The sequence below is a fragment of the Manis javanica genome, chromosome 6 (assembly GCF_040802235.1).
Source record: "Manis javanica isolate MJ-LG chromosome 6, MJ_LKY, whole genome shotgun sequence".
NCBI lineage: Eukaryota > Metazoa > Chordata > Mammalia > Pholidota > Manidae > Manis > Manis javanica.
The window spans coordinates 143,090,532-143,542,967 of record NC_133161.1 but is presented as its reverse complement, the minus strand read 5'-3'; the positions used below and the strand labels follow the sequence as shown (position 1 = coordinate 143,542,967).

The following is a 452,436-nucleotide window of genomic DNA, read 5'->3' as shown; positions in this document are numbered from 1 at the left end:
ATATTAGCTGGTTGTCTGAACAAGTCATTTACCTTCTCTGGGCCTCCGTTTTCTCACCTCACAGTGAGAAGTCAGATGATGATTATAAGGTCTCCCCAAGTCCAGCAGTCTGTGAAATTGATAACAGAGGCGCATAGAGACCCAGCTTACCTCTGGCCTGCTGGCTAGTCTCAGGTAAGCCCTATCCTGACCTCTTGAGTTTCTCCAAGTCAAAGTATGATTTTAGTTAGCACTCACTGAAGTCTGTCTCCCAGGGAGTTCCTTTTTCTCCTGTTCTTTTTCTGAATATCTGTCTTTCTTTTGACAGCTTCCTCTAGTTCAGTATTACCTACAGTCTGATGAAACATTATTTTCATTTTTTCTTTTATCCTGCTCTCCCTGCCAGTTTACAGGAATCTTGAGGGCTATTGTGAAAGGAGATCTGACATTCCTGGTTCAGAGGAGACTTTCTGAGCACAGAGTGAGGAGAGACTGGCAGGTCTTACCTCCATCCCAGCTCATGTCCTGAGTGATGGCCTGTTCTGAAAGATTTACGGAGGTTAGAGAAGTCACGAAAGCTGAGTGGCCAGGGCATGAGCTTCCTGGATCGGTGATTTAGCACGCAAATGCACCGTCAGAGAAACTGGTCCAGCCAGCAAGAATAAGTCCCAGAAAACTGGGAAGCTTTTATGCAATCAAATATTTTATAAACTAACAGCTCAAGTGAAGGATAAGATGTGGAACAAAACTGTCCCAATGCCTTGTCACCTATTGAAAGTAAAAGTCTCATACTCTCAACTGTCTTTTTTATTTTCTTTTTAGAAACTGACTTCTTTGAAATAGGTTCTGAACCTAATTGGGCAGACAGTGGCATTTGGCTGGGATACATACAGAGCCTAATATTTGCTTCCTGTGGGGGTATTTACACTCTAATAGGAGGGTGGGGGGAAGGTTCTGGATCTTTAAACATGAGTTATGACCGATTAAATTCTCAACTTTTTATCCTCAGAGAAGTTATAAGCCGAATTGTAATTAACACTCGGCATACCTCAGCAGATTAAAATAAGCAGGAATCTTACTGTCTTGGACCAGAATAGCTTGGCAGTCACGACTAAAGAATTGATTGATTAATTAGTTCGCTTATTCCCAGCTTTGTGCAGAAAACAGAATTGGAGAAACAGGGTGTTTGAGGATGGTTTGTGGAAAAAAAGTAAAACATAGAGGCCTGAGGAAAAAGAAGCTAGAGATTAGGACTATTCACAGCATTTATTATGAGGGCCTGTGTTTTGCTTCGTTTTTTTCTTTCAGAATATCTTTGCAGTTTACTCCGTACGCCGTTCCCTCAGTAGCCAGGTCATTTTGCACATGTGAATATCTACTGAAGCAACAAGCATTTGCTTCTTCCTGCTCCTCCACCTGTCGTGCATATGGCTTTCCATCCTGTTTTCCCAAAAGCGCTGCTTTCATCATGTCCTTTACCTGCCCCAAACGCTCTAATGGCTTCATGGTTACCGCTGTCTCGAGATGAACTCTGCTTCGTTTCTGAGATGGTCACAGTTTATCTGACTGCTTGGTTGCCCTCTGCTCCCATCATGAGCCCTCCCATCCAGTAAGGCTCAGCCTCCACCCCCTCTCCCTCCCCTGGCGCTCCGGGTCCTACCTCACACTTGCTTTGAGGTCAGTCTACAATGGACCTTCTCTTCTCTGTCCTTATCCTGCTCACCTTCTCAAGCCCACTCTTTTCCATTTCCTGCAACTGCTCATTACTGGCCTCTTTGCCTTATTCTTCCTGTAGCTGTGGTTTGTCCCTCTCACTCAACCTAACTCCCACGTTTCCACGTAGTGACACGCAGGTTTTGAGTGCCCACCATGCAGAGAAGTGTGCCCCGTCTTGTAGAGGGCTCAAAAGTGAGTGTGACAGAAGCGGCTCAGCGTGTTGAGTACGAGCTACCTGTCAGGTGCTATGGCCTTTACGTACATTGCCTCTAACCTGCACACGCCCTTGGAGAGGTGAGCCGTCTTTCTGCTAGTTTTTACAGATGAGATAACTGGAGCAAGTGGTGATTATGATGGGCCTAGTGGAGTAGCCAGGACTCCACCAAAGCCTTGTCTTCATTACTCCACTGTGGAAATAGTTTCTGCCCTTAAAGGTGTTTGCAATCAAATAGTGAAGCCAAGGACATGAATATCACTTTTCCGCCTTAATAAATTGCAGTTTACTCACCCCGGACTAAGGGGTAAAAGGTTGCATTTCATTTAAGTTGTTTGATCTTGGGAGTGGCTTGGACATAGCTGAACATAAAAAGAATTAATCCTGCAACTGATTTACACTGAGTAGAAAAGGAAGAGTTAGGAGGTAGGGAAACCAGGGGAAAGCTACTGTAATATCCCCAAAGTGGCTTAAAGTGGGGCAGTGACAGGATGGAGAAAGTGGTATAGTTGAGGTAGAATTTATAGATGTTGGCATTTAAGTTCATATGTAACATACAGAAGAGTAAGGAGTTAAAAATGTTGTGAACCGAGAGATTGGGACGCATGGAGGAGAGAGAGGCTGAGGGGAAATTAATTTAATTTGGCCTTGCTGAGTTTTAGGCAGCAATATATCACCTTTGAGGTGTCTACCAAGAAGTTGCAGAATAGGATCCTGGATCTGAATCGGATTGAGTCACAAACGTTAGGTGTCTCAGCTGGATTAAGGACAGGAATCTTGTGTTCGTAAAATCTCAGAGGTGAAAGCACTTAAAGTCCATGAACTGATAAATGGCTCAACAACATGGAGCACGTCCACACAATGGAATACTCTTTGCAGTACCGATACGTGCTGCAACATGATGGCCCTTCAAAATTTCATTCCAGGGGAAGAAGCCAGTTACAAAAGCCCACATATTGTATGATTCATTTCTATGAAATGTCTAGAGGGGAAATCCAGAGACACTGAAAGTAGATGCCTGATCTCCAGAGGCCTGGGGGGGAAGGGGGGGAGAGTGCCAATGGGTGTGGATTGATGAAAATATTCCAGAATTTTTTGGTTGTGAGGAAAATATTCTGCAATTAGTGGTGATAGTTGTATAACCTTGCAAATATATTGAAAGCCATTGAATTGTCCTGCAAGAGGGTGGATTTTATGGCACGTGAATTATATCTTAAAAAATAGAAGAATAAAAAAAATCTCAGAGATCACCTCTTCAGTCCGCGCACCACGTGATTCAGTGCCTCCATGTCTCCTCTACTTGCACTGGGGCTGCTCAAACATCCGTCATAGGGAACTTACACAAAAACAGTAACCCCCGTTTTTGTGCCTCTAATTGGTATGTGTGGCTGAGTGGATAAAGAGCATGGACTTCGGACATTAGACAGTTCTGGCTTTGCTACCTCCGAACAGGTATGACGTTGGGCAAGTTAGTTAACTTCACTCAGGCTCAATTCTGTCATCTGCAGAGAGGGGATGATAACAGTACCTACCTCATGGGGTTGTGCTGGTGAAAATTAATGCATGTAAAGTGTACAGCGCCAGCTTAGTAGACACTTGTCAAATGAGAATTGTTTTTATTTTTCTCGCCCGCCCTCTACACCACCGAATTCCCAGTAAGAGCTCAATTACTACACTTTGTGTTTTGACTGGAGGCCCAAAGACGTGTAGCACCAAGCTGAAGCAAAGACATTGTTGGAAAAATCTGTGAAGATGTAGGATTTGTGAGTAGTTTTCTTTCCTTTTTTATGCCTTTTGGTAGGGTCTCTGGATGCCCTACTGCCAGGGAGGTCAGTTGGCAGTGGTTTAGTTTTTCCCTTCATGAGGTATGTGCACAGTGTGGCTGCAGATCTGAGGTGCTTTTGGATCTCGACAGCTGCCTGATGACCCAGCACAAGGCCAGGGAGCTTCATGTTCGATTTCGGTGTTTCTCCCCCTTCCTCAAAGATGCAATGATACTTGAGAGCAGTCTTATTTAACATAAGCCAGCTGGGCCAAACCCTCCTAAGGTGCCTCTGCACTTTGGTAACTAAAAGACGTGAACAAGGATAGCTTGTAAAATCTGTGAAAGTAATCATAAGTTATTTCCTGGACTCTTGGGCTAACCTCAGACTTAGCCTTGTTTTAGCTAAGGCTGGACAAGTGCATTCTATGAAATGATGTGGCACCAAAACCCCGGACAGGAGATGATTTCTTTAGGTCCAATCATCTAGAAGATTTGGTAACCTTTTACAAGCCATTGTTACATTATGGGTCTAGTGCAGGCCTGGTGTTAGCTGAAGAAGTCTGGGTATTGCTTTATAAACACTGTAATAAACCCAGTAGCTGCAGCCGTCAATGGCTTTGCACCGAGGGAGCAGCTCTCCCCCCCGAGCCTCATTCCCCTCAACAGGCAGCAGGGGCTTCAAATCACCAGTGTTACTTTCAGAGGAATAAAACACTTACATGTCCCCACCTGCTTTGTCAACTGGTTTGTTTGTTTCCAGATGTCAGTAGTTTAAAGTATTCCCCTAATCAATTTTTTACCTTCTTGTTGATATTTATGCAGCTCTGTTGAATATACTCTATTAAACTGAACTCTGTAGATGGGAGAGTACATCTGACTTTCTCTCTCTTCTCTGAGGACATCATAATCTTCCCTATTATCTGAGGCTATTGTTTTGCTAGGATATTAATGAGCAGTTTCTCTGCTGGAGTTACCATTGCTTCTTTCTTCCTTCAGCCCCCAAACAGTTTTGAATTGACTTGGAAACCAAGCCCAATTTCTTGACTCATCTCCTCTGGGTTTGAATCTCATTCTCTGTTCTGTGCCATTGTAGTTAATTTGGCCCTCCCATCTGTCCATTTCCTCGGACCCTGCTACTGATAATACGATTAAACCTCCAATCTGTTGCTTTTCATTTCTTCTGAATTATTTCTGATCGTGTGTGCTGTATTTTCTTTATTTAGATCCAAGATATAATTAGGGAAGAGAGCTGAATACTGAATAAAAGACTGTTTTCTTTCCCTCGCCATGGTGTCGGGTGAAAAATGCTGCCCAGCATGTAGGGTGGGATGCCAACTGGTCCCTGTCTTTTGTAGTAGCCAGGGGGAAGGTGCCTATCTATGCAAATCCAGATGTGTGATGGTAGCTGTTTATCTTACTTTGTTCTTAATGAGATTCTTCAGATATTGTTACTTGCAAGTACTGCTTCTCTTTTTATTATCTAACATTTATTAAATGTCAACCATGTGCTCTGTTAAACACAAAGACTAGCATGGTTCTGTCTGGATTAAGAACTGAGACTGCATGTGAGTTTAGTTTCAACCCTAGTGACTAAAAGAAAAAAATGCTTTGTGGACAACATATGACATCCTAAGGGATGTTTTCCAAATTTCTTCTGTTAAGTTAATGAACATTAGACATGGCCTCTTTGGGAGACATGTAAAACAAGGCACAAAATAAGAGACAAATAAAATACACTGGAGCTTAGTTTAAAGATATGATTGATTTAAAAGGAAGATTTAATTTCAGCTCTTATTTCAAGTGATAGGTTGAATTTTCCAGCTTTTTTGGTGTCACCTATGTTTTCATTCTACACAGAACGTTTTTAGATCTTTTCATTTGGCCCAAAGCAAAATTGGTGGCTTGGCTTAGTCACAGGGAAAAAGCCTGGACTTTAAGGAACACGCAGCTTATTTAACCAAGAAGTGGCATAACTTCCATTAGACGCTTTGTACTTCAGGTTCTGTACGGATCGCATCAGGATGGCAGAGTGCTTATTAAGCTGTACCTATCGTGGAAAGGGAACTTTCTGGTTTAAAATGAGAAAACATGAATAATTTCCTATTAAATGAGTTACTTTCCTACTTTTGAGGTGAGCATAACACAACAGCTCACAGGGCTGTGATGAGGAAAGCACTTTGTAAACTGTGAAGTGCTGCACAAATTTGAGTCGTGATGAAGAGTGTTGGCCAGCTGGCCTCCATACCTACCTACTAACAGCATTGAAAAGTATCCTGAGACTTGCCTGCTCTCCATGCGCGTATGTAAGATATGTACCCGAATGTATTTACTCACCCATTCCGGTTTACTTGGCCTTACTGACACCCGCAGCATCTAGGACCTGGCTGGCACCTGGTAGCCACCGAGTAATTGTTCCGTAAACCCAGCTGAAGCCTGAAAACAGTCCCAGCCATCCTCTGTTGTTGAACAAACTTTCTCCCCACTGCCCTCGTCACTTCTCATCCAACTACACCGTAAAGCAGCTCCTTACATCACCACGGAAAATAAGAACCTTGTCTTTGGGGGCTGCTAGAGAGAGGACTGGCTTCCCATTTTTGATTATTAAATGTGTCTGTATCTGTATATGCACAGGCGTTTTGACTTGTGCTTCAGCTTTTCTTTTTTTCAATTCAGTATCTCTAGTCCTTCCCTCCCCCTACCCCCGCCAAATTTTTAAGTCTACCCTATGACCTCTACAGTGGGCCTAGTTAATTAGCATTTGAAAAGCAGGGCAGGCCTTCAGACTGCGGGGAGGATGACTTGGAGTCAATTTGTATCAGAAGAACAAGATATTATTGTGTGTGCTGAGCTTCACCCAAGTGCTTAATGCTTGAAAATGCATGAAGGGGAACCACCTTTCCTCTAGAAGGAGGTATAGTCTGTCTGCCTCCGAGGCATAAACAGTGGATATATTGAGATATTCTTTCATTTTTACTCCACTCTCTGTTATCATTCCTCAATGTGTGTGCATACATGTGTTATAGGAAGTCATTTAAAAAACAAGCACGATGTTCATCTGACTCAGATTGGTCTGATTTTGGAACTATGGAACTAGCGTCCTTATAAATAGACTCCCTTCTTCAACAGCCATTAATGCTGTTTACCTAGTAACACTTGAGTGTGTCAGTAATACCTCTTTTGTCAATAGGGCATTTTCGTGATCGCTGCATGTACTAGTCTTAACTATCTTTGCTGCATTTAAAGAAAAGTGCCCATTCATCTGAAGAGAAAGGTTCAAATACATAAGGCATATATTTGCTTTCAGCAATAAAAGTTACATTTCGCCCAAGATTGAAATTTCCTTCTAGCCTTGGGCCAGGCAGGCAGATGAGAATCCAAAAATTTAGAGATGGAAGGTACCTTGTTCAGCCTCCTCATCCAGGGCTGGAATACCCTCTCTGGCAATCCTGGCAGATGGCCATCCATCTGCTTGTATACTTCCAATGCTGGGGAGCTCATTGTCTCCAGAGGCAACTCATAAATTATTTCTTATTTGAGCTAAAATCGGCCTGTAATTTTGATCCATTGGTCCTGGTAGTGGAGCAAAACAGAGGAGAGATCTTAAGTATTTGAAGACAGCATCCACATCTTCCTTTAGTCTTTTCAAATCAAGAGAACTGGATTCTTTCAAATTAAGACTTTTGCCTGGAATCTGGAAGAAAGCGAATGGAAACCACTGAATGTTAAACCATTCAGTACCTAACACAAACTTTGGCCACCCCTGCAGTGAGCAATAATAAGCACTCCTAGTATTTCAAACCTGGGCACAGCCCACTATGTGGTAGGATTCTTGAATGTAATGCATCCCTCATTTAGCTAGCAGTAATAAGAAATCTGTCCTGGGTGAATAGAAATCCCACTGTCTTATTCTTTTTGTCATTCTGAATCCCTTCAGAGGAGACACACACTCTTAAAAATTGCTATGAGATAAAATGAGAAGGTTCTCCTGTAGAATGGAAAATTAAATGCACCAGAATATAAACTTTTTGAAAGTGGAAATCATGTGAGTTTTCTTCCTGTCCCCTCTAGTGCCTAATATCACACCTGACAGACAGAAGCTGCTTAATGATTTATTGTTTTACTGAGTTGAAATAGAGAACTGCCCAATATTAGGTCGAAATGTATATGTATTTGGGAATGTGCGCATGTGTGTGTGTGTGTGTGTGTAGAGGCAGTCACACATACATACACACGCAAATGCACAAACACATTTTTTTTTTATCCTTCAAATACCTTTATCATATCTGGGAGTCATTTCCTAATAATGCATAGGGAGACTTAAGGCCACTGTTCAGACAAAACTGTTTTCTGGATAAATTGCAAATCCCAAACACCTGGGGTAATACGAAAAGTGTCATCTGATGCTTATGACCTGAGGCTGCTGCAGTGAGGAGACCCTTTTCTAGGCACCTTCTATCGCCAAAACGATAACGCTCGCTCCCCGGGAGAACGTGCCTCCCTCTTTCTTACCTTCTCTTCCTCCTGTTCGCTGGTAGTGCTGGTTTAGATCCTCTTGTTATTGGACGTGGAGACGGAAAACAGGGGCAAACGGAATGCAACTTCCTTAGTCCTTGCCTAACTCTTCCTCCAATTTGACTAAAATGAGGGTAACCCCCGTCACAGTGATCTTTGACCAGCATCCTTCAGGCAGCGTGCTCCCCTCCTAGAGCCTGAGGCCGGGCGTTTTAAGTCAGCTCTGCCGCTTCCTTACTGAGTGGCTATTCTATGACCTGATGCCAACTAACTATGAGACCAGTAAAGGGAGGTGGGTGTGGAAGTATAAAACCCACCACAAGTGAAGTGCTGCTTTTCAAAGGGAGCATTGCACCCCTGCTATCTCAGAACAGGTTACAAGCCTTCTCTTGTGTGGGCAAATGCCAAGCCCCCTTTCCTACACAGGTGCAGCCAGAGAGGCAGGCCTCCAGCCCCAGGACAGTTCTAAGAGCCAAGCTGAGAATTCTGGGTGCTACCCAAGCCACTGAATGTTGAAAGGCCTCCATCCCAACTCGCATGGCCATAACCCCCATGCCCCTGCAGCCTGCCACCCACCCCACCCGCACCAGTCAGCCAGCCTAGATTCTGACCAGAGAACTGAGCTAAATGTATGTAAAATATCATCCAGAAAGGACCTGATGTCAGAATGGACTAAAACTGCTAGAAGGCGAACGTACTAGCTCTATGGTATCTTGTACTTGACTGTGAACTCCAAGAGGCCAAGCCCTAGATTTGTCTTGTTTTCTGTTTTGTCTCTGGTGCCTGGCATAGCCACCAAAGATTTCTTGAAGAAGAACCAATTGCCAAGGCAGCTTATCTCCTCTGCAGAGTAGTAAACGGAAACTGAGACACGTGGTGGGAATGAATTGGGTTCTCACAGGGATGAGAATGGGGCTGCAGACCAGGAGGCAGTTTGTACTCTGATCAAGGATGATCCAGGTTTTTGTTTTAATTCAGCGTGAGCAGTATTTTCTATACTGGGACTAATAAAATGGAGATAAGAGATGTGGAGTGAAGGGAGCCATGTGATAATATAGTTGTCAAGTGGAGGTGGGGCTTTTTCACATTAGGAACCGTCTTTGCAGCCGGCTGAGCAATACACTGTGATGAGGCTTGCGGGCTATGTACGTCTAAACCCAACTGCAAACATATTTGCTCTTTGCCAACACTTGGCCATAATATCATTAAGGCAAAACCATCGTTTATTGCATTCTTTAAGACGTGAGTAAGAATCAAAGTAAAATCAATGAACAGTCCTCTAATTTCAATTCTTCTAAATTGGTTCTGTGAGACATTATCCTACGAATGAACCATTTATTTCCTAAGCAGGTGTCCAGAAAAACACAGTCATTGTCACTTAATCTGGAGTGTGACTGCTCTGGGCTGGCTGCACTGTGATACTGCAGTGAGGACCTTCAAGCAGGCTCTTGCTCCCGTCAGCCTCCAGTGCCAGGATGTGAACATCAATTTCAGCTTTGGTTTGTAAACGCTTCCAGCTTAGTAGGGAGGAATGGCTTCATCTGGCCAGTGAGGTCATTTCATCCGACTGATCTGGACCAATGACAGAAGAAAATTTGATTTGCCGGAATTGTAGACCCCACTACACCGTACTCCATGTTCGTTCAACACATTTACTGAGCAGCTCCTGTAGCAGGCATTGTGCTGTGAATCAGATTTTTTTTTTAATCCATCTGTCATCATGAGCTTGTGATGAACCGTCAAAGGGAACTTTGGAAAAGACAAGATAGGTATATTTAAGAGAAGTATTCTGCTTTGTGGATTTAATTTACGCGAAGCAAATATAAAGGCAGTGACTCAAAATAAATCCAGGAGAAAAAGTTCATAGTCTCTTAGTAAAAGCAGACAGGAGACAAATAAGTAACTGTAAGCTCTAATAAGTGCAAGAGAACTCTAGTACAATCAAATCACTGTCACCTCCCTGGCCACTTGGGGTCATGAAAGGGTTTTAAGCTAGGGTGTCACATAGTAACGCTTGTTTTAGGGCCACCACTCTGGCAGCCGTTTGTGGATGTGCTGGAGGGAGCCAGTCTAAGGGCAGGGGGATCAGTTAGAAGACTGCTGCAGTAATTTCTCAGGGATGGTGACATGAGGACATGTGTCACCAGGCAGAGTGAAGACAAGTCACCTGGTCACCGCCTCGGTGGGCCCCATTTATGCATTGGGTTTGCTATGTACTTGCGGTGAGTCTGCAAGGAGACTTCAGAGAAAACATGGTAGGTAAATTAAAATCAACTATTCGTAGATACAACTGAAGGAAATGTAAAGAAGCAGCTAAAAACAAATCCAGGGCAACAAACTCCTTCCTTTGGGCTCCAGCCACTGAAGAACGCGTATCCACTAGACTCAACCGTGACGCCTGAACACGCTGAGCCCTGCCTGTGCAGCACAGCACAGTGGGTAGCATGACAGATGAGAGGCTCTAGGGGCAGCAGCTCCATTTCCCAAACCTGCTTTTTAATTCAAGGAAGCAGCCTTGGAGATGGTTCAGCCGGGCCAGCCTCTCTCCCTCTGACATCCCCTGATGCAGAACCCAAAGAATGACTGGACTGACCTCCCTACCCCATCCTCACCCCTGGTTGAGCTTGGGAAGTCAGCCGGCCTAGAATTAAATTTCGCTTGACAAGTGGCACTGATATTCAGGAGTCAAGGAAGTGGGCAGCGAGCAGGGAGTACTCAGGAGAACTCAGCAGCCAGTAGCAGAAGGAAGAGCAGGGGAGGTGGGTGGGTGACAACCAGGGTGGCTCCAAAGGCAGGCTTCCCTGGCGTTGTTACCCACCAGCTGACTTGTAGAGGGCTCCTTGCTTCCAGGGGCTGAGGCCTGAATTAAGGGAAATAATCATTCTTGCAGGAAGGGGAGACACAGGCCCTCCTTAGGCCACTGCAGACCCATCAGCAAGCTCCCTGACTCCACCAAAAGCGCCTTCCCACCTCCCTGGCTAATAGGATGAACTCACCAGGCAAAGAGTAAAATGAAGCATTTCACTTAGATAGTATTTTTCTTTCCAAACACGGTCTCAGTGATCTTGCATCCTTCCAGTAAAAAGGGGCCGGGGTACATGCTTGGCATTTCCAAGTTTGAAGGAACTTTCGAGATTATTTAGTCTGCCTCTGCCTGTGTTGCTGTTCTGCCCATTTTAAAGTGAGGCCCAGCACGTGGGAACAGAACTGCAATTAGAAGTTAGTTCTGTGCAGCCTACTTGCCCCAGGTGTGGTTGGCTGATGTGATGTTCTGTGGCTAACAGGTGATGCTACACTTTCGCAGGCTTCCCCTTCTGTGAAACAGGGTGTCCCTTACCACCTGCTTTGCAGAGTTGACATGAAGATTGCTGGAAACCGCACTTGTTTAAGTGCTGTCGTCTTGGCACACAGTAGGTGCTAATGTTTTCCCTAAGGAGCCCTCTTCAGGTCCAACGTGTGGAGGTGGGGGGTAGGTAGACAGGACCCTTGTGACCCACAGTCCTTGCTGCCTCCTGGGCGGCAGGGAAGTGGGAAGAGCAGGTGGCTTGCTGTCCCAGGGGAATGCAGTGCCAACGAATATTCTATAGTCCAGATCATCCTTTCCTCGCCAAGACCCAGTTGATTGTGCCCGGGAACAAACCCTTCACAGAGAACTTGCTGAGGTTGTGGGTGGGCTGACAGTTGGGTGGGAGCCCAGGTCGCTGGCTGCCCAAGACAGAGACCGTGGGGGTCGCACAACAGGACGTCACGCATCCTTGGGCCTCCCGCAGGACCCCCATTCCCTGCCTCCCTTCCCCTGTCCCAGCCTCAGCGTCCTCATCCGAAATAAAGAGACAGCCTCTAACAAAATGTCTGTATTCATAAAATAGCGCCCCGGACCTGCTAAGGCCAGCTGTTTGTCTTCAGCCTCCCAGAACGGTCTGGGCTTTTCTCTCCCCAGGAAACCTCCCGCTCTCCAGCTTCGCCACCACTGAGGCCTCAGTCTCCCTTAAAGCCACGCGCTCGGCCCCGCGCGTTCCCCGAAGCCCCGCCAGGGGGCGCCCTTAGCCGGCCGAAGCCGGCAGGCCACAACTCCTGGGGCGGGGTGGGGGTGCTGCCCCTCTGCGCAAGGCGGTGCAGGTTGCGGGCTGCGCCGGGTCCCCCCGGAGGTGGGCGCGCCGCAGCGCCTGCATCAACGCCCGCGGGCCCTCGGCCGCGGGCGCCCCTCGCACCCCTGCCCGGCGCCGCATCCCCCGCTCGGCGCCTTCCGCTCGGCCGCAGACCCCCGGGGCGGCGGCAAGTTTGCTCCAGGCCTCCGGGACCCGCCGCGACCCCGCTCCTCCTGCGCCTCCGCCCTGGGCGCGCACGGCGAGGCACCCAGAGGGCGCCGTGGGCGTGCGGGCCGCCCGGCCGTGCCGGCGCCCCAAAGGGGCGCCCCCCCGGCCGGCGTGCGCGGCCGCCGCAGTTCCCGCGCTGCCCGCCGGGCGGCGCCCCGCGCCTCAGCCGCGCTCCTCGCGCGCTGCCCGCTCCCCGCTCGCCCGCCGCCGGACACAGACCGCCCTCCGCTGCCGGCGGATCGCGCTGGAGCGGCCGCGGCTGCTGCGGAAGAAAGAAAAAGGCAAACAGCGGCCCGGCAGCCGGCGGAGCAGCGCCCGGCCCCGGCGGAGCGCCGGAGTGCGGAGCCGCCCAGGTAGGGCCCGCCGCGGCGTCCCCAGCCCGCACCCCGGCGCCCCCCGCGCCGAGCCCGCGCGCGCGCCCCCCGCGCCCGTGCCCCCGACTTCTGACGTCTGTGCCGCCCCTTCCCTCCGGGGCCGCTGCGCTGCACCCTCGCCGGCCCCCGCCCCCGCCCCAATCCCGCCTGCGGCCGGCCTGTCCCTTGCACCCCGATCCCCGCGCCCGCCTCCCGGCCGGTCCTGGACCCCATCGCCCCGCTCTCCAGTCCCTCCGGTCCCCGTGCCCGCCTCCCTCCCCCCGCACCCCTTCCCCGGGCCAGCACTCCTCCCGCCGTGGTCCCCCCCACCTTCCCTGTACAACTCCCAGCCCGGCCTCTGCCCCCGCAGGGATGACCGCCCCTTTCCCACACCTCGTCAGCCTCCGCTTCTCCGGGCGCCCGGACTGCAGCGCCCCAGCCCAGCCCGGCCCCGAGCCCGCGGAGTCCCCCGCCCCTCCCTCGCCGCCGGCCGGCCCCGCTGCCCCAGCCCCTGCGCCGGGCTCCCGCCACTCGCGCGCTGCCCGCCCTGCACGCCGGCTCGCGCTGGGGGAGCCAGCCTCCTATCCGAAGTGGCCCTCTTTCCCTGGACGCTGAGGCTCCCACCCACCCCACCCCCGTTCACCCGAGTGGGAAGTGAGGAACAAACTCCAGAGACCCGCATTTGGGCGTCGGAGGGGAGGGGGCTGGGCCGAGAGGGGGAGGGGAGCCGACTGCGATTCCCTCCGGTGAGGACTGGCAGGCGCCGAGCCGCTCAGACCGGGCCGGGGTGGAGGGCCCGCTGCCGACCGCCGGGACGGGGGCTTCCGGGCGCGGGGAGCACCTGTGCCTCTTTCCCTGGCTTCCTTGAGCTGAAGAAAGTGCGAGGCGAGGAATCGGAGCCCGGGGATTGCTGGCCCGGGCTTTGCGCCGAGGAGGCCGCGGTGGGGGGCTGGGCCCGGCCCTCTGGCCTGCCTGCCTTGCCTGGCAGGGCTGGCGCGGTGCGGCCGGGCTTCTCCCTGGACCTTTGGCTGCACACTTCCTGGCATCTCTACTTTATGCTGCCATCTTCCTCCTGGTGCTGTCGTCTGCTGAGGGCACGAGGTGCCACCTCCCTGCGTCCCTCCAGTGGCTCTCCTGGGCATGTCTCCCAAGGGCTCAGGTTGTGTGGAAAGAGGAGGGGAGCTCTGACTTGGCTGGGCCCCTTTGCCAGGCAGTGAGCATCTGTCAAGACTAGACTGAGAGGTCCCAGGACTGGCCAAGAGCCCTGAGCCCTGCCAGGAACAAAGAGAACTACCTACCTTCTCTTCAGCTCCCTGTGGGTCACCTGGGTGACGGTGACACTTCCAGGAGCACCTGCAAACAGCTGGCATGTATCCCCTGGGACGGAGGCTGTCCGGGTTGGTGGTGGGCAACCACGAGGGAAATCTGGGCCTGCTTTCTGCTGCTGTGATGGGGTCTAGCAGCCCGGAGAGGTTAGTTGATTGCAGTCCCCCCCACCCCCCACACCCAGGAAGCCCCGGGAACCCCATTGGGCGTCATCAGGCTGGTTGTATTTGCTGAAGCTGCAGCTCATGCCTCATCATTAATCAGGTTTATTATTTTCCTCACTGGCTGGATCTGTTCCTCAAGGTCGCGACCCTTTGGAGAGTTAATCTAATATGCACACATTACCGTGTCTAGGTTTGTTTAATTTTCCGTATTTTGTTCATTTCCTGTGGAGCGAGTCTTCCATGGGGATCTGGGGCGCGGCTTGCCCAGCAGCCGTGCCTCCTGCCTGCCTCCCAGCTCTGTCCGCAGCCCTCCTCTGGACCTGTCATCTAACACCAGGGACCAGGCTGGTTCCCAGAGCCCTTGGGAGGCCCGGTGGGGAAGAGGCAGGGGTTGGTGGAGGGGCATTGGGAGGAGATACGGGCTTTCTGTTTCCCCATCCTCCCTCTGTACCCCCAACTTGCTGGGCATTTTGATTTGTGGCTGACATTTTCCCCAGCATCGAAAGAAAGTTCTTCCTAGACACTGGGTCTGCTTTGTGGTCTGGCTTCCAGCGCGGTTTTCCCTACGGACAGGAGCTTTTGCCCGGGGGTGGGGGGGAGGGAGACAAGCGGAGCTCCAGGGAGAAGGTCCCAGCTGCTGGGCTCCGGGGCTCCCTGCGAGAGGGCCGCGGCGGCCCCTGGTGGGTCTCTGAGGTGTAAGGACCAGGAGCAGGAGGACCTGTCCTGGGCGAGGGAGGAACACTGCTCAGAAAACGAGAGGAGCAGCGGGTAGGAAGGAAGCCAGTGGGTGTGCGGCTGGGGCAGGTGGGCAGTGGCGGTGAATGTGCAGGAAGAAAGCAGCTCCTTACTTCTGTATCGTACTAATCTCTCTGTGGGCGCTGAGCTCTGAATTTCCAAATGCTTTTAGAAAAATCACTCCATTTGATCTCTGCTAGGGCCCTACAAGCATTTCATCCGTACTGCCGCCACATAAGGAGGTGTTACTGACCCCCAGAAACTGGGGCTCGGAGGAGTTAAATGATGCACCCAAGGCTCTGCAGCACAGTGAGGCCACGGAACTCCTGGCCCAGTGCTCTGGAGCCGGTGCTTGTTGCTCTGTTGCGCCTCAGCCGTGCAGCCTCCGCCTCTCCATCCCGTCCCCTGCCTCTGTGCATCTCCATGTCCTCCACAGCTCAGCTATCTCCCCCCTGTGGGGGCTGACCAACTGACTCCCCACCTGCCCCTGGACCTGGGGACTAGCTGATTCTCTCAGCCCTAGGACTGCTTGCCAGCACCCTGGGTGTTCTGCCACCCGCACCCCGACCAGCGCTTCCCGCCTCTCCTCCCTACGGAATTCCAGGTTCTTCCAGGCACCCGGTCTGGAGTTCCCGTGGGGCAGTTGGGTGCTTATGGCCCTCCAACTGCTGGCCCTGGCTTTATGGCTCCAATCTGACCCTGTGCCCACCCTTTGCCCACCCTTTGCCCACCCTCACACCAGGCCCTTTACGCCCTCACCCTTTCTCTTCCTCCTTTCTGCCCACCCACAGCCTTCAGGGTGCAGCCTGGGAAGCCCTCCCCCACCCAGCCCTTCTGTCCCAGCAGGGAGTGGTGGCAGTTTCAGCTGCTGAGTGTCATGCAGTCCTGGCGTCCTGTCCTGGTGGTATTTCCTGAATGACTTTGAGCAAATTGCTTAACCTCTCTGAGCCTCACTTGCCTCACCTGTAAAATGGGATGACCTTACCTGCCTAAAAGGGTTTTTTTATCAGCATGAATCTGAGCTGGACAGGAAGGTGGTGTGCCGGTGTGAAGGGCCGCCCAGGTGCCCCAGGAGCACCCAGGGGGCCCCTCGCATGCTGACTCTTTGTGGCGCTGGGTAGCACCCAGCTCCTGCCTGCGCTAATTATTGTCTCTGTCTCCCTTGAGGAGCAAGGCCTTTCTCTGGTGCCTTTCGCACCCCGGGCTCCTAACGCAGCAAGGAATGTGCTTCAACATTCTAGAAATTGGCCCCTGCTTGTGGTAGGAACATAGGAATAGTTGTTACTTGGTTATAACACTTGGTTCCATAAAAGAGGGTATGCCTTACATTTAGCAAACCCAATGTGAAAAACATCTGATGCCACAGTACCAGCCACGGCAGATTGTGGGAAGGAGGGAGGAGGGCCTTGCCTGGGCACTCTGCCTCGCCCATGCACTGACCCCAGCGACCGCGAGAGGTAGATGTGAGCATTTCCATTTGTACTGACAAGGATAGGGCATCTACGGGGGACCCTGCCGTGTATCCCACTCCAGGCTGCATCACAGACCAGAGAGCGAACCAGAGCCCCACTTCCTTCCCCCACACTTGGGCTTAAAAAAGGAGGGAGAGGCTGTTTATAAAGAGATCCGTGATGGGGTCTCCTCAGTCATTTACACGCAGCCAGCAGGGCCTGGGTAGTTTGGAGCCCCTCTGGGAGGCAGGGCTCCTTGCTGAGCAGGCTCGTGATTTGGGTGGACTGCACGGAGGCCACCCCGCCCCACTGGGAGGTGAGGCGTGTGCCGGGGTGCACAGGCCACCAGCGAGGCACTGCGGTCAGTGGGGGCTGGAGCTCAGGGACGAGGAGGAAGGGGGGCTGCACAGGCTGAGTGAGACAGGGGATCCTGGCAGCTTGGGTGATGGGCAGGATGCATGGGACGGTGAAGAAAGGGTCCTGTCTTCGGGGAGTAAGGGTGGACCGGGGCAGAGCAGAACCAGCTCTGTGCAAGAGGAAAGCCAAAGAGGAGGTTCGGGTTGATGCATCAGCTTGGGGAGGCCTCAGGGGTCCTTGGGCAGAGGAGAGTGGGCTGAAGAAGGGGTGACGGCAGAAGGGGGTTGCATTTGAGTGACATTTCCAAGGAATGGCAAGCCAGAGAGCAGACAGATGGGGAGTGGCAGAGGAGGGAGCGGGAAGTGCTGGAGGAACTGTGAGATTTCCAGCCCTGGTACCAGGGCGAGTGGTGACACCGCTCTCAGAAACCGGGAAGCCAGAAGGGGAGCGGCTCAGCTCTGATGGGTCTGTTGGCAGGCACGCTGTGAGGGAGGCGCCCGGAGCATTTGGGGACCAGGCCTGTGGCCCCTGCAGAGTTCCTGACAGCAACGGAGGGTCTTGGGCCCGGGGGCCTCAGACCCCCACGCCCAGCTTCAAAGTAGCTCATCTGTACCTGTCACCTCCAGGGACCCTGAGGGCAGCTTCCCTCTGAGCTTTGCTCACTGTTGCATCCCTAGAGCCTCACACAGAGCAGGTGCTAAATAAATATTTATCTTATTTACAGGGCCTCAACTCGTGTTGAAGACAGGTTTGTTACAGAGATAAATGCCCAGAGCGTTTTCGTGAGGAGGGGAGAGGGAGGCTGTGTGGGCCTGGACAGCAAGCCAGGCCTTGCCCCAGGGCTCCCCTTCAGCTTGCACTTTCCGATTCCGATTCCGGGGACTCCCTCTGTGCCCACCCTCTTGGAGCCAGACTGGTCCTCAGGCTGCTGTGCGGAAGGAGGGTGGGACTAGAGGCCCACAGGCCTCGCTTTCTTGCTGGGTCCTGAGTTTGAGACTGGCCTGCTGTCCACCTTGGAGAGGACCTGGGACACCGCTGATGGCTGTGAGCACCCCCCCTGCCCCCACAGCCACCCGCACGCTCCTGGTCCCTCCTTCCCCTGCTTGTCTCAGGGAGCAGTTTGCTCAGAGGAAGCAGAGAAATCCAGGCGGCTGCGGTTATCAGTCTTCTGAGTGCTGCCAGGAGTCTTGGCCGTGGGGAGGCTGGAATGGAAGCTGGGGTGCAGACCCTCAGGGTCGCGGGCCAGGGGAGGAGAGCCAGCTTAGAAACAGGAAATCCAGCCTCCTTAGTGCTGCCTCGGTTTCCTCTCTGTAACCTCGGTCACACAATAAACGACCTCCCGGACCTCCGGATTCACTGAGAGAATCATGTGAGGGCTCCCTGGAGAAAGGAGCAGGGAGGGGTGTGGCCCCCTAGGACAGGGCTTTGGCCTGGGAGAGCGGCTGTGGAGTAAACACATGTTTAGAGTTGGAGTTTAAGGGCCAGAATTAAAGAGGAGGATTTAATAGAATGAGAAATCAATAGCCCAGAGGAGGTTAAGATGTGCAAGTGAGAGATTGGCGACCAGGCACACTTAATTAAAAAGGGAAGTTTAAGAAGCCACGGAGGATGGAGGCACATCTCAGGGGGTCGGGTCCCTGGCAAGGCCCCCGGCCAGGGAGACTGGGTTCAGGGAGGGAAGAGCAGCTGTCAGCTTTTGGGGGCAGCTCTCTGCTTCTCCCTGCCTTTCCAGGGGGCCTGAGTGGGGCACCCGGTTCTCCCCCAGAGGCTGTGTGGTGTGGGGTTCGCGCTCCTGCAACAGATGGCTCAGCTGTGGGGTGCTGACCAAGGATCCTAGGGAGCCTGACAGCGACCCTTCCCCGACCCCGACCCCAACTCCTGTAAACTGCGGCAAGTGCACGGAGCATCTCCAAGTGGCTGCAGTTGTTACTGTTAGAAGGATGATTACGGTTTCATCTTCAGTCCCACCCAGCCCAGGTCAGTTCTTGGGACACTAAATAGCATCCCTAGTGAGGTTGGTAGGAGGATGGAATTGGGGCCTGGCCCTGGCCATACTGGGACACTGATTAACTGAGCGGTTGCAGGCCTCCCTGAATCCTGTGCCAGCCTGTCTCAACATGGAGGCCATTCAAATGAGGGGCCAGAAAGGGTAGCTGCACGAGGCATTGATGAGACTCCCATGAGCTGAAATGTGTGAGCACTGGTGGCGCTCAGGTGAGACGGGGCTCCCGGATCATAGCTTCCCCACCCTGCCCGACCAGCCAGGGCCACCTGCTGGCCGTGGTGGCCACCTGGGTTGACAGCTGGGGCACCTCACTGGGGTCTTGGACTCTCTGGGGCATGATAGGACACTGCTGTTGCAATCATGGTTACTGTTCTTCACAGCATCTCCCCTGGCCTCGGTCAGTTCATAAGATGGTGTGGATAAAATGAGAGTTCCTGTGGTCAGGATCCTCACCTGGTCCTGGTCGGCTAGCTCACTGCACACCTGTGGGCAATACGTTGCTATTGACTCTATATAAAGAGCTCTGCCCAGTGCTCTGGGCGACATGATGGAAGGGCTGCAAGGCTGCAGGAGAACAGAGCAGAGGCTGGAGTGGTGGCAGCGCTGAGGACAGAGGCCCAGAGGATGGCTCTGTGGGCAGAGGGGCCCAGAGGCAGAGACTGGCTTGTTGCATGCAGACTCGCTCTGAGTGGACAAGATTTTAGTGATTGACCTGCCACCGTGGAAATAAAGTTGGGTATAGCCCTTTCATCCCAAGAACATTTTACTGTCATTTCTTTGGTCACCCTGAATCCATAGTGAACTTGCCTGGGGCTGAAACCCACTGGCAGGACAGATGGGGACAGAAGAGCATTCCCAGGAGGCTGATGAGGATGGGGGCTTGAGCATCTCTCTGGGGGCAGCAGAGACTTTTTCAGAAGCAGAGAAAACTAGTGTGGGCTTCGGAAGGACCAGAAGACCCCAATGGAACCATTTTCTGGGGGGAGGTCGTGGAGCGTCTCACCAGGTCCCCCTGCCCTGGTCTCTGAGCTGCCAGTGGGTGTCACATAGTCACAGGCTTAGAATGTCCCTGGTGGTCCTCCCACTAACTCCCCACCGCCTGGATCTCACAGGGCCACACACCTGTGAGGCAGGTATGGCAGGTAGGAATTATTGCCAGAGACTCTCATAATTTTAGTAACTAGCCGAAAACCACAGTTATTTGATTGAGATGTTGCATCGGGATCCAGGACCCCTGTGCCTGCCCAGGGCTCGGTTCCGCACCCAGAGCCTTCTGAAGATCACCCGCGGCTGCACCAGGGGTAGAGGCAGTGGGCCTGGGGCTCACCTGCGCTTCCCAGGATCGAGCATGTTGCACAGAATTAAGCAGCGTTTGTCCAGGCAGGATAACGCCTATTGTATTGCTGGGAAAACTGAAAGCCAGGGAGGTTAGGTGAATCCTAGACTCTCATTCCTGGAACCCGGTCTCACTCACGCACCGTCCTAGCCTCTCATGCAGACCCTCCGCAGTGGCTTTTCCAGCCCCGGCTGTGGCCACCAGTTCCTCCTCCCCTGGGCTGTCCTCAGCGAGCCTGGGTTATCGGGCATTTACAATGTTCAAGATGCTTTATATGTATTGGCTTGATCTTCCAACCACCCTAGAAAGTGGGGACTGTTGTCTCATTTTGCAAACGAGTAAACCGAGGCCCAGAGGGGTCATGTAGGGCGGCCAAGACACACTAGCAGGTGGTAGAGGCAGGATAGAAACTGGGCGGACTGGCCCTTGCTCGTGCCCACACGTGAGGCCGGCTATCCCTCGCCAGGCCGCTGTGAACAAGGGAGCGGGTGAGAGTCCCTGCACACTGCATGGCTTATAGAAGGTGCTCAGTGATTTCTTCAAAAAAATACCCGGAGGTTTTACCTTATACTGAGCCAAATTGACTTCCGTGGCTCCTGGCTCTGCACCCCTCCTTGGGACCCCGCAACACTCCCTTTTTCCTGTTCCCGCCCACAGGCTCTGAGGGTATCTCGTGAGCCAGAAGCAAAGCCAGGATTTGTCTGCTCCTGCCTGGATTTCTGTCCATGACTCTTTTCTCCAAACAGAGCCCCTTGGCCAGGATGATGGCCTGGGGGGGCTCCCATAAATGTCCAAGGCTAGGATTGCCTCCTGGGCAGGTAGTTGCCTGATCCTTGGCCACAGGGGTCTGCTGAGGGTTGGCACACACCCCTTCATAGTACACAGTTCCCGAGTGCCTCTGGTGTGCCGGGCATGTGGGCTCACCCCAGCGCTGGGTCCTTACAGAATGTGCACACAGATACCTTTTGAGTCGGTCAGATGCTGGGTTGAGCCTTGGGGTCCCACGGGGAGAGGGCTGAGGACTGAGGTGACCGCCTGCTCCTTTGAGCTCCTTGGGGGCTAGGTGATGCTGAAGACACCCCACCACAGGGCCAGAAAGTTCAGATGACCCAAATCTGTGGGCACAGAGTGGGCCACTAGCTGGAGAATACTCACTGGTTTATTTGAGCTAAAATAGCACCATCCCATTCTCCTTTGAAAGTAAGAGCTTTCCCAAGTCCAAAGTAAATAGGCTGGAACATTAGGCTGGCCAGGTAGGGTGCAAATTGGAAGTAAACAAGGCAGGTGCACCCTGAGTAGTGGAGAGTCAGCTAAGAAAGTGCAATTTCTGTCAGCAGGAGGCCAGGCAGGTGGCTGGTAGGCTGTCTGTCTTCCCCTCAGCTCCTCTTTGGGGGGGTGGTTGGCAGCAGGGGTACTCAGAGCTTGACCCTGGGCCTCAGGAGCTGGGGTGTAGCTGACTTTTGTCCTACGTTCCTGGACTGGTGAGGTTCTGCTCTCGCTGTGTCTCAGGTGTCTGTCCTTCGGTGGCATTGCGGGTCCTCCAGGCAACCCTGCGCTGTAAAGTACTAGCTCTGTCTGCCCCTGGAGAGGGCAGCTACCCCAACAGCCTGGGTAGCATGCACAAGGCCCGGAAGCTGAGCCATCACATTGCCCCTCCCTCTGTGTGTATGGCTTCTCAGGGTGGCCTGCACCTTTCCTAGATGAGCAGGTGTCTCCACGAGCCTCCAGCCCCCAGTGGGGGAGGAACATAGGTGGCCCACCTGGGCAAGGGGCGGGTGGGTCGCGGTCAGGCAGGTCAGGCCACACTTGGACACCTCAGGGGGGCCAGCAGAGGTCATCATCTATGTCCCCCACAAGCCACCAGCTCCCCTGGCATGGGGCCATGTCTCTCAGCATTGCAGACCCAACAGCTAGGTCAGGAACAGTGGATGGTAAGTGCTGGTAAATACTTGTTGAATTAATGGCCACTTTTGTGAGCCCCTGGCCTGCAGAGGCCCTGGGTGGTGGTCCTGAAGCTGGGGATGAGCTCAGCTCTGGATAGCTGGCTGGGCTGCCTCAGCGCACGGCGTGTGGGATGGAAGAGTCAGTTGTGTGGATCCCTGCACATTTCCCCAGTGGGGTGTGGGATTAGCTTACCCCGTAGTGGAGCTGAACCTGTACAGAGAGCAACCCTGGATCTGCCTGCACCTTGGCCCTACACACTTCACCCCTTCCTTGAACCCAGCTGAGCCTGGCATTGGGCTGGAGACGGACAGGACAAGGGCACGTCTTGTGAGAACAGAGGAGGCACATGTGCATCAGGAGCTCAGACTTCTAGGTCAGAGTGGGGGCACTGCCCTGCGTCAGGGGGACACCCTGAGGGCAGACTCCCAGTGTGAGTGCGAACACCCACAACAATGAATTTACTCTGGGCAGAGCTAGTTCTATGGCAGGGCTGTGCACAGGGAGGGCGTGGAGAGCAGCGGGGCAGAGGGTCTAGGCAAAGGTTGCCTTTGTGTGGGGTTATGAAGAGAGACGCAGGGCGCAGGAGGTGAGCTGAGGCCGTTTGACCTCTCACCCCGGATCCTGGGGCATGATCGGGTGCTGCATGTGGGTGAAGGGTCCTGGTGACTCCGGCCACCGGGTGCTGGCTCAGTTTCCCCCTGTGCCTGTTTCTGCTGATTGGCAGGGTGCCTGCAGTGCTGGGTTGGGGGAGCCTGGGGCCAAGCGTGGGTTCCCTGGGGCAGATCTGGGTTAACTCAGGAGGTCTGCCTTGGGCACAGGGTACAATGAATTGAAGTCAGATTTAGTCCTGTCATCTTGTTTGACAAATGAGGAGACTGAGACTCAGGGCAAGTGACTTGCCAAAGCTCACATGACTTGCAGAGTCAGGATTTGAACCCAGGTCCTGGGCTTCTGGTTCATACTGTCCCATGCCTCTGATTACACTGACTCTCATGGAACCTGTTATCAAACCAGGAGAGCAAGTGGCCTGCTTCACTGAATCCCCACCCATTCAGGGGTGCCACCCCGTTCCCCAGCTTCTTGCCTGCCCACCCATCCTGAGGAGGGTGTGGAATGAGCCCCCAGAAGCAGGCCCTGTCCTCTGGGCGTTGTGACCCCAGGAGGAGAAGAGACGGGCAGAGAGCTCACACATACCCACAGAAGGCTTATGTTAAGACCTAGTGTCCAGACTGGAGTGGGTGGAGCAGGACAGGTTGATGGCTTTCCTCTGAGCAACCCAAGGAGGCTTCTTGGAGGGGGGGCTTCCTGGCAGTACGTGGGGAGGTGTGATGTGTGAGAAGTAGCCTGGTGTGGTGGAAAGGTGATAGGAGAGGGGCTTGGCCAGCCTGGACTTGTTACAGTTCCTGCCTCTATTTACGGAGTAGCCTTGGTTGGACAAGTCAGCTGCCATATCTGAAGCCCCTGTTTGCTCAGCATTCAATGGGGACGATAAAAAACCTAATCTCATAGGGCTGGGGGAAGAGCGAATCAGATAACCTCTGTGAAAGGGTTTCTTAGGTCTTACTGTGCTTTCAGCTCATACCGTATGGCTTTGTTTATATGATATTCGGGAACAGGCGAGTGATCCATGGTAATAAAAGCCAGTAGTTCGCCTCGAAAGGGGCCTGCGGGTCTCTGGAGTACTGAAAATGCTCTTTTTCTTGACCTGACAGCTGATTATCTGGGAAATTCATTGAGCTTTACACTTTCATGCAATTGTCTGTATGCAGATTATACTTCAATTGGAAAAGTTTTTTTTTTTTTTAAGTGCTTGTAATGCTTATAATGGTCAGATTATAATGGCAAGAGTCCTGTCATGTGACAGAACATCTAAGAGGCGACCTGGAATGACATTAATAGAAATCATAGCTGATATTTGTTGCACATTCTAGGCAGTGTGCTAATCACTTCACATGCACTTTCTCATTTAATCCTTACAATCACCCCCATTTTACAAGCGGGGAAACTGAAGCTCAGAGAGGTTACATAAGTTGCCCGAAGTCACACAGTCAGCCTGTGGCAGCGGTGGGCTCTGCCTCCAGAGCTGGCACTCCAAGGGGAGTATGAAAGCTGTGAGCATTGCCCTGGCCCCTTAGGTAACTGGGGGATGGCTCTGGGTGTGTGTTATCTCTGCAGCTCTGACTGTGCCAGGGTCCTGCTGGGTATGCAGCTTGTGCGGAATGTGCCAACAGCCGTGTTTTCCAGGCTGGTCCTGATCTGGAGATGCCTCCTGAATGGGAGTAAGCAGGAAGCAGGGGCCACGGGGAATGCATTTGTCTGGAGGGCAGCACAATGCCTTGTGCTTGGTGAGGTGGGGGTGGTCTCTGAGGCTGGGGTCTCCGAGGGAGGGTCGTGGTGGGGAGGAGACTGCGGAGGTTCCAGTGCAAATGACATTGTGCTCAATTAAAGCCCTCCAGGGCAGATCTCTGCCTGAACGAGGGGTAGAATGGCCCTGTTCCTCCAGCAGTCTAGGGAGGAGGGAGCCGCTCTGCATGATGCAAATTCCTCCCCCCCCCCCACCCCACCCCCCCCCGGCTCCCAGAGCCTGTGCTGGGGGAGTTGCATCTTCAGAGAGATCTTACTGCTATCTTCCAGGGCTGGGCTGGAGGCTGGGGGAAGATGGGAAGTCAGGGTTTTGTTGCCTTGATAATGTGGCCAAGTGAGTCAGCCTAACTCAGACCAACCCACCCTGACGTGTGGCCTTGTCTGATGGGGGAGAGGCGGCATTGTGCTCACGTTTATATTGCAGCTGGCAGAGCAGAGAAAGCCTTATTGTTGACCAAGGTTTCCAGTCAATGGGGAAGAAGAGAGCCTGGTGGCATCACTGAGGGTCCTGGAGAGCAGGGTGCTTTACCAGCAGAAGGTGGCTCACCTCCTCTGCGAGGCTTGCCCTGATTAACCCCTTCAGCTCTTGATGGTTACACCCGAGCTCTCAGCAAGATGTATACACTGAGTAGAGTAAGCACATTAGCAAGCGCTGGTCATTTATGATGGTTTCTGTCTTAAGTCTATCTCCATTACGTAGGTCCTGTCTCTGCTGTGTAATTGGAGGTCAGCTGAGGGCAGAGACTATGAAGACCCTTCCTCTGAATCTCCCATAGGGATTCCAATCCATTTAGTAGGTGCCCTTTTGCTGGCTGACTCTAGTTCCCATGTAGCTTTGGCTGTGTGCCTCAGGACCTTTGCACATGCTGCTTACCCTGCTCGGAACCCCTTCTTCCACTCCCCCTCCTCCTCTTGCTTCATTCCTGCTTCCCCATTCCTCTCCCAGGAATTCCTCTTTCCTGCTGCTTCTTCCAGCCTGAATGAGGATCCTCTTGTCCTAAGGCCTCTGGGCACTCGTTCCCTTCCAAGCACTCCCCAGCTGCACTCTTAACTGCCTGTTTGCTGCTCAGTTTTTCCTGCTGGGCACTGAGCTCTGGGAAGCTGGGATTGGATTGGGCTGTCATGTCCACTTCTGGCCCACAGACTCTAACACAGAGCCTGGCACATGGGAGGATCTTGCTGAATGTTTGTTAAAAGAAGCGAGGCCGCGGAACACCAGAGAGGAGCAAGGTTTTGGAGCCACTTCTTTGGGAGCCCATTTGACCTTGGACGAGACTCCCTCTAGCTGAGTTCAAACCTTAAAACAGCTGCTAGCGGGAGGAGTCTAGAGCCCAGCCTGGGCTGGCACCAGTGACTGCATATTTGGTGCATTAGTTCTGGACAGCTTCACACAGATGCAGCATAATACTGCCCCACAAATGTGCCTGGATATGTAAATGTGCAAGCATCCTGCAAGGAGTAGGCAACCAGGAAAGGTGCTGCCCACCGCTCATCCTGCCATGGAACCAGGTGGAGGTGATCTCAGGTATCCTAGGCCCTTGGTAGAGAGAAGCCTCCTTCCCTCACCCCCCTCCCACCACCCCCACTATGTGCAGATTTGCTTTAGGTGCTTTCACATCCCAGTTTCTTATTTAATCCTCCCAGCAACCTTGGGAAGTGGGTGTTATTGACCCATTTTATAGATGAGGAAACAGAGGTTCAGAGTGGTATTGTTGACATGCCTGCCCTGTGTCACATGGTTGGTAAGCGGTAGAGCTTACAGCCCCTCCGTAGCTGCCCTTCCTTCCAGGCAGCTCAATGCCCTGCTTGGGAATCAGGGAGCCCCAAGTATGAGTCCTCAGGGCACCGCCCTGTCCTTGCTTGGCTCCCAGGAGTCTGTGACCTTGGAAGGCCAACCACAAACTGCAGGTTTGGGGGATGTCTGGCTTTGACAAATGGCCCTGTGGTTCCAGGACATGCAGGGCTAATTCAAGTGCAAACAGTGTATTTGTATTTATTACTCATGCTCTGCTGCTAATAAAATGTGAGTTTTTAAAATAATGGTGAGCAAACGAATTGGTTGATGGTGCGTGGGGAGAGGGTTCAGGGAAGGGTGTTTCAGGAATAGAAGTGACAGGAGCTTTAAGCTATTGCAGATTCCTTACTGGGCTGGGGTATGGGAGGCCCAGTTACTGGGGGTAGCTCTGCACTCAGAAGTCATTCATTTGCATGTTAACATTTGTCAGAAAGCACATTTGCCAACGATGGGAGCATCTCCAGGCTGAGGAGGTGGCTGTTGGCTGGGTGAATACCTCCCAAAACTATCTCAGTCTCCTGCGCTTAAAATCTGTGACTTAGAAAGCCGCTGCTGCAAGCTGCATGGCCTGTGACCCAGCACTGTGACTCTGGCCCTGACGCCTGAGTCCTCAGGCTGCACTCTGCCTAGCAGGGCAGAGACCTAGGAAGGATCTAAGAAAAACCAAGGGACATACTATGGGCTCTGTGACCTCTGGGAATGTGGTAAGTGATACAGATGGCCCCGGGCTGTTGAGGGGACTCAGAGCTGAGTGGCACTGTGGGTTGAGAGCGCTCGCATTGCCAGACCTCTCTGTCCTGTAGGAGACACCACCCCACCCCTGTAGTTCAGTGGTCTTGCTCATGTCTCAGGTTGGAAAAAAATGTAATTTAAGGAAGATAAGACCTGCTACTCGTGACTTTGGGCAAGTCCCTTAACCTCTCTGAGACTTATTTTCCTCATCTATAAAATGGGAATGATGAGACCCACCCGGCTACTTCCCAGGATCAGAAGGGAGAACGGCTGCATAAGCAGCAGGGCTATGACAGCCCTTCAGACGCGTGGAGACGGGGCTCCTGCTTAAAGCTAGAGTTTTGGAGGGCTGAGAAAATGTGAAGGGATTTGGGGTTTGTGTGTAGGCAGTACGTGCAGCATGTTTCAGAATCCATCCATCAGAAATGATGGAGCGCTTCCCTCCCTGCTTCCATCCGTTCACCCTCCCTGCCACCCCCCCTCGGGCACCTGCTCTGTGGCACTGCCCACATTAGCGCTGAGACACCAGGAGTCACTAGTGATGTGGACCTGGTGCTCTGTATGCATGCTGTCCGGTCTCACCCAGCCTTGAGGTCAGGGGGCAGCAGGATGAGCCCATTTTAGTGGAGCAGGAGACCGAGGCCCGGAGGGCTAAGAGGCCTGCCCAAGGCCACAGGGAGAGCTGAGCTCTCCTGGGCTCCTTTGGCACCCCGCTGCCTCAGGCTCTGGCCCAAGGATGTCATGCCAAGGGGTAGCTCAGTGGCCCTGTGGAATAGGTGCCATCCCTTTCTCTCCTCTCTTCCCGCAAACGGAGCCCTTCCTCCTGCCCCATTTCTGGACATTCTGAGCACACAGAAGGACTTGAGCGTGCCTGGTAGGTATTTTACCTTCAGGACACCACAGACTCCAGGGAGCAGGGCGCCTCAGGCCTGAGCCAGGCTTGGTGGCCATGTGGACCCAGGGCTGCTGCTGAAGGGTGGGTGCCTGATGTTGGTTTTGGCTTCCTGGGTCCTCGCTGCCCTCCGCAGTTCAGCAGTGACCCGGCCAGGCCGCTCTGCCCACCCTCTTGCTAGCCCCAGACCAAGCTCTCTGCGCCCCTATAGGCCCACCCTGTACCCCAGCGTCTTGGACCTGGCTGACCCTGGGCACAGTGACCCTGCAGCCCTGCGGGTCAGCAGGGAAGGTCCGAACAGAGGGAGGTCTTCCCAGAGGGAGAAGGGGGCTTGTTTAGACATTTTGTATGAATTAATGATACTGCATCTGTTAATTGAATGTCCATTGATTGCCTGTCAGCGGTTTGAGTTAATCTGTCCTTCCTTCTGAGTCTCAGGTGACTGCTTAAATAGTTTGCTTGACCTGCTCTCGTTTTTCTTTCTCTGATGTGGATGCCCTCGCTGCACCCCCCCAACCTTGGTTTCATTTCTCTGGCTCATAATGAGCATCTCTTGTTTTCTGCACCAGCCTCGGCCTCCGGGTAGCCACCCTGCCCCACCCAAGTGGGTTCCTACGGCTCATCCTCCAACCGGGGTTCGCCGAAGTATCTGGAGACCCAGGACTAAGACAGAAGTCCGCTGCATTTCTTTTGGGGGTTTAAATGCATGTTCCTTGGAAAGGGGAGTGGCCTGGAGACTCAGTGGATGGGCCCTGGGTCTGCTGCTTCATCCTTCCCTCGATCCGGTGCATAGTTTGGGGGGCACCCGCTCCGTGCCAGGTCCTGAGTGCAGCACTCTGGGGACGAATTCCAGAGGTCGGCGTTTTGTAGTGAAGGCGGAGATGTGATCGGATGATGCAGCATAGCATGCTGTGCCACGGTGCAGGCCAAGGCGGAGGGCCATGGGGACGCAGGGAGGACATCGAAAGGCTTCCTGGAGGAGGAACAGTCCCTGCAGTACAGCTTGACCTTCATTTCAGAGGATGAGTAGGAGTCAGCCTGGCAAAGAAAAGCGCAGGGCAACTTAGGCTGAGGGAGCAGTTTGTGGTGGCAGGGCTAGAGGGGGACTTGGAGGTGGCTGAGAATACGGCTAAGGGCTTGTTCGTAGTTACATTATAACTGTAGTTGCATTATTGACTTGCATAATATATGGAGGACTCACTAAGCATCAGGCCGTGTCTCAGGGCTTTCCTTGCATCACATGGTTTCATCCTCATGACGACCTCAGTACAGTACAGGCACTCTCTGGGTCTCCTTAAACCCCTGAGGTGGCGGAACCCAGATCTCACATCCCTGATGGAGGGACACGGGCGTCTGGTTCACTCTGCTGACTTCTGAAGCACCTGGCTGCCTCATGGCTGCTGTCTGGACCAAAGATGTTACACCAGGACTGGGTCAGCGACCTCGGGGTGTCCCTGGAGAGCCAGATTATGGAGGGTCTTATGTGTGCACAACAAAAAGTTTTAACTTTATTGTGGAAGCGACGAAGAGCCACTGAGGAATTTTAAAAAGAGGAATAGCTCCATCAGATTTGTTTTTAGAAATAATGACTCTAGCTGCAGTATGCAGGGCGGATGGGACTTGATCCAGACCGGAGGCACAGCAAACAGTTACTGAGCCAGTAACTGGGTGGAGGGTGGTGGGTGAAAGGCAGGCGCTTAAATTACTCTTTTTTTTTTAACCAAAGGTTACAAAAATTTATTTTTGTAAAGTACATGTATAAAGTCTCATAAAATAAAGTCTCATCAGAAGCCAAATTATTACCTCTTAGAGTTCCCAAATCCATACAAAGATCTTTATTTATCATGTAAAGGTCTCATGCTCACATTCCCTAAAATGAGGAGGGGATCCCTTCTAGCTACAACATGCTGATCCTGCTAACGGCCAAGGAGCCTCGGACACAGCATGGGTCTTACACTGAAGACTATACATGAATAGACCATTGACCCCCTAGCTTTATTTAATAGTGTGTTTTCTAAAACACAGGAAAGATGCGCAAACTAAACATAATTTTTAAAAAAAAGTATTCCAGGACTTCATACCCTTTAAATGTAACTGCAAGGCTCATTGGCTACAGAATTCCTATCAGAGTCCCTCCATCTCGGACAGAGGTTGTGTTTTGCTTCCAGTTTTCTTGAGATATAGTTGACATACCTCACTGTATATATCTAAGGTGTACAGCATGATGGTCTGACTTACACAGATTGTGAAATGATTTCTGCAATTAGTTGGCATCCATCATATAATAAAAAGAAAACAAAAAACAAAAAACAGAAATTTTCTCCCTGTGATAAGAGCTCTTAGGATCTATGCTCTCTTAACAGCTCTCAGATATTCTGCACGGCAGTGTTAGGATAGTCGTCATGTTGTACATTTTGTGTCTGTTGCCATGTATATCCTAGTATTTATTTATCTTACAACTGTAAGTTTGTACCTTTTGACCACTTTCCCCTAATTCCCCCTTCCCCCACTCCTGGCCTCTGACAACCACAGATCTGGTATCTTTCCATGAGTTTGTGTTATTTTTGATTTGACATATAAGTGAGAGCGTACAGTATTAGTCTTTCTCCCCCTGGCATATTTCACTTAGTATAATGACCTCAGGGTCCATCCATGTTGCTGCAAATGGCAGAATTTCCTTGATTTTTATGGCTGAATAGTATCACTTTGTATATAATATACATATATATTTTTGTGTATAATGCACACACACACACACACACACACACACACACACACACACACCGACTTCTTTATCTGTTCATCTATTGATGGACACTTGTTTCCATGTCCCGGCTATTATGAATAATGCTACACTGAATATGGGGGTACAGATAATCTCTGCAATATAGTGACGTGGTTTTCTTCAAACATATTCACAGACGTGGAATCGCTGGATTGTATGTTAGTTCTGTCTTTCATTTCTTGAAGCTCTTTCCCGCTATTCTCCAGGCACTGTACCAGTTTGCTATCCCACCGACAGTGCGCACGCATAGGTCCCCCGTTCTCCGCAGCCTCGCCCGCTCTGGCAGCGCCTTCGTGTGCGCGTCACTCTGCAGGACAGCGCCCGCAGGGGAGGAGTAGATGGCAGTAGAAGGGGAAGGGTTCAGCTTCGCTTCAGACTGGCGGGTGCAATGTGAACATGGGGCATCTGTGTGGAGATGTCCAGGAAGCCGCTGGATGTGGGCGCCCGGAGCCCCAGAGGGAGGCAAGGGCTGGGGATGTAGATTTGGGAAGTGGGGTATATGGGAGTGGTCGGGTAAGTGACATCGGGATGTGTAAAGTCAAGAGAGGAGGCTGACGTCGGAGCTCCAGGGACTGCCCACTTTGGGGGCCTGGGCCACGAAGGGGGCCAGAAATGTGGGAGGACGGCCGGGTGGAAGTGGGGGTATCCCCAGTGGGGTGAGCAGAAAGGCACAGAGAGTGCGGTGAGGCAAACTGCTGGGGGTTTGGCAACTGGGTCCTTGGGGACCTTCCTGGGAGAAGACGGGGCGGGCACAGGAGGGAGGTGATGAGTGGAGGAGGGCCGGGAAGGACAGGAGGGGCCTGGTGACAGCTAGGAGCACTGCCTGTCTGGGCAGGGGAGTGGGCACCAGGAGCATCCTGGCTGGGGCGGAGGTTCCGGGGAGGGCTTCTACGTGAGGAGACCTGTGTGGAGGTGAAGAGGTGAAAGTGGCCATCTGTTCTGGTTGCCCAGGACTCAGGGACTAACCCTGGGTGGCCCTGAGCCACCTGGGGTGGCTGGTCACCGTGAGAGGCAAGCTGGTCCGTGCTGAGCGGCGGGCTCTCAAGGGGAGGCCCTGGTGCGCGGCATGTGCCAACTCCCACGGTGGGGATGCTCTCGCCACTGCCCACCTGCAGCTACCCAGAGCTGGGAAGAGGCGTCACAGCTTAGTCTGGGCCCAACCTGGGCCAGCCCCGCCGCAGCGGGGAGAGCAGAGGGCAGGGCCCCGGGGAAGGATGGGCTTCCCCTCAGCAGGGGGCAGACAGGCAGGGATGGAAGGCCCATGAGGAGACCCCCCTACGTGCAGGGAAGGCTGTGTGGTGCAGCGGCCGGCCGGTCTGGGGAGTGCAGGAGGTCCGTGGGGGACCCCAAGGAGAGGCGCCTGGTCAGCCCCGGCCGAGGGGCTTGGAGCCTGTTCCCTCAGCCCAGCCCCCCAATTCCGGCTGCAGAACTGGACACCTAGTGGAGGAGCCCGGCCCTTGCCCCACGGCTGTCCAGGCTTCCTCTTCGGAGCAGGGTTCAGCTGGGAGAGCCCCCCACCCCACCCCGCTGTTCCCTGTCTGCCTTCCCCTCCGCTCTTGGGCATGTTTGGGGTTGACCCAAAGCATAAGACTCTTGGCTGATGAAGCTCTAGACTAATGACTCCTGGGGCTTGGGGAGGAGGCACAATGGCCCCAGGGTCAGAAAGATCCAGGTTTGAGTCCCGCTGAGCTTAACCTCTCCAAGAGCCTCAGTCTTCTCATCTATGAAAGGGGAGTGATAACAGCACTCATGGTACAGAGCTGTGAGGATCAGGCACAGTGATCCCGGTACGGTGCTGGGACCACGCCTGTGTGCACGGCTCGGGTGTTGGCCTGGACTGTGCCAGCTCCAGCCTTGGCCCACCCCTCCTCTCTTGCTGGCCCTCCCTCTCTTCATTCCTCCCTGCGGCACTTACTGTCTTGTAATGAGCTATATGTTTTCCTCATTTGTTTTATTGTCTGTCTCCCCTCATTAGAATGCAAGGTCCGTGAGGGCAGGGATTTCTGTATTTTGTTCACAGCTCTGTCTCCAGTATCTAGAATAGTGCCTGGTATATAGTAAGCATTAAATAAATATTGAATGAATGATTGAATGATAAGCAAAAGCCCCAAATAACTGCAAACTTTAATTTTGTTATTTTTTTTTGTCAGCTGCCTGGCTCTCACATTCCTGTTCCAGAATCTTTTCACTATTTACAAAGCCTGACATAGCTGGTCATGGTATAGCAAAGAGCTTGCTGTAGCACCAGGAGGGAGGGAACAAACCATTCTTTCCACAGTGGGACTAGGACAGGATCCATAGAAAAAGCAATATTGAACTGGGCTTTGAAGGATGAATAGGAGTTTTCTGAATGGTCAAGAGGAGAAAGGATATTCTAGGCAGAGCCAAGGGTATGAGCAGAGGCACAGTGGTGTGAAAGTATGTGAAACATTCAAAGAATAGTGAGGGATATCCAGATGTAAAGAATGTGATATGTGCTGGCAGGTTGAAGGAAATTAAGTGGAAAGCTTGGGATGGGGTCTTGCTGCTATATGTAAACCTGCCTCTAGGCAGTAGTTGAGAGCCTAAACTTTGGGGCCAGGCTGCTTCGGTTCCAGTTCCCGCTCCACCACTTATAGCTGTGTGCTTCTGTTTGCTGTAAAATGGGGATAATGATCATGCTCACCTAAAGGACTATAGAGATTAAATGAGTAAAATATATGAAACAGTACTGAGCATAGAAAACACTATTATTATTATAGCAGGAACTCATTGAATGCTAAATTTTTTATGCACATATGCCCACATTTGCCTTGACACATATTCATACCTTGCTCACACATATTGAGTGGTCCTTAAGATGAAAGTGACACTATAACCCACCTTCAATCAGTGAGCATAATTTTTATTTTTCGGTAGTAGGCATGAATGCACACGAATATGGTATTAGCGAGCTTCACTGGCTCCTCCTGGCCAGGGCTGCACTTATCCCTCTGTGGGCCAGAGCTCAGGATAAATCCGAGACCAGGACAAACAAAGGTAACCATGAAGTCATTCTTATGGGAGCAGTAGAAGATTATAAATGTGATTCTAGAAGCATTGTGCTGAGAAATTGCAGAGAGGTTGAGAGGTGCCAGAAGTCTGAAGACAGGCAGATGTTTTCACAAGGAAGAAAAAGGTAGATTAAAAAGTATTATAAAGCAAAAGAAAGGGGGCATTACTATTAGCAGACATAATGTAGAGGGGACACCAGGAGGGCTGTACAACACAGAGAGGACAAGCAGTGATTCTATAGCATCTCACTACGCTGATGGCAATGACTGTAATGGGGTATGTGGGGGGGACTTGGTGATGGGGGGAGTCTATTAACCATAATGTTCTTCATGTAATTGTAGACTAATGATACCCCCCCAAAAAGTATTATAAAGCAATAAGTGTTATGCTATGTTCCTCCAACATTTTAAAGGAGCATATGAGGCAGATGGTTTTGGAGCTCAGCAGGGCCGGCAGCAGTACATGAAGAGCAGGCCAGGTCAAACTCCCCTCCTTTTCTTTTTTTCAAAAGCTGACTGTGTCTAAGTGTATTGGTCACAGGTGCCTTAATTTCAGGGAGCCTTAAGCCAAGTCTTGATGGTGTCTTTAGGGATAAGATGAAAAACTGTTTAAAAAAAAGAGAGAAAAAGGCTGCCCCGAGGTGCAGACAGGTGGATGCCTCCCTGGTTGAACAGTCAGACCCGAGCATTGATTAAAGATCATGGTGGACCTAGAGAGAACTCCCATTTGTCTGTTTATTCATTTAGTTACTTATTTGCATGACAAATACTGAGCCCTTCCGGTAGGTCTTCTGTGCCAAAGGTATCATTCTTGGGCCTGTCCTGGGTGACATACTTATTGATGTCTTGGATGAAGAGAGAAGAGGCAGATTATCAAATTCACATACAGCAGCCAGGCTGGGAAGGAAAGGAGCTGCTCCACTGGATGACATAACCAGTGTGTAGAATGATCGACAGGCAGAACAATGGGCCAAAACCAACAAGGTGGAATTAACCAGGAGCGAATGAAAAGCCTTGCATATAGATTTTTAAAAAATCAATTACATACACAGGATGAGGAGGCCTGACTTGGCTTCATTAAGGCAGAGGACTTGGAGGTGGGGCTGATCCCAAGCTCCCTGTGGCCCCGATGCAAGCTGAAAAAAGAACCCCGTATTCAGCCCAAGGGCATGTTCTCCACCCTGCACCAATGGAACGTTCTCAGCGGGGCACTAAGCCCCCTCCTGTGTGGCTCACTCTGAGAGGTGCTGATAGAAGCCACAGCGCATCCAGGAGCAGGCTGGCAGGTGGCACGCGTGCTGCAGGAAGGTGGGGAGACTCAGGGCAAGTGCCTCAAACATCCGAAGATGTGCAGCGTGGCTAAAGGAGAGAGAGCGGATGCTTCTGTTTCTCCCTCTTTGCCCCGTCAGTGGGCACGCAGGACCCCTCCTTTCTCTTCCACAGTCCCGTCATCCTCTCCTTACCTGGCTAACAGATTTTTTGGGAATGAGAGAATGGAAAGGAGGAGGCAGTGTAGGTTGTGCTCAGGGGCTGGGGTGCAGGGAAGCTCCTAGCTGGAGATGTCCAAAGGCTTCACGGGAACCCAGCCATATAGCAAGCTTCCCAATAAAGAGTCTCCATCTTCAGTAGGGATGTCGCATTGCATTGCTATTTATTGAGCCTGGAGAGAGGGCAGACTCCTGTGTGCAGATGAGATCTCTGGGATCTTGCCAGAGCCGCTTCTGTACTGCCTGGGGGAATCCTACCTGGAAACCCTCAGTGAAGGAAATGCAAATGCCTCCTAGAAGCTCTCCCCACACCCCAAGGCAGAATTAATCATTCCTCCTCCGGGTCCCCAGACACTTCTTACCTGCCCCCAGCAGCGCGCTTGCAGTGCATTCTGGGTGGGCATTTGCAGGCTGCTTCCCCGCCACCCCCTTGGCGGTGCCTTCTCCTGGTAATAGCTTCCGTCTTGGCCCCGCGCCTCGCACAAAGTAGATGCTCAATAATGAATGAGTGAATCTCTTGTAGAACAAATGTATGTTCTTCCGTGTACAGGTTGGAACACATACTCGCTTGTTCTTAAAGAAAAGAAAAAGCAAGTCTTTGAATGGGTTTTCCTGGCTATGGGGATGGACCCAGGGTGGAGGGCAGGGAGATGCCTCTGCAGATCACAGCACGGGAAACTGGAGCGAGTTTGTGGTTACTGCCAAAGCCAATGGTTAAATGAAAACCTTGTCTTAATTCTTCAGCTTTTAATGAGCAGAAGTGTGTTTTGATGTCCCAGCCACAGACTTTCCTGTATGCACAGCTTGAAGAGGGCAGAGGGCTTCTCTAGAGATGAAGAGGCCCGAGTGCCCAGCGCCGTTGCTGTCCCTGGGGCGCCACACGTCCCTCCACGCCTCGTCCAGGATGGGCTGGGTTTGCCAGACAGGTTTGGCACCAGGCCAGTGGGAAGGGGGCCTGTTTCTGGAGATGCTCTCTCCTCCTGGAAGGAAGAGGGAAACACAGTAGGTGGTCACAGGTGGGCACTTGTTCAGGAAGTAGAAAATGTCCCAGTGACACCCGCCTGTCCCCCCCACCCCCTCCTCATCCCTGCCCTGGTCCACCGGGCAAATGTCTGATTCCCTCCCCTGAGGTCTGCATTGTAAAAGGCTCCCTCTCCCAGGGCAAGCACATCCAGTCATTCAAAATCCTTGGGACTTACTATTCCAAGCATATTTCCCTTTTCTTTCTCCATGAGGTAGGATCAGTTTTCGCATTAGCGACGGAACGGTGTGTACTGCACTAGCCATTGCAACTGGTGTCCTTGCCGCCTGCGGCAGGCTGCACAGACTGACTCAGGGGCCTTCTCCTGAAGTGAACATTGCTGCTTGTCTGAGACCTTTAAACAGGCAGCCCTCCTGGCCAACCACCTAGCTTACCCTAGAGAAGTCAGGAGAAAAAAAAGCCCCGATTTTCTCCATTGTTGGCAAAGCAATGCGATCCACGGACAGGTAAGCCCGCAGGACTGCTCTGCCGATGCCGGGCCAAGGCTCAGGGCTCTTGCAGCATCCCTGGAAGGGCCGGGGGTCCTCCAGGGGGCGGTGTCGGAGAGAAGGCTCGTGCGCCCTCTGGACCAGGGGCCAGGTTGGCCGTTTCTCTTCTCCTTACTCTCTGGCCTGGGAAAGTCTGTGCAATGGAAGGAAAGTGGTGCTGACTACCTGCTCCCAAAGCTCCTTGGGGATCCCCAAGACCAAAGCCACTTCCAGAGAAGGTGGGAGGTGCTCAGCCAAGACTCTAGCCAGGGGAGGGCTTTCTAAGGTAGGAGGTAGCACATGGAACACCCTGCTGAGGGGAAGACGCCTTCAGAGGGACCATCTCCGTGTGGGAGGAGACTGTAGCCCCCTCGATAGTTCTGGGGTGGCTCCTGGATGCATGTAGGACAGTCCTGGACTTTGTGTCCCTGTTGAAGAGGTTCTGGGTAAGAGGTCTGGTAAATCATGGGGTAACCCCTGTGGGTGAGTTGGGAGCACACTAAACTGTGTTAATAATATCCTTACAGTGATAATAGATCCTTACCACTTAATGATAGATCACCAAAGGATGCAATTTTGCAAACAGGATGTAATTTGCTTTTTACAATAATACATTGGAGAAGAGTACTATTTGTCCCTCATTGCAGATGGACTCCCAGTCCAGTGCTCTGCCTAGGGTACAGAGCTGCCCCCTGCAGCCATCTGCTGTGAGGGAAGCAGGCCAGGGACTTAACTGGATGTATTTTAAGTTCAACAAATCTTATTTGATCTGGAGTTTAATTTGAGCCACCATCAGGAAAGTTATTATCATTAACAATGTATTTGAAGTGGTTAAATATTTAAAGCCATGTCAGCTTCTCCCAGCTGAACAGGGTCACCAAACACATAAGCCACATGCTTCCACTGGGAGCCAGACGGTGAATTTCAGCCAAGGGAGTGTGAGCTGGGATGGTTCCGTACGCCCCTCTCCGGGAGGGGTAAGGAGGCAGCCAGGCAAAGGGGAGCCAGCAGCTGCAACCTCCTTGACTTTTGAAGGCCTTCTCAAGGTTGCCTGCCAAAGGCTCTTTTAAAATACTTGAGTTCTTCTGGGGCTGGGTTTAGGACTTTGTCACAGGCCGAGAAACTTGTTTGGCAAAGGATGGGATGGCTGGGAATGAGAACGGAGCATTTCTGGACCAGCTGAGCCTGGGCTGATGTCACAGGTGCTCACCCGGTGCCCTGGGCTTGTCAGAGGCTGTTCCAGGCCCCTGAGGAGAGATCAACAAAGGACTCACAAGCCTGGGTGACCCGCCAAGAAAGAGCAGGGCAGCCTAAATGTGAGAGAGTGCGCCGTGATGTTTTTAGGGACGAATAATCCAAAACAGAGGGCAGGGGCTGAGCAAAGCCATGTGGTCATGTTCCCAGGTTTCTTAGGCAAAGTTGTGAATTTGTGTTTTGAAGTATGGCTATCACCCCAAATATACAAAGAACCACTCTTTTCTGCTCTAAAAGATGCTTCCCACCTGCCCAGACTGGTCACTAAGAATATTTTATCACCTCCCCTCCCAGCCTGGGATCCAGGCCTAGGGTTTAGGTGCAGTTTCCTGAATGCACTGTGTTCAAGTTTCAAAGCTTTTACCCATTCTCTCTGTCTTGGCACCCTTGCCCTGCCCAAGGCATTCTTCAGGACCAGCTTCAAGCCCTTGCTGTCTTATTTCCTCTCGGCAGAGCCAATTGCCCCTTCCTCTGAGCATGCGTCAAAGCTTGGACAGGTTTGCTGGAGCACCTAGCACTCAGAGGGTTGAAATTATTTATTCTTTCACTATGTGTCTAGTTCACCCAGAAGACAAGGTACTTCTTTTTTATTTTAATTGGAATGAAGTCGATTCACAATATTATATTGGTTTCAGATGCACAACATGGTGACTCAGTAATTATGTACACTGCTGGCTGCTCACCGAGTAAGTGTACTTCCCTGCTACCATGCCAGGATATTATGGTGTTATTGGTTATGTTCTGTGTGTGTACTTCCATCTCTATGACTCATTTATTTCACAATTTGCAGTTTGTACCTCTTTATCCCCCTCACCTATGTCACACGTTCCCCTCTCCCCTCCCCTATGTTAACCAACAGTCTTGTTTTCCATATTTACGGGTCTATTTTCTTTTTGTTTGTTTTGTTTTTTAGATTCAACAGATATGTGAAATCATACGGTATTTGTCCTTCTCCACCTGGCTTAATTCACTTAGCATGATACACCTAGGTCCATCCATGTTATTGCAAATGGCACGATTTCCTTCTTTTTTATGGCTAAGTAATATTCTGTTGTGTATATGTATCACATCTTCCTTCTCCATTCATCTATCGATGGGCATTTGGGTTGTTTCCATATCTTTGCTATTGTGAATAATGCTGCAGTGAACATACAGGTGCATCTGTCCCTTTGAATGAGTGATTTTGTTTTCTTCAGGTAAATTCCCAGAAGTGGAATTGCTGGATTGTATGGTACTTCTATTTTTAGCTTTTATAGGAACCTCAATATTGTTTTCCACAATGGCTGAACTAATTTACATTCCCACCAACTACGTAGGAGGGCCCCTTTTCTCCACATCCTCACCAATACTTGTTATTTCTTGTCTTTTGGATAATGGCCGTTCTGACTTGTGTGAGGTGATGCCTCATTGTGATTTTGATTTGCATTTTCCTGATAATTAGCTCTGTAGAGCATCTTTTCTTGTGTCTGTTTGGCCAGCTGTATATCTGAAAAAATTTCTGTTCAGGTCTTCTGCCCACTTTTTAATTGGATTATTTGTTTTTGGTGTTGAGTTGTATGAATTCTATACATATTTTGGATATTATCCCCTTATTACATATATCATTTGTGAATATATCCTCCCATACAGTAGGTTGCCTTTTTGTTTTGTTGAGGGTTTCCTTTGCTGTGTAGAAACCTTTTATTTTAATGTAGTCCCATTTGCTTATTTTTGCTTTTGTTTCCCTTGCCCATGGAGACATATCCATAAAGAAATTTCTTATATTGATTTTCATGAGATTCTTGCTTATGTTTTCTTCTAAGAGTTTTATAGTTATGTCTTACATTTAGGTTGTTAATCCATTTAGAGTTTACTTTTGTGTATAGTATAAGACTGATCTATTTTCATTCTCTTACATGTAGCTGTCCAGTTTTCCCAACACCATTTATTAAAGAGACTGTCTTTTCCCCATTGTATATTCATGGCTCCTTTGTCATATATTAATTGGCCATGTGTATGTGGGTTTATTTCTGGGCTCTGTGTTCTGTTCTCCTGATCTATGGGTCTGTTCTTGTGCCAGTACCACACTGTTTTAATCAGTGTAGCTTTGTAGTATAGCTTGAAATCAGGGAACATGATACACCCAGCTTTGTTGTTTTTTTTCTTGAGATTGCTGTGGCTATTTGGGGTCTTTTGTGGATCTATATAAATCTTAAGACTGTTCATTGAAAAATGCCATTGGTATTTTGATAGGGGTTTAACTGAATCTGTAAATTGCTTTGACAAGGATGGCCATATGGATAGTATTAATTCTTCCTATTCATAAGCTTGGGATAGATTTCCATTTATTTGTGTCTTTGGTTTCTTTCATCAGTGTCTTATAGTTTTCAGAGTACAGGTCTTCTACTTCCTTGGTTACGTTTAGTTCTAGGTATTTTATAATTTTTGATGCAACTGTAAGTTGAATTGTTTTCTTGATTTCTCTGCTTGTTCATTGTTAGTATATAGGAATGCAACAAATTTCTATATATTGATTTTGTGTCCTTCAACTTCGCTGAATCCATTTATTAGATCTAATGGCTTATTGATGGAGCCTTTAGGGTTTTCTATATATAGGATCATGTCCTCTGCAAATAGTGACAGTTTTACTACTTCCTTACCAATTTGGATGTCTTTTATTTCTTTTTCTTGTCTGATTACCATGGCTTGGACTTCTGCTACTATGTTGAATTAAAGTGGTGAGAGTGGTCATCCTTGTCTTGTTCCTGATCTTAGAGGAAAAGCTTTTGGCTTTTGCCATTGACTATGATGTTAGCTGTGGGTTTGTCATATATGGCCTTTATTATGTCAATGTATATTTCCTCTATACCCACTTTGTTGAGAGTTTTTCTCATGAATGGATATTGAATTTTGTCAAATGTTTTTCCAGCATCTATTGAGATGATCATATAGTTTTTATCCTTTTTGTTAATGTGGAGTATCACATTGATTTGCAGATACTGTGCCATCCTTGCATCCCTGTAATAATCCCACTTGGTCATTGAATGATCCTTTTGATGTGTTTTTGAATTTGGTTTGCTAATATTTTGTTGAGGGTTTTTGTATCTAGGTTCACCAAGGATATTGGTCTGTAGTGTTTTTTGTTTGTTTTTGTTTTGTGGTGTCTTTGTCTGGTTTTGGTATTAGACATAACACTGGCCTCATAGAATGAGTTTGGAAGTATTCTCTCCTCTTCTGTGTTTTGGAATACTTTAAGAAGGATGGGTATTGGCTCATCTTTGAATGTTTCGTAGAATTCACCTGGAAAGACATCTGATTCTGGACTTTTGTTTGTTGGGAGTTTTTTGGTTACCAGTTCTATTTTATACTAGTAATTGGTCTGTTCAGATTTTCTGTTTCTTCCTGGGTCAGTCTTGGAAGATTGTATGTTTCTAGAAATTTACCTATTTCTTCGAGGTTGTCTAATTTATTGGCATTTAATTTTTCATAGAATTCTCTTATAATTCTTTGAGGTTCTGTGGTGCTGGTTGTAACTTCTTCATTTCTAATTTTGTTTGTGTCCTCTTTTTTTCTTCATAAGTCTGGCTAAGGTTTTGTCTATTTTGTTTATCTTCTCACAGAACCAGTTCTTAGTTTCTTTGTTTTTTTTTCTGTTGTTTTCTTAGTCTCTTATTTATTTCCACTTTGATCTTTATTATATCCCTACTGGGTTTCATTGTTCTTCTTTTTCTAGTTCCTTTAGTTGTAGGGTTAGATCGTTTATTTGAGACTGTTCTTGTTTCTTGAGGTAGGACTGTATTGCTACAGACTTCCCTCTTAGAATCACTTTTGCTACATCCCACATATTTTAAACCATAGCATTCCTCTTTTCATTTGTCTACATGTATTGTTTGATTTCCCTTTTGATCTGTTCCTTGATCCATTGATTATTTAGAAGCATGTCATTTAACCTCCCTATGTTTGTATTTTTTCCATTTTTTTTTCTTCAAATTGATTTCTAGTTTCATATTACTGTGGCCTGAGAAGAATGCTTGATATAATTTCAGTCTTCTTAAACTTGTTGAGACTTGTTTTGGGTCCTAATATGTGATCTATTTTGGAGAATGTTCCATGTGCACTTGAGAAAAATGTGTTTCCTGCTGCTTTTGGGTAGAATGTTCTGTAGATATCTGTTAAGTCCATGTGATCTAATGTGTTGTTCAGTGCTTCTTCTCCGTTATTTATTTTCTGTCTGGATGGTGTGTTCATTGAAATAAGTGATGTGTTAAGGTCCCCTAATATGATTGAGCTGCGGTAATTTCTCCCTTTAGGTCTGTTAGTATTTGATTTTTATATTTATGTGCTCCTATGTTGGTTGCAAATAAATGTTTACAGTTATTTACAATCCTCTTGTTGGGCTGATCCCGTTGTCATTATGTAATGTCCTCCTTTGTCTCTTGTTACTTTCTTTGTTTTGAAGTCTATTTTGTCTGACATAATTGAAACTCCAGCTTTTTTTTGCCCCTATTTTCGTGATACATATTTTTCTATCCCTTCAGTTTCAGTCGGCATGTGTCTTTTGGTCTGAAGTGAGTGTCTTGTAGGGATCCAATAGATGTTTTCTTACCCATTCACTCACCCTATGTCTTTTAGTTGGAGCATTTAGGCCATTTACATTTAAAGAAATTGCTAATATATATGCAATTTATTGCCATTTTGTTAAATGTCTCTGGTTGTTTTGCTGTTCTTCTCTGATCCTTTCTTCCTTTCTTGCTCTCTTCTCTGTGTTTAATGACTTTCTTTAGTGTTTAACGACTTTATTTCTCTTTTTGTATATCTAAGTTTTTGGTTTGTGGTTACCATGGTTTCCTTAAATGACATGCTGTGAATAGAACAATCTGTTATAAATGATCAGTTAAGTTCATTCTAACAGCACTACATTTCTTACTCCCACTCCTGCATGTTTTATGTATGTACTACCTTCTTTTACACCTTTTTATTTAGTGATTCCCTTTACTAATTTTTGGATGTAATTGCTTTTGCTACTTTTGTCCTTTTGATCTTCATATTAGCTCTGATCTACTTCCTCTGCTGTATGTTTGCTTTACCAGTGGAAAATTTTCCCTTAAAAATCTTGTTTCTCTTTAGGGTCTTTCTTTTCCTTTTAAAGAATTTCCTTTAACATATCTGTAAGACTGGTTTAGTAGCAGTGAACTCTTTTAACTTGTATTTATCTGTGAAGCTCTTTATCTCTCCTTCAGTTCTGAGTGATAACCTTGCTGGGTAGAATATTTGGTTGGAAGTTTTTTTCATTCAGCATTTTGACTGTTTCATGCCATTCCTTTCTGGCCTGTAGAGTTTCTGCAGAAAAAATCAGCTAATAACCTTATTAATTTGTATGTATGTACAATGTAATTGCATGTAATTTGTTGCTTTTCTCTTGCTGTTTTCAAGATTCTCCCTTTGTCTTGGATCTTTTACATTTTAATTATCATGTATCTTGGTGTGGACTTCCTTGGGCTCATCTTATTTGCAGCTCTCTGTACTTTCCGGACCTGGTAGAGTGTTTCCTTCCCCAGGTTAGGGAAGTTTTCAGCTATTATCTCTTTCAATAAATGTTCCCTCCTCTCTTACTCTCTTCTCCTTCTTGGACTCCTGTAATGCTGATGTTTGGGCATTTGGTGTTGTCCCAGAGCTCTCGTACCATATTCTCATTTCTCTTAATTCTTTCTTCCATCTGCTGTTCAGCTTGAGTGCTTACCATTAATCTATCTTCCAAGTCACTGATCCATTCTTCTGTATCCTCTAGTCTATTGTTCATTCCCTCTAGTATATATATTTTTTCCTCTATTGAATTCTTCATTTCTGATTGGTTCTTTTCAAGAATTTCTTTCTCTTTGTTGAGGTATGCCTTGAGTTCTGCTCTTGTTTTCTCAAGCCCACGGAATATCTTTATAACCATTGTTTTAAACTCTTTATCAGTTAGATTGGTTAACTCTGTTTCATTTAGGTTTTTTTCTAGGTTGTTTCTTGTTCCATTGTTTGGAGTGTATTCCTCTGTCTCCTCATTGTGTATGGCTTTCTGTTCTTGGTTCTAGGAGTTAATTGAAAGAGGTGGCTCTCCCAGTCTTGGAGGATGGGCCTTGTGTGGGGGAGTCCCCTATGCAGACTACATATCCCTTGTGGTTTTGGCAAGTTGGAGGCTGAGTAGGTGTGAAATAGGCTTTTCCTGGTGCTGGGGTTCTGGGGATATGGCCTTGGGGACCCACTGGAGGAAATCCTGCATGGACACTTGGGGAAGTGTGGTGGGCTAGTGGCAGGTCAGGGGTACCTGCTTGACACCAGCTGAGTCCCCTATGTCTTCTTATCTGTATGCCTGTGAATGCTCTGGGCTGCTTGGGACTGCTCCAGGAATTGCTGTGTGGGGTGCCCACCAAGTCCCACTGACAGCATAGAGTCAGGCTCTCTGTATGTTGCCCCATGGCCCCTGTGTGCTCTGGGCTGCTGAGGGGAGATCCCACATTGGCACCGCCAATCCTGCTGGTGCTGGGATCAGACACCATACACACCTGTGTTCCTCTGTGGCCCCTGAGACTAGGTATTTCTTGAGGGTAGGAGTGGTCCTCTTCATTTGTGAGGAAGCCTTTTGAGTAAACCTTTACAAAAATTTGTTGAATTGATCTCAATTAAAGTGAAGCCAAGACTGGCTGAGCACAACCCAGGTTCCCAGTATGCTGCCAGGCATGGGCCTGAGATGTCTTTGTTTGACTGTCACAGCAACTCTCTGCTGGAGGGTCCCTGTTTTCTCTAATTTGCGAATGGGGAAACCAGAGGCAGAGAAGTTGCATAGTTGGCTCAAGACCACACAGCTTGTCAGTGGCAGGTCAGAACGTGGCTTTAATGGTCTAGTTGTGAGGCCATGGCTGTGTTGGCGGAAGTTGTCTCAGAGTCAGAAAGGCATGAGCAACCCAGAGACGGTCTGTGCCTGGCCTGGCCGGGTGGCTGGACCACTGCCTCAGGTTCACTGTGGCATTAAAAATCTTCCTCCACAGCTGTGAGGAAATGATGGGAGTCATTGCCTAAAAGGGGACCGTGAGCACTTTTGTGTGTCATGTAGTCACTTCAGAAATGAGCTCTGCTTACTCAGTACCACCTTACCTCTAGTCTTTAAAAATGTTCTTTTGGCTGAAACTATATTAACTTAACTGAAGTCTATTTACTAAGATAATTTTTTTCTTATTGTAAGATGAGATATGTGTGTTCAAAAGAGTTTGAAAATACAGTGGGGCAAATATAGGATGGTGGGAATTGTCCATCATAGCATGTATATTATATAACCATATGTCCATATGTATATGTCCGTAATATTAATAACCATAGTAATAACTGATATTGCTGTGTAGTGAGCACTGTTCTGAGGGCATTCAGACACTATTAATAGCCCTTCCTTACAGACTCAGAGAGGGTAAGTAACTTAGCAAAGGTCACACAGCCAGGAAACAATGAAATTTTAATATACACAGTTTGACTCCAGGGCCCGGCTCTTAAACTCTCTTTCTTGTGTGAAATAGCAACAGCAAAGGCTTTTGAAAGGGAGGAGCTGAAACTGTTTACTGGATTTTACCTACTTAAGACTCAAGAAATCTTGATTATAATTGTTACGTAGGGACCACCAGTTTCAGGAATCTTTAGATAACAACACTTAGAGGCTCTTTAACTCAGGTTTATGAAGACAGAGAAAGGTTTACAGAGAACCACTGAGTGACACTCCACCATGAGAGCTTCACTCAGCTGGCGCTGTGTGCCTCTAAGGTGGACGAAGGCTGACACAGTCTCCCTTCCTCCTCAGCAAGGGGCGTGGCCCTGGCCTGACTGCTTCTCACCTGTCCTGTGGGCTCCACTTTGTGGAATGGTGGCCCACGGTGTGGCGCGGGTGCCTCAAGTTCTCCCCTAGCTGCCCCCATGGTCCTTGGTCTTCATGGGCTGCTGCAGGCGTTGACCCTGAGGCAGTGGGTGTGTGATCCCAACGAGTCCCTTGGGGCTGCGTCCTGCTGGGGAAGCCGGTGTGGGTTTTTGCAGGCAGGAGCCCTCCCTGGAAGCAGCCTGACAGCATTAGCTCTGCCATTCCTGCTTCATGGCCCACCCCCAGCTGATGTGGCTTTCCCGGGGCAGTTCCAGGACTGCACCTCCAGGAAGGTGGGCTGGAACTGGATCTGGTCCAGAAGTGTGCTCAGGGGAATTTCCTAAGGAAGAAGACAGGGTGGGGACAGGGGGAGCCATGTGAGAACAGACCAAGGGCTTGGAATGACTCTCTCTGGAATGGCAAGGGCCCCCCAGAGGGACGTGGCCTGCCCATTTCCCACCAGGCTGGGGCTCGATGGCTTCTGCACCTGCCATTCCAATAGCCTGATTCCTTCCCCCGAGAGCTCCACTCAGAGGACAGCGATTGCAGTCTGGACAGGGGGCTGGCACAGCATGTGTCCTGGGGAGTCTGTCACATGGAGTGCATTGAAGGTGAAGGATGGTCCGCGGCATGTATGCATACAGTGCCCGGGAGGCACCGGGGCCTGTTCCTGCTGCAGCTCGGCTGCTGACCTTGTGTGCTGGGTTCTTCCCTTTTTGGGTCACAGATACCCTCCTTCCCACCTGCACCTTCCAAGCCCTTCCTGGCTACTAGAAGGGATAGAATTTGGGATGGGGGCTTTCAGACCTCCACGAACTGGGCATTAAGTGGAAACATAGGCAGATGATTCGGAATCTTGCCAGAGGAGCCAAACATGACTTTGATCTTTGTCTAATCCCTCCAGGCTGTGGGACGGGGCATAGTTCTAGAACTGTGTGGGTGTGGGTGGCCACTTTGGCCCTGAGTGTCCAGCCTGAACCTCTTGCTTGCAGAGCCTGGGGGGCCTCCGCTGGCACCCTGCCCCTGGGGCTCCAGCCACTTTCCTTCTTGGTACTCTGTCTGCAGTGCCCCAGCCCCTTTGTGTGGGGTCCTATCTATGAGAGGTGCCCTCTTTTCCCCTCTTTCCTCAGGGACCAGCTCCATGGCTATCCCCTCTGAAGTCTCACCGGGAACCCCTGGGACACACTAGGTATGCCTCTACCCTGGCCCTTAGCCTCTGGGCTGGTTTGTTTTGGCATCTGTCTTTGCTTCTGGACTGTGAGCCCCTGAAAGTCATTGACCTTGACTCAGGCACGTTTGCACGTCTAGCTCCTTAGCACCCAGTGACTCAACAGGTCTAGCTGGCAGAGGCTCCCCTGAGCCACGGCACAGGGCCGTGGAAGGAGGAGGGGTGGCCCGAGCGGGGTCAGGCTTGCAGGAGTAGGGACAGGAGAGGGGAGAGTGGATTGCCTTGCTGTGGCTACAGGGAGCAGGGTCTGAGGTGCCCACACGTCCCCCCGAGCATAAAGTCTCCCACATACTTTCAAGGCAGTTACGAAGTGGGAGGAGAAGGGGCCAGGGGAGTGGGCCGGGGCTGGTGACCGGGCAGGGAAGGCTTCTCTTGTTCCAGCCACTTGGAGGTGGTTTTGGTCCTAACACAAACACCTGGTTTTTCACTTGAATCATCTTACATGGGAAATCAGAAAATCTTTCTTAGGGAGAGACCAGAAATTATATAAGCCCCTCATTATTATTTTTTAATTAAAGGCAATGAGTGCCTGGTATTTGGTAAATTCAGGCCCCTCCCCGTGGGTCCACTAATGTGCTGAATTTATTTTTCATAAAAATCTGTTACAGAACCTGCTCAGAGGAGAGAGCCTTGTTAGAGCTGTAAGAACCTTCTCATTAATAGGATAAATGTGCTGGGTACGAGGGACTGCAACCTACTGTTGCTGGGCGCCTGCCAGGGTAAGTGGGGCTGCTTGGCCGCATGGCCGAGGGACTCCTGAGGCTTCCGGCTCTGGGGCTACCATCCGCAGGGGGGGACACTGGGGAGCCACATGCACCGGCATTAGCAGAAAGCCTCCCTGACCGTCATCACTGTTACCTGGTCGCCTGGGGCCAGGCGGCAACTACCCGGATGGTAGCAGTGGCCTGCCCGGCTCCCCCACCTCTCCTGCACTGGGAGCTCCCCAGTGCATGTTTTCAAACACGTGCTGGTTATGGTAAGAGAGTAGAAGAGGGCCTAGCACATGGATGTCCAGGGGAGGGGCCTTTAATTCTGAGTGGGCCTGGGGGTGGGCCTGGGGGTGGGCACGGATGCACGCGGACTCAGAGTAGAGCCTCGATGGCTTAGAACTGCACAGGTGGAGACATGGGCTCCCAGGCAAGGGCCTTGCTGGCAAAGGCGCACCCGAGCCAAGGCTTGGGGCCATGGAAGGAGAAGGGGTGGTCTGAGCAGGATTGGGCCCCTCACTAGGCTGGCAGGAGCAGGGAGGGCAGAGGAGAGAGCAGGCAAGGTGGGCCGAGGTGCCTTGCCAGGGATTCAGACTTTCCTACGCAGTGGACGCTGAGAGAGACAGTGGCATGAGGCTCCTTAGATTTGGGACGAGCCCTCTGACTTGTGTGAATGGCACTGGGGAGAGTGAGTCTTACTACCTGTGCAGACCTCCAGAGCAAATGCCCTGGGGCAGAGGCATACACCGGCCCCAAGACCCCTTTGTGTTGTATCAGCAAACCTTTTCTTTGGGGCCAGACGTTTTTTGTGGAAATTCAATTCCACGCTAACGAGGCTGGACAAGCTTTGCGTGTTAGCCAGACTAGGCCCTGCGGCCACTCTCCCATCCCCTCATTTCACAGTGAGGACTTGAAGCCCTAGGAGGTGAAGTGTTTTCATCAAAAGTCACCCAGCAGGGGTGGCAGAATTCACAGTGGAGTGTGGGCTGTCCTGCATGGAGACCCTGAGACCTCTGCTCAGGGGACCATGTTCCCCAGAACATATGACCAAACAGTGCCTGTGGGACACACGGGGCCGCGTCCATGGCCTTCCCTCTTTCCTGCTTCATCATCCCAGGCAGCCATGGGGCCAGAGGCTCCGGGAGCATGTCTGTTTCTTGGCTATTTCTTATGAGAAGAAACCTCCCACATGGGGTACTGTTAAACACCACTTTACTTTGAAAGGATGTGGAGATGCAGAGAGGATGGAGGCACGGTGAGTAGCCCCACCCCAAGCCTGGACAGGCCATGTGCACGAGAACGCAGCTCAGCTCACAGACGAAGCCAGGGATGAGAAGGAACAGAGGCTGAGGAGGGGGCCTTGGGGGCAGCTGGACGAGCCGGGGTGCGGTGCACTTGCTGGGGGAGGTGGGTCACGGTGAAATGAGGGGGGACACAGGAAACCTCTAAGTGGACAGAGCCCCTAGGGACTGAGGGCACCCAACTGCACCCCTGGGGCTGGGGTAGCCTACATGGCTCCTTGGGGCATTTAGAAATAGCTGCCCTGGATACTGAGGCATGAAGATACGAGGTCTGCAACAGCTTCAGCCATTTTGCTATCAATAAATTAGTTTTTATCATTTAAGCCAGTTTGAGTTGAGTTTTCTGTCACTTGCAATGGATTTGGTTCTAAGTGCAGTGAAAAGCCATTAAAGGATTTCGAGCTGAGGAGTGACATGATCTGATTTATATTTTAAAAATATCACTCAGGCTGCCGTGGGTACAATAGACTGTGGAAGGGCAAGCGTGCAAGTGGAGACATGCGGGAGGCTGGGAGAGGAAGGGGCTCAGCCTTGGGGGGCTGTAGTCAGTGGGCAGTGTGTTTGGCATAGAATCAACAAGACGTCTGTGGGGGACAGGAAGGATCTGGAGTGATTGGGAGGCGGAGGGGAGGTCCAGGAGGTGAACAGGACTGGGGTCAAGGGGTGTGTGGGTTGGGTGGGAGGGGCTGGGGGCTCGCTTTTGAGCAGGTTAAATGTGTTCAGACGAGTAGGTAGCGATATCAAGCTAGCAGCTGGGTATGTCGCTTGTGTGGGCAGGATTGGAGAGGTAATTTGGGAGTCACTGGTGCTTGAGAGGAAAGTGAAGGTAAAGGAGGGGGAAAGTGTAGGTATTAAGGAGAAAAGGCTGAGGACAGGGTCCTGGAATAGGCCACCCTTGGAGCCCGGGGGCCACAGCGAGGCCCCCAGTGCAGGTGGACACACACAGCAGTCAGAGAGCGCGAGGCCAGGGCAGTGAGGCGTCCGGCATCGCAGAGCGGAACATGCATCCAGATGGGAGAGAGGTGGGAGAGGTCAGTGTCCGGTGGTGCCCGGGGGCGGGGGTCACACAACAGAGGAATGCAGAAGCGTCCACAGGACTTGGCAGCACGGAGGACACTGGTGGCCTGGACAGGAAGCCCGACCACAGTGATGAGCAGGTATGGGAGGAGAGGGACAGGGGCCTGGGCGTGGAAGGTTCTCGGAGGCCTGCTGTGAACAGGAGCAGATGCGGGGGTGGGGGGGGGGCGTGGCTGGAGGGGAAGGTGGGTTCCAGTGAGGGCATTTTATTTTTAAGGTAGGAGATGGCCGTGAACCTGTGGATTGTAATGGGAATGGTCTAGGAGAGGGGGAATACATTGCTGGTATGGAAAGAGGGAGGGTGACTTCCAGAACGAAGACCCTGAGAAGTGAGGGGTGGGAAAATAAGTGGTTTGGTCTCTGACAGGAGCATCTGTGGAGGGGTGCAGAGATATGAGGGTGGACGGAAGCAGGTCTGTAGATCTGGGGTGGGACACTTAGGGGGCTTCTGCTGTTTTCTCAGTAGACTGTGGGGCAGGGCGATGAGCCAAGGGTGGTGGGCGGAGGGGAGGGGAGGGGGAAGGAAAGGCGTCACAGGGCCGTCTGCCCGAGCTGGGGCAGCTGCCAGTAATCTGGGGGAGGACCACGGGGTGACACCGAGGATCTGTTTAAAGCTGTGGTTACGCAGCTGAAGTGGCAAGTCGCCATCCTGGCTCTGGGGTTCTGTCCAGAGATGTTCGGTTGCCCAGGGGCAGCCATGGGGAAGACAGACGGACGGGGAGGTCGGGTGGATGTGGGGTTTAGCCAGGTGAGGAAAAGCAGGGAGGGAGGGGCAAAGGATTGGAAGTTATTTGCAAGGGAGAGGCTGCAAGGGGCTGTAGTCATGCATATCCAGGAACTTCCTAGATAGAGGAAACGCTGGAAATAAAGGCTAGGGATCATTTGCTCAGACACCGAGGTGAGGGCTTAGACGAGGTGGCCCAGGGTGAGAGTGGAGTGAGAAAGAAGAGAGCCCGCGAGCAGGCCTGAGAGTCGGTACCTAGGGGGCGGGCGCTGAGGGGGAGAGGCAGGGAGGTGCCGTGGCAGCCAGGGGGGAAGCGAGGAGTGGCCCTCCCACCATGTGCTCCCAAAGAGCCGGCAGGTGGCATGGCTCACCAGGCCACCGGGGCCCTAGGACAGATGTGTCCAGAACAGAGGTGGGGGGTGGGTGGGTGGAGCCAGGAAGGGAGGAAGTGGACGCAGAGGATGGGTCGGAGGGATGAGCAGCCCTGGGAACAGGGAACTTGACCCGGATCTGGAGAGACAAGAAATCAGGTAATTTTTCAAGAGACTTTAGGAAGAAGTTATGTCCTAACTCAGGGGGTTATATTTGGAACCAACAAATAGCACCTGGCTTCCTCGGGGCTGGGGGCTGTGAGGGAGAGGACCCTCTGGGCCTGGAGAGGGAGGCAGAAGCTAAAACAGGTGAGAGAAGAGGCTGGCAGTGAGGCTGTGACGCTGCTCGATCCAGACATGCTGAGTGACTGCAGATTGCCTGTCCGTATGTCACTTGTGCCTGGCGATTCCTCGCCCCGTAGTAAAGGAGATTGCGCCCTCCTGACACAGGCAGAGGAGAGGAGCAGCGGAGATGGGGGGCCGGACTGAGGAAGGTCCAGGCCACAGTGTGGAGGTCAGGCCTCAAAACTGAGAAACCGCTTTGGAGGGAGGTGCAGCGTGACTGGACGCATTCGGGGATGCTTTCTGAAGGAGAGTGTCTGCAGGTTTGCACCCTCCTTCCCCTGCCCCCCAGACCTCCTACAGCACCAAGAGTAGACCCATGCTGTAGGCACCCAGAAGGCTCCATGAATGAAAGGTGAATGGATATTTGACGTTAAAAAAAACAGGGTCAGGTCCAAATGGAACTAGCAAACATATCTGTAGATTGCATGAGTTTTTGAGCCCAGGATGCAGTTTTATGGCAGAGACAGTTAATGCCCTAAAAGAGGCCTGGCAAGTCATTGCTCTTGGCCACGAAAGCCTTTGCATGTCTCACGGCACATCCTGCCGTCTCTTGTGTGGTCGGGTGGTGGTTAGGCCTTGGTGGTGGGCAGCAGTATCTCTCAGACTCGCAGCCCCTGCCCAGGCTCCTGCGTCCACTAGGTTTCGTTTCCAGATTTCTCCCCCCATTCCCCAAACTGGTGTGTGGCATAAAGTCAAGGGGGACGACTGGCGTCCTCTTCCTTACCAGCCTCCTGTGAGTGGGCTTAGCTGGAGAGGCCTGTGCCCCTTTCCCCTCCTATGAGGAATGTCACCTCTTCTTGGGGACGTAGCAGGTGTGGTGAGGTGAGGAGGGCAGACTGCAGCCATTTTGCAATGCAGGCCTCCTGGCAGGGTGGACCCCAGAAACCTGCTGGACGCGGCCGTTGCTTCTGCTGCCTGGGAGACCGAGAAAGCTCTCTGTGGCCCCAGACCGTAAGCTGCCGCCCTGATGTGCTCCAGGCCAAGCACACCTGGTCAACACGAAGATGTCACCCTGCTGTCTGCCCACCTTTACCGTGGCTCATGCTTAACTCCTGCAAATGGGGACGTTAAGTCCCAGAAAGACCCGTGTTTCCCGTGTTTTTTGCTGACTGGGATTCCGAATGCTAAACCTAGCTAGTGGCTTCCTGTGTATTCATTAGGTCTGGGAGCTCTCGTTACTGGGTTGAACCAGAAACCACAGCGAGGCAGCGGGGGCTGGAAGAGGGGTGGAGTAGCCTCGCTGGGGCTGACACAGCGGTCCTGCATCTGGCTTGTGTTTCTCCAAGTCTGATTTGCATTGAGGTCCTTAGAAAGCTTTCTACCCGGGTCTGCTTACGCACTGGATTCACCGGCCAACATGCAGACTTAATCATCTTCCCTCCGTAGGATTCACGGTGGGGCTGAGCCTGCTGCCAGATGCACACAGCGGGTGTCTTTCTCTCTCATGGTCCACCTGCCTGTTCCGACCACCCGCTTCTGGGCAGTGTCTTATTTGGCACATAGAGTTGAGCTGCATCGAGCACCTCAGTGGCAAGATGGGAAGAGGGGCACAGAGAAGGTCTACTCATGGCCCTCGGCCTCTTGGGAAAGCTGTGAGTGGCATGAAGTGTGTACAGATTCCTTTTACCTCCGTTTCCAAACCACGACCCCCACCCCCACCCCGGGGCTTCTTCCCACCTCATTGTTATTGATGTCCCTGTCCACTGAGAATCATGGCCAGGCTGGGCCTGTTAGTCCCCAGGGGCAACAGAAATCGCTTTGCCTCGGATTTGATGATTTAGGCATGGCAGCATTTATACAGGTACTTCCCATGTACATACAGGTTATATTTCTCATGTTTATTTATAAATTGGCTATCGGCTCCTTTAAAAACAGTTATTCTCATAGAAATAACATGTTCGGTGGTTGTGAGGTTTCCATGCTAGGGCATAAAAGGCTGTTCAATTTGGATTAAAGTGAGTGATCAGACAGCTGTACGGTATATAGGTCAAGGTTTAAACTGAAGAGAGGGTAGGTGGGAACTGGGGGTAATCTTGGGGAAGGAAAGGTCATTGCCACTGGGTCCACATAATAATGCAGCCAGACTGGGGCATTCATTCATTCATCCATTCGTGACTCCTTTCTGTATCTCACACCCCATATTCAATTCCTCAACAATCCTGTTTGTTCTCTCCTCAAAACAGACCCAAATCTAACCACTTTGTACATTCTGGTAGCTACTACCACCCTAGTCCCAGCTGCCAGCCTCTCTTCAACTCCTGGCTTCCGCTCTCACCACTGCCTTTCTTCACATCGTAGCTGGATAAACCCGTTAAAATGCAAGTCAGCTCAGCTCAGCTCACAGGAATAAGGCGGAGGTACCTATCTAGCAGTGCCCGCCCACCCTCCACCGCCCACGCCATCAATTCCCCTCATTCCTGCCAATGCCACGAAGAGGGGGGCATCCAGGTGGCACCTGCTGTCTTTGGGACCTGCTTGGGTCCCCCACTCTGAGTCCCTAGGTTCCTCAACCCTCTGGTCGCATCAGCCTTTGGAATGGGGTTGCTCACGTTTGCCTTAGGACCCCAAAACATGCAGCCTGCTCTCACCCACTGCGTCTACACACAAGTGGACGCTTTTTTTCTCTGTGCTTCGTAGGTTCGTAATTACAGTAATTCGTCTCCTGTCTGCTCCTTCGTTAATTGGGAATGGCACTCACGTTCCTGCCCCCTGTGTCCGTTTAGCTCAGCTCTGTGCACCCGGCTTCTGATTCCTCCTCATTCGTTTCTCCCCCTTCCCTCCCCTCCTCTGTGTCTCTCTTCCTTCTCTTCCCCATCTCTGGTCTCCCAAGGCAGTGGGCCTCCCCTTCCTGGTGTGAGCTGACATCCCGCCTAGAGCTGACCCCATGCAGGCTGCCTCCTCCCCACAGAAGGCAGCTAGCTGCCTCTAACTCCCCCTGCAGAGTTGGCCTGACTGAGGCTCAGATCAGCCTGGCTGTCTGGGCAGGCAGCTTCTTGCAACTGCTAGATGACATTCATTCAGGCACTCGGGGCTGACTGTTTCTCTTGTGGTTCTATCAGTGTGTTTCTGGGCCACGTGTTATGACCACATAGAGCCCGGGGACTGGAAGGAGCCCCCAGGAGGTCATTTTGCCTTCCCTTGCCCCTGCTGTGGGTGTGCACCTTCCTACCATGGGAGGAAGAACCCACTTCCCTGCCTGGGGACTCTCATTCGGAGTGGCATCCCTTCCACCCACCCGTCTTGCTGCAGGCTCTTATGCTGCTAGTGCTGGGGAAGCAAACCATGTCTCCTGCTGTCGGAGTTGCCTGCCTCTGGCACTAAGGCCCTGCCATGACCAGCCTCTGCTCTTGACCACTTGTTTACAGTTTTGCAGCCTCTCTGCCGTCTGGGTGACAGGAGCACCCAGCCAAGACAATCTGAATTAATTTTGCAAGTAAAATTTCATCAGACGACCTATCAAGCACTTCACTAAATCAAGACATATTACATCTCAGGTGTGCCGTGAGCCCATTCATCATGGAAGTCAGCGCCTGTAATGCTGGCTAAGCTTAGGCCAAAAGGGAGGAATGTTCTTCCCTGATGTCAGCAGGGGTCTTCTTGTCCCCAGGTTTGCCACCTGAGAGGCTGCTCTTTTACTGAGAGGGCATCATTGGTTGTACTTGGGGTCATAATCAGATGGATCCGAAAGAGAATACCTGCTTTGACACTAGCTGCGCAACTCCGAGCAAGTTACTTAACGTCTCTGAGCCTCAGTTTTCTTTCATGTAAAATGGAAATATCTACCTCAGAGGGCTGTTAGGAGATTAAGTGAGAGAAGCCTACGTGAAGTGTCTGTATTATAGTAAGTGCTCTGTGAATCTTTGTTCCTTTTCCCCCCATGGGGAGTAAGTTAAAAGCACCCTGGCTGTTTTGGGTTCAGTCATGCTGATGAAGAGGCTTCTGCACACATCATACATGAGAGAAAATTAGCAAGTGAGGGGAATATACACAAGTAGCAGTTAAATGTATTTAGTTGCTAGAGGGGAGGGAGGTGGGTTCAGGGGCCGTTTTGGGTTCTTACAGAAATAGAGTGGGCAGAAGTTTCTACCTACCAGACATAGTATGGGCATCAGAGGTTGCTCTCTCTGTGTCTTACTTTTTTCTTCTTACTCTGACTCATATCTGTGAGTAGCTGGTGTTAACAACCACTGAGAGCCTTGGGAAGGCCTCACCATGGTGATGTTGAGGGGCCCTCATGGCTTTATTTAACCTTCCTGTCACCGTCCCAGGCAGCAGCTGACTAGAGCCTCTTAGGGCCAGGCACAGGGGGCTAGGGAAGCCTCTTATCTGCTGACAGCTTGGATTAGGACTCCTAGAGAGCTCTGGGGGTGGGGACCCCCTTGTGCTAGCTGGGGCAGTGAGGCCCTGGGCTCCCCAGGACTGGCTGTGGAGGGAGGCCCAGGCTCCCTTGCCCCCCCACCTCCTCAGCCTTGCCTGCATGGGCCACACGGGCACCAGCACCCTGGAATGGTCATCTTTCACTGGGTGTTTACCTGCGCTGGGCCCTGAGCAGAGAGGGCCCAACAGAACCTTCCTGTCCACGAGGAGCTCCCAGTCCTGACTGGCTGTGGCACTTAATCACAAAATAAGTTATAGACTAGAACTTAGTTCTTTAAGCACCAAAATTAAAAAAATATTTTGGCCACTTTAAATATTTCCATCCAAGATGGACATAAGTATCAGTAATATGCACACTTTCTTAAACAGTATCCACAGAACACAATTTGATTATTTTTTTTAAAGCTCAGGGTCATTATTAGAAACATTAGCTAACAACGCCCTGTGTGCCCGTGAACTCCAGCAGCTAGTAGGGCATGCTGTTTTCCCATACCACGTGGCCCACAGCTGCCAACCTGCTTGGGGTCTTTACCTAATTTTCTCTTCTCCTACTATATCAGGGGCTGTTTCTTTCTTTTGCTGGGCTGCTGTCTCCCTTCTCTTGTCTCTGTTTTCCATTTACTGTGAATAAACTGTATCAGCATTAGGTAGCATAGAGCCGAAGGGCGTCTGTCTGGTTTGCTCGAGGCCTTTCCTTCCCTTCCTGGTCACAGAGTTGAGTTCCCTAGGTGGGTCGGGGTAGCTTACAGCCCTGTGTTGGTGCTGCGCCATTTACATATATACCCAGCTCTTAATTTAATTTTTTTATTGAGATATAATTGACAGGAAACATTATATTGGTTTCAGGTGCACAACATAATGATTGATATGTGTACGTTTTTGCCAAGTGATCACCAGGCAGATATGCCCTGTTTTCCAAGTAGATTTTCTGATTGTGGTAGACAAGGGACCTCCCCCGCCACATTTGTCACGCTCTTCCCACAGCAGGGCTCCAGGTCTAGCAGGGACCCTACACATACGTTTACATCGAGTTTCTCAGTGAATTTGCTTCCTGGGATAGGGAATGAAACTGAACATAGCAGAGCTGTACCACTGGAGAGGAAGAGAGCGTTCCCGTCACTTATATAGAAGTCACAGTGTGATAGTGGCGAAGACTTGGCAAAATCGTTTTGTTTTTTAACGAGTTTTTTTTTACTGCTGGTAAATTTACTAGTTGATCTTATTCTGTTTCAGTTTCCTCATCTCAAAAATGGGATACTTAACAGTGGTTACCCGTAGGGCTGTGAGCGTTAAAGGAGAACATGGCTGTGAGAATGGCTTAGCGTGATACCTGCACATAATAAGCTCCCAGTAATGTTAAATAATGATAATAAAGCTTAAGTGTTCGGATTGCTGGGAGGGTGGTGGGATGGTATGGGATGCATGGGGTTTTTCTAGGGGCTCCTCCTCTTTGCCTGGGATTTCACCGCCTCCTCTCTCCTCTCCTCTCCATGCGTCTGGGAAGGCCTTTATTTGGCCTCAGCTTCAGATGGATATTAATACAGAGAACAGAGATGTTAGAGCTGGGGATTTCCACAGTCTTTGAATAATAGGCATTTGGAAAATTAAACATTTCTGTCAAGTATGCCATAAATCTTGGCTGTTTAGGAAGGTGAGAAATTAAAATTGCGGAACAGCCAGGAAGGGAGTGAGCTGTCCAGCCCCCTGGGGGTGTGGAGTCTCAGAGGGAGGATGGGGCAAAGGGGACTTAGCGGCAGCTTTAGAACAGAAATGGGAGGGGGCCCTGGGCTAAAGGCAGCTAGGACAGGGGGTGGTTTCTGCAGGTCATCAGCTGGGCAGACGTTGAACTTCAAAGTCTGAAGTTCAAAGGTTTGACAGAGGCCTCCCCCTTTGTGTCCCAGATCTGCATCAAGGCTGCCCTTGCTGGCTTCTAGCCTTCCTCTCTCTCCTTGCCCTCCTGCTTTGGCCTTCCTGCCCACCTGCCTACTGGCCCGCCAGCCCACTGGCTAAGCCCCTTCCCTCCTGCCTCAGAGGAAGCCTGTGGTGTGGCCGGAGAGCTGCAAGGGAGGTGGGGGGGGGGCCCTTCTGAGCAGGCCCTGCCCCAGCAAAGGCAAAGCTGTGCAGAAAGGGCCTCCCACACCACACAGCAGGGGCAGTGCATGTAGCCCCAGGGGGGTCAGGAAACAGCAAAGACAAGGAGATTTGGGTGAGACTCTTGACATAGAACATCGTTGTGTCTTCCAGAACTCGACCATCCCCACAGCTCCTTCTCCTCTCCCTTTGCCCCAAGTGACCCAGAGACTCTCAGCCCATTGACTTTCCCTCTTCAGCCTCCTTACCCATTCCGTTTCGGGACCTGACTTTAGTCTATGACACTATATACATCTGGTGATGGGCATGTGAATAGGTCATCAATTTTTGTGACCCGACAAATCAAAACCTCTCTGGGACAGAAGGGCCAGGGGTGGCCAAGAGGCTCACCGCCAGGTCCTGTTCTGCTCTTCACGCGTTCGTTTACTCAGCAATTATAAATAAGTGGTTGGAACGTCCAGACGTGCTAGAGACTGAGGAAATGCCAGTGATAAAGAGGAGAGTACATCTTACCTTCTGTTGGGAGTTGTGCTAAGTCCTTTAAAGACATGAATTCATTTAACCCTAAGAGCCTTAGGTAGGGTCTTGTGAGGCTGGGGGAAGGCCTTCAGTGAACACCCAGAAGTGAGTGAGGACTTGAGCCTGGGTAAGAGTAAGCAGGCTGGAGCCAAGGACGTGGGAAGAAAGAAGACGGAGAGATGACAGAGATCAGATCCTGAAGGGCCTTGTTTTATGTCAGGCTAAAGGCACCAGGAAGCCACTGCAGAGATTTATACCTAAGGGAACAGGTCGAGATCCTCTGGTGGTGGGTGAATAGATGGATGGATGACAGGAGGCAAAAAAATCCAGGAGCCTGCTGCAGACGTTAGTGAGAAATGTGTGTGGCTTAACCTGAGGTCTGTATGTGGACAAATTTGAGAGACTCCAGAAGGCAGAATCGACATGACTCATTGCTGATTGGACATGGGGGGTATCATGTGTGGAGAAGGGAGGGGTTGGGTTCTGGGGAACCAGAGTGGGCAACCAGTCCCCAAATATGCGTGGCCCACCTGCTTGGTGGCAGTGGGGACCCTCACCATGGATACAGGCCCCGCTCTGGCCCTTTGTGGATGATGTAGATGCATCAAGGCCACCAGGCTGTGGGATGTCTGGGACTATTGAGATGTCAGTCATGCAGGCAGGGACCCAGCTGGCCCAGCTCCCAGAAACTGGGCTTGGGAAGTGTGCCTTCCCACCTCATCCGTTCCCCAGGCAAAACCCCTTTTTTGTCTGTTATAAAGGAAGTAGACATTTCTGTATTGGACATATTGACAGTGTCTATTACTGGCCTCTTTCCCCCTGTGGCCTGGGGGTTGCTTGGCCCACAGAACTGCTTTTGGGCCCTGCTTCTCCTGGGATCCTAGCATATGGCCTTTTGGAAGGCAGCTGCCCGGAAGCCCTCAGCCTAGCTTTTCCAGGAGGAGCTGTGAGTTCCTGGGGGGGTGCTTTCAGTCCCTCCATATCCCAGCTTCTCTGGGCTCTAGAGCATAACTTCTGGGGCCTGGATCAACTGGCACCCAAGAAGATGCTTCTTAGAGGAGGTCGGACAATCCCTATATTCTGGGGTTCTTGGGAAGAAAGCACAGTGGGTGGCTACCTTAACCTTTTGGAGTAAAATGTAAACTTTTGAAAACTAAGGACCGAAACCTAAGTTCAGTCTCAGGCCAGGCCAGGCCAAGCTAAGGGCTGGTGGCGAGCTGGCCCTGCCTCATGGGCATGAGGGGGCCAGGTGGGCTTTGTTCACTGTCCAGCTGGCTTCCTCCCTCTGTCCTTTGGTCCGCCTCCAGCCCAGAAAAAGGAGAGGTGGCACTCCAGTTATTGGGCTCTGAATGCCTGTTGACCCTTCCTGGAGCTTTAGAAAGTCCCTCCTCTGGGTCAGACAGAGCTGTGAAGCCCCGTCGTCTTTCTCTCTGGCTGTTTTGCCTGTCAACCACTGCCCAGAGTGACTCCTGACTGATGCCCAGTGCCTGGAATGTCACCTGTTCATCACAGAGGGTATGACAGGGGGTGTCTCAGGCATGCAGTACTAGCTCCCAGAGTCTTTTTTTTTCTTTTTTTTGGGTATCGTTAATCTACAATTACATGAGGAACGTTATGTTTACTAGGCTCCCCCCATCACCAAGTCCCCCCCACATACCCCATTGCAGCCACTGTCCATCAGTGTAGTAAGATGCTGTGGAATCACTACTTGTCTTCTGTGTTGCACAGCCCTCCCTGTGCCCCCCACATTATGCATGCTAATTGTAATGCCCCCTTTCATTCTTTTTCCCCGCCCTTATCCCTCCCTTCCCACCCATTCTCCCCAGTCCCTTTCCCTTTGGTAACTGTTAGTCCATTCTTGGGTTCTGTGAGTCTGCTGCTGTTTTGCTCCTTCAGTTTTTTCTGTTCTTATACTCCACAGGTGAGTGAAATCATTTGATACTCATATTTCTCTGCCTGGCTTATTTCACTGAGCATAATACCCTCCAGCTCCATCCATGTTGTTGCAAATGGTAGGATTCGTTTTCTTCTTATGGCTGAATAGAATTCCATTGTGTATATGTACCACATCTTCTTTATCCATTCATCTACTGATGGGCACTTAGGTTGCTTCCATTTCTTAGCTATTGTACATAGTGCTGCGATAAACATAGGGGTGCATATGTCTTTTGCAAACTGGAGTGCTGCATTCTTAGGGTAAATTCCTAGGAGTGGAATTCCTGGGTCAAATGGTATTTCTATTTTGAGTTTTTTGAAGAACCTCCATACTGCTTTCCACAATGGTTGAACTAATGTAGGAGGGTTCCCCTTTCTCCACATCCTAGCCATCCCAGAATCTTTTAAAGGCTGGGAGTTGGGGGGTGGGATGGTGAAAAAGCCTGCGCAGTGGGAAAGCGGGGGTGCGGGAGGACAGGTCCAGGAGGTATGGGTCATTGGTCTGGGCGTGGATGGCGGCATTGGGCCTGGAGCCCCTGCTCGGCTCCCTGTCACCACCACTTGCCGCTAGGCCGTCGTTACTCTGGCAACTCGCCCTGCTCAGACTGCACCAGGCTGCTGAATCCAGCCCCTTGTTATGGGGGAAAATGCTCTCATTGAAGCGCCTGAGCGGAGCTTCTGCCTTTTATTGCAACCGGCGCCACCGGCTACCATTTGTAAACTTATTAGTGTGCGCGCGCGGGGAGAGGGATCGGGAATCCAGGCGGCCGCCGGGGACGCGAGGGGCGATGGCCGCTGCATGCTAATCAGGGGGCGGACAGTGCCAGCCCGGGCTCCCCAACCCAGCGCTCGCCCCGTGGTGCCCAGGGGGCCAGCCCGCTGCATTCCCAGGGTTGCAGCAAAAGTGAGGTCTGAGCGCACGGTTGGGGAGCGCTTCCCAGTCCTGCGCTGGAGGTGCCCTAGCTTCTGACCCCGGGCTCCCTGCGGCCCCGGGGGGCGCTCGCCCACCCGCGAGGAGAGGCGGCCCGCGCCTCGCGCCTTTAAAGGGCAGCGGCCGAGCTGCTGCGGCCGGGCAGCCGTGCAGGTGATCGGCCGGCCGGACAGGTGGGCCCGGCGCGGAGGCGGATGTTCGCAGCGAGCCCCGGCGCCCTTGCCGCTGCCCCGCTCCCTGGGGGCTCCCGGGTGGGAAGCCCAACAAAGCTGGGGCCTCCCGGAAGCGGGCTGCGTGGGACCCGCCTCCGGACTTCGCACAAGGGCAGGTCTTTGTTTACAGCTCTCCTATCTCGCCCCCCACTTCCCTCTCGCCCACCGCCTCCCCCTTTCCGGCTTTCCGCTCCGGCCCTGTCGCCGCCCACTGCTCGCTCCCCGCTTTGCGGTCGGGGACCCTCTGTTAGTGAGGCTGTCGCGCACGTCAGGGTCGAGGCAGCGACGCTGGGACGGGCGTGGGAGGCCGAGCCGCGGGGCGCGCGTCCTCCGGCCCGTGGGGGGTGCTTTGCGCTCTCCTGCCCGCGGGCGGAGGGGCCGCCGCCGCCCAGCGGGGCTTCGCCTGCCTCGTCGCCACCAGCCGCTGACCTCATTAGGGCTCCAATCCTGCAATAGCGGGAGGGTAAAGGAACCGAAGAACCACAGCTAAGTGGCTGCAAAGATACTGACAGCCTCGGTGGCAACTCGCTTTCCAATGAGCTTGCTGCCTCCCCTCCTCCTCTAATTAGCAGGAGGGAGCTGGACAAGTTGTTACAACTGCAGGGAAAACGATAAAAGATGGCTTTGTATTAGTGTGGCAAATTTTATTAAACGGAGAGAAAGGGTAACTGAAACATGACAGCCGTGTGTGTAGTGCCTCCTGAATTTGTAATAACCCAATCTTGTTCTGAATCATCCCTGCGTTGGCAAACGGAATATAAAGCACTTAACAAGATTCAGTGTTGTAAGAGGTACAGCAGGCAGTAGCCAGGTGGGGAGGGACAGGCGGGGAGAGAGGACTTCACCCCAGGGCCGATCTCACTGGTTAAAGAGATCCAGCAGCCACCCAGGGTCTGGCTTAAGGCTTTGTCTTGCTAATTCCTGGTGCCCCAGGCTCTTACACTGGGTCTTTACACTTAGCAATTCAGAGGTAGTATCTGGCCTCAAGAGAAAACTTAAGTAATAACACATTAGTTGCTGAGGAATGGTCAAAGCCATCTTTTAGTAAAGGAGTTAAGAAGTCAGACCAGACACCAGAAGGGGGTGATATTACGTCTATTAGGCATTAGCTGTCTGCCAGTAGCTGTCACTATTTTCCTGCTAGAGGTCTAGGGGAGGCCCAGAGAGGTTGCGTCAGATACTCAAGGTCTAGCAAACGACAGCCTCGGTTTCTACTTTGGTCCTCTAGACTCCAAAGCCCATGGATGCATTGCCTGATACACTAGACCTCAGATCTTAATTGACAAATGCAAACAATGGCTCATCTGTAGAGGCCTTTTAGTGAGGAATTGTGGCTTTTGAGCTCTAAGGGATTGCAGGAGATCTTCTGATCTAAGTGAAATATTATTTTCTCTGCTTTTTAGAGGAAGTGGTGGGGGCCCAGAGATGTTAAGACATCTGTCCAGGGTCATCCAGCCAGGAAGTGACTGAGAAAGGAGATCAGACCTCACTTTCCTTCCTCCTGAATTACAGGCCTCGGATGTCAGCTAAATCCACACTCTGTTAAAATAAGGTCTATTTAAGATGACAGCAAGCTAATCTGTGGATTAAGTTGGGCCAATGTATGTGTTTAGATTCTCCAGAGTTGGATAAGGAAGGGGCTTAACATTTACATCACAAACTATTCCTAACCGCGTACAAACCCTTTTTTAGCTTATGGTTTGGTTTTTAGTTTTTAAAGACTTGAGTTTTTAAGAGCAGTTTTAGGTTTACAGTAAAATTGAGGAGATTTTATCACACCCACATGTAGACAGTCTCCCCCATTATCAATATGACTAACTGGAATGTACACCTATTACCAGCGAGGAACCTACATAGACGCATCATAAGCACCCAGAGGTCTGTACTTTACCTAAGGGTTCATTTTGGGTGCTGTCCATTCAGTGGGTTTGGACAAATGTCTGATGACATATATCCATCATTATCATATCATGCAAAGCATTCTTACTGCCCTAACAGTCCTGTGCCCTGCCTATTCCCCTCTTAGCCCTCTCCATGCCGGGCAACCACTGGCCATTTTAATGTCTCTGTTGTCGGGCTGCTTCAGGTTCGGTCTTCTGAAGGGGAGATTGTGCAGTTGGCAGGTTCATAGCTGTTTGAGCAATTTCTGGGTCAGGGTCAATCGGGGAGGCAGTTTCTAGGACTATGTCCAAGGACATTGTCCTTGTTCTTGACCACCTCACTGTTTTTGATGTGTTGAAGGTTGAAATTAAGACTCAAAAAACTCTCACAGGCTGGGAGAGGGGCTGGAGCATGGGTTTCCATGTTGGAGTGAGCAGAGCTAAGGGTGTAGAAGGGACGTGACTGGCAGCTCCGAGTGCCGTGGCTGTGAGAGAGGCGGCAGGAGGCTGGCGCTGCCTGAGCAGGGCAAGAGGGTGATGACCTGATGGTCTCCATGACGGGGAGAGATACCGGTGGGTGCACTGGGAAGCCCACACTCCCTTTCAAGACACTTGTGCGTGGCCCTTGGTAGCAAGTGGATATTTGATGTCAGCAGGAATGTCTTGTTTCACTAGCACGTCACACTGTTGGACTATTCAAAATTCATGTCCTTTCACCTGCCCCAAGGCAGGTATGGACCAAAAACACCCCATAAAGACAGTTGTCTTGCCACATAAAATCTCCAACAAAGACTCTACAACCTCTTCAGGGGATGCAGTCAAATGCTGCTCCCCTCCTTACATTAAGACCGGTCAGTCCTCCTGAAGCAGCCGGACTTCTGACTGCTGCGTTTTCTTCTGTTCTGTCCTCAGTGGAGACGTGGACACCACCTTCTTCCAGTCACTCTTCCCAGGCTTGAAGGCTGGCCTGTAAGTTTTACCTCTCCTCTCGCTCCAGTTCTTCCTGCCAAAGACTGAGCAGGACTCCGTGAAAGGTTTCACTCCCCACTCAGGAGTGATTAACATGTCCCTTTGCCCAGCATGGAGAGGAAATGAGTAAAGCCCTTCTGTTAAAAAAAAAAGAAGACAAAAATATGTAATACAACCCCAGGCTCCAGTTTGGATTTGCAAAGTGGAAAACAAAACAGAGCCATTTTGCAGGTACTTCTATGTTATTGCCTCTATAATGTGCCCAAAAATATTTTCCAAGTGATTCATCCACAATCCAATAAGAACAACGGCTGTTGCTGTTTGTATGAAAGGAGCCGAGGAGCATTAGTGAGCGATTCTACTTTATGGAGGGGAAGTGGCACAGGTGTTTGGACCCATTTGCCTGAGGCGTCAAGGTCTGTGCCCGGGGCGTCAGCGGCGACAGGTGGGGCACTCGCAAGCCAGCTAATAAAGCGACCAGGCCCCCCCGCCGTGGTTAACACAGGCAAGGACTACCTGTGATGGCGGCTTCCCTGCTGGTCTCCTGCCACTCAAAGATCTCTCTGTAGTCTGCTGATCTTTAAAAAAAGGAATATGAACAATAATAATTCACATTTGTAAGGGACTTTCTAGTTTACAATGCTGCCTTCAATTCATTGTCAGACGTGATCTTAAGAACCACCTTGGGATTGGAACAAATCTATCACCTCCATTTTACAGGTGAGAAAGCCGAAGCTTTAGCATGTTTACTGCTTTGCCCAAGATTAAGAGGCTCCTCTCTCGTGTCCCCATTCCTGTGCTTGGATGTCCTCTTGTAATTGTCCAGGATTTTAGGTGAATTTCTGATTTGGAGGAGGAGGTGTGGGTAGTGCCGCATGGTGTCTGTCAGTCATATGGACAAGACGATGGTCATTGGCCAGCAAACACCAGTGGCCGGGAGGACCCCAGGGTGGCCGGGGAGAAACTCCGGGCTCCACTCCTGTGATACAGACTTGGAGGAGGCTGGACAGAGAGGACAGGGCTGTCTTCGTACAGGTGAGCAGGAGCTGGGAAGGGTGAGCTGGGAACCCCAGAGAGGGTCTAACCATTCCCAAAGGACCAGATTGGGTTCAGCGTGTCCGTCTTGTTCCTTACCCTTTGTAGTTCTAGGCCATTGGAAATCACTTTGCTCTCATTATTTGTGCTTCTTGGGGTGAAGGCAAAGGACCTATGTCCATAGCAAAGAAGTTTTCCTGGAACTTCCCTCCAGTCTGGTCCCAGGGATTTCTTTTGCCTTTCCATACTTTATGTATCTGACAGAGGTGGCAGCTGGTCCCAAGACCACTTTGTTGACATCAGCAGTGAGTGAGAGACACCCCCCACCCCCAGAACAAGATGAAGCTTCCAGGACAAGGGTCTGGGTAGAAAGGACTTGCTGCCTGGCCTCACCCGAAAGCCTCCCTCTGCTGCCAGCCACAGAGGGTCAGGGCTGAAGCATTTTTAAAGCTAATGGTACACAACAGTGTGAATGCACTTAACTGTACACTTAAAAATGATTAAGACGGTAAAGCTTATATTTTGTGTATTTTACCACAGTAAAAATATAGAAAATAACTAATTGTAATAATTGCTTATAGTTTGTAATTCCAATCGTATTAAAAGGCTCCTAGCAAAATACAGTATTTCTCTGCCCTCTTCCTCCCAGCTTCCCTTATTAAAAGCAACAGCTTTCAACTTGTAACTGTTTCTTCTGACACTGTCATATGTCCATAGTTGTAAATACTGTGTATCTATAGTTACAGTTTTGAATGCACTGGCTACATTATCTACTGACTTCCTGTTCTTGGTAATGAGGATTTAGTTTCCTTACACTGCCATACCCTCTGATTGTTACCCCCTGTATAGTATATTTAAATTTTAGTTAAATTAGTATTTAGAATTTATGTTGTTATGCTTACCTGAATGTTCTTCACAACTGACTATTATATTGTGCTTATGTTTCTTGGTGTGTTTTTCTGAAATTAATAACTACTTTGTTTTGCTTGAATTTCTTACATTTTCCTTTGGACTTATCAAGAGTCTCAAAATAATTTTCCTCAAGGTCAGCCTCCTCAGGTAATCAATCAGTTCTAGTACCTTCCATGGAGACTTCACTCCTGAGTACCTGTTCTGTCTGGAAGGCTTGCTCTTAGGTCTGCAGCTTAGCTGTTTTTCTGGAAGTTCCCTCTGCTCTGGTCCTGGGAATTTCTTTTGCATTTCCATACTTTCCATTCCCTTTTTCTAGGGTCTTGCATCTCCCTTCTTTTTATTTGGTTTGCTCCACTGTTTCAATGGAGCGCATTCTTCAGGAGATTTCTCAGGTTCGAAAGATGTGCAATGGCTGAGGGCAGGCGAGGTGACAGCAGTGCGCGGTATGGTCCCGCCCACTCTGGGCCGGGGCTGTCTGCCCCTGCTGTGCAGCAATCTCTACTCGCCTGGGTGGGAGCTCCTGTTTTTCTGTAGCCCACATGGGCCTTTTTCTTACTCTTTATACTTGTAGGAGGATTTTGACTTTTAGGAAGGCTGGTTGGTGGCAGGGCCGTCGCACATGTCATCCTAGTAAGTGGCAGCTCTGCTGGCTCATGTCCGGTACACTCTGCCCTCTAAGACGTGAGCCTTACCCCTCCTGCCGTGGCCAGGACCACAGCTCCCTGGCCCTTACTCCCTATCATCCGTCAGCTTGCATTCACACGCCTTGTCTCCTCTTCCTGCCTCGCCAGCCCCACTGGTGCTGTCTGACTCCCCGACACCCTGCACCTTTGCCTGGTGTCTGTGCAGGGCCTGGTCTTCCAGAAGGAAACCCCAGGGTCTGTGAGGTGACCTGGATGCTTTACACTTTTTTGAGTGGTGGGGGATGTGGTCTTTGAGGATCCAGGCTGTTACTGCCTCCTCCCTCTGCCTGGCACATAGCCCTGCTCACGCCCCTTTGAATTGGCACAAGTCAGTGATGGGAACCCTTCTATCACACATCTGAGAACTGAGGCCTGGAAAGTCAGGCCTGAGGCAGGCAGGTGAAGGAGCAGCCCGCTGGGGAGCAAGGCAGGCTCCTCTGAAGCCCCTGGTAACTGAGCAGGTGCGGACGTGTTGACTTGGAGGACGGGGCTGGGGAGCCTGTCCCCTTGCCTGCTGTCTCTGGAAGGACTTGCCTGACCTGCTTTAAGGAGGCTGTCTCCTCCTCACTAGGTTCATGCTCTCCCTCCGCTCTGTAATCCACCCCCTAAAGCATTACCTTTCTTGAGCAGTTTTCCAGGCAGTGTGGAAGCAAGATGGCAGTTCATGCCAGAAGTCATGCATAAATAAAATCCGCAGATAATTTCCAAGCTCTGCTCTGGCCATTAGTTTCCATTTTTCTTACTGCAAATCCTTCCCCCAAAACTGCTAAGGGGAACACCACAGATGGATTTGTGTCTTCCCTTTTCATTTCCTCTGCTCCCTCCCTCTGCTTCTGATGGAGGTACAAATTAGCAAAGAAATGACCCAAGTAAGGCTATTAAATGTTCTGCAAGGAGATGGAAAAGCAAGAAGCCTCAGTAATCTGTAAATTAGGAAATCACGCACACAACCATTGAAGGTGATAATATGCTGTTTGCTCATTCATTCAATCATTCATTCATTCACTCAGTGAGTGCTCTTTTATCAATCTAAAAAAGTTCTAGGCTCTGGTGTCGGGAAATCACAGCATCTTTCAGTTTGAGGCATTTAAAGTGTATTTAAAGCAAAGTGACCTCTTGTGGATTACAGTCACCCTAAGGCATGAACCGGGTTGGTTTTGCCCACTTGGTGTGGGGTCCTCGGTGTCTAGCTAGGGCTGAAGGACAGGCCGTATGTCAAGAGGGAGAGCCCATAAATTGTTTGTTGTTGAAGATGCTGAAGCTTGATCAATAAGCTAATCCTGCCATTGTCATCGGGATAAATCTGTACTCAAGTGTGTGAGATTTTTCCCCTTGAACATGCTTCTAAGGGTTCTCAGTCAGACTCTCTGTGGCTTCCAAGATCAGGGGTCGATTTGCTGTTGAAGAGAAGTCGAGCAGAACAGGGAGTCGCTGTGTCAGTCCAGGCCTTGCTGCCCAGCCAGCCCTGACCTATGTCACTCCACAGCGGCCGGGGGCCCTGGCCTCAGCTCAGCCGGCTTTCTTCAGCTCTAGCGGGTTCTTTGAGGCCTGCTCACACCTTGTCTCCCTGGGCCGGAGGCAGAGGTGTATGTGAGGATGGGAAGTCAGCTGGGGCACTTCGGACTCAGAACAGTCATGAGCAGGTACACAAGAGAGCAAGACAGAGGAGCAGGCGGGGCTGGCCTTGGAGTCAGGCCTTGGACCTGGCCGCCATGGGCAGGGTGTGGATGGGCCTGAGTCAGGAGCCAGGGAGCCACAGAGGTCCTGGGCTTAGCGCTCAGGACCCTCTCCCAGCCCCTTATATCTGGAGGGGGCTTGGACTGACAGCTAAGCCTGTGCTCTCGCCTCCTCACTCAGAAGGTGGCAGATGTGCGGCTGGCGGCAAGGCCTTGGGGCTCCTGCTGATGCATCAGCGCTGGCCTGTGGGCTGGGGGCTGCTGCCCTAGGAGGGCGTTGCAGCCCTGGCAAACCCTCTCACCTCCAGGACCCACACTGGAGTCTCCAGGGCAGGATGTGCGGTATGAGCTTTAGTGCTGTGTTATGCGTTACATCTCCAACCTTATGATAAGCCGATTAAGAGCAAATCGTGCACGTCTTCCCTACTGCAAACATTCCCCAGCATGTGCCAGGCTGTGGTAGGGGCTCCATGGATGGTGGTTGAACTGAGCAGGGGGCCGCACTACGAGTTTATGCTGGGATGGTCAGGGAATAATGCTGGAGCAGGCGTCCAGGACTAAGTAAGTGCTGGGCGGGATGAACCTCCATGGTCCTAGGTCTTCTCCCAGAGAGGGAATGATGGAGGGCTGATAATAACCAGAGTGATAACAAACAGTGCGTGCTACAAACCATGGCCTATTAGGACACCTTACATAGAGTATCTCATTTGATTCTCCCACCAGCCCTGTGGGGCAGGCATTTTTATTACCCCCATTTTACAGATAAGGAAATGGAGTCACCTGCTTACTCCGATGTATTTTCTGGTCTCTGTTTGAACATTGCTTCTTTGGGAAGGACTCAGCACCCCCTACCCAGCTATGCCTGCATTCCTGGCTCTTCCTGGCTATTCACTTGCCCCTCTCCTCTGGGGCCATAAGCTGTGACAGGGGCTATGCCTACCGTGCTTATGTTAAACCCCTAGTGCCTGGCAGGCAGATGGAGTAGATGGCCCAGTAGGTATTTTGGAATGAATAAATGAACAGATGCTGAGGGCAGCACTGGCCACCCACTGAAGGGCTCCACCTGTCAGTCTGATGAAGGGAACAGGGGGGCTTTCTTCTGCATCTCCCTGTGCTGCATCTCCCGCTGAGCAGAAGGGCGTCCCAGCACCAGGCATCTCTGTTTAGCTTACCTACTATGTGCCCAGGTTCTAAACTGAGTGGCAGGAAAGGGGTCTGTGACCTCAAAGAGTTTCCAACACCTTCTGAAAAGATGTCCCTACCCTTGAATTTCTCCTAAAGCTCCCCTGTGCTTTTGGTAAATAATTGCACTTTGCCCTCCATGAGCTCTGGGGAGGGGCTGTGGGCACTGTGCTCAGCAGCCTTTTCAGCTTCAGAGGACCCTGCCATGCCCACCATCCCTCTGTAGACTAGCTGAGATGGTTCAGCTATGCACCTGAGTGCTGGGATCCTGTGCTCACTTGGTTTGATGACATGAGTATTTCTGCAACTTCTGAAGAGTGCAAGTCTTCCGCTCAGCCTGTGGCAGGCTGAGGGCGCCTCAGTGCCCATCTTTCCTTCTCGTGCGTGCCTCTCCTCCCCTCCCTCCTTGCCCAGCCACTGCCTTTTACCTGGTTTAATTTCCACACCTTCCATGGCTCCTGAGGAGCCTCGTCTGCATCATTTTCCTCTGGCATGTGAGTCTTTCCACCATCTTCTAAGCCCTCCTTCCCTCCTGGAATATTTTTGTGGGAAATGTAGAGGGCTTCCTGAATGGGGTGTGCTCTTGAGAGTGTGAGCATGTGTGTGTTGGGGCGTATGTTCCACTGTTGTCCCTCCAGATGCCACTGCCACCCCCAGCTCTGGCTGGGCACCCCTGCAGATGTTGGCAGAACTAGCTGCCCTCGCCTGGTGTTTATAAACCGAGCAGCAGAAAGCTGTCATAGAGACTCGGGGGAACAACTCAGAGGCTGTCCAGAGGGCATCCTGCTGCAGCTGGAGGAGGCAGTCCCTTTTATTTTCTAGGAGGCGACCACAGGAAAACAGAGTATGAATGGCCATAATTTACTGGGCTCCTGGGTAAATTTGTATTTCATTCTGATTATTGAATGTGTCGCCTAATTGCAGCTATAAAAAGGAATAGTCCATCTTCGCCATGAAAGCCGGGTGCTGGCTGATTGTTGTTTAATTAGTTGATTCCAGTGGTTGAGGGGTGAGTTTGGAATTACAATTACAACTCCTATTATTTCAGGAAGACTGCTGAATTAATTAGTGGGACAATAGGATTCCTCATTGTTGACATCTTAAGAATCCACAATAATAACTTTGAACTGGATTGTAATAATGCAAGTGGGTAATAGCTTTGTCTGCTGGGCAGGCTGGACTGCAGGAGGCCTGGGACCTCCCTTTCTGCTCCCTCCCAGGGCAGGGTGGGGGTGCCGGGGGGCAGGTGCTGTCAGTGTGGGAAGAGTTTAGACTGGCAGCACCTGTGGAGGAAGCAGGGAGTGATCGCACACCTGTGCTTGGCTTTCTCTTGACCTGAGCAGGTGGATACCAAGGTCTTGTGAGGTGAGAGAGAGAAAGGAAAGGGCCTGAGGATCTGCAGGGTTCACTTCAAGGTCAACAAAGAGTAACCCTGCTTATACCTCTGAGGATCATGGACAGCCCTCCAACCAGGGGCAGTGCCTCCAGAGAGGCAGGCCCAGGTGGTAACATGAGTCCTTGTGAGCGGTGGTCCCAAAGCCCCTCTGTGACCACCAGCCTGTGCTGGGCCAGGGCCAGGGCTGGCTGTTCCGTTCTGGGTGACCTTCCACCTCCTGTTCAAGATCTCACTTTGGCTCCTGCTGGCATCCCGACTGCCCGTGTGGGGTGGGCAGTTGGCAGGATTCTGCTCCCTTGTCCCCTAAGCTTACCCTTTTCTTCCCTTGTCATTTTTCTCCTCTCCCTGGGAGTCACCAGAAACCTCTTCCTCTCTGGATATAAAAGAGAAATACTGCACTTTAGATTCAGCAAGAGAGGTGATAATGAGAATATAGGAGAGAGTGTTTACACAGGTAGTTAACATGTGAATACTCCTGAAGGTCAGGTGGCATCTTTCTTACAAAGAGAGATTCCGCCCCCAGCCCCCGCTGGGCACTGGGCGGAGCGGGGCAGGGTCCGGCTGTGCCCTGAGCTCTACAGCAGGGCATTGGGAGGAGCGGGGCAGGGTCCGGCTGTGCCCTGAACCCTACAGCGGGGGATTTAGAGCCAGGCGGTTTCTGTAGCCTGGAGACATAAGCGAATGCCTCAGTGGAGGGGGTGCCCGGTGGGTTTCAGAGTGGGCAGGTGGGCTGTGGCCTGAGAGGGGAGTGGGAAGGGGCCGGGCCTGTGGGGCTGCAGAATGGGATGAGGGAGATCTCTTGGTTTAGAAGAACCTTCTTTAGGCCAGCGGGGCGGAGCGCATTCTGGACCCCATCCCCTGGGCGTTCAACTTCCTTTCCCCCCACGACGTCCCACCCTCCTCTTCCAGGTTTGGGTGACCTCCAGGGGAAGGAGGGCCTGGGGAATTTCTTGGAAGGCAGATCATTAAGATTTAATGGGACATTTCCTGCTGGGCAGGGGGGCATGTACATGCAGCTAATTTAGAGAGCTGGGGGATCACAGTCATTTTGCCCGTCGGCCAGGAAAGGCTGGGCATGCTGGGCATGAAGTTCTGTCAGTCCCTGCCCTCCCCTGTCCAGCCTGCCCCACCACAGCGCTGGGCTGCCGCTGAGCGGGCCCGGAGCACCTGCTGGACAGCGCGCCCCCCGCTGGCGGCCACGTGCGCAGCCAGGCCGAGAGCTTAATGAGGAATGTGATGCCGGAATAGGGTCCGGGCTGCCACCGGCCTCGTCAGGACAGACTTCTCAGCTCAGGCCTTGGGGACCACAGCTGCAGCCCCGATGTCCTTTTGATCCCCTTGAGCCCTGCACTGGGTTCCAGAGCCTTGTTGTGTCAGGGTCCTGCCCTCTAGACAGAGTGAATGGCGCAGCTGAAGGAAGTGAGTTGGGTGATGGAAAAGGGTTGGTGGAAGTGTGTGTGAGTGTGAGTGTGTGTGTGTGTGTGTGTGTGTGTGTGTGTGTGTGTGCGCGCGCGCATGTGCACGCTTGAGACAAAGACAGACAAAGGGAGACTGGGCAGACCAGGAGAAGGAGAGAAATGTGAGGGAGGGAAATGGCAGCGTACCAGCTGCCTTCTCCAGGGCACGGGCATTTGGTCAAAGTTGATCTCAGCTGTGAGTCTGCACCCATGAGCTGGGAAATGGGAACACGGAAGGGCAGAGGCAGGCTCAGCCCAGGGGCAATAAAGGGGAGGCCTGGTGTGCACCGGCGGCAGGATCCTTGGGCTCTCTGGTCCCCTCCTCCACTCTCAGGCTGAGAACGTGCTGGAGTAACACTCCCCAAGAAGCCGCAGAGAGGACGGGGTTGAGGGCTGTCCGTCAGTATGTGATGGAACTAGTTCTAGGCATGGACTCCAAAGGACTCTGCCACTTAGAGCAGGCACGACTCTCTGAGGTCACATAAAAATGAGGATGCTACTGCAACCTCACAGGGTCGTTGTGGGAGTTAATGAGACAACACAGCTAGAGCTTCTAGGACATACCAGGCACCCTGTAGGCCCATGGTAGCCACCTTCCCTTCTTTCTGTAAAGAGATGCCTAGCACAGTGCCAGGCACATGCTTGGCTCCCGGGACAGCTGGGTATAATTAGATTCCGAATCCTGAGAACCACTGGGCAGCTGCCACCTTAGCCCTGGGAGCTGGGAGCCGGCAGGGCCTGGGGCTGGGCTGAGCCTGCCAGCGGGTCCGACCCTGTCCTGCTGTTCCCTAAGGACTAATGTGTGTTCCTGCGTCTCTCAGCTGGCCCTGGCTTGACCCATCCCTACTCAGAGTGGGAGGTAGACCACGTCATAATGCCACCAGGTCCAGGGGTGACTGGTTTGAGCCCTCATTCTGCCACTGACTGGCTGTTGGAAGGGCCCGGGGTGTGTACCGCACCCACAGCAGGGGTGAGACGGGGAGATCCCGTGGGTGGTGCTGCATTTTCCCCAGGTTTGAGGGACCCCACGCCCCTCGTGAGTGCCCAGAGATGCCCCCTCCCTGTGGTCTGCTTCCTGAAGATAACAGGCAGTCCAAGCAGCATGGACGGCACCCCCTTTGTGTACCTGGCGCTGCTCTGGCACTGAGGAGTCAGAAGCAGATAAGGCTGCATGCTAGCACTCCAGGGGTGCAGCCTGGCCAGTGGTAAGGTAAGGGTTACCAGCACACAGTAGGTGCCATGGCAAAATGAGAACCCTGGATGGATGAGGTGAGGGGTGTAGGATGAGGTGAGGGGCTCTGTAGGGTGAAGGCGGGGTGGAGTGCCTCTCCGAGGAACTGATATTTATGTTCAGAGCTGACAGGTAAGAAGGAGCCAGGCACGCAGAGATCAGACAGTGAGGGGAACCAGCTGGAAGCAGACCCCCCAGAGGGCACACGCTCGGCACTCTTGAGAGACGGAGGGATGGCCAGAGCGGCCGGCTCATGGCGGGCACAGGGGACGGGTGTGTGGCAGGGCCCAGCTGCCAGGCTTGGCCTTGGGGACCAGGAAGGAATTTGGATTTTATTCTAAAATAAGATGAGACGATGCTAGGGCATTTTAAGCAGGGAAGGGACATAATCTGATTTGTATTTGAGAAAAGTACTTCTGACTGCTGTTTAGGAATAAATTATAGGAGAAGAGAAAAGTGAAGAAGCGCCGAGTGGCGGGTAGGCTGGGCGAGGGCCGCTGGAGGCTTGCACAGAGCAGCCCCGGCGGCAGCAGAGGCCTGTGGAGCAGATTCCGGGTGCATCTGCTCTATTTTATTAAGGTGCACGTCACATACAGTAAATTCCACCCTGCTCAGTGGGAGGTTCTGTGAGTTTTGCATATAGTGTGTGACCACCACCACGGTCAATGCAGGGAGCATTTCTAGCACCCCGCAATTCCCCTGGGCCTGTTGCGTCAGCCCCTCTCCCACCACCCACCCTGGCCAGCCGCTGATCTGTATTTTGTCCCTATCAGTTTGTATTTTCTGAAAAGCCATGTAAATGGAATCAGACAGTATGCAGCCCTCGGAGCATTAGCACAATATATTCTTGCACTGACTGAGCACAACGCATCTGAGAGCCATCGGGCGGCTGCAGGTAGCACTAGTTCATGCCTTTTTACTAGTCCATTCTGTGCAACTACCAGTTTTTTTAATTCATTCACCACTTGAAGGACATTTACCTTGTTTCCAGCTTTTGGCAGTTTCAAATACAGTTTCTGTAAACATTTGAATTCATGTTTTTATGTAAACATAAGTTTCCATTTTACTTGGGTGAAGTGGGGTCGGTGGGTCATCTGGTAAATGTATGTCTACCTTTAAAAGAAACTGCCAACCTGGTTTCCAGGGTGGCTGTGCCATTTTGAATTCCCAGTATTAGGGTGTGAGAGAGTGTGCTCTGAATCTGCATTAACACTTGGTGGTGTCCTTTTTAAAAACTTTTTTTTTTGAAGTTTTTCTTCATTCTAATAGATATATAGTGGTGTTTCATTTTGGTTTTAATTTGCTATTCCCTAAGGACTGATGATGTGTCTTTTTTGATGTAAGTATCTTTTATGATGTAAGTGTCTTTTCATTTGCTTATTTGCAATCTTGACATCTTAGATGAAAAATCTGTTTAAGTCTTTAGTATATTTTTGTATTTCTTGTTTTCTGATTATTGACTTTTGAGAGTTCTTTATGTATTTTAAATACAAGTTCTTTATCAGATACATGATTTGCGAATGTTTTCTCCCAATCTATGGCTGATCTTTTCATTCTCTCCCTTTCTTTTTTAAATCATAAAACCAAGTATATTTATGAAGAAGAACAAAAATATACACAATTCTTTTATCATGGTTCCAAGACAGCCTCTTTGAGAATTTAATCTTTATGGCCCAGATTTTGTAGCTTCTTTCTTTTTTTAATTGAAGTGTAGTTGACATATAATATCATGTTGTAGTGATTCAAGGTTTATATACATCACAAAATGATCATCACCGTTAAATCTAGCTACCCTCTGTCACCATGCGAAATTGTTACAATATTACTAATTATATTCCCCATGCTGTACACTGCATCCCCATATCTTATTTAATAACTGGAAGTTTGTACCTTTTAATTCTCTTCCCTTTTTGCACTCATGCCCCTACCCTCTCTCCTCTGGCAACAACCAGATTGTTCTCTGTATCTGTGAACCTGTTTTGTTTTGCCTTGTTCATTTGTTTTGCTTTTTGGGTTCCACATATAAGTGAAATCCTATGGTATTTATCTTCCTTTGTCTGACTTATTTCACTTAGCATAATACCGTCTGGTTCCACTCATGTTGTTGCAGATGGCAAGATTTCACTCTTTTTTATGGCTGAGTAACATTCCATTATGTATAAATATTACATCTTCATCCACTCATCTATCAATGGACACTTAGATTGCTTCCATATCTTGGCTATTGTAAATAATGCTGCAAGGAACGTAGAGGTGCATGTATCTTCTCAGACTACTGTTTTTGTTTTCTTTGGATAAATACCCAGAAGTGGAATTGCTGAATTGTATGATAGTTCTATTTTGAATTTTTTGCAGAACCCCCATATTGTTTTCCATAATAGCTGCACTATTTTGCATTCCCACAAACAGTGCAAGAGGGCCTCCTGTCCTGTGCATCCTCGCTAAAGTGTTATTTCTTGTCTTTGATGATAGCCATTCTGAAAGGTATAAGGTGATACTTAATTGTAGTCCCCTGATGATTAGTGATATTGGTATCTTTGCATGTGTTTGTTGGCCATCTGTATGTCTTCTTGGAGAAATGTCTGTTCAGTTCCTCTGCCCATTTTTAAATTGGATTTTTAAAAAATATTGAATAGTGTGAGTTATGTATTTTGGATATTAGCCCCAAATTGGATAGATCATTTGCAAATACCTTCTCTCACTTAGTAGGTTGCCTTTTTTTTTGGTGGTGGTTTCCTTCACTGTGCAAAACATTTTTTGTTTGATATAGTCCCATTTTCTTAATTCTTGCTTTTGTTGCCCTTCCCTGAAGAGAAAGATAAAAAAAATATTGCTAAGATCAGTGTCCAAAAGCTTACTGCCTCTCTTTTCTTCATGGAGTTTTATGGTTTCCAGTCTTACATTGAAGTCTAATCCATTTTGAGTTTGTTTTGTGTCTGGTGCTAGAAAGTGGTCCAGTTTCATCCTTTTGCGTCTAGTTAGCTAGTTTTCCACCACACTGTTTATTGCAGACACTGTGTTTTCCCCATTGTATGTTCCTGCCTCCTTTGTTGAAGATTAACTGACTGTAAAAGTGTGGGTTTATTCTTGGACCCTCCATTCTGTTCCATTGATCTGTGTGTCTGTTTTTGTGCCAACACCGTATTGGTTTGATTACCATATCTTTGTAGTATAGTTTGAAACCAGAGAATATGGTATCACCAGCTTTGTTCTTTCTCAAGATTGCTTTGGCTATTCAGGGTGTTTTGTGGTTCCATGCAAACTTTAGGATGATTTGTTCTACTTCTGTGAGGAATGCCGTTGGTATTTTAATAGGGATTGCATTAAATCTGTAGATTGCTTTGGGCAGTAGGGACATTTGTACGATATTAATTCTTCCAATCCATGTGCATGACGTATCTTTCCACTTCTTTCTGTAATCTTAAAATTTCTTTCATCAGTACCTTAGAGTTTTCAGAGTATAGGTCTTTTACCTCCTTGTTCCAGTTTATTCCCAGGTATTTTATTCCTTTTGATGCCATTGTAAATGGTATCATTTTCTTAATTTATCTTTCTGGTAGTTCATTATTAGTGTATAGAAATGCAACAAATTTATGTATATTAATTTTGTATCCTGCAACTTTTATTGAACTCATTTATTGGGTTCGATATTTTTTTGGTGGAATGTTTAGAGTTTTCTATATATGGTATTGTGTCATTTGTAAATAATGACAGTTTTACTTCTTTCCCAATTTGAATGCCTTTTAATTCCTTTTCTTGTCTGATAGCCATGGCTAGGACTTCCCATACCATGCTGAATAAAAGTGGCAAGAATAGGCATTCTTGTCTTGTTCCTAATCTTAGAGGAGAAGCTTTCAGTTTTTCACTGTTGAGTATGATGTTAGTTGTGGGTTTGTCATATATGGCCTTTATTATGTTGAGGTATGTTCCCTCTATACAGGCATACCTTGGAGATATTGTGGGTCAATTTCAGACCACTACAATAAAGTGAATGTCACAATAAAGTAAGTTAAATGAAATTTTTGGTTTCCCAGTACATATAAAAATAATTGTGTTTATACTATAATATAGTCTATTAAGTGTGCAATAGCAATATGTCTACAAAGCCTACCTAACTTAAATTAAAAATGCTTTATTGCTAAAAATTCTAACCATCATCTGGGCTTTCAGCAAGTCATATCACTGTGACAAATAAAGTGGTGATGATGAAGTTTGAAATATTGAGAGAATTACCAGAATGTAACAGCAGAGACATGAAATGAGCAAATGGTGTTTGAAACTTAATAGATTCACTCTATGCGGGGTTGCTGCAAATCTTTGTAAAAAACACGTTACCTGCCAAGCACAATAAAGTGAAGTACAATAAAACAAGGTATGCCTGTACCCACTTTGTTGAAGAGTTTTTAATCATAAATGGATATTGAATTTTATCAAATGCTTTTTCTGTATCTATTGAGATGATGTATGGTTTATATCTTTCCTTTTTGTTAATGTGGTATATCACATTGATTGATTTGCAGATATTGAACCATGCTTGCATCCCTGGAATAAATCCCACTTGGACATGGTGTATGATTCTTTTAATATATTGTTGAATTTGATTTGCTAACATTTTTTTGTTGAGGATTTTTGCATCTATGTTCATTAGGGACATTGGCTTGTCACTTTCTTTTTTTGTGAAATTTTTGTCTGGTTTTGCCATCAGGGTAATGCTGACCTGTAGAATGAGTTCGGAAGTGTTCCTTCCTTTTCTATTTTTTTGAATAGTTTGAGAAGGGTAGGTATTCATTGTACTTTAAATGTTTGGTAGACTTCTTCTGTGAAGCTCTCTGGTACTAGACTTGTTTATCAAGAGTTTTTTTTTTTTTATTTTTTATTTTTTTGAGAGGGCATCTCTCATATTTATTGATCAAATGGTTGTTAACAACAATAAAATTCAGTATAGGGGGGTCAATGCTCAATGTACAATCATTAATCCATCTCAAGCCTAATTCTCGTCAGTCTCCAATCTTCTGAAGCATAACGAACAAGTTCTTACATGGTGAACGAATTCTTACAGAGTGAATAAATTCTTACATGGTGAACAGTACAAGGGCAGTCATCACAGAAACTTTCGGTTTTGATCATGCAATATGACCTATAAACCATCAGGTCAAATATGAATATTCATTTGATTTTTGTACTTGATTTATATGTTGATCCCACATTTCTCCTATTATTATTATTATTTTTATTTTTAATAAAATGCTGAAGTGGTAGGTAGATGCAAGATAAAGGTAGAAAACATAGTTTAGTGCTGTAAGAAGGCAAATGTAGATGATCAGATGATCAGGTGTGTGCCTATGGACTAAGTATTAATCCAGGCTAGACAAGGGCAGCAAAACATCCACGGATGCAGAAGATTTCTCTCAAAGCAGGGGGGGTGAGGTTCTGAGCCTCACCTCTGTTGATCCCCAAATTCTCACCTGATGGCCCCCCTGCGACTGTGCCTGTCTTAGGTTGTTCCTCCCTTGAGGAATCTTACCCGTCTCTGGCTAACCAGTCATCTTCCGGGGCCATACAGGGAAATGTAAAGTTGGTAAGTGAGAGAGAAGCCATATTGTTTGCAAAGGTTAGCTTTTTACTTCTTTGCAGATTTATGCCCTGTGGCTTCTATGCCCAGCACTTGTCTCGAGGTATCTTTACCACCTGGAGGAATTATGATACTCGGTAAATTCGATATGAGGCACGAATTCTATTTAAAGTTTGTAATTAGGAAGGAAGAAGAAAAGCTATAGATGTAGCATATGAAGGAAACTTGGGAGGATTGATTATTTCTTTGACATATCTTCTTGTATAGTACCTTAAGTATGTATAGGTTTTAAACTACTAACTAATTTGCACACACATATTGACATAATAGGAATACGGTGACATAAACAAAGCAAATCTATAATTACCAGCCATCTCCAGTGAAGCCAAGAAAACCATTTAGGCACCCTAGGCATTTGTGAAAATTTATCTATGATATGATGGATATTTTCCAACTGTACTTGAACCATCAGACAAATTAAAGCAGCCCATTTCTGGGATCTGTTCACATCCCATATGTTCTTTTAACCATAGATAGTCTATAGTCATGAGATTTTGGGGTGCTACAACTTGCACCCCTCCCAACTCCTGGTTGAGTTCCAACAGTACAGATCCAGTCAAATTCGTTGTCTCACTGTATGCACATGCCAGCCTAGACATCTCCCTCCTCCTTCTCATGGCAAGTCCAGGAGATGGTGGGCTGGATGCAGCCACAACCGCAGCATCGTCTGGATCCCTGTGGAGGCTTTTTGATGATCATCCCCCGGCACGAGTCCTCCAGAGAGTGCTGATGCCGGAAGCTCCTCCTCATATCGTATCTTAGTTCATTTTCTGGGTATCCAAGCTAGGCCTTGATCTTCTGCGTAGAAACAAACAGACCCTTTGCCCACACTTTGACATGCCCTCTATACCACTGTGCAGAACTCATTGGAGGTCAGCACACAGTAACTGCTTTTTTTTTTTTTTTTTTAATTAAGAGAAAGGAATATTATCAGAAAAGAGTACCTCCATAGCTGATCATCTGACACCCTTTAAGTGATCAACATTAAGGATATTTAAAGCATGCGTTGATCTTTGATTTACCAATAGTTTTATCCTGTTAAGGAGTAATCCCCCTTTTCTTTCTTTCTTTCTTTTTTTTTTTTTAAATTTTTAATCTACACTTACCTGAAGAATACTATGTTTACTATGCTCTCCCCTATATCAGGTCCCCCCTAAGAACCACATTACGGTTACTGTCCATCAGCTTAGCAAAATGTTGTAGAGTCACTACTTGTCCTCTCTGTGTTGTGCAGCCCACCCTCCCCTTTCTCCCTCCCCCCCATGCATGCTAATCTTAATACCCCCCTTCTTCTTCCCCCCCCTTATCCCTCCCTGCCCACCCATCCTCCCCAGTTCCTTTCCCTTTGGTACCTGTTAGTCCATTTTTGGGTTCTGTAATTCTGCTGCTGTTTTGTTCCTTCAGTTTTTCCTTTGTTCCTATACTCCTCAGATGAGTGAAATCATTTGGTATTTCTCTTTCTCCGCTTGGCTTATTTCACTGAGCATAATACTCTCCAGCTCCATCCATGTTGCTGCAAATGGTTGGATTTTTCCACTTCTTATGGCTGAGTAGTATTCCATTGTGTATATGTACCACATCTTCTTTATCCATTCATCTACAGATGGACATTTAGGTTGCTTCCAATTCTTGGCTATTGTAAATAGTGCTGCGATAAACATAGGAGTGCATCTGTCTTTCTCAAACTTGATTGCTGCGTTCTTAGGGTAAATTCCTAGGAGTGGAATTCCTGGGTCAAATGGTAGGTCTGTTTTGAGCATTTTGATGCACCTCCATACTGCTTTCCACAATGGTTGAACTAATTTACATTCCCACCAGCAGTGTAGGAGGGTTCCCCTTTCTCCACAGCCTCGCCAACATTTGTTGTTGTTTGTCTTTTGGATGGCAGCTATCCTTACTGGTGTGAGGTGATACCTCATTGTAGTTTTAATTTGCATTTCTCTGATAGTTAGCGATGTGGAGCATCTTTTCATGTGTCTCTTGGCCATCTGTATTTCTTTTTTGGAGAACTGTCTGTTCAGTTCCTCTGCCCATTTTTTAATTGGGTTATTTGTTTTTTGTTTGTTGAGGCGTGTGAGCTCTTTATATATTCTGGACGTCAAGCCTTTATCAGATCTGTCATTTTCAAATATATTCTCCCATACTGTAGGGTTCCTTTTTGTTCTATTGATGGTGTCTTTCGCTGTACAGAAGCTTTTCAGCTTAATGTAGTCCCACTTGCTCATTTTTGCTGTTGTTTTCCTTGCCCGGGGAGATATGTTCAAGAAGAGATCACTCATGTTTATGTCTAAGAGGTTTTTGCCTATGTTTTTTTCCAAGAGTTTAATGGTTTCGTGACTTACATTCAGGTCTTTGATCCATTTTGAGTTTACCTTTGTATATGGGGTTAGACAATGGTCCAGTTTCATTCTCCTACATGTAGCTGTCCAGTTTTGCCAGCACCATCTGTTGAAGAGACTGTCATTTTGCCATTGTATGTCCATGGCTCCTTTATCAAATATTAATTGACCATATATGTTTGGGTTAATTTCTGGGGTCTCTAATCTGTTCCACTGGTCTGTGGCCCTGTTCTTGTGCCAGTACCAAATTGTCTTGATTACTATGGCTTTGTAGTAGAGCTTGAAGTTGGGGAGTGAGATCCCCCCTACTTTATTCTTCTTTTTCAGGATTGCTTTGGCTATTCGGGGTCTTTGGTGTTTCCATATGAATTTTTGAATTATTTGTTCCAATTCATTGAAGAATGTTGCTGGTAATTTGAGAGGGATTGCATCAAATTTGTATATTGCTTTCGGCAGGATGGCCATTTTGACGATATTAATTCTTCCTAGCCATGAGCATGGGATGAGTTTCCATTTATTAGTGTCCCCTTTAATTTCTCTTAAGAGTGACTTGTAGTTTTCAGAGTATAAGTCTTTCACTTCCTTGGTTAGGTTTATTCCTAGGTATTTTATTCTTTTTGATGCAATGGTGAATGGAATTGTTTTCCTGATTTCTCTTTCTATTGATTCGTTGTTAGTGTATAGGAAAGCTACAGATTTCTGTGTGTTGATTTTGTATCCTGCAACTTTGCTGTATTCCGATATCAGTTCTAGTAGTTTTGGAGTGGAGTCTTTAGGGTTTTTTATGTACAGTATCATATCATCTGCAAATAGTGACAGTTTAACTTCTTCTTTACCAATCTGGATTCCTTGTATTTCTTTGTTTTGTCTGATTGCCGTAGCTAGGACCTCCAGTACTATGTTAAATAACAGTGGGGAGAGTGGGCATCCCTGTCTGGTTCCCGATCTCAGTGGAAATGCTTTCAGCTTCTCGCTGTTCAGTATAATGCTGGCTGTGGGTTTATCATATATGGCCTTTATTATGTTGAGGTACTTGCCCTCTATTCCCATTTTGCTGAGAGTTTTTATCATGAATGGATGTTGAATTTTGTCAAATGCTTTTTCAGCATCTATGGAGATGATCATGTGGTTTTTGTCTTTCTTTTTGTTGATGTGGTGGATGATGTTGATGGATTTTCGAATGTTGTACCATCCTTGCATCCCTGGGATGAACCCCACTTGGTCATGGTGTATGATCCTTTTGATATACTGTTGAATTCTGTTTGCTAATATTTTATTGAGTATTTTTGCATCTACGTTCATCAGGGATATTGGTCTGTAATTTTCTTTTTTGGTGGGGTCTTTGCCTGGTTTTGGTATTAGGGTGATGTTGGCTTCATAGAATGAGTTTGGGAGTATTCCCTCTTCTTCTATTTTGTGGAACACTTTAAGGAGAATGGGTATTATGTCTTCTCTGTGTGTCTGATAAAATTCCGAGGTAAATCCGTCCGGCCCCGGGGTTTTGTTCTTGGGTAGTTTTTTGATTACTGTTTCAATTTCTTTGCTTGTAATTGGTTTGTTTAACTTTTGTGTTTCTTCCTTGGTCAGTCTTGGGAGGTTGTATTTTTCTAGGAAGTTGTCCATTTCTTCTAGGTTTTCCAGCTTGTTGGCATATAGGTTTTCATAGTAGTCTTTAATAATTCTTTGTATTTCTGTGGAGTCTGTCGTGATTTTTCCATTCTCATTTCTGATTATGTTGATTTGTGTTGACTCTCTTTTTCTCTTAATAAGTTGGGCTAGAGGCTTATCTATTTTGTTTATTTTCTCAAAGAACCAGCTCTTGGTTTCGTTGATTTTTGCTATTGTTTTATTCTTCTCAATTTTGTTTATTTCTTCTCTGATCTTTATTATGTCCCTCCTTCTGCTGACTTTAGGCCTCATTTGTTCTTCTTTTTCCAGTTTTAATAATTGTGATGTTAGACTATTCATTTGGGATTGTTCTTCCTTCTTCAAGTGTGCCTGGATTGCTATATACTTTCCTCTTAAGACTGCTTTCGCTGCATCCCACAGAAGTTGGGGCTTAGTGTTGTTGTTGTCATTTGTTTCTATATATTCCTTGATCTCTATTTTGATTTGTTCATTGATCCATTGATTATTTAGTAGCATGTTGTTAAGCCTCCATGTGTTTGTGAGCCTTTTTGTTTTCTTTGTAGAATTTATTTCTACTTTCATACCTTTGTGGTCTGAAAAATTGGTTGGTAGAATTTCAATATTGTGGAATTTACTGAGGCTCTTTTTGTGAGCTAGTATGTGGTCTATTCTAGAGAATGTTCCATGTGCACTTGAGAAGAATGTATATCCTGTTGCTTTTGGATGTAAAGTTCTATAGATGTCTATTAGGTCCATCTGTTCTAGTGTGTTGTTCAGTGCCTGTGTGTCTTTACTTATTTTCTGCCCGGTGGATCTATCCTTTGGGGTGAGTGGTGTGTTGAAGTCTCCTACAATGAATGCATTGCAGTCTATTTCCCTCTTTAGTTCTGTTAGTATTTGCTTCACATATGCTGGTGCTCCTGTATTGGGTGCATATATATTTAGAATGGTTATATCCTCTTGTTGGACTAAGCCCTTTATCATTATGTAGTGGCCTTCTTTATCTCTTGTTACTTTCTTTGTTTTGAAGTCTATTTTGTCTGATATTAGTACTGCAACCCCTGCTTTCTTCTCACTGTTGTTTGCCTGAAATATGTTTTTCCATCCCTTGACTTTTAGTCTATGCTTATCTTTGGGTTTAAGGTGAGTTTCTTGTAAGCAGCATATAGATGGGTCTTGCTTTTTTATCCATTCTATTACTCTATGTCTTTTGATTGGTGCATTAAGTCCATTTACATTTAGGGTGACTATTGAAAGATATGTACTTATTGCCATTGCAGGCTTTAGATTCGTGGTTACCAAAGGTTCAAGGTTAGCTTCTTTAGTATCTTACTGCCTAACTTAGCTCGCTTATTGAGCTGTTATATACACTGTCTGGAGAGTCTTTTCTTCTCTCCCTTCTTATTCCTCCTCCTCCCTTCTTCATATGTTGTGTGTTTTGTTCTGTGCTCTTTTTAGGGGTGCTCCCATCTAGAGCAGTCCCTGTAGGATGCCCTGTAGAGGTGGTTTGTGGGAAGCAAATTCCCTCAGCTTTTGCTTGTCTGGGAATTGTTTGATCCCACCATCATATTTAAATGATAGTCGTGCTGGATACAGTATCCTTGGTTCAAGGCCCTTCTGTTTCATTGCATTAAGTATATCATGCCATTCTCTTCTGGCCTGTAGGGTTTCTGTTGAGAAGTCTGATGTTAGCCTGATTGGTTTTCCTTTATAGGTGACCTTTTTCTCTCTAGCTGCCTTTAAAACTCTTTCCTTGTCCTTGATCCTTGCCATTTTAATTATTATGTGTCTTGGTGTTGTCCTCCTTGGATCCTTTCTGTTGGGGGTTCTGTATAATTCCATGGTCTGTTCGATTATTTCCTCCCCCAGTTTGGGGAAGTTTTCAGCAATTATTTCTTCAAAGACCCTTTCTATCCCTTTTCCTCTTTCTTCCTCTTCTGGTATCCCTATAATACGAATGTTTTTCCTTTTGTATTGGTCACATATTTCTCTTAGTGTTGTTTCATTCCTGGAGATCCTTTTATCTCTCTCTATGTCAGCTTCTATACGTTCCTGTTCTCTGGCTTCTATTCCTTCAATGGCCTCTTGCATCTTATCCATTCTGCTTATAAATCCTTCCAGGGATTGTTTCACTTCTGTGATCTCTTTCCTGACATCTGTGATCTCCTTCCGGACTTCATCCCACTGCTCTTGCATTTTTCTCTGCATCTCATCCCACTGCTCTTGCATTTTTCTCTGCATCTCATCCCATTGCTCTTGCATTTTTTTCTGCATCTCTGTCAGCATGTTCATGATTTTTATTTTGAATTCTTTTTCAGGAGGACTAGTTAGGTCTGTCTCCTTCTCAGGTGTTGTCTCTGTGATCTTTGTCTGCCTGTAGTTTTGCCTTTTCATGGTGATAGAGATAGTCTGCAGAGCTGGTACAAGTGACCGCTGGAAGAGCTTCCCTTCTTGTTGGTTTGTAGCCTTTTCCTGGGAGAATAGCGACCTCTAGTGGCTTGTGCTGGGCAGCTGTGCGCAGACAGGGCTTCTGCTTCCTGCCCAGTTGCTTTGGGGTTTATCTCCACTGTTGCTGTGGGCTTGGCCTGGCTGGGGCTGTTCCTCCAAAATGGTGGAGCCCCGTTAGAGGGGGAGCAGCCAGGAGACTATTTATCTCCGTAAGGGGCCTCTGTGCTCCCTGCTGCCCAGGGGGTTAGAGTGCCCAGAGATCCCCAGATTCCCTGCTTCTGGTCTAAGTGACCTGTCCTGCCCCTTTAAGATTTCCAAAAAGCACTCTCCAAACCAAAACAACAACAGCAACAATGAGAGAGGGAACAGAAAGGAAAAAAAAAAGAAAAAACACGCGATTTTTTTTTTTTTTTCCTCAGGTGCCGGTCCCAGGCACCCGCGCACTGGTCCTGCTGCCCTGTCTCCCTAGCACCAGGGTCCCTGTCCTTTCAAGGCTTCCAAAAAGCACCCACCCACCGGTCCCGCAGGGAAGGAACGCTCAATATTCTTTGTCCTCAGGCACTGGTCCCACGCACCCGCTCACCAGTCCTGCCGCCCTGCCTCCCTAGCACCGGGGTCCCTGTCCCTTCAAGGCTTCCAAAAAGCACTTGGCAAAAAGAGAGAAAAAAAAGGGGAAAAACGCGCGATTTCTTCCGTCCTCAGGTGCTGGTCTCAGGCACCCACCCACCGGTCCCACAGGGAAAAATGCGGGATATTCTTTGTCCTCAGGTGCCGGTCCCAGGCACCCGCTCACCAGTCCCGCCGCCCTGCCTCCCTAGCACCGGGGTCCCTGTCCCTTTTAGGCTTCCAAAAAGCACTCGCAGAAAAGAGAAAAAAAAAAAGGGGAAAAACGCGTGATTTCCTCTGTCCTCAAGTGCCGGTCTCAGGCACCCGCCCACCGGTCCCGCAGGGAAAAACGGGGGATATTCTTTGTCCTCAGGCGCCGGTCCCAGCCACCCGCTCACCAGTCCTGCCACCGTGCCTCCCTAGCACTGGGGTCCCCGTCCCTTCAAGGCTTCCAAAAAGCGCTTGCCAAAAAGAGAAAAAAAAAAAGGGGAAAAACGCGCGACCTCCTCCGTCCTCAGGCACCAGTCTCAGGCACCCGCCCCCAGGTCTCGCAGGGAGAAACGCGGGATATTCTTTGTCCTCCGGCGCTGTTCCCAGGCACCTCCTCACCGGTCCCGCCACCCTGCCTCCCCAGCAACGGGGGCCCGTCCCTCTAAGGCTTCCAAAAAGCGCTCGCCAAAAAAAAACTGCTCCGGTTTCTCTCCACCCGCCGGGAGCCGGGGGGAGGGGCGCTCGGGTCCCGCCGGGCTGGGGCTTGTATCTTACCCCCTTCACAAGGCGCTGGGTTCTTGCAGGTGTGGATGTGGTCTGGATGTTGTCCTGTGTCCTGTGGTCTCTATTTTAGGAAGATTTTTCTTTGTTATATTTTCATAGCTCTATGTGTTTTTGGGAGGAGATTTCCACTGCTCTACTCACGCCGCCATCTTGGCTCCCGCCCCTCTATCAAGAGTTTTTTGATTACTGATTAAATTTCATTACTAGTAATTGGTCTGTTCAGATTTTGTCTTCTTGATTTAGTCTCAGAAGATTGTGTTTCTATGAATTTATCCATTTCCTCTAGGTTGTCCCATTTGTTAGCGTATATAATTATTCATCGTAGTCTATTAATGATCCATTGCATTTCTATGGTCTCAGTTGTAATTTCTCCTCTTTCATTTCTGATTTTACTTATCTGGACCCTCTTTTTTTTCTTGGTGATTCTGGCAAAAGGTATATCTATATTGTTCACCGTTTCAAAAAAACCGTTTGTTAGTTTCATTGATCTTTTCTTTTTTATCTTTTTTTTTTAGTCTATTTCATTTATTTTTCCTCTGGTCTTTGCTAATTCCTTTCTGCTACTAACTTTGGGCTTTGTTCTCCTTTTTCTGGTTCCTTTAGGTGTAAGTTTGGATTTTTTTATTTGAAATTTTTCTTGTTACCTGAGCTAGCCTCTATTAGCATAAGCTTCCCTCTTAGAAGGGCTTTTGCTGTGTCCCATAGATTTTAGACTGTTGTGACTGATGTGTCTCCATTTTTATTTGTCTCCATGTATTTTTTAATTTCTTCTTTGATTTTGTTGTTGTTATCCATTGGTTCTTTAGTAGCATGTTGTTTAGCCTCCAGGTATATTTTTCCAGTTTTTTTCTTGTAATTGATTTCTAGTTTTATACTGTAGTTGGAAAAGATGTTTGATATGATTTTAATCTTAAATATAGTGAGGCTTGATTTGTGGCTTAACATATAGAATGTACCATGAGCATTTGAAAAGAATGTGTATTCTGCTGTTTTTGAATGAAATGCTCTGTATATTTCTGTTAAGTCCGTCTGGTCTAATCTGTTGTTTAAGACCAATGTTTCCTTACTGATGTTCTGTGTAGATGATTTATCTGATGTAAGTGGGGTGTCAAAGTCCCCCTGCTTTTATTGTATTACTGTCAATTTCTCCCTTTATGTCTGTTAATATTTCCTTTATGTATTTAGGTATCCCTATGTTGGGTGCATAGATATTTACAAGTATTCTATCTTCTTGTTGGATTGATCCTTTTATCATTATATAATGTCCTTTGTCTCTTATTACAGTCTTCATTTTAAAGTCTATTTTGTCTAATTAAGTATCACTATTCCACCTTTCTTTTTGCTCCCATTTCATGGAAGAACCTTTTCCATCCTTTCAGTTTGAGTGTGTGTGTGTCTTTAGGTGTGAAGTGAGTCTCTTGCAGGCAGCATGTAGATAGCTTGTTTTGAATCCTTCAGCCACCTTATGTCTTTTGACCAGAGCGTTTAGTCCATTTAAAGTACTTATTTATAGATTTGTACTTATTGATGTTTTGTTCATTGTTTTGGGGTCTTTTTTTTTTTTGGTACTTCGTCCCTGTTCTTTTATTCTCTCATTCTCTTCCCTTATCGTTTGGGGACTTTCCTTTCCTTTTCTCTTTATTTTTTGTGTATGTGTTGTAGATTTTTGTTTGTATTTAGCATTAGGTTCATGTATAGCATGCTATGTTTATAGCAGTCTGTTTTAAGTTGTTGGTTACTTAAGTTCAAGCATAACTTTTTACTCCTTCCCATGTTTTATGTTTTTGATGTCACATTTTACATCTTATTATTTTGTGTATCCCTTGACTAGTTATTGTAGGTCTAGATGACTTTACTGCTTTTTAGTTTTAGCCTTCATACTAGCTATGTAAGTGGTTGGTCCACTACCTTTACTATAGTTTCCATTTACTAGTGAGAGTCTTTTCTTTATTATAATTTTTAAAATTTCTAATCATGGCCTTTTCTTCTTGCTGTAAAGAAGTCCTTTTAACATTTTTGTAAAACTCGTTTGCTTTTGACCAACTTCTTTAGCCTCTGTTTGTCTGGGAAGCTCCTTTATCTCTCCTTCAGTTCTGAGCCATAACCTTGCCATGTAGAATATTCTTGATTGTAAGTTTTTCCCATTCAGTACTTTGAACATATAGTGTCACTCCCTTTGGTGTGTTGTGGCTGGATAGCAGTTGGTTCAGATTTGCTGGTGTGTGGGCCTGTCTCCATGGCAGCTGTCTGTAATGCCCAGCTGTGACTGCCATCGTTGCATTGGGACATGGGGCTGGCTGAGGAGCTCAGCTGTGGGCACACTGGTAGGTGACGCAGGCATCCTGTGCAGCTGGCTATGAGATACAACTGCAACTTTTACAGGCACTCTTGTGTGTGGGGCCAGCCCCTCTGGGTCAGGGCATGCTTGGAGGGGACACCAGTGCTGGTTCAGGCTGCCTGCTGAGTGTGGCAGAACATGTGGCAGGGTGGGGGGCTGCTTGGAAGGTCTTCAGTGCTGGCCGAGTCCACACACAAGGTGTGGCACAGTGGGTGTCCCCTTGGGGGGCACTGGATTAGGCTGGTGGGCTGGGTGGGTTGGCTCAGTAGGGGAGTACAGGGGCAGGGTGAGTGGTACTAACACAATCAAGGCAGGGTGTCAAAAACAACACCTGCCAATGCTGGGCCAGCTTGGTAGAAAGGAAATGGGAAAAACAAATGGTGCCCGCCAGCGCTTCCATCTCCAGAGACCATTCCAACACATCCCTGCCCCTCCAGCACTCACCCTGAAATTAGTCAGTGGATCCCCTTCACGTGTATCCCAGGTGCCTGTCAAACTACTCTCGCTGTGCTGGCTCTTGGGGCGAGTGAGATTGCGCAGATGCCCTTCAAGAGCAGGGTCTCGGTTTCCTACTGCCCTCCAGCTCTCCCGGACATAAGCTCCACTGATTGTAAAGCCAGATGTTATGGCTGCCCATCTTCCCAGTGCAGGTCGCCCGGGCTGTGGAGCCAGATGTGGGGCTTAGACCCCTAGTTCCTATCTCCACCCCTCCTTCCAGTCTCAGTATGGTCTTTTCTTTGTATCCTTAGTTGTGTAAGATCTCTTCTGCTAGCTTTCGGTTCCTTCCCAGAGATTGTTGTTCTATGTGTGGTTGTCCGTTTTGGTTCGTCTGTGGGAGAAGGTGAATGCGAGATCTTCCTCTTTCACTATCTTGATTCCTCTCTCTCTCTTTTTAAAAATTGTAGTGAAGTATACATAACATGAATTTTACCATCTTAATCATTTTTAAGTGTATCGTACAGTATCATCAAAAACATTCACATCGTGTGAATTCACAATCTCTAGAACGCTCTTCATCTTTCAAAACTGACCCTCTGTACGCGTTCACTGACAAACTCCTCATTCCCTGCTCCCCCCGCCTCTGGCAACCGCCATTCTGCTTTCTGTCTCTATGAACTTGACTACTCAGCCAGTGAAATCACTATAGTATTTGTCCTTTTGTAACTGGCTGATTGCACTTAGCGTAATGTCCTCAAGGTTCATCCATGTTATAGCATATATCAGAATTTCCTAACTTTTTGAGGATGAATAATATTCCAGTATATGTTTATACCACATTTTGTTTATCCATTCATTCATTCATGTACACTTGGGTTGCTTCCACCTTTTGGCTATTGTGAATAATGCTGCTGTAAAATTGGGTGTAAAAATATCTCTTTGAGACTTTGTTTTCGATCCTTTTGGATTCTTTTCATTTTCTTGACAGTGTTTTTTGAAGAGCAGAAGTTCTTTTTTTTAAAAATTTTTTATTAAGGTATGATTGATACACACTCTTATGAAGATTTCACATGCAAAAACAATGTGGTTATTACATTCACCCACACCACCAAGTGCCCACCCACACCCCAATGCAGCCACTGTCCATCAGTGCAGCAGGATGCCCGAGATCCACTATGTCCCTTCTCGGTGATACACGAAGAGCAGAAGTTCTTAATTTGACAGAGTGTAACTTACCAATTTTTTCTTTTATAGATTGTGCTTTTGGTTTTGTACCTAAGTACTCGTCACCTAATCCAAGGTCACGAATATTTTCTCCTATGTGTTTTTCTAGAAATTAAATAATTTTAGATTTGATAGTTTGATCTGTGATCCATTTTGAATCATTTTTGTATATGGGAAGAGGTACTGGGCTAAGGTTCTTTATTTTTTTGCAAATGCATATCCAATTGTTTCAGAGCCATTTGTCTCAAAGCCTTTCTCCATTGAATTACTTTTGTACTAGATACAATTTTGCGGTAGGATCGACTGGACTTATGCTCGGAATGTGGCACAGGAGGAAAAAAGAGGAATTAAGGGTGATCGTGAGTTTGGGCTCAAGCAGGTGGTTGGATTTTGGCACCATTTTCTAAGATGGGACCCCTTGGGGAGAATAAGTTCGGAAGCTGGGAGTTCAGAGTCAAGTTCTGGAGATGCCCATGACGCGTAAGAGCATTTGGCAAGGAGACAGCTGGACGCATATGAGAGTCTGAAGTTGAGGGCGGAGGAAGGGCTGGAGATACACATTTTGCAAGGCATTGGTGCCGACCCTTTGAAGCCGTGTGCTGAACACAGCAGGAAGCTGTGTGCAAGGTGTGGCCGGGTGCAGGGGGAGCAGGGAGAGGCCTTAGAGGATTTCAAGGCAGTGGGTCTTAAAGGGCGAGGAGGGGTTTGCCAGGAGAGGATCTGGGGAATGGCGTTTCAGGAGAGGGGTCAGAATGTGCACAGGCTTAGGAGCATGAAGGTAGAGTGTTCGGGATCCTGCAAAGAGCTTGGAGCAGCCAAAGAAAGTGTGCGTAGGCTGGAGCAGGAGAGGTGAGTCTGGGGGAAGATAAGGCCAAATCAGGAAGGGCGTTTACTCAGAGCGGAGTGTGGACTTTCTCATGGAGATGTTGGGGGGAATCAATGACAAACCGTCTGTAAGGGAGTGACCATTCCTTCCTTCCTCTGATGTTTGTTTTAGGTAAATGACCAGGGCCGCCGTGAGGGCTCTGAGACAGGAAGCAAGAAGCTCAGTGCACGGGGGCTTGTTCACTGGGAGATGCTGTGTCTGAACTTGGCCGTGACTGGAGGGATGGAAAGTCAGAGGTGCTGAGACATTTAGGATGGGTGCCCTCCTCTGTTCGTCTCCCACTCCTCGGCCCCACCACAAGCCCACCCTTCCTCTGCCCTGTAGAGAATGCCCCTAAGGAGACCTTGATTAGATCAACCGCACAATTTAGATGGCTCTCTCTGTGCTTTGGCCCCACCCCCAGACCTGAGGTGCAGTTGAGAGCAAGACACCTGCTATTATCTCCTCTGCCCAGGCACAGCCGCGAGGGGCTCCAGACACAAGCCCTCGGTGATGGGCGTGGAGTCTGATCCGTCATCTGTCGGCCTAATCAGACTTGTCTGTCCTGACAGGAATATAGATGTGAGGCTTCTTTTTCACTCTGTCTGAAATTGCTTTGTAATAACAATAGGAGTTAGAGAGGCATTTTTATTGATTAAACAATCGCGGCTATTTGTCTTTACAAAACTGAAAATATAGAGGTGTCTCTTTCTCCCTCTATATACATTACACATGCTTATTTATTAGAGGCAGCAGTCTCTGCTTGTAATCAAGCTGATGTTTATGATGGGGCTGCTTTATAATGCCAGGTGGAGTTGATATAATAGGAACTGGAGTGAGAGGAAGCCTAATGTAACGGCACTGCCAGTCAGGGTGGGAGGCCCCCTGGGGAAGGCAGGGCGGGCTGGGCATGAGCAGCTGGAGCTGTTGTGATATGGAAAAAGGATTCTGATAATAGCACCTGGGGAGACTAGCACGGGCTTGGGATCAGATGGCTCAAGGTTGATTCCTAGCTCTGCCATTATGCCTATGTCACCTGGGAAAAGTTAAAGTCTCTGACACCCAAAATAGGGATAATGATAGCTAATGAGATGGCGTATGTGAATTCTCTAGCATGGTATCAGAAGTATGTAGTCATAATTATCTTGATCTTGCCGGAATGGAATTCTAGGTGGGAATGGGTGTACTAAGGTGCTCAGAGCAGTAACTTGTGTAGCGAGCAAGTCGGGAGGTCTTCCGGACTGATTTTCAGGCCCAGCCCATTCATCCTAGACGCTCTCTGCACAGCCAGCGTGGCTGTGGCTCTGACGGGTAGGTACACGTGGTATTGCAAGGACACGGCTGCAGGCGCAGCTAGCTGCATTATTAAGAGATCTTTCTAATTCCAAACTGATAACAGCATAATTGTTCCAGCCCTGCAGGGCTCAGTGTGAATACCACTGTCAGTCACTTGGCTGCTGGGATTTGCCGAACCGTATTCATGAATTCAATCTATCGCCCTGGACTGTGACCCGTGGCACATAGACTAAGAGCATGCAGATTCAGGAGCGCAGGTGGCTGGCGACGAGCAGGACATATGTCCAGGGCACCCATCTCTGCTGCTGTGCGGCTGCTCTTGGGGATACCTGGGATCCAGACGGCAGTGACATAGCCCAGGTGGGGCTCTCAGCACCCTCTGGTCCTCAGATTTCTCAGTGCCTGGATTTGCAGTTCATTGGGGCCAGAGCTTTTTGGGGTATGGTGTTCTGGATGTTGGGCTGTTAGGGGGAACGTCAGTTCCCTTTTTTGTTGTCTGGAAGCCCATCAAAGAGCAGAGATCTGGAATCTAACTGTGTGTGCAAGGAAGGGGGCAACAAGGTGTCCCTGGGACGGGGAGGCAGCAGGCATAACACCGGGTCTTTGCCGGCTCATCTTGGCAAGGTGTTCAGAGGGCAGGATGTTACTATGACCTGGACTGGTCAGGAAAGGCTTAGAGCAGGAGAGCTTTGCAGGAGCAGCCAGGCAGGCCTGGTACAGGAGGTCAAAGGTGTAGGTCAAGGGCAAAGTGTTGGAATAATGAATGGAAGAGTTTGGTATCAGGGAATAGCATAGGATAGGGTGCTCAGAACAGTGTAGGATTGGGCAGAATAGTCTTTGTGGGGGGCTCTCCCAGAACTGTAGGATATTAAGCAGCATCCCTGTGTCTACCCACTGGATGCCAGTAGCAGTCCTCACCAGCCCCCATGCCAGACCCCCAGACATGTCTCTAGACTTGCCACACATCTGGGTGCCAAGTCGCCCCCCACTGAGAATTGCTGGTGTAGGGGATAGGTGGAGATAGGAGTGAACACTGTGGCTGGGCCACGTCTGCAAGGGTTGCATGTTAAGTCGAGGCTACAATTCTACCAAAAAATCAACTAACTTGATTAAAAAATGGGCAGAAGACTTGAATAGACATTTCCCCAAAGATGTACAAAGGGCCAATAAGCACATGGAAAGATGGTTGATGTCACTCATCATCAGAGAATGCAAATCAAAAGGAGATATTGCCTCACACTCATTAGGATGGCTACTATGAAAAAATTAGAAATAACAAGAGTTGGCAGGGATGTGAAGTTGGAACCCTTGTGCACTGATGGAAACGTGAAATGGTACAGCCACTGTGGACAGCAATATGGTGGTTCCTCAAAAAATTAAAGCTAGAAGTACCATATGATGCAGAAAGCCTACTTCTGGGTATATACCCAAAAAAGAATCGAAAGCAGGGTCTGAAGAGGTTTTTGCACGCCCATGTTCACAGCGGCACGATTCACAATAGCCAAGAGGTGGAAGCAGCCCATATGTCTATTAATAGAAGAATGGATAAATAAAATGTGGTTTACACACACAGTGGAGTATTATGCAGCCTTAAAAAGGAAGGAACTTCTGACACAGGCTACAACATGGATGAAGCTTAAGGACCTTATGCTAAGTGAACTAAGCCAGTCACAAAAGGATACATATTGCACAACTCTACTTATCTGAGGTATATAGTCAGGTTCATAGATACATGCAGTAGAATGGTGGTTACCAGGAGCAGGGGAGAGAGGGCAAAACTGAGCTGTCGTTGAATGAGTACAGAGTTTTGGTTTTGCAAGATGAAAAGTCCTGGAGATCTGTTTCCCAACAATGCAAATATACTTAACAGTACTGAACTGTGCACTTAAAATGGTTAAGATGGTAAGTTTTATGATATGTGTTTTTTACTACAAAAAAAATAAAAGTTAGGACTTTATTTTGGAAATAATGGGGAGCCCCTTTACAACAGGTGATTCAGAGAGACTATGGTATCAGCAAACTCTCACAAGGAGCTTTCTTTTTTTTTTTAAATAGTAGTAAACCACACATAACATAAAAAGTATTTACCATTTACCGTTTCAACCATTTTTAAGTGTACTGTTTGGTGGCATTAAGTCTATTCACGTGGCCGTACGACCATCACCACCGTCCATCTCCAGGACTTTTTCAACTTCCCAAACTGAAATTCTGCCCCCGTTAACTGGTAACACCCCCACCCCAGCCCCTGGTTGCCCCCATTCTCCTTCTTGTCCCTGAGACTCTGACTATCCTTGGTACCTCGGATAAGTGGAGGCATAGAGTACTTGTTCTGTGTCTGGCGTATTTCACTGAGCGTAATGTCTCCATGCTCCTTCCTTCTGAAGGCCAAATTGCATCCCACTGTATATAGATATGCACGGTCCACATTTTGTCCATCCATTTCTTCTGTCTATGGACATTTGGTTCTCAGGAGCTTTTGCTCAGGAGGAACGACCTTCCCTGCCAAGGGTCACAAATGTCAGATGCGTCAGATGCGGTGTCGGGCCCTGTTGGCCAGCAACGTAAAGGCAACAAGCAGGCCAAGCTGAAGACACTAGTTGTTAAACAGCTTGTCTTGGACCCAAGAATGCCCCTTACTTTGTTACATTACCTCAGTGGTTCTCACCCTTAACAGGCATCCACATCACCTGGCAGGCTTGTGAAAACACAGATAGCTAGGTCCCACCCCCAGAGCTTCTGATTCAGCAGAGGCCCAAGAATTTGCATTTTCAACAGGTTCCCAGGTGATGCTGATGTGATGGCCTGGGGAAAGCCACTGCACTGTCTAATTGTAACTCACTGCCCATGCCAAACAAAACAATTGGCAAACTGTGGGCATGCAGTGCCTGGCTTCTTCCTCACAGAGGCCAAAAATCCTACTTTGACCACCATCTGAATGGTAAAGACTTTTCTCGGGAGGGCTTAACAGGGTGGAGACACCTGCTTTGGGCTCAGGATAAAGTCTCAGGAACGTGTATTGGCTCAGCCGCTGGCTGGAACTTCCTCAGTGCTGGGCTGTGCGTGTCTCAGTCTACCCACTGAGCCTCTTGAGTTAGGGGCAGCGACTGGAGAAGGACAGGGATCAATGCACAAAGGCATTGAGCCTTTGACGTTTGCTTCCGGAGCATTCCCTGTGTGCACTGCTTGCTGATGAGAACTCAGAAAACAAACGTCCCTCCCCACAGAGGGTCCCTCAGGCACTCACTGCCCCCCTGTCCACAGTAACACCCATCTTCAGCAGGGCAGACTGCATTTGTCTCTTCTAATACATATTTAAAAGGTATCGATAGCTGAAAGGCCAGGGGGATTCATGCACAGCCCTGTTTGGGCTGCTGGCATTTTCACATGTAAAGGCTTCTCTCCCCTGGACTTAAGAAGGTGCCTCAAAGGTCATTGTGCCTGAACACCTGAGGCCAGAGAGGGAGGTAAGGGTCACAGGGTCACATGGCTGAGGAGGGGCTGAGGGGCCTCTGGGACGCTGGTCTTTCTAACTGATGCATCCTGCTGATTCAAGGACATACCTGTGCTGAAGGTCAAGGTCTGCATGGGGGGGTGTTCAATACCCCTTTCATCAGGAAGGATTCATTCCCATCGGCTTGTTCTTCTCTTGTTTTAGGGGTTCATCCCCAGCCCCGCGCCTGCCCCTTACCCCACCTCTGCTTCCTCTCAGCCGCCCCAGGAGGCCCCTCCCCTCGGGCCTCAGCTACGTGGGTTCGAAGCTCATCCTGTCTAGACAGAGCAGTTCCTCATAGCCTCAGACTCTGTCTTTCTCAGGGAAATAGAATGAACTTGCCCTACAGGCTCTGCTGTCGTCTCTGGGCCGAGCACCCGCCCTGTGTGTCAGCCTGGTGTCCCGGGTCTGCAGTCCCAGATAGGTCCTCCGTGTGGCTCCCCGCACCCTGATGTCCAGGTGCCACCTGCTGCCTGCTGTCATCTCCCTCGTTGTCACACTTCTAGGCTGCACACTGCCTGCAACGTAATCACATGCAATCCATTCACTCAGTTGTAGAGTAAGTGGGCGCATAACTACGTTTTGCTCATTCCCTGGATTTGGATTCGGGCCTCCTCTTGGGAAACCCAGGGCTGGTCATACGGTGACTCATGCATGACTTGGGGGCCCTGTCAGTGGGATCCTGGGCCCCGGTGGCCCCTCCGAGGCAGCCTCTGCCACAGGATCCCTTCTTCCAGGCCCCGTCCAGCCTTCACTTGCAGAGGACTTAGGCCAGCACTTGTGCCAAGTGAGTCACACACACTGTTGATTTTTCAGCTGCTCCCGAGGTGAATGTTGCTATCTCTGTCTTACAGGTGGATTAGACGAAGATGTGGAGAGGTGAAGGGATTTGCCTTAATCCTCAGCTCCCTCCCCTCCCTGGGTTTCTGTTGGCTGACCCTGACCCAAGGCCTGAGACTCCCACAAATGGGACCGCTATTGGCAAGAGGCAGTAGTGCTATTCAGTGGCTAAATCCCAGGAGATCTGGCTTTTAAACCTGCTTCCTTCGTGACTGGAGAGGTAAACTGAGGCAGGTGCCCATGCTGGGGTACCTGGCCACATCTAGGAACTGTGCCCTCTCACTTCTCTTCCCAAGCCTGCAGCTAAGCTTTGACTGGCAGGTGGGCGTGGTCATGACTGGGGTACTGGTTGGCAGGGGGGAGCTCATGCAAATGAGGGCCACCCTATGACCACCTTCTCTATACAACTCGGTCTCATTTTCACACCCTTCCTCTTGATATCTGCTTATTGTAGCCATAGTTCTAGTCATGTCAGAAGTTTACCTTAAAAGTGTGTTGGGTTAACCCTAGTTACACCCCGTGTGCACCCCAGCTACCTCCTATCGCCTCCCAGCCCTTTGCCTCACCCCTCCTCGGAAGTCCCTCTGGTCAGGGCGTTCACACACAGCTTTCTTCTCCCCTGTCTTTGTCCCAGGCAGCTCTGGATTGATGCTCATAGACACCCAGTTTCGGTGTCAAGTGATGTAAGATAAGTTGCAGAATTCCTACCGCAGGCCTCCTTTCCCAGCATCCTGCTCCTGGTCTGTTTTGGCCCCGGCAGAGGAGCTCATGTTCCTATCAGAGGGGTCCGGGGAGTGGTCTTGGAATTGTAATTAATGTGAGCAGATGTGTGTCCCTGTCCCAGGAAATAAAAGATGTCACTACAAACCACCTGTATTTGCTCTGCCCGCGAATCTCCAGAATGCCCGCGGGCCTCTCTTTAGGAAAAACCATTTGCATTACAAAGAAAAAAGTCACTTTACAGAAGGATTTGCTGCTAGGTTCCTTAAAATTGGAGCTCTTATACTTTCTTTAAGTGGTTTACAGGTCATTAAGTGCTTGACAGAGAGGCTTTAGGGACGGGAAACTTTATGTTCAAGCTTAAGAACCAGTGCCAATTACAGATGCTGCAGAAATAAAGATGAAGCATCTCAGAAACTGCATATAAGCCCTTGGGGGAAATGCTGCCTGACTCGCCAAAACATGGCCACATTGCACCCTTTTAGAGGTGGCTGCCAAGGACCACGGCAGAAATATCTCTGTTTTTCTGTAATGATGAACCCTGAGAACAGGAAGGAAGCTTTCGGCACCGGTTTCCTGACAGGTCCCCTACTCAGGACTGCATTCCCCTAAGCGGGGTGGGACACTGCCTAACTGAAGCTCAGAGTTCAACTCAGTGGTCTTTTAAGGTTTTTTACATGTGATGTTTCTCTAATAGGCTCCTCTCCTTTTCCTTTCCCTGAGGCTCCTATTTCTCACCTCCTCCAACTTCACAGCTCCCCCCACCCACCCACCTCAGGCTTTGTGGAGGGATCGGAAGGTGTCCGACTGGAGCGCCCTCATCTTTCCGCCCCCAAGTCCACAAGGCCCCCTGCAGTGGCACCCAGATTCCCCACTCCTGAAGCTCCCAGGGCCAGTCTGTCTGGCCTTTTCAAGGGCCTGCCCCAGGGTCCTTCCCAGCAGTGCCCAGCGGGCTCTTTTATCTGGCATCTTTGAAGACGGCCACCTCCAACTGCACCTCCTCTTTCCACCCCTGCTCCGTCTCTGCCCCTTGTCCTGCTCAGACAACTGTGAGGAATCATGGGCACGTGCTGCTTCCACGCCTTCAGCTCCCTGCCACTCGCCTGTCCACCTAGTCTGGTGTCCATCCCATCTGCCACCCCACAGCTCGTGGAGGTCACTAGTAGCTTTCATGTGGTCCAGTCCTGTGATGCTGTGTCACCTCTCAACAGAATTCAGCCCCGTCTCCTCCTTGGAAACACTTTCTCTGGGCTCCGAGTACCGTGCTCCTCTGGCAGCCTCCGCCCCCCGCTCCCTATTCTGTTTATTCCTCCTTTTCTCTTGTCTAAATATTGGATGTCCTGCGTGTTGGCCCTCAGCCTTCTTCTCTATCATCATACTCTTCTTACGTGAGGTCACCAATGACCAAGCTTTGAATATCTAAATACCTAGTGATGACTTCCAAATTTCTCTCTTGAGCTCTGGTCTTGCATTTCTATCTGTGTACTTGAATTTTTCATTTGAATGTCCTACAGGTAACCCAGACATATGTCAAAACAAAACAAAACAAAACAAAAACACCCCAGACTCTTAATTTCTCTTCTCAAAGCTGTTTCTCTCCCAGTCTTCCCCCATCTCGGTAAACGGTACCCTTGTCCACTAATTTGTGAGACCGAAAATGTGGGAGGCATCCCCGATTCCTCCTTTCTGTCACCTTCCGTATCTCATATCCCACCGAGCCCTGCCAGTTTAACTCCAACATGCCTTGAATGTGTACCCTTCTCTCCACCCACCCTGCCACCCTCCCTTCCAGTCTGCCAGCATCTCTTTCTTGACCTGGAGCAGCAGCCTTCCGATTGGTGTCTCTCTTCCACCTCTTCTCTGGGTTCTTCACACAGCACAGCATTGAAAAACAAATGCTTTCACGTTACTTCTCTACTTAAAACCCTTCAGTGGTTATTCAGTTATCCTTGGAATGAAATCCTTACTCCTTGCCGTGCCCTACAATGGATGGGCTCTGTGCGATCTGCCCCATCCATCCAATTTTCCAACCTCAGCTTATACCTTCTCCTTGATTGGTTTCCTTGCCAAAAGCTATTCCCTGACATCCTCCATTGTAGCAGAACCCCAGTTGTGTTCAGAGCATCAGAGGGGATTTTTCATGAAAGGTGGTGACATTTTAAGGAAGGTGAGTCTTCTCCCCTCCACAGGAGGTGACCATTGATTATCTAAATTAATCATGGTGATGCCATGACTCTACTGCCAATGACTGGTTTGAAGGTGGGCATGGGATTGGGTCTGTGCCATGGGACTTAAGAGAATGTCTCCTGGTGATTTCTGGGGGGTGATGAACTGCCCTCAGGAGAGAGTTATGCCTGAGGGGGAGATCCCTGCCCATCCTTCCTGCTTTTCAGGTGTTGGTGGGTGGGGATGTGGTACCTGGACACCATGATGGGGGGCACTGTCCTACATGAGGATGGCAGATGGAAGGAGTGGGTCTGGTAGGATGTGATTGAGTGACATGTAATTGATAGCCTCCTTCTTAAGTGGGATAATAAATGTCTCCACAGTTCCAGTGAATTTTAGGGAAGATTTCTGTTGCTTGCAGCTGAACTCATCCGAACTGATGTCCTTCCTTCCACTGGCTGTGTTCCACCCTTGTGACCTTTCAGCCTTGGGCAAGCCAAGCTCTTTCCTGCCCCAGGAGGTTTGCACATCTGCCCCTTCGGTTTGGAACATCTCTGCCTGCATTCCACCCGGCCAATGCTTGTCCATCCTTAAGTCTCAGATTGCTCTCACATAAAATTTCCCTGCCCCTGTTACTTCTTTGCCTCTACTTCTTATTAGCCCCCAGCACATTTGAAATTGTTTCTTGTGTTTATTTTTTCTCCCCTTCTAGACTGTAAGCTCCACAAGGGCAGAGACTGTACTCTGTTCACCACTGTGGCCGAATCACCCTATCCAGTGCATCACAGAGAGAAGATGCTCACCTCCTGTTTGTTGACTGATGGTGTGAATGGAGAAGTAGTCTGATCCATGCTTATCTTCCCATCTTTATCCTTTGCTACTCAGAGACATCTCACACTTTGTATTCTGGCCATACTGACCTATGATAATATATTTTCTAGGACATTTCTTCATCTTCCTAACCTCTGGACCTTTGCACATGCCGCTCAATCTCCCTGGAACAGCCCCACCTCCTTCAGCCAGACACCTCCCACTCTTCCATAGCTTTTGGCTGAAATGCCACCTCTTCCTGGTGCCTCCCCCTTAGGCCATGTGCCTTCAGGACCCTGTTCTTACCCAACAGAGCACTCATCAGACTGTACTGTAGGTCCCCAGTTGTCTAATGCCCCTAGACTCTGAATTCTTTGAGGGGGTGCCTTCTTTATCACTGTACCCCTAACACCCAGCTCATAGTAGGTGCTCAAAAATTAGTTGTTGAATCAATTCCGTTGACTATTTTTGAGTGCCTACTATGTGTCACACATTGTGCTAAGTGTTCTGAATACAAAGATGGATAAGAGATTGTCTCGTTCTCGTGTTCTAGAAAGGAAGACAAGACTATTAGCCAGTAAATGCAGTACAGTGTGATGAGTGTGGGAAAAGTGGCTGCAGGACCACAGATGAGGTAGCAATGGATTCTGCTGGGAAATAGGATATGGGGTGCTGGGGAGCTTCAGAGAGGAGGTTGAAGAAAAGAGAGTGGGGTTCAAGCCAGCAAAGTTATTTACAAAGAGGACGGGCATCTGTATCTCTGTGTCTTAGTTGACGTTTATATTCATATCTCTGTATCTATAAAACATCTGGAGGAAAGGCCAGGGTGGAGAGGTAAGAGAGGGTGTGTAGGGTGGTGAAGAGTGGGTCTGAAAAGGGGCCTCAGCAGCTAGGCTTGTGTTCTCTCCTGTTCTCCCCTCATGGGAGCTTCTTTATGTGTGAGTCCCGGGGCCTCACAGAGCTGGGCACCCGCCACCCTCACGCAGGACCAACCTCAGGCAGCTTTGTTCCCTGGCTCCTGGTCACAGAAGTCCCCACTCCCCTTGGAGCATTGACCCCTTTCCTCCTGGGCTCCAGTCTGGTTCTGCTCCCCACCTGCTGGGAGATTGGGGGGCACATCCCTTCCCACTGTGATGAGGAGATGCTGCTTCCGCATCAGGGTCCTGGGCAGCCTCCGTGGGATAAGGAGTGTGTGCAAAGCATCTCTCCCAGCACCCTCCACACTGTGGGGGATTGGCGATTGCCAGGTCCCTCTGCTTCCTCATCCTCTTCTCGGCTGGCTCTGCCCAGCCGGTGGTGCCCTGCCCCTGCCCTGCCCTCTGCCCTGGCCCCTGGCTCCCTTAGCTGAGCCCTGGAGCGGGCAGCAGAGTCTCCAGGTAACAGAAAGGGAGTTTCTTCAGCTGCTTCCTTTTAAACAACACAAATAAAATTGCCTCTCTGTCTTCCTTGGCAGCCTCCGCTGAGGGCTGTGCCAGCATGTTTGCATTAAGGGATCTGCAGGGGTCCTGCAGGTTGTGGGGTGTGTGTGTTTTGCCTATTAAGTGTGGCTCCCGCTTTGTCTAATTTCCTAATACAGCACCGATTTCTAATTTTTCCTCTAAGGGTGTGAAAGGAAAAGGGAAATTGCGGCCCTGGTGGGTCCCTCCCAGCAGCCTCTGTGAGGTCCTCCCAGAGTTGTGCTCTAGCCCGATTAGAAACCCCCTTGGCTTTCGGAGCCAGAGTGCCTGTCACAGAAAGATTCCTACTCGGGGCCCTAATTGCCGCTTGGTGGAATGAATAAAGACATCGTGTTTCCTTCATCTTACTTACAGAGCTGCTGATGCAGTGAATGTGGGATGAAATGACTCTCTCCTCAGAGAGATTAAAAAGCAAGTGTCTCAGCGCCAGATCCAAGTGGCTGTTGGAGCGACAGACTTTCCCCCCTGCCCTCGCTTGGCCCTGCGTTTAAGTGGCCTGGGGTCAGGGAGAGTGCTTCCTCGTGGGACCCTTCCTGCATTTTCTATTCTTGGGCAAGCGAGGTGGAAGACACCTGGGCCACCGAGTCTGGCTGAATAGAAAGAGACATGGATTTATCAAGCACTTGCTAGGCATTAGGATTTTCCCCCTCCATTCTCTCATTTTCTTCCCATAACAACCTTATGCAATGGCTCGCTGTCCCCATTACGCAGATGAGTAAGCTGACGCCCGTAGTGTTATTCAGCATCTTGTCCAAGGTCACACTTAGCAGGTGGCAGAATGGTGGTCTGAAGTCAGCCTGCTGTTGCTGAGTCCATGGTCTGTCCCCTTAGGTCCCAGGACACATCCCCGGCCTGTTTGGCCCAGTCTGCCTAACCCCTGAGGAACCCACCAGTTCTTTTCCCTGAAAGGGGATGGCAAAGAGAGTGTACGGTTGACTAATGCTGGGTAACAAACCTCCCCCAAACTCAGCAGCTTCACACAACCAACTTCACTGCAGCTCTGTGGTAGCCAAATGGTTCTTTTGGTCTGGACTAGCCCGGCCAGGGCTGGAAGGCCTGGGGTGGCCTCACTCAGTGTCCGCCGGGCAAGGGCTAAAGGGCCTCTCATCCTCCAGGAGGCCACTCCAGGCTGGCCTCTTGTTCCACGTATCTCATGTGTGGGTGTAGACATTCACATAGACGCGGACAGCCCTGCTTCCTCTTTGCAAATAATTCTGCTGGTTTCAACTCTATCTTGTTTGCATAGTAATGGAAGGTCCCTAGGAGCGGGAGAGGAGGCCTAGATGCACAACACTTTCCTAGCCTCGTCAGTTCATGTTTGCTAATGTCCGAAGGGCCAAAGAAAGTCACCTGCAAACTCGGCCCAGGGATAGAGAATACGCTTGGCTTGACTGAAGGGGTGAGGGAGCCCCGTTCCCCAGGGCACGCTTCCAGACATGGGGAGACCTTGTGATCATTTTGCAATCTACCACAAAGGGCGATGTTCTTCAGGCCATTTCACGCTTCTTGGTCCTATAAACTCAGGGCTTATGGGAGGGTCTTATTGATCCTCTACATCTGGACAGGATGTCATCAAGGCTGTTCTAGACAGATGTTTCTTTTTCTTCTTTTTCACATGCAGCAAATGAGCAAACACAACCTCCCTTTGGTAATTATGCACGTTCTCATACCTGGCATTATCTTTCATTGCTTTTACTTCTCTGGGCCTTATGCTTCAGATGCCTGGGCGGGTGTATTTGGACTTGGTGGGAGGGTCTGTCCCTGCCCCGTGGCTTGTCGTTGCAGGGAAGAGGGGACAGCTCTGCCCCAGGCCTCACCCCTCTGGGGCACACGATGGGCTCTGGCTTCACCACCTGAACTTGGTATGTTTCCTCCATGATCTGGGAGATGCAGACCAGAGTTTTAGGCTCTTTGAAGGAGAGACAGGTTCAGGAGAATGTGTGCAGTGAGTGTGTCTGTATGTCTTGCCAGCTGCATCTCAGATTCCATATTCCTGGCCCCTGGATTCTCTCCTGTGCTTCCATGGTGACCGGTTTTCTGAGGAGAAACTGCTCTAATCAGAGATTTGTGAAAACCAGTTCCCAGGTAGCCTGTCTTGGGTACCTTTAGAGTATGGGCCTCAGTTCTAGGTTGCCCTGAAACTCTCCTACCAACAGACAGAACAGGGCAGCAGGAGTCATAGCACCTCAGGCCTTTTGTCTGTAAGGCCTTCGCGGGTGAATCACTCTGAGAGCAAGTCAGACACAGCAAGGCCCCGAGGCCTGTGACTCAAGGGCAAAAGGCTTTGTGGCTGCTTAAAATTACTGGATGGTTTCTGGCTTTATTCTTCCCTGCGTTAGCTTGCGCACCTGGCACAGGGCCTGGCCCAGGAGAGATGCTCCAGAAAGCAGCTGGCCCTTTGACCACTGTGGGTGGCCCAGGCCCTGTGCTGGAAGGTTCCTGGGAGGGTGATGCTGGCAGCTGTGGTTCAGGTGGAGGTGTAACTGGTTGCTCCAGTTGCCAAGGTGGGAGGGAGAGAAGGGGCAGGTGAGGCCCGCACACACGGGAGCCCCGAAGGCTGCATCCTTTACCCTCAGAGGAATTGAACCCCGGAAGCTGCGCCTGTCGCCAGTGGGAAGCACCCAGCGCCTCCCCTCCACAGCCTGCAGGCTTTTCAGCTCGGCTGACTTCTGGTGCGCTGTCAGCCTTTATGGGTCCCATTAGAGCAAGAGAGTAAAAGGTTTTATGAGGGTGGTTTTTTTTTTCCTCCTGTCTTAAAAAAAGGTAAAGAGTTTTCCTGCAAATTAAACAAATGTCAAATCAGCTTTGGTTGCCTGATTGGCAACCGTGCAGAAGCAGTGCCTCAGGCTAGCCCAGGGAGGCTGGGTTTCCAGGCTCAGGGTCTCCCCGGAAGGCCCGGCTGGTCTCGGCCGTTTCTGGAGCAGAGGCTGAGGAGTCCTTCACTTTGCATTTCCCTCCTCCAGTTGGGGCCGCAGAAGATCCGGGGCCCGGGTCCCAGGAGGGTTTGCCTAGGAGCCCCCTGACCTAACAGGCAACATTTTGTATCTGTGCAAAAGGGGAAGTCGGAGGGGGTAAGTCTGTAGCTTTCTTCATGTCCTCAGGAAGGTCAGTGACCCTGAGCAAGGACTCAGGAGAACTCGTTCAGCCTCCTCGCTTCTGACAAGAAGAACCTCGAGCCCAGACAGGGCAAGGGACTTGATTCGCATCACACAGACCGTCAGTGGATCTTTGTTTAAAGATCAGATCCCATGTTTAAGGGGAGGGGGCCGTGGTGAGGAGGAGAGGCTTTTTCTCATTTGCCGGCGATTTGCAAGCAGCTTGTCTGTTAATTGATTGTGTGTGTGGTGGGGGTTTTTGGGAGTTGCTGTGTTGGAATGGCTCCCAGAAGTAAAGGGGCTGAGATGAGCAAAATAAATGTGGAGTAAACAGGCCCAGCATGTGCGGGAACTGGAAAGTCAAGAGCGACTGTGAGTTTGGGGTAACACTCACTCGGAGTGCAGTGGGGGTCCCCAGAGCCGGGTCCTGCTCCTCATCCAGAGCTGGTGAAATGGACAAAGGGCAGCATGAGTGATAAAAAGCTGGGTGAGTCACCTTATACTGTTTTCTTCTACAGTGGAGCTAAGAGGCTGCTCTCTTTACATGAGGGGCCCCGGCCCGGGCTTGTCCCCTGACTTTTGCAGGCCTGGAGGACTGACAGAGCTCTCTGCTTCTAGGCCATCAATCCTTGCCCTCCATGTTTTTTGGGTCCCTCTATAACCAGCTCAGTCACCAGCCGGGTGCCCCGGGGCTGCCTTCCGTCTTGTCTGTTCTCATGCTTCTCTAGCATCCTGAGCTCCTTAAATATCCAGCTTGCTCCACTCACCGTATTGACTGGGGAGCCCCTGGGGGCCAGCTCCACAGTGACGGACCCCTCCTCTTCTTCCTTGGTTACCTCTGAAAAGCCGTGGACTTCTGGTTTCTCTGCAATGAGGAGGATATTGAAAACAACTCTTTGCTATTACCAGCTGATAAAGAGTTCTGGCTTCCTGGGGCCAGTCTCCGTTTAGTGGATAAACTAGAACTCAATAGGATTGATCACCGCCCCGCCGGCTCCTCGCAGGCCTGCAGCCCCATTCAGGGACTGCTAGGTTTTTTCTGGGAGTGGGTAGATGGCGATACTGGGCAGGAAGGCGCTGGCTCGGCATCTTACAGAAGTTCTCTCTGGTCCGGGTCCTCGCAGCCTTGGCTGGGTGGGTGGGAGTGGGGGGAGGGTGCATTGAGAACACATTTTGCAGATGAGAAAATAAAGGCCCAGAGAAGCAAAGGAGCATGTTTCAGTCTTGACAGAAGCATGCCTGAACACAGAACTGTCTGAACCCAAGGCCCATTGTCCAGCTGAAGGCCGGACTGGGTGCGAAGGTATCTGCCTCACCTTACTTTCCTGACTGAGTTGTCCTTAGCGTCTGGTCAGTACTGAAATGACTCTGGATGCTTTTGGGCAGGGCAGGCGTTTTCCAGTGAGACCACAGCACCTCCTTTCCCCGCTGCCGTATGCCTACCCAGGTCATACTTACTTTATCGGCTTGGCTGGCTTGAGGGAGTGATTCTGCGCATCCCTCCCCAGTTTTGCATTCGGTAACATCAGCTCGGTAGCTTGGAGTTGGCCATTTTGGACATAGTCACACCATTGAAATCAGCAAACACCGCAAATCAGAGCTTTTTACTTAGTTTCTTGTTTGAGAGCCAGCTTACCTGCACACCAGTGCCTACAGCCATTTGCTTTCACACTTGCTGTAAGTCTCACCAATTTGCTGGAGACATGCTCACCGAAGCTGGTTTACTTAATTCAACCTCATTTACTTCTCATTAGCAGCGCTGTGCAGGGGATGTCATTGACTCCATCTTGAAGATAAAGAAATGGGTGCAGGGAGCGGAGGGCCAGTGCTGGGATTCAAAGACAAGTTCTTTGCCTTCAAGTTCAAAGCTCCTTGATGGCTTAGCTCCTTTGTTCTCAGCTGGGGACACTCTAGCCCTCGGGGACATTGGCAGTGTCTGGAGACATTTTTGGATGTCACAGGTGGTGGTGGTGCTCCTGGCATCAGATGGGCAGAGCCCAGGGACCCTGCTACCTATCCTACGGTGCACAGGACAGCCCCCCAACAGGAATGACCCTGCTTCAAATGTCAGGAGGGCTGAGGGTGGGGCCCCCGGGCTCAGCTGGTGGTGCCCCCTTGAATATTTCCCTTCATTTCCTGTCTCAGGAGGAGAGGAACTAAATAAAGGTAACTTTCATTTTGGTCAGGAGTGGGGGGCATCCTTTGGGAAGAGTGATTGTCCTGTTGGGCTGGGCTTCAGAATAGGGCTGGGTTTGGCCGGACCTGGGGAGTTGGTATAAGGCAGGAGAGGCTTACGGTCATCACCAAGCAGAGGGAGCTGTGACCTGAACACAGATGAGAGCGTGGAAAGATTCCCAAGGAAAAGAAGTGTGTGTGTGCATGGGCGGGTGTCAGAAAAGCAGAAGGAGCGCCGGTCCCGGAAGGGGCCAGCTGGCCCTGCCGGCCCTCATGTCAGAGCTGGAGAAAGCACAGTTGGGGGGCCGAGGAGATGTTTAGAGGGCCACGTTGGTGGTCCCCAAATCTGCCTCATTGTTAGAATCAGCCAAAGAGCTTCAAGGAGGGAAAAAGTGGATGTAGCCAAGCCCCACCCCAGACTTAACTGGAACAGCCAGGGGTGGGGCCCAGACACCTGGACTTTTAAAAACTCCTCAAGTGGTCCTGATGACCGGCCAAGTTTGGGGACCCCTGGGGTCGGTGAGCCGCTGTTTGTCAGTGACACTGCCAAACAACCCAGGGAGTATTTGAAGGAAGCTGGGAGTCAGCCCCCATCCATCCAAGAACTGTGAAGATGTGCCACTGCAGGGACTGCTCCGAGCTCACCGCAGGAGGGTGGCGTCCTGGGCTTTGCCAGTGCACAGAAGAGTATTGGGCACAGGTGACAGAGTCTCTCGGAGCCTCATTCTCCTATCAGTTAAACCAGATGAATGCTCCTTAGAGCCTGGGGTCTGTGCGAAGTGTATGTACAGTAGCGATGTGAGAACCGCCAGCCAGTTCCTCGCTTCGCATCTGGGCCGTGCTGGGCTCTCCAGAGCTGTCTGTTGTCTGTGTTCTTAATGTAAGCGCTTCCTCTCTTTCAGTTCAGGGTTCCCTGGGAAGGTCGGCTCTGTGTCAGTGACGTTCCAGGCTCTGAAGTAAGGGAGATCTGGTTTTGATGCTCAGAGAGCTTAGAGTGGGTAGGGAGGGGGAGAGAAAGCCAGGTCACGCTGTGCACCGAGTCACATGCTTTCTGAGGTTCTGGGGCAAGAGGGGACAAGGGCCAGGGGAGGCTACATAGAGGAAATTCTAAAGGAAGCTGCTAGATTTGGCAATATTTAAGCAGGCAAGGTGCAGAAGGCATGTAGGCAGCAGGGACACAAAGTCTGAAGGTGGGGAGGGAGGCTCCAGAGGGGTATGTCGGGGGGTCCTCTTCTTCCCAGAGGCTGTAAGCCCTCTTTTTCTCTCTTCCCTTCTTAGCTCCTGGGGGATGGTATACATCAGGTGCAGACACTTGAAAAAGTTCATGTGCTTGGTGCTTGATTTATCATTCACACCTTCAGCAACTGATTTCCAGTCTCATAAAATATTAAATACATCCATTTATTGAATACCACATTTTGATATGTTTTCACGCCTCATTTGCCACTGAAGTGAAGGACAGACACACATTTTTCATGGCATAGGGCCCAGATTTGTCCTCGTTCAGTGTTTGATTACACCCCCTCACCCCGACCCCGCTGCAGACCCACATTCCCAGTGTCTCACTTGGGCAGCCACACGACAGCCCGCTTGGCATGACCATCGCAAGCCCAGGGCAGAGAGGCCACATGCATCATTCCTGGGAGAGCTATGTACATAGCACCGTAAACATTTGCGGAAGGGCATGGTCTCTGCCAAACATCTCCAGATCCATGTCCGATGGTGGCCCAGCCAGTGGCAGAGCCTGAGGGGAAGAGGCTGTGAGTATGTTCCGTCTTTCCTTCTGTTCCAGCTGTCCGGCTTTCAGCCGACATTTAATGAGCACCTACTAAGTGTTAGCAACTAAGTTAAGCTAGGCCCTGGTGCAGGTGTCCCAGAGAAGCTGCAGGTGTCCCAGAGAAGCACGTCAGTGCCCGTAAGCAGAGGGAGGTGTGTTGGGGTGACGGTGCCGCGGGAATGGCTTCATAGAAGGAGTGAGCCTTGAGCTCAGATTCTGAATAGGAGCAAGTGTGGAGAGGCCGAGGGAGGCCAAGGGCATTGGGAGCCTGCCACAGAGTGGGGGGCAGCTCTTCCGGAGCTGGGAGGACTCAGTGTGGCTCAACTCCTCCGGGGTGCAGGCTTTAGGGAGGAGCCCGATGGGACTTGAGGACAGGAGGTAAAGCTGATCGTGGAGGGTCTTGGCAGCTCTGAGGATAAAGGGATTGGGGCTGTGTCCTGCTCACAGTGGGTCCCCTGAAGGGTCTCAGGCAGGGAACGCCATGGTCAAATGTGAGACAGGATGGTTTGGAGCAGGACAAGGCCAGGGGTTGGGAATCCCAGCTGGGGGCTGGTTTGTTCCATGTCCATCTGAGGCATGATGAAGGCTGGAACCAGGTGAGGGAGGGGGACAGGGCTTCAGACACATTTAGGAGGTGGACTTGACAGTGATAACTGATACGGATGGGTGGGCACTTAGGTTCTCCTAAAAGTCGACCCTGAGAGCAGATGTAGGTTGTAAGGGGTTTATTTGTGGGGGTGATCACAGGAAACAGTGATGGCAAAGTGAGACGGGGGAGGGAAGGAGGCCAATGCATAGGGCGTCAAGAGCAGGTTACTGCTGTGGACACGTGGGGCTCAGCCCCACCAGGGTCTCCCAGAGATAGTGGGGAACGTGGCTCCCAGGTGTCCCTCCGGAGGGCCAGGAAGCTGGTACTCATCGTCCAGTTCCTGTGTGTCACTGGCCAGGGGCTGCATCTGCATTGAGCTCCCCAGTGCTGTGGTCTGCAGGTGGAAGCCCTCAGGCGGGAGACATGGGGGTCTGCAGGACCGGAATGGTGCTGGCCAGGGGGATGCGGGCAGGGCACTGTGGGCATCCACGTGGTGGGGAAGAGGGAGGCAGAAGTCAGGGATGATTTCCAGGACAACCTGGAATTGGTTGGGCCGTGAGCCTGTTCGTAAAGAGAGAATTTGGGAAGAGTAGTCACTTGGGGGCAGAAAGGAGGCTGCCTGGTCATGTTGACTTTGGGGTGCCATCTGGAAACATCCAGCAAGCAGCTGATTGTTGGGATCTGGAATTCAGGGGAAGGATGTGGGCTCGAGACACAGATTTGGGCTTCCTTGGGTAGAGATGTAGCCAAATCCACACCCTCAGATTAAGTCGCTTACAGTCTCGTAAGGGGTAAGGAGAGCAGACGAAGGAGGGAAGAGCTGGGGAACACAGAATCCGTGCGGCCAGCTGAGGAAGACATCTCGGAAGTCGGCCAGAGAGGAACCGGAAGGCAGGACAAACAAAATCAAGGGAGACCCGCAGAAACCGTGGGCGGCAGCTTCCAGGAAGGAGGTGGCTGGAGGTGACAGGTGCTGCTGAGGGAGGGTTTGGGCAGGTGAGGGCGCTGAGGTCACAGGGCCCTCCGGGGAGCACCTGCAGTTGAGTGGTGGGGGAGGAAGTAGAGAGCAGAGGCAGCTACGTGAGGTTTAGGGGCGAGGAAGTGTCACCGGCAATGTGGCATTTTCGAAGATTATTCTGGAAAAGAGAAGCAGCAAGGAGGCTGCCTGGGTTCTGGTCTGGAACGTAACCGTGGGCTTAGAAAAGGAGAGACGATGGGCAGCAGCTTGCCGGGAAGACTCGATAGGGCTCCACATCTCTAGGTTAAGCCGGGCACGTTTGCGGTGGCTCCAGGCCAGCCCCGCAGTCACACTCTGCTTGGAGCCTGGAGGCTCGGCTGAATTGTGTGTGTGTGTGTCTGCGTGTCGGGACTGAATGCTCATTAACACACCTGGTCTCTGTCCTCCCCCTGCTGGCAGGGCGACCTTGACCATGACCCTCACCCCTCTGAGGCCTCTTCCTCATTGTGGAATAAGCAGTGGTGCCCACCTGGCCCACTGAGCTGTTAGACTCATGCAGCTGATCACTTCAAAGCACTGCCTAGATTGTTACGAGGTGCGTGGGTTCTTACCTGCAGTCGGAACATAGTTTGGTCTTTGGAGGCTCTCTGGGGGTGCAGGACGGTGCTCTCTGGGGGTGCAGGACGGTGCTCCCTGAGGCTGAGCCTGCTGCCTCCCGCCCTGCTTCTCTGCTGTTGGGGCTCCGAGCCCCGCAGTCTCCCCCTGGCGGCAGCGCCAGCGTGTGCTGACCTTGGGTGCTTCCACGTCAAGGTGGTCAGGCCTGGCTGGAAGGAGGTCTGTGCACAAAAATGTGACCTACCAGCGGGAGCCTCCTTTCTCTTCCCTCTTCAGTTCAGAGCTGGTCTGCAACCCCACTGGCAGGGAGATGATTGAATCTGATTTGCCGAAGTACAATAGCAAATTGGTTTTGTAGCCACCAGCGCCTGTAACAAATTCCAAGTGTAGTTTGCACAGCACCATTGTCGGGTAATGACATTGTAATTAGGTGTCATATTTAGTTTTGGCTGAAATTTGGAGGCCTTGGGCAGAGACCCAGCCCGAGTGTTGCCAGTTCCTCCCTCCTGGAAAAGTGTCACAGCCCCTTGCGCAGCCCTCTCCTGCCTTGGGTTGGGGTGCCGAGCAGTTGGGGGGTAAAGCTGAAGACAGTGGGCTTGCATCCGTTCCAGATGTCCGCCCTTCCTAGCACATCCTTTGTCCCTCCCTCTCTGCTTCTCTCTCATCCTCTATGCCTCTTACTCACCTGCCTTCTGCCTCTTCTTCCTTACATCGCCTTTGCCTCTTCTGCAGTCAGTTTTCCCATGAGCTCCCTCTTCTCTCCTTTGGTCTCTCCACGAACCTGCTGTGTGATCTTGGGCCCATCAGTTACCCTCTCTGAGCCACATGGTCCTTAACATTTATAAAATGAGGCAGTTAGACTAATTGGTCTCTGTGATCCTTTGGTGCGAATCTGTGTTCCTCCTCCTTTCCCTCCCACCTGCCTCCTCCTCCCTCTTTTATTGTCTCCCTCTCACTTTTTGGGTTGAATGGCATTTTTATGACCAGCCTGCTCTGGGGCCAGGCTCAGCACTGAAGACTGAGAGCAGGACCGTCCCCTCGCCACAGTACAGACGGGTAGAGGCCCAGGCTGCCTTTAGGATCTTGGCCCTGTCACAGGAGATGGATTTACTGAGGTGCTGACTTGCTCCCCTCCCCCAGAACAGCCAAGTAATTGAAGAAAACATGAATGTTAATGATGCATTTAGCATTTGGAAGTTAGAGGGGTGATTAATATGTTGTAAGTTGTATATTAACACCTTCACGGTGGCATAATGAAGACAAAATATACACTTGGAGACGAGATTGTTTATTCTTATGTGCAGCACTCCTGGTCCCCAGCTCCTTAAAGCCTCAGAAAACACCGTGTTGCTGTGTATGTGGCAAGAGGGAGAGGGTGGCGGGGCAGCTTTCTGGTGTCAGGGTCCTGCTCTGGAGCCCTCTCACCTGCTTTGGGGCTGCCCGGGAGCTGGGCGTAGAGCGGGGAGCAGGGCAGCAGGGGACTTGAGGTCAGCGGGGCACTGGAGGTGAGCCATGACCTTCCGGAGCAGTGCGCCCAGTAGACAAGGCAGCAGGTTGTGTTCCTTGTGGCCCTGGGGCTGACTCTAGGCTTTTCAGAGGAGCAGCAGGGTAGGGCTGCTGTCTGCAGGTAACACCCACGTCAGGGAGGGTGATGGGAGGGAGGAACCCCGGGATTTGCCCCCTGCTCTGGGGCGATCTCTCCTGCACGGGATCCTTGCTAAGTCCCAGGCTGGGCCCAAGCAAAGCGTGCTGCTGGGGAGCTCTCTGATGGGGCTCTGATTCCATGCTGACGCTCACCCAGAACCAGAGCCAGAGATGCCCCAGCAGGAAGTCTGGAAAGAAGCACTAGTCCAGGTCTCACAATTTCCAACTGGAAGCAGGGCACAGCGGCGGGAGAGGGCTGGCCCTCCTCCTTGCTTCTCAGAGACTGATCGCCAAGACAGGGCATGGTGGGCCCTGGACTGGTAACTCCTGGGCTGTGTGTACCCACGGATGGCCCGCTGTCCAGGAGACTGAGGACGAATTCATGACCGATTCCACCCCGTAGTTCCACAGTGTGGAAGAGCAGGTTCAACCGGGACAGATTTGAATCCCAGCGCGGCCACTTATCAGCTGTATGGTCACGAGAAAGTCATTTCATCTCTCTAGGCTTCAGTATCCTCATTTATCAGTTAGGAATCCTAATATTTAATATGTAGTGTGGTTGTAAGGATCACTCCTAGACACACATACTGATTAGAACCGATGCGTGCTGTGTGTGTGTGCATGTGCGAAGACTGACTACAGTTTCTGGAACAATTAGGTGCTCAAAACCGATGGCAATGATGGTGCACTACAACGTCTCACTGTTACCATCATCATTTGCTGTCACGGCCACAGCCTGCACACCCACCTCCTACCAGCCCTGTAGGATCCGGCTTAGTCCCGTCTCCAGGCACACTGTCTTACCCAGCAACCCGGTCCGGATCCCGCAGCCCGCTGTGTGGTGTACAAGCACTTACCTGTCTGTACTGTCTCTGGAGTGTCTCTGTCCTGTCTCTGTCCCCCATCTGCCTGTGGGCCCAGTGAGGGCAGAGATTGTGCTTCGTTCTCTCTGGTACCCTCAGCATGAGCCTCTGGGGAATGTCCTTGAATGAGGAGGATCTAACTCTGCCCCTGGAAAGCACAGTGTGGAAGGAAATCAGTGGGTGTGAACACACCAACTTCACATTTTCCAAGATTAATCACCAACTATTCTGTGCTGTGTAGGGAGCACTGTGCTGTTGGGGTACAGCATCCCCTCCTAGTGATGAGGAGCCTATGGCCCCGCTTAATTCTTTACAGGGCCAATCGTAACTCTAGTCCTGCTGCTTCCACAAAGCTTTCCCTGCTAATTCCATCTTTTCTGTACTATTCCCAGAATTCTCCTGAGATACCTGTCATTTTATCTTGTCCTGCAGTCACTTGCTTACAAACCTGTTTCTTGTTAGTTCTTTGGGGACACATCCATATCTTTCCCTCCTGGTACCTCTCACCACTGTGAGTTATCAGGGTGTCCACCTCTAGTAGAGGCTCCTACTGGTATTGCCTAAATGGGATTTCATTGAATGTGAATAAATGCCTAAGTGAATGAATGATTTCTTACTGTATTTCTACTGCAGGAGCCTCTTCACCTGTGACCTCATTGCTTGGTATGCTAGCTTGTTTAGGGTTCTAAGCTCCCAGAAAGCAAGGATCTTGTGAAACACTTCTGTTACAGACCTACTGGACAAGTAATGTTTAATGGCTAACTAATTACTGATATCCTCGAATTCTCTATCCTATTAAGACTTGAAGCAAAGAAAGTCATATTAGCCTTGTAAAGGGGTGACAGCATTTGAAAGAATTGACTGAGCCGGAGTCCCAGTGATGAAACAGGCATGTGGGATTCAACGTGATGGTGGAAGTCTTAGGTTTTTCTGATCATTTCCTGACAGGTGCTGATTACATTAATGGAGGCAAAAAGAACTGTTATAGAGAATTCTGAGACTTGACAGTAGAAGTTGTAAGTTAGGCCCTTCATTAACGACTTGGTTAATTGAGCTGTCTTGTACCTGGCACTGGGGCTACCCTGTGACGTCTGTGACAGAGAGAGAGGGTATCTCTGCTCATTCTGGGCCAGGCTGAGGCCACACCACGCCTCTGAGCTCCCATGTGTGGGGCCCTGAGCTAGGGGCTCTTGTGGGCACGGGGAGCAGGGGAAAAGAGGAGTGACTGCTGACAACTTAGAGTCTGGGGTAGAGAGAGGATGAGAACCTGAGTGTGCCAGAAAAAACATTCCAGAACAATCAGCCACCTAGTAGGTAGAGCTGTGTGTGAGTGGTGGGGGGCCGGCACAAATAGTCATTCGAGGTCAGAAGAGTCTCTGCCACATTAGCTTGGAGTGTGAAAATGATGGGGATAATTAGGATAATAACTAATATCTTGTATATAGTTCATTGCTGTATATAGTTGCAATAAGAGAGCTTGTATTCTGGAGTTCAGACACCTAAGTGTACAGCTGAGCTCAGCCACTTGCTGACTGGCCCTGGGTAGGTTTCCTACAGCCTTCACTTCTTCATCTCTTGTGTGGGGTAACGTAATAATTATTTCTCTGCATTTTGTACAAGGAGACATGGCTTACCACCTAGGGTTTGAACTCTGGGCTTGTTAATTCATGCCCTACACTTCCTACACACTAGCTGAGGGAAAGGGGACTATGTCTGTTTAATTAGCTAGTGTTGGTAAGAGCTTTGGAGATCCAAGCTCTCAATAGGAGCTAATCCTCTTAATCTGTGTAGGGCTGATGTGTGAATGGAATACACAAGGCAAACAGCACAGGGGGAATTGACCAGGAGTGCAGGGCAGCACAGAGGGTGTGTGTGTGTGTGTGTGTGTGTGTGTGTGTGTGTGTGTGTGTGTGTGTGTGTGTGTGTGTGTGTGTGTGTGTGTGTGTGTGTGTGTGTGTGTGTGCGCGCGTGCATGTGCACACATTGTTTATGTCCCCTTCGGGGGAGGAGCTGCAGAAATGATGGGTAGGGGGTTAATGTATCAGATGCCACTCCGAGGAGATGGCCTCCGTGTCTTTATAGCCCAGAAATTCTGCGATTCTGTCCTTGGTTGGAAGGTGTGACCCCAGGTTCCGGGGCAGGGCTGCTCCCGAGTTCTGAGTGCATGCCTTTGTGGCCCGAGCCTGATGCAGGGCGATCTTTCTGCAGGCTGCCCTGTTCCTTGTCTGAGGATGCCTGTGGCATTTAAAAATGGGCCCAATGAATCCTTCTGGCAAAGTTGCCAGCCCTTCTGGAGCCTGGAATTGGAGAATCTGTGAACTCAGAGACACCCTGTTCTGCTTTGACTCAGCGTGGACAATCTGTGTTCTCCCAGGAGTCTGGTTTGACCTCACGTTCCTGGTTGAACACCCTCTTTTCTGTTCCCTCCTCTCCGTGGGACTCCTCTCCACCCACTGGCTTCCTTCTTCCCTCCTTTCCTCTTCGTGGTGACGAGCAGAGGCCCTCACTGTAGTGCCTGGCCTTAACCCAGTGCTGCTGCAGAAGCCAACCTGGGGGAAGGGAGGAAGAGGGGTGAGGACAAGTAATTACATGGAAGGGGCTCCCAGGAAGCAACCATTTGCCTGAGAAGTGAGACAGCAGAGAGAAAGAAGACAGTAACACAGGTTGCAGGTTATTGCTATTGGGCAACCAGTGCCCATTCTCACCGGAGACCGTGGGAGAGAGTGCAGAGCATCCTAGGGCATGGTAGCCTGTTGGCCACTGGCCGAGGATGGTTGACCTTTGGGCCTGCCTGTGGATGTGGGCTGCATGGGCTCCAGAGACCAGGAAGTTCTCAGGTGAGCCGCAGGTGCCTGCAGCTGGAAGCCATGGTTGGCGAGTGTGAGGGTTGCTGGGCAGGGTCCCGTGGCTTCTCCTGGCCACTCTGAACCGACCTGTAGACTAGATCGGTGCTTGGCCCATTGGGGTAGGGTAGCTCCTGCAGCCATAACCCACTCACATGTAGGTGCCAGCTACCCTCTAAGTTATGAGGAAATCTACAGTTTTTATTTCCTGAGGAGCCTGGCACTGATCTGATTTATTAGAACTACAAACAAATAATCATTCGCTGAGGGGTTCCTGTGTGCCAGGCACCTGCTAAGTGCTTCTGCGGCATATCGCATCTTAATTCTCTCAGCGTCCCATGGAAGGTGCTTAGGTGACTTGCCCCAGCTTGCACAGCTTGTAAGACACAGACTGGGGTCTCTAGCTGGCCCTTCCCCTGTGCTGTGCCAGCTCCTCTGCCTCGTCCCACCATCTGGGAGCTTGCTTTTGCCAGCTGGCATTTCACAAAGGGCTGAACAGGTTGGGTGTGCTACTTCTGTGGGCCTCTTGTGTGTAAGATACCCAAGTGAGACAGAATCCATCTAAAAGTCCATTAATTTCTCTCCTGGATGGTGGACTGATTGGTAACTGGGCCTCGATGGATAGGAGCTGCCTTTGAATCAGGCTCCGAGGAATGTCTCAGCCTGTGGCCCTTTGATGAATTTGTCTGCGTGGCAGGGCCTGGCAACTGCGTGGCCAGCTCTCTTCTTGATTCCAGGAAACCCAGCCATGTCAGCTCCTGTTTGTCACTGTTCCAGAGAGCCCCAGGAGACCTCTCAGTAGCACATTCTACTAGTTGGGTCTGGCTGACACTCTCCCTGTCCCCAGGGCCTGGTGCAGTGGCTCTGGGACTGTAGCTCATGCGCAGGGCCCTCCAGGGTCCTCATTAACTGGGTGCTCTGTTTTCATTTGAATGGTACAGCTGAAGTGCCTGGAGTAGATCTTGATTTAAGCCCCTCTAATAGCTTGTGTGTCCTTACACTTCTCTTTTCTGGGCCCTAGTTCCTCATGTGCTAATAGAGTCTCAGTATCCCGTCCAGTGCTGAAATCCCAAGAGCTGGGGGGATGCAGGAGGTAATTGGGTTACAAAAAGGGCAGAGGGTTGATGGCTGATTTCAGCTCCCTTGGGTGCCTGCTGTCTGCCGGCTGACAGTTCAAGTACGCAGGATCCTTAGACCAGTTCCGGAGAACTTGGGCCCTGTCTGTCCTAGGAGCTTGAAAAAAAATGCTGGCCTTTGATCTCCACGGGGATAAGGGGCAGAGGACAGAATGCAGACGTGTGGCCATGGTGGGGCGGGGAGGGGGCTGCGAACTCAGCCAGATCTGAGCCGCTGGAGTCTGGGCCAGCCCCAGGAGCAGAGGGCCCATTTCAAATCGAGACAGTTCTTTCAAACTGGCTGTGACGGACGTGTCCCTCAAGGCACCATCATTAGCTCTCTGTCCCATCTGACTGAAGCTGGTTACTTTGGCCTAAGGATTTGACCCCAAGCTACTAAGCCAGGGTACACAAAATAGGAGGCCCACGGGGGCTGGGCTTGGCTCCCGTGTCAGAGCCTCTTCCCCATTCTCCCTCCCGCCAGCCTTCTCTGCCACAGTCTGTTTTCCCAAAGGAGGAAGCAACATCGCCAAGCACCTACTATGTGCCAGGCACTGTGGTAGGCTCTAGGGGATTCAAAGGTGAATCACGGAGACACCTTCAAGGTGCTTAGATGCAATGGGCAGGGACAGGGTACATGCAGACGTTCCTGGCATCTGTGGGAAGATGAACACAGAAGAGGAGAGTGTACCGTGGACTGAAAATTCCCCACAGGAAAACTCCCAGGATGCCCAGGGGTGGGGGTGGGGAGTAGGGGGAGGGGAAAGGATGGGGTTTCTCTCTTTACACAAGTGAAGGCTTGCTCGCTGGATGGTGTCCCTGTCGGCAGGATGAGCTGGGGCAGTGAGGCTGTAACAAGCACCTGGGAAAACAGTGGGTAGCTCAGAGCCCATGCAGGCGGGAGGCAGAGCCTGGAGTGGGCAGTCCGGTGTTGGAGGTGGGTGTGTACAGGGCAGCAAGCCCTTTCCAAGGGTGGATGGAAAACTGAAGGCCAGCATGTGGGGCTGGTGGAGACCTTGAGGGAGCAGGCAGATTTCAGGCATGGGATGAGGCTGCTCGGATTTTACCAGATGCCCCTCTGCACCGGGCAGTGAGCCCAGGAGTTTTCCGTGCGCAGAACAAGCCTGTGATGCACTATGATTACCTGGGCCAGAGATCCCAGTACCCACTCTGCGTCAAGCGGTTTTTACTGGGCTCTGCTCTGGGGTTCCTTAAAGGCTTGTCGCAGCTTCTGCTAGACTGGCCAGAGAGGGTTCCAGGGTGGCTGGAGCAGAAAGTTCACCCAGGACAGAGATTCTCACCGAGAACCTTCTCTGAGCCCCCGGAATGTCAGCAAAATGTTATGCATATGAAGGAATGTATGTGTTTCTGGGGAAGATTCTGAAACTTTCGATCAGAGTCTCAGAATGGGCATGACCCCCAAACAGTTAAGGCTTGGGGCCACAGTAAGCTCTGAAAGCAGGGCTCCATCTGCATGCTCCCCATTTCTTCCCAGTGCCTAGCTCAGCACCTAGCATCCAGGTGCTTGTCTTCTCCCATTCGTGCTTCTAGACCAAAACAGCACAGATCAAGTGGTTTATAAACAACAGACATTTATTCCTCACAGTCTGGAGGCTGGAAGTCCCAGATCAGGATGCCAGCAGATTTGGTATGACCATCTTTTTGCTATAACCTCACATGGTAGAAGGGTAAAGGGAGCTCTCTGGGGCTGTTTATTAGGGCATAATCCCATCATGAGGCTCCACTCGCCTAATATTTCACATTAGGGGTTAAGATTTCAACCTGTGAATTCTGGGGCAACACAGCTATCCAGTTTATGGCAGTGTTTAATAAACAATTGTTGGATGACTAGATGATTGAAAGGATTAGTGGTTCATGGGTGGGGAAGGTTTTTGATGCAGATGTTCACAGCCCTGTAGAAATCTGTTGTACAGTTTATTTAATAAACTGCTTAGCTCTAGTATATCCGGGTATTACAGTACTATTACTGCCACTATTATTCCTACTATTTATTAGGTACTCATTATCTACTATGCCTGGATTTGTTGAGCGTATGTGATGTGCCAGGCATTGTGCTAAGCCCTTTACAAACATCATCTATGAAATCCTTACAATAATCTCATGAACTAGGTATCATTATCCCTCTACAGATGGGCTTAGAGAACAGTGAAGTTACTCTCCGAAGACCACACAGCCAGCAAGTAGCTCTAATTCCAGCCCAAGTCTACCTGACTCCAGAACCGTATCCTCAGCCATTCTTTCAGGGCTGGGCGGCTCACTGCTGAGAACCAGGAGTCACCTAACCCTTCCCCTGTTTCTGCAGACTGACTGAATTTTTTTTGGCTGAGAGATGCCATGCAGCAGTCTACACAGACTGCTCAGACCAAAGTCCCCCTCAACGAGGAGAGAGAGAGGATTGCTCTGAGTCCTGGGTGAGGTCAGAAAAGCTGCTGGGGCAGCAGCATGAGTCCAGAGGGCTGGCAGTGATCCTGAGACCCTCTCCCCAGTTAAGTCTGTCTCACCATCTATTTTCTTGCCTTTGATCGGCTGGCTGCTTGGAGGCCTGCAGGCCCTCCTGGGCCACGGGATCAGGTCAGGCCCTTGGAGCTGTCAGGGAGAAATACTGCAGTCATTTGAACCGCTAATCAGAGGATGTTGTAAGCTTGCTCAGTGCAAGGAAAGCGCCTTGGTGCACACACCTCCTGCCGGGTACTCAGTGGGCGTGGCATCTGAGAGATTCCTGTAGGGTGGACACAGAGGAGGCTCCCCTGGGGCCCTGGTAGTGGAACGAAGGCCTGGGCTGGAAGAAGGCCAGCAGGGGTGGTGCCATGGTGTCCTAGGGACAAATGAGAGGTTATGGGGAGCTGGAGTTAGTGCCCTTGCCTCCGACTGGGAGTTCAAAGAGTTCTAGGCCCATCTTGGTCATTTACTAGTTACATGAACTTGGCCAAGTCATTGCCCTCCTTGGGGCCTCCCTGTCATCCCCTCTGGAGTGAAGGGGCCTGACTGCATGATTTTCGTTAGTTCTGACACGCTACATCCTGCCGTCCCTAGAGGGCGCTCAGGTGGAACGGCAGGGCCAAGGGCTTTTGTAATAGTTCACATGGGCATGGGGGACACCTTGTGCTTCTCTTACGTATGTCTTTTATTATTTTATTATTATTGTTAATCATCAACATAGAAAGTAGACAACAATTAACATTCCTTGAGGATGCAGTGGGCTCTGTGGCAAGCGTGTTACCTCATTTAATCCTCACAACAGGCACATTTTACAGCCCACGACAGGAGGCTTAGAGGGCACTGACTTGCCCCAGGCCACATAGCCTGTAGGGGGCAGAAGTGAGGTGCTTGTCTGGGTTGCTTGAGTCTGAAATTGTTCTCAACCGATGAGCCAGAATTTTTCCATCTTCTCTGACCATGGTCCACAACGGGAAATACATTTCAGAGCCCACCATACAGGCTACCCACAAGTATATGTATATCAAACTAAAATACCATGCGCTGTGGGCTCTGACAGTTCCTGTTCACCCTGCTTTGACCTGCTGTTTTTTGGGTATCATTATTATATTAGTTTCTTATGGCTGCTGTAACAAATGGCCACAAACCGGGCAGCTTAAAACAGCGGAGGTTTATTCTGTTACAAGTTCTGGAGGCCAGAAGTCTAAAATCAAGGTGTTGAGAGAACCGTGTTTCCTGTCAGGGCTTTGGGGGGTGGAGGGAATGCGTTCCATGCCTCTTTCAGCTTTTGGTGGTCTCAGGCCATCGTTGGCTTCCGCCAGTCTCTCCAGTCTCTGCCTCAGCGTCACATCACTTCCCTGGGTGTCTTGTCCTCTGTGTCTCTTTTACTTACACAGACACATATTATTATATTCAGGGGCCATCTGATAAGCCAGGATTCACCCACCTCTCAAGATCTTTAACTTAATGACCCCATTTTCCAGACAAGGTAATATTCACAGGGTTTGGAGGACTAGGACATGGACCTACATTTTGGGGGACCACTTTCTAATCCACTGTAGTTGTGGGCTCCTGAAGCTTTACATTTCCAGTGTATTTCCACCTGTTATCTTCACTGTTTTTTACGGCCAGTCGGAGCCCCTCCACTCCAGTGCCTGCTCGTTAGACCTGATCTCATAGTCTCGGAGCAATTCCTTGCTCTGGCCCAAGATGTTGGAGTCATACCTTGTGGATTCTTTGCCCCTGACCTGAAATTTCTCCATGTTGCCCTGATTTCTTTCAGTAAGGAACAGTATTTCTCTCTCTGATATTGTCCTTTCTGTTCTATTTCATTAAAAAAATAACTGATTGCAATTTACTTCATTGATTTCAGGGACCTACTTATGGTGACCCACAGTTTGAAAACCAGTGTGCTGAGCTAGTCTATGGTTCCTTACACATGTGGGAACTTCCTTCCCAGTTGAATGCGAAGTACCCCAAAGGCCGGGCCGAATCTCCTTCCCCCGGCTCTCTCGTGGCCCTGGGAGCGGTCTCCACACAGAGGGCCACACTTCTGGCCCCCACCCCACCTTGGCGCCCCGCTTCCTCCCCCACTCCCCTCTCTGCCCCTCTAGATGACTGCTGGGCCTCTGCTTTGCCACTCCAAGAGGCTAATGTGAAAACTCCTCACAGATGGCACAAACAATATGGAAAAGAGCCTCTCTCTTCATTAGAACAACACAAGATAGTGTTTTGGAATGATTAAATTGTTATCGCAATGATTATGCTGAAATCCAAACATCTCCATGTGCCACTTCAGCTTCTCATCAAGGGCTCCCGAGGCCCCCTCCGGGGGCTCTCCGGGGGCAGCGCCAGTGGAGAGCCCTACAACTGGCTGCCCAGTCCTCTCCACGGCCTTCAGCATGGGGCTGTATGGCACAGAAATCGCTGGGCAGTGTGCTCGCCTCCAGCACAGCCCCTACCTGCACCCAGGTGTGAAGGCCAGGGCCCAGGCCAGGCTCTAGAAAACTGCCTTTGGTGGCCACCCGTCCCTGTCAGTCTCCTTCTTATCCCACACCTGGGCTCTGCGCCCTAAATAGCACCTGGAGGCCTTGCCCTGCCACCTCTCTGTGCTCACCGTCCCAGCGTCCCAGAATCCCTTGCTCGCTCAGCGCTGTCTCTGGAGCCAGTTCTGAAGGAGCGAAGGAAGGTGGACAAAGCGCTTCCCCGAACATTTGAGATGGACTTGATCTCTCCCCTCCCCTGCCCACCCTCCTCCAGGATTTGCATTTTTGGGGTGCCCTGGGAGCCGCTTCTGCCCAGGCCTTTTACCTTCTCCATTAGCGCAGACCCCCATTTTGTCCTACAGCTCCCGTTGCACCTCCTGCCCTGCAGCTCCCCTCCCCCCCTGCCACCCCAGAAAGCAAGCTCAGGAAAACACACCTAAATAGACAACTCCATGTGTCTGGCTGTCTGAGGGGGACAGCCTTGGGGGGTGAGGGTGGAAGAGAGGCCTGGAGAGCATGAAATGCACCCGGATTAAAACTGAAGACGACGATCATGAAACTGCATTGTAAACGAATGTTTAAAAATAGATTTCAATCTCACAATAGTCAGCCAGGGCCTTGGGGAAGAGGCAGCTGGGGAGGGAGGCCCGTAAAGAAGGGGCAGCTGGCCAGAGAAGGAGGCACGCAGAGGACAGGGAGGCTGAGAGCGAGCAAGCCTCCCGGGCGTGCAGGAGCAGCGGGTGGATCCTAACGGGCTCTGCTTCATTTTAGATCAGGAGGCTCCGGTCACTGTTACTGCGCCTTATCCGTAACGTGGGAAATACTGGTTAGTCGGCTCTTCCGCTGCTCTTTGGTTTTTGCTCTTTCTTGTCATAGGGTCTCCCCTTATCATAGGATCAGCTCCATCTGTCCAGTAGCAGAAACATTTTGGCCTGGGTTTCAGTGGACAGAAGTTTTACCCAGCTTGTATATTCTCATCCCCAGCCCAGAGTGCCAGGGATCTGGGAGAAACTGTGTGTATGGTAGGCAGGTGGGCGGATGGGTGGGTGAATCAGCGCTTCCAGGTGGAAGCCACATGTTGGAGGGCCGACTCGTCAGCTGGTGGAGACAGGCGCGAATGGAGGTGTGGGGAGCTGTTGGTGACAGCCACCCTCTACCCGCCCCGCCCCAGGCTCTGATATAGAGACATTGCCCAGTCCTGCTTCTGTTCAGGTTCTACCTCTAATTAAGAATCCTGATGCAATATTTGAAGAAATACAAAAAGCCAAGTTCATATGCCAGGATAGAATTACATTGAGGAGGATGAAATTAAAGGCTTTTCATGAAAAGAGATGTCCAGGATGACTTGATGGAAGTCTTTATTTCAAAATGCATCCCTCTCCAAAAAAAAGATGCTTTAAAAAATAATTCATTTGAGGAATCACATAAAAATATTATGTATGTGTATCTCTTTGAATTGTACAGCTGCTGTTGATCTAGAGGCTGCTGGCAGCCCAGGAGAGGGGGGCTTTGATTCCCGCCCCCTCCCATGTGCTGGTGAGAAGTGAGGGATTCTGCTGCCAGGGGAGCAGGGGCCAGAGAATGGAAAACGGCTTCAAGGGACTCTGATTAGACACCAGGGAGAACTTGAAGCCATTTTACCTGCTTTGATTGACTTGGCGCAGACACATTAGGAAGGAAGTTAATAGTTTCCCTGCCGTTAGAACAGAGAGAGAGTGGCATCTCTCCTGTGAGTGTGAAGCTGTTGAAGATGTTGAGCTGCCTGAGGCCACACAGGGTGGGGTCGTAGGGCTCATGTCCTGTGGCCTTACCATCTTTCCACTGCCAGAGCCATAATCACTTCTCAAGCTCACCCTGATCCAGGCCTTTCCCAGGGAACACGAGGCCCCTAGAGGCCCCCCGGAGCTCATTCAGGCCCTCCTTCTGTCTGGTCAAAGTTGGATCCCCTGTTTGGATCAAATCTCAAAGACTCCAAAGCCAGTGCATTTACTGCCCTGGACCCGTGTAGGCTGTTAACGCTCTTGCTGCGCTTTCAACCCATTCGTTCTTGCTCGGGGCTCATCAGGAGGGTGGGAGAGCCCCGTAGACAGAGCTCTGCAGGGAAAACAGGCCTGAGCACTTGCCTAGGGTCTGCTCTGAAGAAGCATCCAGAGAGGCAGCCCTAGCTGCCACCCCTGATGGGCAGCTCAGCGGCCCTGGGTGTGCCAGCCACCGCCAAGGCTCAGGGGTCTCTTCAGTGCCCACAGTCTGTGGCACCTGGGAGAAAGGCCCCAGGTGGAGGCCGAGCCTGGCCCTGTCCATACTGATCTTGTCTGGTGCTGGGGTGCATCTGGGGTTGGACATTCAGTGTCCATCCATGTCTGTGGTCCACTTTACTGACTGCTGAATCCCTGGGGTAGGACACAGTAGGCATTCACTAATATTCATAATATTGGTTGATGAATGAATTATGGAGCTTAAGTTAATGTGGTTCTTTATTCATAAGAAATAGCATTCGCCATTACCTCACAAAGCTGGCTTTGGGTGGGAGCCCTCACTCTCTTGGTCTCCCCCAGAAGGACGTGTGGTGCAGGAAGGGCACCAGACTCGAGCTATAAACTGGGGTCTAGTCCGCTGTGCCTGGCACCGGCTCCGTGGTCACGCACACCTCACCTGAACCCCCGTGTGCCTGTCCATGGGGCGGGCAGGGCTCTGCTAGTCCTTCCAGTCCTGGAGCTTCCTTCCCTCTCTCTTCCCCTTCCCCACTCCACCCTGCGCCTCCCAGAGCACAGCAGGCCCGGAGAGGGAATGAGGCCCGCGGGACCAGCGGCCCGAGCGCCCTCCCTCTGGTCCTCACTCCTTGCTCTGCATAGCTGAGGCCTGTGCGCGCCTCAGGGCCGCCTGGCAGCTCCTGAAGACCACGTCACCTCCTGGGGAGAAAGGGGTGGGCACTGCTGGAGCAAACCTGTAGGCATGGGTGCTGTCCCCTCGGCCACCGGGCCCCGGGCAGCGTGAGCCTGTGGCGTGGGGCACCTTCTGGAGCTGTGCAGCAGGGCCTGGCTCATGGCTGAGCAGCTGAGCCAGACAAGCAGAGAGGGGCCCTCCTGAGTTGCCCCCATTTGGCTGCACGCTCCCCAGTTCCAGCGTGAAATCGTTCTTCAGGTCCAAACGTATTCCCTGAAGAGTCAGTGTCCAGGCAAACACCAAAGAGAACTCCTGAGCTCATGCCAGCGTGCTGCCATCAGTTGGCTGTGCCCCTTACTGCCTCTGAGCCTCAGCCTCCTTATCTGTAAAATGAGCCTACAGATGCTCATGATGGAGATGATTTAAAAATGAGGCAAAGTTTGTAAAAGCCCTTTGGAAAGTGCAGAGGGCTGTCAGCCTGCGGCCTCAGGGGAGAGGAGGCAGCCTGGGACACAGTGAGGACAGGAGACTGGGGGTGTCACTGGGTCAGATGTGGGCATAAATTCAGAGGCAGGGCAAGCTGGTAGGTGGGGGCAGGTGAGCGGGCCCCGTCCTCATCACCTGGCACTTCTCTGACATCTCTGGTCCAGGCCACCGGCTTGCGTGCTGCTTTCTTCCCTGCTGGGAGTCCTTCGCTTTGCCCTGGAAATCCATCTTCAGTCCGTGGCACCAGGACAGCCCAGCCACCCCGACAGTGTGAGCTGCCTCTTAGCTGCCCTTCACCTTGGCAGGAAGGAGGGACTGACTCTTGAATATGGTTCTTTGCTGTTCACCGGGCCTCTCTGACTGCCATACACCCCTTTGGTGAGAGCACCCCTCAAGACTGCAGGTTCCCTGAAGCCAGGAACTGTGCTCCTGGGGGTCCTGATAGCATGTTGCCCATGCAGAGAGGGGCTTGTGAAGGTGGCAGCCCAGGATGACAGGTCGTTAGTGCATCCCTGGGGTTCTGGCCTGATGCCTGGGTGGATGCAGTTGGAGAGAAGAGAGCAGCAAGGGAGGCCGTTTCGTGGGCCCAGGGTGGCTCTCTGGGTAGAGACCTCCCGGGAGGGTGAGAGACTTCAGTTCTGGTTTCCTCTCTTTTTTTTTCTATACTATGAAAAATAAATGTGAAGTAAAGAGGGTTTCAAGGAAAGAGCCATTTTTTCCCCTCCCTCCCTCCCTTCTTTGCTGAAATATTTATCGAGCAAGCTGTGAATGCCTTATGCTGTGCAGGACACCGAGTGTGAAAAACATGCTCCTACCCTCTCAGGAACTCACAGCCTCATCAGGAAGATGAAAGAACCACTGAACGAGGCTGTGAGAACCAGCACGCAGGCAGTGCCCAGTGTGCAGAGCCATGCAGACTTGGGAGAGCCTGGTGGAATCAAGGAGGGCAACAGGGAGAAGGTGGCCCAGAGCCAGGCTTGGTAGGTGGGGAAGAGAAGCCCGTGGTGAGAATACGTCTGGCGCAGGCTGTGGCTGCTGATCTGAGTGTGTATCTGTGTTTATCCACCGATTATCCATGTGGTCTTGGGCAGGACACCTTCCTATCTGAGCTTCAGTTTCTTCATTTGAAAAATGGGGACAATAACAGTATCTACCTCATAGGATTGTTTGAGGATTAAATTAAATAAAAGAAAAACTCTGTAAGGTCGAGGTGCTTCAGGGTGTATACACTTTCAAAAAACGGTAGCCAAGGCTATGCCCCCTGCTGCCTGGGCCACTGTCCCTCCCCTGCCCTCCTCACGCCTTCCCAGCCTCTCGGAGTCCCCTCTGGGCCAGTGAGCTCCTGGTTATGTGCTCAGGCGTCTGGCCAGTCCTCCCTCTCCTAGCGGAAGTGACCAGAGCAGCTCAAGCCCAGTGTGAATTGACCCAGCATCCCTTCTGCTCTGCCCCCGCCTTCCCCCCAGGCAGAAGGTTTCCCTCCAGGGAATAGGCTGCTGTTTGTATTGACAGCTCCCGCCACCTTTTTGTCTTCCCCTGCTGGGTGGCCCAGGAGCTGGCCTTTGGCTAAGAGAAGGGGATGCCATGCCTTCAGAGACAGTGTCTGCCCACCCCCTAGGGAGCCTGACATTTTGTCTGCACCAGGCCGGAGGCCTCCCTGCTAATTGGGCCTTCCCTGCTGCCCTACTGTTAATCCAGTGTCATTGAGCTTGCGGTTTGGACTGGCAGAGCTCCTGGGCAGAGGGTCCAACCCTGAGATGTGTGTTCTGCCCCGCGGGCCCAGAGCAGGGAGCGCCCCTTCCCAGCCAGGGGCTAGGAGCCTACGCTCCCTCAGCAAGCGGGCCATCTGGGAGGGCTGCCTCGCTCCCCGCCCAGCTGTGGCTGCTGAGCCAGGCCTCCCCGTGCCCTCTCACCTGTCAGCCTGTGGGCTGAGCAGAGGGCCCTGGAGGCTGGGTGTGGGAGCTTAGCTCCCTGGGAGTGGACACGCCAGGCCTCAGGTGGCTTGCTCTCTGCTCAGACAGGAGCCTTCCTGACCACTTAGTGGTGTCATTCCCAGAGTGTTTTTGAAGCAAATGGCAACATGCTTGAAGAAGAACAGTGAGTCAGAAGGCCTTTGGGTGTGCGTGCTCCTGGCATTCCCCTGGGAAGAGGAGACTGTCCCAGCTTGGAAGCAAAGCTTCTGCTTATGGTGCTAAGCCAGCTGCCACCTCCATCCTTCCCTGTGCTGCCAGGGAAAAAGTGACATCTGAAGAGAAGCAAGGTCCCGGCCCCTCTTCCAGGGCATTGGGCTGGGCCCCGGGTGCCTGGAACCCTGTTTCAGGAGCTACAGGTAAGGGAGAAACTCTTGGGAGAGAGGTCCTGTTACTGCCCATGAGTCCGAGTCATTTTGAGCAAAATGAACTCATGGTTTAAACAGTTGTGCCTGCTCTGGAATTACTTCGCGTCCTTTGTGCAGCACCGTTGCGCGCTGAGGGAGGGCAGCATGTTCCCCGGAAGGGCCACTGACCTGGGTTCCGGAGTCCTGGCTTTGGGATCGGACGAGGTACCATGAGGTGTGTGCAGGCGACTCCCGGACTCTTGGAGGAGTGCTCTGGCCAAGTAGGTAAGAACATGCGGGGGCTGTAGCACTGGGTGGCCGTGGGTCAGGTCCTGGCTTTGTCGTTTACCAGCTGGCTCACTCCTGTGCCTCAGTTCCCCCGTGTGTAGGATGGGAATGGTTGCAGCAATGACCTCTCAGGGCTGCTGTTGGAATTAAGAGATGCACATGCAGCGCTTAGCGCTGCGGAGCCCAGCCCAGTGGCACCCAGAGCAGGCCAGCTGTCATGTTTGCCTTCACTGTTACTGTCGTCCTTCCTTCCGGCTCCTACTTTGTTGTCCATGCGGCTGGTTGGGGGTCCAAAGCACTTGAACCTGTTCGTGAATAACCTGGGGCCTTTGTTGAGAGGCAGATTCTGACTCAGTGGGAGTCTGAGGTGGGGCCTGAGGGTGCCGGGCTCCTGGCAATGCTGCAGCTGTGTCTGTGGCCACAAACTGAGCAGCCACTGCGCCGGGCACGCCGGCCCAGTGTGGGTGGAGGCTGTCATTCAGGTCGGGCCTCTGAGTCCAATGAGTGCCTCTGAGGGTCCCAAACCCAGTGGGCCTGGTAAGTCAGCTGCCCCATCCTCGGAGAAGAGAAGGACAGGGCAGAGGCTTCTGGGGGCGTGAGGTCGGGAGAGTTTGAAGGTGATTCTCTCCTTGAACTCCTAATTTCCTCGTAATTTAGGGCTGATTATTATGATTGCCTCATGAGTCTTGGGTTGTCTTTCAAAGTATGCCGGAGGCTCTCTGAGGACAAGGGTCTGGTCCCACTCCTCCTGGCCCCAGAGCTCTGAGGATCGAGCGGGGCTTGTAGGAGGCACATGGCTCTCATCTGCCCAGAGCCCTGGCCTTGGAGCTCGGGGGGCTGAGGCATGGGGATGAGGTCATGGGCACCGGCCCTGGGCGCCCCACTCAACCCCGCACCATCATGTATAGTACCAAATGAAGGGGGGAGCACCTGCCTTAGTCTCCCCAAGCTTCCTCATCTGGGGAAACAGCAGTGGCAGTAGCCACCTGGAGAATGATTAGGGTTCATTGAGATCAAGTGTGTAAAGGACCAGCTCACAGTGGGGCTTCAACGCCTGACTGTGCTCTCCTTCCCCTTCACCCGCTCTCTGCGCCTTCATCCATATTCTCAGGCACCAGCCAGCATGCCCTTGTGGAATCTGGAGCCACCCAGAACCGCATGCTTACTTACAAGGGTTTCACTGTGGGGACCAGTCTTCCTTCCAGGTTAATTCCAGGCTGTGAAAAAGAAAGATCTAGAACCTCCCCTCTTATCTCCGGCCCATACCCCCACCCTGCCTTCTGCCTGTCCCCATTTATCTGGCTGAAAGCTTTGCTCTTTCAGGAATAGCACCCAAGTCACACTGCCCGGCGGGTCCTGGGAGTGGGGTGAAGAAGCACGGAGGGAACTCAGTCTGTGGGTCCCCTGCAGACCCCTGCATCACCACCAGCAGCCCCCAGAGGCCTCTGTGCGTTCATATTGAACAAACGTTTCTCCAAGGAACCTGGGCATATTCACTCTAAGCGCTGAGAATGGGGACTGCAGAGCGCTCATCTGCTCGGGGTTGCTGCTAGGGACACCTGGGTCTGGAGAGTTGATGCTAATGCCTGAGTCATTGCTCGGGCCTGTAAGCCCCTTGGAAGTAACCACACGTGGTTCCCATCATCCGCACACATAACCTGTGAGGCAGCCCAACGCGACCAGCATCGTCAGGGAGACCTGAAGTTCACCCAAGGACACAATCAGATGGTGGCACCTCTATCATCTGGCTCCAAAATCGGTGCCATTTGCCTTGAGTGACAGCTGCCCACAGGGCCACCAGCAGCATGGTAAGGATTAGAGTCAACCAGGAGTATTGTCTGATTAGCAGCAATGATTTCAGAGCTTTCTTGGCCTGGAGCTTCATTTAAGATGAAACGGCATCAGGAGGGTAATTATCATTATCGGCATATTTAAAGTGCTTAAATATTTGAAGCCATGTCAAGCTTTTACAGCTCTGTGAATCAGAGAGGCAGTTACTCTGAAGCCAGGCCTCATTGGAATCCCAGCCCTTCTTGATAAGGGGCAGTGAGAACGGTTTCCAGGGATGAAGAGGGCTCCCTGCAGACCCCGAGCCCTGCCTGCCGCTGGCAGGGCCCCAGCTCCTTTCTGCACAGCGAGCATATGTGTGCTTGCATGTATCTATTTCCCAATCCTTTGGCTTAGAAGTTTCCAGCACATTACGCTGTGTCTGAAGTTCAGCTGCCGCATCTGCCATTGGTGGTGTTCAATTAGGGACCTGAGAAGCTTTTAACTTTTATTACGTATTAATAAGGATACATTCTAAGCATTAAAACTGAACTGATGTAGCTTTTTCAAGTAAAGAGGGAAATGGAAATGAGAGATTCCCTGGTGAAAGGGATTGGGCTGTGTTAGTGGGCCTGGGAGGGTGGCAGGTGGAGAGGATGCGTGATCCTCTCTGCTGGCATTGTGTTTGCTGCGGAGGCAGAGGCAGGAAAAGCATGCTGGGTTCGGAGATTATTTGAAAGAGCCCCACTTGCAGAACATCTACCTGGGGGATGTGCACAAGGACCATTGCAAACCTCTGTGCTTATGCAACTGTATCTCTGAGCCTGTGGTTGGGGCTGGGGTGGGATAGTGCGGCTGTTAGCCAAGCAGACTGTGGAGGGGGCCTAACGGGAGTTCAAATCCTGGTGCTTCCACTTGCAGGCTGCCTAACGTCAGAACAGCACTTGCACCTCTCTGAACCCTGTCTAAAATGGGGCTCTTTACACCTGCCTTTCAGTTTGTGTGAGGATTAAGGGTGATAATGTATGTGAAGTGCTGTGTGGTGCTTGACGTGTAGTAAATGGCAGGAGGTGGGCTCTGCTGCCCTGTGTCTGATGGCACTTCCTCTTTGCCACTCTAATGTGGCAGTTAAAGTATTAGTTGGACATGACAACTACCAGTTCCTGAGACCCTACTGCATGTTGGGCCATGTCTGAGGTCCCACAGTCACAGAACGTGGAGCTGGGATTCAAACCAAAGCTCCTTCTTTCCACCATTTGCTGCTGCTGCGGTCCTCATCTATGAGTGCCCTCCTGCCGAGGGGTCCTGCCCTGGTTAGCCCCCTGCAGAGCCCTGGCCTTTCTGGAAAGAGCCCTCCCAGGCACAAGACTCCCAGCCTGCCAGCTTGCCTTCCCCCAGAGGCACTTCAGAGAGAGGCTTTGTTCCCAGGGGACCCACTCAGGGTTGAGTCTGTCAGACAGGAACCTGTTGCTATGTCTGGAAAACCCGCTGATCTGGAGTCGGCGGGCTTGGGAACCGAAGCGGAGTGAGTAGAGTCCGGAGACAGTGCAGGCTCGTCTCTGGAGCTCTCAGGAGACCCTCACTGGTGAGAGAGGGGTTCCCCCCTGCCAGGGACATCTCCCTCCCACTTCCCTGCTGGTCTCTCTGCCCAGCTCAGAGCCGCCAAGCTCGTGAACTCCTGGTTACTGGAGCAGGTGGGGGACCGAGTGGCCTTTTTTCTTTGGCTGCTTGGGAAGCAAGATGCCAGTGTCCTTCTGTGCTCAGCGGAGCTCAGCCTTTACGGTTAGGGAGCAAAGCCCAAGAGAAAGTGGACCAATGAGAACAGGGTGCGTACAGCAGCCAAGGGGGTTGTTTCCTGCCCCCTTATCCCCTTTCAGGACTGAGAAAATGGGAGGGCAGCAAGGACGGCCAGGAATGCCTGTGGAAGCCTCATGTCACGGTCCCTACAATGTGTCCGGTTCCTGCTCTGCCTGCTGTGAATTTTTCTCAGAGATGGTGTGTCTGGCAGGTTACTAACCTGCTCAAAAGGGGAAAATATCTGGATAATTCTTGGTAACACAATAAAGCTGTCCAAAGTGCAGTAAGTCAGCCATGCAAATTAAGAGGCACAGGTCAGTCTTGTTTATTGTTTGATGGTATAAACTTGTGGTTCCCTGGCAAACCTTGCACGGGCGCGTCCGGGTCATTCTCAACTCCCTTCCGCCCAGGGCATTTTTACATTTCTGTTGCTCACTCTGTGCTTCCCTTGGGGCTGACCGTCAGGCCCACCACTCTGCTTTCAGAGAAGGACCTGCCCCCCGAGCTGTAGTTCACAGTTTAGGTGCCCAAGCAGTGCCTCCCCTTGCTGCAGCCCAGGAGCTCATTGTCCAGGAGGAGACAAGAAGTGTTGCCCAGCTCCGGGTTAAGCAGTGGCATATGCACTGGGGGTCTGGGGCAGTGCCTACCACCCTACTGCTTATCTCCTTGCTCCTACTGCCTGGTAGTAGTTACTGTTTTGAGTTAAAGCAATTCTACTTTATTAAAAAAAAAAGGAAATCCCCCAGGGAGGGGGTGATACTCTAGAACTGCTATCAGTCATGGACAGTTCAGTGTGAATTAATTAATCTGATGCTTTCCTGTGTGACTGCAGAGTGAGAGGGGTGTGTCCAGGGCTGGAAAGGGCACCGGGTCACTGGGTGATACTGGACAGGGAGCAAAGGAGGGCAGCCACGGGAACTGAAGACAGACAGGACCCCTGCTTTGCCAGGTTACCTCTTATTTATCTCAACATTTTTTTTTCATGTAAACTTTTTCATGGAAGTCTCTCAAATACCTCAAGACATGAATAAAGCATAATTGTACGGCTTTGAATTCTCACTGAGTGAACACACCCTTATATCCAGCACCTGGATTGAGAAACGATCCCCGGTTGTACCCCAGTGACCCCTGGTGTCCGTGCTGTCCTGGCTGCCGGTGCCGTAGATGAGTTCTGCCTGTTTGAACTGTGTGAATGTGGAATCATACGGTGTGACTGTTGTGTCTGGCTTTCTTCTGTTCAACGTTGTCTTTTTGGGACCATCCCTGCTGATACGGCTTGTTCGTTTTTGTGCTGTGTTCCGTTATATGATTGCACCACAGTGTATCGATTATGTAGTTGACAATCCTTTCTGTGGACATTTGGATGTCTAGTTTTTGACTCTCATGCATAGTAATGCCCTGAATATTGTTGGACCTGTCTGTCTTACTTCTCTTTTACGTCTCCAGTTATGTAGCCTTCTCCTAGGAACCCTCCTCTGACCTCCATCCCCAGGAAAGCTTAGCTGCCCCGATGGCCCCCTGGCACTCAGTGGTACTCCAGGAGGGCAGGGGTGTCGAATAGTGATGTTTTCAGCTCCTAAGACAGAGTCTGGCACTGAGTAGATGCTCAAAAGCATTGGTTGAACGAACAAATAAACAAATCTTACCTATATCACAGTTTTGCCCGGGGCTGGTCAGTACCTAAGAAAAGCTGTGTCACAAGGCCTTGGGGACCAGCTAGAATTCCTCCCTAGACAGAGTGTTGCTGGGATTCTGGGTTCCACCCTGGTCCTGGGGTGTCCCTGAGACAGGGACTGGAGTCCAGGACCAGGGTCAGAGGTGTCCGGCTGTGTAGGAGCAACCTTCTCTGGTGGTGTCATAGAGATCCAGAAACCAAGCTGACACAAAATGAGCTTCTGACCCTTTTGTGTCTTTAATGACCCTGATGCCATGGGCTTCCCTAGAGAGATGCATTTGGTAGCCAGCCAGGAGGGAGGATTCACGAAGACCAGAAGAGGAGAACATGCAGTAAGGAAGGGAGGAGAAAGAGGAGGCAAGAAGGAGAACAGACACATGAACAAATCCTTTTCCTTTCCTTTCCAGAAGCAAGGCACCAGGGAGAGCCACGCAGGCAGGAAGCCTGTGTTCTTGGGGGAAGCGAGTGACCTTGTGTTTGGGCTGTATTGTTTCACCAGCAAGTAACAAAGTGGAAGCAGGAACACAAGCCTGTCGAAATGCAGTGTCAGGGTGCCCTGGTGGGATGGGCTTCCTCCCCCAGCTCCCCGTGCCTGGCAAATCCCTTTCACAGGCAGAGTGGGTGGCTTCCCAGGCTCTCTGGCTGAGCAGCGTAGAGAGAGCAGGTTATTCTCCTTCGTGCACCTTTTGCTGAGCTACATAACAAATGTGCTGTAAAATTTCAGGGCTTTAGAGAAAGCGTGATACATAAAACAGGAGTACCTCCCCTCATATAAGGGAGGCTGATCAAATTCCACATATGTCAGAGCCATTTGGGGTGCGATTGCTGTGTTTCTGAAGTAAACATGACTTCTTGAATATCCACACCTAGAATAATTATTTCTTGGAGTGATCTGAGGCTAAAGCTGTTTTAATCTGTTCCTCTGGTTCAGCCCAGATTTTTTCCTAGTGAGGCGTGCCGGAGTGCTTAAAACTTCACACTGCTGAGTGATGGCTTTTTCTCCTGGGCCCCTTGCCCATAGAACCGCACCTTTCCTACCTCCACTTACCTTATTCCTTGCCATGACATCTAAATCCCCATCTTGTGCATGCATTTTTATTAATTTAACAATTGTGTAGCACTTACTATGTGCCTGGCACACTTCTAAAGGCTTTAACAAACATTAACTCATTCAACCTTTACGTCTCCATGAAGAGGCAGTGATGGCTAACCCCATTTTCCAAATGAGGGAGGTAAAGCACAGAGATGTTAAGTGACCTGCATGAGATCACACAGCTAGTTGGTGGTGGAGCTGGAATTTGTCCCCACAGTCCGTGTTCTTCATGACCATGCTCTGCTGCCTCTCAGTCACATCTAAAGTGGCCCTGATGAGCAGGAGCCCTCCTTTGTCAGGAGTTAGCCGTAACTTTCTGTGCCTTCCTTAATATCCTCCCTACCCGGGGTGGCCCCTGGATCTTAGAAGAGCAGAGGGTTAGCCCCTAGGAAAGGGGTCACCGTCTGTGAAGTACACCTGCCCAAAGGCTTGGCTGAATGGGAGCACTGTGGATGGAGGTGGAAAGGTGAACTTTTTGGAAAGGAAAACTCAGGCTCAGAACCATGTCAGCTCTGGATGAAAGAATAAGGGCCTGATCTTGCTAGAACACACACCACAGGTGTGCTGGCCTTCTGGACTTGCTGTGTGGTACCCCTGGTTGTTCCTTCCTCTGTTCTCCTCAGGGGGTCATTCTCACCTCCCCAAGGGGTGCACCTCACTCAGTCTCTCCTCTGGAGGCACCAGCTCCCCACAGCTGCCCAGTCTAGATCCTGGAACTCATCCTTCTGTCCCATTTCTTCATGATCCACATCTAATCACCAGGTCCTGTCAGCTCTGCCCCCAAAGGTCTTAGATGCAAACACACCTCTCCCTCCACTGTCTCCACCTGAGTTCACAGCAGCCTTATGTCTTGCCAGGATTTCTTTAGCACCCATCCAACTGATCTCCCAGACTCCAGGCTTAATGCTTCAGAAATTATTTTCGAATTGCAGCCAGTGTGATCTTTCTATAAGTAATTCTGATGATGTCACTTTTTACTCACACCGTTAGGTTGCCCTTAGGATAAAATTCAAGCTGCCGCAGCCTGGGGTGACCCCGTTCTGCCTCCTCCAGGCACCCCTCCTTGCAGCCGCCTAAAGATCCCTGTTTCCTCACCCCGTCCCCATCCCCCTGGCTGATTCCCACTCATTGTTCAGGTCTCAGTTCACATGTTCTTTCTTCTGAGGAGTCTTCTCTGACCCCATAAGCCTGGCTTGGGGACCCCTTCCAGTGTTCCCATGGCAACCAGGCAATAACACTGCCCCCATGATAACACTGTGTGCCCTTTGCATTTGAATTTGCCGTCTACCTGTGTATTCATCTGTTTGCCAGTGTCTTGAGTCCCTAGTACCTAGTACGAGCTGGTTTGTGGACAAAACAATGCATGTTAATGAGTGAGTCCTCTCAGGAAAAGGGTTTTGATCTGAAAGTCTAGAGACTTGGGTTTTAGAACCCGCTGTGGTACAAATTCTTGACCTCCACGGAGTCATTTTCCTCTCCAAGCCTCACTTTTGTGTCTATGAGGTGAGGGGATCTTGCTAGGCCATCTCCAAGGTCCCTGAAAGCCCTGAGATTCGGGAACCCTCTCTGCACCAAGGGTTTGCTTTGCTAGGGTCTGCTGGCTTTCGGTCCTCACCCTGCTCCTTCACTGTGCTCTTGTCCCCACAGGACGTGCTGTTGACCAGAGCTGGGCTTCCTGCCTGCCTCTGGGCTTAGCTGAGGCCCGTGGTGGCCGTGGGCTCTCCTTATGTCTGGTTCAAGAACACCTTGAAACTCTCATATGCCTCACCTCATCTTGCTTGCTGTCAGAATGTTGTAAATATGAGGCTTCTAACGCTGCCTGTCTCTGAATTGTCACAGCAATCAATAGGAAGGCGTCCCATCTCCACGCTCTTGAGGCCGCCCATCCCCAGCAGAAATGGGCAAGTCCTGGCGGCCACAGCCCCGCCCCAGTGGGCAGCTGGCGTCGGTCAGCACAGTGTTTCATCTGTAATACCCACTTTTCACTGTATCTCCTCCTTATTCAGCACTTCTACTGAGCATTTTCCTTATGGTGGCCATTGTGCTGGGTGCTTGGGGCACAGGGAGAACAAACTAGACAAAAATCCCTGTTCTTTTAGCAAGCATGTGTAGGGGCAACCCATACAAATAAAACCATAATAAAGAAGTAAATGATATAATAAGCTAGGGGGTGACAAGTGCGATGGGAAGAAAGGAAAAGGAGGGGAAAGGAGCAGGGCCTCCTGAGACTTCGAGATTCGAGGCAAGGCCTGGAACAAGGGGAGGGTGTATGCCAGATCTAATGAGAGGGAAGAATGTTCTAGGCAAGGCAGGACCACGCAGGGGTGCAGGAGGAACCATGAGGACCCTGTGGTACCTTCTCAGAGCACCTTGCCCCCTGCACAGCGGGCCTGCCACCAGAATTTGCTGGAGTTAGAATCCAGCTGCTGGGTCTGCAGCCAAATGGCCTGTGGTTTGTCGGAATGGTGCCACTTAAATCTGCCGTGGTCCTATGGGAGAAGCTGGAGGGTCTGAGTCAGACAAAACTCTTTATATCCTGGCTAATGCTTATTAGCTCTGTGATCCTTGGCAAATTACCCTTGCTGAGTTTCTGATTCTTCGTCTTTGCGGGAGGACTCCGACTGGCCTCACGGGGTTGCAGGGTCACATGATGAAGTGACCATGTGGGCGCGGTGAACTCACCTGCACGTGCATGGTGCGGAGCGGGCGCCTGTAATGTTGGTTCCGGTTCACCCTTCCCCTGGTCTTTGGGCAAAACATTTATTTTCTCTGAGCATTAGAGAATATAGAAAACAGAGTATAGTCAGTCATTCCTATGCTGCCTACTGCCCAGACTTTAATTATATTAAGTTAAACAGTGTAGATAATAGTACTTTAAACATAGATGATAAATTTCCAGGGGCAAAGGCCCTGTGTACATACGAGTGGGCACTTGCATGTGTGTGCAAATATGTATGTATGGTGTATGCTTGTATATGGTTCTGCAGGACACAGGGAAGCTTTTTATTTTTCATAAACGCTTCAAGGGCAAGGACACTGAATTTTTGTGTAAGACCTTATGCCTCCCACACATTAGGCGCTTAGTAAGTCCTCGTTGAATAAATGAAACAGTGCTGATGAAAATACTCATTGTTGATCAAATTAGGTGTGAATCAGAATCAGGAGAGCTGTTTGCTTCCAGGTAGCAGGAACGTAGTACCATTGTGAATTATATTCAGAATGTTCTTATTGAGGACTTAACTATATGCACGGCACTACACCGTATATGCATTTCTTTCTTAACACTGCCAACAGTCCTATGAGGTAGGTACTGTTACTATCACTATTTTGTCGATGAGGCGGCGGAGGCCCAGAGGTTGATGTCTTGGTCACTGCTAGTTAAAGAGGGAGCTGGGGTTAGAAGCCAGCCTTTTGGAGCTAGTGCCTGTGCCTGCCACTCTGATGACTTCCTGAAACGTCACTGCATCACTGCCCCTCTTCACAGTCAGGAGCAGACAGAGGAAGGCTGTTCTTGCAGGCAGGCCAGAAGGAACGTCCCTGCTATAAAGTCATTTCTCAGGGCACCAGCTAACCTTGCCAGTAGAAGGGGAGAAGGTGAAGGGGGTACCTTTTCTTGCTCGCAGTGGACAGTGAAGATGGTCAAAGACAAGGATTGCTTTCTGTTGTGTACCTGAGTTTGTCCTCTTCCTTTTGGTCTTGGAACGTGTTAAGAACTTGGTGCAGATACGAGAACCCTGCCTAAAACTGGAGGGTATATGAGTATGTAACCATTTATGGTACATAGGATACGTCTGTATGTGTGTATGTCTCCAACCCTCAAGACCGGCACACAGGGCTCTTTCCACAAAGTTGCCTTGAGTGCCTGGCAGCACTGAGGGCTCCCTGCTGAGTACCAGCATTGCCATGGGGCCTTGACTGGGTGATTGCACTTCCCAGCCTGTGCCTGGTGGCTGATATCTGTACTTGTCTCCTCTTGAAAGAGTGTCTTGTGTCTTATTAGCTTTTTTCCCATTTGCAACTGATGCCTAGTGAATGAATGCAATGAGTGTGTGGATGGACAAATGAATGAATGAATGGTCTTCATGTTACCAAGACCTGTTTCAACTTTGGTGAGCACATTATCTAACCTGATCACTCCTGTGTGGGGGGCTTAGCAAGGAGGCTGCCTTCCTATGGGGTGGAGCACCTGGCCAGGCCCACTGCGATGCCGGCCACCCTTGGTATCCAGGCTCACGTAGCAATGCCACGCTGCATGGAGCTGCCCCCGATGTTCTCCCCTCCCTCTCAGATCTGCAGGGTGCTGTGTGCAGGTGCTACACTGGGCCACCAGCTGGGGTCATCGGGAAGAGCCTTGCCTTTGCGTTTCTGGAGCCTTCCCCATCATGGTGCCTGCATTCCTGTCTCCTTTCCTGCTGGCTGCTCTGTGGGCTGGAGTGGAGGAGAAAAATGTTGGGGAAGTTGCTCCTTTCCATGTTTAATCTGCTCCCTGCCTGCTGGGTCCCCCTGTGCTCAAGTTCCAGGCAATTACCCTCCTGCCTGGGTTTGTTGCTGAGCACAGCAGGTGGGCCTTGTTTGTAATTCACTTGCACCATTAACGCTGGGTTTGCACCAAAGGCCCACTGATCCACTCAGTGCCCCCAGCCCTAGATGCCACTCCACCGCAGAATGTTAGGCTGGCTTTCCGGTCCCGGCATCTCAAAGCTCATCCTGATTTGTGTTCTCCAACTGAAAACAATGAGAAGCTTAATCTCTTGGTCACAGAGCCCTCAGAATCATGCATGCTGATAGGAAATCTGCACTCAAACACCAGTCCCCCCAGATCATGGCGATTTGGCTCTGGACAATAGTAGCAGTAATCACAACAGCTCTCAGTTATCTCGGTAACAGTGCAGGCATTACACACTGTCTATTTGCAGGCCACACACTGCTGAGAGCACAGCTTATTTTTTAAAGCAACCTTAGGAATACTAACATTTTCTCCATTTTGTGGATGAGGAAACTGAGGTTTGGGGAGGTTAATCATTTGCCCAGGGGCATTGCCAGTAAGAAGCAGAGCCCAGGTTCAGAGGGCTCTGTCTAAAGCAGATGCCAAGTGTGTGCCACCTCCCTCCAGAACCCGTTATGTGACTTGTGAATGGAGGTGGGGGAAGAGAGGGATCTCCAACGTACCATCCTAGTTATTTTTTTTGCCAGCATTGGTAGTAAGATGAGTCACCGAATGGGGGAGGGAAGCATGCCTAGCATTAAAACATCCTCTACAGGTTCACTTTTATTAATCAATCATATCTCTATTGAGCTCCAGCTAGGTAGAAACATTATCCCAGGTATTTTATAGAAAACTAAAGATAAATCATTCATCTGTTCAATAAATTTGAGAGATGGGGAGTCAGACATGTGTTCTAGAATAATAGGGAGTGAAACGTTGGGGGCGGAGGAAGTAAGAATGAACCACAGAGATTCAACTTAGGCAAAAACCTTCCTGGTTTTCTGACTTTGTGCTGTTAAAACCTTTTTGGCCATAGAACATCCCCTTGATCTTTGAACAATCCTATGAAGAAGACAGGGTATGTAGCTCTGGCACCCACTTTATGGGAAATTAGGGGGCAGGAGGATTTGGGGGCCTGACCTCACCACCGCCTCACAGGGAACAGTGGCCAAGCTCAGGCCTTGTGACTCCAAGTCCAGATTCTTCTGCAAGTCCTTCCCGTTAGAGCCCAGCGTACAGGCTGGGCCCGATCCGGGCCCGGCAGTGATTGGATACCCCATGTCCTGCTGCGCCTGGCCCTGGGGCTCTGCTTTCCTTGGAGGTCAGTGAGGCATATGCTCCTGCCCAGTGCTCGGCTGCTCAGCAACTTTCTTTTCCAGTTTGTGGGAAAATCCAGGACCCTACTGTCCAGGCAGCGCGGGGTCAGCTCCCTTCAGGGATGGCTTCCCGCCACGTTCACAGCCACTCACGCATGGCCGAGTGCCCACCGACTGGCCTCTCTGCTGTCCAGGCATCTGGTGCACCTTGGACTCCTCCATTTCCGTAAGTCGCAGCCCGGTCCTGGCCGTCCCTTGCCCAGAACTTCCAATGGCTCTGTACTGCCTGAAGGATAAAGTCCAAGCTCCTTAACCTTGGCACTTGAGGCCTTCTAGAATCTCGCCCCAACACTTAGACACCATATGCTCCTGCCGAGTTGGTTTAGTCCCTGTCCTTGGGCACCTCTAACTTTTCCCAGGGCCTGCCTGGGAGGTCCCCCTTCCTGTACAGTACACCCCTCAGGGCCCAGCAGGTGGCCACGGCATCCAAGAATCTTGCTCCGACAGCCCAGGCCCAGGGAGGCCTTCTGTCTCTGTCTTCCCAGCACTTCTTCCTCGTGTGGTGGTCAGGCTGCCCTGCCTTGTGAGAGCTGCCTTGTTGCCGTCCTGCACCATGAGTTCCCGAGTGGGTGGCTTGACTTTTGTTTTTCATACAAGGACATTGTACTTTTCCAGTAAGCTCTGTGAGGGCAGCCGGCACAGCTGAGTTCCGACAGCATGTCGTTGCCAAGCACATTGCTGGGGTGGCCCAGAGGGTGTGGGGGTACTGATGCAATGCTGCCTTGTTGCTGGGATCTGGGAGGTGTGCCCGGGCCCTGCCCACGTGGCCACCCTGTTGGCAGAGGCACAGCTCACAGCCTTTCTCTGCCCTTCTGTCAGCGGGAGCTGGGCTCTCACGGTTGGGTGTCCCCCTCACCACAGTCCCTGTGTCGGGGGGTATTAAACGCAGGGACAGCCCCCTTACTTAGTTAAGGAAGTCAGGGATTTCTTCAAGGTTGCCCTGAGACTGCAAGGGGAGGTGTAAGGCTTCAGCCCCTGGCCGTCCAATGCGCAGACTTGCCCGGCTGTGCCCGTGGTTTCTGTGGCATCTCCAGGCCACGGCAGAGGAAGGGGGATGGACTTTGGCAGGCTGGGCAAGGAAGAGCTGAGTATCGAGGCCCAGGGCAGCCCCGGGAGAGGGCGACCTCTGCATCCCTGACCCCCAAAGACTGGCTGACCATAGCAGTCCCCCCGTCACCTCCTCCCACACGGGGCGGGGCCTGGGATCCAGGTGAGCAGTGTGGCTGCAGGTGGACTTGGGGGTGCAGCTGTAGACTGGCTGGGAGCAGGTGTGCCCTCTCGGAGCACATCCCAGGGCCGGCTCCAGCGGCTCAGCTCATGGTCTCCTTCCTGGCAGCCAAGAGCACCTGGGCCAGTGACGAGTGGTCCAGAGAGGCTGCCAAGAACCCGGGCAGGCCCGGCATTCACTGAGCACTTGAACCTGAGGTGCTCTTAGTCTCGCTGTACAGAGGAGGGGGACCCAGGCTCAGGTAACATGCCTACTTCTTGGAGAAAGTTGGGATTTTTATTGTTTTTTAAATTATTAACTAGGTTTCTTTTTAATTGACAAAGCAATCCAACTTCTTAGTTTAAAATGCAGACCAAGAACACTTTAGAATGAAAAGCATTCTGCCCCCGGAGTGTGGTCCTAGAACGCCCTTTCCAGGGCATCTGGCCAGCAGCCAGCTACCAGTCGCTGCCTCTCGCAGAGCCTGGTGCCAGGCCCTCCCTAAGCGGGTGGTCATGAGTGCCTCTGGAGCTGGTGGCGGAGAAGGGGCGGAAGGCGCCCGCGTGTTCCCTTAGGCAGTTCTCAGACTGTGTGGGGCTTGGATGGTACCAGTAGAGTAAGCCCATTGCTTCGCATTTTGAAAGGGACACCACCGTTTTGTTAAGGACCTTTATTTTGCAGTATCTAGCTGTCCTATCCTTCCTACCCGCACCTCTCCCCCATACCTGGGGGAACCTGGTTCCAGGCATCTCCAGGGAATGCGTGTGCCCGGGGTGGCTGCTTCCTACCCTGCTCTGGCCAGGACTGAGGAAAAAGATAGGGCCTTACTTTCTGACAATGGTGCGTGAGACACGGTAAAGGCTGATGTGTACGTGACGTGGCCGTGGACACGACAGGTACAGCAGGGTCTCCGCCTCGGCGTGATGTTGCTGGGCCAAAGGATGGCTCCGTGTCTGTGACCCGACACTCTCAGGTTAGGACTTTCTCTTTATCGCTGATATCAGAGCTCTTTCCTCTGGCCTTGACCCCATTGGAGCCCGGGATCGTGTACCATCATCTGCATGCCTGTCGTAGCCCATCTCTGGCTCCCAAGGTTAAATACTGATGCATCCCCCCTCTCCCACCACCCAGTGCCCACCCAGCCCCACCCTTCCCGTGTCCAGCCTAGGCAGCCTGTCTCCTTCCACGTCTCTATGGAAGGTTGCAATGCAAACAACCTCTCTTCAAGGCACCGACAAGCTTTTGTCCCAAATACCTGGAAGATCCGAGCAGAAGAGGGAGGGCTGTGTTTATCTGGTGATAATTAAAATGCCGCCCTTAAAAGCAGTTTTTCTCTACGTTTGTCCTCCCCTGTTCACTCGCTATTCCTTGGTGGACACTCCTGCAAGGTCTCTCTGCTCCAAATGTTTTCCAAACTGCCGCATTTTATTTCAAAGCCTCAGCTCATGTGGTCTCTGCTAGGAGCTTGTCTCCCCCAGGAGACCCAGCCTGGTGGCTCAGATAAATGCCAGGGACGTTTTTCACCATCCAGAGCCAGTCTTGTCCCTCACATCTGCCTGTGGTCCTCTTACCACCTCCCCTGGCTCACTGAGACTAGAGATATACTCCATTTTCTCGCCTTTAAGCCCCCTTGGCAAGGAGAGGAGGGAGATTGCTGGAAAGGAGATTTGGAATCTGTGGTCTCCTCACCTTGTCTGTGAAGGGCGCTGGGTCCAGTGCCCCCACTGTCATGTAGGTAATGGTTTTAGATGCACAGCCTTATCACAGACCTGGATAAGGCAGGGACGGAGGGTGGACAACTAATGAAGGAGACAGCACATAAACACAGAAGAGAGATACAGAGAAGACACTTCGGCTATCCAGCCTCCTGGACTCCCTGCCATTTATGGAAATCTCTGTGCTTCATCCGACCAGAGGCCTGTGGGTCTCCTCGATGTCATCCCTTCTGTCTGGGATCTCTTTGTTCCTGCTCACCCTGCCTCCTTTTAAAGACCTGGATAATGCAAGTCACACATTTTGTCCTCAGGGAAGCCTTCCCTTCCTGCCACATGAGGTCCCCCTGCCACACACTCCCCAACAGCCTATACTTGCCCTTCACTGTCTGTAGTTACAGTTTTTTGCTACCTGGGTATGGAATTAGTATCATCCCCGTTGACTGCAGGTTCCACAAAGGCAGGGACTGTATCTCAGAGACTGGACACTGCCTGCCAGCAGACGCTCAAAAGAAATATTTGTTGAATGAATGAATATTAATCATATAGAGATAATACAGGCACATTTATATGCTTTGGTCAGTCTAAGGTAAGGGAACGACATAAACCATTTTGCTTAGAAAGCACCTCACTTATCTGCGCAGTAATGCTGCACCACGATCTCATCTGATCCTCCTAGCAACCCTGTAGGGTAGAAGGTGGGAGTGGAATTTCCCCATTTTACAGAAAAGGAAATGGAAGCCCTGAGAGGTTAAGAGATGGGGCTAAAGTCACACAGCTCTCCACCTCCAAGCCCTGACTTTTCTCCTAGGCCAGACTGAGTCTGAGTGAGGGAGGAAACTGACTTCTTCAGGAAAAGCCTCTGGAATGGGTTGATTTGGAGTAGCATTTTGGAGGTGAGAGGGCTATGGATTAATATTAGCAAGCAGCGTGGGAGAAGAAGATGTGGATGTGGTCCTGGGTGCATGTGCAAGAGCCAGTGGCAGCCTTGAATGGTGGTAGAAAGGAAGCTCCTAATTTACTAGAAAGTTTTCTACTTGCATTGCAGCTTAAACCTCTTGCAAACTTTCAAGGGCAGTATCATCGTCCATGGTCTGCTATCGTGAAAATGAAGCTCTCCAAGGACACACGGAAGCCAGGGATGTCTATCCGGTCCCCAGATGGGGTATTGTTTAGAGGTGGATTAAGGGTTTCAGAGTGAAGTCTACACGGAAAGTGGTTTGGAGAGGATTCCTCACGTCTTGCTCATTAGTGACTGAGAACTGGGAACAGCTGGGCTGGACCAGCCTCTGCTCTACGGTTCATCCTGCTGAGTCCCACCTCCCAGGCCAATGCCAAGCCCCCTTGGCAATCCCACCATAGTGCAGCTCATCACAGACTCCTGGGAGCATCTCCTGGTGGTGAATCCTGAGGTGGAGGGCCCTTTGCCAGAGGACACTTCCAGACTGATCCCTCTGTTGCTCACCTCCCTGACTTGGCAAATGTGCAGATGGGCCCCAGACCCCTTACATTTAACTTGTCTTCTTCAATGTTGTGATGGTCATTGTAATCACACGCCAGCATTTCCTCGAGTGCCAGCTATGTGCTGGGTTCTGGGGTAGATAAGGCATGTGTAGAGAGAAGCGGTAAGAACGGGGGCCGGGAGCTGATGGCCTGCTCCCCGTGTTGGCCCTGGAGCCAAGCTGAGTGACTGGGCAAGTCTCCCTTAACCTGTCTACCTTTGGGTTCTATCTGCAGGGGGTGGGGAGCAAAGGAGATTATCTGTCTCACGGGGCTCTTTTGGGGAGCAGTGAATCCGAAATAGCACTTTGTACAGAGTAAGTAAATACTCAGTGAATATGGTATCTCCTGGAATGGCAGAATTTCAGAGCGTCAGAGAACCTTAGGGATCATCTAGCTGTGATCCCTCATCGTATAGAAGGGGAACTGGGGCTCAGAGGGTTGATTCCCAGAACCAGTGAACACCCACGTCCCTGCCTGCCAGGACAGAACCTCATCCTGGCATCGCACTATTTGCTGCCAGGGAGATAGGATATTCACACATGTTGCCCAACTGTGCAGGTCATGAAGGCGGCTTCTCCCTCAGGGAGCTCACAGGGCTGGGATGGCCCTGCTCCCCTGCCCTGGCCCCCCCGCCCCCCTGCACACTCTCTAGGCTGCTGGCTGCCGTGGGAGTTCTTCCCAGCCAGGGGGGCGGAACAGCAGAGCAGCCCGCATCCATTTGTCTTGAGGAGTAATCAAGATCTTGTTGCCCACAGCCGAGAGAAAACCTATAATTAATCTGGCTGCCTCTCTGATTTCCTCTGTCTTCCCTGCCACCAAACACCGACTGGTGACTGTCAGCCTTCCCTCTGACTCACCCCAGAAAATCATGATTAATGGTGTAATAGCCCTTTGAGGATGAGAGAGGCCAGCAGAGGGGCTGCTGACAAATCAGGAGAGAAGAGGTCATTCAGCACCCTGGGCCAGGGCGTCCAGACAGTGTGTTTTCCGCCTGAACACCGAACTGTCTGCAGGCTCTTCCTGTCTGTGCGTATTAACTGGTGCTGGTAGGGAATCAACAAACGTTTATTGAGCTTTCACTTAGTACAGGCACCATAGCAAGTGTGTCAGGGAGATACATGCCTGAAAGGGATGTTCCCCTGCCCCCAGGGCTTACAGTCTGGTTATGGAGAGAGGGTGTGAATAAGCACAAAGGTAAATAACCATGTTCATTCCTTCATACGGTCGAACAGTGTTTCCTCGTAGATGCATCGCACCAGGTACTATCCCAGGAACTGGATGAGTGACAGTAAGAGGGAGATGGCCCTGCCCTCATGGACTTTGTGTTCAAAATACAGAAGAAGGGTTGGAGATGCCTAGAGACATTAGAAGATTAGACATCTGCTAGCTTAAGGAAGCTGGCCAGTCTTGAGATTCTGAAAAAATGGAAATTAGATTCCCCTTCTGGAAAAAGCAGGGACGTTTGATTTTTGCAATGTGGGGGAGGAAAAATCCCAGGCAGGTAAATGGTAAAACAGAGGGGAGACTGTGGAAGCCTCGACTTCCAGTCCTTTGTTCCACTGCGTGTCTCGCAAGCACTCATGGGGCAGCATGCCACCAGGTGCTGCCTACCCCTGTGGACAGGGAGGGCTGGGGGCTCAGGGGCATGGTTGTACAGGTGGAGAAATTAGGCCTGGATTGTAAATTCCTTGTGGACAAGGGCTATGAATATAAGTCATGGTAAATACTTCATGCTGATGGAGCCTATCCCACACACATTATCTGATTGGATTCTTTCATTATTTCAACAGATATTTTTTGAGTGCCTACTATGTGCCAGCCTGTGCTAGGCACTGGGGACACCAGTGGAAAATCCCGACGTGTTCCCTGCTCTCCTGGTGCTCATCACCCTGTGAGGTAGGCATTGACATTCCCTTAATTTTGAAATGGGCTTGGAGGGGAGTGGCTGCTCTAAGCTATTCCCTTAATAAGGTCCAGGGCCCATCCGGCCTGGCTTCAGTCCAGGTGGGACCCTAACTCTGCTCTGCTGACTACCTGACCATGTGTACAACAGTGTCCTCAACTGCATGGGAGGGTTCTGTTTTTAGACTATGTCTCTTCAGAGTACTTAAAGTGCAGGATTGAGGCCAGCTCTGTTTAGGCGGGGACTGCCAGCAACCCTCAGAAATCAGAAGCCATTCCTGGGTACCTGCTTTGGACTTAAATTCTACAAGTGCTTCCACATTGAACTCCAGGCAAAGAAGGGGCATGGGATTTGTGATTGCATATGAGGAGATGCTCTTGAATTTGAGCCCTAGCACTACTGGGGTTCCAAAGTGCATGATCATGCAGCTTGCAGCAGATTGGATAAATTGCTGAGCCTCTCTGAGCCTCAGCTTCAACGTCTGTGAAATGGGCATGTAATACCATCTAATAGGGCTGGTACAGTGGTAACGAGTGGTTAATATTTATCGAGGGCTTACTGTGAGTGGCACAGGGCAAGCATCTTATCATTTACTCCTCATAGCAATTTCAAGAGGGTACTTTCGTCATCCCCATGTTGCAAATAAGGAAATAAAGGTTTTGAGAAGCTAAACTAATTTGCTCAAGGTAGACAGCTAGTAAATGGCAGCACAGGACTCAAGCCCGTGTTCTTAACTGTGACTGGCAGCCCACGCCCCAAGCACAGAAGGAAAGAGCAGGAAATGTTTGCAATCCTCTCTTGTCAGCATATATTCCCTCTTCATGCTATGAGTACCTTTTGCCCAGATCTACACCATTAGGTCTGCTTAGGTTGGTTGTTTTAACCACAGCAAATATACACCATGTACAGGTCACACAGGGAATTTGATATTGGTATAAACTCAGGAAGTACCTTTTTGATATCACCTGTTCATTTATTTGTTCAGCCAGTGTTACTAGCATACCTACTGTGTGCCAGATAGTGCCTTGGAGCTTGCCACAGTCTCCGATGAGACAGATCCGTGGGGAAACAGACCACAGCGTTGTAAGCAGGATGCCCTAGTGAGGAATGTCCCAGGTGTGCTGGTAGCACGTGGGGAAGGGATCTCAGAGCCTCAGAGGGGAGGGATTGCAGCAAGCCTGGAAAGAGCTGTGTCCAGGCCATTGGGGATGAGACTGCACACCACGGGGACCCACATGCGGGTGGTGTGTCAGGGGAAGCCGGGCGTTTCGCTCTGCTGGAATGTCAGGTGCACTGGGGTGCGTGGTAGGGATGGGAAACAGGAGTCAGGTCCTGAATGGTTATGTGAGGATTGGCCCTCGGTCCCCCAATGTACTGGGGAGCTGGGAGACTGGGAGGCTGGCTGAGGTGTCATTATCACATTTGCATTTTGGTAAGAGCTCCTGGCGGCTGAGCAGAGACCCAGCTGGAGAGGGAAGGACCAGAGGGAGGGGAACCGAGAAGGCTGCTCTTGCAGAGGCTCCAGTGTTTTTGCTGACAAACACCCGGACCAGGGACGGTCTGTGGCAATGAGAGAAAGTCATGGTGTTTAGGGGGCACGGCTGCCAGGACTTGGTGACTGGTGAGATGTGGGGCTGTGAGGGAGGAGAATCTTGGGTGACTCAGCTTTTGGGCTTGGGTAACTAGTGGATTGTGGAAGGTGTAGAAGAAAAGATAGGAGGAGAAGCAGGCAGGGTGCAGGGGAGAGGCTCCCTTGTCTTCGTGACGAGGTGGGTCTAAAGTGCTGTGTGATGTCCGGGCGGAGATTTCAGGGGGCAGGGGGCAGTGCAGGTGTTGTGGGCTTGCAAAACCGATTGAAAACCATACCAAGCAGGTCCTAAGAAACCATGGTGGAGGTGAGTCTCCCCAGACAGGGGTAATGTCAGTGGGAAGAGGGTCTTGGTGTTATATCCCTAGGATAATTTTTTTTATCCTTAAATTATTAAAATATTTTTAATTAATAAAGGCTGCACAGTTAGGTCCAAAGACCAGATTCATCCAAACTTTAAAATGGAAATAAAACCTCATATTTCTTCTGCTCTTACAGGCAAACAGTTAAGCTATATAAGAAGAGCCAGGGGACCCAGGGACCTGCCAGCCCTGGCTTGGGCCCCTCACAGCCGTGTGACCCTGAGCCAGGCTTTCTTGGGCTCAGCTTCCTCATCTGTAATAGGGCTGCTTCTGTGTGTTAAGCAAGATAAAGACTGTGGAAAGAATTTTGCAAACCTGTGGGCCTTACAAACATGTAATGTGATGGTTCTTTTTGTTCCTGTAAGGTTTGGGAGGAGATTATTTCTCATCACTGTGCCCAGGGTCACAGAGCTGAGGTCTGAGACCTCACTCACTGTTGGCCTTAGATGTGATCTCCAGGACCAGCCAGGCCTCAGGGCCACGAACAGTGGAAGTCGGGCCTGCATGAACCGAATGCAGTTCTGTCATCAAATAAAATTTACAGAGGCTGATCTGACACCTACTTAGCGGTCTGCATGATAATTATTGTGCAGCATGCTGATCAGGCATAAATGGAAGGCCTTTGACATAAATGATTATATTTAGTATTACTTTTATGTAGCCTAAACAGATTTTTACCGTTCTTTCCTCTTTGACACTTCATTCTTTTATCCATTCAACAAATATTTATTGAGGCGATAATATATGCTGGGCACTGTTCTGGGTCCTGAGGAGACAAACAACGTTTCTGTCCACTGTCCCTCCTCCATCAAGTTTGCATTCTAGTGGGGAGACGGAGAGTCATTGAGTAGTTGGTTTTGTCCATACTGAGTAAGAATGTCCAGCTTCCCTTGAGGCTGCGTTTGCTCTCATCTGTCCCTGTACCAACACCCACAAAGTGAAGGACAGCACTTCTGGACCTGATGTGCCAAGCTTCCATGCACAACCCTTTGCCCTTTATTTTCTTCTGACTCCCTATAGCAGGTGACTGCTTTAGGCCTTCCATTCATTGAACAGATGAGTACTGTGCACTCGCTGTGTATATGTAGTCTCTGGGCACACAGCATAAACTGGAAACAGTCCTTGACCTTAGGAAATTCAGGGGATCCCAGGTGTGGACACATAAATGCAGCAGCAACAAAGGGAAAGATGCAGCTCTTAGAGCCCCCATAGGCCGCTGTGATGGCACACGAAGAGGCGCTTGACCTGGCCGTGGCAGGGTCTGGGGAGGGGTACCCACTTTGGGCACAGGGAAGAAGGTGTGGGCAGGAAACTGCAAAGTGCTGGATGTGGCTGGAACACCGAGGGTGTGTAGGGAGGTGGGGATGTCATTAAACAAAAATTTTACTGAAGTATAACACACATAAGGAGAAGTGAATATAATCATAAGTATACAGCTCAGTGAGTTTTCACAAACTGAACACACTAGTGTAACCAGCACTTAGAAATGGGACATCACCAGCACCCCAAAAAGACCCACCTGTCCCCTTCTAATTGTTATCCATCCATCCCCAAGGGTAACCACTAGCCGGACTTCTAACAGTGCCAAATAGTTTTGTCTGGGTTTGCACTTTTTATAGGTAGAATCAGACTGTATATACTCTTTGGTGCCTGGTTTCTTTGGCCCAAATGTATGTTGATCAAATTCATCTATATAGTTGCATGCAGTTGTTGATTATTCATTTTCATCTCCGTGTAACATTCCATTGTGTGAATATACCCTATATCTCTGCATTTTGCTGCTGACATCTGGATAGTCTCCAGTTTGGGGAAACCCAAAGAGCGCTGCTGGAACATTCTAATCCATCTTTGGTGAGCATACACATGCATTTCTATTGGATATATGCCTATTGTGGAGTTGCTGGGTCATCAGAATATGTGAAAACCAGTTTTCCAAAACAGTTATATCAATTTCCACTCCCACTGACATTGTATGAGAGTTCCAGTTGCTCCATATCCTTGCCAACATTTGATATGGTCTTTTTTTTTAAAGTCATGCTGGTGGGTGTATGGTGTTATCTTACTGTGGTTGAAAACTGCATTTTGCTGATGGCCAATGGAGCTGAGCACCTTTTCAGATGTTTATAGGCCTTTGGGTATAGTTGTTAGTGGACTGTCCGTTCTAGACTTTTGCTCATTTTTCTGTTGGTCTGTCTGCCTAGGGGGTGGGAGGTACTGTTCTCCCAATTAAGGGTGACCTGGGATTAGCATATTCAGGTGCTCACTAGCCCCACCTCACTCCAGTGATGGGGCAGAGCTGGCAATCTGCAGACTGTTCTGAGGGTATCGGAAAGGTCTCGAAGGGGACAATGCCTGAGCTGCCTGGAGGAGGCAGCCCCTCCAAGTTTCTGGCTTTGACATCAGAGGCCCACCGCCTTAGAGGGAGAAGGGCTGGCAGAAGAAGCCCGGGGAGGGGTTAGTTTTTACCAGGAGGCAGGAGCATATGTGGAAACCAGCTGATGATGTGGGGTGTGAGCTTCTGCCCTCAGTATTTGCTGAGAATATAGCTCTCCCATCTGGGTCAGGGGAGAACAGACGTTTGTGCAGCCCCTGCTTCAGCTGGCCCTGGGCATGGCAGCCTCCCCTGCATCATCTTCGTCTGCAGCTCGCCTCCACCAGGCAGGTGCTGTTTTGACAGTTTCCCTGTGAGGAAACTGCATTGACTGATGGAGAGAGGCCCTCACGGAGGCCATCCAGCTGGCAAGGGGAGGGGTGGACTCAAACCCAGCCCCTTCTGCACACGGCTCCCCAGCATGTAGCACTTGCCATGCCCTGGGGCAGTGACATGACCTTCCCACTCATTCTTCTGCTCGCCTGTGGCCCCTGTTCTGCAAGAGCAGATGAAGGTTTACTCCCCAGTTAGAGATTTTTAAAAAGTGGAGCCCTATGAACCCTTCAGCCACAGTTACACTTGCCTGCTCTGATTTGAGCAGGCAGATGGCATTAGAACTGGAGCCTTCTGTGAGCCCGGGCACAGGGAGGAAGGACAGAGGCCTACGGCTCTCCTGGGCCCTACCAGCAGCCCCATGGAGGTATGGGCGGCCTTCTGCACCAGGCCCCCTGGGTGGCAGTTGCGTCCCTGGGCTGGTGGGTGGCTACCCACAGGGGCACCAGACTCACGTGCTCCCCCGCTCTCCCACAGAGTTATGTCATGCTCAGAACAGCAGAGGGCTCCATGAGGATTCATAGAAGATGCCCCGCCTCTTGGCGCCTTTGGTGCTGCTTCCGGCGTGGCTCATGATGGTCGCCTGCAGCCCCCACTCCCTGAGGATCGGTAAGTGATGCTCGAATGGCACCTTGAGGGGAGCCCAGCTCTGGGCGATGCCCCTCCCACACCACAGGTGCGCACAGGGGATGCTGACTCTGCACTATGCCCTCCCACAGTGTGGCTGGGCTGGGGGTGGTGGTGGTTGGGGCACCTGGCAGGCTCCCGGCTCCGATCTGGTCAACCTGCCCAGCTCCCCGTGTGATGGAAATAAAGATGCTGATGAGGCCCTGTTGCGGTTTGTGGCTGACTCAGCCTTGCACAATACGGAGCAGATGTTAGATAAAGAAGGAGGGTGGGAATGGCCATGGGGATTCCAAATCCAGGACTAGAGATCAGAGAAGAGATCACCTCTCCTCTCCTCTGATCAGTCCAAGAAGGCTTCCTGGCTGAAGCCAGGGCCGTGCTCAGTGACCCTGGCCCGGCTGCCTGGGCCCTCACCCTGGTGTCTGCTTGCTCTGGCCTGGTTCTAGAGAGGGAGGGCAGGTCACTTCAGGGTCCTGTGTTCTCTCTGCCTTGCTGCTGGGGATGCCTGCTCTCAGTGTGGGCAGGCAGTGCTGCCCCCTCCCCAGCAGCACCCCGTGCCTGGAGGGAGGCTTGGCTCCATCCGGGGTCTAGGAGTGTGTGGGAAATGAAGTGCCTCTTTCTCCCTATGGCTGAGCAAGGCTTCCAACTGCAGGCTGAGGCACTGCTGATCTGGGTCCAGGGGTCCCAGCCCCAGCCACAGGGACACAGAAACAGTCCAGTCCAGCAGACACCATATGTTCATTTGATGGCCCAGGACTGACACAGAGTGTTGGGGATTGGAGCATCTGTGTGTGTGGTGGAAGTGGGTCAGAATGGACGGATGGATGGGGCCTAGCAGTGAGCGAGAAATCCAAGCAGGTGGGCTGTGTGTTTCAGGGAGGTGGTCCAACAGCTGGACCCCCAGGGTAAGGCCAGGTAATAGGCCTAGAGGGTCTCAGATCCCAGGCAGGTTATCCCGACAGGTCCCCACCTGTGGCCTCTCTTCCCAGACTGGGATGGGGAAGAGGGAGAGTGGATACTGTCAACAAGCAGGAGCCTAGATCCTAGGCCCACACCTGAAAGGGTTAGAGGCTGACTTAGAGCAAAGACGGCCTGATGCTGAGTCCCAGGGAATTGGCTTAAAGCTCCTGAATTCCTTCAGTTGTGATGAGGACTCATCCTTAGACCCAGACGCTGGCATGCTGCTCATGGTCAGGAGGCCTGGAAGGGGCAGAGACAACCCAGAAGCTAAGACCCTGGCTAGGCCGGACATCACTGGCCAGAGGCTGAGCGGCAGGCCTCCGAGCTGTTCTGTGGGCATGTTTCTCCAGGCATATGCAGCAGCAGCTGATTGGAAACAGAAGTGGGGACAGGCGACTCTGTTCTCCCCCTCCCCCTGCCCTCAGCTCACTATTCTGCATGCTTAAAAAAAAAAAAAGGAATTAAGGACAAAATTTTCCCTCCCTTTCCTCCATTCATTTCTACCAAAACTTCAAAACATAATTTAATTCTGCTTAACAGCAATACAAAACGGTTCATATTCTTAAGATGCTTAATTTATAAGGAGCCTACAGTTATTCTGCGCTTGCTGTGAGGTTTTCCCTCCCTCTAAATGAATGGATAAAGTGGTAACCCATCAATTCCCATTTGTTGCTAATGGGAAGCGGAAAGGGATTGAGTCAGAATCAGCAGCGCCTCACTGCCTCAGCTCAGCTCGCCTGACACTTAGGAAGCAGAAAGTGCAGCTGACAGATTCCCCTCTTGGCGGCTACGCTGACCACAGAGGGCTTCAAAGGGGCCCCTCACGCTCCCATAGCCGCGTGCTGAGCATTATTTGTCCAGTTCTGTCAGGGTTCTGCTCCCTTCAATTTCGGTTCATGCCAGGGGGCCCTGCTGGCTGGCAAGGTCAAATCGGGGCCTGATCTGCAGAGGCAGGAAACAGAGTTAAGCCCACAAAGAGGAAGAAAAGAAAAGGGAAATCAAACCCGGGACGCCAGGACCCATTTTCCTGTCTCCTTGTTTATCCTGGGAGCCAGGAGCTTTCAAAAAGTCTCCTGATCCTTATGGATAGAAAGGTACTAATCACATGGACTCCAGAGGGAATGTGGAGTAGGGCAGGCATGGGAAGAGAAGTAGGTCAAGAAAACCCAAGTAGCCGGGTTTAGCAGCAGGCAGCCTTGCACACAGATGGGCTGGGCCAGCGCTGATGGTGTTAGGGGCTCCCGGGGCCACCGGAGGCTCACGGGAAGGGGCAGGGTGCTGTTCCTCCCCACATTTGTTTTTTTTCTGGGGCTACTCCCAGCTCCCCAGCCTCAGAATAGATGGCTGTGGGAGCGAGGCTGCAGGAAGGGACCAGGAGTCTCAGAGATAAATTGCCCTGCCTGCTCCATCCTCAGCTCCTCCTGTCTGCTGGTGACAATATGGATGTTTGTAAAGAGGCGGCTGAGCCCATTACCTTACCTTGGGATTGCTGTTTTTCATTCAAGTGAGGCAGAGGGTAGGATATACAGCCAAATTGTCTATTACCGTGGCCAGTGTTTACCCCCTGAATGAGGTTTTGGGTAAGAGAAAGAGATTTTATTTATGACCGTGAGGCTGCCCACATAAATTCCCCAAACACGCACGCGTATGTCAGCCCCCTTCAGTCATCTATCTTCCGGAAATGTCTTTTGATTTTGTTTCTGTCCCTCCGGGTCCTCTGAGTGATGACTGTGGGAGCCACATGTTAATAAATGCTCTGGGAAGACCCCACCCCATCTCTACACCTTCTGTGACTTGAAGCCATGCAGAAGCCTAAGGAGCCCAATTTCCAGCCTGCTCATTTCACCAATGAGGAAGGAGACCCAAAGGCAGCAATGATTTGGCCAAGATCGCACAGCAGGCAGGGGCCAGACCCGTGGCAGTCAGCACGAGAGCCCCATCTCCTTGATGCCTCTGCCCGTGTTCTCTTGGCAGCGGGCTCCCTTAGCCACTGGGGAGACAGAATCACCTCTGACAGGGTGTGCAGGGCGTCTTCTCGGTTTTCTCCCTTACTGTTTCTGGACATTAGCAGAGGTTACCCTTGCCCCAAACACACGAGGTCCCCAGTAAGTATTTGTCAGTGAAATGAATGCTGGGCATTCCAGCCTACTGCTAGTTACTCCTTCCCTGGCCCCTTATTTCAGCCACACTGGATGACTTCCTGGTGCCTAAATATACCAGGAAGGCTTGCTCTAGGTTCTTGCACTTCCTCCCATTCCGTCTTCACTGCCTGGAAAACTACCACCACCAGACCCCATCCTCCTCCTCTGTCACCACCATCACTGGCTTTAGTAGCTCTTCCTCTGGAAAGTCCTTTCCCAGTATTATCCTGTCCCTCCCAGGGAGAAATCACCTTTTCCCCACCTTTCTGCCATTCCCCTTGTACTTGAGCCTATTTTAGTGCTTACTGGGTTGTGTTCCAATTATTATGGCATTTTCCCACTAGACTCTGAACTCCAGAGGAGATGACCACCTGCCAGCTTCGGGTAGAAAGTACCACTCATACTCAGTGAATGGTGGGTAGCTGCATCCATGGCCCTTACAAGAACATGTTGGGTATTATTGTTTTCTTCTGGTCTTACCTGTGCTTAAAAAGGTAGACTTTTTGGAGGAAGTAGAGGACAAAGGAGAAACAGGAGGAGAAAAGGTCCATCTGTCTGTCTTACTTAGAAGAGAGGATAGGAACAGGCTGCTGACTCTGACTAGATTCTAATGCGAGTTTTGATGTAGCAGAAATACAGTGATTCAATTCACAAATTCACTCCACAAGCATTTATTGAGTGCTGTGTGCCATGCACTGGATATGGTGCTGAACAATGACAATCTCCAAAATAACTCCCACTTGGAAAGGCCTTACTCTCTGCCAGGCACTGTGTTATATATTTCACATACTTCAGGTCATCTTCAGTCAGAATTAATGATCCGAAGTCATAAGTGAAGAGATGGAGACTCCACGAATTTAAATGCCTCATCTAAGGTCACACAGATACCGAAATTCGACCCTGTCTCCAAAGCTATCTTTTCCTGCTTTGCTCTAATCGCAGCTCATGCACCCCTGGAGATGTTTGGGATATCCCATTTTTACAGCAGTCACATTAAACAATGCTGTGTTCTGTCTGGTAGAGGAATTGAAAGATGGAAGCCTCATAGCTTATTCTCTTGCTGGTCTTTGGTTCTCTGACCTCCAAACAGTTTCCTAAGAGCACAGACAAGTCCATCCGATGGATGGGGGAACTGAGGCCTGGGGGTCTGAGAGGCTTACTCGTTGGTGGTACAGGAGTCCTGATCAGCCCTGGGTGGCACTAGACACACCAGCAGGTTATTGTAGCACAGCAATTCCTTTCTTGTTTAAGGTTTGCCCACGTGAAGCAGGATTTCCCTGGATTTATTTGGCACTCCACCTGACTAGGACACCCAGGCACTTTACGACTGCCATGTTTTACCTCATTGGTTTCTGACAATGAGTGCCAAGTCCTGTAGAGAGGATGTTAAACATAGAACATTCAGGTGTTATAAAGGTGAAGATAATAAGATAACTGGGCAGGTAAGAAGGAAGGAAGAATAAAAAACCACTAGCTTCTTCCCCTCTTCTGCTGTATATTAAGTATGTCTGACACACCCAGATGCGAGTATACCAAGTGGATTCTGTGTCTTGCTGCAGATTCACTGTGGGGTTTTTTGAGTATAGGCTCCCTCCCCTTAAAAAATGGGGTGGTGATCTGATTTATGAAATTCTGATTAGCATGTAACTTTTCATCTCTCTCCTAAATAGAGTCACCCATATAGGCAATCAACTGGTCTTTCACATTAGTGACAAATAGGAATTGATGACTTTCTCCTTCATCTGTCATCTAGAGAGGGAATATAGAAAGATCTCGGAGATGCAGATCTCTTGCCCTTGGTGAACACCTTAGGGAGTCTGTAACTTTCTTATTATATCTGTCTTCCAGGGCCTAGCACAGTGCCTGGCCCATAGCAGGTGCTAAGAAAATATTTGCTAGATGAGTTATTTAATGGCAAGTTGTCAGTCTTGAACTGACCAGTCAGTATTCAAATTTTTCTTCCTTCAGATATTGGTCAGTGATTAAAAATGCCAACCAATCGTACTTAACAATAAGCATACAAGATATGTAATTAGGAGATATGTAATTATGCAAAAAAAAAAAGTGTGTATGTGTCTGTCTGCATGTGTGCCTGCACAGGGCTCTCTCTCCTTTTCTTCCTGCCTCACCCCTGCTACCATACATTCAGCAGGGAGGAGGGAGGCTTGGCTGCAGTTAGGCATCCAGGCCAGTGCGCTGTCTGGGGTCACTCAGCCCACCATGCCATTATCCGTCTTCACCTGTGGCTAGTTCTTCTCCCAGGAGCACCACACAGGATGCTTTCAGGATGTTTATCTTCTCTTTGAACCTTTCCAGAAGGTTTTGGAACATCCAAATGTTATAAAGGTTTGTGAACTTCAGCCTCAGGCCATAGTCTTTTCTGCTGAGAATCGAGGGATGAATTAGGCCTAGATGCTCCATTTTACAGATAAGAAAAATGGAGGCAATAAGACATTAATAGGACAAAGTGAGTATGACAAAGTGAATTGGCAAAGGCCCCTTTTGGCAGTGCCAGGACTCCCGACTCCCGGTTGCCTGGTGACACGTGTGCTGTCGTTTACAGCATGGAACGTGTTCTCACACACATGTTAATTCAGTTTCTCCAACAAGCTGCACAGCAGGTAGAAGTAAGCATGTGTTGTGGAAGAGAAGCCTGAGGGTCACAGAGTTTGTGACTTACTCAGGCTCCTACGGACCAAGTAGTAGCCTCAAAGGGCAGAGAGAGGACTTTTGCAGTGGGGGCAAAGGAGGCCCATTAAGCAGAGCCAGAGGACGGCCGAGCTGGAGTCTTGAAAAGCCTGTTGGCAGGGTTGTTTTGCTGGGTGAGGACGGAAAGCCACCAGGGGCCCGTGTGCCGATGGCCAGGACCTTACGAAATCAGGCTGAGCCAAAGAGAACAGGCAAATAGCAGCAAACGCTATGTTTCTTAAATATATCATGACTGATCCCTGGGAGGGAACCGGGGAAGGTCCCACCGGCAGGGACAGTGGAATGAAGGAAAGGGGCTTTGTTCCCGAACCGAAAGTCCTAGGTAGCAGAGCTGAATTCCAAGTCAATTTGGTGTGTGGCTGCCTGTCGTTTGCGCTGGAATGGCCTGGTTTTGCTCCCCCACATGTAGGATGGCCAGGTGGGATCTGCTGCCCACTGAGTGAAGCCCTGCCTGGCAGGTACCCATGCCGTTTGAGAGAACAGCCATGGTGGTATTTTATCAGAGTGTCAAAAACATTTCTCCAGCTCTGAAACGGTTTACACAAGTCTTGGAATGGGGAGTGAGCCATTAACAAGCTCTACTTTGTTTTTTGGTGGTTTGGGGTGGGTGGGGGAAAGGCGGAAATTATGGAGAGAGATTTGGATTCAACGTAGAACAATGTTTATCAGGTGGAATGGGCTGTTTGGATAGTGAGGCCCCACAGCTGGAGGTGGCCCCACACAGGTTGGACAGGGGGTTCAGCAAATGAGGGGGTTGGCCCTTTTAGTTCGCAGACCCCTCTCAACTCAGGATTCTGAGGTAGAGCGCTGTAGCCTTTGCCGTGTTTTTGTCCTCTTGTGGGGAGACATTCCATTGTTACTGTGTCCTCATTAACAGCCATTAATAAGGACTAGAGTGGAGGCAACCGTCTGCCTAATTTAAGCCACGACGCCACTTGGCCCCAATAGCTTGGGTAGGTCAGGTAAGACACGAGGCCCTTCTGACCCTTTTTACTTTGGTGGCATAGACCTGTCTGGGTGTGTCCCATCTCCCTGTGGCTGCTGACGGAGGAGTCAGAGAAGTGGGCCGCGGTGGGAACTGCTGCCAGATCTCAGCCGCGTGCCTGAGTGGCTGTGAGCCCGAGTGGGTGGGATGCGCATGTGTGCATCCGTGGAGCCTGCACACCCCACTCAGCCTCGAGGCTTGGCTGCCGGCAAGACCGTGGTCACCCTGAGCTCTCGTGAATGTGGACGTGCACGCACATGTTCTGTATTAGCTTGACGGGGGCTGGGCCTTGGCTGCTGAGGAACACCGGCAGGCGGGGGCTGCCGACAGCTGTCGGGCCTCCCGGCAGCCCTCTGTGTCTTTTTGGGTTTCTCCCCATCAAGCTGAGTTATGGGGCCGGGTCAACTTGTGTGGACCCACACCAGTAAGGAGAGCCATGCAGAGCTGGATTCAGGAGGCGCCACGGCCCCCGTTGGGACTGTCTGGAGTCGAGAGTCTCTTATTGGCATGACCCCCTTCAGAGGAGAGGTTCACTGTTCTGAAACTCCACCCCAGGAGCAGACATTAGTTTCAGCCCCATTTGGCAATTCTCACACCCCATTCCTGCATCAGTGGGGGTGAGTGGCCATATGGGCAGCCCTCAAGCGGGTCCTTGTGTCTCCCTCTTAGTCTCCTCTGCCCTGACTCACCCAGAATCGTCTCACTTGGCGATTCCAAGCCGACTGGGGTCTGGAGAGCGAGGGAAGCACCGAGCCAGGTGTGTTAGAGGTAGACGTGGGGCAGCTCCGGAAGGCTCCAGCCTCCTGCAGAGGCTGACGCCAGGCTCATGGGCTCCAACCAGACTGTCTGAGCTTGAGTCTGAGCTCTGGCCTTTACTAGTTGTGTGACTTATGCAAGAACTTGGTTTCTTAGCGCTTCTGTTTTTTCATGGAATACACAGTAGTCCCTGTGTAGGTAAGTTGTCGCACAGAAAGCCCCAGAACAGGGTCAGGCGTGCAGGAGGCGCTGTGCATGCGGTATCTGTTATTATGAATAGCACTGGCCGGCGGCACCATCCGTCTCAGCCTTTCCCATCTCTTCTCTGCAGCATCCTCTCCTCTCCTCTCTACCAAATGCTGTCTCTTCCATTTTTCTAATCCTTTAAATTCATCTCTTTCTAGGAGCCGAGAGTCCCTCCTTGGTTTGGAAAGCTCTTACTTCCAGACTGCTCAGAGTGCAAGAGGGGTTCGTGTTCACAGTCGGGCGTCCATCCTACTGTCTTCATCGGTACTTACCTGGCCTGTTTTTGCAAACATTTAAAAACCTTCTTTGAATTCCATCTGTCCCATAGGCCTAAGAGCATCCTGAGAGGCTGAAGTGTGTCTGCTCCCCCCCCCACCCCATGGTGTTCTGGGCTTCTCATACCACTCTGGAGTGTGGGCCAGGTGCTTGTGAATGGATTTGCGTGATCTCCCATCGGGAATACCTCCCTTTGGCCCACGTCCTTCAGTGAGCCCCGTTTACTCCGTCCCTTTTCAGTGAAGGGGTAGTTGCCCATCCAAGCTGTCCAGCTCCTCTCCTCTCTTTTCCTGTCATTAGGACTTCCTCCCATCAGAATCTGCCCCCCCACCCCGGCAACCATGCCCACATGGCTCAATCCATCATCTGTCCCTGTGCCTCTTTCATTTCCTTTTCTTTGAAACACCTCCTTCTGGGCTTGTCATACTCCTTGGTTCTTGCCTTCCTCCCTGGCTGCTTCTCGGCCTCCCCTGCTGACTGCGCCTCAGCTCCCTGGCCTCTGAATGTGGCTGTGCCCAGGGTCCTCTCTCCACAGTACCCCCACCCCCACCCCCAATCTCATTCAGTCCCTTGGCTTTATATGCTTACGGCTCTCTAACCTCATCTCCAGCTCTGACCTCCCCCCATAACTCCCGACTCATATGCCTGCTGGTCACCCCCACTTGGAGGGCTAAGGGAATCTCAAACTTGACATGTCCGCAGACTTGCCGTTGATCTCCCCTCCACACCTCCTTCTGCTGCTCCCCCGGTTCATAAATGGTAACGCCACTCCATCTTTTGGGACTTAGGCCCCGTGGAGTCATACCTAAGCCCATCTTTCTCTGACACCCCATATATCCTCTCCATCAGCAAATTCTGTTTGCTCTGCCTTCCAGGGATATCCAGAGGCTAACCACTTCTTACCATCCCACTGTCCCTTTCATGTTCCAAGACAGTATTATCTGTCACCGGGATTACTGCATAGCTGGCCTTCTAGTTGCTCTGCTTCTCTCTGGTCCTGTCACTTTTGTTTCTCAAAAACGGCAGCAAAAATGGTTCTTTTAGAATGTAAGTTGGAGCGTGTCAGCCCCCTGCTCAACTCCATCAATGCTCTCATCTCATCTCTTGTCAGAGGAAAGAAAAAGTACCCCCAGTGTCCCTTAGGGCCCTCTGTGATCCGCCCCACTGTGCTGTCACCTTGTGTTGTCATCTTGTGCCACTCTGCCACTCGCTTCCCCCCGCAGGCCCCCAGCCCTGCCGGCTTCTTCACTTCTTTCTCAGCTACACCGAGCAGTGCACCTCGGGGCTTTGTACTCGCTGACCACTCAGCCTAGGGCACTCTTCTCCTTGATGCCTCCTGGCTCACTCTTCACTCTCTCACTTCCTGCAGGTCACCCTGTTCCCCTTCAGGTCACAACCCTCCCACCCTCACCCTTACCCCCCAAGTTACTCCTTCTCTGCTTTGTTTTTCTGTAACCCTCATCGCCACCTGTCAAACCTGTCCTGTCTGTTTATTGTCTGAGTTCTCCTATCTGGAAAAGCCCTTTGTTTTGTTCTCTGCTGTTTCCCCAGCACAGAAACAGTGCCTGGTACACAGAAAGGGCTCACTAAATACCTATGAATGAATCAGTGGTGCAGGCCCAAGAGAAGTCCCGAAGGAGCTTCAGATGTGAAAGCTGTTGGGAGGCAGAGACTATGATGGTCTCCCTTGACACAAAAGCATTCTTAGTGAGCGCTCCTCGTCAAGGACAGAGCCTGCTGGCTCCCCGTCCCCACGTTCTCATTCTTGGAGTCCTGAAGCAGGCCCCGTTCTGAGGACGCGCAAGCCAGCAGTTGAATGACTCAGGCTGCTCTTTGTCCCTCAGATCCAAACACCAGACTAGTGACTCGCAGCCACCCCACTTGGATTGCCACTGCAGCGCGCAAGTCTCTGTCTTGTCATTGAGCTTGAAACCGCACTTTGACTGTGCCCTGGCTCCCCTGGGACGGTGGTCAGCCCTTGTCTGTCTCTGTCTTCCGAGAGCCTGGGGACCCTGATCTGGACCCAGCCTCTCTGCTGGGACCTGCTTCCAGCTCTTTCCTGAAGCCACCAGCATTGGCCAGGGTATCTGCTGGCTTGGTCTCTGCCGTCAGACTTCTCTGGTGCTGTGCCCAACCTGTCTGCTTGTGCTTGGGTTCACAAGGACCCTAGTATAACCCATTCTACTTCTGAGTCCTCTGACCATTGAGTAGTTTTCCTTCGGTTGAGCCAAAATCTTGTGCCCTCCACCTACACTCCTAGCTCTTCCTGTCCCTGGGGGCATACGGAGTGGGTCCCGTGCACTTCCTGTGCTGGCACCCCCAGGGTCTGAAGGTAGCTCCCAGCGTCTGCTTCCTTCCAGAGCTCATTATCGGTGACTTGGACACTTGCTTCCTTCTCAGCGTTGGGATTCCCCTTGTCATCCTGGTCACCCTCCTCCTTCAGATGGGTTTTCTCTTTTCTCCTACCCTGTTAGGACATGGTTCCCAAATTAGGATGTGGTTCCAGGCACTCCCCTCAGCCAAGTCCAGTCCACCACGGACGCCTGCTCCAGCCGGCTGGGGTCTGGTCTCTAGGGCCAGAGGTGGTTCTTCAGACCCATTCCCACCAAGCCCCAGCTTGGGCTTACCGAGAGCCCAACTAGGTCTCTACCTGTCCCTGGAAAACGAGCACGTGAGTGTCCCTCTGTCCTTTGGGGCCTCTTACAGGCTGGGCTTTGCTCTCAACTCCCGGAGCAGTTGAAGACCTACAGCAGGTTGCCCCAGAGTCTAAAGACACCTGTGCTAGGGAGCCGGGTGCTAGGGGTTCCCTAAGTTGTACCACCTCTGTGGCTTCTTCCAAGATGTGCTTTTCTCACGCTTTACAGCCCATGGTCCTTCAAGCGGGGAGTGACATAGGCGAGGGAGAGAGTGCCACTTTGCTGGCAAAGCGCATGAATTTCCCCCAGTGGCAGGGATCTAACAGCGTGAGACTTTGAGCTTTCAGCTCACAGATGAAAGAAGAGGGATTTTCCCAGAGATGACAGAAAAGGAGCACACAGCCCCAGGGGCCTCGGCAAGACGCTCTGCTAGAGCTGCTCCAAAGAGGCCCTAGCCACCAGCCTGTGTGGACTAGAATCGCAGTGGGTGGCCCCAAACCTCTGGGCGGCCACCTGGAGGTCTCAGGCCAGCAGACTGGGGAAAGGAGAGCCTTCCTCAAGCCGTCAGGAAGGAATTCTCACACACCTTGGAGCTCTGCAGGTTTCTGAACCCAAAGGCACCTTTACCTGGAAATGGTGGTTGAGTACTAATTTTCCCCTTAGAGCCACCTTGGAAAACCTTGAATACTGAAGGAATTAGGGCGGTTAAATAAGTGGAGTTGGTGGAGATGGAATAGGGTATAAATGAGTGACCGTATCTGGATTGCCCCCATTGGAACTCTCCTTCAGTTTAATGAACTTCACCTTCTACCCCAGGAATTATCTCCGAGCGCAGGTGGGACAGGCAGGGCCGCCCTGTTTGGGGAGGCTGCTGTTAGCCTGTGGTTGCAGCCTGAGTCAGGGGACCTTCCCTATGGGTCTATAGTCAGTGTCTGTCTTACCATGAGACCACGAGGCTGTTCATCTGGGGCAGCTTGGAGCTCACATTCAAGTGTTCGTATCCTAGGCATCATGGAACAAGTTGGCCTTAGATTAAAAATTCATGGGTGTGGATCTTCCTCACTGGCTGTGAGCACTTTTTAGGCAAATTCCTCAGCCTTTCTCACACTCAATATCCCTTCTGGAAACTGGAGATAACAGTTTTCCACAGGAGGTCATTGTATTAATTGACAGGAGATATGTAAAATACCACATATGGTGTGTGACATCTCGTAATATTTAATAAAGTTAGTTCTCTTCCTTTTGTTTCTTTAAAAAATTAGTCACATTATACTATAAAAATAGTAACAATTTGCTCAACATTATGACAAACCTAATTCTGGAGAGCATCCTCGGGTGGTGGAAATGGGGAGGGACTTTATTGGCAAACTTGTTTGGAATTACAGTTTCAGCACGTGACCTTGGGGAAATTATTTGGCCTCTGTTTCCTAATATGAAATGGGGGTAATATTCACACTGTACGATTGTTGTTTATCATGCACATGCAAAAAGGCTAGCATGGTGCCTGATAATTAGTAGGAGATCAATAAATAATAGTTTTTAACAGTGGTTCTATTAATTATTACTACTATAATTAATAATCGTAATTATTATTACTATAGTTTTCTCTTGCTGTCATAACAGATTGCTACAGATGTAGCAGCTTAAACAAGATAAGTTTATTATCTTACAGTCTGTGAGTCTGAAGCCTAATGTGGGTGTCGCTGGCCTGTAACTAAGGTGTCAGCAGGGCTCTGAGCCTCTGGAAGCTGTAATGGGGAATCTGTTTCCTGCCCATTTGATTTGCTGGCAGGATTCAGTTCTTTGCAGTTACAAAATCAAGGCACCGGTTTTCCTGGCGGCTGGCAGCTGAGGCTGTTCCCAGCTCCTGGAATCCGCTGCATCCCTTGGCTCACGGCCCCTTCCTCCTTCCTCAGTGCTCGGGAGCAAGTCATCCTCACATGATGGCTTCCTGACCTCACGATTTTAAGAACTCCTGAGATTGTATTGAGTTTGCTCGGATAGTCCAGGAGAATCTCCCCATCTAAAGGTCTGTCACCCTAATCACATCTGCAAAGTCCCTTTTGCCATGCAAGGTAACACATCCGCAGGTTCCTGGGCTTAGGACGTGGATGTTTCTGGGGACCACTGTTCTGCTCCTCTGTTTGGGAGGCGAGGCCACTTAAGAGCCTTCTCATGAGCCGTGATTTAGGCAGAGGTCTGTGCCCAGTCCAGTCCATGGCCCGAGTTGCGTGACTCCTGCTATGGGCAACCATTTTGCATGAGAACCGGGCAGTCCAGAGCACCAAAGCCAAGGCAGTCCTTGGTGGGGAGAGGGAACCCAACGGGATGGCCTCATGGCTGTGTCTGAGCTTGTGCCACACGCAGGGAGAGCTGGTAAGGGCCCGCGTAGCAGGAAGCACTTCATCACATTGCTTTTACACATCATGCTCTAAAGGAGTAACCAACCTACAAGCTGAATGTTAGCTGAGGCCGTGTCACGTGGGCTTTGCTGGCTTGGCTTGGAATGATGTGTTTATTTCCTACCATGCAGCCTAGAGAGAATAATGTCCCCTTAGAGTCCCAGCCAACTGTCTCTTGCTCTGCCTGTCTACCTTCCAGAAAGGAACAGATCCTCATATGCTTTAAGAAACAACGGGATATAGAAAGGTACTGCTATGAGCAAGGAATTTAGAGACCTGGGCTCTAAAGCTGCTCCAACCTGTTGCCCGGCTCCCTGGCACTTACTGAATGCTGACAGTACCCTGCAGCAGACTAGGCTCTGTGGGAAATACAGCAAAATATAGGAGATTGTGCTGTTAATGTTCTCAATATGAAAAGGCAAGACTCTCAGACATGAGTCTTTTGTACTAGAGCAGCACAAAAACAGGGCAACAGTAAGCACTGAAGGTTCAGCTCCGTGGTTAGCAATGGGGACTTTGGTGCTCCAGGGACATGGGCACAGTGGCATTCTGAGCTGCTTTTTTCCCTTCTTGGTATATCTCTGGCTTCCATCTAGAGTGGGGCTATGAAAGGGTTGGTGGACCATCACAAAGGATGGAACGGCATTCATGTCTACTGTGCACCTCATATGTGCCCATCACTTCCTGTGGATTATATAACTTGTTGCAATAGTCTCCAGAAGTAGGTTCAATAGCCTGCGGTGTTTTAAGTGTGGAAACTGAGGCTTGGAGAGACTAAGGCCACCCAGGTGGAAGGTGGAAGACTCTGGATTGGAACTCAGATGTCTTTGGCTCCCACCCTGTGCTCTGTCCATCCACCGTCCTGGGCATCTCGCCCCTGGGAGAGGAGTGGGGAGAAGGGGGTATGAATGAGGTCTGCCCTAGAGCCCTGGGGCACCTGCATTTCTTTGGGGAAGCAGAGGTGGCCGCTGCACGGGAGCTGTCCTCACTGCCCCCGCTCTGACAGGTTTCCTTTTCAGACATTTGAGAGAGAGAAATTAACTTGAAATTGAACCACAGAAAGCACCTTTAGGCTAAAAATAAGAGGAGAGGCTGTACTGCTCAGAGGGGTCGAGTCTGCATGCTGCCTTTATTTATAGCCACTTATTTATTAGATTCCAAATGATGTTTAACCAGAAATCGTATGGCAGTGATCTTTGATTACTTATGTGGCTAATGGCTGAACATATATCATTATTGCTGTTTATTCAGCCCTATTAAATGCACCGGGTGCTTCTTTTCCAGGAGGGCACCAAGGCAGAGGGCCCCAAGCGTCCTTCTAAGATCAGCACAACACCCCAGGGCAAGGAGAATAGAGAAGGTGGCTTGGCAGGTGGCTCTACAGACCAGGTGAGGGAGCTGTTCCAGGAGTTTTCATAAAAAGGGGCAATCCTTCAAAATATAGAGTGTGGGTGGGAGTGGGAGAGAACACCCTAAAAGGGAATAGAGCATTTGAGTTAACAGTTGGGGTCTTTGGGATCCAGAAATATCTGGCTTTATAGTAATAACAACATTCATTATTTATTATGTCCCAGGGACTATGCTATTCAAAAATATTTACTCCTACCATCATGTCCATTTTACAGATGACAAAGCTGAGGCTTTGAGAAGTTAAATGACTTATCCAAGGTCACACAGCTGGTATGAGGCTGGAGTCAGCATTAAAATCCAGGGCCTTTCTGCCTCCTGAGGCCATATGCCCATCATACCACCCTGAGTTCTATCTCAAAACCTGTGCTTCTCTCTTCTTCCCGTTAAGCTTAACTTTTTGAGTCAACAGCCTAGGAAAAGAATAGAAACCTTGCCCTGGAGCCAGGGAAAGAGCATGGAGACTGGTTCTTGGCTTCACCTAGGGTACCTGCTCAGGATGCGCTGTCAGCAGGTCCCCCCAAAGAGAGGGCCGCTCAGGGTGGAGCCGGGCATGTGAGATTCAGGATGTTAAAGTTTCTCAGACAGCGGTACCTCCCGCAGCCTAAGGCCTGGAGGGTGACAGCGGGGCATCCGAAGGTGGGCTGCAGTCCTGGAGGCCTGGGCTCACTGGACTTCTGTGTCTTCCCGGTGTCCCTGGCCTCCCTGAGGTCACAGCGTGCGGCCTCAGACCTTTTCAGTTGAGCAGAATACACTGTGTGAAGCAGCCGACCTTCAGAAGGAGGGCTGTGTAGGCCCGGCCCAGCATCATGGAGGCCCTGCTCTGCTTGGCTCTGGTGCCCGACTCCCCCTGGGGAGGGTAGCCTCGGGCCTTCCCACCTTTACCTGACCCCTCGGCCCTTCCCTCGTCTCTGTAGACACCGCCCAGGCCTGGGGTTTGGCCAGATACCCGGCACTGAAGGGAGGATTCTGACATTGCAGGAAGGGATTGAGTCGGAGGCATGGGGAAAAGTCTAGCTGGAGCAGGAAGGGGGACTGGAGAAGCTCAGGGCCCAGGAGGGTGCCCGGGGGGAGGACGGGTCCCAGGCTGTGTGCACTGTGGGCTTCTCAGGGGCCTCCGTCTCTCCAGCCACGTCTCCTGCCCCGTCCAGCCTGGGGTTCTGTTTCCATGCCGTTCTCTCTGGGCTGCCACAGAGGCATTTTTAACCTCCCCGCCCCTCTCCTTCTCCTCCGCTGTTTTCTCTGCCCTCCCTCCCATCCCTCGGCCCCGCTAAGTATTTACTGTCCACCTGGGTCTAGATTATCCCCTGATTAAGTGCCATTTAGCTGTTGGCTGCCTGTACCCTCCGTTTTATAGACACATCCAGTGTGGCACAGAGGCCAAGGCCTGATTTTGGAGAGGGAGGGTAATGAGAACCGAGAGCAGCGTGGCCCCCTTAGATTGGATTTTAATAAAGTTTCCAGCTAACCTAAATCATTGCATCACGGGCAGTCTAGCCCAGCACCTGATGAGTGTCTCGTCAGCCCGGTGCTGCCTGCCCAGGCTCCGGCAGACAGGAGAGCGCGGAATTGGGGCTAGGGGCCTCGAGGGCACCCCTGTTGGATAGGAAGGGCCATCTCCCAGCAGAGGACCCTCCCTGGGCAAGGGTAGGGCTATTGTAAAGACCCTGGGAGGGGAAGCCCAATGCCTGCTCTTTTAGCAGCTGTTAATTAGTTGCAGATGATGAGATAATTCATAAAAATTAGCAGTGATTTCCTTCATTGTGTTAATATCACCGGGTAATAAAACTGCTGTTAAGGATGACTTTTCTCTGCATCAGGGAGCAGGATGTCAAGGAAAAAACAGCCCTCCTCAGGGGTGGAGGGGGAAGGAAAATAGAATGAGGGAGGGAATGACAGCAGGAGCCGTTTCTGAGCTTTGGCTGGAACCATCTGAAGGAAGCCAAATTGAAATGCAAATCCTGGTGTCTCTCAGCGCTCAGGCTGGGAAGGAGGGTGGCTGCTGGTGTCACCTTGGCGTCTCTGGGCAGCCCGATCAGGTGTGGGGAGGGCTTCCCCGGCGGTTCAGTGGAAGGAAAGATGGTAACAACCAGAGGCCATGGCTTTCGCGTCACCCCTGAGCAGAGAGTTGGCCTCGGCACACAGAATTCTCTGGAGAGGGGACACAGTGGCTTTGGAGGCCTATGAAACACGATGTAGCCTTGGCCCCTCCATCTCTGTATCTCTTAGTGCTTTTCCCCTCTCTCCCTGAGCTCTGCCCACCATGCCTGATGTCAGTTTCTTGAATGTGCCAAGAGCCTTCATGTCTTAGGTGCTTGTGGGTAAAATTGCAGCATTTCCAGAATCTCTCACCTGGCCTTAGTGCATCTCGGTATCAATAGGTGTTTCCAAGGGGTGGAGAGAAATAGTCCATCTCTGTATCAATAGGTAATTACAAGGGCCAGCAAGGGCATTTCTGGAACAGAGAGGTTAGGTGGGGCCTCTTCTGCAGCCAGGTCATGAGAGACCTAGGGGAGCAGAAGTGGACTGCTTGTAAGAAATAGATGGGTTTCTCCCACTTTATTTCTCCCTTTGACTGATTTTGGTGTCAAAGGTATTTTGCCCCAGGATTTCCCCCTGGAGTTACAGTGCTATCCATATACTTTGGGACATTATTGCCATGTTTTTCTATGTTTTGTTTTTTCCTTTGTTTTTTACAGTCTAGCCAACTCCCATTCATCCCTCAGGTAAAAGGTCATTTCTGCAGGAGGCCTCCTTGGAACTGCGCTCCTGGTCCCCGGTGCAGTTCCCACAGTGTATGTAGGAGTGAGGGATGGGTGAGTTAGGAAATCTATTTTCCTGCTTAAACCCTTCCCCAGCTGCCTGTTGCTTCCAGGATAGGGTCCAAGCTCAGCTGCATTCAGCACCAGGTGTTAATTTGCTGGGGCTGCTATGACAGTATGCCACAGACTGGATGGTTCAAAACACAGACATCTATTTTCTCGCAGATCGGGAGGCTGGAAGTCCAGGATCAAGGCACCGGCAGTCTGGTTTCCCCAGAGCCCTCTCTACCTCGGCTGGCAGGTGGTTGCCTTTTCACGGCTTCCTCACGTGGCTTCTCCTCTGTGTGTGTGTGTTCCTGGTGTCTGTGTGTGTCCAGATTTCCTCCTCTAATTGGATTGGATCAGGACATCATTTTAACTTCATTACTTCTTTAAAGGCCCTATCTCCAAATACAGTCCCCGTCTGAGTTAGGGTTTCAACACAGGCATTTGTGGGGACACAGTTCAGCGCATTACAGTACCCCCGTGTGATCTAGCCCCTGCCTGCCTGACCAGTCACATCTCCACCTTCCCTCCCAACTCCAAGCTCTGTTCAGTGTCCCTCGAACTGTACCCAGAAGGGTTTTGTCCAGCATGTCTGCCTGATGAAGCTCTACTAATCCTACTCAATCTCTATTAATTAAACCCCCATTTTCCCTTCCCTCTTATGGCTCACTCCCTCCTGTGTCATCGCGCCTTCTAAATACCTTTATAGTAGCAGGTGTATTATAGTAGCAGGTGTGTAAAGGTCTTGCCTGAACGTGCTAGATGCTGTGTAGACTAACACAGAGTGGGCACTTCATAAGTTGTGGAGTGGACAAATGAATGAGTGAGTTGAAATACCAAAAAATGGTTTTGAGTACCATTTAATCAGCCAGGCCAGAGATGACGTTGGCTTAGGTTAGGAGGGTGACATGGAGATGGTAAGAAGCAAACAGACCATTTTGAAATCAGTCTTGATAGTGGCTTGGTTATGGAGAATGAAGGAAAGTTCAAGAATGACCACGTTTCTGGATGGAGCAACTAGGTAGCCAGATGTATCATTTATTAAGAAGAGGAAGAAACGAAGCAGGGTAACGTTGGGGTTGGGGTGTGGGGGTGAGGGGAGAGCAAGAATTCCCTTTGGGAAATGTTAAGTTTGAGATGCTTGTAAGACATCCAAGTAGAGATGTCAGGGAGTCAAAAGGATTTAAGGTATTAGACCTCAGGAGAGAGGTCTTGGACAGAGATGTACATACGGGAGTAACTGACATGTAAATGTGTTCAGAGCCACGGGATCAGGCAGTCTCCTAGGAAGAGAATGGTATAGAGGTCATAGGACTGAGCAACCTGAAATGTTTGCTCAAAAAAGAAAGATGGTCACAGGTTCATGGGTTGTTTTGTGATTTAGACATAGTCTAGTGAATCCAAGACTAAGTTGCAAGACTAAAGTGTGTATGAGACTTAAACATTCAAAAACTTTTAACCAGCAAACAGGAGTGGAAAGCTGTGAATTGTGTGTCTTGAGAGCATATTGGCTATTGACGACGGGCTAGCCATAGAAAGGCAGGGAATGGTCTAAAAGACCAGCATGTCTTTTGGTAGACCAGCTGATACCATATTATGCCAGTGTGGCCTCACAGCCACCCAGATAAAGTAAACATCAGCTCTGGAGTGTCCATTTGCCAGGCTAGGAAAAATTTTCCCTACTGATGGCTGGAACATTCTCAAGGGGTAAAATCATAAACACAGACTTGGAGATAAGTACAGAAATTTCCAGACCATTAACACTTTCTGGTAAGCTGCATTTATTTCTGGGAAGAAAGCAAAGTAAAACAAATAGAGTATGTATTTGATTGACCCATTCATTCATTCTCAATATTATGAGCAAATCACTTTCAGTCAAGGTTAAGAAGAAAAAGTAGTATTTGATCCCTGACCTCCAGGGACCTGTGAAGACAATACTAATATATATGAAAAATTTAGTGGCAGTGAAAGATGATTTAATAACTATAGGAAGGCAAAGCCTATTTAAGCGCTCAGTGAACTGTGCAGGCAATGTATGGTATAAGAGCCCAGGAGAGCATAGAGGGAGAGCTCACCCTCTCTGTACCAAAGTAGTCAAAGCTTTTCTGTGCTCACCAGATCCCATTATTAAGCTTGGAGAAGTGAAGGGCGCTTTTTAAAGATTAGAAGGAGTCCAGATGGAATGAAGGGAATTTCTGAGCCTGTACTCTTGGGGAGATGATGTTTTGATCCGCTGCCATCTGTTGGGGAATGTGGAAAGGGTCCACGAACATGGTTCGCAGGTGTGGGCCCCTACCTTTTGGGACAAGTAAGCATTGGTTCTCACCATGCATGCACCTGTCTGTAGGTGTTCTGTCCATTGAAGCCATTTTTTTTGAAGATCTCCAGCCAAATGGCATTTTCTCAGCCTTCATCCTCTTATCCTCTTTGTGGCAGTTAACAGTTTTGCTTACCTCTGCTTTGTTGTCTTGATGTCCCTTAAGATCTCAATCATGGTTTCCATTAGATTAGGACCTGCTGTCCAAGTTCCTTTACTGTTAACTATTCCTCGACTCTTTCTGGTTATACTTCCCCCTCCACTGAGCCCATTGCTGTTCCCTCACCCTTTCTGGTCTGTCTTGTCCACTTTGTGGCTGTAGTGACCATCTATATGTAAACAAGTCCCAAGTCATTTGCAGCCCTACCTCTGTCCAGCTCCAGTTGTGTGCAGGAGGTCCCAGCGTGCGATCGCATCACTCGGGCTGTGGGTCAGTAATGCTACCGCCCTCAGACACAACACGTGTATGGGCTTCAGAGCCCAACCCACTTGGACCTAAATCTTGCTTTCCACTTGTCAGCTGAGACACCTTCAGCAAATTTATTTACTTTTGTCTCAGTTTACCTCTAAAATGAGATTAATAATGTCTGCTTTTGAGGATTATTTTTGAGACCAAATGGGATAATGTACATAAAAATGCATGACACGGGGAGAAAAAGAAAGGGGGCATTATGATTAGCATGTATAATGTGTGTGTGGGGCACGGGGAGGGCTGTACAACACAGATAGTGACTCTATAGCATCTTACTACGCTGATGGACAGTGACTGTAATGGGGTATGTGGGGGGGTCCTGGTGATGGGGGGAGCCTAGTAAACATAATGTTCCTCATGTAATTGTAGATTAATGATACCAAAAAGTAAAATAAAGTAAAAGTGCATGACACATCATAAGTACTTAAAACATGTTTCTTTTAAAAAAATTCTTCATGATAGATAATTCTGTCAAACTGAGCTCCTTGTTCCCATCCTACATTTTCTTGCCTCTGTGTCTCTGCTTATATTCTTCCCTCTGCTTAAATTATTTCCAATTTTGCTGTCTTTCAAGGCCAGACTCTTTTGCCACTTCAGCCATGAAGTCTATGATCAACTCAGTCCTAAATCAGCTTTTGCACAAATTCCTGTTCTTCTTTAACTGTCACTCTTATGGTACTTAAATAATTTTCTATCTTGTGCTATAATTATTTAGACACATGACATCTTCCCTCCAATACTAACATCTCCATTCAGGCTGGGCTTATGGACTTTTTATAGCTTTACTCCCTAAAAGGCCTAGCGCAGTGCCTGTCCTCCGGGTGCTTGGAGAGCTCAAAGGTCCTCCTGGTAGTGAATGGGCTGCATCACCTTTACATGTGAAAGCTAACACATTTTTCTCCATTACATATGCTAATAGGGAGATCAGTGATGTGGAGAATCAAAATAACAGACTGTCCCAACATTATTGCTGTTGGCTTTGGAAGGCGTTCTGGTATTTCTGCTTCAGATTTACTTACCTTGCTGATTATGTTTCGTCAGGCACACGTGAATATGCATTTGCATTCCAGGAGCATGCGCCGTCTGGAAAACTAAAGGGGGACGATCCAAAAGCCTACTGAGCAGTGGGAGGACCTAGTTTAGGATTTTGAGTGTCCAGGGATAATCCACAAAATGAATAATCAACCCCAACACACCTGAGAGTTGGCTGTTTTACTATTCCTTCTCTCATAGCTTACTTACTCTGGACAAAATCTTTTAAAGCAATATGGCCTTTAGTCAACGCCATGCTGATCACCTTGACATAAAATACTTCAGGCGATAGAACAGAAGCACCATGTTTTGAATTGATGCCAGACTATTATAATAATGATACCTTATGTTTGTATAATGATCGGTAATTTATAAAGGGCTTTCACATACGTTATTTAATTTTATCTTCTTGATGCCTTGAGGGAGACAGAGCAAACAAACCTCATGATCTTGTTTGCAGATGTGGAAACTGAGGCACAGAGAAGTTCAGTGACTTCCCCAGGCTCTCTTAGCTAGATAGAGGTAGAGCTGGGTACCACAGCCTTTGTATTTTTATTTTTGGGTCCCTGTGCTTTCCTGCTTTACCTTGATCCTTTAATGAACCTCCAGTTCTTGAAGATGGGAATTATTATGCCCTCGTAGAACTTGCACATTTCCAGTTTTTGATGGTTTCCAACTTCCTGGTGAAGGTTTAAATTTTCATCTATTTTCTTCCCATTTTATGAACAAATTCAGCACCTCACAGATATCTGGGATCACCTGAGGGTCTGTTTCTGTTGTCTGTTGTTTTTTTTTTCTCCTCTTGGATTTTGGTCATATGGTTCCAAATCTGGGCATGCCTAATAATTTTTTTATTGAATGCTTTTGGCTTTAGATGCCATGATCCTCAAGAGAGGGCTTACTCTTTGCTAGCCAGAGTGCAGCCAGTACTCATAATCCAGTTAAAGACCGAACTGAGTCTAAGCCAGATTGTGTTTTGACAAGGTTTAGTCTACTCCTGTTCATTCGTCTCCCGGAGAGTAGACAGCATTAGCTGAGAGCCTTGTGCATCCCTGGATCCCTTCCCTGCTAGGTTTTGGATTTATACCAATTTAATACCTTAAGACTGCAGAAAACTCTCTGCTTTATAGAGCCTTTCTGCTCCATTTTTGTTTTGTTTTGTTTTGTGACCTTCTGCTCCATTCAGCTTCCGAATTCTGTAAATGACTTCAGGGGAAACCTGACTGTGCCATTTGAGTCCCCTCACATCCCTGATTTTCTCTTCCTGGTTCTGAGCCTGCCAGAAGTTCTGCTGGCTTCCTTGTCCCCTAGCAACAGTCCTGTGGCTGGATTCCCAGCCTCTCATCCGGGGACCTGAAAAGGCAAATCCCTTCAGGTTTGAAGTAATGACCGGACATCAAGTCACCTTCCCTCACTGTCCTCTCTGTGACTGTATCCTTGCAGATCCTTGTCGCTCCAGCAGGCCTGTGATACCTGAAGACAGATAAATACTGTATTCCATCTGTTATTTCTAGTTGTTCTCAGTGGAGGTATTGATCTGTCAGAAACTACTCCATGCTACCCAGAAGCAGAAATAAGATGGTTTTTATTAATACATTAAAGTCACAGGATTACAAGGGCAATTCGTAGCTGGGGATCTTGGTAGGTGGCCCAGCCAACTGGAGCTCACCTTCTTCAGGGCATTTACTAGAGTCCCTGGGCTGCCTCCCCAGGAAGAAGGCAGGGAAATGGATGGGTTGTAACTGTGTGCCTGGGAGGAAGGCATTCATTAGGCTGAGAAATGAATGCTCAGCAAGCTCAGGAGGCCTTGACACTCCATCAGGTTTCTAATGATTTTGTCAGAGTGTTAATCCCCTGGGTGAGCAGCAGCATTTTGATATCAGCAAACAGATTGTGTTTCAGCCCAGATAACCCAATATGGAGTCCTCCATGAGAGCTGAAGATAATTCATCATATTTTAATGGGGTTGAGAATGGCGAGTCAGGATAATCTACACTGGAAATAGGGTGATGGGGCTTAGAGAGTGGGTTGGGGGAGAGCTGTTGGGCATGGGACTGGCCCCTACCTGTACCAAAATGGAGTGAGCTTATGTGTGTGGGTGTGAAAGAAAGAGAGAAATTGTAGGCACAGAGAGTGCTTCAGGGACATCTCTTTCCATCATGGAATCCCGTCTGCATACCCAGTCTGGACCAGGTCCTGGAAATAGAGAGATAAAGAAGACCAAAGTCCTACCCTTAGGGACCTCACAGTTTGATGGTGGAGGTTGCCAAGTAACCGGATGATTCATAACAGTAGCACTAGGAGCCAGATGGAAGCCTGCTGCCCTGGGATCCCAGAGCAGAGCCAGGGTTGGGTGGGCAAGACATAGTTGAACTGATATCTGGAGGGAGTTGGATGGGGTCGAAGATACTGCAGGTGGAACGGGCAGGTTGAGGAAATGTGCTGCTACAATACTGTGGTGACGTACGTGATTTCACGGAAGCAGGGCGATCACACTGCCTCTGTCATTGTCCCGGCAGGTATCCCTGACCTCTGGCCTGGCCAGAACCTTCTGCCTGCCTTCCATCTCTCCCATCTTGGATCGGTTCTACATGTTGAACCCATGTTTTTGTCTTAATATACAGATCTAGCCATTGTTGTTCACAATTCAAGAACTTCTTAGGGTTTCTTTTATTTCTAATATGAAGTTACAAAGTCCCTGGTGTGCATTGATCCCTCCATGACCTCACCGTCTTTCTCTACACTTTCCCCATCCCACCCGGGGCCCTGCTCTCTAGTGTCACTGGGCCACACTCCCTATTCCTGTAGACAACCAGAATTTTCTTGCCCCCATTACTTTGTTCCTGGCCTTCCTTATGCCTGAAAGTCCCTCCCTGCCATCTTTGCTCGATGAAACTCTACTCTTTACTCAAGACCCAGATCACACATCACTTTCTCTCAGAAAACTTCCCTGATCGTCCCCATCGCAGTGATTAACTTCTCCTCTGCCCTGCCTAGTAGTCTGTGCCTCTGTTAAAAAAACCACATTTTGCTTCTCTTGGAGCTTTCTGTGCCTGAGTAGCAGCCCTGACCCCCAGCAGGGCCATGTCCTTGAAGGCACAGAGAAGGCCTTATTCATCTCGTTGTCTCCAGCCCACCTCACGCTGCCATGTGCGTTCCTGGTGCTCGATAAATACTTATTATCAGTTGGATGAATGACTATCGAGTGGGCTTTTCATGTGCTTTGCTCTAGGTGTCCCTTATTGTAATTAAAGTGGTTTTTAAGTCAATTTCAGGTAAAGAGCAAGATAAATTTTATGTGAGGTTTGAGAAGAACTGTAGAAGTCATTTCTGGTTGGGTTGGAGGGTCTGTGCGAACCAGCAGTTTGGGGAGGTGCTCACAGCCCGCCTCTGCCGGCCCTGCCTTCACTCCAGGCCCCAAGGGCAGGAGCCTCGCTGCCCTCAAGGCAGAACACCTCCCCAGACCACCTGGTGTGTGAGCGGCTTTAGTGCCTGGTGTCTATAAAAGTACCCGGTGCGAATGCTCACTGCCGAGTGCATGTGAAGGTATCTGTAGGTGGCTCACATGTGACACTCTGCAGCCTCACCTCTGGGGAGGGTTTTCTGTGAGGGTCTTGTGCTCTCAGGCCCCCTGGGCACCACCCGAAATAGCTGTTTACTTACCCAGCTGCATTCGGTCACTACCAGCCTTGGCAAGGCCCATACGTGGCTCAAACTTGTGACCTTGGCCTCCTGGCCTCTTGCTCCAGCCAGCCGAGCCAACCACCACAGCAGGAGCAGGACACTCCTGTCTTTTTTTAATTTTAAGATTGAAGTTGAGATCGGCAGCCAGCCAGGGCCCCACCCATTGCGAGTTGGATGCCCAGAAACAGCGGTTCAGTGTGGAGTCAAAACACCTCCTGAGCGGCCAGGACGCGTCCCAAAGGGGCCATCCTCCCAAATGAGGACAACAGCCCTGGGACCTGTGGCTTTTCCTTTCTGATGACTTTGTGCCAATCACCGGGTGTCTTGTCCCATCCTCCCCACCAACCAGCGTTCCCAAGGCCCAGATTTCACTTTCTCTTATTTTAGTTTCAGGCCATTTCTTCTTTTAATGGTGTCCCAAGCTGCCTGAAATAATTCTTGCCCTTCTTTTATGTCGCTCTGTCGTGCATATTTATGGGAAGTTATCCTGTCCTCATAGGCCCTGCTTCTGTGGGTCCACATATTATGTTCTTTTCACCTCCCTTTATAGGTCAAGCTTTCTAATTCCTTTAATCATTTTTATTACCTTCTTCTGTATTCAGTTCTCCTCCTTGGTTTCTTTTAAGAGCGAGAAGGCCCAAACTTGAGAATGCGTTCCAAGAATGACCCTAAGGGGCGAGAGTTAGGGGCCCCTGTCTTTCTGCTTTTTGCTCCTTTACTCTGATGATGCCCCAGGCCCAGAGCCCCTCAGGCAGGAATGCCTGTGTACTTGTATCTACCCCAAACATTACTTTCCCATGGAATGGAATGGGCTTATTCTCCTCGTGGCCCAATTCCCGGGCTTGGGATGGGGCTTAGGAGCCCTTGAAAGTGCAGAAGCCAAGGCTGGGCAGATTTGGGGCAGAAGGAAGAGGGAACCAATAGGTACCAGGTGCCTGTGTTGCGACAGGCACCACGCAAGACACTTTACGTGTATTATCTACATGAATTTGCACATGTGCATGTGGGAGCTCTACTCGATTTTGCAGCTGAGGAAACTGAGGCTCAAAATTGTGAAATAACTTTCCCACAGCTAATAAACAACACATCTGGGATTTGAACACAGATTGAGATGACCCCAAAATGTCTTTCTTTCCACTCCATGCAGCCTCCTTGAAAGTAGGAGAGAGGGTTCTGCAGAGGGCGCAGTGTAACTCAGAGCAGCCTTAAGGTGAGGGCTGTTGTTTCCTGTGTCTTCACTGAACCCTGGTCCTGGGGATCCGTGAACGGCTTTCTTCCCATAAGGCCTGATAGAACAAAAAACAAACTCACTTGCTTTAGTCTCAATGCCTGTCGCTTTTTACTGGACTCAGATTATTTCCTGCCTGTTGCACGCTGAGACCCACGTGCCCCTCCACCCTCTGCCCCTGGCCTGAAGGGGCATGCTGGGGTTACTGTTGTGCAGAGCTAGCTAGCCTAGAGCTTGGGAATTTTCCCCACTGGCTGATGCTAGACACAGCTTTTCGTCCTCCCCTCTGGCTGCTGTGAGGACACCCTCCTGTGACATGTGTGCTTTGGGTTAGACTGAGCATGGCTCTTCTGTGGGTGGCCCCATTCCCATCCCTCTCTGAGCCCAGCCAGGCAGCAAAGGAGGACTTGGTGGCCCAACATGGTGAACTAGCCAAGTTTCAGTGGACCTGGCATGCCGACTACCTCTCCGGGGCCACGTGGCAGGGACAGGGAGGGGCCTGCCACTGGGCTGTTGGCACCTCTGCCCTACCCTGTCATAAGAACACCCACAAAGCAGCATCCCCACCAGAAAAATACCAGTGGAAAGGGTTTGCCCCTCCCGTGGTGGAGGTACCCAGTGCTGACAGTGACCTGGAGGGAGAGCAGAGGAAAGCTGGCTCAACCCCTCCCCCAGAGCACACTCAACTCTAGGGACGATTTCTGAGGAGGCCACACTTCTCAGAATGAACCCCACGTTTACTCATTTCAAAATCTAGCTGTGTTCATTGTGCTGGGCACTGGGGAGGCAGGGGTGTCAATCGCAGGACTTGTTTTCAAGGAATGAGCAGCCCAGGGGTGGGGGCGATTTCACATAAACAGACCGTGGCAACTGCAGGCTGGAGGTCTGCCCTGTGGAAGCAGAGGCTGAGCAGCCTGGGTCAGGGGCGGCAGAGGCCGGGATGGTTTTGAAGGGAGACTGTCCTCTGAGCTGGGTTGGAGAGTAAAAGTGGGCCAGATGAAGGAGAAGGCCATGCCAGTGGGGAATACAAAGCAGGACAGATGGGGAAGGAAGGCGGGGGAGCAATCCAGGGCCAGGTTCTGGAGACCCTGAGTGCCAGAGAGCTTTGGGAGCTGCAGGGAACTATTAAAGAGGGGTTTTAACATGTAAGAACTTGTTTGTTATGCTTCAGAAGATTGGAGACTGTTGAGATATAGGCTTGGGGTTGATTAATGACTGTGCATTGAGTCCCCTGTACAGAATTTTATTGTTGTTAACAACCATTTGATCAATAAATATGAGAGATGCCGTCTCAAAAAAAAAAAAAAAGAAGAGGGGTTTTAAGTAAGGAGAGTGCCTTGGCTGTTTACATTTTCAATGAGTCACCTCAGTAATAGGATGGAAGGCATCTTTAGGGGACAAAACTTTACAAGGAGAGACCAGTTAAGGGACTGTTGTGGTAGTCCTTCCGTCCATCCATCCATTCTTCCCTCAGCCTTTCACATTGACTGAATACCTAGTGTGTGCCTGGTACTTGGAAAGAGTTGGGTATGTGGAGGTAGCTGAGAAAGACACAGTCCTGCCCTCCAATGCTGACACAGGAGAGGTGAGGAAGCCTGGACCTCTCTTGCAGAGCAGGTGGAGAAGGGAAGGTGGAGCGACAAATCATTTCGGAGGTCAGTGTAGCAGGATCTGGTCATGGATTGGATGGGGTGGGCGGAGACCGTGAAGGAGGAGGTGAGGCTGCCCCTGATTCCCGCTCTGGATAACTGCGGTGACCCGGTCGGGGGGAGGGCCCCTAGCTCGCAACCCAGGGAAAGGCAGGGTGCCTCCCGTGCCGACTCAGATGTGAGACGAGCCTGCCAGCACCAGGCCCCCTTTCAGCCCAGCTGCCTTTTATTCCCTCTCGTACAAATCCTGGAGCTGCTGCCGGTGCCTGGGTGACTGGAGGGGCCATCCCCGGAGGTGGACGTGGCAGGGGCGGATGGTGAGTGGTTGGGGTGGTGGACAGCAGATGCCCTCGGATGTCTAAATGAGCCATCCAGGAAGCAGCTGGGTATACATACAGGTCTGAAGCAGGAAGGAGAGGTCTGGATTGGAAGTACGGCTCTGGCATTCTTGGCAGAGGAAACCACGAGAGCAGATAACGTGACTGGAAGGAGAGCGGTGTAGGGAAAAGAACACTGGACGAAATGCCAAGATCCCTTGGCTTGAGTCTCTGACTGCCATTCATTTGCAAGCTCCTCCCCTTTGGAGAGCCCTGCAGGCTCTCATCTGTAAAATGAGATATCAGACCAGATCAGCAGCCTCCAGCCTTATTTTCAGTGGTTAAATCTTTTGTTCAAATAAAATCACACACAAAATCCCAAAAGGTAAAAATTGAGCTGCTGTGGTTGAAGCTGAATGTCAGGCACTTGGGTGTGGGGGTCCCTTCTCCCCTGTGGCCCCTGAGGGGGTTCTGGGGAGCTCCGTTTGAGAACCAGAAGTCTGTGGGATTTCTGAGGTCACGTCCATGCAGTGCCTGATTCCTGGGGCCTGATTCAGGGCTTGCTCTGCAGGAGGTAGAGACGGCCCAGTAGGCCTCCTGGAGGTGGGAGCAGGGTGAGGGGGAGCCTGGGGAGAGAGGCAGCCTGGAGCCCACGCCCACCTGCACACCCTTGGGATAATTTTTATCTTTCTGTAGCCTAATTAAAATCTAAGCCCTTTAATTTGTTTCTCTTAAAAAAAACCCAGAGCAATAGCTGAAGCAAGGGAAGCGGCACTGGCCATAAACACTGCCCCCTCCTGGGCCGTTTCCCGTCTCTTCTCGCAGTTCCAGCTCCTGCTGGTTTACCATCCTCGGGCTTGATCCAGGGACTTGGTTATTTCCTCCCCCTGCCACCCCGCCAGAGCTTTTAGGAGGGTAAAAAGAAAAAAATCGCTGAACCTCAGCTGAAGCCACTTGTGCTTCTCACCCCTCTCAGAGGCCTGTGACCCACGGCCCTGCGGAGGAGCCCCGGGCAGCCCTGGCTAAGAGCTCCGGCCCTAGGCCCTCCTTGTGCCCAGGATCTGCGGAGGAGGGTGAGTGCTCCCTCAGGGAGGCTGGGCTGGGCCTGCTGGCCCCGTGTGCTGCCCCCAGGGGCCCTGAGGCCTTCAGCTCCGGTGGCACTGGGCTTGTGTGGGGAGCCATTCCGACGGCTTCCTTCCAGCCTGTCTGGGTGTCGGGCTGCTCTCCCGCTGAGGGCCTGGCCCTCCCTCCCGCCAGGGTGGCTGCTGTGTCAACCTTCTGTGGCTCATCAAGGGATTGTTTCCAAGACATATTTCATCCAGGCCCCTGTGAGAAAAAGTCTGTTCTCACTGTAAAGTGAGAGAGAGGTTTCTTTGGCCATATCAGGACATCAGCTCTTCAGCTCCAAGGGCGCTCGAGGCCGCACTTGTCAGAAATTTCATTTATGCAGAAGAGGAAGAGAGGTCAGCCTGCAGGGTCCGGCCTGCCCACCACCGCCTCCCAGGCCTGGAAGGCACCACGGGCAGGAGGTGGAGCTGGGCAGAGTTGTCCCTGCCTTGTTAGCACAGCCGTAGCTCTGTCTTGAGCTGAAGGGGCAGCACGCTGACACCCCTTGTGACCAGCGTGAGATGCAGTATAATTAGCAGGGCTAATGGCTGGGGGTCGGTGGGCCCTGCAGGGGCCCAGTGGGTTGGCACATGGAGCCAGCATGCACCTGTGTACAGCCCCCCAGAAAGAGCCTTTTTTTTTTTTTTGAGAGGGCATCTCTCATTTATTGATCAAATGGTTGTTAACAACAATAAAATTCTGTATAGGGGACTCAATGCTCAATGCACAATCATTAATCCACCCCAAGCCTAATTCTCGTCAGTCTCCAATCCCAGAAAGAGCCTTTTGAGGTGACAATGGGCTTGCAGGACTTAACACCGCTCACACAGCCCCACTCTGTGGACTGCCAGAAGCAAAGTACAAGGTGCTCACTGCCTCTTCCCAGGGGCCTGGAGGCTCTTTCTCTTGGGGGACCTCCCTTGGGCCTTTTCCCAGGGCCTTCCTATCTGGGCTGCATGCTCCTGCAAGATGGGAGCACGTCTGTGACATGTCCTATAAAGACAATAGAGCTAACAAGATATAATTGGCTATTAAAGGAGAAAGCGGGCCTGTGGATGTTCCAAGCTAATTAACCCTGGGAGTGCAGAGCAAGGGGATGAATCTCTGCAGGGGCTGCATGGGAGCACATCTGTGCTGAAGTGTGTGCCCCAGTGGCAATCAGGGACAGAGATGCACCCTGCGCAGCAGACCTCACACCATCTACATGGACTTCTGAGCATCAGAATGGAAAGGAGCCTCTGAGTCAGATCATAGGCACTCATTTTACAGATGGGGAAACTGAGGCCCAGGAAGGAGAGGAACTTCTCTCAGGCCACAGAGCTGGTTGGTGGTAGAGCCGAGATTGAGCCTGGAGTCTGGGAAGGCCAGTCTTTCCTGACTCAGGTCAGGTATAGTGTGTGAGTGTCCCCCTTGTGTCTGGAGGTATTCAGGGTCTAATACAGATAATTATAACTCAGTGTGCAGAGGACTAGAGGGACAGTGTGAACCAAGAAGTGACAGTGACTGCTCTGCTCTGCCTGGGGATGCAGGGAAGGCTTCCTAGGGGAGGTGAAGTCTGAGCTAAGTTTTAAGCAGGGTGGTTCTACATAGAAATGTTGAGAGAGGGCATGTGGCAGAGGAGCCCAGGACGTGAGGCCCAGGTGAGCCAGCTGAGGGCGGAGAAGGGGTTTGGGGCCCCGTGTCTGGCGTGGAGTCAAGGCCTTATCCCGGAGCAGTGGCGGGTCAGTGCACGTGGTGGCTTCCTCGTATTTCTCTTTCGGAAGGGAACTGGAGGCAGCCAGGTGGGCTTGGCGGGGGATGAAGCAAGGCCAGGGATTGCTGGGAGGAGGCCAGTGCTGCAGGTGGGGCGGGAGACAACAAGGGCTTGGCCGGAGCAGCCGCAGCAGGGACGGACAGGGGTGAGGGGAGGAGCCTGGCTCACCCCCAGACCATGCCAGCTTTAATGATGACAGAGAGCCCGTTGGAGACCCAGGGCTGTGCTCTTTGCACCCTCCTTGCCAACTGACCCTCAGCTCACAGGCTGTCAGAGCCGAGAGGAGTCCTTTAGAGATCTGGTCCAACTCCCTCGTGCTGCGGAAGGCAAACCGAGCCTGGGGAGGAGATAGGATGCAATGGGGCAGCCCCGCGTCTGGAGCCCTGGTGTCCAGCGCTCATCCAGTGTCCCCACTACTGCGCATCCCTGGTGCTTGAGGTGTCTCCTTAGGGACGGATCTGTCTCCTGCCCGCACCACCCATCCTCAACCCCTTCTCTCCCCAACTTTTTTCCTGTGTTTCCCCGACTGTATCCCATAGGGCCAGCCCTGCCCTGGGGTTCAACCTGGACTAAGCAGTCAGCTCGGCTCTTGAAGAAGGGACGCAAGTGCCCTTGGTGGGTTCTGTTGGTTGAGGGGAATGAGGAAGCTCAAAGCATCAAAGAGCTCCAAGCCCTAAATGCCCCACAGCACACCGTGCCCAGAGTGCTGTAGCTGTGTCTGATCTTTGAACCAGTGTCTGTGCCTTTAGCACCCGCCCACTGCTCCAGGGAAGGGCTGCGCCAGGGTTCCGAGTGAGCTGGGAATGTGCTGCCAAGCACACAAGGGCACATTTATTCCACCCAGAATTATTCTGGGGGGTGGGGGATGTGGGACTGTCGGCCAGGACCAGTTGCTCTGGGAAGGACTGGTGGCGGTGGTGAATGGGAGCCAGTGGTCTCGACAGAGGGTCTCAGCTCTGGCACCTGCCTGCCACCTTCCCGCATCAGTCTGCACCCTTCCAGGCTGCCTCCTGTGCTTTAGGGCCCCAGGGCTGGGGCATGGGTGCTTTGGGCAGAGCTAAAGGGCTGTCACTCCCTCTTTCTGGCCTTAGGTGGTGTGGTGCTTCTCAACTCATTCCAACCCTTTTTATAACAAGTATTTAGAAAAAGCCTACTCTACTCTTCTAAAATGGAATTCAGAGATACTATAACCTTTGAGCAGATGTGATTTAAAAACATATAATGTTCTAAATATAACATGAAGGATAAGTAAAAAGAAAAAATACAAGATATATTTCATTACTTAAATGCTTGAGGGTTACCACATGTAGAGGGCAAAAATGCGCCCTTCCCCGCCTCAATTTCCAGAAAGGCTGGTGCGGCTCCTGTTTTGTTTTAAGAACCACTGGCTTCGAAGTGAGAGAAACTTGGATTCAAATTCTGTCCCCAGCCACTGGTCCCTGCGTGACCTTGGTGAGTGAGTTAGCCTCTGAGCCCGGTTCCTCATCTGCAAATCCTGCCAACTGTGGCTGCCTCCTGGGCAGACGGAGAGCTGTTAATGAGATGCAGCACGTTAAAGCTCTTTGCACGGGGCTGACTTCTCCTCCCTCCCCCTTTTGCTACAAATACCGGTCTCCTGGTAATATGCATAATATCCTCAGCCTCACCTTTGTTCTGTACTTCACCTTTGAAAGCAATCTGGCTGCCGTCAGCCCCTGGCGGCCTGCTGCTTCCCTCCCCATCCCTGCGGCTCGCTGGGCTGCCAGCTCAGCAGCCCAGTCCCTGCTTCTTACGTGCCCTCCAGCCCCATCCTCTCAAACCACCCTGAGCCTCTGAAGGTCATTAGGCTTCTTTGACTCCACCCTCCTAAGTTGGTTGGGGGTGTGTGTGCTTGGATCTCAGGGGTCCATTTGCCCCCACCCCGAGCACATAGAGTTTTCTATATGTGCATTGTAGTAATCAAGAGAAGTGGGCTCCTGGCTTCTGTCTGTCCCCCGGGAGGCTTCGCCCCAGGTAGGAATCTTTAATAAATACTCCCATCACCCTCCCTACCATGCCCACCCACACCTGTCTGCCTCATTGGCAGCCCTGAGGACATACTGCATCTTGCTCTGTATCTCCAGTTGCCACTAGATGGTAAGAGAACCAGATGCTCTTATATGCACAGCTGCCTGTGGCCCTCCAGCCCCAGTGACGAGACACTGCCCCACTGCCCTCATTCTCTCTTCATGGCCCATGTGCTGCAGCTCTTCTAAAGCCAGGCTCAAACTTCTTACTCTAAGGAGAGATCAGAGCAGCACCTTGAGGGGTGCTGCCCTCGAGCGCCAGGAGGATGGCCAGTGGTCACTACTGCAGCCTTCATAGCCCCATGAAGAACAAGGTCTATCTCAGGGCCTCTAGTCCTTGGTTCATTCATTTGTTGAGCAAATATTTAGTCCGTACCTGCTATGGACCAGGCACTGGACATAAAGTAGTGAATTAAAACAGTCCCAGACTCGTAACAAACATATTACATAAGTCATGTGTGTATATATATGTCTATCTGTCTATACAGCCTGCTAGGGATAAGTATTGAGTAGAAAAATGACGCTGGGAGGGGCATAGGAAAGGTCCAAGGAAAGGTATTAAAATGTTCAACCAGGTGGCTGGGGAAAGCCTCACTGAGAAGGTGACGTTTGAGTAAAGCCTTAAAGCAAGTGAGAGAAGGATCCAGGCAGATGTTGGGAAGGACGTGTCACATAGGGCACAGAGACCAGAGGCAGGGGTCAGCTTGTCATGTTCAGGGCACAACCCAGGGACGGACGCAGCTGGCTCACTGTGAGCAAGCGCAGAGCAGCAGGAGGTAAGGTCAGAGATGCGGGCGTGAGGCTCCGGCCACGTGGGTTCTTCAGAGCAAAATGGGAACCAGCTAGAAGGTTTTGATCAAAGCAAGGTCATCATCTGACTTAGATTTTACAGGGTCACTCTGGCTGCTGTATTGAGAATAGATAGATGAAGGGGGCCAGGGAAGAAGCAGGAAGACCCCTTTGGGATGCTCACCAGTCCTCCAGGCAGGAGGTGACAGCTGCTTGCGCCCCGTGTAGCTAGCAGCACAGGAGGTAAGAGGTGCTGGCGTTCTGGAAGATTCTAAAGGGAAAGCCAACAGAGCTTCCTAATGGCTTAAATAGAAGTCAGGAGAGAAAGAGAAGATCCACAGGGGACTCCAAGGTTTTTGGCTTGGCATTAGAAGGGTGGAGTTGGCATTTGCTCTGCAGAGAAGGAGACTGGGCGAGTTTGGGGGTAGGTGCCCTCCAAGCTCAGTCTTGGGGTGTTAAGTCTGAGATACCAGTCAGAGGACTGTCCGGGGGCAGTCACTGGACTGCAAGTGACTGGATTCCACTGGAGATAGAAATATGAAATACAGGTAATACGGAAAGTCACAGAAACAGACTGGTTTGTGTCAAAAGAGAAGAGGATCACAGACAAAGTTCTGTGGATTTCAAAATTAAGAGAGGAAACAGATGAGGAGGTGCATGCAGGACACAGGAGGAAAACGAGGTGAGCGTGGCCTCTGGAGGCTGAGGGGACGGTGATCTGCTTTGACATACGCTCCCGAGAGGTCTGGTACCGCGAGGCCCGAGGAGCGGGCTCACTGCTCTGGGGCTTCTTGTCTCGCTTTGCTTTTTAATGCTCCACGTTTCTGTTCGTTTTGTTCTGTGGGTCCTGGTCTGGGGCAGAGTAGCTGAGCCAGTGAGGGAACATCTCTGAGCAGACCGGGAGGTCCCAGCCCTGCACAAGCAGGAGGGAAGATTTGTTGTATCGAAAGGGGCAGAGGAAGATACCCTCACATACTCCAGTTCATTATCTCCTTTTATTCCCACAACCAGTCCCGGTAGGGAAGTATTTGTAGTGTGATTCCCATTTTAAGGATGAAGAAGATGAGGTGCAAAGAGGAAACATACTAATGCTATGTCATGGCTTTCAAATCAGGTTTGGCCAAAAGAACTTTCTGGGATGATGGAAATGTTCTAATACCTGTTTTGCCCAATTTTGGATCAATGGACTACATGTATAGGCTGTTGAGCACTTTGAATGTGGCTAGTACAACTGGGTTGTCCTGGTAATTGTGTTTAAATATATTTACATTGAAATTTAAAGCGCACCCCCATGGCTAGTGGCCCCTTTAACTTCCAGAGCAATTCTAAGTGGTCAAACCTGGATTTGAATCCAGGTCTTCTGACTCAAGGCCTGAGGTCTGTCCTGTTGGTCCTCTGCTTCCCAAGAAGGCGGTAGAATGTCTCAAAGAGGATGGGACTGGCTTGAGATGGTACGTTGTGAGGATCGCTGAGTTGGGGAAAAAGATAATGGATATAATCTAGGGACTGCTCTAGAGTTCTCAGGTTTCTTGGTTAGTTTTTAGGCTCTCCAGGGTGGTCTGAAGCCTTTATTTCTCACTGCTCAGCCCAGCCCAGGCTCTGTGGACTAGATATGCTTGGGTGGGCGTGCTTAGTACTTGTGACCATTCATAAATCTTATCATCTGCCCATTTCCCCTCCTCCAGGAAGCTTTCCCTGCCCACTCTATCCCTAAGCAATTCATTTGGTATATTGCCATTTACACCTCTTTGGGGGCACTTTAGAGGTAGCTGGTGTTACTGTCACTATCTCACTTATGTCTGTGTCCTGCCTCCTGGGTCACAGTTATAAACTTCTGCAGGCAGGTGAATTGTGCCCGATTCTTTATCCTGTTCGTGGTGGGTGTAGGATGGTGTGGTGTAAAGAAAACTAATCTCAATCATCTTTGTGTCATTGGAGCCTCAAATGATGCTTACAAAATTGTGGGACCTCCATAAATGTCTGTCTAATAATTCAGTGGCTAAATGTAGATTCGTATCATCTTGGTTCAGATCTGGGTGTCCACCCACTAGCTTTGTGACTGAGGAAGATACGAAGCTCTTTGAAACTCATTTTCCTCATCCACCAAAAATGTTAGCAGACTTGTGTTCTCATGAAGATCAAATGGGATAATAACTATAGAGGGTTGTACACAGTGCCTGGCCCCTATCAGGTGTTCATTAAGTGACAGGGCTTCTTTATTTCTCTTTTGATGTTGTATATTTGGTTTATTTTGCTCTGGACTGTGATCTTCTGCAATGTAGGACTGTATTTTCCTCACTGTTTTCCTCTATAACAGTTAATAATGCTCTAAACATATTAGGTTTTCTGGAAAAGCTGTAGGATTTATTGCTTGCTGGATACCTCTGGCCCCAACTCAGGAGATGCAGCTGAATGAGACATGACCTGGGGCCTACAGGGAGCATTTAGGTGAGCCCAAGCTTAGAAGACTCATAACCTCTATGTCAGCTTTGAAGACTGCTTGTAATTTACACATAGTCTCACTGTTTCTCCCCAAGGGGCCATTGGGATAGTTCCTCTACTTGAATGTAAGCTCTGTGAAGACACATTTTTGTCTGTTTTGTTCAATGCCTGATACATGGTAGATGTTCAATAAATGTTAGTCGAATGAACAAATATCCACAGAGGGCATGAGAAGCAATATTTTATATGAGGGTCTTCAACCTTTTTTTGTAAAGAGCAAGATGATAGGTATTTTATTCTTGTGGGCTATACTGTCTTTGTTGTGATTACTCAATTCTGCCTGGTAACACAAAAACAGCCATAGACCAATGAACTGAGAGCTATATTCCAGTAAAACTTAGTTTACAAAAACAGTTGGCATGTTGCTTTCCAATTGTCCCATCACCGTTTGTTGAAAGACTGTTCTTTCCCCATTGAATAGTCTTGGCATCCTTGTTGAAAATCAATTGGTCAGAGCTGTTTTGGGTTTATTTTGGGCTTATTTGGTTTGCTTACTATCTTTATGCCAATGCCACACCATTTTGATTATTATAGCTTTGTAGTTAGTTTTGCAAATCAAGATGTGTAAGTCTTCCAAGCTTTTCTTTTTCAGTATTGTTTTGGCTATTCTGGGTCCCTTGTAATTCTATATGAATTTGAAGATCAGTTTTTCCATTCCTGTAAAAATGCCATTGAAATTTTGATAGGGATTGCTTTGAACCTGTAGGTCACTTTTAGGGAGTATTGCCGTCTTAACATTAAGTCTTTCAGTCTATGAACATTTGATGTTTTTCCATTTAATTACATCTTGTTTAATTTCTTTCAACAATGTTTTACGGTTCTCAGTGTAGAAGTTTTTCACCTCCTTAGTTGAATTTTGCTTAGGTATTTTATGCTTCTCAGTATTATAATAAATGGAAATATTTTCTTCCCTTTTGGATTATTCATTGTTGGTATCAAGAACACAACTGATTTTTGTGTGTTGATCTTGTACCCTGCAACTTTAGATTTGACACCAAAACTATAAACAAAGGTGAACAAATTGGATTTCATCAAAATCAAAAGCTTCTGTGAATCAAGAAGGTGAAAAGACTGCCTACAGAATGGGAGGAAATTTTTGGGAATCATATATTTGATAAGAATTTAGTATCCAGAATATATGAAGAATTCGTGTAACTCACCAACAAAGAGACAATCTAATTATAAAATGGATAGTGGATTTGAACAGTCATATCTCCAAAGAAGATACACAAATGTCCACCAAGGGCATGAAAAGATGTTAAACTTCATTGGTTATTAAGGAAATGCACATAAAAACCACAATAAAATACTATGTCACCTCCACTAGGATGGCTATTTATGAAAAAATTTAAAAAACAAAAAAAAAACCCACCCAGGAAATAACAAGTAGTTGCAGTGATGTAGAGAAATATGAACCTTTGTATATTGCTGGTGGGAATCTAAAATGATGCAGCCACTGTGGAAAACAGTTTGGCAGTTTCTCAAAAACTTAAACATAGAATTACCATATGGCCTACCAGTTCCACTCATAGGTATGTACCCGAGAGAAATAAAAACATATGTTCACACGAAAACTTGTATATGAATGTTTACAGTGTCATTAAAAGGTGGCAACAACCACAATGTCCATCAACAAATGACTGGATAAACAAATTGTGGTTTATCCATACAATAGACTGTCATTCATCCGTAAAAGGGAATGAAGTACCGATACAGGCCACAACGTAGATGAACCTTGCAAACATTATGCCAAGTTGAAAGAAGCCAGACACAAAGGGAAAAATATTTTATGATTCCTTTATATAAAATATCCCAAATAGGTGAATCCATAAAGACAGACGCAGATTAGTGGCTGCCAGGGGATGAGGGAGGAGCAGATGGGGGGTGTCTATTTAAGGGCTATGGGGTGTTCTTTGGGGGCAATGAAAAAGTTTTGAACCCAGGGGGAGGTGATGGTGGCACAACATTGCAAATCATGCGCTAAATGAATTGTATGCTGTAAAGCATACGTTTGAAATCCTATGAACTAAGTCAGTTTTGCCTTGGTTAAAAAACAAGCAGGTGGCAGGATTTGGCCTGTGGGCCATCGTGTTCTAGAGCGCTGTTTTTCCAACTGCAGGCTAGGACCTATTAGTAGGTTGAGAAATCAATTTAGTAGGTCCCAACCAGTAACATAAAAATAAAAAAGAATGGAATAGAACCCATCAGGGGCATCATAGACAGTAAAGAGTTATTGCTCATGAAATGTTTGTTTCAGTTTTAAATATACATAGAGGTGTGTGGGTGCTGGTTAATGATGTGATATATATTTCTTTCCATGGGTCATGGTTAATAAAACTCCAAAGCTACTTTTTGCATAATTCTGTGACCTTTCTTAGGTCAAGTCCAGTGCAAAGTCTAAAGCTAATCGGCATTTTCCACTCATTTTTCCTGGAGGTCCAGCGTCTCAGGCTGCTGTCTGATAGCCTCCTCGGGCCCCAGGAAGGCCCCAGGACGTTCTGCTTCCAGTATTGGATCCTAAACACCAGAGAACTGCCTCCCGGTGTTTTGGCCTGGTCTGAGCGCTCCAGAGTTGCTTGGTCGTTGGGCAGCCGCCATGACCAGGTCCATTTGGTATCTACTCGGGAGACACAGAAACCTCTCCTTGCCTGTGTAGGGGTTTGATAATCCACCCTGAAATCTATGCCTCTCCCAGTGTTGCTGGGCAGCTGCGTCTGGGGAGGTCTCTCCCTGCTCACTGGGTGAAGCACTAGGAGAAACCTCAGCCTGGACGGGGGAGGGTTCTTGACTCTGAGCGAGAAAGAGCTCTGGAATAGGTCAGACAAGTGTAGGTAGGGAAGGAATTCATTAAAGCAAGAGCAGCAGGGAATGGCAGCTGCCATGCAGGCAGCAGAGAACAGATAAGTGCAGAGGGAAAGAGGGAAAGTTCTCGGCCTAGGGCAGATTCCCTTGCCAACCCCTGAATCCAGGGTCACCTGGCTTCCTGTGTCCGCTTGGATCCGCACGGCATGGGGACTAGCCCCTACCACTCCAGGACCTGGGGGAGCCACGGAGCACAGGATGGAGTGATTATGTTCTGAGACCTTCCCAAAGAAAGGAGATGCTCAGGCGGGCTACTCAGAGCAGACTGCACAGCGGCAGTTCCGTCCAGGTCACCCAGGGGTCAGAAACAGGCAGGCCCAAATCTGAGCTCTTAGCAGCCCCTTCCTACTTATTAGGAGTAAAGCGGAGACACAGTGAAGACTTGGAAATAAAACGAAATGGTAAAGAGACAAACTGCAATAATTTATTGAGCAGTGAGAAAGCTTTATTTGAAATGCGTACTTAAAGGAAAGTGCTGGTGTCCTCAGAGAGGGGAGGCGTGCAGAGTTTGGGGATTCTCTTTTAAGGCTTTCAAGAATGGGGCACGGGCAGAGGGGGGTTGTTGGGCACAGGCTTCACTTGTGGTCTCACGGTGCTTGTCTCTTGTGAGAGACACCATGTTTCCTTTCCTTTATTATCAGTCCTCCACCTAATTTTGTTAAATAAACCTAACACAAGGAATTTATTTATCCTGTTCTCCAAGAGAGTGGCTACCCTCAAGCAGTGGGCGGGTATCAGTTAAGACCGCCTGCCCTGCCTGGAGATAGGCTGTTGGGCTATTGGCTGATTACCAGAGAATATGTTAGGAATCTTACTTGCCAACTCTCTGCTTTTTAAAATGGAATTTTAGCCTTAAGATGGAGTCCCTCCTGTTCTTACCATACTGTTTATATCTCAGCATTTTTCATCATAGGCAGGAGATGCTAATCATGGGGCTTGTCCCCTGTCTCTGCCCCACCTCACCAGGAAAGGGCTGAGGGGCTCTAAAGTTGACCCTATAACTCTTTTTTTCTTTTTATTAAGGTATTATTGATATACACTCTTAAGAAGGTTTCACAAGAAAAGCAATGTGGTTATTACATTCACCCTTATTATCGCGTGCTCCCGCCCACACCCCATTGCAGTCACTGTCCATAAGTGTAAGATGCCACAGAGTCCCTATTTGTCTTCTCTGAGCTACAGTCTCTTCCCGGTGACCCCACACAAACCATGTGCACCAATCATGATACCCCTCAACCCCCTTCTCCCTCCCTCCCCACCTGCCCTCCCCCACCCCTCCCCTTTGGTACCCGCTAATCCCTTCTTGGAGTCTGTGAGTCTGCTACTATTTTGTTCCTTCAGTTTTGCTTTGTTGTTTTACTCCACAAATGAGGAAAATCATCTGGCACTTGTCTTTCTCCGCCTGGCTTATTTCAATGAGCATAATACCCTCCAGCTCCATCCATGTTGTTGCAAATGGTAGGATCTGTTTTCTTCTTATGGCTGAATAATATTCCATTGTGTATATGTACCACATCTTCTTTATCCATTCATCTACTGATGGACACTTAGGTTGCTTCCATTTCTTGGCTATTGTAGATAGTGCAGTGATAAACATAGGGGTGCACATGTCTTTTTGAATCTGAGATCTTGCTTTCTTTGGATAAATTCCTAGGAGTGGAATTCCTAGGTCACATGGTATTTCTATTTTTAGTTTTTGAGGAACCTCCATATTGCTTTCCACAATCGTTAAACTAGTTTCCATTCCCACCAGCAGTGTAGGAGGGTTCTGCTTTCTCTGCATCCTTGCCAGCATTTGTTGTTCTTAGTCTTTTCTGTGTTGGCCATCCTAACTGGTGTGAGGTGATACCTCATTGTGAGTTTAATTTGCATTCCCTGATGATTAGTGATGTGGAGCATCTTGTCATGTGCCTGTTGGCCATCTGAATTTCTTCTTTGGAGAAGTGTCTGTTCATATCCTCCACCCATTTTTTAATAGGGTTATTTGTTTTTTGGGTGTGGAGGCATGTGAGTTCTTTATATACGACCCTATAACTCTCTTAACATGCTATTACCTCCACTTCCACCCCCATCCCTCTAGCTGCTCTGTGTAGATTTTTCTTGCCAATTTCTTCCAGTCTCCTGGCTAATTCAGCCCCAGTGTTTTGTGCTGAGCTCTCATTTCCCAGCTTCCCTGCCTCACTCGTCATGACTGTTGGTTTGCTGTAGCTCCCAGGCAATGGGTGTGGACATACACATGTGGGTGTGCTTATGGATCTGTTTGTGAAATTCTGCTCAGGTCTCCCTTGGTCCCTTCCCTTTTGCAGGACATGAGATAAGCCGCGCAGGGAGTGGGATGGAACCGAACTACAAGGCCAGTGGGCTGTGTGTGTGGTGTGCTGTGAAGTTTTAGGAGCACATGGGACACCTTAAAGGCCTGGGCTTGTTTTCCAGCTCAGGAAGTACTCAACCTGCTGGGCCTTTACCACACAAGACATATAGTCTGTGCCATGCAGTGTCAAAGCAATATGAGAGGTGAACAGAGGGGAGCTTATGACCAAGACCCTGGGAAGCTGTGACTTGATGGCAACCACCCTCTCTGTGGCTGGCTGCCTAGGGGGCCTCCTCATTTCAGGGCCCTGGTCTGCAGAGGCACACTGCATGGAAGCCTTGTCTCTCACAAGCACTGCTCTTGTTTGTTACGATCACCACCACATGCAGGCGCTGCCAGCTACACCACATTGCCACAGCCTGACACTGTGTGTGGCTCCATGAAAAGAATAATGGCCACAGATCTTCTCTAGCTCTGGCAGAGATCCTGGAGCATCTCTGAGTTCCTGTTACAACCACGCAGAGTTTATTTGTCTTCATCAACATTGAACCCCAGGCTGGGGAGAGCCTGCCAGCCTCGGGCGTCTCGGGAGGACACTGCAGTGTGACACCCATTTACAGGGACCTGGAGAAAAGGGGAGGGGAAAAAGTAAGGAGATAAGAACCCTAGGGGGCTATGGAGGAGGCTAAGTACATGTGTCAGAACCACATGTCCTGGGACCTGGAACCAGCAGCTCAGTGTGTCACTTCATTGGCTGAGACCCACTGCCTTGGCCCCCAGCCTGCCAGGCACAGAGCCACTCTGCTCAGGGCGAACCACAGAGGGGAAGCCCGAGGAGGGAGGGACTGTCCGTGTGCACTGAATCCACTCTGAACTCTGTCCCCCAGAGACCTCACGTGTTTGTCTCTGTCATGAATCCATATGGCTCTGTAACCTCACAGCCCCCTTTGGGGACAGACTGGCACAGATAAGAGACAGTGACTGAGAGGCTAGGGAACCATAATGACTTAACATAATAACTGTCATTTAGCTCACAGATCTTCAAATGGGGCAAGGCTCAATGAGGAAAGCTCAGGAGGCTCATCTGTGCACCATGTCGCATCGGCTGGGGTGGCTGGGAAGGGGAGGGGAAACTGGATGAACTGCTTAGATGGCTCGCTCACACGGCTGGCAAGTTGGTGCCGGCTGGAGGCTGAACCAGACCTGAGCGCCGGGGACCTCTCTTGCTCTCCGCGTGGACCTCTGCACGTGGGCTCCTCTGTAGGCTACTTGAGCTTCCTCATAGCATGGTGGTGGGCCTCAAAGACTGAGCAACCCCTGAGAGCTGTGCAGAAGCTGTATCCTCTTTGTGGTTGACCCAGTGGAAGGCACAGAGCATCCCCTCCACTGTAGTCACAGCCTCCTCGATTCCAGTGGAAGGGCCATAGACCCCACCTCTTGATGGGAAGTGTGCCAGAGTCATATCATAACAAGATCATGTGGGGTGGGAGACACTGTGACTATTTCTGCAAAATACAGTCTCCCTATGAGCCTTGGAAAAGGAATAGCCACATTTGGATACTTAGAATCCTAAGGGACTTGATGAAGTGATAATGGGTAAGAAGGCAAGGTGCTGGGGAAGCGAATCTTGCCTCGGCACCAGGAACTCTGCTTTTCCTCGGGGTGGGGGACACTAAGGTTTTGATCTGCTGCTTTGATGTAGGTGATAAAAACACTGATGGGATTTGTGTGTGTTGAGTCTCCCCATCTCCTCCCACCTGTCTCAGCTCAGCAGACACCTCTGATGAATAACCCTCATCAGGGAGAGACCAGAAACAGCTGCCCTCTTAGGCAGTGGGCAGAGCAGGGGATGAGCGCAGCGCTTGGAGGCGTAGTTGGCAGGTTGGCCGGTGCTGGGTGATTTCATTTTGAATCTCTGGGCCCTGGAACAGAGCCGCATCCAGGGAGATGCCCGAGCCTGGTGCTCCCTGTGGGAACGGGAACAGGCTCAAGAACACAGAGGCAGCTGCTTGTTCCAGAAACGAAGCTGCCCCTCTATAGGTTAATTGCCCTCAGCTGCACTGGGCCAAAAACCAGTGCTGAGCTCCACTGTCCTGACACTCCACCCTGACTGTGTGCAGAGGCTGGAGCCTCTCATCTGCGTCAGTCAGGCAGCGCTCCGCTGCCGTGGGACCCAGGACCGGGGTCCACAGAAGCTCCCCTTCTCCCTCCCACCTCCCACCCTCTCCCGCACTTTGGGAGGTTTTCCTGTGTGTTCCTAGGCCTCCAGCAAGCCAGCTGACTCCCTGCTAATGGCCCAGAGCCTGAGCAAAGTCAAGGCTTCGTCTGGTTGGCCTGGAAATATAAAGCCCGAGAGCTTGGCGGGCAGAGTGTGCGGACAAGAGACACAGAAATAGCCTGCGTGAGGACTTGCCCGCTCAGAAATTCAGAGTCCTTTTTGAGCCATATTTTTCAAAAGGAGGGCCAAGGATCACCTTTTAGAATCTTACCTGGAAAACTTAGTAACAAAAGGCAGATCTCAGACCTCCTTAATGTAGAATGTCTGTATCTAGTGTCTGCAATTTAGCAAACATCCCAGTGATTCATTGGAATTCTGGTTAAAGACCCAATTGTAATTCCCGCCCCTGTCTGGAATGCTAAATACGGAGTTCCGCTGAGCACCAGCTCTGAGCCATGGGCTGTGTTAGGTGTTGAGATAGGAGGATAAATAGGATGTGTACCTGTCAGGGAGGGGAGATTGTTTCCAGAAATGCCTGGCCTAAGTATTACCATCTGAAAAATGAAGATTCACCTCCTTGACCTCTCTCCTCATCTTCTACCAGGGTTTTGAAATTATTTCCTAAGGGAGTCTCTGCAAATGATGAGTCGCTTATAGAAAAGAAAAGGTCAGTTTGATAGGAGACCTGGGGAATTGATGCCATCTAGTTTTGCAGTGTGGGGTTTTAATAATAACTATACTTTTATATGGCACCTTTGTCTATCCCTGCAAATAGATAAATCTAGAACTGTGTGTACCATACATGGAAGGCTTTGGACAGCTGTTGACTCGTTTTCCCAAAGCTCCTTCCTTTCTGAGGCTCTTAGGTGTTCTGATTACACCAAAGAGCCTCAGTTTTCCGAAACAGAACAAGCAGTGTGGTGTAGAAGAGAGAGTCCTGGACAGAGGTTAAGACTCAGTCCCCTGTCAGCCATTTACAATCCATGAGACTTAGAGCGGGCCTTTCTGCCTGCATTTTCCAATCCACTGACACCTCCTGGCCTACCTCAGAGGGATCAGATAGATAAAGCAGGTGAGGGCACTTTGAAAACTAGCAGCAACCAAACACACACACACAAAGCATTATGGTTAGTAACAAGAACTCTGTGCCCGGATTTCAGAGCTGCCTGCAGGTCCCAGCTGAATAGCGGTCAGCAAGAGGCGAGACTGGAACAAAATGAAGTGATTGACCCCATGTCACACTTTAAATCCAGAATCTGCAGGTACAGAAGGTGTCCTGTATTCCCATTAATCCTTATAGCAACGTTGAGAAATAGGAAAGACAGATGCTATCTGTACAGTGAGGAGATTGGGCTCGATGTTTTCTGGGGCCTCTTCCAGCTGTAAAATGAAATAATTAGATTATTTGTCAGATGAGAAAACTGAGCGGGACTGAGCCGAGGTGCGGGGCGGTGTAGAGGTCTAGCTAAGACCACATGGCTCATTAATGAGGAGAAGTCAAGATGCAGCGGGGCTACCTAGCCCTCCACCCTCGCTCTGGATAGACTGCATCTTCTCTCTCTGGCCTCTCATTGATCAAGCGAATTGTGGTTCTGAGTCTGGCCCGCTGTATGGGTGGGCTGGCCCCCGATCCCAGCTGGGGGAGGCACCAGCTGTGTGGGCCCCTGTCTCCTGGGCACTGTGACTCACAACAGCCCTCTTTAGACATTGGACTGTGCAGGCGGTTTCTGTGCTCCGGGGCTCGAGGTGAGCCAGGAGCAACTGGCCTTCCTCCAGGAAAGGAATCACACCTCCAGATTCTGTCCCCAGAGGGTCTGATATGCAAAGAGGGAGTCCTGCGCCTCCCACTCCTGGCTCCTCTCTCTCAGCTGCTCTGCCACCTCTCTGAGAGCAGAATGAACTGCTGCCGCTTTGCTATTTTAAATGCTAATGATTTGTATTATTTAAAAATCTGTGTGTGTGTGCCCAGAGGCCTCTTTGCCAGAGGCCCGGTGAGTAAGGAGGCGGTAAATAAATAAGCGGGGAGCCTGCTGCCTACTGCAGGATTGTCCTTCCCTGGAAGGCTGTGCAGAACCTGAGCGCCGGGCCCCCCAGCCACACCGGATGCCCCCGAAGGTCGGGAGGACACAGGACCTCGGGGCTCCAGTTCTCCGCCTCCGGCCCAGAGTGGGCTCTGCTGGGCTGCAGGCGGCAGCGCGCTCCGTCAGTCTCTCTGATGAACACTGCACCAGAGCTTGTTATGTCAGGGAAGCGTGCCTTCCTCGAGAGACATTAAATATTAATAGCAGCAATACCAGCAGTAGAGGCAGAGGGTAAACAGAAGTGAGTTATAAAATGTTCATTTTAAGGGCAACCATGTTAACTCCTGAGAGTAGAATGAGCATTTCAAGAGCAGAGCAAAGGCATTTACCTCTTGAGGCCTTGACTTTCTCAATGAGCAAGTGGGGGCAGGCGTTCTGCGTTTTTATCCGTTGGGGCGCCTCACCTCTCTGCACCACAACCCAAGGAGTACAGGAAATAGGAACACACACGTCCTGTGTGACTCATACTTCTGGGTCTGGGGAGGCCGTGGAACCATCTCAGAGCACTGCTGAGTCACACCCTGGAATGGGGCATATATCCACTCAAGGGCATCTCTTAGGATAGCGCATGTTTGGGGTATATTGGCCCTTCCAGAATCCCAGAGCAGAGATTCACAGGGCAGAAAGAAGGCTGTCTTTTCTGACCTTTACCTGACAAAGTCATATCCCACACATTGATCCTTACTGTTTTCCAGGAAAGAACTTCCCCTGAAGTTTCATACAGGACGGTCCAGCGGGGGGTATAGCTGATACACCTAGAAGCTGCAGAAGGCCTCTTGGAGTTGAAGAGGAAGGTGGCTTCCTCCCCAGAGCTTGAGACCAGGGCAGAAAAGCTCAGAGCAGACTGTAGCCCAGGGAAGAGAGAGGTGGGATGGGGAGGGATTAGAAGCCTGGAAGTCTTTGCAACTGGATCTACCCATACTGTAGTCTGGTAGCTTCATTTAGAATCCAGTTCCTTCACATATTCATACGCTCAGAAATACTGATTTTGTGCCTGTTGTGTGCCAGGCACCGTGCAGGGTGCTCCAGATACAAGGTCTCTGCTTTCACCCAACCTGCATGCGGCAGGGGAATTAGGCAAGTAAATAGGCAATAACTGTAAAGGGGGGTAAGTACTCTGACACCAAAAGTACAAGGTGCTGAGGGAGCTGGGTGCAGGGGCGCCCATCCTGTCCTGCTCTTGGGGGGTGATGGGAGGCTTCTCAGAAGAGTTGTCGGAGAAGCTGAATCCTGATGTCCAGGCATGTGGTATGTTGGCTTGGGAGTGGGGCAGAGAGGGGGCAAAAGTGGCAGAATATGAGCCCAGAGAGGCAGGATTTAAGAGAGGAGAGGGAACCAGGCCTGCTGGCCTCCTGCAGCACCTCGGCCACAATATCTATAACCATTTCTGCTCAGTCAGGAAATTCTCCAGCTCAGTCGGTCCCGTGCTTCACAGAGGCAATATCCAGTGAGGCCACAGACTCTTCTGGTTTCGTTTTCTCCTGACTTCATCCTCTGCTTAAGTCCTGCCAGGGACAGGGTGCTCTCTGCCTCTTGGGGAAGCAGCCCCGGTTGTTGGTCAGTTTTTCCTGATGTTGAGTCCAGACCTGAGCCTCATCACTTGCTTCTGCCAGCTCTGGTTTGGCCCCTAGGAATGTGGACCTGGGTTGACTCCTAATGCTAAATAAATAAAAGACTATTGATGACTCTATACATTTGAAGCCAGCAACCATGTCCCTTCAAATCTTCTCTTCCCTGGGATGAATATTTACTGCCCCTGCAGCCGCTTGTCATACAATTAGATTTCCATTTGCATTACTAGCCTGGGCCGTCTCTTTTTCTAATTTGTCATCATCCTCCTGAAAGTGGTGGCCATACTGGTCACAGTGTTTGGCGTTAGTCTGGCCAGAGTGGGTATCAGAGAGGAAGTCCCCTCCTTTGTCCCAGGCACTCATATTAACACAGCCCACGGTTGCACTTCTTTTTTATATGCAGTAATTCCTTACAGTTAGTTTAGTGCAAGTTTGTGGCCTAATAACAAACGAACAAGCAAAGCCTGTGTCTCTATTAATAAACACACCCAAGCCAGGTGTCCTCTGGTTTATAGGCCTGCTATTGATTTCCTGAATCCAAATGTAAGACTTTACATTTTCCATCCGAGATTTTATTTTATTGCTTGCCCTTAGTATTCTATTTGGCTGGTCATTTTGAGTTTAGATCCTGTCACCTGGCAAGCTAAGTGCATGTCCTTCCAGTTTTGTGCCCTCTGCAGATTTGATTAGCATGCTCCGCGTGTCCTCAGCCCTGGCACTTACCTGCAAGCCCCCGGACCCCCGCTGGTGAAGTCCATATGGGAGCAGGTGGAAGGCTGAGTGGCCCCCCCCTGCATCACTGGCACTGGGCTGTTCAATCACTGTCATGTTGTAATTGGCAAACGCGAGAGCAGCAGCATGTTTTGTGCTTGGAGCCCTTACCCAGGCTGGGTTTAATTGCAATGGGATTTATGACCGTAGCCTGTAGGAGGTAATAGATGCGGCTGTGTCTCTTTCATCCTCTCTGGCTACAGAGCATTTCCAAGGGAGGAAGAAAGACAAGTGGGACTGGAACAGGGGACTCCACAAGGTGGAGAAGCGGCCACCAGTGACTTGTTGAGCTGCAGGTCTCAGGGCGCCCTCAGAGATGTACGACATGAATATTCATATTTCCGTTCACCTAGGCAGTGCTTTCCTAGCCTTATCTCTCTGCAGCAGCCTTGGAAGATAGGGAAAGGAGGGCTCAATTCTCCATTGTACAGAGGGGGAAAGTGAGTCGGGATTGCATTTGTTGCTGATTCAAAGACTCACTGAAAGTCGGGAATAGAATTGGGGCTGGAATGCAGGTGATGGGCCCTGATGTTTGCGCAGAGCACAGGGCTCCCCCAGCATCATTCACGGGATTCTATCTCTGCTCGTCACTCATCCCTCTTTGACCGGTATTTAAGGGATAACATGTATGTCCTGCTTTGTAAACTAAAGCCTAGTGGTGCTAGCCGTGCTGTGACCGAGGCCTTGCTGCATGCGAGACCCCGAGCTGGGCACCGTGCGGATGCAGGGTGTGATTCGCGCTCCTGGCTGTTCAGTAGGAGTGATGTTAAGTAATGTTAGGAATTTGCCCAGCTTGGAGGTTCATCTTGACTTAGGATGAACAATCAGGGCTTTTGGAGAAAGGAAAGGGCTAGTGCATGTATCTGTTGCAACTTGAAGACAACGGACTCTCAGAAGAAAGGACTAACCTTCTTTCCTCCTTTCCTCTCCCCTCCTTCATTCCTTCCTTCCCTCCTTCTTTCCCACCTCCTCCCTCCTTCTCTCCATTCATTCATCCTCCCATTTATTTTTCTGTTGGCTGGTGTTGTTTGAGCACCTACTGTGTGTCAGGCTAAGCCAGTTGCTGCCGATACAGTGGTGAATAAGCTGATGCAGTTTCTGGCCTCCTAAAATCTAGTGGAGGGTACAGAGAATTAAGCACTGAGAAGTGTGAAATGCATCCTATTAGGGGAAGAACGGGGTGCTATGGGGTCCCGTGCAAGGGCCTGTGACCTGATCAGGGTGTTAGAGGAAATCATGGCTTAAACTGAGAACTGAAATCTAAATAAAAGTAGGAGTTAACCCAGGTGAAGAGAATGTGGATGGTGGGTGTAGTTGAAGGAAAAAGTATGCTCAAAAGCTCGGGGCAAGAGAGAACGTGATGTTTTTATGAAATGTGGGAGGAGGGGGAAGTAGGAAGAGATGAGCCTGGAGAGGTAGGCAGGGGCCAGATCATAAAGGGCCTTAGGAGTTTTGTTGAGGAGGGTTGAACTTCAGCCTTGTACAGGGGAAAGCTACTGAAGAGTTCTAAGCAGGGAGGAACACGATCAGATTTCTATTTTCGCGAGATCCCTCCGACTGTAGGAATAAATTGGAGGTGCTCAGTTTGGGTCCTGCTGATTCTGAAGCGCCTCTGGGCTTCCCAGAGGAGCTCTCCATCCTGTAGGTGACTTGATGTATGGGTCTGGAACTCAGAAGAAAGGTACAGAAATAGGAAAGCACTTCGGCGTCTCTGCTAACCCTTGGGCGCTAATGCTGGCACTGGCCAGGTGTTAGGAGGTGGGTTAGGAGGATGGAATGGAAGCCGCGGATGTGGATGGTCCCAGCAGCGGGCAGAAAGAGGGCCTAAGACGGAATCCTGGGAGCATCAACCTCTGAGCCCGCAGGGAACCCTGGAAAAGAAGCCCTTTTTGGAGTCACAGTGGAATTCAAGAATAGCATGTGTCCTCTCTCTCAAAATAAACAAAGAGAAAAAAACAGAGAGAGAGATGGGAGCCCATGAGCCTCCCAGAGGCCCCCCGGTGAGGTCAGATGGAGGCCTCTGGTCCGGGCGCCTCCCCAGCGGGGCCCAGGGCTCCGCCTTCAGGGGCTGCCCCTCTCTCCTTCTTTCCCTTCATGTTTCCTTCCCTGGACGTCCGTTTTCCCCACCAGTGACTTCCCAGTCAGGTGTGGCCGATGATATTTGCAAAGGGCTCAGAGACGCCCAAATCCCAGCGGTCCCAAGCCACCGGGAACGAAGCATCACACATTCAGAGCATTACTAACACCACGCTCCGCGGGCGCCCCGCCAGCTCCCTCGCACGGGGCCAGTGGACTCGGAGCACATACTCCCACTTTTGAGCTAGAGCTGGGGAGACTGAAGCAAAAAACAGGACACAGCCTCCTCTGCGTTCCACCTCCGACTCAAATGAATGAAACATTTGCTTCCTGAAGCCCTTCTCTGTGCAGAGCACAGTGGATTCCAGGTGGGGCAGTAACCCAAGCAGAGCTGCAGAAGCAGAGCCATCCTGAGCAGAGAGCGGCCTCCAGATGCTCAAGAACTGGGTGTGCGGGAAGGCGCCGTGGGGGCACGAGGCTGGGCGGGAGTGGTGGCGGTGCTAAGTGCTAGGAGGGTGAGGGGTCCCACTGTCTGTGGGCAGCCGGGAGCCGGCAGCGGTTTCTACAGTGGGAGTGGCCGTATCACAGCCGAGGCGGAGGACCGGAGCTGGATGCGCAGAGGCCCAAACCGAATTTGTACGGTTATTGAACTCATTAATTTACCCAACGTGAATTGAGTGCCTGCTATTTGCAGGCTCAGACCTTGAACCAATAGATGCAAAGGTAAGATGCAGTCCCTGCTGCCAGGGGGTTGGCAGCCTGGCTGCGGAATCAGAGACAGTGTGGTCAGTAGATGGGGAGGAAGCTCAGGCCCTCAGCACCACCCTCCCCCAGCCATCACCCACCCACCCACCCGGCGGGGTGGCGTAGGAACCCTTCCAGTGGAGAGAGGAGGGAGAGGAATTCTTTCTCAGAGGCTTCTGGGCGAGAAAGCCTTCCAGAGCAGCTGCTCTAACCTTAGAGCTAATGATGGATTCATAAGGGGGTGGTGGTGGCAGCAGAGAATTCGTCATGATAGTCCCCTGAACTTCACTCAGCGGCTCAGAGCCCTGGTCCAAAGGCCTATTTGCACAGCACTGGGCTAAGATTTTAGCTTTGAGGGTTCAAGAGGGCGCGGGCCAGGAATGAGGATCCAAATCCTCCAGAAACTTGCCGCAGAGGCCTCTTCATACCCAGGAGGGAAGCGAATGCTGAGGAGGTGGCTCCCCAGAGCTCAGACCAGCAGCTTGGGGTCCAGCGAGGAGAGTTCCCCCTGTGACCCACATGCTCTGCACCTGTTGCAGACGTGGTTGCCAGTAAGGGGGGCCAGGGCTGGGGTCACCGGGCCGGGCTAATGCCAATGCAGCTGAGGGATGAGAGGTAGGAGATGACTGGGTGGGGGCAGCACTGCAGGAAGAGACACTCCCAGAAAGGTGACTGCTGTGGGGCCCCATTGGGAAGGTTTGCATTGTCGCCAGAGCTGTGGCCCTGCTGCCCATTGGGGTCTCTCCCCTCCTCCTGAAGAGAGCATGCCGAGGATCTGGCAACGCTATGGGTGGCAGAGAAGGACAAGGCCCTGTTCCCTCTTTTGTCCTTGTCCCCCTGCCCAACCTCCTGGCCGGTTTAGGACAGTGTAGGGCCAGGAGATCTGAACCCCAAAGCTGGAAAACAGGGTTCCAGGGTTTGATTTGTGACTGTGGATCTATCAGCTGACCTCTTTGGTCCCCATTTCCTTACTTAATAAAAGGGAAATAAGAATGCTCCTGCTTCCCCTGCTTCCTGTCTCACGAGATGCTCGGAGGAGGCCGAGTGCAGTGGTTAAAGAGAGGGTGCATCAGTGGGAAAATCCTCCATGTGTGTGTGGGGTGGGGTTCTACTCCAGGAAACCTAACCCGGGTGTGACCTTGTAGGCTGGGGTTTGTGGGTGGGAATGTGGTGTCTTGGAGCAGAGGGGTCTGCCCTCCTGGGAGGGCTGCCTCCACGCAGTGCCGGAGCAAGAAATCGCCAGGGCACGCCTGGGGGCCTCCTTGGCTCCGTCCTCTGAACTGAGGCGGTTGCCTGTTGCAAAAGGGCTTGATGAAATTCCAAATAGAATTAAGTCAGTGCAGCTTGTCTCCCTTGAGTGTCTGTCTAGACACATACCTGGTTCTAGGAAAGGAGGTTGTGTCCTGCCATCTCCCTCTGTTCTCATGGCTTCCTCCCTCCATCTCCTCGCCAAGAACCAAGACAGGGCTTAGCCCTGAGTCCCAAGACTGCAGCTCAGTGACTGTCGCTGGAGTTTCTAAGGAAGCTGGCTTACGCCAGAGGTGCCTATGTCTGCCCTACACTAAGGGCACCTGTAAGCGATTCAGGCACCCCACAGCTACCTTCTCTCCCCGTCTTTACTGACGCATACCAGAAACAGAAGAGAAACCTCCAACTCTCAGTAGACTGAGGAGTGATGTACCCAGTGCCTGCCACATTCAGGAGAGGCTGCTTGCCGGTTTCAGTTTTCCCTGAGGACAGAGAGAGAAGCAGTAGGTATAGGCAGCGGCAGCTGGATTTGGGCTGCGGTTATGAGGGAGCTTGGTGCTGGTGGGTAGAGGGATTTGCTCCTGTTCCTCTCCAGTGTTCTTAGCCAGGGAACCTCCAGCTCCCTAGCTGTGCCCCCAGGAAGGGATCAGTGCTGTCGCTGGGACGGGAGGAAGGAGGGGGAGAGTCTCACACTTACTGACCACCATCTGTATGCTGGGGGGGTAGGTGGGGTGCTTCTATCTGCACTCGCACCTCACCTGCAGCAAGCAGATGGTACCCAGGGCCGGGGTCTGCCTTGGGCGGGTCAGCCTGGCTACTGCTGTCCCTTTCCCAGTCCAGGATCCACCAGTGACCACCCTGCTCCTGCCTTGATTTCACATCTTTGCCTGGCCTCCCCTCAAGGCTGCTGCAGGACCCTCCTCCCCCTGTTTCCTGCCTGTGTCCCCAGCTGACTGCTTGGACCTTCACGCCTTCCCCATCATCCTTGTGGTCTCAGTCCCATGGTGACTCCAGTCTGAATGGTTTCATGATTGCTGGAGCCCTTGTTTTCACAAGAGTTAATCATGGGAATGATTTGCAAAGAAAGAAAGTGGCCCCCTCCAATCCTTTATAGGGTAAGGTGCTTGAAGAAATGAAACAATAGGTTTCTATAATATAGAAAGACTAAAGCACTTTTGTTAGTGCAGGTAAAGCAGCACTTCCTGTGATCTGTCTGGCTTAGGTAGAGGTGAGGGTGGGGGTTGACCAGATGGCCTCTTCCCAGAGATGCACAGTAGAAGATGATGGCCTGGAGTGAGATCTAGATTCAGATCCCAGCTCTGCCACTCACTGCCTGTGTGGCCTTGGGCCAACTCTGCCATGCCTTGGACCTTGAGTGCTGTCTTTTGGTAAAGGCAGACTGATTATAACACTTACCTCATAGTTGTGAAGACGAGCTGAGATGCAGTATCTGAAGTCAGACTCCTAGAGGCCTGGCAAGCTCCTGGTACATCTTATTATCCCCTTCTGCTTGTCCTTCTCTTTTTCCGTCAGGCCTGAGGAGTCCAGACACCCCTTCTCATACTAAAAAGGAGTTAGATAAGTTTCTCTCCCACCTCATACTCAAAATTAGAATTTATAACACAGAGCATTACGGGGCAATGGCTCGCCGTATTGCAGAAGGGGCGTCTTGCATGAAGGTGTTTGCTCGGGCACTACCACAGGGCATTTTTATCCATGTTAGATGCTCCTATCCATTTAACAGAGAAGCCAAGAGGAGAGGCTGAAAGCGAATGGCTTAAATATTAGGAAATATTTGGAACCTTTGTTTTCTAAAGATCAGTTAGAGAAAGGGCTAAGTGGATCAGCAAAGTAAGATTTGGGGAAACTGAGGTTTGATCTATAAATATTCAAGTTGGTACATGAAGCAACTTTCATATAAAGCAAAGTGACCTGAATTGAGGATCACTGCCCTTCGCTGTACGTAGAATGTGGAGTACATTGTGTGTGTATATGTGTGTGTTTGTGTGTGTGTGTTTGTATGTGTGTGGGTATGTGTGTGTGTGTGTGCGTGTGCATGTGTGTGTGTGTGTGTGTGTGTGTGTGTGTGTGTGTGTGTAGAGAAAGAGAGAAAGCAAGACACTGAGAAGCCTGGGCTCCTGTTGGCATGACCATTAAAATCGCTCCTGCCGGTCACAGTCACAGCACATTGAGGTCTGCGGAGGCAGGATTGGTCATGAAATCGATCAACAGTGCTTCTTTTGTTTGACTCTGGTTTACTGTTGACTGTTTTCTCAAGACATCCTCTGCTGTGTCTTTGGCCGTGCGCAAACTAATATAGATTTCCCCACCGCACTCAAGGCTGAGTCCCCTTGACTCGGGAAGAGCTATTGGGGTGGGTGCCGGGGCCCCCAGATCACAGACCTGGGCAGGGTGGGACGCAGTGTCGTGGAGTGTTTTTTATCAGCATCAGCTCAGGACTGGGGAGGAAGTGAGCTTTCAGATGGCGGGGACGGTGCACCGAGGTGGAGCGGGTTGCAGCGGGAGCAGGGGCTGGCACCAGCATAAGCAGTTGAGATCTTGTGTCCATTGGGTGAGGGTGGAGGTGGGGAGGGGCAGAGAGGGAGGTCCACCGAAGATTTTAGTTGTAGGAAGTTGAATGTGGTGGTGGGGGAGCAATGTGGGTCGGAGGGGAGATCCGGAGTGCAGGAAGGAAGAAGAGGTCATTGCCCTGTTTCAGAGTGGGACGGAAGGGACAGGAGTAGAGGGTGAGCATGGAAAAGGGATGCAAGAGGAAGAGGGGGGCAGAAGACAGAGGAGCGTAGTCAAGGACGGCTCTAAGTCATGAAATGGGGTGGGTTTATTCATGCAGGTAGTCAGTCACCCATTCTTCCGGAAATAGTTATTGAGAGGCGCTTAGCGCCGCGCTGCACACTGGAGGGGGGGACCTGACTCAGCGTTCGTGAGCTCACTTTCTACTAGATGGTTTATAGCCACAGAAATGGGTGACGGCAGCAGTCGTAAGAGCACATAGGCGGGGCACTGGTGGGGGTTTGGGAAAGTGGTTCAGGAAGACTTTTGGGAACAGGTGACCTTTAAGCTGCGAGCCTGTCAACAAAGACAAATACTATCCCGTAAGGCCAAGAGAAAAAACAGGCGCAGATGAAGCCATCTGGTTGGCAGTAAGACATCGCTGATGACCTTCGGGAGAGCGGTTCGGGGAGAATTAAAGCTCTGGCAAAGGCAGTGTTCTAAATTATATTCTGTTAGTGGGAAATTTGAGATCCAGTAAGATGACTGCCATCGAGCAGATAGTGTGTTATTCACAGTACCCAAGAGGAGGGAGTGTGCCAACTGTGGGGGGCAGGGGGCACGCTGGGAAGCCCCAGTGTTGGTCAGGAGGCAGAGGGAGAGGGGAGGAAATGTGGCTGTTTCTGTGAGAGGAAACAGGTGAGACAGGATGAACAGGCTTATGATTGGCTAGTTTGAATCATTTCCAGGGGTTCTGGAACAGAGGGACTGTCCAACCTTGTCTGGTACCCAGCCCTGGGGTGGTTAGGGCACATGGACAGTGGCCTGGAGTTTACCCCTGTGAGGTCCTGATAATGGCGGTAGTTGGGGCTATGGGCTCTAGATTGCTTGGTTTCTATTTGAAGAAGTGCCTTTGTTGGCAATTTATTATCTCTAGGAACTGGGTAACCCTGAGAGGGGCAGTCCCTTCAGGGCCCTGAGGCCCCAGATGTCAGAGCATCAGAATATAGGAAATCAAAGGCGTGGTTGAGGGAATAATCATGATATAGGCAGTTAAGGGAATAATCATGGATAGCATATAATGGACATTAACTGTCAGGTACTTTTAGTAATTTACGTGTTTTAGCTCAATTCTCACATCTTTGGGAGGTAAGTACTTGTCTACAGATGAAGAAACTGAAGTTCAGAGAGTTTAAGTAACTTGAGCTAGTAAGGGGCTGGGCCTGGAGTTCCACTCGCAGGCTGGCCCCCAGGCTAGCCGACTCAATCACTGTGCTGTGCTGTCTCTCTAGTGGGTGCCCATAAAGGCACAGAAAACAGCAAGTGACATTCATTCAACAGTGACCCTTGTAGTTCAAACTGGGAACTGCTTACATTTCTATGTGGCATTTTTCTTTTCAAAGCTCCGCATTGATCCTACAGCTTCCACCATGATGGAGGTAATGGCATTTTGCAGCAGGATTAACTGAGGATCAGAAAAATTTTGAGTATTTCCCAAAAAGACATCTCGTCTAGGTGGGGATCCAGCCTCCCCACCCTGCTCTTCTGAAAGTGACTCGCAGTTCCATCCCTGGGCTGCACCAGTGGCTTCCCCCAACCTTTGCTCTTCTTTCATTTGCATGCATTTAAAATGTCCCCAGGCTTCAAGCACTCTTTGTAAGCCCGTGTACTGTTCTTTCTATAAAGAAAGAGCAGAGACAGTCCGTACTAAAGCCTTTTGAGCACTGAGTGAACCCAAATGAGATTTACTCGGTAATTGTGTTTTCCTTAACAAAGTTTAAAGGAGGCAGTAACGAAAGCGTTTATTCAGAGACACCAGCCACTTCTCCTCCGTTAATGGTGCTTCAGTAGCAGAATCACAAACAAAGGATTTTGAAGGGTTCAAATTCCAAAGGCTGCAATGAGCTTGAGAGGGAGAAAGGAAATACCAAAGCCTGGGGTATAAATCTTGACTTCTGATAACTGGCCTGCCCTCCTCTGTTTGGGTGGCTAGGGGTCCAGGTTGTGGCGTAGGCCTCAGTATTAACTCTTCTTAAAGGAATTGTAGGAACTTCACGGGGAGGCTGGGACGACCCTCTGGAGGTCTGGGATGCCCAGTGTCTTCTGTTACACCTAAAGGTGATTAGACAGGCAGCCTTCCGGAAAGACTGACCCTTAGGTGTAGTGTAGATGGAGCAGCCAAAGAACGGAGCAGAAGGGAAAAAATGGCCCTTGGGAATCCCTGTGCTGCTGGTGTTTAGAAAGAGGACTGTGTCAAGCTCGGGGCAGTTCGTAGCAAAAATGGCCTTTCCTTCTGATTTGTCACAAACTGTTTTGCCCAGACTTGCCACCTTCTGAACTTCCTGACCTGCCTGCAGCAGGCTTGTCCCTCCAGTCATTCCCACCCACTGCCCTGTGGGCTGTGCCTCAACCCCCGTCTTTTGTGCTGACCCTTTGCAGAAGGGGACAGCTGATGGGCCTCCCTTGTACGTTGCCTGGGGTACGTGTGTCCATTATCAGCACAGCAAGGGTAAACAGTAATGGCCGGGCCCTAGAAGCCTGCCAAGAACCAGCCATTACCTCGCCTCGTGCCTCGTGCCTAGGGCAAATCGCTAAATACAGGAGGGTCAGGACCAGCAATTAGGAAGCTGAGGTTCCAAGGAGAAAAGTTACTTGTCCTGGGTCGCAGAAATGTACCCAAGCGGTAAACTTCAGGCTTTGGAACCAGACCTTCCACCAAAGTGTTGCTTTTCCCACACAAAGTCACACATAGCTTCCCACAAACCAAATTGCTCGTTTTCAGAACGGGGTCAGTCCTAGCCGTCCGCACAGTGGCCGGACATCTGAAAGTGCTTTTATATACTGTGAAGTGATGGTACTCAGTGGGGTGTTACCTTTTTTTTTTTTTTTTAATTTCTTCCAAAACCTGATGTGTAATTACATACAGTAAAATTCACTTTTTCAGTGTACAATTATATGAGTTTTGACAAACAGAAGCATGTAACCACCATGACAGTCAAAATATAGAACAGTTATGTCACCCCCTGGAAATTCCCTTGGGTCATTTTGCTGTCAGTCCCCCTCGCCCCTGACCCTAGCTCCTGGCAGCTACTGATGTGCTTTCTGGCCCTGTAGTTCTGCCTTTTCCAAAAGGTCATATGGGGGAATCATACTGCTAATAGACTAAATGTGTCTTCTCTAAAATTTTTTGTTGAAATCCAATCTCTGATGTAATAGTATTAGGAGACGGGGCCTTTGGGAGGTAATTACGTCATGAGGGTGGCACCCTCCTGAATGGGATTAGCACCCTTATAAAAGAGGGCCCAGAGAGCTCCTTCATCCCTTGCCCCATGTGAGGGCCCAGAGAGAAGGTGACCGTCTGTGAACCAGGAAGCGGCTCTCACCAGGCACCGAATCTGCTGGTGCCTCCATCTTGGATGTCCGGCTCCACTGTGAGAAATAAGGACACCTAGTCTGTGACACTCTGAGACATATAGTATCTAGCCTTTTCAAGTCTGGCTTTTTTTACTTAGCATAATGCATTTGAGAGTCGTCCGTGTTCTGCTTACATCAGGTGTTTATTCCTTTTATTATTCCGTAGCATTCCATGGTAAGATGGGCCACAGTGTGTCCATCCATTACACCTGAAGGACATTTGGCTATTTCCAGTTTTTGGCAACCACGAGCAAGGCTGCTGTTCTACGATAACATAAATGGAGGAGGCATTTTGTAAATTTGTTAGGTCAGCTTCGATTTCCACAATGCTTGAGGAGGGAACACTACTGGGATTTAATGGGCTGCTGCTCTTCAAGGGTCAGGAGAGTCCAGTGCAAAGAAGACATTTCCTGCTTCCTACAGGACTTTTTGGCATTCTGCTGGACATGATGTAAGCGATACATGTACCTATATATAAACAAGCTGAATCCAGAAACTGCGTTTTATGTGTAAGAGCAGAATATTTTTTGTAAAGATTTAGTATTCATTGAGTTTCCCATTGAGGTAACTTCTAAGTAAGTTGCGAAGACTACTTTGTTTTGTTTGGGATTTTACCAAAAGTTGTTCAACATGTTAGAAAATCATGTCACCCTTCATCATTTGCCAGCTCAGCTTATGGCATTGGTGCTGCCAACACAGCATTCCTGTACTAGTCTGAATCTGTAGTTGGCTGTGTTCATTGTGATTCTACAGAAACGTGCAAACATCTGGCTACTTCATTATGTCTTCGAGTTTAGTCACACAAAAGCATTTGCATAATGAAATCTTATTATTATAAATTATTTTCTTTTTATTACTCCTTTATATTATAATTAGGTAATTAGGTAGATTTCTAAACACACTTAGGTATATCGTTAAATATGAGTTTTATTTCAGAATAGAAAGGAACATTATAAAATATTGATTGTAGAAAGGGAGTGTTGATTGTAATGATTCTTTACAAGAGGTCAGGATGCTTTATCCATAAGCATAGACAGGACCGTGTCCTGAATAAAAGGTTTAGATTGGTAGCTAGGAATTTTAGGAAAATATTAATGTCCCAGAGTTGCTGTGGCAAAGGGCTCAGTCCATTGGTCATATCCAGAGGTGTTTGGAGAAAAACAATTAGCTAATAAGTACTTATTGAGCACCTATTATGGACCAGGTGGAATCACTATAAGGAGATGTCTAATGGTGGTGGGGGTAGTGGGAAGGTATACATACAAATACATGAAAAAGGTAATTGCAGACTCTAATATATGCTAAGAAGATAGAATAATTAACAGACTTACCTAGGGTATATAAAGTAAGGGCTTTCTGAGTTCAGAGCTAAATGATGAGAAAGAGGCAGTGTTGCAGAGATCTAGGGGAAAAGCATTCCAACCACTGGGAACAGCAGGGGTAGAGGCTCTGAGATGGAAGCATATGGGTATGTTTGGGGATAGAAAGACCAGGTGTCTGGAACATAAAGAATATAGGGGAGGTGGAAGGAGGTGGAGTCAAAGAAGACAATATGTTCCAAGTTATGCAGGGCCTTATAGGCCGTGGTTAGGTGTTGGAATTGTGTTGTTTGCAGTGGGAAGCCTTTGGGGTATCATTCCCTTAAACATGGGAATGATGTCATCTGAGTTACGCTTTACAGAGACCACTCTGGCTGCCCTGCAGGAGAGTAGAGGCAGAGAGACCAGGAAGCTAGTGCTGAAGATCAGAAGAGAGGTGGTGGAGGCCCAGACCTGAGTTAAAGCATGGAGGTGGTAACTAGTAGTTGAATTAGGGATGAGTTTTAGAGATAGAATGATCAGTGCCTATGATTATAATTAATTTTGGAGTGTGAGGAAAAGAGCTTCCTAGGTTTTGGCCTGAGCAGTTGGAGGGAAATAGTGCATGTATTAAGATGGGGAAGGGTAGATTTGAGGGGTAAAATGGGCTTGTTTTGGTCAAGTTAAATTTGAGGTGCCTATTAGGCATCCATATAGAGATATCAGTGAATAGCTGAGTGCATAAGGTCAGGTGAGAGATGCGGTCCGGAGATCAGATTTGAAAGCTGTCAGCAGGAGAGATTATGGCAAGACAGTGGTGACAACACAGTTTTTGGAGCTTTCCAAATCTCAGCATAAATTAGATCAATGAAATAGCAAAGCCAAAACCCCATAGGCAACATTTTCAATAAAACTAGGTGACACGGTATCCATACAAGTTCCAAATTACGGTAAGATGGGGAAAAATAATGAACAGATGCAAGATTTCTCTGTTACTGGCATCCACACATGAAAAGCAGAGAGCAACAGGGGAGATGGATCTGAGAACAGGGGGACCCCAAAGGAGCAACAGATATTCAGTGGGAAATGTGGTGGGATACTTTGAAAGCAGCAGTTGGAATTAGCGGGACGCAGTGGTTCTGCTCATTACAGTAGCAGGTGAGTGCCAGGTGCCCTCAAGCCCACCAGATGGACTGAAGGAGCTAGACCAGTGTAGTCCCCGTGTTTCCAGAAGCGTGACTTCCCAGGGCTTTCTTCTCAGGTCCCCACTGAAGGGAAACTGCTGGGAGTGGATTCAAAATCAAACAGGGTTGGGATAATTCAAAAGGAAAAGAAAGAAAAAGTCCAGATAAAGAGTTAGGGAAAGGAACAGAGTGAGGAATCTCAGAAAGCACACCCACTGTACTTTTCAACAATAAGACAATAGAAGAGGAAGCTCTGTGGAGTCAGAAAGGGCACCTGAATGAAACCTTTTCCTGAAAGGTCAGGAAAACTCATTTCATATAGAAATGAAATGATTGAACCCAAAACCCCAGAAAGTTACTGTAAGAGAGAAAGAATGGAGAGAGTTACATCCATGTAGACAAACAAGACCACCAGAAAGAACATGCTCAAGACAGCAAGAAAATATCCTGTCACCTGGTATTTCACAGTGACCTGAGAAGCATCTAAAAATGACAGAAGACATGATACAAGAACTGAGTCAGAATTAGAAAAACTTACAAATGCCGTGACAATTCAAGAAGGAATTAGAAATTAAAGATTTCTGCAATGAAGACTAAACAAAAGGAACACAAGAGCAATAAACATTGTAAATTATTCTTTATGAGAAATCAAAGGCATAAAGGAAGGAGAAAATTAAAATCAAAAAGACATTAAGAAAGAGATAAACATGGTTTGAGAAAAAGTGACAAACACTGAAGAAAGGCAAAGAAGATTCAACATATGGATAATTGGCATCCCTGAAGGAAAAAACAAAAACTAAAACTAAAGTTAGGTAACAAAACAAATCCTAAAAATCATAATTAAAAGCAAAACCTCCTGAAATTAAAAAAAAAATTTACAGTTGCATATTGAAAGAGCACACTTATGCCTGAGAATATTGACCCAGAAGGACCAAGACATGTTCTAGTGAGAATACTGGGCTTTAAAGAAAAAGAAAAAAATCCTTTGGGCATCTAAGCAACAAGAGTAAGGGACTTACATGAGAAATAAAATGATACTGTCATCAGACTTTTCTATAGCCATCTGTTCTAACATAAGATAATGGAGTAACACATTAAAGGTACTCAAAAAAAGAAAATGAATGTGAGTCAAGGACTTTACAGTCAGCAAAATTGACCTTCAAGTATAAAGAGCACAGTCGATCATTAAAATAGCACGCAAGAACGCAGAGAACATTGTTCCTATGAGTCCTTCCTCAGAAATCTACTAGAGAATGAATTCAGACAACCAAATGATCAGAGAGACATTGATGTAAGACCAGCAGTGAGCATTAAGCATACAGTTACTTACGGTACTAAAACTGAGAGGGTTGAAAGCACTGCATTATATTATGCAACGGCAATACGATCTGACAGTGCAGATGTAGGATTAAGAATGGGGGAAATGGAGATGGCACGTGCAAAGCCATTTTAAACCTCTTAAATCATAATTGCTGTTAGTGGCGTTGGCAGTGCTACTGTTATTCTGAGATTATTATGTGAATGATGGACAGTAAATTGAATAATTATGGGTAGTTCTAATTTTATTATTTCTGTATCCTTGAGAAACAGGATTCTCAGTACCAAAGAATGGAAATTGTACAGGGGTGATAGCAAAGAGGCAAAGGAAAAACCCTATAGACTTGAATGTGAATTTGATTCATTTTATAAATTATATATATATTTTATGTGCTCTATACTTTATTTTATATATAATATTTTTATTCTATATCTCTATCTGTATCTATCTATCTTTCTATATTTTTTTCCCCTTAGCTCTGTCTACTGAGAAAGGTCTAGAAACTATACTAAGAGATGTAACTGGACTATGGTTGTGCTATACCATTTCCTAAGGAAGGAAATCAGGTTTTCTTGGAAAAATGGAAAAATGGTCCAGCAGCAAACATACAAAACGAACCTGGATAGGTCATGTCAGAAGGGCTTAGCAGCCAAGTGAAAGAAATTCCCACTGGCCAGAGATGACCATTTGAGCTTTAATACAGATAATCGCAATGAATTTTATATCCGTGAGTTCCTAATGACATTTAAAAAATTAATTGGCCATCATCTGGGGATGACAGGGAGTCAATCTATTATCTTAAAAGCCAGGTAAATAATAGGAAATTGCTATTTTTCCTATGCTTCCTTTATGAACTATGCCTCAAGTTAACCACATAACAGATGAGTGGCAGCATCTCTATGTAAACTTACTCAGGTTGATATATAAAAACTAGAATGAATGGATCTTGGGTCTAGATTTTAGCCATGGAGTGCCAGTAGTTGCTAATACTAACAAAAGAGTAAAAGGCAGACATGAGCCTCCTGATGAGAGGGCACAGCCTCACTTGTAGTCTTGACTATTGAACAGAAGCCTGTTCAAACCTATGGATCCTGCTGCCAATTTCTAAGAATGCAGGGACAGAGGAACATGCTGAACTGCACCACGAGTGTGCCCACAACAGAATCCAGATCGTGGGAAACCCCACAGGGGTATATTTACATCACATTTATAAGCAACGGATATATTTTAAGGAAAAGAAATAAGAAGGAACAATGTGTACAAAAGATGGAGTTTTTAATAATGGGCCAAACTAGGTAAGCTACAGTGTCTAGGAATTCAGTTGGGTGATAAAACCATCAAAGAAAAAATAAACACCGGAAGTCATCGCTATGTAAGTCAGGAAAGCGGTTGCTTTTAGAAGGGATGATGGGGTTCTGGGTGTGTGTGGGGGCAGTGATGAGTGGTCCTTCTGTGTGGCTGACAAAGTTCTATATCTTCACCAGTGTGGGTATTTTGAGGGTGTTCACCTTATAACAATTCATTAAGCTATTTATTTGTTTTGTGTGGTTTACTGTATCTATGTTTTATTTTACAGTAAACAGGTAAAAAAAATTTTAAGTCATGAATATATAAATGACATGTAAAGCCATGGAAATGATAAAGTCACTTGAGAGAGAGTATAGATGGGGAAGACAGCCCAGGACAGAATCTTGGGGGCTCTCCAACATTTGAAATTCTGGCAAGAAGGAGAGTTTGAGAAGGAACAGCCATTGAGGCAGGAAAACAAAACAACAACTATGAAAAGACAGGTGAGCAAGAAATCAGGGAAGCTTAGAGAACGTATTTCAAGGCAGAATAAGCGATTTCATGGGTTGATAGAACATTAGGCACGGGCTTCAGGACGAGGCAGGTGGTGAGTGACTTGGGTCAGCGCTGGCCCTGAGTGGTGGAGATGAAAGCCCAGTGGGGTGGGTTGAGGTGGGAGTGGGAGGGGGATGGAGACTGAGTAAAGATGACAGTTCTAAGGGGACTTTGATATAAAAGAGAGGCTCAGGGATGGGTCAGGAAAGCCCTTGACCGACCTCAGTGCCAGGCAGGAAGGGACTCGTACCCAGGCCCCATGGCATGGGCCTTCTGCTCAGATGAGCTGCATGGTCTGTGCCACTCAAGTCCACCCCCCTGTACCCCACACCCTGCCCTGTTAGTGCCTCACATGTGGGACAAGCAGGGAGGAAGGGCAGGAGGCACCACGCCTTTGGAAAATGACACCCAAAAGTCCAGAGAGGATGCCAGTGAACCCATTATTCATCAGCCAGGATTTCTGATCTCCGTCACCACTTGCTTTGGCAAAGTGGAGAAAAACTTGTGTGTCTTTCTGGGCCTTCCCTCCAAAGCTCAGCCGCGGCCATCTCTCATCTCGGTGAGGCGGGAGGTCCAGCAGCTGATGGCGAGGCAGGCCGGGGCTGTTGCAGACACAGCCGGTGGGGAGCCCGCTCTGACTTGTCCAAAGAGAAGAAGAATAGCCCTTTGTTCACTGAGAGATCAGAGCCGAAAAGTTGGAGCAGAGAAACCGTAACAGCAGGCAGGGCAGGATGGTCTCTTCAGAGCAGCCTGGCAGTTTAAATGGAGCACTATAGCCCTTGACCCACACCTGCCTGGCTTCCCACCCACCACTGCCCCACTTACGGAGGCCGCAGACCCCTCGCCCTGAAGCCACCCACCTTGTGATGACCGGAGGTGTTCTAGCACATTGGCATAGTGACGGAGTCAGATGTGAGTTTCCTCATCTACACGGAGATCGTGATAGTGCGTACCTCATAGAATTAGTGTAGGAATGAAGTGGGTTCCTATTCTTAAAGTGCTTAGAACAGAGCTTGCCCGGCAGGTGGGGCTGTGGGTCGCTGATCTGGCCCCTTTGGCTTCCCACAGCTTCCGGCTGGACATTTTGGCGAGTCTGAGCCTGAGCCTCCTCCTGGCCTTGCTCCCTTTACCAGAGCTCCTGCGGAGCCACAAATCTGTGCACTAGGACTGCTCACTGCACAGGAGCCCAGAGAGGCCTTTGTAGGTGGGAACACTGAGGCCCACCAGTGAAAATCCTCCTCTCCTGCTTCTAGAGTTTTCTCTCCCATGCTTATTTTCCCTGAGATGAAATGTTTAGCTATCTCATATATATATATGTGTTGGAGCCAAAATTTGACAATGCTTTGTGGTGCATTTTGGAGAACCAAACAGATTCCCTCTCTCTCCCCTTTTCTAGCCTCAGGGAGCCATGCTCAGCATTAGTTACACCTGTACAGTTGTTTGTAGCATTCGTGGTGAATTTGCACTGAACTGGCCCAATCCATGCTTGTGTGATAGCTAGGGGACAAGGCTAAAATAAAGGTGACTTTTGTGGTTATAAACAGAATTGCACTAACAGGATCGTACACTGAACAAACCCATTCCCCACGTCAGAGGACCGCCCTCCATCTGGCTGACCGCCCATGTGCTCCGACTTTGTCCACCCGGACAGCCCATCTGGCGGCCAGAGCCTGTTTGGTAAATGCAGATGGATGGTTTGCATGACATTGAATAGCTTGGGAGCTGGACTACATGGACCATGGGCTGAACTTGTACAGATCCAAGCAGATGTCTGGCGCCATTTCAGTGTAGCTTGCCCTCGCCTCCCCTTTCTGAGCCCACTCCGCGCCTCCAGGAATTTTAATAAGATGCCTGAGCCTGGCTGGACTCTCGAGTCTGCACCTGTTTCGCCTGAGTATAGTAAGGGGCTGTAGTTAGGCCACTGGGAGAGTCATATGCTGTCCACGCAGCTGTTTTTCATCTGAGGACCCAGGGCACCAGGGACAGTCCCAGCTAGTGTCTCACAGTGGCAGCAGTTCTCAGTCCCTGCCGCCCCCCCTCCATATGAGGGGCAGAGCCACCAGCTAGAGTAAGGGTGGGGGCTGGAGCAGCCACACGGGAGCCTGCTGACCCCACATTACCCACAGCCAGTCCACGGCCATCTCAGCTGGGACTCTGGGCATTGTGGCTCACCATGCGCTCCACCACACGAGCCCCAGCAGGGAGGGTGAACAGCCACAGCAGCCATCCAGCACTGCCTGCTGACCTGGGTAGCTGCCTCTGGGATCTGCCTGGGATCCTGGCCTCTCTGGGTTGGTCCAGAGAAGACGGTCCCAGCCACTGTGTTCCCACAGGGCTGAGTGACTAATGAGGCATGGGGCACTGCACATTCTCCCCTCCTGTCCATCTGCCGGTCCCCTTCCTTGTGAGAGCCTCCATAAGTGCATCTGTAAAGTGCAGCAGCTCCCCTACCCCTCTCCTGGCCTTGTGCTTGCAAAATGCTCTGATTGTGGGTCATCTGGGTCGCCGTCCCCTTGCCATGGAGTCCACGTCTTCCTTTAGTACATGAACCCAAGGGCTGAGGCTGCACTGAGGTGCCCACCTCTCCCCCACCCCATGTTTCTGGGTCTTCCATCTACGCCAGGCACCCAGCCATTGGAGGGAAGCGGGGCCTCAGAGAGCCATGGATGATGTGTGAGCTATGTGCCGAAGCGCAGTGCCCCAGGCGGATCTCTGGTAAATGTGCCAGCCCCACTGCCATGTGGTCCTTCTCCAATAGCTAGCCTTCAGCATTTACCAGATGCCAGAGGTCATTCTGAGAGTCCACCTGCATTAACTCATTTGCTGTTCACTGCATCCACCGTTTTACAATTGAGGAATCAAGAGACAGAAGTGAAGAAATGGGCCTTGGGCCTCACAGCTTGCCTGTCCTCAAAGAACCAACATGTAGATTCCCTCCCTGTTGGCCTTCTGTTCCTGTGAATGAATGCTGTGGAGGGGGCCTTAACCCTTCAGGTCAGATACAAAATGCACTCTGATTTAATGGTTACCAGTATACAGGCATGTGTATACACACACACACACACACACACACACACACACACACACGTCAGCAGATAGTCATTGCATCACTCGTCATTCATTCATTCATTCATTCAAATGACCAGTACCCTCTGAGCCCCACTGAGCATTGTGGCAGATGCTGGGGCTGGACAGAGAGTAAGATGCTGTCCCTTCCCTGGAAGGGTTCTCAGGCGAAGAAACCAGACCTATGAAAATACAGTGGCCCTAGAGCAGGTGCAGCAGTAGAGGTGTGTGTGTGCTACTGTGGGCACATAAGGGAATGGGTGATCTGGGAATCTGGAGACGGGGATCTCATCTCAGGAACTCAGCAGGGTTGGGTAGAATGGAATTTTGGACTTGGCCTCAGACAGGCCTGGGCCCTAACCCCAGCTCTGCCGATTACTGGCTGGGGAGTCGTTGCAGAGGTGGTACGTCAAAGGACCCATCACATGGCTCAGCACAGGAGAGGTCTTAAGAACTTTTTTGATTTTTGGGGGGGAACTGACTGGCTCTGTAACCTTGAACAGATCTGCCAATCTCCTTGAGCCTCATCTGTCCCATGTATTAAATGGGAGCCACTTTTTCTGCCTTGACTACCTTTAGAGATTGTGGTGAGGACCAAATTATTTACTGCAGGTGAAAGCGCTAGAGGGTGTGAACGTGGCTCTTCACCACAGTGACTGGCCCAGTGCTGTGCACAGGGGAGCTAGGATCTCGGGTTTCAGCAGGGAACGACAGAATTGGCCCTTTTGGGGGGTCGGCAGGAAGACTCCAGTGACAGCAACAGTGTTAAAGTCTGATTCCCCAGCACCTTGGTCTTGCCTGTGAAATGACTGAAAAGCACTTTGCAGTGACAGAGCCTTTTATAAATATGTCCTAATAATAATCTATATGATTTCTAGGGGGCGCAGGGCTGGCAGGAGCCCTGATGAAGCTGTGGGATGTCTGGTAAAGCCAGGCTCCATCAGACCCCTTGGAGACTGCTGTGTGGGGCTCAGGCCTCCTCCTTTCCTCTGGGCTGAGACACGGGGTGCCGCGGGACGCAGTACACCACTATCCCCAACTCATGTCAATCAGTTCAGCTTTTTGTTGTTGATGCATTTTACTTTAGGGTCGTAGTTACTACTAAATTGGCAAGGGAAAAAGTGCTAAAAGGCTTGTTTTCTGGCTGGTGGAAGGAGAGCGGGGTTGCAAACAATGACAAGAATAATGGCAGCTGCTGTTTAGCCTGTGCCAGGCCCTAGGCAAAGCAGGTGGACCCAGGTCCTGACTGACTAACCAGGAGATGCAGTGCTCTTTTCCTGGAGAAGAGGAGATGGGCAGGAAGAAGGAGGAGAGACCGGGGGGTGCAGGGTAGCAGAGATGGTGTTTGTGTAAAAGACTTGAGAGGAGATTTATGTTGAAGTTAGTGCTGGAAAAAGCAACAGTTCTAAATGGAATATTAATGGAATCCATTTTCTTGCCAGCTCCTGCAGGAACACTTTGGAAATGCAGGGGAAAAAAATCACTTTGCAATAATAACTGTTATTTATACAAGGGAACAGCATCGGCTAGATCAAAATGTGAGGTTTCAGCGTAATAACTGGACCCTCAGAATCATCATTATCCATTTAAAAGGCAATTTCTGGGCTAGGAAATTGATAGAAAAAAATGGCCCAATCCTTCCATGGTGGTAAATAAATTTGCTTTTCAGTTTTATTATTTGATTTCATTCTGAATCTGATGGGACTTGGTAACCGAAAAGAATTGAGTACTGATGTAAATAGAAATGACCTTTCCCAGAGCATCTTTATCGATGTCCAAATAGGACTTTTTGAGGAAAAGCCTCAAGTGTCCATCCTCATCACAGCTGGAAGGACAATTGTGGAGACAAGAGGAGCAATTCCTGCCGGAGTCCCTGGGCATCTTCTGGGAAGTTTGCTGCCAGCTCTTGTAATTCCCCCCTCTCCCACCTGCCAGCATAACCACTATGGGGGAACATTCCTCTGGACTTCATTCCATTCATACCAAACCTATTTATATACATATTTTTCCAAAACAAATGGGAGATCACTCTATACAAACTGTATTACAATTGACCTTGTTCACTTTCCATGTCAGTTTATATAAATCTACCTACAACTTTTTAAAAGCTACATGCTCTTCTTTTATGTGAATCTTTTGTCATTTACGTTAACTATTATACCCTTTTGATGGACGTGTGAGTTGTGTCTATCCTTGTACCCGAGTCTTTGTACATTTACAGGAATATTTCTGGAGAGTAATTCCCTGAAGTAAAGGATTTGGGTCAGAGGATATGAACATATTAAATTAGAACCAACGGAACATTATTGTTACTGGGTTTTTTTTTTTTTGCTAAAATGAAACTCTTGTTTTATATATATATGTATATAGCTTAATAATCTTTGTTGCCCAGAAGGAGCCAAATCAATTATAATTAGTTAAAACATAGAAAAATACAATTTAACAATAGAGCTAAAGAATGGCCAGTGTATAGCTTGTAAGCCACATATCATATGTATATTGTGGAATATGATCAACTAAGAAACAAGAAATTACATTTCCAGTACTTTGTAAAAGATGAGTACAGAATTGGAAATATTCCTCCATTTCCTCCCCTTATATGAATGATATTTTGTAGTGGGGAAAAATAAAAAATGGAAGCATAGTTACTTATTTTCCTAGGTGATTTTGAGATTATTAGGTGTAGGAGACTTTACTCTAAGAACAGGAGCTATTTAACTCCAAAATGTAGTTTTTTCCCTATATGGTTTTGATGAAATAACTCCTCTAAGAATAGTTCTTTTAACTCCAGAATGCAGTTTTTCCCTCTGTGTTTTTGATGAAATGCATATACTGTTAACCCATTTTGTGGTGTGTGTATGTGTAAATAAAGGCAATTTAAGATTCAGGGTGCTGCATTTCTCAGTCAATTCTAACCCAGCCATGTTGGCCCGGTGGCTGGCTGTTGGTTTCCCCCCCATGCCCTTGATCCCTGCTGGAGTGGGAAGCCCTGCTACTCTGTTGTAAAAGGACAGGTCCCTCAGTCTTTGAGACAGGAACTCTGAAGTCCATTTTGACGTGAGGAAATCAAGGAGTGTCATTTTAGAGGTCAACTTTGATTAATTCTATAGTAAAAGCTTTTTTTAATGTAGGCCTGGATTATAAAAAAAAATCATATTAACGTGCATTTAAGTACCAACTGAGCATTGTTAAACTGGATTCTCATGGCGTCAGATAGATGGGCAAATTGTTAAAGAGCTTTCTGGAAACTAGCAGTTCTGTTTATTTAAGGGCCAGGATAATGGTTGTGAAGGAGATGGAGCTGGTTTTAGAATGAATACAGGATGTTGATGATGTCAGTGGTGCGACCTGGGAGGGGTTCGAGGGTAATGACAACACCCTTTGCTATTGTAGATGGTGACACACAGCTACCAAGGAAGGAGGCATTCAGGACCTGCTGTTCTCAGCCGGCACTGGGGTTCCAGCTATGCCCTTAATGAGCTCAGGACTTAGGGGCACTCTTTACCTACTTCCTGGGGTTCAATAGGGACCATTGTACACACCTTGCAGATTTATGGTAAGGGTTAAATATTATGATTCTTGTAATACTGCTTTGGAAAGTAGAAAGCGCCACTTAGCTGTGTCTTCATTAATAATGTATCTGAAGTTCATTTAAAGCTGACCAAATTATCAGCCTCCACAAGCCTCCACCACAGGGCTCGGAGTCCTTGGACCTAAAGCACAGATGTGTTTTTTCCTCTTTGCTCTTTGACCTTGGGAAAGTTACTAAACCTCTCTAAGCCTGAATTTCCCCTTCTGAAATTGTGAAGGGCACACAATTGTATAAGAGGGTCAAACTTGTGATGGGTAACATCTTCTGCCAGGAAACATCCATGCAGCCTGGTACACCTCAGCAGAGGTTCTCTGCTGCTTTTTCAATAGAGTTTGGGACAGAGAGGTAAGTAGATAGGACAGAGAGGTAGGTGGACAGGTAGATGTGGGTAGATACATAGGTCATGGCACCAAGCTGAGAATCGTACACTGCTCCTTCCTCCAGACCCTTCTTCTGTCCTGGTCAGGAGGGGAGCGCTCTGTGCTCTCAGAGAGCAAGAACACAGAACATGGGGTGCTGGCATGGAAAATACCTCAGGAGCCAAGGAACCACCCTGGATAGAGGACGGTGAGGAGTTTGCACTTCCCCAAAAAGTGGAAGAAAGTTTCTGTTTTCATCAGCCACACTCTGGAGAAGTCAAGAAATATTCAGGAGTTGCAGGCATCAAACGGAAGGTCTCTCTGTCGTCAGGAATCCCGGATCCCTCAGGTGAGAGGTGGCCGAGGGCAGGCTTTCTCACCTCTCTCGGCATGTCTCTCAGTGAATTTCAAACACAGGCAACTTGGAATTAATGAAGTCAGTGTGTATGAGGGCCGGCATGGAGGAGGGGGCAGTTCCAACAGAGTGGTTAAGATTGTGGAGTTGGAGGCCCTGCTCTGCCATGGGTAAGCTGTGTGACCTTATGTAAATCACTGAACTTCTCTGAGCTAGCGTTCCCTCATTTCTAAAACAGGGATAATTATACTGTCCTGGCAGGTGTGCTGGGAGAGCTAAGTGAGGGTATCAGCCTGGAACATGGGAAGCTCTTGCTACGTGGTAGCTCTGTGAGGTCTGGTACCCCTTAAGTAACAGCCGGGCATGCTCTGGCCCTGTTCTAAGCAATTAGGGCCCACCCTCTCAGGCCTTCCCCAGTATCAGCAGACACTGCCTTGATGTGCCAACAACCCCTAATGAGTGCTATAGTCTTTGGTAACATAAGGAAGCAGTTAGGGGGCAAGCAAAAGGCTCTTCCTCAGCACATCCTGTTAATCTGCTGGATGGTTGTCAGTTCACGTTGGCGGGAGGCTGATTAACGTGAGTCCTAACAGGCACTGGGAAACCTCGGACCTGAGCCGTAGCATCCCCGGCCTGCCTTGACTTGGCTTAGCCCCTCCCCGTTGAGGGTTTGTGACAAACCGAGTCAGTGTTAGGGGTGGTGACAATGTCTGGAAGAGGGCCAGGAAGTGGTGGAAAAGCCCCCAACCCCATAAGCGGATCACCCCAGATGTGAAGTCAGGAGTGTTCAGGTGGTTTGAGGCTCATGAGAAATCTAGACAAATAGATAAGGTTTTGGAAATTGCTTTAGAAGTATTCAGAACAATGTGGGGAGCGGGGAGGGGACGAGAAGAGGTGTACAGGCTGCCAGGATCCCTGGATCTGTGCACTACTAAAGATACTTTTGCCTCGTGATTTATTTTGAGCACAGCCCAGTATTACTATTAATATTTTCAACATTATGGTTAATATCGCACACATTATTGTGAGATAATTTAATCAGAATTTTACCACAGTTTCTAGAAGCAGGCACAGGGCCTGGTATCAAACATGCACACACACACACACACACACCCCAGTTCTCAAGTCTCACCCTTTTCAAATAAGACCTGGGGTGAGAGTTGTGTGGGTTTGAATCCTTAACATGTTGCATGAACTTGACTGTGTGAACCCAAGCCCATATCCAGGAACTAAATGGCTTAATTGAGCTTATCACTGCTGCCCCGAGCCTGGCATCTCTGTGGATTACTGTAGCTAATTCAGTATCCTCCCGGAAGCACCCTTGGGGAGGGAGTATGATTCTGCTCTGCGGCCCAGCCTCAGCGTCTCCTGTCACCACCAAGCCGTGGTTGGGATGTCTGCGTTTGTCTCCCCAGGTGGCCTCTGGGAAGCCTGCAGACACTCAGCTCAGGTGCTGGGCTGCCAAGTCCACCTAGAACCTTCTCCAGCCTCCCCCTTCCTCCTCCCAGCTCCCTCCACCCCCTGCTGAGCACTTTTAATTTGCTTGGAATAATTGATTCGGTCTTCTTCTTGCACCTCATTTTCCGCTCGCTTTTATTTATCACCTTTAAACCTCTCCTAGATAAAAGCAGGCCCCAGTGTCTGCAGGGAGAAGAGGCAGTTGGGGGTCATTGTCAGCTGCTGTGGGCAGACAGACAGGTGGTTCTCTTGTGGCACTGGGACCCACTGTTTCCGCCTCCCCATTCTCCCCACACACTGGTGACCTCCTGGCTCTGACCCCGGTGTTTAGAAAGCACCTGAAACATAAGAGATTAATGAATAGTTGGCGATGAGAATGACCAGTGAATGAATGAAACGTGCCTTGTCTTTTCCTGGCACTAGCCTCTGCACCTGGCCCTCACCTGTCAGGGAGCACCCTCCCCGCAGCACACTCCCAGCCATCATTTGCAGGAGGGTGTCAGCCCATTTCCCCTGTAAAGCCGTCCTTGGTTACTAGTAGAAATCATCTCCCAAACTCTGATTTCACCAAATAGGAAATTGACCCCCCTGATAGTCACCTGCAAGTCCTCAGCAGCAGACCGAGGGTAAGAACTCAGGTCCTGGGATTCCCCTGGAACTCCCTGCTTCTCTCTCCCGGACATTTTGTCACCTGTGTTCTGTTTTGTATTGACTGTTATTCCCCCCACCGTTTGAGGAGCTGCTGGAGCATTGGCATCACGGGTTACTGTTCTTTGAGACCCCCACAGTGGATGGCACGGGGCCCACTACCCAGGACTGACCCCTTGTTTATGTTTGCCAGTGCTTCTGCTGATAGTACCGGCTTGTGTCTGGGACCTCCAGGCGCCCATAGATGTCCTCTAGCTCTTTGCAGGTACAAGATAAGGTTCCTGCTGAATCCACTGGATCCTTTGGGGACAGGAGAGCCTGGGCGAGCTCCAGCCCTCCAGCCACCTAGAATTGTTATAGAAATCTGTTTTTCCCCAGTACCCCCTAGAAAGCAGCCTGATCTTTCTTAGGAAAATGTTAATGCCCTTTAACCAAATGCTGAGCAGTCCATGTCGTTGGTGTGTATATGGGGAGTGGGGTGGGGAACTGAGACCAAAAGATCTTGGGAACCTCTTAATCAAACCAACCCCATGTACGGTGTTGGCCATAGTCTCCTGAATTGGAACCTTAGTGGGTTCTTATTTCTGTTTCACTTGCCTTGGCTGTCTGGCTGTTTCCAAGCTTTTTTTAGGCACCATTTCCTTTGTCTACTAAGGCCTGAGGACTAGAAATTGGCCTTAGGCTGAGGTGGACCTATTTACGCAGGAAGGAGAGAGCTCCCTGGGTTTGGGATTTTGTAGGCAGTCAGACCTGTGCTTGACCCTAGTGCTTTCTTTGCCCCAGGGGAGTTCTGCCAGCTCTGCCCTCTGCCCCCACCGTCACCACATCCGTCTGATGATCGGATATAGCTGGGGAAGGCACAGATGACCCCAGAGCTCCCAAGTGGCTGACCTCTGGGCCCTGGTGGCTGTGTGCCAGGCTAGAACGAAGCCCTTTCCTCTCTCCAGTGCTCTGGGCACTGAGGGCATGACTTGGGGCAGGGGGTGGGCAACCCCGGTGCCACCCATATGGAAACCATACTGCTGCTTGGGTAAGAGCCATCCACAGAACTTTCCAGGCAGTCTGGGCAGGTACGAAACAGCAGAGGAACTGCCCAGAAGGGGTGGACCCAGAAGGCCGGGGGATGCCCAACAGAGAGCTGAGGGCTTAGCCAAGGACGGTTAGCTCATCCCCAGACAGGAGGGGCAGCAGGGAGATGGGAGATGCCCCTCGGCTGCTCTGAGGAAGGGTGTTCTCACTAAGGCAGCCTTGGCACAATTCCACAGAAGGATTGATGGGCTCTGGTGGGGTGGTGAAATGTTTCAGAATCATTTTAAAATTTACTTTTATTAATGGTTGGATGACAGATGAGGAAGAGGCGTCAACCTGGCAGTGGGTCCCAAGTTTGTTCATGCGCTTTCTTGGCGGTGCTGGGGGAGGGCAGGGAGACCCGAATCTCCCGTAGTGCATCCTATGCTGTTAGCGATGCTGGGGCCCCCTCCTCATCTTACAGGTGGGGAAACTGAGGCAGAGGGGGGCAGTGACTTGCTGAAGTCGGCACAGCTGTTTCATGGCAGAGTTGAGACCAAGCCCAAAGGCTCTCACCCCCAGGCTGATACACTCTAAAAAGAGGGGGAAAACTACTGAACACAAAGACGGAGTCCCTCGGTTTCTCCCATGATGGTGTCCAATAAACCAAAACAGGTTTACTGAATTGAAAAAAGCATTGTTGAGACATGTGGTCTTGTACATACTGACCTTCTGTAGTTATAAAAAGGGATCTTCAGATTGGAAACCTCTCTTTCTATCACATTCTTACAGCCCCTCGTCTAAAACACAAGCTGCTCCAGATGAGGTGCTCCACATGCCATTTTATAAAGATAATGTAATAATAATGTATTGAGCTGCTAATGTGAACTGACCCCTTTAGATAAATTATTCCACGTAGTCTTCACCAAGTCAGGAGGTAGGCTTATTATCCTCATCACAGATGAGGAATGGGGATTCAGAGACATTAAGCAATTTGTTCAGAGTCACACAGCTGGTTAGCGGTTATGTGAGGACTTGAACCTGGATCTGTGGGACTCAAGAAATACAAGGGCAGTCAGGCCTTTTGCAGTGTGAAAGTTAATCAGGGAGGTGTCCTTGCAACATATCTCCATGGAACTTGACCATGTGCACAGGGGGCAGGGTGGGAAGGCTCTAGCGTGAGAATCTCAGCAGAAAGGGTAGCAGTTCATTTCCACCTTGGCACGGCCCCCTAGGCTTGCTCCCGCTAGAGTGCAATTAACCAGCTCTCTGTGGCAAGCTCAGAACTCACGCCTGGCAGGAGGCAGCCGAGCCCAGCCCATGGCAAGGAGGCCCCTGAGTGGAGGGCAGAGGACCAGGCAGGAGGTGCTGCAGTGCTATTACAATTAAAAAAGGAAAAAAAAAAAAAAGCCATGGTAGTTCTTGGCTCTGAATCCCAATTTGCATCTCATCTGGGAGTCATTTGCATAGGAAGTCCTCTTGGTAGCTTTATGAAATAAATAAAATGAATGGGCTGGTGAAGCTGCCAAGCGGACTTGCACAGCCTGTGCTCTGATGGGGGGAAGCTAATGCTTTGTTGGCCCTCCTTAGAGTGTCTGGGAGCCCTCAGTGTAAGGCTCTTTGTGGGATGTGGTGGCTGGGGGACAGGCAGGTGTCAGTGCAGCTCTGGAGGAAGCTGGGGTCAGAGACACAGTGGGCCAGTGGCCTGGACTGACTAACAGCAGCCACCAGAACACAGTACTGTGGGTTTCTCCTGTCTCTGCTGGGAGGGCCTCCCTGTCCCTCCGTGTCCCTACTCTTCCTCCCCTGTCCCTCCCCAGCTCTGCTGGACTTAGAGGCTGGGTCCCATGCTTTCTGAATAGCAGTTCTCCATGGTGGGTGAGCACGATGATCCTTGGGAAGCTGGTCAAAATGAAGGACCCTAGCGCCATCTCAGACTGACATGGTATGTCGGGAGGGGGGCCCAGGAACCTGTACTCCCAGCATGCAGCAGTGGCTGGGAAGTCGCCCTTGGAGAACCCCAGCTCTGAGGTGTTGCGATGGGAGCCGATAAGATGCCAAGTGTTCCCTGCAAGTGATAACATTCTCTCCAGGGCTGCTGCGTGCCCCCCCAAGCCCTGGCACTCACACTGAGGGTGCCCCGCAACCTGTAAAGGAGAAGTGACCGGCTTCCTGTGATGAATGAGGAAAAGATCCTCAGGTCAGCCAAGGTCTGCCCAAGGTCACTCAGCTTGAGAAACAGGAGTTTGATTTAAAATTTTGTTCCACAGACTCAAAATCACACTGCATTTTTGTAGGAGGTCCTTGGAAATGAAGCAACAATTCTCCTGGTGGAGGTTTGTGGTGATCAGTGGGGATCAGGGATTAGTGGCCTTGCCAAGGGGTGGGGGTCACCCTCAGTGTGGCCCCGCCCACATGATCTGATAGTCTCTAGCAGGAGGGCCACATAGCCCATCATGGGGCTAGTCCTTGTCTAAGGTTGTTGCAAAGGCCAGAGTGATCCCAGCAGGCCCTCTCATACTCCAGGATAGTTTAACAAAGTTGGCCTTTGAATGACCCTTAAAGGTAATCAGCTTAAATCTATTTTTTCCTTTTAAAGTTCTTCCCCTGCATGGATTGAGCTACCTTCTAACACTCTCTGTGGCAGCGGGTGGGGGGCGGCAGCACACAGCCTTGCTGAGGGGCCAGAACTGGGCCGTCCCCTGACGCAGAGTCCAGAGTTATGTTTACTGGCCCCTCTTCTCCTTTGCAAAACACTCTGGCCCCAAAAGGGGGAGAAAGGGTCACCTATTGCCACTGTTTGCACAGCCAGGGCAGAAAGCGTTCAGTGCACAGTGACACCCAGCAGGTTTCCAAGCCAGTCACCCTCCTCTCCACAGTGGGTCACAGGAAGTCCTGCCCTATGCCAGCCAGGAAACAGGAGAGCTTCAGGCTTTGGCACCCCTGAGGTGCCACCTCCCAGGCTCTGCCTGCCCTCCTCACTGTTTCCATCTTGCGGCCACAAGGGAAGTCATCCTGAGAGTATGAGGTGCTTGGCTGGGATGGGGTGTATTGTGCACCAGATGGATGATTCAGGGAAGACGAGAAAGCTCTGGACTTTGTCCAGCTTTCTCCAGAGCAGAACAGAAGTGCTTCACCCGAGCCCTGTTCCTTATTCAGCTGTTTAGGGGAGTCTGAGGACCCCAACGGGCCTGAGGAGCTTCTGACCTGAGGCTGGGAGCAGAAGCAGATGCCAAGTCCTAGGCCAGCCACTGGGCAATCAGGCAATAACAGTGGGGCTTGTGTGTGCATCTGTGGGAGAGACACAGGGAGTTCAGGTGGCTGTGTTTAGGGAGGGAATAGCAGGCAGGGCCTGGGCATTGGAGTATAACCATCTGCACCGTTATCATGCTCTAACTGTAATCTCAGGCAAGCCCCTGAATTTCATTGGCCCTCAATTTCCTCTTCTGTAAAGTGGTTGGGGTCGGGGGGGTCATACCCGTCCTAACCAGTTGTGGTTAGACAAAAATAAAAGAGGTAAGCAAGTCCCATCCCAATGTCAGAAGATCATTACCTTGATGATACCGAATTTGAATGAGAGACTATGTTTCCTATTTTCATTTTTGGCTAAATAGCCATAAATTCAATCCAACAAAACTTATTGGGTAGTATTCAACATCCACCCTGGGTTTAGTGGTTACAGGGGCTTTAATTGGTAAAACACAACTCAGACCCTTGTTTCCCGAAGTTATAGGCTTGAGAGTTGGATGTCTGAAAAATGAAATCTGAATCTGGTTTTTTGTTTTAATCTTAGGCAGCTTGTTGAGATATAATTCACATGCCATATAATTCACCTTTTTAAAGTGTACAATTCAATCAGCGGTTTTCAGTATTCAGAATCATGCAACTACCACCAACCATCACTTTTAGAACATTTTTATCACCTCAAAAAAGAAACCCACTACCTTTTAGCTAATGTTCCTCAATCCCCTCATCCCTCCCAGTCCTGGGCAACCACCCATCTACTTTCTGTCTCTGGATTTACACATGCCGGATGTTTGATCTCAATGCTGTCACAGAATATGTGGTTTTTCTGTGTCTGCCTGCTGTCACTTAGCATTATGTTTTCCAGGTTCATCCATGTTGTAGCATGTGTCAGAACCCCATTCCTTTTTAGGGCTGAATAATATTCCATTGTTTGGATATACCACATGTCATCCATTCATCAGTTGATGGGCATTTGAGTTTTTTCCACCTTTTGGCTATTAAGAGAAGTGTGCTGCTCTGAACATTAGGGTCTAAGTTTTTATGTGGACATACAAGTTTTCATTTCTCTTGAGTATATTCCTAGGGGTGGAATTTCTGGGTTACATGGTAATTTTATGTTTAACTTTCTGAGGAACTGCCAAACTGTTTTTCAAAGGGACTACACCATTTTTTTTTTTTACATTTGCACCAAGTGTGCATTTCTCCATATCCTATCTCATGTGGTTTTGATTTGCATTTTGCTAGTGGCTCATGATGTTGAGCATCTTTCCATATGCTGATTGGCCATTTGTACCTCTTTGGAGAAATACCTGTTCAGATTTTTTGGCCATTTTTAATGGGATTAATTGTCTTTTTGTTAAGGTGTGAGAGTTCTTTATATATTCCAGATACAAGTCCTATATATATATTTCTCCTGTTGTGTGGATTGTCTTTTTACTTTCTTGGTGGTGCCCTTTAATGCAAGATATCAGAATCTGAATTGCAAAAAAATGTCAGTGTTAATTACACTGAAACTTCATTAATTTGAACTCTAGTGATTTAGAATTGGTCAGGGCAGAGGTTCAAAGTCCATTCTTCAACAGTTATTGAGACTGCATACGGTCAGGGACTGTGCCAGGCCTCGGAGATAGAGGGGTGGATAGGGTACAAGTCTGCCTTTGAGGCCCACGGTCTGCAGTGGGAGACACCAGACGTCACCCATCCAGTGGGCTGAGCTCTGATGGCAGAGCCCTGGGAAAAGGAGGGGCTAACTCTGTTATTAAAAAGGGTGGACTAAGCAAATGAGCAGTGAAAACTATTTAGGAAAATAAAGTGCTTTTGAAGGGCCCTCAAGGCTGGTGGTGACTTTCATTACTATGCTCACAGCAGATGTGGTTGGCCTTGTCCCCCAAATGGGAGGACACTTGGCTTGGCTGCTTCTGCCGCACCTGTGGGGCCCAGGACATTATACCATCTTTAATCCTCATGATGAGCCAGTGGGTAACTGCTTACAGATGAGGAAACTGTTACCTGGGGAGGTTAAGTGACTTGCCCGAGCTGGTGGCCAAGGGCATGCCTCCCATGGCCCAAGGGCACATTGTTGGGACCAGAGTTGGGACAGAGGTGTTTTTCCTTCAGTATGATGGAGCCCTGCGCTATGTATTAGATTCTAGACCCCACCCAACCTCACACTGTAAACCTGGCGTCTCCCTGAAGACGGGAACAATACTTCCTGTGCAGGAACGTAAAGCCTGTGTTGTCTACACCACCTGAAACCAACGAATGGCATCACTCTTGCAACATCCGATTTTCCAGGTCACACCAGCCTGAAGGGATAATAGCTTGAAAGTATTTTCATGCATCAAACATTTGTTGTAGGCCCACTCTATTTATTATGCCCCCGCCCTCCAGCAAAATGGCTGGGACCACCTGCTCGTGCCTGTCCTCAGACCCTGTGTGGGTCCCAGTGACACCTGGTGCATGTCTAACTCCTGACTGTAAGTCCTCTGTGGAGTCCTGATGTGGGTAAAATGTCCCCCATCCCTCCCTGTGCCACCCGCAGCTGCGCAGGGAAGGAAATGGGGCTGCCTTATGTGGTCAGTATCATGAAGAAAGCCTACCTCTTGTTTTTTTCTTGTTCTTTCTTGCATGCGATCTAGGATTTGGCTGAAAGGGCAGTGTGAGGTCTGTGAGCCACATTGGACTCAAAATCATTTCTCTTCCTGCCAGTTCTTCTTAAACTCTTAAACCAAGTTTATCTTCACCCCTTTTTCTCTTGGGGAAAATTTCCTCTCATTTGCTTCCTCAGTGCCTTATGCAGATGGGCCCCAATAATCCCACCCCTGGACCTTCTGGACTTTTCCATGTTCTGCAGTGGGCCCAGGGCTCTGATTTGGACCCTGAGAATCCTGGATGTTTTTATTATTTAGGAGGCAGGAAGCGAAGCTGGTGGAGCACCCAGGCCAAGCACACCCTGAGGCTGGGACCTGGGCAGGGCAGCCCCTGGCAGTTCCCTGGCAGCTCCATGCAGCCAGGATAGTCAGCTCCCGGTCCACCTGCCCTCTGCTGCACCAGACGCCTCCAGCCAGACATCCCAGGCTGTGCTCAGCTCATTTCCTGCCTGAAAAGCACGGATCAGTGGAGCTGACTTCCCTCCTCTTGGAGGTGGTGCAGGATTCCACCGCGGAGTGACTCCAGTGTACTCATCCATCAGCTCGATGGCCCTGAGTGTCTTGTCTCATTGGTGGCACGCGGCAGCTTCAGGCAGGGCTGCCTCCTCTCTCAGCAGGAGTGAGGCCCCTAGAGTGGCCCCAAGAGGCCATGGGAGGCACGCCCTTGGCCATCAGGAGCCACCAGCCCTGCGGAGATACCAACAAATTCCCTGAAGGCAGCCTCTGAGGAAATAGAATGGAGAGGCCACCAGACAGGGCAGGTTTTGTCTGCTGGACCATGATATCTGCCTTGGGGCTTTCTGGAAGGAGGATGGGCTTGCCAAATCCCAGTTTACTTCTTTCTGGCTGTGCCTTTGGGCAAATCTTCAAACCTCTCTGAGCCTTAGGTACCTTATCTGTGAAAGGTGGGAAAACCTGTCTGACAGGGGCTCTGGGGGATCAAACTACTTAATGCGTGGAAAATGCCAAGTGTGAGGCATGGCATAGGGAAGCCTCAGTAACCATTATTCTCTCTTTCTCCAGAATCTGTCCACCACGACAGCTATAAAAGGGAGAAGAGCTCACGGGGAAGCAGCAACACCTCAATGTCCCAGCCCTGTTTTATTTTTGGGGTTCCAAAACCAGACTTGGTCCCCAGAAAGGAGAGCTACATTTAAACACTGGTTTTCCGTTTCGGGCATGGAGCCACCAGGTCCCTCCTCCCTCTGCAATGACCAGAGCCTCTTCCCAAGTGACGTTTACCTGTGGAAGAGAGTTTGGGTGGGGGAGAATGCGGATTCCACAGGAGTCCTTCCCTCTTGACCTCTAGGGGCATGTTTCCCCGACTCCCACCTGTACTCGATGCTTCAGAAAACATGAAAGGCACCTGAAGCCTCGGGCTTCCCTGCTGGAGCTGTGCCAGGCGGTACCTGAATGAAAGAGTGCAAATTCCTTACCGTTTGTGAAACTGGCAGACATATCAGGAGGCCAACACAGTAGCCAGCAGAGGGGAATCACACAGCATTCCCAGTGGCCCCTCCTCACCGGAGGAATTATCTCCAGTGCCAACCATCCAAGCTTCAGGGATGGTTTTAGCTACCAGCCCAGTAACAGATGTTGGCCTAGATGCCAACCTGGGACTGCCCTTCGCCTCCAGGTGACCCTTCGGCATCCATTTGCCTGGACGTCCCTTAATAATGCAATACAGTCCGTGGCCCTCACACCACGCTGGGAGCAGGTTCAGAGCAGTACAGCAGACGGTGGGTGCAAGACCTCCCCTGCACCCCATCCCCATCTTTGGCTATCAGCCTTGCCTCCCCCCATCCTGAGGACCTGGGGGACCCTGTGCTTAACGTCTGTGTTTCTGGAGCACTTCAGCCAACTAGCTGCTTGCTTCTGGAGACTTCTAAGGAGCCCTTAATGCTCTGCCTCTGCATTTGGGTTTTCCCAAAGGCAGTAAGCCGGCATTCACAAACTTAAAAAAACAAAACAAAACACAAAATCTGAAGAGTCTAGTACGGTACTACTTGGTTTATAGAAAAAGAGTACATTGTCAAATGAGTTTGGGAACTGTCGCATTTTACACTCCCCTCTTTGCAACACTGAATCAGGGCCTCTGCGTGTAAGAAGGTCTCTGAAAAATCCTATAGTCACGACAACTGCTTAGCTTTGTTTCTCAGAATTATTTATACATGAGACCTAGAATACTTAATAACTATTGAGTTTCCTACAGAGTCCTTTCCTATAGAGTCCATACAGGAAGTTGGAGGGAAACATTGTAGGAGAAAATGGGGACAGCTAAGAACAATCATCCGATGCTAATTGGTCTACAATAGGCACAATTGAGAAGGTCTTGGATGTCTTACCTAATCGCCTCCCACAGGACATTGGTATTCCACAAAACAGGCCAGAAACGCTGCTTTGAAGTAATTTTGTTAGCACCTAGCTGCCAGGTATGTTGGGCACTTGGCATAGAGTGCAGAACAAGACAAATGTGGTCCTGGCTGTGATGGAGAAGGAAGAGTAGGTGGGCAGACACTCACCAGTAGAGATGCGATGTGTGTGACTAGGGACGGCGGACAGCACAGGAGCTTCCCCTCATCCGGGAAGTCACAGATGATTCCTCCTAGGACATTGCTACCTACTGTAAAACTTGAAAGATGAGTAACTGGGAAAGGATGGGGAGAAGAGAGCTTTCTGGGCCAATGGAAGAGGATTTGTAAATGGCTGGAGTTGAGAGATGCTTTTGGTGTCAAGGCACAGAAAACCAGCCCCACAGCAGCTTGATTGGTAAGAACTTAATTAGCCTCCGTGATAGGAGGCCTCCAGGTGGGCGGGTGTCACTGTCGGCCGTTTCTGGTGTCTCTGTGATGGCAGTTGGGGTTCAGGTCCTTCCCATCTCTTCTCTCCGCTGCCCATGGCGTCCACTCTGTGCTCGGATTGGCGCCCCCTCCTGTCGTGGGCTGTCAGTAGCGATTTTTTTTTCAAGTCTAGCAAGAGAGTGAGAACCAGACAGAGTCCCCTTCCCACAGTCTTACCGGGCTAATTTGGGGCATCTAGCCCCCCTGAATCAAGTATTGTCACAGGGGAATGCCTGTGACATTAGCTCAGTCTGGGGTCTTACAAGAAAAACCCTGGTAAGGGAAATGGAATACTATGATGGATTTAGACCGGGAGTTGCCAGATTTTCCCCTTAAAGGGCCAGATAGTAACTATTTTAGGCTTTGTGGACCACATGATCTTTGTTGCCCCAGAGAAGACAGAAATGAGCGAGCATGGCTGTGCTCCAAAAAAAAAACTTTATTGGTACGTATTAATATTTTAATCTTGCATAGTTTTTATGCGTCGCAAAATTTTCTTCTTTTGATTTTTTCCCAGCCATTTAAAAATGCCAAAAACTATCCTTAGCTTGCAGACAATACCAGAAATATAATTCATGCAAACCAAAAAAGTTCATAAAATCTCGTAGGCTAGATTTGGCACCGTGGGCCGTGGGATATCAGCCTCTGACTTAGACTAATCAGAGCTCATTTCTGGAGCAGGGTTCAGTCCCTAAACCAGGCTGCTGTCCCCTAGTGAGGGAGGGTGGAGTGGATGGGGAGTCGAGCTCAGTGGCCTCCGCTGGGAGCCTGGTACTTCTCAGGGCCTGCAGGAAGTCCAGGGCTGGACTGGACAGTGAGCGTTACAACGCTTTCATGATACTCTTAAGGTACACAAAGCCTCCAGCACCAGCTCATGGGCATCTCTTGCCTTCTCCCTGCTTGCGTACCGCCACGATGCCCCCCCAGCTTAACTAATGTACCATCTAAAGAATTAATACTGGACAATTGTGGCTGGGGAATCTTCCTCTTAACCTTAAATCCCGCGCCTGTTAGCAGGGTTTTCCTGAACAATGGGCATCTTCTTTTGTTGCTAGACTCAAAGAAGTGCCTGCAATTAGTCAATAGGCAGACATTGAAACACGCACCAGGCTTACAGCCCCCTTGGGAGCAATAGGGGAAGCAGGAGAGGCTGAATGATCCTCCTTTATAGTGAAGGCATGGCACTCAAAACAAACACACAAATCTTTCCAAATTCTGTGGTGCAGAGGCTGCCCAGGTGACAGCAGCGTGATGAAATGACCTCAGTTCTCAGCATCTGTTTATGCCACGCAGTGAAAGTTAATGAGGGCTGACCCTCAGCAAAACTGGGAAGTCAACCAAAGTTCAGCTCCTGGCTCCAGCAGCCCTTTCCCTCTGTGAGTGGCATCCATCCATTTCCTCTTTTAGTGGTAAACTCTTTCCTAGACCCACCACCATATCAGGCTCTGTCTCCACCCTGACCTTGCTCTGGCCTTCATCAACAACAAGGATCTGCCCTTGGCCAGTCCCACTAGAGACTGGCTGGCAGAGCATACTTTATTTTGAATGATTTTCAGTTGTTTTTTTTTTCTCACACTGAATATGCAGTTTGGTATTTTATGCTTAATTTTATATTTTGTGGAATGAGACTGTCTCTGGAGTGCATAATTTCAGTCCAAAACAAGCATGTGGTGGGATGGATTTAGAGCTGGGAAAGAGGGCAGAAATCACAGCAATATTACCAATGTTTGGGTTTCACTTTACTGTTCATAGAGCACTTACACACACACACACACACACACACACACACACACACACGCACGCACGCTCATAAAACCTGTGTGATAGTAAGGCTATGATAATGCTGTCACTGTTATACCCATTTATAGGTGAAGAAACAGGCTCAGGGAGACTAGCTGGCCCAGAGCTGCTCCACAGCTAGAATTGGTGGGACAGAAGGTTGAACCTAGAAGTTTAGACTGTGTCAAAATGTTTGTTCTTTTCACTGAGCCATGTCGCCCTTTCCCCAGCCCCTAAGCATCCTCATTTTCTCTAGGCCTACTCATTAGGGCAGCCATAAAATAAATCTAATTAGAAATTTTGACAACTAACTGATTCACCTAGATGATCCCCAGGCTGCTTGGGCTGTAACTAATTAAGGTTCCTCCTTCCTTTGTCCCTTCCTCCCTCCCTCCCTTCCTTCCTTCCATTCTTTTAGCTTTTGAGGGTAGAGATATTGTGAACATTGTATCATCACTGGCTTTTATCCATTCATTTATTCCACTGGCATTTTTCTACCATGTGCTAGACTCTGTGCTATGTACTAGGGATGCCGAAAGGAAAGCTGTATTTCCTATCCTGTAACAAACGGGCAATTACCATGCAAAGCTTAAGAGTCAGGATGGAAATTAGGGCAGGAAACAGTGGCTCATGGGAAATGGCATCCAACCCAGGCTTGGGAGGTCAAGAAAGGAGATGGTCCAAAAGTTGAATTTGGTTGATAAGCCAGGATATGCAATTAAGGGAGATACTGTCAAAGAAGAAGTGTGTGTGTGTGTGTGTCTGTGTCTGTGTATTTTACATAGGAGAAATGAGAATGTGTTATATTCTGGGGGTAAGGAAGGAGTGAAAGTGGCATTATAGGAAAGAAGGCATGGGAAGAGCCGGCAAAGGTGGGATCTAGAATATTGCTAGAAGGATTAGCCTTACACAGGTGAGGGGTATCTCTTCCCCTCAGGAGGGAAAATGGGTATAAATATTGATGAATTCATTCACCCATCTAGTCATCTAGTTATATTAAGTCATTGACTATGTATTGAATATTGTGAGCACAAGCATTAATATGCTAGGAAATGAGGATATAAAGTCGAAAGTAATGAATTCAGTATATATTTGTTGAGCATTCATCTGCTGTGTATTGTCCTAATAATAATAGCAATATGTATTAAGTGTTTATCACGTGCTTATTTTTATTTGAAGATTTTTGCATGTATTATTTCATTTTATCATCATAAAAGACGCTAATATAATCAGCATTTTTAGATGGATAAACTGAATCATAGAGATTAGGTAATCTGCCCACTGTTACATAGCTAGTAAGCAGCAGAGACAAGCTTTGAACCCAGTCAGCCTGTGTTCTGAAGGCCAGATCTGTAACCACTGAGCATGCTGTCTCAAGAAGCTTGTAGGCCTGGGGTGGGTAGACAGATGTGCAGATAAATAATTAAAAGACCGCTGATTTCTGTTTCTGACAGTATGGTTGGCTAGTTCAAGATGAAATCTTCTCTTCTAGAAAATAGAATGCTGGCTAAACTATAATAACAAACTTCTTGAATGCTAACTGAGCAAGAAAGAAAGTAAGGAAAACCACCAGAGACCAAAAATGAAGAGAAAGTTGAAAACTGAAGTGGTAGGCAGGTAAATGATGCTGTAGGTTCCTGCAGTGGGAAAGTGGGGCTATTGCTAGTCTTGGTACTCAAGGAGTTTGTACTAGATTGACCATGAAGAGCTAGGAGGCAAGACCCGGAACTGTAAAATGGAGAGTTGGAATCAAGAACCCCACATGAAGACAATACCCCCAGGGAAATGGAGACCTATAAAAGAGCCCACTCATAGGCACAGGGTGATGATTTGGGTTCTGAGTAAGAAAAAATAGTCCGCCTGAGACTTTATAGCCATGGTGTACCTTTAACAGGTTCGAGGTTTTAATTTATACTCCCTGCTGGTCTAAGAATTACCAAGTTAAAACATCTGTATCAAAAGTAGTAACAGGCTGATATTGTACCTGGAGTTACTGACAGAAGCAAAACAAAACACTTCAAATGGACAAAGTCCTCAACCCTGGCTGAAAAGGATTCCCATGGATCAAGCCCCATGAATGATACTTAGTGGGTGCAACAGACATCAGGATTAGACCCTTAAAAAGTGCAGCTTAGAAACATTGGACTTAATACATTAGATCAGGGCTTGTACAGAACCACCTATCCAACAACAGATGGTGTATTCTTCTCACGTGCACATGGAACTTTCTCCAGGATAGATTGTATGTTAGGCCACAAAGCACATCTTAATAACCTCAAGAAGTTTAAAGTTGTATCAAGCATCTTTCTTTGACCACAATGGTATGAAACAGAAATCAATTACAAGAACAAAACTGAAAAATTTACAAATATATGGTGATTAAAAAATGTATCACTGAACAACCAGTGGGTCAAAGAAGAAATCAAAAGAGAAATATAAAAATATCTTGAGATAAATGAAAATGAAACACCACATACCGAAGTCTATGGCATGCCGCAACAGCAGTTCTACAGGGAACATCTATAGCAGTAAATACCTACATTGATAATGAAAGAAAGATCTTAAACAACCTAACTTTATATCTCAAGGAAGTGGAAAAAGTAGAACAAACTAAGCCCAAAGTAAGTACAAGGAAGGAAATAACAAAGCTCAGAGCAGAAATAAATGAAGTAGAAACTTAAAAAAAATGGAAAAGCTCAGTGAAACTAAGAGCTGGTTCTTTGAAATAAAATATACAAAGCTTTAGCTACTCTTACCAAGAAAAAATAATGGACTCAAATAAAATTAGAAATGAAATTGGAGATATTACAAATGATACCACAGAAATACAAAGTGTCATAAGAGACTACTATCAACAATTATATTTCTAGAAATACATCATTCACCAAAACTGAATCCTGAAGAAATAGAAAATCTGAACAGACCAGTTTCTAAGAAAAACAGACCAGTTTTGATCAGTAATCAAAAACCTCCTAACAAAGATCCAGGACCAGATAGTTTCACTGGTGAATTCTCTCAGAATTTAAAGAATTAACAACAGTCCTTCACAAACTTCCCAAAAAATAGAAGCAGAGAAAACACTTCCAAAGTAATTTTGCAAGGCCAGTGTTACCCTGAAACTAAAACCAGACAAGGACGCTACAAGAAAAGAAAATTCTAAGCTAATATCCACAATGAACACAGATATGAAGATCCTCAATGTATATTAGCAAACTGAATTCAACATTACTTTAGGATTAATACACCATGATCGATATGTGGCTGCTTATTTAAACCCTTTGACAATCCTGAGTCAAACACTTTTACTTGAGTCAGATAAACAAGTATATTGCCCGAGGGAAAAACTAAATGTTAGAACTGAATTTGGAGTTCAGGAGTGCCTGCCTCCCAGGTTCATGGTCTCCACAACACACGATCTACCTCTTGAGGTATATATAAGGTATTTTTATTATTGTCACTGAGTCCTGGAGCTCTCATGCACAGCGTAGTGATTATAGTCAATAATATTGTAGTATAAACTTCCAAGTTGCTAAGAGACTAAATCTTATTTGTCCTCACCGCAGAAAGAAATGATAATTATGTGACCTGGTAGAGGTGCTAGGTAACGCTACAGTGATAATCATATTGCAGTGTAGGACTGTATGGAACCAACATGTTGTGTACTTTAAACCTGTACAATATTACTTGTCAATTCTATCTCAATAACAAATAAGTTAAAAAATAAAAACTGAAATGTTGAGGTCAACTTGAGCTCCCTTTGCCACCCATTTGTCACTAGGGCCCCCGGCAGGCTGCATGGTGCACTGGCAGGCTGGGAAGGCTTCCCTGAAAAGGCATCCTCATTTGACTGAGAACCTGGGCACTGAGGCCTCCTTAAGAATGTCAATAACGTGTAATAAACATGACAGAGAAAGGCCAGCCTCCACGCATTGTTCCAACGGGAGCTAAGTGTCCTGAATCACCTGTTCTCTGTTACCGCCACACATCTGCTGCCGCATGCCTCTGAGGAGTTCGTGAGTTAAGTGGGGGAAGCAGGCCCTGTTCTCGCATCTCAGCCACGCCTCCAGGACCCCTGTGCTCAGAGTGCCAGGTCCTGGGAGCTGGAGAGAGGGTTCTGTCCTTCATCTCTGTGCTGCTCAGCAGGAGGCTGAGTTTCAGGCATTCTTCCCACCTGCTGGGCTTTGCAGAGGACTCCCCCTCCTTTTTGCCTGACTTCATTAGGGGTCACTGAGTAGTGGCCTTTTGAGAAGGGACAACCTTCATTCCTGTTCTGTACCTGTCCCTAATGTGGAAGGATGCTGGATGCTCTAGAATGGGAATCGGGCTGTGTTAGTGTTCTGTCACTGTAGAACAAATTATCCCCAACTCAGTGACTTAAAACAATGTTTATTATCTCACCTGGTTTCCAGGAACTGCTTAGCTGGGTGGACCTGGCTCAGGGTGTCTCACAAGGCTACAGTCCAGGTGCGGACCACTGCCGCAGTCAACTGCACGCTCACTCGCATGGCTGTTGGCAGACTTCAGTCCTTGCTGGCTGTTGGTTGGAGGCTTTAGCCCCTGGCATATGGGTCCCCACAGGTTGCTCACAATACATCAGCTTACTTTCTACAAAGCAGGAGGGGTGTGTGTGTGTGTGTGTGTGTGTGTGTGTGTGTGTGTGTGTGTGTGTGTGAGAGAGAGAGAGACCCAGCCTAAGTCAGAATGTAGCCTCAAAAGTGACATCCTGTCACTTCTGCTGTATGTGATTAGTCAGATCAACCCCAGTGCAGTGTGGGAAGAAACTATGGAGGGATGTGACCACCAGGCGGCAGAGATTATTGGGACCATCCTGGGGGCTGCTATTTGGGTTGACGAGAAACCCATACCAGTACAGCCTCTAGGGCACTAGAACTTCACCTGGAGGTCTAGTCTCCAGTTCTAAAGATACTGGTGCAGGTTTCTCAACCAGTACTTTTGAGATAAAGCCCAAATCCCTTTAAATGGCTTAAAAGGCCCTTCAGGGTCCACAGCCCCCACCAGTGCCTCAGCCTCGTTTTCTGCCATTCTCTTGGTCACCCCAAAGCCCAGTTATGTGAACAACTTGGTTTCGTTTCTGGGCATTTCCCTTCTCCAACCAGTAAATTTATCTCTCACCACCCAGCTTAGCTCTGTCCTCCTTTGTGCAACCTTCCTAGGTGACTCCCCAGAAAGAGGAGGTCTCTCCCCGTCCCCAGAATCACTCTGCATATCCCTCACCACAGCCTCATCCCGCATTTGGCAAGGATTGCTCGAGTGCCTACTCTGTGCCAGGCACTAGGCTGGGGCTGAGGGCATAGCAGTAAACAAAACAGACACTATCCGCTCCCACCCCTACCCCATAGATTTACCCTGTAGTGCAAGGGAATGTGGAGTGCGCTGGATGGTGGTAAGTGCTATAGACAAAAAGAAAGTTCAGCAGGCTGTGTGAGTGGCAGTAGGGGCGGGGGGCTGTGCCCCACACCGCGCTCAGGGAAGGCCTTGCTGCGGTGGTGACGTGGAGCCGAGAGCAGAACCCGAGGGACTGAATCAGGAGGCCATCAGGGGACAGCGTTCTGGGCCTCTCATGTTGGAAGGATTTGTTTTCATTTCCACACCGGTCTGTAAGCACCTTGAGGGCAGGACCACGACGAGGTCAGTTTGGCTGCCCCCTGCCCAGCACAGTGTCAGTGTGTGGTAGAGGCTTGAAGAAGGATCCATTTCCTTTGATTGGTGGGAGCTGACAGATCTGAGAGAGACAGGATCGGACAGGCAGCGAACTTCCACGGACACCAGGAGGACCGACTGAGGGAGAAAAACAAGAGAGAGAGAAATTTGTTTTGAGGATTAAGGACTTGCTCTTGATACATCCCCGTGTATTATAGACGGGCATGAGATGAATGTGAATCTCAGTGAAGACTTCGGTCTGTATTTAATGATGAGGTCATTAAGCTGCATTTGGCAGTTCGTCTGTGACATTAAGTTTTAAAATCGGCCTTTTCAAATAGTAAATTACCCTCTGGGTCTGCAGGCTCTAAGGATAAATAAAGGGGAAGTCAGCCTCGTTACCGTGAGATTCATGGAGTGGGTTACCATTTGGTGGATTGACCAGTTCTGGATGCTGAGGAATGAAGGTTAATAAATGACAGATTGTGATGGAGAATCAGGGGCTGGAGCCACATTTGCTGCCAAGTTCATTACACAGGGGCCGATGAGCCCCTGCTTAAATCGGCAGAACTAAGATGCTTCCTCGTTTTTAGAACAGGGCAGCCCGTGGATGCGGTTGTTTGGCACAGGCTGTTCCGCGGTGCCGGACTGCTGGGAGGCAGGGATGGCAGAAAGAGCTGACTCGAGAGGCGATATGGGTCGTTGTTCTGAGTTGGCGGGGGTTCCCTCAGAACCCTGGCCAGCAATGATTTTGGAGGGGCCTGTCCAGCCCCTGCATTGGACGTACCTCTGCTGCCGTCTGTCTGGCCAGGGAGGAGTGTGGGGTCGGTGGAAGAGGCGCACCAAGCCTCTGTTGGGTGCACCGTCATGAGTGAGGGGAAGGGCTCCCAGAAAGGGGGAGTTGCCTGGATATGCCTCTTCCTGCCCCCTGAGAAGCCCCAGGGGGGCTGTGAGTCCTGTGACAGCATGGGGGCCGCCCACTCTTGGAGGAGATGGTATGTAGGCCTGTGTGAGGAAGGGAGAGTGCAGGAAACATTCCCACCGGCCTCGTCTCTTCTCACCCTGGAAGCCCGAGCAGAGTGGGCCGGTCAGGACAGGGTAAGGGACACTGGGGTGGGCAGGTCTGCCGAGAGGGGACCACATGCTAGAAAGCACGCCCTTCCAATTACAGATCCCCTGTTGGGGTGGTGTGCGGGAAGAAGGGGAGTTGTGTAAGTAAGCCGTTGACTGTAGCCAAGGAAAAGAAGGCATGTTGTGTTGGCAGCCAGACCTTCCTGGAATATGGAGGTCGCTGTGTTTCCCCGTAGTGGGCAGCTGGGCCAGAGTCACACCGATCTAGATTCAAAGTCACAGTGAACATGATCTGGTGGCTTAAGGACTCTAGTTTCTTAATCATCATCTGTAAGATATAACAGTAATAATAACAGCCCACCCTATAGGGTTATGGCATGTAAAAGTAAAGAGAAAAAGAAAACAAACACAGACAATGCACATAGAAACATCCAGAAAATAGTGGTTTTTTTCCCCTAAGTCATGAGAGAAGAATCTTCCTCAAATCATATAATTCCTTCTTTCCTTTCCTCCCAACTAGCTGGCTAGTATTTATATCTCACTTAGCACCTGAAAGGTGATTTACTACACAGAATGTTTGAGGAGAAGCATTGTGATATATCAGACAGAGTATTGGTAGTGCAGCAAAGGATCTGATTTTATTTTCAATCCCTCAACACTGAGCTGTGTGCTAGGGATGACTGAATCTTTCTGGGCTTCTGAGTACTCACCTACAAAATCGGAGTGCTACTATTTTATTGTCATCTTCTAGACTACTCTAGGATACCAATGAGATAGATGTGTAAAGTGCTTTGCCAGCTAGAAAAGAAGACATGTTTTTGTATTTTTTAAAATTATTTTTCACTGTGGTAAAATACATGTAACATAAAATTTACCATCTTCGTCATTTTTAAGTGTGCGGTTCAGTTGGTATTGACTTCTGTTCACATTCTTTGGCAACCATCATCACCAGCCATCTCCAAGATTCTTTTCATCTTGCAAAGCTGAAACTCTGTCCCCATTCAACCACACCTCCCCATCTCCCCATCCTCCAGCCCCTGGCAACCACCTTTTCTATTTTCTGTCCTCATGAAGGTGAATACTGTAGGTATCCGTCTAAGTGGAATCCCAGCCTTTTTGTTGTTGTTGTCTGGCTTCTTTCACTTAGCATAATGTCCTCTAGGTTCATCCACTTGGTGGCATGTGTCAGAATTTCACTCCTTTTTAAGACTGAATTTTCCATCTTGTTTATCCATTCATCAGTCAATGGAAACTTGGATTGCGTCCATGTTTCAGCTATTGTGAATAATGCTGCTGTGAATGTGGGTGTACAAGTATCTCTTTGAGACCCTGCTTTCAGCTTTTGGGGACATATACCCAGAAGTAGAATTGCTGGATTATATGGCAATTCCATTTTTAATTTTTTGAGGAGCTGCCATACTGTTTTCCAGAGCAGCTGCTCCATTTTACGTTCCCACCAATAGGGCACAAGGGTCCCAATTTCTCCACATTCTTGCCAATGCTTGTTATTTTCTGGGTGTTTTGGGTTGTTTTTTGTTTATGTTTTTCTTTTTTTGTAAGAGCCTTCCTAATGGGTGTGAGGTGAAACGAAGACACAATATTAGTCATTTATACAAGCAGTTGATTTAATTATAGCTTACCTCATTCAAAACAAAAATAGATGGAGTCCTTCCCTAGAGGAGATGATGGTACAGAAGGGAACTGAGGCCCTCACACAAGTCTGTACCCTACAGGTCACTTGCTGGTGTAAGAGTGTGGCCCATTTTCCCGGAGTGATCACTGAAGGGAAGTGTGACGGTTAGCTTCTGAGCCAGACCTTGAAGAATGCCTGCGATTTCAATCCACAGAGATTGTGGAGGAGGGACAGAGCAAGGGTAGTCTCACAGAAATGGTGTGATTAAAGACACATCTCAGAAGCAGGCACGTTTGTTTGGAGAGTGCCATGCAAGGCGTGGCCCTTGCATTAACAGTGTCAGCAGCTCCTAGAAATGTGTTAGATATGAAAATTCTTGGGTGCATCCCCAGACATATACTGAATCAGAAACTCTGGCGATGGGACCCAGCAGCCTTTATTTTAACACGCCTCCAGGAGATTCTGCGGCAAGCTCAAGTTTGAACAGAGGAGGAGAAGCAAATTAAGCTGGGGTGTGTTAGGGGTTAGATTATGAAGCCTTGAGTTAGGTTGGGGAGTTTGCGCCCTGTTTAGAACCCTCCTGTGACTGCCCATTGCAAGTGGAATGAAGTGAAACTGCTCATGGTGGCCCAGGAGGCAGTGTGATTGCCTCTGTCCCCCTCTTCACCGCACCTCCTTCCATCTCCCCTCAGTCACCATCCCAAAGCCTCGGAACTCCGGCTCCTGCCAAGTTCTTGTCTTATTCCTATGGTTCAGGAGGTTCCTTTCCTCTCCCGGACAGCTTCTTCCTCATTTAGGTCTCAGCTCCAATGACACCTCTTTAGAGATATGCCTCCCCCGATCACACTCCATCATTCTTCCCTAGTACCCTCCTTTTTTTTTGTTTTTACAGCAATCTTTGCTCTCTGAAACTATCCCATATTTCTTTCTTTACGTGTTCATTGTGTGCCTTCCTGCACTAGAGCATAATCCTTGAGGCTGGGGCTCAGTCCTGTTCACCACTCTATTTCTGGTGCTTAGGACAAAACCTGGTACATACCAGGTAACCAATATCATATTTTTTATTCAGTAGACACCGGGATGCTTTTTGGTGGTTCTGAATAGTGAAGTGACAGCCTCCACACGGGAGGGGGTATTCTTCCTCTAGTGGTTGTGCGTAGAGGGCGGTGTTCCAGGAAAGGAGGAGAGCCACTGGGGGCTGGCGTTGATGTGAAATGATATTACACCAGTGGTTCTCATCGGGGGGCAGTCTGCCTTCCCGCTACCCCAGGGACGTTGGGCCGTACCTGCAGGCGTGTTGGGTTGTCACAACTGGGGAAGGTGCTACCGGCAGGTAATGGACAGAGGCCAGGGATGCTGCTTAACCTGCTACAACATACGGAATAACCCCCACAGTAACGAATGACCCGGCTCCAGTGATCAATAGCACCGAAGTTGAGAAACCCTGCTCTGAATGAGGGTGGTAGTTGCAGGAATAGAAAAAAACATGAGTGAATATTTTCTATTCAGCAGGGGGAGATTTTTGTCCCCATCTGTGCCTCCAGGTGTGACTTTAAATCTTTCTGGCAGCAGAATGAGAAGACCCCAAGAACGGGAAATCCCCCTGGGAACGTGCTGTTTCTCTTTCTCCCCATCTTCCTCTTGGCGCCCGTCTCACGCTCCGTCTCACTCATTCTGGTTCCCGTTTCCTCTCCCCTTCGTCTCTCCTTCTCTTGATTCTCTCCCTTCCTCTTTCCTCCTGCCGTGTTCTTCCCTTGCCCCTCTCTCTCTGCTCTCTCATTTAACTGCTCACGATGAGGATTTGGAGTTAGGTGGGTTTATGGGCTCAGCCCTTCATTTTTAGAGTGGGTAATTGCATCTTCTATACTAAATTAAATTTAGTAGCTTTTTACTTCTGCGGCATATGGCAGCTGAATGGGACTGCGTTTTATGTTCTGCAGGTTGGTGCCGTTTCTTTGCGTTTGTCCCTCTACGCGTTTTGAATATTCTGACAAACAACCACCGAGCATCTCTTGGCAGCCAACAACATCTCTTTAGGAAACTCAGCCAGCCACTGTAAGGTCACCTGGAAAAGCAAGATAAGACTCGGCCTGCTGTGTTCCGGGGCAGAAACTGGGCAGATGCCCCCGGTGCCCCCTGCCCTGTGCCCCCCAGCAGGGAGCTCCCCTCTCCATCTTGAGCTGCTCTCCTGGACCATTGCTCTGCCTGAAAGGGGCCATCCCTGCTCCTCCTCACTATCTCTCTGCAAAGCATTGCAAATGGGGTTCCCCAGGGATACCCTCAGCTACCCGTGGACACCTGCTAAAAAGCCAGCTAGTCTCAAGGAGAAACCTGGTACATAGTATGGGTTTTGAGGGCAGAGAGACCTCACAGGCGTTGGTTCCGGTGAAGTGCCACAGAGACTTCTGCAGACTGTGCGGGAGGCAGCACGGCGGGCAGGTGCCGGCCTCAGGGAGGCTGAGGGGGACAGAGGGCAAGTTACTACCTACGTTCTAGATGTAGGCTCCTTGAGAAGTTTGCCCTCCGACCCCAGCACAGGACACTGACTGTCCTCCCCAATCAGAAACAGTAATTACCATGTGGGCCAGAAGTTTGACACATTTTATTGATAGGAATCGCTTTCCTTCCACCTCAGGTCAAGGGCAATAGAGAGAGGATGATATTATCTGAATGTTTTTCAAATGCATACATAAATGAATATTCTCCGATTCTCCCATTGTAGGGCCCTTGCTTCTCCAAAGCCCATGTCCTCCTGCATAAATGTTCCCTGTCCTATTCTGATTCCTTCACAGGGGGCTGATGACAATAAGATCTATTACTTGTGCTTTAATCTCCTGGGAAAAGAGACAGATAACTCCAAGGTGAAAACAGTCAAAGTAATGGCCCTTCGGATTTTTCTAGTCATATTCTTGCAAAGAACTCAAAGCTGTTCTAATGAGTCATTATCTCTTGCTCACCCTTGTCCTTGATTGGAGGGAGATTAGCATCAACCAAACGTGTCAAACTTCTAGCTACCTTTGTAATTGCCATTTCTGATCGGAGGTAACATGGTCCTGCATTGTAAACTCCAGCAGGCATGACCCTCATTTATTCGCAGTTTTGGGTAAAATGTAGAGATAAGAACCCTTCAGTGTTGTTAGGCCTCGGGGTCTCCCTCCCTAGAACCAGGGAGGGGACATGAAATGTTGGTGACATAACTTGGTGGAGAGTGATGGGTGGGTCAGCAGACACCTCGGAGCTGTGAGGACTCGGAGAGGAGAGGATTCTGGGCCTGCGGCTTGCCAGCCTACGGGTGGAGCTCGTGTTTCAGTGTCTGCTTGGCACACTGTGGGGCACTGTGCCTCACTCGCCACTCTCATTGCCGTCTCCCTTACTGGTCCACGAGTCTTGGAGAGCAGAAGCTGAAGCTGCTTCATGTCCCTGTGTCCTGTGCTCTCAGCTGGGTCTGCCCGACCAGTGCCTGGCACCCTGTAGATGTGCAGCAAGAGCTCATCAAACTGAACCCCCAGACAGTACAGCTGCCCTGGGGTCAGTCTCCTCAGGAGTTAAGGCAGGACTTGCCTGGCATCTTTGTACATGCTAGACCCAGCAGGGCTCCCAGCAGCACCCATCGCTCTGACCCTCTGCCTCCATCCCAGTCTGTCGCATCACTTGGCCAGAAGGCTGTCACCAGCAGCCATCAGAAGACTCAGACCTCTCCAGCCCACTGTTCGTCCCCTGCCTAAATGTTGGAGCAGTGAGCCTTGAGTGTGGGTATGCAGGGCGCTGTCCGGCCACGGTCGTGCATCTGGTCCAGCCAGAGCTGGCCAGGGGACCTGCCACGGGAGCAGCTGAGGGCTCCCTCTGTGAATGTGAGAGGACATGGGGACTGTCCTTCCCCAGAGGAAACCTAAAGGGAGGTGACCTGGTCTAGAGAGAGAAGAACAGCTTCAGGGTAACTGGGAATATCAATCGGGGCTGTGAAGCCCTGACGGAGCAGCTGTATCACAAGGCGCTAAATGCACATCTAGCTGCTGCTTATGTTAGGGATTTTGTTCATACATTTTCTTCTAGGGGTCACGTCCTTTTGTGAACCGTGGGGGTATGAAGGGTTAGGGGCTGAACCGAAGACGACCATGTTGTGGAAGTCCAGCAGTTAGCACACGTCAGAATCAAGCCTTTTTAACAAGTTTGGGAGGCACACGTGCTTACTATTTGCCCGGCTCTGTGCTGAGTCACGCGGAAGGTGTTCGCAGTTCAGAGAGCTGTGCCATGGCGCCGGGAAATGGCGCTCTGCAGCTCTGGGGTGTGGGTCCCGTTAGCCGTCCTCCCTTGGACCCATTTCCCTGGCTGCTGTCATTCCTCCCCAGCTCATACTCCCTGGCCTGACCTCCCTCCAGGCCTTTTTCGGCTTGACAGGGAAGGAGCCCCCCTCTGCTGAGACGTGAAGCTCGTCCTACAGCACCCTCTGCTCCCCAGAACCCAGACCTGCTGAGCAGAGTGCCTCCCTTCCCGCCATCTTCAGGGGCAGCTGTTCCCTCACGAGGGGGGCAGCTGGATTCCCTGCTTCCCAGTGCAGCCAACATGCCCCCGCTCCTGGGTTGCTCCCCAGGACCAGTCTTGCCCGCCCTGCGCCTGCCGGGTCGCATGGGGCTTTGACTCCTGCCTCTCACCCCTGCCCTCTCCTTGATCATCCCCAGTGCCCACTAAGCCAGCCCTCCTGCGCCACTGCCTCGGGGGCACCTTATCTCCGCCTCCAGTGGCCTTCTCCCTCCCCATGGCACTGTCAACCATACTCCTGATTGTGGCAGCCTTCCATCAATTTTTTGCTTCTAAAACCGTAAAATTCAAAATCCCAGTTGAAACAGCATCCTGTGCTCCTAGCTTATGCCTTCTTGCTCCCACCGTGAATGCCCTTCCACGAATCCTCAGACTCCCAGACTTCCGCCTCTTGTTCCTCTGGGACCTACCATCCAACAGCTTTTTCTGGGTTTCACTTCCTTTCCTGTTAGTACCCACAGATTCCTTGCCCCCTTCTCCTGCCCACCTATCCCATAACTCCTACTCTTGACCTGACGTCACCCCGTCTTGCTTTTGCGTGTGCCCGGAGGCTGTCCGCAGAAACACACGGGCATTGTCTTCATTTCACTGGGCCCAAAAACAGCACAGAGTGCCTATTGTAAACTTTCACCTAAACGACCCACGCCATCTTCCTCACTCTTACTCAAAAGGTGATGATCTTTTCAGAGAACATAGAAACGATCAAGTTCAGTCTTTTTCAACCCCCCCCCCACAACCAGGTATTTATTCTCAGCTGTATCTATCCGTATTGGTCAGATGTGCACTGCTGAAAATGGTAGCCACTAGCTATCGAGCATTTGAAGTGCGGCTAGTCTGAATTCAGATGTGCCAGGAGCGTACAATGCACACTGGCTTTTGAAGTTGTATGAAAACAAGCATACAAAATATCTCAATGATTGCTATATTGATTAGATGTTGAAATAGTAATATTTGGAAACTTTGGTTACGTAAAATAGATGATTAAAATGAATTCCATAATTTCACCTATTTCTTTTTACTGTTTGAATATGACTTGCACTGTATTTCTATTGGACACCTCAGAGTTGGAACATAGGCTGAGCTACAATAGCAAGGAGACCTACACACACAGTAGCTCAAAGATAGAAGTGTGTTTCTCTCCCACCTTAGACTGGAGGCAGGCGGTGGTCTGAGGTCAGAGGGGTGGGGGGACACAAAGCAGGATTTGCCATTATCCACATGTAGTTTCCACGTATTCCTGCGTTACCACTTCCAGCCAGCAAGAAAGAGGACAGTCCATGCATGGCAAGGAGGTGGCCCTGATGTCCCAGTCACTTCCACTCAAACTCACTGGCCCAAAGTCAGCTCGCAGCCTCCCCTAGCTTCAGAGGAGGCTGGGAGGGGGAGTCTGTTGTTGGCCAGTTGTTCCCAGGTCACACTTGGGGTGTTCCATTAAGGGAGAAAAGGGGAACACACCCAGGGGACAGAGCCGTCTTTGCCGTGCCCCCTTCCCTCTCCCCTGCCATCCCGTCTCACAGCCCAGGTGAACCTGTAACCTGTACTCCGGGCTCTCTCTCTACCTGCCTTTTAGCAGGAGTTGCATCAGACAGTGCCCCCTTTCTTCTGACATTCCCGCCTCTCCCTGCTCTCTGGCTCCTTCTGAGCCCTCTCACGTGAATTTAAAATCTCTCTCTGGGGCGGTTTGATTCACGCCACCTACCGCCCCTCCATGACAAGCTACTTGACTCTTTCGCTTCTCAGGCCCTTCTCGACCTGCTGCATTAAATGCTGCCCCCCTGCACTGGAATGGCTCTTCCTAGTGTCCCAGTGACCTCCTAATTGCCAAATCTCATGGAAAAGTCTCAGACCTTATTTTATGTGACTCCCAGCCTCCTACCACCCTCTGGCCTGTTGCACCAGGTTCTCTTCCTCCACGCTCCCCTCGATGTTGAGTCTCCAGGGTCTTAGCCTTGTCCTGACTTTCCACCCTACTCTAGACCAAGGTGTCATTGCCACCCTAACCCTGACATCTCCCAGGTCTGTGCCGCCAGCTCGGATGGTTCTCTGGAGGGCCAGGCCAGTAACGTTGCTGCTAAACAGTGTGACCCAAACTTAACAAATGCTATCCCAAACTCACAGCTCTGCCCTTCTCCAGAAACAGAAAGAACATCCTTCATCTCTACACCCCTGTCTCCTGTGTTCTAGTCAGTGATGTCAGCATTAGAGAGTGATGCCAGGAGCCTTTTACATCCTTCCCCCATCCTCCACCCTTATTTGGTGCCCTGTTGATTCTACCTCATGAATCTTGCTCAAGTCGGCCCCATTTCTTTGATGTTCAATGCCCTGCCCCTCAGTACCCTCCCCATCTCTATCCTGAGCTATTAAAATCACCCTCAAATGGATCTTCCCAGATCCTATTTCAGTTGCTCTCCAGTGTACCTACAATGCTGTGAGAGTGAGCCTTAAAATGCAAATTGTATGACATCACTGTCTGTTCAAAGTCCTAAGGTGACATCCCGATTCCTGGCGTGGTACTGGGTCCTTCACGCTAAGGCTCCTGTCCTCCCATCCAGCCTCCCATGCCAGGCGGTTGGGCCCTTCCACGCCAGGGGAACCACTCCCTGCAGGCGTCCTCATGCTTTTGGGGGTTCTGCACAGTGGAGCACACCCCATTCTCCGCCTCCTCAGACTCACAAGCCCAGGTCAAGGTTGCCTTCCCTGTGAAGACTTGTACTGTACCTAGTGCGTAGCAGGCACTCAGCACAGGTGTGTTACGTAAATGCATGAGACCTTCCCTAAAACTTCCCTCCGTTGCCTGGGAGAGTCTGATTTTCCTGTATCTGGGCTCCTTGGAACTCTGTGATTCTATTAAACCACTTACTTCATTGAATAGTAACAGTCTGTCTCTACCCCTCCCAGCCAGATGTCTTTGAGAGCCAAGGACGCTGTCTTAGTTTTCTGCAGTTTCCCAGCACAGTGAATACCTGGGTGGCTTACGTCTGGAACATAATAAGATTTTATCATTTCAGTTACCATATCGGGTTGTGGCTATTTGATTTTATGGCCATATCCTCCTCTGGACACTTTGAAAGCAAACATACAACTTATCCTTCTTTGTGTATATAGTGCCTTGCTTAAGATAGATGTTTAATAGATATTTCATGAACTTATAAATAAAGGAATGATTGAATGAACAAGTGCATTACCTCCGTCAATTATAAAGCACAGGAGTAAGTGCTCAATGAATGGCACAGACCATAAGCACTTCGGGGGATTAGAAGAGGGAAAAATGAGCATGTGCCAGAGCAGTCCAATGCTCGCCTGGGGCATGAGAGCAGAGCATGGTTTAGGTAGGATTTGGGTATGTGTAAAGAAAGGCTGAGAGATTTCCAGGAAGAAGAGATGACCAGGGAAAAAGAGGGCAAAGTGCCATTCTCTATTAGCATATAAGAACCACCTAGATGTGGCTGAGTGGTCAAAGAATTTAGTAGAACATGAGCCTGGAAAGGCATGTGAGGCCCAGATTGCGGAGGGTGTGTGTTGCGAGGAGGGCAGGTGAATCTGCAGAGGAGTAGCTGGGTAGCTGCAGGAGAGACTGGAGGCAGGAAGCAGGTCAGGGGCATTGCAAGAAGGAGGCAGGGGTGGTGTCAATGGGAACAGAAGGAGAGCAGTGGATGGGAGGCGGATCTCTTAGAGGTCCTCAGTGACCGAGCAGAGAGGCTGGCTGAAGCGAGGGGAGAGTTCAGGACCGTTTGGACATGGATTGCACGGGGGAAGCTGGTGCTACTAATTGAAACTGGGAAGGCAGAAAGGGCCCCCTGTCCTATGAAACAATAAAGGGTTACATTTGGGACATGGAGTTTGGAAGGACTACAAGGGCACCCTCCCCTTTAGCAGCCAGAAAGGGAAGTCTGATGTATGGATGAGGAAGTGGGGCTGGAGATAGAGATTTTGGAGTTATTTGTGTAGAGCTGATAGCTGAGATAAGTCTTCAATGGAGAAAGTATACAATAAAGAGATAGTGGACTGAAGACTAAATCACTGGGGCAAAGGTGATCAGAATGAAACCAGACTGCTTTGTATCATGGATGTCAAAACATGATGCCAAGAAAAAGCCTCTGGTCACAAGCACCTTAGAGATTTTCAGAACCCTGAAAATCAAGACAAGACCTTTGGATTTGTATGAAGGAGAACCTTGGGGATTTCTGGGAGTGAATTCAGAGATGATGAGGCTCAGGATGGAGAAGATGCAGAGGATTTGGAGGCAGTAGGTGCAACCTACAGAGTTCAAAATGTTTCATTTGCTCAGGATGAGAGAGGGTAGGGACAGATAGGAAGGAGTCAGAGGAATAGTAATTTTTTTCTCATAAAAGCATTTTAAAAATATGAGGTATAACATACATACAATTTTTACATATTTTGAAGTATACAATGTGATAAGTTTTGCCATGTATCCACATGTAACCATTAGCCCAATCAAGATAATGAATTGTTTCATCACGCAAAAGCATTGCTGGTGGCACATTGTAATTCCTCACTCTTGCTTCTTTCTATCCAACCCAGTCCCAGCAACCACTAATCTGCTTTCTGTCACCATAAAGTAATTTGTATTTTCTAGAAAATGCATCTAAATGGAATAAAAAAGGATATACCCTTTTTTTCTGGCTTCTTTTATTCCATTTTATCACCGAGTAGTATTTCACCGTATGGATATACCACAGTTTCTTTATTCATTCACCTTCTAATGGTTGTTTCCACTCTTTGACTATTACAACCAAGTTTTTATGAACATTTGTGTAAAGTTTTTATGTAGACATGTGCTTTCTTTTCTTTTGGATAAATATCTAGGAGTGGAATGGCCAGGTCTTATGATAGGGGTATGTTTAGCCTCTGAAGAAACTACCAAACTGTTTTTCAAATGGTTATACCTTTTTCGGTTCCTACCAATTAGCATATGATAATTCCAGTTCCTCTGCATCCTCGCCAACTCGGTTTGGTCAAGCTTTTTAGTTGTAGCCATTCCAACAGGTTTATGGTGATATCTCATTATGGTTTTGATTTGTGTTTCCCCAGTAACTAGTGATGTTGAGCATATTTTCACATGTTTATTTACCACCCATGTCACTTCACTGGTGAAGTGTCCATTCTAATCTTCTGCCCATTTTTAAAACTTGGGTTGTTTGATTTCTTACCAAGTTTTGAGTTTTGTATATTCTGGATATAAGTCCTTTGCATATACTATTTGCATATAATACAAGCTTTGCATGTGATATTTTCTCTCAGCCTGTGGCATGTCTTTTCATTCTATTAACTGTCTTTTGAAGAGCAGACATTTTTAATTTTCATGAAGTCCAGTTTTTCAATTTTTTATTTTATGAGTTTTGCTTTTGATGTTATTTCTAAAAAAGCTTTTGCTAACTGATACAACAAATGTTTTCTTCTAGAAGTTGAATAGTTTTAAGTTCTACATTTAGGTCTATAATCCATTTTGTACTATCTTTTGTTTATGGTATAAAACAGGGTGAAGTTCTTTCCTTTTTTTCTTGTAACATATGGACATCCAGTTGTTCCAGGACAATTTGTTGAAAAGACTGTTTTTTTCACTACACCTTTGTCAAAATCAGTTGCCCATTTATGTATGGGTCAGAGTAGTAATTTTGAAGGAAGGAATAGAAGTTGGCATGTCATTTCTCAAAAGCCAAATGAATTTGCCTCAAACATTTACAGAGAGCCTCCTGTTGGCAGACAGGGTGCTAGGCACTGGGGACAGAAAAAAATTAAAGAGTGAGAATTAAAGACTAAACTGACTGCTGAAGTAGAGTATAAGATGTGTGGGATTCTATAATACACATATTCATAGAATACACCTTTTTGGAGCACTTAATCAGCCTGTTTGTTCAGGGAAAGCTTCGGGAAGTGGGGGATGTCTGAGCTCAGGACTCACTCTGAATAAGAGTGGTCAGTGCGCAAAAGTGAGAAGGCAGAAGGAGAAACATGAGTACAAGTATCTAGGCATGCCACAGCCCTGTGTGTGAGTGTGTGTGTGTGTGCATGTGTGCACGTGCATGTGTGTGTGTTTAGGTGGTGCTATAGGAAATTCAAATTAATCAAAGGTAAGAGATGAGCAGAAAAGCAGAACAGAGGATTTGAGAGATGGAGCCAGATCCTGTCTGCATGCCAAGAAATTCCATTTATTTTGAGACTGAAAGCTCAAAGCAGGGATCTTCCCCTTAAGTGTTTAGCCTGGCATCTGTGAGGGCATGTGTGAAGGGTGCCAGGTGATGGCTAAAACTCTGGTGGGAAAAGTCAAGTGAAAGTGAAGAGGTTGCGGTGGAGTAGTTGAGATGGAAGGACCGGATGAGGACAGTGGTGTTGAGACCAGAGAGAAGGGACTGAGTTGAGTAAACTTGGAAGCAATTGGGAGGTGAAGAGTTGGTGGGGGTGAGGTGGGGCGCATGGTGGCTGGGGAGCTGGCACTGCCATGAACTAAACTTAGGAATGTAACAGGAGGAATACAGGACTGAGGAGGGTGAGTTTACTTTGGGTCTTAATAAGTTTGAGATGCTCATCTGACTTGGAGACGGTACCAGGCAGGTGACCGTCAGTAGAGAATCCCCACAAAGGGGACATAACAGAGGTCAGTGAGGAGGCCCCTGGGAGTGAGGCAGGAAGACGGCTCTGCACAGACCCTGGGGCTCGCCAGTATCTAAAGGGAGGCAGGAGAAGAGCAGAGTTTGGGAGAATGGTCAGAGAAGTGGGAGGAAAACCCTGGGGCATTCGTGTCATGAAGCCAAGGAAGTTGAGGATCCAAAGCACAAAGGAGCGCTCAGGACTCTCTGATGCCGAGGGCGCCCAGGAGGCAGCCCGATGAAGCGGCCCAAGCTTGCAGGCTCCGGCCCAGGCTGCCACTGCGAGCTGTGCCATCTTGGGCAAGTTGATCAATACCCCTGTCCCGTACCTTTATAGTTTTCTCACCTATAAAATGTGACAAGTTGTGGGGTCATGTGAGGTTTCAATGAGATAATACACACAGTGTTCTTGGAGCAGCACACGGCAGAGAGTAAACAATAATGCCAGCCAGTGATACAATTAGACAAGGAATCAACGGGGCCCCCAATTTGCCAAGCATGGTTATTGCTGGTGACTTTGTGGGTGCAGTTTGAGGGGAGTGGTGGGCACAGAAGGTAGGCTGCAGTGGGTTGAGGCAAACGTAGCCTGAAGTTACACCAATAGACGCTGAGTTAACTCTCGAAAAGCCTGGCTTGAACTGCAAGTGAGACGGAGGGGAGTGAGAGTGCGGGGGCGCACCTGGCCGGTGTGGGGGGCAGAGGGTCCCTGTGCAGGGCAGGGCTCTCCCCGCGTTTTAGCAAAGGAGAACGAGCTGGTCTGGGAAAGAGACTGAAGAGAAAGGAGAGAAGGCACGCCTGGTAAGGCAGAGGGGAGAGGAGAGGCAGGCAGGGGGCCTCCTAGATCAGGAACCCTACATCTGAGTCCGTTGGAAAGAGCTGGGGGCACACAGTGGAGGCAGCTCACTGAAGGTGGCCTTGTTCAATCTGTGGGCCGAGAGTGAGGGGATGGGAGCTGGGCAGTGGCTGGGGTGAAGGTCCGTGTTAGGGGCTGAATGGTGACCCCTATTCATGTGAAAATCCTACCCCCAGGACCCCAGAATGTGATTGTGTTTGGAGACAGGCCTGTTAAAGAGGCATTAAGTTAAGTGAAGTCATTAGGGCAGGCCCTAGTCCAGTATGACTGAAGTCCTTATAAGAAGAGAAGACTAGGACACAGACACGCACAGAAGGACACCACGCAAGGTCACAGGGTCATCTGTACACCGAGGAGAGAGGCCTCAGAATGCAACCAGGCCTGCTGACACCTTGACCTGATTCCTAGCCTCCGGAGGAGTAGGAAGGGGAATGTCTCTTGGGTAAGCCACTCAGCCTGCAGTTCTGTTCTGGCAGCCCATGAACGGATGCAGTCTGTAAGTGAAGGAGCTGGCCAAGGCCCTTGGCAGCCTACGTTGTGCCCCAGGCGAGGAGGAAGGGTGTGAGTCTGTGACAGGGGCAGCCTGCACAGCAGTGTGGTTCCAGCTCCGCGACCAGGGTGAACAGACGGGCACTGGGAGGGCAGAGGGGAGGGGAGGAAGCTGGGGCCAGATGAGCGCTGGTGATGGGGCTGTGGCCAGAGCCCCGGGGAGCAAGCAGCCCACCCCCCTGGAGGCCCGCACTGTCCCTTCTTGTTAGCACAGGGCTCCACGGGCTGAGCCGAACACGCCACAGGCAGTGTCACAGGTACTGCCTTGTAGAGGCTCCCCAGGAAAACCTCCGTCCCCCTTAAAGAGGTGAGGGTCATCCGACTGCTTGAAAATCTTCAGCAGCGCAACTCTGGAAGAATCAAGGTATTAAGGAGGCTGATTTTCCAAATGAGGGGTCACTTCTAGGCCGTTGAGAATTTGCAGGGAGGGCAAACCCTGGTCCACTTTACACAGGTGAGCAGAGAGCAGAACTGGCAGCCTCTGCGTGCCCTGCAGGTCTCCGTACAGGCCCTCTGCCTGCAGGCCCTGGTCCCCAGGGATTGCCCTCAGTCGTCCACACAACATAAAAAGCCTATGTGCCACCACGCCATCCAGTGCCTCTGGGCCATCCCAGAGGCTCAACTGGGACAGCCCTTCAGATGACAGGGAGGCCGGGGACTGAGCAGACCAGTGACCATATGCCCTCCCCTGGGTCCTCAGGGCCACCCTGTAGGGGTGAGCCAGAAAGCACTGGGCAGAGCCAGCCTGCCAGCCCTAGGGGAAGCGTCCTCCCCGGGGCAGACACAGGCATGAGCTGAGAACATGGAGAGGGGCACAAAGTCAAGAAGCTACCCTTTCCTGGCATGAGTCTCAGAGCTCAGAGCACTGGCAGAGGGCAAAGCTCTTGGCTTATGGGAAGAAAGGCCTGATGTAAGTGTGAGGGACCCCCAGGTACGCTGAGTGCGTGTGCTTGGAACAGTCACTGTGCACGGAGTCGCCTGCTGGGAAGGGGAAAGCGCCGGCCCTGATTGCATGTCCCCATCTCGGCCCCGTCCTTGTTGCAGCCCTAGACCTCCCCTCCTCCCTGTGGCTGCTGGTCACCTTCTCTGCAGAGCAGCCCCCCAGGAGTGGAGGGTGTGCCAGATGCTCTTGTTCCTCATTACGCAGCAGCTGGGAACTCTGAGCGTCTTGGCCCAGCCGGGCAGCCGGGTCTGGGGGACAAAGCGTGGCCCGGAGCATCAGCTGCACATTCAGTCCTGAGCACACGGCTCCCCTTCACCCACGGGGCCCTCGCTGGGGGCTGTTGAACAGCAAGCATGCCGCTTGCTAACTGCCTGTTGGGGGCGTGTTCCTCTGGTGCCTAAGCCTGCACTTTGACCTTGGCGATCACTCCCAGAATCCAAGTTCCTTGTTGTCATCCTGATTATTCTGGTCCCAGTATGTTTGACGCCAGCCAACCATCCAGTGGAGGCTGTTCCCAGCCAGAAACTGATCACTGTCTAAAACCTGAAACCTAATGACAAGTGGTGCCCAGATGGCATCAGGGGGTGGGGGGTTTGGTCTTAGTGACTTGGGGAACACCTGCCAGATACCTCGTGCAGAGTCCTTTGTTGGGCCCTGTGGGAGGCAGAGGAGAGGGGTGCTAAGGGGGCTCACACACCCCTTCGTATGAAAGCCCCACACTCCCTGTTCCCCACCTGCTGTCACCCCCCATCTCGAAGTGCACCCAGTGATGATCTGTGAGTGGAGTGTGCGGGTTCCCCTGCTGGCTGGGTTTGTAATATCCCACTGTCCTCGTCTGCTTGGGCGGCCCTAACAAAATACCACAGACCGGCTGGCGTCAGCAGCAGACGTTTGTTTCCCACAGTTCTGGAGCCTGGAAGTCCATAGTCAGGGCGCCAGCAGGGTCGGTTGCTGGTGAGAGCCTGCTTCCTGGCTTGCAGACGGCTGCCTTCATGCTCTGTCCTCCCACAGTGGAAAGAAAGAGAGAGCTCTCTGGTGTCTCTTGTTTTGAGGACACTAATCCTATCAGATCAGGGCCTCCCCCATAGGACCTCATTGCATCTTAATTACCTCTTAAGGGTCCCATCTCTAAATGTAGTCACATTGGGCGTTAGGGCTTGAACACGTGAGTTAGGGTGGGGGGCATAGTTCAGTGCACAGCATGCATCTCAAATGTATACTGTACGAGAAGAAGAGGGCACACAGAACTAATGGGCTCTGGGGTGGACCACCGTGTGTGTGCTGCCTCCTGGGCCCAGGTGTGGCTGTGCCCTTTGTGTGCTGATGGGCAGAGGTAAGTCTGGGGTGACTGTAGCCCAAACTACTTGATCAAAACACAGCTGCAGTAACACCTCTCCTGCCCCAGAGGCCTGACTTCCTGGAGTCACAGGGCACCTGGGCCGTTTTTGAGAGATCACTGTATTAATTAATTTTATTGCAAGTGATTTATTCAGTGTTTAATAGGTTGTAGATGGAAAAGTTGGGAATAGTGAGGTCATTCGGCCCCAAGAGAAAATGCCCCCAGTCTAACACTCTCATGGGGGTTGGGAGCATTGCCTGGGGGAACTTGCAGAGGTCCAGGGCCCAGCCTCTTAATGTCTCAGAGTTGATTTGCCTTTTGAAACTTAATGGTGATTAGAAGGCTCACGTGCTCTGCTGCTGTGCACAGAATGTGTCCTCCCAAACTCTGGTGTTTGAGGCCCTAACCCCCAGTGCGAGGGTATTAGGAGGTGGGACCTCTGGGAGCTGATCCAATTTAGGTGAGGCCATGAGGGTGGGGCCTTCGCGATAGGATTAGTGCCTTTTTAGGAAGAGGTCTGAAACTGCTTTCCCTGTCTCTCCACCCTGTGAGGACCCAGTGAGAGGGCAGCATCTGCAAATCAGGAAGCAGCTCCTCACTGGAACCCAATCGTGCCGGCCCCCTGAGCTGGATGCCCGCCTCCACAGCTGTGAGAAAGGAACGCTGTTGAAGCCACCCAGTGCATGGTGTCTTATCATAGCAGCCTGAGCTGACAAGATGCCTACCTAGAATACTGCCTTCTCAGCAGCAAATCCCTAGGAAGACAAGTTTCATTAGCAGGAGAATGAGCCATGGTTAAGGGTGCAGGCCCCACACAGGGCTGTCCTGGGGCCCCTGCGTCCTTTACCATTCACCAGCCCAGTGAACACGGGCAGGTCATTTGACCTCTCCAACCCCCATTTTCTCTTCTCCAAGAGGAGATAATGCAGATTAACACACTCATCTCACAGAGCTGTTGTGGAGATTAAGTGAGGTCACGCCCACTAAGCACTTACACTGACGGTGTCACCAAGTAAACACGCACCTACCACGTAAAGCCTACATGCCATGAATCCATTACCTCTTTCCCATGCTTTGCGTGGGATGGCTGTGCCAACTGCTGAAATTTCAGCTGTCTCTTTTTCTATGCTCTAGGGCTAGTCTAATGGTTTCTGTTGTATTTTTAACAGTGAAGCATTTTTTTCCTACATTCCCAATACCCAAAACTGATGGGTATGGAGTTTTGCTCGCATGGGGCTAGAGACTCCTGTGCAGCCTGCCCTCTGCTTCTTGAAGGAACCCAGCAGCCCTCCAAGGAACCCCATTTGAGAATCACTCCTGTAGGTTGCCACACTGCCTTTCTACCCTGAAGTCTTCTTCCTGGGGACATAACAGTTTTTCGGTTTCTGCTTCCTGAGTGACATTCTCCTTCTGGTCTTGCTTCCCTCAGGTCACCTGGGTAGGTGTTTTAGGTGTCCCCAGGTTCTTCATCATGCGTTTATAGTTCTGTGGCCACTCCTGCAGGTGGCTAATCACGTCAGGTATGTGCTGGCTTTGCCACTTACCTCACAGAAGCCCAATTTGTTGCCTAGGTGTTGGGATGCACCTCTGTTGCCCAGGGGATGGCCCACCTGTGTCAACGAAATCTAATTTTTATTGTTCAGTAATGCTATGTACATAAATAAATCCACAATTTAGAAAAAAATGCTTTGAAATATTCAGTGTCCTGGTTTTTGGTTTGGAAAATGGGTCACAGTAGGAAGGGGAGCAATATACAGAAAACACACCGAGGACCTGAGTGTCTTCTGTCCACACCAGCCACAGAGATTTCAGGGCCATGTGTCAGTAAAATCTGTTTGCCTTGATTCCCCACGTTGCTTTTCTGAGCCTCAACATCTGAAAGATAAGCTTGATATTTCTGGCTTTTCTTTATTTTTTTCCCTATAACAGCTTTATTGAGATATAATTCACATACCACACACTTCGCCCATTTAAAGTATACAATTCAGTGGTTTTTAGTATAGTCACAGAGCTGAGCAGCCATCACCCCATCGATTTTAGAATATTTTCATTACCCCCAAAAGAACATGATACGTATTAGCAGCCCTTCTCTCTTTCTAACCAACTTTCTCACTAAGCAACCACTAACCTTCTTTCTGTCTAAGAGGCTCCACCTATTCTGGACGTTTCTTTTAGATGGAAATCATCCAGTACGTGGTCTCTTGTGTCTGGCTTATCAGTGTGCTGTCCTCCAAGTTCATCTGTGTTGTGGCATGTGTCAGAATTTCATTCCTTTTTATTGTTGAATAATATTCCACTGGATGAACATTTTACATTTTGTTTTTCCATTCATCAGTTGATGGGCCTTTGGGTATTTCCACTTTCTGGCTATTATGCATAATGCTGCTGTGAATAGTTTTTGTGGAGAGATTTTCAATTTTATATCTCCCTCTACCAGAGAACAAATGATATCAATAGCTAGATAAATTGAGTGCCCACCATACGCCAGTACTGTGCTGAGCCCTTCACACATACTATTCATGTAATCTGCAAATAGCCCAGGGGGGGTAGGCTCACTCCCATTTAACAAGTGAGGAAGCTGAGGCCCCGTAGCTTTATGGGGTGGAGCTGAGACTTGAACCCAGGTCAGCAGGTAGCATAACACTTATCCTTAATAGTGCTTCCAGCGGTTGGGCAGCTGTGGATAACTACACCACTCCAACCGTTCCCATTGGTTAAGTCACAGCAATTCCATTCCCACGGTGTGCCACTTACATACACTAAGTTATGAATCCCCACACCTACCCCCTGAGGTTACCTTACTATTCCTTATGCCCAGTGAGAAAAAAAAGTTCAGAGAGACTACGTAGCTCATCAGTGTCAGAGCCTGGAAGGCCCGCATTCAGCCAAGACCTGTGGCCACTCCTGATGCCCGCAGCTCTTCCTCTTAAACCGGCCAGATCTCACCTCCGGGAGAGTTTCTGTGTGCCCTGAATACCATTTTCAAAGGAGAGCCATTCGTGCCCTTCCTTGGCACACACAATGCCTACGGTGCATATAGATGTACTTCTAAGGGTGTCAACTCGCTTGGGCCTGGGGACCTCATGCAGGTAGGCCCCCAGAGGCCCGCCCTGGCACTACAGTGCTCCGGAACTGGATATCCGCATAGAAATTCACTGCTGCACCTGCCTACAGACCAAGCCCCTCAGCACGGAGAGGCCGCTTTGGAGACGGTGCTGAGGATGGCCGGGTGGAGGCGGATGCGGGGGGCTGCCTGGAAGAGGAAAGTGGCCGTCGGGGCAGACTGGAGAAGGAGGAGGGGTAACGGTAGAGGGTACCAACTGTGTCCCTGTGGTTGCCTGCCCACAGCTGCGATCTTGGATGACCCCATGGAGTGCAGCAGAGGGGAGCGGCTCTCCATCACCCTGGCCAAGAACCGCATCAACCGTGCTCCCGAGAGGCTGGGCAAGGCCAAAGTCGAAGTGGACATCTTTGAGCTTCTCAGAGACAGCGAGTACGAGACTGCAGAAACCAGTACGTAGAATGGGCAGGCCTGCCCTCTGCTTCCCTTGTGGGCAGAGGAGGGGCTGGTGGTGTGAGCTGCACCCATTGCCAGGCTGTGCTGTAGATATTCCCAAGAGACGGAGAGAAACATGCCCAGGAGGCCGTATAGGGCCGTGTCTGGATGAGATTCCCAGGTTTTGTTGCAGATCATGTGTGGAGTAGAATTAAGACAGGATACTCATTCACTCATTCATTTACCCATTCATTCATTCCTTCATATGCAGATTCATTCATCTGGACATTTGTGCACAAATCTCTGAGTGAAACCTTAAGTGAGTTAAGAAAGAGAGATACCCGGCTAGCCCCAAGGGAGCTTAGTCATTGCACATCCGATGGCCTGTCTTGTTTTCTGGTGCCGAGGGCAGCATTGCGGTTAGAAATGGGGACTTGGGATGGAGTTCAGCCCCTAGCTCTGTGAGTAACCTTGGACAAGTTGCTTACCCCATTCAACCTCAGTTTCTTCATCTATAAAATGGGAATGCCAGGCTCTATTTTGCCAGTCTTGCAGGTTGATGAGAGATTTAAATGACTTAGAATATAGGAAAATCCTCCATGAGTTGCAATGCTTTACAGACATACACAGTAGGTCACTCAAGTCCTATATATGTGTAGCCCTACTGTGCACGGGACACTGCTTTTAATTCTCTTAAGAACCTGACAGTCAAGTGTTATTATCTCCATTTTATAAAAGAAATCGAGTCTCAAAGACATTGAATACCTTGCCAACCACAGAGCTAGCAAAGAACTGAGCAAGCTGTGGACCCTGAACTCACGTCGTCACCCTGCAGGTTCAGAGCTCCATCCACTACACCTTCTGTCCCGGAATTCTCTGGTGTGTTACTGGCATTACCTTGAACTTTATTAGGATGAGCTTCCAAGTTTGAGGGCCAGTGGCTTGTGCTAAGGTGGAAATGAACAATCCGGTATAGAGGGACGGAGAGGAGCCCCTCGGCTGATAAGATCTCTTCTGTAAGACTTTGGAGTGCCCACGTCCTTCCTTTCTTGTCCATTTCAGCCTTTAATAACACTCAAAGGCAAAAACAAATGAAACAAAATAAAGTTACAGCTTGCTCAAGTATCTATGTCAGACATCTGGTCTAATACGTGTGGGTCTGGCGATACTCTAATCTGGGCTATTGGTACCGCAAGAGAAGAAACACACTGACCTAAGGACTATAGGGGGGATGGATACTGTAAGGGCCCAGAGCGGGCAGGAAGGGAGGGAGGCAGTGGCTCGCCCCTTCCCTCACCGCTTCTTGAATGCTTTTAAGTGTCTTTCAGATGCAGACTCTTTCCTCTCTGCTAGTTTGGTTTCCCCGGCTCACTTATGCACCTGATGCAGAAGGGTGCCCGGGCCCAATTTATGCTCTGTTCATTCACTCAGGGAGCTTACAATGAGCATTTACTCTATTTCAGCATGATTCTGTTTCTCATGCTTTGGGAATAATGCAGACACAACAAGATGGACACGTCTCTGTCATTAGTTGGCTTGCTGTCCCTCTGCAGTGTGCACGTCATTGGCAGCTTCCCTAGTGCCTCTGGGTTTGGATTCCCAGGTAGATGATCTGATTGGTCCAGCTCATCTTGCTGTGGCTGGCTCCCAAGTCACAGGTGTTGGTCAGAGGGCCTAATAACCACCCTTGGGGAGAGCGGCGACTCCTAGAGACAGAGGGTAGGTTCCTACCATTCAGAGCAGAGCTGTGGAAGCCACTAGGATCTGTGCACACAGATCCCTCCAGAAGGGGGCATAGGGGATCAGGAACCTGAAATAGTCATTCATTTATTCATTGGGTCAGTCAATAAATACTTAGTGAGTGCTTATTATACTCTATCCTCGGCAATGAGAATTCAGCAGGGAACAGATAGAAATCCTAGTTGTCAAAGAGGTTGAAGTCTAGTACAATGACATTCAGATGTCTCAGGATCTTCCAAATGAAATCAGAAATACCAGCAATGACTTCTGAATCTCCCCGTCCAGTCTGCAGTTGTTCCTTTGTCCAGGAGGACAAGTCTTGAACGGGGTCCAGATTTCTAAGTGGTTCTGTAGTCCATACTTTGGAAAACCACGTCCTCCTTCCTTCTCTCTGGTTCTTTAGGGCTTCCCTGGCAGAATGGAGAGCACAGATTGCCCATTATAGATGGGGGTCATTAACAGATGTAAATTTCCTCTCCCAATGACCCATGCAGCCTGGCTTAGTAAAGTCAATACAGTTGAAACAATAAGCTAGATGAATCAGGGGGATAAAGGAAAATGATATTTTTATTCCACATTACAGAGCTTTGAGGCATCTTTTGCATGCGCTTCTTTGAGGTGCCAAGTATTTTATTATCTATTGCCCCTTGGTTCAGCTTTTACATCTCAGTGTGTCTGAGGCATGATTATCATTTGTTAGAAAAGAGGATTCTGGATCTGTCTACCCTAAAGGCCCTTCATCTGAGGTCAGAGCTGCTTCCCGACAATGCCTTTTAAATACCACCCAGATACTTTAGAAGAAGGTTCCAACCCAACTCTTTCCCTCCCAAGGTAAGTGGGAGAGGGGATGGTGGGTTCGTGCTTTTAGCTCTAGCAGGGTGGGGCAGAGACTGGCCTTCAGCTGGGGGCAGGAGATAGGGAGACAAGATCCCAGACGGAGGAGAGAGAAACTCTGAGATCCCCCCTTTGGAGAGGTTGTGTGTTATAAAGAGCAGCAACGTGGATTTTAGAATCAGACTGACTAGGTGTACATCCTGGCTCTACTCTTTACCAGCTGTGGGGCTGAAGAGGATGTTTAACCACCTGGGGCTTCAGTTTCCTCACTGGTGGAGTGAGGGTGCTGGCATCCCCCCAGGGTCATCTGGAGGAGAGCACGAGACAGTGAGGGCAAGGCGTCTGCACCGTGCACCAGACTGGTACCCAGTGAACCGCGGCTTCGGTTTTGCCATTGGCCTGGCTCTCTCGCCCTCTCCTTGGAGCAGGCTTCCTCCCACGTCTTCCCATCGTCTCCCTCCCTCCTCAGTCCAGCACCTACCTAGTGGCATTGTCTCTCTCTCGGTTCCTCCCCAGCAGCCTGGGTGCAGGGTCACGTGCATCAAGGGTGTCACCATGACTGGACATTCTGCCTCTCTCTCATTTCCTGGGCTTGATGCATCAGACAGGTTTGAGCCTTTGGAAGCTGTGGCAGGCCACCCAGAACCAGCTGCTACCCAGTGTCATAGCTGTGTTTTGCCCAGTTTGCGTGGCCAGCCTGAAACCATTTGAGGCTCTGGGTGGCGAACAAGGCCCCCAGCCTCACACCTATCGCCTGGGGCTGGGGTCTCTGCTCCACAGGCGTGACAGAGATCCTAGCGATGACACCCAGAGGCTCTGATAAGTTGGGGTGGTAGCAATCTGACAGTGAATGGTACATGGTACGCACTTTCAGGGATACGTGAGTGTCAAAAAGCTCTGCAGAAATCGCACTTGATGAATCGTATGTGAGTGCAAGAATCAGTCAAGGGGGGAGCAATCGGAACCTCGGTTTGTGACATGCAAAGAAACCGAAGATGCTGGAGTCTGGAGTTCCGCTCCTCATGCGGCGGTTGGAAACGAGTCTGGGAGGCAGGTGGAAAGTGTCCCATGGGTCATTAATCAGCAATAAACCTGGACCCCAGAAAGCTACAAGTAGAAAGTCCCCTCTTCCATCCGGTTCACATGGATTTTCATGGAGTGGGTTTACTTAAAGTGAGGGGCACTGGTGAGACTTCCTCAAGCCCACGCCTGCTTCCCTCCCCCCTCTGCCCTTCCACCATCACTGCCTCAGGCTTCTGCATATTTGACTTCCCACAGGTCTGAAATAGGAGGGACTGACAGGCCCTGCGAGGTCGGTCATGTCCTCTCCACCCCACCCCTCCCTCCTCCCTTTGGTATCTCACCTCCATCTCAGCCTGCTTGTAGGAGCTCCCACAGCCCTTGCCCTGCCCTGTCCCTGTAGATCAGGTTCTCCTGCACTAATGTATTAGAGCTTAACTCAGTGCCCAGACCCTTATCACCCAAACACCCAGAGGCACGACCCCATTCTTGCTGCCGCCAGAGCCAGTTGGAGGTTTAATTTACTGCTGCGGAGTTAGAACTGGAGACTCCCTGTCAGGCCCTCCCCTCTGCCTGCTGTGTCTCTGCGAGGCCGATGTGCAATCAGCTGCCCACACTGTTTCCAGTGGAGGCCCAGGGGCACGCTGGTTGGTTATCTGGCCCCACGCAGCCCCAGCGCGCCTGAAGATGGGCCCAGCCTGGGCTGTCTGGGGCATGGTCGCTCCGCCCGCACCAGCTCCTGAGCTTCTGGCGGGTTCGGTGCCCCTGAGCTGGTGATTCGGAGCTGTCTCTAGTTAGTGAGGCTTAACATCCCTCCATCATCTGTTCAGTGGAAGGCCTCCAGCCGGCATAACGGGGGACAGTGAGGAGCCGGAAGAGAACCATGTGTGAATCACTGTGATGAGTCAGTCAGTAAACATTTTCTGAGCTTTGAGCTACTCACATCACATATGCATAATACGGACTCAGAACACATTGAATCACAGGGCTTAGACATCATCTGGCCCAACCCCCTCCTTTCATAGATGGGGAAACTGAGGCTCACAGTCTTTTCCAGGAAACAGTTAAAACCCACACATCTGGAATGTGACCGAAAGCTCAGTAGCTCTGCTGTGTGGCCCAGACAAGGGCAGAGGGGGGCAGAAATAAGTCACAGGAATAGTCAGGTAAGACCTCTGGGCCAGACCTTGGAGTGTTTGATAGGTGCAGAGGACGGAAGCAGGCATCCACGCAGAGGCGTAGTAGTGGATGCAAACGCTCAGGGCAGGAAGGAACGGAGTCCTAGGGGCACAGTGACGGATGAGTGTGGGTAAAATGATGTTTCTGCAGGCGCAGCGGTGAGGACCAGGGTTGGAGCGAGTAGCCATGTAATATAGCAGCCTGAGCTTGGGTTCTGAAGTCAGGCACACCAGGATCCTAATTCTGGCTCTGTACTAGCACCTTGGACTCATCTCCTGTGCCCGAGATTCCTCACCTGTGAAATGGGAATAATAAGAGTTCCCACTTCATGAGGTTGTTGTGAGGATTAAATGAGATGATGCACTTAAAGACTTAGAGCCTTGCCCATCTATCTGTCGTTAGTAGCAGTGGTTGGAAGAATTGGTGTAGCAACTCGTTGCTCATGGGGTGACTGTGGAAGGGTGGGTTGTGGGTTGGTGTGATGCTGCTGCTCGCATGGTGGTTGGGGACCAGGTCAAGGGCTTTGACTGATGAGCCACAGTGAGGAGCCAGTGGCAGTTTGGGGTCCTCTGATACCTTGGGCCCCTTGCCCAGGGAGGACCCCATCATGGAGCATGGCAGTGCAGAGCCCTAGCACTCCTATCCTCACAAGCTCTGGTCCTCAGCTCGGGGGCCCTCAAGACCAGTCCATTCAGCCTGGGGTCCCCCATGTAGAGTTGAGACTAGACTGCTGTCCTGCAGGCGCTGGCACAAAGAGGAGACGGTGCTTCGGCATTGACTGAGGCGGATGCTGGGGGACCCTCGGGCTTCACCTGGGCCCGGCGTGCACACGACAGGCCCAGAGACCTTGCCCTCCCACTGCCCTTGGGCTTTGGCACCATGAAGTGTTTTGATGTGAAGGACTTTGAGTTCTTCCAGCCCCCTGGCTCCTCAACACCACCAGCTCCTGATGGCAGGGATTGTTCACCACACCAACTCAGACAGCCACCAAGTGACACGCTCTACGTGAAGGGGACCCTGCTTTCTCATCCCCACCCAGGAAGCTGCCCATTCCCTAGCGGGCCTGCAACAGTGGTGCCTACAATTAACTCCTCTGGACCATCTGCATCACAGCCGGACCCTTCCCTCCCTGGAAAGACTCAGAGGAGAAAGTTCTGTGAGTCCCTCCTGACAAGCCCAAGCTTCTAAGGGGACTTAGAATCCAGGCGTCTTGAGGGGAAAAAGTCCCCCTTCTTATAACATGCCATGGTGGTCTTCTAGCAGCTGCTCTGACAGGTGCCTTCAACATCTCTGCTGGCTGGAAAACTGTTACCACAGCAGTGTCACTCATGTCTCCCTGTTCCCTCTCTTCTCAGCTTCCTGGGAGGCAGAAATAAAGTGCACCTCCCTCCCCTCCCATCCCTTACACAAACTGCTTGGAGCCCTCGTGTGACCAGCCAGGGCCCACAGAACCAGAGTCCGGGAGGTGTCGGAGCGGAGGCCCTTTATAAATGATTTCTGTGCCTGTTGGCAGGGCATCCTTTACAGGGAGCTAAAGAGCAATGCCCAGGTCCCAGGAAATCCCAAGACCATGGCTGGGAAGATGATAATTCAGTTTCACCAGATTCATTTTGGATCATTTCAAGTCCATTGAGCAAACATCTGTTGAGCAAGTCCTTTTTTGCCAGGACTGAATAGATACGACCCACGCCCTCAAGGAGTTTCCGATCCAGTGAGGGAAATGGCAGACGGAAACTCCAAACTGGCAGGCACAGTGCCACAAACCCTTGAGACTGGATGTTTTAACATTTAGAACTTTCCAGGTATTGGAAGGGTCATGTGGTGCACATACCATACATTAAGTAGCATCTCCAGTGGGGTTTGGGGCAGAATCCCATACTCAAATAAATGCTTACTTTTATTCAAATATTTACATATTATAAATAGCTCCGCATCTCTCTATTGAGATCAGATTTTTGCCATCAAATGAGTTTGATGAAAACTATCCGTTTGCAGAGCCTTTTGGATTTTGGAATTGTGAATAAGGGATGGTGGCCTTTTATAAGAATTTATTTTTAGGAGACGTTTCTCTCTACTGAGACCCAACATAATGAGCCAGCTTGGGGCAGAAGCTGTCCAGGAATTCAGAACGAAAAGCTGATCTCTGTCTTAGGCAGCTCCAGCACGGAGCAGACTCAGAGCTATAGTGTGATGTGAATAAAATAAGGGAGAGGTGCCATCTTGCCTAGGGGCGAGAACTGAGCTGGGCACAGGAGGGTCAGTAGGAGTTTGCCAGACAGAAAGGCAACAGAGGGCCTGGACCATGGGCATCTGGCTGGGCGTGTTGATGGGGTCCTTCTCAGAAAAGTGTTTTTAAATGAATGAAATGAAATAGATAGGATGACCAAGAAAACCAATTATATGGAAATGCAGTTAAATTATTTTAATAGTGATATGTTAATATATGTGTTTCTTTATTAATGCATTGAATAGCCCAGCCTAGCACTGGGTCTAAGTGCGAGGGTAATTTTGAAGCAGCAATGAATATAAATGGTATTTCAAGAAATGTGCAGCGCTGTACTGTGATCTGAAAACAGTTGTGACGTCTGTTGGTGACACAGTTACCGGTACTGTTAATATACTGCGGTTTATTGCCTATGTTCAAAATGGAAGGGAATGGCTGAATTTCAGGGCTTAGAAAAGATTAATGATGTCACTTTTTCCCCTAACGTGTTCACAGACCACCGAATTCTGCCCCCAGATCTCAGGCAGGGTTAAGAACCCCAGGGCTAGCCAGAGAGAACTGCTTGGAAGTAGGCTCAGGCAGGACCATCTGGAGTGCATTTTAGGTGAGCTGGCATGATATTGGAGGAGGTGTGATGGGGAAAGGGCTGAAGAGTGAGTGTCTGGAGGAGATCACAGCCAGTCAGTCTCATTGGAGTTACTTGGTCATCGGAAGAAATTTTTTTGTAATGACATTTTTGTTTTTTAACGACTTTTTATTAAAGGAATATATGCTCATCGTAGAAAGGAAAGAAAATCATTCAGTGTCTTTTGGCCAAGGTAATTCTTTTAATATCCCTGTTAATCACAGTCCCAGTAGGCTGTGTGGTGCAGTTAAGCACTGACCCTGGAGTCAGGGGATGAGGGTTTGAATCCTGGCTCTGCCCTTTAACTTTTTCATCCTGTTTTCTCATCTGTAAAATAAAGGTGACTGTAATAGTAGCTGTCTCATCCAGTTGTTTCAAGAATTAAATAAGTCAGTTCTTACAAAGTGCTTAGAACAGGCCATAATTAGCACTCAAGAAAGGTGGGCTTTTATAACATCTTCCCATCATTCCTCAGTGCTTAACCGTTTTCTGTATTTGTTTAGTTGTAGCCTTCATATAGGTATACATATAATTTTATACCCTGTGTCTTACTCTTAATATTATTTCATAAATATTTTAATACTATTATAAACTGTTCATAAGCATTTTAAATGCCTAAAATAATAGTCCATTTGAGTATATGACCTACACTTTAGATAACTATTCTCTTATGATTGCACATTGAGTTCATTTCCAATTTTCAATGTTGAGCAGGCTTCAGTGTGGTTCAACAGCTGTTTCTTGAGCACATGACTCTGAGTCGGGCCCTGTGCTAGGTGTGGAGGGTGCAGAGATAAATAAAACAAACTTTCGGTCCTGCAGGAGCACACGGAGCTCTGTTTTAGGATCATAATTTGCCTCACCATTTGGAGAACAGATTGGAAATGAGGACTCCTAGGAGGCAGGTAGTAAAGGGGCTGCCCTGAACAGTGACCGTGGGAGAGGCGGGGAGGGGACAGCCGGGGAGAGCAGGTCAAGCTGTTTTTGGAGCCGGGCCCCCGATGGGTATAGTGAGTGAATAGATTCCCTGAGGAAAGGCAAGGAAGGATCAGAGGTGACTGCGGTTTGAGCTGGAGGCGCCGAGGGTGGTGATGGTGAAGTGGAGTGGTTAAGAGCTTGGACTGTGGTGCCAGATGGAACTCCAAATTCAAGCCCAGCTCTACTATCTATTACCTGTGTGTTCCTGAACAAGTTGTTTTCTGAGCCTCAGTTTCCCCATCTGTTAAGTGGGAATAATAGCAAATCTGTCTAGAAGTGTGAAGATCACATCAGATCATGTATGAAAAGCATATAGCAAATGGGATGCAGTGGACAGAGTCACAAGAGTCGTGTAGCGCATCAGGACAGTTTTAAGCGCATCAGGACAGTTCTAAGCGCTCTCTACGAGTTGGCTCGCTCTGATTTCCACACCATCCCTACGGGAGAGGTGCTGTTAGCAGCTCGGGTCTGTGGATGAGGAAGCAGGCCCCGACAGTTTTGGTAACTTGCCTGCTGTCTCAGCTAGTAAGTCACAGAGCCACACCTCAACCCCAGAGGGCCTTGCACCAGTGTGCGCGCCCTTAGTGACTGCGCCTGCGCCTGCGCCTGCGCCTGCGCCTTTCCGCCAGGATGGGTTGAGAGCGTGACGCCGGAAGGAAGTCTCTGCGGTGACATCCGGCAGGTGGTTGCGACTTGATTTTGTGACCCAGGACATAGGTCAGAGTGTAGGATCACGTGGGCAGAGGTGAGAGCAGAGGCCACGGGCAAAGGTGAGGCTGCCCGGGGAGAGGCAGGCACATGGTTAAACAATGAATTCAGCGGGTGAGAGAAGGAAGATGGAGTCAGCAAAGAAAGTGAGAACGACTGATCGGAGCAACGGGCGAGAATCAGGATTGGATGGTGTTATGAAATTCAAAATAAACAATGCCATCAGCAGCATCAAATGCTGCAGAAGGGGGAGGGTGAGCTCCAGTAAGAGGTGACCGGTGACCTTGGGAGAGCAGATTTGGTAGGAGGCGATGAGGTCGGGACCTCGGCTGTAGGGGCTGAGCAGAGATGGGTAAAGTGGCTGCACGAAGTAGAACAGACACAGTAGGTGGCTGTGAAAATAGTGTCAGCTCTGGAGACGTGAATTCCAGTGCTGGCCCTGACTTTAATTAGGGGTGTGCTTTCAGGAGAGTCGCTTAACAACCCTCGGATGCTGCTTCTTTATTGGTGAATCAGGAACTAAGATCCTCTCCTGAGGCTGGTGTAGGAATCTGACAGCCGATGAATCTAGAGCGCCCAGCAGGCAGTAAGAGTTAAAAGCTGGCTGAGGTCACACGAGAGGACAGGCAACTAGCCTGATCTTTGAAGAACGTTCTTCAAAAGTAAAACCTGTTGAGGTTCCTCTGTCCCTGGGGTGGACTCTGACACAGGACAAGAGTCCCCCGCAGGCACCCGCTGCCTGCGGTGCCTTTCCGTCAGCTGAGCTCAGTAACATTGCAGGATCCCTGCCTGAGGTGCCGGTGGAGAGCAGACATTGCCAGGTGTGTGGTTATGTGGTAAATTGCTGGGCTGGGTCTTGATTCATATGGTAAATTGCTCTGCACCTCCTTAGGGTGAGCATTTGGCTGTGTGGGCCAGTGGCGGGGACTCTACTCCAGGAGAAGGCGCATCTTGCAGCTGCCATAGCGAGAAACCTTGGACCCCTTAGCCTCAGCCTACTGGCCTAGGAAATGGTTCTGCCTGACTCTTGATGTGAGTAGAAGGAAAATGCATCCAAGAGGCATGCTTTGAGTTCTGCAGAGAAGGGTGTCCTGTGGTGCATCTGGGAACCTCGGTGCATATTCCCAGGGGCGGCTCTTTGGTTCTGGCGCCATGGAGTGTGTCCTGAGGATCATCTCACGTTCTCTCTCTGACAGTTTCCTCCTTTTTCTCCCATTCCCTTCCTTTGTCAGTCTTCGCATTTTACAGTCTTAGATTCTCTCCTCCTCTTCTGACCTCATACATAGCCCATCCATCTACTCATTCATTCCATGAATACAAACTGGGCTCCAGGAGGCAGGGTGCTGGGCACTGAGGAAGCAAGAGGTGGGGATTTAGAGATAAAAAGGTTCATCTCCTGTCCTTCAGGGTTTTGAAATCTAGTGAGAGGAGGAAGACATGGAAACAACAGGCGGACTCGGGCATCTTTACAAGTGGCTTAGAACAGAGGGGCAAACCATGGGCTTCAGGAGCCCGGGGAGGATCAAGCCACCTATTGGAGCCCGGGATGGTGAAAAGAGACGGCCTTTGTGGTGCTCCTTGACAGGGGAGTGGTGTCCAGAGTAGAGGAGGGGAGGGCTCCTTCCCCACAGGGCAGCCCGCGACCACAGAGCATGCCGGCTGGTCAGGAAACCCCGTGGGCGTGCTCAGGAAGCAGGTAGTGGAGGCTGGCGGTGCGGCGTGAGGCCCCTCTCTGCCTCTGCCTGCCTGTCTCTGCCTCTCATTTTCTCTTTCTTCTCTCCTGCTCCCTTTCGCCCTAGCTGAGTCTGCTTTCTTCTCCCTGCCTGCATCACCCTTGCCACCCTTTGTCCCTCTGGACTCTGCCGTCCTTCCTCCCTAGACTCTTCTCTTTATATTTGTGGGGCTAACAGATGGCGCGCAGGGTTGCCACCCGTGAGCAGGGCCCACTGCCCCTGCAGCAGCAGTCCCTAGGCCCCCAACACCTGTACTGCAGGACAGGCTGAGATGGAATCTGCAGGTTGTTGCCAGGAGCCTCTGTCCTTCAGTGACAGCCCAGACAATTTATACACCCTGTTGGCTGTGGCCGTATGTTGTCATAATCTGGGTCATTTCCTCATTTAATGCTGCCTATAAACTCCAATAAAACTGTCTGGGAGCTGCAGAGTCCAGGGAGGAGAGGCCCTGAGTTTGGCAGGGTGGGAGAGGGACCGGGGATGGGGGCGGGGGGAAGGTGAGGGCCCAGGAGTGAGGATTACAGGACTGAGGCCGAGACCCAGGCAGGGGAGCCAGCCCACGCCGCCCCTGATGAGTGCCTTCTTTCCTCTCCTGCTCCCCACGCTCTGCCCTGCTGCCGGCTGCAGTGTGTCAGATCCTCCCCAAAGGGGTGGTTGCCGTCCTGGGACCATCTTCCAGCCCGGCCTCCAGCTCCATCATCAGCAACATCTGTGGGGAGAAGGAGGTGAGTGCTGAGCCTGGTCAGGGGACTCTCTGCAACCTGGCAGCCTGTGCCCGGGCCCAAAGATGTCCTGGGCTCCTAAGGGCTGGAGGAGCCCATGAAGGCCTGCTTGGTGTTAACTGATACCAAGTGGTCCTCCTTTAGGCACTTATTTTCTCCAGATTGTTCAGATGGTGGGGGTGGGAGGGCAGGGAGAGGTTTTACAACAAGATTTTCAAGCTGAGCTCCTCTGAGTCTGAGGATCCTGCAGGGGCCCCTTGGGGACAGTGGGTGGAAGGACAGGCTGCAGAGGGTGGTGGTCCCAGGGAGACCAAAGGCCGGAAGTCGGAGCTCCACATGACTTGCTTTGTGGTTATCTGCTTAGCTGTGGGGATACTGGGAAAGAATGCCTTTGAGGGGAGGCATAGCTTACATTTCATTGTAATAAATAAAGTTTGAAAACCTCTGTTTCATAAGTTCCTTAGAAAAGAGGTTTTTACTTTGCTTTCTTCTTCAAATTCATTAATTCCATTGTTTACCTACCCAATGAGTAAATTCTTCCTCGGGTATCGCCTCTCCCTGGGATCTCTCTAGCTTCAAAGTGTTGAGTCCATTTCCTCTAACGTTAGTGCCATGGGAGATGAAGCCAGTCGGCGGGGGTGGGTTGGGGTGTTCTGAGTCCCTAGTACGCCAACTCCCCCCTATTCTCCTACAGAAAGCCAGCTCGAAACTTCAGAGAGTCTGCTGTTGCCGGGACCTTCCCTAGTCCATCCTGGAATCAGTCAGTCCTTCCCCTCCAGAGATATCCCTGGGAGTCAGTGCATAGTGTCCCCTAGCCTCTCTCTGTCCCCAAGGGCCTTTGAGCTAAGTCCTCAGGAACAAATGGAGATTGGAGGCGGGGGTCCTGGAGTCAGGAGCTGGGGAGGGGCCCTGCAGAGGTTCACTCTCGCACCTGTCCTAGGGGCTGGAAGCTCAGCCTTCCAGAAACTTTATCCCTGGGAGATTATGGTTCTAGAAAAAGAACGGGACACCCACTGCTGGCCAGACACGTTCTCAGCAAACTGTCCCTGCAGAAGCAGCGGAGCAGCACCCAGGTTTCTGCCTACCCCATGTCCTCTGGAACCTGCCTCTTAGATGCCACCACTTCCTTATGATCAGAGGGCAGAATATTTATCTTCTCTATTTCATGAGCCCGTTCCCAGGATTGTCACCTGCACGCTGAAGTGACGTGCGATCCGAGCCCCAGTCCCGAGGAGGGCAGTGCTCCCAAGCACTGGGCTGCTGCCCTTTTAGGCGAGGCCCCCACTCTTCTTGCCATGGGCCACCCCCATGCTGACCGCTCCCCATCCCCTGCCTCCTTTCAGATGTCCCGGAAGATGACTCGGGTCATCCCAGGCCAGAGACAGGAGCTTCTGTCCTTCTGCCGCCCCTTCCAGCATCTCCCAGCCTTGGTCACAGGAAGTCAGACCTGCTGTTTAATTTAAATCTTTCTTGCTGTTCTCCAAGGAGCAGCTCAGGTCTGTGGCCGGATGTCAGTCCTGCATTCGCTGTGATGACCTTCATCGTGTGAGGTCGCCAAGACCTTAGCTCCCCACTTTGACTTCTCTGCTCTCCCCTTTTCTGTTCCCTCTCTCCTTCCTCCCCGGCTCACTTTCTTCTCTGTCCCTTACCACCATCCCCCCACTCCAGAATGGCCTCCTCTTGGGGTTCAGGGGCCATTTGATCTCTGCTAATATATCCCGTAACCCTGTTTGGCATTTCAGGCCAGAGGCAGAGACCCTGATTTGCAACCATCTTCCCTGTCCTGCCACCCGGGTCCTGGCACCAGACAGGTTGTGCTGCCCAGGGACGGTCACCCCTCCTGGGCCTGATCATGTTCTCCCAGCTCAGCCTCTCTTCTCCTTTCAGATCATGTGTTGCTCTTCATATTTGATGAGGCTGAATGCCTCTCGCTGATTTCCCCTCGGCTCCAGGGAAAAGCCGTGCAGTTCTCGCCAAGGAGCTCGTACCTTTAAAGGCCGCCAGCATCTCCGTAGCTCCTGTGACTGGCTGCTTTCTGCCTCACTGCCCTCTGCCCGTTCTGCTCACCTCTCCTTCCCCCACACACCTCCGCCATGACCTCTTGCAGTCACAGATCGATTACCATCTTTGTCCAGGAGAGGGAAGCCGTCCCTGCCTGGGCCCATCAGAGCATCGGAGCAGCTGGCCGCTCCCCCAGCAGCCTTCAAGGTGGCAGGTGGTGCTGGACAGCCCCCCATGCCCCCACCACCAACCCCCTTCCCAGAGAGGCCTCTCAGTCCTGACCCTCTGCGTCTACAGCTCCAAGGGCTTTTATGGGGAGCTCCTAGATCCGGAGAGAAAGGGGGAAGGGATGGAGACCAGGCGCTGCCTGAACACTCACTACATGTGAGGCATGGAGCTACTACGTCCTCGCACACAGGATCTCATGTTACCCTCCTGAAGCTCCTGAAGCACCTATTCTATCCCCGTTCTCACGGAGCTTAGAGAGGCTCAGCAGTCTGCCCCGAATCTCACAGCAGAACCGGGGCGCACACCCAGGTCTGTAGACTCCAAAACCCATTCGTCCCTCCTTTTCCTGAGTCTTCTCCCTGATCCTCCTCTGGGTCTGTGGATTGAAGGGGTGTCTAAGGGTGCATTACACTGCGGGGTGAGTTAGCTACTAGTGGAACCCCGTAGGCAGGATGGCCTTGGTCAGGGGCGCCCGAGGGTGTAAGCCGGCCAGCCTGGCCACCGTGCCTCCACCCAGCTTCGGCCTGCATCCTGCCCCTTTGCGGCCTTTTCCCTTTTGGGGCACATTTGTTATGTATTCTAGACAGAATGTATGGGATGCAAAGCACAAGCTGGGAAGAAAACCCCTTTGTGACACAGCCCAGGCCAACTCACTCTAGAATCTTCTCCTAACTCAGCAGGCTCCCTCCAAGCCTGTGCTTTCCAGTCTCTGCTGGAAAACATTGTTCACCCTCGCCCTATGGTTCAAGGCTAATCCGAGCTGAATTCATGAATTTTCTCCCTAGTTTCTGCTAAATCTTCACCCTTGCCTCACTCTAGTCTCGCAGGTGCTCTGGTCTGTGGCTGACTTCTCCCAGAAACCCGAAAGGCTAAGGTAGCAGAATCCTACAGAGACCAGCTTAACACCATTCCAGGCTCTGGGTCAGCCCAGGTGAAGGAAACTTCTGCAGTCGTTTCTGAATAACCATTCCAGGAGCCCACCAGCTCACCCCCAGGAAGTTCTTTCTGCTGTCTTCTCTCAGTCTCACTTGCTTTAACATCAGTCCAAACCCCCTGCTCGCATAATTTGGCCCTCCTGGGGGGCACTGGTCCTAAAGGAGGCTGAGAGGTTTGAGGCCCATCTCTCATAGAGTCACCATGCAGCCCCCGGCTCTCCTGGCTCTGGGTACCAGGAAAGAGGGGAACAGAATAAAGTCAGGTGGATGGCAGCTTATTACATTTTATTTTCCTATTACCTACCCAATAACCTAAGCCTCCAAGAAAGTAGCCATCAGAGCCTGTTAATGTCCCTTCCCGGGAGAGGACCGGCAGAAGGCAGGGGCAGTGCCTCCTGGAAATGTCAGTAATAGACAAAGAGGGAAGCTGACACTGTCCTAATGACGCCGAAGCAGGTATTTATTTACCTGGCCCCGAGAGGATGCTCTGTAGATGGCTCCTTAGCCTGCGGCACTTCCTTCCCCGTACCTACGTCTGTGGAGCAGCCCATCCAGGCTTTCATCTAGGCCGTTGGTTGGGAGCTGGTTTTTATACCTGTTGACTAGGCTGAGCTGATAGGTCTCCTTTCTTAGTCCCTAGGGCAGTGTTTTTCTCCTGCCATCTCTGCTCTGATTTATTAACTACAAATAAAATATGATAAGGATTATGCCTTGGAGAGCCATTTGTCCCGCTGCCCAGCAGCTAGCAGTTCCTCTGAGAATACAGACCTGTTCATTTGCCTTCCCAGGGCCACAGACCCTGGCTCTGAGGTGCACAGTACGTTTCACCAGGTCTCCTGCCAAAGGGTTCCCCATCCGGGCGTTCTCCTCTTAAGCATTAGCAGGGATGTCCTCCTCCTGCAGCGCAGGTGCCAAGGTCGTGCGTGCAAGAGCCCAGCCTCTGCAGCCTTCGCTCACTCATTGCTCCTTCCTTCTCGCTTGTTCTGGATCCTCCTTGCTGCCAGTTTTGCTCCCCCGCCCCCAGGTCCCTCATTTCAAAGTGGCCCCCGAGGAGTTTATCAAGTTCCAGTTCCAGAGGTTCACAACTCTGAACCTCCACCCCAGCAACACCGACATCAGCGTGGCTGTCGCTGGGATCCTGAACTTCTTCAACTGCACCACCGCCTGCCTCATCTGTGCCAAAGCAGAATGTAAGTTCCCCCAGGCCAGCTCTGCCCTGACGACAGACCCGGCTTGTTGATCTCAGCCTGGCTGATTGGCCCCTTGTCGGAGCTACGCCAGCAGGAAGGGGAGGGCTCCCTCAGATCGTGGGGACCGAAACAGGAGGGCCCGGCATTGCTGCATGTCCTTGGCTGTTTGCCCGTGTGTACAGGTGTGAGAGAGGGCGGCCCATGAGCATCCTCTGCCAGAACTCCCTAGGCATGGGTGGAACAGAGAGAACTGGGTTACAGGGAGACTGGAAAACGTCCAAGCTGTTTTGCATCTGGAACTCATTTCCCATATTTTCAGCCTCATTGTTAAGGAGCTACAAAAGGAAAATATAACATTGGATGCATTTGTACTTGATGGGCTGCAGGGCTTCTTCCCCGTAGAGAGCGGGTTTTGCTGAGGGAACAAGGTCCAAGGGCAATTCCCGATAAAGCGTTTTTTGCAAATGCAGGCTTTAGAAATGTAATCTCTGACTCTCAGACAATTTGTGACATAAATTTAGTGTTTATGAGATTTAGCTAATGTAAGTCAGGACTTTGCAGCAAATCTATGCATCTGTATGCTTCCAGTGGCAGCTGTGTACCCACATGCAGTCCAGCAGGTGCTGGCCACTGGCTGCCACTGGCGCCCAGGGCCCCATCGCCAGGCATCTGTGATCTGTGCAGGTCCTAGCTTGCGGGCCTGGGTGGGTTGCACTGTCAGATAATGCCATCTCCAGCGGGGATCCTTTCTGTGGCTTCTCAGAGCTGCTGTGCATGAAGTCCTTCCTCCACTCCGTAGGACTCCCTGCAGCATCTGTACATGAAAGGCCCCCCTGCCTGTCAGGGTCAGAGCCGCCTTCTTTACCTTCAGGCCTTTGCACCTGACTGCCACCACATGTGCATTCGTTCATTTATTCAACCCCAATTTATGATCTGCTCTGTACTACCCAAGAAACAAAGTGACTGGGTCCCACTTTGTGTGCTTTGTATACAGCTTATTTAATTGTCACAACCACCCAGGGGGTTTGGAGGTGCCAGAATTCCCCATTTTAAAGTTAAATAAAGTTTAAAATGCAGTTCTTCAGTCTCACAAATGCTGCACTTCAAGTACTTAGTGGCCACACGTGGACAGCACAGATACAGAGCATTCATGTCATCACAGAAAGTTCTATTGGACAGCACTGTTCTGGATGAAAAGTGTTTTGTGGACAGAGTTTTGTGGCCAAAAAAAAGAGACGTTTGGATAAACACTTCATTTTATTCCCCCTTGTGGAGAGTCGTAGCACACTTTAGCACGGACGGGCTAAGTTGTCCTGCAGCCAAAACAAGTATTTACCTCATCAGGTTCCAAATGGCTTTGACCGTAAATCCCTAAAGGATGCTGAGTTAAAAGCCCACAGGACACGTATTCCTCCAGGTGGCCCCCTGCATGTGGCAACCTCAAACCACTGCATGGCGTAACAGAATCAATGATTCTCCCTTAAAATTCCTGCCGGAAGCCCAATCAGGCAGGACCAACCTGGTGTACCCATGCACACAGCGGGGCTGCTGAGAGACCAAGGACAGGCTGTAAGTATCTCCAGGCAGGGATTCTCTTGCGGCTTTCCTCAGTGCTGGGAACTTCTTACCAACCCGGCAGGAAGTTCTTTCTTGTGTCTGGCCACCGTCCCTCTTGCTCTTAGGCTGAGCCTGGTTTCCTGGGGAGGTAGTGGCTCAGCTGTTTGTTAAGCATCCACTGCGCGTGCTGAGCACTATGCTGGATTCTGTCGCCTACTAGCCCAGGGCTCTTTCCATTAGCATTATGACATTCCTTGACATTCAAACAGTTCCTTGCAGATTGCAAAGCACTTTCGCTTATGTTTTGCCACTTCACCTCCCTCCTCCCCAGTCATTCTAGAGCTGAGAAAACAGAGTCTGAGAGCTGTTAAGGGATTTGCTTAAGGTCACCCACTGGTATGTGGCGAAGCCGAGACCCTAACTCGGGTCCTCTGGCTCTGAGCCGAGGCTTCCTCCTCCACGAGCCCTCCCGCTCTCCGGGTCTGTGCAGACAGCCTCAGAGCAGCAGCTCAGGGTGGGCTGTGCCTGGCAGGGACAGTGTCCTTTGAAAGGCAGAGATCTCTGTGGAGCAGTGTGTCCCCGGGCTCCCCCCAGCAGTGTGTGAGATGGCTGAGCACAGACTCGGTCCTGGAGAGGCGGAGCCTGCCCTGGTGCCAGAGGGGCCACCTACAGCCCAGGTGGGGCTCAGCGACCACACAGCGCCTCTGTTCGGAGAACTCATCCACTGCGTGAGTGAGTGACGCTGGCCACAGCCTACCAGGGCCTAGGGAAGGAAGGTGGGGCCGCACAGGAGAAGTTCAAGGGCAAAGAGGATTAAAACTCTAATCTCAGGATGAAGAAATGAGGGACTGAAGGGAAATGCAGCCCAGAGCTTGGGAAGAGACCTCTTCCATCGTCCTTATTAATGCAGGGCCAAGGGACACTCTTGAGTCGAATGAGGAACAGGAATCTAATTCTATTTTCCAGCCCTCAAAATTAGACATCACGGAGATCATTCCATGGGGAATCACACCACTCCCTCGCCTTCTTCACAAAAGTAGATTTTTAATAAGCAGTTTTTGGTCCAAGTAGAGTTGAATTGTGGATTACATTGTTTCTCTTTAATGGAAAAAGAAAAAATCAGGACATCAGCAAGTGCCTGGTTCTAATGATGCCAGGGGGAGGGGATGCGGTAAGGAGACCAGGCATGGCCATCCTGGCCATCCCATTGAGTATGGGGGACTGGGGTTCCCCACTGTGGCCTCTGAGGCCCCTTTGGTGAGACCACCCAGCCCTGCCATGGAGTTCCCCTTTCAGACCCTCAGAATGGACTCAGAGCCTTCCGTTCCTTGTTTCCACCAGTGTAATATGCTGCTTATTTTTCTGGTATCTTTGTACATAGCTCAGATCCTCTTTTTTTATGCTTGCACTGGGGTTTCTTTCTAAACACTTTAATGTCCTTCTAGTGGTCTGGTGTCCCATAGTTCTACACCTTCTGCCACTGTTTACTGCCTGCGTGATCTTGGGGAAGTGGGATAGGCTCTCTTCCAGCCTCTCATTGTCTTATCTATGAAACGGGGATGATGAGGGGATTAAACAGGGTGGCATACACAAAGAGGGGGACACAGTGCCCACACCTCGGGAGCACGCAGCACACCCAGGTGTTCCTTTTCCCTTCCCTTCCTTCCTTGGGTCCCTTTTGACCAAGGCCAGGGCCTGGAGTGGGGTGGCTGGAGGTCAGCTCCATCCTTGCACAATCTCTGCATTTGCAAAACTGAAGGGAAATGCAGAGTGGGGCAGTGCAGGGAACCATCTCTGGAGTCAAACCAAGCAGCCCCACTGTTCATGGGCTGTGTGACGTTAAGCAGGCCACTTTACCTCTCTGAGCCTAAGTTCCCTCCCACGTGACACGGGGATAATGATGCCTCTCAAGGTAGTTGGGTGGAAGGTATCTGGGCCCACAGTGTGATACACATTTAATTACTGTTGCTTTACCCTGCAGCCCTGGTTGTGGCAGTAGGGGTTGGGGGACAGACTGGGTGGTAGGCGATGATGCCCAGGGCCCCTTGGGAGTGTCTGGGGCAGTCGTGGGCCTTCCCTGTGCCGCCCCTAGGAAGCATTTGCTGTGGGAGGCCTTTTGTTCTTTCTGATGTAAAATGAACCATTTAGTGAGCATTTACTATGTGCTGGACACTCTGCTCAAGGCTTTAAATAATCTCATTTAAAAAAACCTCATGATATCCATGTAAGATGGGCTCTATAACCATTCTTATTATATGCATGAAAAAAAGAGATTCGGTCCATTTTCAAGGGCACATGGTTCTTCTTGCCTCCTCTCCCTGCGTCTCTGCGCACTATGGGAGAGACAGAAGTGAGGGGCCATTCGGCCTCTGTAGTGGGACGACTGAGGCCTTCCCATGCCAGCTTGCATGAGGAGGCTTTCTGGACCTTGGCCTGTCCCAGTTCTCTAGCCTGGGGCCTGGCTCTTGCATCCCTCCTTCATCAGTGATCTGACTCCACCCAGGGCTGAGGAAGAACTCTCAGCCCGCTCCCCAGCATCTGTCTCTCCTCTGCCCTGTGGCCTGGCCCTTCCTGCCTGTTCTTGGGACCAAGCCCAGGAGTGGGATGGGACACAACTGAGAAGCAGGTGAAATACACCATTCAGGCATCTTCTTCTGTGCCTGATCCCTGCTGGCAGCACCTTGGCCCCTCCCTCCTCTCTTGTCAGTCAGAATCTGCTCTGCAGAAAAGGGCTGATGACCAGTACAGCCTGAGGCAGGGGCAGGGGAATGAGGCCTCACCAGGTTTAGGCACCGTGTACCAAAGTGGACTCGACTTCTTCCACTAAATCCTCACTCCAAACCTCTGATGTGGGTGTCACATCTGCTGCCTCCCACAAGTTTTAAAAGTGTCACCCCTCCTGGGAATATTAGCATTTTCCAGAACCAAAGCCTTCAGCCAAGGAAGTCAGCCGGTGAAGAGGGAAACACGCCAGTTGGAACAGCTGTTTATTCTTATTTTTTTGATACAAGGGTCCTCTGTGTCCCCTGCAGACCCATCACTTAGGTGCTTACGTCCTTGTCCTACGGCCCCTGTCCAACCCCGGCTATGCCTTTCACAGCATTTCCACCCTCCTCCGGCCTGCTTAGCCCCCTGCCTTCCAGTGCCAGCAGCCAGCAGCCAGCCTCCTCCCCAGAACAGTCAGCCTGCTGAGTCTCTCTTCCATCCATCCCGTTACATCCTGAGCGAGACTAATAGGTTCCCCAGGACCGTCTCAGCCTTGGACTCGGCAGGCAGACCTGCCGCTGGGCCAAGGGCCCTGCAGGAGAGGAGGGCTGGGCCAGGGTGGAGGGGCAGCCGGGAAGAGAGCAGCTTTTAACCCCTCTGGTAGCAGCTGCCTTTGGTAAATCCCTTAGTTGCACTAAACAGACAGAGGTGAGGAGGGTGACAATTGGAGAATGCTGAACTGCCCTGAAAAACTAGCCTTCTTGATGTAACTAAACCACACTTTCTCCTCTGCAGTGACTGGAAGAAAAAGGATCCTTTTCCGATTTACAGAATTAGGGAATCCCTGGGCCGGAAAGGCATCAATATTTTTCTAGTCCAACTTTCTGTCCACTGGTTTAATTTTCTCTACAACAATTGTCAAGAGGGGCTTCAGTCTTTCCTTGATTCCCTCCAGGCACAGGGAGCTCTCTGCCCTGTGATGCAGCCCACTGCATCCTTAGTTTGAGCTGAGGTCTTGCCTTATGTTGAGCTGAGTCTGTCTCCCTGTGACTTGCATCCACTCTTCGCCCCTGAGTGTAGACCTAGAGGCAGCCAAGAGCAGGTCTGTCTCATGACAGTCCTCCCACCCTTCCTCAAGCCAGGCAACCCCTTCCGTCAGCTGCTCTTTGCGTGACAGGTGTCCGTTCCCCGCCTGGCTCTGCTGCAGTCTGGTCTGTTCGGATGTGGGGGCCCTTTCTTCCCCACAGTCTCTAGTTCAGCTCACCAGCAAGTGCTGTGCACCCCACCTTCCACTGGGGATGTGCAGAAAAGTTTGAAATGGGATCATCCAGCCCCTTGAAATGATTAGCCTATTTGTAAATATTGTAATATATATGCATATGTATATGCTATCAAATATTTGACATGGTTCATAACCAAAGGCTCTGTCTGTGGACTGGATAAGAAATCCTGCAGGAGTTGGGAGGAGACGGGGTGAAGGACAGTTAGGAAGTAAGTGGGTAGAGGAGGGGAATGAATGGAAACCAGGTTTGTGAAGCACCTTCTAGGTGACAGACACGGTTCTGTTTGCTTGGCATCCTCTAATCCTGTAAGGTAGTTATTGTCCTTATTTTACAGATAAGGACACTGAGGTGCAGAGAGGTGGAAGGGACTGGCCACCCTGATGACCTACCTGGCAGGGCTAGAGCTGGGACCATTTCCCACTTTGTGCTCATTTTGCTGCTGTAGGTACGGTCCAGGCTGGAAGGAAGAGTGACCGAGAGGCAATCCTGGGTGGGGATGCAGGCCTCCCGAGGACCCTTCTCCCCTCCCTGGCCCCCGCCCTGCCTCTCAGCACACACACAGTGTGTTAGAGAAGATGCAGGCTCTGCTCCTTGTTTAAAGCGCAGCAAAGCACCCTGGGGGATATTGGGATAGGGCATGCTGGGTGTCAGTTGGGGCAGGGTGCCCAGTTTATCTGGCATCTGAAGGGCACTTTTCCCTGGGAGCTCAGTGCACCTGCCAATGTTAAAGGGGTGAGAGGTCCTGGGCTGCCTTGGCCTGGCATCTCCATGCTGTGCCTCAGTGCCCCTGTAGATGGAGGCCGGTGGCAGTGGGCTGTGAGGGGCACCGAAGGTGGTAGATCTTTCCAAGTCTCTGTCAAGGCCCTGTTGGGGAAGGAAGGAAAGACAATCGGAGGCTGTGGCTTGCACAGCTGGCCGTTTCTGAGGCCTCACTGTGAATAACAAGCCCCCCCAGGCCTCCGTCCCTGCCGCAGCCTCCAGCTCCCTGGACCGCCTTCTCAGGACCCATGGTGGAGGATAGGGGTTGGCACCGCTTTCCCACAGTTTCCTTCTGCACCACGCCAGGCCCTTGGCCTCCACCTGCTGTCATGTCCTTGTTTGAATAAAGACACTGTTAAGTGTAGGCTTCCCTCCCTGAGGCCGGAGACACGTGTCCCTCGGCCTCCCTGGGTCCTGTGCCTGCTGCCCCTGCTAGGTTTTGCCCTAAGAAGCAGCCTGTTCTCAAGGAAGAAGGTTGGATGGAGATGAGAAATGGGAATTCTGGTCTCAGGTGTGTCCCTGTGTGACCGGGCAAGTCCTGACACTGCTACAAAACCAGGGGGGTGGATGCCGTGCTCTTCAGGCACCGCCCTCTCTCACATTTTGATCCTCGGGTCAGGAGGGTGAGTCACCTGCACAGAGACGAGTCTTTGGAGTCATTTTCAGGGCATCCCTGTAGCTAGTACAGGACCCGGAGCACAGGGTCCTCTGACCGGGTGGAAGCTGCTCCTTCCTTGTCTGGCCACGGCGTGTGGAGCCATGTTCGTGCTCATCCTCCTGCCTTGTCTTCTCTTCTGCACCGGGTTGTAGGCCTGCTGTCAGGACTTGAAGGAGAAGGCCCTGTAAAATGTTCAGCCCATGGCCTGCAACACAATAAGGATTCACTAAATGTTACTCCTGTTGCTTTGGGGAACAAATGCCTGTTAGGTCTCCTTGCATTAGAATCGAGACCGCTGTCTTCCCAGGAAATGCCCACCCACCCACCAGCCCCCACCATAGCCTCTTCCTGGCCTTTTCAGAGACAGAGCAGAATCAAGATGCTGTGGCTGAGGAGTGTCATTCTCGGGCCCCTCCTCCCACCTCCCCCCGTGGGAGCACATAGCTGGGAAGGAGAGAGAGTCCTTAGCTCACAATCCCTCTTTCGGTTTTGTTCTGGGCCCACATTACTGCCTGCGGGAGTGTAGTTCAAAGTCTGTTCTTTTATAATCATAATACCTTCTCTTAATACAGCTTCTAGGCTCTGAGTTCAAACGGTTTTGCTAGGTCTTGTGATCTTGAGGGAGCCGCTACTCCCCTCTCCAGGATGGAGACAAAGGCTATGGTGGAGTAGATGCTACATGTGGGGTGTTCACCACGTGCTGACTCGGCCTGAGCACGTCCCCCGCTTCCTGGGTTTAACCCTCGCTGCAGCTGCTCTTACGCTCATTTCTGAGATGAAGAAACTGAGGCCCAAAGACTGGCCATGTGAAGGGGCCACCCAGTGAGGAAGTAGCCAAGTTAGGGGAAGGAGCCCTGGCCTGCTGGCCTCGGAACCCAGCCAGGTCTTGGCTGCTGGGCATTGCTGCTCCCAAGGGCAATGGGGAGGGGTGAGGAGGCTCGTATCCGACTCAGCAGAGCCTGAGCCCCAACAAGGCAGTCCAGGAGGCCATGGAGCTCAGGAGCATCCTTTTTATTTTCAATGGGATGACTGAAGCCCTCAGAGGTTAAGAAACTTGCTCAGGTTAAGATGTGGCTGCTTAGCACCAGCCATGGGGCCACCCGGGACCCTGCCTCTGGCCCTGGTCTTTGCTTGTTGGGCTGCACCCCAGAGTTGCCCAGGGAGCCCTGTGGACCCTCAGGGGCATCATCCTCTCTTCCCCTGCAGGCCTTTTAAACCTAGAGAAGCTGCTCCGGCAGTTCCTCATCTCCAAGGACACACTGTCAGTCCGGATGCTGGACGACACCCGGGACCCCACCCCACTCCTCAAGGAGATCCGCGACGACAAGACGGCCACCATCATCATCCACGCCAACGCCTCCATGTCCCACACCATCCTGCTGAAGGTGGGAGCCAGGCTGGGGTGCCGCTGGGCACAGAGCCTCCTTCTCCCCGAGTTCCCCCGCTTTGGGTGTCCTCCTGGGCCGTGGCTAAAGGAGCTCCAGCTGGACCCCTGAACCCTGGCAGACCTCTGGGAGCTTCAGTTTCTGTAGGCCACTCCTGAGAGCTGAAAGGGGGAAGCAGGATGGTGATGTGAAAACGTTTAACTCCTGGTACAGCAGGGCAGCCACCAACTGAGATGCTGGCCAGACCCAGACCCTGCCAAGGGCTATGTGCCTGAGGTCCATGGTTTCCTGGAGGGGTTAGGCTGGTGGGGTGGGGGTCTCAGGGGCTTGGGGCAGAGACTGTTTCCCAGGTGGTACAGAAGTATTTGCATATTTTAACAACCAGGACAGCCACGTGAGTGCATTGCTGGATAGCAGCCCCGGATGTAATCCTTACACACTGTACCCCTTTACAGAAGGCTGCCCTGTGACCTCCCAGTGTAATCCTCTCAGTGACCACTGGGGGTGGTGTAATGCCTTCACTCAACTGATGAAGTAACGGAGACTCGGCGACTAATTGCTTTGTCCAAGGCCCAGCCCTGTGAGGAGCAGAGCTGAGCCAGCACCGTGGCTCTGACAGCGAATCAGCGGTTCCTTCTGCCCCTGTAACACAAGGGGCAGGGCGCCAGCTCCTGTGTGACTTATATGCAGGGATATGTACGGAATGCTGAGAGTGAGGCCCATATGAGAGAGACAGAAAGACAAAGACAGAAATGGAGAAGGGGATTCAGGTGCGTGGGGGTCCATGCTGGACGAACAGCTGGCAACAGCTGGGCAGCCCTGCCACCTAGCCGAAGTCCTCGGGCTGGCGGCTGGGCTAGGCATGCAACCCCAGGTAGAGCGGACAGGCTCCTCTCTGGCTTCCTGCGGCTGCCCCAACCTCTCCGGGTGCAGAGGCCTCTTCCAAATGCCATTTTAATTGCACATTTAAGTGCAACCTGCCATCTTCCGCTGGGGGAGCAAGGCTCCTTGTTAACCTCTGCCAAGCTGTGAGGAGCCGGCAGACACTCAGATGATTCTCTCCCCCTCCCTCTCTGCTAACCTCCCCTCCCCAGCTCGTTTGGTCTCAAAGTTAATAAGGGATTTGAACGAGTTCTCTGAGTACCTAGGGCTTTCCCTTCAGCCTATTGCTGTAGTAATTTTCCACAGCTCCAAACCCACATCTGTGTGTGTGCATATACCCCACTCACACACACACACACAGAATTTTTCTCTTCTATTCCTTTTCTCTTTCTCCTCTTATGTCTGGAGCTATGATGAATGCAGTCATCAAGGAGGGAAAAGATCCTCTAAGTTTCAGGGCACAAGAGTTAGAGGCTGAGAAGTCCTCAGGGAAGATGGGCAGTAGGGAGTGAAACAATTTCCCCCTAGTCCCTGTGCAGAGGGCAGGTCAGAATGCACATTCCCCTTGCAGTAATTGGAACCTGTCCGAACAGCCCCCAGGAGGAAGCCTTTTGGGTATAGCACCTGCCCAGGAGTATTTCATAGCTTCCAGCCTATGTAGTTGGACTCTGTCTTTTTAAAAATAACGTCTATTCCACTGTTGAAATTTTGGAAAGTGCAGAAAAATCCATAGAAAGAAATACAAAAGCCATTTACACAATTCCATCACCCAGATATAAGCACTATTGAAGTTTGATGTCTATTCTTCTGCCTTTACAGGCACATTTTTTTTCTTTTCAAAATTATTATCATGCTACACCTACTCTTCTGCCTTTTTCACTTAATTATATGCCTTGCTTTTTTCCATGTCATTAAATATTTTTCTACATATATTGTAATGGCTGCATCGTATCCCTTCATATGGATGTGCCACAGTTTATTTACCCATCCCTGTTTTTGTCAGAGATACAGGTTGTTCTCAGTCTTTTGTTACAATAAATAATGCTGGGATGCACATCTCTACATAAATCTTTATGCACATTCCAGAATAGATTCTCAGCATAAATTCATACAAGTAGAATTACTGAGTTAAACGTATGCATGCTTTTGAGGATTTTGATACGATCTGCCAGATTGCCTGTTTAAAAGGTTATAACAATTTATACTCCCACCAGAAGCATATAGATATCTTATAGTACCCTTGCCAATACTGGGAATTTTCATTGGAAATGCCTTTTTTTTTTTTAAATGGCTGTGATTTGGAAGGAAACTCTACCTGTAATGATGATTATTAGCAAATCATCCTGTTGGGTGGCCAGTGGCCGGCTTTCCTGAGACCACCTGCTGGCCTCAGCCCTGGGACCTCCAAACCAAACCCATCAATGACAAGTGAAGCTTCAGGAAACCCTGTTCCCTTTGTTCCCGTTTGACTTCCTCATGGCCCCAGGCACCAGGTCCTGCATTGGGACCTGGACTCGGTCCTGCCGTTTCTATGGGACTCCAGGCTTCTCCTTCACCTGGTTGCAGCAGGCCCTTCCGGGCAGGGGGGTGGGGGAGGCCTGTGGGATGACGGACTCAGTGTGAGAAGCAGTGTGAACTGAGAACTCAGGGAGCTTCTTGGAGACCGGGTGTGCGACTGAGCCTGGGCCCCCAGCTTAGCAGCACTCCGCTGTTGATTTCAGGAGGATTTGCGGAGTAATCCCCTGCTTTATTGAGCAGCTGTTTCGGCACCAAACTCCATGTTTACCCAGAATTCAGGTCTTAAAAACCAAGGGTCTCTTGTCTTTTATATTTGGGACAGCAGACTTCACAATATGGGCTTTAGCCATATGGCAGCGCCCTCTCCCAACCCCTTGCTGTACCCAGGCAGTGGTGAGCGGCAGTGGCATTGCTCCCTGGACAGCACTGGGTGGGGACATGGGCTGGGGGACATCATGCCATGACATCCTCTCGGAAGGGGAGGAGAAAGAGGAAATGCAGCTTTTCTTGGAGGAACAAATCAGGAGCCTCCAGAGAGGCCTTGATCTCCACAGTGACCCCCGAGTAATCCTACAGTTGCTAAGCCCTTTTGCTCTCAGTTTCCCATTAGAAGGGTGGTGCTACAATTGCCCAGCCTGGTCCTCAAGGAGCCTGTGAGGGTTCCTATGCAAATGCTCACAAGGTTGTTGGGGTTCCCTGGGAGATAAACACTGTGTAAGAGGAACATGTCACCAAGCCTCTGTACACCACAATAATGTCCCCTGTACACCTCAGTAGTGGTGACAAAAACAGCTTCCTGGTGACCTGGGGCTGTGGGATACATTATGAAAATCTGACTGCCAGGAGGGATGAGGGCCCTGGGGAGAGTGGGCTCATTACATAGCTCATCCACCTGTCAGTTTCTGCAGCCACCTGTCACGGTCAAAGCAGGGCCCACTGATGGAGCAGGTCAGTTTGGGGTATTTATGATGGCTACAAAGATCAGACAAAAGGGACAACAGATGAAACTGGTCTGAGTAGCAGTTCTCAGCTATGGGATGACACTCTACTGTGCTGTGATCAAGGGTGGGGTCTGTCACCAGCAACTTGTCCCTGACTGCTAACAGAGGACCAAGGTTTGCAAATGGTCCACTTGTGTCTTACATCCCTGCAGATGCAAGGGTGCTCTTATGAGCCCCACTCACTCACATCCTGACGGGTAGAATTCATCTGGGAATTGCCTCCAGCCCACAGACTCCCGTGTCTATGCCTCGGCCCCTGAGAGAGTTGTCAGGACCTCCATCAGCCTCACAGGCCTCCGGGGGGTGGGGGTGGGAGGTGTAGTTTGGTGAAAAGCATTGAAATGAGGCCAGCTGGCTTCAATTTCATCTTTTCCGTATATGAGAAGTGTGATCCCGTACAAGTCACACAGCGTTTTGGTGTGATTTCCACTTCCTTAGCTGTCAGATAGCGGGTGGAAGGGGCATAATCGTGCCTCCCTCATCGACTTAACTCAAGTGAAATGCTTTCTGGTCCTTGGCCCGTACTAAACAGTGGGAGCATGTTAGCCATTGTCATTGTTAATAGTTTTGGAGGTAATTATTCTAGTCTGTTTTATTATATGCTTCATTTCCCTTGAAGTCATTTTGGTCTCTATAATATCTGGTTATATCCATGGGAATGTGTTGTGCATGGAATCATCAGCTACTTCGAATGTCCCTGCAGGGGACGAGCAGGGTGGCGGTGGAGAGACCCTACGAGAGAGGCTAGTGTTTCTCTTCTCCATCCTCTGAGATCAAGGGCAACGTAAGAACCGATCAAGATGTTTCACTCCACCTGGCAGAAGGGTAGTGGGCCAGGCAGATGGCGGATGCGTGGGGCCCTCGCTGCTCAGTGACCTCCAATGGGCTTCTGTTTCCTCTCTAATCTCCTTCTCTTCTCTTTGCAGGCAGCTGAACTAGGGATGGTGTCAGCCTATTACACATACATCTTCACTAATCTGGTAAGACATTTTCACAGCTCACCCCCTTGGCATAGAGCATGTTGTTAATTAGGGTCGGTGGGGTGCGACTGAATGAAGCCCAGGAGATGGGGAGTAGGGAAAATAGAAGCAGAGGAGCAGAAGCCAACCAGAGAGGCCCCTGGGGTTCTTGTCCCAACATTTCTTAGTCTCGGGAGAGTAGAAATCTGGGGAGTCTAATGTCTCTGTTTGAACACCACCAGCTGCACAGCACCGATGCCTCCTTTGTAGGTCCAGTTACCGGCCTGCGGTCCAGTCCCTGCCCTGGCAGACCCCTGTGCTAGCTCAGAAATAGGACGGCCGGGATACCAAGCATGCATGTCTGTGGCGTCATACGGGGACGCATCATCACGGCCATTTCATCTCGCAGATGGGAAAACGTGTCTGTAGAACCTGTACTGAGTCAGGTTAGAGCAGTAGCTTTGCCACGTGCCAGCTGTGTGCCCTTCAACAAGCCCTGAGCCTTGGTTTCCCCATCTGTAAAATAGGGATAAGAACAGATAGGTCACGGAGTTGCAGTGATTGTGAAAGGAGGTAATTTAATCTGTGTGGAAGCATTTTGAAATTGTAAAACATGAAGAAACGTGAAAGGGTGTTGTGAATCATAGACACACTCAATTAGAGAGTAGAAAGAAAGAACCTTGGATAACAGATTTTTAAAAAATTTTATAACTCTTTATTTGGAAATAAAGAGTCACAGGAAGTCGTAAAGATAATACAGGGAGTCCCATGTACCTTTAACCCAGTTTCTTCTGGTCGTTACATCTTACATTAATTATATTAAAACATCAAAACCCCAACATCAAAATGTCAAATCTATCAAAACATGGGTAGATGTGTGTAATTCCCCTTGTCATCAACATACAAAACTACTTCCTCGGCGTGAAGACCTCCCTCGTGCCACCGGAGTCCCACTGACGCCCTCCTCCCCAGTCCTGAACCCCTGCAACCTCTAATCTGTTCTCTGTTTCTACAATTGGTAATTTTGGAAACTGTTACAAAAGTGGAATCATACAGTGTCTGACCTTTGGAGGCTAACTTTTTTCAGGTGGCATAATGCCCTTGAGTTGTTAGGTGGATCGATGCTCTCCTTGTATGGCTGAGTCCTGTTTCTTGGAGTAGGTACAGCCCAGCTTGCTTAACCATCCGCCTGTTGAGAGACATTGGAGTTGTTTCCAGGTACTGGTGATTACAAATGGAGCCGTTAAACACAATTATTCAGAGAAGAGGTTTATTTTATGTTATGAGTGCAAGAGCTGTCAAAATCCCTTAACCAGGTGGCCCCTTCATCCAGATGGGCTTCTGAGCACTTCTTACAGAACAGGGATCCGGCCGGGCATTAGGGATTAAAATGGCAATAAGAAACTAAGCCTGCCTGGGAGAAACTCATAGTGCCTATTGCAATGCCAAGTGGTAGATCCGATGAGATGTGTATGCAAAGTCCTCTAGACTGTCTTGGGGACACTTGCTCAACCTGGGGCAGGCAGGAAGTACTTCACAAGGAAGGGGGCCTTTAGGCTCTTTCCTGAAAGATGGGTGAGGTTTTTCTATACTAATAGAGAGAGGAAGAGTATTCCAGGATAGCAACGTAGGAAGTGCATACACAGCGTGTCCAGGAAACAGCGAGTCACTTCAGACTTATGGATGGCTCTGTAAGTTATGGGATGGACATGGCAGTTAATTATTACTCACTTATCTATGTATAGCCATTCTTGAAAGTAACCTATTTAGAGGATATAAGGCAGATGTCAATTAATTTTAAGATCCTTGATAAGTTGGAGAGTAGAATTCAGCCTCAGAGGTTTGATGCTTAAATTTTAAAATGAAAACGGCTACCTAGGAGATAAAACTTTCTTGGTCAACCTGTGTGATAGGGCGACCTTGGGGATGGCGCAGTGACCCTCCCCGGATGCAAGCACCAGGCCTCCTGAGATGTCCTGCGAGGTTGAGGAGATGTTGCCCGGTGACAGGCTCAGACTCTGTGGTCCTAGTTCTTCTCCAGCTACAGGATTCTAAACATTGCTGTATAAGGCTGTTCGGCAGGTATGCACTTTAAACAGCCCTTTCTTGGGGCCACCGTGGAATTGTTAACCTTGAGGCGTCCTGCAGGCCTTGGCTGTCAGCATTGAGATATCTTAGAGGAATCCTGGGTCACTTCTTTTCTGGTATAGGGACTCCCTTCATGACAGGCTTGCCAGAGACTCATTCAGCTACTGTCCGGCTTGCTACCACCACAGAACTAACTGCCTGTTCAACCGTTGGCATTTTTTCACTGAAGTCTGGCATACATACAGAAGTCCACACAAATCATACGTGCACACCTGTGTAAGCAGCACAGCTCCAGCGAGAGCGCATTACCAGCATCCCAAAGCCCCCCTCCTGCCTCCTCCCAGTCACTACCCCTCAAATGGAAAACAGAAGGAACTTCTTTGCTTCTTTATTTTTCCTACTAACACTGCTGCTATAAATCAGAGCATTAACATGTAAAAAGGGAGGAAAAGATTGCTATTCCCAGAGCGATGCAAAAGCGTTTGCTTAAAGGAAAGAGGCATCTGGGGGATCCCGGGCAAGATGGCGGCAGAGTAAAGAGAGATTCAAGTGCAATCATGTTCCATTTTGGGAGCCTGGGAAGTACAGGGGTGAGGGGGAGAGGGAAAAGGCAGGCCAGGGGCTGCCTGCCTGGTGACAGCCTGCAGGAGGCACTCCCCCCATTGGGCAGCCACGTCAGCAGACGAGGAAGAAGCAGAGCAACAAGGAGCCCCGGGGGCGATTTAGCAGATGGAAGGAGGCCAGCCGTGTGGAAGGTGAGTTCCCAGTATGCTAACTAGACTAAGGCAGAGTTGCTCACCTTGCAGATGTTTAAGAAAGCATCAGCCACACCGCGTACCACTGCCCCCTCTTGTCGGGAACGATAATAATCATTGTGGCGATTAATCTGGTGGAAAAAGGACTGGCCTGTGAAGTCAGGAGACCTGAGTCGAGTCCCCACTCTGCCTTATACTCACTGTGTGGCTTTGGGGGAGTCACATGGACTCTCTGAGCCCCGGTTTTCTCATTTGTAGAATGGGGATAATAAGATCTTATAGAGTTATTGGGAGGATAAGTAAAAACGTCTTATAAATTGCAAGTCCTATATGTTTCTGAGCATTGCATTTTTTTAACAGCATTGTGATACTTTCAGTTTTCAAAGGGCTCTGTCCTCAGGGAGCATGGAAAGAGGTGAGTTCTGGGAGCGGGCCTTACTCAGTTCTTTGAACCTGGAATTAACAGGACTCACACAGTTTTAAGTTTGCAAGGAGAAACCAAAAAAGCAACTGTGTGAATGATGGTGGCTGAATAATAGTCAAGAAAACAAAAGCAGAGCCATTGCAAAAATCTGTGAGAGAATATTCTGGAAGCCTCTCATTAGTGCTTTGGCTTTCTGAAAGGGATAGGCCTCTACCAGGAGTAAAGACACTATTTTTAAATCCATTCTTCCTGTCCAGTTGCCCTTGGAGTCTTGGGACAGAGAAAGAGTTTTGTACCCATGGTGATGAGTTACACTCTGTACTTTTTCTGTCCCTTCCTCCCAAACACAGATGCTACCCAGACTAATATTTATTCCTTCTCTGGATTCCTCAGGGACCCCTGTGGTGTCCCATTCCTCTGAGTTCTGCCACAGTGATGCAATGGGTGTCAGATTGGCTTTTCAAAAGCCAGCACCATGAGCTGAAAGGACAGGGACCATGGCATTCGGTGCACATGATTTAGACATGACTTAGCTACTGGCTGTGTGACCTTGTGCAAGTTTCTTAATCTCTCTGAGCCTCAGTGATCTCAGCTGTAAGTGGACATTAGTTAATACCTGCCTCAGGAGATGATATCCACACAGCATTTGGCTCACAATATGAGCTTTTTTATGTAAAAGTGAAGGTACTATTTTAAGAAGTCCTATTTATGCTTCCCATGTGCTAGAGAATAGGAGATAATTATTTTGCTGTCCAGCCTCTAATGGCCTATAAAAGTGACTCCTAAAATGCTGTTTCATTTATTTTAAGAGACTGAAGAGAGCTAGGCAGTTCAGTTATTGCGTGTGATGGAACTGAACATTGTAGGGTTTCTTTGTGTCAGTAATTACTATGTAATTGATCAAGTCCCCACACTTCAGTCCCATCCAGGCATTAAGAAGGTTAAATGATTTAGAGCATCTGTAATAAATGAATTAGATAGACTTCTCTGGATCGATCAGTTGATTACCCACCTTGAGAATTGGGGCAAAAATATCCATCATGAGTTAAATTTCTAAACCATCGATTCACTTGGCCCTGTGGAAACAGAGTTCCTTTCTCTGTCAGGGATTGGCTGGCAGGGAGAGTGAGTGTGCTTGTCCTGAGCTGTGGGTGGCAGAGGTGACTGGCACAAGGAGGGAAACTGAGGCTGGCCAGGAGGATCATGCAGTCACTGCAGGCAGAGCCAGGGAGACCTGAACAGGTCCAGGGAAGAGCCAGTTCTGGGGGCCAGTGGAAGCGGAGGCTCAGTGACAGAATGACAGTGGGGTATCAGGCAATGAGAGAGACACTGTAGCAAGATGCAAGCGACCCAGGTAGAGGGATAGATCCTCCCCTGAACAGACGAAGAGGCCACTGACAGGGGGTGTGTAGATATTGGAGGCACACTGTCATAGCAAAGAGCAAACAGAGAGAGAGCCAGGTCTTTTATTTGTGTATCTGTTTCAAAATGGGATTTGGGGTAGTTCGTACTAGTATCAGAGCTTTGATTGTTACAACAGCTTCCTGCCCCTGCTTCTAGTTCTAATGGGTCAGGGCTCAGTCCCAGTGGAGCAAATCTCTAATCAGCAGGTAGAAATGGGCCTCTTTGAAGGTATCTGGCAAAGGTGGGAATCCAGGACTGGGGTCCCCACTGTGACAGCTTTCTTGGTGAATTGAGAGCCAGGATGTGCAAATGGCCAGAGACCAGGGGAGGAAGCATAAGGAAGCAAGGTGAGGTCCTGGTGGGTAGACCAAGGGAGGCAGTCAAGAGTCCAGGCCCACATGAGATGAACCCAATAGGGACAAAGCAAGGCAAACAAGAGGTGGGCTTTGCAAAGTCATAGAGCACGCAGATGCGTAGCGGCCTGGAGAACTGGTTCCTGCCTTACCCACATTTCTTTCTTTTGTTTTCTGAATGTTTGTATCACGGTAGAGTATATGTAAGGTATGGTTTGCCATCTTACCCATTTTTAAGTTTACAATTCAATGGCATTAATTACATTCACAACGCTGTACAACCATCACCACCATCTTTTTCTAAAACTTTTTCATCACCCTAAATAGAAACTCTATAACCATTAAGCAGCAACTCCCCAGTTCCCCCCTTCCTTGCCCCTGGTGACCTCGAATCTGCTTTCTGTCTATGCGCTGCCCTAGATATTTCGTATAAGTGGAATCATGCAATATTTCTCCTTTTGTGTCTGACTTGTTTCACTCAGCATAATGTCTTCTAGGTTCATCCATGGTATAGCCTGTATAGGACTTCGTTCTTTTATTTGACTTTTTTTCTACTGCGATAAAATATACATAACAAATTTACCATTTTAACCAATTATAGGCATACCATCCAATAGTAATAAATATACACACATTGTTGTGCAAACATCATTACATCTATCCCCAGAAACTTTTTCTTCTTCTTGACCTGAAACTTCATACCCGTGGAACAATAACTCCACAGTCCCTCCTCCTCCCAGCCCCTGGCAACCACCTCCCTATTTTCTGTTGCTATGAATTTGCCTAAATACCTCATATAAATAGAATTCTATAATATTCATCCTTTTATGTCTGACTTACTTAGTATGTCTTCAAAAGTCATGTATCAGAATTCCCTTCCTTTTTAAGGCTGAATCATATGCAGGCCACATTTTTTGTATACAGACCACAGTTTGTTTCTTCTCCCATCCATCAGTGGACCTTTCCACCTTTCGACTGTTACAAACAACGCTGCTGTGAACACAAGTGCACGATTATCTGTTTGAGTCCCTGCTTTCAGGTCTTTTGAGACTGTGCCCAGGGGTGGACTTGCTGCATCATATGGTAATTCTATGTTTACTTTTCGAAGAATTGCCAAACGATTCTCTAGAGCGACTAGACCATTTTTTGTTCCCACCAGCAATGTGTGAGGATTCCAGTTCCTTCAGATCTTCATCAAAACTTGGGTTTTAAGAGAGATATATATATATAATAGCCATCTTAATGGTATGAAGTGATTAGATGCGTTTCTTATTTCTGTTTGGAGTTTGCAAATTCAAAGAAGCAAGATCACTTGGCTAAGTTGACCATCTTGCTGATTAAGGACTTTTATAATCAAACAAAGTAGCCAGTTTGTATTAACCCAGTCAGATGAGGCGGGGGGCTCCCCAGTTCAGGAGCATACCAGCTGTGTGCACCTGCAGCTCTTGGGGCCTCAGTTCCCTCATATATTCCAAATGGGAATAATAATATCCATCTCGAAAAAAGTAGTAAAATTAAAAATGAGCTATTGCTAACACCTCGTATCTAGTAGGTAATGCCAGCTGCTATCCCAGATAAACCCCCAAATCCCATGGCTTTACACCATAGAAGTATATTTCTTAATTGAAGCCCCTAAAGGATGTCCCTGATCAGTGGGCAGGTTTGGTGGCCCAGGCTTTTTCTGGCTTATAAATGTGCCCGCGTAGAGGCCAGGCATGGGAGGAAAACGTGGAGGGTCAAGCACCGGAGGGTCTTACCGCCCAGGCCTGGAAGAAGCCTGTAGTGTTTCTCTTCACAATTCTTTTGCCTAGAACTCAGTCATATGCCTGCACCTACCTGTCAGAGAGACTGGAAATGCAGTCCACTGTGTACCCAGGGAGAAGAGGGCACAGATTTGGTGATCAGCTAGCAGTATTTGCCCCATTATTAAATTTGCAGTCATCATCACACATCTCTTTCATGTATGTTGGAAGAGTAGTTAGCATCCTAATCCTGGCCCATCTGTTTAGAGGGTAACTGATCCTGTATGTGGAGATTAGCTCTTAGGAATAAGGGTATCAGCTCCCTTACAGCCAAAAGGGTCTGTCCCCAGAGTGCTTTTGTCCAGGTGGGCTGCTGGCCTGAGCATCATGTCTGGCGCGTCCACGTGGGGCATGCGCCGGGCAGTTGGGGATTCGCTGTGCTGTGCCGCTCCTTAGTCTGGAAGGAGTCTCTGTGCTCCAGTCAGCCTCTGGGTTTGGCTGGGGGAACTGTTGTTCCACAGACTGGTGGAAATTTGGATGGAGGGCGTGAAGAAGGAAGGGCCAGTGGACAAAGCCCAGTCAGCCACTGAGACAGCACAGATGCCGTCTGAAGACACAAGCTGATGGAGGAAGTGCAATTTGAGCTAATAAATCTGGAGGCATTATCCAGCCACTAATGAACCTAGGGCGATTTGCAATCACTGCCTAATAGGAAAGATAAAATCACCCCAATCTATTGTCGAGAGCACAGATGGGCCCTGTGCCAAAGCACGGAGCTTCCTCCTTGGCAGGGAGAGGTGTGGAGATTTAAGGTTAAGGGTCAAAAGAAGTCACAAAGTGTCAGACAAAGGCAGGAAATAATTGGGCTGTGTGCCAGCCCCTGGGCTGCTGCGGGCACTGCCGGCTGGCTGCACACCATGACCACCGTTTCATGACCATGCTCCGCGCTGGGCCACAGCTCTGCGATCTTGGCACCACCACCATGCTGGAGGGCAGGCTGCCATCTCTGGGGTGTCTGTAGAGGCAGTAGGCACCTCAGATTTTCCTTGGGGGAGTCTAGAGAGAAAGGGCCAAGCACAGAGTGTGCCATGTTGGAAGGCCTGGGGAAGGGCCACCCAACAGCGTTCTCGTCATGTAGAGGGTGGGCGCGGAAGCAGCTGTGGCTGCTGGGGCAGCCTTGCCACTAACGGGCTGAGTGATGTGGTAATGGTGATGACGTGCTATAGTACGTATCGAATACCTTCCACATGTAAGACTGTATAAAGTGCTTCTCGGTTATTTTCTCATTTAAACCTGGCAGCAGCTCTAACCAAAGGCATTGTTATCCTCATTTTAGAGATGAGCAAGCTGAGGCTCATAACATTTTGGTGTCTTGCTTGAGGTGATGGGACCGGGTCATGCCCTCGGGGAGTGAGGAACTCTGAACCACCTCACCCTGTTGCATTTATCCAGGCACGCTGTTTCTCCTCCCTGGGCTTCAGTTTCTTCTGTGAAATTATGAGGTTATATTAGGTGATTGCTCAGGGTCTTTTCGGCCCTCGACTTGCTTCAGAGCGCTCTGGGGTTGGGACTGTTTCCCGGAGAGCGGGGAGCATGCCCCGTCAGACTGGAGAGCTCACGTGGACCACGCAAGCACTTTCTGTTCAGCTGACAGCTCTTCGGATTCCCAAAGAGGAGGACCTGGGCCCCAGTGAGCTCTGCAGAAATAACCCCTCGATGCCCCAGTCTCTGTCTAATCTGGGCACAATGGATATATGCAGCCAATTTTTCTCCTCTGGACTCATTTTATTGTCAAACAGACCAAGCCTCTGTTTATTTTTCTAAAGGTTTATCAGAGAGATTAGCCATAAGTAATTTAAATTGCTAAAATTATCGCAGAAAGGAGAGCTAGGCCAATGGAGGGAAGAAACGATTGATTCCAGAGGGAGTGAGTGTGTTCAGCATCAGTCCCTCCCACTCCTTTCTTTGGCAAGCCAACCATACTTACCCTTCAGGTCTTACTTAACCAAAACTTCCTCAAGGAGTCTCCTGACACCCCACCAGTCTGGGGTGTTACCCCCTCACATCACCCTGTGTTCTGTATTTTGTAGCATTTATCGGAATCCCTTCTTGTACATCTGACCTTTCCACCAGCTTGAACTTCATTAAGGCAAAACTAAGTCCATCTTGTTCATCACTGTGCCCCAGTTGCCTACTGGTCCATAGTAGGTGCTCAGTAAATATTCACTGAGCCAGTGAATGGAACGGCTCATGACCTCATAGAGTCCTTGAACTAGGAGGGCTGGCCAGGGGGGAAAGCCTGCCTCCTTGCATCCAACAGGAATTCAGCTCCTCCCCACTAAGCCCATGAGCACAGAGGTGTGCAGCTCAGCCTGGAGGGGCCAGCCTCCCAGTTCCTGGGGATGTCCTGGCACCTTCACGGCCCACCCGGTAACTGCTCAGTCTGCAGTGGTGCCCTCCTTCCATGCTGGGCTGGACCGATTTGAAATCAAGGGTTTGCGGGATCATGAGGGCTGGTTTAGCTCCAGATCCAAGAGACAGGACTCCTGGGGGTTCTGCTGAGTGGGGGCAGTGTCACAACTGGAGGCCCAGCATGGGCACCAAGAAAGACCACTGAGATCGGAGGAGCCGAAGAACGTAAGGACGGTGCAGCTGACTGTGCCGAGTGTCACCTGTCACCTGGGGCTGCTTCCTCTGCTGGCCACGCCATGGCTGTGTCAGTCTTGGTCAGGTGGCCTCTTCAGGCCACACCTGGTACCTGAGTCACAGAGCCAGAACCAAGGGTCTTTGAAACCAGATCTCTCCTTTCAAGGTCATTATGAAATCATCTAAGCCTGTCTGCTGTTCCCTTGGCTTGGCCCACGAGGTGGGTGAGCCTCATGCCCTTGTTGACATAAAGGATGGAAACATGGCATATTGGGGGCAGCCAGGCCTCCACTCAGAGAGGGCTGGGGTTTGAATTCGGGCCCTGCCACACCTTAGGTGTATGTGTGGCATGTCACTTAAACTATTGAAGTCTTAGTTTTCGCTTTTGTAAAATGGGGACAATAATTCCTATAACATTAGTATGTGAAGAACGTGGAGAGCTTCTAACTGTAGTGGGCTGCTGGTGAACACGATTCTCTGCCTCCCTCTTTCCCGCTTCCCTGTTGAGTATTTCTAGCCTTAGACCTCAGTTTCCTGATTTACTCTCTCTAGTTTTCCACGACTCCAAAGCTGTTACCAGAAACTTTTTAGGATGAACCTCTTACCTGGTTGGAACTGCAGTGCCCATGGTGCTTGAGCCTCTCCCATCTCTTGCAGCTTTTTACTGAAAGCACACCCCCTATGCACACACACAGAGAGCTAGCCAGCAGCTACCATTCGTCAGTCAGACAACTTCCTGGTGCCAGAGCAATTGATTCTAAAGTGTAGATTATTGTAAAATTATTAAGGCTTATCTACATATTTCACCTTTATTGAGACTTGTAGGAAAGCCACTCTGCATAATACAGTACAGTTTGGTGAATAAATATGTTTCTAGTGTAACTAGGAAAAGAATAATGGAGTGAAAGCTTCCCCTGTGTCTGAACTTCCAAGGTGCCACCCCCGCCAAACGCAAACCCTGAGGGGTGGCAGATGTGGCAGTGGAGAATGCCTCCTGCGCGTACGTGGGTACAACAGTATCCTAAGGAGGTGCTCGTACCCCAGAATCGTGCTCTCTGCCTGCTAAGCCTCCGGTTCTCTGAACTAGGTCATTGGTAGAGAGAGGTATGTTCAGAAGGAGAAAAGGCAGGGAGAATGGGAAGGAGATTCAAGAGGCACACATGGTTAAGAATCTGTAGGACTTAACCATGTGTGAAGGACCATACAGTTAAAGCCTTTAGCATTTGCTTTCTAACCAGAGCCTTAGCCAAGGAAGTAGATAGTATGGGAAATTGTGGAGCTGTCGAGGAGGGTATTTCGGGGTGGGAAGAACCTTTCTGAGCCTTCATATTACTCCATACAGGCAGCCAGCCTCCCTGTCCTGTGTAAGGCAGGTGAAGAGGGGAAGATACGAGTTCTCCACAAGTTAACACATTGAGTGAGGGGGTAGCTTGTCACAAATGCCGGAGACACTCCAGGCTCACCTAGATAGCTGTCAACAATCGTCCCCATTCAAAATGTTGGGCACCACTGACCTGAAGAAAGAATGGAAACTGGGGCTGCCTGGGGACAAGTAGGGAGACTTGGCCAGTCCTGCAGGTGAGGTGGCCTTGATGTGTCCATGATATCGGCCGCTAGTAAGTATTTGATGGTCAAACTCCTCTTCTAACTGGGGAGCCCGCCCCGTATTCCTTATCATCAAGCAGGCTCGGCCTCTTCCGTGCAATTCCCAGTGGCAGGACCTCCAACCCAGAGACCTGGGGAAGGAGCACCTCCTTCCTGTGAAAGGAATGCTGCAGGGAGCTGTGGGGGCCGTTGAGGGGCGGCCACAGTAGGAGGGACAGACCCAAGGCTAAGATGCCAGGTGGCGTAAGTTAGCTTCAGCTGGGGCTCCAGGCAACCCTGGGCTGGCGGCGCCCGTTTCCAGTACCCTGCCCACGTGTTTTATTGCCGCATCTACAGATGGCCACTCCTTCCTCAGAGCTTCTGATGTTCCCCTTCCCCCTGCTATGCTAGTACCTGGTATGGAGCTCGGGTATCAAGTCACTGCCTGTCTTGGCTGGCAGATGCGTGGCTGCTCACCAAGTCATGCTGGGCAAGGGAAGAGGAAAAGGCCTCAGAGATGGGACTGTCTCCTTGGTAGGCCCAGGTAACCAAAAGAATCATCCCAGCGTGCATGGGGGCTTCTCCAAGAATTCCCATATTTGAGAGAGTCCATTTGTGTCCCTTTACCTCCCGTAAGGCTGGGTCTCTGCTGGGACTGATTAATCAGCATATCTGAGGCGGAAATGAGGCCTTGTTGTCAGTTATCCGGGAAGAAGAACCAGGTACCAGTACCAGGGAGAGAGGATCACTGACAATGGAAATGACCCAGTTAGGCCTTATCTGTCCCCAAGCTCAGGCTGGGGGCAAGAGCCCAGCACCTGGGCCTGACAGTGAGACATGGTTATTAAGGGTGAGGCAGGAGCTTCCAAATACACTTGATTCCTCCCCCGTGGGGCAGGGGATGTGCAAGCAGAATGAGTATCCCCAGGAAAATCAGTAGAAACGGAAGAAGCTTTTCATAGGGAGTTTTCAGACCCTGGTGGAGGTGGAGAAACCCCGCTTCACAGTGGAGGAGCCGATTACCAGACAAGCCCTTTGCTGATGTTTGACAAATAGCCTGGCAGTGAACGTGGGTCCCGTAGGGCTCCCAGAACCAAGGCTGCGATATCTGTGTGTCATCCATTTAAAAAAATTGCCGCTTGCTTCTTGTATCTGCCGGACACACACATTTACACACACTCTCACATCCGTGCCGGCGTGAGTGCTCCGTGCACCAGCCTGTGCCTATGAAATAAATCTAACTGAAGTAAGAACTAGGCTCTGGGGACTGCCCCGGTTCAATATCCGTGGAAACATCAGGGAAACGTGCCGCTGTCTGAGGGCTTTGGGCGAAGGGAGACCAGCCTTGACCTCTGTCACAAATTTGTCGGAGATTCAGAAGTCCCATTAATTCAGTGAGAGATGGCTTGGCCGCCTCTTCTGTCCTGTGAGCCAGCACTTCCCAGTAATCCACAATCAAGAGTCTGCTAATGGAAACCTGTCCTGTCCACAAAGCCGGCATTGTGGTTATAGTCACTCCCCGGTTCTGAGTGCCAGCAATGTGCCAGACACCATACTAAGTAAGCACTTTATTTGAATCCTCAAAATATGCCAGGGAGGTGTTTCAGTCTACAAAGCAGGAAAGTGAGGCCCCCCAGAAATTTGAGAACCTTGTCCAAGGTCATTCAATCAATTTGCCCTTGACTCTCCACACCACCTTTTGTCCTTATCAAACTGATCTTTATTGCTTTTTCTGTGCTGTATTAGTGTTCTATGGCTGTGCAACAAAGTAATACAAAGTTAGAAGCCTAAGATAACACCAGTTGCTCGTAGCTCTGCAGGTCACACGTCTAGCATGGCATGGGCATGGCTGGGCTGTTTGCTCGGGCCAATTTCAGGGCGTTGGCGGGCTGTGTTCTCACCAGGAGTTCAGGAGCCTCCTCTGGGCTGATTCCTGTTGTTGACAGAACTCATATCCTTGCCGTTGTAGGACTCACGTCTCTGTTTCCTTCCTAGCTCTTGGCTGGGCACGGCTCTCATCATCTAGAGGCTTGGGTCCTGGTCCGTGACCGCCTCTGTGTCATCTCCGTCCCGTTCACAGAGAGCCTCTCTCTAGTCCAGCCCTTCCCATACTTTGAATCTCTTTGACGTCTGCTGCACCCAGCCAGAGAGAACTATTTTTAAAGGGCTCCTATACTTAGGTCAGGCCCATTTGGGTAGTACTCCCCCTTTTAAAGCCAACTGTGCTGTATAGTGTAACCTAATCACAGGAGAAAAATTCATCACAGTCACAGTCCTGGGGATTATGTGTTTATGTGTTGAGGGGAGGGAGTTGAGGGTTGGGGACCTTCTCAGAATCCTGACTACCACGTGTGCCAGCCGTATAAATTAATTTTACTAGTAGTGGAAGGATAGATAAGGGGAGATCTAGCCAGGGAACTAGGCAGAAGGTACCGGAGACTCTTGGGGCAGGAAATGGCACAGCCCCTGATAATGCAGCTGATAGACCCAGGTTCTCTCTGCTGGCCCAGCACGGGGCTCTGGGCAGGGTGCACCCCTCCGCTCCTGGTGGCTGTCTGTAAATAAGCCCCTGAGAGAGCGAGGGGGGGAACTGAGGCCACTTGGAATCGTTGCAGCCACCACAGCAGCTCTTGGCCCTGAGGGGTTGGGGCCCTGCTGAGAAGAATGTTTGGGATCTAATGAATGGGACGCATAGGGAGACTGAGAAGAAGAGACATCACAGCAAGTCGTGTTCTTATTATTATTACATTATAAGTGCTATTGTATTACAAGCACCATTAGGAGTAGAAAATGCTGTTGTTATAAGGAAATCCAGCTTCTCTGTCCCCAGCATCAGGCTGCCCCCATGTGCATGGCATCAACAGCTCAGTCGCTGGTGAGGCGGCTCCAGCCCGTCTCCGTGGTCCCGGCAGCTCACATGCACAGCCCACTGGTAAGCATGGCAGCCGCCCATTCAGCCGGAGCCTCCAGCTGGAACCCGCCCGGTGGCTGCCTCTCCTGTGAGTTTCAAAGCTGGTTTTTTCTCTTGACCGAGGGTTAAGATCTTCCTAAAACCATTCCTGATCATACATATTATTCTCTTGCTTAAAACCATTCAGGAGCTCCCCATTACCCTCAGGATAAGGTACAAAGCAGCCTTTTATGAACTTACGTCCGGGCTTCATGCTGCCGCATCCCCACCATCCATATCGCCCCAGCCAGACTGAGCGCCTCGCAGTTCCCCGACTTTATCACACACGCTGGCTCCTCTGGGGCTCTGTGTGAGCTGTTAGTTCTCTGTCAGGAAGCTCTCCTCCCACCCCAGGCCCCAGCTTGCAGTCAGCTCCCAGCTTGGGAAAATCAGAAATTCTGCTAGAAGGGGCCACCTTTGTGTGTCACCCCAGCCCTGTGGTTCCCATTGCTTGGGGTTTGCCTTCCACCTGCCGCTAAGTGTAGGTGCCTTAAGCACAGGGACAGGGTTTCTCATCGGTGTGTTTTATTACCTAACATGCATGTCCTAGAGGAGATACTCATATTTGTATGGAATGAATGAGGCAAGAATGGCCGACATCTGAAAATCTCCTGTTGTGCATGTTTCCACTCCCCCTGGTGGCCTGGGTCTTAGTCCTGCCTTAATCACACCTTAATCTCCTGAGTGACCTTGAGCATGTCAGGGACAGCAAGACTCCCAACCCCCAACGGGAGCCGGTCCTTTGGGCCTGCCATGGAGACGGGGACCCGCAGAGTCAGTAGGAGGCCAAGGCTGCTGATGGACAGTGTCACTCATTTTCCTCAATAACTCCTTGTAGCCCTGGTGAGATGGAGGTGCCTTGGTCTCTCCATGCTCGAGGCTAATGTGTTGGGATCTGGTAAGACAGAGCTTTAGCCCCTGACGTGTGGACTGGAGGCCTGATCAATGGATCCTGAGCACAGAGGTGAGGAATCGATGCCTCATCAGAGAAGCGGGCCTGCAGAAAAACAGCAGCCTAAAGGGAGAGCACAAAGGATCCACCATTTCTCATGTCTGTTTGACCCGCTGAGGTTTCAGCTTCACAGTTAATAAGTACTTATTTAGACCCAGAGGCACAGAACCGTCTTCTAAATACAAAATGAAGCCTGTCATAGTGGCGGGGGTAGAGCTGGGAGGATTCTCTCCCTAGCCGCTGCCTTCCTCTTCCCGGAGCAAATGACTGGAGACTTTGTAAAGGTGTTCCCACCCTGTGGGTGTTCATGGGGGAACATTAGTTCATTTAATGATTGTATATTGAGCACTTGCTAAGCACAGGCATGGGGTAAGGTACAAGCGACAGTGCATTAACGAGGTAAAATACGGTCTGCTTTTGAAGTCCTGTTTTTGGAATCACACTGAGAAAGAAAAGCAGAGGACGGGCAGAGTTCCTGGGAAGAGACATAGTTCCTGGGAAGAATGGATGTGTGTGCTCAGGTCATGGGGGTAAATGAGTGGGAAACATGCGAGGAGAAGAATCCAGGAAAGTGAGGAGCCCGAGGTTTAGGATCAAATCTCCCATTCAACGGAATTCACTGACAGGTATGCATTAGCCTCCCAGCTGCTACTATCTTCAAAGATCTGTTACACAAAAAGCAATCACCCAGCCTGCAGAGAGCACAGGCTTTGATGCAGATAAATAGACAGATGGGTACCTGGAGGGAGGGAGAAGATACAAGGGTACCCAGGAGGTTCTGGACTCCTGGTGGCTCCAGGGTTTTCCTGAGAAAGGTTAGGGGGCCCTTGTGAGACAAGGGTCTGGGGCCCCGCCTCCACTCTGCCTTGGGTCCCCGGGAAAACTGAATGGATATACCTATAAGGAAGTAGCTAAGAGGTGCAGGCTGCTCATGGGTAAGAAGAGGGACAGCCGGACAGGTGCCCCCTTCCTAAACTGATTCAGTCAACAGCAGTGACTTCTTTCTATATGCTGCACACCAGTGTAGATGCTGGTAATGTAAGTGCATTTGTGTCAAATAGCACCCAGTCCTTGGGAGGTAGCTTTGAAAAAGCTTGTGATAAAAAGCCCTAAGTGGTGATAGTTATACCCCCAAGGTACAGTGGTGCCCCAGTTGAGGCAGTGGCCAATCCTTCCTGGCATGGGTGATCAAGGAGGAGGTCAAGGGGAGGAGGGAACAGAGAGGTAGACAGGAACCATAGCCTGAAAAGACAGGTGCTCCTAGCTGAGGCATTTGCAGTAAGGAGCATCGGGGGTGGAGAGGGGTTCATGACCAAATGTATAGTTTAGGAAGATCCCTCCAGCAATAGAATGGAGAAGGAACCTGGAAAAATGCAAGACTGGAGGAAGGGAAACCTGTTCATTCATAGTCAAGGAACAAGCTGGTGAAGATCTGAATTGAAGTAGAGGCGATGGGGAGAGAGCAGCAGGCAGATCCTAGACGTGTTGAGGAAGTAAGATGTCCATCAACCAGGCGTAAGTACATGCAGGCACGTGTGAGTGAGGTGAGTGTGAGAGAATGGAGGAGTGGAGGGTGAGTTCCAAAATGTACTCTGAATGATGGGTGGGTAGTGGTCTCATCCACAGACGGGCAATCAAGAGAGAGGATCAGATTGGGGTAGAAATATAAAGTGTCCAAGTTCAGGAGTCATCCAATCTTAAGGATATCTGCCATCATTCCAGCCTCATAACACTGGCTTAACAAATGGCGATCTTTCGATGCTCCCAGTATTCCTGGGGTGACAACCTTGCCAGTGGTCAACAACCTTGGTGAAGGGTGCATGCATCTGAATTTATACTGTGTCTCCTGGTGACCTAGCCCAGAGCCAAGCACACGGTAGGGGCAATGGAATTAGAAGCACTGAGCTTGTGCCAGGTACCGGGATCTTAATTCCATGTCTCCTTTGGGCAAGACACAGAACTCTTAGGCAGCTCAGTTTCTCCTCCCACCAAATGGAAATGTGGACAAAACCTGTCCTGTCTACTACGGAAGTGTGCTTGTGAGGACCCAACGTGATGCACGAAAGTGCCTTGTTAAGCCATGTAGAGCCACATCAATGGGAGTATTTAATGCCATCAGATTCAATAATAAATTGGTGTTGAATGAATGACTTGTGATACGGGTGACATCAGGCTGCTGCTCACCCTTCCTAGGCCGTGAGGGGCCCGGGCTGAGCAGGGAGCAGAGGTGACCAAAGGCTGAGTCAGGGGAAAGCAGCCAGGAGCACAGGACTGTGTGAAGCACCGCTGGTAGGAGTAAGAACCAGTTCTGGAGTGAAGGGTCTGCAGAGAAAGCCAGCCAGAATCCGACTGGGGCCAGGTGGCAGGATTTGGAGAGATTCCAGAAGTTGTAGTGGCATTGAGATGGCACCTTTTATAGGCTGCCCCGTGGACCTGGCAGGAAGGGAGTTGTTAAGATTCTTGGGCCCACTGGGGCTGAGGGCTTCATGCAGGAGCAGAGACCCGCGTAGCATAATCTGGTAGCCTTTGGCAAAGTTCCCACCCCACACTGTCTTCCTCATGGCCTGTTAGTGATAAGTACATGCAAAATGCATGCACTGGGCGATTGTATTATTTCTCCTATTAGTATGACTAACTCAAGGAGTTGGTGTCATACTTCTAGCCTGCACAGTGCTTTCCCATATATTATGTCTTTCAAGTGCTATTTTCCCCATTTTGTCATGAGGGAACTTGTCTATTAAAAGAGATAAAAATGAATAGATTAAAAACTAAAAAAGCCAAGATTGGCTTTTAGCATGTGGAATTTCTGTGAGGAACATCTAGGACAAAATACCAGTAGCCAGAATGTGATTTAAAGTGTTATAACTCCAAGTTCGTAGCCACTCTAGTTTATAATACAAGTGTTCCCAAATCATTTAATTAAACCAGAGAACCAGCTTTTGGTATCACTGATTGTCTCCAGGCACTAGGGACTCAGCCATGAGCAAAACAGCCCCCAGGCCAGCAGGGAACCCTCCGAAGCTCCAGTGAGGGAGACCTTACCAGGGATGGCCAAAGTTTCGGAATAGCACAGCAGAGGCTGGCCAAGTTCATGGAGCAGCATTTGACTGCTTTTCCATGTGTCTTCAGCACACAGGTCATCAATTACACTGCATTTGTGTCTAATTCCTCCCCGGCCGCTGCATCCTGGTGTTCGCTCATATCCCTTCCCTGGGTTCTTCTTGCTGAGCTGACACGGTGTGGGGCCAACCACAGCTCTCCCGTGTGCTCGAGATCGTTGTTATTCGCTCTGTCTGGAGACTGTACCAGGCCGCAGACCCTTTGTAAATTAAAATCCTTCTCACACAGAGATTTAGTTGATTTTCAGCGACCCCTTTACTCATTTAGACGACCAGGGTTCCTTCTGTAGTCGCATATCTCATTGGTCTTGAAGGTGAGCTGTGGATTCTGAAATCCATTTTAACTCAGGTTTGCCAGCTGCTCTGCAGCAGAATCACAACAAACTCCAGTGCCCCCACCCCTTGGTTCCCCACCACACACAAAGCTACACAATGGTAAGTGGTAGAAGCACATAGAACCCTGGCTTTGAAGTCAGCTGCGTCTGGATTTGAATCCAGACCCCTTTGTTTACAGCTGTGTGGCCCTGGGAAGGCCACTTGACTACTCTGGAACTCAGCTCTAAACTCGGCTTCTTCAGGTCTAAGCGGTGATGTGACTCCCATGCCGTGGGCCTGATGCGAGGATAGGTGGAGACGTTGCATGCGAAACGTTTAGTTCTGCCAGGCACACAGTTGGCGGCCAACAAATTATAGCAGTTATTATTATTATAATTATTGCTTGCTTATAATTATTTATGGGTAGAAGATCTGGAACTTCAATGCAGGCCTTCTGTCTCAACACAAATAGCTGCACCAAGCAATTAACACCTTATGGTGACTTATTTAGCAAAACTTTCTCATTTGACAAGTAGTAAAGAATAGCTTCTTAAGAGTGAGTGGGGGAGAAAGAGAGGGGAGAAGGCCATGGCTAGATATTTCCCTTTGTCAGGATCTTATGGCAGCCCTGGAACCAGGAGATGGAGGGAGAAGGGGCAGCATGGAAAATGGAGTACTTAGATGGAGGGACGCATGTTGTGCATGCCTGTGTGACAGCCACTTTCCATGGACTTCCCCTGCAAGGTCTCTGTGCTTGTGTGCATTTTGCACATGAGCAGACAAATTCAGAGAAGTTACTGACCTGCCCAAGGTCACCCAACCAGTATGTGGCAAAATCAGCATTTGAACCCAGGACTGTCTTATTTTAAAACCTCTGCTCTTCCCGCTACATCCTGCTGTGTCCTGATGAGATTGCCACATTGCCCAACTCCAGGGGCTGCTGCTCCCATTGCCATTGAGGGAGATGGGCCTGAGAGTTGTGTAATGCAGTGGCCATGTCTCCTGAGATGAGAAGTGTAATCTCTGTTAACTGGCTCTTGCAAAGGAGATATGATGAAGGTCAGACCTGGTAGGCTTGGACAGAAAGGGGCAGATTCGAGAGACATTAGGAGATAGATTTGGCAGAATTGGCAACTGACAGGATGTGTTGTTAAAAAAGGAGGGATTTGAGCTGCCTTTGAAGTTGCTAGTGTAGGTGGCCAGGGAAAGCGTGCTGTGCTTTCTGGGCTAGACTTTCATAGAATGCCACCTCCCCTGTTTCCCCATGTCACCTGGGCCCAGGGCCAGTGGGAAGGGGTAAAAGATGGGCTTGACCCAAGGACACACACAGTCTAGTCCTGTTTTGGCTCCTACTTTTCTCACTAACATCAAGCACAGGAACTGATATGGATCATTAAAAGCTCTGGTGCTTTTAGCTCTAATCAGCTGACCTTGTCCCCTGAATCCCAACCTGCCCTTGCCCCTGGCTTGCTGGCTGTGGAGCCGTGGAAAGTCCTCGCAACTGCCTGGTGAATGGGTGCCTGTTGGTAAACCAGGGTACTGGGGATGTCACACCTCCTGGAGAAAGTGAGATGCTCTCTGCAGAGCGCTACCACCCGTGGTGGCCTTCCCACATTGGTCTCAGCCATCAGCATGAGGCATTCCTTCCAGACCTGTTCAAAACACCCCTCAGCCTAGGAAAACACTCCCCTGTACTCATCTGTGGCTGTGACCTGACCTTCAGCTGTTACTGGGTTCCTGTAAAACATTATATACGTAAGAATTCACATACACACGCACACACACACAAACACATGCAGGCATGCACATTTTAAAAAAATTTTAATGAGAAAGTTTTCATTGATAAGGAAACAAGCTGTCAGGAATCTGTTCTTCAAAATACAATAATGCAACTTCCAGAGAACAGTCGGGGTTGGTTCAAATTCTACTCACAGTCTCACAACTTCTGTAGGGGTAAGGGTTGTGTGAGTAGTGATCAGACTCAGACATGGGGAGGACCCCAGGGCATTGAAACATCTTCAGTCAATAGCCTCCAGGTATTAGGCACTATACAGGCACATCTGTGCTCTCCGAGAACATTCAGGCCTTTGGAGATTCAGGCCACATACATGGACAGTGGCAGGACAAGGGCTGTCACAAAGCCATGCACACTCGTAGTAACATATTCGGTGTTGGTCTGCACTCTGCCATGTGGCCGTACCCCACCTTTTCTTCACCTTGGTTCCCTTGCTGTTACAATAGTGGAATGCACTCCTGTTGGGAGTGGGGCTCCTTAGGATTTCCCTTCCTGGAACAGTTACTAGAAGAGACTTACAGGTCCTTCTGGGAACCTGCCCCACGCCAGGGTTCCCAGCCCTTCCTGCCATGTCAGCTAAGGCCCCAGCCAGCCAGGCAGTGCCATGGGGTGGAGTGAGCCAGGTGTGCAGTTAGTTAGAGTTTGTGGCGGGCATCAGGAACCAGGTGGCCTCTAATCCCCTATAATCCTGACATTTGTTTGTTTTATGAAATACCCTTTCAGCAAAATGTTTCCACCACTTCACTTTGGGTTTATGATACATGATTCCTTGGATATGTTTAGAGTAGCATTTCCCAAAGAATGTTCAATAGTACTGCAAGATACTCATAAGTTTTCTGCGGAAAAAGTTATTCCTTTGTCAACACATTTGGAAGGTTCTGGGTCAAACAAAATTAAACAAGCTGCTTTGCTGCAGGACTTCTTTAAGCCTTTAATATGTAAATGGGCATTATGAGTCTTGAAAAGGCAGATAAAATGCACGATGTATTCTAACCTTATTTGAACATGGAACCTTGTTTTCATGAAATCTCTACTAATATCACCTGGAAAAGCTAGTGTCCTGAGAAGCACACTTCAGGAAATACTGGCTCAGGAGATTTTTTGTTATATAGGAAGTGGTGGTGTTTCAGCCATTTCCCACATTTGTTTAGAAGGCAGTTTTCAATAGCAGCAGGAGAGTCTATGTTTAGTCATAGGGAAGCATTTCCTAACTTGAGGCTGCTTAGGGAGTAGAATCCCGAGTGTCCTGAGAAGTTATGATAAGAGAGCACACAGCCTCCTTTCTTGTCCTTTTACAAGCTCTCCAGTCATTATAAATAGAATGAATTAACAAGGAAGCTCCTGGATCTTTCTAACTTGAAGGAGCCTTTGAAAATAGGGTATAATTGAGGGATAAGGGAAGAATTAAAAGGCAAGAAGACAGACTGGCTGACTTCCAGATGATCTGTCTCTAAGTGTCTGTAATGAACTCATTCATTCTTACTCCGGCCAGAACATCCGTTGGAAGGAAACACCTTCCAAACTCAGGTTTCCAAGGTGAGTAGGACTGAAGGAGTCGAGGGCCAGAGGCTTCCTGAGACCTCACTCTACTATTTCAGTAACTGTCGTACATGGAGCACGTCTCATGTGCTGGATATGATGCTAAGCCTAGTGCTTGCATTTCACCTGTTCCTTGAAACAGTCTGCCAGGTTGCTGTCACGATGGTCCCCATTTTACAGTATGAGGCTGTGAAGCCCAGAGGGTTGAAGGCCTTTCCCTATTGACTATGGCCCCCTACTGCCTCCATCAATCTGTAGATGTCCAAGATGCCTTCTTTGAACTGGGCCTCCTTCTGTCAGGCTCGGGGAGAGGAGAGAGGAGGGATCATGAGCTGCCCAGAGACAAGGAAGCCGGGGGAGAGGGGATATCTTCCAGCTTCCCTGACACCACCCGTGGCTGGTGAGGTGCCTCAGTCATCTGACAGCTGCCTGGCTCTGCGCCCCTGCCACCCCACCCCCTTGCCAGATGCCTTGCTTCTCATTAGTCACGTGCCCCCTTGTGCCTGCTGCGAGCCTGCAGCACATGGCAGCTGCCCTGTTAGACAGGACGTGACAGCAGCTTATGAATCAATATGGTCTCTGGCACATCTGTGCTCCCTGAACAGGAACGTGGCAGGATCGAAAATATACTTAATCCTCATCTGACTCCACACTGTCAGAGGGTCGTGGCACCAAAGGAACCTTTGTAACTTCATTCTGCCAGCTGCAGCTGATGGGGCTGGACTCTGAGCAGGAGATCTCAGGTTGGCAGCGTGAGGCCTTGGCCCTGGCTGTAGGTGTGAGTGAGGATGCCGGGGACATGTCGGCGCCTGGAGCAGGACACGTCAGCAGGACATGACCTGATTCTCTGGAGGGGAGGGCCGGGGGCTGAGTGGCCGAGGGGTTAGTTCTGGGTCTGTGACTACCGTGTGCCCAATGGCTGGGGAGCTGTGTGTGAGGCACTTGGAATGAACGTGTGGTGCATGTGACTTCAGTGCACAAAGATGACCTCACCCACGGCTGAAGGCATCATTCCGGGAGCGAGGATTGGAGAGCCACACGATTGACACCCTCCTGCCTTGTGTCTGTGTACAGGGCCAGCGGGGAGCTTGGAGGTCCAGGGCGCCGAGCTCAGCCCTGCCTGAGGGTGGCTGTTCTTCTCCTTCTGCCACTAAGTAGCCCCACTGGGCCTCACCCCTGCAGGTTGTGCTTGCTGAGATAACCTGGGTGATTGGAGGAGGGCTGGATGTCCCGGAAGAATTCCCTTGAGCTTCCTAATATCATTGCCTCACATGAGGGTCCTCTCCCTGGTTCAGAGTAGCAGCCCCCCAGTGCCAGCCCCCCGCAGATACCTGAAGTAAATGCACTTGTTCACTTAACAGTCTGTCTCGCCCACTAATGTACATGCTCCTGGGAGCAGGAAATGTGGCTTGTTCATATCTGCTGGGCCTAGAACATCTGTGCTTGTGTCCAGCATATAATAAGCACTTAAATATTTGTTAAATGAATGAAAAAATAATAATAAATGAAGGCACAACCCTACCTGCAGACCGACAGGTTGAGATTCTTGGAAAGTAAACTTGATGTTGTCTTTCCTTTGCTGACAGTCCCTTCAGGTCCCGTCACCTACAGGATAAAGTTGCAGCTCCATTGCCTGGCATCAGGCCCCTGCGCTCTGCCCCTACGACCTCTCCAGCTTCATTTCCCCCTGTTCCCCCACCCCCATGCCTCCTCTGTGCTAACCCGGCAACACAAACCTGGGTGTGCATAAGACCTTGGGACCTGCTGAACATGCAGGCCCCTGGCCCTCCTCTCCAGAGAATTAGTTCAGTTTGGCTTGGGGTGAGGTGCAGGAATCGTCACTTTTTGTAGATACCTGGGTGCGTCTGATGGCAGGCATTCCACAGGGCCACACTTTGAGGAATCATGCTTCTGTTAAAGCACAGGACAGGCAGCTGACTGAAAGGGTCACACACTTCCTCACCACAGGCCTTTGTATCCATGGTAACTTCTGTCTGGCATAGCCTTTGTCCATCCACATTTTCCACCCAGAAAACATTTGTGCGTCTTTCAAGACTCGGCTCAAGAGCCACGCTTCTGTGGACACTGTGCCGCCTCCACCGGGCACACCAGTGTTCTCTCTCTCTCTCTGGTGCCTCTTACACACGCCTTTCTTAGAGACCATCCTGCTCATTTCTCCTTTTTTCCCTCGCCCCGACACTGAGCTCTCAGAAGAACAGCTCTTAGGTATCTCTGGACCCTCATACCTAGCAGACTGCCCGGCAGTAAGTGTTCCTTTGACTAGAATGAGATGCCCGCTCCCCACACTGCTTCCCATCCTAACTCGGTTCTGCTTCTGACCGTCTTTCTAGGAGTTCTCGCTCCAGAGGATGGACAGCCTCGTCGATGATCGTGTCAACATCCTAGGATTTTCCATTTTCAACCAGTCACATGCGTTCTTCCAAGAGTTTGCCCAGAGCCTCAACCAGTCCTGGCAGGAGAACTGTGACCACGTGCCCTTCACCGGGCCTGCGGTAAGTACCCACCAGGGCCCCTCCCTGATGCCCCTTCTGTGGACCAGCCACTGGGGCGCAAGGCCCCTGGAGTCCAGACGTCTCCAGTCCCAGCCACACACAAAGAGATGTGTGGGGGTGTTGGGAGGGGGTCGCAAGAGAAGAGGTTGGCCGGGAGTGAGCTGTAGACAGCGGGCGGGTGGGAGAGTCAGCGGGGAGAGCTGTGTGGACGCACGAGCTCTCGTTTGGTGGCGTCTGCGTGTCTCCTGTGGCTGGTCTCCTGACGCTGCTGTTGCCGAGAACTGCCTGAGTTTTGGCTCCACAGATCCTGCAGTCGGAAGGGACTCCTGGCTGATGTGCTCCCTCACCTCTCAGATGAGGAAACTGAAGCCCTGACCAGAAATGGGGTGAGGGTGGGGACACGCGGGTCTTGTTCCAGGGCAAACACTGATCCCTTGTCAGGGAGAAACTAGATTCTGAGACGCCTGACTCCTGGCGCAGCGCTCTTTCCATCGCACTGAGTAGGAGCGCCTCCAGAGAGCTTCTCTGTGCACTCGCCACGTTCTCCCCGTTGTACTTCCTTCCCCTGCTGGGCGGGGGATGAAACAGAGGTTTCCGTGGTGGCCTCCATTGGGTTTGATGGCCTCACTCTGGGGCCGGTCAGGAATGTCTGCTTGGGTCCATCTGTTAAAAGGCAAGTTCTCAGTTGACCAGGATTGCGTGGCTTCTGGGTCCTGTCCTAGCCATGTCACACGTAAGCCTCCCAGAGCCCCATAAAGCAGCTCAGGCGATGCACATGTAACTTTCTGGGGTAACCACTGTCAGAAGCTCCACTTTTCAGGTGATGAAACTGAAGCCTGGCAGGGTCACCCAGCTAGTACGCAGAGGAACTAGGATGAGAACCCAGGCCCTCTGGCTTTATAGTTCTAACGCTGCACTCTTTTGCCCCTTATAGGACCATCCTTCCCTCGCTGCTGTAAACTGGCTGGGCTAAAGGAAAGCAGTTCATGGGTGTTCGTGGAGTGAATGTATGAATGAGTGAGGCAGGTGGGATACTGAGTGAGAGATAGGAAGAAATGGGAAAGAATTAAGCCAGGAGATGGCAGTGGAACTGGGTGCCCTCCTAGAGTGGGACATCCTCTGAGGGGCTTTTCAAATAGGAGGGGGGCCTGTCTTTGATAAGACCTGTCCAGAGGCAAGGAACCTGCACCAATGGGCACCTAATTTGTGGTTGGCCAAGGGGGTGACCCAGCGCTAGGCCTGCTGAAGGCAGGGGCATGGTCAAAGTGACCTTCCACCAGCCTTTGTGCCTTTGTATGGCGTCGCCTGGTGGGAATCTTGGGAAGGGAGATGTACACAGGGCGCCAAAGCTTGTGCAAAGCCCAGGGATCAGGGGAACCAGACAGCAGCAAAGTGCTTGGGAGCTGACTGTTATGAAAGGTTTACAGAGCACTTTTTGACCTAAAAGAGGTAGGAATCCACAGGCAGGATTTGGTGGGGGTGAAACATGGAGGGAGGGGGTCCTCCTCCATGAATCGATCCCTCAAGGGACAGGGAGGGATGTCCCCCAGCACAGGGGCACAGGCAGGACCAGGCTCATCCCCCCTCCTGTCCTCGGTGGGTCTGTGTTCTTGTGGGCACCCCGCCAGTGTTCTGATGAGGTGCTGATGGACTTGAAAGATTTGCAAGAGTGTTAGCAAGGGACACAAAACGTACTGTGGCCTCCCTAGCCTAAACCCTTCCATGTTCGGCATCTGGCTTCAGAAAATCAACGGCTCCTCTGCCATGATCCCTGCTCCTCTTGGGGTGTTTCGGCCCCTGCGTGAACGCTCACACCGACCACGAGCAGGCAGATGAGAGGCTCCTGGGACCTGGTCGGATGGCCTGTAGGGACAGTGTACAGGCGGCGGTGCCTTCATGAGGCTGTGGGGCTGGCTCTGGCCATAGGCACGGGTGCTAAAAAGCGTGTTAGCCTTGCAGGCACTTGGATTCAAATACCGGCCTTGACAGTTTCTTGCTATGGGATCTTAGGTAGTTGTGTGTCCGCCTTCTGGGCCTTTCTTTATCTGTAATTTTGAGCTAATTATGCTTGACTGTTGTGGAAGATTGTTGTGATGATAACATAGGGTAAGATTCTATCTTCAGGTAGTAGTTACTCATCAGATGTATCGATTTAATGTTCTATATGCCAGCCACTAGGACAGGCATTAGCAAATATATCAGGTGGTTTTGCTATGTAAAGTGTGTATGGAATAACCAACCCCAAAATCTCACTAGCACACAGCAATGAGAATGTATGTAGCTCCTGCCTCTGAGCGTCTGCTAGGGATCTGCTAAGCTGAACTGGCTCAGCTGGGTGGCTCTGCTGATCTGCCTGAGTTCAATCAATGCATGGGGGTCAACTGATCTAGGCTGGGGCGGCTCTGCTGCACGTACCTCTCATCCTTCCCCTGGCGCAGCAGGTGGGCTAGCCGGGCATACCCTTGTGGTGGCAGAAAGGTGGTAAAGCAAGTGATAACATGCAAGACCTCACTGTCCTGGGCCCCCGGCACATACACTGTAACTTCCACAATATTTTGTTGGCCAAAGAAAGTCACAGACAAACTCAAAAGTCAGAAAACAGTGAAACAGACGCTACCCACTTAGAGAGGAACAATGCCCAGTCCCATGGCAGAAGGGCCGAGTCCAGGGTGGGGTGGAGGAGTGAGGCCGTCATGCAGCGCGTCATGGCGAAGAAGAACCCAGGTCACTGTCCTCGGGGTTCCTGATGTGGGAGCAAGATCTGCCTGCACCTCTGGGAAAGTGCTTCCGAGAGGGGTGCTACTCCTGGGGGAAGCCCCCCAGTTCTGCCTGGCATGATCAGTGAAGGCTTTCCAGAGGAGGGGAAGCAAGGACCTCGCTGCTGCTCATTCACTGTGTGTGGGATGCTGTGCAGGGCATATAGGCATCCGGGAGGAGCAGGGCCAGATGTCCTGTCACATGGAAGCAGCCCTCCTGACCTCATTTTTCTCCTTCCCAATCCAGTCTCAGACCTGCCCAAGCCCCTGCATGTTATGCCCCCCAAGAATACTGGCTGGGAAGAGGCATGCAGAGGGCAGGCGGGGTCACCGGAGGCCCCCTCCGAGCTGGGGGGCAGAGAACAAGGGTGAAAGGCTGTTTCATGTGGCCAGTGTGAGGGAAATAAATGTGAGCCATAGACCTAGAATCGGTCACCAATGGGGGACAACCAGTCCTGGGTCACAGATTCTGGTTCTACTTCAGTGAGTTGTCTCTTGGCCACGGGTTTTCTAGCCAGTGAAATCGGGATGTGCATTCTTTCTAGCTTAGGAGATGGGGCGCCCATTCCGCTTGCTTTCACCTGGGCACAGAGCTCGGAGAATGCTGTGACGTTCCCGTGGAATCATCCCACCTTGACCTTTCTCTCCTCCTCATGGCATCCTAATAGCAGATAAGAGTGGCATGCACCACTTTTTGGCAAATGAGGAAACTGAGTCGCAGAAGAGCTAGGTGGCATGCTGGGGTCTCCAGAGGTCAGCCCGGACTAGAGCTTCAAACTGCCTTTTGGTGCCAGAGTCTTCCAGCCAAGGTCTGTGTGGCCTCCGAGGAGGAAGTGGGGTATTTCAGACACCCCTGACCTCGCACGCAGTACCGGGGAAGGAGGCTCACAGCTTCAAACGGCAGCAAATCTTTCTCAAGGTTTCTCACTTTAGCAACTGCCTTTTGAAAAGCAGCGCCTCGCCCCGGCTCTCTGGGGGCTGAAACTCCTTCCCAGCACGAACAGCCGGGCTCTTTCACGTGCGGGGGAGCTAGAAGGGAGGCATCGTCTGTTCCAGGGGACAAGGTTGGTGTCGCCTCCGCATCCAGCCTCTGCCAAGGCTGTGATGTCTCCACCTCTGAGGGGACCGGCTCTCTCCCTCCCCCTGCTCACCTGCAGTGCCCTTTCTCTCTCCATCTCAGATCCTCTCCTCTCTTCTTTCTTTCCTTATCTTCTGCCCTCGCTGTTCCCTCCATGCCTTACCTTCTCCCTGTAACCCCCTTCCTTCCTTCTGCCCTTCACTCTCTCCCGCACTTGACGCGTCTCCCCGGCTCTGGCGTTTCTCCTCTCCTATTTCTTTCCTCCCCGATGTGCGTGCGGGTGTTCCTCCCCCTTACATTCCCAGTCGGCGGTATTGCTGGAAAGGTGGCCCGGTTCTAAGGGAGTGGCTGAACTGAGGGGTGACCACAAAAGCCAGCCCAGTGCCACCCACCCCTGCTGCCCCTGCCAGGTGGCTGACGGCCACAGCCGCTTCTTCCTTGAGCCAATGCAAACAGAAGAAGGATGTCCTGAATGGAGACACATAGCCACTGGTTTCGCATGCCATTTCCATTAATCACACTGCAAAGAACAAAATCGTAGGAAATCATTAAAATTACAGATGGCTAGATTAAGTAATTAGAATTTAGGCTAAAACAGATGTTTGTAATTAAGTGTTTATTTCATTGACTAAAACCCAGATTGTAAAGCCTGTTTCCTGAGATCTTAATGGTTCCTGCCCTAGTATTATAGTGGGGGGCAGAGTTTAAGCTACAGAGATTCAGAGACAAATGGGCGTCAGCAAGGACTCTGGGAATCCAGTGATCGGGCGATGTTGGTGGGGTGAGGGTTACAGGTATGTGTTTAGAAGATATTCTTATTTTTATCTCAGTGGATGGGGGAAGAAACTCAGCCACAACTCTGAGTCAGATTGATTCATCTTAATTTATACAGCGTCTTTCATTCCCCTGAACAATTTACAAACAGCTCAAAAGAAAATAACAATGGAGAACCAAATGAAAATATAAAAACAGGAGAATCGAGGGTTCCTTGCCAAGCAGCTCTTTGGTGCCAAGAAAGAGGAGAGGATTTTAAATGAGAATTGAGCCATGTGAGGGATTTAATATTTAGAAGAGACACAGGGACGGGCGAAGCCAAGACCAGGCACGCAGGACAGGAAGGAAGGGACAGGAAGGCAGGGAAAGGCAGAGGGCGGAAGGGAAGGGAACCAGGAAGAAGCAGGGGCGGGGGGCCCGCGAGCCCAGCTGCGGAGACATGGACACGTGGAGCCCTGTTTTGGTACCAGCACTGTCTTTGCCTCACTGCGGTCCTAAATGCTTTCTAGAGGTGAATTAGCAAGTAACAGCAGAGGGAGAAAGCGGTGAGGGGGCAGAGGGTGCTGGGGGCCGGACATCTGCGTGAGATGGAAAAGCTGATGAGGCAGAGGGGACAGGCCCTGCCCAGCACCCTGGGAGGGGAAATTGGTGGGGGGAGGAGCCTGGCGGCTGGGAACAGATGCTGGAGGGGCGCCGGGTGGGCCGCCAGGTCTCAGAGATGCAGTTGGAGGGTGCAGGGCAGAGGCCTGGGCACATTTCCAGGAGCATTCGGGAGAGGGGCGGGCTGGCTGGGAAGAAGAAGGTGGCCGGGGCTCTGGCGGTGTCCGCTCAGCTCAGCCCAGGCTGAACCACGGGGAGGATCCATGAAGTCCAGAGCACAGTGGGACATGTCACTGTGTCACCTCCCTGAAGGCAGGAGACAGACGGAGAGGACACGGAACCGTGAGGATGCTCCGTCCGTCCGCTCCCTGCCCCTGGCATCCTTTGCTGGAGTCGTAATTACTAGAAGCACTCGAAGAATCCCGAAGTCCCCGGAGCTGGAGATGCCAAGGAGCACTGCTAACAGGCGCACGCTGCTCTCCCAGCATTCGGATCGTTTGCTAACAAGAGAGCATCAGCCAAGAAAACCGCACCCCAGATGGAGGAGTGGGAATAGTGACAACCACGCGCAGGAGAGAGCCGGGGCCTGGTGGGAGGACGTGAGGAATGTGCGACGGCTGCAGCTGCAAGTCGGTGGCGATGCAGGTCTCTCGCGACCAGCGGAGAGCCCCCTGGAAAGGAGCCTCAGAGAGGGGAGGAGGCCCAGGACTCTCTTCTGGGAGGGAGGGGCACGGTTAGGGTGCCCTCAACTTCCAGGAAGGAAATCTTGAATTAAACGGCCTTATGCAAAAAATGGAAATGTGTGACTTTGTGGCACAGCCAGTCGGGAGGCAGGGCAGACTCGGGAGTGCTTCCCCTGGGAACCTGGGTTCTTAGCATCTCTGCTCTGCCACACGTCATCCTCAGGTAGCAGCTTCACCCTCAGGCTGGAGCCCCAGCGGCTGCCGCAGGTGCAGGCACCCCGTCCTGACAAAGGAGAGTCCAGAGGAGGAGGCAGGACTGCCTGAGAGGCAGGGGCTCCTTAAGGAGCAAGCCCTCCGTGGTCCTCCCATCGGTCAGAACTGGGCCACTGCCCAGGCCAGGTGAGGGGACTGGATGACCCTTGGACCACTTGGGCTCATCTGGGAGCTGGGCTGCCTCGGCTGCCCCTGAAGCACAGGGCTGCATGGAAGAGGGGATGCTACCTGCACAAAATGGAACTGTGTTAGGGTGGAAGTAGGGGAGAAGGGGTGCTAGGGAGGCAGCCAGTGGTGTCCCTCCTGCCCCGTCTGTCCTGCCCTTGTGATCCTGTCCCAACAAAAATTCCAAGGGACTCATCACTGAGGCCAAACAACCCATCAGACCAGGAGGAGGCGAAGCAGGTGGTGACCAAATGCAGGGCAGCAGAGAGACCTGCCACCACCCCTGCCCGCCCAGCTCTGGCCGGAGTCTCATTCTCCTCTCCTCTGTCTGCTCTTGAGAAGGGCTGCATGGGAGGCCAGGCACAAAAACAAACCTGACAGAGCAACAGCGCCCCAGCCAGCATCTCAGGAGGACCCTCGTCAGGAGGCCGGGAGAAAGACCAAGGCCCCGAGAGGGACAGACGCCGCTGGGGAAGGGGGGCTGGGGCTCCAGGCCTGGCCCCGCCTCTGCCTCTCTCGTGCTGATTTTGGGCAGGAAGAGAAACTCTTTGCGCCTCATTTGTAAAATAAGAGAGCTGGACTCGTGGATTTCTAGGATCCCGTCTAGTCCCACACACTGGCATTTTGAGAACCTCAGAACAGAGAGATTAGCTGGGAGACAAGGGAGAAGGTGGGACAGAAATTAGTAACTTAAATAGCCAAAGTGAAGGGTCTAGAAGCCAATATCACTAGGGGTAACTAACCCCCTCTCAGGCAGATGTTTGTCTAAGCTGGAAACGGTGGATGGCATTCCTAATCTCCATGTGTATTTTGGGCAAGGAAATGTGAGAGGTCCATTAATAAAGGAGCCACACATGTCAGGGGAAAATGAATTATGTGCAAAGGACAAGGACAGTTGCAGGCTTGGCAAGAAGCGTCAAGCACCATACAGGGGAGCCTCGAATAAAATGAAGAAGGAGATAAGCTGCAAAGGGGAAGGGCACTGGGATGGAGAAGGCGGAGGGAGAATGATGGATGGGAGGCTCACGGGAACGTGGTGGCTCAGTGTGGCTCCCCGTGGCTCAGCAGGACTACAAAGGTTTCTGAGGACCCTGATTGCACCATGTAGGTGCCATTACCTGCTCGGCCTTTAGGTCACAGCTGGCTTTGGCATTCGAGACACAAAGTAGGGATGATATGGCGCCAGGAAGGCAGAAGACCCAGTGCAAGCAGAGGGAACATAATGGCTCCTGCCTGGCTGGATGGGTCTGCGGAGAATGGGAGGTGCTGAGGTCACAGGACTGCCAGGTGCAGGAGGGCCTGAGTCAATGAGGGAAGAGAAGAAAGGAAGCAAGTGGAAGAAAGAAAAGCAAGAGGGTGGGGGGAGCGGGAAATAATACGCTGGCTTAGCAGTTCTGCAATGCAAACGGACCCCAGTTGTGGCAGAGAAACTTTATTTGACTGTTTTCCCCTGTAATTGGCCTTTTAGAAAGATTATCCCAACAGCCCATCCAGTTCCTATTACTGGCGTCCTTGCTGAACAGGTAGCAGAACTTGATGGACGTAAGTCACCCATCCCTGCCTGCTTTCAGCCTGGTAGCTCCCTGTCCCTCCCACTCCCCACAGCCCCGGCTCAGGGATGCCTGTGCCCGCACACCTGCTGACACCTGTCTGCTCGGGGGTGCACAGCCACCGCCTTCAGAAGTGGTGATGCTGGCGGTTGACAGAGCAGTTTCACTGACCTGCAAGGCTGGGCGGCTGCCCTCATTTACAGGAAACTTCACTCCGACGTTCATCAGCGTGCCTGGGGTCACTCAGCACAGAGAGGGCTGGGGTCTCCACTCCGGGGTTAGTCTTCCTGGTTCCAAGCCCTTTGCCCTGCACCCTGCTGCCTCAAGCTGCTTACACTCTGTCTGCAGAGCTTGAAAGAGTCCCAGAAGTCACCAGGTGGTCTCCCTGCCTCCAAGCTTGGAGGGGCAGGTGTCCCAGAGCCCGGCTGGTAGGAAGAAGGTGCTAAGAAGTCACGTGGAGAGCGCTGTCCAGGAGGGGCGGTACTGAATCGCCCACAGTGGAGGTCACGCTTCAGTGAAGGAACTGGCTTCTTCTAGGAGGAAACAATATCATGGGGGTCTTCTGGGAGGAAGTGACCTTCAGCTGAGCCTCGCAGAACAGAAAAATATGGTGGGAAAGTCCAGGTCCCTTTCCTCTTCCTGAGAGAGACAGCCCCACCCACTACTTGGGCTTCCTGAGAGCAGTGGAAGTTGCTACTTCCCTGGAGTGAAGAGAGGAAAAGATACCCTTGAAACCATTTTAGGCCCAAAGGGGTAGGTTGAGGCACCAATACAGAGACCCTCTGCCAGCGTGTCTGCCTCGGGCAAGCGGCTGGACTCTAAGGGGAAGTGGGGCCCGGCCCGGAGGCAGGAGGTGGGTCAGGGACGACAAAGATGCGCCCTTATTTCCCCCTTGTTTTGCTTTTCTCTCTTCCTCTTCCTTCCTCTCTCTGTGCCTGCCCCCCACCCTCCCGCCCACTGCACTCCCTCTCCCAGCTCTCCTCGGCCCTGCTGTTTGACGCCGCCTACGCTGTGGTGACCGCGGTGCAGGAGCTGAACCGGAGCCAGGAGATCGGTGTGAAGCCCCTGTCCTGCGGCTCGGCCCAGATCTGGCAACACGGCACCAGCCTTATGAACTACCTGCGCATGGTGAGGAGCGGCTGGGGCCCCGCTGGACCGCGCCCTGCCTGCGGGTGGGGACCCTCCTTGCTAGGTTCCTTGTCTCCAGGCCTCCTGGATAAAACGGCGACCTGTGGTGACCCCACTCAGTGCACCGGGGGTCGCATTTGTCCCCTAATCCCTAAAACTCCACCAGGGGGACATGGCTTGGTGCTGTGTGTTCTCCTGGCCGTGCCTTTCTGGTGGGATGGGCGTGGATCTCCAGCCCACAAGGAAGACCTCTCAGGTCAGAGAAGCCGGTGCAGAGTGGCTTGGAGTTGGCATGTAGAGACAGGGTGTCCTCGTTTCTAGTAGGCCTGGTGGTGAATGAGCAGCTGCTCAAAGAAGATAAATGCTGCTAACAGCCAAGGGGCTGCAGAGGGACACAGGGGAGTCTGAGCTGCAGCTCACGTCTTGGCATTGCGTTGGCTCATGCAGCAGCTGTGAGGCCATTGCGTGGGGGGCATCCTTCTGTTTCTCCAGCCCTGGCTGAGTCTGAATTGGTTCTAGAGATAACACATTTGCAGGCACAAAGTCCTGTGGCTGAGAGGTGAGCAGGGGAATGGATCTTGATGGCCTCCCCTCTCTTGAGCACCTTAAATAACACACGTGTGGAATGCTTGCTTGGGGTGAGCTGAAACAGGGGCCTATTTGGTGCTGTAACTCACTCTCTCTTGGACAGGTAGAATTGGAAGGTCTCACTGGCCACATTGAATTCAACAGCAAAGGCCAGAGGTCCAACTATGCCTTGAAAATCCTACAGTTCACAAAGAATGGTTTCCAGCAGGTAAGCCTAGCGGTGCCTCCGTGGTGGCAGATGCCTCCTCTTTGCTCCGTTCTCTGTGCCCGGTCCATTTCCCCTTGGTACTCAGGATGGCCTCCTGCTCTGTTATCCCCAGGAGGACAGGCTGCCTCCTGGCAGGTGGTCTCCCCTCTTCCTGCCACCAGAATCAGCTAGTGGGGTCAGAGACTGTGGCTCTAGCAAAACACCAAGAGGGAGGTGACCATGCTTTGTTGGGGGAGAGGGCCTTGTCCCAGGCCTTGTGTTTTGGATTATTCTATTCCCTGAATCTCATCCTAACCTTGGAACTAGTGTTAGACTCCAGGGATTTCTGGGAAGGCACAGATTGGACCCCATGGGGCTGGGAAGTCCTTTCACTGGAGTAGAAGACCTGCCATTCTCTCTTGTCAGCTCTTTTCTGACCAACCCACACCCACCCGCATGCCCTGCCGTCTGCTACCTCTGCCCCAGCAGCTCGGGGACGTGGTGTCCTTTGCGGCTCCCGTCAGCTCCCTGCTCCTTTTCTCTTCCTCCATTAACCTTCTTACTCACCTTTTCTCCTGTTCTCTTATGTCAGAGGAAATGGGGACTCTGACAGCCACTCCAAGTGCCTGTCTGAAGGTCTCCCAGCTCCCAATTGCCCGAACAGTCAACTCTGTTCTTAGCCTAGCCCTTCTCCAGCCCTAGAAAATCCTGAGAAATAGGGAGTGGTGCACCGATTATAGCAGGATGCAGACATATTGAAGAGCTTCCTCTCAGAGTGGCTGGATAAGAAAATGTACTACCCAAGGGGTTGCAGAAATCACCTTTCCAGTAGATTATTAAGACTCATCATCATCATCTTGTTCTTCACCATCCCTACAGCTTTCATTTTTTAAGCTCTCACAAAGGCTCTATATTGTGTCATATGTCTTTTCTCATTGAACTCTACAGAGTAGGTACTTTTTATTGACCCCCCCACTTTACAAATGAGGAAGCTAAGGCTTAGGGAGGTTGACTGACCTGGCTTGGAACCGTTAGTGATGACAGCTGGTCTTGAACCCAAACACCACTGACTCTGAAGCCCAAGTTTTAACCATTATGACAAATCATGTATCCAGATCACCTTGGGAGTTTGTTAACAATGTGGATTTTGGGCTTCACCCCGCAAGAGTCTGCTTGGGGAGACCTAGGACGGAACCCGGGAACTGACATGGTCATCGAGCACCCAAGGTGCTCCTGATGGAACCCCAGGCTGTGCTGTAGAGGCCCCACCATGTCTACACCTCCAAGTTGGAGGGACTTTGATTCAGCCCTTCTCACTAGATTGGGTGGAGTCCCTTCCAGGAGAACGTTGGTCATGCTGGCCAGGTCACCCTTCTTGGAAGACAACCGGGTAAAAGGAAGGAGACCCAAATGGGGCCAGGAAGTATGGGATGAACGATTACAAAATGGTCATTTCATTTATCTAACAAAGCATTTGTTATGTGTCAGGCACTGTGCTAGGCATGGTGGGAACAAAGCTGGGAGCTCCAGTCCTGCACCGAGAGCAAGCTCAGTCTGCTGAAGAGAGGCAGACAGAGAAACGAATAAGTACAATTTGGAGTTATTATACTCAAACCATGCCCTCGGGCTTCCAATTGCCTGAACAAATGAAGCCCCCAGACTGTAGGGAAATTGCCAAGAAGGCTTTTCCCTGAGTCCCAATGTGCTTGTGGGAAGTGAAGTGAAGAATGCCCTTTTTTAGTAAATGTCTGTTGAGTGCCTGCTCTGTGCCAGGCTCTCTTCTTGGCACAGGTTTAAAAAGAATGGGCAGAGTGTCTGCTCTCTGGAGCCTGTATTCTTGTATGGAGCGGACGATGGGCAAACATATACATATGTAATATAACAGCAATAGTGGGTGAGGTAAATGCTGTGTGGAAAGTAACACAGGACACGGGAATGGGGTGTGTGGAAATGATAACGGTGGGGAAGCAGTAGTTAGGAGAACATAATGCTCAGACTGAGCCCCAGACTCGCTCCATAGAAAGCCCAATCTCGGGCTTCGAAACATCCCCTTGGACCTGTTTTCTGAATGCTCTGGAAAGAGCCCACGTTCAGCACCCACACCATCGAGTGACATCTATGGCAGCAGAGTTGGTGAATGGCCCTGATCCCACTTGCTGATGAGGCTCAAAGTACCTCTCCCCCCGCTCTGCTTCTCAGCAGCCACCGCTCAGGCTGGCTTTTCCCAGCTGCCAGGCTGCAGGATTGCCTGAGTCATTACAGAAGAGCATTGCTAGCCACAAGCCCCCACCCCTCAGCCCCCACCCCAGCCCAGCTCTGCCGTGTATTAAACATAAGCGGCTTCTGCTGCTTCATCACCACACACGATTGGTATAGGGTAGGGCATTCCAGACCCAGGTGTGTCACAACGGCCAGTGGTGTTTGTTTTAAAATGTACATCCCCAGACCCCACAACTGCAACTTGTGAGTTTGTAAAACTGGGTGCATTCCAGGAATCTCCATGTTCTTAACAAGCACCCAAGTAGATGATGATGATAATGCAGTTGTCCACAGAGCATTAGTCAGCTGCATCCCTGTACGTGGAATTTCTTCTGGACCTCCCTGCATCCCACCTCTATCTTTTTGAGCTGCTCCTGAATGGAATCTGCTGCAGAAATGACCCTTAAGGAGGATGGTGTTTTTGACCTTCAGCTTGTAATAATATTCTTTTATTACCCATTTTTCTTCAACAAATCTGGTGACTGTTCCTCTGCTTTCCTGTCTGGCTCAGGTTCCGAGAGCACCAGTGAAAACCGTGCAAGATGTTTCACGGGCACAGATGTCCCCTGCCTGGCTGGTCCCCAGGTCCCATCTCTATCACCAGCCTAGTCTTTGTCTCTTCACAAGTGACTTTCCCCTGCTTGTTACAGGAAGAAGTGGTTTGGGGAGTGATAATTAACTGGGCTCCGCTTCCAGGGTGAGAGGAATGTCAGTGTCTCTGCTCTACTATCTCCCAGTTCCATCCAAGGTGATCCTGGCAGGGGAAGGGAGAGCGACCGGGAGCGGGGAACGATCATCTCTTAGGCACCTGTTGTGTACCCGACACCCCGTGGGCACCCTGCACAGTCACTTCCGCTCTGGAGGACAGGCCTTCAAGGTGGATAAACGCCCATTTCACACATGAGGAAACCGAGGCTCGGAGGGTGAGGAAGTGGCCGAGGCCCACTATTAGCAAGGACTTTGGGTAACAGAGCTGGAACCCACACTCAGGTCACACTTCTGGGTCTCCCCCTCTTGGCTTTTCCCCACTTTCCTGGAATCCCGAAGGCCCCAAATCACAACACTTTATTCAGGTCTGTTGCTTTGCTCCCAGTGACCCACTGGGGCTGGGCTTTCTTTAGTAATGGTGTCTTTACATTTGTATTTTATTTTGTTATTTCTCTTCCTATCTGGTTGAGTGACTATGAAGAGCTGGTTTTGATTATTTAGAAAGCGCCACGCAGGGACCCAGTGGGTTGTAATTGGTAAAATGTCTGAACCAAATGCCATATTCCCTGCCGGTGGCTGATTAAGGGATTATTACCATTTTAAAAATAGTCTTTCAGAATTCAGGGTTATTTTTTACCTATTAAAAAAATACTATTTTGATTGTGTTCAGAAAGGGTTTTCCATTTTGGGATTCTGTGGCACTTCCATTGGAGCATGTTTGGAGAAAATGTTCCCTACAGGGTCCTGCACCTAACCCTTCTGAACCTGGACCATCTCCTGATTATTTGTGGGCATAGATGTCAATAGGATTGCTTCCAGGTTCAGGTTCTCTAACACCATCCCCCAATTTTTGCCTTTTCCATCCCATATTCTCCTGTCTCATCACCCAAAAGATGCCCTGGATAACTTTGGAAGAGTTTAATGATTTGGGTTAAATCATATTTGAAAGAAACGAGGAATAAAGGGAGCGCAGCATTAGAGGGCCCTTAATTTCCCTCGTTTAACGCAATCTAAAGATCAGACATTCTGAGGGGTCCCCAGGCGACTTTGTTAGGGTTGTAATAAGATGAGCATACCTTTCATCTGCAGATTGGAAATGGCTTAACAGGCTCTAATTAAGCCTCTGGGAAACAGAGGGTGGAGGCGGGCATTTGACATCCCTACCTAAACTTTTTTATCCGAGCACTGTATATCACAATGACGGCACCGCAGTATCTTCCTCTATGCAAGGAAGACGGGAATCCCTCTCCGTTTGGCCTCGCTAATCCCAAGGATTATTGATGGCACTCTCTCCTGCTTGCCTATGGTTAGGTCAAAGCTGGCTCTACTGATGCAATAGTAATAACTGCTAACATTTATTGGGTGTGTCCTACGTGATGCCTGTGCTGGGTGGCCTTCATATGTATTTAAATTTTCTCATCTTTTTGTCAACCATCTTGCAGGTAAAGAAACTTGAGACAGAGAGGGATAGTGTCCATGTCCATACAGCTAGTAAGTTCCAGAACTGAGTGCAGGCCTGGCTGTTATCAAAGCCCAGGGTCTTTCCACTTTGCAGTGTTGGAGGAGACCCGTAGGCCTCTGGTCTAATCCTCCAACCCAGTGCAAGAATGTTCTCCATGGTGTCCCTGAGACAGATAGACACCGAGCCTCTCCTTGAACATGTCCTGGGCTGAGGAATGCTCAGCCTCTCAAGGGACACATTCCCAAGCATGCCAGGTACTGGGCCAAAATCTGCCTCCTAATTTTGCCCCGTGAAGCAACCAGAGAAAGACGGCTTGCTTGCCTTTTTTTTTTTTTTTGATTAGTTCTTCAAATATTTGAAAACAGTTTGATTTCACTTTATTCATTTGTTCATTCCTGAAATTTAGCATAGCAGTTTTGAGGATTTTGAGGATCTCCTCTAAGTCAAGAGCTGGGAATGCAGGATACATGAGTCCTAGTTCCTTCCTGAGCTTATAGTCTTTTGGGGAAGGGGAAAACTGCAGTTGTCCATATGTGAACAGTGCTTCCGCTGTTCTGCCCTCTGAATTTTTTCCTTCCCCAGACAGGGGCCCAAAGCTGTTCTCAACACACCGTGGGCTTCAAGGCTTTCACCACTGATGCTTTTCGGTTCATCTGGGTCTTTATTAAATAAGAGACCCAAATTAGGGACCACACTCCAGATGGGGCTGAATGGTCTAGAGCTGGCAGCTCTGTGGGACTGTCAGCTTCCTCACTTGAAACGGGAGATTTCTCTTCCCTGTATGAGCTTGCTAACTGGAATTGAGTCTTCTAATTTTTGATGTGTTCTGAACTCTGGGCCTTAGGGGCCTTAGGGTGAATTAAGTACTCCATTTGCCCCCCCCCCATCTCCTCTAAATACACAAGGATATTTTCCTATGAACTTTTCATAGAAACCAGCCCTGAACCACCCTCTCCTTGGACCTCTGATCCATGTAACTCTGTTCCTATGGAGACAGAGAGATTGGCAGAGCTGAGTAAGAGTGGGCGGGTAAAAAGCCTTGAGAACTGGTGGCCATATTTCACTTTCCAAAGCTGCTACAGACTCAGCTTTTCAAGGGGCTGGTCTCTGGAATGACTTGAGTGTAGTTCTAGCCAGAGGCAGGAGGTTGGACCAGATGGCTTTTATGAGTCACTCTTGCAAACCCAGACCTCAGGGATCCTGTGTCCTCGAGAAGGGTCAGGGAATCCTTCTCCAAGTTCCAAAGTTCCTGTATGTCCTGCCAGTTGCTGGGATGCCAGGCTGCCTCCCTTTACTCTGCTGTTCTGCCATCTTCTCTAGCAGGATCCCATGCACAGCCTGTCTGCACCCTCCCTGGGACATCTGGGGTCTCCCCATGTTCGGTGGTAGACCTGGCTTGGCAGCACCCCTGGAGAGCATGCAGGTGGCTGGCTACAGTGCCTCTCATAGCTTTCTGCAGCTGGAAACACCACAAAACGTCCTCTGTTGTTTTGGTGGCGATTTTAGCAGACCTGCTGGTGGAACCCCCTTCTGTCCCCACCTCCAGACCCCTTCCCCTACTTCAAAAGCGAACAAAGAACAATATAAAACCCTAAAAACACCCCATTAGATGATAGTCTGCACTGCCATAGCGACACTGGGGGAACTGAGGAGGTGGCCTCCTCTCCGCGGTGAGGTCCCGACCAGCCTCTGTCCCCTTTGCCCAGCTCTTACGTTGTGAGCCTCTGGGATCCATCTGCGCTAACGAGAACAGCTATCAAGTCTCAGGTTGCCAACGGGGAGGCTGCTCCGAGACAGTCATGATTGCTACTGCTTAATACATTTTCAATTTGAGGAGAGGTTTACCATAAATATGCAGATCCTTTGAAGCTGCCTTTGCGGAACCGGCTCAGAGCACTGGGGCGAGGGATCGACTGCTGGAAATCAGCAGCCTCTAGTGCCCGCTCCCTGGCTGGGGGACAGACCCGACAAGAGCAGACTGGCTGGGGAGGCGCCTGGCCGCTGGTCCCCAAGAGCAGCCAGCGGAGTGACTTTGCCTTTGAAGGGGAATTTCTGAGGTGGCAGCTTCTCAGGTGGAGAGAGTAGAGAAAGACATGGGTGGTTTGGGGGCTGCTTTGAGGGTGACTGAAGTCACTTATTTCTTCTTAATTAAGGAGCTGAGAGGAGAGGAATTGGCATGAGGTTTAAAACAGGTGACAGCGTCTCACAGAATGTCATAAATTGGTGGCACTGGAGGAGACCTGAAAGGTCATCTGGTCCCGCGTTTTCATCAGAGAATGCAGGTGGCATGCATCCTTCCCAGACTGAAGGCCCCTCGGCGCCCCGTTTGCTCTCGGGGTGAAACGGCAGCGTCACGGCCAGTCACACGCAGAGCCCTACCTTTGAACTTTGCCTCTGATGTAATATTCTGGCACCACCGTCCCTCCAGGCTTGGGGGCCTCCTGGGGTACAGACCAGGCACTCCCTACTGTGGGGGAGGCTCAGCATGGGCCAGAGAAGGAGGGGTGCTGTGTGCAGAGTCCAGTGCTGGGGTCTGGGGGTGTGCAGGGAGCACCTGGGGACACGATTCCGGCCCTAAGGAGCTCACGTCCAGAGGGGACGCCAGAGCCCTGGGGCCCCGGGATTTTGTCGTGAGAAGTCTCTAAAGCCACTGCTCCCCAGTTTGTTCGAGAGAGAGTTCATATGACAAGCTTCCCCACTGGCAACTGGAATTGGAAAATTCAAAGCGGAGGGCCGCACAAATCTCTCCCTTTTCTTTCCCATCTCTATGAGCTGTGTTCCTCTAGTTAATTAAAAGGCTATTAGGTACCTCGTCCTGGGGGGGCATCTGGCTCTCCTGGCCACTCCCGGGGTGACTGACAGCAGAGGGGCAGATGAGTCGCTCGGGAAGGGTGAACCTGAAGGGCCTCTTCTCCTCCTGCACAACCCCTCGCACACCCCCATGCACCCCACACAAAGCCCGCATATGTCTGGTTCTTCCTCCCAAAGTGCAGGGACTTCTGCTTCGATGGGAAATTCACCGACTGCAGGAGCTTAGTCACATCAGCCAGCAGACAAATTAGAGCTACTTAAATTTTCAAACAAGGGGCTGCTTTTGGGCAGAGGAGCAGGGTTTTAAAGTGCTGCGTTTTAAACGTATTTCTCGTAATACGCCCCATCTGCTCGCTCAGCCTGGGGAGGTTTGCCAGTTCCCAGTGACTCCCTTCTGCACCTCCTCAGCCGGCTCATGCCTGGGAGAGCTGCAAGGGGCTGCAGGGCTGATTTGGCCTCATGAAGCACTGCGTCAGTCACCTCTGATGAGAGACGAGGCAGGCCACAGGCCCAGAGGTGTGGGCACCGAAGGCAGACGAGCCAACGCAGATCCAGGGTGGTGAGAGGTCGCAGCGTAGTAGGGCCAGGCACCATGGGGCCGGGGAGCAGCTCAGGGCCAAGTCCTGGCAGAGTTCCTAGCATTCTGCTCCTAATTGCTTCCTCAGTAAAACTGGGATGCTGGTCATTATGATGACACCTGCTCTATGGGTATCATAAAATTATTGTGAAACAAAATAAAATATTGTTTATAGATGTGCTTTGAGGATTCTACTAGAGGGCACAAAATTTAGTTCTGTCATCTCTTATGGAGCTGGCTGGCTCTATATCTTTCTATCTGTGTGTGCAGTATTCCTGGAATCTTGCTTCCAGCGTGGTCAGGGCAGAGGGAAGGACCAAGCCAGGCTGAGCCACATGCTTACATCACTCTGGTTGCAGCTGCAGAGGCCTGTACGGGAGCTGCAAAGACCAGCCGCTGCCAAGCGTGCCTGGTGGAAATACTCTGTCAGCTGGCCCCTCCCCCGCTTCAGGATGGGGTCCCGCAGACTTTCCCCTCCCCCACTTCTCTCTGCCTTCCATCCCTAATCTCTGCCCTTCCTGTACTCCCCAGTGTGGCAGGATGACCAGGTCCACTTTGCAGTGGCTCGCTGGGCATGAAGACAGGACCCAGAAGTCGTGGCTCCATTCCTGGGAGAGCCTACAGCACCTCTAGGGCCCACCTACCATGGTGCTGCTTAGACAAGAGCTGCCGACACCCCCAAACTAAAAACTACCCATCTTCCCAGAGTACAGTGAAGCCCAGCCACACACTGTCTCCCTGCCTGCCAGCCTGCATGTATCTAGGGCAGCAATGGGTCATGTCCTGCCCATCCCTGGGAGCTCAGCTCTTCACTGCCTCCTGACGAAGAAAGAGTGCCAACCTCCTTCAACCCAGACACTTCATTAGAATCATTAGTTCAGTTGGCATCTGCCGCTCAGAGCTAAAAGGTGTGTTATTAGTATAACCACTTTCTCAAGACGCTTCTCCATCTGGCGAGCTTAACAAGTGAAGCCAGGTCCCTTCCACGCCCTGACTGGGTCATGTTCATTGGCAATAATTTTCCTGTAAGACAAAAAATCTCAAGCATTCCGTGCTCTCTGATAAATCCTCTCCTCAGCAGCTAATTCAAAATATTTTCTATCTTCTGGAAGTGGGAGGAGAAGGTGCAGCCGAGTCCCCATATTTACAGATTCTGGGGCACACCCCACCATGCCAATGCCAATTCGAGGAAGGCCAAGCTGGGCATCCTCCAAAGTGTTCCCAAGGGAATCGGTGAGGTTTTTCAGCCTATAAGAAAAAAGAGGGAGTGATGATGTAGAAAAAGAAATTATTAAAGTCACTTAGTACTTCTGTGTTTCAAAAAGAAAGGTGATCTGAGCATGCTCACTGCCCTACTTAGGGGAATTTAACTTTTGAAACCCTAAGCTAGGTGGAGAGGCCATTAAATCCCCGAGTGCCTCAGTGAGGAAGAGGGTGACTGCAGTGCGAGCCGGCTGCAGTGTACTGCACTCCCCTTCTGTCCTAGACAGTATTTATCTGTCACCAGAGCCCCTGGAAACAACCACTGTGGACTTGTCCTGTCTGGCAGGAGGCATGCTGAGGGCCGGACCAAGCTCTAGACCCCAGAGAGTGGGGATCTGGAACGGGAGTCTGGGCATGTCTTGGCAAAAGTTGAACACTCAAGCATGGACAGGGTTCAGTTGATTCTCATGATTTGTAGATTCTGTATTTGCAAATGTATCTACTCGCTAAAATGTGCTTATTTGCAACCCCAAAATCAAAACTCATGGCACTTTCACAGACATGCACAGAAAATGAAAAATTTAAGTCGGCAGATGGCATGTTCCCAGCTGACGTCAAGCAAGGCGATGCTCTCCCTCCTGGTCTCAGGTCGCATATTGTAGACAGGTGCAGCCTATTTACTGTCCTGTCTTCTGCATTGCTGTGCCTTTTCCTGGCGATTTTTCTGCTTAGAATGACTCCCAAGCAGAGTCCTGTCTAGTGTTCCTAGTGCAAGAGAGCTATGACGTGCCTTACAGAGAAAATGCAGGTGTTAGGAAGGCATCATGCAGACAGGAGGTATAGTGCTGTTGTTCGGTATTCACGAATCAGCAGTCTACCAGTAAGACGTCTTTAAGCAGAAACACACATAGGTTACGTGTAGATTGGTTGATGAAACTGTTGTGACCAGAGGCTCACAGGAGCCGATCCCTGTATCTCCCCTAAGAGCAATGTCCCAGGATTCCCTAATTCAGCCAGTGTGACAACTTTATAGGATACAACTGCTGTAAATAACAAGAATCAATGGAACAAAGGCCAGGAATAAGAAAACTTATGAGTAACTCAGGGTTTCCTGCAGTGGCCCTTTCTCTCTGCATTCACTACACTATCCTCCTTATCTCCTGTTTTCTCATCATGCCCAGGATCCCATCTGCCCCTTGTTGCCCTGGTCCTCCTGGTTTCCCTGATGGAGAAGTAGAATTTGGGTCCTGTTCTCCTGGAGCAAAATGGACTAATAAAAGTCCGCTAGACCAGTGCTCTCACCAAATGCTTGGATTCTTGCAAATGCATTCTCATGAAGTAGAGTCTGTGCTTGAATGCCTCCAGTGCCAGAGAGCTCACTACCTAGAGGGCCAGCATATTCCCCCTTGGAGCTCTCATGGTTGTGCCCGTCTATTAGGCAAAATGCTCTCCTCCTGAAGCCTCTTCCTTTTAGCCTTAGTTCTATTTCTTGGGTCCACCCATCTAGTCCATCCTTCCCATGACTGCATTTATGTTTTCCTTATACAATGTGATTTCAGTATCCATCTTCCGGGTCAGTATCCCTGGAACAAGCTCCGATCAGTCTGTCCTCCACTTAAACAGAGGCCTGGAGCCATATACAGTATCTCAGGTGTGGTCCGAGTAGAAGGCCACTCTCTTCCCTTGCTTCAAACCTGTCGTCCCTTTGTAAGTGTGTTGGCACTTTTAGATTTATTTCCATGATAACCAAATGCCGTATCTGAGCTCCAAGACCAGGCTCTCTAGGAGAGAAGCACCCGGCATTAGCCATGGGGTATCAGAGAGAGCTGTTCCGTGACACATGGCAGGCGGCCTTTCCTCGCATGTCTCTCATAGGTGGCCACCTGCTTCATCTTCGTCCTGGGCAACCATGCCCCCAGGGCCCTCCTGCAGTCGCCTGTCTAGGGCCTCTTTGTGTTGTCCCTCTTGGGGCTGCCTCTCCCTGGCTTTGCGCGAGACACTTTGAAAGACCTATGATGCCACGTTATAAAATAGTCCCGGCACTTTCAGGAATTCATGTTTGAGCTGGATGCTCAAGTATATCCTTCTTTTATAGGTAAGATAACTGGAGACTCAAAAAGAAGTGACTTGCCCCAGGAATTCCCTAATTAAATTCAGCAGATGTTTAGTGACCACTTACTAGAAGCCAGACACTGTCCTGGGAGCTGGAGCTGTAAAGGGGAATTTATTCATGCAATCACTGAATATTTTTTAAGCCCCGTGCTAGGCACTGGGGGAACAAGACAGGGTCTCATCATTCATAGGATGTGTTGTCTAGTGGAGGAGATTGGCTGCAACAAAGAATGACCTGAATAATGGTATGCTTACAAGTGTGATGACCTCTGCAAAGGAGAAGTTTGAGGCACTATGTGTGAGTCCCTGGGAAGGGGACTTGACTGGGTCACAGGGATTGGGAAGGGCCTGGTGGATGGAGAGGCATCCCCAGGTGAAGGAGACTGTGATGAGGCCAAACGAGGGCCTCCCAGAGATAGAGGTCTTGTGTGTGGGATTCAGGAACCAGGTTGGGAGGCCAGAATTCCGATGCTTTACTTTTTCCACTGTACCCCACTGTCCCCTCTCTCTAGCTTTATTTAAAGATACTCTTGTAAATACATAAGTCAGAATCAAAGGCAAGGGAAAGCAAAGGCTGACTTCAGGGGTATGGACTCTCAGACAGGAACGCTTACAGCAAATACCAATGGATAAAAAATAATTCATATATTCACAAAGTGCTTAACGACATTCCATAGCCCAGGAAAATTAATATCTTGGGGGCAATGTAATGTAGCATAGCAGACCTGCCTGGCTTTGAATCTACATTAACGATGGAACTTTGGACAAGGAACCTCACTCACCTCAAGCCTCAGTTTTCTAATCTATAAAAGGGAGATGATATTAGTACCTCCCTTATAGTGTGGTTGGGAAGATTAAATAAGATAACAAGGGTAAAACATTGAGTCCAGTATCTGGCATGCAGAAAATGTTCACTTGGATAGTTTTCTTACTAGTCCTTTAGTTACAAGTGACTAATACTAGGTGTTCATTGATGCCAAAAATGTATTTATTGAGCATCAGTTACATTCCAGGGACTCTCCTAGAGGCTAATGATAGGCTGGTGAACAGGTAACGTGTCCAGATCCCTTCATCCAAGCACGTTCGTACTTTCTGAACATGACTTGCATTTAAGTTGCCATCCAGGGCACATATTCACACCCACCTATAAATATGTATATATACACACACACACACACACACACACACATAACTGAAACTAAAACTTATGAAACAATAGTTGCTTCTGTTATATGGCTGCACTCTGATCTAGTCGAGATATATATCTCATTTTTAAGATTCAGGTCTTGACCCACTAAATTGATTTCATAACCCATTAATGGGTTGCAGCCATAGTTGAACAAAACACTGCCTTAGACCGAGCTGAAGGCTTCATAAGCCCAGGAAGAGTCCCTTTGATGTGAAGTCCCTCTGCTCCCTGGGGTTGATTGATCTCTTACCTTTGCCCTTTGCCATTGTCCTTTGAGCCCGAGTTTTCACACCACTCTGCATGTAAGCCCATATTTTGTGCTGAAAGACTGTTTTGGGGCTAAGAGAATGAGGTCTTTGGCCAACATCAGCAACTCTCTGTTTCCCAAATTACCCCCTCAGGGCTTTCAATTGGACCCTTATTCATGACCCAGTCTCCCATGTAAACTAAACCTTTATGACTAGAGAACTTGGATTTAAATTCAATAAACACTTTATTCTTTGATTCCAGGGGTGTCCACCATGGAGGCTTATATCCCAAGCCTTCTTAGCTGATCGAGATCTATGCTATAGAGACTCTAAAACTGTATCTCAATCGCAATTATTTCCTGGCATCTCTAGCTGCAGTGTTTTATACCTGATGTCATTTTTTTGCTGCCTTTATGTCAAAATCCATTCTTTGCACTAAAAAAGACATTCATGTAGGCATCCTTCTAAACTTCAACTTTGAACCTTGAACCTGAGGTTAAAAAATATGAGTCATTGGTTATGGTTCATCCAGCTTTGGGTGGCCTTAGAAAATAAGGGTCTGGAATCAAAAGAGCTTGCGTTTGAATAAGCCTTTAAACTTTGGTCACATCTGTGATTGCCTCTGATCACTGCAGTAAGTGGACAAGGAAGACTCCCTTTATAGGTAGCAAAATTGACTTCCCAAGGCTGCACAGCAAGTGGCGGGGTGGAACTTGACACCAAATCTCCCTACTTCTGTTCAGCTGCATTCCCACCAGACAGACAGTAGTACTGTTATCTTACATTCCTGTGGCTTATTATGGCTCATCAAAAGCCATCCTACACATGATCTCACTTGATTATTAACAGCAATGCTGTACTGTGGGTGTGTTCATTTATCTCCAGTTTACAGGTGAGGAAGATTCTGAGAGGTTAGGTGACTTGCCCATGGTCACACGCCTTATGCATGACAGAGGAGGAAAGAAACTGGGGGTCTTCTGGTGCCACACCCCCACATCCCCTCATGCCAAGCCCTGAAGCAGCCACCCTGTGCCTTGGCCAAGATCACCCCGTGGGCTCTCGTACTGACTCTCTCAGAGCGGTATTCTCCAAAGAACAAGTTCATGGTGACTGGAGAGATGCACAGGAGGGGCCATGTCTTAAGGTCAGGATAGCCTGCCCTTGCCCTAATGTGACTAGACTGTATCATAGTATCAGTTTCATTCATTCATGCATCCATTCATCCAAGAAAACTTATATGAAGTGCCTACATTAAGCATTATTATTATGGTTATCTGAAGTGCCCACATTTCTAAGGTGGAAATAATAACAGGGTTGTTATGCAGCAACAGGGGAATTTATGTATGCAGACCACATGGCTGAGTAGCCAGCCTGCAGAGGTGATGATGTGTTTGTGTTGTGTTTGTGAACCCTGGCTGTGGAGTGGGAGGACTTGCCCAGCCCTGGAGTTACGTCGGCTTCTCTGCAAGCTGGATCGGGCCGTGCTGAGCGTGAAGAACAATCAGTATACACACATAAAGTATTAAATGTTGTAGAGCCGAGCTCACACCTACAGATGCAGGCAAGCATGTGAGGAAATCCCTCGGGGCTTTAAAAATGAATCTTTTTACCTACTTGGGAGAGATCAAAGTGGCAAAATGACAACCCTGAGCACTTCTAGGTGAGAGTGACAGAGCTGCGAGGGAGAGATGTGGGCTGTTCGGGGCAGAGGGCTGTCCATCAGCGGTATAGTAAGGAGGACAGACAGTGAGCAGTGGGCTCTTTGATGAATGTGTAAGTACAGCTTAAGACAAATGCTCTGAAGGACAACAATATGGTTCTGGAACAAATTTGATTTGGGGAGAAAAAGGGAAGGCTTCCTGGAGGAAGTGATTTCGAAGTGAAGCTTGAAGGCTTACCAGGCGGGAAGTCAATTTTATGACCTATAAGGATAGTCTTCCCCCTCTTCTCCACTTACCAGAATGACCTGAAGCAATCACACATGTGACAAATTGGGAAACTTCCTCTATGAGGGTCCAGAAGTAATAGTCGCACTTTGCAACTTCACCGTCGTAGGCGAGTGCAGTCAGAGTCGGTCCATAAATGGGTGGGTGTGGCTGAGCTCCAATAAAGCATTATTTCCTAACACAGGCAATGGGCTTGATTTGGCCCATAGTCCGTGTGTCGCCAACCCCTGAACTAGCCACAACAGGGCCTGAGGGTGCCAGGCGACATGCAGCTAAAACAGTTCCAGACATGGATTGGCATGTACCAAGACCCTGGCAAAAAGGAGCTTCCTGCATCAGACACATAGGTGAGACGGGCACAGATAAAGCTGGAGAAACACGTAAGGTGAGCTCGGAGAGGGGGCGGAGGCCAGGCGTGCAAGGGCATGTGTGATAGGCCATGTTAAGGATTTTTGTCTCTATCCTCAAACCAAATGGGAAGAATTGAAGGGTTTTTAGCAGTGGCTAAAGTGGTCCTACTTGAGATTTTTGTGTAGATGACTGCCTGTGGTTGTGCGGAAAACAGAAAAAGTAAGCCCAGTGTGGCTTCTACTCCAGGGGATGTTCACTGAAAACTTGGAGGAGGGAGGAAGCGTGGGAAGGGTGGGACTTGGGGTAATTAATTGAGTTGCCCTGTGATCACAGTGCTAGGTGCCAATAAGGGACTTTGGGCTCCAGGGGACACACCACCAGCTTTTTCAGGAAGCAGCAGAGCAGCCCTGTGGTCATGGCCCCTGAACAAGCATTTCCCGTGGTGGTGCTGAGAGACTGGCCAGCCTGCTTACGCCGACCCAGGGTCACACGGCAGACTGAACGCAGGTCTCTGACACTCATTTGGCTGCACAGTAGACGCCTGCGGGTGGCCCATCTCAATGTCATGGGATCCATGTACTAGAGCCTTACCTGTGTTTTCCTTACAGAAACTCTTTTATACTTGGTCCTCTGGCTGTTCACCCAGGGGCCTTCAGCACAGCTACAGGAAGGGCAGGAGCCTTAGAGACAGCTGTCCTGATGGCACTAAGAGGTGACAACTCACACTGAGCACAGAGGCACCATGAAATGTAGACAAATTACCTTATAAAAGCTCAGCAATAAAGGCAAGTGGCCGACCAGGTTTTGGGAGCCCACGAGCAGCATCGCAGCACAGGCTTCATCGGGAAGCTGCTGTGCATTAAGGGGAAGATGCTCACTCCGCTTAAAAGGGCAGCAGAAAGTATAAATCCCTTGGAAAGGATTTTTGGAAAGAACGCTTTCCAATAAATAATTAAAATCTTCAAAATTTTAGTGCTTAAAGGAGCAAGGTTATTATTAATTTATATGGATTCCGTGTTCTTTGGGGGTGCTGGATATGTGCAAACACATGCCGTGTCAGTTACGGTCACCTAAACGTTCATATTTGATTAAGTACTCCTGCCATCAGATGTTCTTGGGAGCGCGTTAGGGATCAGTAGTGAGAAGGGGGACACATTTGGCTTAAATACTGTGGTCCCAACCAAGCAGGAAGACACTGGCCTTGTTGTGAATCCAGTTTTCACTTAGCAGCTCTGTGACTTGGGTGAATTATTAACTCCCGTGGACTTCATTTTCCAGACTAATCAAGTGGAGTGGCAGGGAGATCTGTGTGCATAAACCTCCAGCATCCCGCACAGAGCGTGTGAGGGTGGCTGGTGTGAGATCATACACGTGTCTTCCCAACTCTGTGCGCTGACATCATGTTGGTGCTTTGCTATCTGCCGTGGTGGGAGTGTTTATACTGCAGAATTTGGCAAATGCTACAAATCAGGGCCTTTTTTCCTGGACAGCCAGTTTTTAAACATTTCCTGGCTCGCAGCGGGTAGGCACCCGGTTGCTGTTCATCTCTACACCGTCGGCTTTCCCTGTCGTCATGTTTGTCCTCAGAATTGCTTTTTGTTTGGATTCAGTGCGTCCTGAATGGGACCCCAGCATCTGTATTTCTAACGTTGATACTGGTCCAAGAACCAGACTTTGAGACGCTGGTCTAATTTGTCTAATAAACTAAAGCGTATACCACAAAGCCCTCTGTAAGACACAGAAAAAAAAATCCCACTTTCTGTCTTAGGCAATGGCATTAAAAATGAAATTCATTATTTAAATAGTACTTGGCACATATACCATTTCATTTAATCTCCTTAGGATCTCTATGAGGTAATAATTACTATGAACCCCCATTTTGTAGGTGGAGGAAAGTGAAGCTCAGAAGGGTAAAGTAACATACCTGTGGTCACACAGCTCATAAGCAGAGAAGCCAAGCTAAACTCAGGTCCTCCAGCTCTGGGGCCATGGCATTCATGGTGCAGCTCGTGCAGGGCTCAAGGGCAAGGAGAGGCTGAAATCCAGCATGCCCACGTACGCATCTGCAGGGCTCCCTCAGCCCCAGGGGGCACCTTTTCCTTACCTGCTATTCGGGTGCTGCATAGGCTAGTAGTGATGTTGTCCAGATCCACATCTCTCCTCTCTTCTCTGCAGCCCCAGGGGCTCTAAGCTGGTGGAAAGACAGAGCAAGTGAGAAAGACAAAGCACAGGGAGAGGGCCACGGAAAGACACTCTGTGAAGCATAACCAAGCCTGCACATGTGGGCATGTGGAAGAGGCTGTCAAAGCAGCTGTTCCTGCAGGAGGCCGTGGGGGCAGGTGTCAGCAGGGCGGAGCTAGGGGATTTGGCTGGGAGCAGAGCTACAGATTGCAGTGATGAGACTGCATCTCCTGCCCACCCCTGGCATGTGTGTGGCATGGAAGGTGCCCAGTGGGTGGGGCAATTAGCCTGTATCCCAGGGCACCTGGCTCTGCCCCTCTCTTTCCCTCCCACTGCCTTTCTGCAATTAGATCGCACTGTTAATAGCTGCCAAGCCGCTTTGTTGGACCTGATGAGTTTATTAATTTCTTGGGGGCTGATGGAAGGGTGGGTGGGAAATTCATTTCCTGACTGGAGCTTAGGGGCTAATTAGTCTCTTTGCCACATCCCCAGAGGTGGGGGCTGGGGGAGACGTGTTGCTCAGGCTGTCAGATCGAGCTCTGGGTAAATCTCTTCTATCCCTGGCTTTTGTGGGAACCTATCTGTGGCTTGGGGAAGACCAGGGAGTCTGGGTCTGGGGCAGGGGGTCAGTGAGGGTTAGTCCCTGAGAATGGGAGGTGGGAAAGTGGGGTGCGGGGGAGTGAGGTCTTGCTGGCCCTGTCGGTGTGAAGGACATGTTTAGGGGACAGATGAGAATCTAAGAAGTGCAATCCTGTCCCAAACATCCAAATGCCGACATCCAGTCCAATTCTTGGTGTCCTTCTGTGCAAATCTGGCCCTCTCCTGCCATAGGAGAACCACTGGGAGCAAATTCTAGCCATAGTAAAGGTAGGGAAACCGAGTGTGTAAGAGGAAAACCATTACCCCTGATTGTGGAATAGAAAATCTCCTACTAGATGTTGTTGTTTACAGCTCTGTCTCCCTTCGAGAAAAAGAATGGGGTGCCAGACACAAAGTAGAAGCTTGATGATCAGAATCTGAGTGTGCCGAGAGGGGAGGAGGAGGAGGCTGAGGCAGTAGCCCGAGCTGGTTGGACCCTTTAAGAGACAGTAGGTGCTCCAGAGAGACAGAGGAGCTCCCGTGCTTACTGCCCAGGCCTCACCGACAGCAGCAATCTGCCGAGGAGCAGCGATGGCTTCCCTGTCCCCGAGCAGAGTGCTGGCAGGTGAGCAGAGGCAGGCCAGCCCCACACAGGCTACTTGGGGAGACGGACAGGTAAACAAAAACGGGCAGTAGGACAGTGTCAGAGCCAGACAGGATGCCATGGTCGTGAAGGCTCTTTGGGGATGATTTATCTGGGGCTAAGAGCACAGAGGTTAAAGTCCAGGCAGTGTGACCTTGGGTCGGCGGATGGACTCATTTCTTTTGGCGTCACTTTCTTTCTCCGTCCAATGAGACGTGGATGTGCATGAGACACTGTAAATGAAAATCGAACACAAGCATGTCCAGGGCCATTCTGCCCTTGCAGAAGCTGATGCACCCAAGTGGCATCCTCACAGAGGCTCGCAGAGAAGCGTTTAGTCACCGAGCCTGTGGCAGATGAAAGGCTCCCCTGTAGAAATCATCAGGTGACTGGGACTGCTCGGACCTGGAGGCCTGCAGGAGCCCCCAGCTGATGGTCCAGGGTGGTCCTAGCTTGGCCCTCCCTTCTCCAAGCTCCAGACCCCATGATGTCAGGGAGGTGGTTACTGCGCGCCCCCCACCACCCTGACCCTCTGGCCCCAGGGGCTGCCTGTGCGTTTCATTATTGTTGTGGAACCTTCCTCAAGAGGAACCTAGAGCCCTGCTCTGCTGGGAAGAGCAACATGGTATCCACAGAACGTGTGAGGGTTTTCCAGGGAAGCGGCCTGGCAGAGGCGGATGTGTGCAGCTAGTAGGAATATGTTGGTATCACACACACATACACACACACACACACACACACACACACACACACACACACACGGTTCCACCAGGCAAACAAACCATCTGATGTGTGCAGCTAGTAAGAATATGTTGGTATCACACACACATACACACAAACACACACACACACACACACACACACACACGGTTCCACCAGGCAAACAAACCATCTGAAAACCCAATGATACTGAGTTTAGGTTTGGGTGACTTTCTAGAACTGAGTAACTTGTGGACTTTTTTCCCCTAGAAGTGAAGACAATGGGGAATGGGAAGGAAAATACTGTTTATTGACTCTCAGGTTAAATACATTCTTAGAATGACCCAAGGAAGTTTCTGTTATTATCCCCATTTTACAGATGAGGAAACATGCTCATAGAGGGTCAGTAACTTTTCTGAGGTTGCCCTGTTGAGATCCGTGCTCCTGGGTCTAGCTGGTAATGTGATGTCAGTCAGTACATCCATGACCTCAGATGAGAAGAAGGCCAGGCAAACATTGCCATCCCCACTTACAGGAGGGGAAACTGAGGACTTGGAAAGATTTAAGTAACTTGCCTAAGTTCTTGAAGGTAGCCCATGAATCAACCAAGACTGGAACCTGGACCCTGTCTTCTGGTTCATTCATTCACTGAGCCATTCAGCCGCTGCTGAAGGGCCTCTTACATGCCCTGTTTACTCTCTTATTTATATCATCAGAATTATTGACGGCAGGAGGGAGCAGCTGAGCTCCATGGCTCATTTCTGCCTCATGATAATGGGGTGCCACCTGCCGCATTCCCTTCTGCATGAGAGAACTTCCCAAAACTGAGTTCCGTTCCTGATGCGTTCTTCCGCTTTCCTCTACCAGCAATCCTGTCTTCCTCCCCTTCCTTCCACAGGTCCTTTCCCTGCTTCCCAGCCCAGGCCTGCTGCTCCATGCCCCACATCCCTCCCACCTCATGGGACTCACAGGTAGCCCACCCAGCATCAGGGGACTGGCCTCTCAGCCCCTTCCTACCCTGGAGGCGTCCAGGACCTCTGCAACCCAGCCCGCAGCTTCTTCCCCATGATTCCTTCCCAGCCCTCTCTCCTTGGTCTCCTCAGATCGGCCAGTGGCACGTGGCAAATGGCCTCAGCATGGACAGCCGCCTCTACGCCTCCAACATCTCCGACAGTCTCTTCAACACCACCCTGGTTGTCACCACCATCCTGGTAAGCGGGGCGCCCCGGGCCTCCCAGCTGCGGCTCCCCAGGGCACCTCCTCCAGCTCCAGGCGCTCACGGGCTTCCCAGAGAACAGAAGATCAGAGCTCTAATCACAGCGAGGCCAATCTATGACAGCATAATTAAACTCAAGTTGCTGTTTCATATGGAAATGATGTTTGATGAATTCCAAAGCAGCTGGGAAGAGGGATGGGGTGGAGAGACACCACAATCTGTGGCTCCCTCTTCCAGGGACACCCCGACAGCCCAGGCAGCTGTGCGTGGCCAAGGAGAAGGGCACCTTATGACAAGGCGGGAGAAGCTCAGCTGGGCACTGGACCCAGCCCACCAGGGTGACCCCTACTCTTTCCCAATAGCCTACTTGCTTGGTGCCCATGTACAAAATGCGCCCCCAGGGGACACTCAAATTGTGATGGGCTGTCATGGTCTCTTTCTTAATTTCCAGATGGTCAAAAGAAAGTTCTCAATCCATAGAGCAAGAGACTCTCTGCTTTTTATTTGATTCAGTTCGCTTCAACAGTTACCAAGCCCTTCTGCCCATGTGCCAGGCGCTGTGCGCCTCCCCAGAGACACAAGGAGGTCACAACTCAGTCGAGAGCATTCTCAAGTGCATTCCTGGCCAAGGTGCTTTCCCCCCCTCTGAAGACCTCATGTTTTAAAAGATTTGCCAGTTAAACCAACTGCACGCATTAAGCAATAATTAGTTTGTTCCTCTCCCCCCACTCCCGTTTTAACTAATCAAAAGCATATTTCCCCGCCTGGCACAGCATTTTACCAGCAGGAGATCAGTAGTGTTGCCACACTGATACAATTCCAGCCCAAAGCAGAGACTTGATGTATTAGTTAGGCTGCTCAGCCTTACCGTTAGAAATGCGCGAGGTTTGCAAATGCATCTGTTTCATCTAGATTTCCTGAGATAAAAATAAAGAGCTCAGGGGCATCCATCATTACCTTCAGGGGACCAGGGACCCTGGACTGGAGTTACTGATCTAGTGTGAACAGAGTGCGATAAACGCCAGGAGTACCGGGCACTGTGGGGGTCGAAGGAGAAGTCCCACCCCACCAGGGAGGTCAGCAAAGCCTTCAGAGAAGAAGGGGCATTAGAGACGGGCTCCCAAAGACAGGGAGAGGTGGGGAGGGAGGAGTGAAGGAAGAAGAGTGTTGTAGGGTGTTGGAGAAGCACTGAAAAGCACAGGATTTCCATCGTAGAGAAGGGAAAGGCATGCAGCAGACAAGTGGGTTGGGTCCTTGGTGCTTAGGAACTTGAACACTGGGCTGTGGGTTTTCCCTTCATTTTGTAGAAGAGTCGCTGACTATTTTCATTCATTCATTTGATGAGTATTTAGGAGCTTACTGCATGCCGGACACTGTGTGAGGTACTCAGGAATAGAGCTGGGGAGGAGGATTTGTGGGTGCTGAGAGCACAGGCAGTCTGAACACCCAGGTGGTCAGCGTGGGCCACCCTGTGAAGGGGAATCTGAGCAGAGACCTGATAGGGTGGGGTGAGAGCCAGGTGGCTGGCTGGGAGGAACATCCTGGGCAGAGGGTGCAGAGCAGAGGACGGAGAGAGCAGGTCCAGCTCCTGGGTGTTAGTTGCTTCCCATCTCAGCTCCAAGCCTGACTTACCTGAGCCAAGGTGAACGTGTCCGAAGGATGGGAGGGTCAGCTGTCCTCCCCCCCACCCCCCACCGCCAGCTCCATCTGGAAGGCCTGGCTGGGCTGGGGCCAAGCAAGGTGCCATCCTGGCCAAGCTGTGGATAGGCGGCACGCAGCACCATTGCAGGGACTGCCCCTCAGCGTCTCTACCTCTGTAGTACTTCCCAAGTCAGTCCCCTGCTCTCTGCCCATCCCCAAAGTCCATGCCCTGCCTGAGGCCCATTTAGCCATGTCCCCTGAGCTGTGGCATGGCCTCCTTAAAGGCTCCCTTCTCCCTTGCTCAGTCCATCCCCCTACACTCCCCTCCCTCTGTTGACATGGATGTTCTAAAATCAGAATTGTCCTGTCACGTCCTTACTTCCAAACCTCCAGTGCTTCTCAGGACCTGCCACCCCTGAGCTTGGACGATAAACCTCTTGTAATCAGGCCCGGTCATGCCTGCTTCCTCTCCATGTAGCTCGGGGTCTAGCAGTACTGCACAGGCCAACACCCCTCACTGTATCATGCCATTCCCTGCCTCTGCACATGCTGTTCCCTCTGCCCAGAATCCATTCCCCGAATTCCTATTTCCGACTAGAAGTGCCTATGCACCCTTCCAAGCCCTGCTCAGACGTCACCCCTTCCATGAAGCCCTCCCTCATCTGACTCCTGCCCTCTCCCTGTCTCTAGCAGTTTGCACATACCTCTGTTGTGGCCTCTCTCTCCTACTAGATGTTGTTCACAGCTCTGTCTCCCCTTCGAGAAAAAGAATGGGGTGCCAGACACAAAGTAGAAGCTTGATGATCAGAATCTGAGTGAAGGAATTCCTTCCTACTGGTAAGGGATGGCCCTTAAAAGGGTTTGAGCAGGAGATCACTGCTTGTTCTTCCAGCCTCTCAGGGTCTAGAGTTGCACACTGCTCAGAGCTGTGGCACAGAGGCACAAGGACACTGAGACCACAGAGTCACACGAGTGTGCATGTACGCACTGTTGTTCACATACACGCTTGTGTCTTCAGGAGGGGTAGGGACAGGGCACTTTTGTGTTAGGTGACATTTACCAACATGGTAAGTGCAACTCAGACAAAAGGAACAGAAGTCTGTGCACGTGTGTCCAAGATGGCTGCTAATACAAGTTGGTAACTCTTACCAGGAATGATTATCTTAATTTAGTCCCTGGTGACCATTCGTGAATTACCCTTGGCAAATGGTAATCCTCAACGATTTATCCCTTAAAACTCAGCACATATCCCTGTTGTCTCCTTCTCCTGTCAGGGCACACCTGGGACACGGGAATGATTTATTGGTTAATACCAGCAAATGCATGGAATTAGTGGCAGCTCGCACTCCACGAACACCTACCCATGTCAGGCCCCAAGTTAAATATCTGCCTACATTACCGCCTTCCGTTCTTCCAGCACTCCACCAGGACGGGGGCTCCTGCTGCAGGCCAGCACTCAGCCCCCACATTTTCCAGGGTGTCAGCCAGCCCCCGACATGTTGGCTTTCACACAGGTCTCCTGCCTCCAAGACTGGCCTTTGTATACTTCCTTTGAATATGTCAGTGCCTTTTATGTGAACTCAAGAGGGAGAAGAATTTTGTAATGCTCCTCAGGATAATTGCAGATACCCTGGGATGTTGCCAAGCCCTGTCCATTTCAGCATTTGCCACTCACACGATCCACAAGTGCTTCATGCTGGAGCCAGGCAGGGGTACCAGCAAAGGGGAAGAGAGCCCAGGCCTCATGTGGGTTCAGCCTGGACGCAGGCACAAAGCGACACGTGCTGGAGGGCAGCTGTGTGGGCCTGGCGAGCACAGTAGGAGTTCTGAGAAGTGGGTTCCATCAGAGGATGTGATGCGACCCCAAAGACCGAGGAGAGTTAGGTCAGGCCGAACAAGGGGCAGGAGTGCAGTCGGGGCCGAGAAACCTTGAGCCAAGGACAGCACGTGCGCAAGGCAGCGAGTCTAGCCCACCTCGTTAGCATGTCAGTGGCCTTGAGCCTGAATCAGAGCCACATCACCTTCATCTTGCAGACCCCCAGCTGCCATGCATAGACGTCTGCCTCCCCCTTCCCACTCCATCACACCCATGCAACCACTCACCCGCCTCCCCTCTGACCTCGGGTCTGGCTGGCTTCCCCAACCCAGGAGCCCTCTCCAGCTTGAGCCCAGCGAACAAGTATCTTGGCGCTTCCCTCTCTTAGCTACTAGAATTGTCTCTTGATGCTCAGCCCTCTCACCTCATGCCTGTTCCCAAGTTCACTTGTCCTTCTGGCCCTGCTCCCAGCCACCCACGTGCGCTCAGCCTCCGGACTTGGGCTGTGCCATCCCTGTGCTCACCCCTTGCTCGCCTCTCGTGTTCCCCAAGCAGTTGTGCAAAGCCTCGCACACCAAACTTTCAGTCCAGCCTGCCCCCAACACAGCTCTGGGGGCTGCCCCGGGCTCCCTCAGCTGTGGCTTCCTCACCTCTTCTCTGTACCCAAATCCTCCTCACCTCCAGGCCCTCTTCCCAGCTTCACACTCGCCTGACTCCGTCTCCTTCCACTGGCTCCTGGGGCCCTGCAGCACCCGCCAGCATCCCATTCCTTCTTTTTCTAGTCTCTCCTTTTCAAAAGGAATTCCTCCCTTCCCACCTGGTCCCCCCGATCCTCAGTCACCATCGCTACCACCTCACCCACACCCTGCTGCCCTCCCAGCTACTCTCCAATCTAACAGGTCATGGACTGGTGGGCACTTGGGGCTCTTCTGGCCCTGGTGTTTGCAGATGGGACCGAAGCTCGAAGAAAGACGTGGTTGTTAGCTTGTGGCTGGAGAAGCGATCTGCCAGCCTTCCCTTACCTCCTAACTTCCAGAATGCTGGTCTACTCTCGTGCACGCCCCAGTCCTCCTGAGCTCTGCCGTCCCCACTGAGTCTGCCCTCGAAAGCTCGTCAGTGCCACCTGGCCCAGATGCCCCTTCCAGGCCCTGCCTCGTCTCTGTAGGCGAATCTGCATTCTCCTTTTGAACCCCTCCCTCTATGACACTCAGGCCGCCTTTTCTGCCTCCTTTGTCTTCTTCTGTGGCTGCTCTTCCCTCTCCCAGGCTCTACGGTCAGGGTCTTGTCCCTCTTCTGTCCTCAGTCCCCCCCATCGGTTGTCTCGCCTCTCCTGCAGCTCCGACCACCACCTGTACAGAGGCCTCCCAGTCTCCGCCCCCAGTCTTGTCCTCCCTCCATATTTTAAAACATTCAGTCAGGCGTTTCCTCCTGGATAACCTACCAGCACCTCAGGTGCAGCACATTACAGATCCTCTCCCCTTCCAAACCATCCGTGGTGGTGGTGACGCCATCCCTGGTGGCTCCAGGGGTCTGAGGACCCTGCCCTCTGTCATCAAGCCTGCCCCTGTCTGTGTCTCTGGCCAGCTCCCTGAAATCCAGCCTGAGCCAGGCTCTTGGGTCGGGACTCGGCGTCTTGTATCAGCCCCCAGCCTCTCTCTTATTCCTTAATATACTTTACTCACATCCTTAAGGCCCTAAAACCCTCTGTGCATCCCCGCTCTATGTGGATGATGGATGTGCACATCATATTGGCGTCCAAGGCCAAGCTGGCCCTAACCCATCTTTCTAGATGTATCCTCCCTCCAGCCCCCACAGCCCACCCTCCAACGAAACGGAGGGTCCATGGCTCCCCAGATAGGCTGTGCTCATTTTTGCGCAGGAATAGGGCCCTGCCCATGACTCCCTCCATTCACACCACTTCCATCCGTCCATGTTCTGTCGTCTTCTGGAGCCCAGCCTGGATCCCACCTCCCGCACGGATGCTTCCCTGACTGTGTCACCAGGGAGAGCCCTTCCACCTTCCCAGCGCTCTCATGGGTGCACAAGCTGTGTCTTGGGTCGAGTAGTTCAGTGCATGCTCTCACCTCGCCTGCTGTATCGTCAGCATCCTGGTATCTCATAATGCCCAGCGATAGGCCTGTGGGAAATAAAGGAAGGGATGGGATGGGGGTGGGGTCCACAATGACTCTAAACAGGGTGGAGAGGCTTCAGCTTAACCTCTGGGTGGTGGGGGTGATGTGGGGCAGGGCCTTGTGAGCTCCCAGGAGAGACGTGCCTTGAAGTTGGGGAGGGAAGCTAATTGCCACTTCCAACATAGCCCGCTGCTCAAGCCTCTTCCCTCCTACCCCATCTTCTCCCCAACTGCCTGCACCCCGGGCCCCCATCATGTGTGGCTGGGACACCAGGGCTAAGACGAGAATGACAGCTGCCCAGTTTTGCTGCAGGAAAACCCGTATCTAATGCTGAAGGGGAACCACCAGGAGATGGAAGGCAATGACCGCTACGAGGGCTTCTGTGTGGACATGCTCAAGGAGCTGGCGGAGATCCTGCGGTTCAACTACAAGATCCGCCTGGTCGGGGATGGAGTGTACGGTGTTCCTGAGGCCAATGGCACCTGGACAGGAATGGTCGGGGAGCTGATCGCTAGGGTAAGGAAGGAGCAGCGACTGCTGCCTGAGGGCGGGCTGGGGAAGGAGGTGGAAGGGCAGAAAGCTGCGCTGTGTGCTCGTGAACCCTCCGTTTGTTGTCGGCCAATCATTCGTGCGTTTTTCATTTGTTTGTCCATTTATTGCACAAATCTTTACTGAGCCAGCCCCAAGCCTGGTGATACACACTGGTGAAGAATTCCATAGTCCCCACCCTGTGGCTTTTCCATTCTGGCACCTGGAACAGGTTATGGACGCTTTGACCAACTAATACAGCTTAGAGAATTGGGGTTCCATTTCTGGATAATCCAGGTGATTTTGCTTTGCTCTGATAATTTTCTTGCTCATCAGCACCCTGGTCAAGTTTGGGCAAGCCCCGGGAGAGTAGAACACACCCACATCAGCTGACTTTGACACCTCAGAGATGCTGTCAAGGGAGAGCTGGTTAAATGACATGGGAAAGGAGATCAACTGTGAGAGGAATCAGTCACAGCTACAGTTATTTTGTTGCTTGTATTACTTGCTGCTCTGTGTGTTTAGAGACCCAGGGCCAAGGTGCACTTGCACAGGCTGTAGATTTTCAGGGTGAATGTGGAGACTTGATGAAAATGCAGATGAGCATCATAGAATGTCAATTATCTGTCCAGTTAGAGCAAGAAGGTAGAAAGTTCTTCTAGGGGAAAGCTCTTGTTTTCTTGGTGCACAGTATTAACATCTGTAAAAATTAATTATGTTGTTACTAATTCACTGTGCCCATTTCCATAACTCGGTTTTTATGGTCAGAATAGGTGATAGGTACCTGAGGCAGAGAGCACAGAACTCGGTTCTTAGCCTGACCTTGAACCAACCCCTTTCCCAGTCTGGTTTCCAAGTGTGGAAGGCGCCCCTGCACAGCTCCTGCAGCCTCCCAGCACATGCAGTGTGCAAGGAGCTGTACAAACATTATCCCAGTTCCTCTGTAAACATACCTTGCAGCTAGTGATCCTCCTTTCAGAGAGCTTGAATGACTTGTCTGACGCCACACAGTCAGCGTGAGAAAGGGCTGGGAAGCGAACCCAGATCTGTCTCACTCCGGGGCCCACGTTCTCCCCAGCACAGCACACTGCCTCAGCTGACTTGGATGCCCCGAGAAAGGTGCCCATAAGTCCAGGCCTTGCCTTCGCTCCTTCCTTCTGACCCTCCCTCCCTCCACAGCTCTTCCCTTCCTTCCCTTTCTTTTTCTCTTTCCTTCCTTTTCTCCATTCCCTTATCTATTGAGTTGATAGGATTTTCACCCTTTATATATACCAAACATGGGATATTTTCAAAATCCTAGTTGTCACGGATAAAAATGTTAGTTGGGATAGTAAATAAGCAAACCTTGATGATGCGTTGTGAAAGTTCTAGATAGACAAGAGCTTGGAAAAGGTATTTAAGAGCCAAGGCGGGAGGGAGGGTGCGTCGGAATTTGCCTGGCAGCATAAACAGCATTTGCAGTGGTCCAGAGGGGACGCAGTAAGACATGTTCAGGGAACTGTGAACTGTCCAGCGTGCTAGAGCCCACCATGAGCTGGCTCACTGCAGTGGTGCAGCTCAACAGTTAAACCACAGAAGCTGAAATGCAAGGTCTTGCCCTCCCTTCTTACAGACAGCTCACTTACGTTGAGCCCGTTTCTTCAGCCTCCTTGGGCCACCTGGTGACTGGTTGGGTGACTTCAGGGATATCAGAGTGAGTGCACAGCCGTCCCCTTATCAGCCCCCTAAGGAGCTGTGACATGGGCTGGCAGGACATGGAGAGGAGTGCGGGACTCCAGGGCACACAGCTACACAGGGCCTGACTTGGGCCATCAGAGATCTTAAAATCGGCCCAGATCAGCTTTCAAGCCAAAACACTGCTGCTTTGGTCCCATCAACACTAAGCTAGATAGTATTAATTAATTAATTAATTAACCTAGTAATTCAGTAAGTACTTATTGAATACCTTCCACTATTCCAGACATTGGAGATACAATGGGGAACAAATATGGACACTGCCTTCATGACTCTTACCAATGAGAGACAGATATTAATGAATGATCACATTAATGTGTAATTTCCGACTGCATTCAGCACAAGGGAGGCAAAGCAGAGAAGCTGTGAGACAGCGTCTAGAGGGGACAGGATCCAGTCTTGCGACACGGGGACAGGGAAAGGAAGCCGTTCCGTGGGGCATGAGGTTGGCACTGACAGCAGAAGAATGGGAAGAGCATTTCAGCCAGAAGGCTGACTGAATGCCACTGGCGTTGATCCTGGGCAGGAGTGGGTAATGCTGGGACCCCGTTGTCCCCAGATCTGATGCTTTGATGTATCTACCAGGTGTTCACCTAAAATCACAATACTCCTAAAGGCCCGGATCCCTCCTGGGGGCCCCTTCCCTAAGCTGCATAGGAAACGTCTCAGAGGAACATTTCAGTGTCAGAGCTACTGAATGTCCCACTTGAAAGATCACTCAGAGGTCAAACACCACTGCCTGTCACTTATATACACGAGGACGTGGAGGCTCAGGGAGGTTAAGTGACCTGCCAAAGATCACATAGCTGGTACTCTTGGAGCAACATGTAAGCCCTGGTCTGTCTGACTTCCGCACTCAGGGTCTGAGAGAATACAAATCTTTTCTGTTTGTTTGCTTTATTCCATTTTTTTGTTAAAGTATCATTGATATACAATCTTACAAAGGTTTCACATGAACAACGTTATGGTTCAACATTCACCCATGTTAAGTCCTCACCCCCATTGCAGTCACTGTCCATCAGTGTAGTAAGATGCTATTACTTGTCTTATTAGAGTCATTATTTGTCTTCTCTGTGCTGTACTGCCTTCCCCGTGACGTACCTGTATCATGATTGCGAATTATAGTGTCCCTTAATCCCCTTCTCCCTCCCTCCCCACACACCCTCCCCAACCCCTTCCCTTTGGTGACCACTAGTCCCTTTGTGGAGTCTGTGAGTCTGATGCTGTTTTGTTCCTTCAGTTTTTGCTTTGTTGTTATACTCCACAGATGAGTGAAATCATTTGATACTTGTCTTTCTCTACCTGGCTTATTTCACTGAGCAAAATACCCTCTAGCTCCATCCATGTTGTTGCAAATGGTAGGATTTCTTTTCTTTTTATGGCTGAATAATATTCCACAGTACATATATACCACGTCTTCTTTATTCATTCATCTATTGATGGACACTTAGGTTGCTTCCATGTCTTGGCTATTGTAAATAGTGCTGTGATAAACATAGGGGTGCATATGTCTTTTAAAATCTGGGATAGTTTTCTTTAGGTAAATTCCTAGGAGTGAAATTACTGAATCCAAATGGTGTTTCTGTTTTTAGTTTTTTGAGGAACCTCCATATTGCTTTCCACAATGGGTAAACCAATTTACATTTCCACCAACAGTGTAGGAGGTTCCCCTTTCTCTGCATCCCTGCCAGCATTTGTTGTTGCTTGTCTTTTGGACGCTGGCCATCCTAACTGGTGTGAGGTGGTATCTCATTGTGGTTTTAATTTTGCATTTCCCTGATAATTAGTGATGTGGAGCATCATTTCATGTGCCTGTTGGCCATCTGAATTTCTTCTTTGGAGAAGTCTGTTCAGGTCCTCTGCCTATTTTTCAATTGGGTTATTTGTTTTTTGGGTTTTGAGGCATGTGAGTTCTTTATATATTTTAGATGTTATCCCCTTATCAGTTAAGTCATTTACAAATATATTCTCCTATACTGTAGGATGCCTTTTTGTTCTGCTGATGGTGTCCTTTGCTGTAAAGAAGCTTTTTAGTTTGATGTAGTCCCACTTATTCATTTTTTATTTTGTTTCCCTTGCCTGAGTAGATGTGTTCAGGAAAAAGTTGCTCATGTTTATATTCAAGAGATTTTTGCCTATGTTTTCTCCTAAGAGTTTTATGGCTTCATTTCTTACATTCAGGTCTTTGGTCCATTTTAGTGTACTTTTGTCTGTGGAGTTAGACAGTAATCCAGTTTCATTCTCTTACATCTAGCTGTCCAGTTTTGCCAACACCAGTTGTTGAAGAGGCTATCTTTTCCCCATTGTGTATCCACGGTTCCTTTATTCTGTATTAATTGACTATATAGGTGTGGGTTTATATCTGGGTTCTCTATTCTGTTCCACTGATCTGTGGGTCTGTTCTTGTGCCAGTACCAAATTGTTTTGATTACTGGGGCCTTGTAGTAGAGCATGAAGTCAGGGAGCATAATCCCCCCTCGCTTTATTCTTCCTTCTCACGATTACTTTGGCTATTCGGGGTCTTTTTTGTGGTTGAGGTTCCATATGAACTTTAGGACTATTTGTTCTAGTTTGTTGAAGAATGCTATTGGTACTTGATAATGATTGCATTGATTCTGTAGGTTGCTTTAGGCAGGATGGCCATTTTGACAATATTAATTCTTCTTATCCATGAGCACAGAATGTATTTCTGCTTTTTGGTGTCTTCTTTAATTTCTCTCATGAGTGTCTTGTAGTTTTCAGAGTGCAGGTCTTTCACCTCCCTGGTTAGGTTTATTTGTAGGTATTTAAATCTTTTTGATGCATTTGTAAATGGAGTTGTTTTCCTGATTTCTCTTTCTGCTAATTCATTGTTAGTATATAGGAATGCAACAGATATCTGTGTATTAATTTTGTATCCTACAACTTTGCTGAAGTCTCTTATTAAGTTCTAATAGTTTTTTTGGTGGAGTCTTTAGGGTTTTCTATATATAATATCATGTCATCTGCAAACAGTTTAACTTCTTCCTTATGAATTTGGATTCCTTTTATTTCTTTGTGTTGTCTGATTGCCGGGCTAGGCCCTCCAGTACTATGTTGAATAAAAGTGAGAGCGGGCATTCTTGTCTTGGTCCCAATCTTAGAGGAAAAGCTTTCAGCTTTTGGTTATTAAGTACGATGTCAGCTGTGGGTTTGACATGTATGGCCTTTATTGTGTTGAGGTCTGCACCCTCTATACCCATTTTGTTGGGAGTTTTTTATCATGAATGGATGTTGAATGTTGTTGAATGCTTTTTCAGTGTCTATTGAAATGATCATGTGATTTTTTGTTAAGGTGGTATATGATATTTATTGATTTCTGAATATTGTACCATCCTTGCATCCCTCAAATAAATCCCACTTGATCGTGATGGATGATCTTTTTGATGTATTTTTGAATTCGGTTTGCTAATATTTTGTTGAGGATTTTTGCATCTATGTTCATCAGGATATCAGTCTGTAATTCTCTCTTTTTGTGGTGTTTTTGTCTGGTTTTGGTGTTAGAGTGGTGCTGACCTCACAGAATGAGTTTGGAAGTATTCCCCCCTCTTCCACTTTTTGGCATACTTTAAGGAGGATGTTAGCCCTATGCTAAACTTTCAATTCATGTTTTACTGTGTCCAAGCTTGTGCCAGTTGCTGCACAATATGCCAGTAAGTCAAGGAACAAGGTGCTGGGCAAGGAAAGGGACTTTGCCTGGAAAGCCAGCAGACTGAGAAGGTGGCAAACTAACATCCTAAAGCATCCTAATTTCAAGCTTCTCTTATGTTAGGGAGATGGGAGCAGGAAGGGGTTGAGGTCAGGAGGTGATAGCTGACCTCAGCCACCTGGACATCAGCAAGGGTCTGTGGGGGTGTGTGAAATTCCCTGTCCTTGGTTATTTGACACCAGTGACTTTGTTGACATGGGACAGGCAATGATGTTCCCGTAAGTTCTTGACAACCCATTAGTCATTTGTGTACACGCTTCTTTGTCTCCTGTGCATAGGTGAGTCTCAGGAAAGTAGCTGGTTGCACCCGTCTTAAGCCATGAGCAAAATTCTTTTCAGTGCTTAACCAGCCCATGTGCAGGGCTGCAGGGCTGAGTAGAAGCTTTGTGACCCAAAGGTTAGGCAGCAAAGGGGACTAATACAATATGAGGGCAGAGATGCCACTTTTTCACTCTGGCACACTTACCAGCTGTGCATTCTTGAGCAACTTATTTTACCCTTTCCACCCTTCCCCAAGGCTTCAGTGTTCATCTGGAAAGATTTTGTTTTTAATGATTTAAAATAACACACACACACACACACAGGATTTGACATACAAGAAGTTTAGGCTGGGCTCCCTAGAAAACAGAGCCCAAGGCAAAAGCTTACGGGCTTACCCTGGGAGTGCAATTCTGAGGCAGCCGAAGTGACGGAAGGGCAGAGCCGGGCCAGGTGGAAGGGCGCAGGGAGCAGGGCTGCGGCTGTGCCTGCCGTGGCTTCACACCAGGTTCGTGGTTCAGCCTCAGGTGCTGTGAAGCCACTGCCTCACGCAGCAGCCCCTGGGGAGTGGGAGAGGGATTGATCTGCCCCCGTCTCTCTCCGAGCAAAGTCCCATCTCTCACTGGCTGAAGTTCACATCACAGGGTGTCCCTCCCCAACACCTCTGGGTCCTTTCTGGGACCCTCTGGCCTCCTTCAGAGATGTCAGACCCAAGGAGCAGTAACACGCTCTGGGTGCAGGCCACACGGTGTGCGTCAGTGAGTGGGTGCACGCCAATGCCCCACCTCCCTGCCCGCAGCCAGGCCTGCAGCTGCACGAGGCCGTGATGCCTGGTTACTAAAGTCCTGTGTATTTTCATGTCCCAGCAGCCTAAGGAAGCCTTGGGCTTGGATGCTAGAGGAACAGGGAGCAAGGAAAGAGGTGGGGCAGCATGGAGGGTCAGGACCAGCAGACAGTGGGCCAGGCCAGCCAAGGGGCAGAATGACATCATGACCTGGCCCCAGCCACCAAGCACTGGGAACCTGCCAAGCCTTCCTCTAGTTCAGATTGAAGACCTCCTTGTGGGTCCCTAGAATGCAGCTGGGGCCGGACCACCTGTCTGGAGGATCCCTGGTAGCACTGACCAGACGTCTTCATGGCTGCGGGGACCAAGAGGGAGCATTAGCTGGTTCGGCCCAGGAGTGACTACTACTGTGCTCTTTCAGGTGCACCAGGCTGCCCCTGCTGAAGGACCTGTACGGCCCTCTCCTGTGCGGAACGTGCCCGTGCAGGGGTGGGACAGGACTGCAGGCAGGGGAATCAGGGGAGGGCTCTTCTTAGAAGAGATGATTAGAGCCAGAGAAGTAACTTGGGAAGAGGAAACCACACATTCAAAGGCTCTCTTAAAGAATAGCCACTTTTCTTTTGTATAGAGGTGTGTAATCTTTTAAGAAATACATGTTTTTAAAAAAATGACTTGTAATTCCACCATCCAGTAATACCCATTGTTCGCACTTTGGTCTCAACCCTTCTGATTTCTTAATGAAAAATAATGTACACAAGTTCTGTTTGTAAAAATGGGATAATCATATATGTACTGGTTTGTAAACTAATCAATAAATCATTAGGACTTGGGGACCAAATGGGTGTGGACCGTAAGGGAGGGAACACGGTAAGATGACTCCCAGGTGTCCAACTGAGACATCTGGGTGGACAGGAGTGCCAGGCGTTGAGCTTGTAAATTCAGGAGCAGAACAGGTCTGGGAGGAAATAAGGTGATGAATTTAGCTCTGGAAGTGGTGACTTCAGAATACCTTTTGGACATCCAGGTACCGATGCCTGGCAGGGTTGCCTAGACTGGACTTAGCCATAGATGGCAGCTAAGCTTTTGTGAGACAGCAACATAAAGGGTTGTAGCTTGCGATGGCTGTGGAGCTGAGAGGTTGGCTGTTGTTTAAAATGGAAGAGCTTAGGGAAGCAGCTGCTCAGAGTTAAGAATGTGTCACGTATGGGGACATGAAGGAACATTCCCATGGCCGGAGCAGTGTTGGGGTTGGAGTGACAATAGGGATGGGTGGGTTGGGGTGGGGGGATGTAGCATTCATCAAAGGGTTTTGAAGTCCTTGCCAAGACACAGCACTTTTCCCACAGGAGATAATTGGGAGCCACTGCAGTCAGGGGTGTCTCTCTCTGGGTGGTGTCCTAATAACCCTTTATACTCGTGTAGTGACTTCATGTTGGAAACTGCCTTCACAAGCATTAGCTCTTTATCCTTCACATCAGCACTGAGAAGTAGATAATATTATATCCCCATTAATGTCCACTGAAGCCTAAAAGTACAAAATAATTTACCCAGCATCCCACAGTTGGCAAGTGGCAGAGGTTAGACACGTGAGTCCTAGTCCACCATACACATTACCCCATCCTAGAATTACAGTCTCATCTTCCTCCAGCCACCGTGGTGGGTACCCACTTCTGAAGTGTCCTCCCAGGCAGAGGATTTGAAAGGCACCCAGGACTTGATACCCAAATCTGATGCTGGCCAATACAAGGGCTGCTCTTGGTCTATAAAGTAGAAGAGCAGGGCAGGTGACCTCTGTGCCCCGCCCACTCCCACCCAGTGTGGGTAAGGTATGCTTGTCAGTTAAGCCCTGGGCATTGCATGGAAGGCGAGAAACTGCATTTCACTCCTCGGGGCCCAGCACGGGAGAAAGTAAAGCACACTTGGGAAGAGAGAGAGCCCCTCTCTGACTTCAAAGTTGAGAACCATGTACCCTGTTGGCATTCAAAGCCACGTGGGCAGAATGGCACATTTAGGTTCAAAGAGAAAAGGGCTTTGGAAGGCTTGGATTCAAGGCTCATAAGCCTTTGACATCAAATAGCTCTTACCGGTGACATTTTGATGAATTAAGTGTAAGTGCCACTGAAATGCCTCCTTCCATTTCCCCTGCTGGGAACCCTTGAGAAAGGATTGTGGAGAGAATTTGCCAGAGACTCAGTAGGCTGGGCTGTCCATGGCCTCGATCCACCAGCAGATTGTCCAGAGACATTTTGCTGAGCTAAAAAAATGCCACAGCTAGTCCCCAGGGAATAGTTTTCACCATGAAGCCAGAGACTATTTTCACTGCAAATAGGTCATAGAATTCTATTCTTTAAAATAAAGACACTGACCCAGGGGCTAAAACCGAGTGTTCAGCTCTTTCCCCATGCGACAGCCAAGCTCAGGGAGCTTTGCTCTACCTTCCCCATTAAGGCTTGGTTTCTGCATTTACTCAAATCAGGAAGAGATGGGCTTCCATGATCATTCAGTGATTCATTCATTCACTCATTAAAGTGCCTGCTCTCTGACAAGCACTATTTGATATGAGGAGCTGCCGGTAAGGAGTTCAGGATCTACTCAGAGACAGACAGGTAAACCAAGACTTACTGTATGGTGTGATACGTGCGGTGTTAATACTGTTAATAATGACAATAATAATAATGGCTGACATTTATTGTTTCCTATGGTCCAGGTGCTGTGCTAAACACTTGACTGCATTCATTCATTCAGTCCTCATGATAAGCAAATGTTGCAGATGAGGAAACTGAGTCACAAAGCAGCCGTGTTCAAGGTCACATGGGTAGTTAGTGGCAGGCGCAGGTCTGGTAGAACTAGGGACAAGGTATGGTACAGGTATGAGCAGGGAACGACTCACCCAGGAAAACACTACTGAGCAGGAAGTATTGAGGATGGAGAAGGATCATCTCTGTAAGAAAGGAAATCCAGGTACAGCGAAGGCAGGGACACATCCCGAGCAGTGCCAGTGGCTCTGTGTGACTGGAGCTGGCCTGGGAGGGAGCAGAGGGGCCAAGAGCTGTAGACGGGGGGCAGCTGTGATAGGTTTTCTGTGTTTGGATATTGAAACTACGTCCAGAGGGCTAATAGGAGCTATTAGCCTGGTTAAGGCGGTCCGTTTTACTCAGAGGGGAGTGGAATAACTGCCCTTGGTTCTCAGAGTTACTCTGGCAGGCGAGAGAGGGATGGATTGGAGCGGGAAGACCAGATGCAGACAAACTCATTGGACAGCTGTGCAGTGACCCAGGGCTGGGATGGGACCTGGACTGCGGTAGCGGTGGTGAGGATGCCCTGAAGAAGATGGTGACAGGGTGGGGATCTCAGCATTCATTCCAGGACCCACTGAGGGCAGGGAGTGTCCCTTTCACATAGGCTTTTAAGCACGGGTCCACTGGTCTTGCCTCTCGGGGGTGGAGGAATAGTCGTTTGCCTCTGGGAAAGGTCCTTTCTGAAACTTCTAGAGGGATGCACGTCAAGTAGCCATCCCTGCATACAAGCCCCTGAAACCTGGGAAGGGAGGAAAGCCATCTGGTCTGGTTCATTGCATTTTTTAATTTTAATTTTTAATTGAAGAATAGTTGAAATAGTTGGCATGCAATGTTATATTAGTTTCAGGTGCCCAACTTAGTGGTTTGACAGTTATATACACTATGAAACACTCCCCACGCGAGTGTGGTCACCATCTGATTCTGATGTTATTGGCTGTATACCCGGCACTGTACTGCCTGGTTCCTTATTCGCAGGCTCTTGTCCAGGAGAATGAAAGGGCCAGCGCCCCGGACTGCATCTCGGCCCACAGGGGCCATCGTCTTCCTTCTCTGCTCACCCCTCCCCATACACCATTCTGTCTCATTTTGAGTCCTCAGAGGCCCCTTTCTTGTTTCACCCACCTGATAAATGCCCTTTGGAGATGGCCGCCCCTCTCCCTGTCTTCTGAGACGACCGTGTCAGCTGCTGCGGTACAGCTGAGCGCGCCTGTCTCCTTCCCTGACTGTTTCCCTCTCTCCACGTCCAGGGGTGGGGAGCCCAGTCTCCAGCGGATGGCGGGGGGCTTCCAGAGCTGCCGCCTCCCCCGGGGAGCCCTGGACGATGGCCCAGGGGAGGCATTCGCACTTTCTCCTTCCTCACTCCGAGCAGGATGGGGGGCTCTGCTCCAGACACTTGGTCACATCTGTCCTTAGTTGAAAGCTGACCCCCCAGGAGAGGAGGGAAGCAGAGCGGGAGGGGGGCTGACAGCTCCCCCGACACCGAGCCGTAGCCAGACACGTGCTCTCTCCTTAAATCCTTGCCTGGCCTGAAGGGCTCCACTCCACAGAAGAGGGCATGGAGGCTCAGAGCACTCGGGGGTGACCCAGGACCCAGGCTCAGACAGAGCAAGTGGTCAGAGCCCAGACTCACACCCCTACCGGACCTCTTCTCACTGCCCTGCAAAGGGGCACGTTAGGAACCGACAGCGGGCACGGAGGACAGTTTCGGTCGACTCTTCCCCTCCTCTCTTGTCTGCCTGCTGGAGGAACGGAGAGGGAGGGATGGGCTGGTCCAGGGGAATGGCGGGAAGGGAGGTGGCTCTGAGTGGCCAGCTTCAGAGGGACACTGGGATGACACTTATTTCTCAACCTCGTTATCCAGGAAGTGGGTGCTGTTATAACTACTTCCATTTTATAATCTAAGAACATAGAGCCCCAAAGAGGCTTACACCTGAAAATGCCAGGATTTGAAATCCGGTCCCTTCCCTTTAGAGCTCTCCAGCTAGAAGGGCAGACAGACAAGCAGAAATTATTGTAACCCAAGGTCATCTGAGATAAATGCTACATTAGAAATACAAACTACATCCTCCTGGAGTAGCGGAGTAGGAGGCAGAAATCACGTCTGCGTGGGGACTGCTCAGACGCATTCTTAGTGGGGTAAAGGCTGGCAGCAGCCAGAGGGCAGGCACACAATCCTACCCCTCCTGACATCCTTATGCCTCTAACAGAGCACCCGGACCGCAGTAAATGTTACTAAACAGTTCCTTTGGGTCAGAACAAGGCACCATGCACTAAGTAGTCCTTGCATAAATTTAGGGAGATGGTCCCTCAGCAGGTTTTTATCAACCTACCTGTCAACCCAAGGCTTACAGAGCCAGGCTGTCAACTGACTAATCAACCAACAGATGGTAATTTAACACCTACTATGTGCTGGTCGCTGTGCTAGGTGTTTGGGGTGAAAGGACAGATCACATTTGGTTCTGTCTTTGCAAGTTTACAGACTCGGTGGTATGGAGACAGTGGGAGTGCAGGCACATAAAAGATATAAGATGTTTGCTTCGATGTGACCTTGAGATGCCAGCATGTTGCTAGAGGAGCCCCAAGCAGGGCGGGGCCAAGGACTGTCATTGCATGTCACCTGTCATTGCATGTCACCTGTTAAGATGCACAGCTCAAAGCCTCCCCAGGATCATAGAACACCAAGTCCAGAGAAGGTCTACCCCAGATTCAAGATCCGACCTCAAGGCTTTGTCTGCCTATCCTTAGCTTCCTGTAATGGTTCTTTTCCCCCAGAGTAGTTGAGGTGGGCGGCTCAGGGAGTTTGGAGTTCAGTTATGGCCAGAGCCACCTCAGCAGGGGCACACTGGGAACAACTCCAAATCTCATGCGTGTTTAGAAACAGCCTAGGAAATTTGTCAGAAGGCTCACTTATTGGGAATTATTTCCGCCTTCCCCGCTGAGTGCCGGCTGTTAAGGGGAGTGGGGGTCTGCAAGGGAAATGAAAATGTATTAATTAAGGCATCTGAAAGCCTTCCAAGAGATTGGCTTACTGTTAAACAGAAGAGACAGGCAGTAGGGAATTGATGTGGGGCAGGGATGGGGAAGGACGCTGTGGAAATTGAAGTCATAATATATTCTAATAGCCTGGTCCTGATTGCCCACCCTGCATGGCAGAGGTGGTGGAGGTGGGGGGGTGTCCATCCATGCATCCAGCTCAAGTCTGAAGTTAGGAGTACTTTCAAGAGCTGCAGTTCAGCACAAGGGCACTTAATCTCTATCTGATTCCCTAAAGCATGTTCTCATTGGCCACCCAGTTTCAGTAATTCAGCTCCTGATTATTCCCCTGATTGGTGCTAACCCTGGTCCTTACACTCCCCTCCTCCCAGGAGTAAAGATCCTATTCCTGAACTTGAGAGTGGGGCCCTACTAACCCTGCTGAAGAATTTCCCATGCTCGGCCAATACTACCTGCCGGATGCATTGATTCAGCATCAGCTGTGGCTTAGGGTTGGTAACACACTGTTCTTATTTCCCCTGAGCTCACGTTCTGTATGCATAGAGCCTGTAAGCACACTGGGCACGTTGTCTATTGTACAAGGGGTGCAGGGGCCCTGAAAACCAGCCCACAAGCAGCTCACCGAGCATGTACTCTGGTGGACCCACCTGTAGATTGTCTTCCTACAAAGATGGCTCTAGTTTGCCAAGCTCTGTGCCCACACTGGTCTGCTGGGAGGATCAACTTTTATAAGTCATAAGTGTCCCCAACTATACTGGGAATGAGTCCCGGTGTGTAAAAATAATGAGACCATAGCACGTAATCTATGCAAAATGGAATCATAAACAAAACTGTATGGGAACACAGAGGAAAAAGGAAATAGTTCAGCTCCAGGAAGCTGGGCAAGACTTTAGAGCAGAGCTAATGATAATAATAGCTATTGTTTATTGACAGTAAACAATAAAACAAACCATTGTGGTTTATTGTGGGTCTACTACCTGGCAGGCATTTATCACACATCATTTCCTCTCCAACAACAATCTTACAAGATAAATATTACTATTCACATTTATTCACATTTTATAACGAAGAGGCTGAGGTTAACCCCAACTGAACAGAGAGGCTGACTCGGGGTCACAAGGCTAACAAGTGATTTAAAGCCAAGCCCGTCCAACGTCAAAGTCCACAGGCATTCTAACACACTGTGATGCCTCTATGGAAGTAACAGTCAAGTTAGACCTTGATGGACAAGTAGGAGTTTGACAAGTGACAAGGGGGAAAGAGCTGTGGGCAGACAGAACGGAGCTGGCAAAGACATGGAGTCTGAAATACATGACAGGCTTAAGGAACAAGAACAGGGGATGTGGCCGTGTCACAGGAGTTTGGGAGCCCCCGGGTGCTCATGCAGTTTAGCGGAGGGAGGGAGGGAGGGGCCAGGAACCAGAAGCAGCAAGACAAGTGCACAGCCTTGAATAATTCAAATGAAGACTTGAATGACGGTAACAGCACTTAGGACTCCGGCTGCTCTGATGGATTATGCAGACGGGAACTAGCTGGGGCTCGGTGGCGGGATAGGCAGAGAGCAGGGAGGGAAGGCTGCAGGCTGGCTGCTGTTCTGTTCGGATGACAGATGGCTGGTCAAGTCATGAACTGAGAAACAGTACAGAAAAAGAGAAGCTTTAGAGGGCAAAGATGATGAGGCTATGACACGGGTCTGAGGTGCCGGCAGGCCTCTGCAGAGGAGAACAGGAAGGTGTGGGTGAGGAAAGCCAGTGAGAGGGCAGAGCTGGGCCTGAGCTCCTCTTGGGAGTCATCAGGATGCAGGGGGCGGTGAAGTGGGAGACTGACCGGCTCACCCTGGCCTCACTCCCCTCTCCCTTCCTGCTGGCCACCTGGGGCTAATCCCTGCTCTGCCAGGCAAGAGCTGTGTGGCCCACTGCTTCTGCCCCCCGCCCACCTGCTGTGTCTTCATCCTCAACATGGAAACAGTAGCACCCACCCCCACCCCCAGTCATTGTACGGACTCAGTGACCTGTAACCTCCCAGCTGGGCGCTGCGCAGGTAGTGACTGTGAGTGTGAGTGTGTTCTTCAGGTAGTGAGTGTGTCAGTCCTCTTCCACCTTCCCTGTCCCGCGTTACCCACCACTCCACATGTGGCTCCACTTGTGTTTCCCCTCCAGGCCTGAAGCTCAGTTCCTCAGCCTGCCCACTGTCCTTCCTGAGCACATGCACACATGTCCACGTGGCCGCCTGCTCCCTTGAGACATGTTCATCCAGGGCCAGGTCCTCTCCTCTCCCAGGCTGGCCTGGGCCGATTTCTCCTTGCCTGGTGACTACAAAACCATATTTGATCAACACAAAACTGGCGCGCCACATGTCCGGCCATGTTCCCCACAGCCGGGAGCTCCAGCAGCCTTCCCAAGGGCAGTGCGATGGTGGCGGCCTGCTGGGCTGTTCTGGCTCCTGTCCTCTTGTCCTCTGTGGATGCAGAGGACACAAGGAGCAGAAGTTCCCCCCCAGAAAGAGGGGACTCTGGGCCATCTTTGGAGGATGAGGCATTTCTGTTAGGTGACGAGGTGCTGGCCATGCCAGTGAGTCTTCATGCCCTCTTGGGCTTAATGGAAATACGCTGGCTTGGAAGTCAGAGTCTGTCCCTGAACCTTAAATTAGTAGCTGAATCTTCCTGGTTTACCATTTGCTCATCTGTTAAATGAGCAAATCCATTTCCCCCCATGTCCTGCCTTGTATCAGCCATGAGTTCACCCATATCCCTACAATCTGAAGAACTGATTAAGAGCCCACCTGCATCTCCCATCACTCGGCCCTCAGTGCTGCCTCCCCACTGGCCTTCCCATGGTTTCTTGGACATAGCCTGCTCAGTTCCAGCATATGCCCTATACATTTGCTCTTCCTTCTATCAAAAACCTGTTTCCCCAGGTCTCCAGTCTACTGTTTCATCTCTTTATCTAAGTCTAAGCCAGACGTCAACTCCTCCAAGAAGCATTCTTCCTCTGCTACCCTAAGAGACCCCCAACCTCTCTCCTGGTCGCACTCTATCACATTATCTTGTATTGTCTTCAAGGAAATTATCACCATCTAAAACCATCTTGTTTATTATGGGACTCTCGGTTTATTGTCTGTCTCCTTCAACTAGAAGTTCTCAGAGATCAGGAACCTCTGTCTTGTTCCCCCTATACTGGTAACACCTGGAGCAGGCCTACCATACAGCAGCACTCAGTCATTATGGGATGCTTGGATGGACGGGATGCTGGGAAGGCATGTGTGAAAGACTAACCATTAGAGCCCTTGACCTCACGGAAGAGAACTTGGACAGAACAGCCCCGTGCTGAGAATCCATCGTAATTTCCACATGGTACTTTGGACTGGTAACAGGGAAAGCATTCCAGTGGCCTATGTGGGCTGGTGAACTCAGCTGGTTAGAGCTTCAGGAGATGGTGTTTTCCCAGGGCTGCCCCCACACGCCAGCTGCGGGGCCTGCACACGCTTCCTGCGAATCCCTGCCTTCCCTTCCTGGGTCCCACGTTCCCCAGCTCTCCACAGCTAGGCCTCCTGCTCACCCCACTGTATGCTCAACCCCACCCCACTCACCACACCAACACTGTCCTGAGAAAGAAGGCCTTAAGCAGCCTTACTCCTCAGGGCTCTCTCCAGGGATGGAATTGTCCAGGGTCAGTTGTCTGGCTCTAAAACTGACCCCACTCTCCTAATTTGTTCCCTAAGTCCTGGCTCTTTACGCTCTAGTTGACCTAACTGGGTGTCTGCTCAGCCCGTATCACACCCACATTTATCTTCCAATTGCCTTTGTACTTGCTAGCTTTATTTCCTTGGGGATGTATGTTGGTGGGAAGGGCACAGCAGCCTGAACATCAGAGCAGGTGCCTGGATCACCTGTCTGGACTGCTGAGTCGCCTCACCTGAGACTCCTATGTGCTGGGCTCAAGCCCGTGCTGACCCTTTGCCTGTCCCTTGGCTAGAAATGGCTCCAAAGCTAGTAACGGGCACTGTCTGTGAGCACTTACTGTGTGCCAGGTACAGTGTTAGTAACTGCTTTACAAATACTATCTCATTTAATCTTTGACAAACCTTGCAAGATAAAGTATTATTACCCCCATTTCATGGATGAGGCAGCAGGTTCTGTGGTTGACTCATCCAAGGTCACGGGGCTGAGAAGTGGTGTCATCAGGTTCCAAACTCAGATGGGTCCACAGTGTGTTCTCTTCATTACCGTGCAGAACTGCCCTGAACACATACTGCGGTTTGTTGGTCTAGCCACCCCCGGGTCACCAGATCGTGCCACTGTGGCCTCCTGCCCTGCCCCAGCAGGCAGGTCTTGCTCTTCCCTTGCCTTCCTGTGTATAAATAGCCCTGCTTCAAAGACTCCAGATGTGCCAGTTCCTATGTCCCCTGGCCGTCTCTCACTCCCAGAAATGAATTGGCCCAGGAGGTCTTACGGTGCTCAGCCTGCTTGTTGCTCGGGCCCAGCCCCGCCGCCTCACAGCTCCTGGCCAGAATCGTTATGTGCTTCGGGGGGCCTATTCGCAGACCATTTTTCTTGCCATCCGATAGCTTGTCAGAAGCAACTGACATCCCAGCATTTGTCAGCGTGAGAACCAGGCCTGGCTCACTCGTGCCAATGGTAGCGTTGGCAGCTACGGAGGCAGCCGTCCAAGAGCCCTGTTCTGCTCCACCCCTTCCAGAACCTATGGAATTCGTCTGTATCTTCTGCAGCCCTCAGATATGCTCCCTTGCTGGAGGACAGACTCCTGCTCCAGCTGTGTCTACATTTGCAGTTTAGGCAACAAAATGAAGGCCTAGATGGTTTAAGATGGCAGCATGCGATTCACCCAGTGAGTCTAGACTCCTCAGAAAGACGCTGTCTACTCTTGCCAAATGGATCCCTCATCCAAATCCTGCAGATGCCTTGGGTAGGCCTGCCGTGTCCTGGGTGGTGGCAGAACAGTGGACGGGGGGCCTGGCTAGCTGCCAGGGAGTGGCGAACCGTAGGACACAGGTGGGCGATGAGAACAGAGGGCAGATGTGGTCAGTAAGTAGAGCAGGTGTACCAGCTGCGGTCAGTCCCGCTGACGGTGACGGGGAGACAGTGGGAGCAAATCAGGGAGAAGGGCTCAGCCTTCAGAAAACCGCAGCGGGTGGGATGGTACAGCCCAAAGCAGAGGCCGGGCCTTAGGGGCTTTGAAAGAATGGAGGCAAGATGCTAGGATCAGGAAGGGCATAATAATACCAGCAGTAGCAGTGAACATTTCTTGAGCAGTGAGCGTGTGCTCTGTGCCAGGCCTTGGACATCATCAGCTCATTTAGTCCTTACAACATGAAATAGAAGCTGCTTCCATCCATACTTTGCTCAGGAGAAAACAAGTTCAGAGAGGCTTAGTAACTTGCCCAAGGTCACACAGCTAGGGAGAGACCGACTTAAACCTGGGGCCCCACCTGCTCTGCCAAAATGCTGTGATGGCATTGCTGTTGAACCTGGGACAGGTTCCATCTCCTCAGACACATCCAGGGTGGGTGCTGGCAATTGCTGGAGGGTGATCGCAGCTCCCAGCAGGGAAGCCAGGATCCCCGAGGCTTTGCCTGTGTTCCCAGAGGACAGACAGTTGGCTTCTCCGTGAGCTTCACAGTCTGTTCAGCTCTTCGGACAGAACGAAAGATCTGGACTTCTCTCCATCCCGATGCAAATGCAAATCCAGCCAAACATCCAGATGCTCCTTGGAGCCCTTTTTGAGTTAGAAACCACCCAGATGTTTAAACACAGATTTCACGGTAGACTCTCCAGGCCTGAGCTTACCTTTCTCATGTGGGTGAAATCACCAGACCCTGGCACAGTTAACGCAGCCGCCACAGCCCCTTGTGTGTCGTGCAGGCCTTTTTATCCTAAGGAGTCAACAGGATGCTCAGTGTCAGGCTTGAAGGTAGCCATTCTCTCTTCTACTTGAGCAGATCATTCAACTTAAAAAAAGTTTTAGTAAAAATATACATATAGAAGAGTACACAGATCGTAAGCCTTAGCTCAATGAATTATCACAAAGGGGACATACCTGGGTAACCACAATCCCGATCAAGAAAAATAGATCGTTGCTGGCACCCAAGGACACCTTGCCCAACTCCCCTACATGCCTCCTTTCACTTTCTACACTGTCTCCCCGCCAGAGGTCACGTTACCCCCAATTTAACACCACATAGCCTTGTTGAGCCTCGTTGTCCTATCTCTAAATTGGCTACTGCTGACCTTGAGGGTGTCGTAGGGCTCAGATGTGGACTGTGGAAAGGAACTTTGGGATGTGATAATTGGTGGGTGCATGAACCATGTCAGCAAGGTGGGGCACCCCTCTTCAGTAGTAGATCAACTGCAACTCGTCACCCAGGAAGAGTGGCCAGAGGTTCATGACAATATCCCATGCTCTCCTCCTCCAAATACCACAGGGATCCCTGAGAAAATGCAGTGGTTTTGACTTGTGCGTCTACTGATAAAAAATGAGGAAAAGGCCAGACACTATCCAGTGCGTGGGTCAGATCACTGCTCACCTTTCCTGGTGCCGTGGGGCGGCTCAGGGCTGATCTGGGGTGGAGTTGAGCCCCCCTTTGGCTCAGCAGGACAGTAAGGGCTGGGGGTGCTGGGGCTGGCTTGGCAGCCTGCAGGAGTGAGTGGGCGAGGGGGCGGCCTCTGGGAGCTCTCCACGGCTGGCAGCAGTACTCCCAGCAACCGGGAGTACTTTATGTCACCCAGCAGACACAGCGCTAATCACAGGCCTGTGAATCACACCGTTCCTAATCCCAGGGCCAACAAGTGGGCAGGGAAATAAAAGAAGGATAGCATCTTGAGGTAGTAGCATTGTCAGATCCCCAGCAGTAGGAGCTGCCCTCCTGAGCCTGCCTGAGCATGCCTTTACCCAGCCTCCCTCCCAGGTCTGGAGCCCAGGGGCCCCGGGAGGTGTGGAGCCGGCCTGGTCAGTGCAGGCCCTCTGCTTGGAAGGTCAGGGCTGCAAGCTGATCCTCATGTGTGCCGGTCAGCCTTGCCCAGTGTCAGAGCCCCTCGCTGCATCCCAGACCATAGCCAGTGTGCTTGGCGTCCAGCAGGGGTGGGAGACAGGCGGAAGTACATGGACTCACCAGTGGGCATTCAGTAGCTAGTACCACATGGCCTGTTGATGGCCTCATTGTCATGTGGACTAGAGGTTTTATCAGTTTGGGTGGGTGGGGGCTAAGAGGCACTTGGATTGAAATGAGCAGATCCTGGAAATCAGATAGGATTCTATTTCTTTGCCATATTTGAAGTATAAATTTTTGGTTGAGCCTCAGAAAATCAGGTGTGATGTTACTGTTGGTGACAGTGGGGAAGCGGTGTGGGGAAGCAGAGCTCAAGCTTCTCATGGATTCACTGGGTACGAGTAACCTGCCTAGACCCCAACCCTCAGTTCTATTTCTTCCCCACATCCCAGCTACATTAAGATAGTATCACACACCCACTACAGATTGGTTTTCCCTCTCTTCAAAACCTACAGTGATGTTTTTGAAACAAACATTTTTTTAAATAAAAATGAAGTTGATCCTTTAACTTGCAACAAAAAACTAATAGCTTGCATTTCTGTAGCATTTTCCTGCTCTAGGCACTGTTCTATGTGTTTTCCATAGATTAATTCATTTAGTCTTCACAGCATATCTATGAAGTATGTATTATTACCGTCCCTATCTTCCAGACGGGGACACTGAGGTACAGAGAAGTTAGGTGACTTGCCTGAGGTCTGTGGCTGGTGAGCAGCAAGGCTGGCCCTACAGAGGAGCGCTTAGATCACTACCACAAAGCTGCTCCCTCACTCAGAGTCAAGGTCAGAGAATAGCACGAACCTAGCTCCTCCTCCTTTCCATCCCTGTCTTCATTCATGGATTATGCCTTCATTCATCAGTTTATTCTTGTCCACCCCGTGCCAGGCACTGTTCTAGGCTCTGGGGATGTGTGCAGAGCAGCAAACAACAGGTTCCTTCCTCCTGGAGCTTGCATTCTAGGCAGACAGTAAACAAGTAAGTAAGACTGGTTTGGATTGTGATTTTTGCTGTGGAGAAAGCAGAACAGGATGATTAGAAGAGTGTCTGGGGCAGAGTCCCGCAGGGGAGCCCTGAGATCTGAACGGTGTGAAGAAGGCAGCCAAGCCAAGGCCAGGAGCCCCGCAGCAAGTGGAAAGCGGACATGTGCAGATTGCCAGCTGCGAATGAACTTGTCCTGTCCCAGAAGCAGGACCAAGGCCAGCAGGGCTAGAGGTGGTGAGCGGGCAGCTGTGTCACACAACCCCCAGCGGGCCATGGTCAGGAATCCCCGTCAGGACACCAGAAAGTCTCTGGATTCCATTCCTGGGGTCCATGCCCAGTGCTTGGCATTGGGGTGGGCAGTAATAAACAGGTGACAGATGAAGACGTAATCAAATGAGTAGACACATGAAAACAAGTATTAGCTCATTCATGCCATTCTACCTTGAAAGAGCTGGCGGAGCAATTTTGAGCATTAAGAGAGAGCATTAAAGGGCCCATAAACTTAGGAAGAAAGCACTTATAGCTCTGTTTTTTCCAAATTCAGACTGAACTGAGTTGCTTCCTTCAGCGTGAGCAACAGACAAGCCATAGTGGTCTGAGCCATAGCTGTGACCTTGTCATTAACAGTGTCATTGTACTGCTGCTGTTAGACCTGCCTCCAGCTCTTGTTACGTCACCACATGCACAAAAATACAAAAACATTTTGATAACTATTTCTGTGTAATACAGTAATACAATACAGTAAATGTCATACACATTTAAAAGCATTTTTAAAGAAAGGGTTAACAGACCTCAGCAGAGTGCTTGTAAAGGGTCCGTGGCATAAAAAAGATGAAGAGGTCGGTACACAGAAGAATGACGTCATCTGCTTTAGGTTTGCAAAGGGTCCCTCTGGCTGCAGTTGGAAGAGGGGATCCTAAGAGGCAGGATTACCCCTCAGCTCCTTGTGCACAGGTTACCAGATTGATCATAGCAGGCATAAGAAATAGGCATTATTTTGTCCACTGTGGAGATGAAGAAGTTGAAACCAGACTTGCTCAGCCGGTGAAAGGCAGAGCGGGCATTCACATATACGTCTGTCTGCCCCCGAAGGGCAAGAGGGTCCGTGGCCAGAAAAGGTCAAAGGTAAACCATATCTGCTTGGCCTCTGGGCTCGGTGTGGTCCCCCCATGCCACACCACTTCCCCTGTGAATTGACAGCCAACCCCCTCTTACTTAAGCCTGGTTCTTTATTAAAATCTGCCCACAGAGACCAACAAAGCAGCCCGGAGCTGAGCCCACTAAATATTTCATGGGGATTTTAACTTAAGTCTAAGGAAATGCATCCAGCCCTGACAGTGGATGTCACCTGGAGAAATAGCGCGAGGGAGCCCTCGGACCTCCGCGTGACCCTGTGGCTTCCCCGGGCAGGCCCAGTGAGTGTGGGTGACTCCCATGAATTTGGGATCGGGCTGGTTCACAAAAGCTCTGATGAAGGCCTCCCTCTGAAGAGGAAGCAGGCCCTCCTTGGGGCCCAGGTTGGTTTTGTGTGTGTGTGTGTGTGTGTGTGTGTGTGTGTGTGTATAAGAGAAAGAGAGAGACGGGTGACAAACTGGGCACTACTGGCTATTTCCTTGTCCTTGTTCCCATCGCCTGGTTGGAAAGAAGGGAGGAGTGGTGGGGTCGGCATCCAGCCCCCCGTCCAGTGGACAAGGACACCAGGCGCTTTGCAGGTGCCATGTGTCCCCCACGAGTTTATCCTTGGCCCCGGCCCGCAGCAGGCAGGCAGAGTGGGAGGACAGCCTGCCGCGTACTCAGGAGAGCAGATGTGTGTGTCCCTGAGGCCTGTTATTAGGGAGTCTAAATGCCGACTCCTGCGACGTGTGAGCCAGGAGTGGGGGTGAACTTCCCCGGCTCCGTCAGGTCCCACTGCCGCTCAGCTTGGGGACCCCAGTGGGTCATGGCAGTTTCCCTGGGCAGCTCACTAGGTGGGAGCAGAGCAGGGAGGGAGAAAGGCACCCAGCACGTAAGTCGATCAAAACACAGGAAGCCAGCAGATAATTCAATTTGAAATGGGCTGAGCTGCAGGTGTTAATCTGCTCCACTGCCTGGCACAGGACCGAGGGTTGGGGAGAATTTGGAAGCAGCTCCAGGAAGCCAGTTCTGCTCTTCTTTCTGGCTGCCTGGCTCAGGCTGGGCCTGTCCTCATCATCTCTGTTCTTTCCTGGGGTAATTAACACCCTTCTGCTGGCAGTGCCTTAAGCAGAGAATGTGGGGGCCCATTCCTCTCCACTGGGGCTCCCCACTTACTAATGCTGTCCAAGGGGTTACAGGGAACTGGGCCTGGGGAGGGGCCAAGGGGGAAAGGGAGCCCCCTCTAGCGGGGATCCGGGTTTCAAGCCTTCCTTCAGCGGAAAGATGAGGAACTGAATACGATCTCACCTTGATGATGTGGTTTTAACATTCTGGCTTCCTGATAAAATCCCTCCTGCATACAGGCCTGTGTCAGAAGTCAGCCTGATTCTTCCATCAGTAAATTGAGGGTCGGCCGTGGTGGGTTGTCCTCCTGTCCCCTGCACCGGTGGCTGTGCCCACTTTGGGAAAGTCACTATAAACAGCACACCCACGAGAAAGCAAAGTGCACCATCCTGAGAATCTGCACATGTGTGTCTGAAGCTATCTTTCTCCATGTCCTAGCTGTGTGATCTTGAGCAAATTACTAACCTCTCTGGGCCTCAGTTTCTTCATAAACTTTGAAATGCTATACATGTTAAAATAAAGGTTTGGTCCTTGCTTCTAGTCGTCTAATGGGAAGTTAAGATTCAGGCATGAATGTCAATAACACTAACAGTACGAGCCAATATTTATTGGGAGTTAAGAGTACTCTGTGCTGGGCATAGGCTTTGCATGAGTTGCTCATTTAATTCCTATAGAGGCTCTGTGAGGGTGGGAACTGTTATGCCGACTTTAGGAGGCACAGAGAAGGTCAGCCCATTCCCAAGGTCACACAGCTAATAAGTGGAAAGCTGGATTGTGAGCCTAGGCCTTCTGCTCTAATACAAGGCAGGTTATGGTATAAGCCACGGGAGTGGTATAAGCCGTGTCCTATCTCCTTCGGTGATGGAGACGAGGAAGGGCTTATTCCTGGGACAATCCTAAGGCAGGTTTTACAGGGCAAGTCGGCTCTGAATGGACCTTGCGGAGTAGGCGGTGATCCTGACCGGACATTCTCAGCGGAGGAAATGGCATCAGCAGATCTGCAGCTGTGGGAAGGGACAAGGTGTATTTCAGAGTCAGCTGAGCTCGACCGGCTGAAGCAGGGCTCCAGGGAAAGGGCTGGGAAGCGAGGCTGTAGGCACCCCATGGGGCCTGACTCCAGGCTGGGCTTTTGAGGAGTGAGGATCATGGATCATATTTTAAGAGGGAGGACAAGTCTAGTCATGATGTAGAAGTTGATTTTGGTAGAAAAAGAGCATGAATCACCATTTACTGAACATCTGTATATGCCAGGCACTGCGCTTCGTGCATTATTGCGTAGGCTTTCATTTATCCTCAGAACAACTCCGAGTTGGTGAGTATTATCGCCGTTTGGAGAGGATGTGAAACCTACTCACAGTCACAAAGTTAGTAATGGGCAGGGCTAGGACTGGAACCCAGTTTGCTTTGGTGCCCGTGAGGCAGGACAATGGAGTCCCAGGACAGAGAAGTGGAGGTGGGGAGAGCTGTGTCTTTGACATTGGCCTCGTTTATGAGGGCCAGGCCGGGCTGGAGAGAGAGCAGCCAGCTCGGAGGTTCAGTGAGATCAGGGCCGGAAAAACATCCCGTGGCTTCTGCACCGTGGAGATCACCGAGGACCAGCTGGGCAGCATGGATGAGGTGTGGCGTAGACACCGCCACACTGACCCGCGTGGAGTGGCACAAATGGCAAGGAAGTGAAGAGGGAAATGAGGGTTAGGAACAGGAGGCCCTTTTCTGCCTCTCTTTAATCTTTTTCTTTACTAGAGCCAGTTGAATTTGTGGCAAGTTCGGGATGCAGCTTCTGAAGACATCTGCCGGGTTTGAATACTGGCTCTCACTTACTTGCTGTGCAACCTTGGACAAATTCCTTAACCTCTCTGTGCCTCTGTTTCTTGATCTGTAACATGAAGATAATAATTGTAACTGACCTCATAGGAGTATTGTGAGCATGCTTAATAAAAAAGGGGTATGTCAGGTGCTTAAATTTGGTGCCTGACACAGAGGAAGGTCTACAGGTGTTAGCCGTGTATTACAAATCTGACCCTGTAGGCCATCTATCACTTAAAGTACTTCAGGGCCTTCCAGTTGCTCTTCAGAATGGTGCCTCTTCTGCATCTCTCCAGCCTCATCTTATATGCTCTCCAGCCCCCATGTGCTCCAGCCGCTCTGGCCTCCTTTCAGCCCCTGGTGGGCACTAAGCTCCCTCCTGCCTCAGGGCCTTGGCCCATGCTGTCCTTTCCGCTGGGCATGCTCACCCCAGGCCTTCTCACAGGTAACTCCTGTTCAGGTAACTGAGTCTCACCTTGAGAAAGCCTCCACAGGCCCCCAAGACTGCTAGGCTACCTTCTCACGGTTCCACATATGACTCCTTTATAACACTTGTTATAACTGTAATTTTTACTAATTTTTTCTTTGACAGTCTGATGACTGCCTGCCTTTCCTACTGGACTCTCAGCCCTTTGCAGTCAGGCACCATGCCTGTGTTTGCTCACCCCTGTGTCACAGCACCTCATGTACTGCCTGGAGGAGAGCAGAGGGTCAGTAAAGAGCAGTGAGGGAATCCTGGACGTTAAGGAGCGGGGGTGGAAGCAGTGGGTTCTGCAGACAGTCCCTGCCTACCCCACCATCCCACACTTAGGGGTCAAACCCTGGGCATAGCGCTTACCAGGGGCCTAGTGAGCTCAGTGGCCTCAGGTCACCATCCGCTCAGACCCTCAGCCAGAACCTAATGGCATTATCCCTCCCCGGAAGGCCAGGCTCAGTGGACTCAGCCCTTCCTAGCTGGGTGTTTGCACATTACACCAGAGCGGGTTCTCATGGCCTTGAGCCTGGCCTTGCTTGGAATTCCGTTAGCCTTTCCAGTATACAGCGGATCTCCAGTGACAAGTACCTCGGAATGAAGGTTTCCAGGAATGCTCAGTACAGTCTTATTCTGTGTGGCATTTTCTCATTCCAACTGTAGCCTCCCAAAGCTTTCCAGAGTTAAGTAACACAAATACAGAGTTAAATAGATGACCACAAAGAATGTGAGGCACTATGGAGCTCCAGTAGCAGGTGAAACAAGGTATCTGCAGATCTGACTTGCAAAGGAGCAGCAAGCTGCTGGCTTGGAGGAGCAGCTGGCCTCCCGAGGAGGCAGGAAGCTGGGAGCTTGGGGGACCAGGGGGGCCGTGTAGAAAAGCCAAAGAAAGATCTGGAAGCTGAGCAGAGATAGCATGGTGGATCTGAGAATTCAGAGGAAACCAGGGAGGTCATTTAGGTCATTTAATCTGCTGTGCCCGGAGGAGAATCCCGCAACAAGGAGGAGGCTGTGCAGAATGCCTGGGTTTAATTTCCAAGCCGAGTGGCAGTTTTTTCCTTGAATTTTCCAAGTGATGGGACAGTATGAGACCTAACTGGGTCCCTATGTGATGCTTCAGAGACAGGCAGTCACACCAGAGAAGTGCATCTTATTAGTAGAGCTGTGTGCGTGTCCCCGGTCACCTGGGGGCCAGTAGGGGCCAGTTGTGCAGGGGCCTCTGGCCCACATGGAGGTAGAACAGGCCTGGCTGCCCCTGGACATTCCTAGAGCTCCTCATGCCAAGATGTGTGTCCAGAGGCCTTTGCCAAGGTTATCAACATCGGGAAGTTCATCCTCACCATCAGCACTGTCACCATCCTAACAGCAAACATTTATTGGGTGCTTCTTGTGAACGAGGCCCCCTGCTCTGCATCTACAAACATAGACTCATTCCCTTTCTCAGCAATTCTAGGAGGGAGGTATTTTTACTATCCCCACTTTATGCATGAACCAACTGAGGCTTAGAGATGTTAAATGACTTGCCCAAGGTCATGCAGCATATAGTAACAGAAGCCAGACAGGCCTGTCCTCACTGAAGGCTAAGTGTCCGCCACCCAGTCTACTGCCTTAACAGTCCCTTTGAGGTGTGGCAGAACTCGGCAGTGCTTACAGGGTCTAGGGCTCATCCGCATCCATATCTCTCCTGACTCTCATGTAATATTGATAGGCAGGCATTGTCCCATTTTCCAGCCCAGTAGAATGAGTCCCAGAGAGGGTAAGGGGGTTGCTGTGGACATACGGTCTTCTGACCCATCCCCTCCTCTCATTAGCTTGGCCCTGGGCAGAGGGAGGCAGGGCCTAGGCAGCTGGAGGAGGCCCAGTGGTGCAGGGATGGAAGGTTGCCCAAAAGGGGGCAGCAGCTCTCTAAAAGAGAAGGACGCAGAGGCACACTGTGTTCGCTGCAGATTGTCCAGGGTCTGGTGCTGCCATCAGACCCCTTCCTGGTGGCATTCTCCGGGGAGCACCGGGTGGGAGCAGCAGGCTCAGGCCATGTGGACAGGAGCCCTGCTGTGAATTCAGTGCCTGCATCCCAGCCAGGCCCCGCTTCCCGGAAGTAGAGCAGCCATGCTGAGCCTTCAGGCAGTGATAGCAATGATGGCAGTTACGTGACCCCTATTAAACTCCATGAGGCCAAGGACAGTCTGTTTTGGAAGTCACCTCCAGGCTGGCTCCAGCCCACCCTCCCTTGTAAATTCCGCAAACATTCAGGAGATGAAAGAGGGCCTCTCAGAGGCAGAACACGAAGCTCTTCAAAGAGCACTTTCAGTCAGAAATGGGGAGAGGAGAAAGGTCTTTCTCTCCGAGGGAATGTATTTCTATACCCCTGTGCATGTACACACACACACACACATGACCGGGGATGTGGTGATGCACGTAGAACTCTCTGCCAGTTAGTTCCCTTTTGCCAGTCCTCCTTCCCTGGCTCTGAGGACCCTGACCTTTCCTGGTTTCCTAGCCCCCGGGGGTTACAGTTCTACACCTGCTTTCTCCAGATGGTGTGGCACGTCCCTGACCTTTCTGGATTTTCTTCCCTAAGATGAAATGTCCCTGCCTTGGGTCCCTGTCAGCTGCAGCTCTTTGCTGACTACTCTGATAAACAGTTTCCTAACTCAGAGCTCATTTTCCTCGATCGTTCTGTGGCGTTCCATTCCACTGACTGCCATCATCTTCTTGAGCAAAATAGGGGCCATTTAAACAAGCTTTACCTCCTCTGGACAGGCAAAGTGAAAGCATGGGGTTTTAGGGCTGGAAAAGAGCTTAGAAGGCATCTGGTTGAACCCTTTCCTTTTACGGAGGAGAAAACGAAGGCCGAGATTGTGGAACAATTTGCCCACGGTCACAGTGAGTTGGTGGCCCAGCTGCGAGGAGAGCCGGGTCTTCTGATGTCCACTGGGGAGCACAGGCCTCCCCCAGCAGTGGCTGGAGATGCAGCAGGACAGATGAGCTGTCCCCGTGTCCACGCTCCCCTCGGCCTCCCACGCTGGCAACAATGAGCATTTTCCGGCTCCCGGCCCCCTCAGATTGTTAGTTTGGTCTCTTGGCATATTATCTCCTCATCTAAGACTGCTTTATAGCATAATGTCTTTTTAACTAGGGTAAAATAAGATGAATGCCGGCTTTTGGAATAACCTGATCCCACAAGGTTGTTATATGTACCCCAGGGTGCATTGAAGCCAAGGTAGATAATTACTGTTCTATATTGATGATTAAACATAAACAACCGCCAGGAAGCCCCCTGGTTTCTTTCAGCTTGTCCCTGCCCTTTTCCATGTCACTCCTTTCTCCTTGTCTCCCTGCCCCCAGCTTATTCTAGACCGAGGACGAAGAACAGCAACAGGCAGGTGGCAGTGAGCCAGCAGCGCCCGCATGAGGCAGTCCTCCTGGGTGCAGTTGGGGCAAGTGTCTATTTGTGAACAGACAGAAATGTCTGTGCTGGGGACAGTCATCCCCCCTGCGTGCTGCTGACATTCTGCACATACCCATGAAAGGGCCCTCTGGGGTGCTGTCCATTTGCAACCTTCTCTCCACAGGGAACTGTCTTACCATAATGTCATTGTTGACCAACTTTTTATAAACTTGTGAAATGAGTTCCAAATTCCAAAGTTTGTCCTTTTTGGAGGAAAGCTACACGTGAGGAAAAGAAACTTGGGGGTAGAGTTGTTGACCTTGGTTAATTGGTTTGGGGACATGTTTCTTAAATCATCAGAAGCAGCAGGATGCTGTGTATCTTTCCCATTTTTTCAGCTGTAGTTTTCCTCATCTTTTTTTCAGTTTCGTCATTTCAATCCACTTGACTCTTGACCCCTCCTTCCACCGTTCGTGCAGGGCTTGCCTGCCGTTTTGCTGTCAGGCTCACACATGGGCCTGGCGTGGCACCCGTGGAGCCTTTGTGGTGGATTTCTGTTGCTTTACTCCCGTGCTCGTGAGCTGAACTCAAATCACTGCGAGGCTGAGGTTCCGCACGGCCCAGACAACCCTCCAAAGCGTCCCCAAATGAAGGCCCGAACAGTCTTCTAATCAGACTTCCCTCTCCCACTCAAGGATTGATGACTTGATAGCAGTGATCAACACGGTCTTGGAGAAGTACAGAATGAGCACGATGACTCATTCACATTTTTCATTTTTTATTAAAAAATCTCTTACAGCTGCCCTCTAGTTTCTTTTCACCCCAGCTTCTCTTTATAAGCCCTGAGTTTATTAACCTATACTGGATCCGGGGGCTGCTTTACCAGCTGGAACATGAGTCAGGAGCAGAGGCGTGGGGTTGAGATGCAGAAGCAGCTGACCTTTGCAATGGACTTGTCCTTCCTGTACACAAATCATGAATTCCCTTGTGTGTAAAATGAGGGCCAAGTATCTGTCTCCCTACTTTCTTTGCAGTAATTTAGGGAGAATGCATTAGGCAATCATTCCCAACGGACCAGCCTGTTGGTAGATTGTTGGACCCTCACACTCCCTCATTTCTTCATCTCCATCTTCTAATCTATCAGCATTAAAAGGAGTTAAAGAAGCTGTAATATAAACCACTGGAGGCCAGTTTGAGATACGTGTCTTGGTTATAACACATGGTTTTCTTAAATATTAGTATAAGCAGAGTCACCCGGAAAACTTATTACAAATACAGATTCCTGGACCCTATCAGTCTGCTCCAGGGATTCTGGGATGGGACTCGAGAGTTCACATTTTAATAGGCTCTGCAGGCGATTCTGACGCAGGTGCTCATGGACGACATTCTGAGAATCAGACAGTTTCTGGAGAGTCTCCTAGCGCCCTCTTAAGGCCACATCCTTGGTTTACAGATGAGATTAAGGAAGCCTAGAGAAGTGAAGCAACTAGCCTAAGTTAGTTAGTTAGTTAGTTAGTTAGTTAGTTAGTTAGTTAGTTAGTTAGTTAGTTTTAGAGCAAGCAGAACATGGACCAAAACTGAATGCCAGCTCAGGGCTTTCCCATTGCTCCCTGTGCAGGGGAGCAGACCGATAGGAAGTGAGTTCACTTTGCAACAGGATGGGTTTAAATAGATACAGGGAAGAACTTGCTGGCAGGAGTTTTGAGGAAGCCTATAGTGTCTACTGTCTCAGAGGGCCTTAATTCAGGTCAGACTCACCAGATGTGGACACTTGAGATGCAGTGTGGATGCAAACAGAAAGGAAGGAAATGTCTTTAGAACAAATCCTGGTGGTTTTGCATGGAAAGGACCAGAGACCTTCTTTCAGTTCTGCTGTGGCAACTGAATTTTAACCTCGACAGTAGCATAAGTGGCCAGTGGTCCAGGAGGACTGAGTTCCAGTCTTAGCCCTGAGAAGGACAAGCTTTGTGACGCCAGGCCACTTAGTCAGTCTCTTGGTCTCCATTTGCTCACCATGAAATGCACAGGGTTGCACTGGACTCTTCCTAATGTCTGTGCTTCCATCGATTTTACCTTGTAGAGTAACTCCCCCCACCAAAGTATCTTACACAACATAGGGGACTCGGTGAAGTTTCATTGGCTGAACAAATAAACAAGACAAATTAAAAAGTCAACATTGAGAATCCAAGAATCCAATCTGCCAGTTTTCCCTCCCCTGGGGCATTTTGAGTCTATCTCTGAATGGCCTGTAGTGATCCCTCCTGCATTTTATAACTTTTTATTTACTGAGAGGGGTCTAACCTCAAATGAACATGAGTTGTCATTTCTCAATATCCATGTCCTTTCGTGAATGATCATTCAGTCCCAGGACATGGTGTGGCTACATTGGGTCACTCCCTGAGCAGAGGAGCCAGACCGGCATCACATCTCGCCCTAGTGACGGACTCTGGGTGCAAGTCTCTGTGCCCACATCTCACGTGGCCCCTCCACTGACGGGCTCTCTCTTCCTTTCAGAAGGCAGATCTGGCAGTGGCAGGCCTCACCATCACTGCCGAACGCGAGAAGGTGATTGATTTCTCCAAGCCATTCATGACTCTGGGAATTAGCATTCTTTATCGAGTTCATATGGTAAGAGACTTATTTTATAAGCATTTATGTCATTAAAGTTATTTGCATGCAAACACTTGAGTTACATGGTAATAATGAATGACTCATGGAAATATTTAGATTTCCAAACTTAAATGCAAATGAGCTGGGCTATTTTTTCCCCCATCAACTGCACAGACTTGCAAACATGAAGAATGGGAAAGTCACCATTGTGGGCTTTCCACTAAAAATTGCTTCTGCCCCACTGACTGAGGGTAGGCAAGAATGATCGTCCAACTCTTGGCACATAGTATGTCAGCAAGTGACCCTGTTGCTCACTCTGCTTCCTCCTCGAGGCCAGGGCGCCCAGCCGAGATAGGCCACCCCAACATTCTCAAAGACTCCACTGACCCCCAGATCCACCCATGTTCACTCTGAGCATCGCAGCTGGTGAGGGAATGTAACTCCCTCTCTTGGTTGTCTGTGCTGGTGAATAAAGAGCTGGTAATTAATGCCAGTTGCACCCAGTCTGTTCCCTCTCCTGCGTCCTTTACAAAGAAGACTTCTCTGGTTAGGTTGGCCCAAGTGAGTAGAGTGAGTGTCCAAGTGAGTTTGTGAGAGCACCCCAATGGGCAGCAGAAGATGGGCATGACATGGAAGTATGCTGGCTGGTACGGGAGCATGGGCACAGGAGCCCTGGCTGGGCTTTTTCCACAAAGTGGATAATCATTACGTGCCTGGTCTACCTTACTGGACCAGAAGAGCCTTCCTCTCACCCTTTCATCTAAACTGGCTGTCAGTGTACAGCTACTGTAGGATGGCCCCAGCACTCCAGTCACTTCGGGTGTCCAAGGTCACAGTGACATGGTGCAACCCCATGCATCACCTGGTATCACAAGGCTGCTCAGCAGGGAAGGAACCAAGAGCTTTCCCCACATGCCTGCTGACAAACTGACCCCTTTCTCGGTGCCCCATCCCAGCCTTAGGGAGAGGGGGTTGTGTGTAGCAGTCATAACCCCATCCTGGCAACTGCCAGTGCATCGGGAACTGCAGCCCATACCTCTCGGGGGAAAGTCCCCCAGTTACAGAGCCCCTCAAGGTGCTCAGGAGAGTACTTGTCCTGTTCTGGGCCTCAGGGTTCCTCATGATGGCTGCCCAGCTTGGGAAAGGGGGCCAGACATCTGGAAGAAGAGGCCGCACCCAAATCCCAAGCTCCCCAGCTACCACAGAAGGAAATGTGAAGATTGGTCAGTCGATGCTGTTATTGATGTATCTGTCTGGTGGATTGGCCCCTCCTCCCCTTTTCTGTGATGATGAGGGGTCCTGGTCATTGAGCAACTCCCAGGTGGCACACCCTCTTTCAGACACCTGCTCTGCGGGCTGTTGGTATGAGTTGAATTGTTTCCCCTCAAAATGTATGTGGAAGTCCTAACTCTCAGGACCTGTGAACACGGCCTTATTTGGAAATGGGTCTTTGAAGATGTAATGAAATTCGGATGAGGTCATACTGGGTTGGAGTAGGCTCTGATCCAATGACCGGTGCCGTTTATAAGAGGAGAGGACCCTGTGCATTTGGAGACAGGCAGGAATGGTGCGGCCACCAGAAGCTGGAGGAGATGGGGGGAGACCCTCCCCTAATGCTTCCAGGCAGAGCGTGGTCCTGCAGACACTGGGATTTTGAACCTCTAGCCTCCAAAACTCTGAGACAATACATTTCTGTTTCAGCCACCCTGTTTGTGATACTCTGTTACAGAAGCCCAAGGATACAAACGTGGTTGTGTTGCATTCTTAGTGTAGAAAAGCAGAAACAGGTGCAGTTCATTTTGAAAATGTGGACAAGGTCACACACCAGTAGGAGAAGGAGCCGAGTTCGAAGCCTGGAAGGTGCAGTTTGAGCCCGTGTGCACTGACACCGGGCTGCCCACCTCATCTCTGTGACCTCTGAAGAGCTCGGCCTGGAAGGCAGTCCTGTGTGCCTTTTCTCAGTTGGTCCTGAGAACTGTTCTTTGAAGAAAGAAGGAAGGTGTTATAATTCCATCTTACAGATAAGGAAACCAGAGTCACACTTGGAACAAATAACGGCTGGGCCTGGAATCCAGGAATCCTAACTCTTGGGACGGTGCTCTTATCATCATTACATCTGTCAGGACTCCCTGGGCAGTTTTCCAGCCAACACCGTTCCGTGAGTCCACCCTACCCCCTCTCTCAACCGAGCCCTGAGGGAGCATCTAAAGAAATGAGACACACAGCCGTTCTCCAAACTGCTGCTGTGACCAGGCCATGCAATAGGGCCTTGATTTCTTGATTAACATCGAGGGAGGTAGAGCCCTGCGCACGACTTCATGGACCAGGGGGAACCATGTGGGTGAAAGCATCTGATTCCAAGTGTTTCCACCATCCGGGAACATCTCCTGCTAAGCCACCCTCACCACCAGGGACATCCTGTTCTGAATATCAACTCTGCCCAGAATCAAACTCCAATTCACCAATCCTCTGGACATCCTTAACTGGATTGTCGGAAAAATGTTTCCTACCACCCACAGCCTATGAGCGTATTAGTTCTCCTGCATCAGTTCCTGAGATGGGAAGTTTCATGTGTCAGCTTGGCTAGGTGGTGGTACCCAGATGTTTGGTTAACCACAAACCTAGATGTTGCTGTGAAGGTGTTTTGTAGATGTGATTAACATCTACAGTCAGTTAACTTTAAGTAAAGGAGATCACCCTTGCTAATGTGGGTAGGCCTCTTCCAACCAGTTGAAGGCCTTAAAGGCAAAAACAGGTTGCTCCAAGCAGAAGGAATTCTGCCTCAAGCCTATCACACAGAAATCCTGCTCGAGTTTGCAGCCTTGCCTGCAGATTTTAGACTTACCAGCTCCCACAGTCACATTAGCCAATTCCTTAAAATAAATCTCTCTACAAACACGCAGACGCACTCATATGTATCCACTTGGTTCTGTCTGTTTCTCTGAAAAAACCCTAACTGATACAGTTCCCCTGTCTGTCCAGGATTCCTCCCCTCTTCTGGCCTCCACACTAAAACACTAGGGTGCCACATGGCTGCTCGGATCCGATTTATGACAGGGGGCTGAGCTGAGTGAAAGTTGAGTGCTGGCATAAACAGCCGACACTAAACAGAACTGACAGTTTATGCATTTATTCAACAAATATTTATTGAGTGTGTTCCGTGTATGAGGCGGTCTACTCGGAGGGTACCGAAAAGTCAGCTGGGAAGAGAACAATCCTGAATCAACTACACCAGGGAGACCTGGTGGGAAAAAATCTGAATGAACTTTGCTGTCTCTAAGACAAAGGAGGCATTAGCAGGAACAGCTAGTACCAAAGGATAGCCTGGCAGAGTTTACCCCAAAAGCCTACATCTAAAGATACATAGAGAAGCTATGTCTAATATAGTGGTGTTAATGAAATTGAAGTTGTATACAGGAAGTTTATTATTGTGTGAAATTCCTCAAATTGATAGTTATCTGTGAGGAAAAATATGGTTCATTAAACTTCATGTGTAATCTATAGTGACCTAGAATCTCTGTCTTAGGTTCTGTGTCTGAGGTCACCTGAGTCACGAGTGATCGTTAGCAAAAAGTGAGCATCTGGTGATAATCAAACATGTGTGTGAAAGTAAAAATAATTAACCCAAAGCATACCTAGTTAGAAATTACTGCAGAAGCCTTCCAAATAATAAGTGGTGGCAGGATGTCTCGGCATCTACATGTCTCTGAAGTCTAAAGATGTCCAGAAATAAGTTGTGAATTTCCAGCATTCTGAAATCATCTAGGCTTTTTCATGAATGTGGACCGTCTAGAGTTGATTAATGGATATTTTCCTTCTTCCCAAACTTGGAGCACAGTATCTATTTCTACTCAAGCATCCCTAGGACCAAATTCAGAAAAACTGTTTTTCTCTTTTGAGTGGGACCCTTGGCTAAGGATTCTGGCGTTGGCATTTGTTATGTTACATGTTACAGTTGATCCCTCCTGATTTTTAGAACACTCTCCATTCCTAGCATCCCAATCACCATTTTCTCCTGCTTTTCCTCCCACTGCTCTGATGATTGCCTTCTCTGTCGTTTCTGATGAGTCCTCTCTCTTCGTCTACCCCTAAACGTCCATGGCCCTTTTCTATTCTCACGCTGTCCACTCGCCGACTGGGTAGTCTCCCCTGCCCCCAAATCTGGAAATCTATCCCTGGCTGCAACACTGAATTCCAGAAGCATATACCTAACATATTCTTAGACATCTCCACCTGGACATGTCACAGGCATCACAAAAACAGTGTCACAAACTGCACTCAGTATGTTTCCCCATCCTCTCCTCTGCCCCATCTTACATAAGGGCATCTACACCCAGCTAACCAAGCTGCCCTTCTCATCTCTTACCCCACGCGTTCAGTTGGTCAGTTCACCTCCTAAATAGTTCTTGAAAGCACTGTCTACCCCAACTTAATCCGCCTAGTTTAGGCTCTGCTTATCTCTAGCCTGAACTACTGCTCTTCAGTGGCCTGTGTCCCCTTGAGGGCAGCAGGGTGCTTCTCGTCCGTCACCGTATCCCCATCAAAGGGCCACAGTCACTAAGCATTAAGCATTCACTAAGAAGCAGTAAGGTGAAAAGTCACAGACTCAGGAGCTAGGCTGCCTGGCTTTATTTTCGGATTTGACACTCACTAGCTACATGTCACGTGTGTCTCAGTTTCTTCATCTGTAAAAATGGCTTGTCATGCAAATTTAATAAAGATACATATGTAATGTACTTGCACCCATGCCTGAAACATGAGCAATAAAGTGTTAGCTATTATATTTAATAAATGTATGCGAATTGCTTCCCACTGCAGTCCATTCTCAATCCGTACTGCAGCTTGAGAGTTATTTATTTTACAAGTGTAATCATATCAGCTTCCTACTTAAAGGCCTTCACTGGTTGCCCATCACTCACAAGAAAAAGTCCAGTCTTCTTAGCGTGGATAATAAAGCCCATCTTTCCTGTTCCACTTGCACCTCTTTGCTGCAGGCACCTTCCCCCCAGTGTGCTTACTGCTTTCCAGCATGTCAGCCTCTTCCTGTCTCCTTACCGAGATTCATGCTCCTCTTCTCGCCTCTCAGCCATCTCACAAACTCTTCCTTAACCTTCCATACCCAGCTCAAATGGCACTTGCTCTTCAATGGGACTCGCCTTGATGGAGCTGATGGCTTCTTCCTCTGAGCTGCTGCTCTCTGTCTAGACCTCTCCTGCAGCATTTACATGCTGCAGTATGTTCTTCTCTCTCTCCCTAAGTAGATCCCAGTGGGAGATACATCGAGGAGAAGTTACCCTCTTGCCAGACCATAATAAATATTTATGATATAGTTTTTGGTATGGAAAATGTGACCATCTTAAACTTGCAATATTTAGTTGGTAAGTATGGAAGGCAGAAAGGAAGAGAGAGAGGGAGGGAGGTACCCCGTGATCCTGTGGGTGGCAAGAGCCACTTTCCTTGTGGCTCATGGCAGAACGGCACGGAGCCCCAGGAGCCTGGCTTCCGGCAGGAGGCCCTGTATCCCTGTCGGCAGGATACGTGGCCTAAATAGATTTATTTTTCTCTTTTTGGCCTTTACCCTATTGGTCTTAAGAACAACACTAGATGGAAGCAGATGTTTGGGGCAGTCCAGACACATCTGCTCAGGGCTCGCCCTGGCTGCTGTCTGAATTTACTGCTCCCCCTGCTAATGCCTGCATATCCCACATATAACAGAGCAGCCACCCAAGAAGGCATGAGGATCTGGGGGCCAGATGAGCTTCTAGGCCATACATAGAAGGTCCAGCCTTTAGAATAAGGGGTGTCCTCTGATATTCCAAGGATGGGGGTCAAATGAAAGTGCATCTGAAGTTCAAGACTCTCTTGATTTCCTTGGCCTAGTAGCTCATTTCTTCTTATTGAGAAGTTCAGTATTTAGTACAATAGTATAACCCCAAAGGCATTTTGCAGTCCGTGATGTTACGATATTGATGCACACTGTGAGCTCGCAAAGATCTGTGTGAATGGAGGGGAGAATAGAAAAGCAAAAACATTCATGTTTGACATTAGAGTATATAATGTAGTTCCTCTTTTTTTCTGCAGCAGTCATTTGCCTAATGGTGTTTTGCTCAGATTAATATTAAAGTACGTTTGTATTCCTCAAGCATGCACTGAGTGTCATACCAAGGGGTCATCACAGTATGCCAGAAGCCAACCTGAGATTCAACATTTGGCACATATAGCCCCCAAACGGATAATCACATTTAAAACTTCAGTGTTGACATATTTAAAGAGATACGGGTGTATGTCCAGGTTGTTTGCATGTTGACTAACATTTGTCTGGCATCTCTTTCTTTATGAAGCACTTTTACATGCAGTTTCTGGCTTCGTCCAGCAATCCCCTGAGGCAGGTAGTTTGATTCCCATTTTACTTGGAAAGATTCTGAGGGTGGTGGTGGCTAGCAGGGCAGTGGGAAGGGTAAAGATAGCACAGTGGTGGACGTGGCATTGAACCCAGGTTTTCAGTCTCCAAATCCATACATTTCCAGCCACCTATCTCTATGATTCAGTAAGTGTCTTTCTCTGTGTCAAAGCCATGTGATCTCTCAAGATCTTTTATAATCATATAGTTTCTTACTGTATCTAATTGTATCATAGAGGGTAATATCTATGACCCATGTGGCATCCCCAGCCAGCCAAAGCAGCTAAGGCTCCCTCGAAAATGTGGGTTTACTGTTTTTCCCCTAAAATGTCCTGTCTCCCTTTGATTAACAAATGGAAAAGTTTTGTATTCTGTTCTTTTTCTCTGCTAAACTCTTGGCTTAACTCTTCTGTCTTGAGAAGGTAAAAAAAAAATTTTTTAAGGCAGACAGTGATTAAAAAGTGAGAGAGAAAGAAATGCCAACATTAAATTAATGCCCACCATTTTTGTATTACCCATTTTTCAGGAAAGTCTGTTTCATTTCAGAAAGACTGTCTAGGAAAATGGAGAACCATGCTAAGTAAGCCAGTGAATCATTTCTAACACTGCTTAATACTCTAAGAAAACAGAAAATGAATAGGGTTCTATTCCTTAACGCTAAGTAGCATGATAGCCCATATAATGAAAATATGGTTCCCTGAATGTATAATCATTTTAATATTGGTAAATTATTGAGTGTTCCTCTCTCAAAGGCTCCAGGTGTTTTATCGACATCACTGTAGTAATTCTCACACTCCCCCTTCATGTTGACTGCAGTGCGCCATTTTCTGAAAGAAGAAATGGCACCCAGAGAAGTTGAGTGGTTTGCCTGAGATCACTCGGTGAGTCAAGGTCAGCACCAGGATTAGAACTTAGGTCTCCTCAAAGCAGACTTCCAACCAGCAAAGTGAAAATAAATATGCCAGTAGTGCACAAACCCATCTGGGTGCTTTATGTGAAGAGCAGTTCATTGCTTGCTTCCTTCATTTTTCCTCTTGGAGTCAGAGGTGGGAATTGGATGCTAACCAAATATCACCAAGACAATCCATGGATTCCTGGAGAGGGACAAGAGAAAATCACCTCCTTCTGCCCCTTCCGGGAGTCATGGAGGCTGTGTTCTCTTATCTCTCAGTCAGTGTTTTTCTGACTGTTGACTACTGCTGGGAGTTGAAAGAAAGCTTTCTATAAACTGCCATTTAGTTCTGAAGACTGGCAACACCACGTGGAGGGCATGACGAGCCCGTGTGGTCGGCTCTGCCGGGGTGGGGTGGGGCAGGGGTGGAAGAGAGCTGACATCGCTGGGTTGTGTGTAGGGAGATGGTGACCGGGGTACACAGCCCTTACCCAGGAGGGTCCACCACACATCTGACTCACTGTCTGTGACTTCTTTGGCAAGGCTGAGTTGGAACTGAATTCCAAAGGCTGGAATCACTGGCTTCTAACATCTGTCTGGCATCTTTCTTTATGAAGCCCTTTTGCAAGGGCCATCCTTCCAGAAGAGAACCTGGCATGGCCTTCTTGGCTTCCCCGGGGGAACCCTCCTGATTCATATATTACGACCTGTAGAAACTCTACGAGTTATGGAAAGTGACTGTAGTCAGGTGGCATTCTACCCACAACCATCTTTAGCATGTGTCACTGTAGGACAGAAAATAGTATTTCTTGTCCACTGAGGGAGAATCCGAATAAAAGGAAGTTCCATCCTTGTCTCATACCACCTTTGACTCACAGCTACCATTAAACAGACGGAGCAGACACATCTCTAGCCCTTGCTGTGTGTTAACTTATTTAGTTCTGAAAACAGCCCCATGAAGTAGGTTTGATTATCACTCCCATGTTACAGAAGAGGAACTAGAGGCCCAGAGAGGTTAAGTAACTTGCCTGAGGTCACACAATTGTAAGTCCTAAAGCCAGGATTCAGTCCCGGACAGACTGGCCCCAGGGTCTGTATTTTAATTCACTACCTGCCCAGCATTACCTGGCTCCAGTATCCTTACGCATTTGGCTCCAGACGCCGGGAAAGCAATTGCACTTACTGTAATGTTATTTCTTCCAGTACACACAGAATGAAGTATCAGTGAGTTAACAGGATCTTATTTTTTTTTAAGGATAAGAGGAATTTTTCAGCATGCAAGGGGAATTTAGTGCCACTTCATAAGATCTCCTCGGTCAGCTCCACTGCTGACATTTGAGGGGCTTCACCGAGCTGGGATTGTGGTGAGCTGGTGACCAGCCCTTTGGGTCTCTGCCACCATCAGACAGCATCAAGGATGCTGGCTCCTGTGTGGTCAGTTTGAAGCACAGGATGAAAGTCACGAACCAGTTCTAATTTTGGTGCCATCTAATTTTCAATTCCATCTGCAGGGCTTGGCCTGTCCTGGACATTGGGGGCATAGACTATATATATAACTAATTGTCTACCTTCAAAGTGGTTGTATTGATCAGAAGGAACTGGTCCAAAATGCAGTCAACAGAGATGTGTCCACATCATTACAAATACTATAAATACTGCAGAGTCACAATAAATGGTGGTATAAATAAATCATGTTTAAGAGTACTTGAAAGGGGTGAGATAGAATAGGTTGGGATTCTGCTGGCATTGGGGAGAAAGTGTGGGATTAATTAGGGAGTTTATTGGAGCAAATTGCAAAGATAAAAAGGAGAGGAAGATGAGGTACAGCTGCCATTTGAATGAGGGAGAGACCATGGCATCCCTATGGCACAGCTTGGCAAATGAGCACCATGAAATTGAAGCCATCGCCAATGATTTGAGGAAGACACTTAACCTCCCTGGGTCTCAGTTCTTCCGTCTGTCAATATGGAGAACTGGGCATTGAAATCAAGAGAATACAGCGAAGCATTTTGAGTTCAAAAGAAAAGCATCACCATCATATATCCTTTGCGTTAAGAAAATCTATTACCTGGAAGAAATGCCTGTGGCACGTGACACTTGATTTGCCCCAAGCACTAGTAACTGAGATGTCTCTTGGGAAGGAAGCAATCTATGGCATCTGCACAGGAAGAAATGGTAGGCGCTCAGAGCCTTGTAAGTAACATGCTTCTCTTTGGCATCATAGAAATGGCTCCCGTGCAGCCGAAGCCAAGGCTGAATAAGCCCAGACCCAAAACTCCAGGGACTGCCCATCCCTTGCTATTCTGGCTGGCGTCAGTCAATCACAAGTGGAATCACATGTTGCCTTGCCAACGTGAATGATACGCTTCCAGCAGAGCTGTGTTTATGTCTTGATCCTTGTTTGTGTGATGTTCTGTGTTTTATAACTTGAGTCGCCAGAAATTTTTCCCATGGCTGTGCATCATTCCTTATCACCCATAACCAAATATGGCAACTTGAAATAGTGCTGTCATTTTCCTCAATTTCACTCATTGTGATACAATCAGGTATAGATTTCTGACATTGAGCATCTAATGAGGTTTCAGATTCAGAAAGCAAGCAACAATAAAAGATTTTTTTTTTCCCTCCTGGATATCTCTCAACTGAGAGACACAGTGAAATAGTCGGGATGCACAGGGACGCAGAATTCACGTACATTTGCCCAGAGAAACTCAGGGGTTTAGAGACAGAGCGGGTCCTACCGAGTGGGAAGCCACCATTCAGCCGCAGCTAGTTGGGAATTTGGACCCAGTGTTGCCAGATCACCCCAGTGTTTTTAAAAAGCCAGAAATTGGCTTTTTGTGCATGAAATCTCCCCATCATTTAATGTTAGCAACCGATTCAAACCAGGCAGACACAGCAAGGTTAGTTAACAAACAGGTTGTCCCAGGGCTCTATGTGGTCTGTACACCACGGGTGTCTCACCTTTGATCTTGTCTGGCTCCAGTTGAGGCCAGAGAGGAGTATATACTTGCCCAAAAATGGCACAGCTAAAGACTGGGAGCAGATTAGTCAAATCCGTCGTTCTTACTCCATTTTGCTTTCCTGAAGAAAACTACTGGGAACTTGGTGCCCAGATTTCTGTTCCTCACCCTGTCCCTCAGCTCCTAGGGCCGTGGGCAGCCATCCTGGGCTGGGGCAAACCATGTTTCCCACAGCATCATGGTATGAGCCCTGGGATTTGCGTCAGAAAATGTGTGTTTGAGTCCCAGCTCTTCCACTTACTAGCTGTGCAACCTTGGACACATCTCTTGACTTCCCTGAGCTTTGGTTTTTTTCACTGGCAAAGTGAAAATAATAATCTGTACCTTGCACCCACCGTTTTGAGGTTTATGAGAAGGTCCACTGTGAGACATCACCCAGTGCAGGCAAAACCAAATGCTTGTCGTATTAGCATCCTCATGAGAAAGGTGTGAGTGGCACGAGGGGTGCTCCGGTCCTGTTCCAGCCCCGCAGACATCAGCAGCTCTCAGGCACTCTGACTCCCAGCATGCAGCCTGGGAGGACACAGGGCAGGACCTGAGGATAAGGGGGCGCAGAGGGCCGTTCGCTCGCCCAGCACAAAGCCTCACTCAACCCAGGAGGGACACGGCCCATCCTGTTCTGCTGTTTCATCTGCTGAGAACAGGGCTGGGTAGGTGTCTCGAAGCAGCCCCCTCTGCACCTTCAGCCCCAGAGTCATTTAAACCAATCCCCCAGCATCCAAAGCAATGCAAATCTGGGGCCAGACCCACACATCCTGTACCTTCTGCCCTGCCAAGGGCCACAGTGACTGAATATACGGTGAATCTTGTTTTTATCTCCCTTTCCAGGGACGCAAACCTGGCTACTTCTCCTTCCTGGACCCATTTTCTCCCGGCGTCTGGCTCTTCATGCTTCTCGCCTATCTGGCTGTCAGCTGCATCCTCTTCCTTGTGGCTCGGTACGCACCTCGCCCCTTCCGTGTCCTCACACCGCCACCTCGTGTCCGCCTCCGGGAACTGCACGGGAGGGGGTGGGGAGCGGGAGAGGGGCGGGCTGAGACGTTGGTGCCGAACCAGAGGGATGGGAGAGGGAATCAGGACCCGAACTGCTCTCTGCCGAGGTGTCAGCCTGTCACCACCCATCCACCCATCCACGCGCACGCCCCCAACGTGCACAGTGCAGACAGCGTAGCTTGTCCCGATTTGCTTCTGTGCCCCATCTCTCCCCCCTCCCACTCCCCCGATTCCGGACCCCTGTTGGCGTGGGTGCCTAGGGAGAGAGAAGAGGGGAGAAGTGTGGCAGGAAGAGCACCCGGATTAAGCACTATCGTTTGGCTTCCCTGGCATCAGTCCTTGCCAGGACCTGCCACAAAGTGCAGAATGACAAGAAGCAGCCGTGAATCCAGAGTAGGGGGGACCGGAGGCCTGGATGGTGTTGGCGAGGGAGAAGCCTCCTCTGCAGAGGGCCTGGCCCTTCCCCAGCCTGGATCTGCCTGTGAAAATGCAGCTGCCTCGTGGAATGGGAGCTGTGGAGGGTGGCAGACAGCAGAAGGGCGGGATGGTGGGGCTCATGCAGGTGGTGTTGCGTTGAGACAAATGTCAGATCCCCGAAACCAGAGCGTGTCCCTGGGCCTCCCGAACAACCTGAGGAGCATCCTGTTTTGCTGAGGCCTCCCCACAAACATGCACAGGGAGGCTGTTTCTCTGAGGCTCAGACCCCTCCGGCAGCCTGGGCTTCGGGGCAGCCAACCGACTATGCAGAGGCAGAACAAGTCGTTGCGGCCCGTGGGTTGCTCCCTCAGAATCCCTGCCCCCTGCTCAGGCTGAACTAGAATGCTGACAGTGGCCCTGCGCAGCTGACACTCAGTGATCTCCTTTGCCTCCAGCCACGGGGGCAGGGCCGGATGATTCAGCGGTACCTGTCCCACCTCTGCAGGCTGGGGTATTCCCCAGGAGCATGTCTATTCAGAGCCCCAAGGAACTGCAGGGCGCCTATCCCCCAAGGGCAGATCCCAGCCTGCCCCGGAGGCACTGTATCACCCAGTCCGCCCCTGTCCTAGTGGAGATCAAAGCCAAGTTCAGGCAAGTCCTGGGCCCACAAGATCCAGCCAAACAAACGCCTTGTTTCCAACCTGGTCACCTTCAAAGGCTGCTGTGTGCTCCACTTGGGTGCCACCTACCCATTTTGGGCCCTTAGGCTTTGCCACTGTCAAGTGTCTGTTGTCAGTGACATGCAGGAGCTGGCACGCTGTATGACACACCCCCTCTCCACCTCACCACACTGTCTGCTGCTGCTTTTAGGAAGTTCTGCACACACACACACACACACGCATGCACAAACACACACACACACACACACACACACACACACACGCATGCACAAACACACACACACACACACACACACACACACACACACACACACACACACACACACACACACACACACACACACACACACCCTGCCCCCAGGATCCAGCTTTAACAAAAACAGGGACCAAACAATGTACTAAAGGTCTGACCATACAGCCTATACGTGTGTATATAGGGAGAGACATACATAATATCTGAGCCTACGATAATCTGACCTAAGATAGTGGTTTTCAGACAGGGTTCCGTGGAGGGTGACGGCTCCTGGAAGGGCCTGGGAGTTTGGAGGGGCGGTGAGAAGAGGCTGGGTAGCCAGAGCTCTGGGGCCTTAGCCCCTCTACATCCAGACCAGCTCTGTGTCATGGATGAAGGCTCCACCTTCATCTCTTTCGTATATTGGACTTCCATATCAAAACTGACTTTAAAGAAATACAAATGCTTCTTTGATTAAAGAAAAATAGTTCAAAAATCACCAGTGTAGTCCGACCTCCTCATTTTCCGGTTAGGAAAATCCAAGTCTAGCAAAGGGAAGCCACTCACCCAAGGCCACAGGCCAGTTGCTGCGGTGCCGAGGTGAGGCGGAAAGGGGAGCCCCCCACTCTCCCCAGTGCCCTTTCCTTCGTGGCCACCCGCCACGGCACCGGTGTATGTCCCTTTTCTCCGCAGGTTGACCCCCTACGAGTGGTACAGCCCCCACCCTTGCGCCCAGGGCCGGTGCCGCCTCCTGGTGAACCAGTACTCCCTTGGCAACAGCCTCTGGTTTCCAGTCGGGGGCTTCATGCAGCAGGGCTCCACCATCGCCCCTCGAGCCTTGTCCACCCGCTGTGTCAGTGGCGTCTGGTGAGCTCCGGGGCGCAGATGGGGCTGGGCAGAGTGGGGCGGGGACGCGGGGTGGGGGGTTCCTCGTGTGAGCCCCGCTCAGGTAGACAGGGGCCTTGGCACTGCTGTAGGAGAGCCCGTCACTTCTGCCTTCCAGAACAGACTACGGGGAGCTGGGCTGCACTCTGCCAGCTCAGAAGGTTTGGGGGCCGTGGGTGGGCATGCTTTGTGCCAGCTTATCCCTTTCCCCTTTCTGCTCCGCCTCCAACGTAGGGAGATGAGATGAGAAGAGAGCCGTGCAGGCCCACAGGGAAGCAGTTAGAACATCTTGACCTGAAAATGACCTGGGGTTGAGTGGCAGGGTCCGCTGAGCCACATGCAGATTTATGCAACTATATGCGCCCCGCGGGAAGTCCTCACAGGAGGGATTCAGGCCGCTTTGTGTGCCCTCTACCAGCTCTAGAGCTTCATCCCTGTGCATCTGGCTTCGGGGCTTGCTGGACCTGTCTCCCTCAGCAAGTGTGGGGAAACTCAGGCTCTTAGTCATTCAGAGTTGGACAGGACCTCGGCGAGCGAGTGGACACAAGTAGCCCAGCCTCTGGTGCACAGGGGCGGCCCACCAGCCTCTGCCTGAGACTCCCTTCTCTCAGCTCATTCAGGGCAAAAAGAACATGGTTGAATGATTTGATACGAGGGGTGGGGCAGCGCCATGACAACTTGAAAGTGCTGTGTAAGTTCAGGGACTAGTAATCGCTATTAGACCACCGTAGGGGAGGTGACATACATCTACGGCCGAGGGAGGTGGGTTTGCCGAGTACTTGTTCCCTGTCCTCACTTGAAAACCCAGTTAGGTTTGGCTGTCACAGCTCGTGGAACTGACCACCTTGGTTCTCTCCCTCCTCCTCAGCCTCTGTGGGTCCTCCACCCTGGGGCCCTGGGGCCGGGGGCAGAGGGAGGTCGGGACAGTTACCCAAGGAACCACTAGCCACAGGCTGGTGGCAGGGTGGACAGAGCTGGGACCGAGACCCTGTCCCAGCAGGGTTTCTCATCTCCCCTGATACATGATGTGGGCAGTAGGATTTTAAGCACTGGGCAGGGTGCTCCCGCATCACCAGAGAGGGCCCAGAATCCACGGAGCCGTCAGCATGCAGAACTGGGTCTCAGGTTCCCCAGAAGGGATTCTCTTAGTGGTGGCAGAGCTGCCTCAAAACCCAGCCAGTCTGGGCAGAAGACCTGGGGGTGAAAAGAAGTCAGCAGCAGGTTGTGATTTTTTTCCTCCCTGGGGCTTTTCTTTCCAAAGGGTGCTTGTTCCCACATGCCGAGAGTCGGTTCCCATTGCCTGTCGCCCACCCGTCAGCTCCCCGCCCCCGCAGGAATCCCCTCCTCCGGCAGCGGCCGCCTGAGCGTGGCAGGGGCCCACCTGTGCCGCAGGCTGCTCTGCCCCGGCCCACCAGCTCAGCGGTGCTCCTGTAGGTGGGCCCAGGTGTCCCGGTCACTCTACCCAGAGCGTGGTGCATGGGAGGGGGCACCCCAGCCCTGACCCTGAGCTGTCAGGGCGCCTCTCTGCCTCCCAGAGTTCTTAGTTGCCAAAGCAGGGCCTCAGTTTGGCCAGTTCCCTGGGGGAATGGAGAGTCAGCAGACGGGCCCGTCACAGCCTGCCTTGGTTCCTCAGCCAGAGCAGGTGGCGGGACACACCCTGTCACTAACAAGAAGGCTGGCTTTATAGTATGCCGGCTGGCAGTGTCCCTCGCACACCCGGGCAAGGCTCCACTGACCCGAGGGAGTGTGGCGTGATTCGCTTTCTCAGCAGAGGCAGTGGGCTTGCACTGATCTACTTACGCTCTCTGGCCCATTCCCAAACAGCCACGTGGCCACCCAGGGTGGAACAGGTGCCAGAGTGTAGCCATGGGGCTGAGGGAACCTCGCCAGCCAAGTCTGAGGTCAGGTCCTCACCTTGGACCCACTGACCCATGGCACGAGCCCGTGGAGCGAAGCAGCGTCGGAATGCTGGCCTCCACCCACGGGCCTCTCACGCCGGCCGCCTCTGGCGGATGGTCATGAGGATCAGCTTCCAACAGCGTATGTGGTGAGGCAGGACCGGGAAAGCAGGTCTCAGGATGGAAGGACACCTGGCAATTAGAGTCACAAATGGGGAAGGTGCCGAATGATTTCCATCCCACATTCAGTGCGACGGTCTAGCTCTACGTATCTGTGCATCTCACATCTAATCCTTTACGGAGTGTTAGTCATTGATGACATGTTATCTCGTTTGATCTCACAACCCTTGGAAGATAAGCAGACAGGCAGTATTATCCCTGTTTATTAGACAAGCAGACGAGCTCAGAAGAGGGATGTGGCTTTTCCCCAGGGTCTCACAGGTAGAGGGGGACAAAGCCAGAACTAAAACCAGATCCTTCCCAGTGACCTGGCACGCCGATCCAGGGGTCTGGCACAGGCATGCACCTAGCAGGTCGGTGGGTATGGCCCAGTCACCTCGCTCCTCGGGGGCAGCCCTCAGGAGTCCTCGGGCACAGTGGCAGAGGGGGCAGTGGGATTCCCCGCTCTTGAACGGCCACCTCTGAATCCTGTGGTGAACACTAGGCCTTAGTTGGCAATGTCTCTGCGAGGAGTAAAGCCTCATTAATTCAGACCCCACTGATTCGGAGTTTGTGATTATCCAGCCTCCATTGTGCTTAGACATGTCTTTGAACCTTGTAAACAAATGGATTGGGATGCAGACCCACACTGCTGACAGATGGTAGAAGGCTGGTTTAACCTACTTAAGTGCACAAACTGGTTTTAATGGCATTAGCATGGATGCTGCCTGAATTACAGAAGTATTCTAATTTTAAACGAGTTCGATCTATCCAATAAAGCAGCCTTCTATTTTGAAGCAGCAGGACCGTTCTACAAGTGTTTTCTAATTTTACCCTCTCAGCAGTTCAAAGGTGCTCGACATCAGTTAGTCTTAAAGAGTTTCTGCTGTTAAGATTTGTAGAACTGATTTTCAAATAAGGATTCATTCATGAGTTACTTGGCACAATGTGTTGCTGTGCTTCCCTGGGCCTCAGTTTCCCCATGTGTAAAATGGGGATAATAATTCTACTTCCCTTGGTTGCAGGGAGGACATGAGATTGTGCATGTGGCTCATGGCAGGCCGTCAGTACATGTCAGTGTTCATCGGAAGGTTGTTTGCATTGCCAGGAGACGGGGAGCCATCCCAGCTCTAGCTGTATACCCAGGGCCCCCAGAGCTGGCACCCTTGCTCATTTACTAGCTCATTTCTCCCACTCCCCCCAACTGTCTCATGTGCATGGACACACCTCTTTTGAAGAACAAACCAATAATCACCTCCTTTAGGAAATAAGAAAAAGATTAACAGTCTTCTTCCAAGCACGCTCACAAGCTCTGTTCATTTCTGTTGACATCATATGCCCTTGCCTACTTTCTCCTCCCCGGCTAAGCTGAGAGCTCCTTCAGACGAAGGGCACCTGGTCTCCCCTGCACCACAGCAGGACTGGGGATGGGGGCCGAGACTCCCGGGAGTGCCTGGGCAGTGATGACTTTCTGGTCTTTTCCTGCGTAGGTGGGCATTCACGCTGATCATCATCTCATCCTACACGGCCAACCTGGCAGCCTTCCTGACCGTGCAGCGCATGGATGTGCCCATTGAGTCAGTGGATGACCTGGCTGATCAGACCGCCATTGAGTACGGCACAATTCACGGAGGCTCCAGCATGACCTTCTTCCAAGTAAACCCATCGGGTTGCTCACCAACACTGGGGATGGGGCAAAATTAAGTTGAGATGTTTGTCTGCTGGAGATAAAAACATCTGTCCTCATCTCATTATCTCTTTTGAACATCTAGTCTGGAGGTTCACCCGGGGCTCATTTTTCTCCTGCTCCACAAAACACCCCAGAATAAGGTCCCAAAAGCACTTGGGTTAATATCAGCCTGTCCCCAAGCAGCATGCATGAATGATTAGTGGTACTTGAGGTGACTTTTAGGTACAATGTGGCAGAACTATTTTTTAATTGCAATAGTTTCATGTTTTTTTTAATGAGTATTTAATGAGAAAATATATGTATAAATGCAGGGACTCTAATCTGTACTTTTATTAATATTGCTGCATAGCATGAGGCTCATATATTTTTAAAGTTTGTAAAGTGGGTTGAACTTAATAGGTAATATTTACACAAAGCAAGATTAGAATAATACACAGATGACTCAGGTGTGAACACTAGATTCATATGAACTGAGGTCATTGATCCCAGACTAGATAAGTCTCAGATCGGAACCCTTTGCCTTCTTTGAGGTTTCGTTGCAATATTCGGGAGGAGGCCTTGCCACGATGGTGTGTGAGCTGGCAGACCAAGCAACTGATCACCGCTGACCCGGCCAGGCCAGACAGATGCTAGTTTTCATATCCCTCAAGATCTCTAGGGGAGCAGGTTTCCCCTGGAGTTAATAGGTGTGTAACCAGCCTACTACCCAAGAAGTTCATTTCACATTTTCACAGTCCACAGCCTTGAGTTTTCTGTTTTCCATGCACGTCTCAGTGCCTGTCAGCATAGGGACCAGTGGGGGCATCCTGCAAACACAGGGTTTGGATAGACCCCCCAGAATTCACTCAGTCTCAGTCTTGTTATTATTTGTAAAATAGAAGCCAGTGTCAGATATGGAATTGATAAACTGGCTTAGGATTGATAGGAAATAGCTGGCATTGCTCCTTCAGAGGACGTCTCCTTAGAAGTCTTGAATGAACCTGTGTTCCCTGCTCCAGCCTGAAGGACACCGAAGGACACAGCTAGAATTGCCACTCTGACTTCTGCGGGAGCGTGGAGGTTGGCAGTGGGGGACCTCCCAGGGCAGATGTGCCAAAACCAATTACCAAACCAGTAGGCAGAGTGTATGGTACCTTGGGACCTGCTTGTTCCGTCTGTCTTTCTGTAAAAGCTGTCAAATGCGCACAACACCCACCCACCTCCCTTGTGCCAAGGCAGCCGAGAGACAGAAGGGAAGAGGTTACTGACGGTCTTGAGGGAACTGAGGAGCAGAAGGGCCAACATTTTAGGATCCGTTTTGGTTCTTTCCCTTGTTTAAACCAGCGTGTCCTTTCTCTTCTCCCAATCCTGCTTCCTTCTGTTCTTTTCCCAGAATTCCCGCTATCAGACCTACCAGCGTATGTGGAACTACATGTATTCCAAGCAGCCGAGTGTGTTTGTGAAGAGCACAGAGGAGGGAATCGCCAGGGTGTTGAATTCCAACTACGCCTTCCTTCTGGAGTCCACCATGAATGAGTACTATCGGCAGCGAAACTGCAACCTCACTCAGATTGGGGGCCTGCTGGACACCAAGGGCTATGGGATTGGCATGCCAGTCGGTATGCAGGAGAGGCGCAGCCTCTTGGGGTAGCTTCTTCCAGGCAGGGTCCGAGGAGCTAGAGCCACCGCAGCCGGCCCTGAATTCAGCAGCCCCTATTCCAGGGCCGGTTTGACTGTGCCTTTAGGCGGGCATTCTCAAGGTTAAAATAAATAAATAGGCACAGTGCGTCCACTAATCAGCGATCAGTTCTCAGTCCTTAACTGAAGGGCTAATTGATTATTTATTAATTGATTAAGTATTAAAGTATGCGTTGATGCCCTCTGTGGATTCTTGAGGCCTTTTGTTCTCTTCTCTTCTGCTTCCTGCCCTTTGGCCATTTCTCTGTTGATTGACATCTCTGCTAGCAGTGAGAAGGAAGGAGAGATGGTAAAACTCAGATGAATTAATTGTGCTGCTAGTTTCCCCGGGGGAACGTTTGCTACAAAGGGGGGCCACCGTGTTTGTAGCTTACAGATCGTTTGTAGATCTCACAGAGCCAAGTGCTCTGAGTCAGCACAGGTACTCGAGAATGGGTGAAAGAGCTCTGCTGTTCAGCTTGCTGGACGGAGGTGTTTGGCTTCCAGAAAGGTACCCCAGCTGTGCTTTCTAAAGGGTGTTCATGCTTCAGGCTTCCGCCTGCGGTTAGGAACACTTTTAGCTGCTTGTTGTGATGGTGGAGGGGATCCGAAAATGTTCCCTGCATGATTTGGACGGGCTCTCTTCCCTCCACACTCTTGAGAGCCACGTGTGTAGGGCTCTCCTCATCCAGGGCTGTGCTGTGCAAGGCAGCAGGGGAAGAAGCAGGAAATGAGGCCGTTAGATCATGTGGGGAAATTGATATATACTACGTGCCTCTTAGCTGTTCTCTTAAGCATCCGTCGTCTTGACCTCCACCTAACTCAGATCTCTACAAACTGTGGGCTTCACCGAGGCCTGTGAAGTATGAAGACCATGGAATCAGGCAGACCTGGGAATGCACCCTCCCAGGCTGTGGGACTTGGACAGGATACTGGACCTCTCTGAGTCTCAGTTATCTATTTGTAAAGTTTGGTTTCCAATACCTACTTCATAGGGTTATTGTGAGCCAGGTAATCGTGTGGCCAGATGCCTTACCACGTGTCTCACACTTAGCCTGTTTGGGGGAACATCAGTCCCCTCCCCATCTGTTCCATAGTTCCTTGTGTTACCTGATGGAAGCAGATGAATTCTCAAAGACTGATCAGAAACCCAGCCAGTGAACCTAGGCAATAGTCCGTAAATTCTGATGCTGGCAGTTCTGTAAACCAGAAGTCTCACTCGGGGTACTCATAAACCTGTTTACCTTCCGCTTACCATCATGTTACATTGATGCCCATTAATGTTACAGATTAGGGGTCCCTTTGAGAAATTTACTGGCTGACATTTTGTTTCAAGATGGTGGAGTGAATCACAAAGTGAACTTAAGGTGTGCCTTGATAATACTCTAGCGATTTCACAAATTGAGCTGAAATGTCAAATGCTTTAAAAGTCTTCATGGAACAAACCTGTGAAGAGTTGACCTAAAGCAGACTGACTCTAGAAATTTTCATTAATAACCAAGGAAAAAGAGGGAAATGTGTTTGTTCTCTATTATCACGATGCTTTTTTCACATGTTATCTCACTTAATCGTCCCACTTGCAAGGGAGACGTGATCCTTCCTTCCCACTCTAGAGAATAGAACTGAGATTTAGCATCAGTAAGTTGTTGGTCCAAGGTCAGAATAAGTAGAGAAGTTGGCTTGAGCCTAGGCTGCCTGTCTCCAAATCCACTACTTTGCTTACCAGGCCATGTTGCCAAAGGGGTCCCCCCAGCTCGACAGCACAGGAGAGATGGCACGTGAACTGTGGGGCGGCCCAGGTTCTCAGAGCAGGCTGGCAGAGCATTGCATGGTCCACTGATGAGACAGTGCTTGGGTTCAGCTGAGGTTTTATGCCCAGGAAAGACAAGCTTGCGTATCAATCTTAAGTGCAAGGTGAGGGCATAAGTATGGAATAACAATGTGGTTGGACCTGGGAACATTAAGAGAAATGGAACGATGGATGGTATGAAAAAGTGGTCAGGTGGTTTAGAACCTAAGTAGGTGAATGTAGAGTAGCAGAATAATCCTTTCATGGGGCCCCTGGTGTACTGTTGAAGCTGGGTTGAAAATGCCTTGAAAACTGCTTGAAATGTCTAGCTGGGCTGGCAGTTGTCTCTAAACCTAGAGCATTCATTAGTCTCACCACCTAACACCCTCTGTCAGTTCAAGTAGCCATTCACTGCAGGTGTATGTTAAGGACCTGCTATACGTGAGGTGCTGCTCAAGTTCCCCCACGTCAGCTGCACAGACACATTCAGTGCTGCGGGAGTGGGCTCTGCTCTGCATGCCCAAGCATTGTTTCTGCAGGAAGGGAGGTACTATCTGGGGAGTCACGGGCTGTCAGAGTCCAAAGAGTCAGAGTCCTGGAAGCCGAGCTAGTTCCTGGCCTGTCAAAATGTAGGCGATGGCCCAGAGGCTGGGCATCATCCCCTTGGAGCTTGCTAGAAATGCAGACTCCCTGGCCCTGCCTCAGACCCATTCAGTCAGAATCTGCAGGTCACCAGGATCCCCTGGTGATTCCTGTGCACGTGAGCCTGTTTGTTCCAAGCTTCTGCCTGGATCCTTCGTCACAGCCTGTCTCCCTGGGGCATCTGTCTGCCTCCGGCCTTCGCAGAGCTCGGGCAGGAACACTGGCAGCCTAGGTGATTTCCTGCCTCCTGGCAGCTTTCTCTTGATGGTCTCGTGCCTCAGCCTGTGCTGGGACATCAGGCTTTCCAGTATTTCATTTAAGCCTGTTTTTGTGATTAAACCAGAATTCCAGACCCAAAGCTCCTTGACCATATTCCATCAGAAAATTTTAAAAAGAATTGCATTGAACAGAAGCCTTCTGTCTGAGGAGGGTGGGAGGAACAGTGTAAATGGGGTGATGGATAGGGACAGCGGGTTCTGGGGTGCTCAGCAGGCAGCTCTGAGGGTTGGGGTGCCTGGGGGCTGGATGCCCCACATGCGCGGAGACAGCGAGGCTGCCCTCACACTCTGGGGTGTCCCCTCTCTCGTGGGTAATGGCTTTGGATAAACTATTGCCAGGTGCAAGGTAGTAAGAGTCACAAGTGCCTGAGAAGTTAATGTAAATAAAGTAGAAAACAGACGGCTGACCAACTGAGACATTTATGTCACAGAAGATTTACCTCCTTGGCCTCCTGGAGAAGACCAGGCTCCTGCATGTTGGGTAGAAAGTGGTGGCACCTAAGTGGGGAGGCGGAGGGGCACCAAGCTGTAGCTTGACCCACACACTGGGTCTTGGCAATGGACGAACATGTCCGCCAGCATGGGGGGAAGGGAAGTAGGAATTCCTGAGTGCCCTGCAAGAAGCCAGGGCTCCCCCTGCTTCACGGAGAGTCCTCAGAATGTACACAATAGACAGCCATGCCCCTGCGGGGACCCCAGCCACATTTGTCCCCTCCCTCCTGCTGTTAAGTGGGCAGAGGGGCAAGGAGGTTTCCTGGGAAAAGGGGCAGCGTGGTGCGTACGAGGGCGCTCATGTCCTGTGTGCTGGACTCTCCTGTGACCCCACAGGTTCGGTTTTCCGAGACGAGTTCGATCTAGCCATTCTCCAGCTGCAGGAGAACAACCGCCTGGAAATTCTGAAGCGCAAATGGTGGGAAGGAGGCAGATGTCCCAAGGAGGAAGATCACAGAGCCAAAGGTGAGGACGCAGGGCCTCCCCCTCCTGCCCGAGAGGACCAGAGCAGCGAGTGCCTGGTGTCCAGATGCCAGGCGACGCCTTCCAGGACACACTGAGAACATGCCTGGGAAGGAGCCCAGGGTGCGGCTGGACCGGCTGGGGGCGAGTCCTGCCCAGGGTCTTGGCGTAGTGCACGTATCTCATGCCAGCCAGGCTCAAAGGCCCTGAGACTCCACCTCCACCATGTTTCCTGAGTCCAGCCCCTCCTCACCCCCTTCGCACCCCTTCCCCTTGGCCTGTGACCCCATCGTTTTGCAACTGTGTGATTGCAACAGTCTGGTCTCCTTTTCCCCTTCTTGCCCCTCGACAGGGCGTTCCTCCACTGGGAGCCAGAGTGATTTTTTTTAAAGATGTAAATCAGATCGCCGTGTTCCCCTACACAAACCTTCCAAAGACTTCCCCTCCCGCTCAGAGTAATAGTCAAGCGTTCTGTGGCACGAAGGCCTAACCCAGCCCGTCTCTGTTCTCTTTCTCATCCTCCCTTCTCGTTCTGTTCCCTGTCTCCCAGCCTGCTGCCACGGTCCCTTCCTCCTGGCCCCGCTGGGAAGCTCCTGCAGAGACGTCTTTCCTCTCCACCCACCACATCTCTCTCCCTCGTACCTGAATCTGCTTTAGTTTTCTTTTCAGACCTCATTTCTACCTGATACCATATTTTCTACCTGTTTGTTTACCTTCCACCTCTTCTACTAGAATGTGAGTTTCACGAGGGTAGGGTTCATCTTCACAGGGCTGTCCTCAGGGTCTGGCTCATGGATGTTTTATTGAATGGATGCGGGAAATTGCAATCAGGCTGAATAGAAAGCAGTCCCCGAGTGACAAGCGTAACAGAGGAGTGCTGAGGGTCCCTGAGCACCCAGTATTTTCTGCAGGTGGAACACATATCCTGGTTTGCCCAGGAGAGTCCCGGATTACATCTGTCATAGACCACGTAATGCCAGTTAATTATTTTTAGAACATTCTCAAAATGTCCTGGCTTGGGCAAGAAATCACATGGTAAACCTAGTAATCTATGGCAGCCTTGCTAAAATATGTAACAAATTTACCTGTACCCACTCTCCCCAAAGAAGGCAGCCAGGGAGCGAAAAGAATGACACCAGTTGCTTCCCTCTCTGCTCAGTGTGATGATTACCCCTGAGGAGACAGTGAGTGAGTGACCTTGTGTTTCTAAGTGCCTCCACTTAGAAGTGGGTCTCCATCCTGCAAGGAGAGAAGGCAGGAACTTACTGTAAGGACAAGTCCTTTGTCCTTTAAAGGATATGCTACCCCTCACCCTGCAGGAACCCAACAGGGCCACATACCTCTTGGCTTTCCACTCCCCAAAGGCCAAGTGTGGGGACAAACTCTGTTTCGAGACAAAAAGAAATAGGGGAGGTACAAAGCAACATATCAGGAAACATTTGTGGATTGGATAGAACGAACCAGATGTTGCAGAGGCCCAGGACCTGAATAGGTATGAAAGGCAGGGCGGGGTGGGTGGGGGCGCATGGCAGGCAGTAAGCTTCCGGAGGGAGGAAGGATGCCGAGGCAGAAGTTAGTGCGAGGGCAGGTCTGTGCAGGGGGGCGGTAGGTGGGGCAGAGACAGATTCGCGTGGGGTGAGTTGGGCTGCATAGAGGGTTTATACTGGGGAAGGTGTGGGTGCAAAATGCTCCTCCACCTTCCCGTACCCCCATAAAATGACATAGGAATTGGAAACAATCTGGATCTGACTGGGCCTGGAATAGTCAAAATCAAGTTTTAAAAAGGTTAACTAATATACTAATGATACCAGTGAACTTCAGAGCCGTGGGAAGGCATGCCATCTTACCAAGGAGATGGAGGGAGACAGTGGTGGCTTCAATGTGGAGTAATCTAAAGCAGCATCAGGGAGGTAGGCCTAGGGTCCAGGGCAGAGGGACCTGGGGTCCTTCCTCTGATGGCCAGGTGCAACAGGAGAAATATCCAGGTGTCTGTCTTCCTGGCAGCCCTTGGTCCCCCGCCACCCCTCACCGCCCCGCAGTAGGCTGAGTGCCTTCTGCAACTTTGGGCAGAGAACTCAACCTACTACATTGCAGCTCTTGGTCTCCTCTGCCTGGTTGATGGCAGCTGAGATGTGGAACCTAGTCTCCTTTGCTCCTATGCCCCTAGCCTTCCCTGCAGAGCCTGGCACATAGTAGGGACTCAATAAATGGTTGTAGGGTGTGTGATTAAAGCTCCCAACTGATAGCTATTAAGAATTACCAATTACTTGTGTTCTCCTGGGCACGCTAAAGTGGCTAATGAGACTGGGCTTTAATACTTTCCTAAGCAGCCTTCACACCCAGAGCTCTCCACGCTGTTGAATCGTTCCTGCCTCTGAACAGCTGACTGAACATATGTGGTGACACAGAGACGCTGAATGAGGGAGGCTGGAGCAAGCCGGGAGGTGGCCAAGAGCAAGGGCCCAGCAAGGTGCAGGGACACCCGCAGACGCCTGCCCAGATCAAGGCTCAGCACAGCGCAGGGCAGTGCTGGGAACCCCCGCAGGCCCCTGTGTAGGCCGAGGGCCCAGCAAGGTGCAGGGACCCCCGCAGACGCCTGCCCAGATCGAGGCTCAGCACAAGTCATCCTGCCCACGTCCCAGCTGCTTCAGAAGAATCTGTAGGGTTCTCTCAACCAGCCAGTGTCACCTTGCCCCTGTGCCATCATCCTTTGGAATAAGAGAGTGAGCTGTGTGAATAAGCGGTGATGCCCAAGAGGAAGGCGTCCGGGAGATGCTGTGCAGATTACCGTAAGGACCAGGGCCTCAGCTCCCAAGCCAGCCGCAGAAGCCTGGGCCAGCTTAATACAGTGGCCCATTTCTGCCGCGGCTGAAGCCCAGACATATGTCACTCGGAGAAGAGAAAAGGCTTCCTGGCCCTACAAAAGTTCATATGACCTCCTCCAAGTCAAGCTCAAAACCCTAGCCTAGAACGAGGCCATTGCTAGGTCTCTCCAGCAAATTAGCCATCATATTTATGGAATATAAGTCACCACTCAAGAGACCCTCTCCTGTGGCAGAAGAAGACCAGTATGTCCTGAAGAATGTCTTCCTTTAAGTCTTCAAGTAGTGGTCGCCAGGAGTGAAACTAAGGAACGTTCTTTTCCTTGTGCCTCAAATGGAACGAAGGGCAGTCATTTTAATTTCCTTTCCAAAGTAGCTCCGAGGTGATGTTTCGATTTGAATCAGTTGTCTTTCACATGTGCCTAAAGGAAGGAGAAGAATACGGAGCCGGCAGAGAGGGATGGAGGTGCAGGGAACGGAGGGTCCTGCCTTCAGGGACCAGGGAACACCCGGGCAAGAGGTGCTTTCAGTTCCAATCACAGTCACTGACTTAATGGTGGTTCAACCTGGGATTTCTCGACTTTATGATGATGTCAAAGCCACACTCCTCGGTAGAAACTGTACTTTGAATTTTGAGTTGGGGGCTTTTCCCTGCGAGCGCCTTGCGGTGCAATCCTCTGTAAGGAGGCTGGGTGGGGCGGGCAGCCACGCCATCGTGAGGGCGAACAGCCAATCCCGTTCTTGCCGCCCTTCTGTCCTTCACTTTCAGTACAGTATTCAATCGGTTACATGGGACAGTCAACCCTTTATCATAAAATAGGCCTTGCGGTAGATGATGTTGCCCAACTCTGGGCGAATGGAAGTGTTCTGAGCACTTAAGGGAGGCTAAGCTAAGCTACAACCTTCAGTAGGTTAGATGCATCAAATGCATCCTCAACTTACGATGTTTTCAACTTAACATGGGTTTATTGGGATATAACCCCGATGTACCAGACAGTGTGCAGTGCCTAACACAGTCCTTTTCTACTCTATTATCCTATGAAAATGCAAGACATTTCAAAGAAAAGCATCTGGTGTTACCTTACTACGAATCCAGTATTACAGCTCGAACATCACTGCCAGGTTCCAGAGAAGAACCCGGACGTCGGGGTGATGCTACCGGTCAATCCCGCGCCTCTCTGCCAGGCCGCCCTCCGCTCTGGTGAGAGCCACAGCATCATCCCTCCGCTTCGGTCTCCCCTGTTTCTTTCCCTGCCTGTAGCTCAGGGACCATCTACCAAACTGAAAATGGCAGATCATGAGGAAAACTGGAGACTTAGAAAAAGAAGGGGTCTTCATTCCAAACTGTTTCACTTTCTTCCGCCTCTTCCTTTCAAAAACCTGAATTTTATTTATTTTCTCACTCAACTCCTATGAAAAGAACTATCGCTAGCCACCCACAAATGCCGGCCCCCCTTTTCAAGGGGACTGGATCACCAAAGGCTTTGCAGAAAAAGTGCTACACCAAAAGGTAGCCGGTAAATTCCAGGGACATGAAATACTTTTATCTTGAAAAACACAAGCTCGCAGTCAGGCTTCAAAGGAGCATAAATACACCACCAGGCTGTGAACATCAGGATCCCCTTTCAAGGATGGAAAAGAAGCCGGTGGCACTGACTCACAAAATCCTTAGAGAGCAGGAAGTTTGCTGGCTGGCACAGGGGTCATGAAAGTGTGAGACATGAGCGAGAGGAGGAGTGAATGGTGGGGGGCAGATCCTGGGGACGCTGTCCCCTCTCTTTCTTCCCAGGGGTCCCTCCTGATTATCCTGGTTCTCTGGTTTCTCTGGAGAGCGCCAAGACTGGAAAGCCAAATGTGAGAGTTTAGATAGTGTCTCAGAGAGATGCTTGCCGAGGAAGCCTCTCCCTAATCAAATCAGATTGATTGCTGAGAGACGGAGAAACTTGGCCGAGGGGGTGGGTGATGGGGCGCGGGGGTGGGGGCGGTGCCGCAAAGCATGATCAGGAACAGAGGCAAGTGGTGGCCCAGTGTGTCTGCATCAAAGGTCAGAGATTTTAAAGCCTGAAGCCCAGCTTTGTCAGGAATCTGAGCCAGTAAGTCATTGACTCAGACATTTGATGTGACGTTCTCAAAGAGAGAAGCGGACTTTGTAAGTGGAACTAATAGCCATACACTGGACCCTCTTCCCAGGTTCCTGGGCGGGGGAGGGTCCCAGGAATGAATTCAGTCATGGGGTGCCACGTTGAGTTCTGTAATCGCATCCCCGCAGCAGGGGGACCCATGTTCCGGGGGCGAGGCAGTGTAGGGTAGGGGGAAGGGCTCTTCACTCTGGAACAGTCCCTTTCCGTTGTCAGCTCCCCCCAGGGCCACGGGCAAGTTACATGACTCAAGGACCTTGATTTCCTTGTCAGGAAAATGAAGGCAACAGTAGTGATGATTTCACAGGGCAGTTGTGAGGGTGGCTTAAAATGTTTAGCACGGTAACCTTGCTCATAGTAAGGCACTCATAAAGGTCGGCCTTACTTTTATAGAGAACACTAGCTGGACAGTCAGATTTACCCAGGTTTCACATCTTAGCTGTAAAAACTCGGGAAACTGAAGTTCTCTGAATTTGTTTCTTTAACTATAAAATGCCAACAGTGGGCCTTCACTAGCAGTGTTTTTCATAGGAATTGAATGAGGACAAATATTTTAAGAAATGAGGGGCTTGCGCTCATATTTTGATAAGTTGTAAAGTGCCTCTCCCATAACTTGTGTTTTGATGAACTGCAAAATTGATCAGCCGTCTCTCCCATCCCTTTTCTATTCTGCATACCTTTCTCCCATCGCCGTCTGCAGAATCTGCGAGGTCTAGTTGATGGATGTAGCAGTGAAGGGAATGAAGTAATGGCACGCTTGCCAGTTCAGTCCTCAGCAGTGCAAACATGACAAATCACTTCATATTTTCTGGGAAGGTCATACGGGTCAGCTCACACGTGGGCACATGAAGTTGCTATGTGAAGCAAACAAGTCCGTGGCCATGGGGCCATTTAATATATTTCATGGTTGTAGGTGAAGGTGACTCTGAAAAATAAAATGCTTAAACGTCATACTGGTCAAAGAATCTAGGTTCTTGTCAACTGTTTTCCATGTGGAATGTTCCACAGAGCTTAGCACATACAGAGTGGGCAGCTTATGGTAGCTCCTTAAGAAAAAATGTATTGACTGACATCAAAGACCAAAAGCACTGCCTCTTGATGGGATCGTGGCACTGGTCTCTCCTTTCTGTGCACTTCCCTGCCTCTGTGGCTCCTGTGGCCTCTGCCTCTTTGCCTCCCAGGCTTCGGCTACACCTTACTTGTTCAAAAGGAGCTTCCCTGCACCTCTGATGGAAATTTCCACAGTGCTTCCTGGAGATACACAGGGGTGTTAAGGCCTGAGTCAAATGTTCACTTGAATCCAAGAAGTGACTATTTGCAGGTCGGAACTGAAGGCAGAACCAGTGGATGGAGATTCAGATCTATTCAAAGGTACTCCATCTAGGTCACCATTCCTTCTGTAGTTCTACAGGCAAAAAAAGTCATTTGTTTGCCCCTGTCAAGCACCGTTTATATTCATGGGCAATCTGTGTGACAGCAAAGTTAGTATTTCATCAACCAAGAATTTGCAGGGAGAGGTCGATTCTATTTCAGGTAATACAGTCTCATTGCTAGGGCATAGCCAAGGCTTAGAGACACTCAAGTGTCAGGAGAAAATCTCAGTTTGAAGGCAATCTGTCCAGATGGCTTCTGTGTGGTCCCATCTGAAGAAGGGAACGGAGGCAGATGAGATGACCACCTTCACAGGGGCGGACGCAGCTGAGTGCAGCAAGGGCCTGTGGTCAGACCGGAGGACGTCCACACCAAAAGCTCCCGAGTGATGGCTGCCCGCCAAAGGCTTTGACTTCGAGGAGAATGACTGATGACAGTGTTAAATGGAGCGGCTGTGCTCACCTAACACCCCCTGCCTGCTCCCCGCTCCATCTGTTCCTCAACTCTGACTCTGCCAGCAGTCTGTTCTTGCTTCCACTTTCCAGTAAGTTCCTAAAGACACCAGTGGTATGCAGGCCTCACTCCTAGCGGGAGGAGGCCCCTCAGCCAGGAGCCAGCACCCTGGAGCCGACACCCATGATTAACATGCTGGTCCTGAAACATGAGAAGCTGGGAAAGACAGACTGGGGCTGTTTCAGTGACTCAGGGTTTCTACCAGCATCCTGTAAAAACCTCAGCTTCTCCATGACGCTTTCCTTGATCTGATCAGAATTATCCCAGCACAGATCACCTGTCCCTCTGTGCCCCTCCCTCTGTGCCCCCACCCTCCCTGGGACCCGGCTCCATGTCGGTGCCTGGTCCCACTTTGGCCGGCTGCTCTGTACGATCTGGGCTATCTCCTCCATGACCAGGCCGGGAGCACTCCGCCAGGGCTGTCACCCTTTACTATTATTTCAAACAAAACTTACTTAGGAATGAATGCATTTCGCAGTGTGGATCCAAAGCTTTTAATAATGCAGGCTGCTACATTGGTGTGCCTTTATTCTATTTCTTTCCACTCATTCTTTCAGCAAACATTTATTGGGTTCTTATTATGGGCCAGGCACCGTGATTGTGGGATCACAGAGTCGAATGAGACATGGATCTTCCCCTCAACCAACTTCCCCTCAACCAACACCTGGAGGGAGACCCAGGTGCATAAAATTAAATGAATATATTATTTTATGCAGTATCAGAGTGATCCATAATGAATTACAATATCAGCGAAACACAAAAGCAGTATAACTAAGAGTCAAGACTGGAGAAGGGTGACATGGAGGAAGTGACCCTGAGCTAAGTCCTAGTGGAAGGTTGAGGTGTCTTGGGGTGGAGGTAGGTTCTAGACACAGGTACTAACAGGACTAAAGGAACAGAAGGCAGGACAAACAAGGGCGTGTGTTGGGAACTATAAACAGAGAATGTGACGCGGTAAGATTTTGCATTGCAGAAAGACCACTCGGGCCACTATGTGGAGGGCAGAGTTGAGGAGGACGCAGCTGAAAGTAGGGAAATCATTCTGCAAGCTGCTGTAAAGGTCCAAGCAGGAGAAGGTCAGGCCTGAACTAGGGGAGTGGGAGGAGAAATAGGGGGAAGACATTGAAAAGGTGAGAAATAGGTGAGACATTGAAAAGGATTCAGGAGCTACAATCAGCAGGACACCAATGTGTGGAGGAGAAACAAGAGACAAATGAAGGAAAATGGGGAGAGAACATGCCTCAGAGCAAGCAAAGGCTATTGCTAAGATGAGAAGAGGGCAGAGAGCGATGGCTTTGTGCAAAGCCAGGAAGGGTGTATGGTTGACAGTGTCAAGTGCTGTAAGAGGTCACTTAAGATCGGGACTGGAAAATTGCCAATAGGTTAGAAACGTGTTCATTGGTGACCCTGGTGAGGGTGGTTTCAGTGGTGCAAGACAAAATTGCATGGACTGAGGAGTGAATAGAAAAAACAAAAGTGAATTCAGAACAGACTCATTTTCTCTTTTGGATACTATAGACTGAGTAACCTAGGGCTTAGAAACTTTAAGTATCCAGAATTATGGTTGAGGTCTGAAAAAATGTATTAGCTTCGGAATGCAAAAAGAAAAAGCAAAATTAAATTGACATGTTTAATTAAATATCTCCAAAATGGAACATTACTTTGACTTCATTAAATTTTGAATTTAATATTAATGAAAATTTCATTACAGTTAGAAACTACTTTTGGGGTTAGATTTTTCTCATTTCACAAGTGTTCCCTTGTACACACAATGATTGCTGGGCAGTCATAGCCAATTCTAAATCAACTGCTTTTTGTCACTCAGTCATATCAGAAGCAAAATTTTAAAATGCCCATAACATAGGATATGGGTGCATTTTCTTCTGTTTGCTTTTATGGGAGATGGGGCCTCCAAATGTAAGTGTTTTAATGGTTTAAAATATCTTAAAATAGTTTTGATATAGACAACTGTTTGAAATAGCTTGGCCAAGGAAGGAAGGAAAGAGAAGGGGTGTTCACTAGGCAGAGCTGGAGGGGAAGAAGGATTTTGGGGTGTTTTTTGAGAAGGGAGAAATGTGTGTGTATGTGCTGAGGGAGAGTCGGTGGGGAGGAAGAGATGGAGGGGGGCCGGGGTGATGACAGAGAGGCAGGGGAGGCAGCCAGAGCCCAGATGGCAGAGTAGGACCTAGAGAGGGGCAGGTCCTCTGCAGAAATATGAGGGAGGGTCAGGGTCCTTCAAGGAGATCCTAGTCTTTTTTTCTCAATCCAGCAGAACAATCCCAGAATGATAGGAGAGTCTTGTACTATCTAGTCGTCACCTGGGGATTCCATTTACCTGACTAGGTGGGCACCCTTAGTATCACAGCTGCCACTTCCCTCAACTAGGGAATCTCTATCCAGCCCTTCTCCCCAGGGCCCAGCTGGACAAACTAGTTCATCCCCGATGCCCGGATGCACAGGCCAATACCCTGGTTCTCACTACCCTTAAACCTGTAACCGATGCCCGGATACACAGGCCAATAGCCTGGTTCTCACCACCCTTAAACCTGTACCTGGAGCGTCTTCTTGCACACCCCAGCTACATCTTTGGTGCTTTCCCTCTTAAATGTCTCTTTTGACCAGTATCCCCCTGCTCCCCCGCAACACCTTCACATGGATCCTGCTGTTCCTCCAGTCGAAGACCTTCCCAAAAGGTCCCAGGTTAGAGGGGCAGGTGTTCTACCTCCTGGAAGATAGGAACCTACTCCAAACCCTATATGTCTTCCCTTAGAATTGAGTTTTGTAATAACACCCTGCTTTTGATTATTCAGTATAGAGGCTCTCTGAGTATCTGTGTTCACACAGGTACTCAAAAGTTGACTCTGTGTACCTGCAGGTCAGAGCACATACAATTACACTCATCAGGTGAACCCTCCACAGCAGATTATACTAGAGTAGGCAGGCAGTGTGCCACACTGTCATTTAAAAAACAAATCAAAAAACAACAGACATCCACTCGAGGCTTTGTGAAGGAAACCCAAGGCCTCTTGAAATGGCTATTTAGGGCTATGTGTCCGGCTTTCCAGGGTGCAGACAGTAGTGTCATATTTCTGCTCCTGACCCACGGCCCCGCTCTCAGTGTTGTGTGACACTGACACTGGCTGAGCTCCGTGTCCCGTGGCGGCACTACCGACTGGACAGTCACTCAGATGTGCAAGCATTCAGGATAGCACAGGACACGAGCTACCCTCTTGGCATTTTCCTGGGTAAAAGGTGCTTTTCAACTCAGGATCTTGGCTCCCATTGAATCACAGTTTCATGTGTTTATGGCACTTCCTGAATGTTTGGGTTTCTCCAGAAAATACCAAAAAAAAATCCCATCCAGTTCCATAACTAAACTCCATGTTTGACACTGTGGAAATGAAAGAACCATATTATTCTACAAACATTTATTGAATCTATACTATGTGCCATATATTGTGCCAGGCAATGAGGCTGCAACCAGATATATGCCTGACTTCAAGGAATTTACAGCCGGGTACAATGCTTTCAAAGAAATGCCATTATGCAAACTAATGGTAGGCCTGGCTGCAAAAGAATTTCCTGGGAAATACATTAAAAAAAAAAAACCCTGGGCCCCATCTCCAGCGATATGGATATCATAGGTCTGGCGTAAGGCCAAGGGGTCTCTATTTTTAAAAAGCTTCCTAGGTGGTTCTGATGGCAGCCAGGTTCGGGAAAACTGGTCTGTAAAAAAGTTTTACTTGGTGAATACGTATTTTAGTAACATGTTGACACAAATAGGTAAACATAATTGTTTCTCTCTGTAGTTTGGTGGAAACTTGCTTTATATCAAGCAAGCACAATACTGGGAGAGTGACTGAATTTTCTATGAAACTGCTAGAATTTTTGGGTGTTTTGGTATCATGTCTCTATAGGCTAAATCAAATTTTCCCCAGGCCCTTTTCTTAAAGCGTCCCTCACCTCTCACCCCCAGGCAGCACTTGGAGGTTCTCACCCTTCTCTATGTGCAGCTAGATCCCCCGCCCACAGCTCTGCTGCATTATTTTTTCCAAACGATTAATAATCTCTCTCCAAGGAATATGTGTATAAAGCATGTACAAGACTGAAGCTCTGGTCGTTTGAGTGACTTTCAGCATTTTCGGCAGGATGATTATGTCTTCTGCATCATTTTTCACTCTTACTTTCTTACAGGACTGGGAATGGAGAATATTGGTGGAATCTTTGTGGTTCTTATTTGTGGCTTAATCGTGGCCATTTTTATGGCTATGTTGGAGTTTTTATGGACTCTCCGACACTCAGAAGCTACCGAGGTAAACCTTCAAAGGGTGTGATCTGTGGTGTTGGTCGATGGGGCAAAGTTCATGGGCCCATGCGCCTACAAGTCATTTCTGACAAAATCTGTGAAATCCCACAAAAGGGTGGAGTGACCAGAAATTAGCCCAGTCCCCAGAGCTGGAGAACTGGCTTAGGGCTTCCACACTTACTAATTATGCAGCCACAGAAAGGACACTCACCCTCTGGGCTTCAGATTCTTCTCTGAAACAGCCAGGCAAATATGTGAAAAATATTTTACCAAAAGAGTCTTACATAACTACAATTTAAGATGTAATACCACAAAGAAAAACAGGTGAAAATATCATTTTACTAACAGAAGCAATGATTTTAGCGCTTCTGTCTTCAGAATGTTTTTCCCTCACAGGTAAAGATGTTTAAAGATATGCCAATTCACGTGAGCACAAAAATTACATCTTCCATCTCAGGGATTTTGAATAGGCTCAATTCCCAAACCTGTGGCTTAGAACCTAGGCTTATGTAAATTTCACTAAGATTGAAGTGACTGAGAAGAAGGAGGAGACATTATCCTATTTTACCTCCATGCTCCCTCCGAGAGGAGACACAAACCCTTGCATGCTAATAGTAGTATTTGCTTTTTAAAGCATATGAGCTTCCCTCTCCATCTCCTGACTCTGGGTCTTTCTGACACCTTCTCTGACTGGTGCGGGAGAAACAGCTCCTAACAAGGCACCCTTGGAGTGCCTGTGCATCTGTGGTGTCAGCCCCTAGAGGGTCTCAGTTGAGCGCTGTCCGCCGGCCCTCTTACTCTCTTTGTTCAGTCTCTTTTTCATTCCTCAGTGGGACTTCTGTGTGTCACCCACTTGTCACACCCCTTTGCTCCTTCATGCCTAGAGGTTAAGTTCACCTCCCACTTCACCGAACAATCAGGAGTGACCAGCTCCACAGTAAAGCCCCACCTCAAAATGTAGCCACAGTGAAAGCCACTCCCGCTTACCTTCCCTCTCTGCCTTGATCCCATCTCTCCCCAGCTGCCCCAGGATTATCCTTTTACTCCCCCTTTTTTTTTCTATCTCCTCTCTCCCCAGAATCTAAAAAAATGCTTAAGTGTATCCTATATTCTTTAAATAACAGCAATATTACCCTTGTTCTTGCTTTATTCCTCCCCTCTTTCAAACCGAGGGGCTCTCACTGCCTCAGCCTCCACTTCCTCCCGTCCATCCTCAATCCAGGGCAGTCTGACACCTAAAGGTCCCTGCTAAAAGGTCTGACCCCGCCCGATGGACAGAACCGAGGGGAACTGTTGGGCCTTACTGGACCTTGATGGAGTGGACAGCTCCTCCCAGAACTTCTCTCTCCCCTGGCCTTGATGGCACCAGACTCTCGGTCCCCTTCGCATTCTCTCTCCAGCTTTACTGGCTTTCTGCCACTCCATTCGTGGTGGTGCTACCTACTTACTCCACCAGATCCAGTTCAGGCGTTCTGTCCCTGCGAGACCATCCCCGGTTCTCCTGCCTCACCCCCTGGGCCAGGAGAGCTTATCATTCCTCCTCTGGCCACCACTGTGAGCTGTGTCGAGAGCATCACCATCCCTGCCAAACATGTGTGGCCTGGAAGTGAGGAGGACTGTCTTTTATCTCTGTATTTCAGTGCTTGATACATAGTTGACAATCAATACATAAATGTTGTTATATTCTTGTCCCATGTAATAGATGAGGGAGGTGGTGGTTTAGCTGTTATAGTTACTATTAGCAGCACAGAACAGTTAAGTGACTTGCCCAGAGTCTCTGCTATATACTAACGATAGTGGGTCTGGAATCCAGGTCTCAATTCTTAACTCAGTCCATATTTCAGTAGATGATACCACGTCTCTGCAGCTGCTTCAAGCAGAGCATCTGTGCACATTTGGTTATTCTAAGAGCTTCCTTTGGAAATTTGGTTATTCTAAGAGCTCACTTTGGAAATTTCAGTGGAGACTATCAACAGCTCACATGAAGAGTAAAAGCTACATTAGCTGTTTATTAGCTATTTCCTGTGGTAGAACAACTGTCTTGTTGATAGAACTGGGAGAATAGAAGACAACGTGTAAGAGTATAAGGCTTCTTCCTCCATCATGGTCCAGAACAGTGTCCTTCCCAGCACAGAGCAGGGAACGAAACCAAGCACAGAACAGCTTTGGAGTAGATAGGCTTAGGTCCCAATTCTGCGTCAGCTATTTACTAGTCAAGGGATTTTTAGCAGGACTTTTATAACTTCTCTGAGCCTCCATTTCCACACCTCTGAAATGGGTATAATAGTAATAGTAGCTATGATAATAGGCTCGTGATTCTTCATCTACAATTCTGACACCTAAAAAGCTCGGAAGGTTCCAAGTTTTTCTGTATGTTTGATGCAAATGCATTTGGCGACAAAGCTTTTTTGACTTGAGCTGGTATGAAGCTATTGTACATGATCTTCATCTCACTCCATGTGGAGGTTCATACATTTTGCTACAGAAATATTAATGTGTTTGACTCTAGGGCTGGCCCCAGGCCCTACTGGGTGTGATACATAATATATTGTTTGTGTAATTGTGTTACCTTCCTAAAATGCAAAATATGCTAAAACACAGCTAGACCCAAGGGCTCCCTATCAGGAGACTGTGACTGGCTGGGGTAGTGGCTACTGTTGTCTTAGTTGTGATGGTTGTAGCTAGAATGCATCCTTTCCGGCTATAATCAGTTAATTAAAAGAAGTGAGAGTCTAGCCTCAGAACAGAATGTTCCTGGAGAAATGATAGATTTTTCGAAGACTTGAAAGGCTGGCGTGAGGCAGAGGGGTTATTTATTTAGGAGACTTCAGTCCAAATTTAACTGGGATCAATGTGTTCAGGGAGAGGAAGCAGGAGCTCAGTAGATGGAAGCAGTGGTTCATGGAAATGTGCCAACTGGCAGGGGCCCCTTCCCACCGTGGTGGGGTCACTGTTTGGAGGCGATCCAAGATTGACCCCCAGCTGGCAGGGCTGTTGAACATTATAAGGGCTTTGGAATACTAAATGGGAGGTGGGATGAGAAAATGGATAGAAAGGCCCTCATGCAGTCTTCATACCTAATTCCTAGGATTCGGTGTCACTGCCCCCCTACCAACCACCCGCACCCCCACTCGAACAGACAGCCCAGGGGACCCTCGGGGGCCATTCTGAGAGGCTGGGCTGTGACCTCCTCCTTCCCTCCAGGTGTCCGTGTGCCAGGAGATGGTGACTGAGCTGCGCAGCATCATCCTGTGTCAGGACAGCGTCCACCCCCGCCGGCGGCGCTCGGGGATCCCGCCGCCCCGGCCCCCGGCGCCCGAGGAGCGCCGGCCCCGGGGCACCGCGACGCTCAGCAACGGCAAGCTGTGCGGGGCCGGGGAGCCCGACCAGCTGGCGCAGAGACTGGCCCAGGAGGCCGCCCTGGTGGCCCGCGGCTGCACACACATCCGGGTGTGCCCCGAGTGCCGCCGGTTCCAGGGCCTGCGGGCGCGGCCGTCGCCGGCGCGCAGCGACGAGAGCCTGGAGTGGGACAAGGCCACCAACAGCAGCGAGCCCGAGTAGCCGCCGCGCCGCTCCGGACTGGGGACCCGGCACCTTCACCCAGAGAGCAAAGGGCCGGAGGCAGCGCGCTGGCGCGGGAGCTGCGGCCGCCGGAGACGTGCGCCCGGGGGGCGAGGGCCCGCCTCCCTGCCCGCCCCGACGACCCCCTTCTCGGGTGGGCCTTTCCCCCCGCCCAGAGTCCGGGGTGGGGGTCCCTGCCCGACCCGGCCCGGTGAACCTGTGGGTTCATCAGCGCGATTTCCCCCTAGGAAGGGGCAACTGTACCCTGGGTCTAGTTCTTACAGGAAAACAAAACAACAATTAAACTCAACAGGGAAGTTTTTCTTTTCTGGCTTTGTATATCTTTGTGAATGTTCTTTCTGTTCGTTTCCCCCTTCTCTCCGTCCTCCGTTTTTCTTTGTGGTCTTCTCAATTCTGGTCATTTGTTTTGTTTTTTTCCAGAGCGGAAGGCTGGGCTAGGAAATGGAAGTCCCATTAATCCCTGTTCCTTTTTCCTAAATTTTAGGATGGGGAGCGGCCAACGCAGCAGATTTCAGGCTCTGAGCTCTCCTTTCTGTGTGGTGATTGGGGGCACCAGGGAGTGTAGGAGAAGGTCTTGGGAACAATAAGGTGGAGAGTCTCACATAAAAGTCCATTCATTTTTAAAATGCCAAAAACCAATTCACTCGTAGCCCTCGCAGAGACCTTGAAATGCCTGGGGTTTCAGGGGTTAATATGTTTTCTTTGCTTGTGCTTTTTCTGCCTTGCACTGTCATTGAGTTTCATTTGGTCTCTTGTGAATGTGATCTCTGAAGAAGAGAGACAGGAGGAGAGCAGAGGCACAGAGTGTCCTGGGGCCTTGCTTAAGGAGCAGAAAGTGGAGATGCAATTTTCCCACACCACAGCCCGGGCCTCCAGTGGAACGTGCTGCTCACAGCCGAGGTGGTGTGGAGCCACCGTGTCAGTAGGGTGCATATTTCGTCAGCTGCATCTCTTTTTAACCAAACTCAGTAGCTAGCTGCCTATGAAGCCAGACCCCCAAAGCTATCATGGATTGGGTGATTTCTTGCTGTTTGACATGAGACCCAGATGCAAGTGTCTGTGTGTACATGTGTGTGTAAGTGGGTGTGTGCCTGTGTGTATGTGTTTATTAAATGGAAAGACCTTACGTAATCAAGAACGCGCCAGGTTCCTGGGAGAGCGGTGGAGTCTAAGCCAAATCACAGGCCTGGGAACTACAAACTCTTTGAGTCCTAACCTCAGCTTGTGCAGTAGCCCCCTTGTGTGAGTTTAGGGAAAGTATTTAGCTTCTCTTCCATCTACAAAATCAAGAGTTACTGATGCTTCCCAGGCTATCAGGTGACTGCTACTACCGCTCTGCTTGTGAGATGTTTGTAGGATCCGGCCCCCTCCTCTGATGGGAGGGTGAGGCTTCCCAGTGAGGCTGACCTTTGCTTGGCTTCACCGATTGGGAGTTTGATGCAGAGGGTTTTCTAAATTCTATGCAATTTCTGATTGTCCACTTAGAAAATTCAGAGGGAGAGAGAAATAAACAGCCGCTTCCACCACCACCACGACCACCACCTTGAATCGAATTGTCCTCATCTTGTTTCTGATCTGAGTGTACTAAAATAAAAGACGTGTTTGGAAGATGACAAGCTTAATTCCATGTTTTTGCTGCTTGGGTAGGTCGATATCCTCTTTGTGCGAGGACAGTTAGTTACACTGCCATCCTGGGGCCAAATGGTACCCTGATTAGTCCTATAAAGGATGCCAGTTTTGTCCTTGGCTGACCTTCTCTCATGAATTTGATCCTTTTTCCTTTTCTTCTTGAACCATCAAATGACGGTAAGCCGAACAAGACACAAATGTTTTTTTAGACCTTGCCTCAAGCCTCGTGGAGAACCGTGGGCTTGGTGGGGAGGGCATCCGAAGGCCAGCTGACCGCAGACCCCAGTGGTGCCACCTTGCTCCAACCCACAGCTCCATCCCTTGCTTCTGACAGTGTGGTCCCTACATCAGATCATACTGGGGGATTTGGGGGGTGGGTAGGGTTGTTTTTCTAAAAACTTGTTTTTATGAGCAGGATATCTTGATCAATATCAAACTTTTTAATGGATTAGCAAAATAAATGTGTCCATGAATCATTTATAAAGTCTGTTTCTTTCACCATGTGGAATAAAGATAAGACTGACAGCCCTAGACAGTTTCTGTTAGCTGCTGAGACCATCGCTGCGCTTCACCCTTGCTGGTGAGTGGATCTGCAGCCAGCTACTTCTCTTCCTTAGTTTGACTCCACTTTTTATCTGTGGATTGTTGGCTTTCTTTTCTGTTCTGTATTTTCTATCTGACTCTGTATACTGTATAAAGCAGTTTTTTTCTTGTCTGTTTATCTTTCTTTGGAATATTTACAATAAAACAGAAACAAACCCTGAGATGTTAGTGATGGATGAAAGCTGTTTTGATTTGGAAAGAATGATTTGGTGTGTCTAATGTCGAGGTACTCTACAAGCAAATAAAAATATAAACCCACTTGGGGTCTTCCCCTCCACCTGCCCTCTGTCTCTCCCTCTCTCCACCACCCTCTCCAAGCCTCCACCCACTTCAGCTCTTTGTTCAGATCCCAGAAAAATCTAGGTGACTTCTTTCAATCTGTAGTCCTGGGAGTCCGAGCCAGTCCCCCTGCCCCAAACGGATACACATGCTAATGAAGTTCAGGATTCCATAGGGTTTTGTCGTCCTAAATGCACTTACACAGAATAGTCATCTATTGATACCTAGGGTAACTCTAGTCAGATACCACCCCAGATTCCACTGGGAGCTTGAAGATTACATCAATTAAAATATAATACTTTGCTTTATTTCTTTTAATTGCCTTGCAGGGCCCCAACCGTCACAAGATCTCTACCTCAGAACCCAGGTGGGGTGTAAGTTGAGCATGTAGATGGCCGAAAATCTTTTGGCTTCCTCTCATCCAATGCTCGTATGAGAATATTCATCTTGGACACTTGCCAACCGGCCCTCTTATTGGTTAGGTGAGACTCACATATCGTGATAACCAATCCACCTGGCTACTCTGCAAAAGGTTATTAGTTTTGGATTCCTAGGGAGTTCAGTTTTCTGTTGGAATCCAAGAGGGACTTCCCCATGGTGTGGGAGTCAAATACACGAGGCCATAAAGGGCTGTGGCATTTCAGACGCGGCATGCGGGTGGTTTGAGTGAAGCTTGAGGGCACCGTGTGTGGCTCCCCCGCTGATGGGGTGTGCACAGCAAGGTAAAAGAGTCTGCACATGATAAGGGCGATTCGATTCCCTGACTGGCTGTCAGCCCTCTCAGGGTAATAACAAAGAGGCCTGTTTGGAAAATTCAGAGAAGGCACCCTTTCATAAAGATTTTGCTTAAGGCTTGTGCTTCCTCTGGGGCCTTCTCAAAGAGAAAAATTAAACCTTTAGTTGCCTTGAGCTGTGAGTTGTTCCTCTGGACTCTCTCCCCACAGGAAATCCCCCATTATTATCCAGAGAGTGAGCCCTTGGGGGCTGACAACCTGGTCATCCTACAGTCTGCCTCAAAAGCTGGTGATGTCAGGCCTTCAGAAACCTCTTTGCATAGGAAAAAATATATATATGTGTAAATATAGGTATCTATCTATCTTGTAACCAGGTGTGGCTTCCAGAGCAGAAAAAAGATCTAAGTTTTAAGGGGACAACAACGCCATTGTAATTTAAGGGCAACCAGACAAGAGAAGTTCTGTCACTATGGATAGGGCAATATTGTTCAGATTTTATTAATTTCATACTAATTTCCAAATCTGAAGAATAAATGAAGCAGTAGTAATGTTACCATTACAAAGTCACAGAACTAGTGCTGAGATCAGGAAAGAAAGAAGTGCATCAAGGCAATAAAAATGGAAAACAACCTCTCTGATCAGAAGTGGCAGAGGAGTTGAAGCCCTAAGAAGGGGTGTAAAGAAATTCGAGCATATAATCTGCCAATATATTAACTGAGGGCATGCATGTAAATACTTCAGTGGCTGGGATTTACTGAAGCATGTCAGGGAGTCAGTGTACTCTCGGGGGACTTGACCGTAGTAAGGGGTTAGGTGGGGTGGAATCCATAGGATAGAAAGGGTGGAGGTCTAACACGTAAGTGCAATGATCCTTCTACTTTAAAATTAGCTAAACAGTCCTGCCCACTCTTCAGCATTCCTTGTGCCTAATCTGATGTCCTCTCTTGACTGTGTCAGAGAGGTCATAGAACAGCAGGAACCATAGGACCTTTCACCCTGTTGGCACTTTGTCATAGACTGACAAGTGACCATGAGAGGGTGTTGAGAATCTGCGGGAAACAGTGATGTAGATGAGAAACTCTGCACTCTGCCTGGGAAGACATAACCTACTTGTAAGAAACAGCAAAGTAAGGCACAAAATACCAACATGCTGGAGCGTGTGATTTGGAATATGAACCATGCAGAAATTGAGCTCTGCTAAAGATTCTAGGTCGTTGAGATTGGCTGAGTGGTGGAAGCAGGACTGTTTGTGTCTTGGGGTTGTTTCAAAATTTTTTTTGATGCGTAGATAAACAAGATTCTGCTTCACCCTTGGAGGGAAATATGGTCAATTCACGTTGATGAATTTCATGGTCTTCAGATAGGAAATAGCTTGTTGCCGTTGTTTGTTTTCACTCACGGCATTCCTTTTTTGCAGGATTCTGCCTCCTATTATGCTTTTTCCTGTCTGCAGCCAACACTGTTTAGAGATTTTCATCACTACTTCATTCCCAGGCTTCCTTAAGTTGTATTAGTGGGATTAGCTGTAGCCACAAACAGCCTAGTCCTACAGAATACAGAAAGACTGACTGAAGGAAGCCATGGAGAGGCCTGAAGTGGATTAGAAGCCCTTAAAAAAAAGACACAATATTTTTAAAATCTGGGGCAAGGAGTATGAATACCTTGAACTGAAGGAACCAATGTGAAAAACGAATGCCAAACCAAAACCCCCAGTCTGTGTTTGGGAACAATTAGAATGATTTTCCCTATCAGTCCATGAAGCCGTCCTGTTATCCGTAGCACATGGAGTCAGCTTGGAAAGTTATTCCACTCGGACTGTGCTGATTAGATTCTTAGTAGCTTTTCCATTAAAAATAACAAAATGTAACTTCCATTTATGTATCAACTGCAATCCTGTAGCACTCAGTGAGCATAAAGAAGCATTTTAAATCCCCAAAACTTGGTCAAATGTGAAGGTCAAAAGAGAAAAGTCACAGCAGGTAAATAACACAGGACAGCATTATCAAAGGGCTGTGCACGGCCACACACTCAAATGTGGGGACAGGACTTCAGTGAGCTTTCTGAAAGAAGACCAGATGAAAAATAGTTCTATTACAGATAGACTTAAAGCTGCTTTTCTTTGCTGGGTTCCCCCCTTTTATGTAAGCTAAACTGGTGTGGGGGTGGGGAGGGGGGACAGTTTAGCACAGACCTGCAGGTTCCTGTACGTGCTCCTTATGTCCACTTCAAAAGAGAAGACTTTTCTAAAGTGATAAGATGCCTAAGCTGACTTCTTAAATCTCTACCTCTATCCTCAGCAGCTGCAGAACAAAGTCCCTCTAGCATTAGTACGTGACCAGGCAAAACGTTCTGCCGCTAGTGTTGCTGACAGCCAGTGAGAACAAGGGCGACACAGGCTGACTTTCATTTACATGCCGTACTTACCCATGGCCATTTTAGGCAGAAAACTATTTTCAGAAAGGTCAGACAATGATACTGTTCAACTTTGAGCGGTTAGATTGGCCAATAAAGCATAGAACTCAGAAACCACGTTTTTGTTGAGCTAGCCTATCTTTGTTTCATATAAAACAGCAGATTTGCTGAGGCTGTCATCATTTCCATAGGATCTAAGGCCCTCCCTGAGCCCGCCCCTGCTGATCCCTCCACCGTCTCCCGACGTATCTCACCTACCTGCCATCCCACCCTGCAGTCAGACCACACCGCTAACTACCCTGTGTTTATGCTACTTATCCCATGGTTTTCCTCTATGTCTCTGCTATGACAGTTCCCAGTTCCTGGAATGCCCTTCCCGTTCATCTCTGCTTTGCCAAAGCATAGCCATATTTAAAATCCGCTACAACATCTCCCCTGTGAAGTCCTCAAAGTTCCCTGTCCCCACGGGAGCAAGGAAGTACCCTCTCCCTCTCCTGAACATGTCCAGCCTTTCTTTTTGGCCCTTAACCACTTTCCACATTCAATGATATGTACTTGACCCATATGTTGTTCCTCTTTCCCCCGCCTCCCAGAGTAAGGCCCTGAAAGTGTAGAGAAAATGGCTTCTTCATCTTTTATTCTTTCACAGCGTGTAGGATTCCTTGCACAGATTTGGTTCCCACGAATGAGTGCATGAATGAACAAGGCAAATTCAGCTGAGAGCAAATATACATAAAAATGCTGTAGGTATGAAACTGAGTGGCAGAAATATGCTAATATACCCTTGATTTAAAGCAATTGTGCGTGGAACAACTTAATAATTTATACCAGGCAAAAATGTGACTTCATTTATTTTACTGGGCATGATCCTAGCAGAGGAGAGCAGGCCGATGATAGTTGTAGGCTGGTGGCGAGTTGGCTCCAGTCGGGAGGTTGGAGGGGATGTTTCCTTCTGGCTGTCTACATGCCTGCGGTACAGGTGAAAAGAATTCGACCTTCCCACTCCCATGCCAGCTTTGGAGAAATCAGTGGGCCTTCTTTCTTCTCTCCACACTATTGTCAAAAAGTGGTTTCTGCTCCAAAATAAAAGGACCGAAGCTTGGTTCATGGGCCATCCATCTCAAGGTAAGTCCATCGAGGTGGTACTTACTCAAAACAAATGTGCGCTTCTTTACCAAAATAATCAAAATCAACTGCAGTTTCCTCCTTGCTTGTGAGGAAAACCAAAAAAGTTTCCCTTGGTGGTTTGCTTTTAAACTGAAAACATCATAACAGTTTGAAGGTCAACAAATTATAGCTCCAGCATGTAAGTCTGGCCGGTTTTGATGAGTTTAGAAAAATGCTGCTGTTGTCCCATTAGTATTTAAACCAAAGAGAAAGGAAGACAGTGGAGGGAAGGAACCAGCATTTCTCAGGCATCCGCTACCTGCCAGACGCACTAGAAACATTTGTTTAAACCTGCGATAGCCGCCTCAGTTCAATATTACTATTTTCAGGAGAGAAAACTGAAGGCTTCTAAGAGTTCAATAACATGATGAACGTTCCACAGCCAGGACAAAGCTGTTCAGTGAAAGGCAAAGATTGAAACCCAGTTCTGTCTCCCTTGCCAGGGTATCTTCCATCGCAACATGCCACCTGATCCCATCTGGGGAGGTTGCTCCCGAGGGGATAAAACACAGGCAGGGATCTGCACATGCTTGACTTTTATTAGCTAGGACTCGCTTTTTGTTGTTGAAGCAGACAAATGGCTTGGATTCTGTAACTTTGCTCACACCTAATGTTTTACTTCAGTTTTTGAAACAACCTGCTTCCATAAGTTTGCTCAGAAATCATCGAAGAGGCTAAATAGATTACTTAGGAGATGGAGTTTTACTAGAAGGTTTGATTAGGTTCTCTGACCGTGTTTCTTATTATTAACAGCCATGAGGGTTGATGATTTCAATAGAACCCACATCAGTGAACCAGAACAGTCATTTAGGTCCAGTCATCAAGTAAATGTAAGCATCCAGCTGTTCGGTGTTTTGTCCTGGAGAAAGAGAATTCTGTCCAGTGATCATACATAACAATTTAAATGAGGACAATTATATAATAAGGCCCTTGTAGATCTAGAAGTTTGCCACCTAGACTGGGAAATCTGGAAGGACCCTCTAGTAGACAGTCCCTGCTGTTAGGATTATACCCAAATCCCAAACAGGTAGCTCTGTCAATTTAAACCAGTAAATCTTTATTAAATATTATGTTTGCACCAGTGGGGAGGGGGCTTTGTGGAGACAGTTGAGGAATATGAATATAGATGAGGTCAGGTGGAAAAGGCCTTCTACGCTGTGCAGCCCCTAAAAGTAATCGTGCATATCACTGAGCTGCAGAGGACAGATAATCAAAAGGGAGACTCTCTAAACCGAGCAGTGAGTTCCCTGTCACTGTAGGTAGGCAAGTTAATGATATCAGAGGTACCTTAACAAAGCAAGGATATTGGAGAGGATTCGTGTATTTTGTGGGAAGTCAGACTAGGTGACAGATTACGAGAATGACGATAGCAGAGTAAAATAATAATAGTAATAATCAATATCTTTTATGGGGTATTCAATAATTGCCAAACAATACACTCTGTTTTATATATGTTATTTTTATATTCACAACAGGTAGATATTATTTTCCTCATGTTACAGAAAAGGAAACTATTTTACTTGCCCAGCATCAGTTTAGGAGTCAGTGATGGAACTAGAATTTGAACCCAGTTGCCTGGTTCCAAAATCTTTACTATTTTTAGTGAAGTCCTTTTCATCCCACCCTTGAGAGCCTATGATTGTCAGATACAGGGTCTACCTTGAAAGTATCATTCTAAAGAGACAAATGTGCATAACTATAACACAAAGGGGAAAAGAATACATAACAAAACATTATTGTTGAAAAGATGGAAACACATAGTTACAGAATAATAGAAGAAATTTGATAATGAAAGTTATAATTACAGAAGACATAACAAGGGATTATGTAATCAACTGACAAGCTTTATATTCAACAGGCATTTATTATATAGTCAAAAAAGTTCCTTCCACATCTATTATGTACACATTTCTATCCTAGGTACCGAAGGACACAGAAAACAACGCACTCAGAAAGTGAAGGAACTCATTTTCTCGGTCAGTCATTTGGCCCTGAATTTTAATTTGGTTTTATGACATTTCTGTTATTGTGTTGCTACTTCATGCATCCTTTAAGGTAGGGTTTTTTAATAATTAATAAAGTGATAGTCATGCATTATAGAAAATCTGGAAAATCCAAAAAGTACAAGGGAAAAAAATCACACCCCAAATAGCAGTAGCTAGAGATACTTAATATGAAAATTTTGTCTTCTAGTCATTTTTATGCGTCTTTGAATCATTGTGAGCTTACTGTATGCTGCTACAGTACCTCATTTTCTCCCTATACCCACTGAGCTTATCCAAAAGGTACTGAGCTTCATTCAGGAAGGCAAAAGTTAGGTACTACACATCTCTGACACCCCTAGAGTACCTAGCAAAAAGCCCTGCACTATGCTGGTGCACTGGGAAAATAAATGTTTAATTGCTGATTCATTCATCAACCAATAAATGAATGAACAAAAAATGCAAAACATATAAATGCCCTTGAGGCGTCTACAATCTGTGTTAAAAGGCGAATGTAATTGCACAAAACATTCTAACCTAAGACAATATGTGAATGAATGTTAAATAAGGATACTTTTTAGAAAGAGACGACATATGGTTGAGGAAAGTGGCCTGGGATATACCTGCAGGGCGGTTAACTAGCATAGAAGAAGCTGGGATTATATTTTTCTGCATCCAATAAATCCCTAACAGAAATGTGCTGGTCTATCTCCAGCCAGTTCCCATTATTGTAACCAATGCCAAGCGGCATCTGCACGCAGTCCCAGAGGACTCACTATATTTCATACAAGAGCTCCTCTCAGCACAAGGGGAATTACCCAGCTAGTGTTTCCTCCCAGCTCTGGGACAAAGGAGGGAATTCTAGGGTACATACCACACCTCTCTCCAGTGGTAAGCTCACAAGAAATGGGTTTTAAAACTTTTCATAGTTCTTCCTGTCTTTTAAGTTTGTCTGCTCAGGTGGAAGTGCTGAAACAGGACCCCCCCCCGCCCGACGGCCTTCTTATGGGATGATCGCACTCTCAGGGCCCCCCTTATACAACTTGTGTGGAAGTACATTGCAGCTGGATAACTTGCCTTGGTTCTGATGGCCAGCACGTGAGGGACACTCCAGGGACCTGGGGGCTTCTCAGATGGCCTGAATTCAATTAAGACTTTGCAGATAATCAATAGGGGCCTAGCAATTAAGTGGATGTAAATAGGGTTAGATTCGAAAAGTTTTCAAGGAATCATATTGGAGAATTATCCTGGGTATAAAGAAATGTATAATAATAGGCTGCATTTGACATGCTCTAGCTAAGGTTGTGGCAGCTTGTCTGACAGGATGCCTGCCCCTTTAACAGCTTTTTAATTCCAGATGAAATGAAAACTCCCTCTTAAGTAGTCATTAAGGTTCCAATTTTATTTCTCATTATTAAACCATGAAGCTGGCCGAAATATTTAAATTAAGCAAAATGAAGAGATTTATGAGCAAATTGGAGTCTGGATGAATAAATTGCAGCCTAATCTCCAAAGATTAAGAAAGACACAATAACCACTCTATTGTAAAAGAACAAATCTCAGAGTAAACAGGAAGAAATGCCCTCTCTTATTTTTCCCAAAGAACCAGCTCTTTAAAATTGAGTTTATAGGTGATGTTTTCATGCTTGGTAATACCCGCATGATTTGAGAAATGTTGGAATAAGAAAAAGTTGGACTTGAATGGCATTTCAGTCTGTATGTAGCACTAGAGAAGCATGTCAGGGCGATAGCCGTAAGCAGCCAACAGCCTCCTTGAAGAAAGAACACTGATGAGAGCGACATGAATCATTTCAGATCCCCCTGCCCTAAAGACAGAGCCCTGCTAGGTGGCCAGCCTGGAGGGTCAGAGATTAAACCTGTTTGATCTTCAGTTTCTCCACTGAGACTGTCAGTACGGGGCTGCCATGCCAGAGGAAAGGATATTTCTAGGCAGCTGAGTGCCTGTGGGTAAGCACGGGGCTGAGACCCCATTCGAACTCCTTATCAGAGGCTGCCTTCCTGGCTGAGAATGCTGTCATTGGGGCAAATTTGAAATGGGAACAGAGATGAAAGGTTCCATAGGCAGCCACCTAAGCCAACCACCAACCATTGAAAGTATTTTAATTTAAGACCAAAGAGTATCACGGCTAACGCTAATCCCAGCTCTCAGTCCTGAATCCCTTCCAGCAGTGAGGAGAGACAGTTCCCTTGGGCGGTGAGGACAGTGATGGTTCCTGGATGCTTTCAGAGACAAACCCATTCACTTCAGAATCAGCACTGAGGCTTGCCCAGAAGGTAAGTGGTATGACCTGGAGGTTAGTGTTAATTGGTGCAAGATTCCAGCTGTCCCCAAATACTGCACCTCCCCTGTTAACTTCCTGTGGTACCTGAAATTGTAAATAGACTGTATAGTGCTGAGTTAATCATTATAAATCAATTGTTCCCCAATAGCAGAGGGAAGGTCTGGGAGAGGTCACCTTTTATGACAGGATGGAGGTTCAGGCAAGGTCTCAAGCCAGCAGAGGTGTCTCCAGGGTCCTGGGGGCTGGGAGCCGCAGAGGGCAGTGGGTGTGTGGGAAAGCTGGTCCCAGAGACAGAGGGGTGAGGGTGCAGGAAGGGCCAGGGTAGGAAGGGAACAATGCTTCTTTCATGTCTATTTGTTCCAGGCTTTATATGAGGTGCTTTTACATACATTACCATGTTTACTCTTCAAAGTAACTCTCTGTGGTGGTCATTTTTACCCTCAGAGCAGAAGAGTCGGAGGGTCAGGGAGTTGAAGTAATTTTCCCAAGTTCACAAACCCTTCCGAGCGTGGATGTGAGCTCCCTTTGGCCAGCTTCAGAGATCATGCTCTTTCTGCAACATCAAGCCAACTGCCTGAAAAGTACAGAAGAGGGGGCCGATGTCGCAACCGTGTCAGCCGAGATCCACTCACCCCAGCAGCCTAGGTGGGAAATCCTAAATGTAAGAAAGCACTGTCTCCCTTGATCAAACCTTCCAAGGGTAGAATGGAGGTGGTACCTCCACAGAAGCACAGGAGACTAGACTGATGTCCAGATTGCTGTTCCCTCCAGATTCACCCCTCCCTGGGAACCTTGTCACACCTTACCATTGCTGCCACCATTGTCCCCAGGGCCACTTGTGCTCTTTCACAAATTGAAATCAAGTAGACAAGTGGACTTACGCCTCTTTTCTTCCCTGTAGTAGAGCTGTAACAAGGCTAAATGACAAAACTAAGACTTAACTATAGGCTCAGAGATAACAAAGGGGAAATAAACATGAATTAAGAGGCAACTAATGCATCATGCTCAGGAGTTGTGGCTGCTTCAGAGCATGGCTCATCCTCATGGGGTACCTTTCCAGGCACCTCCATGCCCTGCTCCCAGCCTGTCTCTCTGTGGCAGAGGCCAGATCCTGCACCCCAGCCCACCGCAGCCCAAGAATCTGGGGACATCTGAAAGCATGTCTAAGGAAGTACAGGCCACTGTCCAGTCAGCCTTCAAATTTATAAGCAACCATTTTCCGCTTGCAGATGGACGCCAATCTTGATTTATGTATTTACTGGCAGCACCAAAATCATAACCCAATCTGAACAGAAAAGGATAAGTAGCACAAGAAAAGGGGAAGGCTTGTTTACAATGTGTCAAAATAAGAATGCCAGTAACATTTTTATTTTCAGTGCAACTGCTCAAAGCACTGGCAGCCACTCGTCTCCTTGACCAGTCATTGGGATCTTAAATAAATTCTTCCCAAGGATTATCCACTTCATTTAGAACAAGGCTATGTTTTCACAGGGCTACCAGGTCAGCTGTTCCTCAAACACTTGAAGACCTTTAAAACAACAATGAAAATTTTCACCCTCATCAGGTAAGCAAAATAAACAAAAATCTGATAATACCAAGGGCTGGTGAAGATGTGGGGTAAGAGAAAAGTCTCATACATCCAGTGTTGGCAGGAATGTAAACTGAGAACAATTTGGCAAGATCCAGTAAAGGTAAAGATGAGGAATTACCCTGTGAATCATCATTTCCACATCTTGGCATATATTCTGGAAAAGTTTCTGCAAATGTTCACAAGCAGACATGAACAAGAATATTCACTGCAGCGGTTTGTAACAATTTTTAGGAAAAAATTAAAGGTATGCAATAAAAGGATAGATTTAAAAAATTTTGATTTACTTGATAAAATGGTACAAATCACAGTTGTAAAAGTGAATGAACCAGCTCTACCTATTTCCACACGGTAAGTCCTTGCAATATGATATTGAGTGGAAACCCCCACCTGTCAGGTGAACTCTGCTGTCTCTCAAGCTTTATTATTGACTAGGAAGAATACTTGCTCAATCATCCTTTCAAAGCAATAGTCTTAATTATCCAGACATGGCCTCAGTTAGATATTATGGGAGTTTGAATTTTGATCTTATGCCAGCAAGGAAGCTTTTCCTTAAAGTCTCCTGGTTTGAGTGCATGAGTAATACACGGAGGGCCACTTGGACTAGCACAGACCTGGACTTGGTGTGTGCTGATGAAACAAACCGGATGCAGACAGGAAAACAAAACCCAAAAGCAGCTCACTATTGCAAATGCATAGTAGAGGCAGGAACCGCAGCAAAGGAATGCAGATATGTGGTATTTAATTGGAATGTGTTAGTCAACAGAAAACTAGACTATTCAAGAACTCAGATTGCATGGTTGCTCCCAACAGAATAAAAGGATCGAAAAGTACTTTTTTCTCTCTCTCCCCCCATACTAGAGTGTTAAATCCGCTCGAAAGCCAACAAGAGTGATTGCTTTTTTCAAATGATTTTTAGTGCCCTGTGCTATTTGGAAGGAAGTCAGACAGAAGAGAAAGGGACTGTAAGAAATCAGAGAGAAAAACTCCTAATTAAAAGGTAGAAATACAGAGGTGATACAGTATGACAGAAAGTCAGAACTGAAGTACCGTTCTGGCTCTACACTCAGAAGCTGGTAGCCCTTTGGGCCATTCATTTCATCATTGCAATCTCTAATGTCTTTTTTTTTGTAAATTGAAACTTTTGCAGTGTCGCTGGGAGGATTACAGAGATAACGCATGTAAGGTGCATATGGACAGGGCTTAGTAAATAAGAAGGGACCAATAAATGGTAGAACTTGTAATGATGAGACAATGACTGCCCTTTTCCAGGTTGTTACTACTCACTGGTATCAGCTACATCCTCCTTCTAATATTTATGATGCAGATGGGGAAGACATAGAAACTTGCCACGCTGATCAAAACGTAAGCTAATAAAGCATTTAGTAGCAAAATGTAACTTCTTGCATTCAGATGATAACCAGTCCATTCTATTGATATTGTGTTTTCTGGTTTCATTTTACTTTATTGTTTGCCCATTATTAATCAGCAGAGGGGTGATTGTCTAGAGTTTACTGAGCCCCTCAGAATTGTTCTTACAGACTTACATTTTGGTGAGGTGCCCCGAGCCGAGATGGGGGCTTCTTGATGAGAAGCAGCCCAGTGAAGCCTCACTGCCTCTAGTGTAAGGAATGTTTTTGAGGATGACCTGCAATGTATAATGCAGTATGCATTTCACCAGACCTGTGGGGAGAACCCCCTATCTGATTTTGGTGCCAAAAACAGCTAAAAATTCCCTGAGCAAATGGTTTATCCTACAGATACTGTGATCAGATGAGGTTCCTTGCCTTTTTTCAATCAGTATTCGAAAGCTCAATTCGAGGCCCGTGTGTAAACTGAACGTTATCACTGGCACATTCTTTAAGCCTCACCTTGGCATAATCTTCATGCCTGCCCTTGTTTTTTCCTCTCCCTTCATCCTGCTCTTAATTGGGAAAACGTACACACACACACATGTATATATATACTTGTATATATACAGTATGATGCTCCATAGTAATATATAAAAGAATTTATACCGCGTTGTCACTCTGGCTGGTCTGAGCATAGAGTAGTAGAGTCTAGTCTAAACTTTTGTTTCTCCCGTGGAGCCTTCACATACACACGTTGAAAGGCAGCTCTTAAAAAAGGCAGTTAAATTGTTGACTCCCTTTAGATCCTAAATTAGTGTTTTTCCCAATACATCATTTGTGAAACACTGTTGCACCCCAGGAGTTGAGGTATTAAAGTGCTGCTTGAGACATGCTGGGAGAACTCTGGAAAATAACTTGCTAAAAGAAAAAGCAGTTCAGGAAAGCAATTTTATGTTCCATTTTCCTGGTGGGATACTCTCGGGGATGGTTGGCACTGTTTATGTGTAAGCAAAAATCTGTTCCATGCGCTGAAGAAAGCCGAGAGCAGTGACGATCTAGGACCCTAAGCGGTAGCACTCAGCGGATAATTCATGAGCAAACAGTCAAGGACTCGTATACAGTTATTGTCATCTTTATGCACAGTGGACCACCTTAATGCTTTTGCCTTCCTTTTGCTCTCTGGCATTTCTGCTTAAAAAAAGTGACAGATATTAAGCCTCACACAGGTGCCAAGGTATATCTTAACTCATGCAAATCACATTATCCTTGTCCCTGACCAAAGAGAATAAACATAATTCAGCATTATTACCAAAAGTGAGGCGAGGGGCTTCAGTTCTGCAGCATGCATAGCCCTTGTGTTAGGCATGGCATGTGGATGCTTCTCTCCCCTGGGCTGTTTTGTTTCATGACTCGCTTGGTAATCCTTCGTACTTTTTCAGTTCTTTTGGGGCCAAATCCTGGTGAGGGGCTGTGGAGGTGGATGTGATTGAGAAGGGAAATGAATTCTCTTTCAGCCTAAGAGAAAGGTGAGGACAGGTCCCTTCTTTCACACCTGCATTTTCTTCAAAATGCTGAATTGCATTTCTTCCTTTTTAAATTACAGAACTAATGCAGAGGAGGACAGAGTGTGTTCTCAAAGAAGTCCATAGAGAAATATCTCAGGAGCATGTCGAAACAGTTAGTGGTCATCCCACAGGACACAGAAATCTCCACTCTTCCCTGAAAAGGCTCAAACACATGGCTTATGCCTGTTCCCCTCAGGACCCACTGCCCCAGAAAGGGCCATACAGCCGATTGGTTAACATGTAGGCTCTGGTGTCAGTTTCTTGCATTCACATCCCAACCCTACCACTTTATATTGTGTGACTCTCAAGAAATCGCTGCACTGAATTTCACTAAGCCTCATTTTTCTCAACTATACATAGAATGATAATAACCATACCTACTTCTTGGGATTGCTGTAAAGATTAAGTAAGACAAGCTCTATAGAGCACTCAGTATAGTACCTGAGCATATTAAGTACCAAAAGATGTCAGCCCTTATTATTCACAGGATCAAAATCATTTTAAGGACAGTTGTTCCACAAACTTTTATGTATAAAGATCCCTTCTTAATGAGAAAATATTCTTCATGTTCCCACATAATAGGATCACAGTTATATGATTAGTATCAAGTCATTAAGAATTGATCTTTTTAAAATTACAGATATTGATACTTTTCTTCAAAGCAACCATGTGTATTTGAGAACTATTGTCTGTTCCGGGTTTGGTGCACATGGGGATTTGCAGACCCCTTACAGATTCTCAGGGACCCGTGGCATCAGAGTCATGGCTAAGGCAACACTGCCTGCCTGCAATCCTCCAGCTGTGTTTGTGGAACAGTAGGGTTCAGTGACATGCTATATGGTGGCCCATGACAAAGGACTGCTTGGAACATGCTGTATGAGATAAAGTCAAACCATTTTCTGTGCTACACAACTTCTTGGGCCATTTACAATGCAGATATGTATGGTGACTCTCTGAGAGGGTGATATGGGATATTGCTTTTCCCAGACATTTCTGACAAAAGGTGTGTGTGTGTGTGTGTGTGTGCGTGTGAGGGTGATATGGGATATTGCTTTTCCCAGACATTTCTGACAAAAGGTGTGTGTGTGTGTGTGTGTGTGTGTGTGTGTGTGTGTGTGTGTGCGTGTGAGGGTGATATGGGATATTGCTTTTCCCAGACATTTCTGACAAAAGGTGTGTGTGTGTGTGTGTGTGTGTGTGTGTGTGTGTGCGTGTGAGGGTGATACGGGATATTGCTTTTCCCAGACATTTCTGACAAAAGGTGTGTGTGTGTGTGTGTGTGTGTGTGTGTGCGCGTGTGAGGGTGATACGGGATATTGCTTTTCCCAGACATTTCTGACAAAAGGTGTGTGTGTGTGTGTGTGTGTGTGTGTGTGTGTGTGTGCGTGTGAGGGTGATATGGGATATTGCTTTTCCCAGACATTTCTGACAAAAGGTGTGTGTGTGTGTGTGTGTGTGTGTGTGCGTGTGAGGGTGATACGGGATATTGCTTTTCCCAGACATTTCTGACAAAAGGTGTGTGTGTGTGTGTGTGTGTGTGTGTGTGTGTGTGTGTGTGTGCGTGTGAGGGTGATACGGGATATTGCTTTTCCCAGACATTTCTGACAAAAGGTGTGTGTGTGTGTGTGTGTGTGCGTGTGAGGGTGATATGGGATATTGCTTTTCCCAGACATTTCTGACAAAAGGTGTGTGTGTGTGTGTGTGTGTGTGTGTGTGTGTGTGTGTGTGTGTGTGTGATACGGGATATTGCGTGTGAGGGTGATACGGGATATTGCTTTTCCCACATTTCTGACAAAAGGTGGTGAAAAAATGATGGATTGGAAACTCACCTTCAGTGGACCTCCTTGCCCTGGCAGGGCCCCCTGCTCGTGTGTGCTCAGTGGCTTCTGAAGCTCCTCTGGGCTTTACCGCTGCACTAACACTGCTGTGGACCTCCATGCTGTTGGCCTCTATGTTACCCACGTCAGAGCTGCTCGTCTCCATAAGAAGCTGCAGTCCTTTAAACAGGCTCCCAGAGTTTTGCCTCCTCTCTGGGTTTACAAACTCTTCCATGAGGAAGGTTGGGGAAAGTTCCCAAGTTGTGGCCCCGAGGAATTTAATACTTATCCTGTGTAAGTGTTCTTCCTGCACCACAACATAGTGGCCCAAATGATCTTTCCCTCCTCCAGGCAAGTTTCCTCCTATCCCAAAGCTAGGGAAATCTTTTGCCCACTTATTTTTAACATGCTTTAATTCCAGTGTCTTCTTACCCTGTGGCCAACAAGAATACCAACATCTCACACCATAAGACTCCCAGCAACCTGTTCCGGAGTTTCTCAAGTGGGCAAACATAAACCTTTTTCCTATTAATTTGTTCATTAAACAAATATTTATAGAGTACCCGTCTTAACCGGGTATCTGTGGAAATAGAGATAAGTATATTTTGGAGGTAAATAGCATTTGATAGAGTCAGGAATGAATTTGATGTTACTGGCGTTAGCAATTGGTGTGCAAAGTGGTGCTGTTTTACTAAGACAGGGAAGACAAGATTGGGAGGGGGGTGGAGGGAGCGGACTGAGTCTTCGTTGGGTCTTGTTAAATTTGAGATGTCCAAGGACTATCAACTTGGAAATATTAAAAAGGCAGTTGGATATGCAAGTCTGGGGGCTCAGCGATGTCTGGACTCGTGGTTTAGAATTCATCAGCTTGAAGATGTTATTTACATCCAGGGCAATAGATGGCATGACCCTGGGAGAGATGAGAGAGGAAAAGGAAAGAAGAGGCCTTAGAACTGAACCCTAAGAAACTCTAATATTTGGAGGTAACGTACAGGAGGATAAAGTAGTCAAGGAGACTAAGAATGAGCAGCCATTGTGAGAGAAGAGATCCCGAAGCAAATGAGGTCCCAGAGGCGGAAAAGAATGGAGAGGTTAAGGAAATCAAATGGTACTGTGATTTTAAAATGGAAACCGAAGTATCCTTTGGTGACCCTCACAAGAATGGTTTCAGTGGGAAGTGGTAGAAAGAGAACCCAGACTGGATTGAAGAGGGCATGGTGAGAGAAGAAGCAGAGACAATGTGGGTGGCAAGTATTTTAAAGAAATTTTGCTGGGAGGGGGGCCGGGAAAACAGAGCAGTAGGGGAAAGGGTATAAAACATGAACTCAAAACATAGGAAATATTAGAGCCTGCTTATGTTGTGATGGCAATGATCCAACAGAGAGGAAAAGATTGGCGAAGCGTGGAAAGATGGAGAAACCAAAGGTCTGAAGATGTTGGGTGGGCAAGCAGAAAAGATTCAGAACACAGGGAAGAACCAGGCTTGACAGGCAGAGGGACAAGTGCAGGTCAACTCTTAGAGAAAGTACGGGGATCCATAAGTAAGTTCACACAGATGGTATTTATTTTTCCTAGTGAGGTTTGAAGGGAAGTCGTTTTCTCAGCAGGAAGACGAGGGATATAGGAAGTTCAAAGAGGCAGAAAGTCATCCTAAGGAGTGGGAAAGTGGAAGAACTCCGCAAGATGAAGAGCGCAGTACCACTTGTAGTTAGAGATGAAGTTAAAGTGCATCCGGTCACCTCGGTCACGTGATTTTCTCCGCAGTCTGCAATTCCTCTAGTTCTGGGGCAGTTAGGTTCATCCTCAGGTTTGGCGTGCAAGACGCACAGAGAAAACAGAAGCGGACTGCAAGTTAGGATCTTAGCAGGGCGGTGAGCATATTGATGGGCCACGGCGTCTAGATCACAGAGCACACACTACGGTGGCCGGTACACAGCGGACAATAATGAGCTGGTGAAAAACGGACACCTCCCCTTTTACGTGATTTCCCCAGTCCATTTACACATCCTCAACAGAGCTTAAAAGCTTACCCTTGTGAGTGGAGAGAGAGTATTTGGGCACGGACCCAGTTTCTGTAAATTCTTGAGTCTTGTCCTGCCATAACCATCCTACCAATTCTTCAGTTTTCTTTCCACATTATGGTATTTGGTGTATGTATATATCAAATTGATATATACATACTTCTGTGAGGCCTTTGCCTTAAACCTTTGTATTGTGGAATGTGGGGTCTAATGGGGGGGTCACATATATAAGAAGTTACTTGTCAAAAGCTGCAACTGAAGAATGTGAACAGTACTTGGAAGCCTAACGGAAGGAGCAGTTTAATTGTGTCTGGTAGGTGGGGAGGTCTTCACAATGGAACTGCGTATGAGCTCAGACTTAAGAGACAAGAGGTTTCATTTAAGGCTTGACTGTTCAATAGAAACTCACTTAACAAAAAAAACTTATAATATCAGCCAACATTTACTGAGTATTTACTATGTGCCAGGAACTAAGCACTTTACATACTGTAGCCACTTACATCTATAAATAGGCTCTATTTTTATTCCTGTTTTGCTGGCGAGGATTAAAGAGATTGATTACTCTGCTAATGAGAGACCCAAAAGGGAGTTAAACCCAGATCTGATCGATACCGAAACCGAGGAAGAGGGAATAGCATCAGCAAAGGCCTGGGGAAGGTGAAAGTTCACGAGGTACCCTGTAAGGGGGAGCGGACTGGGCAGAGGTGGAGTTGGGGGGAGAACAGAGGGGTACGGCAGGGGTGCGGATCAGGAGAGCGATGGAACACGAGCCGAGAAAACCAGGTTGTATCCAGATTCCAGTCCTCAGCGGTGAGGGAGCTCCTGTTATCTACTGCTGCACAACCAGCTACCCCGAACTCAGCGGCATAAAACAGCCATTTTGTTGTTCACGGAGCTGGCGGGTCAGGAATTTGGAGAGGACTCCGCAGGTGCCCTGTCTCTGCCTTAACGTCTAGGGCCTCAGCTAGAAATACTCAAAGGCTGGGGTGGTCGATCTGGGAACTGGAAACATGTGAAGGCTCCTCTACTCGCATGTCTGGTGGCTGATGTTAGCGGTCGGCTGGGACCTCGGCCAAGACTGTTGGCCTCGGCCGGTGGGGCTGCTGGAACACCTTTACGCCACCTCCCCGTGTGGCAGCACTGGCTTCTTCACAACATGGTGGCTGAACTCTAAGTGCAGGTGTCCCCAGAGAGCAAGGCAGTAGGACGTGGCATTTTACTCCAATGACTGAGGAGGTCACCAAGGTGACTTTCAGGGTCAAGGAGAGGGGACACAGTCTCCACCACTCAGTGGAGGGAGTGTCAAAGCATTTGTTACGAAATTTAGAACTACCACAGTCAGTGAATCAGCTCCTTAAATAAGGAGATCTTTAATTTTGTGGAAAGTAAGTCTACCAGCACTGAGATGATGTCTATTGCTATATAACTTCTTCATGTAAAACGTATGGAATAGAACTATCTGTTCTTCCTAAGTCTCTCCGGAAACTTTCCTTTTCCCATTTCCTCTCTGCCTTCTGTAGTCTGCCTTATTTCCCTCATTTACGATTTTACATGAGAAGAGCCAACTTTAAAGGAGTCATAGGGCAGTACCTCGAGGATTTTTAGTGACAAATAGCTATAAAATCCTAACAAATATATAATGAAATAACAAATAACAGGAGAATTGTATGTTGAAGAGGATTATCTTCCCAGTGTGTCAATAGTTGGCTGGATCTTTTAGATTAACATTATGCATAATATTTTTAATTGCACTGTGTTATTTCAAAATTGGTACATTTTTTAAAAATTACAGTATCATTGATGTACAATCTTATGCTTCACATGAGCAACATTGTGGTTATTACATTCCCCCCATTATCAAGTCCCCACCACATACCCCATTACAGTCCCTGTCCATCAGCATAGTAAATGCTATAGAGTCACTACTTGTCTTCGCTGTGCTATACAGCCTTCCCCATGCTCCCCTATATTATGTGTGCCGATCATAATACCCCTCAATCCTCTTCTCCCTCCCTCCCCACCCATCCTCCCCAGTCCCTTTCCCTTTGGTAACCTCTAGTCCATTCTTGGATTCAGTGAGTCTGCTGGTGTTTTGTTCCTTCAGTTTTGCTTTGTTGTTACACTCCACATATGAGTGAAATCATTTGGTACTTGTCTTTCTCTGCCTGGTTATTTAACTGAGCATAATACCCTCTAGCTCCATCCATGTTGTTGCAAATGGTAGGATTTGTTTTCTTCTTATGGCTGAATAATATTCCATTGTGTATATGTACCACATCCTCTTTATCCATTCATCTACTGATGGGCACTTCGGTTGCTTCCATGTCTTGGCTATTGTAAATAGTGCTGCTGTAAACACAGGGGTGTATATGTCTTTTTGAATCTGAGATCTTGTTTTCTTTGGGTAAATTCCTAAGAGTGGAATTCCTGGGTCAGATGGTATTTCTATTTTTAGTTTCTTGAGGAACCTCCATACTGCTTTCTACAATGGTTGAACTAATTTACATTCCCACCAGCAGCATAGAAGGGTTCCCCTTTCTCCACACCCTCACCAGCATTTATTGTTCCTTGTCTTCTGGTTGTTGAAAATAGGTAGTTTTTTAAAGTAACATATTTGGAGTTCAGTAGAACCTCCTGAGGTGGGTGAACAGCTGAACCTTCCAAGACAGATGGATACCTCTGAGCAATATTTAATCTTAATGGCAAGACAGGTTCATGTATGACAGTTTCTGGCTTGGAAGCTATGCTTGGTGTCACACAACTTTGCTGAGCTAAATGTAGTGGAGAACAACAGGGTAGATAAGCAGCTGCATTACTGTGGGGCAGCATTTAAGCATGCCTACAAATACTTGATTTCACGCTTTTATATATCAGTTGTGCCTATGATGGTTCTTTAAACTGTAACTCAATAATATAATTCACAAGTTCAATTATTTTCCAATATTACTCATTAAGTCATTCATTCTACAAACTTTGTGGACTAACTGCCATAGCCAAATCTTGAGCTAGTCACTGAATGTTATCAGCAAACTTTAAATCTCAAAGTATGTCATTTTTATAGAGATTCCCTTTTTAATGATGAACCCTTACTTCAGAAAAATACCTTGACTGTGTAGGAAATTTATCTTTAGAAGCTAAATGAGTAAGTATGTGAAAAGCTAAGAACAATACCTGGCTCTCTCGAGAGGTCAATGCATATTTAGCTATAATTATTATTAAGCCCAAAATGCTTATTAAAATTTATCAAGTTCCCATATCTACTCTCACTATATTTCTTTAAAGAGGTCAGAGATTAGTAAAAATATCAAAAATGAGGGAAAGGTAGAAATGAATTGGCAACTTCCATTTCGAGCATTACCCATATAATATCAACTAAGTCTCCCTATGAAGACAACTGGAAAAATTGGAAAAAAAATTTTTTTAATATGTTCATAGGCATCAGAAAACTTATAAGGCAAATTATAGAAATCATGCAGCCTAGTAAGACTAAACCTTGAAGAAACAGAAAATCTGCATAGGCCTCTAACTAGTAAGGAGATTGAACAGTATCAAAAGCCTCCCCAAAATGAAAAGTCTAGCAAAATTGTCTTTAAGACAAGAAGCATTATTGGAGATAAGTGGAATATTTCATAATGAGAGAAAGTTCAACTTACCACAAAAAGAGTACAATTTTATATTGATATGTATCTTATAGTATCAAAATACATAAATCAAAAATTTTCAGAACTATAAGGAAAAACAAATTCATCCATAGCCATAGTCAAAAATTTTAACATGCCTCCCTAAGTAACTAGCAAAACAAATAATCCATCTGCTTGTAACAGTTGTTACAAAATCAGTTTGTAACAAAAAGAGAAGAAAAATATAAGAAATTTCAACAACACAGTTATCTAATTGCTTATATAAAGCACTGAACTCAACAACTACACTATACACAATCATGTACTCACAACATTGTATCTCAAATTCACCATAAGCTTAGCCATAAAGTAAAGCTAAATAATTACCAAAGGATTGAAATCTTTTGGAATGTTTCTCTGCCTTCAGTTTAATTAAGCTAGAAATTGACTTGATCATACTGTAAATATCTCCATACATTTAAGAATTAAGAAATCTACTTCTAAATAACCCAGTGGTCAAAAAAGAAATCATAAGTGTCATGGACTGTATGTTTGTGTTCCCCTCAAATTCGTATGTTGAAATCCTAACCCACAGTGGAATGGTATGAGGGGGTGGGGCCTTTGGTAAATCTGGGAGGTAATTAAGTTAAATGAAGTCATGAGTGTGGAGACCACATGATAGGAATAGTGTTCTTATAAGAAGAGAAAGGATCTAGAGCTTGTTGTTTCTGCCATGTGAGGACACGGCAAGAAGGAAACTATAAGCCAGGAACTGGCCTCTCACCAGACGCCAGATCTGCCAGGACCTTGATCTTGGACTTCCCGGCCTCTGGAATTGTGAGAAGTAAATGTTGTTCAGGTCACTTGGCTTATGTTATTTTTGTTAAAGCTGTTTGAATTAACTAAGACAAAAACTGAAATTTGAGTTAAATGAAAATGCAACTTACCTGAATTTGTGGAATGCGGTAAAAGCCGTGCTTTGAGGGAAATTTATAGCATTGAATGCCTATATTAGACAGGAAGTAAGATTAAGATCGGTAATCTAAGTTTCTACCCGAGGAAACTAGAAAAAGAAAAGCAAATTAAATCCAAACTAAGCAAAAAAAAAAAAAATATATATATATATATAAAACAGAAATGAATGCAATCGAAAACAGAGTCAATAGACAAAATCAATAAATCAATGTTTTTTTAAAGAGCAATAAAATCAATAAATCCTTAGCCAAGCTAACTAAATAAAAAGAAAAAACCAATTACAGTAATCAGAAGTGCAAGGAGGGAATATCACTACAGACCATATAGGCGTGAAAAAGATAAAAAAAAAGGAATACAATAAACAACTCTACGCACATAAATTTGATAGCCTAGGTAAAATGGACAAATTTCAGTAGAAGACACAATTTTTCAAAAGCCAGGAATAAGTAGACAATCTGAATAGCCCTATATGTATAAAGAAATTGAACCAATAACCTTTCAAAACAGGAAGTTTCAGACAAGATGGGCTCACTTTTGAATTCTGCCAAACATTTAAGAAGGAAATGATAACCAATATTCTACAGTCTCTTCCAGAAGATAGAACCAGGAGTACTTCCTAACTGTATGAGGCCAGGATTACCCTAACACCAAAGCCAAACAAAGGCATTACAAGAAAATACAAACCAATATCTCTCATGAATATAGATGCAAAAATCTTTAACAAAATAATATAAATGAATCCAACAATGTATAAATGCAATTATACACCATGACCAAGTGAGGCTTATTGCAGGTATGCAAGTCTGGTTAAACATTAAAAAATCAATTAAGGTAATTCATCATATCAATAGGCTAAAGAAATGAGGAAATATTGAAAAACTGAGTGATAATGAAAAAACGCCATATCAAAACTACAACACACAATTAAGGTTGTACTTACAGGCAGATATGTAGTTCCAAATGCATATTTTGGAAAAGAAAAAAGTTAGAAAAAGAAATAGTAAATTATACCCAATTAAAGAAGGAAGGAAGGAAATAATAAGGATACAAGTAGAAAATAATAAAGTGGGGAAAAATGTAACAGAGAGATTCAGCAAAACTCATTATTGATTCTTTCAGAAGACCAACAAAATTGGTGAGACTAACCAAGGAAAAAGACGTGCTGTAAGTAACCAGTATCTAAAATAAAAGTGAGATGTCACTGCAGATCCTGCAGTGCTGACAAAGATGATAGGATATCATGAACAACTTCATACTAATATATTTGAAAACTCACATGGAGTGAGTTAATTCTTAGAAAAATACAACTTATTTAAACCGACACAAGAAGAAATAGGAAATTTTGCATAGTGTTATAATAATGAAATTAATCGAATCTATAATTTAAAACTTCGCATGTAGAATATCTAGATCAAAATGGCATCATTGGAGAACTCCAACAGTCATCTAAGGTATTAACAATGCCAACTCTACACAAAATTTTCAGAGAATAGAAGAAAACTTTTCAATTAATTGTAACATAAGAAAAAGACTAACTCAATAGAGAAAAAGGGCCCAGACTTCTCATGAAAAAGAATATCGATTGGCTAATAAACATATGAAAAGATACTCAACCTCCTTATCATTAAGGATGCAAACTAAGCTAAAATAAGATACTACTACAGAACCATCAGAATGGCTGAAATTAAGAAGACTCCCAGTACCAAGCATTGATGAAGATGTGGAACAACGTGACCTCAGACATTGTTGTCAAGAATGTGAATTAGCATATCCGCTTTGGAAAACTGCTTGGTAATGTTATCTAAAGCTGCACTGTCCAGTATAGTATTTAATAGCTATATATTCGGTTAGTGAAAAATTTGAATGTAGCTACTAGAAAACGTTCAAGTACATGTGTGTCTTGACTTGCTCTATATTTCCACTGGACAGTGCCGATCTAAAGCTATGGGGCATCACTTTTATTCCTTGTTATAGTCCCAACAGAAATGTATGTATGTGCACAAAAATGAAGCACAGAAATGTTCAAAGCAGCGTTACGTACAATAGCTAAAAACTGGAAACAATCCAAATGTCCTTCAACAGTGAAATGGGTAAATTAAGGGGTAAGGTGATTGTAATACGAAATACTATTTAGCAACAAAAATGAATAAACTACAGCTATATGCTTCAACATGAATGACTCCCACAGTGTTAAGAGAAAGAAGTGATCTCAGCTAAATCCATTTATATGAAGTTTAAAAACAAGGGAACATAAACTGCAATATTACAAGTCAGAATAGTAGTTTGAGGAGAATGGTGCGTGTCGTGACTGCAGGGAGGGTTTGGGAAACTGGCAATGTTCTGTGACTCAGTGGAGTGGTGGGTACATGGGTTTTTGCTTTGTGCTAACTCACTGGACTGTACATTTATGTATATTATATAAATGTGCAGTTTTCTGTATGTATGTTACTTTTCACAATAAAAAAAGTAAAAGGGATTTGTGAGGCTTCTAACAATTTGTTGCAAAGTATTTTAATAGATGTAAGGCCTTCTTGAAAATTAAACTTCTTACGATTGATCCACTTACGTAAAGTGCAGAAAAGCAAATTAAGAGTAGTTTTTTAAAGACCATATTCTGCCCAGGAAGGAAATCAGGATACTTTCTAAATACTTCGATGTATGGCTCTCCAGTTTAAAATAAAAATATCTCTGCCCTTTGCTTGGTCACTCAGCTTGGCATGACAGTCCATTTCCTGACAGATACATCCATAATGGGGATAAAAATAAAATCTAGAATCTCAGAATTGCAGAATTTAAAGTGACAACAAAGCCTAAAACTCTTTTGAATTGTGATTTCTTTATGAACCTGATGAAATCTATGGCATTTCCTTCTGAAAATACATGTATTTTCATTTACATAAAGTTTGTATTTGAAAATACATATATTTTCATTTATATAAAATTTATATTTGAAAATACATATGTGAATAACCTACAGACATAATATTTGACTCATAATTTCAGTTGGTTCACCATGGGAGTTCATGCAATCCAGGTTATTTGGTAGATAAAGCCCTAAGGCAGAAAGAGGTCAGCGGCATGGCCAGTCAGTGGAAAAACCAGGACCAGTATGGCAGACCTGAATTTCCAAGCCAGATATTTTTCTTCCAAATGAAGCAGCTGACTTCCTTTTCCCCTGTGTCCCCATCTGGGCACTGGTGTTGTTCGTAATGAATTCTCATATAATACTGTGCTATCCTTTTTCCAAATTGGGAGAAGCCGTCAGCTAAGATGACTTCCCTTTTAAGAACGATGCGCCTTTGATTTTGCTATATCACTGTTATTTGAGTATGCGACCATGCCCTATCCACCTTTGTTTTCCCTAAACCACATAACTAAGTACAAGGAATACATCCATTATAAAATAAACATTTGTTGAATTAAAAGGACATGCAAATATATGACTGCAATTTCATGTTAGAACTATATCCCGTCATTACAGAGTTTATTATAAACTCAGATCCTGATGTCGGACTGACCTAATTATGAATTCAGCCTCTGCCATAGCTGAACATGGCTGGACGTGTTGCTGGGTGTAGTACCTAACCTGAGTGTCACTTGGCAAATGTGATGATCCCAAATGAACTTCATAAAAATCACTGGGAAGAGTCAAAGAAATAATCTGTGTGAAGAAGCTCAAGCAGTCTGCCACACAGATCGTAGCCAGCTACGATTGTTGTTACAGCATACTCAGCCCTAAATTAAAGACTCACTTGGAAGAATGCACAGATTTAGGATCTTAGAAATAGACTGGTCAGCTCATCTAACTGATCCAAGAATTACTCATACATTGTTCTAATATATTCATTCAGAGGAACACAGACTTCAAATCTTAGACTCAGACTCGTCAGCCAGACTAACTGATCCAGGAATTATTCATACATTGTTCTCTGTATTCTGCCTTTAGTTAACCTATCCTGGTGGCAGGCAGCTCATTAGAGCTGATTGAAGCAGCTCCAATTCCTCCGAAGTTCTTTCTTAGTACTAGGCTGAACCATATGAAATTGCTTTTTGTAGGTCAAAACAATTGAATTATCAATCATTTCTAGTAAAATGACCAGAACTTTGCCTATTATTTCCTCCCATTTTATTTCAATATCTACTCTCCTCCTATATAAGAATCCTTTAGACACAATGAAGAATCAATCGTGAACATAACAAACCGAGCTTCTGTCCTCACTGAGTCTTACATGCTTATCAAAGAAACAACAAGGCTCCTCAAAAGGCTAAAAACAGAAACACCATTGGAACCAGGAATTCCACTTCTAGGAATTTACCTAAAGAAAACAAGATCCCAGATTCAAAAAGACATATGCACCCCTATGTTTATCGCAGCACTATTTACAGCAGCCAAGATATGGAAGCAACCTAAGTGTCCATCAGTAGATGAATGCATAAAGAGGATGTGGTACATATACACAATGGAATATTATTCAGCCATAAGAAGAAAACAAATCCTACCATTTGCAACAACATGGATGGAGCTAGAGGGTATTATGCTCTGTGAAATAAGCCAGGGGGAGAAAGACAAGTACTAAATGATTTTACTCATTTGTGGAATATAACAACAAAGCAAAACTGAAGGAATAAAACAGCAGGAGACTCACAGAATGGACTAGTGGTTACCAAAGGGAAGGGGGTGGGGAGGAAGGAAGAAGAGGATTAAGGGGCATTATGATTAGCACACATAATATAGGGGGGTCATGGGGAAGGCAGTGTAGCACAGAGAAGACAAGTAGTGACTCTCTAGCATCTTACTACGCTGATGGACAGTGACTGCAATGGGGTGTGTGGGGGGGACTTGATAATATGGGTGAATGCAGTAACCACAATGTTGCTCATGTGAATGGTCAATGATACCTTACTAAAAAAAAAGAAACAACAAGAAAATAAACAATTGTGCATAATTTTCAGTTTCAACGAGGTGGAAGAAGAGTGTTTCAAGCAGAAGGCTTAGGAGAGCGAATTCCCACAGAACACATCAGACGTGAGGAGCTGACAGTAGAGCAGCCCTGCCCAAAGAACTTTCTGTGATGATGACAATATTCTGTATCTGCCCAATCCACTCTGAGAGCTGCTATGCAATATGGCTACTGAGCACTTGAAATGTGGCTAGTGTCATGTGACTCAGGAAATTATATTTTAATGTAACTTAATTAGTTTACATTTAAATAGCCCCATGTGGCTCGTGACAACCAGACTGGACAGGGCAGCCATAAAGCAAGACGAGACAGGAGGCAGCAGCGAGAAATGAGACGGAAAAGTCCGCAAGACCCAGATCATGAAAAGCCTCGAGGAGCAGGTTAGTAATTGTGACTTTACACTGATGCCGTCACTGTTCATCAGTACAGTAAGATCCTGGGCGGCCTTGGAAGGATTTTAGGCTCCACAGAATAACATGATATGAGTCTTAGAACGGTAATTCTGGCTATCTCACGGAGGTAGATGGGAGATGGGTAGAGAAATTGATTTTTGTCTTTAGGAGTTTGCTCCGTAAGGGGAGAGATGGGAATAAAAGAAAAAAATGACTCAAGGGTATCTCAAAGAAAGAAAGAAGTCTGTGACTAATCACACCCAGCCACATACATACACAAAATATGTATTTATATACATTGTACACAGTATTTAACAATAATAAACCACATTTCTTGCCTTTTCTCCTAGTTGCTCACAGGACATCTAGCCTCCTAAGCATTTCTGAGGGTCCCCAAGGGCACCTGAGCCCGTGTAAGTCTGTCCCTGAAGTATCCATGCAGTCTCCATCTTGTTCTTCCTCCTATGTGCAGTGTCACTCTGCTCTTCTTATGGCTCTTGCCACCGAGGCTACTTTTGACAGCGGTCATGCCAATGATCCTGATGCTCCTAAAGCCATTAATCCTAAAGTGTCAGAAAGGCGCTCTACTCTTTGCAGAAGGAGGAGGGTAAT

The 452,436-nt window shown here is 49.5% G+C and overlaps 1 protein-coding gene and 1 long non-coding RNA gene across 6 annotated transcripts; both read left to right on the top strand.

Moving 5' to 3' along the window:
* The first annotated feature begins 12,712 nt into the window (after positions 1 to 12,712).
* Positions 12,713 to 422,532, top strand: GRIK4 (glutamate ionotropic receptor kainate type subunit 4). Of its 5 annotated transcripts, none has more exons than XM_073239593.1 (21): positions 12,713 to 12,855; positions 148,190 to 148,295; positions 153,434 to 153,565; positions 265,018 to 265,182; positions 276,834 to 276,931; positions 281,117 to 281,282; positions 289,452 to 289,630; positions 293,958 to 294,011; positions 318,008 to 318,169; positions 327,078 to 327,176; positions 327,868 to 327,972; positions 348,023 to 348,130; positions 354,037 to 354,240; positions 385,009 to 385,122; positions 396,248 to 396,357; positions 398,435 to 398,608; positions 402,174 to 402,339; positions 403,746 to 403,971; positions 407,567 to 407,695; positions 418,731 to 418,849; positions 422,047 to 422,532. In XM_073239593.1, exons 3-21 carry the CDS (start codon positions 153,484 to 153,486, stop codon positions 422,401 to 422,403), a joined length of 2,817 nt encoding a protein of 938 aa, XP_073095694.1. In that variant the 5' UTR covers positions 12,713 to 12,855; positions 148,190 to 148,295; positions 153,434 to 153,483; the 3' UTR covers positions 422,404 to 422,532. The 5 variants fall into 5 exon arrangements, with proteins under 5 accessions (XP_073095694.1, XP_073095696.1, XP_073095695.1 ...); XM_073239595.1 differs by having other exon boundaries at positions 327,024 to 327,176; positions 403,746 to 403,888; positions 422,047 to 422,202; XM_036992846.2 differs by having other exon boundaries at positions 12,714 to 12,855; positions 327,024 to 327,176.
* LOC140850239 (uncharacterized) lies at positions 18,509 to 19,560 on the top strand. Its single transcript, XR_012132922.1, has 3 exons — positions 18,509 to 18,865; positions 18,973 to 19,102; positions 19,274 to 19,560. It is a non-coding gene; the product is annotated as an uncharacterized lncRNA (long non-coding RNA).
* Positions 422,533 to 452,436: the final 29,904 nt, after the last annotated feature.

Bases quoted from the DNA above. Each gene is read 5' to 3' on its own strand.
- GRIK4 (XM_036992846.2), top strand. From the start codon at position 153,484: ATGCCCCGCCTCTTGGCGCCTTTGGTGCTGCTTCCGGCGTGGCTCATG. The intron at 327,177-327,867 runs GTGAGGAGCGGC...TCTCTTGGACAG, and splicing joins TTATGAACTACCTGCGCATG to GTAGAATTGGAAGGTCTCAC. The intron at 348,131-354,036 runs GTAAGCGGGGCG...GTTTTGCTGCAG, and splicing joins TGGTTGTCACCACCATCCTG to GAAAACCCGTATCTAATGCT.